The sequence below is a fragment of the Aphelocoma coerulescens genome, chromosome 5, assembly GCF_041296385.1.
Source record: "Aphelocoma coerulescens isolate FSJ_1873_10779 chromosome 5, UR_Acoe_1.0, whole genome shotgun sequence".
Lineage (NCBI taxonomy): Eukaryota > Metazoa > Chordata > Aves > Passeriformes > Corvidae > Aphelocoma > Aphelocoma coerulescens.
The window spans coordinates 27,296,280-27,785,138 of NC_091019.1; the positions used below are offsets into that span (position 1 = coordinate 27,296,280).

The 488,859-nt window shown below is 41.6% G+C and overlaps 17 protein-coding genes and 1 long non-coding RNA gene across 73 annotated transcripts; 9 read left to right on the top strand and 9 right to left on the bottom strand.

Annotated features, from left to right (window-relative positions):
* The first annotated feature begins 25,327 nt into the window (after positions 1–25,327).
* Positions 25,328–45,994, top strand: C1QTNF4 (C1q and TNF related 4). Its single transcript, XM_069015951.1, has 2 exons — positions 25,328–25,402; positions 44,525–45,994. The coding sequence occupies exon 2, from the start codon at positions 44,530–44,532 to the stop codon at positions 45,631–45,633; it is 1,104 nt and encodes a 367-aa protein (XP_068872052.1). The 5' UTR covers positions 25,328–25,402; positions 44,525–44,529; the 3' UTR covers positions 45,634–45,994.
* A 1,426-nt stretch (positions 45,995–47,420) lies between these two features.
* On the bottom strand, positions 47,421–51,913 carry FAM180B (family with sequence similarity 180 member B). Of its 2 annotated transcripts, none has more exons than XM_069017209.1 (3): positions 51,737–51,913; positions 49,810–49,877; positions 47,421–49,234 (listed from the first exon to the last, which is right to left on the bottom strand). In XM_069017209.1, the coding sequence occupies exons 1-3, from the start codon at positions 51,801–51,803 to the stop codon at positions 48,773–48,775; spliced, it is 597 nt and encodes a 198-aa protein (XP_068873310.1). In that variant the 5' UTR covers positions 51,804–51,913; the 3' UTR covers positions 47,421–48,772. The 2 variants fall into 2 exon arrangements, 1 of the variants encoding a protein (XP_068873310.1); XR_011151372.1 differs by having other exon boundaries at positions 49,149–49,234; positions 49,744–49,877; positions 51,737–51,766.
* KBTBD4 (kelch repeat and BTB domain containing 4) lies at positions 49,656–69,577 on the top strand. 3 transcript variants are annotated; one of them, XM_069017206.1, is made up of 4 exons: positions 49,656–49,731; positions 64,120–64,740; positions 67,245–67,351; positions 67,929–69,577. In XM_069017206.1, the coding sequence occupies exons 1-4, from the start codon at positions 49,713–49,715 to the stop codon at positions 68,787–68,789; spliced, it is 1,608 nt and encodes a 535-aa protein (XP_068873307.1). In that variant the 5' UTR covers positions 49,656–49,712; the 3' UTR covers positions 68,790–69,577. The 3 variants fall into 3 exon arrangements, with proteins under 3 accessions (XP_068873307.1, XP_068873306.1, XP_068873308.1); XM_069017205.1 differs by lacking the exon at positions 49,656–49,731 and adding an exon at positions 61,566–61,706; XM_069017207.1 differs by lacking the exon at positions 49,656–49,731 and adding an exon at positions 61,566–61,644.
* On the bottom strand, positions 57,135–61,541 carry NDUFS3 (NADH:ubiquinone oxidoreductase core subunit S3). The gene is made up of 7 exons (XM_069017208.1): positions 61,442–61,541; positions 61,263–61,325; positions 60,391–60,488; positions 59,983–60,132; positions 59,022–59,147; positions 58,613–58,732; positions 57,135–57,382 (listed from the first exon to the last, which is right to left on the bottom strand). Exons 1-7 carry the CDS (start codon positions 61,485–61,487, stop codon positions 57,215–57,217), a joined length of 771 nt encoding a protein of 256 aa, XP_068873309.1. The 5' UTR covers positions 61,488–61,541; the 3' UTR covers positions 57,135–57,214.
* A 162-nt stretch (positions 69,578–69,739) lies between the features above and the next one.
* PTPMT1 (protein tyrosine phosphatase mitochondrial 1) lies at positions 69,740–72,059 on the bottom strand. The gene is made up of 4 exons (XM_069017211.1): positions 71,766–72,059; positions 71,610–71,690; positions 70,885–71,076; positions 69,740–69,996 (listed from the first exon to the last, which is right to left on the bottom strand). Exons 1-4 carry the CDS (start codon positions 71,934–71,936, stop codon positions 69,865–69,867), a joined length of 576 nt encoding a protein of 191 aa, XP_068873312.1. The 5' UTR covers positions 71,937–72,059; the 3' UTR covers positions 69,740–69,864.
* A 114-nt stretch (positions 72,060–72,173) lies between these two features.
* CELF1 (CUGBP Elav-like family member 1) lies at positions 72,174–142,006 on the top strand. Of its 22 annotated transcripts, none has more exons than XM_069017229.1 (16): positions 72,198–72,251; positions 73,078–73,231; positions 89,195–89,235; positions 106,265–106,452; positions 107,227–107,309; positions 107,716–107,764; positions 110,918–111,052; positions 111,248–111,327; positions 111,712–111,873; positions 113,211–113,292; positions 116,188–116,316; positions 122,649–122,762; positions 122,944–123,129; positions 123,990–124,133; positions 125,806–125,973; positions 131,677–134,658. In XM_069017229.1, exons 4-15 carry the CDS (start codon positions 106,275–106,277, stop codon positions 125,931–125,933), a joined length of 1,470 nt encoding a protein of 489 aa, XP_068873330.1. In that variant the 5' UTR covers positions 72,198–72,251; positions 73,078–73,231; positions 89,195–89,235; positions 106,265–106,274; the 3' UTR covers positions 125,934–125,973; positions 131,677–134,658. The 22 variants fall into 22 exon arrangements, 21 of the variants coding, with proteins under 21 accessions (XP_068873334.1, XP_068873336.1, XP_068873330.1 ...); XM_069017228.1 differs by lacking the exon at positions 72,198–72,251 and adding an exon at positions 72,265–72,380; XM_069017222.1 differs by lacking the exon at positions 72,198–72,251 and adding an exon at positions 83,833–83,917 and having other exon boundaries at positions 73,170–73,231.
* RAPSN (receptor associated protein of the synapse) lies at positions 138,990–148,789 on the top strand. The gene is made up of 8 exons (XM_069017238.1): positions 138,990–139,429; positions 141,958–142,296; positions 143,529–143,687; positions 144,029–144,127; positions 144,225–144,347; positions 146,941–146,994; positions 147,572–147,771; positions 148,562–148,789. Exons 1-8 carry the CDS (start codon positions 139,214–139,216, stop codon positions 148,632–148,634), a joined length of 1,263 nt encoding a protein of 420 aa, XP_068873339.1. The 5' UTR covers positions 138,990–139,213; the 3' UTR covers positions 148,635–148,789.
* A 182-nt stretch (positions 148,790–148,971) lies between these two features.
* On the top strand, positions 148,972–155,964 carry PSMC3 (proteasome 26S subunit, ATPase 3). The gene is made up of 12 exons (XM_069017236.1): positions 148,972–149,166; positions 149,280–149,360; positions 152,179–152,304; positions 153,010–153,114; positions 153,209–153,271; positions 153,733–153,870; positions 153,996–154,139; positions 154,357–154,505; positions 155,006–155,102; positions 155,251–155,396; positions 155,563–155,644; positions 155,766–155,964. Exons 1-12 carry the CDS (start codon positions 149,140–149,142, stop codon positions 155,874–155,876), a joined length of 1,269 nt encoding a protein of 422 aa, XP_068873337.1. The 5' UTR covers positions 148,972–149,139; the 3' UTR covers positions 155,877–155,964.
* Positions 155,965–156,399: 435 nt separating this feature from the next.
* LOC138111440 (transmembrane protein 178B-like) lies at positions 156,400–167,462 on the bottom strand. The gene is made up of 4 exons (XM_069017237.1): positions 167,078–167,462; positions 160,198–160,311; positions 159,179–159,316; positions 156,400–158,045 (listed from the first exon to the last, which is right to left on the bottom strand). The coding sequence occupies exons 1-4, from the start codon at positions 167,460–167,462 to the stop codon at positions 157,801–157,803; spliced, it is 882 nt and encodes a 293-aa protein (XP_068873338.1). The 3' UTR covers positions 156,400–157,800.
* Positions 167,463–169,826: 2,364 nt separating this feature from the next.
* On the bottom strand, positions 169,827–191,208 carry SLC39A13 (solute carrier family 39 member 13). Of its 4 annotated transcripts, XM_069017239.1 has the most exons (11): positions 190,254–190,343; positions 185,579–185,677; positions 184,105–184,404; positions 183,541–183,654; positions 181,773–181,891; positions 180,395–180,538; positions 175,144–175,233; positions 174,555–174,605; positions 174,193–174,325; positions 173,960–174,059; positions 169,827–172,489 (listed from the first exon to the last, which is right to left on the bottom strand). In XM_069017239.1, exons 3-11 carry the CDS (start codon positions 184,370–184,372, stop codon positions 172,414–172,416), a joined length of 1,095 nt encoding a protein of 364 aa, XP_068873340.1. In that variant the 5' UTR covers positions 184,373–184,404; positions 185,579–185,677; positions 190,254–190,343; the 3' UTR covers positions 169,827–172,413. The 4 variants fall into 4 exon arrangements, with proteins under 4 accessions (XP_068873340.1, XP_068873344.1, XP_068873343.1 ...); XM_069017243.1 differs by lacking the exons at positions 185,579–185,677; positions 190,254–190,343 and adding an exon at positions 191,088–191,208; XM_069017242.1 differs by lacking the exon at positions 185,579–185,677 and having other exon boundaries at positions 190,254–190,341.
* A 31,178-nt stretch (positions 191,209–222,386) lies between these two features.
* SPI1 (Spi-1 proto-oncogene) lies at positions 222,387–242,229 on the top strand. The gene is made up of 5 exons (XM_069017244.1): positions 222,387–222,705; positions 229,158–229,251; positions 236,574–236,761; positions 240,583–240,739; positions 241,419–242,229. The coding sequence occupies exons 1-5, from the start codon at positions 222,661–222,663 to the stop codon at positions 241,733–241,735; spliced, it is 801 nt and encodes a 266-aa protein (XP_068873345.1). The 5' UTR covers positions 222,387–222,660; the 3' UTR covers positions 241,736–242,229.
* Positions 242,230–242,545: 316 nt separating this feature from the next.
* Positions 242,546–305,294, bottom strand: LOC138111445 (uncharacterized). The gene is made up of 3 exons (XR_011151374.1): positions 304,675–305,294; positions 243,641–243,826; positions 242,546–243,556 (listed from the first exon to the last, which is right to left on the bottom strand). It is a non-coding gene; the product is annotated as an uncharacterized lncRNA (long non-coding RNA).
* Positions 254,991–317,289, top strand: MYBPC3 (myosin binding protein C3). The gene is made up of 34 exons (XM_069017245.1): positions 254,991–255,131; positions 264,027–264,293; positions 266,220–266,315; positions 266,548–266,634; positions 266,782–266,930; positions 267,885–268,002; positions 269,249–269,297; positions 270,511–270,555; positions 272,840–272,896; positions 277,596–277,619; positions 278,354–278,520; positions 279,334–279,466; positions 279,695–279,697; positions 280,115–280,239; positions 280,847–280,952; positions 284,903–285,069; positions 285,451–285,616; positions 286,539–286,645; positions 286,963–286,992; positions 287,156–287,292; positions 288,783–288,860; positions 289,969–290,128; positions 292,168–292,272; positions 295,435–295,623; positions 297,503–297,637; positions 298,842–299,009; positions 300,270–300,358; positions 305,303–305,498; positions 310,011–310,150; positions 310,921–311,080; positions 311,648–311,784; positions 314,276–314,462; positions 315,391–315,433; positions 315,899–317,289. The coding sequence occupies exons 1-33, from the start codon at positions 255,107–255,109 to the stop codon at positions 315,399–315,401; spliced, it is 3,813 nt and encodes a 1,270-aa protein (XP_068873346.1). The 5' UTR covers positions 254,991–255,106; the 3' UTR covers positions 315,402–315,433; positions 315,899–317,289.
* Positions 317,290–325,851: 8,562 nt separating this feature from the next.
* On the bottom strand, positions 325,852–398,139 carry MADD (MAP kinase activating death domain). 20 transcript variants are annotated; one of them, XM_069017247.1, is made up of 38 exons: positions 398,090–398,139; positions 383,969–384,160; positions 380,801–381,415; positions 377,858–378,161; positions 377,369–377,500; positions 376,013–376,126; positions 375,257–375,337; positions 374,031–374,087; positions 373,091–373,269; positions 372,257–372,492; positions 371,734–371,890; positions 371,331–371,402; positions 370,679–370,782; positions 369,650–369,843; positions 368,729–369,009; positions 367,963–368,102; positions 366,633–366,734; positions 364,672–364,731; positions 364,110–364,212; positions 362,895–363,081; positions 362,575–362,725; positions 359,992–360,198; positions 355,351–355,404; positions 352,223–352,320; positions 351,786–351,869; positions 348,689–348,847; positions 347,068–347,176; positions 346,492–346,554; positions 345,989–346,109; positions 344,741–344,846; positions 343,581–343,691; positions 342,582–342,689; positions 342,327–342,491; positions 341,114–341,186; positions 339,101–339,207; positions 333,736–333,805; positions 328,754–328,800; positions 325,852–327,331 (listed from the first exon to the last, which is right to left on the bottom strand). In XM_069017247.1, exons 2-38 carry the CDS (start codon positions 384,028–384,030, stop codon positions 327,224–327,226), a joined length of 5,121 nt encoding a protein of 1,706 aa, XP_068873348.1. In that variant the 5' UTR covers positions 384,031–384,160; positions 398,090–398,139; the 3' UTR covers positions 325,852–327,223. The 20 variants fall into 20 exon arrangements, with proteins under 20 accessions (XP_068873348.1, XP_068873347.1, XP_068873357.1 ...); XM_069017246.1 differs by having other exon boundaries at positions 368,729–369,060; XM_069017256.1 differs by lacking the exon at positions 371,331–371,402.
* Positions 398,140–401,005: 2,866 nt separating this feature from the next.
* On the bottom strand, positions 401,006–433,116 carry NR1H3 (nuclear receptor subfamily 1 group H member 3). 6 transcript variants are annotated; one of them, XM_069017280.1, is made up of 10 exons: positions 423,814–423,953; positions 423,479–423,534; positions 415,139–415,382; positions 411,310–411,576; positions 406,841–407,049; positions 406,420–406,599; positions 405,890–405,989; positions 404,257–404,370; positions 403,355–403,449; positions 401,006–402,958 (listed from the first exon to the last, which is right to left on the bottom strand). In XM_069017280.1, exons 3-10 carry the CDS (start codon positions 415,254–415,256, stop codon positions 402,812–402,814), a joined length of 1,230 nt encoding a protein of 409 aa, XP_068873381.1. In that variant the 5' UTR covers positions 415,257–415,382; positions 423,479–423,534; positions 423,814–423,953; the 3' UTR covers positions 401,006–402,811. The 6 variants fall into 6 exon arrangements, with proteins under 6 accessions (XP_068873381.1, XP_068873380.1, XP_068873382.1 ...); XM_069017279.1 differs by lacking the exons at positions 423,479–423,534; positions 423,814–423,953 and adding an exon at positions 433,031–433,116; XM_069017281.1 differs by lacking the exons at positions 423,479–423,534; positions 423,814–423,953 and adding an exon at positions 432,633–433,010.
* A 67-nt stretch (positions 433,117–433,183) lies between these two features.
* ACP2 (acid phosphatase 2, lysosomal) lies at positions 433,184–442,636 on the top strand. 2 transcript variants are annotated; one of them, XM_069017276.1, is made up of 11 exons: positions 433,184–433,372; positions 433,452–433,547; positions 433,623–433,709; positions 436,163–436,315; positions 436,655–436,753; positions 436,910–436,999; positions 439,233–439,365; positions 439,441–439,529; positions 440,142–440,248; positions 440,465–440,640; positions 440,723–442,636. In XM_069017276.1, the coding sequence occupies exons 1-11, from the start codon at positions 433,277–433,279 to the stop codon at positions 440,857–440,859; spliced, it is 1,263 nt and encodes a 420-aa protein (XP_068873377.1). In that variant the 5' UTR covers positions 433,184–433,276; the 3' UTR covers positions 440,860–442,636. The 2 variants fall into 2 exon arrangements, with proteins under 2 accessions (XP_068873377.1, XP_068873378.1); XM_069017277.1 differs by lacking the exons at positions 433,184–433,372; positions 433,452–433,547 and having other exon boundaries at positions 433,637–433,709; positions 433,875–436,315.
* A 363-nt stretch (positions 442,637–442,999) lies between these two features.
* On the bottom strand, positions 443,000–456,627 carry DDB2 (damage specific DNA binding protein 2). Of its 2 annotated transcripts, none has more exons than XM_069017271.1 (11): positions 456,549–456,627; positions 455,459–455,642; positions 452,713–452,843; positions 451,908–452,099; positions 449,079–449,245; positions 447,935–448,034; positions 446,356–446,533; positions 445,662–445,807; positions 445,256–445,420; positions 444,901–444,946; positions 443,000–444,219 (listed from the first exon to the last, which is right to left on the bottom strand). In XM_069017271.1, exons 2-11 carry the CDS (start codon positions 455,628–455,630, stop codon positions 444,125–444,127), a joined length of 1,392 nt encoding a protein of 463 aa, XP_068873372.1. In that variant the 5' UTR covers positions 455,631–455,642; positions 456,549–456,627; the 3' UTR covers positions 443,000–444,124. The 2 variants fall into 2 exon arrangements, with proteins under 2 accessions (XP_068873372.1, XP_068873371.1); XM_069017270.1 differs by having other exon boundaries at positions 452,713–452,846.
* Positions 456,628–460,848: 4,221 nt separating this feature from the next.
* Positions 460,849–485,501, top strand: PACSIN3 (protein kinase C and casein kinase substrate in neurons 3). 3 transcript variants are annotated; one of them, XM_069017272.1, is made up of 12 exons: positions 460,849–460,951; positions 473,113–473,196; positions 474,643–474,743; positions 475,181–475,337; positions 476,104–476,339; positions 476,766–476,921; positions 477,479–477,654; positions 478,461–478,581; positions 479,047–479,177; positions 479,835–479,900; positions 480,413–480,573; positions 482,171–485,501. In XM_069017272.1, the coding sequence occupies exons 3-12, from the start codon at positions 474,690–474,692 to the stop codon at positions 482,284–482,286; spliced, it is 1,374 nt and encodes a 457-aa protein (XP_068873373.1). In that variant the 5' UTR covers positions 460,849–460,951; positions 473,113–473,196; positions 474,643–474,689; the 3' UTR covers positions 482,287–485,501. The 3 variants fall into 3 exon arrangements, with proteins under 3 accessions (XP_068873373.1, XP_068873376.1, XP_068873374.1); XM_069017273.1 differs by lacking the exon at positions 460,849–460,951 and adding an exon at positions 461,199–461,242; XM_069017275.1 differs by lacking the exon at positions 479,835–479,900.
* The last annotated feature ends 3,358 nt before the right edge of the window (positions 485,502–488,859 follow it).

Consider the following 488,859-nt stretch of genomic DNA (forward strand, 5'->3'; position numbering starts at 1 on the left):
TACACCTGAGAGGTATTTTAGGAAAGACTGTTTGGATTAATCCTACCTCAGGCAAAGGCAAACCCATCCGTGGGATTGTCTTTGCTCAAGGACCTGGTTGCACTTGGTGGGTAATGCAAAAAGATGGGGAAACCCGTTGTGTACCACAGGGAGACCTAATCTTAGGTGAGAACGGTGTGTAGGGTTTCATTGTATATATATATATATGTATGTGTGTTTAGAGTTTAAGAAAGTATTGATTTGGGATGATGTAGATGGTAATAGAATAAGGGGTGGATAATGTCCTGGGTTGAGGGGTATTCTATTACCATCCTCATGAGCTGTTGAAATCAGGTGGGGCAGTGTTTCCTTGCCTCCTCCCCCCAGACTATCTTGCTGTTAATGGCCCATCATTGTCCTGCTGCATGACTCAGAGATAACTCCCTCCAGACTATCTTCTGTTAACGAGCCTAATCAACACTTGGCCTCATGACTCATTACCCCATTGTGAGATGCTCCACCCAGAGGGAGGAACCAAGCATCCCATCCTGGATATAACTGGGACTCTGAGCACCAAAGGGGGGACTCCACTGGATTTCCAGAGGACAGGAGCTACACAGCCACCGCTGGATTTTCTGAGGAAGAGCAGACCCCTTCTACTACAGGATCACCACTTCAGAGGATTGCAGCCACCATTCCACCAGACTGCTACGACTACCCTGCCTAATAGGGACTCAGGTTGTATCTTGACTCTGTCAGTATTTTCTTTTACTTTCTTTTCCTTTTCTTTAATTTCCATTAAATTGTTATTCTGACTTGGTGCCTCTCACTGGTTTGTTTTCAAACTAGCACAACTCCCCAAGAAGCAATCCCTCCCTATCCTTGTAGGCCCGCTTTAGGTACTGGAAGGCTTCTGTATGGCTTTCCTGAAATCTTCTCCAGGATGAACAAACCCAAGTCTCTCAGCTGGTCTTCATAGCAGAGATGCTTCAGCCCTCTGCTCATCTTTGGGACCACCCTTTGGACCCACTCCAACAGGTTCATATCCTTGTTATGCGGGGGACCACAGAGCTGGGCACAGTACTCAGCTGGGGTCTCACGAGAGCAGAGAAGAGGGAGACAATTCCCTCCTTTACCCTGCTGGCCATGCTGCTTTTGGTGCAGCCCAGGACATGGCTGGCTTTCTGGACTGCAAGTGCTCATTTCTGGCTCATTCGGAGCTTCTCATTCACCAACCACCCCCGGTTCTTCTCCTCAGGACTGTTCTCAATCCATTCTTTTCTCTGCGGACAAACCTGTGTTTGTAATTGGGATTGCTGCAGCCCACGTGCAGGACCTTGCACTTTGCCTGTTGAACTTCATGAGTTTCACACAGCCCCACCTCCAAGCCTGCCAAGCTCCCTCTGGATGTTACCCTTTCCCTCCAGAGTATCAATCACAGCACACAGCCTGGTGCTGTCAGCAGCCTTGCTTAGACTGAGCTCAGTCCCACTGTCCATGTCACCAACAAAGGTGTTCAACAGTGCTGCTCCCAGTACCAACCCCTGGGGAACACATCAAACAGCTCTCAATCCAGACTATCATAATCTTGAAAAATAAGAACCAAGGCCATGGCCTCCAAGCCAAAATGGCATCAGATTCACAGTCTGAAGACTTATCTAACAAGTTTGATATGTGCTTGGACTTCAGTTGTCTGCAGATTAACAGCCTAGTTGGAGTTTTGATACTTCATAGTGTCTCAGTTTCACAGGTGCTCCCAGCATAATACCCTCAGTTACGGTTACTGTTGCAGTAAACCCAGTGTGAGCAGTAGTGAGGTTTTTGGGAAGAGGGATCCCATGTTTGAACAGACCACAAGGGAATATGTATATATTTGCTTGACTTTGAGGCATAAGCTCTACTTGAAAATACTACAGCCAGAGACCTGTACAGCTTCATTACATCAGAGGAGCCGAAGAGCGGAGAGAGGTCACTTCTAACCAGTGGCCGCCTGTACGACTCAGTGTACCAGGCAGTGGCCAGTAGCTGCCTGAGCTGACAAGTCATTCAAAAATGAATCAAAGTTTAATAGAACAGTAAACATGACTGTCACTGATTACATGTCCCAGAAGAAATACCATCGCTATGTACCACAGCCTTTTGAGGTCTGCCTTCAGTTCTACTCCACTGTATCATGTTGTCAACTCTTCCTCAAATCATTCTCACCTCTTAAAAATTTGCCTATATTCTCTTGCTAAAGCTAATACTGCAAATAATACATTGAAGAAGTAATAAATTTATTGTAAAGGGATTTAAACAAAATGCCTCTTTCCACACCCAGTAAGGCTAGAAGAAGAGTAATCATGGCTTCAAATATTCATATTTTGTTGCCCTTTGTCTTGATGAAACATATTACTTCTTTATAGCATAGGAATGAGAACAGGTATCTTTGTATGCCAGAGAGAGTGTAAATGAATTATACTTCTGCCTTCAGCAGCTGAAAAACAAAATAACCAAAACAGTACTGGGATTCTGTTTGGAAAACAAGGCAGTCCAGGGTTTTTCAGCTTATCATGGGTATTTAGCAGACTCAGCCCAAGATGAGCACTTCTAGCAGCTTCTCAAGTGTTTTATTAGCACCAGTTTGTACTGGTGCACTGTTGAAAATATGCCAGCTATTAGATATAAGTAAGTACACTTTCTGTAAGGGACTGGGATCATATTTGCATTTCACTGGCTCACTAGAAAAGATCCTGACTTAAGAAGTGGCTCCAGTGACCTGGTGTTAGGGAGAAGAGGAGAGCTGCTCTGCAAGGCAAGGTGAGCTGGGAGTTGAGGGTGACAGCAGGGCAGCAGGGCAATGCCCTCACCAAAAGGGGTGCAGTCCCATCCTACCTGAGCAGGTCTGGTGACACTACACAGGGTCAGAGGACAATCTGGTGCTTGCCAGAGAAGTCTTCAGGGATGTAACAGATCAAAGGCAACCCAGAGATTGAGACCAGGGGATCTGGCTCAGAAAGAACATGGCCAGACTACAAAACAGCAACATAGCTCAGGCAAGGACTAGGGAAGGGCTTGAGCCTAAGAGGATGCCTCCAGGGAGGCTCCCTGTAGCCCAGTCTCACAGAGCTCCTTGCACAGCAGCCTCACTCCTGGTTACAGATGCAGGAATCAGTGCTGACCATGGCACAGGCAGCCAAAGTCCTCACATGAGGGAAAGACTGTGTCCAGGGCTCTGACAACTGAAGCCCAGGAGGGCTGATAGAGAGGGTTTGCTTATCTGAAAGGGTTGTATGTATGTTTAATAGAGATAGAAATTGTTTCGAGTGCCTCATTCACATTAAACCAGATTTATCAGTTAAACTTGCATTGACAAATTTACAGTAAGAGTCTGGCCCCAAGTGATCCACTTGTTGGGAATGTTTTTTTAATCACAGAAAAAAAGTTGTGGTGGTAGCTCTTCCTTTACCCAGATGTTTATGAGTCATACCTGAGATGATTGATAATCCAGACAGTGATAGCTGGAAATAATGGCGTTATGGGACTTCCAGATTCAGTTAAAGTAACAGTTATTTCAGTACTTTCCTGGTTCCACATTTGCACAATTAACTGTCTGTTCCTGATATCTTAAAGCGATATGCTTCAATTCCTCCAGTGACACAGGACAGGCAGCAGTTTCACAGGCCACGCAGGGGCTGTAAGTGCTGAGGCACGCTCCTGTATGAGAGGAGGCATGGCTGAAGCCTGTCTTCTTCTCCCCCCCTGGAAACTCAATCTTAAACCCCCCGACTTCTGCAAGCACAAGCTGAGATGTTCAGCTGGTTGGACAAAGAGCACACACTGTCAAATAGATACTTGTCTCCTCTCTGGAAGCAGAGATGGGCTGGGTGTACCACATACTGCCAGCTGGACCATGCTGAACTCAAAGAAGAAATTCTCAGAATGCTTGCTTATGTTTCTCTGCTAGGTCCCTTTGGATTGCAAGATGTAATGAGCAACTAATTCTGACAATGGAATGTTATATTCCTCGTATTTACAATTTAGCTCATCACTTTAAAAAAAAAGTTATTAAATATTTCATAAGGAATCTTGATTGATGGTCAATGTAAGATATTTTCTTTTTTATTAAACTTGGGGGAGTAATTTAGGGAGGAGGGGTCATGCTTTGCAACTGAATATTTGAACCTCTGCTTTTTTTGATTCGTTCTGATATGGGTTTTATTTCCTTTTTTTTTTTTTTTAATGCATTAAGCATGTTCCTCTTCTATTATTTGTAGTATGACTTATGGATTCGAGTGCTAATAACATGGAAGTAAATATTTCACATGACATAGAAATAGAACTCAAAGTGTAATTTAAATTAAGAAACATATTAAAGTTGTCTAGTAAGTCTCAGAGCTCATCAAAAAAACTGAAATATCAACACAATTTTGAAAGACTAATCTTTTAATAATATAAGTTACATTATAAAGAAATAAGCCTTACAACAGGAGAAATATTATGTGTATTAATAATGTCCATAAAAGTAAAAAGGCTGCTCTAAAATTATTTTAAATTAAACATGAGAATCTAACAAAGATAAGTCTGATCGACTCAGTTACATCTACAAAAACTGCACTGAAATTTTTTTATTGGCTCCTGCCATCTACTGCATGGTGTAGGGAATGCAGCATAGAATTGTGAAAACCTTGCTAAGTGTATTAGCTGACAGCTCCACGTAACAGATATAGTCCCAAATTATTAACACTTTCAAAGCTTAAATATCCTGCATGACATATTTTCCTCACCTCTGTATTCAGAAGATAGTTTTCCAGTGTATCCTCCATTCAGTGCATCAGAGTCACTCTGGTACTGTGATGCGAGGTGCAGCTGAGTGAAACCGTGTAAAGGCTGACGAAAACTGCCCACAGTCTGTAAGGCTGCACAAGTCCTGGGGAGAACAGCAGTCACCTTGGATTATGCTCATGGACCAAAGCTCTGCAGACTGATTGAACCTGATCTGCACCCCACTGTGATTAGTGGTGAAGTCTGGAGAAAGCTGTCCTGAAGGCAGGAAATAGACAGCCTTTGGTGTAGAGAGGCTTCTTACAGCCACGTCTCTTTGGCACTGAAGACAGAGAGCACACAGGTGGAGTCTGCTTCTTTTGTTCAGCAAGCTGATGAAGTTTAATTTTAGAAATATTGCTCTAAGCAAGCTTCATGTTGCATGCTATCAGTCTTAGAACTGCGTCAGCTACTAAGGGAAGCACCGTAAGATCAGTTAGCACTCTTTAGTTCAGAAACCATTGCCCCGGTGAATTTTATTTTTAGTAAAGAAGGCAACATGTGTATACTATTTAGACTCACACTATTTTAAAAAATGGTGTTCACCTTAGGCAACCAGGATTCATTTTAACACCAATTTTGTAATCCAGTTAATAGTGATCCAGCCTAAATACACTACCCCTCAGGAGATTTTCATATCCTTGAGGGGGGCCATTCTATAATAGTCCTTACGTGACCCCTGCCCATTTTCAACCAGCTTTAATTGATGGCCATTGTGAAAGCCAGAGCATGGTTTCCAATGCTGGTAGGCTGATAACCACCCAAACAGGCAGAAAGACACTAGAATTTCTCTTGGCAGTGTGCAAGGTGCAGATGACAGGACACTTGCATCCAGGGAAATACACATATGATCCAGGTGTCTCCTGTGTTGAGGAAGCTCTGTCTGTCAGGGCTGGAGCTCTGTTGGCAGTAGTGCACCAATAGCCCTAATGGCTCTGACCGGCTTCACCTGGGGCCTGCAGCCCTGCCTGGGCCCGGGGTCAGCATTTAAACCCTGCCCTGGCCCAGGCTGTGTCGTGGCTGTGCCTATTCCCAGTTTTGCCACAGCTGTGCCAGCGGGTACTGTGGTTCCAGGCCCAGCTCGGGCGGGTTTCCAGCCCAGCTTTGGGCCTGTCTTGTCACTGAGAGTTCTCCCGGTGCCATGGGCTCCCAGCCGGGCCTGCCCCTGTCCCTGGCTGTTCTGCCTGGCTCTGCCCAGCTGGCTTGGCCCTGGTGGCCTTGGGCTGCCAGAGCCTCTGAGCCTTGTCCCCTGTCCCTTGGGGACCGAGCAGCTCTGGCTGCCCTCTGGGTCAGTCCTCTAACACCGCCGCGCCAAATCCCTGCTGCCCATTCCAGACAGGGAATGAGGGAAATCAGCATCCCCATTTGAAGTTCCAAGAAAGAAATAAAGCTTGAGGTCCTTGCAATCCAAACCATTCTGTGATTCTTCAATTATAGTTTGATTTCTTCAACTCAGAAATTAGAAAATTCTCCCCTAGCCTTTTGTTAAAATAGATTACACTAAATGGGATGGATGCTCAGACATACACACTGTGATATTCAGTGATGCCTATTGGCATCAGTTGTTCTGCAGCAGGTGCCTCCTCTAAAAACTTGCTCTAAGTCTGTGGGTGAAATTTTAATATATTTTGACTGACTACATCCCCTAAAGAACCAATTCAGTGAAAAAGTGGTTACAGGTACACATGTGGTTCTCCCTGGGCTGAGATTACACTCTGTTGAAGGCTCCATTTTTTCCTTGGCTCTGGCAAAATGAGATTCCTATGTGCATAGGACACAAAAGGACTTAAGGTCCATCAAGTCTTGCTATTGCTCATGGCCTTGTCAGGAAATCCTAAGAATAAACTACGGTTCTCTCAAGAGTAAGGAAGAGGAAAAGATTAGAATTTCTTATGTCCCACTTTCCTCTGTATTTTGAATTCTCTTTGCCGTGAAATGGCATTTCAGAATAAATTTTAGATAGTAGGTTAACAGTACACTTTTGCTAATTAAATGAGTTTCTAAGTGAGAAATTAAATTCTGAATAATTTCTAACACCCAAACTTGCAAGACCTTCTCCAGGTTAAAGTTTCACAGATGAAATTCTAGTAATTATAGGCTCCCTTTTCCATACTGTTGTTAAAATGTCAGCATTTCATATATTTAATCAGACTATAAATACTGTAAATTCTGTAACTGCTTAAAAAGAAGCATTGTTGAAACTTGTCTTAAGACTTATTGACTAATTTTATTTAATTGGGAAGTGGTCACTACTAGGAAAATCAATTTAAAACCCACCAGCATGATAAAAATTGTAGTATAATTCAGAAGTTGGCTGCTGCTTTGTTTTGGTGGATGAAATTCAAACAGGAACAATGTTTGTTAATGACTATTAAAACAGTAAATATTTGTTAATGCTGCAATAGAGTGTGTATGCCTGTGCAGATCTGTCTGCATTAAAATAGTGGTGTCCTCTAATGATGGAAGCATTTCAAAACAGGTCAATTCTCATATATTTGCAACCCAAGGAACTGGAGGACTGCAAAGAAAAAAACACAAGTTGCAAGTCAGAGGTAGTTCATGGTAGTTGTCCTGCAGTTCAAGAGGTAATCTGGTTGCTTTGGGATTTCTACATGATTTTGGATGTCAACAAGGGCCATGCATTAAGCACAGAACATGCTTTGCAATTCTACTCTCTCCTCTGCAACAAAGAACTCTAAAATATGAGAGAAGCGCCGAGAAAATCCCTTGGCTTGCTATCTTTTTAGCAAATTGGTTGTTTAAGCAGTAGCAGAAATAATGGGCCCTAGTGACCTACAGAACTGTGTCCCTAGGTTTTCCTCCTTTCTTCCACTGTGTCAGTAGCTCCAGATTGATTGGTCTCCCAGTTTCTACTTGCTTGGCTGAACAAAGGGCAGCATGGTTTTCTGGGTTACTCGTTTCCAATTGCATTTGTGCTGACTTTCTGCTCAAGACCTCCAGACTCTCTCCCTGGCCAGCTAACCCCTCTTAAACGTGTAATAGGATGTCTCTCTCCTCGTGACCACATGATCTTTGTTGCATAAAACAACAAAGAATTAAAAAATTTAAAAACCCAAAGCAGTCACTAAGTTGGAGGCTTCTATTTGAATTATTTCACTTGGAATTTGGCCTTATTGTGTCAAATGGAGAAACATTACTGGTCCTCTGTTTTGTCCCTCTCCAGTTACTTGTTAGGAGTCACCACACTGTTTTAGATTTGGGCTATGTTGGGGATAATTTCAGTGAGGTAAGCCCTAATTTCTGCCCTTCATAACACTCACAATGTGTGATTTGAGAAATGTTATTATGCTATCATTTGCATAAATAGGATCTCAAAAGTCACCACCATTCTAAAAGACAAAGGAGGAGCATCAGTCTATCAGCCTGAATTCACTTGAAAACCTTCCTTTTCATTTACAACAAACTGTGTGCCATCTGGCCACATAGTTTGATGAGAAATATTTATTAATATGTGTGAGGGATTGCAACAATTTTATGTGTCTGCACAGGGAGGAAGAAGGCACAGACTATCAAAGTGTGAGAGAATCTTGGTCTTTCACTTCTAATAGGATTTGAAATACTAGCATCTGACATGTTTCTCCAATTTCCCCATATGAAGTAAAGATGGTTCATTTCAGATTTCTATGTTAAGATGTTTTTTAGGCTTTATTCCTAGGAGAGAACCAGTGTGTAGGCACTGGAACAATAAACCATTATCTATCAGCTGCTTTAGAGTAAGTGAACTTTGAGAAATTTGAGATAGCTTATGCCAAACTGACTTATGTATGTTTAGGGAAAGATTTGTAAAAATAAAAATGTGAAATATTTTTTCCTTACTGTCTTGGGTGACTTTATGATGTGTATCCCCTATCACTGCCCTATGCCCAGAAATTAATTTCGTGCCTTTCTGTGCCTTTAAACTGAGCCTGAGAGGGGGGAGGAAAAAAAACTGAGCAAAACTTTTCAAAGCAGTTTGTTCAAGGACGAAGAGGTACACAGACTCCCCTGTGGGTCCTGGGGCAGCAAGACAGTGGAGAAGTACCCTGCTTGCTTTTTTTTTTTCCAGCCAGTTTTCTCGGATTTCTTTCTCTCCAGAGAGTTGAACTTTGTTTTCCTGGGACTTTGATTTTTCCCTTCTTCTCTGCTGGACTGTTTCAACATCAGAACATATCAGGAGGACTTTTTTTCATCAAAGTCCTGGAGGAGGGCCCATCCTGTCCCAGCTCCGAGGAGGAGGGGAGAGGCTACCTATGGAAGGACTCTGAAATTTTCCCAGGTTTTCTCTCACAGCGAGAGGTTTTATTATTTAGCATTATTATCCTTTTTCTGTGTGTTTGTTAAAAAAATTTTATCTCTTTCATTTTCCTTTGAGGAAAATTTACTTTTTCCCAAACCTGGTGGGGGAGGATGGTTGTAACCTGCCTTCTATCAGAGGATATTTTTTCCTCCAAATTTGTCCAAACCGGCACACTTACCCAATACTGACTGTTAATTCAGTGAATCAGAGCTGACCTATTTGTGTCTGTGTACCATGCTTTCCCTTCAAAAGAGGTCACTTGAATATGCTTTTTGCTTACAACTTTTGACATCTTTCTTTTTTAAAATCTTTTCAGTATTTTATTATTGTAACCATCTCAGAGCTCTGTCAGTCTCCAATCACACTCCTACTCTCTATTGTTTCTCTCAGTCTACAATTGTACACCTGCATAGTGATAACAATTCTCTCACAAAAAGAAGCACTGCATAGAGAATATTTCAAGGGACACTACACATTTATTTTGTACAGCTGCTCTCCCTTCCTGTTTTATTTTACATTCTTTGATTCTGCCAGGTCTTCCCTGATACTCATTTCTGGTACAGGTCTGTGTGTTTTGTTCAAAAGAAAATACATCTCCGTTTTCAGAGAACTTACTAAGTTCCTCTTTACCATCCAGAAGGAAGGAGCAGCAACAAAAGGAAATTACTGACCTGTTTTGTAGATGAAATGCAGTAGTTTAGAATTTAACCACGGGGTCTTCTAAGTTATGATGTAGCGGCAAGAATTAAATTTATATTGCCCAAGATAAGTTTATGAATCATATTTTAAGAGGTTAAGGGCTTTGACTCTAAAAGTTTTTTGTACCAGAAGTATTGCCTTAAGCTTTATTTTTAACTTAGTATTCCTTTTCTCTCAAAGCAAAAGGGGTTGCATATCCCTTGTGCATCCTTCTTACATTTCTGTGTTTGCTGATGGCAAGCATGAAAGTTTCTTTCTGATGACTCATAAAGTTATTTCTTTGACTAGTCAGCCTTTGGCTTGAAATGTTCAAGGATCAAGCCAAACAGGAACTTCCTGTTTACACGCCAAAGGTTTTTTCCACTTGTCTCTAACAAGTTGGCATTTCAGTTGTCACAAGACTCTTCCCCTAACTGGTTTTATTCTTCCAGGAGTACATAATTCGTCCTTCTACATGTCCACAATTATACCAGTTTTCCTCTTAAAAGAAGGAAGCTTTTACATTCTAATGAGCTATATCAGATGGAGAAAGCGATCATCTGTCTGCTTCCAAAACCTAAAATGTGATCTGTTCTGACCATCATGGTTTCATGACTCATTGGCCAAAGAACAGCAATTATAGGACACCATATGCTCATGATCCATTACATCTGCCAGAAGGACACCATTCTTTTGGACATGTTTCCACTTCTGGATGGAAAAGGCCAACAGCATTGCTCTGCAAGAATGACACTGTGTCTGTTTCATTGTGCATTACCAAGCACTCATCAAAAGCAATGATGAACTTAACTCACAGTGTTTCCCTAACAATTTTAGTCAGCTCATCTTCTATTGTGGCATTGTACATTACCTATCCTAGTTTTATGAAATCTACACAAGAGAGAAAAAGGGGACTAGTTATACATACCTGGAGGCAGAATACAAAGCTCTGTTTCTCAAAGCACACATGAAATGCAGCTCTGCAAAATCTGAGAAACTCTCACCAGATAAATCCATTGGTTGAGTTGCCTTCTTTCCTTATAGTTCCTACCCTTCTCTCAGGTTGGGGATTTTTATCACAGCTGGAAGCTGTTAGTTTCAGAAAATAGGACAAAGAGGTAAAGTCCCTTTTCATGTTTTCCCTCTCATGATGTTTTTTACTTTCTTGCTTTGTGACATATGGTGCTGTATCACTGATCAGCTGGACTTTCCTGTTAGATGGAATGAGAAAAACAACCAAAGAAAGCAGCAATAAGTAATACTTCATTTTCCAAAAAAGAATTACATTTCACTGAATTAGAAATCAAGAATCAGAAACATAACATACTGCACAAATCCTACAATAAGTCCATTTACAACTTTGGCAAAAGATGCCTTTGAAAACTCTTCCCTGAAGGACTTGTCTCTTACAAAGAGGAATAAAAGGGGAAGATGGCAAAAGAGAAATAGAAGGAGACAATGCGAGGTCTCAGAGTTACTCTTTATTAAACTTCATGTTGAAACCAAACTGAGAATTGGCAAAGCTTCCATGAAAATTTAGCAAAGAAACAGCTTGCAGTAATCTACCAACCAGGGTTACTATGGCAATAGCAGTACACTGTGAAATTTAGTAGATATAATTTTCCATGATCCACTGTATATTTTTAGCTATTTTTCTTTTTGTTCTCTCAGGCTAATTTCCTTTCTGAAGAAAAGGAAGGACTGAATAGTTAGGTCATGCCCTCAGAAAAGATAGAAGAGTGTCAGTTGATGCTTAAGTGAAGCTCTTGTGCTCTAACATCAAATGATCAACTGTCCTAAGGAAATCTTGGGGTCTCAGCTCCTACCCCATTCATCTTATCTTGAGCCTTTAAGAATACTGTTCCCTACTTCTTGAAATCCTTCCATCCTTTGTTCACCTTAATTTACTTCTCTAATTATTCTTCCTGCTAGTTCACAGTCTGAATCACAGGAATATTTTTTCTCCTTTCCTTCTTTTTCAGCTATTATTCAAAACTATTCTTTTCTAGAATACCACCTCTTTTCTTTGTTGCATGTTTTCATCTCAGGGTCTCAAAAATCTCCCATGTCCTCACAATACAATTGCACATCACCTGCTGACTGATGCCCAGCCCACCCCTGAGCATCAATCTGCAGGACCCCGGACAACTCCCCTCAGTTTATATACTGAGAATGACATTCCATGGTGTGGAATCTTCCTTAGTGCAGGTCAGCTGCTCTCTCCTAGCTTCTTGTGCAGCTCCTTACCGACAGAGCCTGGGAAACTGGAAAGTCCTTGCCTTAGGGTAAGCATTACTCAACAACAACTAAAACATCAGTGCGTTATCAACATTATTCTCATATGAAATCCAAAACATAGCACTGCACCAGCTACCAGGAAGAAAATTATCTCTACCCCAGCTTAGGATCATTGGTAATAACAGACAAGGATTGTTGGCAATAATTAAGGGTTGTTGGTAATAACAGACAAGGACTGTTGGCAATAACCAGGGATTGTTGGTAATAACATGCTGTGGTTGGAGAAGGTGGCCATGCAAAAGTAGGGTAGTAATTTCTGCAACAAAAGTCCTTGTTCTTATTCCTGGAGATAAGCACAGAACAGTACAGCACAAGCACAGGAATGAGGCTGAGAAGTTGGAATGCACTGTAGGAGGGTGTCAAGACCACCAAAGATTTCTGAAGCCCTCTCACCCATTTCCAGAAAGGTCTGAAAGAGTGGACTGTGCATGATAACTAATTCGAAGAGAAAGCAAGAAACCTGTCTTCAGGGTGGGAAAAACCTATCTATAAAATGGTAACCTCACCAAGCCTGGGTGCACACCCCAGGATGCTGGACTTCCCATCATTTGGATTGATACTGGAACCAGGTCTGGTGAACTGATGATCTTTCTTTCTTCCTCTTCTTTTCCTTTCTTTTCTCTTTTCTTTTTTCTCTTTTCTTTTCTTTTCTTTTCTTTTCTTTTCTTTTCTTTTCTTTTCTTTTCTTTTCTTTTCTTTTCTTTTCTTTTCTTTTCTTTTCTTTTCTTTTCTTTTCTTTTCTTTTCTTTTCTTTTCTTTTCTTTTCTTTTCTTTTCTTTTCTTTTCTTTTCTTTTCTTTTCTTTTCTTTTCTTTTCTTCTTTCTTTCTTTCTTTTTCTTTCTTTCTTTCTTTCTTTCCTTCCTTCCTTCCTTCCTTCCTTCCTTCCTTCCTTCCTTCCTTCCTTCCTTCCTTCCTTCCTTCCTTCCTTCCTTCCTTCCTTCCTTCCTTCCTCCTGCTCTTCTTCTTTCCTTCTTTCCTTCTCTCTTCCCTTTCCTCTTACCCCTTTACCCAGAATCCACTGCCATGTGCTTATGTAGGAGGTCAGGGATTAACATTAGGGTTAGGGTTAGGTTAGACCCTCTGACTTTTCTTGTTCCTTTTGACCACGAGCACCTACAAATCTTCGGTGCTCCCTTCTGCTTAAAGGTGGAACATCACAGTCTCTAAGTGTTTCAAGACTGGGACTGTCTGCCTGCTATACTGCTGTATATAAACAGCTTTGTGAAGTTTCTATGAATTTTGCTAGGAAGGCATAAATGGAAGGAGCAGCAAAAGTGCTGAAAAAGAACAATTCTTTAAGCTAGTCAAGGCAGGGGAGGCTTACAAGGATCTGTGTTGTAGTTTAATAAAGGACTAGAACCTGGATACCCACCATCCTCAGCTCCTACATATTATGGTCTTAGCTCCTAAAAACAGCATACATAAATACAAGTAAACACATCAAAGAGAAAACCTTACAAGAAATAAAAGTTAAAACCATACCAAAAATCGTTTGTTATGGCACAGTATATTTGTATATTCAAACTTCCTGCTGCAAGATGCAGAAAAAGGCTGTGCGTTTGTTTATGTATATTCATGAGCATTTAAAAGGACCACGGTGTTTCATCTCAAGACACAGCTGATCTGTAGCTGGGGCTGTGGTGCAGTGTTATATAATGCAACTTTATGACTTTGTAAGACATCATTTTCCTTTCCAGTATTTATGGGTTTCCTCTTTTTCTCTGTTTAGAAAGCAGAGTATTTCAAAGAAATACTTGCTTTGTAGGGGTTTTTTACACCATGTAGGACATACTAGATGCAGTCCCCGTATAAAATATAGCAATTCTGATTGTCTTCTGTCACAGAGGGGAGTAGACTAAAAATATCCTGATCTGTTCTGTAGCAACAACCCTGTGTTCCTGAAATTATATATTTCTTTCTCTGAACATCCATGAACCCTCACAATATGGGCATGCAGAGAAGTCAAAGGAAAAGCTTCTCAGTTCTGAGCAGCTCTCAGAAAATGCTGCATCCCTCAGAATTTCCTGATTTTAGATAGGTGGTTAATGCAAAGTTCAAAGAGTCAGTAGTCCTGGGGCTCCTCTGTCATATCAGAAGACCCTCATGGTTCAGCATGATCAGCTCGTGTGGTGTCTGCTGTGCTCCAGTGGGGCAGGAAGCAGCCAGGGTGGGAGCTCTTGTCCAGCCCCCAGCACAGCTGCCCTGCTGCAGGCACAGGGCCTTGTGCTCAGAGTGCAGCACTGCCCTTGCAAAAAAAAATGGAGCCAGGAGTAAATTAAATAGTAACTCATCTGTGTCATTATAGCTGGTTATGATTCTCAACATCTGATCAGTTTTGGAGAGATTTAGAACAATCACTGTAGAGTACTGCTGATGTAACTTTTGAACAGCCTTTTCCGTGCATATGAGGTGCATCCCATTCTGCCAAATTAATGTCTGGCATCTCTTACAGCCAAGACATTCAAGACTTCTATTTCCCTCCGTGCTTTATGTTTTTCTGGCACAACCCTAATTTCTATTTCCTCTCTAAGGTGACTTGGACTGCTGCCTGTGGACTGCGTAAAATTATTTTTTGGGTTTCATTGTAAAGATGTCCAAATTGTTCTACAGCTAAAATAATTAAGCCCCTTTTAGTAAATATTACATTTGTAATTAAATTAAATGTAATTAAATATTGTAGTTTCTGAATATCTCCTGGTCCTACAGTTACCACGCAGTACTTTCTGCTACATGAAGCTAGGACTTCTTAGGCAGAAATCCCCATGTTTTACCAGTGGAGAATGTTCCAGAAACAAAAGAAAATGTGAAATGTTTTAAAAAAGAAGTCTGAACTGTCCTGCCTATTCCGCATGGCTTGCCAAATACAGTAATGGTATGCATCATGCTTAGTATTGCAGTTTCCAAACTGTATTTCCTGCACTACCCAGCAGATGATGCTAATGTATTACAAAGTGTTCTCTGTTCAATTTTAATCAGAGGAAAGATGTTCAGCTACAAGATGTAGTCCTGTCATATGCCAGGCATTTAAAAAAATTTTCAATTGTCCTCTCTAATTCTTCTCTTTCCTAAAATGTGTGTCTGTGTGTCAGAATGAGCTGGTTTTTTGAAAAATTTTTGTTACTAAAGGTTGACCTTTTCAAGTAGAAACCTACCAATCTTTCATAACCCTCTGACATTCCAGTGTATTTGATATACATTTGACTATTTCAGAAGTCCCTTGGCTATATTTACCATGTCTTTTATTTTGTGACATACAGCATTAGGTTTTCTGCTGTGTTGAGCATTTATTCCTGGTTTCAGACTGCAGTAAATATAAAGAGACAAAAATTAAAAAGGGAAATATACTATTCATGTATATGAATGAGAAAGGCAGAACTGAGTTTCCATGAATCTTCCACAATCCTCAACTTTCTAATCTAAAACCATACTTTAATTACAGACTATGAAAAGAAGCTTTATAATCACTTCTACTTTGTAATGTATTCTGATTTTCGTACTCAGTGAGACTTGCTCCTAATTTCACAAGAAGCCTCCACAGAGGCATTTGGAATTATCTGCTGTGGTGGTTTGACCACACCTGCAGAATAAAAATGCTACTAATCATATATATCAGAGTTCAAGATTTTTCAGAGTGGCAGTGCCTGCATAGCATTTATAAATATTGTTTACATTTTGCTGCTAAAAGGAACATAAGGTATAAAGAACAGGTTTTCCAAGGTCGTTACAGGGAAAAAAATTGAATTTTCTCTGCTTGCTCAGTCTTGACCTCATTCTCTGCAGTGGTGGGATCATGGCCAGCCCTGTCCAGAAGCTAGGCACTAGTGACCAGCAGACCAGCACTTGTGGTCCTTCCAGCCAGTGTATCCTGTTGCAGCTGTTACCTGCCTGCTGAATTGCTGCACCACTAGGAGATGGACCAAGAGGACCACATCTCAGCTTCTGAGGAGAAAATAAAAACTAGAGAAGAGAAAATTGATCTGTCTTTCTTTGTCCTTTATTTCTTTCTCCATCTCTCTTTTTTACTTTCTTTTTTTTTTAAACTCTGCTCCTTTGGGAAAAGTATGGGCCCCTGAGGAGAAGGAAAAAGAACCATCTTGCTTCCTGCAGTGCAGAGGGCTGATGTCTGTCCTTTCCAGACTGTGAGTCTGAGACTAATTAGACCATTTGGCTTTTTTTATACTTTTTTCCCCCCAGGAGGGCTGAGTTATATGAGAAAGTTGAAGCTTCTTGTGTCATTCTGCAGCAGGCTCAAGGACAAGCAAAACCCATTACAGGTAATTGTATTGCAAGAGTTTGGCAGCATAGAGGAGGTCTAAATAGGCTGCCCAACCATCATCCGGGGCATGAAGTAGACAGGACATGCAGGATTCAAGGTGTAGGCCTTAGGGCTTGTGTGTCTTAGGCTAACAACTGGGGGAAAAGTTGTTACAAGTAAATCAGCACAAAACCCTTCATCAGAAGCCTATTTAGTCCTGCAAATCATAGAGGCATAATTGTGTGGTTGGTTGTTGTGTAGTCATTAAAGCAAAGCAAAACATTATATCAGTGGGTGAGCAAATAGAATAAAGACCACATAGGAGTCACACGAGCCTTTTCTGTTTCCCTGGCATCACCAACAAATACACTTTCATTACCATTTGCAAGGAGAAGAGGAGGAAGTGAGAGAGGGAAAGAGAAAGAGCAATGCTTCAGCCAGTAACACGTCCTTTCCCTTGAAGAAGAACCACTTGCTTGGCCAGAAACCTGCCTGAAATCTGATTTTGTGATATGCAAGTCCTGAACTTCATGCAAGTGTAGCAAAGACACTCTATTAAAGCTAGAGGTAAATCACAGAAGTACATAATAACTCATACTGATAAGTGTTGAACACTTATCTCTAACAATCCAAGTAAGGTCCTACCACAGTGTCCTGTTAGGTAGAGACCTGAAGGGCTTAATAGTAGTATTTGGGTTCTGCTGTTCAATGATTGCCTCTGTGAAGCAAGAGACATAAAAAACATTTTATTGAAATCTGAAAGAAAGGGGAATGAGAAAACACAGAGGGAGGTTGCCTTCAGCCGTGGAACTGGGGAGACAAATATTAAAGAACTGGATGTGTTTTCTTTTAATTTGAAATTTGATACACCTACACCCTGGAGAGGGGCAGTCTTTTTTATATAACTGACAGGGATTTTAACATAGAAGTACAGCTGGATGATGAGAAAGAAGCTGCTGGTTGCTGTAGCTTAGCTTGATAGAATTCATCAAGGATGACTTTGTGATGAGTAGGCACAGGAGACATTTGATTGCTCCTGTGGGGTCTTCTTTTTGACTTACTAGATACATTTGGGTTAAGAGGATGAGCTTTATGGGCCATCATATTAAAGTAATTTGGAACAATAATTTGAAGTAGGGGAAGCTAGGTTTAGAGTGTGTTGATAATCAGGAAGAAACGTTGTAGTCAGCCTCTATAAAGTTGTGGTTGGAGTAGTATGCGTAGCTTTGCATGTACACTGCACTGTATGCATTAAGATGGGTATTTTTTAGTTTAGTACAACAATTTTGCCTTATGATAATTTAGCTTTATGGTATACAAACATGAATTTTTGGGCTAAATGCCTGGGTCTGGAGAAACCTTTATATATCATAAAGATGCATCCAAAAAGGGTAGATAGTGGGAAATGAAATTAATTTCCAAACTATTAGCAGGAGTGCAGGTGTCCAAGAGATGTTATCTAGAATGGCCATAATGTGAAAGGATTCTCTTCCAATGTATTAGTTATTTCTTTAGGAGAAAATGAATTTTTACTGAGAAAAAGGTTTAGAAGGCTTACATTCAATATTAAGAACTTAGCATTCTAAAGGAATAGCAGGTTCCTTGTCACTTTGAACAGTGCACAATAAAAGTACAAAAACTTTAACTTCTATCACTTACTTTTGTATGCAGTCTCTGCATGCCTAAATATCTTACCAAATTGTACAGCTAATAACCCAAGACTGCATGATTCATTTGTGAGATTTCAGGGGGATTGGAGCATACTGGGTAAGAAGTTACGCGTTAGAATGGGAAGGTTTGGGATCTTCAGAAGAACTGCAAATTTTCTAAACAGCTTAATGCAAGGAAAGAGTATTTACAGAGTTAGAAACTACCAAATAGTAGAAATCTGATCAAATTTACTTTTCCTATGGAGAAGCAGGGAATGGGGCAGAGCTGCAAAGAAATGGGCATGATGAGGGTTTCTGTCCACTTATGTACAGTATTTAGAAGAAAATGGAATACACTTTGTACTTCAATAGTTCTGCTTCAAGGAGTAACAAGAAAAGGAAACTACTCATAAATTATAATGAATTGAATGTGCATTAGGTTCAAACTATAATTTCAACAAGAGACCTGAATATCAGGAAAATATTTTTATTCAAACAAACAAGTTCGTTGTTTGAAGATAAAGGACCTGGCACAGACAGAAAGACAAAAGTACCTTCCTCTGTCTGTTGACAGACAGACACCTATAACCTAGCACAGATGGCAGTTGAGTAGGAAATTTTTTGAAGGAAAACTACTTTTTGAGTGATAAAACCAACTTGGAGCCATCTTCCATAGAACCTAAGTCTCAAAAGTGACAGAGAAGGTGGTTTCCAAATGTAGAAGATGTCTTCAAAATATACGCTGTTCATTTCTTTTTTTTTAAATGAGTTGAGGATACTGCTGCTCTCTGATCACTGATGCCTTTCAGAAACATACATGTAGTGAATTCCTTGGACTTTGATATGAAGATCTGGGCTTCAATCAAAGTTGGCTTAAACAGGGAATGAAAATAGGAGGCTGCTATTTTCCAGCACTGTTTGAAATAAAAAATGGTGAAGAAATCATCACCCAAGAAATGAGACTTTATAGCTGTGTTCTGTTGAGTGGGCAGGGTAGTGTAGATGGGTGATTTATTGCAGACACTTCTGTTGTGTCATAATTCACTCAAAATAATGTGACTTACCACACATACAGACTGGTAGCTTATTTCAACAGGCGCAGTTAAGTGCTAAATTGAGAACCATGGAAGTGAAAAAGGCTATCTTGAAGAGCTGGGGTGTTTATATATGATTATTGGCCTGTGCTCAGATTTAGAGAAAGGGGGATTTTACAGACATGTAAAGGCAGTTGAAGGAACTACCTAAGCACAGCCAGGTTTACATAAGCTGTGTGAAGAGACCTAACACGGTGTTTGCAGCAGGTTGTGTATGTGCTTGAGGATGCTGGCTGACAAACATTTCCTCTACTGGCAGTTCTGCCTTAGGCTGTCCGTGCCTATGTCCAAATTCTGACAGATGCCAGGGCAATAGTTTGTGGAAATGCACAATGAACAGGACCAGGAACCTCATCCAGGTGATGAATTGTATTCTCATTTTTTTCTTCGACTATTTTTCAGACATATCCATTTCGTAATGTGGATTACCACATGGCAGTCTATGTACTTATTCAGAAACATTTAAGAACACAATTGAAGGCCAAGAAAAAAATGCAGGTTAGAGGTTACTGCTCAGACCGGTGCTGTTTACATTTGTTCAGTTATATTCACAGAGGTTCAGAATTTCCAAGTGTGTTATTATTGGTAAAAATAGCTTGGCAATGTGTTTGTGCTATAATTTCAACTAATAAGGAGGGTTCTTAAATCCCAAGGATACCTAAAGAAGAGCTGATAGGAATAAAAATGTGTCAATTTACAGAATTTTTAAAAGGTGAAATCTCAAATCTTAAACGGACATAGAAATGAGGAATATGTTGGAATTCTGAGAATACGCACATTTTCAAATTGAAGCATTGAAGAACTTAGGGAACAGATTGATCAACCCCGTAAAGATTTTTCTCAGCTTCTTTGACACATGTTCTGATTAGTCTCTTGGAGAGAGGATGAGGGTTTAATATTCAGATTTTTAGGAAAACAGCTCAGAACTGAAAAGTAATTTTAGGCATTGTGGGTAAATGCCCACATAATTCAGAATTAATTCAAGGGACATACAGGAAAACCAGAGATACACAGATATAGGTACACACTGTGGAAAGGAAGATTTCAAAGTGGTTTTATTATGAGCCTAAAATAGAGAATTATACTGTCTTCATTTGAATATGAAAGATAGTTTCGTAAAAAAAACCAGTGAGTTTTAATAGTTAAATTTTATTATCACTAAAAAAATTTGAACTTAGCTGTCAGTGGATACCATTTTAGTTAAAATATTTATGCATTAAGGAAATAATTGCTTCTCTGTTTATGTAGTTGCCATCTACAAATTTGAGGGGTTTATTTGGGATTCTGAATGGATCCAATTACAATGGTATTGTTAAGGTTTCCTGCTTGCATATGCTAACTGATCTTCATCTTTAGAAGCTGACACTGGGTCAGTATTATTGAATATAGACATTGAAGTCTTGGTTATTATATTCAGCTTGTATCCTATTGATATATGCAAGGAATACATTTTCCAGAATATTTGTAAGCAAGAAGGACAAAGACTGCAAAAGAAAGGGGAAAGCCTATGCCTGTAAAGATGGCTTTCTTCTTTGGTAGTTGGATAGGAACTAACTAGTTGTTGGCAAACTGTTTTAAAGAGATTGTTGTTTGGGTATCTTTTTGTTTGTTTGCTTGCTTGCTTGCTTGTTTCTCCTAACTGGGTGAGATAGATTTCATTGTGGTGTCAGGTGATCTCTTCTTGCATTTATACAAGACCCATATGTGTGTCTATAGATGTCCCAGTAGAATCCAGAGTTGTACATCTCTCTGACATATGCCAACTTCTTCAAATATAAGGGAAAATACTTCATTTCTTCCAGGAGAATTTTGACATTCTTTTCATGTTTGGTCATTTTGAAATGCTTGTCAGAACTTTAAGTTTTATAGAATTATACCACAGCTTCCTTCCCACATACGTTATGTGAACCCTCAACATTCTAGTCAGACAATCATTCTGACATTCCTGTATTGTCAGTTATATCAAAATTCTCTTTATCATCAAGAATAGTTTTGGGGTTTTTTAATTTTTTTTCTCAGGTTCTAGCTTTAGGAGACAAACAAGTGAAATATTTCTCTAAATTCTTTGACACCTAATGTGTTCCATACACTGAGTTCAAAAAATATTTTTTCTACGTTCTACTGTTGTCAGTTTTTTGTGTTCCTGGCTGCTTCTCTGGTGGAAAAGATCAGCATTCATGTCTGCCAAGTGCATCAAAATTGGAGCATTCTGCCCTGTTATCACTGTGCTGTTGACTTCATCTGTCCTTTTTTTTCATGGAATCACCAGCAGCAAGGTGCACCTTCTTGCAATGCTCACCTTCTTGCAAGAACTTCCTGAAATTTTCTGTTACATTTTGCCAGACAATTTCCTCAGCAGGTGTCTTGCTGGGAGTCTAACACCTATTTGATAAGTTGAGTGTTTTCCAGATATTTTTTTTGCCAGTCAGTCACAGAGGTTTCAGCTTTTCTACATTTTCCTGATGCTATTTTCTCTGTGACCCCTGCCAGTGATTCCCAACATAGTCTTTCAAGAAATATTAATCTGCTCTCACTATATACAGAATTACACTTCATTCACATGAACATAGCTTAGGCTGCATTTCTTCTGGCATGCACCACATGCACCCAGAATCTATTTCAATTGGCAAAAAAAGGAAAACACAGCACATCCAGCACTGATCACAGCTGTTGTTTCCTCCTCATTCACGCACGTGGCACAGAGCTACTCCTCTAGAGGTAATCATAGCTCCCCTCTGATCTACCTTTCTAGATGGAGCTACTCCAAATTTCAACACAAAATTTCTCTACACTTGGTTTTCTGCCACCACAACACACTCCAGATACCTGATATGATCAATGACCCTCAAGGCTCAAGCTTTAAATTCTTCTAAGGGAAATGGTACACATATCTCTCTTAAGCAGGCTGTTCAGAGTCATAGAAACCCAGACCATGAAAAGAAACAAACCAAAACAAAGCTCACCAAATCCCTTCATTTCCAAGAACACTATTTGCAGATAGGTCTCAAAAAAATCGTTTTAGTTATTCACCCATGATAGTCATTGATTGTCCTCTGCTGTTGAGAAACTTCACTGTAAGTCAAGTGATATCATCTGCTAAGACCTGATCATTCCATTTCCATGCTAGTAATAAATAAGTAAACAGCAGCAGCCTAATGCAGGATTTTTTATACATGGACCACAGAGGTTTATTTCTTTTAGCCTTACACTGTCCCACTATAAGTTGGTTTATCTGCTAGTGAGTCTTTAAGTATTCTTGAGGTATTCTTTTTAAACCTTAGACTTGTTTGAAACACTACTTACTCTGCCATTTTTTATCTTTATAGTGATAAAATAAAGATCAAGGCTTAAAAATACGGTACATATTTTTTAACAAGGGTACAAGCAACAGCAATAAAAGAGATAATAAGGAATATGCATACATCAAGACCAGAAGGTCTGTGCTCCAATAGAGTCACATCAAAGATGGCCCATCCCTTTTCTCTCAACAGGAAAGTAGCAATAAAGATAGCCAGAATGAGAAAACAAAGATGATGGGCAGCAGCCTTGCCTAAGAATAAGGGAGGATGAAAAATGCAAAACTGAGGTCATAGTCATGCCATGATGGCTTGACTCTCAGGGGTCATGAAAGAGCTTGTCAAAATTGTGATTTGTTGTGCCTGATCAAAACAAACCTAAGAGGCATGCCAAGGACTCAGTAGCTACTGTCCCCTGTCCTCTGTGTCACACACACAGTCCTGAGCAGACCAGACACACACATCTTGGTGCTTGTGACCATGAGTGAATGTGTGAAATAGAAGTGAATGAGTGCAAGTGACTGAAATCAGTTTTATTTAAAATAAATAATAAGCATCCACAGAGTCTTGAACTTTGTAACACTGATTCTTACACTTCCAAGGCTGCCATTTATTGATGAGTTATGCCATGAGAATTTTCATAATACTAACACCAAAAAAGCATTCCAACGCACCCATGGGACTTCAAGGGAGATGTCCTTGTGGGGAAGACTTTCATCTGCAGTAAAGGCAATGGTACGAGATGGGACTAGAAGGTCTTTTTCCATTCTCTGGTTTTGGGAAGTGTATTCCTTTCCCCCCACAAAACCTCTAACTTCTGCTTCCTTCCTAGGAGCCCACAGATAAGGCAGCTCTGCTCTGTTTCAGCACCTTTCCAAGGAGATGTAGTAAATCCACTAGCTGCTACTGGGTGGAAACACAGTTCTCTTCTCAGCCCTCTGCCTTTCCTCAGCTGGGGCAGAGGAGGCATGTACTAGCATTGCCCCAGGGAGAAAGAAAAACTGTCTGGCAGAGGCAGAACAGAGCACAGCTCATCTGGACTACACAGGACAACACAAAATATACATCTATTTTATAATACTATGGTAACTTAGTACTAAATCATTTTGACCCCAGTGGCAACATAGGTATTTAGAAGGACAGTTTATCATACTGTTGATAATTACTCATCACTGCTATCATTGCTAGATGATTAAAAGGAATACATTTGTCCAGTTTATGTCCAAGATGAGCTTTCTCATATCCTGGGAGTCAGTGGATCCATTCATTCCTCCAGAAGCAGTAAATTGAGTGTTGAGTAATCTGTCCTTTGAAATGTGTGAAGAAGCTGTTAAGAGAGCACAAAATATGTTTAGCCAGCAGTACCAGCTGGATGTGAGCCCATCCAGGATATACTCTGCTCAGCTGACAGCTGCTACCAGACTCACATGAGGGTTAGTCTCTAACTCTCTCATGTCTTACTCTGCCTGTCATTGACACCTTTGTTTTGCTCTGTAGGAGGGAAGGAAAAAGATATAACATAGGGACAATGCAGCATCGGGTGGTTACAGAGCTAGGAAGGATTTGCAGGGTGGCAGGTATTTAATGTGATGTGCACACCACGTTAGACAAGCTACTGAGCAGTAGGACGTTCTTGTTATGCCATAAATTACATCCTCACACCAAAGAGTAAATTACTTTCTGGTCATTCCATCTGTCAGTCTTCTTCCTCTCAGAAGAAAGCTTTTTGCTTTTTTTTTTTTTCCATTCTCTATCTATTATAAGAATCAGCCTTGTGACTGATACATATCTTATGTGAAAACTGATTCAAATGCAACAGGAGAAAGTCCTGGTGTCTGCCAGAAGCGAGTAAGTGGAGATGGAGATTGGATAGCAGAGTATGCCAACACAGGGCAACAAAGGCTGGACAATCCATTAGGGGAAACATTACTAGGGACCCCATCTGTACTCTGAGTGAGTACACTGGCATTTAAATTCCTTCCAAAGCAAGCGGATGTAGGAGGGTGAAAGACCTTCAGTGTTGGAAAGCCAGAACATTTTTTAAACATTCATGTTTTTAAACCTTCTTTTTGGAAGTCAACATTAGGTTTTACAGGGTTAACAATAAACATGCTTTACAAAACCCCAAATTTGCTCTTCAACTCAGATCAGGAATGTGAAAAGCCTACTATTTTGCTGTCAGGAAAAATCAATGTCAGCCTTCAAAGGAACAACTAGTAGCCCATGTTGTTGATAGGTGATGATCTAAGGCAAGCCAAGCTTTCTAGAGAGCAATACAAGCTTTTGATAAACCAAATAACATGGTTAGTCTATAGACATGCTTTGGGACTCACAAATCTCCAGAGCAGAAGGTCAGACATGAACATGGTCTTGGGTAGACAAAAGCCTGTCGCTTCCCCCAGTCACATCCTTTGGTCTAGCTAAGGCTGTTTCCTCTCCCGCATCGGCCTGACCGAGGACCGCCGGGATGGGAGCCCTGTCCCGGGTGGCTCAGCCCGGGACTGGAGGGCGCTGCGCTGTCACCCCACGGCGGTCCGGCCGATCCCCCACCGCTGCCCTGTGCCCCGGGCGGGGAGCGGCGCCGCTAGCTCGCCCGCCTCGCTCAGCCGCCGCTGTGCTGAATGAAGGGCATAATCCCGCGACGCCCGTTCCCAGCGCCCTCTCCTCCCGGGAAGGCAGCGGGGAGCCCAGCCCGGCTTCCTCACACCGCCGCATCGCTCGGTCACCCACACGCCTCCCCGGCTCGCAGCGCCCGCGGGCGCCGGCGCCTCCCGGAGGCCGCCCGGGCTGCGGCGGTGACAGGGGCTCCGAGCCCCTCGCCCCGCCGCCCCCTCCCCTTCGCCTCTCCCGCCCGCCCCCGGGCCCTCCTCCCGTCACTGATTCGGCGCCGGAGCCCCGGGTGCCCGAGCCCCCCTCCCAGCCCCGGCCCCCGCCGCCGCCGCGGCTCCCGAGCTGTCAGTGCGCAGGCAGCGCCGCGGCCCCGCGCTCCGCACCGCGCTCCGCACCGCGCTCAGACCCCGCCGCCGCGGAGCCGCCGCCGCGGGGCGCAGCAGGTACCGTGCCGGGGGAGCCGCCGCCGGTGGGGCCGGGCTGCACCTGCAGGGCCGGGGATTGAGATGGGATCCCCCGCTCGGACAGGGGCGATGGGAGCGGGGCCGAGGGCGGGCCTGGCCCCGGCGGCTCCTGAGGGGAGGCCGCCGGTGCGGATCGGAGGGACCGTCGGGGCTCTGGCGGCGGCCGCCGTGGTCCTGGAGAAGGCGGGCTGCGCTCGGGGCGCGCTGCGGTGTCCCAGCCCGGGGCCCTCGGGGCGGCGGGCAGGGCGCGGGAGGCCGCCCGGGCGGGCTGCGCTCCTTCCGTTCCCACCGAGCGGCTGGACAATAGGGGAAATGCCCGAGTTACCTTCCCTCACACCTTTCATTTCCAATATTAAATGGCTGTAGAGTTTTTGTGTGAGAAAGGGTGTGCAATTTTGGCCCCACTTGTCGTGGAGCCCAGGTAGGAAAATCTCCCAGGGACTCGCCATGGGGAAGAGCATCCTGGCAAATTCCCACAGGGGCAGTTTCTCAGGTGGGAAATAGCATTAATCTTGCATGAATCTCTAGTTTCTCGGTGGAACTAAGTCCCGAGGGTTTTCCCAAGAGTAGCATATGCAACTGATTCTGTAATGTACAATTTTCTGGTAGATAATATGACTTAATTCTCTGTGTACTTGGCCATCCCACTGTCATCTCCTCAACCCACTCCCTAAAAGCTCTTAGAGAAGTAGGTCAGTATCTCCAGATGATGTTTCTATTAGGCGCTAGTGAGTTTCTGCGCTGCCGGCTGACTAGAAGGCAGCACTGTGACCCTTCCGTTTATGCACATACTGAATGAGCCGAGCTTCAATTATTCATTCTGATGCTATTGCAACCTTCTGCAGTTTCTCTTCTCCAGGGACATGATGTGTAACAAGAGTTTGAAACACTTCGCCAGTGAGGCTGCAATCATATCTAGGCACATGGCAGCTTGTCTAGCCATTTTTAAGGGTTAATTTGTAGCACTAGGAGGTATGCCGAGGAAGAATGAGGATTCCCAATAGAGCAGCATTACCCTGTGCATTCCTTCTGTTTCCCTCTAAAAAGCTATAATTCAAGATACTGAATGGTTCATGGACTAAGCTCTACAGATGAGTTGTCTTTTCCATCTGAAAGAAGCAATGCCTCCAGAGGGCATTTGGTTACCATAATGCAGAACCTATGGCTTCGATATAGAATGGGTTTAAATCTGATAATTTGTTGGTGTTACAGACATTTGCTGTTTTGTAGATGAAGAAGCAGATGCAGAAATAAAATACATTGGAACCAGAGATTTGGCGCCAAATCTCGGAACCCTGTTTGTTGTCATTTATGTTTTTGTTGTGTTGTTATTGTTTATATTTTACTTGTGTAATCATCTATCCACTGTGCTGTGCTCTCCATTCATAAGCTGTGAACCATTCATGTTTTCCAAATACAGAAGACTGGGTGGGCCCACAATGGCAGCGTACTTACGAGAAAATGGGATAACCCTGTGACCTGTAGTCACGGAGTGTATGATAGCTTCTATAGCCTCCATTTTAATAAAAGGTGTCTTTTGGAAGAGCAGAAACATGGCTTGTTCATCACCAGCTCTTGGAACACTTGTGTAAAATAGTAACCTAGATGAACACAGGCATGCAGAGAAAAATGATATGTCAAAGGTGTAAAGAGACAAGATGGTTTGAACCTTCTGTGCAGAGCACCCTATAATATGAAGACCAAAAGAAAAAGAGGCCAGTGCTGGCGGAAAGCAGACGTGCAGTGAGCCTCTGAGTGATCACTGTCATTGTGCCAGAATTTCACCCATTCTTATGCTTAATTACTGGCAGAAAGTGTTGAAATGAACTGATACAATAGTGACAGTAGATTTCCAAGGAGGTGAGTACCTCTGAGAGTATAGTATTTTCAACTGAGAAACATCTCCCTCCAAGAGATACTCATCTCTGCATTGACTCTTAGGCAAAAGAATAGAGAGAAAAAGAGGGTTTAAAATTGCTAGAGTCTTACAGATGCTGAAGTCTAGGACTTTGTTATCAGCATCTGAGGTCAGATGTTAGGATTTGGTGGGTTTTACTCCAGAAATCTTCCATTCAGCCACCTTTTTAAATCACCAAAGTATGAAACTGCATTCTATTCCAAGGTGCACAGTTAAGGAAAATTATGTTTCACTGAATTACAGTTTATTGACTGGTCTGTAGGGGTGAGGTTCTTTATACTGTCTTGGAAGACATTAAGGCTTGGTAATTTGATAGTTCATCTTACAACATTTGAAATACTGGCTCTGATTTTCATCCACTAGAAATTAAAAGCCTCCTACTTCTCGTTTGGCACTCAGAAATATGGTAAAGATCCTGTTGGTCAACCAATCCAAGTGGAAGTAAAGTCAGGACTTTGTTTTTCCTTTCAGCTTTCCTGTACCTTTTGTGTCTCCTAGATAAGGAAATTTGCATGATGTTCAAATGAGATAAGCCAGTACTACACCACTGCTGTGCTGCTGGTGCTCTGTCAATACCAAATCTACCCCTGAGTTCTTTCTTGTCCCTGTAAAGCTTCTCTCTAGTTGCATACTTCCTCCAGACAGGTTAGAGAACAAAGGAGGAATTCCTGCTGCATCTAATCAAAGGTCTGAGGTTTCCAGCAGAGGTAACACTGCCAGCATCAGATGATCACAGAGCAAGTAGTAAGGGATTACTCCCGGGGCTAATAATTGATTGCTAAAAACAGTGCAAACAGTGAAACGGTGAAAATTCATAAAGCCCTATTTCTCCCTCTTTACCCTCCAGCTGGTTAATTCGCACCATGCATGCTTTCTGCTGTGCCAGGGCCTCAGCCACGGTGCCAGGAAAACTATCCAGATTGGGTTAAGGAATCTGGGGACTCTGTGGTAGTGACTACTGGAATAAGAGTCAGGGCTAGAAGAGAGAGTTAAGCCTCTGTTGTCAGGAGGAATACCAGATCATCTTTATTCCAATGTGCACAAAGGCTTACTGTCTGTGATGTGCCTGCTTTTGACCATCATGGCTGGCATTTATGCTCCGAGGAAAAGATCCTGCAGTTATTGGTCAAGAGCAGATGCAAAGGAAATGTTCAATCCACTGAAATCAACCAGCTCCCCTGGTGCTGCCCTCGAAGCATATGCTGCTGTTGTTACTCCAGTGAATGTAATAAATTAGGACATTTATAGTAGATCCTTAAATCTATGAAGAGAAATGGTCACATCTTTCCCATTTGTTTTGTCAGTATTCCAGCAGGTTCTAACAGAATTGGCTTTTGTTCAGTTTACCTATTAAAGGCTATTTGTAGAATAAGAGTGAGAGATTTCATTTGGGTTTTGGATTTTTTTAATGTAAAAGTTGAGATTCTTGACTATGGTTGCACATTAATGCAAATATTTTCTTTGGTGAGGCGTGGGGCATAGCAGGTGAAGGAGGCTATAAACTGGGTAAACAGGCAGATCTTCTTTAAATTATATCAGAAGATTCAGAGCTCATAATCTGTATGCTTTTAGTATGTGCCAGTCCTTCAGAGAGGCCACAAGCTGCTTAACACTGACACAAGTAGCTGCGTTGGGGTGTCCTGGATCTGCTTTTGGTCAGTGTTTTCTTACAGGACCTGGATGGTAATGTAAGGAGTGGGTATATCACATTTTCCAGGGACATAAAACTGTGCAACTCGAAATATGATGGAGGAAAAGATTAGAATTCAAAAATTTTCCAACAAATTGGAAGAACTTCTAGGAAAAGAGTAGAATGAAGTTCAGTAGGGATAAATACAAAGTACTACAATAAGGCAGAAATTACCAACCACATAAGCACAAGACAGAAGTAAATGACTAGGTTGCAACTATGCAGAAAAGAATCTGTTATGATAGATCACAAGCTGAACATGAGTCAGTGTCATGCTGTTGCAAATGAAGGCAAACATCTTGCTAGGATATGTAAAAGACATGGAAGTCTGGAAGACGTGAAGTAATCCTTTTGCTCTGAGGCTAAAGCCTCAGCTTGGAGGCTGGGCAAAGTTTTGATTACTGCACTTTGAGACAGGTGCAATTCAATCAGAGGGAGTCCAGAGGTGGGCAGCAGGACTCATCACAGGTCAGAAAAATGTGACCTGAAAGATGATTTGAAATAACTGTAATTTTTAGACCAGAAATTTGACAGGCGAATATAACAGTCTTCAGATAAAAAAATAGCAGAGGGAATGATCTTTTCTTTGGGCTCATGGTGGATGGAGTAGAAAGCAAGAAGCAGCAGAAAGGATGATTATTTTAAACTAAGAAAATAATCTTCCAGGACCTAGGACAATAAAAACTGTCAAACATTTGATCTAGGGAGGTTCTGAAGACATTTTAAGAACAGGTTAGACTATCATCTGTGAAGAATCCAATAAGGCTAGTGATCCTATCATGGGAAAGAACCCTGGACTGTTTAATGTATAAAGTTCTCCTCTAAACCATTCTTCTATCATTTTATGAAGGCAACGTGATCATTTCGTGTAAATTAAATTAAAGAAGTCTGCTGGCCCTGTTCTGATGTTTGTCTGATATACAGGGGTATATCACAGCAACAAGACCACAAACCAGCTCTTTCTGAAAAAAGCCTGAAAGAAGAGTAAGAGCTTACTAGAAGACAGTTAGAAGAGATCTCTCTTTTTGGAAGAAAGGGAAGGAATGGGACATTCTGATTTCTCTGGAGCAGATGCTTGACTGAGTCTGTGAATGCTGAAAACAGTGCTATGGAAGAAGAAAAATTAATGAAGCTTAGCAGTTAGTAAAATTATCTGAACTGAAAATACAACTCTTCTGGTATTTTATTCCTTGAATGAAAGGCTGTAGTCCAAAAATGGTTTTTAGAGGTAAAATAAAATAAAATAATGGAATTCAGAATAGGAATAAAATAGAACATAGTCCTATGATTTATATTTTTAGGCATTTATCCAGGGAGAGAAAATCTAGGTCCTGTAGTATTCATGGTTTAACATATATTGTTTAATATAAATGAACAGACAGTCCCCTGTGCATGATGAAAAATCCTGGATCTCTCTGAGGAGACAGGTAGAAAGAAGAAAGAGATCAACTCTTTTGGATGCTGCAGTGGTGAGCTGTACATAAGATCCTGAATGGAACACATTCTGAGTCCAACGAAATAATTTTTTAATCCTCTAAAGGGAGAGGGATTTTTCTCTCTCCTCAGGCTTTAGACCTTGTCACTCAGACAAAAAGAAAAGCTCTTAGAGAAGTTAAAGACGTACCGGGAGGAGTGGAAGTGTTTTTATACCAAGCAGGCAATAGGGAATTTTTTCTATGAAAACAGGTACTCCCTAGGACTGAAAGGCTGCAAAGCAACTGCTGGAAAGAATCTGTGTTGAATGAACAAGACAAGGAGAAAATGAAAAGTTAGGCTGCACTTTTTACTAGCCTGTTTTCATGGAGCTGTTGCTCAGTGAACATACTAGCATAATAATGTCTTGTAATTTAAACACTCTTACGCTGGAATTATCCATAAATTGATGGAAAGCCTCATTTTTTATTTACTCCGGGACACATGAGCACAAGCCATGACACTATATAAGCTGTGATGGATTTTCCTCCTCCCCCCATCTTGCATTACTGTGGGAACGCCTTGGGAAAATAATTATATGCTTAGAAAGCCAGTCACTTGATGCCCCAGATATTTCAAAGTGAATTCACATCCCTTCCACTCAAGGACTGAGCAGTGCTTCACATCAGCTTGTACCACTTTGCCTGAGTTTGTTTCCTCATTCCTCTTCCCATCCTTCCCTTTACTGTCTTTACTTCTCATATGAGTGTATGAAACACTCTTTATTTGAGAGACACAAAGGGTATCCAAAAGAAGCCTTACTGGGATCCAATGCTAAGGAATTTAGCTTTAGAACAAGGTGGCTCTGGAAGGTAATAAAGAAAATATAGCTAATGTAAAAAATCCTATTTTTACTCTTAGAAGGAGGCAACAAGGTGAGGGGGTTATTCTCTAGGAAACTTGGGAGGAAATCTGAGACAGGCTGTGCAGAAAAATATTAAACATGCTGGTGGGGATTCTGCAGATGGTAAATGTTTCTCCTAGTGGAAAATGTTGATAATTGTCTTGAAAAGGAGAGGTGTTAGACAGAAGTAGTTACAAGGAAGGTAGGGGACTGAAAGAATTTGAATAGAGGAAGCACTGTCTTGAAATATGAACTGAATATGAACGTTTGGGTTTAGGGTACATGACTGGAATTTCTCAGTGTGGTTGTGAGGAAATTGTGTAGGCTGCTGCAAACGGCCCTACTTTCAGTATGAGCTCTGAACTTAATGCAAAGTAATGATATCCAAGCCTGCTTTAAATGAAGCATCTGCATAACAGGGTTCAGAGCAGCCATATCCTTCATGTTCTTTATGTTATGTTCAGCTAGGGTATAAAAGTCAGGTAAAACCTGCCAAAGCATTGCTTCAGTTGTTATTTCAGTATTTTAACAAAATTCTTTTCCTGTGAGCAAAATCAGAGGCATCAACTTCAAGCTGTCAAAAGCAATTTTGCCTGGGAGAAAACTGGCTGGTCACACACATGAGCCAGGAATCTGTGAGCACTTGACAGGCACTGAGCACTTCCTCACTGTGAATGAGCAGCTGATGAGGGAACAGCAGTGTCCAGCAGCGCTTTTTGGTGGTAACGCCAAAGCCTTTTACCAGTAGCTCCCCAGTGCAGATGGAGTTTTACAGAAATAGTCACACAAGCATTTCTGCTGCCATTATGAGGGGACTGGCATTTTTTATATACTGGAAACAATATAAAGCTAGAAAGCAGATATTGGAAAAACTTTGTAAAGGTATATGTGTATTGAGGGCATTGTTCAGCAAATGCTTCTCTCTGTCCCTCCATCCAGGGCAGTAGATTCTGCCTTGTAGGCGGTGGCACCTCTGTGTCAGACTGTCACAGAAAAATCCAGGTTCAAAAACTTGTGAAGTGAAAACTTGACTTATACAGGGTGTTGGGGAGGAACTTCACAGTTCCCTGTTGAAAAAGATGACAAGCTGATTAAATCAATGGACCAAAATATGCTCAGTGTTTTAAAAGTGGAAGCAGAAACTGTGGTTTTCCTGAAGATATCAAATATCAATTCACAGCCGTGGGTTGTCTCATTTGCAGCAGCTCTAGCCTTCTGAGAAATAATTGCTAGTAAAATGGCTAAAACTTGAAAGAGCTCAGGTTGCAGCTGTCTATAGATTGTCCTGAGAGAGGTCTTGCCACAAGGAATTTGGCAGGTAAGACCACCAAAATGGGGAACTACACATTGCTGGTTGTGAAGTGTCAGTATTAATAAGCATGACAATTACTAATCCTGCTGATTTACTTTGCTACTTTTAATTGTGTATCTGTAGATATAAAAGAAAGAGTGCTACTGGGACAAGTATTGGATAAATCTGCTTCATTAAAAGCAATTAATATTGAAGATCACTATATGTATTGAAGAATTTCATTGTTCATCAAGAACTTCTGTTCCATACTAGGAGAAGTCTCCATCTCAAGACAGTGTCTGGTAACAAAAATGAGAGTAGTCAGTCAGTGATTATTCTTTCAATGATTGTTTCTTGATCTGTCTACCAATTCACTGGGTACAAAAACAACAGGATTGTCATGGATAATAGGAAGAAATTCTTTCCTGTGAGGGTGATGAAGCACTGGAAGAAGTTGCCCAGAGAGGTTGTGAATGTCCATCCTTGGAAGTGCTCAAGGCCAGGTTGGATGGGGCTCTGAGCAACCTGGTCTAGTGGAGTGTGTCCCTGCCCATGACAGAAGGTTGGAACTGAATGATCTTTAAGATGTCTTCCAACCCAAATAATTCTATGATTCTATGATCCTGTTGGACAGTTGGAGAACAGGACCAGAAAAAAGACTCCTTAGCACATGTGGACTTTAACTGACACCCCTTTATCCCCACACAGAATTTTCATTCTGGAATAATACTGGCCTCTGCTGAGTGCATGATGCTTGTTCTCTGGCTCCAGGTCTGTGTCCTGACCCAGCAGGAGGAGGGGCAGAAATGAAAATGCCAGAGCAGAGATGAAAGATACATAGATCTTAATGCCTTTTATCACCTTCTTCACAAAACTAGAGCTCAGTGAATTTTCAAATTGAGATGTTGCAGCATGTTGACAGTGAAGAGCAGCACTGCAGTGCAATTCAGTGTTCTCTGAGTTTCTTTACAGTAATGAAACAGCAGGGCTTGAAAAGAAATGAATGTGGTGTTTTGGCTGAGTGTGATGGCAGATGTTAAAAGACAGCATGTTTTCCTGACTTACCTGTCAAGACAAGCTAAAGAACTCGCAAGGAATGGAGCATTCCTGTAGGAAAATGCCCCAGTACATGAAGAGTTTTTTCAGCTGGATTTGCAAAGCCTACTGTCAGAGAACTCTAGTCAATGGCATGTGACATTTGCTCAGGGTATATTGTAGTGTAGCCTTTGGTGGACAAAATGACCAAAGTAATGTTTCCATTGATAAAACATAGTGTTAGAAGTTGATTTATCAAGCAAAGTAAAACTAATCTCATCCTTTCTGAAGGTTTTCTGTTAACTGCAAGTAATCAGGATGGGGACCAGATTCACCCAACCTGTGAAAATTTTTGGATTGCTAAATCAGCTCATAGCAGACAGTGAGTTCAGACATAATTATAAAACAAAAATGTTTTTTTCTGTCATGGCATGTAATCCCAGCTGGCACTCAGCTATCCATTAGTTCCCGTAGGGGACTACTGCTGGACTCCACAGGTTCATCCTAACTTGAGATTTGATGACCAACCAGCAAGAACCACCATCCCTCTAGCTGTTACTCAGGTGGGTGATGTGGCAGGTCTTAGAGAAATGACTTGAGGGCAGCATTCCAGTGAGTGGAGGAAGGGTTTGAAAGCAACTTCTGCAGGTGCAGAGTTCCATGAAAGAATGATGATTATTTGCCCACTGAAGTGAGAAAGAGAGAGAAGGTGTGGCTATGCAGCTATAAAAGAAAACAGAAAAGAAAAGTCTAAAACTTGTTCTTTGTTTGATTGGGACCTTACATTACAGTTAAATTAAAATCATATATTGGCTGATACAAAGTGCAAGAGCACAGACACACAGAAAGAAAATTGAGGACATAAAACCATTACAGAGAGGACAATGAACAAGCCTCTAGAGCACACCACAGGTTCCAGTATCTCTTGTAATATCGTCACAATTTCAAGTACAACAGTCTTCAACAGGAAGGTGTAACACAAAAGTTTCAATTCCTGTAATGCAGAGACAGTCAAAATTGCTTTCCTATTTGGTACATCTTTGTGGGGCTCAGGTTCCACAGGTTCCTATTAGTTCCTGGACAAATAAACCTACTATCAACAGTTGTTCTCATTCTTTGTGAGGAAATGAGAGAGGAACATGAAAGAATCACTGCAAGATGTTGCCCAGCTGATGGTGCTATACCATACTGCTGGATGACTGGGAATGTGAACAGAAGTGGAAGGCAGCATGGAACAGGAAGGAAAGTCTGTACGGCCTGTGTTTAACTGGAATACTTACTCTCATCTTGATGACCTTTAATGTCTCTAAGTATTTGTTACAACTAAGGATTTAAAGAAAATTGACAAATACAGCATCAACTCTGAGAACAGCCCAGGAGCCTCTTCTTCTGGTGGGTGTGATTGGAGGGTGAAGCAAACTTGCTTAGGTTCATAGAGGAAAGTGTGGTTCAAAAAAAGACAAATATCTATCTATACCATAGGTAAATTTACCTATAGTAAACACCTACTGATGGTCTCTGAACTGTTGCTGGACTTTCATTTGTTAGCAGAGGGAGTGGAAATTTTCCTGAGAGCTAAACTTTACTTCACTGGAAGGGAGTAGTGTAGAAAAACTGCTAGAAAAAGTCATGATGTGTAACAGTAAAACAGAAAGAATAAAGGGGCTAGAAGTCGAATTGATTCCAGAGTACTGATTCCAATGTCATTCTGCCTACCTAGTGTTTCCACTTTGGAACTCACAGCTCAGTTTGCACAACTGAGTTCAAAGCAGAGATTTATTTTTTTTCAAATGTCCCCAAGGATGTGAACTATCCTGCCACTTCAGGAAAGCCCTAATCAGTTTGTGATCAGTGGCGCTTTCTAAACAGTTTTTCTTTCTTTAAAGTCTCCATGCTTCATAAGTTATTGGGAAAAAACATGTATCTTTTTCCTGTACAAACTCTTACTAAAAGAGAAAAATTACGACAGTAGTCTGTGATGCTGAACCCGTCTGCATTTTCCTTAGGTTCCCAGTTTTTGTCTCCAACCCAGAAAAGTCTTCTGTAAACACTTCTAAATTTTCTTCCTCATTGCCTCTTAAGAGTCTCTCATTTGTATAGTCATTGCCTTCCTCTTCACCTTCTCCTTTAGCACTGCTGTGGTACTAACTGGGTCTTGCTTGTTCATTCCAGTTTTGTCTGATGATGAAATAAAACCATTTTATTTCATAGAATCATAGAATCGTGTAATGGTTTGGATTGGAAGGGACCTTAGAGATCATTTAGTTCCAACCCCCCCTGCCATGGGCAGGAACACCTTGCACTAGACCAGGTTGTTCCAAACCCCATCCAACCTGGCCTTGAACACTTCCAGGGGTGAGGCATCCACAACTCTCTGAGCAAATTGTTCCAGTGTTTCACCACCCTTACAATAAAGATTTTTTTATAAATATCTAATTTGAACCTACCCTCTTTTTAGTTTAAAGCCATTCCCCCTCATACTACCTCTACATGACCTTGTGACAAGTCCCTCTTCCGCTTTCTTGTAGCTCTTTAGGTACTGGAAGGCTGCAATAAGGTCACCCTAAAGCCTTCTCTAAGCTGAAAAAATCCAACTTTCTCAGCCAATCTTCAGAGAAGAGGTGCTCCAGCCCTCTGGTTATCTTTGTGGCCCTCCTCTGGACTCACTCAAACATCTTTAATATCCACATCCAGGATATTAAGTTTAAATATCTTAAGCCAGGTGAGAAGCTTAAAACAAAACCCCTGTAAATAAGTCTTGTTCATTTTTAAAGAATCATTCTGCCTTTGGAATAGCCTGAACTGCACTGAACTGCACTCAGCATTCTTTCTCATAAAGTGTGTGTTACGCCAGTAGGGGTACTGGTACAGTCTCTCTGGCAGTATCCTTATGCTTCATATGGTTTTACCTCCACAGGCAAAAAACCCCAGACCTTTTGTGGGAAAGTCCTCCTGCTACGTGGCTTCTAGCCCCGCCACCTGGAACAAGGAAACTGCCCTCTACTCCATCCTCTGACTTCTCTGAGTCCTCTCTCTCTAGAATTTGTTTGCAGTGTGCAGTCTGCCTTTGGGGGCTTCCTCTCTCACTGTCTTAACTGAGATCTTTACGGTATCACTGCCAAAGTGTCAGCTACTTTCTTTTACCTATCAAAATACCTCCTGGTATTCCAGGCCAGACTCTTTGTTAATCCTTTATGCCAGTGTGATCTGCCTTCTGGTGCAGCAATATGGTTCCTGCTTGGAGAGATGGGATACTCCAATAAAGCCTTATTGCACAGTCTCAGCATCTCTTGTGCACACCAGGAAAAAAAAACGCACACATAAACCAGGTTAAAAAAGGAAATTATGTTTGGGAGTGAGAAAAGAGATGGTTTAACTTTGGCATTACTGTAACTGTAATGGGATCCATGTGAAAATTCCCACTGTTGAAATGGTCTCAGTGTTTTATGTCTAAAGGTAGCAGTGGTAAATAAACACTGCACAGCAACAGACTTCTGGTTTTCTCAAGATGTGGTTTCCAGTCTTGTCTGGCCTCTGCTTTCACAGAAGCTGTTTGTCACTGAACTCCTTCCCAGCAATGACTAGTTTTTTCACTATTTATTGCTGGTGTAATTTCAATGATTGCTTATCAACAGTTGATTTAACTGCTTGGGCAAAACAACTTTATAGTATTCAACACATTTTATGAACTACAGTTTAAATTCAAATGTTCTAGCAATGTTTTCTGTTCTTCCACTTCTGACCAGTGTTGGAGTATGTTTCTTTGCTTTGGAAGTTTTAGTCCTGTTTTCTTGAGCAGCGTGTATGTGGTGGATGGTTGGATTTGTGTAATGTGTTCATTTAGAAAAGCATGTGAAAAAATGTTTACATCTTAAAGCATTCGTTTGCTGGGGTAACTCCTTGCTCCCACTTGGGGTTTATTCAGCCATCTTCTCTACTAAAACACCATTTTGTCTGTCTAAATTAATGTATTTTTAAAGACACATAGTAGCCAAAATGGCAGATGCAGTGTGTAATCCTGGCACTTCAAATGTGTATGACAAATTTTCTCGAATGTTGTTAAAGGAGAAAAATCTTAATGCCAGAACTATCATGTTTTCCTTCTGGTCAGTGAATTTACATCATTTTACATAACATCATTTTAGCTTAAACAGAGTTTTTAGGGCTTCAGTTGAAATAGCAGACTTAATTCATATTCTGAAATGCAGGCTAACAGTAGTGGCTCCTGCCAAAAAAGTCTCTCCATTTCCTTTTCCTGAATATGGTTGGAGTTGAGGCACTTGAAAATCATTTTTGCCTCTCCGCAGATCTTTGAGCACACAGAAGCTGGTTTATTATGTTAAAGGACTCTCCCTTGACTCAAGGAAACGTTCAAAATTAAACACTTTCTATATTAATGCCATACATGTCTGTCATTCAAAGCGTGACTTACCATTTCCAAAAGGCATCTTGAATGCTTTGGACAATGTCTTTACCTCCCAGGATTGTGCCAGAGTTAAAAAAAACCACATTCATCAAAAGCAGAGAAAGGCCAGAGCTGTAAGTGAATCACTGATTTTGTTACTCGTGTACTCTTTATACAGATTTTGCTTTTGAGGATGTGCTACAATTAATTTCTCTTTGATGTTGGAAGAACCGCTGCATTTGCATCATTATCTGATGCTCTTAATCTGTACTGGATGAGTGGAACAGACAGTATGTGGTATCTTGGGAAAAAAATCTTACTAACTATAGTTCAAGAAGGATGTTCATTAGCAAGGCTTTCACTGATTCAAATAATTGAAACATTTGCAGCTGTCCTTAAATATTAGGGTGAGAGCTAGGAAGAACAGGGCTTTGCTCCTGCAGCTTACAGGATTTTGAAAACCTTTTAGTAACAGCTGATCCAACCATACTGCTTCAATTTTGTTTCACATCTCATTCTTCAGTGATATTCCTGGCAAAACTCCCACTGAAATTAAAGGACTCTTGCATAAGGTAGGACTAGGGAATCAGGATAATTAATATTTTGGAATGAAAAGAAAACCCTTGTGGATTTCACAAGTAGGTCTGTCCTGCAAGTGTAGAAATGGGGTGACCTTTCTATTGTTGAATGTCCTTTTGTAAATCCATGTGTCTCAATAGAAGAGTAAAACTAATTGTCTTTTCACTGGTGGATTGATTCTGTTCCAGGACAGAAAAATCACCTCCAGCAAACAAAACTATTAAAATTTCCTGGATCATGCAAATGGTGAATTCTGACTTTCTTTTCCAGAAAGTTTTTCAGCTCGTGTTCTACTATCTGAGTCAGTACCACTTTAGCCCCTTCTTTTCAGGTCATTAATTTAATGCCAGTGACTTTGAGAATTGTTTAGCTGCATCATGTGCTTTGTGCCTCCTATTCCAAAATTAGTTTCTTGACTTCTCTGTGGGCTGCTGTCCCTGCTGGTACTGCCTAGAGTAGATGCAGTAAGTAGCATACCTAGTTTATCCCTTGGGTGTGCTTAGCTTCATTGCATGCTTCTGTGGTGTTGGGACAATAAGGAATGGAAGGGTAGGGCACAAAGGGCCCTAATTCATCTGTAAATGTAATGAGAATAACACAGCTGCCACATGCTGAAGTCCCACTTTCCATCTCTAGCCTGGGTCTTTCACCTCACTTCAGTTTTAGAACTTCTGTCATAGCATGAACTTAAGGTGATGCCACAGTGTCCATGGCCAGCTTCACATCCCCGGTGCTATCTCTTCCCTGCCAGAAGAAAACTACACCAGTAAAAGAGACTTGGGCACCAGAAACAATTTTTGGGGGAGCAACAGGGCATTTTGGCAGCTTTGTCTTTCAGAATTACTATGACAGTACTCAAATGCAAAAGTTCTCTTGAGTTGCCTCTGTTTATGGCTAGATGAGTCTTCCTAATGATTGGCAAATTATTCTTAGACTGCTTTAGTGTGAGAGGCAGTTATTAGATACTTTCTAAATTATTTTTAAAAGAACATAAATAGTGCTGAAAGTGGTGAGTGGGAGCTGTCAAGGAAACAACTTGCTAATGGAAACGCAGCATAATTAACTGCCTTATTTAAACGACTTGTTTTTGAAAAGAGCTGATAAGTAAGGGACAGCAGCAGCAGAGGGTCTTTGCAACTGTATTGAGTGATCCAACATTTAATAGTGACCTTATAACAGAGAAATTAGCTTTCAAACAGAAACAAGGATAGTGGTCATTTGAAGAATCATAAGGTCAGATTCACTATGCAGTTTATTAAGCTGTTTTGTCTTTCTGTGCTTTTTGGCCAGCAGTGATGTGCTTGCAGTGTCCTCCCTGACTCCTGGATATACTGAGCAAGGTCTGGAGCACTGGCAGCATTTTAGAGAAGCAGGCTTGTTGGTAAAAATGCAAATGCCAAATCCTTCCCTGTCATTTGTTTTCTCAAGAGCATACAGCCATGTCACAGTCATCCTGGTTCTTCGTGCAGCCACACCATGGTTCTCACTGGAATAACAATGAATGAGTACAAATCAGAAACGTCTAATAGCCCTTATAAAGTTGCCTTTAGGGCTTGGTTTTCTAAGCTGGAAGCTGGAATGAGACTGCCATGTTAGATGTAGCGCTCTGCAAAAATAATACTGCTGAACCAGAGGCTGAGCTTACGAGTGTGACAGTTTGGGATTTTGTTCTTGGTGGGATATTAGGGTCTATTATTATTGTTTAAATGGCAGCAGTAGCCAAATAGTGTACAGACATGGGAAGAGAGAGAGTCATTGCCCTGAGGAACACATAAACTACAAAGTAAGGAAAAATAAAGACAGCATGGAAGCAGATGTGTGACACTTAGCTATGGATTAATAGTTCCATTGAAAATGCTTCAATTTGCTGGATGGAAAATAATGTCTGTTAGACCTGCCATTAGCTGGTTAATTCCATGTAAGTGCCAGGGCTAGGGTTATTAGCGAGTGAATTTTAACTGTGAGAAGGCAGTAGCTGTGGGATTCAGTTACAGAATCAGGAATCATGATTTAGTAGGTCTCTAGTCCAAGTTCCTGCTGAAGGCAGAGCCAACACTGAGTGCAGACCAGGCTGCTTACATCTTAATCCAGTCTTGTTTGTAAACTTCCCAGGACGGAGATATCGCAATCTCTTTGGGCAAACTGTTACATTCTTAGTTGCCTCATCATGGAATTATTTTGCTTATATCTGGTCTGAGTCTTCCCCTTTGGATTTGATGACCATTGTCTCTTATTCTTCCACCATGCTCAGCAGTGCAGTACCTCTCACTGTTGTCTCAGGAAGCACTGAAGGCGCAGGAAGGCTGCTGCTATGTCCCCCCGAAGTTTTCTCTTTTCTGTGCTAAACAAGCCCAGTTCAACCATCCTCTCCTCACAGGGCAGGTGATCCAGACCTTAGCCAACTTGGCTGCCCTCTTCTGGAGTCACTCAAGTGCCAACTAAAGAGGAATAATCACAGCCTGTGGTTCCTGGCTGTGATCTGCTGATGCACTCCAGAGTGCTGTAAGCCTCCAGTGCCTGCAGGGCACAGCACTATCTCAGGTACAAATTACTGTTCTCCTGGACCCCTAGATCCTTTTCAGAGCCTTTTCAGACAGACTCCCAGCCAGTCAGTCACCAGTCTCTACCAAAGCACAGGTTAGTCCGTCCAAGTACAGCATTTTGCATTTATCCTCAGTGAATTTCTTCTCCATCCATTCCACCAGCCTGTCTAGGTCCCTCTGAGCAGCAGCTGTGCCTCCAAGCATATTGGTTAACCTTCTGTTTTGATGTCATCTACAGTCTTGATCAGTGGGCATTCTTTCTCCTTCTCAGGACATTGATAAATGACATTGAAGAGGACACCTGAAATTAAACATTAAATACTAGTTCTCGAGCCTGATAATACAGTCAGTTTTTCACTTTTCTAGTAGTCCACATATCTAATATCACAATTTGGAGAGAGAAATGCTGTGGGAGACTGTAACAAAAGCCTTGCTAAAATGCAGGTGACATCTGCTGCTCTCTTCCCACAAGAAGGCAATCAGTTTGATTAGACACAGTCTATGCTCAATTAAATAACGTGCTAAATTACATGTCCTTTGACTAGAAATATGTTCTAAGAAGAATATTCCATGGTTTTCTCAGGGACCAAAGTGAGGGGCTAACTGGTCAACCACCCTGTAGTTTCACATATAGTTTCACTTGTCCTTTCTGAAGATGGGTGCCACATTGCCTTTCTCCAGTCAGCAGGGACCTGCTTTGATCTCCATCACCTTTCAAAGATGATAGAGAGTGGCCTCAAAATGACATCAGTCAGCTCTCTCAGCAACCATCAGTGCAGGCTGGAAGGAGCAGGCTAGGTCAGGAAAAACATTCTGAATTCAGGGGCATGGAGGAAAATACTGAGGTGTCACAGGCAGAAGGGAAGCTTTGGACAAAGTTTATTAGAGAAGCCCTCCCTTCACAAACAGAAGCCACAAGGTACAGAAAGGACTCCCTTACTTTCGAAATTCTTTCTCAGAGAGGAGCTGAGGTGCACCTGGATACAGTCTTAGCACCAGACTTAGTCAGTTGTTTATATCTAAAGAATTACACAGGTGTAATTGAGCTTTTATACAACTTTGTCCTGCAGAATTAAGGATGGCAAACCAGAAGTATTTATATAAATAAAATCAATTATTTATTTAAACTTATTGCAATAATGATTGGGGGGGAAAGCTTAATCAGAATTATTTACTACACAGTATGGATAGCTATAACAACTAGTTTAGTGCACTGTTTTTGAAGCAATTACGTTAAAGCGATTATACTCAAAGTAGCAGAATAATTGTTAAGCAGAGATTGATGTTACTTATCATCCTCAACAACCAGGAAAATCTCTTTCATTCAACCTCAAGGAATAACCTTGAGGAGTGTCCCCACTGAAGGGAAGGATCTTCACACACCTTAGGGATGTATGCTAGAAATCTTTGCTGTGAGAAAGTGGCATTGGCCTTTTATGGTATAAAGTGATTGACCTTAACATGCATTCAAAATACACATTTTTTAGATTATGTGTTCTAAGGCTTACTCAGCAAAATATTATTTGTGCTGAAAAAATGTGATTGCAGCTTTTTAGTTTCTTCTCTTCGACACTTCTGACCCTCACTTGCATATCAGGACCTGCACATCCTTGCTGCTCCCAGCCTCAGTCAGGAAGCCTCAGTCTTGCATGCCCAGGTGGTGGGGGTGGTAGTTTGGTCAAGCTGGTCTCAGCATTCTTCAGCACTAAGAAAAGCAGTGTTATCCTTGCTCAGTGTTATTGCTGATCAGCAGCCTGTCCTTGCTCCACTGAACAGCAAACTCTCCTTGCTCAGCCCTTCACTGATAAACTTACAAGCCTTTCTAGGCTGAGAGCCCTGCTACAGTTTTCTGTGAGAGAAGTGATCTAAAGTTAAAACTAGGACATGGATGGATATTTCTTTTAGACTTTGCTAGTGTGCCATTTTCATGTAATTAAGTGAGAATCTAATTCATTCTTGGGTTCTTATGTATTAAAGCTGCACCTCAGATTTCAGTTTGGTTCTTAAGTGTAAAAGAGCAAGGACTGGAGTCAAGTTGAATTCCTGCTGGTGAGTGATTCTAGGTATCACATCTTGCCAAAGCAGGATCCCATTGCCACCTCACAGTCTATGTGGATTCTGTCTGCTTCTATTACTAGGCCATCTCAGATGATTCAAATGTTTACCCCTTTATCCTTTTTAATGCAGGATTTGTCTTCATCCCTCCCCCCCAATGAGTTGCATGTTTTGCTTCTGTTCTGCTGGTCTGTGAATTCATTGTTTGCAGGCTGGCAAGGCACCAGTTTTGGGGTGACAGATGGAGCAGACTGCAAACCAGACATTTGCCTCCTAGCCTGAATGATATTTTAATAAGCACAGAGAGGTGACAGAAAGAGAAGCTTCTCACTGGAATGACTGGCAGTTTTGTTTCCAGCCTGAAAGCGCTAATAGATAATTTTTGGCCTCAGTCCAAAAAAAAAAAAAAAATATTCACAGAAAATAGAAGCAGAAAACCCTATTAGCTCCTAACTTAACCCTCTTTTTTAGGGGTCACAGAAGTTTTTATGTCTGGTCTATTATCCATTTAGGGAGTTGTTTCCCCATTTTTGGTATTTCAGTTTTCTCTCAGGAACTGTACACTTTAGGAGACTTTCCTTTAACTTATCATTTTGTTTTCCTTCTTTTTTTTTTTATTATTTCAATAATTTTCTCCATTTCCTTCCTTCCCTAAACATTCCTTCTTCTTCATATTTCTTTATACTCTTCACAGATTCACGTTGGAATAATGGGATCTAACAACTTACTTGGCCTCCAGCTTCCACATCCTGTGAAACAGCTACTGCACTGCAAGGCAATGGCATCTGCATGGGAATCTCTAGAGCATATGTCCTCTTCTCCCTGCCCTTCAGCTGTATCTCAGTGTATAATACAGGGTTTGTGTAGGGCTTTGTTCCATCCTTGGTCTTATGAATAAAAAAAGGCACAACAAAAGGGAGCTCTGGCAAAGCCCCAGCAAGCTCTGAGATCCCTCTGCAGTGTGAGCAACATGGTGTTTTTCAGACAAGCTGTAGGATAGTCAGGCTTTCAAAGGAGAAGATTATTTTTCTTTCCCTGAATACAGGTTAAAAAAGGTCTAGCTCTCAGCAGGAAAATATAAAAGTGGTGCTGGGATCTGAACTCGGGTATGGTCCCACACACTCCTCAGAAAACGCACTGGAAACTTCTCCATATTTGGACATAGATCTTCATGTCTATTTAGCTAGATTCAGGCCTGGATTTCAACTGGTGTGTGAGCTGTAAATTGATGCTATTCCTGCTAAAATATGCTTCTTTTTTTCTTTCAGATACAATGGTGACACTGAATGTTCAGATCATCTTTGGCCTCCTTTGCTGCATGATTTTTCTTCCTACAGATGGCTTCCCAGCAGACACCAGTGCTGAATTTCGCTCTGCTTTCTCTGTGGCCAGAACCAGCAGCATGGAAGGGAGCTCCGAGATGGTTATTACCTTTGACAAAGTGTATGTGAATATTGGCAATGATTTTGACCCCAAGACTGGATTGTTCCGCTGCCGGATACCTGGAGCCTACTACTTCTCCTTCACCGTTGGGAAATACCCAAAGAAGAACTTGTCTGTCATGCTGATGAGAAACAAGAATGAGGTGCAGGTAATTGTGTATGATGAGCATCACCGCAAGGAGCGGAAGGTGGCCAGTCAGAGTGCCATGCTGCAGCTTGACTACGGGGACACAGTTTGGCTGCGCTTACATGGAGATCCCAAGTACGCTCTTTACAGCAACGTGGGCCCCTATACAACTTTCAATGGCTACCTGATCTATCCAGACACTTCTGCCTTCTTCCAGAATGCTCTTAGCTCTCAAGAGCTTGGGCCACACCCTCACACAATTCAGCAACTTCCCAGAGAGCAGAATGAAGCTTCACAGCGACACGTGTTGTCTGATCAACAAAACAGGGTACAAGACCCTCGCTCTGCGTTTTCTGTTGCCCGCTCACAAAGTCTCCTGGGGACAGATGAGAAGCAAACCCAGCACGAGCCAATCACGTTTGATACAGAGTTCGTGAACATTGGAAAAGATTTCAATTCCTCCACTGGCATCTTCACATGCCGTATACCTGGTGCATACTATTTCTCCTTCACCATTGGCAAAATGCCCTTTAAGACTATGTCAGTGAAACTGATGAAGAACCACAATGAGGTGCAGGCCATGATCTATGATGACAACCACTCCAAGAGGCGGGAGATGCAGAGCCAGAGTATCATGCTGCCTCTGCAATACGGGGACACCGTTTGGCTCTACAGCCATCAGCACGATGGCTATGGTGCCTACAGCAACCACGGCAAGTACATCACCTTCACAGGCTTCCTCATCTATTCAGAGGCTCAGCCAAAGTGGCTTCCAGGTGCCAGCTCACCTCAAGGGTCAAATAATTAAATGCAGATGGGAAGGGAGCATAAGAAGAGCCAAGGTGCCATGAACTTGGGTATAGCTCCTCTTTGAATATCATCCTCTACTTTGAGCATGCTGTCATGTGTCCAGTGCTTTCCTTACGCTGCACGGTTGTGCCCTGTCTGCAGGGCCACTGCTGTGTGCGCCATTCATCCATAGAGGGGCCTTTCGGGTTGTGTCTGTGTGTCCTGTGTTGGTGTTTGATTTAACATAAAGCATGAGGTAGTTTTGGGGCAGGGGTGGGCCAGTGTAGTGAGATGCTGAGGATCAGAGAACTGCTGCAGTCGTGTTACTGCAGATCTCCAGCATCCAGAGAGCAAAGGGTCTAGTGACTTTCCTTGTGTATCTGGGGAGGGAATAAATGTAATGAAAATGAATGTAATAAAAATACAAAAAATCTAAGTGTTCTCCGTTTGGAATTTGTTGCTACTTTTTGAGACTTGTGTGCTTGTCACTGGCTGAGGTACGAGCTCAGGTGAGAGAGAAGCATGGTAATTTGTGTGAGCTACAGTATGTGTTACTGAGCCAGTCTGTCTGTGTACACTGTTTTTTATCATTTGTGTGTGTGAAGGGTTGGTACCTCTTATGATTTTATTGCAAGTTTCACAATAGTTGGTGCTTTTCTTTATCTGATGTAGATGGAGTCAAGAAACTGTGGTTGAGAATCTCAGCTTCCATTCAATGGAAAGAATACATTTAGAAACAAACAAAAGAGCAGGCATCTAGCTCTTGTAGTGAAAAATAAGGGCTCAAATCTATGAATGGACCATGCTCTGAAAGCTCAGAAGCAAGGTAAGTAAGAAGAGTAAGAAGTGTATTTTTAAATCTCTAAAGATTTGCATCAGGAGCAGGCTCATAACATTACGTGTGAGGAGTACCACGTGGTGCAGTGGCACTGCTGACCGCAGGGACGTCACCTTCCCCAGAAGTGAGCCCCTTGAACATAAGGGTGCTGCTGACCACAGGGGTGTCACCTTCCCCAGGAATGAGCCCCTTGAACACAAGGGTGCTGCTGACCTGCCATGTGCTGCACCAATAGCCTCGTGCAGGCAGCGTTGAAGGAACCAGAGGTGGGGTTTTCAGCATCCATGTTCCAGTGGTTTTGTACGTGCTGACTTCTGCCAGAGTTTCTCCTGTGGAGAAGCTGCTGCGGTTGTAGAGGACCCTGCTGTGTTCCTACAGTCCGACAGATGGACAGACACCTAGCAGGATCTGCTGAGGACGTAGTGGGAGCACAGGAAGCTTCATCATAGCCCCACTATTGTTGTTTCAGTTGAGCTAAACCCTGGTTTGTATCCCAAAAATACATGAAGTGCAAAAGTACACCATCTTAAGCATGTACAAAGCTTCATGGTGTCACTTCAGTTCAGTTTATAATCCGTTCAACAGGCAGCAGTGCTCTAAAACTGCTCCTAACAAAACTGAGTTCAAAGCAGTGTGTTTGCATCTGAGTCAGAAGCCAACCCACTCAGCCTTTATCCATATATTTGTATGGCTCAGGCTGTACCTTCTCCAGCAAGACAGTATTTTCATGCACTAGTGCCATCTCAGCCCAGCTTTTTGATGATATTCTCTGCTCAAACTGGACTTGCATGCAGCTGCTCACTGCCTCTGTCGCTCCATACATGTCCTGCAAATTAAAGACTGGAGGCATATTTGGCAAAATAATGAAGGGTAGAGATTGGAGGTATGTAAAAATCCACCACAAGAATAATAGAACATTAGTTGAGACAAGAAGTTTTACTTCAAATAAAATTCTAATTTTAATTCCTATGTCCTTTTGGGTGGAAAACAAATAAAGATACAAACAAAAAGAACCCCAAAGCACAAACCAAAATGAAACAAATAAATGCACAAAACAAAAACCCAGCAACAAACCACCTGCTTTAAATCTATCTCCTTCTGTCATAACCCTAACCTGACCTCTAAAACCATTGTCTGTGGCATCTTGCTTTCAGGCTTCTTGTTCCTGCCTTACCATTTCTCCTCACCATCTGTTGGGCTACAGTGGCTTGGAAGAAGATTAACTAGGTCAAAAGCTAACAGTTCCCACTTTGAAGGTCACACATGCCTCTTTTGTTGAGCATGGAAAAATTATATTGATAGAAAGGGAATTATGGATCCCATTGTCTAAGCACATGCAATGAATGTTCAAAATTAATGTATCTGTAGTGGCAGCAGGAAATCTGGTAGAAACAACAAGAACTAAAGTCAAAACCCTCCTGAGCAGATAAATGCATTTATTTAATTCCACACTGCAGTGTTTAAGACAGAGAAATGTTAATGATGTCCTTCTATAAAATAATTATATTTCTGATTTTGAAGATAGAGATTGTGTCTTTATTATGTTTGGCTTGTAAAGTGCCATAGCTGTACAAAAAAAAAAAAAAAACAAACCAGACTGTATAGAAGAAAGGCAAAATCTGCGGAAGAAATAACTAGGTCACGATCCTTCAGAATTTAAATGAGATTTCAGAAAGTATATTCCAAAATGATAACTGAAATAAAGCTGTGTATACGTGTAAATATGATATGCAAATACTAGAAAGCTTCATAGAATACATACATTTTCAGGTTGCTTTTTAAAGAATAATGAATATATGAATGGGAAATTGCTATTGACACATAAAATATGATGCCACATGAGGTGCAAAATGAAATTAAATACGTGACCTATGTCATGAAACATAACAAAACCTGCTTAGCTGCTTACTGGAGAGGAGAAAAGATCTTGTATTTGTCTGAAACCACAGGGAGAATATAAGGAGGGTGAACTGAATTATTTGAAATGAAGTCAGCTATGACACCAGCAAGATATCCTGGAAAAATACTTCCAAGCCATCTCTCCAGTAACGTCAGTGATCAAGACAGATAAGAATTCTAAATAGCACTGCCCCCTTCGGCACAGCCCACTTAGCAAAAAATCAGGAAAGGGAGAAATGCGCTTTACACTTTTGTCCTTTTTTCATTTAAAAATGACAGCCTGTGCATAAATCCTTAGAGGGTTGCCAGCACAGTGCAGAAAGCAGGACAAAAAGGTGTGGCATATTTATACAAAGTCCTGCACGCTATGGAAAGCATTGAAAATAACCAAGTATGCAGCTGAAGCCGGGTGTGTCCCTTCCTATGGTGGGTTCCCTCGTGAGGTGTCTCTCTTGGTCCTGGGCAGGTTAGAGCGATAGAAATGTTTCAGGGACGCTAAATGTGAAGGCTTCTCCTTCCAAGGCCAGGAAGCCTGGAGGAGAGTGGTATTTGCAGGGCAGAGCCCCTTGCACAGGTCACGAAAGATTTCATCCACCAGCTGAGAGAAAAAGCGAATCCAGAGGGTTTTATCCAGACCTTGCACGGAGCGAACCTGGTAGGCACTGTAAACACTGGTGAAAAGGAGGCGGTCAAACTCTGTTGGAGGCAAGGGGGTGTCAGTCAGTGAATAATATGTCAGATGCTGCTCAATCTCTGCCGGTGTTTTGGGAACGTCCTCCTCCAAAACCTGCAGGAACCGCCGTGCTGGGCGTAGGGAGGCCAGCTCTTCATCCCGCAGCCGGATTGTCCCGTTGGCCTGAATATCCAGCCTTCCCCAGAGCACCTGGAAGAGAGGAGCAGCATTCTCACGGAAAGCCCAGCACAGCTCCATCAGTCACAAACGGGCTGCAAACCAAAGCCATCCGCAGTGCTGCCAGATCTCGGGCGGGCCCAGAGGCGGCCGCTCCCTCCCGAGCCGCCTAGTCCTAGGACTCCATGTCCTTCTCCGCCAGCCCCACACCCCGTTTCTGACCGGCTCCACAGCTCGTTTCCCCGTGGGACCTGTGCAGCTCTCGGCTCCCGCCCTCCTGTCCCCCCGCAGTCCCGCCTGCAGCAGCTCCCCGGTGCGGCCGCCTCGGGCCGGGGCTTGGCCGCTTGCGGGGCAGTCACCAAACCCAGCGGGGATGGTCCCGTGTCCCACCGCGGACACGCCGTGAGGTGCCACGGAGTGCGGCAGAGCCCCCTTCGGCTGCACCCCGCAGTGGGAGGGAGCATTAGGCATCGCCGAGGCGTTCTCCAGGGACTCCCAAAATCCGTCAGGGATGAGAACAAACAGAACAGGTGAGTTTTTACGTGCAGGCAGGTGGGAGCATGGGCACTAACAGTGCCTCGGCCCAGGGCCCCCAGTGCTCAGGAGACCTCTAACATGATGCCAGCGTCCTCTGGGCCACGACGGGGTGAGTTGGTGCCGCTGTGATGATGTTCATCTGGAAGACATCAGACAGAACTTGGTAGCACAAGACATTCCTGTTTACTGTTTTTGCCATTTGATTGTCAATAACGTCTTCAACATTCCTGAGCTACCACTCAGCTTGCCAAATATGACAGATGCTGACCACGGGATTTTGATAAGCAAAACAAGCTTTTTAAGAGAAGCAGCAGTGGTTGAGGCGAGGTTTTGGATATCACAGCCCTTAGTCCTGCCAACAGAGCTAAAGCGTACAGCAGTGAAGGCACTGCTTTGACAGGCAGCAAGGAAGCCTCTCACACTGAGAATGGATGGGGTCTGAGCTGATGGGGTTTGCTTGTGTGGCAGTTTTTGCTGGAGAAAGTAATGCTGCCTAATGGAAGGAGGGTGCTGGAAGGCTCCTCAAGCTGCTGGTAGGAACATACACCGATGCTTATCCTGGTTTTATACTTCTTCCCTAACCTTCTGCTGCTGGAGGATTGTGAGGGTGAAAGAAACCTTGCCAGATCCATTATGGCTCATTTGATGTCCATCTAATTACTTGCTGAGACACGTGACATCATGTAATCTGGGAAAAATGGATTTGAGGCCACAGGAATGGCAGGTTTTGAGTATGAAAGTCATGTTAATCCTAAGAATTCTTCAATTTTCATTTCCTAATACTTACAGTGCTGTAACTGTCTGCATTTATTTTATTTATTTGTGTGTGTGTGTGAAAAAGGAGACACAAGCAGTCTTGGTCCAGGACTGTGAGAGAGAGGCTGCATCCCCTCCCTCCTGTGTAATATCAGTGTCGTGAGGTAGTCAAGACCCTCTTCTACTTCTTACAAACTCATCCTTTGGGTTAAGAAACATGAAATGGAAAAAGCTCATATAAAATAGTAAGCTCTCTGACACATTTATGGGGATTTTTTTCACTTTTAAATGGATGAAGGCTTTTTTATATTAAAAAAAATGAGGATTTACATTGAATACTTGAGAGTCAACATCAGCAGGTGCATATAAAAAAGTAGAAAAAATTATTTAGTACTATACATGTATGATGACTGCCACCAAAAGCCATTTCCCAATTTCCATTTTTGATTGGAGCTTTTCAGGGAGATGTAGGAGCTGCTTGGAGAAGTGCACTGCCAGCCTGCAGGATGCAGAGGTTTGTTTCTCTGCACAGCTGCAGGCTCTGTGATCCAAGCCAGCTGTGGCTTTGGAATGTGAGCAGGGATGTAGCTTCTCTTTCCTACTCCTCCATAGATGTACCAGCATTTTAGCTCAGGTGAAAACATATCATCTGAAAATTTCTTTGCTGTTCTTGTCTCTACCAACTGATCCTCCTTTTTTATATAAAAAGGTTCACAGATCCCTCTCCTGAGGGATGCTTGACTGGCTGCAAAGTCAGTGCATTTGTTGAATAGGTGCCAAACTGCTGTTATTAGTAGCTGCCTCATAAATATACACAGCAGTAGATTTTTGAGTAGAGAAAAATTTAGCAAACATAACAAATAATGTATTGAAATAATAACATAAATATCCTCTGGGGAAGGGAAAATCCTTCCTTACTTATTTTATCACTCAACAGGGTTGGGTGGTTTTGGTTTTTTTTTTTTTCCCAAAAAGCATATGGAAAATCCACAAACAGTCTTGCAGGAGTCTTTTTTTCAGTGGAGACCCAAGAAAATCCTCCCCTTGCCGCCGAACACAGCAGCAGGTACCAGTACCCCCACCAGCAAACCGCCCCAGCTGGACTCCAGCTCTCTCCCGTGCCAGTGCAGCTGCCTGAGGCTCCGGGCCACATTTGAAGGAGCGGCAAAGCATCCCACAAATGGCACTGCACAAAGGTGTGCCAAGCCAAGGAGCCGTGTCGCTAGCAGATGTTCTTCCTACCTGTCAGCCTCTGGGATGCAGCAAACACGCACAGGAGCAGCCAGGAGCCGAGCTGTGCCTGGGCCATGGCCGCACAGCCGGAGCAGCTGCCGCCCGCTCCGCCACAGTGCCGCGATGGAGCCACAGCAGCTCGCTGTGGCGTCTTCCCTTGCTGCTCCGGGTCCCAGCAGCCTCTCCTGGAATGGATCCATCTTTCTGTGTTTCTGGTCACAGCCCTGGGAAGGGCTTGCAGTTCAACTTGCTAACCCCGAAGGATATTTTCCATCGTATTTTGGAAACTTGGAACACTTTGTTGTGATGGTTTTGGCAGAATTGTTTAAGCTTTCTTTTCAAAGACTGACTTTCCACTGCAGCGATTATAGGAAACTGTTAGTTGCAAGAAATTTCACTGCATGTGTTTGCCTCTGAAGAAGGGAGGGGCCCTTAGTCCCTTCCATCTCTGCACTGTGCCTCTGCCACATACTATGACCCTTCCACTCGCCTCCTTGGCTTCATTTTCAGTTTTCCTTTTTCCTGGGTTTGAAAATCTGAAAACAATCCTGGAATGTCACAAACAGATAAGACTAGCAGACTGCAGATTCATGGAAGGGCAGTAGCAGCCAAAACATACAAGCAGGCAGAAGAAACGTCGCTGGTTTAGTTCTGTATCAAGCCCCCTGGAGGGGGAACTCAGTACAGTGACCTAACAAACACCGAGTATCAAAGTGGCTCAGGCTTTAGCACCTCATGTCCTCCCCTGTGAGCAAACTTTTAGGTTACAATGAGCACAGTCGGCCTTAGATGTTCTAAATCACATAGACAAAATTTCGTCTGATTCCCTTTGCAGCAGGTATCTGTTCTCTACACATCTTTACATGTGTATTAGTGCCAAATCCCCAGTCAAACTGTTCTGTATTTCTACTCTGTATGGCACAGGATGTGATGCCAGGGTTTTACGAATATGCAATAATATGTGTAAATAAGGACTACTACCATCTCCCTCAGGTTAAAGGAAGAAAGAAATCTACCTAGAAAAGAGAGAAGGTAAAGCTGGAATGCGTCCCTTGCTCAGCAAGTTATGGGACATCAGTCAGGACATACTGTCACCAGATAGTTTACTAAGGGCTGGGATAATGTCCTGGCCAGTAAGTGTGCAAAGGACCAAATCTTCTGAAACTTTCAGGATCTGCAGCTGTACCTGGCAATACCTGGACTCACACCAGCCAAGAGAAGCAGCACATAATGGAAGAGTCACAGAGGGGCCCACAATATGCAGAGCCACTCTTCCCCTCAGTTTGGATTCAGAACAAGACCTGTGTTTGTGTCATAGCCTGAGGTATCAAGTCATGCTGCGCTGCTTTCGTTTTTCATTATTTTCTGCTGCTTACTCTTCAGCTGCATCCCTTTCTTTTATTAAACTGTGAATCACAAGCTACTCAAGAGGCAGACACTGATGGCCCATGTATGCAGTGAGACTGATGTGCTTTCTGCTTTGTGCCAGAGTCCCTTTTAGTCCACAGTGTGCACATGACTTTGTCTAGAAGCCACTACGGAAAAACCCCATGTCTCGTGGGCCATGAAAGAGCGTCCCTCTAGCTTGCAGCACATGACATGAGGAGGATTGCCCAACAGGATTTTGGCCAACATCTGTGAGAGCCGCACATGATTTTGCCAACAGGAGAATTTCCTAGGAACAGCTTGCAGCCGAAGTGCCCAGAGGAGCATAGCCACGTTGGTGGGAGGGGGAAGAGAGGAGGCTCAGGGGCTGTGCTCAGGTGACTGACACAGTGGCAGGTGAAGGACAAGCATCAGTGTGGATGCTGCCTTGAGCTAGGGGAATTTTGTAGAATTACCTCACTATCCCCCACAGAAAGGCAATTTCAGAGTGATAAATGTATTCCTTAGCTGTCTGTACAGCAATACTTGCACAGAAACAAGGCTGAGTTTCTGACAGCTGCACTGAGTCCCTGCATGTACGACTGCAATGTTAGGCAGTGCACCTGCTCCTCCTGAAGGATTTTGTTCTTGCCAGGTATTCACAGCCCTACCACTCTGCACTCCCCTGGCCATACCATCTGTTGTTGGAGCAGTTTCAAAACGTCACAAGACAGGTTTAGACAGGGACACCTTGACTGGTTTCTTCTTTTTCACCATGACCTCCTGAAGCAGGAACATGGGAAATGAGAACAAGATAAGAGGGATCAAAGACTGCAGGAATCGATTGGATGCTGGTTGAGGCACAAGGTGTGGTTAATATAGCACCAGAAGAGACTCTTTAGGAGGGAGGTTTCTTTGAAATAGGACTTCAGTGAGATAACATATTTACAAAAGGGAAATTCTGCTTATAGAATTGAAGAAATCACTTGTTTTGATCATGTTGCCCAGAACTTGGGGAGATTACTCCCCAGCCTGGGGCTGTCTGGCAGATGCTCAGGGAAGGAAGAAAGACATACATAACTCCCAGAAAAGGTGATGTTTGAGTCACTGAAGTGGAAGAAGTAAGAAAACCTTGAGGGAAGCAGGAGTGAAGCGCTGACTATAACCAGACAGGACCTCTCTGATACTGGTATTTTCCAGGTATGGTGCTGCCAGTCCTTATCAGGATGCTTTCCTTGTCTTTTTGTTTCAGTTTGTGAGCAGCCTCAGCTGCTTGAAGGAATAATGAGCTGTGTAAAAGCGACAGGGAGGGCCCCATCCCACTAAACCTACTGCACAAACAGACACCCTCAGGCCTTGCACAACTTGGAGAAAACGTCACAGGATGAAGTGTGATGGGTGATATGTGACATACTGTCATCCAGCCTGTCCCTCAGCAGTGCCATAAGCTCTGTTCTGCAGGAATGCCAGGCTCAGCTGAAATTCCTGTCTGGATTTTGAGTGGAGATCAGTTATAAGGACATATACTGACTGTGTTGCCATGAGGTCGGTGGACATCCTGACACTGTCAATAGCCACATCCTCAGGGAGGACAGACTGCTTGCCTGGCTGTAGGGAGAAATGCCAGAGTTCTGGAAAACACCAGCAAAACCTACTCAGCTCGACATGGTGACTGTGAGTCATTGCCTGAAGTCTATTTGTCCCTTCAGTACTAGAAAATCTCTCTTCTGAATAGTGTGTCTGTAAATCAGCTACATCTGACTTACATCTTATCCCACATCCTCCTGCAGCTGGGGAATCCAACCCAGGCAAACAAGCCTCACGGAAGCTGGCAGTATGCAACAGGCAGGGACAGAGGATTTGGAAGACAGCTTTGTGCTTGGCCAAGCTGACCACAGCCTTGTCCAGCACTAAGCAAGTGTCCACCAGCCACAGGGAACCCAGAGTGAGTAGGCTCCATGAGCAGAACGTCCCCTGGAGCTCAGGAGCAGTGGAGGAGGCAGAGTGCCAACACTGGCAGTACTTTGTGAGGCTGTGAAACTTCTTGTGCCCTGGGATAATGAGCCTAGGTGATTAAATTGCTGATGTAAATGTCTTCTCGATCTCCCAAGCTTCACTAATGAGAAGAGATTCAGGTCCACCAGCAACTATTCCACATATTAAAGATCTGCTGGAGCCAATGCCTGTTCCCACAGGGCTGCCTACTTTTCCAGTACACACATTCTTGAGCAAACCTTGCATATTGTCTAACTCGACAATATGTCATGCCTGACATTTCTTGATGTGGATCAAATTCCCCTTCTGCACAAACATTAATTTTAAAAGGCAGATTTCCTTCTGTTCTTGCTACCATCAGCCCTCTGACTTATCATGCTGGGAAATATATATTTTTCATAACATATAGACCATAAGTCTTGGTGTGGTGTCTCAAGCAACCTGGGATGAAGGAGAACATAGAGAGGAAATGTGATTTATAAAGAATTTGCATGGTGATAGAAGCGGCATCAGGAACTTTTCTGTCTTGTGCAATAGGCATCAACATGTTGTGAGAGCCACTGCAAAGAAAACAGAACCAGCTGTGGAATATCTTGTAAAGAACTAAAAGTTCATTTCCTATTTAATCTGCTCAATTGAAGACAGATCCAAAATGGAAATAAGAATTGTATAAAACCCCAGACTTCTGCCGATCTATGTTCACTTCTCCTTCCCATGTAGAGCTGTGACGTTTAAGGTGAATAGTAAATGCTATGAATTTTAACCAGAGAACACTGTTGAGTCACATCCCAAACACTGCTGGCCACAGCAGCCTGAAACAAAATTTAAAAAAACCTAAAAAAAAGCCAAAACAAAAAAACCCTAAAAATAAAAAACAAACAACCAACCACTAAAAAAATTGAAAAAAATAAAATTAAGCAGCCCATGCTTACATGGCTGGGGTGGAAAAAAATATGAAACCCAATTCTTTGAATACAGTTCAGATCTTTATTTTTTTTTCCTTAATTGAATTTACTATTGTCCGATCCCTTCCTCCATCCCATACTCTAACCTACCCCAAACCTTTATTTTAATTAGTGATGTTACAATTTAAAAGCTTAAGTATTGATTCAGGGAATCCCTAGAAACAGCTTGTGAATTAGTTTATGAAATCTCTTACACAATAGTTTTCAGATCGTAATGAAGTCAGTCAGCTTTCCAACACAGAACAGAATTATGCATTTTCTGGACCAAAGACAAGGGACTTTATTAATTGATGACTGCTGTAACATAATCCCATTCAAACAGGTGGTGGGTGGACTGGAACTTCAGCATTTTTCCAGCTTTTTTGGAAAAAAATGGTATTTTCCACAAGAGCAAAGAAAGTGGTAATGCTATTGTATCATAGAGCTCAAAGTAACTGGAATACTGACAAAAAGACACAGAGTCTTGTTTATGAGACAAGGGAGGGGTATTTTTTGGCTGCAGGAAAAAAACTGCACAGTCTGAAGATGCTGGAGAAAATAAAGACTGCTTGATTGTGAAGAAGCAGCCAGATTGAGGGACTGTCACATCAGAAGTTACCTGCAACTCCTTAAAAGGCACTGACCTAATTCCCATGGAAACAATAGATTTCCATAATTGTTTTGGTCTGGACCCAGGTACATTTGTGTTGTCCTGAGAGGAACTGTATTAGAACCATTTACCCAGGCTTTTCCTGTTTGCCATATTATTACCATCTTCCCAACACCCATCCTAGAGCTAAGAAACTGCTGTGCCATTGCTCAAGTTCCACAGCTGCTTCAGTGCAGTCTCTTATCGAGTGCTCAGGTTCTGAACTTCACCTGCAGGACTGCTGGCAGGAGTAGTGTTCATAAAACACTTAGCCACAGGCAGTGCCTGCACTCCGTTCAATTTGCAAACCAAAAAGACAAATCCCCCATTTTACAACTCAAAGCACCAGATAAACATCTACTAGTTGGATAATAAGGATTGCAAATCAGCATTCCCTGACCTTGTGCTTTTCATCTAGTTTGAAAACATTATTCCTGAGATCACAACAGGCAGGTATCTCATATCAATTTTTATTATTATAAATACTATATTAGAACAGAAAGGATGGTGCCGCACATCCGCTTCCTTCTGCTGCTATTTGGCATCTTCTTTCTTGGCTCCTGCTTCTATTTTCGGGGGTTCTGGAGCTGGACGATAGGCAGGAAATGCCTCCCACGGGCTATTCAGATCGAACTTGCGAAATTCCTGAGCTAGCTCCACAGGCTCTGCCACCACCCGCTTGACTTCATCATCATACCGCACCTGGAACAGCGCAAAGAACACGGCCAGTCACTTTCACCCCACTCCTGGAGCATCTTTATTTGCTGTGCACAGTGACCCAGTAATGACCCAGACCACCCTCTGTGCAGACAACTCCACTTCTTACCCATGGAAAAACCACAGGCCCACAGGCCTCTGCCATGGCTTCACTTCTCAATACTAAATGAGCTCTCCAGATGCTACTGAGATCTCTGGACTGTCCAAGAAAACCCTCCTCTTTGCTTTGCTACCATGGCTCTCAGGCGTCACAACTAAGCACCCAGAATTAGGAGTGCCCAGCCTAACAGTCCATGTGAAGTTCACATGGAATAACACATTTAGTTTGTCATTTGACAAAGGAATTTCTCCTGAGTCACTGAAATAAGGTGGCCCATCCTGGGCCTGCATGGCTGAGGACTATACTCATGAATCTTTATAATATGGCATTTGTTTGGTTTTAGTTGTTCTAATTTTTAGTGTAACACTCAGAACAGGGGGAGAAAAAGAAGACAACCAGGATGGAATGCAGTTGAGTACCAGATACTTCCGACTGGCTTGCTTTATCCTCACTGTGCCAGTCCAGATCTCTGAACCCCAGCTCAGGAGATGTAGCCTTATCCTCACTTGCAGGATTTTGTTATTTCTACATTTCTTAAAACAGCCTGTTTTTTGCAGAACTTCACTGTTTCCTCCTGAAACTCAACTCAGTCTTAACACTGCACCACATATGCCTGCTTCTGCAGGGCAATCAATTGAAACTAGACAGATACCAAACACTCTCATTTCACCTGTGGTTGGCATACCAAGGTAAATGATAAATGGCAAGAGTCAATTTAACCAGAGTTTTATAATCTAGGCCTACAAAAACTCAACAAAGTGAAGTTCCAACTGAATCAAGAATGGTTCAGTCCTTCATGCTTCAGTTTTGCAGTGGAAACTTTAATCTCCCAGAAAATGTGCTGAAAGCAGAAGCCCTTTCTCTCCCTGACAAGTATCTTTGGTATACAGCACATAACATTCTGCTCAATTTCTCTAGCCTTAGGCTGCCTTATTATGGATGATTCTTTGTGTGATACTTCAAATTTCCACAGAATTTTATACAACTCCTCTGGAATACAGACAAGTGAAACATCCTTAAGACAAATGATTGTAAAGCAGCCACATCTTTGTACTGGAACTCAGAAAAGGGCATTGGGGAGACTTAGTAACTTTAGACATGACTGTATCTCCTACCTCCACATAACCAGAGAGTGGGAAGTCCTTCCGGAATGGATGGCCCTCAAACCCATAATCTGTGAGGATTCGCCTTAGATCAGGATGGTTGGCAAAGAAAACACCATACATGTCCCAAACCTAAATGAAAGGGACAGGTTAGTTGAATTCTATTTGAAAAAAACCCTAAAAACCTGCATGTCTTATGTCTATAAAATTTCAGTTACATGCCTGGCTTTGTACAGTGCCAGCAAAACTGATGCAGAAATTCATTCAAAAGCAAATCAAACACCGTTTTATCTCCTACTCTGAAAACGCAGCCAGGAAAACACTTCTCTCTTTCTTCCTGAGGGCCTTGGGGAATCACTTTGACTGGGAAAATACAACCTCTCTGCACCAAGACTCTGCTCCCAAGCACAGCAGCACTCACCTCTCTTTCATACCAGTTTGCTGCCTTGTGCACAGACACTGCTGAGTCAACAGGTGTCAGCTCATCGGTGTACGTCTTCACACGGATGCGGCTGTTGAACCGCAGGGACAGCAGGTTGTACACAATCTGAAGCAGAGGAACAGGCAGCATTTATGGATCTCTTTGCATTACACCACTGGCTAAGCAAAGCCACACAAGGACTATTTCAAATATTCTTTATGAGCAGGATCACATTCAGTACTTCAGAGCTGGCCACTAAAAGACACTCCTACAACTGAGGTTCCAATAGCTTATCACTTTGGTCCTTAGAAGCGTGACAAAAGTTATGAGACTTAGAAAACATGACTGACGTAGAAGAGCAGAAGTAAAGAGAGATACTAAATCTTAAAAGAGAGACTACTGGAGGGATGGAAACCCTTGACAATAGTCTGTCTCGAAGAAAATTACTATCAATCACTCTTGCAATTACTATCAGTGGGAGAAAGCTAAGAAAAAGTACACTTTAATTTTCAGCAAACAAGTTGGATACCAGGGAACATTTCAAACTTTTATGGTGGTGGAGTCCAATACAAAGGCTGCTTATGAGGATTATTATAATCTCGGGGGAAGAAATAAATACTACAATAAGATTGAAAAAAAAAAAATCCCAAAACTGTAAGGAATTTTAAAGCCTGGTTTGATACTGCCTTGGTGACTGGAAAAAATGAATAAATTAGAGTCTATATTTCTATTATTTATATGAATCTACTACCTTGGTTTTTGAAAGAAAAATATTTAATTAAAAAAATATTCCACTTCTTCAGCAGCTGGAGGTCTTAGACTTAAATAAACTCTAGCTACAACTCTTGAAATTTTCTTCTCACTGCCAGAAACCAAAAAAAGTGGTCAGAGCTGCAAGAGCACCTACAGGCAGCAGTACTTGTGAAGCCCTCCAAGTCCTGCACCTCTGAGCAGCTCCTACCTCAAAGCGGTACTGCCGAGATGGGACATCAACAGCAGTCAAGTCAGCCAAGGATTTGAACTGGGCATTGGTGTGATCACGAAGGAAGGTCAGGACAGGAATGATCCCATCCGGATGGATCAGAAGTTCCAGCTCATTGAAACACGTCACCTGATGAAAACAGAACAGCGGGAAGGGCATGAGTACAAACACTCAAACCTTATGCTGATTTCAGCAGAAAACTCAAAGAAAGAGACACAGCAGACATGAAAAGGCATCAGATCAAGGGGCTTAACAACAGCAGTAACTTTTCATGGAATTCTGACCATTTTTATTCCCCAGAACACATTCTCTAAATGGGTAACAAACACGTGGTATGTTCAGTGGATCCTGTCCCATCACAAGAACCATTTCTCAAACAGCACCTACCTGTACTTGCTGGATATACTTGGGCAGAATCTCAGCCACATACTCCCCAAAAGCACATAGCTGCTTCTGTTCTACTTCATTTTTTGGTCTGACAGTAGCTAAGGAGAAACATAAAGTTTCCAAGATTATGACAGGGAATACAGAAAGCTACAGAGAGAAGACTAGTAACTCCCTTTAACCAGTCTGGCTGTCTGTCAGAGACTACACTACAGCAACATACTTGTACTACACAGAACGTGGAACTATACATTTTGATAATGAAGGAAATTTGTGTCAGTGCTAAAATTTTGTTGACTCTAAAGAGCAGCAGGAATTGTCCAACAAGATGATGAAGAAGTAAATAATGAGATGAAAAAGAGGGCAACAAAGACAATAATCTGAACTTAGGCAGTGCTCATGTCATTCAACCTGGGTCTAGAATGGGCCTTGTTTTCTGGTTTTGTTGGATGTGTCAACATCTAAGCAAGCCCCTCATAATCAAAACACTCTAAGAACTCGCGCTGTTGGGGTGGGTTTTTTCACTGTAACGATTAAAAACCTTTAAGAGCCAGGGCGATGAGGGGCTATGAAGCTCTTGTCCAAGCACAGCTTTGCAGAGAAAAAGCAGGCTGGACCTGCATCTGAGAAAGGATGCAGATGGGTACCCAGAGCAAGCACGGGAACCCAGAGCAAGCACGGTTACCAACACAGCCACTTTTCTGCGCTATTGGGGTTTGCGGGTGACCGGACCAACCCCTTCCCGACGCGCTCACTAAAACGGTTCCATCGCCCAGGAACGTCCGTGGGGCGGTTCGGTGCCCTCCCGCCGGCTGGCAGGGGCACAACCGCACGCCTCGGGCCCCCCTCCGCCCCCAAACCGGCCCCGCACTTACGGCGAGTGTCCGCGGCGGAGCTCCCCGCCAGCCGGGCCCGCGCCGCCGCCGGTGCCGCGCCAGCTGCGGAGAGAAACGGACACATCTCACCGACCGCCGCCAACCGCCCGGCCCGCGCCCCGGCACAGCCCCCGGCACAGCCCCCGGCACAGCCCCCGGCACAGCCCCCGCGGCCTCACCTCGCAGCGCGGCCCGCGCCAGGCCCCGAGCCGCCGCCGCCCACATCCCGCCGGGACACGGACGGGCAAGGGCACGGGGCGGAAGCGGAAAGCGCCGCCGCCGCCGCGCTTCCCCCGGGGGCGGAAGCGCGCGAAGAGCTTCCCGGGGACGGCTCCGGGTCGGTGGGCGGAATCGGCGAGTGCCCGGCGGCGCCTGGCGCAGGGTGAGGGCCGGGAGCAGCCGCTGGGGCACCCCGGGGCGGCGGCATGAAGGGAGGCGCCGCAGGTGGGTGCCGCGCGGCGCGGCCGGCGGGGAGCAGCGCGGCCGCCGGCCCGGGGACGGAGCAGCGAGCGCCGCGGAGGTGTGGGCGCGGAGGGCGGGGGACGCCGGCAGCCCCCGGACTGAGCCAGCGCCGAGCCTTGCACAGCGTCAGCGCGGCCCTGGTGGGAATCTGCGTTTCTCCGAGGATCAGCCTCCCTTCCTTCCTTCTCCTCGCCCCGGACCGTAGGGTCGCTGTCAGTTGTGCTTCGGGGTTCCCCGAGCCCGGGCGCCGCCGTAGCGTCCGCGACCCTGTCAGGAGCAACGAAGGAGGGAAGCTGGAGCACAAGTCCTGTGAGGAGCGGCTGAGGGAGCTGGGGTTGTTTAGCCTGGAGAAAAGAAGGCTCAGAGATGACCTTATCACCCTATCCATCTGCCTGAAAGGAGGTTGTAGCCGGGTGGGGGTTGGCCTCTTCTCCCATGCAGCCAGCAACAAGACGAGAGAACACAGGCTTAAGCTGCAGCAGGCGAGATTTAGGCTGGACATTAGGAAGAACTTCACAGGAAGGATGATTAGAGACTGGAATGGACTGCCCAGGGAGGTGGTGGAGTTGTCCCTGAAGGTGTTTCAGGAAAGACTGGAAGTGGCACTCAGTGCCATGGTCTAGTTGATATGGTGGTGTTCGGTCATAGGTTGGCCTCGATGGTCTCAGAGGATTTTTCCAATTTAAGTGAGTCTGTGATTCTGCGAAGGAGGTGTACCAGGTGTTGGTTCAACCACTCTCACTGATAGCCTGGCCTATGGAATGCATGGAGCATAAGATTTGGCTGTTTGGGACAGTTAACTGTCCTTCATGCCTCTTTCTTTATAGCAGAGACACATGGGTGCAAAGGGGAGCTTTGTCTGGGTGTCTGCAAGGAGGATGTGAGGTTTGCGTAGCCTTTAGCTGCTTCTTGGCATTTCTTCTGTGACTTGGCATCAGTCCTCTGGGAGTTGTGCAGGGCAGTGTGGGCAGCTGGTTCTGCCATGCCAAGGGCACAGAGTAGTTCATCTGTCCGTATCTTGGTGCTGTGTGTGGTCTCTTCTGCATTCTGGGCTGAAGCTCCTAAGCACCTTGACTGTAAGGATAAAGAGCTTTAACAGAAGTGGAAGGCAATTTGCAGGATAGGCTCATACTTTGTAAACCTGGAAAAATAGTATTGATGTGTTCTATGCTGACTGCAGTTCCTCAGTCTCTTACAGACTAATGTCTAGGTACTTTTCAGACCGACCAGAACTACTGTAAAATCGAGATAAGAGTGTAATTAAGGCAGGCAATCACCAGAGATGAGATGGACATGTCCAGCCAATTAGGGATGTAGACACTACTTCCCATGAACAGAATTTGAGCAAAGAACTTAGGAGCCCTCCTGATCAAGCAGAGTAATTGTAAGAAAATACATGTTTGACAAGATAAACCATGGAAGAGTAACTGAATCTGTTGGAGAAAAAAAAAATCACATCTTTGTGAAACATTGTACTTGAAATAATGGTCATTATTAGTTGAAGAAATTTGTGATATGAGACATAATGGCTCATAGTTCAGTTGTAAAAATAAGTCTAAAGTAACTGCAGGTAGGCAACTGTTCCTAATGCTGTCAAGAGCCATGGTAAAAAAGAGCTCCTTGCTGTAGTAGTCTTATGTTTCAGAAGCTTTTCTGACCCACAAACTACCTGGAGCTCTGCAAATATCCTTGGTACCGACTAAGAGGTGTTTTCTTTTAAATTTTATTCCCCTTTCTACTTGGGAAGCAGTGACTAACAACATCTAACGTTTTGTTTTGCATGCTGAAATTGACTGGCACATTAACAAACAGCGTAGCCGTCAGTTATCTCATTTGGTTAGCTTGAAGGACTGGTGGTTATGGCTGGCAGACATCTCATGCATCTTTTTGGTAAAAACAAGTTCACCTTGATACAGATTCATCATTGGGTTTGGACAGTAATTAACACCTCCTGATGGTATGAACTGCTGCCTGTGCTCTTTTTTAGTATGATACTGTAATCCTTTTCACATCTAGTCCGGCTATGCTGCTGCCACTTTTTTTGGCTTTGCAAGTTTCCTAGGGCGGTTGCTGGACTTTCCACTTGAATAACTTGCTGCATTTCTTTGTGTCAGTGAAATGAGTGGTGAAAAGATATGCACGTCTCCAAGCCCTGCTGGGATGCAATGTGCACTGTACTGGAAGTTTGGTATATATTATAATTTTAATTATGCCAACTTCTCATTTGTTGTTTGAGATTCTGAAGCTCAAGCACAAGTTTCTGGCTGTGCTATTTATGTTTAGTCTAAAATATGCTGGACTCTTACCAATATATTTGATTTTTCCCTGTACCCTGAAGTACCGCATAATCTTGTTAGTGGTGAGAGAAAGCTGTATAATTATTGTGATTTTACAGATTGCTGGAGGTCTGATTTGTGCAGCACCATGGACTCATCAGAAGAGACTGGAGGCTCCTCTGCAGAAGAAAACTACTTTGTGAACTACACCTTCACCGACCGCTCCCACTCAGGCCGTGTGGCCCAGGGTATTATGAAATTATGCTTGGAGGATGAGCTCTTTGCTGATGTTACAATATCAGTGGAAGGCAAAGAATTCCAGCTGCACCGTTTGGTCCTCTCAGCTCAGAGCTGCTTTTTTCGTTCTATGTTCACTTCCAACCTAAAGGAGGCCCACAACCGGGTGATTGAGCTGCAGGACGTTAGCGAGAGTGTCTTTCAGCTCCTTGTGGACTATATTTACCATGGAACTGTAAAGCTGAGGGCAGAGGAGTTGCAGGAAACCTATGAAGTGGCAGACATGTACCAGCTGACTGCCCTTTTTGAAGAGTGCTCCCGTTTTCTGGCCCGTACAGTGCAGGTTAGAAACTGTCTGCAGGTCATGTGGTTGGCAGATCAACACAGTGACATGGAGCTCTACACAGCTGCCAAACACTGTGCAAAGTCACATTTGTCTCAGCTGCAGGAGACAGAGGAGTTCCTACACCTGCCTCTCCGCCTACTGACTGACATCCTTACAGGTAAGGAGTTCTTCAGGCTGCCTAGGATGTGGACGTAGAAAGAGACTTTCAGAGTCTGGTCAAGTAGTGAACAAAATAGATGGGAAGATCCAACCTTTCATAATCACTGTCTATTCAGAGACTTAGCTAAGCAAAGCAAAGCAAAACATTCTGGATACCTTTATCAGAAAAAGCCCCAAGCCATTAATTGTTACTGGACATGAAACATCTAAGCTGTAGAAAAGGGACATAGAGGATGTCGGAAATTCACAGCAGTTCCTGAGTCAACAGGTTAGAAATGTTACACATTTTTTAAACATAACTTCCAACAATTTGTTGTATTTTTGTTTGCATTAAAAGTAAAACAAAGAAGCCTTACCAGAAATAAACATCTGATGAAAGTCTTTTTTATCCCTTTAGCTCATAATCATTTAACATAGTAATGCAATAATTCAACGTCTGTAAGAAGGCTTGAGCACAATTTTTAGACTATTTTAGTGTCATTTACAACTGTATATAATTGTTAGGATTACTTAGGCACTTGACTGAAATAGAGGGATTGTAACATCTTGAGTAATACAGTAATTACCCTTCTTGTAAAGGTACTAGCCTTCCACAGTAATGGATGCAATGACTCAGTGTTGCGAAGGACGTGTCAACACATGGACAACTTAGTCCAGCTTCCACCAATCCTTAAAGATCTGCTGCCCTAGTAGGTACAGCCAGTATTTGTCACCTCTCCAGGATGCTGCAGTCACAAGTCCATTTTTCTGCAGTTAGGTATCATTGCTAGAGCAAGCAAGAATGTAGAAGCAGCTCATACATTCAGATGTGCCTCTTTCTTGCTTTTAATTACTCTTTGTAACTGAGTAAGTGACTATACTTTGTGTGTCATGTGTTTTATATGCTGTTACAAAAATAAACCTACCATGAGTGGCTTATTTCGAACACTGGCAAATCTATCCATAAGACTTAAACTAGCCTTTAGAGTTGATGCTATGCATATGAGAGTCTTTACAGATACTGCATTAAATTATCTCTATTGCACCTAAAGAAACTTACAGTCAAGAACTTATTGAGTATACATACTGATAGCTCAAAAACTGTGATAAACTTAGAGTAATTTTGATACCTATCTAGCTAAAGTTTTTAAAGTAAGTTGCGAGTTCATTAAAAAACCCCTCTAAAATAATGAAATAAAACGGTAGAGGTCAATCACCTTTAATTTCCTAGGGATTCCACATAAAAACCAGTTATAGGACTATGGACTTTAGCACTTGTGGTCCTAAATTAAAACAATTTCTCAGTATAACTTTTTTCCATGCATCATCTATTTTCATATGTAGAATCACATTACTCGGCATTTATGCCACAACTTAGCTTATTAAATGGATTAAAATCTGAAGTACTTCCCTTCTTAAAAAGGTAGGAAAAATCCTTTTCTTTTGCATTTCCTGCATCTTTGTTTAGTTAATGGAGAATTAAAAAGGGGAAGCTTTTAGTGGCAAGGATTATAATTAATTTCATGAAATAGTAATTCATTAAGTTTACCTTCTGTTGCACTCTAGGACCAATTTCAAAATCAAATTTTTTCCATTTAAGCACTACATGTGATGGTTAGCTTATGGGAATCCTTTTAAACAGAGTTGAAATACCCGCTTTTGTGCCACACTTTTTCCGCTCCTTTCCACTATAGAGAAAAGCACTGGAATTTGTCTGGTGCCTTCAGCATCATTGAATTCAGAGTTTGTCATGAGAACAGACTACAAAATCAGAGAGTGTTCGTAGGGAAGCTTCTCAATGAACACAGGCATAATTGCTGGCTTTCAAACTGGAAGGAAATACCTAAAATCTTTTTGATAATGTACTGATGATGACAATACAAGAGTTTGTGGCTTAACCAAAACTTCCAGTTATGTCTGGAAAGAGATTGAAATTTGATGCAGTCTGTCGAGTGTTTCCTACTGTCATACGGCTAAGAAAAGCTCTAGTAGCTCATTGGGGATTTCCAAATGTTAAGAGGATAGCAGCAACACCAGATGTTCAGTCATGAGGGTCAGCTGCCTGGCAGTGCTCAGACATGTTCTGTAGATGACTTTTGCTAGATAGGTTTCTGGGACCAGCCAGAAAGAAAGGCAGGTGCTGAGATTCTCAATAACAGAATCGTTTTGCATAAATTATTAAATAAGAAAGTATTTGTCGTCATCACACACCATGTAAGTTCTCTTTCCTGTCCTCTTTCTCTTGGACATAGATTCGTGAATAGACTGCTGAAACTCATCCAAAGTGCTTAAGATCTGGCAGCTCTGTCTTCTGATAGTTACTGAAATTAATTTCATGTAGTTGGCTGGCTGGCAGTGCTGATCAGGCCTGACAAAATCCATAAAGACCTGTGTCTGTTTTTCCTCTCTAGAAAGTAGGATTTGTGGTGGGACTGGGGGGAGGCAGCCGCAGGAAAAGGGTGTTCCCGAGTACATACACCTTTGTCTGGATACCGTAAATGCATTTCTGTCCCCAAACCGCAGATGGCGTTCCATGTTCTCAGAATCCAGCAGTTGCCATAGAAACCTGGATCAACTTCAACAAGGAGGAGCGAGCGGGCTTTTCAGAAACTCTGCGATCGAGTCTGAAGGTATAAAAAGACCTTATGTTCTGGGGCTGGTGTAGCACTTGCTGGTTTCACACTTCTCAGGGCAGGGTATTCTGCTCTCAGGTGTGACTTGAAAGCCACAAAATACAAATGTCATTGAAATTCATGGTGCTTGTGAGAGGATACTTTCAGTGTCATAAACAGCAACGCCACTGACAGCTTTTTTTATTTTAACCTGAGGCTGCTTTCACTGGTGATTGGACCAGTGCCACAAATAACTTATTTCACCTCAGTTACCACAGAAACTGTTCAGAAATCTATGTTTGGCATTCCTCTCGTAACAACTGTACTCCATCAGGGATGTAACTGGCCCTTACATAAAACCATGAAGACTTGTGTTCCAGTGACATCTGTGGCTATTTTATTGTGTTGGACATGAATGGTATGTTGAAAAGGCTTTGAGGCTCTGAATCCTGAATGCTGTAGGGTGGCAGGACTTGGGAAGCAGATTATATACTTCAGGCCCACAGGTGGGTCCTAAACTGAAGAATTCAGTCTTGAGCATCGCTGATGTTTGTGTAACATCTGATTCTGCTGACACTCTTGTCCTTTCACCCAGGTGATTGGAGAAAATGTCCACATCTATCTGATTGGAAAGGAGTCATCACGTACACATTCGCTCGCTGTCTCTCTGCACTGTGCTGATGATGACTCCATAAGTGTGAGTGGCCAGAACAGCCTGTGTCACCAGATCACTGCGGCCTGCAAGCATGGTAGTGACCTGTATGTCGTTGGTGGCTCCATTCCACGACGCATGTGGAAATGCAACAATGCGACTATAGACTGGGAATGGTGTGCTCCTCTGCCCCGTGACCGGCTCCAGCACACCCTCGTCTCCGTGCCAAGCAAGGATGCAATATATTCACTGGGGGGGAAAACTCTACAGGACACTCTCTCTAATGCTGTCATATATTACAGAGTACGAGACAACGTGTGGACAGAGACCAGCCAATTGGAAGTGGCAGTCTCTGGAGCTGCAGGGGTAAACCTTAATGGTGTCATTTACCTGCTGGGTGGGGAGGAAAATGACTTGGACTTCTTCACCAAGCCGTCCCGGCTCATTCAGTGCTATGATACCAACACAGAGAAATGCCACGTGAAGCCATACGTACTGCCTTTCGCAGGGCGCATGCACGCTGCTGTGCACAAGGATGTGGTGTTCGTTGTGGCCGAGGGGGATTCACTGCTCTGCTACAATCCCCTGCTGGATAGCTTCACCCGGCTATGCCTCCCGGATGCCTGGAGCTCAGTACCATCGCTCTGGAAAATTGCCAGCTGCAATGGCAGCATCTATGTCTTTCGTGACCGCTATAAAAAGGGTGATGCAAATACTTTTAAACTTAACCCAGCCACTTCTGTTGTAACAGTCACGAGTGGCATCAAAGTGTTGCTCACTAACCTTCAGTTTGTTCTGGCATAAACAGGTGCAGTGACAGAAAGACAGCAACCGTATCTTGCTGTGCAGCTCGAAGACACCTGCAACCCTCAGCACCAGTCCCAATTACTACAAGCTCACAACATCCAGTAAAGACCCCATCCTCTGTACCTGTGCAGAGGAAGTACAGGCTTTCTGACTGTGGGCCTATTCCTTTACATAGCACTATTGAAACTGTATTGAACTGTTGTATTTTAGATTTCAGATGGACTACATGCTATTACTTTGATTCCTTGATGATAAGCTGCCTGCGTTTGAGGCCCAAATGGCAGCAAATGGCTATTTTAGCCTGGAACCAATCCACCACTAAAAAATCCTATGGCATATGGACAACGTCCTCCTTGGCCCAGACTGCTAGTTTTAACTGCCTAGGAGACTGTGTGTTGCTGCTGTGTCAGTCACAGCAGAGTTAGACATGCACTGTGTCCCCCAGGGATACTCCCATTTAAACATTCCTGTGTCCTATTGCAGAAGGAGGGCCTTGCAGACAGATGCCAGAACTGATCCCAGGACCCTTAGGTTACATTCAGCACTTCTCCTAGAGGAGTTGTAACCAACTGAGTACTTGCTTACTGCTCTGTCATCACCTAGTATAAAGAGGGAGATAACTTTTAGAGCATTGGCTTCCTTTACTGTACAGGAAATCCCCACCTGTAATTATAACATAGTGTTGCTGAACAGACAGAAATAAGACCACTTCCTCCTACCCCTCTCTGTTGGCACTGTAACCCTTTGGGTAAGAATCTGAATAAAGTCTCTACTGAGACAAAGTATTTTGTTTTTTTCTCTTTGCTTCAAATACAAATATTTTTGAACTTCCTGTGGATTGCAGTTCCACTCAGCACTGATGTGTGGAAAAGAACTGTGAGGCTCTAAGAGATCTAAGATACTAGCCATAAGGAAAGAAAGCTTTGATGAAACAGCCCTATTTCCCCTTTACTGTAATTTATGTTAACAGTTCTTTATTGATGGTCAAGAAGAAAAACACTTAAGCTTTTGTTAGATCATAAAAAAATTTTTTATAGCAGCTGACATGGGGATTTTGATAGTTCTTACTACATTATGCAGTTCTCCCAGTGATCATGTTCCTGTGAAATTTCTCCAGGACCTGGACTTGCTTGTGTCGAACAAGGATATGGGGACGAATCTTGGCAATGGCCTCTATTGCTTGCCGAGGGCTCCAGTGATGCAGCTGAAAAGGCAGAAACCCAGCAAGTGAAAATCCATTCCATCTTTCCAACAGTTAATGGAACATTCCTGGAGGCTACAGGCAATATTAGAGGTGTTAGAAAGCTTGCTGCTGCTTTGCCCCTTAGGTTTACTCGATGTTTCTCTCAGAGAGGCCTGAAAGTCACACATTCATGAAATGAGTCCCTCAGTTAAAGAGCAATGGTTGCTGCCTGGGCCTTCCACTTTCTGTCTCGCTCACTCTTCCTTCATGTTGTGAATAGTTTCCTGTTTTAGCCCCACTAGACCAGAGCAAAAGTGCAGCTGGCTTTTAAATTTTTTTAAAAAAACTTTACTGGTATTCCCATCACATTTCAGCACTTAGGGAGAAAATTTTCCCTTCAGCATTAATGGAAAATTTTCCAGGGAGAGCTTAATAAAACAAAAGGAAGAATCCACAGGTAGGGTTTTGTTCTTAGTGCTGATTTCCCTAGTTGGGTTGGTAGAGGAATTCAGAAAACTGAAGTGAGTTCTCTTGATCCTGAATTGTATTTATGGAAAAGCGTAGAAAGGCTCACCACTCCAGTGAACCAAGGAGAAAATATGAACAACAAAAATGGATGTTTATCTGCTCACTGAACCTACACTCGTGAGTGACTTGTTATTCCTACCTCAATCTATTCCTCCACAGAAAGAATTAAGAAAAGCAGAATCATTCAAAATTTGCATTTGCATTCAAAACAGCAAGTTTTGGGGCCTCTCTAAAAATGGGTGTCCAAACTCTGTAAAATCGTGGAATATTAACCTGTATGGGCTCAGGCTTCTTAAGTGAGAGTTAACTATAAAGGTTGTCTGCATTTTATTTCCATTTTTTAATGAAAATAAACCCCATTTAGCAGAGGTTCCTTCTGACCTGAATTAAGTATGCTGCCACCATGGTGGCACTGCGGGAGCGCCCTGCCTTGCAGTGCACATAGACGCTGTTACCGCGGGCTCGGTGTCTCAGGATGAACTCCACGCCCTTGTGCAGGTTTTCCAAGGTGGGGACTCCAGTTAGATCCACAGTGCTGAGACGCAGTTGCTCCACTCCCATTGCCTCCCATTCCTGTAACAGACATAGCAGATTTGGTCAGTGAACTTTTGGGTTGGTTTTTTTACTGAAAGAAGCTCAGAACCTGTTGAGACAGTTGAGAAATTCAGAGAGGCTGTAAACAGACTTTGAATGTCAATCCTTTAAATCAGATGTATGAAAACTTAAGTGCTGGTCATCAAAAACTAGTAGTTAAAGGGGACTGAAAAAATGTGGTTCAGCTAAAGGAAAAGAGGGAAGTTGGGATCTCTTCCCAACTCAAAAGCCATTCCTGTATAGTGATGTACGTGGATTCCATGCTCGCTGTCCCTCCCTGCCGCTGCAGCTGCAACAGTTCACTCGCATGCTCACGTTTTACTGGTTTGTCGCATAGTTTTTAAAGTCAGCTTAAGTACGAGTAGTCACGTCTTTGCTGACACAGGACTTGGCGGTCGCTACCGGGATGACGGCAGGAGGCGGCTAAAGCCTCATCTGAGCCGGGACAGAGCGACGAGAGACCCGTCTGGGGGGGAGGGTGGGGATGCGGCACCAGCAATCCCGGGGCTCACCTGCGGGGAGAAACAGAGGAACCGGGTCTCGTAGTCCTCGGTGAGGGTGACCACGCCGCGCACGTTCTCCTCCGCCACCAGCTGCGGGCACAGGCACCGTCAGGGATCTCCGGTCCTCCCGGCCCGGCCCGGCCCGCCCCGCTGCGCCCACCTTACCCTGCGGATGCGGCCCCGCAGCGGCAGCGCCCCGAGCAGCACGACTTCGTCGATGCGGTGGAACCAGGGCCGGCGGAACCCGGGCAGCCGCGCCCGCGCTACCGTGTACAGCAGCGATGGGTAGAAGAGCAGCCGCGCCGCGCCGGCGCCCAGCGCCTCCACCACCCCCATCCGCGCCGGGGCCGCGCTGCGCCGGGCCGGGCCAGGCCGACGGGCGGGGGAGCGCCGCGGACGCGCGCACTGAGCGTCAGCAGAGGGAGCACCCGCGGTGAGGTCCGGCCACGGGCCAGAGGCGCCCGGCGGGGCCGAAGCGGGGCGGGGCCGGGCGGGGCGCGGCGGGGCCGGCGGCGCGGCGGGGGCGGGCTCACCGCCCCGGCCTCTCCACCCCGCGCCCGCCGTGGTCTCTCCCGGAAGCGCCGCCATCTTGCAGAGCCGGCCCGAGGCGGCGCAGGGAGCGGAGCGGGGCGCGGGCGGATCCCGGGGCAGGTGAGGGCGGCGCCGCCGCCGGGAGGAGCTCGGGCCGCGCACGGCACGGCAGGGTCGGCGCGGCAGGAACGGCGCGGCGCGGGGCCGAGCCGGGCCGAGCCGGCGGGAAGCGCGATCCGTCTCGCGCAGGTAACGGCTCCTTGCCCCTTCTCCCCCGTTCCCCGGGGCTCCCGCCGCGAGGCCGCTCGTGCCGGGCCGAGGCGGCCGCCCCGCTCCTGCCGCCCCGCTCCCGCCCGCGAGGGAGCCGCCGCCGCCGCCCCGTGCGCGCCATCCCGGGGCGGTGCCGCCCCGCCGGGAGCCCCTCCGGGGCCCGGAGCCGGAGGCTGCCGGGTGTCGTATCTGATCCGAGCGCTGACAGCGCCGCGGGCGGCGGCGGGGGCGCTGCGGGTGCGAGCTCGGCCCGTGGCGGCGGCGCCATTGGGGGCGGGGGGGCTGCGGCGAGGCCGGGCGGACCCCAGGGCGGGGGAGCGGCTGCCCCGGGCTCGGCCGCCGCCAGCCTGCCGGGCTGGGCGCCCCGGGCGCTTAGAGGAACCTGGGATGCCGTTGCTGTTGTCGTCGGCGCGGTGGGGGTCTGTCCGCTGAAGCAGTGAAATGTGCGCTGGTGCACCAGGGGGTGGAGGCGAGTCAGGCATAGGAGAAGCACGAGCAGGGAAATTGGAGTTCAGCACAGTGTGAGGTTTGTAGTCTCAAGTATGAGAAGGCGTGACAGACACTACTGGAATGAAGTAGGAAGAGCAATATAAAAACCAGGAGAGACGGAGCGTAAAATGGGTGATAAGTATATGAAGAAGCAGTAAAGGTTGATAACAGCACCCTTTTTTTATAGGACTGTTACGAGAAGGAAGTTGAGAGGCAACCTTAGAATACACTCCTTTAAATTCCTGAGGAATTGTGGCCCAGACATTTTCACCTTTAAGGCACAGGCATTCTCTTCTGCCAGAAGTTGTCGGGGAACATTTTTGAAGCATTGCAGCTTTCTTGTATGTACTGCTTGAGTGTGGTCGTTGGGTGCGTTTCACCAGTTTGCTTGATTTAGAAAAGTATTTGGTGGGGATTTGTATCTTGAAGCACGCTTGACTTCTGCCTTACAAGAGCTTGGGGTTTCTGACTATCCTGAATTTGTGGTTTTGGCTTTTGTGTGTGTCTCTCCTTCCAGTCTTACTCTTTGTACCAGTGATCACAAAAATTGCTGAACTCTCTCCTAGTGTCTTTTGCTGTCTCCTCTACTGTTTTTCTGTAGGTTAGTTCATCAGATAGATTTTACTGCACTAACTTGGCATTGCACAGCCATAATAAACCCATCACTTTTTTTTTTTTTTCCTCCATTCCCCTCGGCTATGTTCTTGGGATCTCTGCATAATATGAGATACTGTGTCTTCCTAGAATTGTGTCTGAACCCAAGTCTTGAAGAAGCAGCATTGTTGGAAAGACTCCTGCTGTGGTAGATGCTTAAAATTAATATGTATGTCTTTAGACGGAGCTAGGAAATGTTAGGGTGGATACAGCTTGCATCTAGCAGCTTAATATATTGAGTTGCATTCCTGCTGTTGAAGAGCCCCCGGGACAGGAGCACAATTCTTACATCTGCTCAGAGACATGGGTGCAAATGTATATACTACTAAAATTCCTAAATAGGGGATTTTAAGTACAGTGATATAAAGAATTATTTTTTCTTAAGGTGCTTACCGTTCTCTTTCAGCCTCTGCTCACATTCAAAATTATTGCTGAAATCCAATAATAAATCAAATAATAACATCCAATTATTTTGAGAAAGTGTATGCTGTTCTGAGGAGTGTGTTCACCCTTTCTGAATGATCGTTTCTGCATGTCTGTGTTTTTTCCATTCTTCCCTGTCAAAGTTTCTAATGTTACATTGGGGGAAAATCATTGCTGGATCAGAGCTGCTGGGTTACATGTTTACCTTTTTGTATCTGTTGGTTTATTGTTTTTTTTTTATGGTAACAAAATAATTGATGCAGGCCTAGGACATTCTGTTTACATGCAAAAGAAAGCAGGAACAATTGAAAAGCAATTGAAAAGGGACTGTTCTAAAGTCATGAGCACTAAAACATGAAGGTTTATGTGTAAGGTAGCTTTGTTTTGAAAGTAAATGACCTACAAAGTGAGAAGAACTTAACCTATCTTTCACAATGGGAGATAGGGTAAAGAAATCCATGGTAGTACTGTGTACTTCTTACTATGTCCATGTTTCTGCTAGGCCTCTGAAACTTGATGCACTTGTAAGATAATCTTTGCATGGTAGGGGGAAGGTTCTTTTAGTTCTTCTGCTACAAGTAGGGATTCTGAAAACATGCTCCCTGGCACTACTTCTCTAAAGGGGAAAACAGGAGATGTGGCAGGGTCATAGATATACAATAGTTGTCTGTCTCATTAATAATAAATCCATACCTTGCCAAGTAACCTGTACATCAGTTGAAGAATCATTGGTTGAAACAAAATATGACACTTTGAAATAAGGGAAATATTTATAATATTGTGTAAATTTCCTTCCAAAATCACCAGCAATACCCTGAATTGGTTGAATTTCATAACAGATAGATGTTTATGTGATTCTTCAATATTTAGATTCACACTGATTTAAGTAAGATTCTACCTGTAATCCAGTATCTAATTGAACTTATTGGGAAACTTTGTTGTGAGCAGGTTGCTTCTTAATTATTTCTTGCATATTTTTCTGAAATGTGGTTATTGATTATCAGTTACTGAGTCATCTGCCACAAAGCTCTTCAGAAAGCCCACTCTAATTTTTCCTTTAGTGCCTATTTTAGAGTAGGTGGGAAGTGAGACAAATTCTCATGGTTTTTGAGATTTCCTGGTTATTAGTCTTTAGCACTGAGATCTAAGAACCCACTGTTCTGGCTGTTGAACTGGAGACTGTTCTTAAGTAATATGTTCAGTTTTCCAAGTCATAATGTGAGTTTGGTTACTGAGATAGCAGTGATAGTCAAACAGACTCAGATCTATATTTTTGCTTTCTTATTTTTCAGTCTTGCCATGAATGTCTGAAATGTTTTTCAATCTGGGCATGTTCAGTATCGCTTGTCCTTCAAGACTACGTGCAGAGTTTTTCACTGCCTTGGTAACTGCCTTTGGGCAAGAAGGTATAATTTTTATGCATTGATCAGGAATTTGGAAGGAGAAAAAATAGTATAAATCAAAGAAGACTGAAATATTTCAGGATTTATTAGAATAGGAATTGTAAATTGAGAAAAATTATCTGGTGCCTCCAATGGGTATTTCTCAAAGTATCACAGCACAGGATCTTGAGTGGCAATCCTGTTACAAGTAACCAGTAGTTTTATTGCCCTCTCTCCAGTCATCAGAGATACTTGTGTTATACAAATAAATGCAAGAATGCAAGGTATCACATTTTCTGCTATTGCTGTTTACAACCTATTTTAGAAAGGTGCCAACGTGCTTTGTGTTTGGGACATAACATTGAAAAGAAAGAGCTTTAGTATTCACATTTCAAGAGGAGATTTCCTAAACATCAACTGAACATCATCTTGTTTGCACCTGATGTGAGACTCAAGCAAGTAGACCTAAAATATACCTCAAAGCTGCAGTGCCACTTAGTCTGCAAGTGCTTTGCTGTAGGGAGGAATAGCTCACGAGTCTGAACGGTGATGGACAGAGCAGGCTTATTTGTGTGACAGCAATCTAGTGCAACACAGTCATCATCCCAGGGAAAGGAAGTCATCTTTGACATCTTGAGTAGCTTCAAACTTCCAGCTGTCTTAGCTCTGTGCTAAAGAAAATGCAGCATTGCTAGCTGAATTCAGGATGAACAGTGAGCAGCTAGATGGCTGAACAGAAATCTTCAGTAGTCTCCAGCTTTTGGTGAAGAATTTCAGTTTAGATGATGCAGTTTGTGGCACAGGTATGTGTAAATAAGAGCCTTATGCCAAGAGGAGTGCTTGTCCACAAGCTGTCTTGTCTGTCCCATGTATGCATGTTACCCTTGTATCTTCAGTATATTTAGTATATTGTGGTATTTTTGTTTTGTTTTTAGAAAAGGTGTGCTGGCTTACTAGCTGCTCTGTTAGAGGCAAACTGACAAACTGCAAATTTTGATAATGAGTCTTTACTGATTTAGAGTAGATTTATAACTGATTTAATGGCTTGGCTTGCAGTGATAAAGTCCCAGGTAGATTTAAGATTATGTAAACTGGGTTTAAAACCATATCACTCTGGGATCTTTACATTGGTTTGACTAAACTGCTTGTAATGTAGCATGGAACAACTAGCTTGATTGTTGCTGAAATCCATGCAAACGAGCAGGCAGTTTGGGTTCTTTGTCCTTTTCAGCAGCACACCTCAAGGAGATCTTGAATGAGCATGTGGATAAGAGGATGGGTGTTGGTTGAGTATCTGGTGTCATGTTGGTGTGGTATCTAGCAGGCTTTCCTTTGCAGAACATTTTTTTTAATGCTTGCGTGCTCTGTATGCTCTCAGAACTGAATGCTCTCCCAAATCGTGTAAGAACCCAGGTGACTGTCTTACGTTGTTTTTACTTCAAATTAGTTTGAGTTTTTCAGGACCTTGGCTTCTTTTTTTCATCCATCAAAACTGTTCTTTCTGATAGCTTTTGCTTCTATTTGCAGGCTGCTTTGTACTGCACTTGTCACAAAAATAATGTAGTTGTTATCCACTAGATTTCAGTATTTCACATGTCAAAGTAAAACTGTTGTTCTTCAAACATCTTACCACTTAAAATTCAGGCTTTCACTGAACCCATGCATATTCTCTGCTATTTTTGTCCCAAACTATGCAGTTCAAAAGCTATTCCAACATAGATATGCAATCCACAAATTTTTTAGACTCTGTTGGAAAGGGAATATTCATGTCTACTTTTTCCAAAGCAGAGGAGTTTGTAATTCAAATCAAGCACTTAGCAGACAATGTCCGAGTCTACATACAAAAATGATAGCATCTTCCTTAATATACGTAGAGATTTGCAGGGTGGACACCAGGCATCTTAATGTCTCTGCAAAATCTTACAAGATAGAGTTTTGATAAATGTTTCTTCAAAAGGCAATTAAATATTGATCTTTCTGGAAGAGAGAATGTATTTTGAGCATCACGTCTAGCTTTTGCATTTTGTGTAGGCACAACACAGTGTAAAAGTAATTCTTCTCTAATTTATAATTTTGTATTCCAAAGCAGAACACCATCTGAAAATATTTTTTGCCTACTTACCTGTATTTCCTTGTTATTTGTCTTCAAAAATTTTCTGTTCTCCATTTAGAATTCTGAATTAAAAAATACTTGGATGGCAGGTCAACTTAGTGATGAATTGTATTTCTTCTATGTTTTTTGTTTCTTTTTTCTTGCATGTGATTGTTTGATGGCTGTACAATGTATAGCACAATTGAGCACAATGAGTTGAAATAGTAAAAATTCCTTGCACTGTTCTAAGTGACATTAGAAGTGATACATTTAAAAATACCAATATGCAAAATCTTTTTCGGGGAAAAAAGTGGTTGTATATTTACTTCTCTGAAGCAGTTTTGGCCGCTCAGAAATCCATGATTATATGCACTGGAGACTTAGGAAAAGTTAAGTGAGAATTTTCTGATATTTATGGAGTGAAGCCACCCATGTTACGCTTTGGATTATGCATTCAATGCCAAAATTTGATAACTCTTAGAGACTGGCTGTAGGTGGTACTCTGTGTATTTCAGTGTGGAAGCTGCTATGACACTAATGGTCTGATGCAGAATTTGCTTTGGAATTTCTTTGGGTTTAAAATTATTTTTTTCATTTAATTCAAGACTAAGTTTTAATAGGCATTTCTTGGGGAGCAAGACTAGGACACATATTCTTGATCCTTTTTTGTGAGGAAAACAATTTTGGCTATGCTTAGGTGTAAAACTAATTCTGGGTATACTGGGGTCTTCCTGAATTTGCAGGGAGCCTAAACCATTCTCTCAATAATGAGAAATTTGAAAAAATATCAATGTCATTGGTTTGAATGCCAGCATTTTTGTATCTACGTGCACATGGCATTAACAAAACTACCTGACTAAGTGTACTTTTCTGAGTTCTGAATTGGCTACTACATTCCTGATATAGCTGGAAGGTGCAGCTTCCACTTACTTGTATGAGAGAACTTTTCTGATAATTCCTGTAAGGTAGTTTTGTATCACCACACGAATGTGGGATGCACCAAGTCGAAGGAATAGGCAGCAGCATGTGGTAATAAATCTCTCATGAAAAATGATGCTTTTAAATATAAATGAAACCACTTTTGAGTTTGCAAACTGTCATACTTGTGTACTAAAAAAAAAAAATAGACTGTGCCACTTCTTTAAATTTTTTTTCTGTGAATACCTAGGGATTTGGGTCTTCAGTTACACTTACTCTGCTCTTTCCATGCCAGAATGTGAAAGGGGTGGGGTGGGTGGAGAAAGAAGAGGATGCTGCATAGAAGTGCATTTCTTCTGTTTTTAAGAACAGTGCGTAGAAAAAGGTTTAGTTTGTGTTTAAACACTGGCAAAAAGGGCTACAGGGAAAACAGGCAAGGTATGGCAGGTCACCACAGTAATTATTATCGACCAGTGAGAAAGGTCATGCTTCCTGGTTTAGGACAGTACTTAAAAAGGGAGAAGGGTTTAAAAAGATTTCTGTAATTCAGTTTGGGCTGGAGGGGGGAGAAGGTCAAACCAAGAACTTAATATGTGGATGTGTGTGTCCAAAAGCAATAAGGAAGATGTTACTAGTTCAGTAGTTATTAAAATGCTCGTGGATGTGGGGATTCCCTGGGATTTTTGTCTTGTTTCTGAGTTGCTGCCCAGATTCTATTGGTGAATAGTGTTAGATGTTTGTGCATTATTAAGGTGGGCTCAAGCAAAATGGAGTTGGAACTCATTTCAAAACAGTAACTCCTTTAGATTTGTACACTTTAATTCTTTTCTTTCCTTGCACGGTGTGACAGTGAATGAGGGTGTGCGTGTGTAAAGGAACTTGTCTTAGCAGTGGTGTCTTTCAGAGACCATGTATGGCTAAAGCAGTTCGGCTGGTTCAGCTCCCTGCTCCTCCCTCTCGGGGAGCTGAGCAGAATCTCTTCTGCTGAAAGGGTTGTTCCACTTTCTGCTTTCTATATTTGTCCAGCAGAGCACACTGGCTCCCCAGGCAGTGTGGCTGGCCTGGTGGGCTTTTGCTGAGCAGAGTTGAGAGCCAGGGCTTACAGTCTCTGTTACATCCGTCTGTCTTGTCTGTCTCTGGGAATGACTGGTGTTCCAAGTGAAAGGTGATCTGTTTGTGGATGTTGTCTTTTTTGTAAAATGCAGTTCATCCAAATTTGGGAGTCTAGGGACTGGAAATGGAGGAGGGAAGGCAGTTGTCTTGTAGGGACAGTTTGTAATGAATGGCAGTGGCATCAGAAAGACACAGATTTAACCTCCAAAAGAGCTGCTGTCTTCTGGGATGAGGATTTTAATCTCCCTTCCTGCTTTGGGGAGTGATTAGCCAAGGCCTGTATCCTTCCATAAAAGGTCTGTTGTCACTGTCTGCCTTGAAGATTAATGAAAGCTAGATCCTGTCCTGGAAGATCTGAGTGCTGTCTTTGCTTGTTATGGGCAATGGGGATTAATGAGGAGCTAGACCCTGGCCTGCCTAGTTTGGAATCGGGAGTTGGTGTTGAGGGATGGGGCTTGTAGGAAATACCTTGTTAGGAACGGCTGGAAACTTGTAGCTAAGACTGCCCTGACTGTGTGCTTGCATAAACTTTGTATTAAGGCCCTGCACACATTGGGATGACTATTCACAATTGCTTTTTTAAATAGTAGATCAGATGAGCAAATAGTGCAGAAAGTCTATTAGCTGCTACACTGTAGTAAACTGTTAATACACTCTTCTTTGAGTAGCAGAACGGTGCTCAATGGCAGCAGTCAAATACACCATTAACAGTGCAATAATCTTTTGAGAGGGAAAAAGAGGGCAATTGTTTATAGGGTGCTTTTTCTGAATTTTAGGAAATACTGTCCACTTAACAATTTTTCTGCCTTTTGAGTATCTATGCAAATAGGCATCAGCCTCTTGTTTCTGGAATTTGAGACAGGAAAGCATTGTTTCAGTTGTAAAATTGATTTTAGCAAGATTCTGCCTTTTTTCTTGAGGACCATGTTCCATAAACCCAGTCTGAATTATTTTTCTTTCCTACCACTTCAGTGTCTTCAGTGTGTTTCCTCCTGAGAAAGCTATGTGTCTCTCGAATTTGGAAGAAGGACATTTTGGAGGCAAACTGGTGAATCTCAGCTGCCTGGCAATGTCTGGATTGTACTGATATCTGCAGGCAGGGACCTGTGATTGATGTGTGACAGAGGGTCATCTTCTTGAACCGACTGAACTCAAGCAACTTAGTTGTGTGGCTGTTTTCTGATCCTTCTTTGTTGAGTGGGGACACACTGCGGTAGTTTCTTCCATCTTCATGTGGAAAACCTGTGGAATTTGTAAATATGCAGCCCGTGGGATGTTAAGCTTGTTACCTGAAGTATCTTGGTATTTTGCCTAATTCTGGCATCCTCTGCTAGAATTAGGTCCTCTGCCTGCCTTTCTCCCCACTTTTCCACTTGCTGACTCCCTCACTGACAACCTTTCATTTATATGAGTTACCAGTTAAAAACAATTTGTGGTGCTGTTTGAGGCCAGTGATTGGAGTTTTATGATTCCTTGGCTTTTAAGTGTTTTCTCATAGCATACTTACCTTTCCCTTGCAGTCTTGGAGCAGGAATATGATTGGGCAGTTTCAAAGGCCTCTTGGAAGTTCACTATTGCATGTTTAAAAAATGCTGTGTGTCTATTCTGTGAAAGATGACATTTAAATGGATAGAGCACTGAACAAATATATGTGCACCGAGGGCATTTGGGTAGTGAAAGGTTGTAGAATGGTGCTGGGGAATTTCAGTCATACCATTTTGTTAGAATCTTCCTAAAAGCAATATATAAGAAAGTGACATTGTTCAGAGCTAAGCCAAGCTGTCAAGACAGGAAATCTCATTTGCCTTGTATACTTCTGTGTTTAAGGGAGAATACCCAATAATCAATTCTAGACTGACTGTGTTACCCTGTTTGCAGAAAAGGTTTAATCAGGGTTGGAGACAAATGAAAAATTAACTTCTGTCTGATGTCCTTTCAAGGTACTGAAATTCCACAGGAAGGTGTAATTTTTTATTTTCTTCTTGCCCTACTGCTTTTTTTTTTTTAACAAAAATAATCCTTTTTAAAAAATATCGTAATTATGCAGTAGAATAATAAAGTTAGGTTAAGGGTGGACATATGGGAAGATTACAGGAATTTGGAATTAAGTCCAGTGTGCATTTCAAATTGATGGAACTTATAACTGCTATCATGAAGTAATTGCAGCTATTAAACTCCAGGAAGAAAAAGTGAAAGTTGGAAAATATTTACTTGTGATTTTAAAAAGTTAAGTCATATCATTTAATCAAGAAAATGGCATGACATGTCTCTAATATCTGAGGCAGTCCACTGATGAAGAATTGGGACAACGAAGATGGTTATATGGAAGGACACGTATATGGTTCTTACAAGCGTAGTGTTTTCTTAACAGAACCGATGAAAGCCTTGTTTCTCACTTGAGGCCTTTAAAAAGGATCAATCAGTAGAGATTTAATTGTGTGAAATTCAGCACATAAATCTGATGATCTACTTCCATGAGTAATTTAAATGAGCATCTGCCAGTAGTGCTCTGAACGAGGCTTGTGCCATTTTTCATGCGTTTTTCCTTTCCTCTGTGTTACCAAGAACATATGTGGTTGTGCAGTGAATTGAATCTAGGAGCATGTCTGGGTTAAAACTATTGTTTTCCTGTTGTTGGTAGACAAGATCACACCTTGACTGTTTCCTTTCTCAGGCTTATTATGCAGAGGTGGGGGTGGACAGCTGGTGAGGAAAGAGTTGTGCACCATTCTTTCGGCAAGAGCACCAGCTTAAACTGGGTCTGCAGTAGGAGTATCGTGGTCTATTCCTTTGTATTTCTTCCCCATTTCTCTTGAATGTTTATGGAGAGCTCTTATCCAGTCTTCTCAGTAGTATAACCTGAAAATATTAAGTAAGAATTGTTTGCCTGTGTTGCCTGATGGGGCACATATAATTTGGTTCTAGACAGGGCAGTCCTAAATGTTGTCTCAGCATATTTCTTTATGAATGCAGTATCTGATACGCGCTGTGGTTGGTGCTGCTCTACAGAAAAGCCTGCTGTTCATTTGGGAGGAAATTGGTGAGCTTTTCTGAAATGATGACAGAGAGAAAATAATGTGCCGCATAGACTGTCTCATGTAAGGTGTTGGAAGTAGAAGGTACCTCCAGAATCTAGGCACGAGGTATAGAGAATCCAGAAAGATGATTATTTTATGTCTATTGTGCAAGCTCATGCAGCCAAAGCTGTATTTATAGCACTTGGTTTTGCCATAAAGTTTATGGAGTATCTTTCTGCTAGCACTGGAAACCAGCTGGTGTCATACTGTGCCTTTCAGGAAAAGTGAATGGGAAAGAATTGATGGATAAGTGTGTAAGTGAAGAACATCTGAAAATATCTGTGTAAGACTTCAAGCAAGTACTGACCATCTAGTTCTTGGCAAAGTACACTGACACTCTTGATCCTTCTCCCCCCCATCCAGCGAAGGTCAGGTTGTGGATCCAGCCTTGTACAGCAGGGAGAGTTTCTGAGGCCTTGGGAAGAGAAAGGAGCAAGCAGAGCTGTGCTGGTGCAGGAATCAGTGAGCATCAACCACTGGAGATGAGCAGCCTGGAGAGGCTGTGTCAGGGTCATGAAATGGACTATGAGGGTAGTTTGTGGAGTAAAAGGCTGCTGATACCAGTAGGAAAGGTATTCAGATGTTCATAACTAAGAATGAAAACTTCTTCAGACAGAGGAAAGTTCATCTGAAATGTTGCATTACATTTGTGATTGGTAGTCAGACAAAAATGATGCTTTGTGGTGCTGCATGCATTCATGTATTCATGTGTTTTCAGTAGATTGTAAATGAATGCTGATTTTTTGGTTTGTTTTTCTGTATTATTTACAGTTGTATGTTTCAGATACTATATAAAGGTACTGAAGAGGGGAGTAAATGTTGCAAAAAATAAATCCAAGTATGTACAAATGATGCTGCAAATGATTACAAGTGAGAAACCTTCGGAAAGCTGGACTAGAAGCTTAGTAAGATCTGCTTTGCAGTAAATGGTTAGATTTTATTAAATTTGTGGTTTTGAGCAAAAGTGGAATATTCCTAAGTTGATGTTCCCACAGCAGTGCCAGCATTTGCCTCTGATGGAGAAAAAGAAATAGTATGAAATATTTTTTTAAAGCTTCAGCTCTATACACCCAGTATTAAATCTCTTCAAGTGTTAATGAAAAATATTTGCTGTTCAAAGTGATGTGAATCAGTATTCATTGGTTATAATAGAGCAGTAACTCCAATTCTTTGTAGATGTGAGTGTAATTTGTATCCATTTACTTCTGCAAAGGATTTACCGTGTGCCTATTACAAAATAAAGATTAAAATAATTGAGCATGTTTTTACTCTTTGGTTTGCAGGCGTGGCAATGGCAGATTCTGCACGGTAGAGTTCATGGCAAGTATTTGTCTAATATAAGCCAAGCAAGACACATACAAGCTTAAGGTAAATCAGTCTTTCTTAGTTGTGCTTCTTTGAAATAGAATATAAATGTTTATACTTCAACACTTTGCAAATACAGAATTTCAGACCTACTCAGAATTTTGTATACAGTTCAATTTAGATCTTTCAAAAGTGAGACACCTCAAAATTACTTTCCTCCTGAAGCTGGCAGTAGATGCTGGAAACAGCCATGTACGCTGTGTCCTCCTTTGGCATTTTAGGTGTGGTAATACAGAATAATGATTGCATATGAGGATCTTTGCAGGGAGACCTGCAATACATCTTTATTCTCTGCTTGCTTTTGAATCTATTTCCTTTTGTACAATCAGAAAAAAGGTGTGTAAGTATCTTGAATTTTTAACACAGAGCTATGCAAGTTGTGTCTGTCTAAACATTGCACAGGGATGGTTTCCACACTGAGATTTTTTTATCTTGCCTTTAGTGATAGGTAAGTTGAAAGTGTTAGTATTTGAATCTTGTGGCTGAGATAGATGAGCTTGTTAAAAGTTCAGCTGAAGTTCGGTTCCTTCTAGGAGTAGGCTTAGTGGTTAAACTGTGAATATTGTTTGTGTTCACTAAAACTCAATCTTTTACCCAAAAGAAGGCCAAACTCTGCTGTATATGGTAGGTCTTCCTGTGTCATGTACAGTCTCCATAAAGCAAAACATGAATGCATATTTTCTGAATATTTTGAACCTTCATTCAAAAAGTAGATGAAATGTTGCTTTTGTTTGTACCTTCTCTATTTTCATCTCCTGGTATATTTTGAGAGTCCCTTGATACCATAATCTAGAGAGAGATAGCAAGGTAAAACCTTTTGTTGGTGAGATTCTTTGGGTGTATTAACAGACAGATGTTTTGCAGAAATTTTTTTTTGGTGACATTGTTTACTAAGTTTTCAGCTGAGATGCAACTGTAACAATGTGATGGTAGTCCTGACTCTGAATACATTGTGTCACAAAGTTTTCGAAATACCCTTTTACAAAGAAATAAGATTATTATTTCTTTTTACATATTTGTCCGTATTGCACAAATGGAAACTCTTAGGACCAAAAAGTGACTATTCAGTCCCGTAGCTAATAATAGAAATTATGCCTTCTAAGACCTAATCCCACGTTTTCAATAGTAGATCATAGGATTGGTTTGTATTCTTAGAGTGTATCTTTTGACACTTTTGTTATGGATTGTAAGACTTAATGAGCACTCTTGGAGGTGTTTGGACTGTAATTGCTGACTGGACATGGAACAGACATTGCAAATATGATCAACATCCCAAATTTTAAGTATTTTATGATGTCCTGGTTAGAGTAACTTGAAGTATAGTATTTAAAATGTTTTCCTTTCTTATCATCTTAATCTTTAATGGTCCCAAAATGTGCAATGTGCATCTCTTCTATTCTTTATTCTCTTCTTCGTATTACATCTGAAGCTGAAGAAACATTCTTATAGTAAAACATAGTGTCATGAGTAATTCACCTGGTCTACTTGCTAACTGTACAGCTTGTCTGCTACCCTCTCTACCCTTTAGTATTTGTGCTGGCAGCACTGAGAAAAACAGTATTCATCTACTCTTTCTGCCAAAATAAATTGAGCAGGCTCAGTGACTGAGCTGTGGCCTCGCACTGAACAAGTAGTTTCTGGTGCTGAGAGGTTTGAGTGGAGTAAAGATTGCAGTAGAAGGGCACTTCTCAGATAAGAAAGTATGGCTCCTTCTCTGGTAAGGCTTTTAGACCATAGGAATGTCCCCTTGCTATCTCTGTTGTCTTGTTGCCTCATTAGCATGGGTTGCTACAAAGTGACACTTTCTGTGGGTTGTAGCCTGAGCTGTGTAGAAATTGAAACTTCCTCTGGTTTGTGTAGGACTCTAAGTTCGTAATCTGTGTAGTGCACTTGCTCCGTCACTCTTTGATGTATCATTACCTCCCTCCTGTACTTCTTCCAAATAAATAGTTCTTTCTGTATTTCCAAATTTTTATTATTGGTCGCGTGGGTTCTTAAAAGTATGTTAATCTACAGTGAGGCCAGACTGAATGCTGATTTATGTGAGAGACTGTTGATGCCAGGATGTATCTGAGGTTGAGCTATGTGGTCTGTTTGATCTGTTGGCCTCTTTAATTGCTAATGGTAACGTTGACATCCCATAAACATTAGTTCCTGGAAAGTGTAATGAGAAATCAGAGCTAACTGGTCTAGACAAGTGCTGACTGTGATAGTAATTTCATTGATCAGAATCCATTAAATGATCTGGTATTCTCTTAGATGGTCCCAGGTGCTGGTGAGACTGAAGTTTTGCCACTTAGCATAAAAGCAGTATTACTAGATTTATTGGGCTCGTATCCGTTGTCTACTACTTGGTGGATAGAGCCACTTGTTTTCATTACCAGCTGCAGTTCTATTTACATTATAGTGCATATCAAAAGTTGCAATGAGATTATATTTTGTCACCTTTAGATCTGGCAGTGTTAAACATCTTAAGTGTTAAACTTTCATTCTTCTACATGGAGTACTCGGGTAGTGTCAATACTTCCTCCCAGCTTTGTGCAGTAGTTGAAAGTGACAGCTCTACTCACATGCAGTAGTCAGGGGACAACTTCAGGAAAAATTTTTACAAAAGCTGTGATGAGAGATCCCATTAATTGTTTTGCTGACATCACTAAGAGCATACACTCATGCAGCTATGAAAACAGCTATCACCATCAAATGCTGGACTGGGGAGAACCTACTTTGCACAAGAGCTTACTGCCCCATCAGTTAATTACAGAAGTGACTATGCACACACGGCTAGCAGCATCCAGCTGTATGTGTGCATGTACCTTAGTCTGAGGGATCCAAGACTCAGTTTTTTCTGAGAAGAAACACGGTTGTCAGGTTCTTTGGCCTTTGGGCCAAGTTCGTCTGATGTATTGATGCCTTAGGATTTGGCTTTTGTATTTTCAGACCCTGTACTGGTTTAGTGTGTAACTATAAAACTTCACATAGCTTGTTAGCTACTGTTAGACATAACAAACCCTCTCTGGGCCTGGACCCAAGGACACCTTGTTATCCCAGGCCCCGAAATACGTAAACTAAGCCTCTGGGGAGGGGGAACAAACTTGGGGTAATTACATCATTACCTGAAATTGTAATTGGAGAATTAACCCTGATATGCAAACGGACCAAACTTACAAAAGTGTGAAAAACCTGTGACCCGACGTTCATCTTGGGTGTAGCCCCTCAGAGGCTTTTTGACTCCCAAGGTGTTCCTATTGAAGGCCCTCAATAAATACCTGCTTTTATTCTCTTAATCTTGTCTAGCCTCTGTTTTCAGGTAGCCACTCCTAGGCATCAGTATAAACTTGGATAAATTATTCAGTGTATTTATGTTCTGCATGCAATTAAATAAACCATACTAAACCAATTTATGATTTAAGAGCACTCTCCCAGGCTTTCTACAGGTGGTTGTTAGATTTGCTGCTTGGTTTTTGAAGTTTTTATTGTCTTGGATTTTGCCTTTGATTCAGTGAAGTGTATATTTTTTTTCCCAAAGGTATCCAAGAGTTATGGGTTCCTCTGGCTATGTTAGCTGCACTTTTGGTTTCTTTGAAGCTTTTAAATTAATTCACTAGAGTCTTACAGAGTTACATGTGCGAAGTGAAGATTTTCTTTTTAACATCAAAAAGTTGTTTATATAGATATTCTTAAGTATTCACAGGATCAAGTAGCTGTAATTTTTTTTTTTTTTTTTTTGAAAGCTGATTATCAAAGGAGTCTAACCTAGCATATAAACAAAAAAATTATGTTACATGTTGTTTTGAAGATATTAGAAGTTAGGTATGGAGAAGGTCTGTTAGCAGGAATCTGAGACCGTTTTTTTGGCCATAAAGAAATATTTTGTAATTAAACTTCAAAAAAGCAGAGGAATCTGGGTGAGGTGAAAGGAAGTGTCTTAAGGGAACATATTTGCCTCTATCACTAATTGGAGCTTCATAATCCAGAATGTTGCTGTGAAACAGAAAAAAAAATAAATATGTAAAGTGTTCCCTGAACAATAGTCAGTTTTCAGTAATAGTCTAGGAAAAAAAAATGCATAACTTTGAAAACACACATTTCAGATGACTGAGTTATGTTTTTCTGGATTCATGGATTGGATTTTGTTTTCAACAAATATAATAAGAAAATTAGTATTGTTCTTGCGTTTAGGATTCTTTGTTCCTTTAGAGGCTTTAGTACTTTATTAAATAAATGGAACAAATAGGAAAAATTTAGAAGAATTGAAAATTCTCAAGAGAGCTCTTTATAAAAGAGGGCATGAGTACATGTGATAAATAACCGAGCGTATTACATAGCAAGTTAGAAGAGAATGTGGCTCACTTATTCTCACTTACTAAAAAATATAGAACAAAGGTTAAGTAGGGGCCTGCAAAGCCATCAAAATGTGGGAGCTCAGATAGCCTTGTACAATTCTTCTTGCAGATGGATGCAGTTTTTAGGTTGGTAAGTAAATAGATTTGGATTTTCTGTAAAATACTGCTAGACTGACATGAGTGTAATTCTGCAAAATAACCCAGGAGGAGGCAGAGAAGAAATTTATTGGGGGCAAAAAAAGGTCAAGAAACCTCAGAGATAAAAAATCCAGCTGTTGTATTTAAATTTGTACTAGCTTGTGTTGAGAGTCGGATACTGAGTTTGCAAGAACAGAACTCTGAATCATGAAGTAGCATCCCCTATTTATGAGGTGCTAGTACAGAAAATCTGTATGGTTCCTGATTGATGATTAGCTTAAGATGTAGAAATAACATTTTTTCCTTGCGTTGTTCAATTCTGTGTTCCCTAATTCAGTGCTTTTTCATCCATTTCCATTTATGCAATCATACATTAGAGTTCCCATCTGCAGGTTCATGGTCATCTGTTAGTGCTGCAGCTGTGAAAATAATGTCATATAGGAGTTTAGGATTGTGGGTACTGCTGCTGGTAGCTGCTTCTGTTGTGACAGCCAAAAAGCCAGACAGGTGTTCTAAGTCCACTGAACATTGCTAGGAACCTCTAAGACTTCTGTTTTCAGTTATGTTGGGTTTGCAGTCCATTTTTGTATGCCCTTTCATTTACTCTGTATTTTTGAAATATACAACTTCAGTTTTGAGTCTAATGAGGGTTGTTACCACCTCATGATGACTTCTGTTATTGGAAATATGCTTCACTTTCCCAGTGCTCAGTGCTTTACCAGGTGGAGTTCATGTAATGTTTGTTATTATCTGATGTTAACTCTGGAGTCCTCAATGTCTGTTTTTCCTTATCTTTTAGAGTGAAGACTGGAACAGCTGGAGGGAGGTGCGTAGCTGCAGGTATGAACCAACTGCAGTTTGTATCCCTCAGTTGGGTATTGGAGCTTCCTTTCAAAGGTTCAGAGAGAAGTTGTTTTTACATTCAGTGATGAAAGCAGTCACTTTCCACTGCAGTGAGCAGTGCTCCCTGAACCTTAAACTCTGCAGTTTCCTGCCTTTGTACTGCCAAAGTGGGTTGGGAATGTTAACAGTTCAGGACTGTGAGTACTGAGTCAATAGACGTCTTTAACTCCATCTGTAATAATTTTAGAAACATAACTGCAGAGTAGAAATGCATGTCTTCATAGCAACTTCTTGACCAGAACAAATCTGAAGTGTTCTATAGTACATGAAACCCTAAAGGTGAGTATTAGTGGAACAACTCCTTCTGGGCTGAGACAGATTTGATTATGTGCAGCAGAACTGGAACATAGTCCAGTATGAAAATGCATGGAGTCAAATATGAGGATCTTTTGGTGCAGTTTTCTTAGTGCTAGAAGTCCAGTAAGGGTGTAGTTTCATGTGACAGCTGAGACAATTGCCCCTTCCTTTCTTACACAGTTTCTAGCTGAGAGTTTAGTGCTGTGTCCTTTGATTATGTTTGGTTCTCATGGTAGCTTGCATTATAGGTGGAGTCAGCTTGACAACCCAGTAAAAAGCTCTTCTGTGATATAGTTATTTCTCTGGTTTAGGAAGTTGGAATGATTTACTGTGTGGTCAGAGGAGTACAAAAGAACATATAAGACTGTTCATACTGTGTACCTCAAGAGTTTTGGTTCAATTCTGAGACAATTGACCTGTAACTGCTGTGTTAAGTAACACTATCAGTATCACCACAACCCAAGTTTGGTGATTTTTGCCCTTCCAGTGAATCACCTCTCCTATGGCAGAAATATTTAAGGTGTACTTTGGTCTGTAGCCAACCAGAGAGAGTTAAGTTTTTTTATTGTCTTGAGGAAAGAGTTGTTTTCTGCTATGGACAGACATTTGCTACGGTTTTCATAAATACATTGGGAAGGATTTAGTTATGTCTATATTAGAAAGAAAAACAAATTTGTCTTTAAAGTGCAGGATATCCTGTCTCTCCATATGTTACTCATCAGGGTAGAAAGATCTAAAGTTGGTTTAAGAAATCCAGGAACACCGTCATTTTCAAGTGATTTTTTTAGAGATTTGGTGTTTGACCTCTGTTTGGAAGTACCGGTTTGAGAGCATTTGTCTCCAGGCATTGTGTGGGTTCCAAAACACTCAACTTCTTTTCTAAATGACTGGTACTCTGTACTTTGCTCTTCCTGCTCCTTTGCTGTCCATTAGGACCATACAGAAGAATGGAAAGAGAGAATACTGGTCATTATGTTTGTGGCTTTTCTCTGAAGAATTTGCATCTTTTGAGACAGACTAAACTGATTAGGCCTAGTTTTTTAAACTCATGGGATTCTCCAATTGCAAAACACAGGTCCAGAATCAATATATTTGGATTACTTAGATAACAAAATAATCAGATTATTTAAATAAAATAATCACCAAGTTTCTGGTTGATGAAAATAAGTCACTTTTATTCAGTGCAAGATCTGTGATTTCTCATCTTAAGAGCAAAATGAAGTTGAATTCATCTGCCTAAACGTGAGTAAAAGGGGGGGTGAGGATGGAGTCTTTTCTTGAATATCTAATAATGGTATATAAAATTGTTTGTATACATCCCTGTATGAAATGCTCTTATAATGATTAACTCTACAGAGATACATCAGAATAAAACTGATGGCATTCTGGCTTCTGGTCTGGTACAGAGAATAAAACTGAGGAGGAGTCAGCTTTGCTTTGAGATGAGTCAATCCTACCTCAGTTGACTCTTGTCGTACACACATTTACCATGCTGAAACATGTCTGTGTTCAAATAAAATTTCTGCAGATAGGAGCCCCTTTCAAAATGGAAGTCTTTGGCATGGAGATAAAAATGGGCATTAAAAGATTGTAGATTGTCAAATGATAGTCATGGAATCTTCAAGGTTGGAAAAGACTCTTAAGATCACAGAGTTCAACCACTAACCTAACAGTGCCAATTATGTCACTAAACCTGTCCCTAAGCACATCTACACATTTTTCAAGTACCTTCAGGAATGGTGATTTTAACACTTCTCTGGGCAGTCTGTTCCAATGCTTGACAACCCTTTCAGTGAAGAAATTCTTCCTAATATCCAATCTAAACTTCCTCTGGTGTGACTTGAGGCCATTTTGTCTGGTCTTGTTACTTGGGATGAAAGACTGACCCACACCTCACTACAACCTCCTTTTAGGTAGTTGTAAAGAGAATAAGGTCTCCCTTCGGGCTTCTTTTCTCCAGGCTAAACAACCCCAGCTCATTCAAGTTTTCCCCATAAGACTTGTGCTCCAGAGCCTTCACCAGCTCTGTTACCCTTCTCTGGACAGGCTCCAGCACCTCAGTGTCCTTCTCATAGTAAGGGGCCCAAAACTGGATACAGCACTTGAGGTGTGGCCTCACCAGTGCTGAGTACACACAGTCACTGCCCTGGCCCTGCTGGCCACACTATTTTTGATACAGGCCAGGATGCCATTGGCCTTCTTGGCCACCTGGGCACTGCTGGCTCATGTTCAGCTGCTGTCGACCAACCTTCCTACGTCCTACTCTGCTGCGCAGTTTTCCAGCCCCCTTCCCCCAGCCTGTAGTGCTACATGGGGTTGTTGTGACCCAAGGGCAGGACATGGCACTGGGCCTTGCTGAGGCACACACAATTGGCCTCAGTCCATCGATCCAGCCTGTCCCAATCCCTCTGCAGAGCCTTCCTGCCCTCCTGCAGATTAAAACTCCCAACTAACTTGGTGTTGCCTGCTGCCTTGCTGAGGATGCACTTGATCCCCTCATTCAGATCATTGAGAAAGAGATTAAACAGGACTGGCCCTGATACTGAGCTCTGGGGCTCACCACTGGTGACCAGCCATCAGCTGGATGTAACTCCAGTCCCTACCGCTCTCTGGACCGAGCCATCCAGCCAGATTTTACCCAGCAAAGAATATACCCATTCACATAATGGGAAGTCACTTTGTCCAGGAAGATGCTGTCGGAAACAGTGTCAAAGGCTTTGTTGGAGTTCAGGTAGACAACATCAAAAGCCTTTCCACTGAGTGGGTCACCTGGACATAGGAGATCGGGTTGGTCAAGCAGGACCTGCCTTTCAGAAACCTGTGCTGGCTGGGCCTGGTTGTTCTCTGCGTGTTGTGTGATGGCACTCAGGATCATCTGCTCCATGACCTTCCCCATCCCAGAGGTCAGGCTCAAAAGCCTGTGCTTCCCCAGATCCTCCTTTCAACACTTCATGTAGCCACTGTAACATTTGCTTACTTCCAGTCAACTGGGACCTGCCTGGTTGAGCAGGACTGCTGGTAAATGATGGAAAGTTGTTGTGATAATGAGCAAGGCTGAGTCCCCAGGCAGGTGCAAAGGAGAGCCCTTTATTGGAGAAACCCGGCCTTTTTAAGCAGTTAGCCAGTTATCTGTTTACATAGTTTTAAAGCACAACAAACATAATTCAACCACCCACCATACACCATGATGTGAGCATGCAATGGTCACGCAGCATGTTTTTCTACCCTTAATTCAGCTGTGTCTCTTTCCCACAGTCCTTTTCTACTTAGCTGAAGTAACAGGCCTGAGCCATGATTCTACAAAGGCAACAAGGCCTTCATGCGACAGAAAGTGACTTGGCAGGCTTTTTCATCAGCTCTCTCAGTACCCATGGGTGGTACTTAGACAAGTCTCTAATTCTTTCTTCCTAGATTATAGGGGTTTCATTCTGCTCCCCATCTCTGTCTTTCATCTCAGGGGGCTGGGTACCCTGCAAACACTTGAACTTGTTACAAAGACTAAGGCATAAAAGGCATTAAGTACCTCTGCCTTTTCCTCATCCTTTTTCATTATATTTCCCTCTGCATCCAGTAAAATATGGAGATTTTCCTTAGCCCTCCTTTTGTTTCTAATGCATTTCAAAAAACATTTCTCATTGTCTTTATGGCAGTAGCCATATAAGTCTTAGTTGGGCTTTGGCCCTTCTAATTTTCTACCTGCATAACCTCATGACATCCTTGTAGTCCTTCCAAGTTGCCTGCCCCTCCTTCCAAAGACGATACACTCTTTCCTTCCCCTACTGAGTTCCAACCAAAGCTCTCTGCTCAGCCAGCCTGGTCTTCTTCCTCGCTGGCTCGTCTTTCAGCACATAAGGCCTGACCTGAGCCTTTAGGATTTCCCTCTTAAAGCACGTCCAGCCTTCCTGGACTCCTTTGCCCCTCAGAACTGCTTCCCAAGGGACTCCATCAGCCAGTCTCCGAAACAAGCCAAAGTCTCCCTCCAGAAGTCCAAGGTGGCAGTTCTGCTGGCATTCCCTCTTTACTTCTCCAAGGATCAAAAACTATCATTCTGTGATTGTGATGCCCAAGACAGCTTCCAGCATCACCCACCAATTCTTCCCTGCTTGCAAACAGCAGGTCCAGTGGGATGCCTTCCCTACTGGCTCCCTCACTGTCTGTGTCAGGAAGCTGCCATCCACACACTCTGAGAACTGTTTCCTCTCTGCTGTGTTGTATTTCCAGCAAACATCTGGTAAGCTGAAGTCCTCCACAAGAACAAAGGCTGGTGATAGTGAGACTTCTCCCAGCTGTGTGCATTGGTGTAGATGCACTTCAGTTGGGTTGTCAATCCTGCTGTCTTTTCAGGGACAGCTGTAATTCCTGCATTAAACTTGGAAGGCATTTTGGCTCTTCTGCTGTAAGAAGTTAATTCTTCCTCAATACTTCTAAAACCAGTTATAGTTTAGGAAAGTAGATGTAAAGTTATTTGATGATAGAATTATTTGTTTGTTTGAAGGAACTGGGTCAGAGTAGTATTTGTTCTTTCTGGGCTTTGCTCTTCTTGAAGTTGAAACCTACTACAGTATCTCATGGTTATTTAGACCTTATTAAAGAGTAAATGTTTAAATCAACATGGCTGTATTTTCTTAGTTGAGTAGAAAAACTGAGATACATCTATCATATTGATTCACTTTTGATTCTAGAGGCTTAGAAAGTTTAGGTACTTTTTCAGAATTAAACTCTCTGGCACTTAGATTGTGGTCCTGAGTAGCTTAAAAGCTAGTGAAGTTTTGCAGATGGCTGCTTATCCAAAATAGGCAGCAGGAGTCACAGCTTTGATTAGGAGACAAAATAACAACTTCCTCAATCAATCACATTTCTTCTGTACCAGGAGTGATGCTGGAACGTCCCTTGTTGCTTCTGTTTTTACCTCGCAATGTATGTAGTAGGTTGAATTGTTTGTCTTTTCAGGGATACCACGTCCCATTTCCATCTCCACTCTCCTCATGGACAGTGCTGGAGCTATATCTGTGTATCCTCATGCCAAGGGGAAATGATGCCTTATTGTGCTCTAAGTTGGTGGTCGACATAAAAATTATTATTGCAGTCATTATTGTTTGAACTGCGTAGTGTGCTCTCCTGGAGAGCCCCTGTCTAGGCTACATTTGAACTGTCTTCAGAGGACATGCAACAAAAAGCTTTCCTTTGGATAAAATGAAATGAGAGAGAAATAGTGTATTTTTGTAGTATAGTATTAACTGATTCTTGTTTGTATCTGCTACTATTTGTAGAAACAATTTGAGGTTAAAGGATTCCTCAAAATGGCTTGTGTGGCTATTCTGATAGCTGCAATGAAACTTGAGACTTGTTGCTTTTAGTCCAAAAGGTCTCTTGAAACTTAGAAGAAAAAAAAAAGACTATCAGAAAAAATTTTAAGCAGGTCTAACTGCTATTCTAAGACATTTCATTAAGGAGAGTAATAATTTGTAGTTTGTTCCTTTGAGTTAAGATAACATATTACATATCTTCAGTAAAAAAAGTAACTGGCCAGGTCTTACTTTAAGGTTTTACTTTACCTGTGCACAAGATGTGTTGCTTCCCATAAACTTAGAGGCATTTTTTATTCACTGAGGTTCTCCTCCTGCAGGTTAACATAACAATCTTTGTACATGGTATTGTCCTGGAATTGTACAGGTGGTTCTGTTGTTCCCCCTGGGTCCAATATGCAACCACACAGCATTCTCTGTGCAAATGTACTTGCTTTGCCTGCTGTAATGCTTTATGGCACGTTTGGCTTGAGGACAAGCAGACTGCTGAGAGCTTTCCAAGAACGAGTGGATTTCCAGGTCCTTACTAGAGGAATAACTTCTGGCTCTGTTTCAGTGTCAGAAAACTGTCCTAAAACATGTAGATGAGTCCTTAAAAATCTGGCGAATATTGTAGAGATTGCAAAATGGCTTTTTCTACTGTACCTTTTTGACTAAGTACAGAGCTGCAGATTCAGGTAATACAGGAAAGAACTGGAAAATACAGGGATATCTGAAACGAGATTTATAGGTACTGTGTTTGTACTTACAAACTAAAAAAGTTGAAACATATTTTAAGTTTTCTGTCCCATAGAATTGCTTGCAGCACAAAAAGATGGCCAGAAGTTTACCTTCAGCTATTTCTATATTTTAAAAAAAAAAAAAAAAAAAGGCATTTCTGTAAGCTCAGAGACAACATTTAGGGGAGAAAAAAAGGCCAAAGACACTCTTAAGTGGGATCTGAACCTTGCCTTCAGGGCAAGATTGCTTCCAAGCATTATATTCTTATTCTCCTGTACTAAAGGTTTAAGTGTTGTAGTGCAAGTGTGATTTGTCCTCTGTATTTCTGTGCATCTCAGGGTCTGAATTCAGTCAATCAACAAAAAAAAAGGGTGTGAGGGGAAAACTCAAACCTTGCTGCTGCCTTAAATGTTCCATCCTATCCGCTGTCCTTCCACAGGGTAGAAATGTGTGTCCTCTCTTCTTACACTCATTTCCTGCTTTGTCTCCTGTGTCATACAGCTGCCTTCATTTCCTCTTACTATTGTTGTGACCAAGCCACTTTTCCTACTTTCTCAAGAAGTTTTTTCTGTCTGCAGTGCCAAAGTGTCTACAGGTCTTTCCAACCTCTCTTAGGTACTTAAGGTCTCCATAGATTTTTATCTCTTCAAAAGTGCAAGCACTGTTATGTTCTAGTATTGTGATTATAAAAACTGAAAATGCTTTTCAAAATCGAACTACTGGAATGTTTGCATATGTTAAAAAAAATACAATTTTAAACCAAAATTTTCTTTTACATAATTTCCGGTAGAGTTTAAGCAGTACCTGAAATAGGCATTTCATGTCATTTACAAAAAAAAAACCAAAACAAAACAAACCAGAACCTAGAGGTAAGGATAAAGAGCTTTAATTTTTTTAATTGTTTCTGTTATTGTTGTCTTTAATATACTGGAACGAGGGGAAGAAGCCTGTACATGTCTGCTTTGAAAGCAGTTGCCCTGGGATACAACAATGCTTCTTCCTGGTATCAAATATTAATTGTAAAATGTCTTGCTAAGAGGGTTAAGCATGTGATGTTTACTCCTTGCCTGTGATTTGCCAAAACTAATTTTTCTAGGGAACCTGCATTAAGGCTTGTCTGTTCCACAGGTACAGGGGCTCTAACAGGTTGTCCTGCATTAATTGCTTCAAACTCATCATTTGGTCTTTTAGCAGTTAATTTGCTTTTTTATGCCTCATGTCTGGTATCTTTAATACAGTATCTTCTCAGCCAGACCTTTGTTGTCTTCTTTGCATCACAGTAAGTTTTCCTGTGTCATGTGCTTTAGTTTTAAATTCACAACTACGATTTTTGTCTCCTTCTTCATTCCCATAGTCTGAAAAAGACAGGGAAATCTGCAAAACAAAATTTATCAGGGAAGGACAGAAGTGTAACATAAATTTCAGATCACTGTTCTGAAGGTAACAATTAAGAACTTTAATTACAAAATTAAAGCTAGCAAAAGAAAATATCTTACAATGTAAGAGAAAGAAAACAATCCAGGTACCTCTTCTTACATTTCTATGAAGATTAATGTAAGCATGTAATACATGATTGGGGAACAGGTATAAGAAGGAGACAATTAAACACCAAAGAGAAGATGAGATTTCTAGCTGTCTTAATTTGAAGATTTTACTTACATATAGACGTATTTTTTCCTTATTTCACTGTGCTAATGAAGTAGTCTACTGTCCTAGTGCTGCACAACTACTCTCCTTGAAAACAGAAGTGAGTACATACTGTGTGCCTTTGGAAAAATCCACATAAACTAACTGAATTGTCTGTCACTGTTCATAGCACTATAGCAGACTGAGGTATTTGAAATTCTTTGGAGGTTTTTTGTGTAAAAAAAATAATTAAATAGATACAGGTTCTGGAAAGAATAGTTGTGATATACCTCTAGGTAAAGAATAGTTGTGGTATACCTTGAGGTAGTGCTTTGAAGGCTATCAGCTTGCTAACTCCCCAGTGACAATAGGGTAATGAGAAATTTATGGTCACAGATAGGTGTTTTAGGTCACTGTCAGGAGGTAGTCTGATGGCCAGTCTATTCCATTTTTCTCTCTTTGGTAATGCCTGTGCGAGCCTTTGTAGCATCATCACTGAAGCAGCAGACACAGCTGCAGCGGGTCAAGCACTGAGTTAGCAACCTCATGCTGCTGTGTTAGCTGACAGCTGTGCACTAAGAAAGTAAAACTCAGGGTAGCATCGTGCAGCTGTTCTGCCCTAGAGAAGCAGATCATTGTCTGCAGAGCTGTGGCTTGCTCACATCGCAGAATTCCAATACCCACAGCCTGGTCAGAATATTCACAGGACAGTCCTGAGTCCCCTCTCAAGCAAGCAAATTAAGAGGCAATGTATCAGAAGATGAGAAAAAAATTGAGTTAGTGTGTAGGCCACTGCCTTAAACTTTGTGAACTTCATTCATGTGCTAGAAGAGTGTCTTAAGACTGATAATTTTCTGAGTTCTCATTAGATGTGCTGTCAATAGCAGTTACTGGCAAAGCAGGACCTAGTTTGCCGTTTGGGGTGGGGTTTTTTTGACTTCTTGGATTTGAACAGATGTTGTAACCTGTTTCCTGGTAGATAAGCTCTCATATTGCAGTGCTACTGTCTGCCATTTGGTGTAAGTTATCCTCAGGAGTGAGCCAGATATTGAGCGTATCACAGATTGAATTTGTTCATCAGTTGTGTGGTGGCATATTGAAAGCAATTGCAAGGCATTTTAAAAAGAAGGGAAAGGGTATATAGTGGTTGCTGTCTGTGCATTTAGTGACTGGACAAGCAGGAATGGCTTCAAACTGAGAGTAGGTTTAGATCAGATGTTAGGAAGGAATTCTTTACTATGAGGGTGGTGAGGCACTGGAACAGGTTGCCAGGAGAATTTGTGGATGCCTCACCCCTGGAAGTGTTCAAGGCCAGGTTGGATGAGGCTCTGAGCAACCTGGTCTTGTGGAAGGTGTCCCTGCCCATTGCAGAGGGAGTTGGAACTAAGTGATCATTAACATTCATTCCAACCCATTCTATGATCCTGTAACTCTGTGATTCCTTCTTGAAAACATTTGAATCCACTGTTCATACTCAAATAAATTTGTCAGACCAGTAAATGTATCAAGGCATTAAGTTACTGATAATTTAGCATTAAGTGAAGGGGACGTCAAAATAGAACATTCAACTCTTGCTCTTTTCCATGAGTGAGCAGTAGCTCTGAACCGGTCTGGCTGTTGGCTGTGGTCTACACATAAATAAACAGGGAGAAGTCACTGAAGGATCTTGGGATATACAAGATTTAGTCTAAGAAGGTAAGACATGCCCATAGAAACAGCTTTTTTTTTTTTTTTTTTTTAATTCTGCTTTTGGTATGTATTGGCATATTTTGTTAAAGGTTACCTCTCTAGTGTATGGGTTTATTGTATAGCAAACAGTATTCTCAGTTCTCTGTCCCCAGGAAAGCATCACTGCCCTCTGGTTTGTCTATGTGACGTCTGGAAATTGAAGAGCTAAGGGAAGTTACTTGGGTTTTTGCATTGAGTTGGTACAAAGCTGAGAACAGAGCCTTCTCTTCTACCACAGCTTTCAATCCCTTGATTTCTCTCTGAAACATCATTTTTAAGCAATAGGTCTTTCCTATTATTTTCATTTCCTATTATGACCAGCTTAGTTCAGAACCCTTTTATCCAACAGACTTATATAGGTATAGGACTTTATATACTGCTTTGCCACCTCATAGTTGTGATATCAGTGGCTACAGAGAAGCAGTAACTTTTGTGTGTTTAATTCAAACATTGTCTTCCATATCTATTTTCCCATGAAGATGTTGTGCTGCATGTGTTGATTAAAAAAGGTAAAAAGTTGTGACTAGGGACATTGAGAACTGCCAGACTGGACATATTCTGGTTTTCGATTTCTTTCTGATAATGCCTAGTACTATAGGCATTAGACAAATGGATCTAAAATCTTTATTGATTAGGCTGTGTTTAAAGATGATGTTACTTAGTTGTTCCTTCCTAACGTTAACTAGAAGGTGTAATTCTTATATGCAGTATTTTGAGGCAGATAGCCCATGGGTTATCTGTTTAAAAAAAATAGTTGGGATTTTTATGTATGTGCAGTAAATAAAAGTGGGAAAAAATATCCCTGCATGCGTCCAGTTGTGTTCAAGCCTTGTCAAGCTTTGACAGGATTACAAAAGTCACCACCACTAAATATTTGTGAATTTAGTTAAGAAGTGTTCCCTCTTAACAGTTTCAATTTGCCTTTGCCAGACTCCTGTTTTACTCCTGTGAACATAGGAAACTACAATTGCTTTGTGAATTGCAGGGCAGTAGATTCTGTGGGAAGTGAATGTTGCATAGCAGGAAGAACAGATAAGCATATGTATTTGGGGAGGCCCATAAACAATATGAAAGAAAATGTACCTGTGTGTGTTTCTTGTCTATCTTTTTATTAGCTTCACTGTTTGGAATTAATTAGAATAACAAATTTGTTCACTTCAGTGCCAAGTTTCATCTCCTTTTTCAAGAAAAATAATTCCCTAACTTTTCAAAATAAATTTTATATAATTTACTTCTATCATTTGTCTTTACTATCAAAAAAAAAAGGTGTGTTTAGCTGCTGCTTCATTTTCTCTTTCTAAGAGTACTTAGGCAGAGACAGCCTCATCCTGTAAGCCAGCAGGTTGGGTGCCTTGCTGTTTCATCTGCTGGCAGAGAGCTCAGCGTCCTGGGGATTCTTCAGTCAGACGAAAGTTCATCATTCATTCCTTTTGAGCTTTTAGAGAATTAATTGAAGTAGAAGCTACAGAACTTCCTTCACAAGCCAGAGAAGTAGATCAAGAATGTATTCATGTACCTCAAAAATTTTTCCCCAGAAATATTTTGAGGATAGGGAGAGGGGAAAAAAGCTTTTAGTAGGATCTATTTTTAGAATTAAATTTACTTACCTAATTTTTAAAAATTCATCTGTGTCTAGATCTCGTTTATCTGCTCTCAGATAAATGTGTAAGAGGGAGCACCGCAAAGTTTTTGTGTTTCCAAGATAAAGGCAGTTGTCTTCCCCTCCTATCCCTTTTCTCCACCTGGGAACTTCTACAAAAGTTCATATAAATAAAAATGGTTTTAAGTTAATTTAATCTGAATTGTAGGCAGCCCAAAAACTTCATGTATTTTGATGGTAAATTCAATATTCTGAATGTGTCAGATTTGTGTATCCACAGTGCGTAACAGTCAAAGAGATTGGCAGAGGAAGAAACTGCAGTTTTGGCAAGTAGGTAAGGGGCTTTTTGTACCCAGTGAGGCATGGGGAGACAGTTTGGATTTCAACACAGGCAGAAAACATTCTGACCACATGCTTACACGATCAACAATGAAACAACAAAATATTGACAAGCAGCTACTGTATTTTGATGCATTTAATCTAGGGGTTATCAGTTTAAAAACAAAACTGCAATTCAGCAGCACCGTTAGAATCTGGATATGCACGGATAATACAAGGGGAAGTTTATTCTAGGACCTGTCTCCTTCAGAGCTTCACAGTGTCTGATTTCCCCATAGCCTACATCCTTTCCCATAGCTTGCTCTCATCATGCCAGTAGTCCCCCAGCTTCAGATTTGTGCATGCTGTCTGAGTACAGAATGTATAAAATAAAAGATGGCATTATCTTCAGCTTTCACAGTTACTTGCTCATTAGAACTAGGCTTTCTTAGGAAATAAAATGTGACACAGGATTTTTGGTTTTGTGGTGAATTTGGGTTGGGTTTTTTTTTTTGCCCTAGGATGTGATGTAATTCTGTAATGTTAAAAATAAAAGCAAAAAACTTTCAGCATTTGTACTCTGCAGTCTCTGAGGAGCACATATAATGACACATTATGCAGCATCATCTAGGGCTTCAGAAGTGTAAAAATTGAGATCTAATGTGTAGTATGTAGAAGTTTTTTAATGTTCATATTGTCAGATGAGCACCACATTTTAATGTGTAGCTACAGTCCATAGAGCTTGGAATTTCAGACATTGTTTCTGTTATCCTTTGAATAGAAACAGTCAAAGAATGGATCTGGAAGCCAGCAGGAATTTGACATCTGAGCAAAAAATAAGTGTGTTTAGCTCCCTTATTTTTCTTTGTGAGAAATGGTTAGGATGACTTTTTTTTTCTAATTTTAAAGAAACACTTTTTCCTCATTCTTATTTCTGTGCAGTAGTGAAATACAATCTTTTTCCACTTTTTCTGATATTCTCACAAGTGGAGTCTGTAAGTCTTTTAATGTCACTAGCTTGAAGCCTTCAGCTAAATAACTCCAAGCCAAGCCTGTTTGTACACTAATGTTTTGTCACTGAGGTTGCCATCGTTACTTCAGAAGTATGGCACACAGAGGCACTGAGTCTTGGCTAACTTATCTTCAGACACTTATTCGCCATTCTAGTATTGATTCTTCCTTTCTGACAAATTGTCCCTGTAATGCTGCAGTTTTGTCTTAATGGAACAAGAAGATAGGACTTTGATTTTGAGGAGCAGAGAGATGGGGGAAAAGGGTGGGCATAGGATCAAATCGTAATGGTGTAGTGATTTTCTTCAGTAAACGAATCAATCTCAGCAGCATTTTTAAAACCCGTTTCTAAACTATGCATTGCCAGCATTGTCTGTCATCGAACCTACAGTGAACATGGCAGCTGGGGCATTTTACTGGCTGCTGGAAAAAGCTAATGAATGAAAGACCTGAAGGAATGACTTCTGGTCGTCCTGGATAGGGCCAGAATTTACAGTGTTGGTCTATAGATTTATGTCATCTAGGAATCACAACCTGTAATCTGTTGTTCTAGTCATATAAATCTGAAATGTTTTTCTCTGCAGTCTCATTTTAGACAAATGCATGAAATGGGCTCTAGGCTCAATTTAACATTTGAGTATGATAAATACGATGGATTTTACTCAACTTGGCATTTTTCAAGTGGGAAGCCTGTAATATGTGTCTAAAGGTAGATAGAACAATTTAATTTGCTGAAAGCTGTAAAATAGACCTGTGCTCCCTAATTGCATATTTGCATGTTCTTAACAATGGTGCTTAGCAGATAGGTTACACCTTTTCCTTTAAAGAATAAGGACTCTTGCATTTGTCACATAGTAAGAGCATGCATGAAGTAGTTACTATTGAATATCTGATGCATGAGAAATTCATGTCCTCTCTTACTTTGCAGTGATATGCAGATCTCTTTGTATTACAGGATGTAGCCCCTTTTAATTAACCTCACTGTTGGCAAAAGATAAGAAATGTTCTCTTTTTTTATTTTTTTAGAGGTCAGAAACATTGTTTATGAAAGAACAATTGACATACTGTAAGTGTGCAAGCTTAAATAAAGCTGTATATATTGGCCAGTCAGAATAACTGCAAGTACATATTGCAGTCATTGACAGAGGAGAAAGATGTGAGCATGCAGTCCTTGCTTCTCTGACAGGTTATTTCGTGGTTATATCGACCATATGTAAGGGTTCTGGTCTCAAGTTAGGCTCTAATTAGCAATTCCTCCTGGAATGCTCTGACACACCAGAACCCTGTAGAGTGCCTCTACAGCACTCACTCCCCACAATCAAATATTTCTGCATTTCACAGTGTATCATTTTTATCCATATTATCTCCCCATTAGTTTGGATATTGGAGATTTAACAAGAAGCCTGTATTGCATATATAAATACATCTCACAGTTCCTTGATCAACATACTATGTCCCTTTTAATGATGAAGCAGCTGAGGTGTTCTGATCAGTGTTCTCAAAGATTATAAAACGGTTTTCAATAAATCACTGGGTTTTTTCCCCTTCTTTGTCATTTATAGGCTCTGTATATCTGGATTTATAGATGCATGATAGATGAAGTATTGTTTGCAGAACAATGTAAGTTTTGCTTCTATCAAAGGAATTGGTTTTGATAGTTTTCAAGAAAAGGAATTTTTGAGTAATCAGATCTTCCTAGCTTTGATTTTTTTGGCAGGTTTGGAGAAAAATTGTGGTTGGCTTTTTTTGCCATAGAAGTTGAGAGTGTCAGTAGTAGAGCACAAGGTGAAGAGAGTGAAATCAGCTATTAAAAATGTTTATGGTGAAGGAGCCTCTTGACTTCACACCGGAGTACTGCTGATTTGGAAAGTGCATTTCTGAACCTGAAGGCCTTGGTCTGCCATTTTGGGAGACAAGGAGTTAGTTGGGGATGGAAAGACTGGAGTTTGTATTCTTTCTGCTCTGTTACCCATTGCTATCTTCATGGATCTGACACTCTGTTTATCTGACAGTGCACTCAGTACTGCTTCGCCAGGGAAAATTGCACAAAACAAGCCTAGTGCATCAGCATTTTCATTGTGTATTAAGCTGAGCCTCCCTTCACATGGTCACATCCCCTTTTTAATCTGGGATTCCATGTCCCTTTCCCAGTCCAGCCTGTTTCTGTGGTGTCTATTGCTGGTCTCCCTGAGCTTCTGTTTCTGTGGTTTGAGTGTTTTTTGTGTGGCTGAGTGTTAAGACCTGCAGGACTTTTGGAAGTGGCGTTGTTTGGGGGTTAGGCAATACACTGATTTAGTGTTAGTAGTTTGTCATAGACTGAGGTGATGGCCGCGTTCAAGTTGGATTTCCTCCCAGAGATGATGGTGGACCATTGCTCCTTGAATGCAAGCCCTGTGTAAGTATTTTCCTTTTATGTCAAGCTTCTGCTGTCTGATGGGGCAGAGGGGGACAGGAAGGAGAGATGAGAGAGCTTGCAGTTTGTTTTCTTGAAGAAATCCTAGTGGTCATGGAAAATTGATGTTGATTTCTAGATGGGGGGAAAATGGTCTGATAATTGTGGCGATAAGGACTAAGGAGGAATAAAGCTGTTTGACTATATTGTTTATAGTATGCTACAGGTGCTGATATTATAAAATGGATTATAAATCTGTTGTGGGGAGAACATTTTCTGTTCTTCCCTATTAATGACTCCAGATTAAACCTTTTAATTTGGAGTAAAATATTCCTTGAATACTGTTGAGGTCATGTTAAGAGTTGCCCAATTAACAGGAGCCATGTTGTGCTCTTGAAGCTACCCGTGGAAGGCAGGGCTGAAAATTATTATTGGAGAGGGTAAACAATTTCCAACTGTTCTTAACTGAAATGGAAAGGGGTAGTTTACATCTTTGTAAAAGGTATTGTTTCTCTTGGCTATTTGGAGTGGTGCTGACCCTTTCTGAGCGGAAAGGTGGAGAGGAGTGAAAGGATTTATGATGATTCCCTTCCCTTCTCTTCTAGTAAGAAGCTTTGTTTTGAGGTCTGTTCATACAGCTACAAAATTAGGAGCTTTCCCTAGCATCAGTTTTTCCTTAGGCTCTGAACAGCAATGTATTGATGGGAAAAATTACTAAATGTTACCAGGCTTCAAAATTTCTTTTTTTTATTCTATTTGGGGAAAATATGATTTCAGATGGACAGTGAGAGAAATACTATCGTGCAGTTAGTAAGCCATTCAAACTATCTTCAAAGGAAAAAAAGCAGAGATGAAGAGAGCTGACTACTGGAAGAAGACCACCTGTATTCTTCAACAAAGTGTTTGGGGGTGGGGGGACTCATTGTATAGTTGCTGTTCCACTCCCCATGTCCTTTCTAGATTATGCAGGGATTGGTCAGCAATTTTAACCAACTAATCACTATAGCTACAATAGGATGTCATTACAGGCAGACTTCTGCAGGGATAGGGGCTCTGGTGTACCAGGCTGGGAGTACTGATAACAAGACATCACATTGCACCTAACAAAAAATGAGGGGTCAATACAGAGAGCAGTGTAGGACTCTGAACTGGCTGGGTGGAGCATAACACAACTTTCATTAATAGGGTGTAAACTGTTCACATGGCTAGACAGAATGCCTTGAAACCTGTTGAGGATTCCCTTACTCAAAACTTCTGTGTTGTTGTAGTCTAAGAAGTGACTTCTTTTTCTGTGTTAGAATCTTGACATTATTGAACCTGATTCAGTCTGCGACTAGCTGGATTGTCCAATCCCAGCCTGTTCATGTACAATCTAAGCCTGTTTTTTTGCCAATTACTGTTGAAAGCTCCCTAGTTTCACAAAGAAGTATTGCCCTGTAAACCTTTAAAGAAACTTATCATTGAATCAGTTGATTCTGTTTCTCTTTTTTAAGATGGATCTTCACCTTGGGAAACAGTTACAATTAGTCTCATTTAAAAGCGTTGTAATAACATTCTCTCATTTTCAGTGATTACTGATAACTTTGGTAGTTTGGAGGTAGACTGAGCTTAGGTTCCTTTCGGTTCTGGTTGCTTTTTCCGTAAAATTTTACGTGGTTGAATTAGTGATATTTTTCAGTTATCTCAGCAGATTTATATCCTGAATCCCAGATGTTGACTACACTATGGAAACAGAGTTTTAAACAGCTGTGTTGAGTGTGTTTGGTTTTCAAGTACACAGCTTGCCAGTGAATGTGAATGTACTCTGGTATGCATACTGGGAATGTGCAAGAGTTTCTCTTTATATTTTCATCATCCACATTTATATATGTATAGAAAACTATTTTTTCTTCAATTTTGCTGTAAGCATGCTTTTGTCTAGAAACTGTAGTAAGATGTAAACTAGAAACTCCTTCTTGTTTTTCATAGCTCAAAGAAAATGAATGGCACACTGGATCACCCAGACCAACCTGATCTAGATGCTATCAAAATGTTTGTGGGTCAAGTCCCACGGAGCTGGTGTGAGAAGGATCTAAGAGAACTTTTTGAACAGTATGGTGCTGTCTATGAAATCAATGTCTTGCGGGACAGGAGCCAAAACCCTCCTCAAAGCAAAGGTGAGAACTTCTGCACTTCTCTTGAGAGACTTGGAGTTTCAACCACTTTCTCATAGTTGCAGTCTTAGCTGTGTGCTTATTCAAACAGCCCTGTAGAAGCTCAGTGTGACCAGGTGTGCATGCAAGCCCAAATTTTATAAAGTCTTTCAGTGTATTTGTCTAATTATGCTTGAATTGTGATCCAGTCATTAGCTGAGAAAAATAATTTCTTTTTTTAGAGCTCAGCAGTGATGGAGATGCTTGAGGAGTATGGATTATAATTGCAAAGCAAAACATCCAGTTAATACTGTGTTGCTCCAGAGCATCACTGTGATGATGTGATATGATCAAAATATTGCTGGATGGGACACAGTTTTAGACAAAACATGAAATTGAGGTCTTAGTCGTTCATGTAAATCGAATACTTGTAAACATGTATTACTAAATTTTGTGCCTGGATTTGCAGTTCAGTTATTTCAATATTTCCTGTGAAGCTAGGTAGGGTTTTGGTACTAGGAAATTACTGAGTTTGAAAATGAAGTAGCCAACAGATGTATCTAAGTGTTTGTTTTAATGGTGTAGTAGTGATGTTGGGTCAGTTCTGAACATATTCTATTTTATTACACTTGGAAATCTTTTTTAAACTGTCACAGTCAGTAGCACCTACCTGTTTCAGTGCTAACCTCTTCTACTTATACATTTTGCATTGGAAGGATGGAAGTGGGGCTTGCAATTCCTGTACAGCACTCCAAGATTGAGTGTTCTTTCCTGGCGAGCATTTTGTTTCAATTGCAGGGTGCTGTTTTGTTACATTTTATACCCGTAAAGCTGCACTAGAAGCACAGAATGCTCTTCACAACATGAAGATCCTCCCAGGGGTAAGAGCAGAGCCCTGCTTTCTTCACAACTCTGTCTTGTTTCTCTGAGCTCCAGCGCCACTGAAGTACAAACAAGTTGTGTTGCCTAAAATAATGTTGTAAAAAAGCTATTCAAAAGATCGTTGTTGTGAGATCTATATAATAACAGATCTTATGGGAATTTGGGAGTATTCAACAGAATAATATGGTAGTGAAGTGGGTGGGCATGGCTTTTATAATACTCTGAAGAGGAATGATGGCATATAATTAGGAAGACCTTTCTTCCTGCAGTTTTTGTAGTGTTACATATGCACCTCTCTAGAGGCAATTTGGGCTACAATTTCTTTCTTTCACAATTCTTATGGCATGTATTTCATATAGCACGAAGTGAATGTATCTGGGATTAAATAATCTTCTTGCATTTTAGATGCACCATCCTATCCAGATGAAACCAGCTGACAGCGAAAAGAGTAATGGTAAGCTTTACTAAAGTCCCAGTTTGGTGTCATCATTTGTGCTAGTCAGGAAGTTTGAGGATTTCCCTTTTGCTTAACAGCTTCTGATGAAGTCTTGAATTGCAGGCCTTATTTTTTAAAGAAAAAAGTGAAAAGAGAAAGGTGTGTTTTCAATATAGTAGGTAGTGTGAGTGATGTCTCTAAAATTCCATGACTCAGAGTATCTCCCCCTCTGCTGCTTGTGGTAGAACCACGTTGTCAGTTAGGGAAACATCCAGTGAGTTCTTCTTTGTACTAAGGTGGTTTAAATCTTTGTTGGGGACATGGACAGTGGGATTGAGTGCATTCTCAGCAAGCCTATGGGTGATGTCAAGCTGAGTGCTGTGGTTGATACCCTAGAGGGAAGGGAAGCCATCCAGAAGAGCCTTGACAGGCTGGAGAGGTGGGCCTGTGCTGACCTTATGAAGTTCAACAAGGCCAAGTGCAAGGTCCTGCAAACATGGATACAGGTTTGGTGATGAGCAGATGGAGAGCAGCCCTGAGAAGGACTCGGGGATATTTGTGGCTGAAAAACTGAATATAAACAGACAGTGTGCACTTGCAGCCCAGAAAGCCAGTCATACCCTGGGCTGCATCTAAAGGAGGGGCAACAGGTTGAAGGGGTGATTCTCCCTCTCTGCTGTCATGAGACCCCACCTGTTGTACTGCATCCAGCTCTGGGACCTCCAGCATAAGACATGGACGTGCTCAAGCACCTTCAGGGAAGGGCCATCAAGATAATCAGAGGAATGGAGCAACTTCCCTATGAGAACAGGCTGAGAGAGCTGGGGTTGTTCTGCCTGGAGAAGGGAAGGCTCTAGAGAGACTTTCTAGCAGCCTTCCAGTGTACCTGCAGGGGGCCTAGAAGGAGGATGTGGAGGGATTGTTTATCTAGGAGTCTAATGATAGCACAAGGGATAACAGTATTAAACTGAAAGAGATTTGGATTAGATTTTATGAAGGAATTCTTTACTGTGAGGGTGGTGAGACACTGGAACAGATTACCCAGAGGAACTGTGGATGCCCCATACTTGGAAGTGTTCAAGACCTGTCTGGATGGGGCTTTGAGCAGCCTGGTCTAGTCAAAGGAACTAGGTGATCTTTAAGATCCTTTCCAAACGAAACTATGATTGTATGAAATCTAGAAGCGCCTTTTCAAGTGTTTGTCCAATGTGAAGCAAGGCCTGTTGCAGCTAGGGTGGAAGTCAAAAATACTTCTTGTAGCACACAAGAGAGGTTGAGAATTAACAGCAGTTCAGTAGAGAAGAAAAATGGATTATATCTACACATTGGCCATTTCAGATGGATGAAGAATTTAGCATCTACCACCGGGTAAATGATCATTTATCCATGCATTTCCTTGTGAGTTTATATACATACGTACATGCATGTATCTCTTTTGCCGCAACATAAGCAAAGAAAGCTTTTAGCATCCTGTAGTTTCAGCCTTTCTAGGCTTGGCCAAATTTTATTTTCTTCATTTGCAGTAGTTTGTGTTGCATCATGGAGAAGATAGTCCTGGTTTGAGAAAGCTTACCTCTTAATATAATTGAAAACAGAAGATGGAATAAATGGGTAGCATATAGTAGGAGAAATTCCATCTGCAGATTCCTCCATGGGTATACAGGACATGTTCCTGTGTAAATATATCTAGAAAGGAGAAATTCTTTTGAATTTTGTTGGGAGGAGAACAGAATAAGTTCTCTAAACTAAAACTGATCTTGCATTACATACAAACACACATACAAATATCCTGGGAAAATAATGGAAAGAGAGAAAAGTATTTAATGGAATTTTAGGATGGTAATTCTGAGGCTATTATTTAACTCTTGAGTATAATAACAAGTGAAGGTGACAACAATAAATAAGAAAGCATTAGTTATGAAAGTATTGGAACTTGCCACTTAGAAAAGGGAGTCTGGATCTCTTGAACTAAAATGGACTGCTAAAAGGATTTGAAAGCAGCTTTCTGCTCTAAGACCAGAAAGTGAATTGGGTACAGCATGAAGATTTAATGGCCAGTTAAAGCTGTGTCTGCTGGAATAGTTTGGAGTTTTCCCTTCCAGCACCATAGAAGACTCAACAAATGAGTTGATTTCCCCTCACTATAGCACTGAATAGGAGAAGACTTTATTGAAGCTTCAAAATGTGCTAGAGCCTTCATCATACTATATTTTATATTGTGATGAATGTCATATATCTAAACGGTTTTATATTTTCAAGTGGTATATATAATTTGCTTCATCCTTTAAAATAAAGTGTTTTAGAGGTGATTGGCATCCTTAAATAAGTAAATCAAGAGTATAAAATTCTGCTCTGAATTCAAATTTACCCCGCTCCCACCAGTGACCTTCAGCTGACATTAGTAACAACTAACTGAAAAATTAAGAGAAATGTCTTTCTGACCCATTTATTTTAAAACAGTCTGCACACTGACAAGTATTCTTCAACTCTAATATGTCTAGGAGCATCAGTATGTAGAGCCAAGAAACAGTACCACACAGTCCATGGTTTGATTTGAGGTGTTATTTTTGTGCTTTTGGTGCAGATCAGAATGGGTGTATCACTAACAGAAGTAAAAGTGGTCTGTTTTAGCAACTGCTGTCGTTTCCACTGTTGAGAGAGGAGCATGAGGAAATGGGCATATCTAAATTCAAGTGATTGGTAGGAGGCTAGAAAGAAGCTTTCTGCAGTTCACTTGCTTGTTTATATGCAGTTAGGTATATGTTGGTAGTCTAAAGATAGAATAGGCAGAGGAAGGATGATCAAAGTACTCCAATAAACCACATTCAAGCCTTCTTTCACCTGGAACTGGAGAGATACAGAGAAGTGCTGAATCTGACATATTTTTTTCCTTTTTTTTTTACACTCCTATTGTTCACAGTCTTCACAAGCTAAAAGTAGTCAGCAAGTTAGAAACATCAAATCATAAAATAGGCATCCATGAGGTTCATTAAAGTACCTCATATGCATCCTCTTAAATTGAAGACACAGTCCATTACTGGGAATCTGGTTTTGATAATCCCATATCCTAAATACAAGGGAAATAACTGCAGTTAATGGAGAAGACTTGACAAAATAAGATCTAGTAAGCACATATTTGCTGGTAATACTTTTTATCTTTTGATTCCTTAGCAGTAGAAGATAGGAAGTTGTTTATTGGAATGATATCCAAGAAGTGCAATGAAAATGATATTCGAGTGATGTTCTCCCCCTTTGGGCAGATTGAAGAATGCAGGATATTACGGGGCCCGGATGGCTTGAGCCGAGGTAAGCAAAGCAAGAAGCTTTTTTGGCAGTTTGAGCATGCTAGAGGCTGCCTTTTGCAACTCAACCTGGCATTTGAGCTTTTTCGGTGGTTCCCACCTACACCCCCTCCCTGCCCAGTAAGCATTTTCATTCCTGTATTCACCCCAATAGTTGTGGAGGTAGTGACAACTTGATTCTTTTTTGTTTTTTCCCCAGGTTGTGCATTTGTGACTTTTACAACAAGAGCCATGGCACAAACAGCAATCAAAGCAATGCACCAAGCACAAACCATGGAGGTAAAACAAGTTAGTGGGTGTCAGGAGCAGATGTAATTTGTCAGACAGTCACTATGGAGTTTAAAGGACTAGAGAGCAGAGAGCAGGATGAGTGCAGTTGTGTGTTTCTTCACAAATACTGCTCCTGGACCTTTGTGTTTATTCTGCTCTATTTTTAGTGTTTGAGATAGAAACTTCATCTGCAGAGAAAATACCAAAATACAAAATAGAATTAAAAGCAAACAAGATTTTGAGCCTTTGATAAAATGTGCTATTTGAATATTTGTGTGTCTGCATGTATGCATAGAGGAGGAGGGAAATGCTTCCAATGACTGGGTCTTAATGCAGTATTTTTGTGACTGCTGGGGATAGCAAGTATGTAATTGTTTGAATTGCTGTTTGCAGGGTTGCTCTTCTCCCATTGTTGTAAAATTTGCAGACACGCAGAAGGACAAAGAGCAGAAACGAATTGCTCAGCAACTTCAGCAACAAATGCAACAGATCAGTGCTGCCTCAATATGGGGAAACCTGGCTGGTCTCAACACACTTGGACCCCAGTACTTAGCAGTGAGTTTCTGATTTGATCTGTTTTCATCTCTTCAGGGTTTGCAGTGTCTGACTGTCTTGCAGTGTTTAATATATTCATTTTTAGAAGGCTCCTGGTAGATAGGAGCTGGGTTCTTAATCCCCATTTTGTGGATGAGAAGGCTGAAACTGTGTAATGTGCTCTCATCTAGTTGGGATACATTTAAGGGAGGATTTCAACCCCAGTCACAGTAGCCCTAATTACTGAAACCTTGGGGTTTTCTCCTGCGTTCTGTGGAATGTGCTTTTTCTTTTTTATGCTACTGCCTCAATGTTTACTATATAAATGCCCTTTTCATGTCTATCTGATGGCATAGTTCTTGTATTCCTTTATCATTTTATTTTGTTTCCATCATCCTCTTCCAGTGTAACCTGGAACAGTGCTTGGTACTGTCCAAATAGAAAAGATCAGATTGGAAGCAGAGTAAATAAACCCCAACGACAAAAACCAAACCAAATAAAGACAAACCCTACAGAAAATAGAAACTACTCTCTTTAGCAAAAATGATGTAACAGAAAGTAGACTGCAGTTTCATTTTGGTTGATTTTGCTGGGTCCCTAAAGGATGAACTTTTCAAAAACTGATGTGCTCTGACTTATGTGGGTTGCCAGAGTAGCTCTGAGAACTGTATTCATGCAAACTAAAGTCTGAGGAACAGAAAAGGAAAATTTCATCTCATTCTTGGTATGGTGTATAGTTGAAATGGGGCAATTCTCTTACTACGTTTTTAGTTTGGGTAGATTGGAATTTTTTTATAACACCAACTAGTTAATGGAGAAAGGAACTGGAAATCTCTAAATAGCTTCTGAGCTGAGGCTTGAAATGTCTCTCACATCTACTGTGCATAAGGAAAGTAGAGGAGGTTCCCTCTCATGGTGGCTCTTTGGTTTTGATATGGCATTGCCATTTATCCCATGCTGGCAGTGTCAGCTGTAAAGTCTGTTTTGAGGTAGCATATCTTTAGGGGTGGCAATCCTGCCTTAGGTGCTTTGAATAGAAATTCTCTCTCACTACTTATTCTACTGGTTTTGTCTTGGTGTATTGGCTATAATTTTCCCTCAGCATTGATGCTGTTGAGTGAGGAAAGCATTGTGCTGTTGCTTTGGCTGCAATGTGATGCGTGGGCTACATGGAGCTTCACTGTGGTGGTGCTCTGGCTGTATTGTTCAGAGAATTCTCTTTTTGCTTTGCTATGATGTGCATGGGCTGCAGGAATTCATTTGTGACGGCGCTCTGGCTGTGGTGTGATGCAGTTTCTTCCAGAAGCAGAGCCAGCCCTCACTCTCACTCTTGTTTTGTTTTTTGGTGTAATGTCTAGCTTTATTTGCAGCTCCTTCAGCAGACAGCAGCTGCTTCATCTGGGAACCTGAACACACTGAGCAGCCTCCACCCCATGGGAGGTGAGTTTTTTTCCACCAGAAGACAAATTCAGTGCCAAACAAAAGAGAACAAGGGTAGAGAAAGTAGCCAAAAGGCTGTAGGCATTTTAATCTCATTTGAAAAAAGTAGTCCTGAGTTTACAGACTCCTTTGAAATGACAGGAATTCTCTGCTACAAGTGTGGATGTTCCTTCTTAATCTTAGTTAACTCTTGTCCCCAAGGTAAGTGGTGGTATCTACCCAACCTCTGGCATTTAAAATTATCTTCCCTTATGGATAGCAAAAAGAATGCTGTCTGTATTTGTTTTCATGCAAACAGGTGCATACATGATGAACTGTGTTTTGAAATAGGCACTAATGCACATGTATTCAGTGGTACTAGATTCTTAGTTTTCCCATTTTCAATGTATTTAAGGACAAAGCATGGAAGTTGGAAATACACTAAACGTGAGCTAGTCCTTCATTCAGATTCTTCTATTCATTCATTTGAATTACAGTTAATTATGCCATTGCTATTAGGGAAATATCAGCTTCATAGATCTGAGCCCAATTCCTTGCTGTGGACTGCTAGTCAGAATATTCACTGAGTATAGCAGTCCTGGATTGGTTGTCCCTTTTGTCTTCACACAGTTGGGAATAATAAAACACATGTTAGCAACTCCATTCACCACATTACCTAAACTCTTCTGCTAGCAGAAAAACCTATAGTTTTGATTTTAATACTGAACACTTTTAACTTTTCAAATTGCCTCCTGGAGTTTTATGGTGATTGCCAATATCACATGCCCTGTCTGTGCAGAAGTTCATCCAAAAGTGTCTTTGTAGATTGACTTGTGTTGGCTGGTGCACCCATTAGTAACAATTACAAGCATGCAAAGTGTTATATTTTCCCTTGTAAGAATTTTGATTTATACTGGAAGTTGATTCTAAATTCAGCTTCCTACTTTGACTTCTTTCATGTTATACCTCTTCAGAGCTCTTAGATCTAAGACTCTTGCAAAAAGCAATTTTTTTAAAAGACTGTTTCACTAATATCCTGTGTGGTGGTGATCTGTTTTGTTATGCACATGATGCTGCCTTTTTTCCCCTCCTATGTCTGTTTAAAAACAAGATGTAATAAAGGAGAAAGTACAGCAGTAAGGACTGGAGCAGAGGGAAGGGGGTAACTAGCTGAGATTGAGAAGTTTCCAGGGTAATTCTGTCTTCACTATTAAAAAAAAAAAATTAAAAATTGAGAAACCAGACATATAAATAGCATGTTGCATGGTTTTTCCAAATCTGTGATTCTCTACAAAAAATTTGTAGTTTTAAGGTCTTGATAATATCTCAGCTGATCTCCTTTCTTCAAATTCATAGAAAGAAAAATTAAGTAGGTAATTAGATCCCAAACTATGTCAGACTTTGTAGACAAAATTTAATCTTGAAGCTGTTTGAAAGCAGATGGGAAAACAGTGTGATGACAAGAGGACAGGTGCTGTGTGCACATGACAAACTGCTTCAGTAAAGGAACAAGCTGCTCTGTTCTTCATTAGCTCCAACACTTGCACTTTTAACCCTCTGTAGCACAATAAAAGGAAAATAGAAAACTTTTTGATTTTAACTTCCTGCTTTTATGTTACAATGGAATCTTGTGTATCTAAATAAAGGCAGAATCCACTTGTTTTGGGAACTAAATTTGCCTAGGGAAACAGATCCTGCCACAAAGAGAAAACAATTTAAGAAGTTAAAAAACCCAAACAAACTATCCTAAAGGTATTAGAATTATTTTAGAAAATAATTAATTTATACTGTGTTGTCACATTCTTATGTTGTCTGTTTACATGCTTAAATTACAAAACTGATGTTTTAATTATTTGAGTTGTGTGCTTTGCTCCCAAGGTCTTACCAAGTATCCAAAAGATGAGATACCACCTCTGCTTAGGATGTTCTGATGTTGTTAAATTAAGGGTGATTAATTTAGTTTTGTTTTTAATTATGTTGGGAATAAATATTAGAGGTTGTCTGAAGTCAGATGAAGAGAGGAGGAATTGTTAAAGTAATCAGAGGTAGGGACAAAAAAAATGGAAGGTAAGGGAAGAGTGAAGGGAGGCAGAATTGGAAGAATGGGGCTAGTCTACCCAAGGATGGCTAAAATACAGAATTAAGGAGGAGATCAATTTTAGTGATAATTCTGTGGCAGGAAAAGAGGGCAAAGTACAGTCAGTACTGACCAAACGGTTTCATTCACAAACAATGGTTTAAGATGAAGGTGAATCAGATGAATAAATTGACCTGTAAAATTCATAAACATAGAGGTCCCTTCCTCCCCCTGCAGTATTCCGTGCTCCCTATGCACAGCATGCCTGAGGCTTCCTGTTTTCCTTGCCAGTGTGTTTGACCAGCCTACACATACATTGGCTGATCTGCGGTCAGGACTTGCCACTTAACAATTGTCTCACAATTGACTGCTGCTTCTTGGCTGCCAGGGGGAGCAAACAAAACATGCTGGTGCTCAGCTGATGGTGGGTTAAAACCATTACTTTGTGGCCACTGTGGTGTGAGGCCTTCGTGAAAGAATTTGCAGTTACTGCTGTCCCCATACAAAGAGCGTGGAGGGACATGAGAGTGCATGAGCTCTCAGACCCTGACTTCACTCTTACGCTTTTGTTGACTGGAGAGAACACTGCTTGAAAATTTCTGTACTTTGGCATCTCCATCTGAGGTAATGACTACCTGGCCTCTTCCTGAATCACATCTATCTGGCCAAACAAAACCTTTTTAATTATAGCATGGAATTGCAATGTAGAAAAGAGCAGTAACTAGCATTAAGCCTGTTGCTTTTAAGCTCCTTCCCGTTCCTCCCTTGTGATGAGGTTGCTGGATCTGCGTGATGGTGGCTCTTACAGGAGAAACTCTGCATTCTTCCCTGTGTTGCAGGACTGAATGCGATGCAGTTACAGAACCTGGCTGCGCTGGCAGCTGCGGCCAGTGCAGCTCAGAACACACCGAGTGGCACCGCTGCACTCACCTCCTCCAGCAGCCCCCTGAGTGTGCTCACCAGCTCAGGTAAGAGACTGCCCGTGCTGTAGCCTGACATGCATTGCCTTGGAAGTCCTTTCAGGACAGATGTCACCTGTTTTGTCTATCCCTTTTTGTCACTTTCATGTTGATCTTTAATAGATAAACAGTTTACTAGTAGATTCACTGGCCTCTGTTTCGGGTAGATATCTTTGCCACCAGCAAAGGCTTTTTTACCTGCTGTGTCTCTTCCTCCAAATGGTCAGATTAATTTAGAGTAAAAAGAATTTTTGAGGTCATCATGAAGCAGAAAGGTAGGTGACCTCCTTCCTGTCATGTTATTACAATCCCATCACATATTTGGTTTATCTGTGATTTTAAGCAGGCACTGTGGTAAATACATCCTGTTCCTCTCAATATGGAAAGAGAAAATGCCTTTAGCATGACGTAATGCATTCTATGCACTAGAACACTACAGTTTTTATTCCATTAATGAAGATAAGAATATTATAACTTCCTCATAAAAGTAGTATAAACAGACACCTAGCACTTTTACTAGAAAGTAGTTGTCGAGAACTTAATGTATGAGTTGCACATAAAAATCAGTATCTTCCTTTTGTGTGGCTTTTTTGTGTTTTGTTTGCTTTGAGTTGGGTTTTTTTAACTTTAGGATAACCAGAGATACTAGAATGTCCAAGTAGTGTTTTTTTGCTGCCTTATTGTTAAAAGTGATCATTAAATGCCACAAGCAAAAAACTAAAATAAATTCAATTGTGCTTATGGCAGACATGCTAAGTTTTTGTCACAAACAAGGATCAGTATTCTACTCAGTTATTTCTATCCTATTTTGAGTTTTTACTGAATCCTGGCATGAGAAGGGAGACCCTGTATTTTCAGGGTGTCAGTTTTCCAGCATCTCTGGCTTCTATCCTACAGAGTTGACATCCTCACCTGTGATTGTGAGAGACCAAAGAGGGCTGGAGGAGAGGGGGTTTTAAATTTCCACATGTAGATTTTGAATTGCGTAGGAGGACCAAGGAGCTGGCTAAGAGATTATAAAGAGATTACAAGGAAAAGCTGTTTAGAAAACCTTATGTCACATGATTGGGAATTAAACCATGGGTGCTTTGCACAGTTTTCTACTTAAAGAATTTCCCAAGGAAGCGTTTAGTTCAAAGAGTGTTCCGTTGCTGGACATTATTTACATAAGAACTTTGTGGTCTGCAATCCTTAAAAGACTGAAATTCTAAAATTTATCTTGACCCCCAGCTATGTATCCTATTCTATAATTAAAAAACAAACAAAAACAAAAACAGTGAAAAGTTCAGAGTACAGAAGAGCTGCATTTATAACCCACTAATGCTTCTTCATCATAAAGGAAGCACGAAGGTGAATATATCTGAGAGTTTCTCCTTTATTTCGTCATGCTTTGTCAGGTTACAATTTGCTGTGCTGGCATTTAGAACTAAGATTTCCTTATTGGCTGTCATGTCTAATGACTGCAGCAAGTTTGTTCTCTGTTTTGTTGAGGTGGAGAAAGGGGCTGGCAGGTTGTGAAGTTCAAATGTCAGATGTGCTAGAAAAAGCAGAGACAGTCCCTTATCAGAAGCATGCAGTGAAAGGACAAGGGCAATGGGCACAAGTTGCAGCCGAGAAAATTCTGATTAGATAGAAGAATAAAATTAATGGCAAGAGTGATCAAGCTCAGGAACAAGGTGCCAGAGGGGCTGTGGAATCTCCATCATTTCAGAGACTGAGAATGCAGTCGGAAAGGACCCTTTCAAATTCAGAGGTTAGACCAGCTCTGAGCAGACTGCTAGACAGGGTGATCCACAGATGTCCCTTTCAAATGAAGTTATGCTACTATTGAGCGGTTCTTTGGAATTGTTTTCCCCTCTGTGAATTTTGGCTGTTCCACAGAACTACACAGGTTCCTTTTTCCTTGGTGAGAGACATATTTGAGGAGTCTGTTCCATTTTTTATCATGCTGGTGGAGGGGCTAGGGGGTGGGGAGCAGCCCATTTTCCAGTACTTTCCGTGCTGAATCCAAATAACCTTCTGATGGTCAGTAATATCAATAAATGATTGTATGTTAACAATTCAGTTATCATGAAGGATCATTTGTATTAATATCCTATACAGATGTATCAGTTCACTCTTCACAGGCTTGTAACATGAAGCAGGCACTATTGTATTGCTCTTTAAACCTAATTTCAAGTATAATTTTAAAGAGTAAAGATTAGCTTTGTTCAACAGAAATGAAAAGTTTTAGAGGTCATGTGGTCTATAAGTAGTCACTGACATCAAACTCTGAAATGGTTCTAGTGCTTTTCCTTAGAGATATAAATATGCTTCACCTTTTAAAATTGTACTCAAATTGGGACGAGGGGAAGCCTCAGTGTGTACAGACACATTCAATCCCATGATAATAGCCTGTAATTATACAGCTTTTAAACTCTTTAGTCTTTAAGAAAACTTGAAAATCTATTTGGATTAATATTCATGTGTGCATTCACTCTGTATGTATTCACATAGAAGACTGTAGGACTCCACACAGAAAACATCTATCCCTCCTGAAGCACACCTAGACCTTGAAGAAACTCAGTATATAGCAGTTCAATACCATGTGTTAGTAAGTGCTTGCCTTGTCTGAGGGACATATGGCAACATCTACTGTGATAACCTCTTAAACCTAACTGCAGATGAGATGACTAACTCCTTGACTTCTCTCCATCTGTCATCCAAATGTTCACCTGATGCTTATTTGGACATCTCTCCTCAAACTGCATAATTGGTGGAAAAATCCAGACAGTCCTTTTCCATAGTTGCCTTCTTGATCTTCCTTCATCTGCACTGATATTTGTGTCTGGGGAACTTGGAAGTCTACACAGTGCAGTTCACTATGCATAGGTTACATGTCAAAATGGTTCAACTCAGAGGGGTTACATATTGTGATTGTGCTGTCTTCCTACCCATTTCAGTCAATTTCCTTTAGATAGTTCCAAGCACAACTGTGTATTTTGATGTAGAATGGGTTGAAGTAAAACCTTCAACCTTGCAGAAGATCAGCTGCCCTTGGAACTGAAGAGTCTGCTGCTGTTAGGTAGTTATTGTTGCAGAGACCATGGCCATAGATAAACTCACTTAAACTGCTAGCTCATAAAAGGGATGTTCAAGAAAATATTATAGAAGTATCTCAGGGATAGGAGTGTCTTGTCTGCCATCTTTTTGACTCGAGCACCAATAAGAATTGTCTGCTCCAGAACAGAATAGAATGGTTGCAAACACTGAGATATGTTTCCATTTTCACTCCTTCTAAGGACAACCTCAAAGGTCCAGCAAAGCTTAGATGATTTTCCTGGCCTTGGTGTGTCTCTGACAAAATTGTTTTCAGAGATAGCATAATATTTCTGGTTTTACTGGAACTAATTCCAGCACAGTTCAGTCAGATTCATCTCCTGAATTTAACTTCTCTTCAGGTCATTGCTTGGATGCTACTTGTCTGAATTAGGACAGGCTTACTGTTCCCTCAGTTTGCCTACCTCCACAAGTTGTTACTTGATGTCCTTGTCCAAGTTTAATTATCTTTCTAATCATATATCTTTCTACAGAGCTCTTCTTTATTACATACTCAAATTTTCTGAAAACTTTAAATATTTTCAACTGCTTCTGTTAGAGTTAGCCTTTTTGACTAAATATAACTCAGTAGATAGATCTAAGAAACTTAACCTTAGAAGCAAGAAAAAAAACCCAACAACCCACCAAAGATGCACAGAAACAATGCTAGGAATGGAGTAAAGAACATGTATAAAACAATATTGGTTTTCCATCCCCATTGCTTTGTTCTCTTTTCTGATCTAAAATATAACACAAGAAAAACAGTAGAACAGAAATTATGACTAGAACTGTGGCACTCCTCCCCTGTTAGCAACAGCCTGAAAAATAGAAGACTGACATGGGAGAAGGATATGATTGCAGCCTAGAAATACATTAGTGTTGTGATGAAGATGAATAGGGAAAAACCAGTCATTAGGTATTTCAAGAAAATAATTGCATGATATCCAGTCAAGTTGTCACCTGATAATTTAAAAATAAAAACCAGATTTTTCTTAGCATAGTGCATGATCAAATTGCAGAAGTTGTGCCTTAGAACATAGTAGAGTCCAACAATTCGGTGTTCAAATTACGCTGAAATTAATGAATGAAAATCATAACTTTATTACAAAGACACTGCCTTTGGCTGAAAAAATCCTAGATTCACAGATGGCTGTGTTGGTATACCGGCCATGCAGAGGAAGCAGTCCTTTGTAATTGCCCTGTATTTCTGCTCTACTGTTGCTTAACTGCCTTTTGTCATCATCAGAAATGGGATGCTGTCTTCAATTCCTGCATACATAGGATCAAGAAAATACAGACAAGTCTTCCATTTTCTTGGCATTTTCAGTACTAAAGCATTTCTTGTTTTGCCTAAAGCAATTTCTGATAAAGGCAGCTAAACTAAAATAACTGTGTGGTCAACTTTTTATAGTGGTTTAACTGAATTTATTTAAAATCACAACCTTTTAAAGTAGGGAAGGTATCCATTTTCTCTCTTACTTTGTTCTCTAGTCTTTTTTTCCTTAGCTGCTACTATTTTATGTGGGATAGGTTTGGGAGGGTTTTTAAATGGTGTTCTCATCTGTCAAATATAGTGTCTTTTTGAATTATAAAGATCAGCAATGAAATGTTGCAGAAGCAAGTGATATTTTAAAATTAAGGTAACTCTATGATTTCTGAACTCTGGCTTTATTCAGCCAGCTGTGGTTTTTTTTCTACCAACCTGAGGGTTATACTGTAACTTGTTCTCTGTCTTTTCCCAACATTTAATATGCTACTGATAGTAAGACATGAAGTGTCTCCTTTTCCTCAGAGTAAGTATCTTGAAATATAGTTTGGGACATTGTCTTTCAATTTTTGATTTATTAGGAGAGTTTGTCTAAACATGTACTAGAGGAGGTGTGTCATTTCTTCTGTTAGTACAAAAGGGGGTATGAAGTGCGGCTCTCCGGTTCTCATATTGCTTTTGTTAGGTGCAACTGCTTTTGTTAGGTAGAGCTTTCGCTGGGGCTTGTTAGGCTGTATTCCATTTATATAGTTCCAGTATCCCACCCCAGCTGAGACTTTGTGCCACATATATGAAGTGGTAAATATGTAATGTGTGTGAAACTGGTTGAAAGATGCTAACAATTCCTTTAAAGTTTTAATGGATGTATGCAGCATAATCGCTAATCACAGAAACATGAGGAAAACTAAAAATGCCTCACATTCAGTTCTTCTCTTACCCCCTTGGTCAAACCAATAAATTCCTCTTGAAAGGAGACTACAAGATGCTTCTACAGTATCAGTGTTCAGTATCTTTTAATTTTTAGCAGCCATAAATATTTTCTAGTGCATCTTGTGCAGTAAATTTCAACTTCTTGGTTAATAGCAATACACATAGCTTTTCTCTTTCACTAGTGCACAAACCTGTTAGAAAAACCACTGCTATATAATCATAAAAATACTAAGCATTTCTTATTTTATGATGTCCAGAAATCTTTGCAGATGACCTCAGTTTGAACTTCTGTTTCTTGTGGTATACCAACTTGGAAAACTTTTTTTTCTCATGATTTTGATGTTGTCTTCTGTAGAACTAACTGTAGAAATTGGTAGGCCATGTAAGCTGTTAGTCTGCTAGATACTGTATCTGCAGACTTCTCTTACTGAGTCAGTGTGGTTGAAGACGTTGCTGGAATAGTCAATAGAGGACAGGCTGTGTATTTTTGGATGTACATTTCAAGACTTTTCTCAGTCCTAGCCCCAGCTGCGGCAGTAGGATTTTTAATAGAAAACTATTTAATGTGTCAAAGTAATCTAGGCATGTGGTGTTCCTGTTCTGGCAGTATTGGAAAACCATATGCTTAGTCTTCTTTAGTGTCCCTAGTATCTGTGTTGCAGGTCTTTTTCACCCTGAGTGATGCTTCAAGGATATATGTTAATACATAGCAAGAGACTCTTTCTTTAGGCAGCAGGAAACAGGGCATCACTGCTGGTTACCTTATGTTGAGATACAGAGTTTAGCCAACATTCGTATAATGTCTCAATCTTACATGTCTTACACTTACTGACATTATTATTGCTACAAAAAATAGATGTTATGATGAAGTAGAAACTTTCAAAAAATGTAGGAAGGGCTTAGAACGTATAAGAAGTATGATCAAGTGGGCTTGGGTTTTTTTTTTTACATAAAGTTGCCTGGATCTGTTCCTTAATAGTTTTTTCTACTGGAATAACTTAATGAAGAAGTTGAATTATCAGGACCAAAAAATATTAGTTGAAGTTTAATTATTTTGTTTTAATAGCAGGTTCCTCACCTAGTTCCAGTAGCAGCTCCTCTGTTAATCCAATGGCTTCTCTTGGAGCATTGCAGACGCTGGCAGGTGCTACAGCAGGCCTCAACGTTAGCTCTTTAGCAGGTAAGTGATGTGTAGTGGTGGCTTGGGGGAATCACTGATTACCATTCCTCAGCCTGTGCTAGCTCTCTGAGGTGATTTTTTCTGCTCCCTGCTTTTTGTAACCGTGCAGAGTGTTTGAAAGGTTATTGATCTGGCTCAGTGGAAGCACTCAGTCATCTTTTATTTCCTCTTTCTTATACAGGAATGGCAGCCTTAAATGGAGGACTTGGCAGTGGTGGTCTCTCAAATGGGACAGGTAGCACAATGGAAGCCCTCACACAGGCTTATTCTGGAATCCAGCAATATGCTGCTGCTGCACTGCCCACACTCTATAACCAGAGTCTCTTAACGCAGCAGAGTATTGGTGCAGCAGGAAGTCAAAAAGAAGGTAGGCAGAAAGTTGTAAAACTACTTGAGAGGGGTTTTCAAAAGGGCAAGCTTAGCCCTTGCCCCTACCTTATCTGCAGATTTTTTATTTGGTGGCCTTTTTTAGAATCCAGGAGTTACGGAAGATAAAGAAGGTCTGTGGGATGTTTCTACTAAGGGCTGCTCAAAGTAGTTTTTATACAGAACGTTTCTCATGGGGTTTGTCTAGTCTTAAGTGCTTCCTTAATCATATTCCTCCATGTTCTCAGAGGGAAGGAGAATATGAGTCTACAGCTCACTGTCAGAGAATCAGATGTGGTTTTGTTAATGTAGTTTTCTTGGTCCTTCATATCTTCCAACAGATACTTAATTCCAGTCTTTTCACTCTTCAGATTCAGGTTAAATTTAATAAGTAGTGTAAAGTAATGTAGAATGTAGGACTAAGTTTTCAGGAGAATGTAGCATGTTTAGAAAAGAATCTGTTGGATTACAAGCAATGTGATTATTTGTGTTTTGTATGGAAATTTATTTAGTTGCTTTGGGACCACAGGTTTTGCATAGCCATTTTTTGTTGAGTCAACATCTAGCACTCAGACTTACTGTTCAGCTTTCATCACAGCAAGTATCTGTGAACCAGTTGTGGCACAATGTGTAAAGTACAAACAAAAGTGGTGAGAAAGAGCTAGAATTATTTGAGTGATCAATCCCAGCAAAGGGTCATGCTAATTTATTCTGGAATCAAGTGCTCTGCAGTAGTGTAAATAGCAGTTTCATTGTTTTATCTAGAAAATTTGTCTTGAGTGGTTTTCCACCTTTTTTTGTGCAATGGGTATATGGTATCCATGCTCTTTCTGAATGTATTATCCTACTTGTTGTTTGAAGGTCCAGAGGGAGCCAATCTGTTTATCTACCATCTTCCCCAGGAGTTTGGGGATCAGGATCTGCTGCAGATGTTCATGCCATTTGGAAATGTCGTCTCTGCCAAGGTTTTCATTGACAAGCAGACCAATCTAAGCAAGTGTTTTGGTATGTTGGATCTACAGCTTCCCTATGAGGGGAAGCAAAGGAGTAGACACTGATCTCTTCTCTCTGGTGACCGGTGACAGGACCCAAGATAAAGGCCTGAAGCCTTTAAGGGGGGGTTTAGGTTGGATATTAGGAAAAGGGTTCTTCACCTGCAGGGTGAATGGGCATTGGAACAGGCTCCCCAGGGAAGTGGTCACAGCACCAGCCTGACAGAGTTCAAGAAGTGTTTGGAAACTGCTCTCAGACACACAGTGTGACTCTCAGGATATCTTGTGCAGGGACTTCAGTCATCTTTGTGGATCCATTCCAACTCAGGATATTTTATCATTCTATAAATCATTAGCTGTAAAAAGGTGGCTTTTTTAGTAATCTCTTTTTTGGTATATTGTCTAGTGTAGTTTTTAAGTAAGTAGTGAATCTCTATATATTCCTAAAAAACTAAATAAACCAAACACTTCCAGCAATAAACTGTATTTTCAATGTGACTTTTTGCTTTTCCCAATTTCATACTGTTGTGCCTCATAGCTGTGTTCTGGCCCTAGATAATTCTCCGTGAGATTAGCTCAGTTGGTTAGAGCATGATGCTAATAATGCCAAGGTTGTAGGCTTGATCCCCTTATGGGCCACTCACTTAGGAGCTGTATTCCTTGATCCTTGTGGATTCCTTCTAACTCAGAATGTTCTATTACTACTATTTGTGTTTGCAGACTGTAAACCTGAGATAGTTCCTCCTCTTCCTGTCTTTTCAATAATTGTTTGTGTTGCTCTCTATATTACTTAGTACATTATGATTATGTATTATGAATTATATCTATTAATATCTTCATATATAATTATTGTGGGTACTGTATTGCATTTTTGAGGTGCTGTAAGCTCTCGTGACTGTTTTTATAGATGGAGATTTATTGTGATGGAATAGGAGAGGTGAGCCTTTCTCTATGGTTTTGATAGCTTTGTGTCTACATAATATCCTGAATTTTTTCCTATTTGAGCAAAAAGATGTGGCCAATCTGATGCTTTGTGAGAATACAAAAATATGCTGATCATTCAGCTATGACACCTGCATATTATGAACAGGTAGACATTGACTGGAGTGGGAGTTATTCTCACTCCAGACATTGAGTGGAGTTATTTAAAATAGGTTCCTTCAAAACCCTGGAGAAGTTTGTTTTCAGGATAATCTTTTCCAGGAATGATATGCAACCTCTCATCTGAGAGCGTCCTACACATAGTAGAGGTACCAGTGCTACCCTTCCTTGACAAGCTATTTCACTCCAAACAAATCTGCACCCGTAATGTCATGAGGGTGATTTCAGTCTTGTATCTTTAATGAGCTTTTGGATCTGGATGAACATTTTCCAGGTTTGGTTTTTTCCCAGGTATGAGTTCTTATAAAATAAACAGCAGTACTTATTTTGTTGAAAGACTAGAAAATGTTATTTTAATTTCCTGAGCTGTGTATATCTATCCAAAGTTCCCTATGTCAGAAATCAATGCTTTGTTTGAGAGCCCCTAGAACTTATTGTGAGGAGTCTAAAACAGTTGTGAGCTTCTGAAAATGACACTTCATGCAAGCCTCTCTGACCTTGTGAGTGCTTGCATTTCCACTTGTGAGTAGCTGTTGTGGGCAGCTTTGGCAATTTGGGGTAATTGTGTGTTTTCCTTTCCTCAGGTTTTGTAAGTTACGACAATCCTGTCTCTGCGCAGGCTGCCATTCAGTCAATGAACGGCTTCCAGATCGGCATGAAGCGGCTGAAAGTACAGCTCAAGCGCTCCAAGAATGACAGCAAGCCATACTGAGCACCCTCCCCTCCGGGACTGGAGTGAGAAGGATCTTCTGGTAAGTTGGAGAGGAGCGCACTTAGTGATTCGAAGCCCTAAGGCTGTGTTTTTACAGTCCTGGAAGCTGATCCATGCCTTCTATCTGGCACATCTTCCCTTGAAGACTCTGCTGCAGCCTCTGCTGAGAATCCCGCTTCGGATGGAGGACAAGTTTGTGCTTTTGTTTCCAGTGTTTTACTTTGGAGTTTAGGTGCCATATCGCTGAGGTTTTTTGTTTAGTTTTGTTTTTTTTTTTTTCTCCCTTATTTGAAGTTTGCTGTGTTTGTAACCAGTGTGTGTTGAGAAGGACCAATGCCAGCTCCTTGGGGGTGGGGAGAGAAGGTTAAAGGGAGCAGCAGAAACTGACACCACACTGCTTTGGGGTAGAGAGGAGAAGGGAAAGCAGAAATAACACAGAACAGCTGATGAAAACAAAGATGGGCAAGGAGAACAGAGTCCTGGGTGGGAAAGAACTGGCTCCATGTAGTCTTTGTCATGCCCCATCCACTCTTTGAGATTTCCTTAACTGTATGCCAACAGTGGGGATTTAGTAAATCATCTCTAAAGCCGGGAGATGGGCTAAAAGGGTGAACACACTAACAAGCCAAAGGAAAACTGCAGTGATTTTTTTTCTTTGCTATGTATAAACTAGTGTTTATATAGCACTGTGAATGTACACAGCACTTTATAAAATTATTAGATAATGTCTCTGCCCAGAAAATTTCACACTCTATCTACAGTGGAATATTAATGATGCAGTGAATTTCTCCGTATATAAGAAAACTTAACCTATGTACTTTATCTAGGTTTTGTGGAAGGGTAGAGGCAGCTTAGTCTGGATGAATACATCTGGGTCTGGAAACAAGAAACTTTAGATCCCTGATAACCTGCAGAAATTTTTGATAATTTTTCTTCTTAACAGTTGATACCATTCCCCATTTCTGTGGAATAATGTCCTTTTTTTGCAGAGATTGCTATGAATTCCTTTTCATAAGCATAATGTAAGTGCTGATTGTTTATTGAAATAATAATTTCCTGTTTTGTTGGGGTTTTTTTGTTGAACAAAACTTGTGCAGTGACTTGGTCTAGTAATTAGGTGTATCTTTCTGCTGCAGTTTTCCTTTAAGGTGGTGTGTACCAGTGCAAAACAGGCTAAACCAGGAGCTGCGGAACCAGAGTATTGAGCCATTCAATCTTTTTCTGCCTTTTGGTACAAGCTGTTATCTTTTCTATTGAAGAAAAATTGAACACACCCCCTAAGTGAACACACACTTCTTCTGCACACTAGTGAAATTGCTAGTGCAGTGCTAAGGGCCTTTGATATTCACTGGTTTTAGGGGGCTCAAAGGACTTTTGACACTCTGGCCTGAGCTGTTTCAAGAAATCAATGTAGAGTTCAATTTTATAACCACCAAAATCCACCTCTGTCACAAGAGGAAGTTTACAATTTCTGTGTGTTTAACAGAAGTTCGATTTACCTCATAATATCTCCTTTTCCTTGTTTTCTTTGTATTCCTGGGTTGTAAGGCTGTTTCCCAGGGCACCAGCTAACACTGCAGTCTGGGAGCCAGCTGCTAAATGATGTGTGTGGGTCAGATGTGGGGTCAGGACTTCGTGTTCTACTCCAGCAGGAGGAGCACTAAACCCATCAAACCTGAGATCTCGGGTCAGAATCCCCAATTGTGTGCAGTGATCTGTTGGGAATTTTGGGCATTTCCAGGGACTGGGCCCCCTGGGATCTCAAACCTCAGAATTACAAGGCCTGATAAGTAACATCCAAGGGGAGCCCTTTCCAATTCTTAGATTGAAAATCAAACAGTTGATGTCAGTCTGTCTGTATTGATGGCAGACAGGTAAATCTGTCAGTATTATTTAAATAATTTTGTGGTGGCAAAGTTTCAAAGGCCAGATTGCCAAATTTCCCAGTTATGCTGGCATGTGGTACCCTTCTATGTTAATTATTTGAATCTCTCTAGAAACGTAAACATACACTGAAGTGAACCATGTACACTTGAATTCTGCACCATAGGAAAGATGTGTCCTGGTTTTCTGAGAAAAGAGTGTTGGAGTGTGAAGGCCTCCAGGGTGATAATGGGATTTTTTATATATATATATATAAATTATATACTTTTCAAAAAAAGGAAAAAAAAAAAAACCATAAAAAAACATAGTTGGGAGCAACTGCTCCAAGTGCAACCTGCTGTAACCAAGAATGTTGTTTCTATTTTTATAGAAGTTTTATACCGCTCCAGGGTGGAGAATATTTATTACCTAAATTATTTCACTGGAAAAAAAGGCCAGGGTTTTGTAGAATCCTGAATGTGATTGTTTTACACACATAATGATGTGCATGATTGAAACTACTGATTTTCAGTGGCCTGTTTGCAGCCCAACAACTGCTAAACGAGGAAGATGAATGCTGTGAACCAGTGGAGGAGAGCACTGTGCTCTGGGGTCTCTACAGTCACTCTTACCTTCTTGGCACCCTACCCCACTGTACTATCCAAGACCTTTGTCCTGTTTTTCTTTTAACCTGATGCTCTGGCCTCTTTACTATTCATTGCAGTTGCCCCAAATTAGATATTTTAGCTTCTTCATCCTATAGTGTGTCCTCAGTACTGTAACTTACAGATCAAGCTTGGCATTGTTGCAAATAGGTGCAACTCCTATTAATTTTAGGAGATTCACCAGTTTACACTGTGGCTTAGTTTGATCAGTGACTCCTCCCAGACATAATCACCTTAAGACACCTAACTTGGGCTAGCTCTTGTGCCTTACTGGCATAACTATAAGTATTGCCAAAAAGAAAAAGAAGATTAATCTATGCAGGTTAAATTTTAAAAGATGTGATCCTCAGATGGTTTGAATCAATGCAGTTCAGCTCTCTGAATGCAGTAGAGCTGCATCAGTTTTCACCAGCTGAAGATGTTGCCCTTTTTGTGTATTTGTTTCAGATTTCCCTTTCTCGGTGTATCAATGTGTATGTTGCCAAAGTTAATAAATGTATCAAGTTTGTGACTTGGGCAGATTTTTTTTCTAATAACAAAACTGATCAGATAAAGTCAACATTTCTGTGTCTGTTTGGTGGCTGCCGCTGATTGTGAGGATTGAGGCTGCTCTTGCCTTTCAGTCTTAAGCCAGTTTTCTTCCTCACTTATTGGCAGTAAAGTCTGGGATTTTGGGGACTTGGGGCTTTTAAATTTTATTTTTAGTTCATATCATACTCTCATTCAAGTGCAAATCAAATCAGTGTCAAATGCTTTACTTCCCAGATAGTAAAATAAGAGTTGGGTGAGTTCAAATAAACTGCAGAAGGTTGGCTGAAGTAGCCACATGGACAAAGTATGCTGTATGCTTAAAACCAAAGAACATGATTTTCTACAATAAAAGCTAAAAGGACTTTTGATGAAATAGAATTCCTTATTACGTGTGCCACCAGGAAATACTTAACATATTTTTAGTTTACAAGGTGGAAACAGTCTATTTAATAGATTGATTCTTTTTCTCAGGAGATACTTGATTTTACTGCTGTAATAAGGTGAAAGAATTATGGACTTAGTCTGATACTGCTTAGTGTCAGTACTATAGTAAATGAAATCATCATTTCTTCAGTCCCTAGATAATCAATAGTCCAAAACATGATAGCTCTTTTTAGTTTAGCTTTTTTTTAGTACAAAGCTGGCATTATTAAAAAATTCCAGCTCAGAAAAATCTCACCGGCAAATGTATCTGTCAGGAAAAAGCTTTTCACCTGAATACTGAACGTCACATATTATGATAATTCTATCATGCAAGCTGAATCTAACTGAACTGATAATGGCTATGGATTAGGGAAGAACAACCAAGTAGAATGAAGCTGTTCCTATTTTATTTGGAAATACCTATAACCAACTTGGATAAAGCAAATTGCAAATGAAGGGTGCAACTATGAACAGGTAAAATGCTTTGGAAGCTTCTTGTTGCAGATATTTAAACCTAAAGATGATTGATAGCCCTGAGCTTACCTGCCACAAAATATAAAACACAGAAGGCAGAATTATCACTATTGTGAGAATAAAACGAGGACAAACTGGAATAACTTCCTCCAAGTCATTAAGACCTTGTCCAGCATCTCATGGTTCTGTTCTTATAGGCCAGTCTTTCCATAGGGCTTTGATGTAACTTAGTCTTTGCCCTCAACATAGCTGAGTGAAATATTTGAAAAATCCATATCAAGAAAATCCCCAGACAAATCACACAGAGGATTTCAGTGGTGCATGCTTAGATGTCACTTGATTTCATGCTTCTTGTTGTTTCTCATGCCTCAGTTCATGATATATTTGCCTTTCTGGTTTAGGAGTGAAATCTGTCACCTACCTGCAAATTATCTAGAGTATTTCTTGAAATATAGAAATAACTGCAAGAGTTGCATTGTACTCTGTTTGCTGGAGTTGGTTTAAACTCTGTACTAAAGTCCTTTCCCTTTATTGGAAAGCATGAAAAGCAATTTAATCTCAGCAGTTCTGCTAAGAGGAATGTTGCTGATTTAGTAGACAAAGTGTTTCTTGTTGCTTTGGAACGAGAATGCAACACTTGCTATTCTCAAATTATGTAAGATAATATGCAAATCTCACCTTGTTCTAGTCTGTAACCAGAAGCTTTGAGATGTGCTGAAGATTAAGGCCACAAACAGGAGCTAAAGGGGAGTTGGGGGTGTGGGGAGGTAGAATAAGAAAACAATCTGCTTCCTCTCTCCTCTGCCTCCCACTCTCATCCCAAAATGTTCCTTGTCTCTTGCAGCTCACAAGCTGAGAGGAGGGAACAGAGGTATTTATGTCACTTAATATAAGAATTACTTTTTTTATAAACTCTTTAAGAAGATTTCAGGAAACACATTTTTTCTGCTCATCAAACTGGCAACAGTGACTGTAGAGCTTCTCAGAGCCCAGAATCGCCTCCTCATGAAGCCAGGGAGCTGAGGGCTGTTACATAAAAGGTTGGGAATGGAAAATCCCTGTGCAGGTCTAATGGTATGAAAAGTGCTCAGCTAGGACAAGTCTTAACTTGCAGTCAAGTCTTAAGGAATTCTTCTCTGATGTGTGGGCTTTTTGTCTTGTATAATCTTTTTTTTTTCCCCTTTTCCAAATCACCCATGCCCAGTTACATGGGCTCCTAGGGAATGAGAAGGGACTATAGCTAAAGGAAAGAACGTGGATTTGCTGGGCTACTACTGCCTAAGATCTTCCCATGTTAGAGTGCAAGAAAAGTCTCAACTGTCAAACCACCTGTGAATCCCTTGTGTCCTCTGTCTTGTCTCTCATGGTCTCAGTCTCTGTGGGCAAATGTTTGCCCTAGAGTCATATTTTTTGGAATCGGTCTCCTGGGGAGGGAGCTTACTCTGTTCTAAACAGAGGTAGTGGACACACTGGGCACGGGGCAAGGTGACTGCATGCTAACCAGTGTGTCACTAGGCTGTGGAATGCTCCACACACTGGGTGCTGAGAGGGAAATCCAGGCCTCTGCTTCCATTTGGTTTCTGGCAGTTTGATGTTTACTTGGTGTCCTTCATGTACTTTGACTTTTACTTGTCCATCGTTGGCATGTGCTGCCCTTCCCTGTCAACTCCCTTCCCCAGGAGATCTCATTGTACAGTGCCCATTCTTGTTCTCTCTCTCCGTGTTTGGATGTACTGCTCTGTGTAACTCAGTGGGTCTCCCTCTTTCTGGTTTGTTTTTTTTTCTAGATTCCTGCCGTTTGTTCATCGTTGTGCCTAAAGCATGTCGATGTGGCGTTCAAGTACATCGTCCAAATCCTTGTCTCTTCAGCTTCTCTGATGCTTGAACTCTCACCTTTGACCTTGTGTTGACCTTTGATGCTGATGTGTATTTTTATTATGTTTCTTTTCTTTTTTTTTTCTTTTTTTGTTTTATTTTTTTTTGTGCTGCCAAATTGGTTTTGCTAGAAAGACTGCTGAAGGGGAATATTTAAACTTGCATTTGAATATAAAAGAATTTCTATTTTTCTAGACCTTCATAAGATAACCACTTGATTTTGTGAATCTGATTCTTTGTAATTTGTCTTCAGAGCAGCCTTGCTAGCATACCTTGTGGAGTATTTGTATTTCTGTGAACATACAGCCAATCACTTTCTAGGCTTAGTTTTTTCTGTGTGCTTAGTTTTAAAAACACAGTTTGAAGAAAAAGTCAATTATATGGTGTGACTCAATCTTTCAGGAGACTTCCTAGTCACATTTTGCTGATCTGGTTTCTGTGCTTGAGGAGACAGCATGTGTTTTTATGAGTTCAAACTTGTGACTTGAAGTGGCATCAACAGAAAACACTTGAACTACATTTTCCTCTGATTGTAGCTACATTTTTGCCCTGGCATTTACTGATTTTTTTTTAAAGTATTATTATTTTTATTTTTTCCCCTGCTTCCCTGTGTGATTATCAGTCTGCAGTGAAAATTTGATCAAAGTTGATGTTGTATTTTGTTAAGCTCTGGCATGCTTGGTTTTTTTGTAACTACAATCTCCTCAGCAAAATGTGATGTTTTTGTTTTAATCTTTCAAACTAAGATAGTGCCCAGAAATGTTGTGCATGTTTCCTGCTGTTTTCTTCACACCCTCGTATATATCACCTTCACCTCTCTGTTTTCTATAGTTTGTGCAAAAACTGAGCAATTTAATGGGTTTCAAAGGTATCCTTTAAATTGGTGGTTTTGGTATGACAAATATCTGATCAGAAGCCACCTGAGGGCATCTACCTGTGCACTTAGACTGTCTGCCTGACAGAGCACCTGGACCTTGCTCCATTTCCAGTGCTGTCAGAAGCTCTGAGGGTGCTTGGTTACACTGTTCCCCTACTGGAAGTTTTGGTGGAAGGGGATAGCTTGGAGCAGGAAGGTGGGGGAACTCACAATATTTCTGTTTCCAAAGTTATCCGAAGCTAGGGCTCATTTCAAACACTAAGCATTTTGTACCAGTCAGGGCACGCTTCTGTGAAGTCCAGCTCCAATCTAATACCATCAGTCAGAGCTTGGTGGCAGGATTCTGGAAGGATCTAGGTTAGCTCATGAATTAAAGTGTTTTAAATATCCCAGAGAAAACATTTGTAACACTGGTCCAACAACTGCTGGCTCTTTTCCCAAATGACAAGCACAATACAACAGCCTCTGAAGCTGTTACCTGAACAGGGTACCATCCCCAGCTCTCTTTTCAAGGGCCTTAGCTGGGGAATCTCTGCGGAGATTTTTTAGTTTTTGTTTAGTTTTTAATTGGGTAATGAGCTGAGCAGTTTTTCTGGCTTCAGGATGACCTAGAACAGGTTACTGCTCTCTGGGTAGCAGGCTTCCCCTGCCCTACGTACCATCTGCACAAGTAGAAACTGGGAAGTAGCTTCTAGATGAAGGCACCTGAAGAGTGTGTGCTGTGATGAAGTTGCAGTCAGAAGCAACAGCAAGCTAGTGTAGGTATCTTAACAGTTGAAATAATGTGAAATGGAATTCCAGGAGAAGGGTTTTTGCTGAGAAAACAAGTAGAGTTTGATTGGATAGAAATCCTAATTTTGTCCAATGTTCAGGATAACGTAAAGATGCAAAGATTGTTTTCTATCCTACTCCTGAGTTGGTTGAGGATACTGTATTCTCAATAGGTATTGATCAGACTTGTGTAGACAGTCCTTAATCTGCTTACAAAGCAGAGCAATTTGAATATGGTACATGTACCTGGGAGTGAATCGTGAGGCTGAATGAAAAAGGGTAGAGACTCGTTTATTTGGGAAGTAGGGTTGGGGGCTGGCTGCTGTTGGTCCCACAGTCTGAATGCACAGGGCTGTGCCGGGGGGCACTGATACCCTGCAGTGTATGGAGGAACTGCCAGTACGTTTCTGTACGTGTGCGCTTGGTTCCGTAAGGAACCTTGGGGAAACCTGTGGAAAAATATCTGAAGAAAACCAAAATGCCAAATGTTGGGTGTTTCTTTCCTTTCTTCTTTCCTTTTCTTCCTTTGGTTGTTTTAATTGTTCTGTGGTGGTTTTAATGGATTTGAGACAGTGGAGCAGCAGCTGCCTTTCTGATTTTTGGCTGCTTTTTGTGAATAATTTAAAAAGAAAATTTACATTTTGGAGACAAACCTGTGGGCTTTTTTATTGGTACAAACATTGTATTTAACACTAGGGGTTTTGTACAGTTTTTTGCCTTTTCTACTAGAAAACAATGTAAAGTGATTCACAATGTGACGAGAAAACAAATTGCCACTATGACCAAATGTAGAGTCTGTTCTGCAGTTAACGGGATTTAATCAACTCGAAGTCGTGGTTCAGTCGTAGAAATGCTTTTCTTTATCTTGTTTGAGCTGTTCCTTTTTTTCTTGTTTTGATTTGCAAAACAAAATGTCTCTTTGTGTGAAATTGTGTTGTACTCTGTAGAGAATTACAGATTTTACTTTAATGGTTTAAAAAGCAGAGGAGCGCGTGTTGCTTTTCTGATCTGATCACAGAGTTTGTGTAGTGGATTTAAAAATGAAAAGATTTGTTACAAGTTTGGAACAAGCGAGTATGTGTTAAAGGAATTTTCTTCCTTTTGTGTGTGTGTTTTTTTTTCTTTTTGTCCCAAAGGGCAACTTAAAGCTGTTTTAATTGCACAGACACACCGACAACAAGTCATTTTGTATATGCCAAGTGTGGTACCTTCCTTTGTTTATTTGCTATTAAACTGTTTGAGAAGAGTCCTTGTGTGTTGTATTTGTGTCTTAAACTTGAGGTTCTTTCTGAGTCCAAGTGTGAGAAGATGAAGAGGGAAATGAGAGAACTATTTTCCAGTTTCTTAGCTGTGAGCCACAAAAATTTTCATGGCCCAATACCACTTGCTCTGGATGTACAGTATCACCTTGGATTTTTACTTCTGTGTAGATGAGCTACTTTGAGTAGAAATGGAAAAGGTTTTCTGGTTGATGTACCTTCATTTTGTATCATTTGACAGTCAAGTCCCCTTTAGATACGGAACAGCTGAGGATCTTGGATAATGCAAATACGTGCAACACTTGGGAGTGAGGAGTAGGCATATCCAGCCTCACAGAACTGGTGCCATGTAGCCACTTGGCTGTCCATGCAGTTGTGCTTCATAGTGTTTCAAGGGCTCAATACCTTGGGCATAACAGCAGCTCCTCTGCAGGAACAGCATAAGTGTGTGCTGCTGTGTGGGATTAGAGAGGCACCAGCTGATGCCGCTCTCACGAGCCCCATACTTGCCACTGCCTCCTTCCCCTTCCAGGAACACAGCCAAGCTTGCTGAATCTGTCTGCATCAAGGTATCTGCAGCCCCAGTGCTCCTGGTCCTGGATGTATTACACCGGGAAATCCTGAATGGATCTGGATTACCTACTAGTGATAAGCAAAGGCTACTTGCTTTGGTCTTAGAACTAAGATATCTTTACAACTCATTTCAAATTAATAAAAAGTATTTGGCGTAGGCAAAGCATAATTCATTTAGAAACCTGCCACAAGTTTGACACGAATATTGCCTCTCTCAGAAGGAAAGTACCACAATGGCCATGATTTTGCTGCATTTCTGAAAGCTCCTAAAATTCCATTACATTATTCCTTCCTTCTGCTGTCTTGCATCTTGGAGACTTGCAAGCATTTTTAGGGCAGCTATGTTTCTCCTCCATGTCCTTTTCCTGTGTTATCTGGCATACTGTTTCACCCCATCACTTCCTACATGATTGTAAATCTGAGAGCATTTGCAAGCATCAGGATTCAGTGCTGCATTCCTTGCCCTGAGCGCACCAATTGTGGCACGGGGCACTGAGCCACCTGTTACAGACTGTGCTGGGATCCCTGCAGTTAATTTGCAGCTGTTGAGAAGAGAGGCTGGAGGGATTTCAGTTCAGATACAACTTGAGGCGAAGGATGGAGAGAAACAATTGAATCAGAAATAGGGTTTGTTAAGGCAGAATGGAAGATTCCAGCTTGAGCAGAAAGTTCACTCGCCTTGTCTTACACAATCACAGCTTTGTCAGCTACATCTTACAGAACTGACACTGGATCCCTTTTGGGTCTGTGCTTTTTGGAAGGCATTTCCTTTAATTTAAAAGGTCACCACCAATCAGTACACAATCAAACTACACCTAAGAGCCAGTGTATTAATCTCTGAAAATAATCAGCATTTTCACATGAGTTGTTATATTTTATCAGCATTAGTAGGAAATACACAAAGCTGTAGATGAAATCCTGATGCTGAATGTTTTAGGAGAAACCTTTTTCCTCTTCACATCCACCTCCACCTTTCACTACTTGTTTTGACTCCAGTCTTCCTGACTTTACCAGCCATATTCCACTCTCTTCATACGGCCAGGAGTCACCGAGGGCATTATGAAGAGCAGTGGGGAAGAGGAGAAGCAGGTCAGTGTGGTCACTCTGAAGAAGCGAGTGCATGATGAGCCACACGGCATGTGTAGCTCTGCTGCATGACAGGTAAGATTCCCTTATTTGATGTTGCCCAGCAGCATTCAGGCTCATTTATTTGCAGTTCCTGAGAAGAAACTGTGGATTGTTTACTGTAGAAACTGTACCTGAATCATGTATGAATTAGAGCTGTCTTGAGGCACAGATGGATGCCATTGCTTTTTTTGAAGCAGTACAGGCAGTCAGTGTTGATCTTCTATCCCTCCTTATTTAGGCAGCTGCAACCGGGCTCAGAGTGGTATGTTCCATATCAGAGCACATTCCTGCTTTTTTGAAAATGACTGGTTTGAACTTGATGGATTTAGTCCTTATTTTAATAGGGTGTTTTTATCTCAACAGCTGAGTTGTGAGTTGATTCCTAAGACCCTAAGCACTGTTTCATAGTGCTCAAAAGCAAGGAGGTAAAGTGAGGTTAACAAAATGCAGGGCAGATCATTTCCTGTTAGATGACTTTTGTCAGGCTGCAAGGCACCCTCTTTTCACTTTGGCTATGCTGTGTGGGGAAGGGAGCAGTGCTTTGCTGAAGTGGTCCAAAAGAATCTCAGGATGAGTTTGAGTTACAGGCAGGTCACTTGTGGAAGGTTAATTTTGCAAAGTAGTCTGATCTTCCAAGAATTACACAGTTTTTGTTTTCCCCATTCTTGAATCCTGGCTTGATTCTGCTTTCCTGGCCTCTCAACTTCTTCAAGTCTAGAAATCTGAATGGCCTCACCATTATCAATGGTTTCCATGGGGATTGAAAGGGGATTTCCTTCTGCATCTTGTTTCCATCCCACCACCTATACCCAGAGAGACATACAAGAATTACTGCAAGGAGGAGAGATGCTTTTTAAAGTTCCAAATCAGACTTCTTTGGAATTTCTAAAATCTATAAAGTACCTAGCTAATTATTTTAACAGTGCTGCTGAAGGGATTTTTGCACATCAACCAGCTGTGCCTCACCGTTAGTTTTCTTCAACTTCCGTAGATTTTTCCATAGTTCCTACATCCAGAGTTTGAGAGTACACAGTCTATGCTGAAACATCATCTAGCACATCATCTGTCTTGGAAAAACAAAGCTAAATTAAATAATGTAAATATCATAGTGTCTATGAGCTCCCAAAAGAGAATTGGTCTTATTGTAGCAAAACTCTTCTACAATTTAAAATGCTTTTCTTTTTGAAATATTTTTCTGAGGGAATTTTGGATAAAAGTACAGATGTAATCTCTTAAGATCATGACTGCTGTGATGTAAAGCCTCTGGGTAGACTGTTGTTGCTTATTTTGTGTCCTGCTCTCCTTAAGGATATTTATTACCTCAGGAAGGCTCCCTTGGGTTTTTGTTGATGCAGACCAGGATGGTCTGATTGGTACCCTTTGAGGTGATTCTGTAGGTATTTACCTTTGCTTGGGGAAGAACTGCCACCAAATTCACCTAGAAGCAGGGAGGTAGCTGGAGACATGACTGCTTTTGCAGGCGGGTCTGTTAAAACTTGAAATCGTAATTGCTTCTCTTTGCTCAGGAAAAGGATCACAAAACTGGTTCTTGGAACTTCTGCATCTGCAAAACATTAGATATCCCTGTAGTATTCTCCACCTGCCCCCCTCCCCCCATGTTTGGTGTATCTTCTTAGGAAGGACAGAATAAATCTCTAGACCACTAAGGCTGCACTAAAAACATTAAAAACACAGCACGTTGGTGAGAGTATGAAACAACTCCTAGATGAACCAATCTGATTTTTTCAATGGAGTGTGGGAGAGATAAAGCTATCTTTTAATGGGGCTAACACTTCTCTCCTGCAACCAAAAAGTGCAGATATCTGTTGTTCTGTGTCTTTATTGTTATTCATCATACAAGATCGGCAAGTTCTGGATGCAGAACTTAAGTTGTGCCTTTGACGACTTCTGTTGGAAACTTTTGGAGGACTGCCACAGGCATCTGATGGCAGGGAGCAACATTCAGTCAAGAACCAGGGTTTTCAGGATGATTAACTTCGTGTCCCTAAAATTAGGAAGTCCGTGGTGTATTTGCAGCAAACCTGTGACAGAGCTGACTTATGTCCACAAAAACAGTTCATGATGCCAGCTGAGGTCTCAAAAGGGAGGCTGAATTTTGTGCCTAGCAAAGTATCAAGTACATTGTTGCAAGCGTAACACTGCACATGTGTACACACTGAAGTTGCCTTGTTCACACCTGACTTTTTAAGGCATGTTGTTCCTAAAGCTACGATTCCACCTGAGTCTGCTCCCTCCCAAGCTATCCCCCCCACCAGCAGTGCTTGTCTAAGGGGATGACCAGAGAGAGAGGAAAGAGACAGCCGAGGCATCCCGAGGCTGTGACTGCAACCGATTGTCTCTCCCTGGGGTATTTATAAGCTGCATACTGGCGGGCAGGGGTGGGCAGTTGGCACCGTGACCTTGGGAGCTGGGGAGCCTGACTAAAATTCCTGGGAGCCACGTGAGCTGGACTGGCAGGAGCAGCTGCAGCCAATGGGAAGGAGAGCAGCACTGGCTGTTGAGATTGAGTTTCACTCCTGTGGCTTGAGATTTTTCTCTTTCTCTCCCTGTTGTGCTTTTCCTCTTTGTTTAGGGGATTGGACTGACGAATGCACTGATGGAGCCCTAGCAAGCCAGATGTTTGCCTAGTGGATTTGGGATTCTGCCTTCAGTGCTGAGCACACTTCTTGCCATTGCCTACCACAGCTCCAGCCCCCTGACATGGCTGGGCTTTTACGGCTCCAGGCCTTCTGAGCACACAACCTGCCCTCTTCTAGTGGGGCATTTTACGTTGTGTTCTCTTACAAGCACGTCCTTTTTGCTATCCTTAGAGGTTAGTGTATGAGGCTTTTTCATCCATGGGCGATGGGTCAGGACCAGACAAAGCAACAGATAGAAAAAGGACTCCATCTTTACCAGTCTAATCAGACCGAAAAGGCCCTGCGAGTCTGGATGAGGGTTTTGGAGAAGTCTGCGGATCCTGCTGGCAGGTTTCGGGTTTTGGGTTGCCTCATCACTGCTCATGCAGAGATGGGCAGATACAAAGACATGCTGAAGGTAAGGTGAACTGGAGATGAATGCATGCCATTGTGTCGCACCCACTATGGAACGTGGCTGGAGAACGTGGCTGAAAGGGGGCGGGGGGGGTATTTGTGTATAACAGAAAATACCAACTATTGAGAGCATGTTCTGGGCTGCTGTAACCACTGTGCTCACCAAGAGCTCCAGCCCACAAGATACACAGAATACGATTTTTAACTGGGTCTGGTTCGCCAGGGTTCCTGGGTTATTTAAGTTCTCCAGTTAATCATGGGAACTTTTCTTGATTATTTCCCACATACAGGCACACCATGTTATCAGGCTTCAGGAAAAGGTATGACAACAGGGCCTTTGTCCACTACAAGCTGTTAACAGTGTGAATGTCAGCATAAAAGGAGAACTCCAAGTGAATTCTGTAGAACAAGTACCGATCTTGTGGAGACATGTCTGTTATCTTGTTCAGCTTCTGGCTGATATCTAATACAGATCTTATATTGGGGGTTTTTAATTACAATTATTTGCTTGCAAGGGGGCTGATTAAGAAGGAAAAGAAGATGCTGTTTTGATGAGGTAATTGAGACATACCAGGTGTCTCACAGTTGAGTTCAGAGAGCAGCTCCCAGTTTCAGGACAGCATAGAAGAAAGAAAGAAGGATATGGGGCTTGATGGAAGAGCGGTAAAAAGCAGCTGAAGTTACATTTCAAGTGCATGAGGATAAACACTTTAATTAAATGAGCAAAAAGAAGCTGGTGTGTGGATCTGAGAAGTAACAGGATGTATATAGAGAGCAGCAGGCAGCATTTGGGAGGGCAACTCAAGAATCTGTAAGACAAGGCAAGAGGGTGTTGTAATAGTCTTAAGAAACTATCCCAGCCTGAAATAGGGTCTTACTAAAGGGCTTTAATATTCTTGTCCTGATGTTTTGGGCTGCCTCTAACTAGACTGGTTATCATTCAGCATTTAGAACAAAATGTGAAGGGGGTGTCTACATCTCATTGAAAAGTTTTTGGTAGCTCTGTTTGGAAGTGGAGGGGGGAGAGGGGCACATCTTAGTGGTAAACCCATCCACTTGTCAAAGCCCTATATTGAAACCAAATACTTAGGATGAAGAAGAAAGGAGAGGTATTAATACACTTGGAAAACATTTGAAGACAAACAATTCTGTTAAGGGGTGTGAAATTGTGGCAAAAACAACAAAATGATTGGGGAAGAAAGAAGAAAAAAAGGTAAGATGTAGGTACCTAAAGGAAATATTGAAGACTTCATAGGGAAAAAAAAAGGCAAAGGAGGAGTGAGCTTAGTATACCTGAACATTAATTTATTATCTGAGAAGAGATCAGAAAGTGGGATCAGAGTAGGTGAATTTTAGTTCTTCACAGTATTAGGAAGGAAAAATGGCTTCATTCAAACTAAAGATTTTATACAGCAAGTGATCAAAGATAGAGAAAGGAGAACTTTAGCAATAAGCCACTGAGAGAGGAAATAACAGGAGAAAAGGGGTCAGAAATAAAGGCATGAAATAAAAAGTGATTTAAGAAGGGTTGTGATGCTCAACCTCTTTTGGAGAGGAAAAATTACTTCATACCAAGGAAAGAGGCTGTGGCAACCAGGAAATAATGAAGGACTTGTGCAAAGTTAAGGGAATGTGAGGAAGCATGAGCTAGTGCACATCACTGAGTCCACACAGCACCTTTCCTAAACTGTTAAGGAAGCTGGGAAGATAATACAAACCAAACATCACAATTTATGGTTGGGGAGGTTTGGGGGTTTTGCTTTTTTTTGTTTCCAAAGAATGTAAAATGTTCTAGAAGCTTAAATTATTACATGTAGCCACTATACAAAAAAGGAAGTAATTGATTCCCTTGGAATTTGCTATCCATAATCCTAAGCGATAATGTCTAATGAAAATTGCTAACTATTTACCTTTGCTACTGGTACTAATTCAAGCCAGCAGTGTGCTTGGTTCATCACAAAACATTAGAGTAACTGCTTAGAAGGGTCTGCAGCCTGAAAGAAAGAGACTTCATTTAAGAGAACAGTATGCAACAAATCCTGGAGGTTATAGAACTAGAAGTGTCAAGATCAAGACTGCAATTTATTAGTAAAAAAAATCATTAAAGAAGTAGCTTACTTTCTTCTATTAATAGAGTACTTTAATAGCTTAGAAATTCCAGAAAAAGTGGGATACATTACACGGAGTGAAAGAAAACTGAATTGCATTGTGACAGATGTTTCCTGCTTCACCTGCTTCTCTTTAGGGCCATTTAACAGCTTTTTTTCCCCTAACTGCCAGTCTAGTTCATCTTCCCTGCCCAGAGACTGTGTGGAGAGAGGGAGAGGTTTCTTCAGAGTCTCCATAGGCCTTTTAAACCACCAGATTAACTGCTCAGTGCATATGATGCTTCTCCATGTGCTGATGGCCTTGTCTGCCCTGCTCAGAGATGAGCCTGTTCTCCAGTACAGGAGAAGAGCACTACTCTGTGAGTCTTGAGCTGTATTTAAATAAACTATACACTTTTGTAAACACTGTCTTCTCTACTTAAAGTTTGCAGTGGTGCAGATTGACACAGCACGGGAGCTGGAAGACCCAGACTTCCTTACAGAGAGCTACCTAAACCTGGCTCGCAGTAATGAGAAACTCTGTGAATTCCAGAAAACAATCTCTTACTGTAAGACGTGCCTGAATATGCAGGGTACCACTGTGAGCATGCAGCTGAATGGCCAGGTGAGCCTCAGCATGGGCAATGCCTTCTTGGGCCTCAGCATTTTCCAGAAGGCTTTGGAGTGCTTTGAGAAAGCTTTACGCTACGCACACAACAATGATGACAAGATGCTGGAATGTCGAGTCTGCTGCAGCCTCGGGAACTTCTACACCCAGATAAAGGTACAGTAACCTTAGGGACAGAAGGGATTGTCCCACAGATTCAGGAAAGCGTTGGAAATCATGTGAATTTCAGCCTATGTCTTTCCTATTGGAAGTGAAGGACTGAGAGAGCACTGTAAAAATCCCTTGGTAAAATCCGAATGGAGGACTCTCCTCCACAGTAAGGATGGGAGGATTAGTGTCATGTTTACACAGCACAGCAGAAGCAGCTGTGAATATGTGCGTTGAAAAGATCAAACTTAGCTTCAAAGAAGATCACATCAGAGACACAGGGCTGGCATCCAGAACTCATGGATTCTCTATTTCTACCGCTATTGTAGGCAAATAGCTGCCAGGAAGCAGCTGTAGGTAAAACCAGGGATTGAGCAGGGATTGAGCATAGGGCTGATTTGCCAGTTCTAACTTCTAGTACAAACAGCAACAAATAGGTTTTTCTCACCAGGTCTTGATTTTGTCACTCATAGAAGACTCATCACCTGAAGTGTGGAGACCAAAAATAAAGAAAATAACATTGTGCTGGATACTTTTCAGGTGTGAAATAAGAAGGGAGAAAGGAAATTTGAGGAGTTGGGGTTTCCTTTGTGTGTTGTGGAGAATTTAAAAAATATGAGGACTTTTTCACTTCTGCAGTCTCATATAACTTACAGTTTTAGATATTTAGATAAGTTTTACATAATTATTGTAAAATAAGATTTATTTCTAACATGCTTTTAATGCAAAAGAAAATGCTTAAAAATGAAAATGTATTGCTCTTTTTTTGTGAATTTGATGAAGCCATGATTCTTAGTTCCTATTTCCTGCAATGATGGATAATGAGTTTCTTGGAGAACCCAACTCACCACATGGAGAAAATGAAGGCTCCATGTAGATGTTACAAGCAGAGATGACGTAAGAGCAAAGAAAGTTTTCAGCCTTTGCTTATAGAGGAGGGTAAATGGGTCCTGCAGCATAAAGTTAATGGCATACTACATAAAATTAATTTGCTGGGTCATTGCCCCATTGTCCTGAACCCAGAGAATAATATGAATTCAATATACAGCAATTCCACCTTTCACAGTTTGATATCCACCAAAATACTGCATGTGGAAGAGGAACAGCACGAGTCTAAAGATGTACAGAAATCTGGTAGCTTTTGCGGTGTTAGTAAATCAAAAATAGTTGGACTTTTTTCTTCTTTCCTTTTTGCTTTACTTTTGCTGTGACTGCTGTCTGTGTGCTTGTCTGCCTTACAGGACTACGAGAAAGCCTTGTTCTTCCCATGTAAAGCCGCCGAACTGGTGAATGATTACGGGAAGGGCTGGAGCCTGAAGTACCGTGCCATGAGCCAGTACCACATGGCCGTGGCCTATCGGAAGCTGGGGCGCCTGGCAGACGCCATGGATTGCTGTGAGGTACAGGGTGCGGGCAGCCACAGAGCTGGCGGGGGCTCTGCCAGGGGATCTTGCCACAGGACGGGGAGCAACAGAGATACCATGGCAAGATACATGTGACTGTAGATCCTCCTGCTGCCTTCCAATCTTAGAGCTGTGGTTTCTGTAGCCCAAGGGGCTTCAAAATTTGGGTCTGTGAATGGCCCTTGGTTAGGAACATATGAAAAAGACTTTCCTTGCCTTAAAAGATGGTGCCATTTCTTTGAAGCTGATCTTTTTCAGTGGCAAGAGTGCAGAGTCCCAGCCTTGCTGTTTTGAACCAGGACCAAGCTCTTCTACTGACCAGAGGCAATTTCTTTCAGGAGTCCATGAAAATTGCCCTGCAGCATGGTGACCGGCCGCTGCAAGCACTGTGTCTGCTCTGCTTTGCAGATATCCATCGCAGTCGCAGAGACGTGCAGGTACAGCTCTTTCCTGCCAGGAAGGATAGAGGGAATAGCAAGAGGGCATGAAAAGCAGACCATAGCAAAACATGTGTTTTCCTCCCTGCTTCTGCAGACAGCCTTCCCTCGGTATGATTCTTCCATGAGCATCATGACAGAGATTGGAAACCGCCTGGGCCTGATCCAGGTGCTGCTAGGAGTGACTAAGTGCTGGATGATTCAAAAGGAGCTGGACAAGGTCAGTTACAAACTTGTTTCTACAGAATTTTGTTAGACAAGATTAGAGCAGTCTTGTACTGCACTTTGATGAGGGTGCAGTTCAGAAGAGACCTGTACCCCCACCTTGGTTCTACCAACAGGGTCTGTGCTTGTACAGATATGTTTCTCTGAATGGTCTCTCTCAGACAGGAATTTGTTACTAATGGTAGGAACATCCATTCTGAGTCAGACTGCTAAGTTACAGAATTGCCTCATTAGTCAATCCTGATGACTTTTAAGCTCTACACTGAGAAAGCAGCACTGGAGGAAGGAAGCCTTATGCTCTGAAATAGATTCCCCTGCCTACTTTTTAGTTATATGACTAAGCTCATTGATGTGCTAGTGATGTTTAGACAGCTCTACAGCTCCACCATGTGCTTTGCAGGCAAATGTGGCATAAAATTCCTGGAGAAATATTGAAGGTCTATAAACTCTGATGCGAAACAGAAATGAGAGCAGGAAGTTACTTGGGGATAGACAGCCAGTCAATATAGAACAAGGGGGTGAAGTTACTTATTTTGAAAATGCTTAGGCAGTGTGTATGTGTATTAAAGTCCAGGCTGCACTTAGATGCACACATTGCATGGCAGGAACATTACTTGGCCACAGAATGAAATGCTCAAAGGTTAGCCCTGAACCAGCTCTGAACAACCTGGAGTTCCTGCACAGTGACACATCAAGATGCTGGTTGGGTCTAAACATGATGAAGATTCACTCTTATCACTCATACTGAGACACCAAGAATTTTAGCTTAAATGAAGCATTCCAGATATCAGGATGTCCAGTATATGTCTGTCAGAATAGACAAGTTCAGGGTGCTGTCAGCATCTGAGTGCCTCCATCAGGGAATGAGTTGGGTGAGACACACTGTGCAATCTCAGTAAGTAAACACAATGTTTGTTAGCAATGGAAGAAGAAACTGTGGACTTTTTTGCTTGCTCAGTGTTAAAAGAACAGGACAGGACACAGCAGGTAGGCCTCTGCACGAGAGAATATTCAGAGCACTCATCAAACCCTTACATTCACTGATTCTATCTCCAGCCACTGTCAGCCTCTGATACCAAGCAGCTCTCACTTGTGAGAACACGATGACGGCTTTGCACAGAATTCTAATATCACCAAATCCCACAGAAGAAGAAAGTGGAGGAATCTTGTATTCTGTTCCAGGCACAGAGGGAAGTCTGCCCTGCTGGGTCAGGGACCTTATGTCTGTTGATCAAATGTGACCTCCTTAGATGTCACATCCCTAAATACTCACCCAAGCCTGTTCTTCAACTTGGCAGTCCCAGTTCCCATTTTTCATGCTACTCATCCCTATATCAGTTACTTAATAAAGCAATTTGCTAACTTTCCACTTGCAGATTCCCTGTTTTTGTCCTAGTTTCCTCCATCTTCAGTCTCTTTGGCCAGTTAGTCCGTTTCAGTTGCATGTCATCAGTGTTATTGCAGATCCTTCCGGGCTGCTCACAGCTTGCTTGCCCCCGTTCTTGTGCAGTCTCATATTCCTGTCCAAGACAAACTGTCCCCTGGACTTGTCAACATCTCTTCCCCTACCCACTTTGATGCTTCACTTTGATTCTTCCTGAATCAAATTCAGGAGCTTCCAGTACACACTCAGTCTTCCTAAGCACAGTTCTTAGTTATGTTCTCCCTGCTAGCCTTCAGTTCCTGCTTCCCTCTTCTACCATTTCCTTCTCCTAGGCTGTTGCTGCCACCACAGGTCTAATGCCATCTCCTTCTGCATTCACAGTGCATTTTTGCATCGCATCTGGTCCTCTCCTCCTACAATAGCAGTAATGCCAAATTATAGGGTAGAAATTTTATAATGTTCCTCCTGAAAACTACTGCATCACAAGGGAGACCTCTTCTTCCCCCTGGACAAAAAGGAAGCAGATCTCAATAGTTCTGGAAAAGAGAGACTAATTATCAGAACAGCAAGGAGCACTGTGACATCTAGGGGAAAGTAGGGACTCATTTGGTATGACAGCTGCTATGCTAAGTACTTCCTTCAGATTTAGAAAATGGATAGCAGAACACTCCTACATCACACCCTGTGTAAGTGAGGCAAGGTGGATATATGAACAGCAGGGAAAAAATGGATGAGTGTGGTGTATGGGTGCTGGTAATCCCTTTCCTCACCTCTTGAACAAGTGAAATTGGAGTTGCCCAACAATTACTGAGCCTGCAAGGTAGGATAGGGACAAGGCTTGCTTTGCCTGTGCTCCATCCCAGCCCCAATGAGCGTGTGGGACTGAGTTTAAATAAGTCTGTATTCTCTCTGCTTGGGGACCAGCCTCTGCCAACATTGACACTGTGTGTCTGGAACAGAAATGTAGCTCCTGCATTACTTATGGTCTTTCAGAAACCAACCTTTTCTCATGGATTAACTTTTGTGAGGGAAGGGAAATATGCCAGAAAGCTTTCTTGATTCTCCAGGGTTGCAGTGATGCTTGTTTATGCAAATTTTACTCTGTATGTCTTTAGCTTTTTTTTTAGTAGTTCTCATAGGACATTAATATGAGCCTGTTTTTTATATATTTGACTGAGAACTAACAAGTGCTCTCCATTCACAGGCTCTGGAAAGCATTGAAAAGGCACAGGAGCTGGCAGAGGGACTAGGGAACAAGGTAGGATCCTAGAGCTTCTTTACAGCACTGTTCATAGTCTTGTGTCAGGCAATATAAGTCAAACATTGAAGTATCCAGACTTCTTGTTGCTCATTAGCATTCCTATTAACCAGTGAATGCCTGAGATTTGCTTTGTCATGAAGTGTTTGGTTGTGGGCAGTTGCACAGATTATCATCAGTGTGCAAGTCTGAAAAGTGACTGAGGAGTCACAATGGGATAGAAAAAGAGGAATGGGAAGCAGCGAAAATGGGGTATGAAATACGGAACTAGAGGATTAGAGGTCTCTTCTTAAAAAACATTTTTACCCTGAGCAGCTGCTGAACTGTGGGCTGGCTGGAGGCAAAGGAAAGTGAAATACATTGTATGTCATGGGTGGCTCAGGGAAACTATGAGTGGAAGAGCTGCTGAGTGTCTCAAACCTTGGTGTTACCTTTTGTGACACAAAGAAGAAGGGTTAATGGCAGGAAGTGTTGAGACCTGTTGATGTTTCTCCAGCTAGCTGATGGTCCTGTAACATTCCCACTCCTGTTTCTGGTCATTGTTCACTTTTCTTATGTTTCTGTCCTTCACATGCAGCTTGGCCTGCTGAAGCTCCACTGCCTGTGTGAAAAGATCTATCGCACAAAGGAGCAGCAGAGAGAATTGCGTGACCATGTAGTGAAGTTCCATGAATGTGTGGAGGAGATGGAGCTGTACTGTGGCATGTGTGGAGAGTCCATTGGAGAGAAGAATAACCAGCTCCAGGCACTACCTTGCTCCCACTTCTTCCACTTGAAGTAATTAGCTGGAAGTACTAAATATTATTGTCATGACATTAGTCATAGGAAAGAGCTGCTTATGCCCAGAGTAGTCCTATGCATACTGTTCCCCAGGTCTTTGTCTTGATTACCTGCTTACCTTTGTCTTGATCCTGCCTTGCAGGATCCCATTGCAGTGCTGAGTCTCACGGCCTTGGAGGGTGAGATTCAGCCATCATACCCATCACACTCCCACTTCTGTCCTCTAAATGATTGTTCACTGATGTCCTCACTTTGTACGTGGTCAGCCCAGTTCACAGATTCATATTTGATTCCACCAGGGGAATCAGCAGTTCTTTGCTCCCAGGGACAGTATGGATCTTTCCCAAGTCCCCTCACTTTCTTCCTTGGCTAGTGACACACAGAGGTGAAGAAGCTGTTCAGCCTATTATCATGCTACTGCCATGAAAGAAGTTAGCTGTACCATCATTTTATTGTAGAAGAAACGAGTGTTAAAAACGCATTGATCTGAAAGCCAAGAATTTAAAAACAAAGTCTCACACTGACACCAGAATTAGGATCAAACTACTGGGCAGTGAGACAGGCCCGATGAGGTCTGTGGGCTTGTCTCCAGCAGTACAGGAGCAAACTTTTGTAGAGAAACCTGCGGAAGTGCCTCCGTGGAAGGAATGGGAAAGAGATCCAATCTCTGTCCGTGGCGGGAGGGCCCACGGGGAACAGCTTTGTGGTGTACAACAGCCGCGGAGCGGCCCTAGGGGAGCCTCCGGCCGCGGAGAGCCCCCCCCGACCCGACCTCCTCCCGTTGCAGGTGCCTCCAGACCAACGGGACCCGCGGCTGCCCCAACTGCCGCCGCTTGTCGGTGAAGCCCGGCTACGTCTGACCGCCCGCGGGGCTCGGCCGGGGACTGACGGAGCCGCTCCCGGGCCTCCCCAGGCTGTGCCTGGCGGGGCCTCCTGGGCCTTCTCTGCGCGGGGCCGGCTCAGCTCGGGCCCGCTCCCTTCCCCCTCACTGCTGTGTACGGGCACTGACTGTAATAAAGGGTTTCTGCCAGACACCGCCCCGTCTGCCTCCACCGCCGGGCTCCGGGCACCGCCCCCGCCCCGCCCCGCGATGGCGGCGCCGCCATCACTCAGCAGGTTTGGGGGCAGCACGTGACCCACCGGCCGCTCCCCGCCCCGCCGGCAGATTCGCCACGGCAGCGGGCGGCGGGGCCGCGACTGGGGCGGCGGCGGCAGCGCCGGGCGAGAGGAGGGTGCGCGGCAGCCCCGGGCGGCACGTCCCGCCCGTCCCGCTGCCCCCCGCCCTGCGCCGCCGGGAATCCGCAGTGTGGAATCTGCCGCTCCGAACCCGCCGCGCGGTGCGCGCGCCCGCTGGCCGGCGGAAACATGGCGTCGGTGTGGGATGAGTCTGAGGTGAGGGGCCGGGGCCGGGGCCGAGGCCGGGGCCGAGGCCGGGGCCGAGGGCGGCGGGGCCGGGGCGAGGCGCGGACAGGGCCGAGGGTGACGCTGCCGTTGTGCCCCCGCAGGACGGCGTCGGCGAGGAGGTGCTGAAGATGTCCACGGAGGAGATCGTGCAGCGCACCCGCCTCCTCGACAGCGAGATCAAGGTAGCGGCGGGGGCCGCGCCGGGCCGGGCCGCCCTCCGTTGGGAGCTCTGTGCTGCTGGTGATCGGGGCGGGCGGGTTAGCACAGCCACGGGGACAGCAAAAAATTAAACATGGTTAACTGAATTGAGAACGACAGATTGAGGAATACTGAGCAGTGAAGGTAGGGAAGAAGCACTGGAAGAGCATGGGTCCGAGGAAGCTGAGGGGGCGATTGTTCGATGCAGCCATGGATGCTTTAGCTGAAGTTACACAGGCCCTCCCTGCCTCCTAGGCACAGGGGACGGGGAAGTCTGTTCTGTGGCCTGAGTCAGGTAGGATCATTGGGTAATTCAGGTTGGAAGGGACATGAACAGACCTCCAGGCCAAACTCCTTCTCAAAACAGGGTCAGCCATAACCCAGGCTACTCAGGGCTTTATCCGGTTGGATCTTGAAAGCCTCTAAAGACAGACACTGCACCGCTTCTCAGGGTGTTCGGTGCTACTGCTTGACAGACCTCGTGGGGATAAAGATATGCTTTACATACAGGCTGAGCCTCTCCAGTTTCAGTCTTTGTTATTTCATCTGCCCATTGTGTACTCCTGTGAAGTGTCTGGTTCAGTCTTTTTGACTGAACTTTCTTTTTTCCTTCCCCAGAGGTTCTGTTCTCCACCTGAACAAACCCAGTTCCCTCAGCTGTTTCTCACAGGGCCATTGCTCCATCCCCCAGCCGTCTTGGTGGCCCCCATGCTGAACTCAGTCCAGTTTATCAATGTCTTTGCTGTATGGGGGGGGGGGGGGTCAAAACTGGACCGAGTGCTCAAGTAGGATCTAAAAGTGCTGAATAAAGGGGACTGAACACCTCCCTCCATCTACTGCCTACAGTCCTGCTAGTACAGCGCAGGATGCAGTTTCCCACCCTCGCTGTCAGGGCACATTACTGCCTCCTGTTCAGTTTATTGTCTTATGGAGACCCCAGGGCCATTTCTCAGCCAGACAGTCACCAGCATGTGTCACTGCAAGGTGCACTTCCCTCCCTGGTGTGGGGCTTTGCATGTGTCCCTGTATTTTGTAAGGTTTCTGTGTGGCAGCTCTGCCCTTGAACACAGAGACTGTGCCCCCCAATTTGGTGTCATCTGCAAACATGATGAGAAAACATTCCATCCACTTGCTTGTTCATTCATGAAGATGTTAAGCAGATGGACCTTTCTCAAGATAGACACGTGTTGCATAAAAGAGCACTTACAAATTTAGAATATGTTTGTTGCCCAGTGTTAGCAGTATTGAGATAAAATATTTCATAAATGCTACAGAGTATCTTCACCCTGTACTGCTTCAGGCTCCACAAGTAATTCTGACTCACTTTAAAGTTATTCTTTATTATTCTTTAAAAACAGTTAAGGTAAATATGTGTCTTATTTTTAAACTGCAGAATACAGTAAGGAGTAGAAGTAGCCTTCTTCATTTTATAGTTAGAGCATTATAATGGCAAAATTTTTGTCAGAACCTTCCCTTCAGGCAGTTTTCCTGGAATGTTTTCTAGGCTGTGTTTTATTAAATCAAATTTATTAAGTTTTTTTTTCATTTTTATTTATAGACATATAAATATATATCTATATACATAGGTTCTGAATTGGCTCCTGTAACAGTTGTGTCCTGTGAATTTGTTACAGTAGCACAGTATGATGCTTAGGCATAAAGACTTTTAAAAAGATAGTTTCTTAGTGAAGAGTGGATTTCCCAATTGAACAGGATCACATACACCAATTTAGGTGTGACCAGTTCTCCTGAGAGCTCTTGGTGCTCCAGCCACTTCAGTGGGGATCACAAACTGTGTGTTTGCACACTGTATGACTAACCAGGAAAGGGAGAAGGCCTGTTGGTGTCAGTCAGACAGCACTGCAGACACCTGTGTTGGGTACGTTAGTGTTGGCTGTAAATGTACTCACTGTTGGATGGGGAGTACAGAACTTACTCTCTTAGAGGCTTTTTTCCCTTATAGTTAGTAGGGTCATAGAATCATAGAATAGTTTGGGTTGGAAGGGACCTTTAAAGGCCAACCCCTGCAGCAAGCAGGGATGTCTTTAACTAGAGCAGGTTGCTCAGAGCCCTGTCCAGCCTGGTCTTGAATGTTTCCAGGGATGGGGCATCTACCACTTCCCTGGGCAACCTGTTGCAGTGTTTTACTATCCTTATTGTAAAAAAATTCTTCCGTATATCTAGTGTCAATTTACCCTCTTTAAGTTTAAAACTCTTACCCCTTGTCCTATTGCAACAGGTCTTACTAAAAATTCTGTCCCCAGTTTTCTTACAAGACACCTTTAAAAATACAGAAAGGCCACCATGAGGTCTCCCTGGAGCCCTCTCTTCTCCAGGCTGAATCATAGAATGGTTTGGGTTGCAAGGGACCTTAAAGATCATCTAGTTCCAACCCCCTTGCAAAACATAACTAAAATAGGTGTGTATATGTAGTTACCTGTGTATCTGTATATATTAAAATATCACAACCAAACCACAGTTGCCATATCTGAGCCATATTGCTATATAGGTCACATTGCAGCCCTCTAAGCCATTGCATTGATTAGGCTAAAGCTACCAAGTGACACTGGGAAAAAATTATTTGGGGTTATTGATTAGTAAGAGACAGAACGGACTGTGTAGCCTTGAGTCCTAACAAATCTTGGCTAATTTGCTGGCTTTGGCTTTTTTTGTATTACATTTCCCTTTATTCCTCAGACTTAGATTTCTGCAACAGTTTGCTTTTGGAATAGTGTATTAATTTTATCTTGCCTTAGTCTTCTGATACTATTCCTTTTTCTTTCTTCTGTGTACCAATTGCAGATCATGAAGAGTGAGGTACTGAGAGTGACCCACGAGCTCCAGGCCATGAAAGACAAGATCAAAGAGAACAGTGAGAAGATCAAAGTGAACAAAACCCTGCCATACCTTGTCTCCAATGTTATTGAGGTGAGAGTGGTGGGCTCTTACATAGCAACGTGAGAAGTGCAGTATATAGTGGGAGGGAGAAAGGCAGGGAACTCATCAGGGATTCAAGGCATGGAGTATTGAGCCAGAACTTTCAAGTTTTTCTGTTGGTTTTATTTGTGACCTGGAAGTGCACTTCTCTTGCCCACTTGTTGTCTGGGTCGTTCCTTAGGCTTTGGGTACTGTTCATCTGTACCTAACAACCATCAGATGGTGACACAGCCCTGGAGCATGTGAAATTGGACACATGCTCTCTGAAACTTGCAAAACAGCAAAGGTTGGGGCTCTGGTATTCCATCACATTCTTTTTGTAATTCAGTACTTTGATGATAGGAAAAAGCTGATAGTTTGCTATTTTTAAAAACGGGATTGGTTTGTACTACTGTTTTAAAACTTAATGAGCTTAAGCCTTAATGTGAGCTGCTGTATGGGAGAAGGAATCAATGCCATTAGCTACTACTCTGTTCTGAATTTTGTGATGTCTTTCTATGCACTGTTGTGTGCTGCTTCATGAGGAAAGGAAAAAATCCATTTTTACAGGAGGGCTTTAATGCTTTCAGGATTCTACTGCTGATGGATGGCGGAAAGTTTTAGTTCTTCCAATGCATGTATTTTAGAAGCATTAATCCTGGGGTCATCCAGCTAGCCTGGTTACATTGTCATGAACTCTTTCACCCTCGTTTTCAGCTGCTGGATGTTGACCCAAATGACCAGGAGGAAGATGGAGCAAACATTGACCTGGATTCCCAGAGAAAGGGCAAGTGTGCTGTGATCAAGACCTCTACACGTCAGGTAAGACCCATGTGCCCAGCCAGGAGAGAGGAGTGATGCAAAGGACCTTCTCCTAGTACATGTGGTTTTGCTTATTTTGATTTCTTTTTTACAGACATATTTCCTGCCTGTTATTGGGTTGGTTGATGCTGAGAAGTTGAAGCCTGGAGATCTGGTGGTGAGTGATTCTGTTGTGATAGTTCGATACAATGGTGGCCAGAAAATTGCTTATGTCTTGCTTTTAAGAAAGGAGACAAATCTGTCCAGATTTCCCCAAGACCATTTCTCTCTTAAAATTTTAATAGAAAGGTATTATGGGTTCAGTTAGTTTTGTAGTAAAGAAAAGCAGTTTGGGGTGTGTGTCCTTTATATATACAATTAGGTGCTGAAAGTTTAGAGATCACTTCTTAAGTGTTCTAAACCCTGTCTTTTGTATTGTAAGTAAACTGGACCACTCTTTTAAAATGTGGTAGGTTAACTATGGCATTCTCCACTCTGCCAAGCTGGGGTGATTTGATGAGTGCCAGTGTCAAAGCTGGTTATTCCTGCATCCTTGAAGTCTAGTAAATCAGTTTTGATTGCATGTTTATTAAGTGCTATATGTGGGATTTGTTAAAAGTAAAGGACTTGTGTTTACAGGGGGTGAACAAAGACTCTTACTTGATCCTGGAGACTCTGCCTACTGAATATGATTCACGGGTGAAAGCCATGGAGGTGGATGAGAGGCCCACAGAGCAGTACAGTGACATCGGGGGGCTGGATAAACAAATCCAAGAGGTGATACTTTATGTATAGTTTCTGGTGTGACTGGACAACAGTCTTTCAACCTCAGCTCAAAAACAGACAGCCTGGATCTGTGGAGCAGAATGGGTTTATGTATTAATATTTTTCTTTTGTTGTAGCTTGTGGAGGCCATTGTCCTGCCAATGAATCATAAGGAGAAATTTGAAAATTTGGGTATACAGCCACCCAAAGGCGTCCTTATGTATGGGCCTCCAGGAACAGGGAAGACACTTTTAGCTCGAGCATGTGCTGCCCAGACCAAGGTAAAAGGAACCTCTGGAAGTGTGTGCTGTTGTAGAATAGTACCTGACAAAGAGTAAGAACACCTCCAGGGCAAGAGGCTCATACACACAAACTGGTGTTACAGAGGCTGGGATTTTCCTGTCTATTTGCTTGCTTGCTTGATTTAATTAAGGGCTTATAGTACTCAGAGCTGACCCTATTGAGAAATGAGGCCTAGGATTCTCTTTCACTTCCCAGGCTACGTTCCTGAAGCTGGCAGGTCCACAACTTGTGCAGATGTTCATTGGTGATGGAGCGAAGCTGGTACGTGATGCTTTTGCTCTTGCAAAGGAAAAAGCTCCTTCCATCATCTTTATTGATGAACTGGATGCCATTGGCACTAAAAGGTGAGCTCTAGTCCATGTCGTAAACTTCTTGGGAGCTGCCTAGCAGCCTACTTTGCCTGTGTATGTGAGCAGAGCCTCTTAAAGCATGGCCTACTCAGAAAGAGAGTGTGAATGCTGTCACAGATGGATAGCAGTTGCCACAATCCTTGGGCTCAGGAGCGAAGTCCGTCAGACTTGGGATCTGTCTGAGAGTCTCATGCTGTATAAAACTGTTCTCTGATCACTGCAGCAGGCACCTGGAGATATTCACCCTCATTTACTACTTGGGCCTGGACAACGTAAGCCCCATTCAGCTCTAAGGACTAAGTAAGTCTTAGGTGCTGCTGACAGTTACTCTAGTTGCAGTCCTCATCACAGTAGGACTGTAGTTTGAAGGAAAAATCTGGACCACCTCAGCCAAGGAGCGTGAACTGCAGTCATTCTGTGTTTTGATGTGCTTAAAAACATAGGGACAGGGTGGTCAGGTTCACGCTGATAGTTTTACCCTTGTTTCCCCTCAGGTTTGATAGTGAGAAGGCTGGTGACCGGGAGGTGCAGAGGACCATGCTGGAGCTGCTTAATCAACTTGATGGTTTCCAGCCCAACACACAAGTCAAGGTTGGGAGCTAGGAGGGAAGTGCTGCTGAGGTCCAGGGCCCTCTAGCAGGGGATGGGAAACGATGTCCAGGGAAGAAGCTTGGTGAATCTTTGGGGAGAAGAGGCCTGTCTTCCAGGTGCCTCACACTGATGATCCTACTCTACTTAGGTGATTGCTGCAACCAACCGGGTTGATATCTTGGACCCAGCTTTGCTCCGCTCCGGACGATTAGATCGGAAGATTGAGTTCCCAATGCCTAATGAGGAGGCCAGAGCCAGAATTATGCAGATTCATTCACGCAAAATGAATGTCAGGTATGGCCTTCTGGCGCTATGTTTGTCACTCATGCTGATACCTCAGAGCTGAGAAGTGGTTTGCAGTCACTTGTTGGGAGCTCACTGTGGGATTGAGGAAACTCACTGTGTTGCTTTTTCTATTCAGTACATGCTCTCAGACTTTTTTCCCCTTTGCTCTTATCAGCCCTGATGTGAACTATGAGGAACTGGCTCGCTGCACAGATGATTTCAATGGAGCCCAGTGCAAGGCTGTGTGTGTCGAAGCGGTAAGTACTCCTCTACTGGAATAGCACTGATGGGAGGGAAATGTGAAAGCTAGCATGGAGTAATTACTTAGAACTGGTGTGGTGCTCACATTCCCTCTCTAAATACTGTCTCGTTGGGCAGGGGATGATTGCACTCCGCCGTGGAGCTACAGAGCTCACCCATGAGGACTACATGGAAGGAATCCTGGAGGTTCAAGCAAAGAAAAAAGCCAATCTGCAGTACTATGCCTGATCTCTGCCCAGTCAAGGTTGTGGCCTTGGCAGAGGACAGGAGCAGACTGGACTGTATCACTTGCTTTCTGTCTGGAAAAAATAAAACACTTTTTCCCTTTAAAAACAAATCCGTGATGTGTTGGGGCTGTTGCCCTTGCTTGGTGGTTCTACATCTGTGTGAGGGAGGCTGAAAGCCTCCTGTCCACAGTGCCCATCATGCTGCCTTTGGACCGTCCTCCAGCTACAACTGGATTAAATCCTGCTCTGCTACTCTGCATGAGGACCAAGAGGTTACACTGCAGTAAGTGTACTGTGACATTGATGACCTGCAGCTCAGACAGCATCCCCAGTTCTTGCCTGTGCAGCCAGTGAACAGCCTACAGCCTTGTTAGCCTTGAAACTTTTGAACACTCCTTTTGCAAGGGTGAACACAATTCGCACATGAATGATGTTTTAACTTCGTCAGTTGAACGTAATTCTTGAAGCTTTAACACTGTTGCTGGTATGGATATTAATCATAAAGAATTCGAGGTTTCATCCACTGAGCAAGTCTTTCAGTACTTTTAATGCCAGTTGAGAATTACAACTTCCATTTAAAAATTACACTTTTCATAAATACACTGACTTTAGCATTAAGTATCTTACATGCCACTGTATTGTATTTTAAATACAATGTAAACATCTCCAAATGCTGGCCATCTCATCTTCACCTGTGCAGTTTTTGAACGCTTGGGAGAGGGGCGGGGATGTGAGAGGAAAAAAATAATAGCTCAATGAAAGAAAAATGCACTCCAAAGTATTTTGGCTGATGTTCCTGAGTTAGCCCTAGTACTTGTGCTGGTACCAAGGTCCTTAGTGCTCATTTTGGAGAGGGATCTTGTTCCAGCAGAACATGCTTGTTCTACACACGCTGTGCTCGGGGGCATTTGACACTGGAAGGGGGTGAGTGGAGAACTGAACAGAAGCCACATGTTCCTGAGGAAAATACACTGTGGTTCCTTTGGACACTAATATTAGAGGGGGCTGTACATCTGCTATTTTAGCAGTACTGTTATTTGAGCTCAGGGAGAATTACTCATCTCCTTTCACAGAACAGGAGTTGCACCCACAAGTTAGTTCAGAAGTGAAAGTTGATCCTGGCAGCTCAAACTATGATATATTTTGAGAAATGTACCTCTGGTGGAATAGTTAAAAGCTGCATGTTGCATATATATCTTGGGTATGTTAGCCAAATGAGTAACCTTAACTGTGTAAGAAGCTGAGAAAAACTTTCCTCTGCTTTCCCAAAGTCCATAAGAGTTTTCTTGCAGTCTTGCTGCAAGAAAAGTCAGCTAGCTCCTTTTGGAAACAGTTTGAGTAGTGAGTTAATAGCTGAATCCACAGCATGGAATAGCACAGGTTTCTGATTTAAATAAATACTAAGAATGGGCTAATTCTTTGGCCTAAACCTCAGCTTAGATCAAGGTTCTTTTGGGAAAGGATGGCCTGAGCTAACACTAGACATGCCTGTTGCAAAAGTGTTCAAGCCAACTTCACTTAGCTCCTTGCCCTAAATTGGGTCTGAATTACACAGACCTGCAGCAATAGAGTTGGTGCGTAAACATCCCTTACAACTGGACAATTACAGGACCATGGAGGTACAGTTCAAAAAACAGCACAAAGAAAGACACAACCTTGGACTTAATCCCTTGTAAACAGAAGAAAAACAAATTGAAAGAACTGTCCCCCTTAAACCATCAATGATCAAGTTGCCAATAATTCAAACCTGGAGTTACTTGCAATGTCCGTGTCTGCGACTGGAGGCTGTAGCAGTGTCCCATGGGCTGGCATTTCAACAGCTCTGGCACTGCTCTCCATGCGCTGACATGCCACCTCTTCCTGGTGTTAACCCACAGCTCTGCCCAGGCTGCGCTTTCCAGAGTCTCTTCTCACTCCCTCTGGGGTCACACGGCCCCATTTTCTTGTCTGGGTTTTTGTACAGATGCCCGGGAGGTGTTGAGTGATGGGGCCAATGTGCAGAGGAACCCAGCCAGCAGGGTGAGGCCCAAGCCCCCCCAGGCACAGAACATGGACCAGCCATAGCCATGACTGATGTCCTCTGGCAGCCCATAGACGTAGCGAGGATAGCGGGATAACTCAAAATTGATCCCAGCTACGCATGTGCAGAGTGAGATGATACAGCAAGTACCTGCAGGAGAAAAGCAAGAGGGTTCTACACTGCCCTCAGACAGGTTAATTATGCTCTGTTTTTTTCCCTTGGTATTTTCAAAGTCATGAATTTTCAAAATCAAGAATTACCCTTGGGGTTTTTTCTGCAGTCCTACCAGCCACTCTCCTGATAAGGCAGAGGAAAAAAAAAGGGAAAATATGTAGGACTACGGCATACCTCACTTCACAAATAACCAATATTGCCTTAGCTCCTTTCATTGCAATTTTGAACTCAGTCATAGTTCATCATGCTTTGATTCTCCTGAGACTATTTCCAGTGATTAATGTCATCAGGTTCCAGACAGTACTTGGGCAGTTTCTTCTATGAACGGTAATTAGCTCACTGAATCCCAGGGCTGCAAAGCACAGCACTGCTTGGTTTCCACTAGGAACACCCAGACTTCTGCCAGCTGTACCCTAGACCCATAGAGAGTGCCCAGGTTTTTGTTATCTGCTACAAATTCACTAAACACCTATACAGAGGAGAAAAAAGCCTAAGAAGGCACAAGGCGCTCTAGTATGTTTAATATACACTAGTACACAAGACTCCAGGTCTATACTGCCAATTTTCGAGTTGAAAAATCAACATTCAGAAAAACATTTGGTCATACAGAAAGTCTGCTCCCATCCAGGACAAATAGATGTAACAGCCCTGGCAAGCACTGAGCTCACATTCTTATCACTGGGCCAGTGTTCTCCCAGGCTTGGCTGGGTTTGGACTTCATCACTACACGAAGATCTAAGCATCTTTGAGTACCAGAAAGGTGCTCTACATTAACTTATGTTTGTTTGTTATGATTCCTAGGGAAAACTGAGCTGAGCTGTCTGACAGGAGCCACAGGCTGCACATTTGGAGCAAGCCAGAGGAGTGCTCATTGTGCACATGGTCCCCATGGCTACACACCAGCTCTCTAGAGCAGAAGGCTCATACACATACAGTGGGGTCTACTGAGAAACATGCAAATACCCATGCAAGCACAGGTCCTGCAGTGGTAACTGCACTGTGCTGAGAGTTTGCTGCACTAAGTAACTGCTTTGTGTGGCTGCTGACATTACTTTTACAGGACAGTAATACTGAATGTGGTGACTTGAGCAGAAGTGAAAGGCTCTCACCTCCCATTAGGAAGAGCAGCCCAGCCACGTACTGCATGAGCTCCTGCTGTTTGCAGCAGCCCAGCACACCAATGATCCACCCAAACAGGATGATGGAGACTGCCATGCCAATGAAGCCAGCTGTCATCCTCCGCAGATCTGAAGAAAGAAAAAGGAGAAAAGCAAGACAAAAACATGAAGGTGGCAGCACCTAGGGAGAACAGCCAGGAGAGAGCCCAGACAGATGTGGATTTACTGGTTCTAAAGTTTATACTTCAACCATGGACTTCTCCTCCTGTAGCTTCTTTGAGGTAGGTAGTTTTCCCATTACACTGAAACTAAAGGAATCCATCTAAATTGCCTCCATTGTGCTGGGCACTGTGCAACTGCACAGCCTTTCTGTCCTGATCAAGAGGAGTACCAGCCAAACACTCCCCAGCATGGGAGAGAAGGGGTGTATCATGAACTCATGTTAGTACTGCAAGGGTTTTTTTTTCTTTTATTTGGTGTGGTGTCTTTCTTTGAGATAGAGTTTGTACGGAGAGTGTCTGCTGAAAATAGAAGCAAAAGAAGCAAGAGAGGACACTGAAGAGGACTAAAGGATTAGTGCATGAGAGGCAACAATGTGAAGTGAAAAGAGGAATAGTGAGACAACAGAAGCAGACAGCAGATCAATACAGTATTATGGGAACAACTCCAGTAACAAGCTCTAAAAAAAAAGCTTGGGCTTGGGTACCAGTGACATGAACAGCACTTTGTTATCCCCAGTAAAATTGCTGTTCTTGTCTCCTAGTTCAGTCTCCAGCTGAACTAGGATTTCCTTGGCACTGACTCTCACATGACAGGGGCTATGTTGAATCCAAATCTCATGTCTCCTTCCAATTATACAGTTAGCTGCTTGTATTTCCTCACTAATCAATCTGTATCTATGCTTAGAGCCCAGTGCCATGCTTAGACAAGTGATTCCGAGCCCTCAGCCAGCATTGCATTAAGGCATTAAGTAATCCAAACATCCTTGTGCCCTGCTCTGGGCTACTTACGGAGCGCGTGCCACTCATCCTGCCGGATGGTGTTGGTGATGTTGATGGGTAAGTTGCGAGGCAGAGAGCTGGAGGTGTAGTGGTACTTCACAGCAGTGCAGCGCTGAATAACTCCTGTAAAGAGACATCAGTGTGAAACACCATGAAACCCCCGTGCCTTGCACTTGCTGCTGAGTTGGCTGGCCTGGCAGAGCTCGCATAGGGGAAGCCTCAGTTCAGCAACAGAGCAAATGTAACCAAAAAGGAGCTGTTTACTTCAAAGGATTTGGGATTAGGAGGGGAGAGAACCTACAAAGGAACACTGGCAAAGCAGGAGCCAGGTGCTGACCCTCCAAGAAGCAACAGCTGAAGTTAAACAGTAATGACAGTCACCAAGAACATCTCCAGAAGCTTTCTAGAGGAACTGCTACGATCTCTTTGGGATGTCTAAGGAGACAAGAACATGGCCAAGTACCAACAGGACCACTTCATCTCTGAGAAGACAGAGTTGAAACACTGAAAATTTTGAATGAATGCTGGGAAGTGAACTGCATAGGAGAATATTTTGAATTCACTCCAATAGTCATTGGCTCTTTGCTTTACTTTCAGTGAACAATAGTACCCAGGTAGGCTTGTTTCCATTATAGCTGAAAGAAAAGTGCACCTCAGATGTAAACCTGAACTTACAAACACGCTCTTCTTGAAAGGGATTTTTCATTTAGAAAATGGGGGAGAATAAACATGGATGATGGGGTAGAAGAGAGCAACCAGAAAGGTAAAAGAGCCAAATAGTACAAAAAGTTCCTCTTAAACAATGACTACAGGGTCATTACTGCTATTTGAACACTGGAGCAGAAGAACCATTCAGAAACAATCAACTGGCCAGTGAGCTAATTAAGCTGGTGAACAAACAGACACCAGAAAACCCAGGAGAAGAACTGAGCTTTGTGTGGCTCCCACAGCAATGAGAAGCATGATTTTGTTCTCTAGCAATGTTCACTGGCACTGTACTGACCTGGTTTCTGCAAGGACCTGCAGAGAGGAAGCCCCCATTTCACAAGATTATAAATTGCATACGAGAGGTCCAGGCAATTCCAGCCATCAGGCCAGGGAGGGGAAGGTGATCTGAATTTCCTCACAATTCAAGTGGCTGGCATTCTCAGCTGTGCTTCCCTCCACCCTCTTCCCTTGATGTGGCTCCCTGCTGCTCCCCCAGCACCACAGAGCACTTCCAGGTGTACACCATACACAGAGTTGCTGCCCTTCACCTGCAGCCAGTGGCCCTCTGTGCTGAGCAGTGCTCCCTCCTTGCAGTTACCTCAGGACAAGGCTGTAGAGCCACCTGAGCCAATGATCAGCAAGACAACCCAGTGACAGAGGGTGCCAGTTCATTTGCAAAGGCTGCTGAGTTAAGAGCCATATACAGCACATCACAGTATCTAATCAAATTTCCTGTAACTGCTAACTGAACTCAATTTCAATGTTGAAACGACTTGCATGTGTTGTTCAGAAATATGTATATAGAACAAACTAATGACATCAGATTTCAGATTATAATGCACTGGATTCATTAAAAGTATGATCTATGCCCTTACACTTCCTGATCATAAAAGTAGTACATATGAAGCAGTATTTTAAACAAGAGCAAGGATTACTATTTTTATAGCTCATTAAAGAAAAAGCAAAGACTAGAGACGTATATCCCTTATGATCAAAGCTATGGACTTCTCAGCTGTCACTGAGAAAAATATTTGCTCTTTATTATTCCAAGAGTTTAACATGTAAACTAAAACTAAAACCTCTCCACCTTCTCATACAAATCTGGTTATTTAGAAATTCTTGGATATCAATTCCTTCTGCCTCTGGTTTAAAAACTGTTATCCTAATCCTTTCTTCCCCAGAATTCAAAGTGCTAATTTTATATAGGTAGCACATACTATTACATTAAAACAGCAAGTTTGCAAAAAAAAAAAAACCTCAGGAGTGCACAGATTTCACAGCTTTTGCTCAGTGCTGACCGCTAATCCACAGGCTTGGTGACAGCCTTTGATTACACCAGCACAAGCCATTTTTCCAACAAGATTCCATTTTCCCGAGAGCACAGGCTGGACCCACTCTTGAGTGTGAGCCACTAAAGGCAGAACAAGGGAGGCCTCTCTCTGTAGATGTGCTAGGACAGCTGAAATAGGCAGGCAAGAGAGTAAGGGGATCAGGGAAGCAGTGAGGGTGATCTCTCAGCTGAGTATCTACCCACTTTCACCCAGAAAATTGTAACACGCAGCCAGGCAACCTTCAGTAGCTGGATTTTGCATTTGCCATCACTAGTTCATGTTTCCCATTTTTTGAGTGAATCTCTAGGTCTCACTTGCAGAGATGCCATGCAGATATGATGCGAATATGGCCAGGTACTCCACAGGACTGCGTCTGAAGTCATGTAACACCTTGTTCTCTAAGTACTCAAGAAAAAAAGTAATAATCAAAATCAGGTTTGCAGTCCCAAAGTTATTATGAAGTAAAAAGTATTTCAAAGGTACTCCAGTAAGTCCTTGGACCTGAGCCTTACATACCTGAAATTACAGTCTATAAAATAGGGACAGCATCCTGCCCTCCATTTCAGAAACCTGCTAGCAAAGTGATTTCCCTTTTGTTTACAACACACTCGGACAAGCACCATAAGAAAGCCTGCAAAAATCAAAACCTTTGCCTTCAGACAAGGGCTTGAATAGAACAGTCATGTGGTGAACAACAAGTGAGCATTGTCTGTTTTGGCACATGAGTACATTGGGAATACAGGACAGAAGGAGGCAGGTGCACAGGTCATTAGCTTACCATAAAGCACACATCCAAGAAAAAGGTTAGATGGACAGCCTGATCCCAGCATTTCTAAGGACCTTAAAAGAACACTGTGAGAGTCAAACTGCATGTACAATTTTCTTGATTAAAAATAAACATGAACTGCAGTGAACTGCATCCAGCAGTGTCACACTGACACTTTCATGGCCCAGCTACATGCCTGTGCCTTCTCACAGCCAACATTGTTTCTAACACCTTGTCTTCAATGTGGTTTTTTTTACCCCTCAGGACTGCAACTGCAGACAGGTTCTCCTTGGAACTCACATAACCCTTGGAAGAGTACATGTGAGTGTCTCTGGACGAGTCCTTTCTCCTGACTGAATATGAAGGACATGAAAGGTCAGAGAATTCTTGCTAGAATAGCCAGATAGCCAGGCAGAGCACAGGCCCCTTGTTGCTAAGCTGCTAGAAACATGGAAACACCAACCCTGCTGTGATACATTCAGTTTGTAATCCTGGATTTAGCACACCCTGACTTTCAGATTAGTTTTTGTCTCCAACTTTGAAACATGCAGGTTTTCTCTACACAATGTGCCGGAGGTTTATGAAGAAATGGAGGGGTTCATTTTCAGTTCTGCTCCGTGGCCCAGAATCAGAGCAGTTTGACTCTCACTCAGCTGGGAGACCCACTCCTGCCCATGAACAGCCATGGCCAGTTAACTACCATGTGAGGCCTCGCCCTCCCCTCCCCTCCCTCATGCCCCAGGACCAAGTGGCCATTGAAGCTCCCTGGCATTTTCCTACCATTTCTGCCCAGGACTGTGAGGAGCATCACAGCCATGTGTTCACTCTGTCCACATCGTCACCCAAGGGCCACCAGACCAAATAAATCAACCTTCCTTCAAAATACCACAAGAACTCTTACAGATCACACTGACAGATCATACTTACCAAGGGCCATGACCAAACAGATCAAGTTTATTAAACATGCCACTGTAATAGATCCTCTACAGACCTCACAGTCAATCCTGTAACTCTTCCAATTTATCATCAGTCGGAAAGAATGGGAAGTACAGACACCAGGACTGAGCAGTTTTCTCTCAAGGGCCTCACTACTGCCTCAAACTGTTGTGTTCCTCTGCTTAAGCACCCAGTGGCTCTCCTCACTTTCTCAGCTACATTGTGGTACCAGGGAGCCTTTTCTGCCCAGTATATACGAGATGTACCTGTCCCATCCCAGAGACTTTTCAGAGCAAGCCTAAAAAGCAATAAAATCCCTGGTTTATCAACAGTGAAGAACCTTTTATTTCTTAATTCCTTCCATTTAGGGATGTTAAAGCTCATGTTGTTCAATGAGCCCACCAAGTTATCCAAAGCAGCCTATTAGAATGGGCCTTTCCCAATTAATCATTTTCTACTGTCACCATTTCGCAAGCAACATTTTTTTACTCTCCTAATAGGTAGAGAAGATCCCTAAACAAGATATAATAAATCCCTGCAGGACCTTACTACTTAAGAACACTCCATGCATATGGTTTTTGTTGTAGCATCAGTTATTGAATGTGGAATCCACATAGCACAGGCTCTACAAGACGACATGTAGTGCTCATGTTCTTACACTCAGAGAACCCCTCCTTATACATGCACAGAGATCCTCTCTGTTTCTCCACCAAATGGTTCAGTTCTTTGGCTTCTGTCTCTTACTGATTGCTAATCTCCATTTCCCCCATGTGGTTTTGTACATTATTTTTTCTTTTGCCTTTTAATTGTATTTTTTTAAATGAAACTGTGTATTTTTTCACAGTTCCAAAATAGTGATTTTGCATTTTAAGAAAAATCCCACATATCATTTCCATCTTACATTTAAACATTTCCCACTTCTCAGTTTTGCACTACATTTTCGTTTTTTTCCTTTTAAATATATGACGTGAATATATTTTGCTTTTTTTAATATCCTAGATATAGAAATGGATGTTTCTACATGCATCATTAGCTACAATGCTCAAGTATGAAAGTTTCCATGAAACTGCTTTGTATTAATAGCAGTAGATAAATACAGAACTAGAAATCCATTGAATTATCTAAATGGATAAGCATATTTATGGACTTAAGTAATTTATTCAGAATTCAAGAGAGACACAGAAAGGAAAGAAATCTTATTCCAGAGAGACTAGAAGAAATGGAGACTATAAACCCAAACCAAAATTACCACAGAACTGTGAAAAAAAAAAATTTACTCCTTTTATCACTAAAACCCTATAAAAATATCTAGATTAAGGAATACTAGGAATAAAGAAAGGCCTCATACATCATCAAAGAGATAGCTGAAAACTTAATGCAAATTGAGGAGGAAGCAGGACTTTCAGCAGTGCACAGTAGTGATCTTCAGGTCACACCAGGGAAAAAAAATACCTGCTTTTCCTTTTCAGAAGCCCCAGATCTGGTACCATGCTTGAGAGAACAGCTCAGATGCAGCCACACCTGACCATCAGTCAGAAAAGGCTGCTTAATCACAGTTGTCAGAGAAAAGACAGACACAGTGGGAATGAGGAAAGGCTGCTAGTAAAGCAGGTCAGGAGAAGGGATAAGAGAGTCATATCTATTTAAGGATCTGATTCTACAAGAACTATTATTAATAATTTCCCTCTAAAAGATGACACATAAATCTTTACAGTAGCAACTGCAGACCTAATAGGCAAAGAATATAAGGGGAACAAGGCTTTTTGTAGGGAAAGGCAAGGTCTTTTATTAGAACAGCTGGGGGAAAAAAGGAAATGAAATAGACAAAACATTTTGGATGTAGAGTCCTTCCAGTTTTACACATCAAACACCGAGGAAGACCATTCCCCACCCTCTAATGCCCTCATGCATGCAGAATGCAGACTCTAGCCTCTCTATGTGACTGTTGTAGCGTTGGGAAAATACCTCAGAAAGAGAAGTATTGAGGACCAAACTAGTATTCTTCCCATCCCTTCCTCCCATCTTAGCTAATCTTAATAGGAGCTGAAAGCATTTTACTTGATGTGAAGCAAAAAAATAGATAAGTATTTTACACGAGAGCCACAATTAATAGAAAAAAATTAATGAGTTCCCTTTCAGTGAAAGGAGTTCAGCATTGAAATAAAAATGAAATCGCATAAAATGGATCCTAGGAGAATAAATAGAGAAAGAAGCTAAGCACACAGCACTAGAGTTTCTAGAGGTAAGAGTCACTGCTGTGCACTGGAAAGAAGGGACAAAGACGAGCTGAGATTCACAGTGCCAGTCTATCCAGCCTCTGCTGTGCAGGACTGGCGTCACAGTTGGAAGCCAAGCTGAAGAACTGCGCTTGCTTTCTTAAGATAGCATTTCCATTTTGTGCCTCAATGGAAGCACTTTTCCCAACTCCTACTCTCTCTGTGCTAATATGTACCTGCTGGAACAGTAAGTCCTGTTATTTATCATTAACCATACATAACCCGTTGACTTCATGGGTCAGCCCACTACATTATTTGTACCATCAAATGCAGGACTTTTATTCACACTTCATGGCCTGCTTGGCTTTGTACCATGTGCCACAATAGTAGAAGATCCATAGCTTTCTCTCCCGTCACCCCGAGGGCCCTGAGTGACATCTGCCATCTGAAAGCCTGGCAATCTACTGCAGCAATGAGAACTCCCTCATGCTAGAACGGGAACAACAGGTCCCTTTCACCTTGCTGCAAAAATCACAGCGCTATAAACAACACTGCTCATTTCTCAGCACTCAATTAGAAGAAAGTGCCAGGGTTAGGAGGATGCCCACCGAGAGTCAGGCCCTGCACTGGGCCCGCGAAGGGGCTCTCCGAGGACGTGGTCCCACCCAGCACTGCAGCATTTTTAGTAGAGAGGGAGGAGCACAAGACCCCGGGATGGGGTCAGGGCCGCGCTCGCCCCCTCCCGCACGCCAGGACACCGGGAGCCACGCGTCCGTCGGGGCTCCATCCGCGCCCGCCCGCCCGCCCGGTCTCGCCCCGGCAGCGGCGGCCGCCACCCCGCCCGCAGCCCCGGCACCCCGGCGGGACCGCGCCGACACCGCGCTCAGCACCACGGACAGCGGCGGGGCCGCCACCGCCCCCCGCCCCCGCACCTTTCCGGATGAGCTCCTCGCTGTCCGGCTCGTAGCCCGCACGGTGGCAGCGCCTCCAGAGCCCCGAGACTGTGGAGTTGAAGCGGCGGCCGCAGTGCGAGTCCAGCGCGGCGGAAGCGGCGGCGGCGGCCGGGGCGGGGGCCGGGGGTCGCCCGGGCAGGAGCGCCCGCGGGGGTCGGGCGCGGAGCGGCAGGTGCGAGCTGGGCGCCGACATGGAGCCGGGCGGGTCGCTGCGCTTGTGGCCGAAGCCGCGGCAGCGCTCGCGGTGCCGCCGCGCGTCCGTCTCGTACCAGGAGTCGGTGCCGATGGCCACGGCCAGGAGGGCGAGGGCGGCGGCGGCCAAGAGCAGCCCGGTGCCGCTCAGCGCCTGAGCCGCGGCCGCCATCTTACCGCGCCGGGGGCGGCAGGGGCGGGCGCTTCCCTGCAGCCCGGCTGGGGCCGCCGCCCGCGGCACCGCCCCCGGAAGGGACACGGGGCCCGCGCCCCCCGCGCCGCGGCACCGCGCCGGGCTCCGTCCCGTTCCGCGGCATCCCCCGGGCACGGCCTCACGGGGGTCCCGGAACCCCCGCCGCAGCGCCCGACCCCTGCTCCGGGGACCGAGGCCCACCCCCCCCACCCTTGGCAGAGTCCGTGTCCGAGGCGGTGCGGGGGTGGCCGCGGGCAGCTGCCAGGGCTTGGATGACCGGACCCTCCGAGCCTTTCCGCGGCCTCCTCTGGCATGGCAATCGCCCGTCCCGCTGGTCTGCCCCGGGCAGAAGGGCAGAGACCAGCCCTGCGCAGGCCGCGGGAGCCAGGAGTTTTTCAAATATACACGAAATACAAATACAACCCGCAACCTCAGTTGTTGGCATTTGGATTATAACTTCTCCTCAACCCTTCATTATCAGTTAATGGAAAATAAGGCCTGAAAAAGCTGAAAAATGTCAATCTATTTTATGCAGTAAGAAGCAGATTAAATCCAAGCCATTAATTAAATGCAGCATTTATAGGGGCACAAAATCTGTTCTGATCCCGCTTGTTGTATAGGACTTGTTACTCCAGCTGCAGCACCATCAGTCAGTCCCCAAAGCCAGTTGTTAGGGCATTGTGTCATCAATTCTGGCCTCCAGACAAAATGACCTAGTGCTATGCTATACCTAAACTACTACTTTAATGTCCAGTTTTGAAATCCTTAGGTTTAGGGGGGATTTTTTGTTAAAAGTAGTTTTAATTGTTTCCCATGAGCATTGTTCAACTGTAGGAGATTCCAATCCTTTCACCCCCACCACTACCTCTCCCCTTGTCACTTCTTGATCTCTCAGCCACACTGAGCACAACCTAAACACCCTCCCCAGCACTTCTGCTAGCAACACTGCCCAGAACAGAATACTGCCTATCTCCCCTGAGCCCTCTGCCTGGTGGAAACATGCAGCAGCCACAGCTAAAGCTTGTTTTAACCACATTTCTGCATGATCCTCTTCTGCAGTTTGCACTGGACAGATGGGATTACCATCCATGCAGCTGCACATTAGTGCCTTCAAGGCAGACAAATTGAAAGGGCTGCTGTCAAAAGAATTTTCTTACACAGACCAGCTAAATTAAGTCTTCCACTTATTTTTCATTCCAGCAAGAATGAAAAATAATTTTCAAATACAATTACTGCTCTAGCTAACATGGAAAAACCCTTCAGTTGTAATAGCTCATTCCCAGAAAGATCCAAATAGTCGCATTTCCTAAGTCTGCAATCCTATTATGTCACCCTACTCTCCACATGAGCTCCTCAGGCTATCGTTTCAGAAGACAGGCGCTTCAGCAACACCATCATCTTAGAAAGTTCCCATGTATGAAACTCCTTCTAATTGTTCTCCTTTCTGTGGTACTGCAATTGTGTCAGAGCCATTCTTCATGGAGCCTGTGAAACAGGTAGCTGGTGAATTCAAGTTAATTTTGATTACTTTTGAGAAGGAAAAAACTATGAGGGAGGGAGCTCATAGTACAGCCCAAGAGTGCAGCACGGTAAATCCGGGGACAGATTCCAAAATGCAGATTTCTGGCAAAATCCACAGACTTGCCCTTGATCACCTACCTGCCTTCATCTTCTTCCAGCTCTTGGGTTACCATTTTCCTTCTTTTTACGGAAGATTTTGGGTAAGAGAGAGCCATGCACCATTTATAGCTGAAAATCTTCCAAATGAAGCACCTCCAAAATGCTCTGAACCCATGTTTTTGAAGGCTAGAGAATTTCCTTTTAGTCCTTTCTGGGCAATTGCTGCACACAGCCTTTGATGACTGCACCTTTGTCCTACCTGGCAGGTATCCAGCTTAGTGTTAACTGAAACCAGACAGGCCTTGAGGTTTTTTGATAAAAAAAAATAACCGATTACAGCCAAGAATGGTTGCAGAACCCTCTGAATAGTGAAGTCAGAATGCAAGCTTTCCCCTGAAAGAGGAGAAACTTACTTGGTGATGCTTTTCAGGGAACCCAGAGCAGCAGTCAAGAATTATGATTGTACCACACTGCTCCTGGACAACATTCCATGGCAGCAAAAAGAAGAAACTGGATTAGAACTTTTTCTTTCAATTGTGAAAGGCTGAGGAAAGTCTGGCAGCAGCTCAGATTCCAGACTGCTCTAGACTAACCCAGAGGTATGTCTCTGTAATTCAAATGAAATTTGAATTGAATTTTTAAATCAAAGTAAAGTAGGAACTTCAAAAAAAGCCCAAACCAACCAAAAAAAAAAAAAAAACCAAAAACCCAACAACACAAACCAACATGGAAAACCATTTATTTCATCTCTATTGTCTCCATGCAGAGCAGACCAATACAGATGAAGGGGGAAAATGCATAAGAGCAGCTGAAAAAATAGAGCTAGAAAATACAATTCTCTCTGCATTTCCAAAAGTGACAAATGTGGTGGAGCAATGCTCCATTTCCTCCCAAGGCTCTCAATCCTCAGCCCCAGGGCTGATGCAGTAGAAATCTATCAAACCCCTCCCTCCCACAAGCCCCATGCTACCTCCTACCAGGGTATCTTCCCAAGAACCACAGACTATCCATGCCTGTGATAGCAGCCAAGAAAAACAGCTCAGAAATTCTTTCTTCAGTGTCATCCACTTCACATTCCTGAACGCTGAGTATAAAATCCTGACTGTGGTTTTCAGTCTTGGCAAGGCTCAGTGCTGCTGCAACAACGCCAACTCATGGGCACTCACCTGGCAATGCCTCAACTTAAATGCCAGGCTTATTTTGGGAAACAAATCTGAGAAACAGCAGGCATAGCTTTCCGTGCAAGCCTGCTTCCTCCAGAGCCCTATTACAGGGTCTGCTTAGCTGCAGTCCCTGGGCAGGGGGAACCCCCAAAGCTACAACCAGAGGGTTGGCATACTCCCTCAGTCTCTGCAGGCTAACTGGATTAATCATCCTTCCAGGAAAGCAGGAAGTGGATGCTACCTTCAGACCTCAAGACAATTGAATTATGGAGAGAATAGTTGGCACAGGAAGACAACTTTGTAAAGAGGAATAAAACAATTGCACTAAGCCTCCCTCCTTGTTGCAGTGGAACTAGTTACTAATGTCAGTCCAGGGAAAGGAAAGCTGAAAAAATTTCAGACAGCAGTTCCTGGGCAGACAGAACTGCAAGCATGAGCTCTCCAGCATTCACTGAAAAGCAGGACAGGAGCTGTCATAAAAAAGAACTGTGTCAACAGTTCAGGAATCTCTTAGGGAAGTAATGCCTCTGCTGTGGGCAGCATACCTGCCTTGCTGCTCTGACCCAAATTGCCCTCTCAAGGCACGAGCCCTCGTGGTAAGGCCCTGTGCAGACTGGAGAGCTGTACTGCTTTACGAAAGCTGTTAAAAGACTGAGCTAAGTTGGTGCAAATCACACTGTGGCATCTGTTTTGAGTTCAGTGACTCCGCTAGTTCAATGAGAACTGTTTTTAAACTAATTTAAGCAAAGCAAGGATAAGCTCTAGAGAAGGGATGATCTAGTAATTGTGCACATCTGTGGCAATAAAACATCCCTGTGGAATTATGGCCTGGTCAGCCCTGTGAGCTGGGATGGAGGAAAGCACCAGAATTTTTTTTTATTTGGCTCAAATTGCCAAAAATTTTATCCCAAGCATCACATAACAGAAGACTCCTCTTAGAGCATACTAATTGTCACCTTTCATATCCCTTTCTCACCTTACTTAATATTTTCACCAGCAGTTTCAGCCTTCCCATTTAAGGGCTGTCAGTATTATTTCTTATCCATTCATCCTCAGCAGATGAACTCCATCCACCATGAGGTAAGAACCCCAGAAACAGACTACCATCTACAGCATCAGTTATCAGTTGCTGACCAGGCTGTAGTGTTCAAGCACCTCTGCCGTGACAGTCTAGGGGTGCTGCAGCATGCTGGGCAGGGCTAACATGCTACACCTCAAGAAAGCTCTGAAACATGGTGTGGGACAGATGGTGCCTGAATCAGGTCTCAAGAGCAGGCTCAGAGGCTTGTTCAGCTAATGGTTATGAGGAGAAGGAGCTCAGTCACAACAGCTACATGGCTTTCCCTCCAGATGTGAGCGAGCTGGTAGTATGGCAATTGAAGAAACATTTATTTATCATTTATCAGATAAACAGTTGGGGTGTGCTGGCTACTGGAGTGGTTAGGGCTGAGGCAAGTAATCTCCAAGATGAGTCATTTAATTGTAGTGACTTACCCTAAAGTGCCTCAAGCTTTTGGCTCAATTTCAACGTAAACAAACACAGATCAAAAGAGCTGGACTGCTGAGGCCAGTACTACCTTTAGGAACAAGTGGTGTCAGTGAAACACTGGGGATCAAGTTGGAAACGGTGTCTTCCCCTCTATCTCATAGCACCATCAACTTCTCATGGATAGGGGGTCCTGCCTAAAGCTGTTTATTGTTGCTTTGTCATGCCTGTTCTGCCTCCAGCCCTTAAAGTGGTAGGAAAAATCCTTTCTCTTCATCAGCTTCAGGAATCGCCTCTGTTGTTTTCATGCAAGAGCTTGGGAGGTGCAGTTCCATCGGAATGAACTGAATGAAACATCATTCATCCATAGTGGAGCAGTTGTTCAGTTCATTTCTGCCCAGTGTATCTTTTGCTCCATAAAAAGCAACCAACCAAAAAAAGAACAGAAGCCCTCATGTGTGGATTTTAGCAGAACAGGGATAGGAGAGCCAGGGAATGAAGTCTTGCACAGCCAGACCTCTCTCTCACCGGCTTCTCATTCTAGCAGCCAGATCTGCACACACACACACACGTAGGAAGTAACATTAGTGTTCCTTATTGCTTTGTAAAGCTCAGAGTCACTGTGGTGGCTCTGGGAGACATCATAAGGTCTGCGCAGAGGTCACTCAGTTGTGAGCGCGAGTAGCACCATGACTGTAATGCCTGTACACAGGAGCAGAATTTGCTGCAGGGAATTCCTGGGAAAGAAACAGGAGAATTAGGAGGAGCCATAGACCAATCCCCATAGGCAGCTGTGCAGAGCTCTCCAATGATTTGTTCTTTCCCCTTCTAAATCCACCACATGGAGAACACGACAGCTGTATGAAGTCACTAACACGGATGAGAAGATCTTCCCAGCACTCCAAATAAAGAAGCTAGCTATAAACTGGCATGTACTTGTTCCACTCAGCTGCAAGGCCCAACTCCAGGTTTCAAAATCAATTCAAGCTGATTCAGTCATGCAGCTATTCAGATACATATTCATGTCCTTTCACTCACAAGACCAGCACTTAGGCAGCATGTGCATAGACACTCTAGGGACTTCACCCAGCTAACAACTACAGTAACAGAAAAAAACCCCTAAACAATAAAATCGGCCATTCTTTTAGCAGTGTCTCAGGTTTATGCTGGATTGAAGTGACTGCGTGCCTCCCACCTCTGCATATTCTGCCAAACAACCTCTGCCAGCACAAGAGGTTACCAACCCAAATTAACATTTCTCCACAAAATGTTCCTACCTCCTCAGATAGAACTGTGGAGCTGTTTTTTTGAGCACTGTTTCAGTCAAAATTAACTAGGTGAACCAAGGCATCTTACTTGAAGTACTGAAGTTACTTGTCTTATTACAACTAAAATAGGAGGGAACATTCAGGGGCAGATCTGCCAGCAGATCTGAGAGGGCCTTTACTGTGGAACAGCTGGATTTGCACCTGCTACAGCCTTAATTAGACTGCAAGAAACTAAAATAATACAGGAGGGAAACCCAAATATACTGGAATATATGTACCAGTGCAGAAGAGAGATTTCTGAGGTGGAATACAATGGCAGACCATGAAATGCTGAGTGATAAAGAGAAGAAAACTATTCTTTTTCTACTCACACAGCAACACAGTGATATCTAATAAAAAAATCAATAAGCAAGAGTGTAAAAACCAAATAATAAGAAGCATCACTTAACACAGTACAGTCAAACTCTGCCAACTGCTGTGAAAAGGAGACTGAAGAAGCCCGAACTAATGGATAGGGTCAGAAAGGAATGAGAGAAGCATGGAAGGATAGATTCACATGGGGTTACCAGACACACACACCTCTGTGGGACCCTGGTTCAGACAGTCCCTACACCAGTACGTGCTGGAAGCTGAAAACACAGATTGGGCAGTGGTGTCCTCACTGGACATGTTTCCGAGGAACTTGCTCTATCTGACCCTAATACATACTGTGCCAGCACAATCTCTGGGACTCACCCAGGTGAAGGCTCTCATGTTTCAGAGGGCCTTTGCAGTCCCATAAATGCAATAGATAGCACTGCAGTCTATTTTGATTCCACCTTTGTCCATAGGATTTGGAAAGCTGGCAGTCATGCACTTCCAGAATAGGCACAGGAAAGGGTTATATCCCTGCCCCCTGGCAGCAAGAATTGCTGCAGCAGAACAGGAGGGAGCACTTACCAAGGATTCTTTTCCTCCAGGAGATCAGGCACAACATTTACCAAGGCAATGTACAGGAATCCTCCAGAAGTGAAAGGGAGGATCCAGGCTACTGTTTCTCCTGCACAAACACGGAAAGCTTTGGTTATTACTGAGACAGAGCCATGGGAGACAACACAAAAGGGAAAGAAGATACACAAGGATGACAAGCATTGCCTGCCCCCAATTCCCACAGAGGTCCCAGGGAACCTCACCTGCTCCTTTTGGTGACTGAGCACATATTGCAAAGCAGGCTCCTAGAATTCCCCCCAGAGCTGTGGAAAGCTGCATCTTGGCTGCACTCCAGCGGTCAAAGCCAGCCCGAAGTAGGATTGCAAAGTCTCCAACCTAAGAAAACCAAGAGCTGACAGTAAATAAACATGAATACTAAGTTGTAAGTCACAAAGGCCATTTGAAACAAGGCCAGTGCTTCAAGAGTGTTCTTGGTTTTCTTAGTCTCCCCAGAGGAAGCAGCTTTCAAGAAGACAAGAAAAGGTTAACCAGACCCAGACCTCCTCTTAGTAGACGAAGCACATTGTAATCCCCCTCACAATGGCAGGATACAAAGCCCTCTCACCTCGTGTGGGATTTCATGCAGGAGAATGGCCATTGTGGTTAGGAACCCAACCTGCAGCACAGAGAAAGCGATTAGGAAACAATCCCCGTACTCTTGGATTAGTCCCATCAGGTCCCATCCACTTACAGGGATCCAGCTGGAGCACCAGATCCCACATGACTGCAGGGTTGACTGGGAGTTTATCATTCTCACAGTCATGGTGCTCCAGCTTGGGCAATGAGCCCATAGCCCATCATCAGTGCTGAAGACCAAGGCAAAAATGCGTTAAATGTCTCTGCCTTGTTCACGTCCCTGTTTCTGAGGTGACCACTCTTACCATGTTATTCCTGGACTGCCTTTTGAGTAGATGAGGATAGGTGAACTAATCTATCCCCTAATGCCAGAACAAATGACTAACATGTCCCAAATTTGAAGAAGCTCTGCATCAGAGGATCAGGATAGGGTTGGGTTTTACTGTAGCCTGCATTTTCTTAGACAATTCCAGAAAATAGGAAGGAACTCCTCACATTTTTTGGCTGTTTTGCGTGTTGTCTCACACTTGAGATAAGGCCTCTCCATTTCAGTACACAGCTGGGGACAGAAACCTTACCTTTCTGCTAACCAGGAAGCTGGCTGCTACTGCCAGGCCGTGTGTGAAGTTATCAATGGTGTTGGCCAGCAGATTGAGGTATCCACTAATCTGCAAAGAGAAAGAAGGGCCCCTGATAAAGGAAGACATGTAAGAAGATAAAAGAGAGCACATGGCTTAGACATGGGTTATGCAGTCATGATCAGATGGGAAAGGTCAGACCACGATGCTTCTGTTGAAAATCTTAAACTATGTCAGTGCTTGAGTACACATTAAATGTAATTTTTGGTTTTAGAGTAAAACTAAGTTTTAGGGTAGGCAAGTATTGTCTGAGATTAGAATAATTACCATATGCAAATGATGAAGAGCTTTAGAAACAGAAAAAGAGAAAGGAAAAAGAAGAAAGCCAAAATGCAAGAATATACTTAATTCTAAGTCAAACCAATTTTAGCTAACACTGACTAATTTACACAGGTGACTGGCTTCAAATATGACTTGATCTTGTTTTCAAGTCATGTACTTTAATATCCAACTGTTAAAATATCTCCTCTTCAAAAGCTGGCAAGAACAATGCAACAGAACAAATGCTGATGGAATGGCTTTCTATAACTAAATAAATCTTCAAGCATTGTACCAAAAAAGTTCGTGCTTGTGGGTTTGCTTTCCCTTAACAAAGAATCAAAAGAGAAGATAGTGATGACAGTCACCAAAAAGCCACCTACTACAAGGCTGGATAGCATGTACCAGCATTTGCATATAAACACATTTCTTAAAATTACAAGCATAAAGCAGCTGCCTTCCTCACAAGACCATCTCCATATTAGACTTCCCTATCATTCTAACTAGGGTCACCTCCTGACAAAATCTGTGTATTTGACCTGAAGTGATTTACAAGGCTACCACCCCAGCTCTTTAGCTCATAGGTTTTTGGGGGTTTTCCCATCATATTTAACAAAAACTACTGCATGTGGGTCCTGAGATACTGCAGTTCACTATATGGCACTTCAGTTTAAATTATTATCAAATGGGTGTTAGCCCATATATCAGGCTGTCTCCGGACTGCAAGAACTCCAGATACAGGGCAGTATCCAATGAGTGGAGAGACTGCCTAGAAACTGTGAAGCATTAACCTCTTACTTCACCATAGCATCAGATGCCAGAGTTCTGCTGGACAAACACAAGTGCTGATGGACTTCATTAGCTCTTTTTGGTCTTGTGCTCTTCCCTGTTTCTGTCAACTCTGCTTGGGGCACCTTTCCTGTCTGTCATTTGTATGCCACAGCTCAGGAGCCTTCTGTCAAATCTCTCTATCCAAAGCACCACCATTCTGCAGGGCACTATTACTGCACTATCTTGGAGCACCTTTGTAGCCTCTAAATTTTTTAAAGTGCATTGATGACTAAATATGAAAATTAAGGATTAAGCAAAGCCTAGCCCACTTTTAAGTAATAATCTAAGTAACATCTCTACAATGAATGCAAAAGAAGATCCCTGCATGTTTTTTTAAGACAGGAAACACAAATAGAAGCATGCAGGCAGACCCAAGAATGGAGCAGTTTTACTTCTCATTCTTGATACTCTCATTCCTAGACAGTCAAATATGACTGTCTAAAATTCTCCTTTTCATGTTTTTTTTTACATGATGGCATTTTCCCCACAGGATAATAATAATTATTCACAGAAGTTTTACACAAAAATGCCTTCCCATACCACCGTATAGGGAAAAAATAGACTTCATGATTAAAACATTATGACTTTTTGTTGTCAGTGGCTTGGGCAAAAGCTGTCACTGAGAGAAGCAAAGCTTTGGAGTGCTCAGAAATAAATTGGGTTGATTTGACAGTTATGAGCCTCTGACATTTACATTCTGCAAATCCCTAATAGGATGTTCTCATTGCTCATAAAGAGCACAGCCAGATGAAGTGTTTATGTTCATGATTCAGAATTAATGTCACTGTGTAATAAAACATACTTCCACAAATCAACAAGGACTCCATGTGCCACAGGGAAAAAGAAAGAATAAGCAAGGCAAAAGTACTGTACACAATGTTTTTACTTGAGGGAATAAAGGCTGCAAGGAGGGACAGAATTGATCTATGTTTGCATGCAAAGGAAACCTCCCACCTGCCGTTTTCAAGCTAGGACAAATTCTAGCAGCAGCCAAAAAGCAGAAGTTCTAACATATATGTGGACAATGGTCAACTGATCACAACTTACTAATCATTAAGCCCTGAAGGGTGACTGTGTTCATTTAAATAGTATCTTCCCCTTTTTGTCTGCTGAAAAAATAGGGGTTTCTGAGTGAATAGTAGAACCAAAAAAATCTGTCAGGCTATGGATTTCACTCTTTTCTTCACGAGTACCTACTCTGCTCCCTGCCCAGCAGCGTGGCGTGGCAGCCACGTCCCCAGCCAGGCGGAGCTGCCGGGCAGCACGCAGTGCCCGAGCTCTGACTGCGGCTTTCAACAGGGCATTACTTTGCATTCCTCCTCTACTGTCATGCTGATGTTTATGGAACTTGCAGAAATTTGATCACCCTCAAGACTCCTAACCTCTCTTGAACTCAAGGAAAATTAATTATGGGTTCAAAAGTTATTGAAAATGAAGGGCAGAACAGATGGACAGACAGATGGAATGACTGCTTAAGTTGTTGCCTAAGGAAACAGGCTAACAACGCAGGAGTATCTTGGTAGGTTTGATAATTTCCACCCTACCAGGAAGACTATTAAAATATTCAAATTATATGATCAGAAGGTAGAAAGTTAAAACTACGCCCATTAAGTCTTTGGTTTCTAATTCATGCATATTGACATACATCGTCTGAACAGATGTGTTAGGATTTTAAAGCTAGAAGGGCGCTCCATGGTTGTCTAAACCTTCCACATAACACAACTGAAAGAATTTAATTTAACTTGTGCACAAAGTTCATTGTTTCTTAAGTTACAATGTACTCTGTAGAGAGCAGCTTAAACCACAGCTTAAAGCTGACAAGTGACAAAAAATCTGCTATCTCTAAGGTAAGTTGGTCCATTGGCAAGTTCCCCTCAGAGAGTTGTCTCTAAGTTCTAGTCTGCTACTGTTTGCTGTAGCTGTAACTATTCAAATTTAGTCATTCCTCTTACATGGGTATTTGCATACTCTAAGTCACCCCTGACCTGTCATGACTACAGAGCTAAACTAAAGAAAACCACTTATCATGTTCTGCAAACTTAAAATATTATTTAATCTCTTTCCTGACTCCTTCACAAATTATCAGTAGTATTTTGGATATTTGGAATAGCACTACTGGAAAAAGTCAGATAGCTGTTTCACTACTGCTATACAGAAAGAGGAACTCTCACCTCTCCTCTTACATATTATTTCCTACTCACCCATCCTCTTCTGGCTGTAGCATCATAAGGGAAGAATGTGTTCAGACAATTTCCTACAGTAATCCTCATATGATTTTCCAAGGCATTGACTATCTAGAAACTATCCCTATCTTGTAAATACGATCTGCAGTCCTTCTTAATCTATTCCTTGTAATTGCATGTATCAAAACCTGTTAAAAATTTAGCACTTTTGATGAAGTTACTCAGTTTAGCTGCTATCACTGACTTCATGCAGTCACAATGTGCCATTTATGTAATGCAGTACCTGCAAATGTGAAGATACACTGTTTTTATAAATAATGACTTAGAAAAATCATATCCCACCAGTGAACAGATTTGAGGGGGGCTGCATTAAACCAGTCCCTTCTGATAACATAGAATAACAGATTTTTAATACAGCTAATATTAGCAAAGTTGATTAGAATGAGGGAGAAAGTTATGTTTTATATACATCTGTCATGACCTTTATTAAACAATTTTATGCCTGAATAAAAGGCAGGAAAAATGTCTCATTGGTAAGAATTTATCTTACATAAAATCATATCAATTAGCATTAATTACCTTTTTTTAATATTAGCACTATGCCCTGAGTAATTGTATCCCCTATCAGTGTTTCATTTCTACTTGAAATCAGCAGTCTATAGTTCCTTATATAAACCCTTCCAAAATTAGGGCACAACGTTTCATAACCCAGTAATACTGGTATCTTCACTACTACCACCTCTAGAAACATCCACATGGCACCTTGCAGTTTGTGCAGTGTTATGTACAGATTACATGAATGTGACAGATGTCAAAAATACTCAGTGACCTCAGCATAACGTTGATGTTCTGTAGGAAGAGCTATAAAGTTACAGCAAAACAGATTTAAAATAGAAAGACTGAAGAGCTTCTGCCTGACCACATATCCAGCTTTGGGCTAGTTCATGCAAGCACACTTTCTGTTTATAGCTACTCTCATACAATCTTGCACATTTTTATGGGCTTTCAAACTCAAATTGTAGGTCCTCCTTCACCAAAGCAGTTGTTACTCTCCCACTTGTAATGTTCACTCAGAAAAGGGTTTTTCCACAATACAAAGATAGTAACATTGAACTGAAAGCAAGGCCAGTATAAGGGTTATCCACTTCCCAATGGTACAGGACTCCTCTTCCACCTCCAGTCCTATAAGCTTGCTGATTTCCCTTATCCCAGCACTACAGGCTGCCTGTCTACATGCCAAGCTGATTCAAGAAGTTAAGTTAGGAGAGAAACAGACCGGGGGGTGGGAGGTGGGTGTGTGGGTGTAGACAAGCAAATTCTTTGCCTGTTTAGCTCCCTGAATAGGCTCATTGTGAGGTCAGATGAGATCCAGTGCAAAGGAAGCAATGGGAAATACAGGTTTGGAGACAGAAGTGGACAAGAAGTCCTTTTTGGCAGCAGATAAACTGATAATCTGAGAAACTGAACTTTTAAGTTCTACACCGAGTAGCTTCAACACACTTCCTAAAGGTGTCAAAACACTTCCAAAAGGTGCCTTAAAAGGAAAAGTGCAGCTCACAATCAGTACAATGCAGGCAGTAGGGAACAGAGAAATCATGGTGCAAAAAATTAGGCAAATGAAGACATACTGACTATAAAATACAGAGTAACAAAACATGAAAGTCTGTATTTTTGGTATCAGAATTCAGCCAAAACACACATCATCAGACTTATGCCTTTATAATACTGGCTTTGCCTCTTCTGCATACGCTGCAGTGTAGATTTTCTCCAAGTCTATTTTCTCCCTGCTGTGACCAGGACAGACACTTTGACAGAACAAAATTAAACACCACTTGAACGCTGAGTTCCCCACTCAGGCACAGTTCTTTCCACAGACAATTCCTGACTAAAAAGTGAAGGGGAGTTTGTGCGTGTCTTACCTTGATTCTGTTGGTTTTTGGACCAGACTGGAGAGAGGAGCCATTACAATGAGCTCGTGTTCTTTGGGACTGGCCTGCCACCTTTGGCAGGGGGCACCCACTTCCATTGGGAATCTTTCCAGATGGTGCTTTGGAATCACAGTCCTAAGTCAGGGGAAACAAACTTGTCACTGAATGTTTTTCAGTGATGAATGTGCATGAATCAGGATCAGAAATCCAACCTTCACCCTTAATCCTTTTGTCCTTACAATGTGACTCAGCAGCTTTGACACCCCAGTTTAATAACAACTGCCAGAAATGAGACAGCTTCAGAGAGCATTCTGAGATCTGCCCTGAAAGGCACCAAGAGCTAAGACCTCCCAGTCCTCAAAAGAAACAGAAAGAGGAGGAATTGGAGTCACAGTCCCTTGGCATGGGTCAGGTTTCACTAGAAAGATAAGGAACTGAGCCTGCCCCACCTGTTAGCAGCTGCTGCCCAGAGAAATACAACTCCATCTGGGCAGGAGATGGGAGGGAAAAGTGTCCTGCTCTCCCCAGTGCATCAGAATAACTAAGTCTACAGAATTATTCTACAGCCAGGATCATCATCTTCCAAACAACAAGACATTTATCTAGGATTTCAGCCTCTCTCTAAATGAGATGAAGTTCCCTTCAGGCATTAAAGTCTCACATTGAGTCAAAGTTAACACCTAATTGCTCTTATGTAGCACCTGACCTGCAGTTTCACCTCTCAAAAGTCATGGCACAGCAAGGACTGAACAGTCTAAAGGAGCTGCAACTAGGAGTTGTGCAGATGTCTGAAGACTAGGTGCTCTTCGCTATCTTGGAATTGCCTTCTGGTACCTCATCTACATCTCACCTTTGCAGCTGGGTGACTCCTTTGAACTTAGTATCACCTGGCCAGTCATAAACCCCTTCTACCACACAAAGTTACCCAAACAAACATCTGGTCCATGACATAACCAAGAAGAAACATCTTCAAGAAGGCTGGCCTTTGTCATGACTGAGAACCCAGGAAGAGAATGAGTCATGATGGGTCAGTGGAACATGCATTGGCAAGCTGCCACCCCTCAGAGCTTACTTGAGCAAAAGTCTCATTTGCAGAGTGCTGCAGCTCCCAGTCCCCACAAAAGAGGAGCTCTCTTTTACACTTATGACATAAAGAACAAAACCAAACCAGAAGTGAGAAATCTCAGTCAAAACCACAGAACAAAAGCCTGAAGATGAAATCGACAGACCAGAGGCAAAAAAGTGGCAATGGGCAACGACAAAGTACTCACAGCTACGGATCATTTCCTGATGCTGTCAGGGCAGATGAGGTGTTTAGTACAGAGCTTCAAATGTAAGAGCACTCCCTCCCCTCAGGCTGCTAACTTACCATACCAGGGTACTCCTCCTCTTTCTCTAGGAAGATCTTCTCTAACACCAGGAAGGTCAGGAAACCAATGATCACCCAGAGACCCAAAAGCTTCTGCTGCTGAAAGCTCTGCCCTTCTCCTGAAGAACAAAAGAGAAATCTTCATGCCTCTATGAAGTACATAGTTTTTCATGCATTTCCAAGACAAAAAAATAAATGACAATAGAAAAACTCCATGCGAGGTAAGAGAAGTAAAGACATCTCGAAACAGATTAGTTTAACTCGCTCATTCTTGATCTAACAGATATCATCATCTTAAGATACTCAGAGTGAGAGCTACCATCCCTTTTTCTGCACTACCTCCACCCAGAATATTTCCCGGTGACAACACCGGGAATTTTCCTGAACTCCAGAGGCAAGTGAATATTACATCAACAAAAATACAGCAGGTATACCTACTGAGCAGCAAGCCCTGACATGAAATCCGCCATTAGTGGAGTTACAGACTCACCTTCCCCTTTCTGCCACACCTCAGCAAGTTATTAAGCCCAAAGCTATAAACTTCCTTTTCAATTACAGGCAAGCTTGTGAGATGATAATGATAACCCATTCAGCCTCACTGAAGAAATGGAAATTGCATTGCAATGGAAGAACAGAACGACTCTGTAACAGGACTTAAATGGGTCAAGGAAACCTTTATGCTTCAGGACAGTCTGAGAGAAGCAAACAAGCTTAAGCAGGAAGACAGAGTAATTTGGGAACCACTGTAGAAAGCGGTGAAAAAAAGGACAGCAGGTTCTGCTGACAGTGCTAGAGCTGTGAGGAAGAAGACTAAAGGCCCAGAGATTTGAAACCCCAGGACACAGGTGCAAGAAAGTCTGGGAAACCCAGGGCATCATCTTCCCTCTCTCACATTTTCAGCAGGGAAATGACTTCTTGGTTTCCCAACAGGTGGGATGCAGCAGCACTTGCCTTCTATGACATCAGTTTGCTGAAGCAGAGATACAAACATCACAGGTTTCGGCAAACTTGGCTATCTGAGGGATGAAGGAGCTACACTGATACTACAAAGTCTATACCAGCTCAGGGTTTAGTTTGCTGGCAAACACAAGTTTCTGCCACCTGAATTTCCTTTTTCTTTCTCTGCGCGACCCTCCAATCTTAATTATGGCTCTATAGACAATGTTCCATGATTTCTCATGGAGCAAAGATTACAACACATGAGCTCCCATAGATCAAAGCATCCAACAGACGGGCCCCAGTTAGTACCTAGAAAGAGGCTCTATGAGTAACACCGTTATAGGGACAGATTTGTTAAAAAGGTGCACCTGATTCCCAACTAAAATGGTGAACATGGTCATGTACCAGACCACATACACATTCATAACCTGCCATAAGGTTAAAGAAGCAATCCCTTTCCTTAAAGAAAGCACAAAGGAAAATCAACAGAGATTTACAGGAGTCCAAGGCAAGATAGAAGTCAATAGACAAGAAAACCATTCCAAGTTACTAAACATGAAGAAACCACAGTCAACTGAGGAAGCCTCTAATTTCAAAGTCTTTGGAGGACTGCTGAGTACAAAGATGAAGTATTATGTGTGTTGTATTTTTCCTCACATCCTTCCCTAGGCATTTGCTTTTATATACTGCATGAAAAAGGATACCAGCCTAGACCAGTTTTTGGGCTGACCCAGACTGGCTGGTTTTGGGCCTTCAAGATGGAACAGACTCAAAACATGTAGCAGAAGGCATAGGACAAGCTGCTTCCAGGGACATAAGACTCTCATACCTGTTGTTGCACTGCATGTGTAGGCCCAGGCTTCAGGAAGTAAGTGCAGAAACACATTTCCCAGTAGTCCACCAATTGCAAAACTCAACAACTGCTTCAAACGGTGTGACCCAGCTAAATTTAAAAAAAAAAAAAAAAAAAAAAAAAGGAAGAAAAAAGAAGCAAAAAACCGATCACTACTCAGCCAGGAGCCAAAACAACTCCAGCTGAGATTTTGCACAAAGAAACCCAAATTGGAAGCATCTGCAAAGCAGCTTTCAAAGGAGAGAGCACAGACTAACTGGAGTGCAAGAAAAAGCCCTTGCACCACTTGGCTGGGACAGAAGTGTGTGGGAGGGTCCTCAACCAAGCAGGGTGAAAAACAATTTGTACAAGCTCCATCCAGGGCTTATATTTGTCAAATGACTCCCTTTCAAATTCACAGGTATGGACTAAAGCACCAAAAACAGACTGTCTATTTTAGAGAATAACATTTCTGTGACAAGGTCCTGTTCACCACTGTGCTGCTCTGTCACGTCCCAGGACATGTGGCTTCAGAAAGGCCAATGCAGTTGGCAGGTTTACCTTCTGACCGCAGCTCCGCTCCTGTCTCAAGGGGGATCACCAGCAAGGGGAAGACCCCACTCAGCCCCACCATGAAGGAACCGATGAGGGAACAGATCCAAGCATCCAGCCGCTCGCTGCTGAAAAGGTGTCCCCAGGACTCTGCCTCCTTGTCACACAGAGAGCCAGAACTAGCAGCAACATGACTCCTCGGGAGCTGCTGAGCTTCACAGGCCGCGATCAGAAACAAGGAGAGCGTCCCATCAAGCAGAAGTTTTTGTTTTGTCATTGCTAAGTGGTCTCAGCCAGGCTGGCCAATCTCTGAAAAGGGAAGGGGAAAGCAGTCCTGAAAACATGCTCAACTCTCTGTCCCACCATCCCAGAGAAAAAGCCTTGGCCACACCAACCCCTCCCTTCAGTGTCTTAGCACAGGTATGAATACCCATGTGGAACACCTGAAACTCCTCCTGATTTCAACACAGCAGTAAAGGACAGAGAGGCTGTTTATCAGTGGGTGTATGAAACTGCACAAGACATCTTGGGAAGGCATCCTGCTTTCACTATTTCCCTTCAGATGGGCTGGACAAGGACTCCAGGTACCCTTGTTCTTGCCCTTCAGTGTTCCAAGGCTTCAGAAAAAGGTACTGATCAGAGATGCTACCCAGGTAAGTCTCCTCTTTGTCATGGAACAGCACCCATATAAGAAATAAGGATGCAAGACAGGCAACATAACAGAGGTCTGTAAACTCATGAGTGGTGAAAAGACGGGGAACAGGGTAGATTATTCATCATCTTGTCAGACATAAGTGCTGACACCCATCCACATGGAGCCAGTCAGGGTCAGCTTCAAAACAAACAAATGTGACACTTCATCAGCAAGTAACTTGTGTGGTAGCACTTCTCCAAAAACGATGAAAAATTTTACATCAAAAGTCAGGACAAGTAATAGAAAGACAAATCTATTGATGGTTAATGGTTAAACAGCTCACATTAGGCTCAGGAAATTCCCTGATATGAGAGGAGTTGGAGACTGGAGTGTACTTGAAAAATACCATATCTACTTGTCCTGTTTTTATCCTTTAAGTCTCTTAGTCAAAATCAGCACAGCTGTTAATAAGAGCTCTGCAGTCACAAGAAAACTGGAGAAGAGGGCATGTTAGAAGTGAAAAACAAAGATAATTACACTCATTGACAAATAGGGAAGGAAAGCAAACTATGTAAAGGCTAAAGTACAAATGCTCCTTCAATCTCCAGAAGAAAAAGTGAAACGTGACAAGCAAAATGAATTTGGAAATGGGAGAAAAGGGTGGGTTAGGAAAAGATAGACCTAACAAATGTACACAAAACAGCTCTTCAGTGAGAGGTAATAACAGCATTCACCCGAAAGCATGTAAGAAACCAGTCTAATCTCTGAAGCATTAGTGACCATATTTGAAAATTTACAGGAGTATGGGAAGGCCACAAGAAGGCTGGAGAAGCATCATGCCTCACCTACCTTTATTAAATGAAAAAAAAAGGTGGGAGAAGTTACACACCAGTAACTTCAATCCTCTGAAGGACTCTTGATCAAATTAAATGATCAGTTTGTAGTTACCTATAAGATAAGAAATTGATAAAGATATCAAAGCATTAAGTAACAGCCAGATAGAAAGGGACCTGAAATTCTCAAGACAAAACTCACAGTGTTGGAGCCAATCTAAGGGCCCACTGTGGATGAAAAGGGTGGTGTTACCACCTTGTCCCCCCACCACTTCAGGAAGCATCACCTCTCCATGATCACACCAGACTCCACCAGTGAGCAACATCAGAACAAACAAGCAGGAAAAACGACTTTTTTTAAACTCATGGCCCTTTGCCAGTTTCAGTCCCTGAATAAAAACACTGCAGGAGCAAGGCCAAGCTGCAATCAAAAGCAATCAAAAAGAAATTAAGGGACAGTGTCCCATGACTCCTTCGAAAGAGAACACCAATCTCCAAGCACAGTGACCATGGACATCAGGAGCAGGGAGGCAAGAAGGAATCACTGAAGACACTGGCTTGGCTAGTTGTGCAAGGACCACTAATGCTATCAATTTTTTCTTACAATGGAAAAAAATAAAATCCCTCAACACAGCAAGTTCAAACCAGCTCAGGATTTTCAGGCATCCTATTGTAGTGTTTTGATCTGGCTGCAAGAACCCCACATGTACTTGTAGCCTGCTATCAAACCAATCTCAGTAAAGATCAGTACAAAACAGTACACTAAGGGCAGGGGAGGCAGGTGTGGAACCAAATGGAAATGGCAGAACAGTAATTCCAACATGCCACAAAGAACAAGCATACACTGATTGAGAAATTAGATTCAAGCCAGCAGGCTTATGTTGCTACACAAGGGTAAATGTCATCCTGGGACACAGCAGTAGTGCCATTTTAGGCCTCACACAGGTAAGACTTTAGCCAACAGGCCACATCCAGCCCCACATATTCTTCCTCATAAAACACATGCAGAAATCTGAGAAACTGCAGTGGAAAGAAACAAAAATTAAGAGTGTAGAGAGCATGACCTGGAAAAAAACCAGGGACCTGGGTGCGTTTAGATTTAAAAAGATAACACCAAAGGAACAGAACAGCCTGCATACATTGAAAGTCACAAGAAAGGGGGAAAGTGCTCAACTCTGCCTCCACATCAGTTCCAATGGTAAACAAGATTTAGCCTGAATATGAAGAAACAAATTTACCTACTGCCAAAGTGGTGATACACTAAAAAAGGTTATCTAGGATGCAGAATCTCCAGCACTGTTTTTTGTTGGGGTTTTTTTGGTTTGTTTTGGGGTTTTTTTGAATTTTGAGAAAAAAACAGCCAATGCAGATACCAATTCATTGCAAAGATTAGATCCCTACTTTGAAGTCCTTCAGGCCTACAACCCTTCCAACCCTCAAGTGGGCCTGATGGACATCCTCATCCTTTATGATGGGATTAGACCTATAAAATGGCTGAGAACTTTGTGAGGAACACACCAAAAATAAATCAGAATTATACAACTATACATGCTTATGAAGAAGCAACAAACACACATAGCTCAGCACTGATGGGAAGCAGCACAAATCTCTTCTGCAACATCGTCACAGCTTTTGAGAATCAATCTGGAAAAGTAAATACTGCAATTGATTCAACAGGTCGATTTCATGCATTTCATTCTCCACACTCACAACCCACATAAGCCCCAAAGGACACCTGAAAGGGTCTTTGAGACTGAGAGGCAGTAGCACACAGGACAAAGGGCACATCCAGGACTCTGAAAAAGGTCTGCATACTTGGCTTCATGTCCCTCTTCCAGCTGCAAAAGGCATCAGGTTCCTCCATAAGGGGATGGTGGTGGAAAATAAATGGGTATAAAGGTGTAAAAAACTGATTCCCCTAACTCACATTAATGTCGGTCAATTTTCTGTGGCCCACAGGTTTTTATTCTGCTGTTACTCACATGAGGGAAAAGCAGCACATTTCTTTACTCCTGTGCAGTCACACCATCATTATATCATGCCCCAGGAACAACCTCCTATCTCATGCAATAAATTCCTCATGTTTATAAAATATCTACGAGAAACTCCGTGTATTGTTCAGGACACACCTGAACTGCTCCTTGTGTCCAGCTAATTATTTAGAGCGTATTCCCAGCATTCCATTCCAAACACATCATAACCTCATTCCAAACACATCATAACCACTTGCTCAAAAAAAGAAAAAGCACTTTTTATCTCTACAGCCCCGTTGCTTCTCCATCTCATTAGTACATTAGCAAAGTCTCTAAATTCAAACATTCAAACTGGTTGCTCCTATGACAAATATTTAAGTGGAAGAAAATAAGCAGTGAAGACACAGTCATAGGAAAAAACTGCTCAAGAGGAAAATAATACCCTGTCAAAACAGTTGCAAAGGGTGGAAGAAGTCTCTACCGACCCTTAATTTTAGACAACAGCATCTGTTTTAGGAACCCAGTCAGAGAACGTCTTGGGAAATTTCTAGAGAAAGCACTGCAAGTTCTCAGAGACATCTGTGGCCACAAGGCAGAGGCATAACCGGGTTTAGAGATGTGTTTTCTCAAGAAGGGTTTCTCACATATTTAAGAGCATGCAACTCTCTGGGAGAAAAATAGCCAGCGGGTCACTGACTTAGCAGTTTTGACAATTCTCTGTCTGGGATCACAGTTCCCAGCTGTGCTTGATTCACAGACTAGTGACCATTATCACTGGCAGCACTCTCCAGAGCACCACGTGTCTGAGCATTCAGGAGTCAGCTCTGCTCAGCTCCTGCAACGACCACAGGACTAGAACAACCATTAGGTTTTCCCAGCCCAGAAAGAACAAATAAATGAGAATTTGCCATTTACAAACTCCTGAGCAGGGGCAGAGGAAGCTGCGCATCAAGCCAGGCAACCCATGAGGCTCCTAGGCCCTCCCCTACCTCATAGTGCTCACTGAGCACCTCTGTAGCTGGCAGTGACTGAGAAAATACGGACAAAATTAAAATGCCAAGGCAAAAACCTACTGGAAAGAAAAAATGAAATACTGACATGATGACTATGCTTCTATCTGTTAACTCTTTTCCTAGATACTCTGCCCTCTCAGACCACACTCTCAATGCAATTGCTCATTGCCACATAATAACATTTTAAATGTTGTTGAAGGGAAAAAAATTAAAAGAAAAGGCTTTTTTACAAGTGTTTTGCCTGGAAGCCAGTTGCCTGGTCTTACAGTTGCAGATGAGTACTGCATGGAATGGAAAAAAGTTCTTTTCCAGGGAGGAAGCATAATTTTCAGCCAAAAAATTCTACATGAGCCACCTCCCTCCATTAGCCCCGTGGAGAGTTTTGAATTCCTCCTGGAAACTCTGACCTCGGCAGAGGCACAAAAGGTCTCCAGTACTCCGTGAGCACTCCCTTCTCTCTGAATCACTGCCCATCTCCAGGGAATGGACTGCTCTGGTGGGACCCTTCCCTTTTGCCTCATCCCTCTCATAAAAAACCACTCTGCACAGACTCACATTTCTGCAAATGACAGCGTGCGCAGCTAAAAGCTGGGGACGCACAGGGTTACAAAAAATGGGGTATCGCAGATCAGAACAGATTACAGAGCCGGGACAAACCTACGAATTGGCAAGGAAGGCAACTGAAACCGACTGAACGCTAACGGAGCTTGAGAGACTGCGACTCCTTCCCCATCCTGCATCCTTTCATCCCTAGGATGAAAAAGGGAAGTTTGAGGACCGGGCAATGGCGTTCATTCCCTCTGGGCTAGGTGGGATTTCTCTCCTCCCAGCCTACTCTCCGTGGCAGCCCGAAGCACAGCCCAGGCAGACGGTCCCGCTCCCGCTACCCTCGCCCAGCCCGGGCCGGGCTCCGGCCCCGCTCTCACCGCAGGCGACTGACGCGGCGGGCCCGCTCGTGGCATTGTCTCACATCGCGGCGGATGGGACAGACAGCGAGGGTTTTCCATTAGAGGAACGCTGAGCGATGCAAAGCGAGACATATTCGCCGCGGGGCGAATTAGTAACGAACGCTGCTCACGCACCTCACTGGAGCAGCACATTAGTTGCCGCCCGGGGTCCCTGTGCCACTGTGGCCGCGCAGACCCGGCCCCCCCCGCTCCGCGCGTTCCGCGGGGCAGCCCCTGCGCCGAGACCTTCTCGCGGCATCGTCTGCCGGAGGAGGGACTTCCAAAACTTTCTCAGCTGCGTCCCGCGGGGACTGAGCTCGCAGCCCCGGACACCCCCGCAGCGGCAGCTGCACGGCGCCGCTTCCCCGGCGAGCTGCGGCAAAAGCGGGCTGCAAGGGAGGACGCGGCCCCGGGAGCCCAGGGGCAGCCGGGGCCCCGGAGAGGGCGGCGCGCAGCCCACGGTCCCGCCGGGCCGGGACACGGCTACCGGCAGCAGCGGCCCCGCCAGGCGCTCCCCGCCACGTCTTTCCCAAAGTTGTGGCTCGCTCGGCCGGGCCAGGCCAGGCCCCGCCAGAGCCGGACTCGGCTCCGCTGCGTGCGGCGCTGCCCGCCTCCGCTCACCCCGTCCCACCGCCGCCCGGGGCTGAGCTGAGCAACGCTGCCGCACCCGGCCCCCACCGTCCCCCCTCGCACCGCAGCGGCCGTGACCCGGCGACCTCCGCCCCCGGCTGCGCCCCCGGGCTGCCAGCCGCAGTTACCGTGCGCCGCCGCCGCCGCCGTGCCCCGGGCCGCCGCTGCCATCCAGCCGCGGCTCGGCGCGGGCCTGCCCCGCCCGGCGGCCCCTCGGCTCCGCCTCCCCCGGCCGGCCACGTCGGTCCCGGCCTCCTCGGCTCCCCCGCCGCCGCCCCGCTGGGCACCCGCCGCCGCCCCGCGCTTCCGGCCGCCGGGGCTGTGTCCAGCCGGGCCGGCGGGGCGGGAGCGGGGCTGCCCACGGGCACGTCCGCACGGCGGAACAAAGTGCCGGGAAACAGCCCCTCGCGGCTCGTACGCGGTGCAGTGTCTGTACACATCGCCCCAGAGGGCTGCTGGGACACAAACGCGCGTGCTGTGCGAGACCCGGACTTCTGGAACATGCTTGCTGGAATTTTTTTGCTTTATTTTTTAATCTCCCTAAATGGATTATAAATTCTTTGGGCTACAGATGTGTAGAGACAAGCACAGTGTGAAACCAGTTTTTGAGCAGGATTTCTGGAAGTTGTTAGAGCAGAAGAAAGCGTGGCTGAGGACTAAGCCTTGAAATGCTTTTAGAAGATAAAATGACTTTTAAACAAACTTGCTTCCTCCTCACAGGTTCACTGCAACTTTCATAATAACTTGTGAAACCCCAGAGCTTAAGCACTGGTGTCCTATTAGTGGGGAAGGTTACCCACGGTTCTTGCAGAGATTTGCAGAAACTGCGTGTGCTTAGGAAACTAGGTCAGAAGAGAATAAATATGTACTTTTATAAAAGTCAAGCTGGGTTGGACCTATATTGTTTCCAATACAGGCACTTTGCAAAAGGTACTGATGTACCTTTAAGTTCCATCTCTTACCATTTTCCGTGAGACACAGAACTTGCTTCTCGTTCCAGTTTTCGGAATGAATCCTATTTCCCAAGAAGGCAGTGCTGATGTTGGTGCTTCTTGCTACGGTTTCGCCCGAGCCTCATTACATCATACCAATGTCATGCCCTGGAGCAGGAGTTAGGAATTAAGGCAGCCGCAGTCGCCTGCAATGGTTTAGCTGCTCTTTGTGCATTCATGTAACAGCAGCACAGTCCTACAGGCTACTGCGCTGCAAATGCAGTTAAAGATAAGTTGTATCTTTCTCACTTACAAGCGGAATGTTTATATAGAAGCCGAACTCAGAAAGCAAATTTTTAAGAGAATGTATTTTGCATTTTGTTCCCAAATTGTACGATTTATGGTTTTTGTGTTTCACAGCTGCCTTCCTACTGCTTGAATAACTATCATCAGCTTTCCTGAGCCTTGCTCCAGTGACACAGTTCCCTGTGCCGATGGAGCACAGCTGTGATTATCACAGTTACAACAGGCACCCCCTCAGGTAAACCAAGCGACACCGAGAATTTCAACTATTGCAATCAGTAGTGGTAACCATAGTCTCAGTGAAATGAGTGGGAATTTACTTTTGACTCCAGTGATGCAGAAATTCACTCCAAGGCTCTCAGTTTTTATGACATCCTGCTGTAAGTCAATACAGGAAGAATTCTGCATTAAATGTTCACTCAGTACCTCATGTCATCAGGTGTCAGCTACTGTGCATCAAATAGAGCTTTTACACAGTTGGTTGTTCTGTAATGAATTTTCAGTGATAGTCTAGAGATCCATACCAAAAAATCAGGGATCTGGGACCTTCTCCTGCCTCCCCCAAACCACAGAATCACTTCAACATGATTTATCTGAAAATCACTCTTAGGTTTCTGTATTCTTTACTGAATTATTTCATCAGCTGAGGAAAAAAAAAACAAAACAAAACACTTTTAAAGGTAGACTAGCAAAACCAGTCACTATATATTCAGTTCTCTTTGACTTGTAACTGATGTTCTTGCCTCCCTACTGCCCTCCTTACTTGAGTGTCTCCAATGCTTACCCTTATTTACAACCTTTGTAGTCTCTTGTATCATTCACAGGAGCGGGACAGTGATGGAACTGAGGGAGCTTTCCTGAAGAGAATTAAGAACAAAAAAAGTAAACCCATTATAGTTCAGTGGCACCCATGGAGGCATAGACAAGGGGTACACCTCATGCACAGCCCCCCAAGGCTGATGTGTTGTGCATCCACAAAAGGCAAGAGATAGCAGTGGAGCACAGCACATACCTTGGACAATCGATTTGGTTACTGAAAAATTAAGTCACTTAAAATTATTAGTCAATGAATGACAAATGCAACATACACTGATTTTGTTATTATTATCTTTTAAAGTCCTACTTTAATTGATAAAGGAGTATCTTATTCGCTGGGTCACCCATATGAAAAATCCGTTTGCAGTATTCCGGATGAAAAGGAAAAAAAATAATGAAAGCAAGCCTGGAGAATCAGTTATTCTCAGTGTCCCGGCTGGCTGCTGAGGCGCGCGGGGGTGCAGCCCCCCGGCTCTTGGAGCATCCTGAGCACCGGGGCTGCAGTGGCGCGGGGGCCCCGCGCGGCGGCGCTGCCCGCCCGCCGAACGGCGCCGCCGGGAGCCGCGGACCGGGCCGGAGCGACCTCGGGGGGAAACGGGGAAGCCCGCCCGCAGGGAAGCGGGTGTGGCCTGCGGGGTTAGAGATTGTCTTTCGGGCACGAGCAGCTACACCTGTGTAAGGCACCCGAAGGCCGTGGGGAGCTCGTGGCACCTGCCTGGCGCCGCAGGTGGTAGCCGGGCGCGGGACCGACCCCTGGAGTGCCCAGCCGGGCGTGGGCAATGAGGCCGTGCCGCTGGTGGCCTGTCCCCACGAACGCGACGTGTTGGGCTGGCAGGACACGAGCAGCCCGAGCCCAGGGATGGTGCCACACCTTCCCCCGGTCACTCCGGCGCCATGGGAGGCTTTCCTTTAGGCAGGCACAGCCTCGAGTGTCTCAGAAAGCCTAACAAGCTTCTGCGCTGGCTGAAGGACAGGGGCCCTGCAGAGGAGCCTGGCTCCCTTGCCACCGCAGGGGGGTGGTCTTCACTAGAAAGACGTTTCGACAGCTAAATTTCCACCACAAAACTTGCTAATAAAGGGGCCAGAGCGCCTTAGTTAATTTATGCTTCCTCGCACCTAATAGTGCTCTCTGTACTCTGTCCCCAGGACTGTCTAAAATACACTTTTTCTTGTGGTACAGTGAGAAGCTCACTTTTTTAAGTAAGCTCACCACTCATGAGTGGTGCCCTGAAACTGCAGTTACTGCAGAGAGAAGGTACCAGAGCCCCAGCAAAATCTCTAGAGAGGTCACATCAAAACATCTCTGGAGGGCCCACGTGTGTAAGACTCCATGTAAAGCACTGACAGAGGACACGGGCAAGCTGAGAAACAGGAGCAGACCATGAATGTGGACAGGGCGGAAAGATTTTTAAATTTCCCAATAAAGGTGGTCAGGTACTGGAAGAGATGTCTACAGTTTCTGTGGTATCTCTTGGAGATTTTCAGCAGTTCAGCTGGCCTCGAACTTGAGCAACTTGATCTACTTGTGAAGCTTTGAGCAGGAGACTGGACAAAATGACCTCCCTTATCAACCTAATGTTTTCTATGATCCTCTGATTCAGAAAAAAAACAGTATCAAGGGGTAAGTGAATCTGAGAGAGCCCTCAAAGTGTGTGAAAGGAGCTGTGAGGCCCCCGCAGGGGCATTTTTGCCCACTGTTTGGTGGGGGGCAAATGCAGTTGCCTGGAAGTCCTGTTCTGACTCATCCCAGGAGACATTTCTGCAAGGCACAGTAGAAAAGGGAAGTGACTGCTGAGCCCTGAAGAGGGGGGGGGTGGGGGGAGGAGCTGGCCCCATGGAAGCTCAGAACAGGGAATTTTAGTCTTACTCATCATATTATTTTTGTATTTGGGTTTTCAGATGTAAAGCTCAGTATTTCTGTCAGCATATTAACTCTGTGTGCACCTCAAGTTTGCCCACTAGCCCCAGTGACTCCTTTTATGCCTGACTCCGCACACAGACACACAACTTCCAGCTGGGAGCTCAGTCTGACTAGCACTTTACTAGTGTTTGTAAGGAATCATTGAACTGCCTGGTCAGTGCTATTTACTCTGGGCAGAATTCAGTGTCATTCTGGAGAAAGAAGAAAAAAGATGGGCCTGGTCTGGGAAAGATAAAGACAGAGAGCAGGTTGGGGCAGAGGAGTGAAATGTGGCAGATGAGTAAAATGTGGCAGATGAACAGTAGAGTATTTACAACAGTTAGAATGGAGATTCATGCTGATTTACCTCATCTTAACAAATGTAAGCAAAAAATGGAAGGGAAATCTATGCAATTGTGAAAAACAGTGCTGGAAGATCTAGCAGAATCTAAACCTCTAGCAGAAGACCATCATGTGTTTGTTCTTTACTAGAGTTTCAGACTTTAATAGTGAGGTCGCAATACCACCCCCTACCAAGCTGGGTATGTGTTTTGTGTTTGATACACAATTGTATTTGTCTTAGACCTAAATGTAGTTAATGCGGGGTTCTGACCATGAAAGAAGGTTTCTGTGTGTTTTTCAGTGCTCAGTAATGAAAAACCTGATTTCTATAACCTAGCTTCCTGGCCCCAGGGCAGAGGCCCAGCTCTGGTTCCTGCCCTTCACCTGGCAGAGGACAGGCTGCAGTTCTGTATGCATGTTTCAATATCAGTGCTGCTGGCAAACACATACTTCATAACCAACATTCACACTTCCATTCTCTGCACAGAGTGAGATCTGTATCCCTCCCTAGTGAGGGCCATATTCTGACTGCTGGTGCCAAGATTCACACTCTCAGATACTGCAACTAGTGAGACCTATGCTGTCACTCACCTGGAGTACTGCAGGCTTCACATTGTACAGAGCTACCTACCCTGTAGGTGGAGGAGCCATCTCTTGGCAGAGTTGTAAGGGTAGTAGTTGTAAGGCACGGTGTGAAGAGAAGGTTTAAATATCAGGCCTCTGTAATGAAGGAGTTGATGGAGTGCAAAAGGATCTCCAAAGCTACTACTGTGGTTCAGAACAATGCCTACCTCAAGCCGGGAGAGACAGAATTAAATTTTCCAGCTTCCTAAATTCAGGAGGATCCATTATTAGCATTTACCACTCAAATTTTAAGTGCAGTTATTTCAGCCTAGTCCAGTTTTCTTCTAATGAGGAAGTCACAAGAGTCTAGAGGTCAGTGGTTTACACTCTCCTTCCAGACTTGATGAACCTATGCCATCTCCATTTGGGTAAAACACAGAACTACTCAGTAGGTTGGTATGAATAGCTCTGTAAAAAGACCAAGGAGGACATCTCCTGCTGTGTTTCAGTCTGACATCCTGCATTATGAAATAAGTTCTCAAAGACGGAAGAAAATGATGAGATCAGGGTTTTTCCATTTCTGTTTGTCTAAGGTGACAGAAGCTGTATAAAGCTGGCACTAAAAAAAGTGCAGTTGATAGCTAAGTTCATCCGAGGTACTCAAAGTAGGTGGGGGAAGCCCTTTTTTTTCTTTTCTAGTTGACAAAGAAGCCCAAGACTGGAGCAATAGTGGGAGTGTCACAGGCAAGACTGAAACTTAGTGGCAGACATTATGGAGGAGGATTCAGAAGAAGAGTAGCAAAGGGAATTGTCACTGAATCACAACATTCACAAGAACATGTTACCAGTAATCTGAGGAAACTTGATGTTTTGGTTAAACAGAACAATTCACACGCAACATCAAGATGAGCAATCCAGTCCACAGCAATGGTTTCTTGGTGCTATGATCAAGGACAGAAATGTGCAAGCATAAGTAAATTTAGCAGAGACACCAAGAGGACTAGTAGAAGGAAACAAGCAGCTTGGGGCAAAAAAGAGTAGAGTCCAACTCAAAGTAAGCCTTAGGAGGAGAAAATTGGGATGCAGGCATAGCATCTCGAAGATGAGGTCTGTAAAACGCATCTTAGATGGATATGATGCCTAGGAGTGGCTACCTGAAAACAGAGGCTAGACAAGGTTAAGAGAATAAAAGCAGGTATTTATTGAGGGCCTTCAATAGGAACACCTTGGGAGTCAAAAAGCCTCTGAGGGGCTACACCCAAGATGAACGTCGGGTCACAGGTTTTTCACACTTTTGTAAGTTTGGTCCATTTGCATATCAGGGTTAATTCTCCAATTACAATTTCAGGTAATGATGTAATTACCCCAAGTTTGTTCCCCCTCCCCAGAGGCTTAGTTTACGTATTTCGGGGCCTGGGACAACAAGGTGTCCTTGGGTCCAGGCCCAGAGAGGGTTTGTTATGTCTAACAGTAGCTAACAAGCTATGTGAAGTTTTATAGTTACACACTAAACCAGTACAGGGTCTGAAAATACAAAAGCCAAATCCTAAGGCCTCAGATAGAGGTGGTATCAGATACAACAGTGATAAAGATGCATGAGAAAAGTTGTGAGACACAGTACTGCCAAATCATTTTTCACCCCACAACTTTGTACTAGGTGATTTGTATTTTATCTTTTGGTTTGTGTTCTCAGAAGCCAAACCTCTTGGCATACGGAGAGGTCCCATGGAATCTCAGTCTCTCTTTGTTTCAAAAGTTTTTTATTAGGCAGCTTGAAAAATTTGGAAACATGAAACTGACAAAATTGAAAAAACTGAACACAAAAATAAGAACCCCAAATTAATATTGCAAGGATCGAAAAATGTTTTAACCAGCCATGACATTTTTAGGTTAATCCCATATTTCCAAGCATCACAAATTTTGCACTATCAGAAATTTGCTATGCTCTGAACACAGTGCATTTTTTCCCAGCTCAGGCATTTACTTACACCATGGAAATGCATCTGCTGGTTGGCAGAGCCAGTGGCCCCACAAAGATCCCGAGTTTGAAAGCTTATCTACCACCCTCATTTCTTGCTATTGCCACAGACCTCTTCTCAGCAGTCTGGGGCTTTGCTCCCCTAATACTGGACTTGTCCTACACAGCTGCCCACCCCTGATAACACAGCTGAGGAGCCCAGAGGAAGTTGTACAAGATGCTTTTGTCAAAACTCCTTCCCACATAGACCATCTCCTGTCTCCTTTGTTACTGTAAATTGACATCAGAGCTGCTGAATCATGATAAGGGAGTCACAAAAATGTTATTTATGTTGTAGAAACAAGGCCCCCTCCCTCTCATTTTTTCCTGCCTGTGTCAAAATGGAGTCACTGATTTTTGTCCTAGCTCCTACTGCACTGGCACTTGAAGTGAGGCACTCTGAGTTCTTCTCCTTTGGGCTGAGATAAAATCCGTGTGCAGACACAACCAAGATTTGATTCTGGCCCGTGAAAAGACAGCCTTGCTAAGCAGACACTGTGTGGACAGCTCACCATGAAAAGCCATTTGGAACCAGTTTCTAAGAGATTTGCCTACAAGGTCAGAGCCCCAAGGGAGTTTTTCAAATGAAACACAGCACGTTTGAAAAGCTGACCTGCCGCACAGAGGATTTATTTGTACTACACAAATATTTTGTTAGGGTGCTTAGTTGTGACAGGCTTTATTCACAAGCCTGTAGATGGAGCTGAACTATGGTTTGCCTTTTCAGCACTGTGACGGAGTTCCCAACAAACCCCGATGTTGAGGGAAGAAAACGGTGCTGTGTCTGGAAAGAGGTGCATGGAGCAGGATGACTTGGTAGCATTAGACAACACGGAAAGACACAAGAAGGACATTTTAAAAAGACAAGAAAGAGGCAGGAGGAGACACTGATGACCAGAGACATCAGTGTTACCAAAACATTAAAAATACACAAGGGAACCTGAGTAAGTTATGTCAAAGGGAAAATCTGAGAAGCCTGGCAAAACAAAAAGGAAAGGAAGAGATCATTAGCAAGCTGTCCAAAAACTTCATGATGATCAAAATTTTCTATGTATAAAGTCGTAAGCATTTATAAGTTTTATGTGCAGATAAATACTTTTGAAAGCCATATTTTCATAGCACAGTGAGATTTAACTTTCCTACTACATTAAACTAATACACAGGCTCCACATAGATTTGCCAAGGTATTCAGGGGAAACTTCAGACTTTTACTGTGTAAAAATTTACCAGGATAAAATACCTGTTAATCTCTTGCAGAAATTAAATTTAAAACTACAACATCCATTAGAAAAAGCTGGGAAAATTAACAAATTAACTAATTTAATTCACAAAGGAAAAGAAAGTTGTAATTTCTTTCACCAGAATGCTGTACCTCTGCTGTTCTCTTCCAAATTCTTATTTTCCAACCAAATAAAAAACAGACAAAGTTGTATTCTAAAAGAAAATATGGAAAAGCAATAAAAATTTCAGTTCTTCATTTACTGAGTCTTTCCCACTATGACTCACCCTAAGATTATCAAAATGCATAATGAATTCAAAATAACAAAGTAGTCTGGAATTATGACATAATGTAGCCAACACAAATAATTGACTTTTAAAGCATTACCAAATTGTTATTGTTGCTATTATTATTGTGGCAGTAGGTGAGAACAACGTGTGGCTGAAATTATATCTGTGCAAGAAAAAATCTTGTAACCTAGTTGGAAATCAAATGCAAAAAGCGAATGACAGAACCTATAGAAGAAATTATTGGAGAAAAAAGAAGATAAATTTTAAAAATATGCTAGTGAATTACATTAACTGTGTGGCTTAGGTCATGTGAAAAATTTCTTTTTTAACAACAAATGAAATCATCGCTCTTGCTCAATTCAGCTGCCATTGTTTGGCTCATAACACACTAAAACAGGACAAAATTAAAAATACTTGCATAGTCATTACCAAGTGTCTACTTAAAAACAGACCATAAAACGCTGCATAAACTTCCCCATCATGTGCTTTATGTATTTCATAGTTTCAAACATATCCATCCCAATTCTATTGAGAAAACATCCTGTTGTACCATGGTTATACAAATGTTTATAGAACTGTGCTGAAATGTCACTGGCTGTTGAACTACAATGCCTTTGCAATCGTTAGCCTGTGCTAAGTAAAGTTGACACCACTTTTGCCATTGCATTTCCATTAAATGTAGGGCAGATTCAAGACCAAGTGGGTGATTTATGCTCCATAACTGATAAAGGGTGAGTGACAGCAAGGACAGAGGAAGGAAGTCCTTCATTGGACCTTTCCCCCCCCCCCCCCCCGGAGTTGCATGGATTTTAAGGTCTGTAGCACAGTTTCAGCTGACTTTTCGTTGTGGTAATACCATTTAGTGCTGGTATTGCTGTATTTTTTTTTTAATTAACAGATCTCAAAACACTTTATTCTCCTTTAGACACAGAGCTTTACTTCAAACAAGGCACTAAACATGTGCCTGCCATGACCAAGAGGGAAAACAAAGGCATAGAGGGTGCAAGTGGCCAGCTAATGAGTCAAGGAGTCAGAAAATTAACTCAATATCCTAGATTACAGGCCAGACTGTAAACAGTGGAGCATGCTCTCCTGTGTCAGCATTTGCTATTCCATTTTCTTTCATGAAATCTGCCTTTCCATGAATGTAATTCAGAGGTTACAGTTAGCTAAAGTGACATTTCTGCAAGTATTTGAAGACTGAAAGAGAGCACCAAAAGTCATAGGAGAGGTGGTCAGGGAAAGAGCACAGTGATGGCCACGCTGCCTGGCATTAATACAATGCCAGGTAAAGACAAAGGAAAATTTTAGGGGTTTGACAAGTGATATTATTGGTAGCAGCAGATTAGTTACTTTTCATGTCGGGGAGGAGTTATTTCTAGCTCTTTGTTTTCCACATGGTTTGCTGTGAGACTTTGACAGAAAACACATGGTTCCTATGTCTGGCAATATGGAGAAGATGACAGTCTGGGCTTAAGAGCCACAAGAGTCTTCAGACCTCTGATTTTGCCAGTGCAATTAGTTGTTTTCCAGCTGCAGTTCTTCAAAAAACTTCCACTGTGTATCTTTGGTAGTTTATAATAGGGTAAAAGAAAACGTTTTAAATTTGGATTGAATTTGCTTCCCTTCTGAGTTGCCACGAAATTTATCCAGTTATGCATGCGACATTTACTTTGGAATTTTTCCTCAGAATTAATTTGCAATTGGTCATATTATGAGCAGGAAATCAGGATGGCCCAAGTACAGACTTGTCACAAAGTCTCTAAAATTTGAGCTTGTGTTTATCAACTGTTTAATACTCTCCATTCCTGAGGGACTGAGAGGATAAGCAGATGGTCTGCAAAGCAAAACTGTAGTATTTGAGGCTTGATGGGAGATGTGCCTTTTGGCCAAGACACATGTACAGTATTGCCTGCTATTTATTTTCTTTAACAATTAAGACACACATCCATCACTCAATAAATTGGCGGAAAAACAGCTGTTCTAGACATCGTATGCCTATCCTAGGATGGGTTTTGTCATGCAACTGAAACTGGTGTAGAACAGCATAGGAACGGGCATTACCTGGATAACACTGAGAAAAATGGTAGCTTGACAGGTCATTCAAATACAAGGCATAGGCCTGTTTCTGTTGCAGGATTGGATGCAAGTTCAAATAAGAAAAGGTGAGGCAGAGACTAGTATCTGAAAAGGCCTTTTGCCTGAGAGACTATTTAAGAAGCACAAAATCTTAAAGCCACCCACATCTGTCGTGAAGGAGCTGCTTTTTTAAAGTCTGCTAAAAGGGGGCTGGCCCTGCTAACAGACAAGGAGATGGTCTCAATGCACTAATGGTTCTTTCCATCCAAATTTCCTGTGTGTGTCACAGCTGTTGATCTGTGCAGCTGTCTCTGGTGGTTTGGTTGTTTTTTTTTTTGCCTGCCCCATCTCATGTTTATAGATAATTTATCATTTTATGCTGTATATCAGGGACATGAAGAGTGAGAAATAAGATTCTGATTTTTGAAACATATTGATCGTGAAACCCTCAACTGCCAAGTATCTGTCCTGTTTGTTAGTGATTAAATAGTAAATACCAACACATTCTTACTCTGACAAAACTTTACCCACAGGCTTTAGATTTTCCTTTGTTTTCTTTTTGTTCTCCAGGCTTATACAGTCAGGGATTTATCGCCTGCCAAAGGCTTTAGAAGGTCCCACTCTGGTGAACTCCAATAAGCACCTCTCTTCTCCCTATAGTGATGAGTTACAGAGAATGCATGAAAGAGTAAAATCAGTTTCCCTACTTATTTGTGGGGTTCAACAAATTTCAATTCATTTTTGGGGTGATGTGACTATGTAGTAATGGAACTTTAGGGGGGTTGCTGCCAGCAACACATATATATCCGGGTGCAATACATATAGTCCCCTGGGACAGGGGGGGACACTAGTTTTAGTCATGGGTGCCTTCCGGCAGACTGGAGCAGGTGCTATCACCCTCTCATTCCTTCAGCTTTCTCTCATCTCATTCACCAGTTGTTAGTCAAATTCACCTCTCATCACCCAGAGGTAAAGACAACAGCTTGGGACAAAAAGAAATGGCTGATGAAGAGCCCCTCCTGAGCACTCTAAAGCTCGCACACTGTGGGCAGGAGCAGATTGGCACTGGTTTGTGAGAGTATTGCTCCGTATTTGTTAGTCCTTGTGCTGCCCACCCATCTTGTGTTCATGTCATCCTCCTTTTCCTGTTCCATTCTTTGGGCAGATAGACCCCAGTCGCTGAGTGTTGCCTCCGTGTAAAATAACACGTGGTGCTTGTGGTGTGGGAAGGAAGCTGGCTGTGGGAGATAAAGGTCTGAGGTTAAGAGCAGACCGACTGTTACGTTCCTGGGGCTTTGCTGCTCTTTGTATAACCTTGGTGTGGCTGAGTGATACAAATCAGCACTACCTTTTCTGATAAAATCCGTCTACCAGAGGCAAGCAGCAGCCATACCTCCACATCTTTTTTGTAGTTTATGTCCTGGTGTTCCAAAGGGCCTGGATGGGTCAAAGGTTAGTTTTCCATTATATTACTGGAAGACAGCAACCAAGTTTAGTTGGGGCTCAGAGACTTAGAAAATGAACTGAAGGGAAAAAAAGTATCAGAGAACTTGCAAGAAACAAAAGCCTTCAGGGAAATTCCAAGATTGCCAAAGAAAAGAACAGTCGCTGAGAATGTTTGTGCAAAACCACCATCTTCTTCCTTCCCAGAAGGATTAGTACAACTCACTTTGAAAGAGAAAGAAAGAATCAAGAGAGCAAGAAACATTTCACCCAGCTGTCCCCCTCTGCAAAGCCCCACTGCTCTACTTCACCCAAAGCAGCAGGCAGAAATGCAAAATCATGCCATTTGTGATCTACAGAAACAAAGCTCAGTGTTTGCATGGGTGGGGGAGAGAGACAGTCAAGCTTATCACCAACTGGAAAAAATGTAGAATAGAAATGCTCTGGTTGCTTTTAAAATTTTTTTTTAAATTCTTTTATCTCTTTGTGCAAGCCTTAATTATTTTTCTTCACAGGAAATACAAATCCTAAAGGAAGCTTCATTGCATGTAGCAATAGGGATTGAGCCATAGTTTTGAAGATTAGAGAACAAAAGTAATGGTTCTGGAAGGTGCTGCTCCAAAAATCAACCTTTAACTCTTCAGTGGAAAACAATAATTAAAATTAAGTCAGGAAGCATAGAAAAAACAGAGAAGATCTGAACTGATCTCCTCAAAGTGTTTCTTATCCTGTCTTAAGAAAAATCTTCTACCTGATTTTCTGAAGTTCTATGCAGTAAAGAAAGTTCTTATATTCCTGAGGGCTATAGAATAAGCAAGTGTCGGTTTACCAGGCATGTCTGTGGCAGCTGCAGTCTCTTCATTTGTAATGACCAGAGCAGAACAGACATTGTCCTTAGACAACCCTGTCCAACCATTCTGTCATCTGATTCAGACTCAAGCTGACTGCTCAAAGGGAAAAAGTACTGTGGGCATCTGCATAACTGAAACCTGAGGCAAGCAGAATGTTAAATAAGTCTAGAACTGCTAAAAATTTTCACAACGAAGGGAAACAAAAGTCTGCTTTTTCTCTGAGATCAGCTCTGTCCTGAGCATTGCTCTAGCTCTGTCACATAGTCCTGACATAAGGCAGTTACTCTGTCTAAGAATATTTAGTGGAACCAGAATGGAATTGTCATGTAGAAACCCTGTAATTCAAAACACACCATTTTTAGATACTGATTTTAGTATCTAAAATCAGTATTTTAGATACTGATTCTGTTAAAGCTAATGAAGTACTACTGATGCTATAAAATGCTTTATAGGTCATATTCAGCTCTGAAGATTGTATTATTTATTGGTAAAATATCTAGTAGTCTAAATGTTCCAACAAGTGCAGGTGAAATCAAGAGAGCTCAAGACCTATGAAAATCAAGTCTGAAGTGTGTAAGAGGAGGACAAACTGTGCCTTTCACACTGCAGAAATGGTAAGCAGTGAAATGAAACAAAATTATGCTTCAATTGCTGTAATAAAAATATGCTTTGATCTAAGGTTGAATTGATAAATTGATGGACTAAAATATGTGTTATGCTGAAAGTGATGAAACTGTGTTTTGAGTTTTCAGTCTTCCTTTTGTTTTTCTCCATTGTTCCAATTCTTTTTTGGTCTTTCAGTTTTGTCAATGAATACAAACAAACGAACAATAATAATAACCAAATAAATCTGAAACATATTTCACAAAAGGAGATCTAAAGAGTTATAGCTTAGCAAAATTAGGTTATGAGGGGTTAAAACAAGCTGCTGACTGGTGAAAATACAGTAAAGATACCAAATAAGCAGAGTGAAAACCTTGCCAATTTAAGAGAACAAATGAAGGGACAGGATGAAGTGTGCAGGGTAATTTTTAAATAAAAACACAGGTGGGTTTGAAGTAAGAAATGTGTAGAACAGCTACTGGAGAGAAGGTGCTTCCTCTTCCTCTCAGTGAAGGTCCATAAATCAAAGCATTTATGGGCTTTACTTAAGGCCTCCTATACTCTTGGTAACAACAGCTGAAAGGAAAACCAGAGGAGCCAGCTCAGAGACTGCCCAGGCAGAGCCATAGGCAGGAAGGATAGCAGCAGCTTGCAACTTTGAAAAAGGTCTCTCTGAAAAAACAGTAATAAATAATTGTTTAAATCCAATCAAATGTAACTAATGTAGCCTTGTGTAGGAAAGATTTTGTTCTCCAAATCACTTATCATGTCCAAATTTTAAAGATTGCTTTCCATTTTCCAATCTGCACCCACATAATGCAGTTTAATACAATATCTATAACACATATCTTTGTTCACAGAGGGTGTTTCTTCTAGCTTTAAGGGCGATTTTGACTTGCAAAGGGCTATGTCAAATGCTATCAATCAATACTTTCTCCAAGGAGAGACACGAAGAAAGTCTGACAACAGGAATCTGTCAGTTTCCAAAGCACTTAAAACTCACTAGTCCTGAACACTTTCTGGGTTTATTTGCATAAAACGCACCCCTTTCCTTCTATTTCTTGCCTCACACATTAGATTATTTTCATACTACATATTAGACCACTAATAAGGCACAAATTTCAGAGAGCATGGTCTAGTCTAATAAGTACACAGTTTAGGACTGAAACCCCCTGGTTTCCCACATCATTTTCATTGGCTCTATGATTTAGTGCAATAACTATTAATGTATGATTTTTCCAGACTTAAATTTCTATCTGCAGAAGTTTATAACACTCAGTTTGGACAGGTCATAAGGAAAAAATCAATCTCAATAAATATTAAGCACAAAACAGTTTTAGACAAATCATCAGTACTCTGGAAAGAAGCTGAAAGCCAGTTGTGAGTTGTAATGAAAGTTGAATAAAATAAATGGGGAAGAACTGGTGGAATAGTTTTTTCTAAATGTTTGGTTTCCATATGGAAATCCAGTATGTGTTTTCACAGTAAAAGACACTATAAGAATCTCTTCCTTGCCCAGAATAAGCTAATTTTCTTGTCTATATGGCTAGGAGTTCCAGAAGTCCAACCTTAATGACATGCACAATATTCCCAAAGGGATAGAGTTCAATGTTGACCTCAAAATTAAGTGAGCTAGTGATTTTATTTTCCTTTTCTTTTAGTGTGAATGTGCAGTGGTAAGACATATCTTGAAGTTTATGCTGATTTGTCCCCCCCCAAAAAAATCACTAAGCTCTCCATGCAAAATCCATGACAAGTGTGTGAACCAGGACATTTTACTAGAAATAAACAGGATCAGTCTTATATTTTGCTTAGTCTGATACCAGGAGAAATGGTAACTATCATAGTTTTCAGGAGAAAAGACATGACCAGCATGGCAGCATTCTGTCCAGTAAACTTCAAGATTTTAATAACATTTTTAGGAGTTTGAAAGCAGCCAACAGACGGAATAGATGAGATGTAAGATCAAAATGAGAAGAATATGGATATGCTAATTTTGCAACTAATCATGTTGCTAATCTCTGAGCACATTTGAAAAGAAAGTTTATTTTATGGCAAGAAAAAACCCACAGTTGTGATCTTCAGAAAAATTCCAAAGTGTGTTTTGTTAAGAGAGTTAATGCAATGAGGGGAGTTACAAGACAAACTGATGTTGCCTACTGAATGACTGTGCAAAACAGAAGCAATCTGTATAGAATGAGTTACTTCAGAAGGAAGTATAATGAAGTTTTTGTCTCAAATTAGGTATTTTCAAAATTAACCTCTGCTGCAAGTGTTATAAATTCCATTCCAAAGCAATCTGGAGAACAGAAAAAAAAAAAAAAGAAAAGAAAACAACAACAACAAAACAAACAAAAAAACCCCCCCACACACACAACAACAAAAAACAAAAACAAAAAACTGTAAAGAAAAGCTAGGAAATTAATTTTCACTCTAAATATTGACAAAACCATTCAGAGAATTTAACAAGAATTTAGAAATAGTTTGGTTTCCGTGACCAGATTCTCAAATTTGCATTTATTGGACAACTGAAACATCTAACAGAAATATAATGCCTGGATCTAGTCTCAATAGGTGACATCAACTTCCACTCCTGATCCTCTCCTGCCTTCCTATTATTGGACTTCTTTTGTAGCAACTTCTCTGATTAAGAAATTGTGCTTTTTTAATGTCTACTCCTGTACTAAAATTTTACTCGCCCATCATGCAGCATATAAACTTGCATTTTCCCCCTTTGGCTTTGCAGAATAAATTTTCAAGATTATTGTAGTACTCAAAAATAACAAAAAACCTTCTCAAATTTAAAACATTTCTGCATATTTTATCTTTTGTCTCTTTTGTTTGTTGTGGAATATCCTGCTCTTCTCTTTCAGCCTTTCCGAGTTCTATTCCATGCCCCACAGCACCTCCAAGGAATGGTTTCCTACTTGAGAGCAGTCTGTCATGCACCACCTTTTATAAGCAGAAAGCACCTCTACTCTCTGAAAACTTATGGTACACTCTGTTCTCTGCAACCATGAGTGTGAGAAATAAATTTTTCTTTTTTAGTATCCAAATCACAAGATATACAGATAAATCTCTCCTCTAAAAACACCCATTTCTTCCATGTTGCCAAGGAAATGAGTACATAGTTAATCACAATCAACAAAACACAGTCCTCTCCACCTTCTCTATTTCTATCTTTCAGCCTGTAAGCTCTCCAGACAAGAAGCTTCTTGCTGCAGTTTTGTACAAATTTTGGGGGTGAAACAAAATAATTAAGAAAAAGCCTTTGCATTCTGTGTAAGAGCATCCTGCTAAAGGGGATCGAAACAGAGACACAGGACATGTTGGTGACTGAGTTAGGCTGTGGGCCTGAGAAAATGAAGCCAGGAGTTGCACAGGCACTCGAAGGTCAGCAGATTTCTCGTCTTTGTCAGTGTACCCTGCAGTGTTCTGTTAACATTTTGCAATAGGTTCGGCAGCTAAGCTTTTGGGGTGGGTGTAAGAGTGCACCGCTTCCTGTGGTGACCGTTCTTCCTGTTTTCTCAAGGCCGATGGAGACGAGCTGGCGGGGCTGCTGATTTTGAAACAGGGGCAGATGCATGATTGTCTTGTGAGAGCACAGAATGAATCATCATCCCATTCTTATAGAAAAATCCCGAATCTTTCCAGAGTTGGAACTCTAACTGTGTGACTTTGGGCTACCTGCTCTTTCATTGAGAAGAGGGTGGGAAATGCCCAAAGAGTCAAAAATCAAGAGCCAAACCACAATAGATCATGAGATTCGTTTAAAAATCATATAACTTTTGGAATATATTTTCTCTGTTCACTGAATTTCTGTATCTTAACCTACATACTATTCTCTGCAATAAAAGCAAGAAATATTTTCTTTTTTAATATGAAAAACATGAAGTATCATGAGACTTTTAATAAAACCACAAATCAGTAGCCATAGATGGACAGAAAGATTACTGAAACACAGAACTACTTTTACACAGGTTTTGATAAACGTTCAAACAAAATAAATATTCAAACTATTGAAGGGTTCAAGGGTACAGTAATTCACTTTATTAGTAAAAGAAGAGAAATCTTTGGTAAAAGACAGGAAAGGAAGAGAAAATAAACTGACAAAAGAAAAATCTTCTGTTGTAAGATAAAAGATGCAGAATAAATCTATCCTGGTGCAACTATACCTGGTTTTTATTATCAAAACCTTAGTATTAACATGAGAGATTCCCCAAAACTGTTTGCAAATAACTATAATATAACCAGGATTACAGAAGATGCTTCCCTGAGTAGTACATTCTCAAAATTGAAATGAATATTTGGAACCTGCTTGCAAGAGCAAACACTGCCCCCCCAAAAAACAAAAGGCAGTCAAATTAATACTGTACTTAGAGCTTCAGACTCATACCAGCCCCTAGATTGTCTAGAAATTTTGAGGCTAACACCTGTTAGCTAATATATGCTAATAAATACGCTTGAGAAATCTCGTACAGATGAGGCAGTGTGCATTTTACCGTGCACTAAGCTCACATATTTAAATATTAGGCGTTCCTCTATGCTTTGTTATCCATCATAGCACTAGATGTTTTGGGCAAACTGTTTTTTTCTTAATCTGTTTCAGTTCATATCCAAGCTCCTCAGCATTCTCCAGAGCGTTTCATGATTAAAGGCTTAATACATTCCTCTTGTCATCAGTTCCATGCCCAAAAGCAGCCTGGGTCTACATTTTGGAAACAAGACCTACGCAAAATGGAAAGGAGACAGTGAGAAAATAAGAGCATAAAAGATCTCTCTTAAGGCTGAAGGGAGCGATGGTAAAAGGAAGGACTGGGGGGGACCCTCCTGGGGAGATACATGTGGTCACTCTGACATTTGGAGCCAGCCCAGAAAGGAACAGAGACTACTATTTTGACCAAATGGCTCTGTTTCTCTTTGATCTCATTATAAGGCTCATGCCTCAAAGTATGTTCAACCCAACTGACTGTCAAATGTTTGCTTTGGGCTGGATGCATTTAACATCCCCAAGAATATTTTTATATTCCATTACCTGTGTGCTAACACCTCTGCTTTTGACCATCTATTTGAACCTCATGTTACCATGTCTAAAGTCCTTGGAAATATTTGCATATCATTTGCCACTTTCTGGACCCTCATATTCTCCTATTCTTGCCTGGTCCCCTGTAATCTTGGACTGTGCTTTACATAAATATTTTTTATGGGTGAATATCCCTTTGCTTTCTGAATTCTTGACATGGGCCTGCCCTGAGTTTTCACGGAGAAGTGAATATGAAAGAGCTTGAGTTCCTCTCCTCATACTGCATTTGTTTCACTTTCTCCTCTTTTCACTCACGGATTTAACCTGAATCTCTCTTGAGCTCAAGCGTAGGGTATCTGAGTTGCCAGTTCATAGGATGAAAACCTTGGTGCTGCTGGAGTATGCAAGCAATGAGGACACCCCATTAGATATCTTCCTGATCTGTGTCAGTGGCTCTACTTTCAAGCATCCCTTCCTTTAATTACATTTTTTTTGCTGAAAATCTCATCAAGACTGCTTACTGGTATCTACACAGGGTTTTGCATATAAAACTCTAGAATAAGAAAGAGCACTTCCCAGTTTCCTTACCATACGACTGAGCAAAATATTTCTGAGAATCAGTTCATGGTGCATTACAAGATTATTTATTTATTTATTTTTCCTTCCTGGCTCTAAAAGCAGAATGACTGCAGTCATCAATCGCACAGAGCTTTGACAGTCTGGTAGCTCAGTCTGCAGCAATATGGGGCTAGCATGGTTATTGTGGGGCAATTACTTATAACCTCAACTGGGGGGTTCACAAACTGGAGAAGCAGTGTAGAGAGGTGCAGACAGGTCTTGGAACTTGAGAGAAAATGTAATGCTAAAGGACATGGATGGTGGAAAAAACCCGAATGTGGATGGTGGTAAAAAGAAAAGAAACTGTGGAGTTACGTCATCTGTGGACTTATCAGCATCCATCACCTGGGATGACACGATGAGTGACACTAACTTTCCAAAAATGTCCAACACAGTTTTCGGGAACTGCTCTAACACAGAGGTTCAAATCCCATCACTTTGCAATTACTGATGTACCACAGTAGCTCCAAAACCTCTGCGTGAGGAAGCAGACCTTTACAGACCTGTGTGCTAAACCTGCCCAGCCCTTTGAAAGCACATGCTGTGAGTGAGAGAGCCCATGCTGACCAGAGAGGCAGGATGCAGGCTGCAAATTGGCTCCCCAGGGCTGCTACGAGTCCGTGGCTAACCATCAAGTCAACTGTCAGGCTGCTGGGTGGGGGTGGGGGCATTGCAGTGATATTATGAAAGTTGTTTATCCACTGATTATCAGCAGCAAGAACATACACGAAATAACAGCAGGCTTTTACAGAAAGAGCCTCTAAATTGCATTATGGTAACAGACGGTGCACTTGTCCATGGTTTGTGCTCCAGCAGAAACCCCTGAACAGGTTAACTAAAAACAATCCTACTCTTCTCTTCTTTCAAAGCTTCATAAACATAGACTGATCAACACCAATTGAAACAGTAGTAGCAAAGTTTGGAGTATGGGAGTTCTAGGGAAATAATGCATATGCAATACTGGACAATCCAGAATCTAACTCTTTCCCATACAGGTGATCATCAGCAGAGCCCAGGCACTGCTACTTTGCAGCCCTGTCCTTTCACAGAATGCTGGTGTTTTCACGTCAGGTGGTCAGCGGACACAAGCACAAATGCAAGCTTCAACTTACAGCTATCAGTTAGATAAGCCTTAAGTCTGTTAAAGAGGAAAAAATTGTGGTTACAGAATTTCCCAGAATTTAAAAAATTCATATCACTGCATAAAAGAACACATTTGTGAGAAGTTTTAGGGCTGGGCTGGATGACAATTCAAAAAGAAGTAGTTAGAATGCAGGGCCCAATACTCATTTTCCAAGTAACCTCTCTTGTCTGTTCAGGACCAAGACCATGTGTGTATATCAAATCTACAAGTCTTTTAATTTGGATAAAATGATATGGAATATGGAAGAGCAAGAGCTGCTGTTCTTATGTAAGAGGCCAGTAAAAAGATACTACTACTTCAAGAAGAAAAGTTCTTCATCTTGTTTTCACTCCTGCTTTTTGGGTTCCTTTCCTCATCAAACTGGAAAAGCAAGTAATATTCTCTCATCACTGTAATAAGAAACTTTTATTTTTTAAAAAATAAAAACCTTCTTACCCTGGGTGAAACTTCTTTGACTCCGTTCTGTATATGAACCTAAGCAAATGTTGGAGACAGATACAAACAAAGCCACTTCAAAATATGAAAGGAGTAGCAAAGCTTAGCAAAAAATTGTTACAATGTATGTTTTCTGATTGTTTTCTGAATGTTTTTTAATGTAATTTGAAGAAACTGGACCTATGGGAAAAATGACTAAAGAAATAATTTATGGAAATTCTTTGTATTTCCAGTCCAGTCAAATAAAATAAACGTGGTCCCCTGAAACATATACACAAAATCTAGAGATAATTAATCCAGTGATTTGTCACTATCCAGAGAAGTTCTGTTGTAAGAAACAATATTCCTCACCTGTGCAAGGCTGGTGAGCATTGACTACACTTGTAGGAAACTTGCATGCGTGAAAGGCCTTAATTTTTTTTGTCCAATAACTGATACTGAACAAGATGTGTGCCCTTTATCCTTTTACAGATGGAAGAAAAACAAAGAAAATTTGTGCCTTGTCTTTATAGCCATGTATTCCAACATCTCATTAGTAAAAGGCACATAACAAATGTGAAAGAAGAAAGAGGCTTGGGAGCCATGCACACAAAACCAGAAACCGCAGGAGTACATAATCACTTTAAAACAATTTCAGATGTTTTTTTGATATTGTTGCCAAGCAGATCCCCTAATGACAAATTAGCAATGTCTGACTGCTAGGATGTGCTAGGATGATGAGCACCGCACTACAGATTCTAGAAGAGGTCTCCTGCAAAATCTAGCATTTAATCTGTCAGTCAGAACTCAAAGTAATGTGATGTAAGCACAATGCATCTGAGACAGGCTGAGAAAACAGTTTTAGCCTCAGTGGAGTGTGCTAAAATGCTAAAAGAAGAGGAAGGTCCTGCTGGCTGACAGAATTCGTGAGAAAATATTCAAGGGTTGAGACAATTCTCTGGGGGTGTTTTCTTTTCTGGTGTGTTACAAACTGTCACAAAGCATGTCTTTCCTGAATAACATATTACTGTGCAGAAATCTTTGAACTGATGCCTGGGGAGGTGTGTGACATACAGTGGCACAGTCAGGCCTGTGGCTGAGCTGAAGTTTCTTCTCAGTGCCTTAGTGCCCAGGTGTACCAGTTTCTCTGGAAGATCTTGAAGGTGCTGCTGCACTCTGGGGTTGGACTGTGCCCCTCTAAACTATTTGGTCTTATTCTGAGAATAGAAGGCCCTTATTGTCTAAGATGTGTGTTTAGTATCATAACACATAGGAATTAGGTTTAGGGAATAATCCCTGAGAGACCTTAAACTCCCTGACATTTAAATTATCAGTTATTTTAGTTATGCTTTTATGAGGCCTTGTTGTCACAAGGTGACCCTGTAAGGAGGATCTGCCAAGAGAGATTATGTTTGGACAACTTGCCTTTTCTGAAGTGATAGCAACAATAAACAATTTCTGATTAAAAAGTGGTAAATAGACTGTCACAGATTTGACAAATTCAACTCATCAGATTGTCAAATTAGAGGTGGTTCTCTATAGGAAAATAAACACAAATCAGATTTAAGAAGAATGTAATGCCTTTTAAATTTAGGACTATAGGCTAACGTATCTAGTTTCCAAAGTTAAGTCTTGATTATTTAAAGACTGTAAAGAGTAAAGATTTTGAAAATTAATTTGTGATGGATTCAGACTTTACTTAAAAAAAAACCTGAAAAATGTTTTACGTTTAATTTTGTTGAAACAGCATAATAATGACTTCCTGATTTGGGTTATTTTACATATTTCAGTCAAGCACCTTTCATCAGTGAGGTTCCCAACACATAGCCAGATATACTCCTTTGTTGTCAAGGTGAAAAATTTACCCTTACTTCTTTGAAAGCGTATCTGGGATATTGATGATGATTGACCTTGAAGGTGTTGAAGATCTGTAAAATATCCTTGTCTCAGGAATCATGGTTTTATGAGCAAGTACAATAACTACATTCAGTTTTGATCTTTCTAAGAACAGATTTGATCAGGAGAATAAACAGAAAAAGATTTAAGAAACTTTCTTTCCATGATAGGAGAAAGGCAGCTGGGAGTGATCCCAGGCCTGAGTGCATTGTAGAAGAATGAAGTGTATTTGTTGGATGGAAGGGGAGCTACACAGTGTCTCTCTCCAAGCCTACATGAACTGGCCATAAAGAAAAGCCTGGTCTCTTCTGGCCGCCTACAAAACAGGCATGGAAAAAATGGAGAATGTTCTCTGAAGGAGATTCTTGAGGAAGATAATCATATTTACTAGGCCATTCTTACATCATCAAGAGGCAGCTTGTGAAAAGAAGTAATTTTAGTGTTGACTCTCTTGAAGGTTTGATGTTAATGTTTGAGCAAGAATTTGAAAAAGAGCACTGCAGATCCCGGTACCAGCTCATAGCTGTTTGTTAAATACAAAGGGCTCTGGCACCAGAGCTAAAAACACCTTGGTATATACTGATACCTAAGGCACTACAAGAAAATGTACTCATCCATTTGGAGCCAAAAAAACAGTGATGAAGGAAAAGAAATCATTATTATAAATTTTGTGCACTTAACCCTTTGCAACTACGCTCAGCATTTTAGCTGCTGGGAAATCATGGGAGTCATGTTCTGTTGCTGCCTTTTGCCTCCCAATGACAGACTGACTGCAGATTGATTGTCCTCAGTTTATCCTCATGGATCATGCTCAGTTCTTCCAGGGTATGCCAATGGCAGCCCTCTCCCTAGGACTAACACAGCCACTAAAATGGATTCTGACACCTTTGGATGGCTTTCATTTTGATTCTTTGTGTTCAGATGCAGAGCAAGTGAATCTTGCAGAGCAAGTGAACTTGCAGAGAGACCCTGCCAGGCCCTTCTTTCAGGAACTGTACATTGTAACACAAAATGCAGTTCACCTGCAAAGCCCCTAAGGTCTTTCCCTCTGCAATGTTTTCTGTGATTAGCTCTGTAAAAAGTCAATCCCATCTCAGCTAAAATACACAGAATCAAAGATATGAACCCAGAATGACACAAAATAAAAAATCTCTAATGCAACTAATTTTCATCATCAGCCTTTCTCACATTATTTCTCATCTTTCTGAGTTTACCTTTTACTCTCCCACTTCTATGCAGCATATCTTCCATCACCTATCTTAGCACTAGTAGTAACCAAAGTGGAAGTAGTCAGCCTGTGACCCACTCCCCAGCTGAGCTCTTCAAGACCACCTTCCCATAGTCTTCACACCCAGTGCAAGACAATGCAGTGCCTTAGATGATTTTCTGATACTGGTCGTTTGAGGATGAGAAGCAGTTTTCCACTTTTCACAGGACAAGAAGAATAATCAAGTTAACCCACAAAATGAAGTGGATGTAAACATCAGGAAACAATCTCAGGAGAACAGCTCAGCATATCGTGCCAAAGGGGAGTAAAATGGCAAAAGCTGTTCTAGTAAACTTCTATTTACTGGCATGCTGTTGAGCAATAGCTTCAGTAACATGGTGTGTATTCCTACTTACACAGATTTTTCTCACACGTATGCACAATAACACAGAGGAGTCCCCCAGAATTTGGGTGTGATTTGCAGGTGGTATTCAGAAAGGGATAAATATTGTGAGGATCAGTTTGTAAGATTTCACAGCACCCTCAACAGCAACTTAGAGCCAAATCTATTTAAAAACAGTAAAGGCAGAGAAGTGAAGTTGCCTTTGGTTGTGCTGTTTTTCTCTTTCCCGTTGTAGCTTCCTCTTTCTCTTCACCAGCTCAGCACTGCTGGCAGCTTTTTATAAACCACGATTCCTACTGCTGTCAGCTTATTTGGAAACTACATGGTGAGCTCAGTCCCACAGCTACTGCTGTGGGTTTGTGTTTCACTGCAGGCCGGGTTTGCTCTGTGCCCACCACCATAATTTTGATTCCAAAACACTCAAAATGCTCTGTATATTGAAAAAAACTTCTGCTCAAAGCAGAATTTTCCACTAAATGTACACAGTTATGTAGCATAAGCTAAAAGTGGAAATGCAATCTCCTAAATACATAGTAAAAAACTTCTGCACAGAGTGACAGCCTCTGGAAGGTTAAACTGTGGCAGGGTGGGCAGTAGTGCTGGGTCATTCTAGGTTGACAGGAATCTGCACTGAGCATGCAAAGTGATGCATGACCAGAATAATAGCTTTGGAACAAAAAGCAATATTAAGATTTCCTTTTTTGAGAAATCTTCTGAAATTCCTCAGACACCAGACACCTCAGTCCCCACCAGAGACAGGGTGAATAGGTGACTAGAGTGCTGTTCAGAAAGATTATGATTACAGGAATGATTAGGAATGAAACAGTGAAAAACTTTATTTAGTCATGGCATCAAGGAGAGATTGCTAGGAAAGCAGGCAGAAGCAAGGGGAAGGAGCAGGAGCAGGACTGAGGAAACACCGTGAGTTGGGGTAGTGAGATAAACAGCACCAGCACTCCTGAAGTCTTTGTATTCTGCCTGCTACTCCAGTGGCAAACTTTGCCATTGGTTTAGTGGAGAAGCTGTTGGGACAGACATGTTGTAGTTTTTCTCACCACAGTAGAAATCCTACAGCCCATTAGGGACTGGGGGATGATGGCAAGATCTTGGCTGGAGACAAATGGTACTCAGAAGAATAGGTATACAAAGAAAATAAAATAAAGAGGTACCTCTAGGTCTCAGAGTTAAAAAATACTTTTACTTGTAGATCTCTAAAATTCATCTATGTAGGTGCAAACATGCATGCATTTTACATGGTCAACCTAAGCCCACTGATGAGGATTATTTTTAAAATTTTTCACAGATCCCTTAGAAATGCTTCACTGACTTGCAGAGGCCTACAGACCACAAGTTGAAAAATCACTAAATACTGACTGGAAAATACCAGTCTAAACACAATACTTCTACTGGTTAAACTAAGTTTATTCTGTATTACTGAATTAAAGAAAAACAGCATCAGTAACAGCATGCTGCAACTGTACACTATGTTAAATTTCATCGCTGTTTAAAATACACAATTCAGTACTTAAATTTTAAAGGCTCTGTGTATAGGTGAGGCCTGTGACTGAAGAGACAAGAAACTTGAGTAAGCCCAGGGGCATGGGAGTGGGAATAAGGTGACTGCAGAAGAGTTGAAGCTCCATTCATCAGCAGAGCATATTTTATCAGCAGCTTTACCTGTGTTTGCCCATGCTGTACATAACTGCACATAGTATTTCTAGTAGAACTGTAAGTATCTCAGCCTCTTGTGTTATAAGTCACAGAGGTTACCAGCAGGACCCCCACTCAACAGAAAAAGCCATTGGGAAAGTCTGTCCCCTTCTCAGCTGGCAGGAATCCTGCAATATGGGGACAGTCAGCTGAGTTATAAATACTCAGCCATGGCTCTGTTTTGGTGTCTACTCCTCTGTCTCTTATAATCTCCTACTCAGAAAAGAACCATTTCCCTTTTCTTAATGACCACTGAAATCATTTAGGGAATTTCCAGCACATGGTGTGCAGATTCTGATTCACTTACCCCAGAAAATGTTTAACTCCTTCTGGTAATTATTGTGAATTGATCCAGTGCTACAAATGAAGATACCCCAAGTTCCTCTTTCCCTTTTTCCCTCTCAGCCATATAAAAGCACTTGGCATTGAAAGCATTCTGCTCCTCTGCACCCCACAGTCACTGCACTGAAATCCTTGTATAAAATCTTAGGCTCTCCACATGGTTAATTTGTTCAGATTTGTGACTGTCTCTTCTCCTAAAACAGAAAGATAATTTCATTTTTCTCATTTTCCAAGATATTTACCTCTTAGCTTATTCGTCTGTAACATTCTTTAAAATGCTACCGCTAATACAATACAATCAAAACAAAACCTCTCCGTTTTCCTTCTAACTCCTTCTACTAGCAAAGCTACTGCTAGGCTTTCTGTCCTTGAGGGTTGTCTCTGACATTATGCCAATCTACACAAGCAGGCTTTATCAAAGATGTGCAGCTTCCTCTTGCAGAACACCTGTAAGAGCAAAATTTTTCACTTTACTTTCATTGCTTGAACTCTTGCCCACCAATGACCTGAACAACAACAATCTCCTTCTCTCTGGTGTTCCTGGCTTCAGACTCTCTTTTCCCTTTCTCTCCTTTCTCCATTGTAAGGGGGATATCAAACTACTGTTCAAATACTTTCTGTTGTATTTTTCCACTATTTTCCTTTAAATTATCACATCAAAACCAAATTTTGATGTCCTTTTAAGACTACTCACACAACTATTCCCCCCTAGTATTTGTTTCTTTAATGTGTCACATGTCATGTAATTGTTTAATGTTTGATGTAATACTGTACTGTAGGTACAGAAAATTGCTTGCATTAAATGAAAAGATTGCAACATTAGAGGCCCAATAGCTACAGTCATGAGAACAACAGGAGGGAGGAAATAAAGTATCAACCCATATATTGTTAGCAGAACAACTTTGCAAAAAACACAGTACTGAAAAAATAGAACAAAACAACTGCAACCAAACAAAAATTTACCAACACCTTCAATGGGCCTGTAGTCTTTACCTGGCTAATGTAGCATTTGTCAAAGCAGTGAGCAAACTTTGCTGCTAAAGAAAGGTACAGCTTAAAATGGAGCTGCTTAACTCTAGGCTGTTAATTTTTTCTACCAGATTAAGCAGAGATTTCAGCTTTTTACTAAACCCTGCAGATTTCAAGACACCTGAAAAAAACCACAGGCAAGAAAGTAAAAATGAAGACTAATAATCTAACTGCATGTGACTTACTTAGTAGAGATGGGCCAATGTTACAAAAGAATGAATTGTAACTAATTCAAACACAATTTTTCTAATTAGTAATTACTTCTGTAGGGAAAAAGATTCTACAGATAATATCCTCCTGAGTGTGTCATACACACCTGTCTAGTCACACAAAAAGCTGTGACCTAGGGCTTGCATACATGCTTCAGCCCTTATGCAGCCAAATGTCTGTGGTGAGGATGCATGAAGAGCACTGGCTCCTAGTACTTTAGTTCCTCTGTCTGTGCAACATTCCAGGCATGAAGTCCTTGTCAAAGTGATGGCAGAGAGCAAGAAGCACAGCTGCAAACCCACGATTACTTAAGCACGTTTATTTGTGAATAATGTTGTTCTCTTTAGAATTCTGAGAGATTGCTAAGAGGTGTAATCCTAATAAGATGCAAGTCTGGAAAGTATCATTTACATTAGGACAGCAAGACTAGATACAGCTAGATACAGCTGAGCTCTCAGGAAAGAACTGCTGCCTAAATATCCAAATCAAGCTCCACACAGCAAAGATCATCTCTGACACAGCTTGGCCGAGGTCACTACAGACTCACAGTAAGAATCCTCTCCAACGGTGAATGTAGATCAACAATTTAGTTCAGATCCTAAGACCACTACTAAAACCAATATCCTGATCCTTCCCACTTACTACACTTTGCACCACAAAGCACTATTAGGATGCATAAACTGGATTATTTTCAGATTAAACTGAAGATATAGCTGAGGTCTGCAGCTGCAAATGGGAATTCAGTCCATGGCATCAGACTAGAATCAGTCTGAAGCAACACCCTGTCAAAAGAAATACAGGGTGTATTGAGCCTCCATCAGCAGCAAGTATTTTTCTCTACAGATATGCTCTTCTTGAGCTGTATTACAGATTCACCTTAACCTGATAGCTTAATTTTTACCATTAGAGTATCTGATTTTTTGGGGGGTGGGGGAGGGCGGTGTGGAGGTGAGAGGGAAGGTAACCTCTGTTGGACTGTAGGTTCTTTATGAAGGGATGTTAGACAATACTACCTTCATCTTACTGGTGCTGCTGACTGTAGGCAGGATGTACACTGGATGTAGACTTCAAAAGTATTAAAGCACTCTTCCATATTAATTGCTTGAAATTATAAAAAAGGGTTTGAGAAATTGGATGAAAATAAGAGAGCAGAAATCTGTAAATTGAAAATCTGTTGCCCACAGAATGCAAAAGATCATTGAAAACTGACATAAAACCTTATAGTTATTTGAAAATGCCTTAAAACCCACACAAGTTTTCCCAAATACAGTAAATAATAAAATGCAGCTGAGATGTAAACAGATCTTAAAGCCATATAAATTGCCAAAGAGAGATTTTCTTCTTTGCTGACTTCTGTTCTATGGAGAGTTTAAAAGTTACTAATCAAATGAAAAATTAAGTACTTTTCATTTCTGTAAGTGATTGCATATCATAATTGTTCTTAAAATATCCATGAAGTTTTCTCTTCCTCCAAATGAAAGTGGTTATCTTCATTCTGATATGGATGTCTAGTCTATGTTTGAAAATCTTTGCCAATATATTGAAGTTAATTAAAACTGATGTTTTAATTACATTTTTATAACATTACCCACTAGCAAAAGTCCTTGTACAGATGCTGTTACATAAAACTCAGGAACTCATGAAAGCTGAACGGTCAAAAGCACTTTTTTTGCAAGTAGGACATGCATTAACTCTGGGAAGGGATAACCACATGGTGAGGAAAAGTCTTTATTCAAGTATAGCCATGGCAATAAACCTGTGGGTATCACAAGGGAACACCAGTGAATGATAACCTGTCACAGTGGAAATGGGAGCACATATTTCAGGGGAGTATAGTCAGATTGTTGAAGTTCCTAAGGTGCAGGTCCACATGAGAAAAAGTGGTAACAAGTTCTTTTTGGCCAGAATTTGCAGCAGCTATTTTCCTACTCTCTCATATTATATATGACAGTATATTTTCCCTACTCTCTCATATCAACGTATGCAACAAAGACATTTCAACTGGTATCTTCACCTCAGTAGCAGTCATGCAACAAGCAAAAGGACTGTCCTCCAGACCCCACAGGTTCCACAGTCAGAGACCCATGTCATCTCAATAGATAGTCAATGTTACTGGATGGTATACAAGACCTACAAGCCATATTAGGTCTAGATAAAAACAAGTTCCATTAGTACTGTGAAGATTATGGAACACATGAGGGAATCCCTTGCTGCTTAGAAGTATTCTCTTTCTGTTACAAGAAAACTCAGTGGCAGAATCTGTGTAAATACCTGTTTCTGATTAAAGGATTCACTTCAGAATGAGTGATGTTGTCTCAGTTGATGTGGTTTTAGTAGGGGGGAACATTACCTTCCAAGCACCAAACAAGGTTTGAGGTGACGAGACCTCTCTGTGATGTGGCTGCTAGATGAAACCCTTTTGCTTTGGTAGTTTGTGGTTAGAAATAGCTTAAAGAATAAATGGCTACAGCTAGGGGAAGAAATGTTTCAAAAAACTGCACATGGTGAGGTGATGCTTAGAGGGAAAAAATTAATATGAATATTAAATGTTACCAGAAATAATCTTTCAAAAACTTAATCTTTCAATGCAGCAGTTTTTTATCTAGTTCTCAAAATTTCCGTCATGGGGAAGGATCCCTACCCTACTTCAAAAGTCTTTTTGGAGGTCAGAATACATTCTGTGAGTATATCCTCTGGAAATCAGTTTGCTACTACACAACTGTTTTCTAACTTCATCTATTCTCTGCATGTAAGTCATCTAAAAGGGCAACTGCAAGGATCTGGGGCAAAAGTATCATCTCTAGTAGGCCTTGCTTTAGGGGTGAGAAGATTCTGTGTTTACAAACATAGGATAAAGTACCAGTTATATGCAATTGTGAGATCTGTGTTGAACTTCAGCAAAGTTATTACTAGTGATGTTCCTATATAAATATGATAGAGTAAACAAGTGTTTTATTTCACTTTTAGCATTTCCATTTATGGAGATACCCTCCTTCCTAGGAAGCTTTTTCAGTTGCTGGTCTGCTGGTCCTGAAACCTTATGGCATATTATTTAGTTTTAATTCAGCATACAGAGAATCAATTTAATTCTTTATATTGATTACCTTGGTGCACTTACAATTACTGTGTGTTTGGACCTGGCTGATAATGCTGACAATCTAGCATTCCCCGACTGCAGTAAGGCTGGTGCAAAATATCTGTCCTTATTAGGTAATTTCCTGTGCTAAAAGACAGTACAGAAATATCCTCCAGCCTATGGAATATCGTTTCATTCCACTTTCATAGAAGCCTCTCTGTGTAAAACACATTTTTAAATCTTGCAAAAGCTGTGTAAGCTATCTTTCAGTGTGCAGTGTATCAGATAGCATATCTTCTTTGTTCTGAATAGCCTTGTTAATAGACACACAATTTCCACAATTGCTTTTATCGCTTATTATTCAATTACCCACTGTAAGATTTTGTGTTCACTCCCTTCTCCTCTGTTTGCACTGAATTTTATCATCAGGGCAGTACTTTGCTTCCCTCCTTTTCCCCCAGGTGGTTTGATCACTTCCAGGCTGCTATTCAGGGAGAGACTTGAGAACCATCTCAGAAACAGAAGTGGACTGTTAAGCAGCTTGCTTACTCCTAGGCTGAAGTCAAGAGTTCATGGTACGAATTAAGAATGAAATGCTTATGTATCAACAAATGCTGATGAAATTCTGTTTGAGGCTTTAAGAGTTAATCTCCCATCATATTCTTGATGTTATCCCATTGCTAATACGGTTTGCTTGTTGAGTTCCTGAGGGTGGGGAATGAGAGGAACTTGTGAGTGGCCTCTGGTTTTACCAGTGTACAAGGGAGGAAGTCTGGAGTGGCTGAAATTCCCCCTTGCACACAGATCCAGGTGAGTGGTGAACAGGCTGCCTTCAAAAGCAGAACCTGTGGCACATGGGCATAGACTGAAGGGGAACAAACCAGACAAAGAAACTTCACTTTTCCAAGACATTAGTAACTAACTGCAAAGCAAAGAAGGCATTTTGCAGAATGAGAGCATTCTCCCCTTGTAGCCAGGCCCCATCCCCTACATCCTGCCCCGTGCCCCACTCGCTTCTGCCACTGCCAGAACCTCCATATGACAGGCATTGTTCAGCACAGCCAAATGGAAGTAGAACAGTGGCATAAAGAGAGAGGAGGACATCAAGTGAGCAGAGCTACCACAAAATCTCTACAAGGTATTTCTGCACCTGACTCTTCAGATAGGAGTTTATAAATCTTGTTTTCTATGCACGGCTAAAGGCACTCAGGACTTGAAGGAAGTCATCATGAGGGACATATAATACTTTCTCCTTTCCCCCACACACTTTCTCCTTGCAGGAATTATAAAAGAAAAGAGTTCACAAGAAACAAGTAAGAGGACAAAGCATCTTTCACTGAATCATCTACTCTCGTGCAAAGCTGATGACGAAAGTCTCATGGGCATAACTTTTGTATAAACCTAGGGCTGTGTATTTGAAACTGCATACTCTTTTTTTTTCCTACCTGCTAGGTACTGCCACGTAATTTCAACACAAGATTATTATTAACGCAGGTCTATGCCACTGCTCTGGCCTCACAGAAGTTGTCAGGACTGTGTCTTTATGATCTATCATTAAACCTGAGAGCAGCACCATCGTTATGGTTCATGTACAGTGGGAAGCACACAGCCCTCCCCGTAGTGCTGCACCCACATGCTTGTTTGCTGGTAGCAGGCCCAGGCTCTGGGCTGCTGATTATACAGCAAAGCACCTGTCCATGACTGGGGCAGACTTCCTGCTACAGCGCCACAGCTCCCTGAAATGAGATTTATGCAAACTGGCTAAAGTGTGATGTCAGCGCGCTGATAGACCCAAGGGCTATCTGCCTTCTACAGACATTTGATAAAATCAGGAACTTCGCATACAACTCGGGAAGAAGTTCACCTCAGAACCTATAAGGGCAAACTATGAAAACTTGTTAGGGTCCTCCTATCCGGAGATCCACCACTGCCAAGGGACTTTACGGAGTCCGAGGATCTCTTCTTTTTTCTTTTTTTTTTTTTTTTCTTTTCTTTTTTCTTTATTTTTCCTTTTTCCCCCTTTTTTTAATATGATTTTTTGCAAGTCTGTTATTCTGGATGTTTGAAAACTGAATTAAGAAAAATTCACTCAGAAGTTGGCTGAATGTTGCAAGCTTGCAAAATGGAAGGATTTCCCCTTATTCCCCCTGTGAGTATATGGATTTATTTCTAATATGGATCATTGGGCTCAGTAGCAAAAGGCAAACTAAACCAGGTTTTATTATTTGAGAATACCTCTGTTTTCGTCTGTAATGCCAGGAAGTTTGGCTTAGGTCAATATATAAAACTAGTGACAACACTGCAATGAAAGGGAAATTAACATTTCCTCCCCAAACTTGTATCTGATTTTGATCTCCATTTGTTTTCACAGATTAAATGTACGGTATTTTTGTACAGTACATTTATAGCAAGTCAGTAAATCTCTTTTCTTCAGTGCTGCCTACGTGATATAAAAGCCGTCTTTCTTCAGATTGTAATTCTTAATCATCTGAAGTCTCTGACATAGTTTATGTATTTAACTGTCTACCAGTCTGTGACAGAAGAGTTGTTGAATGCTGATTTTATATATTGCAGATTTTAGGACTCTGTGTGTTCTTTGCAATGATGGCATTTTAGTTTTTAACTTAATCTTTTCTTGAACTGAGTTCTCTTGAATTCATTTACTATGAAAAAGCAATTGGCAAATGAGGAAAAAAACCTACAGCCCTTATTTGGGTCTTTCAATGTTTCCCTAAGATATAAATTTTTCTGTGTGCTTATGGGACAGGTCTATCCTTTCCTTAACTCTGAAGCATTGTTGCACTGCTGTAATTTATCGCATGGCGAGTTCAAAAATTATTATTTGTGAAGAAAATAATGTCACTAACCTGTTGTTCAGAAACCAACCTTAATCTCTAAGCAGGATGGGTACAAGGGGCCTTAACTAGATTTCATTAAGTTTGTAGAAGCTGAAGAGGTGTCAGATAAGGTGGTTTGCTTGGCTTTTTATGTGGTAGATGGCTTACAGTAATTGCTATATATGTGTCAGAGAATAGAGGGAGACAATGCAGGCCCAAGAGTTCTTTAACAAAAACTTGTATCAAATTTTGGGTTCGTCTTGTCCCATTTGATAAAGACTAAAGACATTTCTTATCTTCCATCCAGAGTGATGGCCCTTTGAATTCCTGTCATGTTCAGAATTCATGATGACTGAAAGTATTTGTCTTCTTTTTGAGGGAGACCCTTTATTATCTCAGTTTATCATCAGTGTCCCTGAAATCACCTATCTACCCAAAGGGTGAGAAGACCCTAAAAATCATTTTTCTTTTTCTTAAACACACGGAGTTGCCCAATGGGTCTACTGTAAGTGCAACAGAATAGAAATCTGAATAGAAACCAAGACAATAAAAACGTATATAGAGATTTCTCCACATGTTACTTGTTGGGCTTAAAAAAAAATAAAAAGAAACACAAACTTAGCTACCCCAGGAAACAGCCTCTCTATTCAAAAAAAAACAATTGTTAATCTTCTGTCCATTCATTAACTCATAGCCATGTTTTCTGGACTTTTTTCTTTTTTCAGTATTGACTTCCAGGACATGTGTTGAATAAATGGACTGAAAATATAATATAGTTCGGCCTATATTCTAATTTTGTGTTGCAGTTGATATTCTGTCTGAACTCTGTTCAGATGAGAGATACAACTGGTCGTGAAAATGCAATTATATCTTACTGGAGCACTTGACGTGGCAATTCGTTTTTTATTTTTGTGATTAAACTGTCAAAAAATTAGTAATTTTGTGGTTTGTACTTTCAAAATTGCTTTAAGTGCACTTTGAGCACTGCCAGATAGAGCCCTGCATGTCTGTGTCTCCTGGGACTTTTTCAGTGGGGACACATGAGCCTGTTTCTAGGCAGGAGTTGCAGCAACACTTCCCTCCTCCACCCCTCCCCGTTCAGTTGAGGGTGGGTCAGCAACTGCCTTCCTCTTGCCTCTGCTAGGAAACTCTTATCCTTCACTTGGAAAACACTGTTTAAATGGTTTGGGAGTACGGCATCTTCCTCTGAAGATTAGGAGTTTTGTGGGGAAAAGTTCTGCAGACTGGGTCTGCATCTTCCAATGCATGATAGAATTTAGTCGTTTTAAGGGTCAAAAAATTAACTCAAATGCCTTTCCCTAAAGAGGGTTCCAGTAATATATGAATCCCTAAGTAGCCACCTGTAGAAATCACAGCTTTGAATCAAGTACTTTTGCATGAGAGAAAAAATGCCCCACAGAAGTACTCTGTTCCACGTAACTGCATTGTCAACACGGTCCAGTGAGGCTAGCCCAATGAGTAATCATGCTAGTATTTTTACTCATCTTTTCTAAAATAGTTATACTGTAATTTTTTTCCAAGGAAATATAGTTAATCTTGGCTTTAAAGCTTGTCTCAGCAGCACATCACTGGAAATTGTCTGAAGTATTTTTTGAATCACATGCCAGTGAATAGTTATATCAAGATAACAAAAAGATCAGCATTTAGTGAATTTACCATTTCCTGGAATCATCTGACAAAGTCTTGGGGAGTAACAAGATTTTCAGACTGCTATTCTGTTGTGTTCAATGTATCTCTCTGAACCAATGCCAACTGAGCTTTCTCTGAGTGGTTTTGTGGCTTTTCCCTTGAGTTTCAGGGCAAAGATGGAAGACAGAGGCTACTCTTAATTTATCAAAGTCTGTGACAGAAAGTACTGTTTGTTGACCTCTTCCTTGAGGGTAGAATATGGTTTTAGATAGTTTGCTGCACCTCATGGCGTGCATGAAAGCAGATACCACAACTATGGTTCCTAACAAAGCTTTCAGTCACTCTTTTACATGGAAACAACCGATTGAACAAATGGCTATTGACATCAGTTAAATATTAAACATAAGCTCTTCTTTGCTTTTTGTCAGGAGTTAAGAAAACTGTTCAGTGTCATGGAAGTGCTGTCAGTGAGATGATGAAATGAGTGTGGGTGGGGACATTCCAGAGAAGGACAGGGCAAGTGGGTAAAGATTGGCACAACAGGCAACAGAAGTACATGGTGAAACCTCTTTTCTCTAATTAGTAAAAAAGTTTCTAAAGAAACTTTTCTTAAAAAAAAACCAAAACAACAAACTGCCCCCCCAAAAAAGCAATTAAAAACAGATTCTTGAAAATAGCCTCCATAATAAATAGAGGGAAATATCCCACCTTCCCATAGGATAATCAGAGAGAATACATGCTGTACTATCTCCTTTAAACACCATCTGATTAAGTTTATGATAAATAGACTTTAAAATATTTAATATGCATCTTGCCATGTTAGTTACTATACCCTTGAAGATCAGACACCAAGATAGAAAGCACTGGCATTACAAGTCATTTGTGGGAACAGATTGGCATGAGTTAACAAGGATATACACACACATATTTTATCAAAAGGATTACTGCACAGGAAGCAAATTCAAGGACAAAAATTCCAAGAATCCATAATAAGAGATTTTAAGCCCCAGAATTTCAAAACAGGGTTTATAGTACCCCAATGCCCTATGTAAAAGCAGATGTTTTTAGACGTTCAGTATCTGCAACTCTCTCTGCAGTCAGTCAGACCTGTAAATATTAAGGGAATCATCGTTTAAAGAGTCTATTTAACACACCTTCCTTTAGCTCTGGTCATTCAATATGCATCTGAACTTGTGAAAGTAGCTTTTGAATGGTAAAATACTTCATTCTCAGCTCTCAGACTGTGAGACACAATTGTCTGAAAATGTGTATTGGTCTGAAGTGGGGGAGTTTGGAAATTGGGAAGAGACAACAAAGGAAAAGCACAATTAGGAAAAGTCAAGTGTTCTTTTCCATGCCTAAAATACATATTGTTTATCTACTTTTGGACTGATGCTTGGCCTTCCTGCCAAGCTATACTTCTGTAAAGATATGAGTGATAGATGCTTTGTTGTAGCAGTGGAAATTTTAGAAAATTAAGCCTACATTGACAGGACACTGATTTCTTTCAAAACTTGTTTACTTTTGGCTAAATAGCTACCAGTTAAAAACTTCAATGCATTTAGGTATTGATTTTTTAATAATGTCTATCAGTTTCTAGTATTTTAGTAAAAAGAAACAGAGATTCTTCTTTCAAACAATATAAGTTTATATGACTTTTTAACCTCTGTTTTTCCCAACTAGTATGATATGCCTTTTCCATTTAGATGTTGATGTTTCCCCTTTCACAGCACATGAATGCTTTCCTTTGAATTATGGTAATTTATAATATAAATTATAAATCTAGTTTTTAGTTTATAATATATACAATTCTGAATATGAAGGCATAAGTTTATATGTTTAATAGGAAGCATATATTTAGGGAAAGGAAATGAGGGAGTGGGATGCACTAATTTGCAAAGATAATGAAAAGTAGACATTCCATTCAGAACTTTATACTGAAGAAAGCAAAATACAGTCTCGTTACTTTTTCTTGTCAGAGATCAGAGTACAATAAAAGTCGAAGGAATGAAGATGAATAAATACACATAACCACAGAGAGAACACCAAGAAAATACATAGCAAAAAAGCAGAAACATCAGAGACAATGCATGCTGTACTGTCTTCTTTGACCACCCCCCTGAAATCTGGGAAATAGATTATATTTCCCATTATATCTCTGTGTGGATAAAGGGCAATTCTATTGGAATCACATAGATTTGGAAAGGGAGACTGTACCTACAGTACAGCTCTGGAGACCAGAGAAAAGAAAACTCCCTTCACTGGTATTCCTGCTACACATGCAATTAAATGATGATTTGTCCCTTTTCCTTAGTCTTTCCCTTAGATAGCCTTTATTCTGTGTTATCATCTTCTCAAGATTTCCCCAAAGCAATTATCCACCACCACTGATTGTATTTGGAGCTTGTAGTCATGTGATGGATTTTCTCCTGAGGCTTTGAATATTCCATGGATCTGATTCCCAGATTGTGTGTGTGCTGAAAGTCACAAAATTTTAGACAATCTTCCCAGTGCAATTTAATGATACAGTAATACAGCACGTGGCTGCTGCTAAGGATTTACCAAGGTACAAAGTAATTTCTGAAAGTGTTTTGTTGGGGGTTTTTTTGTATGTGTTCTAACATCTTAATCCTCAGAAAGGGACAATCTTTAAATCCTCAAATTCCAACAGAATGAGCCGAAGGAGTTAACCAGAAGAATTAAAGAAACCAGGAAAAAAAAGTCCTTTCCTTTTGCTAGCTGCTTATCTACCACCTCCATCTGGTTTTTAGTGGCAGCTGCTACCTTAGGTTTCATGTTCTCAAGCAGTCTAGAGGAGTAAGAAAAAAAAGAAGCTCTTCTGTATTTCTGTCATGCTGTCACCACAGCATAAACTTACAAAATGTAGATATTCCAAAAATGTGACAGGTTCATGGAAGGAGAGAAAGGATTTGTGACATAGAAATAGGCATATGATATATATGAATGCAAAAAATATGCCCATCATGTAAGTTATCGTGTTGTTTTAAATATTTGTCCTTCAAAGTTTGTTATGATGGAGTCATTAATAGAATTAAAATGTTTCTGTTAATACCTAGAAATACTAGAAATAATTTCCTTTCCAAAAAAAGCCAAGAAAGGTGGTTGAGTTCTCCTTTGCTGTTGACAATGCAAGAATTTGTTCACATTGGAAGGAAATACTGTAAAAACTTAACTGGACTAAAGTTTAAGAAAACCCCATGAGAAACACCATCTTTCTCTAACTCTTCATTCTGGAAATGAAGAAGAAGGAACATTAAATGAAGCAACAAAATTGTGCACAACTAATAATAAACAACCTTTATTGTAACCACGTAAGATCTTAATCAGTATTTGCATGGAATACTAGGCCTGAGGAGGAAGAGAAGTAGGCAAGTTACCCTATGTCACCTGTTTTCAGAAGATAGATAGAGAAGACTTAAATTCTAAAGCTAAGCATCCAACAGGTCACAACTCACTATTTGTCCCACATTTGGACTTTTTAAGTCTTCACTGTGTATATCTAAAAGCCCTGTGTAGTTGATTTGAAGCAGCAAACGTTCAGAGTTCATCTTGGACAGAAACTGAGAAAGAAAATGTTTTTATGCCCTCTGTCAATGTCACTACCCTCACACAGACTGCCACCATTTAGTCAGACCTTGTAGAAACAATCAGAATAATATGTTTAGGCAAGACAAGTTTCTGCTTTCTCTTTTGCGTGTGAGAATCATCATCATCATTGTCAGTAAAAGAAAATGTCTGTTATTACCAAAGAAAATATTTCACCTTTACTTGTGCCTGATATCCACAACAGCTCTAAAGCAGTATCCTCAGAAGGCTGGAGTGTGAGATACAAGGGATTTTTGTATTACAACAGGACAAGTTCTGCTACACAGGCTGGGTCTCTTTTCCACTGGGATTACTCTTTTTTTTCTTCCAAATCAGTGTCTGGTGTCACACAATTTATTTCTGCTTATTCAATAATAACTTGAAGTCTCCCCTTTCTTTCCCTAGGCAATATAAAATGGTTTGGCATCAGCCCTTCACTAACTATATGAATAATTCGGAAAGGATTTGTGTAAACTTACAGTTCTAAAAATTCCTCTTCTTTGTACAGCCCTCTGAAGATATGGTACCCTATGAGTCAGACCTCTACCGACAGCCCCATGACTATTACCAGTATCTCAACAGTGACGGAGAGAGTCATGGTGGTAAGTCAAAAAATATCTCCTTGGAGCATAAAGTCTCATGGAATACCACAGGAAATAGATTTAAGACATACAAGAAAACAACAAATCTGCTGCTGTGATCTATAATGTATAGGCACATATTTTCAAATCAGAAATGAACATTATTTTATTCTGCTTAATGGCACTGTTCCAACCCAGCAACTGCAACATGGTTTCCCTGAAAGAGCATTTTAAAAAGCACTGTATGATGCAAGGAGCTTCCAGAAAAGTGTATATCATTATCTTTATCCTTCATTATCTTTACTGTGTTTTTATTTTCCTCTGCAGATCAAAAGCATTCAGCTTGCTTCTCAACTTTTTGAGAACCTGGATTTGCAAATTACTCCTCCTCTTACGTTCCCATGTTCAATTCCTATTTGACTTAGGTCCTAGATAATCTATTTGTGCTTTTATTTCAATTAGGTTTATTTGGTATTTAGCTTTTTTTGAACTCCACATATTTTTCTCTTTCTTTTGCTCTCTATTGCATGCTGCCACACCTAACAACTTTCACTCTTCCTCCAGTACACCCAAGTACTTCCTCTCTCTAAATCTATGTAAAACTTCCTTGTAGCTGTTTGTATGTAAACATAACTCAATGTAAAAATGCTATATGATTATTTAGTACTTCAATTTATGTATGTGATTTCAAAGCTTTGGTGTCTATATTTTAATGTTGTCTGGGCACTGGACTCTAAATCAACGCAGAGGCGAGAGTCTTGCTTTGTGAATTGCTTTGTGAATTTCATCTCCTGTGCAATACAATGATCCAGCAACACCACCCTGGAAATACCAGAGTCAATATTGACTCAGGAAGGAAAAGCACCGTTCTGCTGTGTTACTGGTGGCAGTCCCTGCAGATCCTGGAGTTTCCCTGAAAGACTCCCACTGATACAGCAACTAGATCCATTGCTGTTATAATTTAAGACATGAACTGTTCATAGCACAGACCTGTTTTGTCTGTGGCAACAGAAGCTATCTTAAAGAGCAGTGAGTTACAGAGTAAGATCGCTCTGAGCATTTAGCCGAAAGAGATTCCTACCTAAATTTGTTCTCTACATTGCATTCAGGAAACACCTATGATATTCTTAACACCTGGAGACAAAGAATTAATTCAGTTTTTATAAGTTATCTCATGGCATCTGTCAAGTGTCATTAATCATACCCAGCAAATTCCACATGGAAATTCGGGGTTTTTACATTATATCCCATACCTGTTTGCACACTCATAAAACAGGATAACGCTGATTATCTCAAAAGGCAATGGTGACAATTAAACAATAAATATAAAAGATATCATGTAGGGAAAAGCACTTGGAAATATCTTTTCTGTCATTAAGCCCAGGCTACCTCACACAAAAACATCCCTTTATCTTTCATAATTTTATCACCCCATCTGGTTTACTGCCCATTTTTCTGTTGAAAGGCTGCTCCTAAGCTACATTTCTCAAATCAATAACATGATTTTACTCATCAAAATGAACACAACAAAAACTGGATAGTCACCTATATGGGTTATAGCCTAAGCAGTACCTAAACACACACTTTAAACAGAAATTTGTCTGTTCCTAAAGTTGTGCTACACTTGTCCTAAAGAGCTTAAAACCATATTTTTAATTCCTAACATAAGTGTTCATGGAAGACACAACTTAAACCCAACCTGCACATTTCAGTCAGATTTTTATTTAGGAAAGCACCTGTAATGTAATTGGTTGTGTATAAATATCAAATGTGCCCTGTGCTATCCTGAATTGCTCACAGTCCAAAAGAGCAGTGAACAACCAAAGAATACAGATGGAGAGTGAAAACCACAAATTATTGCAGTTTCCTTCTTTCCTATAAATATTGAAAAAACCAACTTTGGCTTTCATTTTGTTTACATGACAGAAGTATAGGGTCTTTAGAAGAGCCATGCAGAAGAGCAGGAAAAGGATGCCACAAACTACGTTTAGAACGTACAATGTAATATGTACTAAGTGTTCAGAACAAATTGGATAAAAGCACAATGATTGAAAAATGGAGGGGGAAAGGAATAAAAAAGGTACTGTAGTGACAGCAGTGAAAGAGACAAGAACCTGATTGGCTAGGGGGAAAAAAAAAGAAGAAGTAAGAACAGAACTGTGAGAGAGAAGTTCAGCTTGGGGTACAGGGAGATCCCTCGCAATACATAAAAATAATTTTTCAGGTCTACTCAGTACCACTATGCACCTCAAAACTGCCAGTTAATGCAAATAGATGCCACTAGACAGAATAATACTTCTGATTTTGCTGACAAGGGACTGCTAAAGAAATAGGAAATTTTCCTCAAGTGTCAGACTACCTCTCTCTCACTGCTAGCAAATTAATTTTGTGAAAGGGAGATGGCAATGTCTTAATCTGTAGATCTGTGCTACATGCATTACTGTCACTTTTCCTCAAATATAATGCTGAAGGAAACCCTTACTCCATATTTACACAAATAGGCAGTAAAGTCCACATCAAAAGCTGTAGATCTGTGCCACTAGTGAGTAATATGTAGGAAATAATTTCCAACAAGTGAACACTGATTTTAACAAGCAAAACCAACATGTGATGCATTGTGTGATTATTTTCTGTACTGCAGTGTATCTATGTTTTAAAAACTGTAATAAACACAGAGACACAGTCATGCAGGACAGAAGCTGCTTCAAGTGATCATGTATTAGTCCATCAACCTACCCAGAGCCTGTAAGTCTGTAAGTGTAACACAGCATATTTTGTAACACTAATGCAATCTTAGTAATTACAAAATTCCACTGCAGCTTTGTCTCTATGTTATTACCAAACATTATAGGTTTAGTAAAAATCACTTTCTGTATGAAGCTGAGTGCTGACCCTTGTTTGCTTCATTCCTAGCCTTATAGAACTTACTAGATTTCATGATCTGGGATTTTATTTTTGTCCTACATCCTGGAGTAACATGATCATTTAAGAATCTCGCCTTTGATTTTATTAGCCCACATAGAAGTGGAAGAAAGTCCAAACATGTGAATCTTCATCTTAAATCCTATATGAAAAAAAGAAAGAATTCCAAGCTTCATTAAAAAATCCCTTCCCTTCAAAGTCATTCTCATGAATTGGTGGGGCCTGACTCACAGGTTTTTGAATATTTGGCATTATTAAAGTCATGAAGTTTGTAAAGTGAGAGCTAATGGGATTCTAATATTGTTTTAGATAAGACTGACACTCTGCCCAGGACTACAGTACTCTTCTCAAGTGTTTCTGCAGTGTCTGATCAAGACATTGAGTTTCCAGCGTCCCTCAATATTTTTCTCATTTTCCCTATGGGTTTTTTCCTTGACTTGTTTTTTCAGATATGCAAAACACAGTGTGACTTGTAAGCTATGCAGTGTGGAGCTGTGAAAGAAACCCTCTCCTAGTTCAACATGCATTGGAAAATCTGCCCAGCCCAGAGCAGAACTAGCCAGAGCCATTAGGCCAGACCTCCCAAGTGTATCCATGCCAGCAGCTGTCTCCTCAGCCAGGGTAGAGCGCTGTGCTGACAGAGCTGTCACATTTCCAGATCAATAGCTGGCTCATGAATTTCTGCACGGTTTTGCACTGCATACATAATGCAGATTTAGCCTGTTGCTCCACTTTTATTATAAATACCTTCTTTGAGCCTATTTCATATTCCGACTGCTGGTTCTACCATTTTTCACCTATTAAAACAGGAGCAAAGCAATTTACAGTGGTGAGAAGGTGTATGAAAAACTTTGGTCATGTTTTCTCACTTGTGGAGTGAGAATCTAGCTCCATGGTGAATATTAACACAATGGCTTTAGGTCAGCTATGGCTTCCCAACAGGTTAACATCCTCTCGTTCATGGGAGGGAGTTCAGAGTTCATGATTGTCCTTCCCCTAACCTTTCACTACATACAAGACCAAAACAAACATGATCTCCATGTCTCTGTAAGAGAGAATTTTTTTCACATCCTCTTTCACTTCACATGAAATTTCTCATAATGACTCCATTGTGTAGCTATAGCTTGGCTTTTAATGACATTTTCCTTTACTCAAAGAACAGGCACTTTCCATTTCTAGAATTTTTCTCTCTCCTGTCTTTTTTCTTCCTTCCACCTTCATGTTTTAGAGAAAAGAACATAATTGCTATGTGTTACTGACATAACACTAGCAAAGAGCACAGAAGTAAATTTTCTGGTAACTCTAATATCTGCAGACACAGATATTTAGATATTTCTCTTTTAATTTTAATTTAACTTAGCCAGGATGGTTAACTGCAGAAGGGCTTGTGGAGACAGATTTGTAATTTCTCTTCTAATGTTACTAAACCAATTTGTTTTTCCTAAGCATCACTGGGAAATTATAGACAATTTAGAAAGAATAAGGACTTTTGTCCCTATAACAACTTGAATATTTGGACATAAGTGTGTGTTGAAGTAATTTCTGACATAGATTTTTTTGTAGTGTAATACCATTATGTCATTACTTTAAATCCTATATGCAGTGCTAATAGTATTATTTTATTACTGTCTTTTTACAGCAGCATCTAATTCCATCAAAAAGGACTTTAGTAATTAATATGATAATTAATAATTAGTTATTAGCATTAATATGCATAAATAGTGTTCCATAGGTTAATTAATCTGCCAAGGGAAAAGTTAAAACAGTTCTGGAACAACAGTAACCTTGTCATAGGCTCCAAAAAACGAAGAGGTATCTTGAAGTATAAAAATATGACTGCTGATTAAAAAGTATTTTAAAAGAATCAAAAGTAGACCACCTAGAAGGTGCACAGATACTCATGGCTATGCATGTTGGAAAGGTTCTTTGTTCTCTCTTGGCCACCATATTTTCTACTAGTAAGACATTCCACAGCTGAAGACCTGCCATTGACACCTCAGAGACTTTTTCCTGGGCTTTGTCATCCTCCTAATTATGCATTGATCTCATTTGCTGTTGTAGATTATCAATGACAAGGGCTCTTTGGGAATACACATTGCCCTCCGAGAGCACCTTCCACACAGCAAGCAGAGCCAGATTGTTCTAAGGAACAAGAGTTTAGATTACTCTTGCAATGTATTCTCAACAATTTAATATGCAGGGCTGCCCATGGTACATGGGACCTCAGTGGTTAGCTCTACTTAAAGAAATCTGCAGTAATTTAACCCAGAGGAAACATGAGTTAGTGTGGCTCAGTCTTCCAGCTAAATGGAAAGGTTTCACACTGAAAGTGCTCAAAGCTTCCTACCACGACACAGCCTTAGATAACCTTTGGATTTCAACTCACACACTCTGCTGTTTCCTGGGTTGAAGTAGATGTGGATGTAAAAACACCTGGGTACTTTGCACCCACTAACCCCACTTTTTTACCCTAGAAACTGAAATCTTTGTCTTGAACTGCAACATGAAGAAGCGCTACTGTGCATTGTAATTGTCTTAGGGCTATAAAATCCATACATAGCCCACAGAAAGTGCCATACAACAAAGCAAATAAGTGACAAAGTAATGCAGCAGGTCCCTGGATGCTTTTATAAGCACATTTCAATGTGCTTCCCTTCCACAGGCAGTGATGAGGTTTATTCATGAATCAGAAAAGCAGAAAGGACAAAAAAGTAGGTGCTGGTGTCACAAGTGGTCTGATAGAGCCTCCAAATAAATTTCTACAGGCCTGAGAACAAAGGCAGCTAAAGGACTTTACAGTTTCTCAAGTACAACTATGTTTGGTATTACATTCACTGAGTTAACTCTAAAGGAAGCCACATTCAAAGTCACTCTTCTGGATTTCAAATCCTCAATGTTATTACACTTAACTGTTTGAAACATAAATGGGGAAGGATGAGGAGATAGAAGATGAGAAAAAGAACAAACTTGATATTTAAGAAAAATATTCATAGCACATTAGTATCCTGATAATGTCACGCACAATAACATTATATTGCAGAATAAGACAATTGTTCCTCTATAAATTTAACTACATTTAGAGGAACATGTTCAATTCTGTTATTGAATGGATGTCAACAGTTGGGAGGGAACTTGGAGAAGTGTACAAGTGTGAATAGGGGGTGATTATACTGATTTACACTGTAAGACTGAGAGCTGAAGCTGGGTTAAGTGATAATTAGAAGTAGATTGTAAAAGTACATGACAGCAAAACGTGAAAAAGATGTGAAGGGCAGGACAGAAATGATTTATAATAATACAAGGGAAGAAGACTTGGAATTGTAATATATAAATTCGAACTGGTACACAGAATATCATAAAGAAATTTTGGCCATGCATAAAATGATGCACGAAAACGTAAAATCTGGAAGATTAGTTCTGAGTTCAGTCAGAGCAGAGGACATAGTGTTGACACTGACTTTAAAAACAGGCTGCACATAAATATGTGCAAAATTATGTATGCAGCTATTGTATAAGAGAAATAGAATTAGCAATACTTCACACTTTGTGTAGAAAATTTTCAATTTTGAGCAGCAAATATGACATTCTAAAAACTTGAAGGCTTATGTGGAACTAAAAAAGCCAGAAATCTAAAACTGAAAATGAGATAGAATTTAATTTCAAGGATAAATGAATCAGGAAACAGAATAGTGGTTATTTAAGTACTTCTTTATGTTTTTGAAAAAAATCCAAATTATCACAGAAATTTCAAATGCACTAAAGAGATAAAAAAGGTGGAGAAGGAGTCTGCATTAGAATTTAGCCTTCCTGTAAACAGTGTACACTAGATTTCCACATGTTTATCCTTTTATTCTCTAGTATTGGTACTTCAAAATGTGTGATACAGCAACACAGGACTACAGGAAATATCTAGAAAAGTGCCTTTCCTGCAGCATTCCTGAGATTTTGCTAGCAGAGTAAAATAAAGACTAAAGATAGCTGCCAAATAATCTTAACGTTTTTTCCACCTCCTCATTTCCATAAGGAGTGTAATAAGAATATGACAGTATGTAGATCAGGAGAATTTGTTGTCTCAAGAACAACGTTTTGAAACGTGTCGTGGTCTCTTCTTGAGAAAGGTGTCAGCATTAACATCTTTTGCATCTTGTGTTAAATTATCATGGAAATCCATCTCACTATCTGAGAGTATTGTCCTACTTAAAGTGGCCTAAGTATTACTTCCCAGCCACTGGAATTTATGAGATCAGGAAAAGAAACTTTACAGGGATCTATACAGATTGTCAGCAGAGACAGACAGGTCAACAGGAGTGGTTTGGAGAGGGCAGAAAGGGCAGTGACAGGGGTAAGAACCAAAGAAAGCCAGGTAAATGCCATGGTTTTTAATCTTGCAATGACAGACAATTTTTTTTAACTTTCTTTAGATCATTATTGGGAATATCATCCACATCACATGCACAGTGAGTTTGAGACCTTTGGAGACAACCATTTCACAGAACTGCAGAGTGTGCAGCCTCCCCAGCTGCAGCAGCTCTACAGGCACATGGAGATTGAGCAAATGCATGTCTTGGATTCTGCAATGCCAACCACACACATCGGACTCAACCATCAGGTGCGGTTACCAACCCCTGCTCAGAATTTCAGATGATAATTAATGGTAAAGAAAATAGTGCATTAGGGAATGCAAACTGTTAAGTGAAAGAGATTGCTGAAAAGAATTACTCAGGTTCTTAGGGCATGTAAAGCTCTTCATTCTCAGGACAAATGTATTTTAAACATTCTTTTTACCTGGATAATGAGAAGTCATGCTCCTCATACTGTCTAAAAAGAGAACTGCATTTTGTGGAGGTGTTTGGAGTTTCTAATTTTTGTTTCATTTGGAATGAAAATCAACTGGTTTGCAATCCTGCAGATGAACTGGACCTGAGAAGCTTTGTATCATCATAGCGAGGGTACCCATGACTCTTAAGAAGTAATTCTGAGCTTTGAAGTAGTAGTAAGGTTTTAAATATTTCCAAGGAACCCTGACATTTTTACAGGACTTGTATGAGAAATGCTAACAAAGACAAGTCACTGGCAATTTCTACCACAGACTGAGGAAAACGTACTTGTGCTTCTCTCTGGGAGTAAACAAGTCACAAGCCAAAGCACACTGTCTTGTCTTTGCTCAGATTTTACATGAAGCCAGGCATCCCTGTAAAAAAAAGATACTCCACTATGCAGTAAAGATAGTCACCAAAACACCAGTGAATTCTCACTGAAGCTGAAATTATAAGGTGTTCCATCATACTGCAAAGATACTAAGCACAGTAGGTGTGGAAATCGCTCTTGATCCTACAAGACTATGCCCTAAGTCATTACTGAGAGCAGTAAGAAACCTGGGAGCTCTTGTGCTAAAGAGTTTCCCAATATACATAAAATGTCCTAAATAAAATGACAGAGTAGAATTGAAGTCAGAGAAAACAGCATTTGCTGATTACAGTGCTGCATGTAACAGTACCCTTGCTGAAACTTGGTGAAAAAAAACCACATGCATGGGGTTATCATGTAGGGTTGCTCTGTTCAAAGCAAACTGAAATTGTATGTTAATACTGTGTTAATCAAAAAGAAAGAAGAGAAAAAATAGAATGAGTAAGTTAACACTGAAAACAGGAAACTGCAAGCCATCAAAAAATCAGGAATAGAATATAAGATGTCGATACAAACAAAGAATTAGGAACAGAAAGTTACAAATATAAAAAATGCTTCATGGAACAGCAGTCTGTGGGAAGCTTCAAGCTGTTTCAGTTGCTCATTGCAACTGCTAATACCTAATGACCAACCATTACCTCTGGCCAAAGGCAAAGGATGAAAATGAGCCCCTTTAGGAATGCCTTCGGAAGAACAACTGAAAAACAAGAGAGGGCACTTCTGCTTATCCCCCTTCATTCTACTCAGCTATGGCCTTTCATTTCAGGATGAAAGGCAGGGAACTAATTTTGTTACAACTTCTGATAAAGAGCATTGTTCTCTCTCTGCCCCTCCCCATACCAAGCTGCAGAAGATGTTAGTATGCAGAATTCACCACTACCCTCCTTTTCCTTACCAGCAGGGGATCTTTGGCTTTTTACTTTACTTTTATTCCTAGAATAGCTCATGCAAATAGTACTTGGCATGCTCTGAAGTTCAGCTTCTGGTGCGTCTCAGTCACAGTCCCAGGCAAAGAAACAGAAGCAGGAAGTTTTAATCCTCCTCTGAATTTGCTAGTTTCTAACTAGTGTGCCTGTCCTGCAATATCAGAGTTACTGTTTGCAATAAAGGAAGAACATGCAAAGATATTTCTTTAATTGTCTGTTAATATCACATTACTTTGTGAAATCAAATTTGAAGTTTAACCTGTTCATGAACAAGATTTGTTTAAAAGTTTTGTTAGCCTGCCAACAGGGGCCTCACAAATAATAAAATAAGAAAAAAATATTCATTCGGAAGGGAGGATGAAATAAAAGGTTGGAAAACTGTGAGAAGAACTTTAGAAAGAGGAAAATCACTCATGGGTGCCACAGACCTTGAGAAAACATCAGAAAATGGAAAGTAGCTAGTAGTTCCTTAAGTTTTCTCTCTCCAGAACTGCGTTAGTAACCTGGCTCTTTATGGCACACTGGCTGGTCCTCTGTGACTCTGTAACTCTGTCCCAAAACTGCGTGACACTGTATTGGCCTTGCTGAGTTTCAGGTGCAAAGGAAGTGTAAGCAAAGACAGAACAGTCAGGGAAGGTGGGGACAGCATGGGGAAAGCTCACTCAACTGCCCAGGCTGGCCTCTGCAACCACCTCTGCTTCAAAGACACCATGTCCCCTCCCACTCTCCCACTGTCCCACTCTAGCCCCAGAGAAGAGGTTCCTTACTCCCACACCTCCCAAAACACTCCGTTTTCACAGCCTCTTTCTCTGCAGGGGCACCATTCTCTGTTCCCTCCCCTGTAAGACCCTGTCCCACCTTCTCATTCCCCTTCCCCCATGGCACAGTTTCTCCCTTCCTTCCTACCCCGGAGGCTGCAGCTTTCTTAACTGTAAAAAGCTAAAGGTGACTGTGGTGAGGGCTGAAGTTTCGCTCTTGGGGATCTGGCAGGAAGCTTACAGGCACTTGCCCAATCCTGCCCTTCCTGCTAGATCGGCTCCAGCCAATCTGCCAACTCATTAACTGCCGGCTGCTGTGCCCCAAACCAGCCCTCTGCACACGCCTTATTGGGACATTTTAAGGTGGTGCAAAACTCCTCCGAAAAGCACCACTCGGCAAAGCCCAGCACGCGGTGGGTGGTGTGACTCATGAACACCCACTGCCCGCTTCAGTGTCTGAGTTGTCCCAGGAAGAGCATCAGGCTCAAAACATCCTTTCCTGGGGAAGGAGAAGAGCAGTTCAAAAGGAGCTCACTTTCAAGGACCTTCATCTGTCCCATTTCATGAAAGCTACATAAGATATGCTGCTGGGTTTGGGGGATGTTGGTTGGATTCTTTTAAAGTAGGAATTGGGTTCTTACTGCCGCTCAGACTGATATGTTTCTCATTATTAAATAAGAAGATGTAATAATTTGTGGCAACTGGTCATGTTTCCTAGCAAACCAGACCACAACTGAGAATTTACAGAGCTGAGGTATATTCCACACTGCTTCTGACAACATCTCTATATAAGGGCAAGAGAATTTAACACAAAAACTAGCTTGCTAGCTTTGCAGATGAGAAATCCCCCTTAATGGGGAATTTTCAGATAGCCATTTGGGAAAAGAGAATATGGGCTGACATGATGTATCCCTTATCTTAGTGTTAAGGCTATTCCCCTCCTCATGGGGGAAATTTAAGACAGAAAGCCGATGAACCAATATAATCCCATCTCTAAATTTGGATGCAGTCCCATAGGATTTCGCTGATGTCAGAAGGTACTGTGCCTGAAAAAGGAAGAGGACAACAGAGCCAAAGCCAGCCATGATAGGGCAGTATTGTTCATCTCTTTCAAATTTAGCTCCAGATGGTCTGTGTTAGAAAAAAAGTTGTTCTGAAAAGCAGTTTCACTCTGGGGATAGACAGCCGGGATCAGAAACTCATTAGGAAGAAAGCAAGCTTTGGGGAGATGTGGGGGAAGAGGGGCAGTGTTACTTGCACAGGATATAAGGTATGGGAAAGTTCTGACATTCACAAGGTTAGTCATCCTTCCCTCTTGTAAAGGTGCATTGTTGTACATGTGTTAGTGGTGACTGTTATCTGAAAGTGCTTCTTAATAGGATGGCATCTACTATAAATGTCAACAACTAAGTCACTCAGTATTACAGTAAACATTTTCCCATACCTCTTACTTTCTCCTGCCTTTTCTCTGTGACTCTTTTCATTACATTTCCTTTTTTAATTTTGATGCCCTACTCTCTATCACTGCCTTCTCCCTCTACTACTCCGTTCTCCAAAAGGTGTCCTATTTGCCCCGGATGTGCCTACAGTACTCCTCTCCACCTCAGCCCAGTTCTGACGAGGAGGACATAGAGAGGCAGAGCCCCCCCTTGGAGGTATCAGATGGGGAGAATGATGGTGTGGACCCTGGGCCTGGAATTATGCATGGAGAAACAGGTCAGTGAAAACAGAAGGATTTTGTCAAGCTATGAACTGAGCACCTGTTACATTACCATGATGATAATGAATAAAACTGTAGAACTGCTGTGCTAGTATTTTATGCCACTGCCAAAGCTTTTCTTTCCCTGACTCCTTGCACTCTCCTGTCCTCTGAAACTTTCACAACCATAACTATCTCAAACCTCATTTCTTCAGGTACTCACATCCCTCTTTCAGCTTTGTCTGTTGGGGCTTCCCGAATGGAAATGGCTTTTGCCATTTCTACTCCAATTTATATTAACAGCTGGGAAAACCAAGACAAGAAGGTCAAGGAAGAACCAATTTTAAAAAAAATATTTTTCTCTCTTTGCTCAGTACCTGAGAGTCACATTCTATATAACCTGCCAAAATTAGGTTTAGATTAGTTTTGAATTAGCAATGTTTTTCCATTAGCTTCAAATTAGCAAATTAATTTTGGAAGCTTAGCCTTTGGAATTACTCTTGTTTTTTCTTCTTGGTACATCAACCCACAATATGTCCTCGCAGTGTTACATTGTCTACTGTTACAAATGCTGCAAACTGAAGAAGTTAGTCTCTCCCAAGCTAGCTGGAGCCCTTAGATGCATTCTGCTGTTTCACCAGGAACTACACACAAATACTAATGATCCACTGGCTTTCTTCTTTGACTTTCACACAGGCAGCAAGAAAAAAATACGTCTGTATCAGTTCCTTCTGGACCTTCTTCGCAGTGGGGACATGAAGGACAGCATTTGGTGGGTGGACAAGGAAAAAGGTACTTTCCAGTTCTCCTCCAAACACAAAGAAGCATTGGCGCATCGCTGGGGCATCCAGAAAGGCAATCGCAAGAAAATGACCTACCAGAAGATGGCACGGGCTTTGAGAAACTATGGCAAGACAGGGGAAGTCAAGAAAGTTAAGAAGAAGCTGACCTACCAGTTTAGTGGAGAGGTGATGGGAAGGGGGGCCACTGATAGGAAGCATTATCCTCACTGAGGCCATGGGACCCTAAGCAAGAAAAATATTAAGAGCTCCTGGCTGGACACCAGCAGAGGAGATGGACGCATCTTTCTCTTTGCTTCCTGTGCCCCATTCTCTGCCTTTAAACAGCCTCTATCATCAGATGTTTCTGGTACGAATTCCCTTCTTCAGCATCTGAGAATCCTAATCATGACAGAATTCTTTGCTTCCATCCTCCAAGTTGGACAGAGTTGGGAAATTTAAACAATGTACAAATATATGGTTGTCAGGAAAGATCTTTTTTTTGATTGTGTTGCAACTAAAGAATACAGCCGATGAAGTTTTGCCTCCAGAGGTGGTGCTGTGTCACTCACAGTGACACCGCGTTAGCTTCCAGCTTTTAAACTAGCATTAATACAGGCTCTGCCGCAGCTCTCAGAGCTAGAGAGAAGTTTGCAGATCTTGGAATGATACTCGTTCTTTTAAATAGTAATAACATGTACATATTTAATAAAATTAGATATAATGAAGTTTTGATGTTTGCATAATAAATGACTACTTCACAAACAAGCGTCACACATTCAGTTACGCAGACACAGCTCCTGTGTGGTGTCTGAACAAAAGGTGCACTGGGTTATAGGGCCTTACCCATCTGTAGCTACTTCTTAATTTATCTGGAATCATCATCAGTGGTGTCAAACTCAGTAACAAATATAACGGGTGAAATGCATTACTGTGAAAGGGACTACAGTACTGAAGGAAACTGAAAAATACATATATATATATATACACACACATATATATATATATACATATATATATTTCTCACTATTTTTTCCTGTGCAAACGAAACACTGCCAGTTGAACATTTTCTGGTCATATATACCAAGAATTGCATTTATACTTCCATCCTGTTTAGGATATAATAATTAACCATGTTCTTCTGTGGTTTCACTTATTTTCCTGCTCATGTTCTTTCTTCTTGCTTTCCCCCACAGTGATACCTTGATTCTAGCTTATGAATCTTTATTGGAAGTAAGTTGTATTTAATCCTATCTTTGCAGAATTCAAGTACAAGAATTCAAGTTTCAAGATTTTAACTGTGGATTTTAATCCCTACTGTAAAACAATTAATAGTAACTAATAACAACTGCAATGTATAGATAACACTCAAAATGCAAAATAAAAAACAATTCAATACCTGAGACACCATGGTAAATTTACCCAGTACATCTAAACACAGAAATTAAATCCAAATTCAACCAACAGTAAAAAATTAGAATTTTAAGTTTTAGCATTATTTAACATATCTCAACTGTTTCAATCACTCAAAAATCAGGAAATATCATCATGACTTTCCCACGATTGATACTGTGAAATGAGGCAGATTGAGAATGAAGAGAAGGAGTTTTTTAACAATATTGAAATGCAGTACAACATGCCAAATATCACTAAATAACTTGAAATTTTTCAGAGCTTGCTCCTCACTGAAACCAGAAATAGTTGAAAGTGATGAGCTTCTTACAGACCTGAATTCTCAAAATTAAATCTAAACATAATCAGTGTTATCTACACTAACAATCTCACTGTGGAAGTGAAAAGTCTGGTGACATCACGGCCTACAGTGTCTCTTTGGAGCCAAACAGAAAGAGCTCCTGCTTAAAACACATCACAAAGTACTACTTCCCAATTCTTCTTCCCAGTTCATGAACACGATAAATACATCAGTCAGTGCCAAAAATTAGCAGAGGGTTACCTTTCATACTTTTAAAAATCTTGTAATCGTATTTTTAGTCACTGTTCTTTGAAGATCATGTCAAATGTTTTTCATCCACTTAGGGTTAGGGTAAGTCAAAGCTATAAAACAAATTAAGAAGACATTTTGTTTCTAAAATTGTGCTGGAAGGATTTACTTTCTGTAGGACATAACATAATACTCACTAAATTAGATTCATATAACTCCATCTGCATCCATATTGAAATTTTAGGATGGAAGCTGAAGACATTGAAGGCAGCTCTCAGAAGACTAGAACAACACCCAACACTGACACAATTAAGGTTCCTTCTTGCTCAGCTAGAAACTCAAGACTTCTCTGCTTGGTACTGGTGATGACTCTCCACCACTGGCTTGGAATTAAAAAGAGATTAAAGACATTTGCACTCATCAGACTTGCAGACTTGATAGTCAAGAAAAATAGAGTAATAATTCTTCTCTTCATAAAAATATCTTTATCACAAACACAGCTTCCAAAGCAGAACTGATCCTTCTCTGACACTGTAAGTTGGAGGAGAAGGATCATTTCCTCTTGGAGGAAAACTGTGATAACTGAAAAGAGCCAACTGGTGAGTTAATTGTGGAGATGATTATGATATCGGAAAAGCCATTTCAAGCTTACCAAAAAGCTTTCTAAGATCTATGAGATCTATTTTTCCATTTCCCTAGCAAGTCTTGCATAAAATCCAATTAGATGCTGGGGAAATAATATAAAATTAAAATAAGCATTCAAACAGAAACAACAAGAATCTTTAAACTAGCTATTTGAGCACTGTGCATTACTAGAAAATGTTAATTTAGAGCAACTACTTGTACTTGAGTTAAAGAATTTGCATTTTACACTGGTTTTGACCACAAGAAACATGGAAATAGAAGAATATGAGAAAAATATTTGGGGGAACAGTATTATTCGTAATTAAAACATTTTTTGAAGTAATATTGAATATACTATAAGAAGAAATTTTTAAAAAATTTAAAATTTTATCTCCAAAGCTGAAAACTTTTTCTCTTCCTCTTGTTAATGTTTTGAAATACTGTTTCTAAAAATATTCGCTCCCCATCTGTTTCTGGTTAGGTTTTTCATCTGTGGCATAAAGAGTGAATAATCATGTGTTGCAGCTGTGAAGGAGGCCAAATGATGATGCTTCTCTGCCAGAGTACTGTTTGTCTGCCATACAATCCAGCTGCTTGGGATACTGGGCTGTCTAATCAAGCTGAATTATCGCCATTCAGTTGCACATGCAAGCAGAAGCTCTTCAGCTGTTTTAGACAAAAATACCAAAATGAATGTGACAAAATCACAGGTTCTGCAAAATTACAGAGGAGCAAGCATTCCATTTTCTCTGAAGATAGCCAAGTACTAGACAGGCAGACGTGCTCAGAAAAGGCCAGTGGGGTCATTATTAGGAGAGGTGACCCATGATTAGCACAAGTTCATTGGAACATATTGCAGCCTGCTGCTGTTAGAGATCATCAATCCTCTTTCAAGGCAAGTATTCATACTACAGCCAGATATTCAACTTTTATTTGGCCCTTTGCAGCCTGCTTTAAAAACCAGCTTTATTAGCTGCTGAGTGGTTCCTAATCAATTCTCGTGGAAAGACTATTCAGGAAACTATCAGTGAGCTCAATTCAAAATACTGAACTGCTCCTACAATATTTTAGATTCCCTCTAGCTGTACATCAGAGGCATCAAAGGTAGAAAAATTGCACTGACTATACTGATAATCTGCTTATAATAATTTACAGTGGTGGCATGTATTTTTAAATTCTACTCTGTCAAAGAGAGTTTTAGACATTTCTAGATGTAAGCTACTACTCACCTACATCAGACAGAACTGCCAGTAAAGGTGCTATTATTTATTTTTACCTGAAAGCCCACATTTATCGAATCCTCCAAACTTCCTGAAAAATGCATTACACACATCCTAATATATCTGCTGGAGGTTTTTTGTCTCCTCCTTCATGAAATGTTTTCTCTATACCCTCATTTCAAGGTTCATACGCTGACAGAGTCTTACAATCGGCGTTTGTCTTCACCTGTGATTACAACAGACGGGCTCTATACATTGCCAAGTTTCTTTTCCTCAGTAAGCCTTTTGCCTTAGTTTACTTTTTCTATTTGTATCAATCTCTTTGCCCTTCTTCCACTTCTATTTTTTTCCTCCCTCATTCGAATCTCCACACAACAAAATTCCCTTCATAATCATCGAGCTTAATTCAAACCATAGTGCCAGCTTCATAACTACTACATATAACACATGACAGTTCAATTCAGTCTATTTATATTGTTGCTCGAAATTTTCCTTGTACTCTAGCTGCACATTGTAAATTTGTAGCAAAGACTTTATTACTGATGACAACACAATACTCATTTTTCCTTTGAGAATGTCCAGAACAGTATGTTCTCAATGGAAATCCCACACTTGTGTATTCAAAATTCATGGATTAAGGATAGACAAGACACTGATATGACACTCACTGTGGTACCAACTCCAAGAATTTGCATTTATTTCTAATTTATTTTGTGTGTTAACTTGCTGTCTCGCCACCTTTCCTTGTTCTAAGAAATAGTCAAATCAGATTTACATGGTTTTGCATACCCATATACCTAAAACACAAAAAATGTAGTGCTTTTAATAAAAATGCTACTGTAATGAACATCATAAAACCAAGTCAAGTAGACAAAGAGTTTGCTCTTTAAAGCAGCTATAACAATAGCTAAAACTTCACCAAGTTTCACCTTTCTTCTCTGATAAATGTGCATGTTGCAATTCAGTTGGCTCAGCTGAGCCTGTGCTATTAGAGAGGTCTGTATATAAATCAAATAATTAGAGTCCTATTCCAAGAGCTGGGGAATGTGAACTTCTTGCAAAGAACACAAACAGCAGTAGGCTGAGATACTCTTTCTTATTTCCTCACTCATAACTCATCCGTGGCTGCCTTAGCCCAACACCTCACACCAGCCCACAGGATCACAGAGCAACCTGGGTTGGAAGGGATGTTCAGAGGTCACCCCATCCAACCCCCTACTTGAAACAGGCCTATTAGATCAGATTTTTCAGGGCAACTTTCTTTCCATTCTGTGTTTCTTTCCATTCTCTCCACTTATCCAGCCACATCCTCCTCCTTCATGCCTTTAGCTCCCCACAGTGTTACTTTTTGCTTTTGGGGAGCCAAAGCAGTACGTGAGAATGAGCAGAGCAGTCTATGGACAGGAGGGGAATGAGGATGTGGTAGAGCAGATAAGGGTTAGCAGGAGGTGGAGGAGGAGAAAGAAGGGTGGGAGGAGGTATTGGGGAGACCAGGGTTATGCAAAGGATTGGGGAAGCGGCTTTGTGGTAGGAAGGAATGCAGTTTCTGTGCTTTAAGGCCTCCCTCTGAGCTTCTGTTCTAACTCCCCAGCAGTAGAGCAGCAGTGCTCAAGGTATGAGAAGCCCTTTGACCACTGGTGTTTATGTGCAGAATGCTTCAATTCCTCTGCCTTATGCAAAGTGAAGAATGTTTGGGTGCTGAGGAGGGCATTTGCGTATACAAATCAGTTTGGGTTCTGTTAGATTTACCTAACTTTCTGAGTTTTGGGTGTCTGCTTTCAGAAACATTATTTTAGATTTCTTCTTTAGACATTCCCTCTTCCATTTTTTCCCACTCACTCACACTGCACTTTCCTTTCTCTGCCAGCCTGAGCTATCAATTCCAAGTTCTTTGTTCAGCTTTTATCCATGTCTAGACTCAGCCACCAGATGCCTCCATACTTAGTAGATTCCAACTGCTTTATTCTCAATTTCCATTTTCAACTTTTGCCCAGCTAGTTTCTTGCTTCCTCTCAGGCCAACTTTTCTCACATGCGCCTCCAGTCAGCTTCTCTTTATGTGAATGGTTCTCAGTTCCAATGTATTTGTTCAGCCATTTATAGTTTTCCCATCCCACATCCTATTACAGTTTCAGTCTTATCACCAGTTCTCTTCCCTCTGCCCTATTTCTATCCCAGCTCCCTATCTAATATTCTTGTCCTTTGAGGATCTATTTCAAATCCACCCCACAATACCTAGAAAAATCAATTTTTACTCCCCCATCCACACCCTTCAATTACATATTTTCATTTCCTTCTCCCACTCAACTTGGTGTGATCCATTCCCTCTCTGAAGTTCCAGTTATTTGCCCCCCAACCCTGTCAGTTCTCCCCTTTATTTTGATGTGCCTGAGGGAGATACTGTTTGCAGCACAGGACACAAAGGCTGTTTGCTTTTAGTTCAAGTGTGTGAAGTCCAAGACATTAGCCCAGAGATAAATGCATAGAAAACTGCTGATCCCTGCACTGGACCTCATTGGCACAAATAAAACTTCTTCAGAGGATAAAATTTAGAAAGTTCTCACTGAACACATGCAGACTGCATTTTTTCCTGTAGCCTAGAATATGCAGCAACTCAGGTTGTTTATCATGAAGCCAGTTAAAAGAACATCGCTGAAATGAAAGCAAGGTGCTGTCAAATATACAGAAAGAACTGAAATATGGAGTGCAAAGGGTAGGGATACAAAATGGTTGTACAGAGGAAAGCTCGAATAAGCAGGACCAGCATGACCCAAATCTCCTAAATCCTTGTAAACTTGAGTTCAGTCAGTAAGGCCGAGTGGCTTTGCACTGTACACACCAGCACTCTGTGTTTCAAAAACTCAAAGGAAACACTGGTTTTAGGTTGGATATTAGGAACAGATTCTTCACCCAGAGGGTGGATGGGCACAGAATCCCCATGGAAGCAGTCATAGCATTAACCTGACAGAGTTCAAGAAGCGTTTGGATAACGCTCTCAGGCACATGTTGTGAGTCTTGGGGCTGTCCTGCAAAGTCAGAAGCTGGACTTGATGATCTTTGTGGATATTCTGTGTCTGTATATCTTCAGGATATTCTATGATTCAATGAGCACTTCAGTGAACGAGTCCTGCTGGGCCTGTGCTCTGCACTGAGCCACCTCAGCTATCCCACCATTCACACCAGTAAATCTGTGGCCACTGAGAGGCAATTTTACTGCCTTGTGCTCAGAAACTGCCCAACCACCAAGGAGGTGCTATTTTCATGAAACAAAACAAAGAGGCAGAGAGGTGAATAAATAGAGATCGAGACAAGAAATTCAATGGCATGACAGAAACTACCAGGAAAAGAAGCCCAAAATAAAAAAGTAACGTATAGACTTTCTGCCTGGATAGCTACATTTGGGCAGAATCACAACCACCTAAATACACAGCCTTTTAATAAGAAGTTGGACAGTCTTTTTAGAAGGAGGCGCTGTTAACTTTGGCTATAAATAATAAATCCTTGGGTTTCTCATCATAAGCCATTGTGCAACTACCCAAAATCCCATGGCCTATCACTGCAAGCCACCAATTTCTGTCATTTTTGAACTTGATTTTGAATTACGTGGTGAAAGCCACTGTCTGAAGCACAGAGCAGTAATTTCAGGTAATTCTTCTGACAAGCAAGAATTTTCCCTCTCACTCACTTTTTAAGCACAGGCCCTGAGACACTTATTACATGTTGCTTCACTGTTCTTGTACATCAGTTTCATTTGAATACAGGATGAAACTTCACACACTTGCTAAACAGTTACCTAGTGTTGCAGTGCACTAGAAAGTATTTATCACAATCCACTACACATCTATTTTGGGTTAGTGTAGCCATTGAAATTATATATTTCATTTACATATCAGTTTTGTTATTAAAATACTCAAATAAATGGATATGATGTGATGTGATGTGATGTGATGTAGAAAATGCTAGAAAAAACTTTACTATTACAACAATGCTGCCACCTGGTAACCTAAGGTGTAACAGCAGACAAAACATTAATTTTGCCCAGTCTTGAACATGGCAATGTATTTTAAATGTTACTTTAAATAACATTAAAACTCACAAAATCTGCAAAGGTATTATTGGATTAGGGTCATTTTCCTGCGTCAGATTAAGTCCTCATAGCTCTGTTTCATTGTGGGGAAGAAGTAACTCCTACCTTACCCAGACTGAGCTTCATTCTGAATCTTGGAAAATATATATGAAGAAGAATCAGCTAAGTACTCACCACAGTACTTGAATTAAATGTGCCTGATTTTGAGCACACAAATAGTGAGAATTAAGTCCACTTTAAAAGTTATACATGTACTCCAGTTGCTCGGTGAATGAAAACTATACCACTAAATATTTACAGAAAGAATCAAATCTACAGTGAGAAAGATATGAACTATGTAAAATGAAATCCTGAAAAAAGAGACTTAAAGAAAATGTCAGGTGTTGTCATAGGTGGAAAATCCATTAATTAAAAGGGAAATCTACAGTCTCACTAGGAATATTTATCTAAACATAGAAAAAAAACCATATATAAAGTATGGGAAATATTAAATGCATTGGGAAGAGGTTCCCAAGCACTTATGAGACTTTTCAAGTCTAAAAGAGTTTCTAAGTATCTGTGATAAATAAGCACAAGAGATTGCAAAACAGAATAAACTTATTTACGTGATCCCAGCAAGCTTTGTTGGGATGGACTCCTGCCCAGCATACTCCTTATGCTAATAAAGAAATGCAGAGTGTATTGCCTAGCTTTCCTTTCTAGTACACAGTGCAAATGCTTCATCATCTTATATATATTTAGCAGTCTAATCTCCTAGCATATTAGATCTTTTGATTAGGATAAACTTCTTCCAAGTTCCCCAGGAAATAATGGCTCACAGACAGTTATTGTAATACTGTCCTTAAACAACACACTCTTAAAATTCAATTTAATGACTGACTGTATCTCCTTTGAATGGCAACATAACTTAGATTATCCCACAGACTTCCAGAGAAACATAAAACCACAATTATTCTGCAAGCCATGTGATGGCAGGATGAACTCCCCATTTGCCCTGGAGGAAGCAGGACCTTTCCATTGCTGTCAAAGTGATGGTAGTGAGGTCCTCCAGACATGTCATTATCAAGCACATTCCTGACAATTTTAAAGACAAAAACCTGACAATAAGAAAATGACAAATAAACAAAAAAGCTTCAGTATGTAATGTCAGGGTTAAAAGTGTTTCATTGTACAACTGAAAAATACACAACTATATTTTTTGTTCTAAAACATTGGAGATCCTGAGACAAACACATAGAAAACAACCAACATTCAGGCACTGAATGGCAATTTCTGTTCTCCCAGAACAAGAGGACATTAAAGTAAAAGCTGAAAAATTCAGAATCAATAACAGAATTCCTATTTTCAATATGTGCATTTTGACAGTGGAATCACCATTACTGGAATTATTGCTATTGATTCCAAGGAGTTAATGTCATTTGAGAGAGAAATTAGTATTTAGGTGAATTAATAATACTGAGCATTCCAAGAAATTTGGAAAAATATCTAAGATGTACTTAATATCTATTGGCATTCAGAATGAATTCTGTGTTAGGCATGCATTAGCCTATGTTTAATTATTCCAAGGCTCCCAGTTCCTTCTTTGAAGCACCTCCTGCTGTTCACTCTCAGTGAACAAATACAGACTTGGTGTGTATGATAAATACTACAAGTCTGCATTTTAAAGAGTTTGTATATAAATACGCATTTCCTTTAAATCCATACAAATGCGTTTATTTCCACTTACACCATTTTAGTTAACAGATAAAGGCCCGTGGTTCTAACTGTAAAAAAAATTCAGAACATTGGAGAAATGGCCTAGAGGCAAAAGAAGGCTTGAGAGGGAATACTTTGATCAAGAACAAGCAATCAAAACACAACCACTCAACAGGACTATGGGTATCCCTGTGCACCCCCTCTGGGATATTGTCGCCATTAAATACTTCTAATAAATGCCTGTACACGAATGCATGCAATTTGGGGAACAAACAGGAGGAACTAGAAATCTGCATGCAGCCACAAGGCATGGATCCCATTGCAATTATGGACACAGAGTGGGATAGCTCACATGACTGGAATGTTGTCGTGAAGGGCTACACACTGCCTAGGAAAGATAGACTGGGAAAGTGCAGTGCTGGAGTTGCCCTCTATGTGAGGCAGCACTTGGAATGTGTCTTGGAGCTGTGTCTTGGTGAGGATGATGAGCAAGTTGAGAGCTTGAGGGCCAGGATAAAAGGGCAGACCAGTAAGGGTGACAGGGTTGTGGGTGTTTGCTACAGGCCACCTGATCAAGAGGAGGAAGTGGATGAAGTTTTACAAGCAGCTAGAATCAACTTCATGGTCACAGGCCCTGGTTCTTGGGGGAGATCTTAACTACTCTGACATCTGCTGGAGAAGCAAGACAGCAAAGCACAACAGTCCAGGAGGCATCCACTAGTACTGAGCGAGCTGGCAGATATCCCAGCCTCTCACAATTGTCTTGGAGAGGTCATGAAGTTCAGGAGAGGTGTCTGAGGACAGGAAGAAAGCAAACATCACTTCAGTCTTCAAAAACAGAAAAAAAGAGGAACTACCAGCAAATCAGCCTCACCTCAATCCCTGGAAAGGTGATGGAGCACCTCATTCAGGAGGCCATCTTTACCCACATGGAAAAAAAGAATGTGATCCAGAGTAGTCAGCACTGGTTCTGTAGAGGTACATCTTGTTTGACCAATCCAAGTGCCTTCTATGATAAAACAACTACCTGGATGGATGAAGGGAAAGCACTGGATACCTCAACTTCAGCAAGACTTTTGACACTGTCCCTCATGAAATCCTCATAGGCAAACTCAAGTGTGGGCTGGATGAGTGGACAGTGGGATGGACTGAGAACTGGCTGAGTGCCAGACCCCAGAGAATAATGGTCAGTGGTACAGTCTAGTTGGAGGCCTGTAACTAGTGGTGTCCCCCCGGGTTCTATACTGGCCCAGTGTTGTTTAACTTGTTCATCAATGAACAGATGCCTCCTCAGCAAGCTCACTGATGACTCAAAGCTGGGACAGCTGATATTCCTGAGTGCTGGGCTGCCCGTCAGGAGGACCTTGACAGGAACAAGAGATGGGCAGAGAAGAACTGACTGAAACTCAACAAAGGCATGTGAAGGTCCTGAACATGGGAAAGAAAAACCCCATGCACCAGCACATGCCTGGGGGCTGATCTGCTGGAAAGCAGCTCTGTGGAGAAGCACATGGGGGTCCTGGTGGACAGCAAGCTGTCCCTGAGCCAGCAATGCCCTTGTGGTCAAGAAGGCCAATGGTATCCTCGGGTGCACTAGGAAGAGCATTGCCAGCAGCTGAAGGAGGTGACTCTGTCCATCTGCTAAGCCCTGGCGAGGTCATATCAGGAGCACTGTGTCCAGTTTTGGGATCATCAGGACAAGAGAGGCATGGAACTCCTGGAGCAGGTCCAGCAGAGAGCTACTAAGCTAGTCAAAGGTCTGGATAATCTCTTTTATGAGGAAAGGCTGTGGGAGCTGGGCCCTTTCAGCCTTGAGAGGAGGTGACTGAGAGGGGACCTCATTAATGTGTATAAATATCTGAAGGGAGGATGTGAAGAGGATGGACCCTGGCTCTTCCTAGAACAAGAGGCAACGGGCAGAAACTGGTGCACAGGATGTTCCACCTGAACATAAGGAAGAAGTTCTTTACTTGTGTGCAACCATGCACCAGAACAGGTTGCCCAGAGAGGTTATGGAGTCTCCCTCATGGGAGATATTCAAGAACTATCTGGATGCAATCCTGTGCCATGTGCTTGAGCAAGAGGGTTGGACTAGACGACCTGCTGTGGTCCCTTCCAACCTGACCCATTCTGTGATTCTGTAATAGATTTTAAATACTGCACAAGTGACTTTTAATCACTAATTATCTTTGCAAACATTATTTCTTTGTAAATATTATTTCAAGGAGACATACTAGAGAGACAACTAAGTTGAGAAGAAGCATGGTCCTGATCACACTTTGCTTTTGGATAGTCTGAACAGATATCTATTTCTTATGGCAGCTCTGTCTCCTCTGGCCTTTATTTTCTAAGGCTGCATGGAGACAACTCTCCCCACAGAACACATCTGGGTGCAGTTCCAATGCTGTTTTGGGGATCAGGTCAGAAGACAAGAGGGAGTTAATGGCATTTCTCTAATATGGAGAAGTATTTTAAAAAGCAGTAATGATCCTCACCATTCAAATGACAAACTTTTTCATACTATGAGACCCAAGCCCTTTGAGAGATTTCAAGTCAAAGCAAATAGCCAAGATTTCCTGACTCCCAGGGAAATACCTCAGGCACAAGATCACAGTCAAATGCATATCATGGTAACTTGTGCTCCACTAGAAACAGAGGCCATGGAAAATAATCACAGGTGACAGCCTGCCCATCTTCCTTACTCATCCATTAAAAATTGCTTCAAGGGACAGGGAGGAACTATTTGGCCCAAAATCAGGAGAGGTATCAGCAGTGGTTCTTACACGCTCACATTTGTCCTATCAGCCTACCAAGAGAGTCAGATGTGAAAGACAGACCCCAAGTACAGTGACTGATGAGCTGCATGCACACTGATCTATTCTGAGCTCTGTGCCAAAAGATGAAATCCTTTAAAATGAGTTTTTTATAGGGTAGTAAAGCTGGGGAAAAAATTTAAACCACGCCTTTTTTTAAAAAATTATTTTGTCAATACAAGTAGTGGCTAAAATATGCTAAATGTTTGGCCTCGAGAGTTTTTATGGTAAAGCTTAAAACTCAAAATTGATAAACCATCAAGTTAACAAAAGTCCACAGTTACTATTTTGGCATATGCTAAATATATGAATAAATAAGAAGCAATGATTGAAGCATGAAATGGCCATACAAGAATAATTTTCTAGTGAGATTTTCCCCCAGATCTTTTCTATATGATTAAGCAAAATTGAAACTTCTAGAGGTATAAAACAGAACCTTGGAACTATTTTTAAAATTGTATTTAACAGAAGAAGGAAAAAAAACCTTGCTTGTTACCAAGAAATGTATGCTGTGGATCAAGTGGGTGGATGGGGAGGGAGGACTAAAACTATTTAAGTAGTGCCGTGCTTTCTACTTGTGACTGCAAATGTCAGTAATGTGTAAGTTTCTCTGCAAAAGGAAGTTCTTTCCTTAAGGTTCACAGTTAGTTCTACAAATACAGTCTTTGGTAGAAGAGCTAAAAAAAGAAACAAGAAAAACAGTTTCTAAGGGGCTGTTCAGCTCTGACCCAATTATGACAATAACAAAAACTGAAATAAGCAGTAAGAATGTAAGCAAATACACACTTAGAAAAAGTAGGAACCAGAATACAGGAAATGTAACTATCAGATCTAGTTTGCTGAACGTGCTGTAAACATGGCAGTGTTGGAATTCTTAGCGCTATACATGCCTGAAGCTGGAAAATGCACTGTACGCATGTGCCACATCATATTGTGCTCTGGTTTATACCAACAGATCAGTGGTAGCCAGTCTTGGGTGGCTTGAGCTCTCTGGCTCCTGGAACTTGGCTATATTTATCCCAGCTGATGTAGCCTGTCAAGTGTGTCCTGCTGTTGATAAGGTGCCGTAGTTGACAACAGTGGGGGATCAAGGGGGAGGAGCAGGATGGGGGCTTCCATCGAGTCGTTCTTTAGGGGGTCTCAAAAGCCCTGCAGTCACATTTCTGTTTAACTCATACCCTGCTTTCTAGATACAACTGGGAGCTTCACCAGAAACAAAGTGAAGATGCCAGAGCCAGTAAAGAAAACAGGTAAGGATCATAACTGACAGACAAAACTAAGAACAGCTTGGCAGGAAAAATGTAAGTAGATTATGTATTCTAGAGAAATGAGGTGCCTCAAAGGAAAAAATAAATAGACAGGAAAAAGAAATCTTATTTTATTAAGTTGTAAATGTAAGAGATATTGAGTGACCTTGCAGAGAAATCACTAACTGGTTTGATAAACCTCAGCCACAGCATTTTCTCAAGAGACTTTGAATGAGGAAAAAGTAGAGGTGAGACATTTAATTCTCAAATTCTTTTAATTTCTCATTTCCTTTCCTAGTCACATTCAGGACTCTGGGGAAAAAAAAAAAAAAGGCTTGTAGTCTCTCTCTCAGACAGTTAAATAGTATAAACCTCTCCTGCCTTTATTTTGGGTTTGGGTTTGTTTTTTTTTTTCCCCTGACAATTTGTATTATTGGCAAAATTTGATGATATTTATTGTTAATGAAATCTCTGTGAAAATGAAAGCAAACAGTACCTGGTTTGGAGTTTATTCTTTCTAGTTCTTTCAATCACTGTCAATAGAACTCTAGGAAAAAAAGACAACATTGGACTGTGAAGAATATATGCAGTTTCTTTTCCCTCACCCTCCTTCATCCTTTCCCTTTGAACCAGAAGATAACTAGCCCTTTCCAGAAAGCCAAGGTCACAGAGGCACAGAGAAAAATGCCAGGAAAGTATTTCAGATTTATGAATGTTTTCATTTAAAATCTTCAAATAAGGAATCACTCAGAGGCTGCCCACATAGAGGAGGCCTAGGATGGGGTTCAAGGTGTGATGGATCTGGTGTTTTGAGGAGGAAGAGAGACTGGCAAGAAAAGGTAGAGACAATTTAGCTTCAGGACACCTGCAGAGGAAGATGACTTAGGAGCACTTTGTGTCCACAAGTAAGTTTCGGGAAAAAAATTGACAAAAGCTGAACTTGTGATTATTTGTCAAGTGTGAACATATTCAATACTCAGGCCTGGAGAAACTTGTACTAAATCTGGGATTGTTCCCTTTAGAACTCTTACTTCAGTGATACCAATGCATACCCAGAATCACCACTACCTGAATGTACAGTACAAGGTGCACATGTTTTTAATAATGTGTCATTTCCAGAGTTAGCCAGTAACAGCTGTGGACTTAATAATGGCCTTTGTGCTTTGCAAAGGCCTGAGCAGGCATCAGTCTCCTCTTAGTTTGGCCAAAGAGACAATCTCCTTTGGTCACCATAACAAAAGATGAACTTGTTAAGAAGAACCTTCATTTTACCAAAATATTTGCAATCAGCCACTGCCAGAGGCAGACCCATTACACACCCAGAGGCTCTCCCATTAAAAACTGCAAAGCACTAAAGCATGGTTAACTCCAACAATATTCTTTATGTTCCCTCTATATGATAACCCCAAAGCAACAGTGGTGTCACCAATCCTTCCATTTTATTACAAATATAACATCATTTCATCTTCATAAGGCTGCAATTTCTGCTGAAAGTAGATTTGTATATAAAAAAAAAATTAGATCTTGTACTTGTAGACAAAACCTTGAAAATATAAGCTGCAAAGGTTCAGTAATCAACCCAAAAATAAATTCATACTCATAATCTGTTTTTAAAGTCACATGATTTTTAAGTTGTATTGAAATGTCTAGTGGTTGTGAATGCAGACAAAAAGAAACACAACAGAGTAGGCAAAATTTTACAGTGTGATCCCCTCGGCATTGTGACTTCTGATTTCTAATTGTTTAACTGCCTTTAAATTAATGTTTTCATTCTCCATGGATGAGAGGTAATGTCTCTGTTTGTGAAGATGCCCACTTTTGCTGGCTAATGGTGAAGAGAAATTCTATTCCAATTTATTTCTCCAGAGAAATCTAACAGGTGTCTAACATCACTAGTCCTACACAGTTCTTATGAACAAACCAGACCAAACACTGGGATTATCACAGCAGGGGGAGGAAAAGCTCTTGTTACCCATTCTGACAGAGACAGAACCAGTCACATGCCCCATAACTTTTAGAGAAGATCTTCTCAGTCTCTCAGGACACACTAATCCCTTTGGTTTTCCATTTCATGTTGTTTATATAGTTCAAGTCATTTCAAGATGGGATAATGTTGAGCACTATCTCAGGAGGGCCGAATAACCATTGGGCAGTTCATACTTGGATGAATCACAATTCCTGCCTGTCCCATACCATATAGTTAGAGTACTGAAGAGCCCAAAGAAGTCCCTAGTCTGTATTGCTGAAATTTGTGCACCTGGCATATAGGGAAAAGAAAATTCTTAATGTCAGAGAGTGATCAGAGATATTCTGCCTTTATCTGCTGTTTTAACAGGCCTTCTAACATGTTAAAACAAACAAAAAACCCCACCCAAAAAAACAACCAATCAAAAAAATACCCACCCAAAAAACCCCAACAAAAATCCCACAAAAACCCACAAAAACCAAAAAAACACTGAATAAACCATTAAACTTAAAATGATATGGTGAAGTAGATTTTCCTTTTACTTTAAACTGCCCAACTAAAATACTTCAGGATAAGGCACTCCCCCTACCTATTTCAAGAATGTCAAAAGAACTGTCCTAGCATTCCAGAAAATCTATACCATCCACAAGAGCAACATAATTTATAAGACCTGTAAGAGTTTGAAAAGCATCACTTTTTGCAGGATTCTGTTGCAGAAACTTCTTCTCCCTTTGATTTAAACATTTCATAGTTAATCTTCATACAACAGCTCACTGTTTGGAAAATTTTGATCATTTTTTAATGTTCTGAAAATTCAGAAACATTAAAAAAAACCCAACCATTTCCCTAACAGTATTTTATGACATTGAGAGGAAATAATTGACTTTTTAAACACCAAATTTAGTAGATAAATGGGACTTAATGGGAAATGTGTGCATTATTATAGCTGGAAAAGGAGAAGTCTATATTACCTTCTCTGAAAATCAGTCAACTTTTACTCGCATATTTTATAGATAAAGGAGTTTAGATTTTTGCAGTCCAGATTAGGAAATTTCATCAAGAATTTACAAATAACTTGTAAGTACACAGAGGCTTCCATAATAATAATAATAATAATAATAATAATAATAACAATAGTAATAATAATAAATGTTGCATAATGAAGAGTAAACTGCAGAATTTTAGTTCAACTATGAGATCATTCTTTCACATTTGCAAGCACCTAGCACAACAAACTACTGCAACAAACTTGTATGCCCCACAGGAATGCAGAAAACACCCTAAATTCATATAGGTGTAGTTTCCTCTTTTATAAGTTAAGATTCAAACCAAGCTGAACATTACTATGCCCATTTTACAGAAAGCATGATGGATGCATAGAGAGGTGACTGATTAGTGAAACTATTCCTCGCCTGTTGCTCATGTTGCAGGAATTTGCGATCTCAGCTGCTGAAGTAGGCAAGGAATGATAAGATTGAGTCGTTCAATAGCTTTTGGATCATGGAGTGATTAAGCTTGTAATTGCAAGAAGCCACTTAGGTCCTGACCAGGGAATGTGCAGCATCTTTATATAGTTCCTCAGAAAGGAATTTACAAGCTCCATTACTGAAGCCTGCTTATCCTCAGTTTCGCTTTTAACTCAATGGAAGAGCAAATGGTATAGAAGCAAAACTAGATGCCAAGTGTAAGCAAAGATCAATTTTCAACATTAAGTCTTAACAAATCAAAGAATTCCAAAAGCTAATACTACTTTTGTAATATTAATTAAATATATATTGACCAATACATATTTTAACACCAAATACACAGAATGTGCAGTAAGATAACTCAGCTTTGTGGGAGAAACCTACAACTATTTTGTGTAATTTCACTCATTACAAATTTCTGCTGTAGTTTCTAGCATCTGCATTCAAACAGATACATTAGATTCTCCTCAAGAATCTACACCTTTAACAGATTTTATTTCAGAAAGGCAGAAATATCATTTGAAAACGTCATCTAACACATTCTCTACCACCCTATCTAGCTAAAATCACTCTTGTAGAATCCACATTTCTTCCTTACTTTCATTTCACACACTTCACACGTACTTTGAAATTCCAGTATTTTAGGAATAGGTTTTCAGCCAGCGCTTGTGATTCTTAACAAGACAGATTATTTAGGGAGTGTAGCCAGCAAATGAAATTATTTTGGTAATTTGAACATTATTTTAACATACATCTTACCTCCACTTTTTCTGACAATAATGAAATAAGAATTGCTCTTCTAGCTTCTAATACTAATTTTTATTCTTATTAGATACAACAGTACTTAGTAGTTACCTACTAAAAATTTAATGCTGTACAAAGACAACAGAAAAACAGTCTCTGCCTCAAAACAACCACAAAATAAAAGCCCAGTAAATAGATAGATAGTTCAACAAGAGCTTATTATTATAATTATTAGTACAATAAACAGCAACCCTGGTTGCTTACCCATTTCTTTGGGTTTTGCATAGGAGAGTATAAAAAATATTTGAAGTATAATAGTAAACTTGTTTGATGATGGTTGTTAAAAGGACATTGCCTCAAATCAGGTCAGACAGTAAAGGAGAAAGCATGAAGGTGCTGGTATGAAGATTTAATAAATGGCAGCAGAATGAAGGCAGAATACTAGTTTTTTTTATTTTATTTAGGTGACTGGTATAGAAAATTTGTTTTGGAACGGAACTTATTTCATTCTAGTTTAATTTGGCCCAAAGCAAGTGTATCTTATTTTTCTTAATCCTCCTGAATGAAAGATTGTCAAAATGCAATCTCATCACAGACTTCCCAATAGAAGTTTTTATTACTGACCATTTAAGCTGTAACTCATGTAACATACATAGTGTTATGGCTGATGTGTACATCTTCAGGTGTTCCAAGAGTTTTAGAGGATGCAAGTTCTGGTAGCTGCAGCATTAACCACCAAAAAGTTTCTGCAAGATAACTGCAGACCACATACATCTGTTTCCTCTTCTGCCTGGGGTAAAATTTGCTGGTTTACGTTACTCAGAAATTATGTGAGTGTGTTTGCATCGTGGAAGTTAGAAGTGATTAGAAAGGCCTGGGATATGAGAAGTGAAGTGTTGAAAAATGGGTTAGTACAAAGTGGCCCTAGGCTCATTTTCTTTTATTAGCATCATGTCCCTCTTCTCTCCCTCCGTTAAATCCCCACACCAACACCAATTCCATCCCCACAAAACAAACACACAGAGCACCTTCAACACTTTTTCTCTTCATTAGCACTGGCAACTCATGTGGGTCTCTGCTCTCCCTCCAGAATTGCCATAGTATGCTAGTACTAATGTCATTTCTCTCTCCCCTTGTGCAGGCTGGGTTAGAATGCATCAGGAATCAGAGAGTTAACATGGTGGGTGGGAGAGGACACGGGCTACTTGGTCATCAGGTGCCCCAGCCGTAGGGCTCCTAACTGAATGGTCACCTGGAGTCTGGATAAACACAGGACAGTGTCTGAGATCTGTCAGTGCCTGACAGGCACGAGAGCTGTGAGACATTCCACAACATCACACAAGAGGTGTCACAGCCATTGGATTTTCCACAGCCTCATGGTGACAGTCATATTCAAGAGTGTTTAGAGTATGGGATGGATATATAGAACTCAGAGAGGTATATCTGGGTAGAAGCCAAACGTTGAAGTGAGAGAGATTGCCACATGGGAATGTGTTTCTGATAAAAGCAGGCAAAAATGTGGTTCTCAGGAAAAACCAGAAGTTTTGAATGGTGGTGTTTAGGAGTATTCCTAATGAGGAAAAAGGTGAATTAGGTTGGTATAACTGAAAAAAAAAAAAAAAACAACAACAAACAAAAAACAACTTCTGATTAACTTGGATTTACACGTTACTTAAAGTAGCGCCGGCCACAATGAAGGGGTGGGGAATAACTGAACTCTTTATTCTGTTAAGCAGCCCATTTTTCCCCCAAAAGGAAAAATTATGGTATTCTCTTTACATGCTTATTCAGCAATCTCTCTTCTGCAGCAAAGTAATTTCCTGTAAAATCTCCAGCCCTGCATCTTTAGTTTTCCTTTGCAAATAGAGCAGTGAGAGGTGATAGGGAATACAGCTGGATAGAGAGAAGCCACTTTGGACACTGCCCCCCACTGACTGAATCTCAAGTACAGGAAAAAGACTCAATTAAAACCCAAGTCTCCTTTACCTGTGAAAAAGTGGATACACAACAACTGTTCTTGCAGACCTTTGTTCTCATGGGAGATTTTGGGCTTTTCCAGTTTTGTACTTAACCAGAAATATTCACAATCATTTTAAATTGGAACTAAAGTGAGTCTTTTGGCAGGAAAGGGGGAGAGGAGGAAATACAAGGAGTCTTACTTATTAACTTCTACATATGTGTTTAGATTTCCTAAAGCTAGGAATGTTATGTAGTGGTGGAGATTTCTCACTGTGTTCTCGCCAACAATTTTGTTCTTGTTGAGTCATCTACAAAGCAAATGTAAGAAACCTAATCACTTTACAGGGTGTGCAGCAGATCACAGTGTTACTTCCAAGTATGCATGTCATGAAACCCTGCCACTGTAGGCTGGAACCTTTACAAATCACTTTGCTGTTAAGTAATTAATATATTTATAGATTCTTTTGTGCTTAAATGGAAGAGTGACGATAATAGCACTCAGAGACTAAAAACATGCCTCTTTACTGCTTTGTCTGTAGAATCGTAGGGGAAGGAGCCAGCTAGTCAGTAGTGGAGTGGGTCCCAGAACTCACCTGTCTGCCCACTGTGCAGTAGCCTGGCCACCTTTACATGTCTCTTGAATCCTTCATGTCCAACCTGCTGTGCACAGTAACTCTCCTGCAATTATTCATGATACACTGCATCAATGTATACCCTGCTGTGTTATTTACTGAAGGGCAATACAGTATCAAAAGGTGTGCAACTGATAACAGGCAGCATGCTGTGGAACACTATGGTATATAGTTCTATATTCTACAAAGCACTACACTGTTAAAGAACTATTGCACTAGATTAGAAAAAAAACTCCATTATAAGCATGCAGGAACATTCCACTCCCAGAGGAAATTTCCCACACTTTAAACAGGGAAGGGAAGCATGCAGAAGAATAAAACAGGACATCAGTCAAGACTTTTGTAGGCTCACTGAAAACTAAGATTGTGTTTTCATCAGAAATATAAAATGTGGGGAGGAAAAAAAGAAACTGAAAAAATGTAATTTAGGTTTTTATATAATGAAGAAAAGCAAAATTCAATATTTAGTAAATTCTAAAAGTATTTGCAGTTCGTATTTTAACTGATGCTTAAGAAATTTTGAATCCTTTGCAAAAAAATGCAAGAAGCATGAATTGTATTATGACTAAAGACCAAAGGCCATCGGATGAAATCTTTGCAGATCTAACTCCACTAAGGTCAACTAATTTATGCAGTCTGAAGACATGCTACAGGATTAGAGATTTTGTAAAATGAATAGATGGTATTAATAATAATATACCACTTATATTAACTAAAGCACCTGTTAGAACATGAATATAACCTTTTTCTTTTAAAGCATTTTCATGCCATGTTCCCTTCATTTTTATAAAGCAGAATTAAAAGTTCAAAGCTAATTATAACCATTGTCGTGTTGTTTGGAAGAGTTCTTGTGGCTGCCAGAGTAGGAGAGCCATAGACAATTTGCCACAGAGGTGACAGATAAAATTAGATGTGATGAAATTACTAGTATTTTATAAAAATGTAGTTATAAAGGGGTGAGTCAATAGAAAGATGGCAGAATGATGCACAAAACCCCATGCAGTGTATGAATCAGAATGTTAATTGCTGGTATTTTTACACATGAACATAGCTCATGGCAATAAGCAAACGATAACAGGTTTTATTAAGACAAAAACATGAGCATGAAATGAAAAACTGGATTCAAAATAAAGATGAAGAAATATAAATAAATAAATAAGGTTAAAGAAATTAGTAAAATAAGTTACTTTACTAAAATCTAATCTTGAGAGAGATTAGGATACTCATGGATCAAAATCATGATATAGTGCTTGTTTACCATTTCCTATCTGCTGTGCTGCTTTGATTATGTACGAACTAAAACATCATCTGGTTTATGCTTGTTCAGTCTATATGTTAATATTTTCATCAATTCTCATTATAAACTTCCTAAGTGTTTCTTGACACATTGAGGAAATGTTTTAATCCACCTTGTAAGCAATTAGAAAACTAATTGTTGTAGAGTGTCATGTAGGCAAGTTCTTCAACTTCTAATGCTGAAGTGAATTTCTGAACACAAGCAACAATTGATACCATTTTAGCTGGAATGAAATTACAAGGGTCATCATAGGAATGTGAATCCCTTTCCACTAAAGCCTTGATCTGTCAAAACAGAAGGACTAAAGATGAACTATTAATTCATTGGGATGTATTAGGGCACAGGTTACTGCACAAACAAAATACTGTAGTATTGTTGAGGAACAGATCCTAATCCTCTGTAACAATCATATTAAGCAGCTGTTAGGACAAAATTATTAATTCTAAATAAAAGCGCATGGCAAATTAATGTAGACAACTAGATATGTAAGAATATATATCATGCCATCTTTTCATAGACTAAAACATTCACTTCTAAAAAATCAGAGCTCAATATGGGGGAAAAAGAAAGAGGAAGACAGAAAGTGGGGTGATTTTGCTATCCATTCCATTTTATTTCATGGCAATGTGGAGGAGATATGACATCTCGATGAGACACAGAACTCGATAAACTCAAAGACAGTTCCACAACTTCTCTGTGGAAAGTGTTGTAATTTATATCTTGCATGGGCAGATGGGAGAGAAAGGAGACAGCTGCTGCAGCCACAACAGCTGACTACACCAGATATTCCACAATTGCAAAACAGATTTTAGTGAGCCCTCTCTCTTTTTTTAGTTTCTGCATTTACCAAGAAGCCGAAGACAACAGAGGTGACAGCTGGAAACACAGCTGTGTTTGAAGCAGAGACAGAAAAATCTGGCATCAAGGTGAAATGGCAGCGAGCTGGCACAGAAATTACTGAAAGTGAAAAATATGTCATCAAGACAGAAGGAAACAAGCATTCACTGACAATCAATAATGTAGGAAAAGAAGATGATGTGACATATGCTGTAATAGCTGGAAGTTCCAAGGTCAAATTTGAACTCAAGGTCAAGGAACCAGGTACAGCATTTTCTAAGCAATTCTGATTTCATCAGTAGTTCCAGTCCCACATGCAACCTTCATGAATAAGGCCTATGGAAATTAACCTATTTTAACGAAGTAAAATTTCTCTACTAGCAATTCATCTGTTTTACCCAATTATTTGAAGCTACTAATTCATATTAAGCTGAGGAACACATTTTCTGTGGCTAAGACACCCCTTTCCAGGTGTCAGAAGTCCACAGAGAGAAGATCATATGGGAAATGTCAATGTACATCATTGGAATTCTGTCAAGCTTTGACACTTAACTACTGAAAAGCAAAGCAAATCTAATCTAACCCTCACCCTGACCTAAACTAAGAAGCCTGATCTTAGGACTGGTATTTTCTTATAATTATTTCATTAAAATACAAAATTGTAACAATTGACAAAGTATTTACAAGTTAATGTTTCTAGAAGCTTATACATTCCCCAAAATTGTCTCAAAATCTCCTGCTACCAAAAATGCATATTTCAAAAGGGGCTTGAATATGAAGAGTAACCTTTGTATTATTTGCGTGTCACCCATTATTACTACCTTTGTATGCATTAAAAGATCAGTTACATGGGAAGTTCAAAAACTTTCCCAGGCATTTCCTGGGAATAAATATAAAGAGTCACATTCCCTGGAATTTTCTCATGAACAAATATCTGAAGATGCTTAGGGTAGATGAAACCACTCATTTTTTGAAACATTCTGACCTTTCAGATCCTTTCTTCTCCTCCAAAATTGTATCAATTTACCACTTCTGGTATTTTACTTTTTGCTTTTTAATTTGGTGACAAGCCTCAAACTCAGGTTGTTTATATCACTTCCTTTTCTGTGCTATCACTGTTTGTTCTAGCAAAATGATGAGACCTTGTGAGACCTTCTTGTCAGCTGAAAAGATACTGGTGAATGTTTAACAGGATTTAAGATGGCCTGTTCCATATGCAAAGACAGAGCATGACAGGTTATGAGTAAGGGGAAATCCTAGTATGGATTAGGAAAATTTGACAGCTGTCAGAGCATATAGGAATATGGTCCTCCTGACTATCTCATCCTGAAAGCAAACTGGTCCCTATTGTACTCGTTATATCTTCCTCATTGTCTTTCAGGTTAGCTCCATGTAGAGCCTGCTACAGGCAGATAACTTGCAAATAAAGCTATGGAGCATAGTGGAGTAGAGTATGTAATGCTATAGAGTAACTGGTTTGCCCATTATTATTTGGAAGTGGCTCCACTATCTATGGGGGAAAAAACATCTTGTTGCAACTGATCTATTTCAAGAAATTCTACCTCCCTCCATCTGCTCCAGTTGCTCACTCCTACTCCATTTTCAGACAACTCTGTCTTCTCCATTGTGCCAAATGCATTTGCCTGAATTTGTCTCTGAGGTTATGGTTTAATTGAGAGGATACAAACTTTCATAAGCCAGGGGAAGAAATTACAGATGGATTTTTAAAATACTTTATCCATATTGTTTACTAGCAGTGTCTAGAGCTTTTTCTAAGCTGCACACAGCAATAGCCATTGTAACATTACATTCCAACAAAACAAAATCTCATGAATAAGCAAACTGTTTACAAAGATAAAAATTACATCATTCTTCATTACCTTTTCCATTTAGACCACTGATGTTTGCAACAAATAATAGCATTATTTGTCAGCTGACAAGTTTCTACACATCAACTGTAGAATTTAAAAATCAGGCATCAGTTCTTTCTGAGCTCAGCAAAAGAGAAAGCCTCATCATCCAACTTCAGTAGGCCCCTTCTGCTTCCAGATCATCCTCTAAGCTCTAAGAAACAACAGCTTTTTTATCTGCTTTTCCTGACGTATATTAAAGGCTGTTCTTTTGCAAAATTTCTTCAGAAAGACAGAGGAAATATGACTTTCTCTAATCTTGGCTTACTTTCCTTTCCAGAAAAGAGTGAGACAGTCACTCCTGCAGGAGCTGTTCCAGCCCCAGCTGCCTCAGAGTCACCTGCACCAGCAGCAGAAAACAGCCAAAACAGAGAAGGTAATAGAAAATTAACATTGTCATCAAATCTGGTTTATTACCAGAAGGGAAGAACAAACACAGGGGCTCCTTAGAGTCAGTGAGATAGAGACAGTAGATGAAAGCAGACCATAAAGAATAAGGAATCTCAGAAGCAGAAGAAATCTATTGAGATCTTTTTTAATTAATTAACTAATTCACTATATAGTTTGTTGCAAAAGGTTCTAAATAGTAATTATGATGTTTATTTCAGCTTCATCTGCTGAGACACAACCAGAAGAACATCAGGACCCCATTGGGCTCTTTGTGGCACGACCCCAGGATGGAGAAGTTACTGTTGGTGAGTGCAAAACATCAGCCAGGTGAAGTCTGTAAACTGTACCTGTTGCTTGGCTATTAAGCTCTCCAAGCACAGGGTGACACCAGTGATATAACAGACAACTTACACATTCTTCATAATCTTATTTTAACTTACTTCTTTTACAAGGTGGAAACATCACATTCACTGCCAAAGTGGCAGGTGAGAGCCTGCTGAAGAAGCCATCAGTGAAATGGTTCAAAGGAAAGTGGATGGACCTGGGAAGCAAAGTGGGGAAACATCTCCAACTACATGAGAATTATGATCGAAATACCAAGGTAGAATTGGCAGAATAGGGTTCTCAGTCTTCTAGGTACTAATCTTTAATCTGGGGGAAATATAAACTAAAATAAGAATGTTTTGATGTTAAGGTACCCAAAGCAACACACAAGGCTACACTTATGCATAGAAGTCTGTATTTCGACCACATGGACAAGAGACAGCTCTGCATATAGACTCTTGCATACTTTATCTATGGTGAAATGAGAAAACATCTGGAGGACTGGGGGAGTAGTTTTGCACTGTCTACTGCAGGATTCCCTTCATCTTCCTCTCAAGAAACAGATACTTGGTATATTTAAGAGAAAACAATAAATCAGACAGCTGTTTAAGCATGGTCTATCTTGCTCTTAATAGGCCAATCATTCTGCTATTAGTGTTGGAATTTATTGCTCTCTTGGGTTGTCTAGACTGCTTTAAGTAGCTGAGCAAGACCCACTTTTTACCACAAATTTGTCCAAAGATACACAAGCAGGAATGCAAGAGTCTGTACCACGACTTTGCATCCTCTGTGGTATATGAAGCACTACTACCCTCTCCTGGATGGAACTGGACAGACTTGCTCACATCAGCCACTCCTTTTGCTGAATTTTGGCATGTATTGCATACGTTCTGGGGAGAGGCTAAAACTGCTTAATGAAAGCTTTATTCCTGATTCCAATGCACATGCAATTAGTGTATGTATATTAGTATATGTACCAGCATAGTTAGCTAATATAACACTGTATTCTCAGGAATACCTGTACTGACAGATCTCTTCAGCTGTTGCTACTGAATTGGGGATTATAGGTAAATTTTTGTTACACTAGTGAGTTGGACACTCAGGAGGTTCTTAGTTCTAAAAGGACACAAAGACATAGTTCATACCCTATTTCTCTCCATGTATTCCCTCTCTCTGTATTTCACCATTTCATTTTCTAACTTAATTATTGTATCATTCCTGTCTGTTCTAGGTGTACACCTTTGAAATGGAAATCATAGAAGCAAACATGACTTTTGCAGGAGGGTACAGATGTGAGGTGTCTACCAAGGACAAATTCGATAGCTCTAATTTCAACCTGACAGTCAATGGTAAGATGAATTCCTGACATGTATTTTTTTTATCTTCCAGCCCCCTATATTTTCTTTCCTGCCTACCAACAATTCTTTCTGGTACATAATGGTTACTAGACAAACACAGACCTGAAGTATAGACCTAAAGATCTAAATGTACACCTAGAGAGGCCCACAGAGAATGGGATACAGATCATCAGAGGTACCACTTGGTTGTTACTCCAGTCAGAACTGCGATGCTCTTAAAGAAAGCACACAGAAAGATGCAAAACTGCCCACCTTTTCTCTGGCTTTATTCTGGTTTCAGATTCATTATTTCATGATGTTTAATTCCACTAGAATAGAAGATAAGTTCATTCTTATTTTGGTGAAAGTTTAGGACTAAAAATTGATGTTTTAAAAGAAAGACAGAAGAATTGCCAATTCCTTTTCCTTCCTTCCCAATAAATTCAAGTCATACAGAAGCACCTTGTCAGATCAGATGACTCATTTTACCTAATGCATGGTGCCACCCTCACAAGTGCAATACTGAAAAGTTTATAAAAATTGAAAAGGAGGTACATTTTAACATCAATTTGCCCAGAGTGTGGAAGAGGACCATTGCCTGTTTCAGCAATTCTGTAGAAGGGGCTGCAACATTAACTTGTGTCTAGCTACCTGTGAACCTAATGTAAAGACAAAAGCTCATTAAGTTACTTGATCAGCAGTGTTAATTTTTGAAGTTTCACTAGCTAGGACTCATAAGAGTTAGGAGCAGCAACTGAGAACAGTTTTTCTCCCCGAAGCAGCAGCACACCAATTTATACCAATAGTATAACAAAATTCTCTCTATACAATCCTTGATTAAGCTTCTGTACCTCTCTACATAGTTCCAGGAATTTACCTTTGCTTTCAGAGGACAGACTATAATTTATTTTTAATAACAGTATTGAGTTGATGTCCAATCGTATACTCATTAGGTTTAAATACTCTGTGAAGACACTATTGAAATTAAAATTTTGCAGCAGGAGAATTGACAAGCAAGTGTAAGATCAGGCTTCGGGTTATTATGAAATATGAGACAGAAATAAGTTATACAGAAAACACTGGATGTTGAAAGCTAATTAGTGAAGCTTTAATCTTTCAATATGCAATTAATCACAATCTACAATATAAGAATTTATTTTTAAAAATGCCTGCAAAGAAAACTTTACAAATAGCACTGCATTTTTTCATCATGTTGACTTGTTCTGCCATTTTTCTTCATTACTTTTTGTCACATCAGAAGCACCTGTAAGTGGAGACATGGATATTCGAGCTGCCTTCCGCCGCACGTGAGTATGCACAGCTTAAACCTATCAGGTTATACATCCATGTGGAATTCATTACTTTCCCAGATAAAACGAGCTAAAAGCAAAGCTGTTGTACAAACACGAAGATACAGATTTCTACTAAGAAAATATTTCTACTATTAAAATTCTCTACAACTCCCAGAAATCACCTAAGAGAGTTTAGACTTTATACTAGCATAATAATCATGCTAGGAAATTAGGAAATCAGTAATGTGTATAATTGTAACAAGAACTTCAGCACCTTTTTCCCAGACCTGTAAAGAGCGCTTCTAAAGAGATATAGACCAGTAGAGATTGAAAAGATACCGTGTGATGTTGGTCTGGATTTTATCTAGCTTGAGGAACTACATGTACCTCAGTACAAACATTTGCTGAACAAGGGGAGTGGAGTTTGGCGTGAGCCCTATAAACAGCATATCACTGATAACGTTGCTGCAAGCATTTTGGTTGTATCTGTTCTCATGTTCTATACCTATATTAACTGAATGAAGACAATGACATTGTGAGTGTCCGTGTGAAAACTCAGGTATACATAGTCTTAGATATTAAAGACTGCTGCTGAAAAGGCCATCCTGCCCCCATCTTTAATATTTGCTGAACTGATGTATCTCTTCATGGAATAATGTTCCCTTCTATTAGTAAGATTCACAAAACTAGTTGGTGGTTTTTTTTAATTTTAATTAGACAATATTAATATGTGCTTTCTTTTTCCTTTATGTAATAGTAAATAAGTTTCTATTTTAGTTTTTATGTATTTTTGCAAAGTTACTAGACTAAGACTATTTGGACACCTATTTCTCCATAGGGAACAAATCATCTGTGGCAACTCTTTGAGTATTTCTCTATAAGTCCTATTTTTATAAGAGAATATTTTTAACATTTATCACAAAGAATTAAATAAGGCTTGCAGAATTTGTCTACAGTTAAGTCCATCTGTAGGTAGCTGACCAGCCTCACTGTGATGCCTGTAAAATAGTGGACACTCAGTGCATAACTGCATTGGGTTAACTGCAGTGAAAGGAGGCTTCAAGAGCTTCTTGTGAAGACAATTTTAAAAATTTAGAATCAGTTCAAACGGAGTGCAGTGTGAGCAGCTTCAGGCTGTTCAGATTGTCACTTTCTCCTGCAAGAATGAAGCCAGATTTTGAACTGAATTGTTTAAATCTGAAGCTTTGTCTTTGATACCCTCACTCAGGAGCCTAGCAGGAGGGGGGAGACGGATGACTTCAGCCTTTCTCAGGTAGTCACTGCCTGTGCCAGCAGACAAATTTAAGTCTTACAATGAACTGTCTCTCTCTGCTCAGGAAAAGAAAAAAACAACCCACAGAATTAAGCTGCATCTTAAATTCCAAATAAATCACTGTTTATAACGTGTAGTATTTATATGAGATTATTACATACGAATAAGAAGTTATGTAAGACAAATAAAGATAAATAAAAAATATAAAACATAAGAATATAAAAGGGTAGATAAAAAAAAGATAAAGAAAAGAGTAGTTTTGTAGTTCAGTGAGAGGCAGATTCATGTACAGAAAATGCATGTGTTTGGCAAGTGACATCTTCTCACCATTGTTAGAAGAAAAAAAGTAGCTTTAAATCATGTGCATGTCTGCCCTTTCTGTTTTACATGTTTTCCTCTCTACTGAGCACATTCTGACTAAAATTGCTGCTACTCACAGAAATGTACCAACACAAATGAAAATTTGTTGTTTCCTGGCACGCTCCCTATCATATTATCATTAAATTTTTTCCCTCTATGCCTTTTGGTCCTAATGTTTGCTACTATAGTAAAAACAGGAGTTCTGAGATTAGACTTAACTATATGCATGTTAAAGCAATTATTAGGGTCTTATTCTTCAAAAAAGCTAAACCTTGATTGCTGGTCTTTCCTGAAAATTTGGTTTAACTACCACTTCTGAAGCAATAAGGTGAATAGTTGTTCTCCCAGATGTAGACCTGATTTACTGAATATTTGATCACAGGAAATCCTTTCCAAATTTGGGACTATACAAGTTATTTTTATGTACATTTTATGCCTGAAAACATGTAAAATCTTGTGAAAGTAGGGCCAAAACCACACTTCTCTGTTTGAGCTTTCTACCCAGGAAATTATCCTTTCCAGTATTGTACTATTCTGAAAGTAATCAAAGAAGTAAAAACAGTATTTTCTTAAAGAAAATACCTCTTCTCACAACATATTTCAAATTACACAGACTCTAAAATGTTATTTAACCTTATATTGACAAGCAGCACAAGAGGCTTGGCACTTGTTTCTGTTTCATTTTTGTTTAACAGTACTGTTAAAATGCCCATGATTTATCTGTTCAGGCCGTTTTCTTACTTCTAAAAATATTTGTTCCTGCCATATTGATTTTTCCTGACACTCTGATTTACATTCTGTAGACAGACTTATTTTTTCTGAATCAACTGGCACTGTGCATTGATGGAGGCAGCATTATGGTCTACAAGTACCACCAGTAACACTGAAAAGAAAAAGTTCTGCTTACGAAGCAATAATTAAATGTAAGCTGCTGCTTCTGGAAGAATACGAATGCTCTGAGGTGGAATCACCAAATTCTTATACTTAAAACAAGGATGTTAAGGAGCAGCTGACCATTGATGATGATAGACTGGCTGAGATGAAGAAAATATATTTGGGCTTTTAAAACCCTGTCTGAATGCAAAGAAGACCGTTTTTAGGAATTAAATCTAAAGAAGTTATTGTAGTGACTTTATGCTGTTTTCAGAGTAGGTCAGTACTTCAAATGTTCAGAAGCACAGCTAAAACACATTGGATTCAGAACACCAAAAATAACTTTGTGCATTCCATCTGAGTTCACCATATGTAACAGTTAGAACTACACATCAAAAAACTCCTGCCTGATGCTTCTTGTTCTCACAGACCAACTCATCACAACACTGCTTGTGGTGATTCTTGTTGAACAAGTGCATATTGAACCTCATCTCAGGCTGAAAGCCACATCACAGAATTCCTCCTTCAACTCTCCCAAGCACCAATGATGTGACACTTTTTTTTCAGTATACTGAATTTTGGTGTCACAAAGAGCCTTAAGAAGCAATTACAGCTGGGACAATACTAAGGGTAAAAAAAGTAATTTTAGATTGTAAGGCATTCCACAAAAGTCTTGGTTAAATACTGTCCCAACTGTAAACAATATCCACATTTCCAAAAAATAGAGGAAAGAAGGAAGCTTCTGCAACACCTTTATGATAATGAATACATTCCATATAAATATGATGACCAAATTAATACCCTGTACAACTTCATGCACAAGCAGTACAGAAAAAGTACAAGTTCATTACATATATTTTTTAAACCTATATGCAAATTAATATGAACACAGAGCCTACTTAAGTCACCTTCCACATCAATGCACATTTTAATTCATTATAAACCCATCTACTACTCCCCTACAAAAATATGTCATCTATATAATGTTATAGTCTCACAAGCTATTCCCATTTCCTTCTGAAACTAATTATGGCTTTCTGTTACTATACAGTACCGAGGGACATGATGATGGGGCAGAGTTTAATTTTACCTCCCTACTGAAAAAAAGGTGAGTAAAAATCCACAGACTTGGAGAAATGAGGCTTCTGTTGAACAACTGTGAAACACTGCAACTGGAATATGTGAAAGTTTCATAAATTCAGAATCCTTGTTGTTTTCCTAAAGCAGCTCTAAATGGAAAAAGGATGACAGGTAATTATGGTTACTTCCTGAAATACACAGCATTTGCTGCACTTCTGCTAGGTTTATACAGGAGGAAAAAAAATGAAAAAAAATTATTTCCCACAATAGAAAAGGCCTGAAGTCAGGTAATCACATGTTTCCAGCAGTCCTTTGCATAGGGGGAAAAAACAGAAATTACAATACCTATTTATAATGCTGCCTTATTAAGAACCAGAGAGCTGGGAGAACAAGCTTTTTTATTAGATACCTAAATGTTACTATTACACTGTTCAACTATATATTATCTATTATATAAATATTCTGTGTTGCATAAATATGACATAAATATTTTTTTACTCTTCCAATTGTAATTCCAATATCTTTCTTTTACTTTCAGTTTTTTTGCTGGAATTTCTTCTCTAATTCTCATCTTTCCTTGATGTATCTGTTTTCATAACCTGTTTACTTATGCTTTTCTCTTTTTACCAAACTCTTAATCTGAATGTTTTGGATTCCACTGCTGCCAACAGAGAGTAAGCTTTCTATTTAATTTTATTATAAATGCATGGATCAGACAATATAAGAGCCATTTGGATTGAAATAATGCATGCCTCTTTGTCTTCTTTACATGTAGAACATGACAAAAATTGCATAGTGTGAGAGAAAATCATTGACTGCTAATTTCTGACACAGAAATTCTTTTAAACAGCTTGAAGGTTAAAGTTAAGACAATTCGATACAATTGATGTATTTCTCTGAATGTCCTTTGTTTTTTACCATCACTTTCTTTCATATAACCAGTTCTAAGATTTCCTTGAATTCCCAGATTTTCTCAATAACCTGCTGCTTTATATTCCTGTTGTCATAGTCTTTAGAATCAGAAAAATCATTTGTAAAATATTGTTTCTGGTGCCTATCAAATAGGTGATGAAGACTTATTTCTTTCTGTTCACTTTCCTTGGCCACTCACTCTGTCTTTCCAGCACCTGAAGTTACTATAAAAACTTGTAACTAACATTCATGTTTTGCAAATCTAAACTTACTTAGTTTAAGTGTTCACAACTACTTGGATGAGTGTTGTTGTGAATCTGTGTCCAGTCTCTGCCCAGGTATTGGTATCACTATTTATAAAAAGTGTTTTATCCTCACAAAGAGTACAGGATCATGTAGATATATGAAGTAACTTTGTTACAGAATGCAATAAAGCCACAATAGCCTCAGGTTAATTCACCCAAATTTCAGTGGGGCAAACAAGGTCACATAGTGTACAAACCCCTGTGTTACACTCTGTGCAGGGCATCTGTCTATAGGTGAATCCTGGCTTTGCAGTAACACCACCAGCAGAACACTTAAGGGGGACAGACAGATGAGACAGAAAAGACACCTATCAAACTTTCTATAGCTGACATTGATATCTAAGTTTCTTGTTTCAGCACAAACCCAGATTGTTGTAAACTTACTCTAGTTTCCATAGAAGATGTAAGGCATAAAGGAATTGCTTATCTTTTTTATAAAATTTTAAATAAATTAAAACCCACATGAAAATATTTGCATAATTTCATACAGAGTCTCCAGCTGGAATGAGGTGCTGTGTACTATGAGCCCCTCTCCTTGTGCCTTCCCCTTTTGCTCTCATAATTAGTTCTGAGCAATGGTCAAACTCCTAAAAATAGTAAAAATCTCCAGTATTTACAGAAATGTTAAATTTATTGATTTAACTATTCATTATTTGCTAGGCTAGAAATATAATTCACTAAAAGAAGCTTATAAATTTCACTGCATTTTAACAGTGTTTCTGCCATTTCTCAACTTACAAATCTCTGTCTAGTGAATTTAAGAATACAAATTCACTGCTCCTAGTTGTTTTTCACAGCCACTTCAGAAGTAATTTGTGGATTCTTCAGGCTTTGCAAAACACAGGTTGAAGACCATTCTTACATTAATGAGAACAGATAGGCATAAAATATCATAATGGAATGAAAGATTTTTTCATTAAAATAGAACAGGAAAAGGGATCTCATGCTGGGGGACTCTCAAGAGCTATGCAGAGTCAAACAGAATCGAGGATTATTCTTTTACCATTTCTGCTTTATTACACCATTTTACAAGTGTCCCTCAATCCACAGGTAATGGTCATTCCCACTAGAATAAAGAGCTTCATTTAACACTGTATCTCCTATCACTGTAATTTAATTAACTGGTGTTGACATACAGATGTCAAGGGCCAAGGAGAGGTCATTGGGAAGAGGAAGGGAACAGCTGTCACAGAACTATTAAATGGGATAGTGAGCAGAGACCTTGAAGGAGGTGACAGCTGACAGGGTCCAATCAGTTGACAGTAACTGGATAGGAAGGAACCATTTCTGGGATGTACAAAACTATTTTTAACCCCTCCACATATGTTTAAAACATATCAGCTGCATATTCCATTTACAGCAGGTTCATTAAGCTTCATCTTGATGCCCCCAAGTGCATAGCTAACCTATGAGGTGATCTCTGTGAATAAGATCCCCAACATCAGGGAGAATAACATAAGAGTGGGAGAAACCTCACGAGTCCAAGTGCTCTATTACTTTCCATACACTGCTTAGTCCCTGTGGGTAGTGGAGGAGTACAGCCTCTCTGTGCAAACTCTGTGTCTTTCCGGGATCAAAGAGAATGTTTTAGCAAATGCAAAATAGTGAAAAGGAGTACTGGGATGAGGAAAACTTTGCTCAAAGGCAAACACTTTTTTTTTTCATTTTGAGAACTCAGTTAAACAGAAATTACAACCTCTAGCTTTTAGTCCCATTTTGCATGAAACTCACAAGCCTTTTCTTTTAACTAAAAAATATTAATATTTCCAAGGAAGAGACTATATTCTTTCTTATGTTCAAATTTCTTATATTGCATACAGCAGAACAGGATTGTCAGATAAGACAATGGGATGACACTGAGTAATGGAAAAGCTAAAGCAAAAACCAGAGAAGTCTTCTCAGTAGTGAGAGATATTAGACTGTGGACTTCCTTTGAAATTGGAAGATTTTTCTCTTTATGTACTTAAAAATAACTCACACTAAACAATTTTGAAATCTCCATGAAATAGTCCTACCTGTAAATGTTCAGATATAAAGTGTGTCTATGCAGACAAGCCTGTGAGTAGGCAGATAGACAGAAAATCTACCAATATTTATATAATGTCTTAAGGAAGATGTTAATATTTGAATTTCTTAAGTCTTTCTTATTTCCTATGTTTTTATATTTTTTTAAGATACTGTTTCTCCACAGAAGTTTAACTGTACTAGTACAAAGAATTAAACATATATTAGAAATATTATATGCCCTTGGTTTTATATAGCACTTAGTATTTAGTACTTAAAGATCTATTTTAATTTACATGTATTTAGAAATATTTGAAGGTCACTTCCTGGTATGATCAAGGCAACAAGCCCAAGAGCTGCTTACGTTAAAAAAACCCTTGATCTATGTGGCAAATCAGTTCAGTTTTCCTGTCTCCTGCTAACCAAAACAAAAAACTATTTGTAACAGCCTCAAACTAAATGATAGGTATATAGAAGAGGAATCCTGGTAAAATTTGTGGATGATGTTGATGCACTGTTATGGCAAAGCAAATAGCCAGTATGCTGCACTTATCATAGGCACTCCAAACTTCAGCTACTGCTATCAGTTCAGTGAGTGCTAGTGAGGGCTTAGGGAGTGCTAAACCACTGTGAAGAGATGAGATACTGCATACCATATTTCAGCTCAATCTCACTGAGCTGAAATCCTCTTCTCTTGCTTCTTTTCTGTTCAAGAGCTACAAGGGTGCTGGAAATTCCAGCCTTTTCCGATTGCAGAACTTTAATAAACATAGTGCTCCATTACAAGGGATAATAAAAGGAGTACCAAAAATGTTCGGTTATATCTGCTGTGTGGACTGACTACAGTAGTACAGTTAAGTAGTAATATTTCCCATAGCCTAATTGGACTGTTATTTTCCTGCAAAAAATAGAAATACACCAAATAACATTCCACCTTTCTCTGCATCACCTGTTGCATAACTTGTCTTCTTGTTGGGGTTTACCACTGAACATGACTTCATTATAAGGGTGTGTTCTGCTGCACTGGAATCTGCTTGGTCGTGGTGATAATCAGAAACAACAGCCACAGGAAGTTACTTCTACTGAGAACTTTTTAGTAAAATGTTACTTCTTCCATCATTTCTCTATTTACCAAAATGCAAACTATTACAGGCAAAAACGCCACGATGACAAGGCAAAGCAGAGTTATTTGTTTCCCTGGAAGGTGATCAGCCATAACTAGGAATAAACAGAAGTGCTTGCACTTATAATATAAATCCCACAGTGGAAGTGCACAAATTGTGGGAATGAGTTTGATTTCAATATGGATCAGCATTTCCCTTAAGCCTATTTCAGAGCATTTGCATGAGTTCCTTCATCTCCCTGCTGCTGAAGCACAGGCACGTTCTGCTAGGGGGGAAGATGACATTCATGGCTCTTTTGTACTAACCCATGATGCCCTTTTTCTTGCCCATTGGGATGCTGCTCGTTTTTCCAAACGGTTTTCTGCGTTGTTCTGGAGTACAGCAGCTTCCTGCGCTCTGCAAATCGGTAAGGTCATGGCAATTTCTTTTTCTATTTATGATCTTTCAAATAAAAAATATGATGGCAGATAAAGAACGCCTCGCCCAAGGCCAGACAGCCAAATTTTCCTGTAGTTTTACTAAACCAAACATTAATTCTTCCATAATCACTAGTTCTTTGGTTAAAATATAAAACAAGTAGGTCATTGTAAATATTGTCTCGTTTGCCAACACTCACCAGTCTCCTTATGTTTTATAGATTACTACAGACAACAATTTTCTTTGTAATAGATGATAAAAGTCTTAATAATCTGTGGTTCTTTTTAGTGAAGATAAAAAATGTCCTGAGTGGAAAAGGTTATGTCTCTTATTTACATAAACCAAGTACCCTTTTTCTAAGGTGTTGCCAGCATATCAATTCAGTTCCTTGCTTTGCCATGTTCCATGTTTTGTGTGTGGACCACAACAAGAAAATAAGTCTCCTTACGCTTCCATTACCCATCATTAAAGGAAGCTAAATTTTATTAATTTTGTTAGAAATAAACCCTTCAGGACCAAATTCAGTTTTAATCACCATATATATATAAATAAAGTTAGAACTAGTCACCAGTTTTATTTCATTATTTTATGTAATAATAAAAAATTAGTGTTAATTTTTTTTTTTAATGGCTTCATCAAGGCATACTATGTAGCTGCCAACCCTATAGCTTTCTTTAAATACTCTTAATATAAGCACTCAGAGACTCTAATCCCTTTCTGCAGAGGTGAAGGAAAATCTGAATCACAATCTGATGTTGATGTCTGGGATATCCTGAGGAAAGCTCCTCCTACGGAATACGAGAAAATTGCTTTTCAGTATGGTATCACAGATTTGCGTGGGATGCTGAAACGCCTCAAACGCATAAAGAAGGAAGAGAAAAAAAGCACAGGTTGGGGAGATACGTTTCTTCCAAATATAGTGTTCATATCTTCTTTTTTGGGAGTTTTTCAAATATTAGCATCAGCTGAACAGCAGCAGACACAAGACCATGAGAAAGAGTAATTTCCTGTTCCAGTTATTACCCAATCTTTACATATGGAATGCTGATTACCAGAGATTTCAGCTATGCCAATACTCTGAGACACCTTGCTCTGAAACTCTGGATGTACTAAACACGCTCACTTCACCAGTTTTACAAGCTTGGCCCCTTATATTTCCCTGAACACAAAACACCATCCTCTACGTGCCCTCCACCCCAACTAGTCAGTATGTCAGGCAACAGTGATATATTTAAAGAATTTAATTTTCATTGGTATGATACATTTGGAATTCTTGAGCCTTTTCTAGTCCTGTGAAGTATTAATTGCCTAATCGTAACTTTTTTTTTTTTAAACTCTAAAACAGAGAAGGCAAACTGCTATTCATCAGTACTGAGAAGACCAAGTATAATTTTCCTACATGGGCAGATGTAATTCTATTTAGGATGTGTTGATGTACCTATTCACATCTTATTTAGAATATTCTACTTTGCTTATTTTGGTTTGTAACACATGCTTGTCATCCTGTGTTAAGGAAAAATAGAAAATGGCACAGGATGAAGAACAGACAGAAATAGTAAAAATTCAAATAGGGATGCAGAATGTGGGGAAGGTTTAAGATGATGGTAAACAACATGAAAGGGAATAAAGATTTGTTGCATGACCCAGAATGAAAAAAACAAGTATAAAAATTATAATTTTTTTTTAATCCTTCTTCATCATAGCATTCCTCAAGAAACTGGATCCAGCTTACCAAGTAGACAAAGGGCAAAAGATTAAATTAATGGTTGAAGTTGCCAATCCAGATGCTGATGTGAAATGGCTGAAGAATGGACAGGAGATCCAAGTGAGCGGCAGGTAAACTAGAAATATGAGAAATCTGAAAAGGAATGAGTTACAGCTTGGACAAAGCAAAAAACCTAGCTTTTCTTAGAAGGAAAAGCATAAACAGAGAAATAGGAGCTGAGAAAGAATCTATGTAGTACTATGGCTCAGGGTCAGTTTGCTGTTGTAACTTCTTCTTTTCTCTTCCCTCTGCTCTACATATCTACATGTGGAACTGGATGCTTCCATCTACCTACTTAGCAAGTAAGTCCTGAGATTCTGTTCTGCTCTTTATGTGTATATCCAGGGTTCAAATGTACTTTGTGCTGATCTGGGATATACTTCAGTGCAACTTGTTTGTAAAACCAATTTCCAGTGATTTTGTGCTGAAGCCATTTTTAATGGTAGTCATGCTAGATGTTAGAACACATCCAACACCGTTCACAGGAGTTTGTAGATCTCACACTTGGAGGAAGATCCCCCATAATTTCCTATGCTAGTTTTTCAAACACTGCTGCTGTTCCCCACACCAGGACAGGGCTATTGGGCTTGAGTCCTTACAAATCTTGCCATTGATGTCAGAAAAAGAGTAGGAATCTTTTTCTCTTCCAGGCAGGAGAAGACAGTGGCTGGGTCCAAAAGGGTTTTTCCCTGATAATTACATTTAGATTGTCTTTTCAGATATATTTTTGAGGCTGTTGGGAATAAGAGAATACTGACCATAAACCACTGCTCCCTGGCCGACGATGCAGCATATGAATGTGTGGTAGGGGATGAGAAGAGCTTCACAGAATTATTTGTAAAAGGTGAGCAATGGTAGCAAAAGGAAAGATATCTCCCCTAATATTTAGCATTGAACTACTGTCATCTCCTCTACTCTCAGATTGATCTTGCAGGAAAGGAAATTCTCAAACATATTAACAAATTCTGAGATCCATTGAAGTAGATAGTTTTCTTACAGTTAAATGGAGGACAATTTTGCCTGTAACAGCAACCAGGAAAGCACAGGAAAGCAGCACAGTGATAGTTACCATTAATTCTCATTTGGAAACTTATTTACATCTCAACAATAGGGCTAGAGACTTACTTTAAAAATTTGATTCCACTGAAGATAAACGTGTGTCCCAGGCTCTACAAGCAGATCAAATAGTACAGAAAAGTAATGCCTCCTGTTTAGAATTTCAGAATATATATGAAAACTGTTTAATCCTATATTTTTATTCCAACTCATGAAAAACGTCATTTGAAAATTCTGATAAGGTGATCTGGCACAGTAAATTTTAATTTCAAACACAGAGAGCATCACCATTTATTTGTCCAGGGACTCTTCCTGTGGAGTAGAGAGTGGTGAAATCTACCTCTGGTCTCCAGCCTTTCAGAATACTGTTTTAATAAAATTCTCTCTATTTCTAGAACCTCCAATCCTTATCACTCACCCGCTGGAGGACCAGATGGTGATGGTTGGAGAGAGAGTGGAGTTTGAGTGTGAAGTGTCTGAGGAAGGAGCTACTGTGAAATGGTAAGGGAATAAAAGAAAAAACCAAACCAACATGAATCCATCTTCCTCCATGGAATATAGCAGAGGGGTGGGCAAAAAAAGGGAGAAGGCATCCTATATAATTGTTTTCAGGAAAAGATTGTTCCTCCTCCTATATGTCAAACATTGAGGAGGAACTGAGAGACAAAAATATGACACAAAAATCCAGATTAAATATAGATATTTTATAGTGTCTCTAGAGTTTCTTGCTTAGTGTTTACAAGGAATGTTTAACTACTGCCCAGACTAATGAGATCTGTACTGTGACGAGTTTGCTGTACTTTTTGAAATCTTCTGGTCTTCTCAACTGCAGCGAGTTGTTTGGGTTTCTAAAGCATTTTTTCTTAGGTAAAATGTTAATTGTCTCTTGAGACACAGAGGGAACACATCTGCTGTGGTGATCCTGCAAAGCTGGTCATTATGCAGCGAGACAGATTAAGGTGACAAACATTTAGACCATAGAGCCTGTTTTCTTGGGCATTCCAGCTCAGCAGAAGCTGGAAGGTTCATGCTGCTTGGGCAGACATGACAAGCAGGGCTTATATACCATGTCTCATGCACCCTATTCTCACTTCATTCCTCTACCAGATGAAATTCCCTTGTGCTTGTTAACAGCTTCAGGCACATGGTTATCAAGCATTCCCACAATGCCCATGACATTCCTGGAAAGTGCCAACTAATGATCTGCAATCCCAAAGGAAGGAACTGGGAATTTAAATGGGGTCCAAGAGCTAGTACAGCATGTGCGCTACACTATTAAAGCCGCAAGCACAGTTACACACATTCTCTCGTTCAGGAGCTGCTTGCAGATGCCTGGTCACAAGAGATGGGGACAACCAGATCTGTCCCTCAGAACACAGTGCAGCTGCCACACTTTGATCCTGTGCCTTTGAACAACTCCCATACATCTTGCAGAGCTGTTATCTGTGGGATGGGCATTTGATGTGACAAGGGCAAACCCAGCAGCTGTCTCAGTCTGAAATGCAGCAAGTGGTCAGAGAAACTCATCAAATCATTGTGATGGAAAACTGAGCAGTTAGACATTCACACTGTATTTTACTGGGTTTGTTATGTGAGATTCTGTCAATGCTCTTTGGCAACAGAAGGGAACATTTTGGACAGCGGAGAGAAGTGTCCAGGGAAAACTTGAAACACAGTGTGGAGAAAGAGTTCCAGTTTTATGGCTCATTAGGGAAATGCTCATCAGTTTAAGCCAAGTAACAGGCACTAACTCAGAGCACCTGTTATAGCCCTTACACTCTTTAAACCCAGGATGTAAAACCACAAGCACATGAACAAAGACAATTGTGTGACTTGCACAAGACAGAAATAAGGGTGAGGCATGGCCATCAGACTAGGGCTTGGAGAATTCATTATGTGGGTCTCGTCAGAGAAATCAGAAAATAATGATCACCCAGAAAGGTTTCACATTATTACAACTCTTGCAGTACTATGGAACAGGTTTTTTCTAAATTTCAGATGGTCTTGGAAATAAGATAATTCTTGAAGAAAAAAATGTAATAAAATACATAGTTTCATCTAATTTTTCCATCTCTGAATGCTAGATGTACCATCTGATCATCTCCAAATCAAAACAAACCATAGTAATGTATATTTATAACAATAAATCTGTGTGTCCAAATTATCACATAGTACCTACATCAGTGATATCTCAGAAGACATTAACCAATTAATCCTTAGAATCCAAACAGGAAATAGGAAAGCATTTCCAGACAAAGAGGCACTAAGTGGTAAACTTGAGAACAGATATTTGATCTTGCAGATGTTCAGGACTTGGAAAGACTAAACCACAGCTGACCTACCTATTACTGCACTAGTTCTGCTTCACATGTGAGGCTGGACCAATGATCCATGGTGTTCTTTAAGCCAACACTTCTATGATTCTATATAATGCTTCACTTGCACTTTAATATCAACAGATTCTTCTACTTTATAGTTCCAATTGCCAAAGAAAAGGCCTGTAATATTACCTTAGAGAGGTTTTCTGCTTTTCACAGCAGCAGTGTATTATTTCAAGCCAAATGATATCTGGGAGTCCTTTTTGAGGTTTACAGTCTCTATTTGTCACTACATCCCTCTGCAAACACTCTACTCATACACAGGATCAGCAATGTGCTTGTCAGTAAAACAAACACAAGTTAAAGATACTATTCCCGTCCCAGAGATTTAAGACATGAGTCATTACAAATAGCCTATTTTCATTACTTAGACAAGATTTCAAGAGAAGTCTTTCTTACCAATGTGTGAATAGAACATTCAGATATTTTTCATGAGTCATGTATCAAAATAGATCACAAAAAAATAAATTTAAAAGTTCAGCTCCAGAACTTTAGCCACAGTACATGTGCTTGGCTTTGCATTTAGTAACAGCAGCATGCTGAACTTTGGGATTACAGTCCATTCTCAGCAATTCAGCAAAGGTTTATGTATTGCATTGTAGCACTTGTTCCAGAAATAATTTGCATGAATCAGAACACCAGCCTTAGGAGATCATCTTACATGTTGCCTCAGACTCTTGTCTGAAGAGGGATGAAGAGGAAACAAAAGGAAACCTTACCCTGACAAAAATAGTAAGCATTGTGTTTCAAGTGGTTGTTAAAGGCATCCTCTGTTTCCTCCCTTACCAGCGCTGTTCTGGAGGCCAGTCCTTCACTAAACCAGCCATAAGTTCCAGTGAGCTGCACAGTAACAAACAGTTATGAGGCAGTAACCTGTAGGTGTTCTGAAATGAGGTTGCATCAGGTACATCTAAGTCACAAGCTCTAGGATTCTTGTCTCTGCGTAAAGTTTTGATCTTGTGATTTACTTTAGCAGGCTCTAACAGAGGTAAAAGGTTTTCTTGCATACATCTACTTAGAAATTAGAGCTATAGTATTTTAATGAGTCCCAAGTAGCATTTCAATTTGCTATTTTGTGAGCTCAATTGTTAAGCTGAATAGTCACTGAGTCACTGGTCACAAATAAATCACAAATAAGGGAAATGACAAAAAAGTAGAAAGAATATTTTTACTCTATTAGAATCATACATATTTTCTATTTGTTTTTCCATGTGACTATCAAAGAGAAAACCTTTTTCATTTACAAACTGCAGCAGTATTCAAGTAACATAATAGAAATATATTCAAGTAATGATAAAAAATGTAACTACAAAATTAGTAAATTGAAGAAATTACAAGTTATTTTCTTGTAGCCTGTTTATGTTATTTAGGATTAGGAACAGGAAACCCTTAAAACATCTTATGTATTTTTGTATGACCTTGATTAAACAGCGTGAATCCTCCCTGCACATTTCCCTTCATGATGATTGGAAATTACAATAATTAAATTTCCTCCTGGGCTGGATGGTGAAGCTTAATTTAGTAAAGTCTTAAATATACTGTGGCATCCTTGAATGGAAAGAGCTACCAAATTCAAATTACACATTCATTTGAATACATTCTAAAATTTTCTTCTTTTACTGATGGCCACAAATCATGGATTTATTCCAATTGTATTTCACATCAGGAAAATTAAGACTTGTAAGTAATATCCCATCAAGTCTCATTTACTTTATGGCAGTTTTTAAGACAGTAAATTCCCTGCCGGTGAAGTGTGTTTTCATCCCTAGATCTTCTACAGCATTTAACACACTTTCATGTTTAAGTATAGCATATAAATAGAAAAAAAAAAATCAAGTAATATTTTGTGGTGAATTCTCTTGAACCAGAAGTCAAATACCTAGGGAAAATTAATGGTCAAGATAGAGGTATTCTGGTTCCACTTACGCTTGTGCAACAATCTCTTTTTTGCTAACTTGAAATGCTACAAAGATTGGATTCAGCTTACCTTCCAATCTCTAGTGACATTGAGCTGACTCTTACTCTCCTCTTTCAACCATACCAAAAATGACTCAACACTATTTGGTATTTCAGGGAAAAGGATGGAATTGAACTGACACGAGAAGAAACTTTTAAATACCGATTCAAGAAAGATGGAAAAAAACAGTATCTAATTATCAATGAGTCAACCAAGGAGGACAGTGGGCACTACACCGTGAAGACCAATGGTGGGGTATCAGTCGCTGAACTGATTGTGCAAGGTAGGCACAGGGAATGTCACAGAACCAGAGAAGCTGAAAAATGAGAAGAGGCTGAAGGTAACCTTCTCCAGATAGTGCACAGTGGTAGCATAATCCTCCTGACAGGGAAAAAGAAGATGCAATAAGGGGCATAGGGGTTGATAATCGGTCTTGAGGAGAACTCAGACCTGTGTGCCGGATATAACAGATACCCTGATAACAACAGGTGCTTAGTTATCAGTCCTGTTAAAGCCTTGCATGCCATATATTTCCCTTCATATTTCCTCCTTCCATAAACAGCTTGCTCAGCCCTTGCCTCTTCTACTCAGTAAATCCACACCATCTACTTAACAGAGCTGCTCTGATTTTTTATGTGTGTATCGATTATTCTCACGATATCAGAGAAAAAGCTGGAAGTTTATCAGAGCATTGCGGACCTGACAGTGAAGGCACGTGACCAGGCAGTCTTCAAGTGTGAAGTTTCTGATGAAAACGTGAAAGGAATCTGGTTGAAAAACGGAAAGGAGGTGATCCCAGACGAGAGGATAAAGATCTCCCACATCGGCAGGTTAGTCTTGTTTCAGAAAGCAGATACAGGCTTGGGTATTGCATTGTAGTCCACAAGAATTGTTATCTCAGGGGACAGCAGTATAAAGTAAGACTTTGTCCTGGCTCCAGCTCAAAGGTAAAAAGTTTAAAAGCTTTTCATCTGCAACCAACGTTTGGTGACAGACTTGGTTTAGTATGTGTGCAATCTTTCCAAGTTGGTGAATTTTACAGGTATGGTTTCAGTGATACATCAGCAAAAGTACACCTTAGTTTTCATTAGGATTGCATGATGTTTTGGTATTCAAGCAATGTAGAAAACATATTGTTGATAACTTTAAAATTAACAGTAGTGTTTAGATAAGACGTGAGTAAACCCTAGAGAAAACTTAGTGTTTATATTAACATATACTGTTGCGGAATTCTGTGCTCAAGTTTCCTAGAAGTCCAGCTACTACTGGAAACGAAGGCCAAGAAGATTCAGCATTAAGTGCTAGGTGAAGTTTTTCTTGGTACTCTTTTCTGTATTCTGTTTTGAATTTAAAATAATACAGGGATGGAGCATCACTTTTAAGTTTGTTCAGTCAGAGTTTACTGCTGTCACAATCTGATCAAATGAAACCAGTCAGCAGTGTTACAACTGCCCTTATAACAGTAAAGGACTGGACTAGAGCAAGGAAACTGCTTCCTCTCTTCAAACTAGTCTTTGCACCTACCTTGACAAAAAAAATCCATTCATTGAGAATGTGCTGAGATGGATTGGCTTTAATACTGAAAGCAGAGCAGTCTACAGCCCTGGTGGTTGTTCACTTGTGTCATGGCAAGGGAAGAAGAAATAATAATTTCTGTCAATGTCCTATAGCCTGCACCTTGTCTCTTGAGATAGCCCTGTTTCTCCTGGAGATGTAAGGAAGGGAGTGGAATATATTTGTTCATGTTTCCAGAATCCATAAACTAACTATTGAGGATGTAACACCAGAGGACGAGGCTGATTATTCCTTCATTCCCCAAGGATTTGCTTACAACCTTTCTGCCAAGCTTCAGTTTTTGGGTAAGCTATCTTAGAATGTGTAATGGGAATTCCAGAGGGATAAAATGGTGATATTAATCATGGTTATACCAGGAAAGAGAAAGATCTCTTTTCTGATACCTCAATATAGGCACATTGCTTTTCCCTGTTATTTTGCATTACCATTATCACATTGTTTTACAGAGCCTGTTTTTTAATTTATTGTATAAATATGCTGATTAATATGCCTTATCAAGTTTCAATCAGTTTTTAAATTACTTTGTGGGTGCAGATGCTATGTAAATTCTGTTTTCTGATCTATTTCTCCTTCCCTGTCTCCTCTATTTTTTCCCCTCCAGAGGTCAAGATAGATTTTGTACCAAGAGAAGGTAAGAACAGCAGTCATCATTTATATGCAAGTAAGAATGTTTTCAATAGCAAAGTAAGCAGTATAATTTTTCATTTTTAATTTAATGCATGGATATTCTTTTCTTTTTCCATTCAGATTACTCAAACTATATTTAAAACTTATTTTCTCTACCTTTACTATAGAACCCCCTAAAATACACCTTGACTGCCTGGGCCAATCCCCTGACACTATTGTCGTGGTGGCTGGGAACAAACTGAGATTGGATGTTCCTGTGTCAGGAGATCCAACACCCACTGTCATCTGGCAAAAAGTAAACAAGGTAATGTGCAACCTGACACAGTGTCTGAGGCAAGTCACAACAGCAAATTTATTTTTCCTTCTCAAATTTTGCTTTGGTTTATAGTTATATGCAAGTATTTTCATCTTCCTTTCAATTTTATGTTTTTAAACCTCAGGAACAAAAATTAAATACCTGCACTGCAGCTGCTTGGGACTTACCTGGTTTTGTGATTCATCCTGAACTGTTCCTTTTTTTGAACTGTTCCCTGTTTTTTTAGTCCAAAAGAAGGGGCTGAGTATATATGAGTAAATATATGTACATGCAGATAGAAGGATACCATACACATTTATTCTCTTCCTACCTCAGGGAAAAATAAATAAATTATGAGTCATCCCCACCACCTTCACCTGATAGAAGGAACATGTTCTGGGGGTGGCAGCTTCTTTTTTTTAATCTTTATCAAGGATTCTACAATCTGTGAGGAAAACGTCATCCTAGCAGACTAGTGGCATAAAACTGAATTTGGTATAATAAAAACAGAGGACACTTGCTATTTACCTTACCAAAGCAATTACAAAACATCAGAGAAAGAATTTAGAAGTTAGACTTAAAATGTTAAGTGAGCTTCCTTTCTGGATATCTCAAAATATCCCCACCCCTCACCATCTGTGGGCTCTTGAGCTATAACTAGCACAAAACAGAAATATTTTGCATAACATTCTACAGCATCATTACATTTCCATATGTATAGATATAGAAAAAATGATATTGCCAATTATGCTAATTCCCCCAATCTCCTATTCTTCATGATTATGCCTCATTCTTGTTCAGGTTAGCATATTTAATAGCCCTCAGGACATTTTATCTACAATGTGGAATTAGTATGGAAACAAATAAGAAAAAAACAAGAAACTGATTCTTCTATAGAGAAGTTTCTCTGATAAAATGACCCTAGAGTCCTCTATACAGTGTTACTTCTGAGGTGTGAGGTCTCAACATATGAGGAAAAGCAGCCAGTCTTGATTGAAGGATGTGTAATACATACTTACTAATGAAATTCTAAAAAAAGAGTAGCACAGCCTCAAAAGGTGCAGTTCAATGAGTGTTACAGACCTGACTGTATTTCTGAGTGTTAAAATATTCACATCAATTTACTTTCCCATTGTTACAGAGAGAAGTAATCCTTATTTTTGTACTTAGGCATACTGAGTAACTAGTACCAGAGGACACAGACAGGTTCACAACCAGTTACAACAATACTGCAGGAATGTTGTGTTTCTTCCTTTGTTAAGCTGCAAGTTTGCTTTTGCTGACTTATCCTTGATTCACTGCATTCTGATACATCTTTTTCATTTTCTGCGTTTTACTTTGGTTTTGGTAGATTTCCTTCCCAGGCCTTGCTGCCTCACTTCACTTTTCTCACACCTCCATATTCAATCCCCCTAAAAAACTCCTCTCTATCTTGCAGAAACAGCCTTACTGCTCTGCTCAGCCTTAGCTGACTTTCTGTGGTTTCTTTGCTTATCTAGAGAAACGACCTACTTCGAAACAACGATGATTCCATGACTCCCTCAGAAAACAGCAGTGATTTAAATACTGATAATAAGGTATGTTCCTTATTATTTATGCAATCACACAAAAGTGCTTAGCGTTTTCCAGATAAAAGGTCATATTCAAAAGAAATAAAATTTAAGTCAGTAGATATTAAAAATGGTGACTCAAATAGCACATCAGGCCCACTCTCCTGCCTCACAGCAGTAATTACCAGACACCTGCTGGGCACAAGAGACTTGGTGAGCAATTTTAGAGTAAGAAGCTGATTGAGAAAAATCTTTCTAATCACCATCACATGGTGGCTGGGTTACAAGGAATCAAAGCAGTTATTTGAAAACTCTTTTAAATTTACTTCCAATTTTTTTCCCTCAGTAACCTGTAAGCTTCAATAATAACTAGGACAAAGTCTTACAGGACACATGGAAAGATGACAATGGGTCAAGAGAGTAGATGGACTATAAAGCAGTGAAATAGGACTCACTTTGCAGCAACTTCCATTTTTCCCATAAATAACTTTTCTCTTGATAAAGAATATTTTACTTATACAGCAATAAACCATTCTCAGGATTAGGATTGTGCTGTACTAGTCACTGTTTGGATATGTATTCTTTCTAATGGTTTCTGTTCTAAATCTAAAGATATGTAAGGAAGAAAGGAGTGTATTACATATGTACAACTAAATTGTGGACATTTTGTTTATATTTTAGCAAAAAGTGGAAAGTTTCCCCTTATGACATTATTGAGTGGCAGAAATCACACTGATGCCATTAACATTGACAAGACACTTACTTTAATTTATACAATAACCAACTGTTATCCATGAAACTCTCTACAGTGATATGCTAGCAGCTATCCCAAAGAGGAATTTCTGGAGGTACTTAGTAACTTCTTTGAAACATAACTGGGTTTGTGTAACTAGTGGTGAATCTCAACAACCTGCAGACTTTCAGAACCAGTTTTCCCAAGTGCTATTTTTGTGAGCCAGCCAGTCTGTGTTGTCTCTCTTCTACATACAAATAGAATTTGAAAAATGTTATAGCTTTTCAAGAATTATTATAATATTTAATGATTTCTAGTTTTTCACCAGCTTACACACAGACTCATCAGGCTGTCTCTGGCACAACTTGCAATGATTTTATCTGTCACTTTCACTGCCCACAGCTCCTGTTTGAATCTGAAGGCAGAGTCCGTGTGGAGATGCATGAGGACCATTGTGTCTTCATCATTGAAGGGGCAGAAAAGGAGGATGAGGGAGTGTACAGAGTTATACTTAAGAATCCAGTTGGAGAAGATAAGGCTGATATCACAGTCAAAGTTATTGGTAAGTGAAGGAAAGAAACAACCAAAGCATGAAAGAATCTTGAGTTTGCAGAAACTCACCCTTCTCTAAAACTGATTCAAGTTCTGACTTTAGGTTTAGAAAAATGGGAAAGGATCCTAAAGAGAGGAACATTATCAATCATAAATCTGGCAGGAGTGTTTTTTCAGAGGTAGTTGCCTTCTATGTGAAAAGTTAAGGGAACAACTGCCAGCAGTAATCCATGTATTTCCTGTTTCAGGTGATCCTATCATTTTATGGATGACATTCCATTCTGAAGTATATGCTTCATGCTTGTCTGAGATCAGAAAAGTTTCTATTCATTTTGTTGTGGGTTATGTTTTTAAGCAGAGATTACTTCATTCTATAAGCAGTAAACGGTTAATGGAATAAAGAAACATAATGTATCTGACCAAAGATAAACAGATTGACAGACTCTTCAATGAGTCACAAAAGACCTGGGAGGAATATGATTCTGAGGCAGTAAATTTGATAAATTTTTCATAATATTTAATTTCCTGGCACACATAACAAAAGGACAAGTTATAAGCAAATTAGAAATGATAAAAGAAAATTACTTTTACCTACAATATTAAAATTTAGAATTGCTTGGTAAACACAAAGTTTCCTTCCATCTTTTATAAGCACTAAATTGGGATATTTACTATGAATATCTCCAACGTGACATAATATGTGAGACATGCAGTCATTGTATTTTATAAAGTTTATTCCAGAGAAAATAGGAAACCCTGGAGCAAGCCTCATCTTACAGAATAGAATTACCTCATTACCTTACATTTCTGCAAAAATTGTATTATGTCTGGGAAGAAACAGGGAGCTGAATACTCAATGGTATTTAAAGGAAACGAACCTAACAAAGAAGCATCAAAGAGCAGGCTTCCCTTTAGATTAAGTTAATGCATTCTGGTTGTACCTATTGTTGCTGTCTGACAAAGCTGTATCCCAGAATCACAGAATAAATTTGTTTAGAAAATATTTCTGCTATCATCAAGTCCGACCTATGGCCAAACACCACCATGTCAGCTAGACCAGGCACTGACTGCCACATCAGTCTTGACATAAACACCTCCAGGGATGGTGACTCCCTGGGTGGCCCATTCCAAAATCTAATCACCCTTTCTGTGAAGAGTTTCTTCCTAATGTCTAACCTAAACCTCCCCTGGCGCAGCTTAAGCCTGTGTCCTCTCGTCCTGTTGCTGCCTGCCTGGGAGAAGATGCCAAAACCCACCTGGCTATACCCTCAGGTAGTTGTAGAGTTTCAGGGAGTTGTAGAGAGCAATAAGGTCAACCCGGAGCCTCTTTTTCTCCAGGCTAAACACCCCCAGCTCCCTCAGCTGCTCCTCCTGAGACTTGTGCTCCAGACCCTTCACCAGCCTCCATGCCCTTCTCTGGATGTGCTCCAGCACCTCGGTGTCCTCCCTGTCGTGAAGGGCCCAAAACCGGGCACAGGGTTCGAGGTTTGGCCTCACAGTGCCGAGTACAGGGGGGCAATCACTGCCCTGGTCCTGCTGGCCACACTAGTGCTGATACAGGCCAGGATGCCATTGGCCTCCTTGGCCACCTGGACACACATACTGGATCATGGTCAGATGCTGTTTACCAGCACCCCCAGGTCCTTTTCCACTGAACCATTTTCCAGCCACTCTTCCCGCAGCCTGTATTGCTGTAGGGGCTTATTGTGGCCGAAATGCAGCACCCAGCACTTGATCTTGTTGAACCTTATGCCATGGGCCTTGGCCCATGATCCAGCCTGTCCTGGTCCCTCTGCAGAACCCTCCTGCCCTCCAGCAAATCGACACTCTGACTCAACTTGGTGTCATCCATGAATTTGCTAATGATAGACTCAATACCCTCATCCAGATCATCAATAAAGATATTAAACAGGACTGGGCCCAACACTGATCCTGGGGGACACCACTAGATCAATACCATAGAGAAAAAAAGCGTTAAAAATATTTAATTTACTTGCATAAAGAAATTGAAACCGTAACAACTCTCTTTCATTCTCTCACTTTCTTCAGATGTTCCTGACCCTCCAGAAGCTCCCACAATCAGCAACATTGGAGAAGATTACTGTACTGTGCAGTGGCAACCCCCTAAATATGACGGTGGGCAACCAGTACTTGGTAAGGAGTTCTAAAACATGAAGTCCCCTGCAGCTTTGCATATATTTTTTGCTGCTCCTTTGAAATGGCACAGAAGTGTTCTCTTTATTTAGACATAAGGAAGGCTGACCCTCAGATAGGAGCTGTTCTGATGCGTCGAACCTTCAAACTGGTGTAGGTTCTGTCTCTCCAATTTTGAGGAGAGAGTGCCCCCTGCCTGTGCGATTTGAGTCAGAGAAGTATTTCAGCAAACAAGTTACCGAAGCACGAAAAGGTGATATGAAAAATAGCTAAAGCTAAGTATTCTCATTCAAGACTGAAACTTTAGGTCAGTAAACAGGACTATGTACTTACCTAGGAATATCAAAACAGATCTGTGGCCACCTCAGTCATCAACTCCAGACATCTGCAATCTCAGGCACTCATGTAATACAAGTTTTATAGAGGAAAATTTTCATAATACTACTTCATATAAACAGTTTCAATCATTGTAGCGACCTTAAAATCTGTACTAAAAATTAGAGTGCAGTTACCACGTGATGCAGGAAATGAGCCAGCACAATCAAGATTATCACTGACACCATTTTAAGTTCTGCACAGTGCATGGTGAGTTTTAGATAGAACTCTCTTTGATCCTCAGAAGAAAAAGAAAATAATGCAGGGTCTTGACTAATTTTAGGGGGGAAAAATCCTCTGGAGTCCATATCTAGCAATTTGTTTAACAAAGATCTCTGGAGCTTGAGTTTCTTTGGAAAAAAAAATACATTGTAAGCTATATGGACTCCCATGGGGATGCCAGGGCTAGAAATGTCTAAAATTCTTTTAATCCCCTGAATAGCATCTGGAAGAAAGAGTTTGTATTTGCTTTTGGATGTTTGGACTTCATTAATTTCCACAAGATCTATCTCATTTAAGTCAAAGAATTCACCTGTGCAGGAATAAATAAGGTACTGCTGGGCCAGTGCTTTGTGGTTTCATCTATTCTGACAGGAAGCAAGCAAGAAGTCAGCAGTTTAAAATACTTACTATGTGCAAAGATATTTACCAGTAGCTGTGTCATTAGCACAGGCAACCCCCACCTCATTGACTATACAAAGCCCATGATTTTGTTTTGTAGAGATTTTAGGGCACATATTTTGAAAAGTTCTTTGCTTGGCTTCCACTGTCAAAAAAAGGATTTTTTAATGTCCCACTAAAATCCCTTTTCACCACCTGAGGAGGTTCCTCAGCACATGGCTGCACTACTGGTAGAGCTCCAATAAAACACCTGCAGCAGGGGGAGAGGAAAAACCGAGATGCAGCACTACCCATTCAAACAGAGCTTTAAAAGCAAGTTAAAAAGGCAGGGGGAAAAAGGCATATGCATTCTTATCTGTCTTCATATTGTTACAGATGGCATTGTAGGCAGTCAGATACACTCTTTATTAGTTATATCCAACAGATATAAAAAAAGAAATTCACACCCCATCTTCCCTTCACCTTTCCTGGGGTTTTGTGTACTTTTTATATTACTAAAACAGTATCTTTAACTCTCACACATTCAGTGCATTTGGGGAAATAATCTGCTTTACCAAATGTCACCAGTACGATCAGTATTGTCATTTTACCTCCTTTTTGCCTGTTTTTTTAAATTGCAAATATCTTTATTTCGACACTTATGTGCTTAACACTGCTGATCTATAATGGCAAAAAAAACCCCAGAAACTGAGTTGATGAAACTTCTCTCAGCCTCATAGACCCTGCTGAAGAGAGGAAAAAACAGGAACAGACCAAAGGAACCATAGGTTTTTTGCTTACAGCATTTAACTCTGAAAGCTACTGAAAACAAACATGCTGGGATTACATCTCTATGCATTTAAAGTGATGTTACAACCTTACTTACAGCTTAAAGACACTTTCACTACTCTTTTCCCAGAACATTCTGTAGACTCCCATGCTCTTCTTGCATTTTGGCATTGACAGGAAAGGCTGCTGATGCATGGTGTCTGTGCCTACATGGTGTTTGCATGCCAGCAAATCAAATGTGCCTGTCATACTCTTCATCCCTTGACACACCTTAAGTGTGAATCATAGTTCCCAGGTGTACCAAAGGGACTTCTGCAAGTTTGATAGCCACGACCTTGGTGAGCAGCAGGGACTGAATCACTCCCCTGCATGGTCCTTGCTATGGACTTTACACTATTGTAGCTGACCACTGCTACAGACATCTGTACAGACCTTTGTAGTCACTGGGTAGAAACACACCTATACAATACACTCAAATACATGGCACGTGTACATGACTATTCAGTGCATTTTCTGATTATTCATGCTGTGGTTAAAAGATGAGTAGCTTTCATAGCAAAGTTTGTTCAAAAGAAGCCTACGTGGATCGCACCCAGTCACGCTATCTGCAACACAGAGAAGTGGCAGAAATTTAATATAGCTAAATGGAAAGGAACAGTTCAGTAGCCCCTTGTAGCAGGTCAGCTGGAAAATATCGGTCATGTACATTTCCAATGTGATATACAACCATCCTCCATATTAAGCATGAGGAATCACAGATTCCATTCCCAGTTTTGGGAAATGAGAAGTTTATCCTTTATACTGATAATCCAGCCTCACTTAGTCACTCTGGAAAACAGCATGGTAGCGTTGGAAAGGCTATGGATGTTGAGGGTGCGACGGAGAAGTGCTAAGACATGGATTGCAGGCATACAGGTGACACCTTAAGCTGTACTAGAGATTCGCTCTGCAGTGCACCCGGCTCTCTTTGTTCTCTGTTACCATGCAGGCTGGCTTTCCTTCCCAAGGAAATCAGAGCAGGAAAAATGGTGAGTGGCCATATCTCACTCACTGTGGGGATGAAGCAAGCTGAGATCTGCATTGTCTGGGAAGCATTCTGCATTTCCACTACTTTGCAAAGAACACAGAGATCTAGCATCAGTTATTTGATAAAACATTAATTTTTTAAAAAAGGAATTGTCAAACTGTTCTTCCAATTAATTTTTTGTGGGGATTGATGTTGTTAGTCAAGGTTAGTGAATTACAGGAGAACAGAAGAAAGAAATTAATTTTTTAACTCTGTACCTCATCTCATACATTTCAAGGAAACTTCTCTTTCACTTAAAAAGATTTTCTTTTTTCCTGCATGTGAGAGAACAATTTCCAGTTCTTTTACATCATAACAGCTGTTCTTTCCAGGCTATATTTTAGAGAGAAAGAAGAAGAAGAGCTATCGATGGATGAGACTGAACTTTGACCTTTTAAAAGAGCTAACCTATGAAGCCAAGCGAATGATTGAAGGAGTAGTTTATGAGATGCGGATTTATGCTGTGAATTCTATTGGCATGTCCCGACCAAGCCCTGCCTCACAACCCTTCATGCCAATTGGTGAGTTTTGAGACTCCATGGTATTTCTAGGATAAAACCAAGACAAAATAATTTTGACCCCTTCTCTGCAACCTCTCTTACAGCTAAAAAGGCCGTGCTAGGAAAGAGGCTGTCAACCATCTCTATATTCTATATTTAATCAACCTTTTCCTTTGTAATGCTCCACTTCTCTATCTCTCATTCCTCTTCCTGAAGAGCACAGAGGTTTCAGTTTCACAAAATTGCTGATGAATTTTTAGTTATAATTAGAAGTGTGAGAGTCAAGTTGGATCTGGAAAGGAGAACTAATTGACAGAGATTTCCCTGTCCCTCTCAGCTTCTCCCATTCCCTTATGGGTGCAAATATCACAGTATCCCGTCCAGTACTCCCTTAATCCCGGCCCTCTCCACAGCTAAAAGGATAGATGATTAAGAAAATATTTGAGGAATGATTTTCTATAAATAATCCTTCCCAGCACAGCAGTGCAGTGTCTCCTGTAGTCCCTGAGCAAGGAGCAAACTAAAGGAGTCCTCAGGAAGCCTGTCTGCTAAGATTTTTAGGGAGAAGACCCACAAAAATACAAATAGCTGGAGATTAAAATGACTAGAGTTTCTAACTCTACAAATAACAGCGAAGGGGGACAGCTTGCTGAAGGAGATAATGTAAAAGCAGATGATGCTGTGAAGGAGTCAGAAGGAAAGGCTGAACTGCAAGAAGGGTCTCTTAATTCTGGATTTCATACACACAACGGTTGGTCTGCAACAAAAGAGATCAAACAAGAGCCATCAAGTGGAGCTACTGAAACAAAAGGTCCAAAGTTTTCATGGGATAGGCAGAGTTTTACTTGATTACTGATAAAGTTCACACTTACTTCTTCAGAGAAGAGGTTTGGGGTTTTGATCGTGTACTGTGTGGTTGTGTATGCTCCCAATTGCATTTGCCTCCTGTGTGCTGTCCTTGCTAACATGAGAATACAAAAATTTTTGGCAGTTACAGAAATGAAATTAGGTGATATTTTTGTGTTTGTTTTTTTAAATAACTTTGGGAACTAAGATTGACTTTAATCAGTTCCACAATTTGTGAACCTGTATTTAACTAACTTTGTAAAATCTGTTATTTTGAAAAAGTTGTTTTCTGTTTGCTTTTTGGTATCGATTATTTCACAGTAACAATTACTTGTATTTTGGATCCTCTAGTAAGGGCTTTTCTTGATTATTTTTTGATTAGTAGATAATAGTCATGCTGCAGAAGACTGACTTTAGCTAGTGGTCTTCCTGAACTCTGGGCTTATAAAGAGCCTTGACACACCTGTTCTGAAGAAATATGAAAAAGCTGTATCTACATCAAATTAAAAATTTTCAGTCCAAAATGTTTTTCTCAAGTATGTCTCTGTTACAAATGCACAAATCAGAAGCAGTGTTTCTGTAAACAGGTAGTCATAACTTTTGGTCATTTTCTCCACTGTGTGAGTGAAGTGAAATTTAGCCACTGTGAATTTGGTCCTCTGACCATGTGAATTTTGTCCAGTTACAATGAGGGTGTAAGTACAGAATACAAAAGGTATGTATTTTCATTTCTAAAATTTTCTGCAGACTTATGATGACAATTTGACTCCCTTCTGCAAGTCTTCTCTTTTCAGTGGCTTCTCTTATATGGGAACATCTGTGAATAGAAACTACTGTCTTAACCACTTGTTCCCCTTCCTACTATAGGAGTCTTAGGCTGTGCTTTTATTAAATGTAAAGGTGTTACACTTTACAACTGAGCTTCAGGTAGATTTATTTCATTAAAATAGACAGTGGTACACAAATCACCTGTTAATCACTCCTTGTATAGCCTTTGAATTCTCATAGTTGTATTGCTCTTTCTCAGAATCTACTTCTCCATATTTCCTTACAGCTCCTCCAAGTGAACCAACCCACTTTACAGTGGAAGATGTTTCTGACAGCACTGTTTCCTTGAAGTGGAGGCCCCCTGAGCGGATTGGAGCCGGGGGATTAGATGGTTACATTTTGGAATACTGCAAAGATGGATGTAAGTAAGCATGAGTACTAGGCAGCAGCAACCCAATATTTTAAAAATGCTACAATTGCAATAACTTCACCTCTATACACCACCAATAACATAACCATATCCAGCATGATCAAATTTTAACTCTAATCTGTGTCTAACATCCTGGCCAACCATCACCATACTCACTACAATGTGAGTGTAAACCATGGAAGTCACATCCATAATATCGTCTTCACAATCATCATAAACTTTAATACACGTAAGTAACACAAAAATATCATTGCCGTGCTATAGTCACTACTATACTTCTGTATCATTCATGAATTGCACATCCCTTGAAACAGATATAATAACATGATTGTGACAACATCAGTCATACTTTAAAGTAACCATTACCTTACCTTGTTTAATACTTGTGCTGGTAATAAAGAGTGTAACAGCACCATATCTACAAAATTCAATGTTCTGTGATGCTACAACATAATACTCATGTCATAAAAGTCAAACAAATTTATAGTCACTTTAATATTGACATTTTCCCTAACATTAGGCTCAATTGCCAGATAATCTAAACTAGGGGGTTTCCAGGGCATAATTTAGCCAGAAATAACTTATAGTCTTTAATGAGACATCACTGTAGCATTACCAGATTCTCTATGTCATTGCAGAATGATTTTATCAGTCATATTTGGGTGCCTAAGAATAAGGAAGCACTAAGAATTCTGTTCTACTGTGTCAATTGAGAAGTAAATAATAAATTTCAACAGTTATGTGCTCTATTACTGTTTTCAGCATATGTGGCTCTCACCAATCTGTTTGGACAGCCACAGAAGGTATATGTACTCCAAGAAAAAAAATTAAATTAAGGCTTCCCTTTCCTGTTAAAGTTACTTCCAAAAATTCTCCCCTCTCCCATGTACCAAAAATAAATGTCAAGAAGTCCCTCAACTCTAAGCTCTATTAAAAAAAATGCCAAAGGAACTGCCCAAAGATTATTCCCTTATCCTTAGCTATCTTGAATAACAAAGTGTAGAGATTCCTTAACTCCATGTGTACACATCTCCTCCATCCAGAGTTCTTCTTCCAACTTGTTTTATTCCCTTGTAAGCAGGACATTGTAACTTGAGTTCATTTTACCCTAACACAAATTTTCTTTCAACTGCAAACAAGGCATCGCTTTGGAAAAATAATGTATCATTGCAATATGCAAATACTGTACTTGCAGCTACAGAATGGATTCCTGCTCTTCCTGGCCTAACTGAGCGCACATCTGCACTGATTAAAGATCTGGTCACGGGGGACAAACTTTATTTCCGTATCAAGGCTGTAAACTTGGCTGGAGAGAGTGGAGCAGCAACAATAAAAGAGCCTGTTACTGTCCAAGAGATCCTGCGTGAGTATCTCTACTGACCAAACCTTACTCATTTATGTCCTCTCACCAAAATTCTGCCTTTATCTGAGAATAACACCCAAACAGCTCTTCCACTTTGATTAAGTGCCCAGTATCTTCTGACTCTGAGGACATCTCTACAACATCCAGGTCTTATATTTGTAAAGCAAAGATCTTAAAATAAAATTCTATTTCTTACTTCCAAAAACATGGACATTTCACCTCTTGCAATGACACTGTCAGCATCTGAGAAACATTTTTTTTATATTTACCTCTCTGCTTGAAAAGCTGCTACATTTTTGCAAAATGACTGTGTTGGCTACAGCAAGAGATCTACTTACTTAATTGTTGTAGATTATTAGTTACCACCCTGTGTATCACCCAACAGCAGTAGATTAAAATTCATTTGACTGGAGTCCAAAAGACTCCAAGAGCTGCTAATAGTGGATTCCTCAACCTTGGCTCACATGAAGTGTCTTCCAGAGTGTCACTGAGCCAATGTAAATAAAACAAAGTTTTAATGCATCTCAATACCAAATGGTCATGAAGACAGATACTGTAATTGTATGTTAAGAAATTCCTTATTTAAATGACAGGGAAAAGAATAAGGATCAAAAGGAGAATGTAGAAAGCTTTTCAGTGTAGATGAAAAAAACATGCAGTAAGGTCTCTTTTTTGTTAGTGAAAAGTTAAGGTGCTACAATGAGATTCCACTACATCCACCTCAAAGAAAGGGCTGTAACTGAATGACTGTGGAAAGATAAAGGAATCCATCAGTTGCTCTGCTTTATGAGTATGTCCATAAATATCTCCAATTTACAAGGTGCTGCAGTATCAATATAGCAATAGATAATCATAATCTATAACCACTCTTTTAATCCAATACACCCTTTGTCCCATCCTTTCTACTGAAATAAACCATTTCTCCAAAGAAACAAAGTCCACATAGAAGATTCACATCCAACAGAAGTTAGCCAAATTTGGCATTTCAGATGTGACACATTTTCACAAATCCAGCTGTCATTGAAACATGCTCAGCTGTAAATATATAACTGAGACTTGATACTAAATTTATAGACAAATACATTTGAAATTACTTAGACACCGAGATATTCCCTAAAAACATGAACAGCGTTCGCACAATTTTCTTGTGCTTACAATTATCCAAGTCTCTTCTCTCTGGTCTTTTGCATTATTTGTGCTATATGAAATGTTGCATATTGTCAAAAGCTTTGTATTTATTGTACTAATGCTTAACTGCAGAGCGTCCCAAATTCTGGCTGCCACGCCACCTCAGACAGACTTTGGTGAAGAAAGTGGGTGAGACAATCAATATTGTGATTCCTTTTCAGGTATGTATAAGCTTCAATTTTGTCATGGTTATTTACCATCACTTACCTAAATTAGTTTCCCTAATGCAAGTTCTCATTGCTTCACTGCTGCAGCAGAATTACAGAAGTATGGCTGATGATTTTTTAAACCCTCTCAAACATTCGAGGAGGGGGAGGGAATCACTCTTTTTTCAGTCACAATTTTTTTACAGTCAGAATTTCTTCCTTAATCCCACCTTTTGGGGAAGAGGAAAAAGTGGGGTAAGTAAATCAAGCCCATTCTTCCTTACTGAACACAGGATGCACCTTAGAGAGAATTAGACAAAAGCATAAGAATCCAACTAACTACTCTTCTGGAACTCAGGTATATGATGTCACCGGGCAACTTCTTTGGCAAAAAAATGTGTGTGTGTTAATTTCTGAAAGGCTGACTGCAAAAACTAGAGTTTGCACATAAACAGAAGATCCCAGTTGGCTCTATGCAGAATCTGAGTATGTGTACAAAGAGCTTGGGCATTACTTTGCATGAGCTGAAGGTATAAAAAACAGAGCATGATGAGGATTATCGAGGGTGCCTCACTAAGGCACGCACAAAGCTGCTAAAATATATGCAAAGACTGACCTAACCAGTTACCTCCTCTTGGCATTTTCTAGAGCTGTACAGGCAAATATCTGGCCATTTGTAAAACACCACATGCCTTTTTTCAGATGCAAGACTACAATATCAGTACTGCACAAATTAGTGTGTGTAAGGAAATGGTTTTCTGAGAGACATAGCAAAAGAAATTGTAAATTACAGACTCTGGCTCTGAGAAACATATCCTCAGTAGTAACAGATATATCACTTAATCAAGTCCTCAGTTAAAATTTCAAGACATTGAAATTTCTCTACTGTCCAGGATTGAAATTTATGGAAATGTAATCCTGTTATTAGTGAAGAGCTTTGGAATTCTCATATAAAAGATGCTGGAGATATGCAAAACATTTTTTCCACAAGGGAGACATACACGCACACATCACTTATATTCTTTTGTTTGAGCAGTACCAGCAGGGGAGAAAAAATTATTAGAGCAAAATCTATGTAAGCTTAAAGGTACATGTCTTTTTGCCCTGTGGTTACTGGGTTACATGAAAAGTTGCTTTTTTCACAAAGATATATCTGATTAGTACACAATTGCAAGCCCATGCCTGGAGTAACTTTCTTGAATTGCATACTTTAATTATTTCAGCATAATCACAAGACTATTTTTTGCTTTCACATTTCTTATCTCCAAAATTGCTAGGAAGACTTTTTCACTGATGTCTAGCCACACACAAAATTCAAGATTTGTACATCTGCTATTTCTGAGTTATGCAGTTATTAAAAAAAAAACAACTAAAAACCAGATATTTTTCCTTCTTTGATGCCCAAGTTGAAGAAAAATTGCACAAATTTGACAAGCTGTCCCATAAGCAGGGGAATAAAGTTTAGCATTTTAGAGATTTGTGTCTTATGTCCCCTTGTGCTGGTTGTCACTGGGCAGAGTTCATTTCCTCCATGGAAGCCACTATGGGGTGATGTTTCGAATTGGTGCCGGAAAGAGTATCAATAATTTAGGGGTATTTTAGTTGTTGCTGAGAGCAGTGCACACACAGAGCAAAGGCCTTTTCTGCTCCCCACAAGCCTCTGCCAGGAAGGGAGGTGCAAAACCACGACACCCCCATATCACCCCCTTCCCAGCGTATCCAGCTGCCTCCTCTGCTGAGAGCAGCCTCACTGCAATATTCCCAGAGATTTCCCAGTTCCTTTCCCTACTCCCCTGGGGAGTCCTAACTGACGTGTCCTCAGGTCCCTGGCCAGGGTAAGTACATTTAGCAGCTAATCCAGAGCTTCACTTAATCCTGCCTCATCATTCAGCTGTTGCCAAACAAAATAGATAAAGAAGGAGCTTTCCCTGACTTTTCCTCAGTGGGGACACTAACTGAGGTTTTGGCATTTCGCTCTGTCATCAATTCTTACAGAACTGGACTAAACTAATCTTAGAGATTTCTAGTGCTCCGTCAAATTTGGCCAAATTGAACCAACTGATTGACAAGTTATTTGAGTAGCTGACTGACAAATCATGTGCTGGCATAAACTCTTGTCTCTTAAAGGGTAAGGCTAAAATCTATCCATCAACACCAGATTTTACTCTGAGAACAAAGCCAGAGGACTTTAATTTAATAAGTACTTTTTGAGTGAATTAAATCTGTCATAGTTTGAATTGCAGCTTTCACAGTACTAAGAATTGTGGCTATAGCTATTTAGAATATGTAAAAGTGATGAGCTTTCAAAAAAAGCAAGTCAAAAAGAACTTTTCCTTTACATTTTGAAAAATTTTAAGTCCCTGACCATTAATATTGCAGAATACTCTAAGTAGAAACAATATCTATGATCTAATGAAAGTGGAAGTCAGTGTCTTCTACTATTTGCAGTCTCAGTGCAACCTTTCCAGTGACCTCTATGGTCACTACAGTGAAATTCTATGAAATACATCGTCAAGGTATTCTGGGCTTAATGCTACTGGCAAATCTATTTAAATCTTTAGATCAAAATGTTCAGAAAAGAAAGTAAAACACTGTTACTAACCCTTTTTCTGTCGAGTACATTAAGCAGGTGGAACATTCTGGTGAAAGGAAGAGAATCAACACATTCTTGCTCCAAAATTAACTACGTGGCATACGAGGAGGGATATTATGTGCTATTAGTGGATAAAATTCACAATAGTACTGAGCAGTCTTTTTGTCCATCATCTATGTGAATATAAATATCTAAGAGCATTTAAATTCATTCTTCCCTGGCTGTGAACTCCCTGAAGTTTCTCTGGGGTGCTATTTAGCCACTCTGTCACTCACTGTTCTGTCTCAGATTATCTATTACAGATTGCAGAAATCCAATCCTCTGACAAATGTATTAGGAACATGCTTTCTATCTGTTTGTGCTTTTCACAATCTATAAATATAAGAGTATATGAAAACCAACACTTTGAACACTTGCAATCTTTCACTGGCACTCACAGCACCTCAAAAAAGGAGGTGCTGTGAGTGAACCTATCTGATCAGCCATGGTACAACACCAGCAGCAACAATATTCTAATCAGTCTGAAAACCTGACAAGTATTTGTCTTGACAAAGTAAAAATTTAAACAAAGGCCCACCAAACTATACTATTTAAGCAGATTATTTTTATTTTTAAAGCATTCCCTAGCCAAATTTTTCAAGGAAGATCTTCATATCACTTTAAAATGCACACATATGTGGGAAGTAAAATAGAGTCAGTTCTTGTCATGTTCACCAATAGGAACACATAGATACGGAAAATAAAACACAAAACAACTCAAATCCTTTTATTTGTTCCAGAATTTCTACTATACATTCCAGCTGAAGAGACGCCATCTCTTTCTCTAATCGGTTTTTGTGAGAGTTCTATGAAATGAGACCAGGGTAAAGGTACACTAGAACAGGACAAAACTTGTCTTGTATCTGTTATTTCCAAGCTACAGGCCTGAGGTGCTCTTAACTATGCTCCTTGGCAGAAAGCTGTAAGAAAATATTTTACCAGATAGAGAAAATGGAAGATCCAAAAGCATTGCTCATTCAAGGAGTATATCAGCCCTGATGTAAAATAAATTACATCTGATGAGTTTGAGAAGAGAGTATCTATGAAGGAATAGCAATTTCTAGGTGGTTTAGACATCCTTTAAGTATAATTTTGGACAGATCGTGGCCTGAATCTTATAAAAGGTGGAGTTTTTTTTTCCCAGTACCTCTGAAAAAAAAATGATGCTACACAGGCTTTCTGAGCAAATACCAGACAAACCTGAAATAAAGGTGTAGCAGTGCACAAAGATTCATTATTATTCTGGCTACCTTTAGGCACCAAAACCAAGTCTGAGTATCCTAATCTCCCCCTGTAGGCTAAGGGAAGAGATACCGTCTTTCAGAGTATGTTCCAGACATCCAGTGGATTGAGGAGCCTTTCAGAGCTGCTTTCTCTGCTGTTTACTGGAGGCAGTGTCCCGATTTCAGTGCCTTAGAGTTCCGTTCCAGGGCAGCCTAAGCAGAACTGACTGCTGGCTTGCAAGGTCCTGCTTTCCCCCACCACCCATCTGAACTATTCCAGGCCTGTGCTGCACTGTTTCACCTTGGTAATCTGGCAGAAACTTTAAAACCCCCACTGAGTTGTTTTCTGTTGGATTAACTATTAATACACTTAATAAATACATCATAGCAATTTTCTGTTTTCTTGGATTCCTTGTTTGGAGTTGTACTGTGGCAGTAGCACTCCAACAACTTTTGAAGAATTAAGTAGTACTTACCATCTTTCCTGGAAATGGCTGGATGAGGGTGATGCAAACCACTGATATCTCTCTGATTCCATAATGCCACCTTCCACACGTGTAGCAACGCTGACTGCTTAAGCTGACAGTCACCAAAACTATTTTGCAGTGCAGAAAGAATTATACAGTAAACTTCACACCCCAAGACTGCAAGATGACAATAACTTTTCAAGAGATCTTAAAAATGCCTAGGGACAGAGCATCAAATGTTTTAAGAAAGGGAGAAGAAGGGGAACAGAGCTAATAAAGTCCTCAGGTGTGTAAGGGTTCTGCTAATAACGATCAGAACAAGTCAGATCACCTGTTGGCTTCACTGATGCCCGGGAAAGAGTACCAGACCAGCACAAGAATAGTATTTCTGGATTTGTTCTCAATATCTTTTCAGTCTCTAACTAAATGGCATCCTCAGAGCATGGTGCCACTAAACCAGACAGATGGGAGCAAATATTTGTCTGGAGAAAAACAGGAATTGTAAAGTATTTAGAGAGTTTACTATCTCAACTTTGTGTATTATATTAGGCTTTCTAGATTTATAGATCACTAAGAGAAAAATAGAAATCCACTAAGGCCTAAAAAAATAAAAATTCCTTTTTTTCTCTCTCTTTAGGGTAAACCAAGACCCAAAATCACTTGGCTGAAAAATGGTCAAACTCTAGACTCCAAAGATGTGGGAATTCGGAACAGCAACACGGACACAATCCTTTTCATCAGAAAGGCAGAGCTTCATCACTCAGGAACATATGAAGTCACTCTTCAGATAGAAAACATGTCTGATAAAGTTGCAATAATAATACAAATCATAGGTAAGACTCTGACAACATCAGAATTAAGCAGAACATACAAAACAAAATAGTGGCCAGACTGAGGCAACCCAAAGATCCAACTAACTACCTCAGAATCCCTTCTCTTTTCAATGGTTGCAGATGAGCAGGACAAGCTCAGAGCAGGGCTAGCATGTGACCTTATTTTCCTACTACATTTTCCCACCTTGAAATTATGTGTCCTGGAGACCTTCAGAGGATGGGGGATATTCTGTGTGTTCCATAGCTCTTCAATGATTTTTTTCTTGCCTAATTTTATCCAGTCTGTATTTTCATTCAGGTCTAGTTTGAGAATCCAAACATCCTTTTATAAGGAATTTCAGTTTAAGTACATGTATCTATTTGTTTTGATTTGAGTCTGCCTCCTGACAATCTCTTTTAATATCCATACAGTTCTCTATCAGAAAAAAACATGAATAATCATTCACCTTTTCCATGTTACTCATGATTTTATAGCCTTCAGTCACGCTCACCTCAGTTAACTTTCTCAAGTTTTAGACTCTTCATTTTGATTATTTTCAAACAGATGCCATTCCATATCTTTGATCATCCTTATCAATCTTCTTTCTACAACTCTGAGAGAGATAGAAAGAACTTGAGAGTTCTGGTGTTCTTAGGAAGAGCCATATTGCACTCAAGGAAGGAAATAGGAATCTTAGAATAGATGTACTCCTACAGGGGTTTTTTTTTCATTAGATAAGGATAGTGAAGATAAAATCATTGCCATAATATACCTCTACTGTTCCAAAAATTAGAAGGCACAGTCCTGTGAATTTGGAAAATTCACATGTAATGCCTTACTCTGTTAAGAGTGTCTAGTTAGTCTGAGGCTTATTCTCTCTTCTGCAATTTCCAGTCGCTTTTCTAATGTCATTTCAAAGAAATGCATTGCCAAAGTTTCCATAACTTCTGTTGGGATTATGTGAGAGATATTCTGAGACCTTGCCTACTCAGATTTCATTAATGTTCAGCCAGAGCTCTTCTATTTCTCCTCATTACCACTCTTTTAAACATTCTTTATAACTGTGTTTATTTCTCTTTCCCCACACTTTCACACTATTGTCCCAAATTTCTTCCAATGTATCAGTACATTTTTAGAATACGTGTTTTGGCTCAGCTCCTAATGTTTTGGAATTAAAAATTCTGGCTTTACTCTGCTTAAAGTTTTATAAATTATGTTGGCAGAACAGGTATGTAATGGTGCCAACAGCAAAAAAGAAAGGCATAAAAAATTGAAGCAAATAGGTCTTAATACCAGCAGCTGCTTCTGCTCAAGAGGATGGCTGCAGTTCTGCAAGAGCAAAATAAGTAAATGGCAGCTAAAACAAAATAATCCCAAGAGTGCCCAGAGAAGCTGTGGCCACCCCACTCCTGGAGGTGTTCAAGGCCAGGCTGGATGGGGCTCTGAGCAGTCTGGTCTACTGGAAGGTGTCCCTTCCCATGGCAGGGGGTTGGAACTGAATGATCTTTGAGTTCCCTTCCAACCCAAGCCATTCTGTGACTCTATGACTCAGGTAAGGGGAGTACTGCACCCTACACACTAAAATACCTTTCTAAAATTGGTTAGTGACTCTTGATTCTGGCCATTGCTCTTAGACCATGGCACCAAGTGTCATCCACCTATTGTTTGATACTGTAGAAAGTCAGAAAACCACACCCATCTACCATTGTCAAAGAGTTATTTCATATAGAAAATGAATGATTGAAGAAAAGCAGCTAATCTTATCACACAGATAAGAGTTGGAGGACAGGCATTAACTTTGTACTTTCTGGGCAGTTTGTTCAAATGAATGGGAATATGTATATTTCATTTAATTCATGACCAAGAAGAGAAAGGGCTTGTAACATATGCAGATACTTCTCCAATCAGGGCATCTACTCTGAATCTTGATTCTGTTATTCTGTCATCAGAACTACCTCTTTTCAATTCTGTCAACTGCACTTTTTGTTCCCCAGATTTTATATTCTCTTGGCAAGACAGAAATATGGGTGATTCAGGCAGTCTTTCTGTACTCCTAGTGGTGCTTTAGGTGCTGTAGAACAGCAGGCTGAAAAGCCAGCCAGGCTTTCAGAGACACAAGAAATTAATCAGTGATTTTTTGAGGTGTCTTTTCACCAGCTAACTTCCCTTGGCAAAATCTACTTGATGAAGAAGTAATGCACGTGGCTTCAGACCCTATCTTTTTTTGGAGTAAGGCAAGAATGCGGGTAGCCAAAAGCTCTGCTGCTGTGATGAGTCACCTGTGAGCTCCAAACAAGAGGAAACAACTCTGTTACTGCCATCACCTTCCCTTGCTGCCAAAACTGCTGCTGCCATTTACTCGGTAGACCAAAAAAATATTCACTTTTACTATAGGAATACAGTATTTATTAAATACATTTAGAAAGCTTTTAGATAATGAAATTATCTCCAATATCTGGAGAATACAGCTCCCTAAATTTCTTTCCCCCTCTACATGAATCAATAAATTATGTCTCCCATCATGCCTTCTATTGACTGAAGCAAACCTCAGTTCTATACTTAACTTTTTAAACTGGAATTAATTATTTTTCTCATGATGTATTATTTGAAAATATGAATTATAATTTATTTTTGAAAGATAATTCACACTTTATGTCTTCTTCCCATCTTATAAATTTCATTCGTTTGCAAAAATCCTCAGCTGAGCTTGTGCTGAGGGTAACACAGAATCCTTCCTCAGGATATGAATACCCACTCTAACACAGTGTCTGACAGAGGAAAGTAATTTGGTACAGAAGCATCACTAAGTTTAACTTTTCCCATCCTCTATTCACAAGCTAGAGATGTACTGGTTAGTACTGAGAAAGAAATATTCTACCATTCTACAAAGAAATTTTGAATGGATATTCTTGCAGCTTGCATTGTCTCGTTGAACCAAAGATCAAGAATATAAAAACCCATGTAGCAAATTTATCCATCTCCACATGTTTTTAAAGTTGTTCTTCACACATATGCAGACAGGTACGTAGTATGAAAAATTCTTCTCTGAAATCAGAACAGAGTAATTAGTTGCTGTGTAATGAAGATACATATCTAACAACACAAATAGGTTTTTTTCTTTTAAGTTGTGATTCAAGTTAACAGCAAACGCATTTCCACATCTCCATAAGCAATGTTGTTCATTTGACAACACACTGCCATTCCCTGCTTCAGAAACAGAGAATAAAATGAAGGAAGGCTTTACCTGGTTGGTGGCTGTTGAGAAACACAAAAGACAGCAGATTTTTCTCTGAAATGTTAGTGTAAGATAGGAACAAAGAGGATGATAGATGGAATGAGAGCCATGCATTCCATATCCCTTATCAGACATCATGTGGTGTTCTAGTTGGCACCACTTTGAAGGAGGACAGTAGGGGTCAAACCTAATTATAAAGCAGTTTTCAATTCCAAAGTTTGTCAGTGAGAAGAGAATTAGCACATTATGCTTTGATGTAGAAAGTCACAGTTCCCCTAATAACAAAGGCTGGTTTATTACTGCTTTGCATATCCTTCTTTAAGGAATTAAATTACAAGCCACCTATAATTACATTCCTCTGTGCTTTGCTCATCTCAAAACTACATCCATCAGATTCTTACCATTTTCTTAATTTTTCCAGCTTAGCTGCAAAATGGGGAGACAGTTTCCCTTCAGCTGTCTGGAATGATCTTGAACTATTTTTCACTCAATAACAAGATCAATTACCCAGCTCTCCCCAACAGGCCTCATAACTGTGTGCAACAACCTAACATCAAAAAGGCGAACCGGTGTCCTCAAATTAAAACAGACAGAATTATTATTTAATAAATCTAATTTAAATCTTAGAGCATTTGACTAAATAACATGGTATAAATATGAATGATAGTCAAAAAAGAAAAAAAGAAAATTAAAATCATTTCATTCTATATTGTTTTTCTCTATATTTCCACGTATCTTAAAAAGGACACAGACTTCTGTATCTCTTTGAGAGTTTGTTCTTCTTCTAGTTGTTACAGAGAAATATCACCTAGTGGGCAAGCTAATAAGCACTGAGCCAAGAGGGAAAAGGTGTATTCCCAAATGGCTGGCCTTTCTCAGGGGGAAGGCACATAGCCCATTGCCCTGGTTGTTATAGCAATGTAGATGAATGGCTAAGAAATTGCATTGAGGCAACAAAGTAATAAAATTGCAGTTGAAGTGTTAATCACATCCATCCAAACAACACAAACTTCCTACTACACTTTAAAGAAGAGTTTGTCTGGTTCCCATGTTACTAATTCTAGTGTGTTGTCCATTTCTCAGTAGGATTCAGGCCTCTTGGTAGAGTATTAAAAGGATTTTTGAAAATTCCCCAAATTTCTTGTTTACAGTTTTAACTTCATATAAATGAAGTGTCTTGCTATGGAATGTTATAGATTGCTCTCAGGTTCTGTTTTCTCTCCCTGCATGGGGAAATGACAAAGCTCTTTGGATCTTGAACTAAAAGCTAAGGTGTTTTTTTATGCCTCCTCTGCAGACAAGCCTGGTCCTCCTCAGAATATAAAGCTTGTAGATGTTTGGGGATTTAATGCAGCCCTGGAGTGGACACCTCCCCAAGATGATGGCAATGCTCAGATCTTGGGCTACACAGTTCAGAAAGCTGACAAAAAAACAATGGTAAGAACTTGCACTGGGTCCATGGCTTTGTATGGAATTAAACCAGCACCTGCTCTGGGAACACAGAGACTTGAGGGAAATGACTGAATTCATGACTCTCAGCTGTGTGTTCAAGGTGTCCTATGGCATCTCAGAGGCAATTAAACATTAAAAAAGAGAATCTAAAAAAAGCCCAAAAGGTGAAGGATAGAACTGCATTAAATGCTCAGTAGAAAATGGAAGAGAGATCAAGCATGTGCAGTCTCTGGTGGTGACTGCATAGACAGCTCTACTTAGAAGGTAGAATTATACTTTTTATTTGGAATTATATTTTTTCATAAATGCGGCAAAAAATTGAAGGGGAGGGAGGAAGAGCTAGACTTGAAGTGAGATTCTGGGCATACCAGGGTATATACTGGGAGAGGTACATATGCCAGTCAAGCCAAAAAATGTCTTTCTCATGGAAGACCCCAGTAAGTGGTCATGTTCTGAGTATATAACTCATACCAGATTCCCCAGATATGGGTATGGCTAAAATATGGTAGAGATTTGGGGGACATTTTTCCTCAAAATGCAAGTATTCATACATCTGTCACACCGCCAGAATATAAAAGTAAGAAAATAGATCAGCTGATCTTCACAGGAAGCACCATAATACTCATTTCACAGGTTAGTGTTAAATACCTGTCTGCCTGTCTTTTCCTTGTCGCAAAAAGAATCTCTCCATACCAAAACTAGCACCATGTCTGACCTCTCATAACATCTCTCTAAACAGTATAGTCTTGTTACAGGAATGGTATACTGTTTTTGATCACTATCGTCGCACAAACTGTATAGTGTCAGACCTGATTATGGGAAATGAGTATTTTTTTCGAATCTTCAGTGAAAATTTGTGTGGATTGAGTGAAACTGCTGCAGCCACCAAAAATCCTGCCCATATCCAAAAAACAGGTAACATATTCTTCAAAACAAAGATCACAAAAGCCACTAAGTACCAGAAGTAATACACTGGCAAATGGAAAATACAGTCTTACCAGCTGCACCACTAAAGATATTTTCATTATTTAGTAACTAGCACTTATAAAGACTTTGAGCATCAAGAGCCCTTATCTAGGCAGATCTCCTGTACTAATACAAATATCAGTTAAAAATATTTAATCACACAGTCTTCCTAAACTATATTATCTTAAGAAAATAATACAACTGGGGGATTATATTTATATTTTGGGGTTAAAAGTTGAAGATGTCTGTGGTGAAGACTTTCCCTGCACATGTATGGTATCATATTTTTAACAGAAGCTGAAATCCCGTGATTGCCAGGACCTTTTACCTTAACTAACACATTAAACGTGAGACGTGGTTTAGAATGAAATGTATTTAAAGACTTGTTATATCACACATGCCAAAAGCTTTGAAGCTTCTTTAAATCATACAGGCAAAATAAATGACAAATAGATTGTACACAAGTCAGCAGAACTGACAACACAGTTCTTACTATTTTGTTTCTTTGAATTGCAGGCACCATTTACAAACCCCCCAGTTACAAGGAACATGACTTCTCCGAAGCTCCTAAATTCACGCACCCTTTGGTGAACCGCTCTGTGATTGCAGGATACAACACCACACTCAGCTGTGCTGTCAGAGGAATCCCCAAGGTACCCATCACAACTGTCACTGAGATTGCTGCAACAAGCCACGGGCTGCCCTAGAATTCCTGTCAGTTCCGTGTGGCTGAGCGTGGCATGGCTGTACAAAGGAGGAGCACAGGGCTCCCAGCCATGTCCCACCTCACTCACACCTGAGGCTGTGGCAGAGAGGGGGGCGAGTGTTCGGGAGGGTCTGTGCAGAACCGGGGGGGCAACACGGTGAAGGAGACAGAGGCAAGGGCAGTCACTGCTTGTGGTGACAGCACACCACTGGAAATGTACCACATCTGCATAAAAACTACTCACTGGAGAAGGTAAACAACAACGAAATGATCTCACAATCTATACTTTGCTCTCTTCAGACTTTGAAGAAAACAGCAGCTAAATGTCGTATACTGTTCCATTAACCAAACGATAGAGGAACAGCGGGTTTTCTGTTACACCAATGCATCCACTTAAGTTTTGGAGAGTCTGAGCTATTTTGCAAAACTAACTAGAATAAGGTCTGGTCTCATGTGAAGTTTTTTTGTGGGGTGTTGTTGGTTTGTTTTTTTAATCTTGCAGGAATATTTTCTCATTCTAAATATATTTATTAAAGTCCCATCAAAGACTACATAAAGATGTACTATTTTGTTAATCCGGAACAAGCTGTTAAAATTATATCAGCTAGGAGCTAAATTTAGACTTCTCAGAAAAGGGAAATAAGATTTTTGCCTGCAGTGAAGGAATTTACCATATTATGACATAACTTGTTATAAATTTAAATCAGTACAATCCCTTCACCTCTGGTTGCTTATTTTCAGCATCTTTCACTACCTCATATCTGTGCAAGGATCTGATTGCTACAGAGCAAAACATGTTACAATCACTCAGAGTCCAAATTAAAAAACAAAAATCATTTGCTGAAGTTCATTGGATGAAGAAGGAGCTCCAGACAAAACTCAAAAATAAAAAGGAAGCATATCTGTGTAAACAGCTTCAAAAGAACAAGAACATTACAGAAGAAACACCAGCAACTGTAGGCAAAATCCTCCAGTAGCTGCCTCAGCTTAGAAATGATAGCATTAGTGACAATATTCCCTCTTGGTTAACTGACATTTTTGTGCATCTGCATCCACTTCATTCGGTTTCCATGTTTTATGAAGATTCTTAAAAAACCTTCTCAATTTTACAGCTATTACTGTACAGTAGTGGCAGGCTTTGGAATGCAGGTGTGCTAGCTTGTCCTTCCACGTTAGCCTGAAGGATACAAGCAGTCCTCAGCCTTCAGGACACCTAATACTCTTAAAGCAGCTTTTCCAGATACCTTTTTGTACCAAATTGCCCAAATTAACCTTGATAAAATGTTTCCATACCTACTGCAGTACTCTTCCAAAGGTCTCATTCATAGAGAGTAGCTTATGTGAATGGAGGTTTTCAATTCTGAATAACTGTAGATTCTCAAGCACACCTCAGGATGATCTGTATGGCATGGTAAAGTTATCACTTCAGGCAGAGACAGTACTCATGTCCTGCCAGTAATGAAGTATAATAAGAGACATATACCCAAATAGATAAAGAGGCTATAGAGAGACAAGGAAAAATGTTAAGGCAGGAAAAATTCCAGCTGAGGTCTGCCAAGAAAATTAAGCATGGCAAGTGGGATGCACTGGATTGATATACCACAGGTCAAAGTGATTCAGTAGGTTTGAATGCACTCTATAAAACCAGCGCAGTAGTTTTGAGGTTTATGGATGAAGAAACAGAAGACATTAATTCTGAAAGAAAAACAGATAAATGCAAAGCTTGGTCTTCTATTCTTTAAAGACGGTTTCTTCACTGTATGTACTAATGAGCTTGAAATAAACAAAAGCAGTTTGTTTTATATCAGAGTTTTCATTTTCAAAATTTCATTTATAAAAATTAAAGGCACATTTTCAGGTACTGGAAACAAAACATAAAAGCTTGAACTGGTATAGAAGCAACAACTTCATTCCACAGCAGAAGCCAACAGGAATTTCATTTTTAAATTCCTTAAGTTTCTAAAGATACACTAGAGGGTTTGGAAAATCCTTTCCTGGATCAAACTTTGGCATCCCAATTTGGCCACCCAGCATCTGGAAACTTTTATGACACTTCTGTTCTAATGAGCTGTGAAGCTTAATTCTCCTTCTCTAAGATACTTGTAGCATTCAAATACATTTTAATAAACACAACTAAATAACTCCTAAATGAATGAATTTGTAGACAGTTAACAGGGTTGGGTTTTAAAATTGCAGTAAAACGGGACACAAACCTACATTTTCTATACGCTATTTGTGAGTTAACGGAAATATTGAACTTTTGAATTATTGGTCTCATGAATTTGTACTGAATGTTATTGAAAAACTATTAACCCTGCTTTGTAAATAGCCCTCATAATACTATTTAGCCTTTAGTGGCTACATTAAAGCTGCAAGATCAAGTGTAAATCTTCCATTCTCTACCTTCTATTTAAAAAATCTTCTTTTTTCTTCTTCAGCCAAAGATATTCTGGTTCAAAAACAAAATGGATCTCTCTGGGGATGCCAAATACCGCATGTTCAGTAAGCAGGGGGTGTTGACCCTGGAGATCCGGAAACCCACTCCCTTTGATGGTGGCATTTACACCTGTAAAGCTGTGAATGAGTGTGGTGAAGCTGAAATAGAGTGCAGACTGGATGTCAGAGGTAATCAGATTAATCCTATGGATAACTCTAACACTGCAATGAAGAGAGAGTAACGGGTAGTTAAAAGAAAATAAAATCATTGTTCCCCTTTACCTAACCCTGACGTTTTGGGTGGTATATAAAAAGTTTGTTACTTACGTGCACCAGCAAGATTTTTTTTTCATTCTGAAGTGTTATGATAGAATTAGGTTACTTGCTAGGTAATACAGGTCTGGTGGTGTACAATTATTGCACTTCTGACTTTATATTCCTAGAGCAGATACTCAGCAGTGGAAGGGCAAGGTCTATCTACAAACACTGCATTGAGGATGACTTTATTAGACTTTGTGCTTATTCCATAACTGAAAGTTTTAAATCAAGTCATTGGCTATTAGATATATGTAAAAGGTAGTGCACCACAAACATTTTTGGAACACTGACAAATTATTTCGTTAGTCAAAAGGACCAGGAACAAAAGTCACATGTTTATTACTCAATAAAAAAATATCGAATATTAAATATTTTTGGTAAAGCTGCCAATAAAGTATCTATTTCTCAATAAAAATGTATGTAGCACTACTTTTAAGTGCTCAAACCCAGAAAAAGCTGCAAAAGTGACCTACATAGCAGTAATTGATGGAAATCCATTTTCAGCACAGCAAGCCTGAAGGTATTTCTACACAGTACTGAGCTGAATGTTTGACTCAGTGCTAAATCAGGAGTGTGCATCCAGTGCACCTTGCAGTGCTGGGTGCCAATATCTTCAGGGCTCAAAGATTAATTTTATCATCATCTGAAGCTTGCTTTAGGAACATTAAATCTTCTTAGAATCATCAGATAAAAGCAACTACTAGAGAGCATCCATATTTCACCTTCAGTACCAAGTCTCAATTTAAAATTAGCATTCTTTAATGTCTGATAATATCTTCAATTTTTTTTCATTCTCCAGCACCTCAGTAAAACTCTGAATCACAGTTTATCTGCAAGTCAAGGTAAGAATCAAAATAATTCAGCTGGACAAAGGAGCAATGGCTTCTTTGAGTAGATATATGAATAAACAATCATTAGATATTCATGGTAGAGGCTTTTTAGAATGTTTATACAGTTGGTGGGGGTATGTGTATTTGTTTTGATTTCTGTTTGTTTTTTCAGTAGTCAGTATTTCATGGGTCTCCCCCTCTAATACACTGTGCCAGTGTAAAAATCTGTAAGAATAACAGAAGACTTTGTTATCATTTTTTCTTAACTTGCTACAAGCACTCCCTCTAAGAGACTGTTATTTATTAAAGTAGGCCTAACTAATATCAATAATCTTGCTTCAACAAAGAAAGCATAGTTAAAATTGAAATGCATCTAGAAGTGTAATATTCATTTTAGACTTTAAAAGAATCAAGTAGTATAATAGCAATCAGGTGATGTATTTGACAATAAATCCTTCTCCCTATTCTCTGTCTCAGCATTAGAATGGAACTGGAAATGAAGAAAAGTGAAGAAATGAATGAAACATAATTTCTGCTCATTTAGGAGTCCTGCTCATCTTAGAAGTCACTTAATACATATGTACAAGGAGGCAGCAGTGTCTTGTAATGTCCTGCTAACTAGGTGTGTTTTCAGACAATATTTCCTCTTTTCATATATCTGTTGTAGCTATATTGCCCTTGTTTCCACATGAAGAAATTGAAAGAAATAATATACAACTTTTCCTCCATTACATATATAAAATATGTATTAAAAAAATAGTAAAATTATGTAAAAATGGAAAAACCCTAGTCCTTTCCTAATGTCTGAAACAAGCATAAATTCTCCAACTCTATTGTTCACTCCATTTTCTCTTTGCAGAACTCTGACATTCTTCATAAGAAACAAGTAGCTCAGAATAATGAAGCAGTAAGATATTATTTACAGTGTTTAATCATTATACTCATCTCTGTACAACAGAATGTAACTTTCATTCCTACTGTTTTTACTGTCAGTGAGTGCTTGAAGTATCTACTGCTTGATATTTCTGGTTGAAATATCCGAGCAGAACTGTGTCCAAAACACACCATTTGGGAACCACTGGCTACAGCTACTGCTCTGCTTTTTATAGAAAATAATTTCCTTGATAATCACTCACTACTTGTTGTTTAGCTTTTAAAAAGACACCAGCATAGAATTCCAGTTATTAGATGGTTTTTGCTACCAATCAGAGACATCACACAAATCCGCAAGGATAATTTTGCACGTCAGATGAAACAGTGAAAATTCTAGCAAGGAAGATTATTTGCATGTAAATAAAACATTTTAAAGCAAATGCTTGGAATGAATGTAATAAACTTACTGTCATAACTCTCACTGAAGGTTTGTGAAAGGCTATGAGTGATACGTAAGCATTTTTGCAGAAGATTTTGTCTAAGCAAATGCCACAATAGCATTTCTAGCTCCTCACTTACAAGTCTGAAGAGTATTTGGAGTAGTTTTTTTCCCAGACCCGTGGTAGTTGATAGTTTCTGGCTGGAAAGTACTTTTTAATGATCACAGTACAAGAGACAGTGGGAAGATGATATTAATCCAGGCAGCATTGGCTTTTGGAAGAATCTACACAAAGGAACTGAAGTAATACTCCTCCCCTGACCCCAACATGCCACTTGGGATGGCAAAGCGTGTTAGTTGTACTAAACTAGCAAAGACATCTTCATAATAAAAGCACTGATGGGCATGAAATGTTTATTTTGATTATTTCATTATGATATCAGAACAAAAAAGGATACCCTCTAAAACCAAAGCCAACTTATTCCAGGTTAACACTTGTCTGTTGCACATTATTATTACTCAACAAATAAATAAAATTTAAAAAGGAAAATATGCAGCCAGGTTTACATTGTTTTGTGCTTTCATTTTTTGAGCAACGCTATTATTTTAAAAATAAGGCACATACCACAAATAAAAGACAGAGATGACCCCTATTCTAAAGAACCTATGACCAGAATGCAGTGGACCAAGAGGACCATCCCAGCATCTGTGGGACAATGTGTATTGCAAAGCAGTGACTGAATTGCAATAGTTGGAGTCTCATTCCATTGGGCCTTCTAAGAATGCTGCACTAGAAAAACACAAACTAGTTTTAACTTTCAAAATTTCCAATGACAATGAGCCAAATGCAAATCCAAAGCATTACAAAAAAGAAGCACTAACTCTACTTAGGTTTCTAAAAAGTCCCCATAAAAATGTGAATTCTGAATTCCAAATGCTAACCACTCCTCACACTGAAAAGATCAAAAGGGGGAAGGTGCACCTGCAAAGTCTCAATTTCCTGTAATTATTTCTAGAAAGGTCTTTATAAAATGGTAGGTGTTTACTGATGTTTTGCCAGCATGTAATATTGTCATTTATCTGTTCCATGGCTGACACAGATCCTAAAAGTAGAGTCACTAATCACATTAATTCCCTGCTGGTAACAAATAAATGATTAAGTGAATAACCTTCATCCCAATCTGATTAAAACCACATACACTGAGTAGCTTCTCCCAAACCTAACTGCTTAAGAACAACAAAGTATCTCCCAATTTTTCCCCATCACGTCTGAAAAGACTACCTGATGAAAGTTTATGCTATCATTTCCTGGGTGAGATCTCCTCTGATGTAAAATCAGATGGCCTTACCTCTAAATGTCATGGCAAATATTCTTACCTTGCAGTCATTTAATCATGTTAGAAGTGTGCAAGGTAAATTCAATAGTAAACGAAAAAGTTAACGTAGGTCATAAAGTTTAAAAATTCCTACATAGCAGCATTCTCTTTCAGCACATTAAGTGCCTTTCACAGCTGACAGCAATTCCTTTCAAAAACAGCAGTCTGACTGAAGTCCTGCCAGTAGTTTTCCCCACCAAGAGAAGAAAAATCTGTTAGTGTTCAAGTAAAAGGACCCTTCCATGTGAAAAGTATATGTAACTTAGACAAACATAACCTCTTCAGGCTGGTTATTTCTATCCAGTTGGATGTGGAACTGACTGTAACTTTTGATGCTTCCACAATTTCCATTTAAATCCTATCAATTCAGGCTGCTGGCTGCCTGTTCAGTGTACATGCCTTTCCTTCAGACTGTGAACTGTATACCAGATGGAAATACTTGGATGATTTGAATTAACATGCATAAGACTCATCTGAAGAACCAGGGTGTTGCAGAGCATTTCTAAAGCCCAGTGCTTCACTTGAGCTAAGAAATATCAACTCTAAAATATTATGACAAGAAAAAGCACTTCCAGTACTCCCACTAGACCAGTTCTCTCAGGGTGGCATTACCTGCCAAACCAACCCTCTGCTGACACTTCAGCCTAGGACAGCACACATTTCACACCACAGCATCAATTCTTTTGTTTCATTCAGGTTTTCAGCACTGTCGTGTAAATACTCTAAGTAAACACTATTTACTTGCTCCTGGCAGTGGGAAGCTTCATGTAATACTCTTCATAAAAGCCACCAGCTGGAATTAAACTGTCAAATGCAAACAAACCTTATCTGAGCACCTTGTTTCCATGAGATTGCCTTAGTCCTCAAATGCTGACCATTATTCTGTGGGCAAATAACGATAGCAAAATGAGTTAATGGTTGACCATTACTTCTTAAAATAAAAATGAAAAGAGCCAAAGAGCTGCATCCTGCTGCAGCACCAGCTCCCCCTTCAGCTTCCCCATCCACTCATCAGCTCTTGGTTTGAGAGATTATTGCTCAGGCCTGCAAGGCCCGAAGAAAATCTCTCCAAATTGTGGTGTGAGCATAGCGGATTAAGGTAATGCTGCTGGGTTTCCTCCTTTTCCTCTTCAGCAAGCTTATACAGAAGCTGTCAAAGGCTGTGTGGGAGTTAAATGATGGTCCCCCATGGAGATGATTATTTTTTCCTATTAACAAATAAGAAGTGGATCAGTTGAACCTAAAGAAGGAAATTACAGTTATGTCCACACAGAAGTCATGACAGTGACTGCTTGGCAGAGCTTCTCAGGTTGCAGCCTATTCTGTATTCTGCTATCATAGATCCGTGACTATTACTTTAAAATTACCAGGCATATCTGTGGTAACAGCTGCAGAATAAAAATGACTGTTGTTTCTTTCCTGAGCCTTAGTTTTCTGACTGGTTAATAAAAATGTCAGGAGTATTTCATTCCCAAGTCACTGTAAATCCAAGTATATGCTCTAGTACTAAAGCTACTCTTGCAGAAAGGCTGCCAACTCCTAATAAATTTTTATACCATCCACAATGCAGGTGAATATTTGTGTGTCCAAGGAAGGGTAACCTGTGTAATCTGTGTAATAAGAAGCTATGTTTCCATTAATGTATGTTGTCACCAATTAGGTACTAAAGCATTTTATTTAGCTATCCCAGTTATGGTTAATTTCACCACTCAATGCTTGTAACTGACAGTGTGCTAGCAGTTATGCAGATAAAAACATTCTAAAATGAAAGAGTCCTAAATTTTCACACATTCACATATTTGCTAATAAACCATTGCTTGGAAGATCATTCTACTGTTAGGCAGAAACGAGTGTAAAACAGAGAAAACTACTTGCATTCAGTAGGAGCATGTTTGGAAAAATCTTGCCTCCCTTTAGTAGCTTCTGAATTCTGAGCCTTTTGTTTTGGTTTAGATGATCATGTCAGTCAATGCATGACCTGATTTTAGCACAAGCTGATGATACAGATGATGACCTAGGTGAACTAGATGACCTTCAAAGATCCTTTCCAACCCAAACGGTTCTATGATTCTATTATTCTTAAGCAGCTTTGCTGCCTAAGTTACAATACTTACATGATATAGTGGGGTGAAATGCAAATTAAAGTGATTGAGTTCAAATTGTCCCAATAGAATGTTTATGAAAAGTGCCTCACCTGCCTTGAGATTATCTTCCTCTTTCTCTCTATAACAGTGAACACTTATCTTTACCAACCTTTTCAGATTTTCCTAGGCTTATTATATCAAATTATATATAAAAATTCAGTTCTACTCATTGAAAATTACAGTGAGAGGTCAAGAGGTTCCTATATATTATTTTAAAAAATTTTTCAATGCAGGTCATGCCAGACAGACATTTAAAGATAGCCTCAGTACATCTCACCTGTAGGTTTCATTCCTTATAAGCAAGGATTATTGTTTTAGCTATTTCAAGAGAGATCTACAATTGAGTAGAATGAATTAAAACACAAGAAAATATTAGTTGGAAGAACTTTTTCCTTCATTTAATCATACAATGGCCATTCAAATGAGAGCAGCAAGAGAAAATACTTTTCTGGAAGTCAGAAAAGTCATTTATGTTTCTTTGAGCACAGAATTACTTTGAAACAAAATCTTTGTATGTCTTTAGGAGAGAAGTTTGTCACTAACATGTCGTCTCAGAGCAGGTTTATAACTACAAGCTGTTCCTGTCTCCTTACAAACAAATTTTATAGGAACAGTCTGCTGAGATCAAAAATAGCCCCACTGATACTTTTCAAGTGCTTCCCAAGAAGAGAACTCTATTTTAGGGAAACAAAAGCTGTCACAGAGATATCCTTTACTTGTCATTGGGCAGGGTCCCCACAGCAGTCTGCATAAGCAACACATCTTAAACAGCTTGAACTGGTGAGAGTTTAAAAGAAACAGATAACAACAACCTCACTTATTAGGTCCAGATATGGAAAAAATAGTCAAGCATCTGCTTTCTGTGCCAGACAGAAATGTTTGCAATAAGTAGCCCTGAAAGCACAGATAACTGTCATAGTTATGAACACATTTCAGGTATAATTGTGTATTAGGACAGCTGTACCAAAGACAAATAATCTAAAAAAGTGACTAATCTAAAATATATACAATATCAGTGGATACGCCAATGTGAAATAAAAAGAAGTGGTAAGTGTGCTCCCTTTTTCCTCTTAACACTGGATAATAGTCTGAACATGATTTTGTGCTCTTTATAATTTACTTAGCAAACATAAACAATATCATACATAGTTTCCACTGTTTTGCATGGAAGTATAAATTGTGGGAACCAAATACATGAACCCAGATTGTGGATGAATACAATTTAACCTTCAGTAAGGCTGCATTTCCTTGGTATCTGTTGTAATGCTTATAATTACCCCAGCAATCCAGATCTGTTCCAGGAAATTATGATCACAAAAAGACTAAGTATCAATATAACTCTCAAATATGCTTTTGTTGTTATTTACTTACAGTTTTCATATACCAGGAAAAAAATGGCCAAAAAATCCAAGCTTCTCTTCTGCTTTGTAGGTTAGTTCATTGTATATGCTGCCTGAAAAGAAAACCCCAAGTACAGTAGATTTTGATCATAGGAAAGTCCTCAAAAATTTCTGCCTGAAAATGGGACTTGTTCTTCCTCACTGGTGTAAAGGAGATAACAGGATTGTGTATTTACAAAGTATGGTATTTGCTTTTATGATTTCTGTTTCCTACAGTACTGAAAAGCTTTAAACAGTTATGAAATTTGTTAGGTTAAAAATCTGGTTTAGACTAATTTATTTCTTTTTAATATCAGATTAAATAGTTGAGCCATTTCTAACAAGGAGTGTAGGGAAGAGCTGCTGCTGTGAGCTATCACAGAACAGCAGCACTAAGACTGGAAACCTTTTCCCTTCCCTCTGTAGCACTCTTCAGCACTCTACCAAAAATAACTTGATTTAAATGCAAGAGGAGGAAACACGGAGTAAGGTTGAGAATGAAAGAAGATGACAGAGCACTTGGTAAGAACAGGAGAGAGGAATGAGAGACTATGACAGAAAGCTGGAAAGGAGAAGAGACTGGTTGAGCAGGTGCAGGGAAGAGCCTAAGTCTGAGCTGCTTGGGCAAAGAGGCTGGGAGATGATGATGGTCATGGAGGCAAGAAGAATGTATGAAAAAACCTACAAAGGGAAACAGATGGAGATGATCTGATGGGAAATTGAGGTGCAGAGCTGAGCCTGGCTGGCTAAAGAGAGGATAGGCCAAGGATGTGTGAAGAAAGGGCGAGGAATCCAAGCAGGGCAACTTGTAAAAGAGGAAAGTGCTTTGAGAGCCAGGGGACTATGCATAGACTGGTACTCACTGGAGTTAATATGAGAAACTGAAAAGACAAAAACGAGTGGAAAGAATGAAAATACAGAACCAGAGTTTTCATATACTTGAAGGAAGAAACTATTTAGAGTTTTACTGGTGTTTTTCCTGCCACCGTTTGTTCCTTTTTATATAGAGCTACTTTGGGAGATGGGGATTTCTATTTCTATGTAGGTTCCTAAACCACGTTTATCACTATAGTAACTGTTGCAAATAGAAGCAGGACTGCTTGCCCTTGGCTGACAGATTATATGTTTCTTTGTTGGACTGATGCTTTAAAACAAAATCAATCAATGCTAGGACAACTATGGTGCAGAAGTTTCAAAACACTGCACACCTGTAAACAGAAAGTTAACTTAGGATTTTACTAACCTTGGTGTAAACATTGAGCTCATTTTTTCATATCTGAGTACAGTACCTGCCTGAAAGAGGACCTCTCTAAACCTGGCATGTACTCAACTGCACTCAAACCTCTCTTGTCACCAACATCAATTTAAACCTTCAGACACAGTGCTGGAAAGAGGGGTCCCATACCCACTATTACTTCAAGCTTCATCACATTTCTACTATTTTAGTGAAACAGCCACACTGGGAATGGCTGTGGAATCTCAAAGCTGTTGCTCACACTGAACATCTCCCAAGGGCATCACAGGTTAGGGCTCTGTGCAAAGCCTTAACCACCAGCACTGGCAAAATCACCACTCAGCTGCCTGGGAATGGCCTGCCCTTGTGACAAGCAGATGCCTCTGGCTGAATTGTGACTTCTGGAACAGCAAGCAGCTTTTTGGCACTGCCTGTTGTATGGCAAGGTGCTTTACACAAAGCTGCTGCTTCTCGGTCCCAATTCCCACTTCTTCTGGAGCTCCGAGATGTTCCGTTTCATCAACACATGCCTTGTCTAAGAGCAATGACTTGGAGTTTGTGAATACCACTGGAGACAGAGTCAGGCAGAAACCATTTCTCTCCCAGAAGGAAGATCTTGCCTCAGAGGCAACATCATCTGACTTTCATCCCTTTGGCAATCCAGGGGAACCGGGATGTAAATACTGCTATTTGTGAGAAGCTTAGCTTCTATTTTCTGCCTAATTCTGAATTCAGTGGTAACAGGAGCCTATGCCTGATACTGGGGCAAGCAGCTGATTTCTTCCCATTGCAGACAACTGCATCCTTATTAGAAACACACTCTGTGAGCCAAAAGCCCTCTTCTGGCATAAGCAGCATCATTCTAGAAATACCTTCAATATTTTTGCAACATAAAGATTCCTAAGGCTTATAATCACAGCCAATTTTCCCACCCACTTTGATTATTAAGCTAGAACTTTAGTTGGAATTACAGTTCTTAATGACTTATCTTTACTAGCAATTTAGCTTTTAAATACCCAGATGAATATGTCATCTTACTCTGCTATCCTGAAAGTGTTAAAATAGGAGGGTAGGGGTTATCTGAAGTTAGGAATCAGGGTGTAGGAAATTTTTACAACAATTTTCTTAAAGTAATGAACTCTTTCCTTCAACAGACCTTCAAAAAGCTTTTTTCAGATGTATCTTTAACAAATATCACTTAGTAAGTACCAGTGTTGTGACAGTCACTGATGCTTAAACTTACAACCTTTAAAATGTGGACATACTCATATTAGAAGTGGACACTGCATACACAAATAAAACAAGGGCATTTTTGGAACATCACAATGAAGATATGATAACCAAAATAGAGATAAATTAGTAACTTAGGTTCCACTTTGAAAACTGCCAGGAAGACTACTCACGAATTCCAGTATTTGCAGAGAACACTTAAAGTCATCATTTTGAAAATCAACTTCCACAAACAAGCAGATAAAGAAACCTGTTCAGCCATAAGGAAGTTTTAAGGCAAGTTTATGTTCTTGGTCACATTTGTGTAAGTTTTTTGGAAATAACACAAGCGTTAAAATAAAAAGGTTGCAATTTTGCAATCTTAAAAACTAAGACACAGGCTCCTCCTAGTGGTAAAAATGCAGGAATTATTCTTTCTCTGTTAAAAAACTTCTAGCACTACTTATAGTTACCAATTAGTCTCAGTTAGCCTTCCATTTGGTTCTGGAAGGTTTAGAGGCCTCTAAGTTCTTAACTGTTGCCAAGGAACTGTTACCTAAATATCAAAATGAGTGGGACATAACTAAAAACATTTGGAAAACACTGTAACTATTTTTTTCCTCCAGAATAAAGTTTATCTACCTCTTAGTGCTTTGGAATGATGGAGTGGAAAGGATGGAAGACTGTATTCCAAAAGACTTATGCTTTTGTACCAATTTGAAATCCAACTTGCATTTGCATTTGTTATCCAGAGAGCAGCACTCAGCATTTAGTGGTGGAAACCCTGCACAGCATACCTTGGGCTCAGATGAATATGCTACACCCCCAATATCAAGTATGAGAAAGATTTTATATACTTTAAAAATGTCTTCAATTTTGAAGCCAAGTCAGTTGCTCTCACCTAAAGAGTAGAAGCCCAGTGTCAGTGCAGTTGCTGAGCTTGTCACTAATGCATCCCAGCCATGGAACAGCAAGCACTATATTTAGCCACACTTGTTCTTCAAAACAAATTCCATCAAAAGGGACAGAGGGCCATTTTTATTATCAGGTCCTTTAAAAGTCTTATTCTGCAATGAAGTTTCTCATCAGCCTAAAGCAGATAGCAGCTTATGTAACTTAAAAAGGAGCTGTACATAGTAAATGATGTTGTGTATTTAAGAATCTTCCCCCTATAATTTTAAGTTGTTTGATTATGTTAATAGGCCTGCTAACATAATTACACTTCAAATTGTCTATCTGAGTGGGACACAGCACTGCATAAATGGAACCTGTATTGTAGACCAAAGTCCTTTCAGTCTTAACTGTACTTGAAATACAGTAGTATGCAGAAAACTGCAACTGCTAAAAATTCAGATATTGCTATAAGAAAATTTATGGTCTCAGAAGACTAAAGAAATAAAAATAATTCAAACCAGGCTAATTTCATTATTTGCCAATTTCAGTTTTGCTTTTATGCCACAAAAAGATGAAAAATCCTTTACATACCACTTCTACTTGCAAGCATGCAAAAAAATTTTCCATATTTCAGATGTGTCTGTTCTCCCTTATTCATGCTTTTTGAACCCTTTTGTTTTAAAGACAAATGATACAGATGTTGTGTTAGAAGGAAAAAAAAAACAAATTATTTAAAACTGCTTATGTCGAAAGAAATTTAGATTGTGGATTTAGAGTCTTCTCTTTTCCCCTATTTCATGTACGTGCATGATGTATTCTGTATGTAATTACATTTGGTTTAGAATAACAAATAATAGAAAAGCACAGGAGGATGAAAACTAGTTGCTGGTTGAATGACATTTTATTTTCACTTTCAGAGAGCTGTACAGTTTCTATAAATAGATGTGATACTGTAATATTTACATCATCCTCACCCATACTAGTATATTCCATTTAAAATGGTAAATACCCTGACCAAGCCAAAACAGGGTTACTCCTGGGTGCATTTAGTCAGAATTACTATGTCAAAACATACAATACATCAGTTTGTATCAGAGCAATTTCTCCTGGTATTTTACATGTAACATTATTTTCTCTAGACAGTCTCACCTTCCAGCATCCTAAGAGCTTTCCAGACAAGTGCACTACAGTTCAAGAATGAAAATAGGATGCAAAAAAACCCATTCATATCCAGCCTATTTAAAATAAGGAATGTGATGGATAGTTTTAACTATGTGAGTTTCATTATACATGAACACAATATTTTCAGGATCCCTTCATATACAGGTACAAATTGAAAAAAAAATAAAAAGCAATAGCTTAAAAAATTTGGAGACGGCAAAATCCTCTGGGCTTCTGAACATGTTCTGCAGATTTCTGTACTGTGCTTCTGCCAATAATGTTTCCAAGTTTTACACTGCCTTATTCATTTTCTAATCCCTGTGATTCACTGCTGTAGGGAGTGCTTATTTGCATCTGTTAACTACTGCTGGGGTAGCTACAAACACTACCTAAACTCCCATTTGAAAATCCACACAACCCATGAAGTGTTGAGGTTTTTCACACTATACTACCTTCAAAGTTTCTCTCTCCACTTCTTTTCCCACTTGGGAAGCAGTCATCTCCACAGAAGGACCAATTAAATAACAAAACTTCAACTGTCACATGATACTTTTAGACTATGACAGGTAAATTGTTCATCTCTACCAAAAGAGACTGTAGAACTATGTGACAAGAACTCCGTGTTGGTAATTAAAAATAAACAACACAGAAGGAAAACAACAAAAACACAACATTGAAACAACATACAGGACCAGACTGCTTCCACTGTGCACATACCAGAGAATCTGAAAGCAGAAGCCTGCAGTTGTAAAGTGATTAAATTGTAACAAGTATCACTAGAACAGAAAACAACCGAACTCAAGCTGGAAGTCAACAAAAAGGAATTCCAAAGAAATGTCCAGAATAAGTCACAACTGGATGCAGATGCTCAAAACCGTCTGATTAAAAGCTCATATTAAAACTCCATTAAGGATGAATTCAGAAGGAGACTGAACAGGGAAAGCTTAGGTTTTTCTATGGGGAAAGACTTGCAGGGTCATACATAAATAGTCAAGTTCTCATAAAAGACAGAAAGTGAGCTCCAGTAACTGCAGTAAAACTGGGAGTACTGCAAATCAGTGTGCCAAAGGGTAGATATCTCCAAATATCATGATCAACTGGAAACTGGTCGAGGTGGTTTGCTTTTGTTTTCTGCCTCTTTTCCACGAACTGCAGCCACATAAGAGAAGAGACACAGCACGGAGTAGCAGATCTCATGAGCCTACAAGAATTTAGAAAAAGAGATACTGAAATTCAGATTAAGTGTTTTACAAAATCCACTGTACATTTTATTTTCCTGCATGTCTTCCTTCATGGGACAACTACTCTGGCTACAGACGAAATCAGGAAAATGTGTCCCCTACCACCTTCTGAGATGGATAGAGAAGAAGAGCCATATGACAAACTAAAAAATTCCTTTGGGATAAAAGCATTAGTTGCTTAACAGTATGATTTAATAATTTTTAAGAATAGAATTTTTCTATGCTAAGCTAGGAAGTCGGCCAGCTGGCTTTAGAAGAACCATTCTGCATATGTGCTTTTGGTCTGTCATATGAAATTACAAGACATTTTCTGGTAGGGGTTGAATGAGCTAACTAAAGAGAGGGTTTCACATAGCACTACCAAGTTTTACAATTATTTAACTGATTACTGTGCTATTATTTAACCAAAAATCCTCTTTTACCATGTGACTGGCAGCACAATTCAGTGAAGGTAAGACTTAGACTTAATATAATCATTCTACTACCAGCTATTCTGATGATGTTAAAAATTCTTGTCCTGTAAACTAACATTTAAAATTTTTGTAAAACATGTTTTGCTGTATTATAGTACAAGCTAAAACACTTCCATAAAATACTTTTTTTTCCATTAAACTGGCTTTTCTTACTAACAGATACAGCTATTTGCTTCTTAAACTACATATATTCTAAAGCATTTAGTTCTAAAACATTTCCAGCTTCTTCAAATAATTCTGCTCTCTCTTCTCTTGAAGGACTGAGTTTCCATGAAATCACCAAGTGTGCACACTGCGCTTCAGACATAAACTGAAGAAATTTCAGTTCTGATGATAATCATTGGTTTCTATTTCTTCCTCGTAAATGCACATGAGCTTGATCATGTATGAAAGTGCTAAGTATCATTATCAGCTGCTGCTGTTCACAAAAATGTTATAAAAACAGAACATTAAACCACAGCAAGAACCCATCTATACAGCAAGAATCAGTTCTCTCACAGCTCATTGCTCATGAGGGAATGGGAATTTTTCGTAAACCGTTAACGATCATTCCTAGGAAGTAGTCTCCCTTTCCATCGGTTCTATGGATTAAGGATTGTGTTCCACACTGTCTTCAAATTAACAGTTTCACCAGTTCTTACTGTGTTCAAGTTCAATGCCAAACTGGCTACCTTGCATCTTTATCTGTCTTAAAAAAGGAGACAGTGCTTTCTGCACTACAGGGGAGTTCCTCTAATTTCATAGCTACAACAATCACTGAGTTTTGTTGTCTCCCCCTAATGAAAACATCATGAAGAGCAGCTGGTGTTTCACTGCAAATCCTGCAGTGTCAATGTAATTCTTTTCTCCACATGAAATTTTAAAGATACATCCTCTAGAGAACCACCAGAAGCATCACAGTTGACTCACCATTGGCGTCTTGTACTTGTGGCTCACCACTTCTTTAGTTTCAGGAACTAAAACCGGACGGGCAAGAGACAAAACAAAAAGTTCAAAAAACGAGAGGCAAATGGGAAAGAAATAGCACAACGTTCCCATGGGAAAGGGAAGGGATGCAGACAGACAGCAGGTGCAGGTACAGGGCACCTCACTATCCCTCACTTCTACATACTTTTACTTCTTTTCATTTACATTATATATATCCTTGGAAGATACTGGTAATGTCATAATAAATTACTGAAGCTGGCAAAAATTTTCACTGCCTCTGTTTGGCACAGCAGATATTTGATGTTTCTTAGAGACTCTGGCTTTTCTCATATTCCTGCTAGACAGTAAAAATAATGAAAAAATACGCCTAATGACAAAATATGCCTAATGTCTACTACAATAAAACATAACCCAAAAATTCCAGAGGAATTTGTCACTATATGAGTCCCAAAGATTTTACCCTTGAGATGTTTGAATCCTTCTCTGCTGAATAACAGATCTCAAAAGAACTGTTGGACACTGTATAGTAAGCTAGTGAAATCCAGGGGGGAAAAAAAAAGGAGCTGAGGGAGAAAATTTTCTTAATTGGAAGACTGTTTTCCAGCTCTATTTTAAGTTTCTCAAGATATTCTTTCTCCTGTATAGGATGTGTGTAATGGTATTTACTTGACATACTCACTGAAAACATTAATAGTTTTTGAATGAGTTGCCTTAAAATAAAATGCTGAGTTCAGTGACACATATTCCTAAAATATCAGGCTGACTGGTTTATGAAAATCTTTATATAAAAAGAGGATTAGGGCACTGATGAAAAAAATCTCTTATCCAGAAAATCTGACCTTGTTCCCTTGCACTGCCTCAAACTGATAGAAAGAAAACTGGCATATAGCTAAAGGAAATTTGTCTTTTGTTCTCATTGTGGAATGCATAAAAAAGCAAACTGTAACCATCCCATTTGTGTGCAGTGCATCTGAGCTGTGCCGTTGGCCCGTACTTGGTCTGCAAATGTTGTGAACAGATACCATGGGAAATCACCAGAAGAAAACAAAGACCACACTAGAACATACAACTGGCAAATTTAAAATGTTAAGATCAGGGGAATACCATGACCAGCTCTGAATACTTCCATTCTGGAAGAGCTGGAATTTGCCATGAAATTTCTGTGTCACAACAAAAGAATTTAGAAGAAGCAGTACAGAAATTATGCAAAACCAAATCATTCCAAGTTCATAGAGGTAGGATAAATGTTTTATTACACATAGTACTAGTGACAAGAAAAGAAACAGAGGCAGATGAGTTCAGTATGAAGAACCAGGAAAAGTCCACAACAAAACCTATCCATGCAGATGTCATCTTTTCAACTATGATATGACACAGCTAAACGCTGGAGAGGGAGACGGATCACACTCTTAAGGGGCCAAGAGTAGGCAGTGCAGACTGGGTTTGAGAAAGTTCTCAAAATGTAAACCAGTACCTACTAATTCTTGTATGTCATGGTATTGTCATTCTTGAAAAAAATTACTGAGAAGTACAGAATCTGATGGTAAAAAGTAATGTAATATTTTTGTTTTATTTTTCAACTCTCACTGTCCTTGCAGCTGGCAGTTGCATTAAGGGCGGAGAAACAAGGGAAGTGCACACCCAGGCTGCACTGCCCCAGTGATACCAGAGACTAAAGCTGGGGAGATAAGGAGGTGCACATCCAAGCTACCTTACCCGTTGGCACCAGATGTTCCAAATTAACTCCATGTCACCAGGGGATAAAGGTGGGGGAGTGAGGCTGGTGCACAGCCAAATAGGGTAGGACTTTTACAGCTGTGTAAGTCTCACTGCCCACTGGATAACATACAACTGTTCATATACTCTTCAAAAAGCAGGAAGGGAAAGCTGTAAGGACCTTGTGCCATGAGGGAAGGAGAGAAGGGAAGCTGTAAAGTCCTGTATCATAACTGAGAATAGGAAGAGAGGGAACAGGAGAGCAGCTAGGCAAGAAGGTACTGTCTCTCCACTTCACAGTAAGTTGCCTCGTCTTTACTTAAAGTACTCCTTCACAGTCCTTCAAATGCAGAAAATTCTCCTGAGAGGACTGAGTTAGGAAGATTAAGAAGAGTGGGTTTGCATTTACACACACAGAAGTCAAAGCACTACCACTGCAGAATACAAAGAAAAAAGAAGAAAGGAAGAAAGAAATTGCCCTCCCACCAAAAAAAAAAAAAAAAAAGAAAAAGAAAAAAAAGCCAAAAAAACTCCACCCCCCACCACAACAAGAAAAAAAACCCAAAGAAAAGACCCAAGCCTTCAAAGATTCAAGCCTCAAACTGAGATATTAGCACTTTTCTTCTAACATTAAAAGTTACTCCTGATGCTCTTGAACTGAGTGGACAAAGGGAGTAAATTATCAAGCACCATCCTGCAGCTTTTGAACCTGTAAATGAAAATATGGTGCTACCACAAAACGAGTTTAGGGGACATCACTTTACCTGCTGGAGAATGAAGGTTTTCATAGCAGCGGTGGTGAAGGGGCCACAAGAAAGTAAAGCACATGTACACAGCAGTAACTCAAATTCCAGAGGGAAGAACCTTACATTTCCTCATTTACTTAAATTTATACTTTCATTCGTGGGACACAATTCCTGAACTTCTGCTAGCATCCTGCTCTGAAACCACAACTCCGACTGTGATGCTGCCATCTAAACCCAGCATTAACACAAACAAGCATTTTCCTGCTGTGCTATTATTAATTTGGAGCACTCATGCTTGGTAAAAGCAAAACCTTGCATTGAAGTATTTTCCATCAGACTGGAGGATGCACACTTACCAGACACTACCTTTCTAAGAGCATCTACAACTTCAATATGCTCCTACTATAATAAATCTGATGGCAAGGTTCACAACGTTTAACATGGCTAAATAACTTAATTCTTAAGAAGTCCAAGCAAGTTTTTGCTGAATGCCTTTAGTCTACTACTACCAAACATGTTAATTTATCTTGAACAGGACAGATTGGCAGATCTTCTCACCTTTACAATTCAAAAAAACAGCTCTGAGCTAGACTCTAATCTCTGCATAAAAAGAAAAGTTAGCTCATCCTCCTGCAACATCCTCCTTTCTTTTTTCTTTCTCTGTATTAGCTGGATGGGCAAATTGTCAATCTCATTTGGTACGTCTAAACTGGTTCTTGTCTGTGACCTCTATTTTATGAGAGAGGATATTTTTAACTCAAGTGGTTTAATTTCTCAGTTTTTGCTTATAGATTTCAACTCCCAGTTTATTTTTAATTACTTCTTAAAATTACCCTTTTATAAGTTCCATATGACAATTCTAGCTTTTGTAATAGGCCCTTGATTACAAAGTATTTTGTAAAAAAAAAAGAAGTACTTTTTCTTACATTTATTACAGACATCACTTAGGGGCTAAATGCTGTGTTACAGAGTGACCAATACAACTTAACTAGAAATAACCAAATCAAACACTGTCTTTCTTCTTATGCAATATAAACAAACTATTAAAAGAAGTACTTTGCATGAAAACTTAAAAAAATGATCCAAAATTAATTTCTGATCCAAGTAATTTCTTCTCAGTTAAAGATTTCAGAAGCTGAAGCCATTCTTTAAGCTGATTTTATGACTTCTGAATTCTCATCTTTGTAAACCCATCAATAATCTTTTACTGACTTAAGAAATTTCTGTAAGTAGTAAAATAAATCACGCCCATCAGCGTGAAAACATGGTATCAAAGGAACATAAATTGAACAGAACTTACGAACACCTAAACTATTAGAAAATTTTCATGGTTTAAATATACATATCTGATCATTTGAACCACAAACAACATTTTCAAAAAATTGGGAAAAAATTGCTCACACATTCAAATCTGAAACACCTGTGAGATTTATGGTAGACAACAAGAAAACTGCAACAGTCAGAAGGGTTTTATCACTTAGAACTTTGTGTCACCCAAAGGAGACAATACATTGTCATGGACAAAGACATTAATTTCAGAAATCTCATATTAATAGTCTTCTATAATTTACAGAAGAATCCCTCAGCCAGAACATTCTATTCACAGTACCAAAGAACAATGACAGTCTTGGTAATGGGAGCTGCTGAATCAGATTTTGCTTAATGGCCAAAGTATGGATGCTGATGATATACTATGGCATGTTGTCAATTTTAGCTTCCTTTTATATGTTTCATATAAACACTCCTAAGATCTAAACAAATATCTCAAAGATGGCTGGAAGAATAACTCTGGGTTTCAAGAGAAGTTATGTGGATCACCCTTGCAGAGAGCTGCATCTGAAGTCACTCATTTTTTTCAGACCCTAGTTAAGAATATTGTGACTGACATTAACACTGAAGAGGAACCTGAATTTTGCCCAGACTCCGGTGTAGGCAGATATGCAACAGCAGTAACTGACCAAAATAGCATAAACTCTCTGTTCTCCTTAACCTTTACTTTTCCACTCATGCTCTTAAACAAAAATCACAGGATAAATAAAGTACAACCTGACAAAACAGCCTCTGCTCCATTCAACAAAATTTAAAATACACCTAGAGCAAAAAGAAAGTTTTGCAATTAACAGTAATTCTTTGTAATGAAAGCATGGTGTGTTGATAAAGATCAACTTTAAAACCAACCTAAAAAAATGTGGTTTCTCAGATGAAAAAGGAACATACCAAAGAAAATTTATACACACATCCATGTCTGGTTTTTGTTTGTTTCAGAAGACTCGGGAAATTTTCTCTGTCTGATAACAAAAAGCACCTAGGTAACAAATCTTAACATGATAAAAATTAATGTGCAAATTTTTATGTAAAGTCACCCATCTCTCAGGCAACTTCTTATATGCAATCTACATTCTCTCCCATCTTCGAAATTGCAGTGCAACTCTGAATCTGAAGACTGGAAATTTGAGTTACTGCCATGTGAGTACAGACCTAATATCAAAATAATGTAATTACCAAATTCCTCCAGGACAAAGACTCCTCGCACAGTATTGCACTTTTTAATGTGATTCAGCTCTATGAAAACCTACAAAAACAGGAGGAAAAGTAACAAAAAATTAGTTTGGGGTTTTTTTTTTAAACCAAAAATCAAAATTAAACAAAAACATCATCACAACAGATACAACCTGAAGTTTTATAGCATACACTACCAGTTCATTTACAGTTTAATATATAAATAAAGGGTGAAATAAATATTCAGAAGACAAACTTGCCACAATGCTAGAAATCAACAAAAAACTTAAAAGTGCTAAGAAGCGAAGACAGCAGAAGATGAAGTACCTTCCGCTCCTTGCAGGAGGAGAAAGCATGGAAGAGAAACGAAGGAGTTAGTAACTCTGACATATCCAACATTGCTACCCCTTCAGGCACTCAAATGAGTTATTGCAAAAAGAATACCAACACACCTGAAATACAGCAAAAGAGGGGGACGAGAATAAAGCTGGCTCCCAAATTTGGCACTGTTTGTAGCCTCTGATCCATCCCAGGTAGTTTCTGCCCCTCCATGCATCCTCCTCCAGCACAGAGGGCAGGTAAGGGGCACTATACTTCCCACCCTGATACTGATCCTCCTAACCTATCCAGTAGTCAAACTGAATCCAATGAGGAACCACTAACCTTTCTTCTCCCTGACAGTTCTGCCATGTAAGACTTTACTAGAGTTTATCACATACAATCTTCAGAGTTACTCTTGGAACCATCTCCTTTTAACAGCCAGTACCAGTTTTCTGCTTTAAGCAGGATAGGAGAGTTTGAACTCTTCTCTATGGTTTGCTCACTTCACATATGGCTCTGCCAGTTGAGCAAGTCATTTAGAAAACAAACCTGCCTTAAACTCATGTTTTACATACGTGAACCCCAAAAGACAAAAAGCAGTTGAACTACATGATGAGGTTTTTCAGTCCAGAATGTAGATGCCAAGATTTCATGAATGAATAAGTTCTCTTTGCATAACGAGTTTGTTTAATATCCAATCTGTATGAAGATACAAAACAGCTCCTTCTTATGTGCACATCTCCAGAAGGGTCAAAGTCAGTACACAGACATAAGAAGCTGTAGCAAGTGCTATAAGGAATCTAATCCATATTCCAGTTTCTAGTAGACTTGCTTTTCAAGGCAAGAGAAATACAAAGAGTAACATTGCCCTACTATTCAGAGAGTCTATGTCAAACACCTTAGAGAGGTCCTCCTTGTAAAACTGTTACAAAAATTACAATAGTGTGGTTTGATACTTTGAGTGCCTACACATTTATGACACCATGATCTCAGGACCTTTTTTTAAAATGGTACTGGAGAAATTTCACTGTCTCAGAAAGAAGGGAAAGGAAAACTCTGCAACTCCTCTCGAATGCCATGTTAGCAACAACAACGTAGTCATGCATTATATGCTACGCATGAAAGACAAAGGATGTCAACATTAGAAATTGTTGTGGGGTTTTTTTTAAGAGACTTATCTGTATCAAGAGAGATCAGTAAACACACCATACATCTGAGGTAAGACGTTGATTTTCAAGTCAAAGGAATTTTATTATTTTTACTGGCAGAGAACTAACCAACAGACCTGAGATATCTTTGTTCAACATAAAAAAACAAAACTTCCACTTACTTAACCAAAGATCTTGCTTTCTGCTTATATTCAAGCACTCAAGGGAAAAGAGACTTAATTCCATCTTTTTTTTTGTTTGCCTGTTCTCATTCATGTTCTATATCAGTTTACTTGGTCAAAAACCTTTTATTTTTTGAGGTATACTTGCAGAATAAACAAGTCAATAACAGAATACTTTCTGTACTGCACTTGGTTCTGTTTTTCTGCAATCTTTTCTGTGAAAAGTTTTTGCTAGTAGTCTGAAGTACAAAAATTTAGAAACTCAGCAGAAAGGCTCACTAGCCGTTTTATTTGGGAAGAGTCAAACTGCCTAAGAGAACTGACTGCCCCAGGTACTCAAGATCTGAGTTAATGTTATGGAGTGCTGCATTTCCACAAGAGCTATGAGCAAGATGAGAATTTATCAAGTTTGTCACAATTACAATCCATTTTCAGAAGATACGAGTTAAAGGGCAACTTCTTGCTCTATTGTTTAAGGGACAGAGATGCTCTCCTCTCACTCCATCAGAAAACACGCATAAAGGAAACAGCAGTTACTTACCCTAGGGAAACTGTAGTTCCTCAAGACAGAGCATTCAGTGTGGATCCTACTGTAGATGGGCATGTGCCTTATGCATCTTATTAAGCTTCCATCTATTTTTGACACAGATGAATTCATAACAGGCACAGGCTACTGAGTCCCAATATTACAACAGAGTTTGTAGATGTGAACTCAGAATTATCTGCCAATACCACAGGTACACTTGATTCCTCCCTATCCTAAAGAACATCCTCTGACCTGCTAGGCACAGACAGACTTCAACAATTTTTATTCTTCAACTTATATTTGCTGCAGCGTGGTGAGACAATTTGTGAATACTAAAGACAACTCTTGCACGTCAGTAAAAGGTTGTCCCACCATCCGAGACACTTCCTAAGGAATTCACAAGATGGTAAGAAAGTACACACACTGCAAATCAAGAGCCTTCAAAAACAGTTTCCTAACAGCAAGCTTCACGCTGAAGCAGTATGTCCAGTCTTCTCAGGTAGGTGCCATTTATACTTTTCTTTTAAAAAGTGGAAACCCCTCTTCCTATGTTCTATATGAATTCTGTGATGTCCAATCAAGCAGAGCAACAGCAATCCCTTATACTAGTAAGCCACAATACTGAAAAGAATACTTGAAAAGATAGCCAAGAACAGGGCCTTTACGTTAAGTAAGGAGAGGAAGACAAAGCCTGTGCCTGATGAGATCCTGTAGGTTTTTGTTGGTCAGTACCCCCACCCAAACTCAACAGAAAGAGAAAATGCCATTTTCAACATGGAAAAATAGCTGCAGGATCCTGGTTTTAATGATGCTTATATACATATTCTGAAATCAGCTGCCTTAGGGAGCAATTCACACAACGTATATGAGAATTGGAAAGAAAAAACCATCCAGAATAGCAGATCTTTTATTAAGAAAACAGACTGGTTGATGAGTGTCAGAACAAGAATGCCAACATCCTTAGCTCCAAAGATTATGAAACTGGAGGGGATTTTTTTTTTTTGCATGGTGCAACTAGTAGGAGTCCTTTATGTAACTGCTTCTTGTCCATTCTACAGAAACCCTCAAATGACACACTTTTGGAATCTGTCTAGACACTGCTTTGAGAAGGAAAACATGGATATATATCTTAGATCCCCTAAATGGTACTGAATGTCCCAGTCAGCTGGCAACATAATCTAGCAGACCAAGAATTAAATATATTGAATAAATGCAGTGTATTTTCCAGAACTGTACTTGTTTCAATATCCATCTTAAGTAATGGCAACTCATCTGACTACAGCTTAATTGGAAAGGTGATGAAGAGAAGGAATAATCCTTCAGGTATACATCCTGGCAAACGTCCTGGGTCTGACCTGCACAGACTCTTTTCCAGAAAAAAGATAGGAATCTTCATGACAGACAACAAATTAGAACACCTTTCTCTCTAAGGAAGGATATGACAAAGCTGGTATTCTGTGAGTGCTGGTAGTAGCTCAGTATCCGCTGTACACCAGACAGTCCCATAGTAACAATCTATACAAGGTTTCCCTAAAGTTTCTTTCTGAATGTCATTCCAGTCTTTCAGGAAAAAAACCAAAAAAGGCTTGAATCTGGGGGTTTTTTTTGGACAGATACATGTGTGCTCACTGTGCTTAACACTGAGTGTCTCTGTCTTGTGAAGATGCCTGCTGCACTTCAGAGACCATGCTGCTGATGATGTGGCTATCTTTTTATACATCTATTCTCACTGCAAATGTGAATGTGTTTGCCTTTTCATTTATGAAATGGAGTCATCTCCATAGAGACGAGCAGTTTGAGCAGAACTTTTTCAACTTCTGGGAGAAGTAGCAAACAGAACATTCCTATTGTGTGTCCTTACCTTAGGACAAAGTAATTTCTATTATATCCATCTATAAGGATATCAAACAGTTGCTTTGAGATCAGGGTTTAATTTTCAAAGGCTTTAGACCTGCCATTTTCAGGAACTATGAAAACTCATTCTGTACAACCAGTAACTTCCTCTTACAGATCTTTGTATTTCAGCACACCCAATGAAAAGATAAAATCTGTAACTGAGTCAAGTAGAGTGTTCCATCACAGAGTAGGTCTGAAATTCTACAGCAGGACAGACATAGCCCAGGTTCTGCCCTGGTAATAGACAGCAAGAAAACTGAGGGAGGTTCACAACTCTCCACTCCTTACACTGGCACATATGAACTCAAAGTGGCACATGGTGCTGCTGTGACCTTGGGAGAAGCATTAAAGATTCTGAGCATGTGTGTTTGAGATGCACGTGCACTTCCAGTGGGATCTACACTGATGTATCCTCAAAGAAAAACAAAGCTTGTGTGGGGAGAAAAGTCTAGTCAGGAGGAAAGGAAAAAACACTCCACAGAGAACTGACAGAAGCTTTTCTTTCTTTCTCTCTCTCTCACACACACACACAGACACACTCTCCCTTCTCCCCTAAAAATTGATTCTACTGTCTAGCATAGCATGCATTTAATATATGCAAAACAAAAAAACATAAAGCAAAATAAAAAACAAGGATCAAAGGAAGCAACAGAAACAACATCCAGAGAAAGGAAGAAATGACAATTCTACTTGTGTTTCCTCTATGCCCACAATATCTGCTATTTGGAAGGAAAAAGGAATCGGTATTTTTTTCTTATTTTTGTGAAATACATCAAGAGCCAGTTTCCTATTCTATTTTCATGCAAATTTCTACCGATAATTTCTAAAATTTTAAAATAATATAGATTCAATATAATGCAGAAGGTTGCCTTCAGTACCTGCAATATTCAAACACTGTATCTTTAAGGCTGACCACTTATGCAATGAGGATTTCCTCACGGTGTGATGCATTATAGCAGCTTAGATTATTATTGATCACTTTTTCTGTCCCTTAATACAGGCTAACATTCCTTTTGTACTTAGACAATTCAGACCACAAGAAACAAGAAGCTGAAAGATGTATCAACATCTTTCTTTAAAAGATTATAGTTTTCTTGAGGATATTTAATTTCAATGTGTTTTTACATATACATATATTGATACATGCTTGTGTACTTGAGTGTAAATATATGTAAGTTTTATTACCCACATCAAGCTATCCCTTGTCCTTACTGATACTCTGGGAAGAGGAAACACCTACACAGGCGTGCTGCAAAAAGCTTCATGCTCAGTCTTCTCATAGATTTCCCTCATACCTGACTGTGCATAAATTTCAGGTTAATTCCTTCCAGTGTGACCTGAAGAAGACCTCCTTCACCAGTTTTCATATCCTGCACAGGAAACTCACCACCCAACTCAGGGCCTGTGATGTTAATAAAGAAAAACAAAAACAAAACAAAAACAACAAACCAAAATAAAAATCCAGAGAGAGAGAGAGAGTGCAGAAAGCAGTCAGCCAAGTCATGGTATGTGGAAGGGAAATATAAAATAGTAAAAACTTAATTCCTATTGATGTGCATATCAAAAGGACACTACTAGGAACAGTAGTGAGCATTTCAGTGAGTTCACTCACTAATGACAGCTTTCTGAGTACCACTAGAATTTTAAGTAGTGCAATAAATTTCATTCTGGTAACATGAAGGAACATCAATGTCAGTTCATCCTGTATTGACTATACTTCATACTGGGGTATTGTTTGCTTTAAATGCCACATTTCATTTCTGCATAGTAAGATGCTGCAATCACATAATACCATAGAGAGCATAGTCTTAAGTACAGATACATAAGCAGCACAAAGGAGGCTTGTATCATGCAATGTAGCTCACAAATACAAGCCTCCTTTGTGCTGCTTATGTATCTGTACTTAAGACTAAAAAAAAAGTCACCATGATTAAAATAATAATTTAACAGAGGATATTAATAGGTGAACAATCAAGGCATTTTCATCTAGTTTCTTTTGCATTATCCAGTTCAGCTGAAAACTGCTTACTTAAAATGATTTTTGAAAAATCATCATTTTTTGCAGAACCACTGAGTTCTGGGGAATGGCTTTTAACAAAATTCAAACACTTTTCAAACACATTTTTAATACTACATTGTTGCCCAATTCTTAAAATACCTTCCAAATATACTCTTCCCTTCTCTTCCCTCAGTGAAAGTTCAGTATTTCCTCCCCATTCTCAAATTAAACTGGACTAAACCAGTAGGAGGAATTAAACTGGTAGGAGGGAGAAAATTGTAGCTCTTCTAAAACACCAACAGCTAACATTAACTGATGCCAGTTATATGTATAAAATGTAGATCACTCAGATACAGTATTAAGACACACCTAAAACAGGCCTGTACCTCAAAACATAGTCCCCAGATTCCTACCACCCCCTTGAAAAAAAAAGAAATAGTTGCAACAAAAATCAAACTTGAAAACACAAAACCACAGTGATGTTACCCTGAACCTGCAAACAAGACTCCAGCAAAGGAGAAAAAAACACCTTATGAAGATATAAAATAAGCCGCCTTCATGTTTGTTACTCAAGTACATAGAGCCCCTGCTCCTCTCTGGGGAGTAAGAAAAATGGAAAATTGCCTTCCCAAGAACTCAGTCTTCCAAATTTGCAAATCCACTTTTCTGGGGCTTTTTGACTCAACAGAGAAAAGAAAGAAAAAATTGCCAAGAAAAAATTTACCAGTGTAATCATACTATCCTGTCCCACATGATGATGCAAAACTAATGTATGTCCACACTAGAGAAGTAATACTGATATAAAGACATTCCTTTAGCTGCAGCTTTTGACCTGCACCAGTATGAGGCACTTCAATATTCAAGTTTCTGCAAAAAAATCTGCAGAAGGCTGCAGATTCATCATTGCAGATTCAGTAACACAAACCAATCATATTTATTAACCTCCATTCTCAACACAAAGTGGACAACATAGTTCTGTGTCTCAATCAGGAATATTAGCCATGGTTAGCCAACCATAAAGAGAAAGTGAAGCTGATGTTTCAAAATCTTTTTTAGTTATCGTTTCACTGGCAGCTAATCCTCCTTAAATGTAACTCTTCTTTATACAGGGTGTGTTGGTTGTATCTGTATTGACAGTGAGGTAAAGAGGACCAGCTAAAGACAACAGCCTGCTGCTTGCACATGGATACACAAAGTTACCCCAAGATTTCCAAGTAAAAGGAGATTATGTTCAAAGGACTTATTAATAAAAAAAATTTGCTGATTGCAGATTAAACAACAAATGTTCCCAACATGCAAAATCTTGTACCTGGTTTAATGCTTTGCTGCCTTGCTGCTGCTCGCTCCATACTGTCTTTTACACAGTAGTACAGTTCCCGACACTAACAGATATAAGAAGAGTAATACAATGTTATTTCTCCAAATTACTAAGGGAGGGAAAAGAACAGCAAGATTCTAAGATTCTACAAAAAGGACAAGCCCCATGTGGTGCACAATGACCAAAAGCCTATTCAAGTTCAAGCACACCCAATTACTAGTTGGTACTTGTATTTGTTTTACAAGTTGATAGAGAAACTATCTAATAGCATTTCACCACACAAGCTAGTGAAGAGTTCATGCCTTGGCACATTCTAACCAAGCCTATGCAGTTTCTTACTGTAGAAAAGGCACCAAAACAATCCCTCCCTTTTTTTCAACTCCCAGCAATCAATATTGCTAGTCATGCACATAATACCTATCTTTTCATTATTCATATCAATTTCCTTATGGCATATTCTTCTCTTCATCTTCCTTCAACTCTGAGATTAAGCCATAATCTTAGAGCTACATTTAAGAAAATTTTCTATCCATAGCCCAAGATACAGACACAAAGAAGGCCGAGCTACTCTATACTAGAAAGGAACAAATCTGATGAATGGACTGACTCAAAAGAGTTGAGATCAATGGCTCAACATCCAAGTGGAAACCAGTGACAAGTGGCATTCCTTGGGTGTCAGTACTGGGTCTCATGCTGTTTAACACCTTTGTCGGTGACATGGACAGCAGGACTAATGGAAGGTGTCCCTGCCTATGGCAGTGGGAGTTTGAAAGTAGGTGATCTTAAAGGTCCCTTCCAACCCAAGCCATTCTGTGATTCTAAGATCAAAAATTATACAATAAACTCCTAGGGCATAATTTTATTTAGGTTTTCCCCACTAATCTACTGTAATATTTTTAGTATCTTCACAAGCCTGCAACCTCGCACAATATTTAGTAATACTGATGCTTTCCTCCTTCTAACAAAAAAGCTACATGTAATTTCTTAAATTACTTTCTGGTGTATGGCTGTGTTCAAGTTAAATGACACGGCACAATGCCAGCTTCAGATGTCAGTGCTGCTAAACAGCCATTGCAGTTCAGTAACCAGAGCTGGAAAGAGAGTGCTATTTTTTGATTAAACATGGACTATGACACACAAAGGATTTGTTTTTTTTCTGTGCAGTTATCCCTGCAGTATTATGTGTATTAAACAAGATACATACCTTCTTTGTGTAGAACTTGTTCAATTGTGTCTCCTGACCATTCCTGCGCCAGAGGCACAGCACTTTTGTTTTGGGACAGTAAGTCATGTTGATGAGTTTCTCATACCACCAACGTTCATACACAGTTCCAATGTTGCTTCTCAGCACAATACAATCATCACATACCTGGGAGCACAAAATATTACATAAGATTTGTAATGTTATTCCTCTTATTTCTTCTGCTGCTAGTTGCATTAGTATTACACTTGTCCCTACCTCCATGAAAAAGATGTCTCCTGTTGTGTCTGTCCCAGCATGTACTACAAAAGTCTGCTTCTTTATGTGGCGGCTGCCACTGGGTCTCACAGGGAGTTCCCGTCCGTTCTAGAAAAATCCCACATGCAGTCATTAATGAACTTTGAAAAAAAAATCCATTCAGTGACACTAGAAGCATTCTCAACAAATGAAAGAAAGAAGAATTTTTAACAGTATTTAATGAGCTGACTGGAAAGAATTTTGGACAAAGCCTTAAGCAAGATACTCTAATATTAAAGTTTAGTTTTCACAAGTGTGACTATGAAAGTTACCACAGCATACAACAACATTCACATGGTACCATATTCAGTATGGGATAGTGAGGTGTCGGAATTCTGGTATCATTGCAGTAAACTGGTCTGATTTTTCCCAATTAATGATAATTTTGTGTCTTTTCTGTGCAGAAAAGTAAGCTCCAAATGTAGAAATGCTTGGAAAAATTCCTTTAAAAGAGCCTAACTTATGTCCACCCTGGTGATGGTTGTGTTAAAAGCTAGCTAGATTTATTAACTGAAGCTTTAGCCTACATTCTTATTGATCATTACAGGACATCAGGTTTATTCTGTATGAACACTGGAAACAGTTTTGTACAGAAACTGATTGCTGCAGGTCTTATAGTGGCCTGGAAACTAAAAGAAAATTAAACACTTCTTGCAGTCATAGTAATCATAAAGGTTCCTGCCAACAAGTTATTAAGAAAACATTAGGGTTGCACAGAACTGTGGTACCTAAATGTACTGCAGCTCTGACTGACAACTGTGTAACATTACAATATTATAAACAGGTCATACAATCACAGTCTTTATTCTATACTTGTGGAGAGTAGCATTTAATAATTCAATTAATTATTTTTAATATTTTTAAATTAGTGTTGCAGAGAATATACGTAAGATTTTTCAGGCAATTTATTTCCTCCATTGTAGACCCCACAGGTATACCACTCATCACTCTTTTACTTACCAGATTGGAAAGTTTGTCTAGAATATCATTTATTTGCTGGCTGTGCACCAATCCAATATGTGATTTTCCCATTAGACGACGCACCTTTTTCCTAATATCATTCTTGTTCACCTAGAAAGCAGATAAACAGACAGTTACATACCCTTCTCTATTCACAGGAGGCAACTCCAATCTCCCAAACATATCTTGGTTTCCATTGCTAAGAAGCAAACCAACTTATCTCCAGTTCAGTCATGCTAGGGCCTCTTTAACTCAGCAGTACAGGAACAAGTTGCACATATCCCACTTTTTCCAGCTACTGTGCAAGTGATGCTGTGCACAACAGATTTCCTGCCTACCCATGGCCACAAGCTGCAGTTCCATTACCCACCACTTCCAACTACTGACATGAAAAGCCTCAGTTCTCCATGTTGCCACTTCTGCGTCTCATTGGCCAGACCAGCTTCTCCACCTTTTCTTCTGCAAAGACTTAATTAACACAACTGTGGAGCCCTCATCATAACATGGTATCTTTCAGAATTCTCATTCTTTCCCCATGTGTTTCCTGGTCACTATGCTGTGGGTCTAAAAAACGCTCCCACACAGTCTCCAAACAGCAAAAGGTTCCCCCTGAAGATGAGCTGCAGGGAAGCTCAGAAACAAAATATTTCTGCCTCAGTTGTCATCTCAAAAGGCTACTATGAATGCCAGCCATTGTTACTAAAGGCTTCAAGACAGTACACTCATGTTTGAGTGCTGATTTCAAGCTGGATCAGACACTGTTTTTTAACACATTGGCATTATGACCTTAATGTTGTGGAGTACACAAAACAAACTCAACCTGCTTTCTTCCTTCAGCAACAGTTCTTTCTGCTTGAAAAAAAGCTTTTTTTTTTTCAATATATTTTAAAATTAAAACCTACTAGGCTCTGCTATCCAAAACAGAAAAATACATTAAAATACCAAGGTATTGGGTTTGAAGGATTATGCTTCCCTTGATAGCTTAAATAAATTCATCTCTCTAGTAATAGAAAGGCTTCCAACTTTGCAGTTTCTACTAGAAACTGTCATTATCCACTGTTCTGAGTTCCATAAACTGAGATGCATGGTTTCAAGACAACACCAACAAAATAAACTGCTTAAATCTGAGCAGGAATCTATTAAAAAGAATGAGAAGTCACCTTTATCATAAGCATAAAAGCAATCATATTATGCAGCAGTGTAGCCAACAAGCGATCTTCATCATCCTCCAAACGCTTTCGATCATGTTCTCCCAGGGAAAGATACCTGTAAGAAGAGCTGTATCTGAAGCAGACTCACAGGCATTCTTCATCCACTTCACTAAAGCACTGGCAGAGGACACAGCACTGTTTGTAAAGTGTACGGCAAATAAAACCTCTAAAAACACTAAGTCAAATGGGCATTTTCCAGTAAAACACTGTGATCAGTAATTAAACATTTCCCTTAATTATTAACTAGTTGAAGCAAATAACATCTGCTCAGTGGGAAATTTGTTAGTGGTCTTCTGGGCTTATCCATCTCCTGTTCTCTGCAGTCGCAGCTCCGTGACAATTACAACTGTCAGGAGAGGAACACATAACTCAGCACAAGAACTATCCAGAATTAGAGCTTAAACACAGCTGCAAGGCAGGAGAAAGCTGATGAAGGAAGTGCAGCAGGCACTCTCTTTTTCCAGTTAAGTAGGCATTTTGTGGAAAAACAGCTTTGAAAACAGGCACCCCCAAACTAGTTCTTATTTTGGCTACCAGATCTCATGTTCCATGATAGCATGGATGGAGGCAGTACAGCTGCAGGTGGTAGACAAGAGCACAGAATGATCAGCTATTAACAGAGCTGGGGAGAGGAAGAGGAAGTCAGTCAAGATTGACATCTTAGATGCAGTTGAGCCTTAGACAACCATGCAGATATTTCTAGAGAGTGGTTTCCTCCTGGGTTTTTTGTTTGTTTTAACTACAAGCTCTGAAAACACCTTAAAGATACTCTGCATTTTGAGAAGGCTCAAAATGCCATTTCTGGAAACATTTAATTCTTTCACTTTATGTCAACAAAATATTATTCCAGAATACAGTCATCTTGCCACAAAAATCTCTTGCTTTACTACTGATCTAGTCTATTCCATCTGTTCATACTGTGATTATGCTTTAATTACCCATTTCTCTGGAAATATCTCACCACAAGAGTTAAAAAATATATATGTTGTAACTAAAGATAAGTATTTCAGTATCAGGAACTACTGGCCAGCAGGGAGAGAAGAGGGTCACTTTGGAATAGTCAGGTATAGTAACAAAGTTTACAAAGTGACAATAGCACGTTAAGCAGAATTAAAATAACTAATTTTTTCTAGTATTTTTACTATTTCAGCCCCAGGTGAAACAATGAAGAGGAAAAAGGTCTACTCAAGAATTTACCTGTCAATCATCTCCTGAGGTCCTTGGTCCATCCCCATTCCTTCTCTCTCTAACATCACAGCATCCAAAAAAGCATCTTCCCAGAACTGCATCTGGTCCCACAAAGTTGAACGCTCTTTGCCTATGCAATTTATACAAAATTTGAGCATTTATTCTATTTACTCCAGTCAGATAATACTTTACAATTAATTCCTCTTCATTCCCACTCCTTGAAAACACCATAAGCCAACACACAATCTAACTGTATTAAAAAATAAAAAAAAAGGTTACTTGTAAACCACAAGCAAGATCACAACTGAAGAAAAGTGTAAAAGAAAAATCTCTCATTCTAACTAATGGCATAATATTTTTAAACCCTTACAGCAAAGTACCTCTCATCTCTATTCTTTAAGGAGTGTATCTGCTTCCATAAACTGTTAACACTGCCTGAAAGAGACAGGAACATCTCACACAGACACAGATCACAGCAAACACACAGAGAAGTGGAAAAATAAGATTATTACTCAGAGAGAAGGTTTCCATTGCAGCATCCTCTAACTGGTCCCAGACAGATCCTTTATCCCTACCTGCACCATCCCAAGCAGGTAGGAACGATAAATGGGAAGGATGAAAAACACAGGAAGAGAGAGCTTTCGATTAACAGCAAGTCCAGACAAAATACAAAAAAGTCAATGTACTCCTAATTCTGAGTTCAGCCCTCTGTTCAGTGACTTAAGCTGAATGATCTTTTTTTCAAGATCAATGATGTATTTTAGATTTCCATACATAGCTAATTTCCTTCTCCCATTCTTCGCACTGTTTAAAGTATTCATACTCAAGAAGAGCAGGAGACTTGGACAGACCTCATTTTATGCAAACTACACCACTCACACCAATCTCCTCTTACTCTTATTCAAACTCCCCAGCAAAACCCTGGCTTTACTCTGAATGGTCTGATGTGCCTTCCAATTCTACCAGCATGGACAACAGTTAGAGGTTAAAAACAGTGTCAGGTAAAGTGAAAATTCCAGTCTGTCCCAGACATGATTTCATCTGAACGTTAGCCTAAAAGATTTCTTCACAAAAAGAAAGTAGCTTACCCAAAAGTCCTTCATATAGATAGACACGTTGGTTCCCATCCTCTGGACCTCTCCCTGGAGTACTCCCTTTGCTATCCTTCACACTCTGCTTCAGGTTGTGAGACTTGGCCTGAAAATAATACAAGAAGTATTGACAATTTAACTCTGCACCCTGCAGGGTTCTCTCTCACACTGTTGGGTTTAACAGACGCAGTTTGCAAGCTGTACTTCAAAAAAGCTTCTCCCACAAATGTTCACAAACGATTGTTTTGTTCAAAGAGCTGGGTAATACACTTAAATGTCCAGAGTCAGACAAAGAAAAATCAAAGAGAGACAAATAGAGAAATCAAAACACAGAGGAGGCGCAGTGCTTCCCTGAAGGAAAACTGAGGCAAAACAAAAAATGCAAGCCCCAGACGAAAGGAAAGAACTGTTAAACCTTTTCTGTCCTCCCGTATAATTCATGCTCATGTATTCAAAAAGGTATGACACTAAGCAAAAGATTACATATCATCTTGCCTGAAGAGACAGAGTTGGGATTACCAGCCAGCAGGAACTGTGACAACAAAGCTGGCCAATTTATTTCTCTACCCCCAGGTAAACTATGGTGAGATGCTTGAATTCATTGCACATCATATACACCCATCATCTTTGCTCTAAATCTCTTGCAAGGGTTCTTAGAATTCTATTTTGTTTCTGTTTAGTTCTATTCTATCTAGTTTAGTAGAAAAATGCAGAAAAGTAAAAGTTAAAAAAAAAGTCTGACTCTTCAGTAACTGAGAGGACATCCTCTTGCAACCAAGTAAGCAGACATGGTTAAATCGCTTTCACACTTTTTGTAGAAATCTGCCACGAAACACAATGGTTTTGTTTGTTTCTTAACATTAGAAGTAGAAGCCCTGTAAAGGCTTTTACAATCTTATCAGGATTATAAAATAATGAACACAGTGAGACCAATCTCAAGGCACTGCAAGTTGTTTTCTTATTCCGCTGAGAGTGTGATTTAGCCAAATCAAGTGTATCATTATTTTCTTGGTGAGATGTATGTTAGAGGTTACTCACAATAATCAAGGACTTTACAAAATGAAGTGTTCACAAATCATTTGGATTTTACTACATACAGATCTTCCAACTAGGCAAATATATTTACAAGTTATGATTACACTTCAAATAGGACTATATTCTAAAAAAATAATAATAGTAATATTCTAAAGAAACAGAACAGCTGCTAAAACTAAAATGGATCACTCCTTTCCTCTATGAAACAACTGCTCCTAAGAAACAGGGAATTTTCCTTTTAGTTAAGGATGAACAATGCCCATCAATGTTGTGTTGCCTCTGGAAGGTAATTAAATGTCCATCCGGTTGAGAGAAATAACTGAAATAATATCAAATATTACTAGAGTCTCTAAGGTGGTGCAAGACGTGAATCTACTACTTTCGAAAAACCATTTATTGCACAGGAAATGAAGAAAGGTTTGTGGATCCAGACAAAATTACATCATTGACATTTTAATATATAAGTCATTGCTGATTAACCCTTAGAACTGAATCAGAGATCCTCTTCCATACATGCACACACATTGAAATATTACTGCACAAGATTTATTAAAAAATAAAGGGAAGTCTGCAATGCTCTTACAAAGATAGAGCTAGTAGCAGAGTTTGTCTCAATTTCACTGTCTGACACAGTGCCTCTGGATCCTGCTAAATTGCCACCATTTTCCACACTTGGGCCATCCCCAGCATTGCTACTCAAGTCACTGTCTGCTCCCAACGTCTCTCCAGAACTGTTACTAACCTGTGGAGAAAAATAAAGCAATTACCTTCAACAGACAAAGACACTGGGTAGAAAAGTTGTAAAATGTTTCTTAAGGCACAAAACAAGCAGTACAACTGAAGGCCACATTTGCCTTTTCTTCGTCATTATCTTTTCATGAAATCCTACTCTGCAGTAAGACATTAAGAGACACTCAAAAAGCCCTTCAGAAAACTCACAGAACTGCTTCAGCTGAAATGTATCTGCTAAGATCATCTATAGGCAGGCCCCCTGCTCAAGCAGGGCCAGCTAGAGTATGCTCCTGAAGACCATGTCTTGTTAGGTTCTTTTAATTTCCACAAATGGAGAACTCAACCTCTCTGAGCACACTGCTCCAGTGTTCGACCACTCTCAATATAAGAAAGTGTTTTCTTGTGTTCTTGTGTTCTGATGGAATTTCCTGTGCTTTAATTTTTGTGTTGACTGCCTCGTGTCTGCCAATGGGTACTACTGAGAAGAGCCTGGCTCCCTTGCCTCCATTCACTCCCATCAGACGTTTACACTCATTGATTAGATGCCCCCTGAGTCTTCTCCAGATTGAAGAGTCACAGCTCTCTCAGCCTCTCTTCTTATGAAAGTTGCTCCCTTTAATCATCTTTGTGTCCCTGAGCTGGACTCACTCCAGGAAGTCCTTATCCTCCTTGTACTAGGGGATCCAGAACTAGACCTAATACTCTATTGCAGCCTCACCAGTAAAGCAGAAGGATCACCCCCGTTGACCTGCAGACAAGGCTCTTCCTAATATAGCCCAGAATACCACTGGCCTTTTCTGCCATGAGGGTGCACTATTGGCTCACAGTCAGGTTCTTGTCCACCAGGATCACAGAGTCCTTCCCAACATAGTTGTATTCCAGCCACTGGCCCCCAGTATGTACTGGTGCTTGGAGTTATTCCCCCTCATAAGTAGCACTTGGTATTTTCCCCTGGCTGAACTACACAGATTCCTCTCTGCCCAGTTCTCCAGCCTGTTGAGGCCCTCTGAACGGGGGCACAACCATCTGGTGTGCCAGTCATTCCTCCCAGTTTTGTGTCATTTGCAAACTTGCCATCATCCAGATCATGAGTGAAGATGCTGAACAGTATTGACCCCAATACTGACCCCAAGGGTACACCACTGGCAACGTGTCTCTAGCCAGACTCAGTGCCACCTCTCACAATCCTCTGGGCCCTGTCGTTCAGCCAGCTTTCAGTCCACCCACTGTCTATCTAACCCTCACTTTGTCAGTTCATCTATGATAGAGGAGACAATGTCAAAAGCTTTATCAAAGCTGAGATACACAACATGTGCTGTTCTCCCCTCATCCACCAAGCCAGTCATCTCATTGTGCAAGGCTATCAGGTTGGTTAAGCATGCCTGCTCCTTTATAAATCCATTATGACTAGTCCCAGCCAACTTCTTGTCCTTCATGTGTTTGGAAATGTTTCCAGGAAGGCTTTCTCCATCACCTTTCCCAAGGACGGAGGTGAGTTTGGCCAGCCTGTAGTTCTCTAGACCTTTATTCTTGAAGGTAAGAGTAGTATTTCCTGTCTTCCAGTCTTGAGGACATTCAACATGACTGTTCAGAGACAGCCAAGAGTGGCATTGCAGTGGCATCAGCCAGTTGTCTCAGCACTTGTAGCTGCAACACCTCAGAAACCACAATTACTTTGTTGAAGTGCTCCCTGATCTGGTCATCCTCCACCAAGGGCAAATCTTTCTCATTCCACTCTTCCTCTGCTCTCAGAGGCCTGGGCTTCCTGAAGGCCTGTTTTAATGGTAAAAACCTGAGGCACAGAATGCCCCAAGTGCCTCAGTCTTTTCCATCCATCACCAGTACCCCTGCCCAGTTCAGCAGCAGGCCTACATTTTCCCTAGTCCTTCCTCTTGTTGCTTACGTACTTTTTCTTGTTTCCATTCACATTCTTTGCTAGATTCAACTCCAGGTTCCTATTGGCTTTCCTAATCCTGTCCCTGCAAGGGGAGGCAAAAAATGCATACTCCTCCTGTGTCACCTGTCCCTGCTTCAACCTCTTGTATACTTCTTTTTTATGTCAGAGTTCAGTAGAAGTTCTTTGCTCATCCATGCAGGCCTCCTGCTGCCTTTGCTTGATTTCTTACTTGTTGGGATAGACCTTTTTTGAGCTTGGAAGAGGACATATTTGAATATCAACCAGCTCTTCTATACCCCTCTTCTATCTGTGGCAGTGTCTCAGAGAACATAATTTTTTATTCTTTAGAGAAAGACAATCATAGTATTACTCTTGTTAAAGGCTGATAAAAGATCATGGAAAGCCAGATATTCACAGGCATGCAGCAGTATAGAGAGAAGAAAAACAAACAACAACAACAAAAGAAAAGTTCCTTAGGTTTTTATCCCTGGAATATGCAATATCATATAATCTGGTAGGGAAAGGTTCATTCTTTTTTGTTAAATGCATTCCTGCTACATTTTCCCTCTAGGCCGTACAGTTGATCGAAAGAAAGCAAGCAGATATATTTTGATATAATTCAAGTGTTTTAAGGTAATACATCAGAGAATTTATTCTTATTTTTAATGCCGCAAACAATCTGCCTTTTTTGCTCTCAGGTTACCTTTTTAAACTCCTATTTTTTACAGATGGTTTATACACAACTAAGACACATTTATAGAATTGTTGCAATCCACCAGTTCCATAAATACACCAATATGTAGGAATAGGTAATAGCAACCAGCACCATGTATGAAGGCTGCAATCTGCTAATAAAGAAAGCACTATATATGTTCTGTCAGACACACATGCTTGCTATCCACTCAGAGGCTCTGGAGAGAGAACTCACAGACACACATTATGCATGCGTGACACTGTGCTGCCACACCACACAAAATGTAGGCACGAAATGCCCTTCCCCACTTTAACAAGCAGTCAGTCACATCCAGATTTCACTCTGGGCATATCCTACCACAGTGCTGACTTCAGAGTCCTGGCTTGTACTTCGGACCATAACTGTTGGCCCTCCGCTGGGAATAGAGTCAAAATCACTCTTCTGCAATCAAAACGTATCAAGGACAAGAAGAGTCGCATTAGTTTTTACCATAAGGAGAGAACATGACTTCCCATTCTTCTGGGCTCTTGAATCACATGCCTTATGCTTCCTTAGTTTATTTAGCCAATCAAATAGAAACTACAAATAGAAACTACTGTCTGAGTGTCAAAAAGACCATGGTGTCCTGTAACTAAGTTAACAAAGATCAATCTCCTAGAGAAAAGGGCAAAGAAATTTTAGCAAATGAGCCTCTCAAGAATACTCAAACCCTAGAAGTCTTCCCATAATTAAGTAGTGAATAGAAGAATCTTGTGTCTTACGGCATAAATAAAGCAAGGATACAAGCCACTGACCTGAGAACCTGAGGCCAAACTGAGGCCGCTGTCTGCACTGATTTGGGATTTCTTCTCATCTGTTTCTCCCAAATCAAATTGTTTCACATTTTCGGGTCCTGAACAAAGGAAAAAGTAAGTAATTACTGTGCCAAGAAAAAACAGCATAGCAGAAAGCAGATGACAGACTGGAAGCAGAAACAGTACCAACAAAACAGATTTGCCTTCTCATTTCTTTGATTTTTAATGTGCTTTTTATTATTCCTTGGTACTGAAAACAACAAGACCAGCAGAACACATCTGCTAGTCTTCAAACATTAGTTTGAATTTCAAATACTCCGATGACATCTGAGAGTGACTCTAATTAAACAGTACCTTTCTTAGCCATTTAAGAGAGATAAGAGGACAGACAACAGTCAAGTAGCTTCCAGTTACAATAACACATGCAGAGCAGTTGCCATTCAACTCTAGGAAGCCACTTCCTTTAATTCTTGGTAAAAAAAAAGGATACCTATTTACTTAAAAGTCAGAATATTTTTTTTGAACAGCTAAATTGCTCAAAGTCCTGGACTGAGTTTTTTGGTTGCCCACGGCAACTATCTAGGCAAAAATCAGGCAACACATGACAAGAAAATAACAGTGGCAACCGGTGTTAACCAGTAAGATTTTCAAGGACTAAGCTTGTATGATACTGTGCTTCACAACACTCCTCAATTACACTAACAAATGGCTCTCCAGAGTTGGCAATCACATAGGTCAGGAGAGAGAGAGGGAATCAGCAAGCTTTTAAGTCATGCATTCATTAACCCAACGATCCAGAAAACAAAAAAAGGAAAGAACGTTATGTTCAATTTCCCATGCACTTCTAGAATCCTATCATCTATTGTCCTCAGATGGGATGGCAGAAGGAAAGGGAATGATGGAGAGATAGAGCCTGAAAAGAAATCTGGATAAGCACTGAATGAAGTAAATAACAATGCAAGAAAAGAATGTGTTATAGGCTGTACACAGAATGTTAATACTCTCAGAAAGGGGAAGAGACTGAATGCAACACTTCTGCCATATCCATATCTGCCAACTATTCAGTAACAGGAAGACATGATCAGCTGCTGGAATATTTGTATTATATACCCATGACTATATCCAGTATCTCTAAGCAAACAATGCCACTATCTCTATAACCACTGATCGCAACAACCTGGGAATTATGAACATGTTTGTATTATATGTAATATTAGAGAGGATAAGACAGTGAAAAGGAAAGAAAAAGGGAAGGGAGGAGAGAGAGAAGGATAATATACAAAGATTTGTGGGAGTGAGTTTGAGATGATATGTAAACTCATGAATAGCAAAGCCATAAGGGGGCTGTGCAGACCATACTAGCTTACTACTCAACCACCAATTCTTCCTGTGAAGTCTTTACAGAAAGTATTCTTCATTTGTTATAGTATTGTGTCTCTAGATCCAAATGCCTTAGTTACTGTAAATCAAATCCTCAAAGACTCTAAGAAAGAGAAAGCATAAACAAAATTTATGAAGAAAAATAACTAAAAATATCTTTTCTAAGAATTTGGAATATTGTTTTCCACTGAAATACACATTGCTCACTTCTAGAAGTCTATTTCCATTCATCCAAGTGGTCATCATTTCTAGTTCTGATACAGCAAAAAGTTTAATATCTCATTACTACAGCAATAACACTAAATTTCAGCTGGGTGTTTTAAGCAATTTAGGAGTTTCCTGTCACAACACATAATTCAGGTATATTTCTGACAGTTTGACTTTTAAAGGGATTGGAATTGAAATTGACTGAAGCAGTTCAGATATTTGAGGGCTGTAACAGAGTTTAAGGAGCACAACAGCCACAATTACATTGTTGTCACTGTCAATTTACAGGCACTTACAAACCTCCCTTTCCCTTCTTTATGGAGTCATATGTCTAATACACATGGAACACTAAAACCTCAAATCAACCCTCTCAATGTAGGCACCTACTTGAAAGGCTCAGCTGGGGAGAGCAGGTGTGTGCATGTGCTATGTGTCTGTCTTGCACACTCCTACCTCAGCAGATAGCAATTCACAACTTAAATACAGTAAGCTGTACTGCAGAGGTGCCCCGTTCGCCCCATTCTCTCTGAACTAACTCCAGATGCTAACACAAGTACTTAACAGAAGTATTTAACTGAGGTGCCTAAAACTAGTGTATGCAAATCCAGGCCTAGTCAGAATGTCAGGATTTTTCACTCATTCATCTCAGCTATTAATCCTTCCCGAACTCCAGTCTGTAAAATAGCATCAGCTCTGCAAAGTACAAACTACGCTTATGGTTAAGAAACACCTACCACAACACGGTTGTTATAAACTGGCTGTTGTCCTTATGTCATATGTCCCTATTTACAACAGTGACAACCAAAAGAGCAAAGCCTGGTACTGCACCTGCAGATTATCTATATTCAGTATTTTGTTCATTATTATATTTCAATAGATGTTCAGATTCGTGTAGATTTAGACTATTATTTAGACTCTGCAACAGCCTCAAACTATTTCACTCCTTCTTTACCAAGGGGTATAAAAAACAAAATCAGGTTGATTCCTTATTATGAGCCTATTTTCTAGCAGCCATCACTAAATACAATTCTTCACATACACCTTCTCTCTCCCCCTCAGAAGTATTCTTGTTGCAGATTGACTGCTCATGGTTGATGCCAGGTAACAAAACTCGCCATCCCACGGCTTGAAGAAATAGGAATTCTTCATTCCGGTAACATTTAATCAATCAGTATATCCATGTCAACAAGTTGTTAAACAAGTTTTAACTTTTAAGGAAGGAGATGGAGTATCTTAAAAGTCTTACATATTTATCTGATTGGTGAGGATGCAGAACACCTGCTTCCCCTTCTTTGAAGGCAACATTCAGGGAAGAAAAAAAAGAAAGGGGGGGAAAAAAAAAAAAAGAAGAGACATTTGAACACAATTTCCTCAGGGCAAACATCTGTTTGGTCTCTTTAATGGAGACTTTCTTGATAGATTTTTTTCTTGTGAGTATAAAATCTGTGTGCCATAGATGCAAGCTCACCCTGCACCTGGGGAGTTGGCAGTTATGGGGAGGCTGGAGGAATCAGTTTCTACATTCTTTTTAATTTCCTTACTCGTTTTTTCCAAAGATTTTTGCTTTTTCACTTCCTGGTGCTTGTTCCACAATTCTACCCAAGATGCATTGAAAGCAGGAGAGAAAGAGAAAGAGTCAGCAGCTGGTCAGACAGGTGAAAATGGGGAAAAAATTTCAAACAAAAACCCCACCCCTTCACCTCAAAAAAAAAAAAAAAAAGAAAAAAAGAAAAAAAAGCAGAATTTTATGACAACTACTGAGTGAAGGGTTAATTAACACCATTTTAAAAGAAACCAGTGTTAGGTATTGAGCACTGCATCATCTCTTAGTAACAGAATTCAAACATTAGAGATGACTTCGTGCAGCTGTGGTGGTGCATCCCCCCTCCCTTCCTCGGGCCACACTTTGACAGCAGTGAATCAACTAAGGAAAAACAGCTCTTAAGAACAAATAATTGATTGCCTTTTCTAAGAAAGGATTTAAGACTGTCAGTTATTAATTCCTCTAAAATGTAGGCATCACAGAAGCTCTAATTAATAGAAACATTTTAATGTCTCTAGCTTATATCACTGAAAGGAGAAAGACACAAAAACAGCAGCAGCAATTCCAAAAATATTAAAGTGTAGGTTAACACAACATTTAACCAATATCATATCTTACAGATTTTCACAAAGTTTACAAGTTATTTTTGACCTGACAACATTGCCAGTAAATGCTTGGCTCTGCCTATGAACCTGTCCTTTATGCAAAGAGCTGAACTCCTCTGCATCCACTTGCTCCTATCAGGGTATAAAGAATGGAAAATGGCAAAGAACTAAAATGAACAAGATATCAGACATGCTTAACCCCAACTTCCAAAACTCAAAGTCACAGCACTCTAATCAAGTCGAAGAATTCCATAGGAGGACATACAATGCACAGAACAGCAAAACGGTCAGAAGTTTTCTTAAAACTGTATTTGAAACTTAGCTCTGGGACAAACAGTGATGAAGCCCATGCACTTTTCTATTACTCACATTGCTCAACCCTCTGAAATGCAGCCACCTATTCTGCTCAGAAACATCAGCTCATTCCAGGTGCTGGCCTGTTGGCCAAAGGAAACATTACAAGCTGCCACACTGAGCGGACTCTAAATGTTAGGCACTGTCCTCTCTCACTAGCACCATCAAAGCTGGGGACACTACAGAGGAAGATCCTCTTAGAAAAGTGGCAAAGGGAAGGAAAAAGAAGTAAAATGTTCTTTTACTGCTCTTCAAGAAAACTTCCTGAGCACCTAAAAGGTCACTTAAGTGTGTCAGAAACCCATTCCACCCTGCAAATAGCAGAAATAAGGGCAAGACAGGCTCTAAAAAAGTTCTATTGAGCAAAATGTCCACTGAAAAAAAAACCAATTAAAAGGATAGTGTTACAACTGTGGAGGAAGGCTCCCAAGTATTATCAAAAAAGACATCAGGAGTGAGACAAATGCAACAAGGTAGAAAAAGCTAGAAAGATGGCTTCTAGCCTACCAATTTCTACATCTGCTTCATGATTGATGGATGTTCCTTCAACTTTCAAAAACAGACAGATGGATAGGATAAAATTGCTTAGGGATCCAAACAGCATCCTACAGGCTTATCAAGCTGAGCACACACTGACACAGATAACAATCTCTAAGATGGACTGAATTTGTTTGTTAAAGGGCTTTGAAAACATCTGGCCTCTTCCGTGCCCAGTCTATATGGGTTTACTTTAAAAATCACCAGTCTGAAAGCTGCAACACCTGCCATTAAATTACTTTTAGCTGACTTGTCTGTGAATTTAGTGTAGAGTATATCCTAGCACATTAAAAACAGACTAGATTTTACTCTCACCTACTTAGTCAAAGAAGAAAAATAAAACTTCAATAAACTCACTTATCACTAACATAAAGGGGGAAACTATTAACTATCAACTTAAAAGCCACCAGTGTCCTTTCAAAAAGACCAATACTACAGGTGATGACCATGAACCCCGGAAGACAAGATCCCCAGAAGTAAGCAGATGGTGAGTATGAGAAGCATCATCTTCACAATTTTAATTTTCTAGCTAGGAATTAGGTATCAAACCACAGTTAAGATCAAAGCTCAGTTGGTAAAAATCCATTCCACTTCACCTCAGAAAGAGGAAACCCTGTGAACCTCATGGCCATTGTTCCTACAGTACAAAAAAACTGCACAGATTCAGCTACCACAGCTCTAGATCTGAGATGCAGTTTAACCACCACACTAACATACACTTTACATATGACTACTGCAAACAGAGCTGTACATTATTTTACTCCATCCTTCTGAAGATTTCTCATACTAGTATTTCCTCCTGTATCTAGGTCAAAAGGTTAGCAGTCCAATTTGTATTCCATCTATACAATACCAAGAGATTAATTCAAAGTTTTATTTACATATCTGCAACCTGAGGCTATAAGTACCTTCCAAACTTCACAGAATCAAGGAACTGCTGAAGTTCAAAGGGACCTGTGGACATCATCTAGTCCAGCCTCCCTGCTCAAAGCAGGGTTGACTAAAGCTGCCTGCCACAGGACCATGTCCAGTCAGGTATTCTCTATCTCCACATATGGAGAATCCACTACCTTTCCAGGTAAACTGTTCCAGTGTTGGATCATCTTCACACAAAAACATTTTTTTCTCATGTTTAAATGGAACTACTTACAAATACTTTGTTATTTCAGCAACATGTAGATGTTTACCAAATGCTCTTCCCTAAATAAATTAGTTTGAATGAGAATATCTGCATTTCACTACAGCAGGAATTTCAGCTAAGACATGACTAACTCCAGTCCTGTATATTCAAAGTTGTCTTATTTTGAATTTTCCATGACAGAACATAAAGGAAGTATAATAACCAAGGAGCTTTAAATTATCTTCCTGCAACACAAGAGAAACACCCTTTACTTCAAAATCACGAGTCAGATAAACATGGAGACTACAACGTTTTTACAGCAATTTCCTGAAGAGTGACTTGCATACCATTTCATGGTTTGTGGTGAAAGACAAAAGCAGTTAGAAAAAAAGGCTTCAGGAAAACATTCAAGTCTTTTGAACTTCAGTCAGCTTTGGTAAGACTATATCCTTCTTGTAATTTAGCTCCATAAAAGACAAGTGGAAACCATCACAGCCTCAGAATCACCAATAAGAATGTACCTTTGCCTGTCCTTGAAGAATGTGAATTGTTTAAGGCTAATATTCTGGCAACAGTAGTTAACACGGCATATTACATAGCATTTCTTTTGAAAAGCACTTCTTATGATGCCTCACAAACAGGAACTGTCTGATCTCTATGATTTTTCTATGAGGCTTTACTCTCATCTAAGGGAAAGAAGCAGTCTTATCAATCTCATCAAAAGATCTCTCTTCATTCTTTAAAAGAACACTGTCCTAGAGCCTGGTTTATTCTTAGTTGTGCCAGAAGTATGCTTTCCTTTTTCTCCTCTAGAGAAAAGTAATGAAGTAGCCAGAGCAAACCAAACAACTAACTGAAATGCTGGAAATCTGAAACTGCAACTCTTTCAGCTTCCCGACAGCTTTTCAAATAGAGTGCAAGACTAGTTTCTGAGCACCTGCCTCCATAGATCACCTCTTTAAACAAGAAAGCAAATCAAGTCAGAGGGGTTCAGTATCAGTTCAGGACTGGACAGCACCCAGCCTGCAGTTATTATGTGCGTATAGGAATGAATGTCTGCAGTCCTGCCACTTAACTGTTCAACACACACATTCCCGTGTCGTATGCCACAAACTACACATATATCCTCACAGCACCACACTTCCAGAAGATTAATCTTTCATACAGCAATTCTAGTAAAATGGTATTTTACATAGGCTGTAAGAAGCAATGTCTATAATTTAACATGACATATTTTTGCAGTTGACAAAAAATTTCTCGTATGCTGATGGTACATGTTTACATGTTCTCGTGTTTACAACCCACAGCCCACTGGATTCAACCAAAACAATTGTTTTTCTTTCTCCTCCACTAAAAAAATCTGTAAAGCCATTTTTAAATAAAACAGTTCTGAAAACCCTACCTCAAACTTTTTCCCAAGACATAGGGAAAAGCTAAGAGTAAGACAGAAAAATCTCCAGTGACCAGCCTAGCAGATGCTGTTTAGAAGAACACACATTCTATTTGCTATTGCATAGAAGGAAAATCCATCAGTCCTGCTCACTGAAATTGTAACACTGTAACTAAAATCTTTTTGTAAATTTTGTTGTTAACAAACAGCAGATTTTGGATCCCACTTATATCAGGATATGATCTACATAATTCACAGGTAGCCAGCAATGACACAAAACCTTCACTTCATGTTTCCCTTCCACAGCTGCCCTTTCTGAAGTCCTGCTGTCCCTGTTTCTCTTTTGCCATTTCCTGTTGCTTGAAAACAGCAATCACAGAGCAAAAAATCAGGCTGTTTAAGGTGTAATGAAATATAGAAACAATTAAGATTAGACAGCTTCTGGGAGAAAATTGCGGTGGATAGTTTATCCGAGAGTAGAGTGAAAACACACATGATTGTTCCTTGTGATCCAAGGTGTAAATGAAGCATGTTACAGTAGCAATGTAGTGTGTTAAAATGGAGAGAATGCAAATAGAACCTAACACCAAAACAGAAGTCTCCCCTGCACTTCACATGCACCTCAATACACACCAATGGAAGCAATAAAGTTTTCTTCCTTTAGACTTCTTGTGTCAAACTCCCTTGGCCCTCTGCCCGCAGGGCTTGGTGGCTTTGGCATTAGCTGAGGTACCGGCAGCTGCATTGCAGGTTTTGGCTCCACTCTTGGGGATGATGCAGGATCTTTGCCAACTGGAGTGACAGATCCATCTGTTGGACTTCGTTTTCTCTTTTCCGGTTCTTTAAATAAAAAGAACATTGTTGAGAAAAAATAAATAAATAAATAAATAAATAGAAAGAAACATAAAGAAAAAGGAAATGAAAGCAGGAGAAGAAAGATGAGACAGATGGTCTCACCTAAATCATTAAGCCTGGCACTGAAACAGCTCAGCGCCACATTTGTTCCCATAGGTCAACGTGGCTTGCTGATAGTCTGGTACACTGGTGGAAACCAATAGAGGAGAAAGCCAGAGTGCTATTTTAGGGATACTCAAGTATCTCATTCCTGTATATTTGAAACCTAGGAATGTTCTCTGACACAGGAACTGTAGAATCTCCTCTGCCGAATTGTGAAGAATTAAACAACTCTGCCTAAACTACCAAGAATATAATTTATAGAGGATAATTAAGTTCTTCTCACACTGCAAAGATGACAAATACAATCATTTTCATGGGTAACACCACTAAATGAAACTTCAGTTAGGGAAAAAAAAACCAAAAATACCAATCGGCTATACCTCTTCCATCAATCTTTGAGACTTCCTATAACCATATGTCTCTAAAGGCAGTTTGGATTATTTCTCTGTATCAAACCCCACAGTTTGAATTACAGCAAAACCTTCAGAACAGAATAATTAAAACCAGCTTTTCCATAAAGAGCCTCCTGCACAAACTATTCCAATACCTGATGAATCTAATAGTCAAAACTTTATATCCTATTATCTAAATCTGTCATACCACTAGATCTTGTGATACCTTTGTTCAGTGGATTTAAGATTCTGCTATCAGTAACACCTTTCTATTTAGATAATAATTGAAAAGAATCAACACCTAACACTCAACAGACTGAACACTTCCATCCTTCAGAGGAAAAGTGTTTTCCCAATACCTTGTAGATCTTTTCAGAAAATTCAATTTTGCAAGATGTGATGATCAGAACTGGGAGCACTACCTCAGCTGTGGGTCTTGTTACTGATATATCAAAACACTATAGAGTAGCTGCATTCCAAATGTATATTCACAGATTTACACATTCCCCCCCTTCCTAGTTTTTACAGATGCAGTAAACAGTGGGAAGTTCACATACAGCTGCCATTTTCAGAGAGACTGCTTCCTAGGATATATTTCCCAATCCTACTATTATTGCCAACTATCCTTGTTCCTAAACACAAGTTCTTAGTTTGAATATATTATAATAAATTAATCACAACCATGCTTTATTAAATTAAGCTTACTCTAGACAAATAAGCTATATCCATCGTGTCCTGCAGGATTACTAGTTTATTACTATATGTTAAATAACATCAAGAAAAGCACTAATCTCTATGAAACATTTCTAGAAATAACTCTTAATTTCAACCAATTGAAAAAAAGTAAAACATACTGAACTGCTAAAATTTGACTACAAATTAAGATGTTGTGCAATAATGAGAAGAGTCTTTAAAAGTTTGCACCAAATTTTGTCTGTCATGACCACAGTTAGTTTACTGGGTAAACTCTACTGACCATCAAATTATGCCATTTGATCTTCACTCTAAAACCACTGAGTTTTACATCAGCCACTCCAATTTTCCTTAGAATCAGTGTCAGACTAAAATGCTTGTAATTACCAAGATCAGCCTATCCCCCACATTCAGGACTGTTCCACTAGCACAGCCTTCCTTACCTTCCTCAGCATTCTAACAATGACTGGAAATGAACATGGGGCATATCTAAACCAACTAACAAAAAAATTCCTGATGCAAGACCCAGAACACCAATTATAAAGAGTTTAGCAGATGCTACACTGCTGCTACAATGAAATAAGTAACTTTTCATCATTTGAGATTACAGCAAAGTCAGATACTAAGCAGAGATTTAGCTTTTTGCCACCTTTTGCTTTTTTCCTTAGAATGCATTTTCTTATTTTGCATTCAGAATCAGATTCTTAATAAACAGCTGAAAAACAGAGAGGTATTTTCAAACTTTCTTCCCGAGGAATATTTAGTTGTATGAGAATAACTATGTAGTGCAACATGGCTGGTGAGATGTAAGTCTCGTATGGTTCCACATTACAAATATCTCCCTCCCTATTGAGGTTGCCTGCAACAACTTTCCAAGACTGTGGTTGGGGCAGTTTAGCTGAAGGTTCCCACTCCGAGAACTTCCACTTCAGCTGTAAAAGTGACAGGTTTTGTATCTCACTCCACAATTTCCATTTTCAATTAAATATTAGTATGGCCATTATTTTGCTTTAAAGCTTTAAGCTTCAAGCTTTATAAGGCTTCAGTAACAATGGTACAATTCTCACCATTTTGAAAGTGTTGGAAAACCCCCAAAATAGAAGGCACAAAAACAGCTACCTCCCCAGTCTTACTTGGTTCATAAACACAGTATTCTCATGAACACTTTCCTTACCTTTATTGTAGTAGTGAGTATGTGCTATCTCTAGCAGGCCAAAAACACTGGCCATGCCTCCCAGGCCAGCATTTGCATATGACTGCTCCAGGCTTAACACAGTGCACTTCAGCAGGTCCAGCATGCCTTTATAAACCTTGCGGCTGATCTCCTACAATGAAATCTCCATTAGTGCTGCTATTTCAGAAGTGAGAAAGTAATTCAAGAACATAAATTCCAAAACTGCTGTAACATCAGCTTCTCACAATTGACAAAAACTTCTCATGAACCGAGCCTCAGCAGACACTCAGTGTGAGGACCCTGCTGAGTTCAGCACTGACCACGTCCTGTATGACATCCTGTCGAGCATCCTCCTCTGACTGGATCGTGCGATTCAGCTTGCTCAGTACAAAGACACGGAGCTGCTCACTCTCCAGCAGACGTCGGACTCTCTTCATGTTCAGCCAGCCAACACCTTGCCCATCAAGAACATTGTGTACCACCTCCTTCAGGAACTGCTGGTTCTCACTGATACATTTAAGAGAAAGCAAGCAAAAGTTAGTCACCCTCTGCTTACTTTGGCGTGCATGGGAAGAGAGCTGTGGCCAGGGCACACACAGAAGTACCTTTCCTATCAACAGTAGCTGACATCTAGCTCTGCCTGCTGCTAATGTAACTGCACACAGCTCAAGCTCTGTTCCATAGGTGTAGTATCAAATATTTTATTTGGTCCTTTATTTCCTATAATAAGCCACAATCAGACTTTCCTCTAGCTACCACTCTATCCTTCACTCTCACAGCACTCCTCAGAATCCACAGGAATCCTTCTTCCACAGCCCCCACGTCTGAGCTGTAGGCTTTCTTTGAAAGAGGAAGGGCAGCACTACTGAAGCATTACTGCAGCAGCCTTGGCACATGTTTTGTGTGGCACATGTTTGCTCAGCTTCTTTTCCCATAGTGGGAAAGGTAAAAAGAAGGAAACTCCTGTGCAAACTGCTGCATTCCCCAGTCTAAACTGCAGTTATTTTTCTTACTTGTCTCCCAAACCCAGCAGATCAAAGTAAATTCACTCTACCCATGACTGCTCCGTAAGAAAGGGAGAAGAAAGCACAGGCACAGGTCAGATGGTGTTTACTTGCACTATTCTGAGTCCTTCTCAAGCTTGAGCAAAGCATTTCACATGAACTTATGGAATCAAACTGCTTCACTGTGCTCAGCTGATCCCCCTGCGTGGTGCACTAAAACTCCGCTGGGCTAGATCACCTTGTCTAGAACACTCAATTATGAAGAATAACTGCTGAGTTTAAGTAGAAACCTAGAACATTTTGGATCTCAGACAGAAGGAGGATACATTTTGGAGCACAGAAAAATAAGCATGTGCACTATTAACTGTAAGACCACTATACCAAATCTTCTCAGAAATAATATGTCCAGGTCTAGGGCAACAGAAAAGTACTATTTGGTTTTCAACAGCTAGACTTCTGAGAAATCATTGGCCAAGTATGAGGCCACTCTAACTACACTGTACACTTGAAAAGCAGGAAAAAAAATATTACCTGGAATTGCTAGTTCGTCCCTGAGGTGATGGAGATTCTCTTTTCACTGTTGGGCTGTGCTTTATGACTGAAGACTTCTGATCAACAAGGGCCCGTCTGTTTCCTGAAGAGGAAAGGAAACAGAATGAGAAGAAAGGGTGGGAGGAAAACAATCTGATCCCAGGACAGTAACAAGCACCGCTAAAGTGGGCTAACACACCTATTCAAATTACAGGTAACAGACTTCAAACAAAATGGAAACTCCAAAAAAGCAGCAGCATATATCATATTCTAGCATCACACATCGGCAGAAAACAGTAATGGGAGTAATGCAGAGAGAAAAAGAGAAGATGGTAATGGGAGCAGGAGGTGAGAGACAGGAAAAGTTTGGCTGCTCTGCATGCAGTTCCACAACAAGAACCATCTTCAAATTAGTCACTATATGTAAAAGCATAATGCATTGAGGGTGACTAGTATAGATCATGTGGTACTGGTTACCCAGCGAGAAAGGTAGCCCAAAGTCAGGCATAGGGAATGCTGGAAATTGTTACATCATGCACAGCTCATGCTGTAGGGAACCCACCTTCATTGCTTACTGGGCCAGCTTCAGTAATAATCTCCATTATAGTATTTAACCCAAATACTGGGACACAAAATATACAATTAGTAGTGTACTGAAATATCTACACTCCCCACTGCCAGCATCAAAAGAATCCAATTACCAGTTTCTTCCCAGCCCTCCCTCAAAATAAAACCCAAATGACACTAGAGCAGGAAGGATGTTTGAAAGCCCAAGACCACAAGGGCCAGAATAACTTAAGAGATAGTGCTTGACTTGAAATTTGGCATTGTGGAACCAGCGTACTGAATCTTCAAGGACATTATTGCATATATTGTATTTGAATGGCACTACAAAAACCATCTGCATCACCAAGGAAAAAATATCAATGGATGTGCATGAAATAAAAATTAAAAAGGAAGATGGCAAGTGGTTAAACAGCAGCAATGAAATGGAGTCCCGGCATCATTTCCCATTACAGTTAGAAACACACACTCAACAAGAACAAGTTAATGTAGCAACTTTGTATCTCTACAACAGAAACAAAAACATCTAAAAACTACTGAAGTGCCCAGTGGGAATCCCAGTGAGCCAGCATGCACATCTAAAAATGAACACACACACACACACACACACACACTTGCACATGCATAAAACAGACTGAGCTACTCCATGGAAATCCCATCCTCATATCTGCATAGTAACATTAAAGGCCCTACAGGACTAAAATAGTCAAGAAAAGAACACCCAAGTGCAGAAGATGAGGCACAAAGCATGAATGTGGAATGGCAAACCCCATCACTGTTTTCTTCCAATGCATGGAATCAGTCATTAAGTTTACCCATGGAAACAACCCTGACATGAAGCATGTTTCTTATCCAGCACAGCTGGACATGAAAACATAACCAACTGGTAAAAGGTTGTCAAAAACAGCTGTGCAGAGTCTCTGCTAGTGTTTTCACTCTACCAGTCCTGTTACTCCTCATTTCACACACAGGGAATGATTACTTGTTTCAAAAACAAAGTCCAAAGCAGAAACACAAAATCAAGCTTTTGGTCTTTGTTTCTACAAGGTCAAAGGTCAGCAAAACATCATACCAACCTTCATCCACATCCCTTCCCAATTCCAGATTAAAGTAATCTTTACCGATAAAAGTGATGAGGAGGAAAAAATAAATGAAAAAAAAATCAACACATTAAAACAAAAGCAGTAAGTTCTAATCAGATAGAGTAACTCAAAAGGCAAAATAAAACCTCTCCTCAGTACAGCATCTGAAGAGGTCTCCACACTAAGACACCAGCACAAGCTCAGTCACCCCTCCAATACTACATTCAGTACAAGGATGACCAGGCTGTCTAATAGCCCATGGTGTGAGGGCCATTCCTCTAGTGCCCATTCAGACATGTTATCTAATGATACTGCAGACAAACAGGAGATGTTCTAACGAAAAGACTGTGCACATATGCTAGGGATTGATCTTCACTCTCAAGAGAACTGAGGCATGGTTGTAATTTGATTTTCTATTTAGCAGCCTGAAAAGACAATAAACACTTTTGAAACTCACGTAATCTGCAGTCTCCATGGGAGGTTGGTATTATCCCCATTTAATGTGCAGCATCATCACTAATAAATTAGCTAAGGCTAAGCATGAAGATAGTGGCAGTACAACAGTAGGACCTACTTCTTGGTTCCCATTCTTTATACTAAGTACTTAAAAATAGAACAAAATACACTATGAATGTTGCTTTTGTTTTGTTATCTGTTAACTCAGCCTAGACCGGACACTCTCCCATCCCAACATAGTCCAGTTGTTGGGAAGAAGACTGAGAAATATCATAACAATTTACTGTCTTGCTCCCTAACACAGGTACTACCCAAACGACCAAAAGGCATCACTCCCAGGATTCCTGTTAGGGGTAGGACCTCAGACTGCCAAGTCACAAGAACTGAAAAGGCAGTAGAAGACAAAGGGAAAAATGGTTACCTTTCAGGCTGGGAAAGGGAGTATTCTTGTCTCTCCCAACTTTGGTTGGTAGGGCTAAGTTGGACAGACTGAAACTTGTGCTGTGGTTTCTGTACAGGCTGCCTATGACAGAAGACAAAAACAACTAAATGCCTACTGCTCACTGCACACACCAAAATCCTGTAATTCACCATCTTATTTCAGATCCTTAATGATTAAGTTCTTCTTTACTACCCAAAAGTCTCACAATCATAACATGACCTCGTATACATTGCAACCACATCTGTAATGAGATTATTCTAAACAGTACAAAAACATAAGTCTTAGCATTCATGTCACAATAATTGATGTTGGATCTTCAAGTGTGAAATATAATGGCAAAATCCAACCGTCTTCCTGCACTTAAGCAGACCACATCACCTTAGCTCTACCTTCTAGTTTGATCCTCTTTTTGGGAGCAAATGAATGGCTGGGCCACATTAGAAAACAGGATGACAGAGGATCTCCAAAACATGCAGGACTGAGACCTGCGTCTTGTGAAACACTGTAAATCTGCCATGGAACCATGATTTGAAATTTATTAGCAAAAAAAAAATTAGCTTTTCATTTATTAGCAAAAAACATACATTCTTCCTGGTACAGACAGATTTCAAGGATACAATAATGCATCATCATCTGCTTAAGACAGCAGACAGCCTGAAAGCACCACATTTAGATAAAGGAGATGATTAACACTTCAAGTTATTAATTTAAAGTGTCAGCATATTATTTCAATTTGCTTTGGTTCTTTGTAGCCTTATTTTAATAACAGTCATTTTACCAGAAATATTTCATATATTTTCCACAGTGCTACAAACTTCTTTCACTTTTTTTCACTGTAGTGCAAGACTCAACTGGCCACGTCTTCTGTCACTCATTAAGAAATTCTAGATTAGTGTTCCACACGTGGGATTTTTTTTATTAAAATATAATTGAAAGTAGGCAGTCAAGGAATTGAATTTGACACTAAACACACAACATGGCAGCAGAGAAGGCATACTACTGTAAGATTTTTTTATCAATTTCATAAAATTGCACAATGCTTTGTTTAAATGAAACTGAAGGAATTTCTAATCCATGCCCTAAAGTGCCACACAACTCAAGGAGCTAACCACAAAACCAAAGTCCTTCTTAGAGAAGAATATATAAAGCAGTAATTGTCAGCAGTTGTCAGTAAGCCAACATGACTACTGGAGATCTGGTAACAACTTGATGACCAGCTCATTCTCTTGATTAGCCATCCCTCTATTCCATCTCTCTGTGAACTCTGATATAATAAATAAAACTAGCTTAATGAATGCATTGTACATACTTGCAAAAGACATGATGCCCCCAAAACCTTCACTGCTGTTGTTGGAGACAGTAGAGTTTGGGGAGCTGGCCCTGGAATCTGAATCTGCATCAGAATCACTGGCCAGTTTTAAACTGTTTGGCCGGAGTAACTTCTGAGACCTTCAAAGAAATTAAGTACAACTGTTATTAGCAATCCCCCTTCCCATCCCAAATCAACACATTTTATGGTTGTGGGAGACTGATGTTGGTTTCATTCCCATCAGTTTTCACCACACTACCTGCATCTTTTGGGAAAGAAAAAAACCAAAACAAACAAACAAGGAAAAGAAAAAAAAGAGAGAACTGAAACATCTTTACATTCAGGCTTTTATAGCCTTTCAGTGCATGCTGAAAACCTGTCTGCAAAAGGGCATTGGTGGACTTGTGGGTGAAAGGGTTCTGGTTTGAAAGGAGTAACAAGAAAACCATGCCACCAATCACTACAGTATCTTTCTCCAAAAAGACAAATGTTTACCACAACTGTTTCCAGAAATCAGTAGGTGATATACTAGAATGTTCTAGCAAGAATTGATAATTCTCATAGGTTCTACTGCTTACATGAGAGTAAGGAACTGAGGGACTAAGCAAGTGTTTTTATTCAAATCAGAAGGGCTGGCAGCATTTCAATATTAAATGAAAGTGATCAACAATACATCTCAGGTGCCAAAGACATTTGAGTGCATGCATGAAGCAGACAGAAACCCGAGAAGTGCTGTACAGAAGGGCAGAATACAAGGAGGACTCACCTGCTTCCATTGAGATTCTGGTTAAATCTTGGGGTGTAGCTCTCCTCCTGCTCATCATCTTCATCCTCTGTAGGAAAACCATACTGTGGTTCAAAGTATGGATTGTCATACTCTCGCTTCCTCACCACCCCTTCTGAGGAGCTCATGCTGCCAGCTGTGATGTCACTCTCACGACGATCCAAGCTTATCTTGGGAAAGTTTGGTTGCAATGGCAACGAAGAGAGATGGTTTGAAAATCCAGCAGCCAACTTCTCCTCTATTTCTGCTGAGTCTGCTGCCTCCTGTGGACCAGTCAAATCATTGATCTGTTCGCTAGTTTGCGTGACATACAACTGAAGAGCAGGACAAGAACAATTATTTCAAATTGGGAAGTCTGCAGAGTCCTTGCTGCTTGCTACAGGGCCCCCACTACATCCCCACTATCTGTGTCTCTGAACTAGGATTTTATATACACTGCAGTATTTGTGCATTTTTCTAGGGACTTACTCCTTATTAAAACAGCTCTGACTAGTAGGTGTTAGCCCAAGATAATGGCTTTCCATTACCATGTTCCCATTTTATCTTAAAAGACCACAAATTAATGAGTTTCCCCGCCCCACTCCCTGTTCCTCTGAAGACATCAGCTCTTTCCAGACTCTGTAAAAGCAATTCCTGCAATCCCAACCTGGACCATTTCTCTCTCCTAATGCTGCATTTTTCAATGCACTGGAAGTTTTTGTACAGGAATGGTCTATCCCAGCATAAGAGGGTACCAGCAAACTCCACCTTGCTCAGAAAGTCCAGGGTGAGCATGCAATTTAATCTGTGCATGGTGCCACAGTCCTATTAGTTTTTGCCCTTCTCAGAAAGAACCACGTGCATTCTCCCATTCTTTATATCCTAATACGCTGATCTTGAGGCTGAACTCATCTCAGTACACACATGATTCACTCCATGGATGACAGTGCTGGGGCTGCTACTGGCTGTAGTACTGGAACTTGAACGAGGCTGGTTATTCTCTTGGGAGTTCTCACTGTCCATGGTCTGTTCATCGGGATCCCCTGAATATTCTTGAAAATCATCAAATTCCACTTCACTAGCATCACCAAGGGCTGCATGAGTCAGGGGGTCAACACCTGCAAACACATCATTTTTCATTAAACAACAGTGCCTTCCTCAGTCTTTTGCCCACCTAACTAAACATCCCAAGAGGATGAGGACTGCTCAACAAAATGAACTTGCATAAAATATTAGGCTGTAAAGGGCTTTTGGAAGTCATCTATTCCAATTCCCTCCTCAAAGCAGGAGTACCTTCAAAATTAAAGCAGGTTGCTCAGGGCTTTGTGCCAGAGTTCTGAAAGTTTTCAAGTTTTCACATTCTACAGTGATCCTGGGAACCTGTTTAACTATAATAACCATGAAGTTCTTTTCCTTATGTCCAAGCAGAGTTTCTTTTGTTACCGCTCACGATTACCTCTTGTCCTTGGGACATGGGAAATGTTTTGGAACTTCTGGATTTATTTTACTGAACAAAGTGAGTATTTATGCAGCTTCCATATAAGCCACAGAGAATGCATTTTCTGTCTCCAGTAGGACAGAGTGATACTTTAAGGCTAGCAGTGAGAACCAATATGTGGGGGCAGGAGAAAGCTCACACTCTGCTGTCCATATTGCACAGTATTTACTGGCAGCAGCAGGTTGTTTCCAGATCCAGTGAACCAGTTTTGCTCAGCAGCACTTATTTCTGTTCTTCCTCTTCACAGTGTCCTTTGGAGGAAGTTGTTTACAAACAGGAGAAATGCCCTTTTTTGGTCTACCCACACACTTTTACCTTAGAGCAAGACCACAATGAAACAATATTTTGTTCTGATTCAGGGACTTAAGGGAGGCTTTTTTCCCAAAGTGCTTCAGATGAATTGGGAAAGGGAACATATGTGGACCTCGTGAAAATAAAAGGCAAAAGTTACTCACTTGGGGTATCACCATTAATGTCACATTTCATCATCTCACTGACAAAGTCACCAAGGGAGGAGTAGGAGGAACTTGAATCGTCATAGTCGACACTGTCACTGCCACTGCCACAACGGGTGAGAGAGAGAGATGAGTGGCAGCATCAAAGCAATAGCAGGCTCTGACACTAAAGATGTGAATCAGCACTGTTTTCATGGACCTCCTAAAAATCTCTTATTATAGTATCTATAAACAAATTTCACAAGCCAGCTTCATGAAAGGTCAGAGCAAAAAATATAACTTTCAGGTACATAAGGAGTCATGGGAAGACATTTAAAGTCTCTTAGCAAAGTTAATGAGGCCAAACATAAGTAAGTAGAGAATAGTGTATTAATTCACAAAACGTGTGTGTTTATGTAGGACAACTTCAAGGGAACCAGGAATCACAAGTCAAAGCATTTCCTTTTTACACTAGTGATTAATCCCATTCTGTTAGGACCACTGGTGCTGTGTAGAATGTAAAATATGTGCAAGTCCAAGTCTGAAAGATCTCACAAACCCACAAGGAATGAAAGGGAATAAAACTAGACACAAAACTCCAAGAAATATGGCCAAAAACTACTTTCATTTTACTGAACACACAAGGCGGTCACAGGCAGTGGGCAGTACTCACAAGCTTTGCATAACTATGGATAGGGAACAGAGATTTGAAAGAGTGATAGGATGGGTGGGAGTATTTGTAGTACTGCAACAGAAATAACCAGAGAAAGAACAGCATGGAAGAAAAGAGAATTAGGGTGTGAGGAAATGACAAATGCTAAGTGGCATACAGGTAGCAAAAGAAAACAGGAAAATACGTATGGAGAATCACATTAAATGAATACACTAGCAAAGGGTTAAGAGGTTTGTTGTGGTAACAGAGCAGTGAGAAAATTTGCTTCAGTGACAGTATTCTGCCCAGACAAGAAATGAAACAGCAACCTGGCAGGCTAAAGGAAAAGGCTACAAACAAGAGTAGGAGAGGTCCAGCAATCTGAAATAACACTCATGTGACTATAGCCATGTTCCCCACTAACCTGTCATCAGTGGGATCAGAATCTGTTTCTTTCTCTGCTGGGACATTCAGGGCTTCAGCCAGCTGGGAATTGCTGTCATAGACTCGATAGTGGATAGGCTGCAGCTGGTGAGCATACCACTTAGGTTTGTCACCAATTAGGGCTGGGTCAAACATGTCTGCACAAAAAACCAAGGAGAGCATTAGTCAAACTCATTTACTGGTGTCAAAGGCTTCATTGACAGTGACCCTACCCTCTACCCAGTCTTGTACAAAGGGACAGTCTTTAAGAAGCCTACACGACTTCTCCATAATCAAACAAGGTAAGAGGCAAAATTAACTGGAGGAGTAACTGGCCAATAGCAGGCCTAACTTGGGAGAAACACATGAGGCTGTACATAAAAAGAGAAAAATGTGCCTTGAACTGGAATACTTTCCTCTCCAGCAGGAATAATATGGTATAAGATTAAATCCTTCTCTAGAATGTCTGGCTTTTAAGTACCTGCATTACATCCAAGTGCAGGAAAGGCAAGACCAACACTTACTGTTATGAATTCTTTGGAAAGCATAGTTAGTAGGGTTGAGTGACCATTCTCCAAAGTATTCTACTGCTTGTGTTCTGGAAAGCTTATCTGCAAAAGGTGTTTGTTTCGGCCTAGAGGCAAGAAAAGAATTTGCCTGGAAGGCCACCACGGGTCGTGGGAAGAGACGAAGAGTTCGAGTATGCATTTGAAAACCTTGCAAAACATTTGGTGAGTTGAAGAATCTCACCATAGCAACCCTAAAAAGAAACAAGAGAACAATATATTAGATAAAAACACAGAGCAATAACAAAAAAGAAGAAAGCCTGTAAAAGGTATGCCATAGACAATATTTTAAACCTTTGAAGAATGGTAACCTAACTCTTCTTAGAAAACACCTGTCTTGAAAAAAATTAAAAAAAAAAAATCCAAACAAACCAAGACCTGAGAAAGCACTTTGTTCTAATTCACCATCTTAACACCAACACCCACTCAGTGAAGGATATCACTCTTGTATCTACCAGCTGAGGAAACAACTATGTCCTCAGCTTTTTTCTCTGTAGTTCAAGGCTTGTGATTTAAGCTGAGGATACAGTATCAGACTGACAAATCCAGGTAAAGTGGATGATCTACAGGGAAATGCAAGAAGAAAAACACCCCCTCAAGATACACAGTCACATTCATGGAGGTAATAGATATGAGATAAACACTGTAATTACTGCTCTTTTTCCCCACATGATGTCAAGTAGAATCTACAGTAGTACCTGAAAGATGCTGTTTCACCCACAGAAGTGTTTGTGCTGCCCTCAAGTGCGAACTTTTATGAAGACTCAATGCTACCTTCCTGTTAAGCCTCACCTGGTAGCCACATCAACAGAGTCCACATCATTTCCATAGATCAAAGGGTTGAATTCTGTGGAGGGAGTAGACTGCAAATCATTCTGTGGTCTTCCCAGCAGCAGAGGCACCTCCTGCCCCTCATGAAACTTCTCTAGATTAAGAATGGGCTGAGTATTGAGGCTCATGCTGGCCAGGGCCTATTGAAGGACATTATGCACACATTCAGCAAGAACAGTTATTTAAGGAACAGAAGATCAGAGCTACCCTGCCCTCTAGGCAATTGCAACCATTATGCATGCTCCATTAATTGATCTTAAACCACCTCCACACTGAGTCAACAAATATCTCCAGGCCCTCCTTTATGTTGATTGTCAAAAATCATCTCCTCAATGCGGAAACAGTCCTGGAGCCAGTCAAGGAGTAGCACAGGACTCCACTTTGCTAGATCATTCATGACATGAAAACAGAAAATCGGAACTGGACCACTAGTAGGGTGGCACTGCGTAACTCTACTTGTTGCAGAGTTATTTCCATATGGAATTTGAATACATCTTGGGAACAGCGGCCTGAAACTTGCCTTTAAAGGTGGCTATTCAACCAGTAATTTGATATCCCAGGACAATGTGGAGACACCTTTTCACAAACATCCGCTTGTATCCCTGAAAAACCTCCACTTTCCATCTGAATGAAGTCTTCATCTGTCCATAAAGATACCTCTTCAACCCTCATAAAGTCTTCAAGGATATGTACTGGAGCAGCACAAGTGGTAAATTAGTCCTGGACAGCCAGACCTATCCTAAATCTTCCTTATTTTTCCCATTTACCCACTGAGGCTTCATCTTTTCACTTACAAAATAAAAAAATATATAAAACCAAAACAAAGAAACAAACAAAAAAAAAAGCTCCAAAGGAAAAGGGTAAAATGGAAAATTGAGGGAAAAAGAATAAAATAAAGAACCTTGTTGTCAGGAGTGAGCAGCTGTTTCTGAGTGATTGCAGTCATGCTAACCAGACACTGGAGGCAAGATGGAAGATCATATGATAACACCACAGCAGCCCATCAGAGCCAAGACGAACACATGACCACAGAGAAACAGATGGAAGGAAAAAAAAATCTATTACTACCAAATATCACAAATGAGAGGAAAACAAAAGGGACCACAAAATAGACACATCTTAGGAAAGAGGTGTAACTGCCCCACCCCCAAACATTCATATCTGGCCATCTTGGAAACAGGCAAGCCTGTTGTCCTTAATGATGCAGCTAAGAACTTTCTACTACAGTTTAAAAGCAGATATCCTGAAATTCATTTATTGACTCTAAGACACAAAGGCACACGAAAGTGTTAACCTTAGTAATGTTGGCCACAATTTAGTCTTGCCTACTTTGTACCAGCAGCACTCCTTCTTTGCTCATGGCAAACCCTTAATGATAATAGGAATACACAGGGGATGTAACCTGAATTTGGGTGAACGTTCTGAGAATTTTAAACATGTCTTCCAAAAAATTGCAATTTGTTCTTCTGAAGTTGAGTTTGCCTTTGCACTAGTGAGAAAGTTTTGCTAAATAATGCCTGAAATTGCAAGGGGGTGAGGCAGCACTGGGGGGGAAGTTGATCTAACAAAACTCCAGGCAACACATCACTTCCATCTGTGCTGACAGCAAGTACTGGGGTATCACAGAGGTTACACACTTTGCTCTCCTGGTCTATGAGGAAAGAGAAAGACCAAACCTCATCACATTAGTAACACACTTTACCTTTAGATACTGCATGCAGCGTGCATAAGGAAAACAGAAATAAAGAGATAAAACCTGCTTGACACGATCAGCCAGGGTGACCCAAGCTGATTAATGGCTTAGCAGGACCTGACAGGAGAGACTGACACCTCACACACAGATCTGTGAATGGAGGGGAAACAAAGATGATCATAGCTTGATGGATCAAGTTAGAGTTTAAAGCCCACATGGCAAACATAAAGGAGGAATCTGGAACTTTCTGCATCAGCTGGAAACAAGTTAGCCCCAAACAACAGTAAAAATCAGAAACCATCTGTTGTGTACAGGGGGATTTCAGCTTTACATTCACTGACTTGCATTCTTACCCACTATAGCAGAAGAGTTGGGCAACACTGCATGTGTTAAGTTCTACTGAATCTGAGTCCTTTCCTCAAAGTGCATATTACCTGTTTCAGATGCTTTTTCAGCTCTGAAGCCTCTGGTTCTGGCAGTGCTGGCAAAGATTCTGCATTTGTAGGAACAATCACCTGGAATTAAGCACAGCAAAAGACAAAAAATTCTCCAGCTGTAGTCATTTCCAAAACAGAATCCCCTGAATCTCCAGCACTCCAGACACCAAGGAATAAAATACACAAAGTAAAATAAGAATAAAAAAACCCCACACAACCTCAGACACAGACACCCACTTTTCACTTCTTTATGGTTGTTATTGTCTACAATATAATAAGCAGTGGAGTTACTTTATCATTTACCACAAAAACAAGAAGTTTGAATCAACCCACACTTTCCATCAAGTAGATGATGTTATCCACATTTCCTTGAATTAGCCTTGCTCATACCCCTCTAGAAAGTGAGATACATAGCCCCATTTGAATCATGACAACCAAGGCTGCAGGAAGGCTCTCAACAGATTGGGTTTCTTAGGTAGGGCTATAAGACACAGTCTGACAATTAGTCAAGAAGAAAGTTCTATCATTTGCTTGAGGTTTTACCTTCTAATGATATAGCCAGATCATCTAACTGAAAACGGATCCCTAATGCTAAAGACATGGGAACCTTGAAACACATAGGATTCTGAAGTTTAATATGGGAGGGGTAAAGGCAGACTGAAGCCAGGCATTACAAAATTCTCAGTGGGTACACTGACAACAGTACACAGTTCCCTGGGAACAAAGCCACAAGTTCTTATGGGTGCCACTTACCCTATTGGTATCCAGGTCAATAAGCCATACATCATCAGGCATTTTAAAATCCAATTTGTAAAGGAAAAAACTTGCTGGAACACCAATGATATAAGGTGTAGGGGCTAGAAGCAACTGAGAGAAAGACAGACTTTACTAAGGACAAGATCTACATTTTATATCACCGTGTTCTTCCCAAATATTTATTTATTGACTACAGTATGTTTGTAGCAGAGCAGACAACACAAAAGGCATTGATAAGTAAGTAATTAATATCATAAAATGAAAGCATAAAAAAAAGAAAAAAAGGGGAAAAAAAAAGAATAATAAAAGCTCCTGCTCAAAAAGCATCAGTTTTCATCTAGGAGAAAATACATTTCCACTCCCATGTTCCATGTCCCACTTCCACCCAGGACATAATTTATATGGCTACACGGCTCTTTGGAAACAGCTTCCCATGTCTATCATGGTCCAAAAACAAATGTTCAGTATAAGAGCCTAAGCTGAAAAGCAGAAGTCATGGATGAATACATCCTCAGCTCAACCTGAGTCTGTGCCATTGTAAATAGGCACATACAAGGACTTTTACCCTTATACTTGTAAATGGTAATTTGGTTTCAAAAGAGTAACATCTCTAAGAAGTAGAAGACAGACACGCTTTTTGAAATGATTGTGGAAAACCTATGGGGAAATTCAGGTTGCTTCTAACAAGGGAATCAGCAGAGGAAAAAAGTTTAAATCAACTAGGCATGTAGCAGCTTGAGACCAGCAGCTTGGGAGGCTAATTTATTCTTTAAATCTAGAACTGTTGGTCACCTCCAAGTGGTGGTACAAGACCAAACCTGCAGTATCAGTTGCAGGATAGCACTGAAGTAGTAAGACAGCCTGAATTCTGTCTTTCCAGGCAAAATAATGAGCTCCTGCAAAGAGCTGACCATTGGCAAAACCCAGCTCCCAGTTGAGGTAACACAACACTTCATATTTCTGAGGAGAAGAAATTGCAAGCAATGGTTTCTGAACTCTGAATCAAAGAGCCCTCAAGCGTCCTTAAATCTTGCTCTAGACCCTCCTCAACAAACTTTAATACTCAGTTTAGAGGAGAGTTGGGGGGGTAAATATCATCACAATACTGTAGATCTATGGTAGTTCAGTCCATTACTTGTGAAATACTGCTTTGAATTATTCTATTCACTGAGCATGCTCTGAAGATATCCTAAATAAGTGGTGTTACCTATGATTTAAATAGTCACACTCAAGCAATGCTCTTTGCAAGGCAGACTTTGACAAAATCTCTGAGAAGACGGTGAATGAAATAAGGACTACAACTATATGAGTTTAAGATCTTTTGTGAAAGACCAATAAAGGAAAAATGTATACCTGTTCTGCAGAGGCCATGCAGGTGGGAAGCAGAGGGATCACTGGGAACATGTACTCTAATGGGTAGATCATGGCCACAAAGGCCATTACAGACATTGAAAGTGCATTATAATCTCGGGACTGCAATACAACCTGCAACCAAAGAAACTCCCATTAGCACTACAGCAACCATTCACTTCCAATACTCGCCTCAGGTGTATACAAAGATGACAGCTTTTGTGATCTCTGCAGACTCAAATGCGGTGGCTGTGAACTGGGTAACCCTCCATTAATTCGTCTGAAAACAGCTTCAGTTGTTTTTTTGAGTGAGAACAGAACTTTTCAAAACAGGAACCTCAGAAGGAACTATTTATTCCCCTCATCCTCTGCAGACAAAATTCATTCCAGGCAGTGCAGGGAGACAGCTGTTCTACACATCCAGCCTACTCTACTTTTGAAGAGGGCAGAACTTCCTACATACTTATAAAAGACCAACTCTTCCCTCCTTACCTTGTGCTCCAGAAGGATGCAGGTCAGCACCTGCAGGCAGGCATCCACTCCCAGTAACTCTAAAGGCAGATGTAATGGAAAATCCACCAAAGTGAAGCGGGATGGATCAGGAAGAGCAAAGGTCAAAGCTGGCTGCAACTCATGTGGCAAGACTTCCACATCCACCCGCTTCTGCCCAGCAACAGGCATGGGTGAGCGGAGCAGCCGGTATATCCAAGCCTCGATCTCCCGCAAGTCGTGAAGCAACGCACTGGACTTTTCTTCCACCAGGAGGGAGCCTGTGAAAATCCGCCACATCGTATCCCTGGACAGGGAGAACGCCAAGGTTAACACTCCGAGAACTTCAACCGACCACCATTCCTCAAGGCTCTTCCAGAGAAAGGGTAGATCCACCAAGGGTTAAAAGAGCCAACTAGCAAACATTTGATCACACAAAGGAATGGAAAACAGGCATTTAAGCTTACTGACACAACCCACAATGTGAGGAAGAATAAATCTTTCTGTGGTAGGAATTAACACAAGTATGTCACTTGTGACTTCATTCACACATTTAAAGGATTCAGTCAGGTCCAGGTCTCAGAAGAATTCTCATCGCCTTCATGCTTGAAATTCAGCAGGCACATAGGATACTCTCCTGTCTCATCCTGAATTGTAGCAAATTGACTGTAGGACTCTGCTTCTACCAGCCTACAAACTTTTGCAGGAATAGAAATTAAACCTGAGATAATAAAAGTATGCCACATCCAAGATCTCCCAGATCTTTTGGCATGATAAAACACCCTTCATCGTTCTGTCCTAAATTGCACTGTATCATTCATATGAGCTGAATAACCCATGGGAAAAATGGATCTATTTCAGCTAAATCTCTGAAAGCTGTGTAGAAAACATTTAGGTACCTTAGCAACATAAGGAGCAAGTTTTCCACACCCTAAGTAAGCAATTTGCAAACCTGTAGCTCACAGACAGGATGGCCAAAAAAGCATGTACAGCATTGCTCAGGCCTTCAGAGCTTCAAAACTCAAAACTGGGTCTGACAAGGGTAGCACAGATTCTTGTCCACTTCAGCCCTTCATCCTGTATCACAGTGAAGGCTGCAAACCTTCTGTATTCATTCTCCAAACAATTTCAGCCTGATAAGTATCTTGAGTTACTGTAATAGATCCCTTAGAAAGCTGCGGGTTCAAATTAGAGGTTCCATCTTACAGTTCACAACTTTTAAAAAAAATAACAAAACGGAAAAAAGATTATGACACTGGAGGCTTCACAAAGACAGAAAAATTAGAGAAATTTGGATGGCTCAAAATAAGGGCAGTTTGAGATTACACTGAGTACATGATACAGCTCTCAGGAACTGTGATGCCTCTCATCCTCCACTCTTCCTTCAGCTACTTGTCATGCACAAGACATTAGGCTGTTAAGAGGTGTGTTCCACCTTTTGCCAGCTGTAAGGATTCGGTTTCACCTTTATTCTGCCACCACTTCAAAACTATTCTACTTTTCCAGGTCACCACTAGAAAACCACATTGGTAATTCAAACCTGCTGCTTTACTTTTCCCAGAGACGTATGCTCAGAATTTCTTCTCTTGCCATCCTCATCCATCATTCAATTACTCTCTTTAAGAATTATGTCCAATAAGAGCAAATTTTTCAAATACCACATGTCATTCAAACACTGGAATACTCTACCACCCCTTTCAAAAAATCTTATCAGCTCACCAAACTGAGGAAAATCTTGAAATTCAGTGGGGTGTTTTTTCCTCAGTAATTATCAGACTAAATCAAGCAACAAAATAAGCTTCTTTAATACATACTTCCATTGGGGGCAAAAGTTTTGCTCTGACAAAATAATTTATTCTCCATCAGTGGATTCAAGTGATAAATCTGCTAATGCAGGATCAGTCATACTAGCCCAGAACACTCTCCTAGAACTATTCCAGGGCAGTAACCCAAGAAGTAGGCCACTGTTCTATGAATAGGACACATTTCCCATTTCATGCAAAATATAAGGAGCTTATAAAGATAAAAATTATAATAATCCTGTCATTTTTTCCTTTTGACAAGTTTCATTTGGAGTGTACCAAGCTACTTAACTCACATTATGTACCATCTCACAGTCCTGTCCCTCAAACCGTTGAGAAAATCCCCTGCTTCTCCAGAAGCTCATTTCAGACTACTTCTAATCACTTAGCATATTGGAAAGGAAAATACCATCCTGGAATGTAGGTGTAAGGCACAGTAGCACAGATACACATCCTTGCCTGAGATACATAAAAACATTGCTCCTTCCATACCCTACAGCGCAACTTCTTTTAACAGCAGATGCGTTAAGATTACTACATTACCTTAAATATACACCAAGTTCCTGTAAATTCTTCTGTTACAAACAACCATTCCCATATGTTTCCTAGACAACTACTTTGTTTTCTACCTCTCCTCCCTCTCTCCTTCAAATATTGTACTTTGACCTATTTCAGCTGATCCTGCTTCTCTAGTCTTTTCTCTCCCACGCTGAAGTTCAGATTGTTTCATAAGCTTGTTAAGCACATTTTCATTATTTCCCTCCTGCCCCAAGTGGAAATTCTCTCTGTTATTTCTTGGCTGCTTCTAGTTTCTCAGAGAATCAGTCCTGACATACACTTCCACAGAGCTTAAATGCCACAGTAACAGCATCAACACTCAGCCTCAGTTGTCAAAAGGGTAGAGCCTCTTTAGGTGCATCAAAAATGAAAACCATACCAGATTACAGAATCAGAGAAACTTTTAAAGAAATTGTTATAAAAATTTCCTTTTCCTACTGTGAACCTGGATTGAAAAAGTGCAAAGGACAACCCTTGGTGTTTGGCTGCTTCTGCAAGCACATCTGTAGCCACAATTTGCCATGCAGATAAACTGCAGCACTGAACACGAATAGTAGGAGGAAAAAGTTCTTCCCTCTCAACGTACCTCTGCACCCCACGAGGAATCCCCAACTTCTTGCCCAACAGTCTCTCACTACAGCAGTCCACAAGTCTCTTGAGGGTGTACAGACACTCACGGAAGGTGGAAAAGAAAGGATAATGACTAAGGATGCACAGCGAAGTCAGAGTGCTGTTGCGAGAGCGATGGCTGCCTTTGGCCAGGCGCTTACTGCGCGGGGATCGATTCACGTCAGGGGTAGACTCTGCACTGGGAGCCTGCAGTGAAGAGCCACTCTCCGAACTCTCAGTGCCCACTTCCTCTTGGGGTGCTGATGCATCCCCAGATTTAGGGACCTTCTGTCCCTCCCGAGCTCGATGTCCCCCTGTGCCTTCTCCTTTCTCCTTGGGCACTCGCTTCTGGAAGGAGCGGTAGAAGTTGACACAGATTCCATAGCGAGTGACCCCGGTATCCTTGTCTGTGAGGGTGAAGACAAAGGAAGTGTCATCACGGAAGCTCATGCGCTTTTGCCGCACGCTCAGGCATCCTTCTGGCTGGCAGAAGAACACAACGTCGGGCGGGAGAGGAAAGTCTGCATGGTCTTCCAGAGGGTAACGTCGCAGCAGTTCAGGAGTCTGAGCAACACTATCGCTGCTTGGGTGCCTACAAAAGAAGCAAACAAAAAACCCATACATAGTTGACTACTACCAATAAAAATTTTTGCAAACTTCCTACTAATGTGTCAGGAGCCTGTGGACTCAGCTTCGTCTTTGTTTTCTCTCTTCCCTACTACCCAGGGAAAGTGCAGCTTCTCAGTCACTAGCCACAAAGTTCACTCACTAGCACAAGGCAGAAAGGTTAAATAAAGAAGTCTAAGTTATACCATCATTAGCAAGGAGCCTGTTCAAATCTGATCAAGAAAAGGACTTGGAGGAGTATGTTGTTCCCAGGAGAACACTGTACTGCCATGTTGCTCTGGCTTTGACTTTCAAAATTAATTTAACTGCACAGGTCTCTGGGCAACACTTTGGGAGGAAATACATTGCCCCTCTCCAAATAAACAGTCAGAGGAAAAGCTTCTGTATTTCAACTATTTATGAACAAGATGAAAAATTAAATGACAAAATCAAGTATCAATTTGTAACTGGGAAAGCAAGAATTTTCAAGGAAGAACTCAGATGAATAGTGGAGTGATATGGACCTCATCCTAAAAACATTTTCATTAATAAGTTCTAGCAACCACAGCTTTATATGTGTTTGAGATTTAAAGTGTAATTTATATAAAAACTGTGTGGTAACATGCAGAACTATTTACCACTGTGACTCATTAATCTTTGTACCACAAATCACTACTGAAACATGAAGACAGAAAGGCAATACTGTTGTTTCCTAATTTTCCACTAGAAGAACAGATTCTTTCAAGATACTTACCTTTTGCCTACTTCAAAATACAAATGACACTTGCTTTTCTCATATAAGAGATGTGAAAAAACCTGAACAAGTAGTAATAGAATGTTCATAATTTACAAAAGAAAATCACTGGTGTAAATAGCTCTGCTGACTAATTCTTCCAAACTAATATTTTATTTAAAACAAGTAAAAATGCTTTCATAATGAAACTGATAACAAGATTTATACTGCCTGTACAGTTAGATACTAAAATACTGTATGACAAAAAAAAGAAAACACTAAAATGCTTTTATATGTTAATGGACACAACTAATGCATCATCTGCTGAAAAAGAAAGGTCAAATAATGCTGGTACTATTTAGACAGTCTATTTGGCAGCAAATGGTCAAAAAAATGACATCAACAAAGTTACAGTGCATATATCACCACTTCATGCCTTTAGTAATATTAGCTACAAGGACAGAGATTTCTCAGACATTGAGAAAATTTGAACCTAATGAAGGGGAATAGTTCCAAACAGCATCGCTGTTTGTGCACAGTGGATAACAAGATGTAACAGTAAAGGCCACATGGAGCTCATAAGGACTTTGTAGTAGAAGCTACTTCAGCCAGCTCCATCTCTCATCGTAGGCATTTGCTGAAGTGCCAAATGAGACAGCACACCTCTGAGCAGTAGCAGTCTAACCAGCACTGGCAAAAAAGCAAGAGAACTGTAGGAGTCCAGAAGTGATAGTAGCAAATTTCTAAGTGAGAACATCAGACATTATAAGCTTCACTGGAGGAGGCAGTTAACATTTCTCCCTCCTCTTCCTAGTCGGTGACACACATATAGAAAATTTGGGTTGTTTTTCTACAGACAATAAGAAGTATTAAACTATTACAGTACTCCATCCATAAAATGCAATAATAAAATAACTATTAGGCAGAATTATGCAATTTCCTCCCCTCAGCCTATTTAAATATTGCATTCAAAGTATTCTGAAAAGAAAGCGAGAGGTACAGCAACAGGCTGATGCACATGAACCACTGATATTTAGAAATGAAAGCAAAATAGATTTGGGGATACACCCATTACACAGATTTGCAGAAAACTGCTGCATAAACTTTGAATAAGGAAAAACTAACATTTACTGAGCCAGTAATATATTTACTGAGCCAGCCTATATATTTGACAAACAGAACACACATCAACCCCACACTTCATATGTGCTTTAAGTAAACATGCATAACATTTTATCTATTAATAAGACTTTAAAACCAGAAAGCATTCATGTCATTCCTATGAGGATAAATAAGTATTAGAGGGAGAAACAGGCAAGTAAAACAAGTTACAGATTTTTTTTTTTTAAACTGATTTTACAGACCACATTTCAAAAGCTAGAAAAGTAGTATTCTTTTACTACTAGTGTATTACTAGTAATAAAAGTAGTGGAAAACTAGTATTTTACTTGCATTTAGCTTTCAGTGTTTTCAATTTGTGAATCCCTCTGTCCTGATGCCAGTAGAAGCAAAGAAGTTCAGACACACAGACTAACAGAGTGTGATAAAACAGATGAGCTTTACTCAGTCGCCCTTTGCAGACCCTTGAAAAGAAGTCTAAAGACCACAAGTTAAAAAACTTTTGCTGCACTAGTGTCTTTCAAGAAGTGTCCTGGCTCAAGCAGGTGCTCCCCTTAGGGTAGCATTCTGCACACATTTCAGACAGCACTTCCTGAGCATCAGGCAAAGCTTCATCAATGGATCCAAGGCTATTTATTCCCACTCTATTGCCCAAGCAAAAGCTCTGCTGAGACTGGTTCATATTACCTGGCTCCAATGATCACAAGATAGTCAAGTAGCCGAGAGCAGATTTTCTTTTTCTGCACCATTGTCCTTGATGCCCCTCCCTATGTCATCTCACAGAATTTCTGTTCATTGATCCAGTGGTCAGTTATCCCGTCGGCTGTGATCGATGCCTTGGGGAACAGAATCTGCTTGGAACTGTCTAGCAAGTCCAATCTATAATTAAGAAAAGCAAGAGTGTCAAAAGCACAACCAGGAATATCAAATACATACAAGCAACTTAACAACCTTAATTATATTCCCCAAAAGCCTCAGTGTTCTGTGCAGTCATGGCCATCCACAGATCTCTATCTTTAGGAGTATAAAAACATAGTCATATGCCCATAAAAGCAGAGAGATGAAAAATACACAAAAAAGAACAAGAGTATCTCAAGAATGAATGGCTGGAGTCAACAATCTTGGAGGTCTTTTCCAACCTAAACAATTCTACGATTCTATTCTAAGGGAGAACACAGACAAACAAAGCAGCATATCACTGGCAAAGAGCTACTCATTAAATGGTTTCTGTGTTGCTTAGGCATAAGATCCCGACAGTGCTTGGGAAAGGAGCTTCAACTGGCAAGACTGAAGAAAAAAAACCCACAACCTGAACTTTAGCTGTGGGATAAACAGAGTAACTAAAGAAGGGGTAACACAAGAAGTCAAATTTGGTAAGATGCATCCCACCATCCCAAACCTGCAAATGGCTGTCAGCAGGACTGATCTCACAATCCCCAAAGACTGCGATCTCTCACACTTTTTCTGTGAAGATACAGAACTGCAGTTCTACAGAACTGCAATTTGCAATAGCAAAAGTGCATCTTGTAAATCATACTGGTTTTTCCACTTACTTCATTCAGTTCCATTTATCTTGTTTAACTTCACCCCTTACTCTTGATACCCATGCCTCCTACAGCTAATTTCTCTGAATATTTTATGACAGAAAGACCCTCTTGGTAAAACTGAGATTTTACTGCAGCATTACTACTTGCAAATAATTATGCTTAATAGATATCCAGAATTCAGTAAGCACTATAAAAAAATTCTTTCCAATCCCACCATTCATACTTTATAGAATTCATGAACAACAGGGAGAAAAATAAAGTTTTAAAACGTAATACAGTTCCACATTACAGTGTTCCCTACGTACATTTGAAACCAACCTGAAAACAGAAACTTCCTGAAATGGAAAGGTCTCAGAAACTCTAAAAATCAGAGATGCTCAGAGTATTCTAGAAGTTTACTGAGCATTCCAATGAAAGTTTTAATAGAGGTATTTTATATTTAAAAATTTGAATTGATTGCTTTTTGGAGCATATTCAGAATAAGGTTTCCATTTCAGCTCATGTTTACAACCTAAGGCCATCACAGAATCATTATTACTGTAAAATCTTTCTGCAGCATAAATGTTTAGATTTGATTTGTATAAAAGTATAACATCTTTACTAACAACCAAAAAATCTCAGCAAAATCAGGTAGTTTTCTTGATGTTTCTCTCATTACTTCACAAGCATTGTAATTGTCAGCATCTCAGAGTCACATTCAAAGTCCAGCAATATATCTGGTTTTTGCCCAGTCCTTCACATTGCAAGAATAGAGCAGGGAAATTTTATTCATTAGCCCTTCAAACAGCAGCAAGAACACAAACACACAAAAAAGCATGTATGCAATTTATAAAAAAGGAAATTCATACTAGTCAGTAAGTATTAATTAAGGAATAATAAACTGAAAGAAACATTAACCCTCACACATAAAAAATCCCACATTTTGTGAGACTTTGTGGCATGTTTTTAGTAGATCCTCAACTACAGTTGCTGTAGATTCCTAAGTGACAGCACTATGAATTATCTTCTCTGAGCAGTAATACTATTGTAAATTATCTTCTCTGAACAACAGAGAAAATACAGACACAGGAAGAGAAGTTTCTGTTTCTTCATTTTAACGACATTACTGAAAACATTGTAGAATCTATCCTGGAAAAGCTCTTGATCCTTGATACTCTGCAAATATCTTGGCACAGAAAAACTCAAGAGGAACAAGACGAAGTTGGGATATCAAGTGGTCCTTTTTGTCTCCAGTTTGAAGAACTACGTTATCTGTTTTCTTTCCAAATAGCTTTACATAGAACTCTTTAAGGAACAAACTGTTCAGTCACAGACACGGGCACAGTAATAAGTTATCACAATGTAACCTAGAATTATGACTTCAAGGAAATTCTGCTATTGAGTGGTAACCAAACATATTCTTCCTCAAAAACAAAGGCTACCCTACCCCTCAGTGAAGGTGGAGAAAGCACACTGTGTTTGTCTTATGATTGCAAATCCTTACACATATTTCCCACAGCTCTGCAAAGGAGCTAGCAAGGTATGCATTATGAAGATCCCAGAAACCATGAAATTTCAAGAACATCTGAGCAGACAAGTACAAGGAACATATGCAGGGCTTACAATGTCGCTGGAATGGCTGAAGCTACATCCCAGTGACACCACAAATTGAAGTTTCTGTCAGTTTTGTTTTTTTTTTAAATCTGAGCACTTTCTGTGATTTCTGCTTTCTACTGCAACACAAGTACAAGGGAGACCAGACTGATGCAGATGTTGTGTCAGGGCTTCCAGAGCCACCTTTACTGATTCACTATACTTAATAACACAACAGTTACAGTGAGACATAAGAGGACAAAGGCATTTTTGGGGAATATGAATTTTGTTGGATTGGAGAAAGAGGTAGAAGAACTAGAATCAAGTGTAGGTTTTTGCCTTCCCCTATTCAATCTTTTGCCTCTTCAGAGATCTAGTAATGGCTGATCACAGCACTTTAAAGAGTATTACATCAGTATTTGTTGGAACTCATCTTCCTACTCCTGCTTGGAATCAGACACCACAGTTGATGATCTGTATAAAGCAACACAAACAGGCATCACAGTCCTGCCTCCCACTCCCTATCTGCCAGAGGTTTGCTTTCAGGCCAGTGTCATTCCCTCCTCTGTGCTGGCAAGAAGTGTTTGTGCAGCTACAGGGGAAAACAGACTGTGGAATTGATATGGACTAAACCTAACACCCTTCCTTCTCCTCCCTTGTAGCTTTTGGTTTTACTAGGTTGTTTTTTTTTGTTGTTGTTGGTTCACCAAGTGGCCCCACAAATGCTTGTGCAGGTACAAAGAAAAGGTAGCAGCAAGCAGTTAAGGGAATCTGGAAGACTTGACTGAACATAATATGATCACAGAACTACAGACAGCACCTTTACAGGCAATACAGAGGTAAAGTAGTTTCCTTCTGAGAGATTTGCTATCATCCTTCCAATACCTCCTAGATTCTAGACACTAAGTACATTAGGACAGAAATAGATCAAACAATCAACAGATGCTTCAATTTTTCCTCCTTCATGCTGGAGTTTGGACCTGAACCAAGAGATTATCTTGACTCTGAGATGGTACAGGTTTTGACATATCAATGTCAAAATTTCTTCTCTCTTTCAAACTGCTTTAACTTCAGATTGCTTTCTCTCAAATAGTCTTCTGCAGTGTCTTTTCTCTCTGCAAACATATTAGAATCAGCCCTTTGAAGGCTGAATCTTCAAGCAGCAATTGAGAAGAGACTCTCTGTAACTTCAGCTCCAGAAAAGGAGAAAAATAGAGAAGTGAAGGCCCACCACAGAAACATACTGTACCAAGAGATCACATCTCAGACAACACCAAAATTGAAATATGCACTTATATGGATGGTGAATGGGTTGGTGAGAACACTACCCACACACTGCAGCAGCTGTCAGCAATATTCACTAGCAGAAGTTGGCACCATAGCCTAGACACAAAGACAAAAGGCCAGAGCCAGCACAAAACCACGGCTTACCAGTAACTCAAGACATGAAAAAAGTGTTCAAAACAACAAACACTTCTATTATTGGCATTACTCTTCATTTCAGAATTCCCCAAACACCCACATTTTAGGTTGTAGCACAAACTTAGAGGACAATCTGCATGGTATTCTGCAATTTAAAGTCCTCCTAGAAATAAAAAGTCTATATAAACACACACACTTCCATGAAAAGCACCACACCACATGACGGATATGGCAGCATGAAAGAACCACAGCAGACTTTTTATCAGTTTAGAGTCATCCGTGTCAGACCCATGCCCTGCATTAGTCCCAAGAGACACGAGTTGCGCAGTAACCCTATTTCATCTATCCCTTGGAGTCCTCAATCTTCGTTAAGCACCTTCTCATTCAAGACACAAATCTAGATGAAAAAAGCAATTTAGTCAAAGAATAACTTGACTACAACAAACTGTTAATACCACTTGTGTCACTGTATGGAGTCTGGCTGAGGAGGAGGTCATTTTCCCCACAGCAGCTCTCCCAGCGATGTGCTGTGCACTGGTAACTGGAAAGATGTTGATAACACACCAGTGTTTTAGCTACTGCTGAGCAGTGCTGCCACAGCATCAAGGCTGCATCTCCAACATCCTCCCCCCAGCAGCGGCTGGGGAGCATGCAAAGTCTTGGGAGGGGACATAGGCAGGACAGCTGACCCAAACTGACCAGAAGGATATGACATCTGCTCAGGATAAAAGAGAGAGGAGGAGAAAGGCAGAGAATCCATTATTTAAAACATTTATATTCTGGAGCAACCACTAAGCCTGATGAAGCTCTTCTTCCCAGGAAATGGCTGGACAGCACTCACTTCTGGGAAGTAGATAATAAAATTTCTAGGGCTTGTTTGCTTCCATGGATGCAATCTTTGCTTTATTAAACTGCTTTTACCTTGACCCACAAGGTTTTTTCCATCTCATTTTCTTCCCCCTGTCCTGCTGAGGAGGGGTGTGATAGAGTGGCTTAGTGGACAACTGGCATCCAGCCAAGGTCAACCCACCACACTCACCTGCCATTGTTTTCCTCACACAGAGGCTTCCAGCTTTGATAGGCCAGGCTTACACCGAACAGCATGATGCTCAGCAGGTATTTACACCACTGCTTGCAAAAATGATGTGAAGACAACAGATTAATTTCCAACAGGAGTGTGCTAAGCCCTGCTTTCCTTGCAACTCTTCCATACTTTAAGATGGTTTCAGAAAGGATTCTTCTTCCATTATCTCCAGCTTTTATCTAGTAAAAGGATCATACTGCATACTTCACCAGTGCATGGATACCTTTAGAATATAAATCAGCATCATACAATTCAATTTGCACATTGACTGAATAAAGAGCATACATGAGACATTAATATGCAAGAGAAAAAAGAGGAAATTGTGAAGGAGACAGAACAAATTACAGGACAGAAGCCACATGAATTATGGTTCACCAAAATTTCACCTTGTGAAAGACCAAATTTTCAGCCATGACAGAAAGGAACTAAATTTTTCGTTTCCTTGGAACATCTTGAATTTCTATTTACTCTCAGCCAAGACAGTCTGTACTGAGTTGAGAACTAATAGCCACTATGCCTGACCTTAGTGCATTGTTTTCTGTGAACTCAAGACTCACCAATCGAACTAAACTGAAAGCTGAAACAAACACAAATAGGGTCAGGAATTTCAATGCCCACTTTTGGGTTGATTTTTGTTTCTTTTTCTCACATCACACACCTTGATCTATCTGCTAAGCTATGAGAATTAGGTGTGAGTATCTCAGGACCAGCCAACCTCACCTGTGTGGGCAGGAACTCCACTTAACTCACTGTTGAACTGAAAACAACATGGTTTGAAGCACAATATGAACTGTTCATGGTAGATCTGACCTATCTTTAGACATTTTAATAATCTTTATGGAATCTTTACGACTGAATTTTTGGTTACTTCTTCTTCCCAGTGTGTTTCAAATGATCCCAGACATTATCTCTGGTATAGCACACACTATTTTTGCTTGTACTAAGCTTTTAAAGAAGCAGACAAGCAGTCCTCTTTTCACATGAGCCATTTTTCATTTCTTCTGCTTAACAACCATATAAAATACTGCTAATAGTTTTATACTTTAAAATATGTAACATTCTAGGAAGCTCATTATTGCTATTATCCAGATACTACAGTGTTTCTTCTAACACAAGAAACACAGACAACAGCAGAGATGAAACACCTCCCTTTCTCCAGAACTTGACAGAACATGGAACAATTTCTAAAATCTGACCTGGATGGACTTGCTATACTGGTGCAGCTGCTTTGTGTGTTACCATGCACCTTGGCAAGGCAGCACTGCATGCCAACACTGTGACTCCTAAGAAGATACAAGCACTTTGAAGAAAAAAAAAAGGCATTTTTTGCAAGCATGCATGCCTAAACAGACAATGGCATATTTATCTAGTATGGCTAGTCTATAATACAGGTGAGGTTCTGCAAAATGCCTAGGGATAGTTCCAAGCATAAGAAATCACCTGGTAGAGAACAGGTCTGCAGGCAAATTCTAAAAGCATCAGCCCTGGAGCATATGCATCTCTTCCATCAGTAAGAGTTGCTTACAGGTAAAACAGCAGATGCACCCCAACTACTTCCACTTTCCATTTATTGATAAATCTTGAAGGAAAGGACAGAACAAGCCAGATTAAAGAAAATTAAAGAATGAACGGTGAAAACAGGTTTTGGCAATACAAGAAGACTTCTTTTGAAGCCCTTCTCAATAATTACAATAATTTAAAGATTTCTTCCTTTCCTACTATATAATATCATCTCTTTGCCTTCTGAAAACAGTACTGACACAGCCAAGATATTTAGCCTCTACATTATTTTTCCAGAGCAAAATGGAAGTAGCATGGGCAGGGGTGCTGACAAATGGACTGAAGGTGACCAGAATTAGTCCACAAACAGGAGTATCATGCCACACAGATGGGAACCTTTTTGCAGCATCATGGATTCAGGTTCCCGGTTGCTATAGTGACAGATTTTCCCCTCCTTGCCATATGTCAGCCCTTCAGTGTTGCTTCCTCTCTCCTCCCTGCTTCAGCCAAATGCTTGGCTAAAGCAGTCTGCTGTACATGCAAGATCACGCAGTCACCACACATGCACATGCTGTGAAAACAGACCCACAGGTAATCTGATTCAGATCAATCACCATAGCAACCCAATCTTTTAGTACCTAGATTTTAGCCTGTTGGGTATATTTATAGAGCAGCTGCAGCGCTCCACCCCCTCTGCTCCACCACCAAAGCTCCCAGCACTGCCCACACTACAAACAAGCCTCAGCCAGACACAAGGACTGCCTGGAGTCAGCGCTGAAACAGAGCCCTCCTGGCACCTGCAGGCCCCAGGCCAGATGACAGCACAGTATCTGCAACATGCTAAACGCCTTCTAGTCCGTGAGGTTTCCCATATCCATGAGTACTACGAATTTCAGAAGCCATTCTTGCCCATGGGAAACCGAGTACCAACCACAGCTGACAAAATCCGCCTATCCAGGTACCCACAGGATGCTTCCACAGACACACAGTGCATGCACAAAAAGAACGTGCAGAGTGTGCTAATGCAAATTCGCAATCCTAGCAGGAACTTGCAGGCAGCAGCAAAGGCAAAGGAGTGGTTCCAGCAGCACCTGCCCCACAGAGGCAGAGCTGCACCCACCAGGAGGTACCTGAAAGCCATGCAGAAAAATAAAGACCAGGGCTTGAATGAGCAACAAGAGATAAGCATGTGAGGAAGAACAGTATGCAAATACTGTAATCCATTTTATTCCATTACACTCTTGGGGAAAACCATCAACAACAAACTAATGCAGGAAAAGCACACATTTTTATAGTACTCCACTTCCTAATAGGAAGGAGATGACAGATTTTAGTCTAAGCCACAGGACATTTCACATACTTCAATTAAGGTTAAAGACCTTATTCTCCTCCCCTCCTTTACTGTGTGGAATAGCTCTCGTGATCCTCCTGGGGCAGGATCCTTGTGCAGGGCGCACAGAGCACTGCTCACTATAGAATCACAGAACAAATTCTGGCATAAAAACCCTCTGCCAATCTGGCCAGTTCTCCTGCTCTACACTGTTTGAATTTAAATTCATCTCTTATTCAAAAATAATCTCCAGAGATTTGCATGAGAGAACAGTAACACAGGGCCAAGTCTTTTCAAGTATGTCCTTTTTTGCCCCTCCTTGTGAAACATCATCATCACAAAATACGAGAGCCTTCTCATTCTCTCTGCCTCATCAGCTTTTCCCTGATCCTCAAATCTGCAGTCATACACTGTGCAAGGAAGTGCAAGGGGGAAGGAAGGACAAACCAAAACCCACACAATGCCCCCAAACCGAACTAGCCTCACACCTCCTGCAACCACTACAGCATTACATTCTTCTCCAAACCAGAACTGCTTTAGGCTTGAGCTTTGAGCTGAGAAACATTGGTGCTGCTTCTGAGTGCAGTCTAGACCCCAGCACCCACAAGATGCTTCCATTCCCAGCCCTTTGCCCAGTTCCCATTTGAGCAGTAGGCCACAGTTCCCACAATGCAGGCATCGAAAAGGTTTTCTTCAAAAAACCAAATAGTGCAAATGTACAGCCATAAAAAAATAACAAGAAAACAACAAAGCACGTGACATTTGAGAGAACTGCTGGATGCAGCTTCAACTGCTAAATTATTCAGTGCTCTGCCTTGCCACGGCGCCTCCCCCAGCCACAGTAAGCAGCTCTGGGCCAGGAGACATCACTCATGGCACCACCACCACCAGATGCAGGCACATTTGACTCTTTCCTGGAAATGGGTCACACAGACAAATGGGATCCCAACAACAAATTACATCCATTTGTAAGACAGAAGAGGGGGAATGCTCACAACCAATGTGGAAACACTAAAACATCGTTCAGGATAATGCGAACCAGAAATTAAAGTACTTGAAATAATCCGGTCATTTGGCTGTTGTTAGCACCTCAGAACTCAGAGCCTCACATCTGTTTTGCCGTGTATTAGAAACACTCAGCCTGTCTCCCCATGTGTCCCACCTGCTTGTTATTCCTGCCCTCTACACACCTTCTCTTTGTCAACACTGTGGGAGATCAGGAATTCCTACTCTCAAACCGATCCTACAATTAATTTTGGTGATAAATCATAGTACCAGCTGGTCAAAACGGAAAGGAAATAAAGGAGACAAGCCCATTTTCTCGCTCTCTGGGGTGTGAGAAGCGTGAGTTTGGCAGACTCACCCACATGTAAACATCGGGGGGAAGCAAGCTCAGAGTGAAGAAGGGACAGCAACCGCCTCGAGCAACTGTTGTAGCCAGCAAATGACAGAGCAGGGGCTCCCGAGAGGACCTCCTAGACACAGGCAGTCACCAGGGCAAAGGAAGGAGGGAAAACACCACCCTGCTGGGTATGTCTTAAGACTACTAACAAGACAGAAGGGAGAAACCAGGCGGCCTGGAGGACAGAAGCGTGCCCAGCTCATGGCTCCAGCAGAGCAGTTTGACTGCTTATCAAGAGGAAATAGACACGGCAGCAGAGTGGCTCAGTGCTTGTGGGTGCAACAAATTTTGGTGGATACTGCTTTTGATTCTTAATTATCTGTATCACAAAAAGCACTCCTCTCCTCCCACTAGCTGATGACATGGAAATGGACAGAGGTGCAACTCCTCATCTCCTGTCACAAGGCCTTTCCAGAGCAAGTACAAGATACCCAGGCAAGCAGAGATCCAGGGAAGCTGGTGTCAAAGTTACAGGCAAGAAGGCAATCAAAAAAGTTTTACACTGACATTGGGAAATTCAGTTAGAATATAATGGGAAGCAAGATACAACCCAGGCACTGATCTTGCAGATGTGACAAAGTAACAGGATATGAAAAAAAAAGGCTGCTCTGCTCAAAAGATAACACACAGTTCCTGGATGTCATCAGATAACAAATTTGACAGTAACATTATCTTTGTCCCCTGTATAAAAAAACTAATGTTAACTCCCTGATTCTCACAACTGTTTAGAGATTAGTTACAAACAAAACAAAAAGGAGATATCTGACACACATTACTAGATACATCAAAGGCAACAGGATGACCAGCTCTGTTTCGAGGGATGCTGCTGCTTTGAAAGAGTGAAGGCTGTGTAAGAAACAGAAAACCATAAAACCTTGTTCCTTGCTGCTACACTGATGCATTATTTCTCACAGCAACGCAGAAACACAAGAGTCTCTCATTTAACTGCAGTGTCTGGGATCACAGCCATGACAACTGCCTCAGCTTAGGTAATTTAGGCATATGCAAGCAGCACTTCTTACTTTTAAATCCCTGCAAGGGTCCTGCTAGTAGCAGTGATCTAAAGTGAACACAACCTCTCACGATTCAGTGGTTTCTGGGCACCAACAGGCACAGCCTCCCCATCTGGGAGTTGCCCAGTGTAAAGATATTTCAGAGCTCCTGGCAGCACATGGGTCACTTCATCAGTTGGCTTGGCTTGGGTTTTCAGCTGATTATTCTAGTTCCAAGACAAAAATCAGGAGCATGTTTGTCAATAATCAACAGTAATTTCCATGGGGTTCTGACAGGTTTAAGGAGATCCAGTGACAGAGAACCTAATTGCCCTAAAATTGTTTTTTGGCTCAAACAACAGAGCAAAGACCAGCTGAATTATACACGTTCAGTTACAGAGAATGAACAGTAGGTCGATGGAAGTTTTTCATAGCCCTCAAGGTAGAGAAGGAAAAGCAGCAAAGCATTCTGTCTTCAAAAGAAATATCACAATTTTTCCACAGATTAACAGATTATCCCACTAAAATACATTCCTTTCTAATTGATGCCTCATGATGCTCATTTTTATTTCACTTTGTGTCTTATTAGGTCACTGAAAATGCTTTTACTTCATCAAAATTTATATCTTGAGATAGATGAAAGCTGTTTAAACTGGGGACATGATATTAATCTTGCATATAAAGCTCTTTCATTCTTTTTTTCTAAATCCTTTCCTCATTGCTGCAAATCCCTAATCAGAAGCTGTATCTGTATTTTCTACTAGTGCACTGAACAACTACATCAACTGCCTGGAAATTTAATGCAGTATAGCTTAAATGCAGGTACAAGAGGGCCAAGGGACATTTCAGGAATTCATCTGGGTTGTAACATATGCATTGCCTATCTCCAATTCCTTCCTAATGGAAAGTAAGCGAATCATTCACCTCTGTACTAAGTTTTAACATAAAAGTATCAATTACCATCTTGTGACTATGGTGGCAAATCCAGTTAAAAAATGACAGTGTGAAATGACAGGGAAGATACCATACTTTACACCATTTGTTATCCCCTCTCACATACTAAATCTCCACCAATTTTTTCCCCCTCACAAAAAAAGAAAGCCATTCCTCTAACAAATGTATCTGGAAAGGAGTATCAGAGAAAACCTATTAGCTGGAATGCTGTAAATTAAAAACTTTGAAGAAATTTGTTCTCTTAGAATTTAGCAGTACTTGTGACTTTCTAATTTAACACTCACAATCTTCATAAATATTTGGTTTTTCAACTGGCTCATCACAGAATATATTAAATAGACCAGACTGAACATCTTGATAAGAGTCATGCCTAGTGTATCCTGTCTATACAGAACCTGAGTATTCTATATGGCTTGAGGTGAGAGGGGAAAAGCTATAAATTACAAGCCTCTATGCCCCTGATCCCAAGGCAGATAAAATCAAAGTCAACACTAATTTAATTCAGTAAGATGATATGAACAAGTGTTTTAGTAAGGCCTGAAATGCACTGATGCTTCTACCATTTCTACTGAACCATCAGTCCTGATGCTCTAAAACCTAAAAAGCTACTTTGGCTTGGTGGGCAAGGATTAGTGTTAAAAATCCTTGAAACTTTTACTCCTCTGACCCCCAAATCCTTCTGAAACAGACAGAAGCTGGACTCAATACTCTCAGGCACACAGTGTGGCTCTTGGGGATGGTCTTGTGAAGGGCCAGGAGTTGGACTCAGTGATCCTTCTGGGTCCCTTCCAACTCAGCACATTCTGTGATTCATTACATGCATACCCTGTCTGCTTTCAAAAGAGCTGCAGAATGGTATCATGGTTGAAGAAGAGGTTTGCCCTCTAGTATATTTATGCTTTTCCATGAAAACCTTAAACTCAAAGACTTTTTTTTTTTTTTGGTCAGTTTCTACACAGCCTTTGGTTCACCACCATTCACAGCTCTGGCACGTAACACACATCCTAGAACTGTGTCTTGGCCATGTTATGCATTTTCTGTGGACAACATTCTTTCAAGTGAGGATACTGTTTTCCTTTTCTGCCCATCCAGTAAAATAGAATTGCTTTAAAAGCAGTAATGCTGCAGAAAACAATGCAGTAGGACTCTGAAGCTTACAGCTTGAAACCTGTTAATTTGATAAGAACACAAGAGTCCAGACTTGTGATACAACTGCAGCACCACTGGACAAGCACGTACAAGGTCTTTTAGTGAGCACAAGGCTGTATTACTCTCCAAACAAAAGCATTCTTGAGACTTGCTGATGATTTTGCATTTTATTAAACACACAGTAAGATACTTAAGTGCATTTAATTCCAGTGTCTATTAAATTGTGTTCAAACTCTATGCATTTTCTAGCTATACAACAATAAGACAAAAATAGTGTTTTATAGCTGGAATGATCTATCAGTTCAGTGTTACATAACATGCTATGAGGGGATGACCAGATTAGATCCTGTAAAAACTGCATTTTAGCTATGTTGGATGTGAAGTGCTCTCTCGGATGTGTCAGGACTGCAGCTCTTCATTAGTGCTGAAAACAGCAAGTACTTCTTGTGCCCAATCCAAAACAGTTCCCTAGGTTCAAGCAGTATGAAGTCCAAAAATAGAGACACTTCCCAGATAACCTATATTTGGATGACTTTGGTTTGATTATGTGACCCTCAGAACACCACAATACATCTTCCCTCCCGTTGCTTGTGTCTACAAGTAGCATCCTTTTTGCAGATAAGCGATGGTGTAAGGAGCACAGCAAGGACACTTGAGAGAACACCAACAGAAATGCTGACCCAGAGTCACACTGGATGTAGAGAAAATGGCTGGTTTGTCTAGGGAGAGCACAACATATTGCCAAATCACAGTTCTACCTCATCTCCATGGGGCTTCAAATTTATAATGTATGTTATTTTGCATATGACTGAAAACAGTGTGGTATATGGGAGAGTTCAGGAGAAAAACAGAGAGAAGACGGGAAACAAATCAGTTTCCTTCCAAGCTCATCATTTCTCGAAACACTTCTTTATCGTGACTCCACACGAACAGTGACACAGACCAAGCTTTCTTCCCCTCCTCCGCCTGACAATTAAAGTGAGCAACACAACAAGGTGGTGACACCCATTTCTGAGGGGAAAATGCTCTTGATTTATAGCCGACTTCATAAGAAATTGCCCAGTATAAGGTGGATTTCCTATTCTATTGTCTTGGGGAGTAACAGGATCTGCTGCTTACAAACCAAGGAGTAAAAGCACCTTTCCAGTCACATTACCGCTGCAAGCTCTTCACAAGGCTGCACACCTCACCCTTTCCAAGGGGATCTGGCCGCCCTGCGCCGCCCTTCTCCGTTCCTTCACTATCCTGTCTGCTTCCTCCCGGTAAGGAGCGAGGAAAAGCCGCCGGGAGGCCCGGGACCGACGGCGCCGGCCCCGCGCTCACACCTCCGCCGCCGGCCGAGCCCCCTCCCCGGCCGGCCACGCCGCCATTCCCGAAGCCGGTCAGTCCCGGCTGGAAACCCGCAAGCGACCCCGCAGGGGCTGCTGCCGCTCCCTCGCGGGGACGGCTCCGACAGCGGCCGGCTGAGCCCCGCTGCCACAGCGGGACATCGCGGCCCCGCCCGCCACCGGAGCCCCGGGACGATGGAGCCGAGCCCGGCCGGCGCCGCTCCGCGCAACGGCGAGCCACGATCTCTGCCCGCCGCCGGCCGTGACCTTGCGGAAGGGCTCGCCGCTCCCGAGCATCACCACCGCGCCCGGCCGGGCGGCTGCGGCAGCGCTCAGGGCGGGCGAGGGGGGCCCCGCCGCCAGCTGTCCGGGTGCGCGTCACCGCAGGCAGCGCCGCCGGCCGCGCTCCGCGCTCCCCAGCCCGACCCACACGTAGGGTCGGTGGGGCAGGGTCCGCTTTTGACGTGTGCACGCACCCGGCCGCCTGCGGCACCGGGCAGCGAGCCCCGGCCGGCCCGCCCCGCTCACCTGCGCCGCCGCCGCCGCCGCCGCCGCTCTGCGCCGCCCGCCCAGTTCCGCATCGAGCGCCAGCGGCGGCGCGCGCCACCGCCGCCCGCAGGGGGGCAGCGAGGGCGGGCGGAGCGAACCACTCGCAGCCGGGGCGGGGGGAGCCGCCTCCCCAGCCGCCCGCAGGGGGCGCTGCAGCCGGGGAGGGGCCGGCGGCGGGCGCGGAGGCGGGGCGTGAGGGGGAGAGGAGGCAGGCGGGGCGTGAGGGGAAAAGGAGGCAGGCGGGGCGTGAGGGGGAGAGGAGGCAGGCGGGACGTGAGGGGGAGAGGAGGCAGGCGGGGCGTGAGGGGGAGAGGAGGCAGGCGGGACGTGAGGGGGAGAGGAGGCAGGCGGGGCGTCATGGGGGGAAGAGGCAGGCGGGGCGTCGGGGAGGGAAGAAGCCCTCCGGAGCGGGCTGCGGCGAGAGAACCGGGAACGCTTCGGCCACTTGAAGCGCCGAATTGGTGCTTTCAGACCTCATCCTGGCGGGCAGCAGCTTAAGCAAAGCCTCGCAGCAAAGCGCGGCTCCACACGGACGAGGACGCGCCGCCTTGCAGCGAGGAGAGAGTGTGCTGTGTACTTTCACCCTCTGTATTGAGCTACATACTTGCTGATTTGCTACTAGCTTCGTAAGATTACAAGAGAATTTGGTTATTAAAAGCTTGAGATACAGCTTTTTTAAATTCCTTCCAAGCTCCTAAAAACCCATACACTGCACAAACAAATCCATTTATTAATAAAACCCAAACTACCAAAATAAACCCAAAACACAACCAAAAGCACCACAAGTAATGCCCAATTTTGATACATATGGGGTGCAAAATGGAGAAGCACTATTTGATATTCCCCATCTATACTTTGCCCACTCTAGAGGAATTGGGTTTTCAGAAATACACCCACCTTTTCTCCCTCCCCGTTGATCTGAATGGATCATGAGCAAATACAGCTGTTGAGTAAGGGTACAGCCAACCAGGAACACCTCCCAAGATTGTAACTCAAGCACCCCAAGATTTCTCCAGTGGCCAAATCAGCAAAATTAATTTGAAATAGGTCAGGTAGAGAGACTTAGAGCAGCAGGACTGTCTCAGGCCTAGATAGCATTTTGTAAACATAAAAGTACAAAGGGTCACCAATCTCAAGGAAGGTTCTTCCCACACACCTGCTTACTTGAGCTCCATGGGCTAACCTGGGAAGCTTCTAAAAGACAAAAAATAATTCTGTACTGATTTGCACTTCCAATAAAAGTGAGAACCTGAAGATGTAAACAAGGAGATTGCATTTGACTACATGATAATGAAAAGGGATGCACAAGTCAGAGTGTGCTGGTTTAGGGTGGTAGAGTTAATTTCCTTCACAGTGGCTGGCACAGGGCTGTGTTTAGGATCTGTGCTGAACGCAGGGTTGATAACAAAGGTGTTTTTGTTACTGCTGAGCAGGGCTTACACAGAGCAAAGGCCTTTTCTGCTTTTCATGCTGTCTCAGTGGTGAAAAAGTTGGGGGTGCATGGGAGGTTGGGAGGAGACACAGCCAGGACAGGTGACCCCAACTGACCAAAGGGATATTCCAGACCGTGTGGCTTCATGCTCAGTATGTAAAGGGGGGGGAAGAAGGAGGAAGAGGGGGATGTTGAGAGCAATGGTGTTTGTCTTCCCACGTAACAACTACTTGTGGTAAGGCCCCGCTCTCCTGGTGATGGCTGAACACCTGCTTTTCCATGGGAAACAGTGAACTAAGTCCTTGTTTTACTTTGCTTCTGTGCACAGCTTTTGCTTTCTCTATTAAACTGTCTTCATCTCAACCCATGAGTTTTCTGGCTTTTACCCTTCTGATTCTCTCCCCAGTCCTGCTGATGGGGAGTGAGCAAGGGATTGTGTGGGGCTTGGTAGCTGTCTGGGTTTAAACCACAGAGGCAAGGAAAATCACTGTTTTCACCACTGCCATCCACAGCAATGTTATAGGTTGTACCTTGAGAATCCCTCAAATTTACATGCAGTTTTTCTGTTCAAATTAAGGAGATGCAGCTCAAAATAAAGATGTAAAACTAGAAGTTAAACAGCAGCTCTTCTGTTGACAACCTCATTGTTTAGCAAATCCCTCAAAAGCAGGGCCCAGCCCATCCTCTAATCCACACAGCACTGATGAGCTCTTGAGCTCTGCTCATTAGTCCCCATCTCATACCTCACTGCAGCCTCCTAGAAGCCTATTCCTATTCCTTCTTCCTCTGGTTTAGTAGATTCCAATTTAAATTTTGTACTCCAGAGTAACACAAAGGCTCCAGCAGAAGAGCCTGTGGTGTGGAGCCTTGCTAAATTGACCATCACTTTCCCATTGAGGCAGGAGATCATCAAGCACTTAAGCAGCAGCTAATGCTGGACAGCTCTCTGCTTTCCACTAGCCTGCTGCTCCCTTTGAGGTAATGCACACGTTCAACTGTTCCTGGTGTTTCTCCTAGGAATACATCAGAAATGAGCAGCATTTGGACCTCAGTGGAGGTCCTACTGAAATCTACTTGACAGCCAGGGGCACACTGGACTCCTCTTTCAATTCTGGTGAGGCACAGAATGCAGAAAATGGAGTAGAGCACATACAATAAAAGGGTTACATTCTGAATGCAGCTGTACAAATGGAGGTGAGGTGTATATGCATAATGCATGGTCTTCCTGATGCACACTTAATCCACTTCACCTATATGCCAGCTCTGGCACACAGCAAGGTGCATACTGAGCTATAAATCTCATACTGAAGACCAAAAGAAACTGCCTGCGGTTGCACTGCTATTTCTTTCTCACCAATTCTTGCTTCTCCCCAACACATACACTCATCATTTCTTATCAGCTTTGAGTTTGTTACAGCAAGAACTTATTCCACCCTCCTCCAGTCTCATGACAGCACATCAGAGAATGTCAAAATCCTGTATTAGGCTTTATTCTTTTATATAAACATTAACATTTCTCAAACAGATTAGTTAAAAATACAGATTTAAACAAGAATTTTTGCAATTGCAATGAGTTATAAAAAACAACAGATTATTTTACAGATTGTTACAAGTGCTTTACAAAGGTGCAGAGTGAAGGCCAGTGGCAGGGGACCAACCTCAAGTGCAAAATGGACACAATACCCTCACCACGGGCATAGCGCTCAGATACACAGCCAAAAAAAACAACAAACAAACCAAAAAACAGACAAACAAAAAAACCCGAGCCATGTGAACCTATGCTCTTGGGATGCTCACTGGGCAAGCAAACATAGACCCCTATGACAGAGAAGACTCATGAGACCAAGCTACCAGGATACTTAAGGTTACATCTCTGAGATCAGCCATAAGATGTTCTTTCTTGGAAAATAAGGAACATGTTCTATAACAGTATATTTCTCTTCCGTCAGACAAAATATTGCTGTAAATCCTAGAATACTCATGGATGTGGATACTTAAAACTTGGGCCATAAATCCAGTGTGGATCTCACAATGCCCAAAGAGAAGAAAGGATACAAGACCCAAGTGTCCTTCTGAAGCAGTTGGCACTCCTCATACAGGAGGGACCTCCATATCCCGTGATCATCACTGAAACCTTGAGCAAGTACCTTGGAAAGACTTTGGCAAAAGGAAGACGATGCAAGTAGATCTGATTACATCCAATATTCCTGCAGCCCGTGATCTGAGAGTTGTACAGCCCACAGCTTGTGCAATGCCCACATATTTCACTAAATGCAGTGTGTCCTCTCTCCTTGGTTGATACATCTTCACACCCACCTTGGAACACATACCACATGCTCCAGATTCTTGGAAGTGTTTGAGATCCTTCCACCACACCTACCTTACCTAGGTACCAGTCCTCCCCACCTATCTTTCTTCTATTCCACCCCTAAAGATAAAATCTATGTCCTGATTTGTTTTGAACTAAAGTTGTCCAGCTGTTAGCAAATCAAAGGTAAATTGAGCTGAGAACCACCATGAGATAAACCATGATGCATTACATTAAAAAAATCCACTACTTTATGCCTGACATCTTTTTGATATACAATGTTCCCTACCCAGAGGACCTCCTTGTTAGACAAAGGGCACTACACATTACAGGAATCCTTTTTCCAAAGGAGGGCCAGAATAAAGGGCAGCTCTAGAGATGAAGTCTCATAATAAAGAAATAAAAGCTACTTCTCTTGGAATCATTTTAAAGGGCAGCACATTCAAGAGATTTTATTTATAGGAAACCCAGTGAAACCCCTAGAACATCCACACTGACTTCCCTGAGCTCCTCAGATCCAGGTACACTGGGGACCCTGCAGAAGCCTTTTGAGCTGGGTGACTCTCAACAGAGAGCTTTTGGCAAGTTCCTGCAAATTCATTTTCATAATCAGCGAGAAGAGGATCAATGGGCAAACCCTCTGCATATGCTTAGAGAAGAGAAAGACTCTGAAGAAAAAGGATTTGGGGGGCAGGGGGAAAGGTCTTCATTTCTACCGTTTTTGAATGTTTCACGTTATTCCTTTGGGGTACGGGCACTACACCGAAACCAACCCCTCCATCAGCTGATCTACCCCAGCTGCCTCCTGCAGAGTCTCATGACAACACTGAAACCCCAGGCTCATCACTCCCTGCATGCCCAGCCCAGGGTTCAGTGCTTTGGAGAGGGGAGGCTGGCTTCTCGTTAGCGAAGGCTGGGAGATGGCATTATGTCAGCATGTCAGCGCCCTGGGAGCATGCAGTCACTCATGCACATCCCAGATTTCTGAGAGCAGGGGCGGGAGCTTCTTGTCCTGCAGCCGAAGGGCAAACACCTGTTCAGAGTGGACACTGCTCAGTGTCCGAAGACTGACCAGCTTCATTAACATCCGTGGAAACATCAAGCGGTCCTGCAGGGGCAAACAGACAACTGTTAGTAAATTCACCTAAAACTTCGTTTAAAAAAAAAATTACTACAACTGATGATGTACTGTAACCACAAGCCTTACTTCCTCTAAACCCAGCATCCTCCAGGAGGACGCAGTCTGAAAGAACACAAGTAATACATCATGTCCCAAAACTCCAGACTTTCCATGCTGGCTAAACTATGGAACATGATACAGGAGAGCAGATTGTGACAGCTCACAAATCCTGCATTTACAGCTGCTATCAAAGAGCCCAGAAGGGACAAGCGTGACAGTACAAGCAGCAAGAGACCAGTTACAGACAGTACTGCAGGAACTCTGCCTGCATAAACACAAAATCCGCTGGCATCGTCACCGGCGATGTTCTGGTCAGGCACTCACATTTGGTCTGTTGATGCAAATGTAAGAATGAAGTGCTTCCACATAGGTGTGCTGCAGCCTCTCCACCAGGGACTGGTCCTGCACGTTCGGTCGGTCTGCCACAAAGCAGGTTAGAAGTAAGCAGATTAGACATAAGCAGATTGCCACGGGCAGCTTCACTGGATTTAACATCTCTGTCTAACCCTACTTCCTCCTGTGGTCTCTTCCAAAAACTTCATTTCAGATTTACCCAGCTGGGAGATATAGCCATGACACTGTGGCAGCTACGTCAGTTGCCTGCAACTGTTCTTTCTCAGTGAGGCCCTACTGCACATGGGGAGCCTGACCTGACTCCTATAGAGGTGGCAGGTTAGAGAGACCAAACACACTTACGTAGTGCTGTTTGGGCTCATCTTCCTGTCCCAGAAAAAATGAGAAGCTGCCTATTCGAGAGCAAATGGGAAAGTCTCTCTCGTAGCTGCGCCAGTTAGAAAACAGGAACAAAGAAAAACAGTCATTAATCAGGTCACAAGACAGAAGATTAGAGGTGGCTTCTTGGCAAAGCCCTGTCCTGGTCTGGAGCGATACTGCCTCTTGTCCAGAGGCCCACTAGATGTCGCTCATGCTGTGGGACCTGCATTACACCAGAGAGGTGCCAAGGACATTAAGGGGGCAATAAAATAGCAATTTCCAAATGAGGAAGATAAACACGGGCTGATTTTTCTACACACTTCTCCAACAGTGAGGAATTCGATTTCCTCCAGAAGTTGCACTAGAAAATTCAGAATTAATAATATGCTCCCTTTATCACTAGACTCTACACATGCTCTATTACTCATTTTCTGCTTGTAACATTCCTTCCCTCTAGTTTCTTTGCCCTCTGACTCACTGCTGCAGCTCTTCAGATCTTCCTGGCTTTTTACCTGCAGAGAAAATGTTGATGGCAATTAAAAGTGCGTATTCAGCATCATTAAGCTGTAGCTCATTCATTCCCTTTGAGAACTCAAAGATGGGGTTAATGAACTCAAACTGCAGACCTGCAACAGAAGAGAACAAGGTGAGGCAGTAACAATTGTCTCCCCTCTCTCCCCCTTCCTTTCACGGAAAAGGCCGCCAGAAATCCACTGCAATACACCAGGGAGTTGGGAGGACAGACAGGCAGGGACAAACCCTTACATTATGCTCCAATGAATCTTCCCTTTACATCCACTACTGGTGAGCACCAATAATAGTGGCTGAACTGTTATAACATTCTAACTGTAAAATCACACTATTTCTGGGTTTTCCTAAAGCCTTGAATGCCCCACAGCCCGTTACTGGGCAACACCTAAAGGAACAAAACACCAGCTATCAGGTAAGTCCATCAAAATGTCAGAAAGTCACAAGCACAACATCTGTCCTGTCCACTCTCATAGCATCACCTCCTTCACACCCAGTAGCCTTCACACTTTCAAAGTCCCATGCTTAAGGTTCATATGAAGTATGTATGAGCTGAAAATATCCGGTTCCAAGAACTCTGAACGATGCCATTTCCTTCAGCTCAAAGAACTGGGAGACCTGAGGCAGAGCCTGACCTAGGCTTCCAATCACCTCATTTGATGAATGCAGTTAGACAGAAATGCACTGATACTTATTGCCATTAACAGAGACCACTGTCAAACCAGGTCTCTTTGTGCTATGTAATCATGCTGAAAACTTCAGGCCTTTCGTCCAAAATAGCATCCAAGTTTCTAATTTCCTGCATTACAACTGCATCAGAGAAGGAGGAACAAAATGGAGGGAATCTTTCTGGCTCCCTGCTTTTTGCCTTTCTAACAACCTGAAGAAAAGGCTACCAGGAAAAGTGTCAAAAAGAAAAGTTGTATATAAAAGCCATCTCAAGCATAAATGGTTAAATAGCTACTCAAGGAATAAAATAAAATCAGCTGAAGCACAGCTTGTCTTGTTTTTAGAAATGCTAAAGATACACACTTCTTGTTACTTCATCTGAAATTACAGACACTCATAGGCCCTGGAAAAATAAAAGACTTCAGAGATCACAACACCACAGGCTACCATATATTAGAATGATAAAATATCTAAAGCAGTCTGTGGGGATCCTCAGTGCACAGTACAGACTTCGTATCAACTGAAATGTAATCACAGTAATGTCATCACTCCAAGTGATCCGGATTAGCAAGTGATGCACTTGCAAAGGAGAGAAGACTGTGGTTTGAATTGGTATGATCTGACACAACTCTACCACCACATCACATCTCTACAAGCAAGGAAGTTCACACCAACTGCTAGTCCTAGGTGGACACCTGCAGCAATATTTTCATGTTTTAAGAGTCCAGATTTTCCCAAGCAAATTGACACCTAGAAAAAGACATGAACTCAGCTAGTATCATATGTTAAAAGCAAAAAAAAAAAAATTGTTTGTGGGGCTATGGGTTTGGTCCTGTTCTAAACCTCTTACCTGACCACCCAAACTATTTCCAGCTGCCCACATTAAAAAGGAAAATATGTAAGAACACAAGACACTGGAGAGGAAGAAACACCTGTCTAATGCACCACCTGCTTTGGCGAAGTCATCCCGATTATAGCTCAGGTCCTTGAGAAAGGTGATGCTCTCAATCTCTGGATTGTAGCGCCGAGATGTCTCCAACAACATCACCTGAAGACAGAAATAGATACACTTGATTTGAAACCAGCAAGAAATGTTACAACATCAATAATTTGCTGACTGTTGAAACATCTTTGACAAAAAAAAAAAAAAACACAAAACCACGCCAGTTTCTCTCAGAGTGCTTAAAAATTCCAGGGTAAAGTATGCTGCCATCCTTTGTGTTGTCTGCTTCTGGGAAATGGGAAACTCCTGCTTACCACTACCAAGGCACTTACCTCATTCTCTTCCTCTATAACCAGACACTGCAGCATATAACCAGGCATCTTGCCAATATAACCTCAGACTGCAGTAACGGTCCCATAGCTGAGGTCCTTCAGTCTGCCATCCTCAAAAAAGGGATGGAACTAGTTCTCTAGGTGGCTAATGCCAAATTCTTTCATCTCTGCTATTATGTACTGTAGTAGAGTCAAATCCTCACCTCTATGGTAGATGTCTTCAGTAAAGCAATCTGATCTTCCCTGGTGAGCTCCAGGAAGCCAGGTAATTGCTTGGCAAAGTCCACGATCTCTTGCACAGAGATAATTGCAAGTTCTGTAAAGTGAGCAAAACGCTGCTGCCTTGCTTCACGGTTATTTGGATCAGGAATCTGGGGCCATGGCTGTGGGAATGGGAAGAGACAGCATTTATTTGTGAAAGATGGAGCCAAAGATGAAAGATAAGATGAAGAGAACAAGGAAAGAAAATGACAACTTCAAACATGATCCTTTGCTATTATTTTCAGAGCTTTAGCCCACAAATGCAATGCCTAAAGTAACTCTGTTCTCCCAGATGTTCTACCTAAAACAAGACTCCCCAAACTTCACTTTTTCTTATTTTGGATACACTGGTAGAGTTTTTACCGTCACTTTGAGCCTGTCTGTGAAGGAGCGCTGGTTGCACTGCTGCTGAGCAGCCACAAGCTTTTTTATCATGCTCAGCTGTTCCGGCGTCAATTTGTGGGAAGGGCTTGGCGGATTTGGAGGGTTTGGACGCACCACAACTGTCCGAGCCTGATCGTCTTCCTGCTTCTTCAGTTTCTTCAGTCGGATCTGTTCTTCAGACAGAACATCTAAAGCAGGAATAGCCCATGATCAATCATAGGAAGACAATGGAAACCACACTGAACACAGGATAACGTGCTGTGGATGGAGAGGCAGAGATCACAGCTGCCTGTACCAGGCATAGCAGAGTGTACACAACACAGCCAACAGTGATACTTGTTTCTCCCTCTATGTCCTACTTCAAGTTGTTCCATTGCCTTTCGTCAAATCATACTGTCATGTAAAGTGTTCACAGAAGGCAGAAACTCCCCTCATGATGCCCTGCAGATCTCAGAAAAACAGTGACTTTCACCAAAAAGCAATTCCCTAAAATGTCAGGTGCTCCCTTCACATGCCACGGTGTGTCCACTGTATTTTATATTATCCTACTGTTATGTCTTTTCTCAGTATTTTTAATTTAACAGTTTGTGTAATTTCACCCTCTTCAAAAGTCAGACTCCGTCCTAGGTGGAGTTCGAGAGTGAAAGGATAATTTGCTATACAGGCCATCTGCAGCAAACTCTAGAGCAATAACATACCTCAAGATGAATAGTGGAAGAATAGCTTTGCACAAAATGTACTGAGGTCCAACCACAGGAATAGGATTAAAAGTGTCTCCATCAGTTGTTAAGTCAAAGGGGAGATGTTACTTGGATGTAACATTGTAAGGAACAGAACAACTCAAAGACATCTGCTCTACTGAGGGCCGATGGGGTCCCTCTGTCAGAGAAAGGGAAGTGCATCTTTTCTTGTAGGCTTGCCAAGCTGTGAAGAGGAATTTAAACTAAAGCTGCCTAGGGACAGGAACCTCAATCCATCCCTCTCCTACCAGTTTGATGCCAGGGCCAGCAAGAGATGCCCAGAGCCTGGAGAGGGTATGCAGGTCAGCAGGAGAGCACCTGAAGAGCAGCACAATGGAATTCCTGCCACTCCATCCAGTAATTCAGGTTCATCAGGAGCCCAACTTAAATTCCTTTATGGAAATGCATGTAGCATAGGGAGTAAACATGAGGAGTTAGAGACATGCACACACCTGCAGGGCTGTGATCATATCGGCACCACAGAGACATGGTGAAATGAATCCTATAAGCGGGGTGTTGGAATGGTAGGATACAGGCTCTTCAGGAAGGACAGGCAGGGGAGACAAGGAGAGGGTGTCACTCTTTATGCCGATGACCAGCTGGAGCGCATGGAGCTCTGCCCAGGATGGATGAGGAGCTGACCAAGAGCTTATGAGCCAGGATTAAAGGGAGGACAAGGACAGGTGACATTACAGAGGGGGGTCTAATGTTACAAGCCACTCAACCAAGAAGACCAAGCAGAGGAGCCCCTCTATCAACAGAAAAGAGCAGCCTCACATTCACAAGCCCCGATCCTTATGAGAGACTTCAACCATTCCAATATCTGTAGGAGGGACAACACAGCAGGGAATAAGCAGTCCAGGAGGCTCCTGGAATGTGTTGATGGTAACTGTCTTCTGCAAGTGACAGAGGAGCCAACAAGGAGAGATGCTATGCCAGACCTTATTATCACCAACGGGGGAGGACCTGTGGGGAAGGTTAAGCTCAAGGGCAGCCTGGGCTGCAGTGATCGTGAAATGGTGAATTTCAAGATCCTTGGAGCAGCAGGGAGGGTGCACAGCAAGTTCACTGGCCTGGACTTCAGGAGAGCAGACTTTGGCCTCTTCAGGGATCTGCTTGGTAGAGTACGATCAGATAAAGTGCTGGAGGGAAGAGGGGCCCAAGAAATCTGGTTAACATTCAAGGATCACCTCCTCCAAGCTCAGGAGCGATGTATCCTTGTCTCTAAATTAGAATAGCATGGATTTGACAGAAGGATCACTTGGAGGATAGAAGATTGGTTGGATGGTCACACTCAAAGAGTTGTGGTCCATTGCTCAATGTCCAGGAGGAGAGCAGTGACGAGTGGTGTTCCCCAGGGGCTGATATTGGGACCAGCACTGTTTAACACCTTTGTTAAGGTGCACAGTGGGACTGAGCGCAACCTCAGCAAGGCTGCTGATGGCACCAGGCTCTGTGCTGTGACTGACACGCTGGAGGGACGGGAAGCAGAAAAGGAACTGATTGGAAAAAAAAAACCCTCTGTATCTTCAAGAACAAAGATAAATAAAGCTGGACTTTACAAACAAGACTTTAAAAGTGCTGAAAGGTTCTTTGGCCATTTTTTTAATGCACAGATAACACAGAAAACAGAGGAGGTTGGAATGAGGTGGGGGTTAGCCTCTTCTGCCATGCCCACAGTGAGAGAACATGAAGAAAAGGCCTTAAACTGAGACAGGGAAGATTCAAATTAGGTATTAAAAAAGAATTTTCCTTGTTAGGACATGCATTGAAACAAGTTGCCCATGAAGGTGATGGAGTCACCATCCCTGCAGGTGTTCAAGAGACATCTGGATCTATGCTGGGTGATACAGTTTAGTGGTTTAAGGGTTACAGTAGTACTGCTGGGTAGACATTTGGACTTGATAATCTTGAAAGATCTCTTCAAACCTTGATGATTCTATGATTCTATAGCTGCTACACAGAAAAGCAGGCCCTAAAATTGAACAACTATATAACTGCACTTCTTAAAAGAATCATGTTAAACAAAGACAAGAACTGAAGAGCTACTGTAAGACAGCATTCTTGGGATTGGAAGGATAGACAAAGAACATAACACAGTCAAGCTGAGAGTAATCTTTATTCCTGACTTCCAACAGGGAGGATGTGTGCACAGGTACATGTACCATGCACAAAATTTACAATTCTAACAGCAAAGGCATTCAATACAATTACCAAAATAAGGGGGGGGGGTCTGTAAGATTAGAGAATGCTACTTACGGTGTCAGTTTAAGGAGGGAAGTAATTGATCCAAGTGATTACAGTCCCTCCGCTTGGGATTCAGATGCAAGAAAAAAAATTTATCTGGTAACATGTTACTTGGCTATTAATGAATCTTGAAAACTGCCCAAGTGCAAGCTCCTACACCATGCTAAATTCAAAGCAATCTAACTTACTTGGTTTGCCAGGAAGGAATTATTTAACCTCGTGGTTCACACTGGCTTAAGAACAATAAACTGGCCATGAATAACTTCAGTCTGGGAATTAGAAGAATGCTTCCAGCAATTACTAGGGGAAGTTCTGGAATGACCTTCCAAGTGAAACAGCTGGAGGAAAAAGCCCTCAGTTTCTGTCAAAACTAACAAGGCAAATTTGCAGTGGGGATTACAGCGTCGACAAGAATTGCCAAATTCTTGATAATAACACCAAGATTCCTTTTGACCTAATTTTCCTGAGCTCTCTTGAACACAACACAATGACTAAATGGGGAAACATACTGAGGCTCTGTATCTACCTGCAACAAAAGAGAAGCAAAGTGAACAAGTGGTCTTACTGCATTGCTTTTCAAATATATCTCTTTCATTGCTCTTGGGAACAGGGCAATGGGGTAAAGACAACACACATAATGCTGACACAAACCAGTGAGATACCGATGTGCTGTGTTTCATGCTGAAAAACTGAACAGCATGTCTCCTAGCTCATTGGGACTTAATTTTTGGAGAATTATAAGATGTTTTTCAGAATTATAAGATGTTTCTGAAATATCCGCTGTTTCTAGCTGTGCTGGGTGTCAGAAAAGAAGACCTCACACAGACCTAACATTAACTGAGCATTCATTCAGCCAGTCTTGAGGAGCAAAGGGATGAAACCTGGATGCCTTGGCCGAGGAGGGCTGTTCCTGATATGCGAGCAGAAATACTGGTGAATATTCAGAAACAGCAGCCTTATGGCTTGTGTGAGAAAAATAGCAGAGTTCACTAAAAGGAGCAATGAGATCAGCTCATGCACAAACACAGCTGCAGTACTGTGGTGCTGCCCTTGACCTCTTTTGCAAGCTCATAGTAGGAAGCAAAGAAAAGTGCCTGTTGTTCAGGGAGCACGGTGACCAATCTTAGAGTCCTGATCACAAGCCTGACTTTACTGACACACTTTACAGCATCCCGAAGAACATGTGAGTCTTTCCTCTACTGGCATATTCCACAAGTTCTTACAAGGAATAAAGCAGGGCTGGGGCTCTCAGCACACCAGTGGTGTTCCACTAATAGCCTCACCTCCCCACGTGATCCCTGTTGAGCTCTCAGTGACGTCCCACGCACATTCCAGCATATGGCCTGCGTGGCTTCCACGTCCCCCCCTCCCCAAGCACTCGCACTGCTCCCTGCCTCACAGCCACGGGCCCCACAGCCCTCCTGTCCCATCCCAACCCCAGCGGCCCGTGCCTGCACTCACACTGCTCCCGCATGCCGGCCTCCTGGCACTTGCGCAGCCGGCACTCCTGGCACTTGCGGCGCATGTACATGTCCATCTCGCACTTGCCGCCGTTCTTGCAGACGTACTGCGCGCCCTTGATGACGCTGCGGCGGAAGAAGCCCTTGCAGCCCTCGCAGCTCAGCACGTTGTAGTGGAAGCCGGAGGCCTTGTCCCCGCACACACTGCACACTTCGTTTCCCAGCATCTTAGGGGCTGGGCCCTTCTTCCGCTTCAAGGGGGGATTTTCTATCGAAACGAACGGTAGCGAGGAAAAAAACAAAAGAAAAGAAAACCCACAGACATTAAGGAAGGGTGGTGCTGGCAGCTGACTGTCCCATTCCTGACAATAACCAACATTCCCACTCAAACCCACTATCTCCCAAGCACATGGATGGAAATATCAAGTCTCCCTTTTCACACACACCCCTTCTGGGCAAGCAAGTCTTCTGCAACAAACCTACTGACATAATCCACAAGGTTTCACCTCAACTATATAAACAAATATAGCTTCACACTTGTTCTCAGTTGCAGTGGGGATACTGCAACACCTATATCCAACCAGGAGTCCCGTGGAAAAGAAACAAGTATATACAGACAGATTCTTGCTAGATGTTTCAGAGATGTTTATTTCCCCAGCCGCATGGCCGGGCTCTGCTGAGGGACTCTTACAGTCGGGGCCCGAGCTGCTTTGCCCGCGCAGGGGAACACAAACCAACCCATGGGGAACAAGGCTGAGCAGGGGCAGGGAAACCCCGTGCCTCCCTCAGGGCTACATGGCAGGGGAGGGACCCCAACAGTTCTCCTCCAAAACAGTGAAAGAGCCAAAACATGCTCAGGTCAATGGGTTCTTCTGCACTTGCCAATTACAGTTAAGTTACCAATATGAGAAAAACCTACAAAAAAGTTGAGCTGAAATCCAAGATTGTGCAGGGAGTAAATTTCTTCAGAACTTACCTCCAGTTCTCTTACTTTTATTCTCTGCCATACTCATGCACAAGAATAAGGAAAAATGTTTCCTCAATTCAATAGTGACAGAAAGCCAGTGCTGAAACTGTGACCCTACAATAACCAGACTGAGCAGACAATCCCTGTTACTGGAACATTTGGGGAAGCTGTCAAGACAGAAGACAGCAGTTTGTGAAGTTAGGGGTAATAAGCAGACAAGCAATACACTTCATAAGCTCTGAGCCTTTGGAACCCTGAAGCCATCATTTCCTCTTCAAGAAGAGCGCTCCCCACCCCTAAAACCGAAACACTCTCATAGTGACAGTTCATTTACTAAAGCTTGTTGTATCTCAAACATGGAGCCTTCACTACTGCTTCACATTTCAGATGGTCTCTCATGCAACAGGATCCTAATTCTTCCTACATCATTCTGACAGATCTTAATCTTATCAGTGGCTCTGCATTCTGAAAACATCTTTGGTCTGCTCAAACACATCTCACCTTAAGCATTCCAGCCAAATGCTTGCTGATATTACATGTGTATTCCCTCCCTATTAGCCCTCTCTCTTTTCCCTCCATTTAATTCTAGCTGTGTTGACATATGATATTCTACACAGCTCATAGTGCAGGTATTTTTCTGTATGTCAGATATATAGATTCTTCTATGGCAGCTGTTACAAAGATTACAACCAGCATGTTTTGGTAAGTCTCCAAATTATATTTAGATATGCCCGGAAAGCCTTTACACTGGAGTTAATGCTTTAGCTTGAAGGACAAGGCTACTGCATTTCTTGACCAGCATCAGGGTTACAGTTGCATTGATGCCTTATCCAACTACCTAAAAACAGAGGCCAGCCGAAATTAAGAGAATAAAAAGCAGTTATATTTATTGAAGGGCCTTCAGGTACATTTAGGGCAGACAAAGGCCCCCCAGGGGCTACACTCAAAAATGGACGACAGGTCACAGGCTTTCATACTTTTGTAAGTTTGGTCCATTTGCATATCAGGGATTAATCTTCCACTTACAGCTTCAGGTAATGAAGTAATTTACCCCAAGTTTGCTCTCCCCCCCCTCACTTTTGTTTACATTTCTTGGGGCCTGAGACAGTAAGGTGTCCTTGATTCCCAGACCTAGAGAGGAACTGTTCCGTCTGACCAAGATGGGAGAACAGTAGCTAACACTCTATATGGAGTTTAGAGTTATACACTAAAGAATTGCAGGATCACAAATACATGAAAAATATAAAAGCTAAAATCCTAAGGCATCAGCATGTCTCATTTTTGTACTTACTGTTCTAGTACTTCTATCCTTACTCATGTTTACATTCCCTATTCTGCTCAACTTCCTGAAATGGTAACCAGTTTTAGGTCAGTCGCAGAAATTATTACTGGTGTTCCTCACTACAAGTTTTCAGCCATAAGTATCTTGGCGTTGATTTTCAATCCCACTGACTTCACAGAGGCCTGGAGGTCACTCATTTTGGCCTGCACTTCTCATTGCAGATTGGACAGCACGAAAATGTCATCAGAAAGGTTAAATTTCTGATATTCCCTCTTGTTCAACTCTCTTGTTCAACCTTCTCTTCACACAATAAATTACCAAGTAATGATTATGCAATGCCTACAGTTATTTCTACAGTTACTTCAGATTACTCTGTATAAACACATGTAATGGCAGACTAACTGGTATGACAACTTTGCTGAAGCCTCAAGGGATGTTCATATGCTTCTGAGAAATAGCAGAGTAATCCAACAACTTCCACAGATAAATCTGTCCCATCTTTTGTATTTCTTAGCTGTCTTTAAGACATTACATAAACATCTTACTACCTTTTCTATGACTGCTTTATTGAGACAGATAGGCTTATTCTTTGATCTATGCAAATTATTTTCCATCTCTGAGCATGAAGCATTTTAGTAATAGAGATGATTATTTTTATTTTCTGTAGTCAAAGATAACAAAGAAATAACGTAAGATGTATAAACTATGAATGCCACTTCTGAACCTTTAGCTCCCATTAGGGTCTTCCTTCCTTGGTAGATACTTTATTTAATAAATATGTTCCACATTTTGTGGCTTTTTTCCTTACATTTTCATGAGGAAACAATCAATTTATTTCTTTTCAGGTCCTCAAATCCATTTAAAGTACTTTTATTGGGTAACCTCATATCACCTTTTAACTACTCTCTTTGTTTCTACTCCACTGATGAGTCCTCATTCGATGTTCAGATTATCTCTTTGTTTTAGATCAAGACTGCTCATTGCCCCACTGCTGAGCAAATACATTAATTTGCCATATTTTCATTAAGATGATGACCCTATGCACTTGCGCTTTCCTTTTTTTCCTGTTACCTGTCCAGAGATGTTATACTGTCTTCTTACAGTTTGAAAGTGTAGGATTGTGGCCATAAGCAGCAGCTTTAACTACAAAATCTCATCTCTATATTTGATACTCTTAATCCTCAGTTAACATAAGAAATACACAGAGAAACTCCTACTGCCTTCCTATTACATGAATCTGCAAAACCCTACCATTTCTTTGTACCACCTACCCCTGTTGGATTGTCACCTGTAGTAAAGATTTATTGTTCAGCAGCTTTTGATAAGGCTAAAAAAAAAAAAAATTTTACTGCCACAGACCTATCCTCTAGAAGGTCAAATAAGCAAAATATTCACCACATTTATCAGTTAGATAAGCCCAGTCTTCAGCTATCAATAACTGACTCTATTCTTAGACATCATACCTGAGTGCTTCAAGCACAGTAGGACTTGTCCTAAATTTTGCCAAGTATCAATTCTGCTTGCAGCTGAAAGAATGGATAGCCTTAATCTTGCATGGATTTAGTAAGAATTTTTGCATACCTGCATGCTCAGGGGGGTTCTCTGAGCCAGGGAAGAGCGGAAGCCCTTCCTCCTCCATCTCAAATACACTTGCCACCCTCTTCCCATGATCCTGTGTGCTGAGTTGAGTGGGACCCATGGAGGCCACACAGGAAGGGCTCGCTATAATCTCATCGCTGCAGCATTGTTTCTGCCAAGCAAGGGGCCACAGGCATCTATCTTCAAAGGCCTTAGTTTCTCTCTTCTACTGAAAGTCAGGAAGTACCTGTGGAAAAAACAAACAGATGCAAAAGAGGCAAGAGTTCAGCTACTGAAACTATTAACTTCCAAAATCTGTTACAAGCTGTATCACAACCAAGCTTCAAGATTTTGTTTCCGTAATTAGCTTTGTTTTATCAATGTTTATACTCTTGAAACACAGTATTTTAGCAAACTGTGGTAAAAGGTACAAGACAAGCATATCCAGGTGCAAAACTATTCTTTCATTGCCAACAGATTTATCAAAGCAGGACAAGTCTTCATTACTGCTAACACTAAAAATGCATTTCATCCCTGATCTGTCCAAGTGTGTAAGAGGGAAATTCCTGGCATTATAACCAGTGGCCTTTGTTAAAGCTCCCAGTAACAAATAGCTCAGTGCTGCCAGCTGCCCTGAATTTTGGTGCAAGTATTGCAGAGCATATAAACAATTGGAAAAGAGATTTTTTCATACAATTATTTAGTAGACTACAAAACATCAGATTTCCCTCTTACTATCAGTAGCCAAAGACTGTGACAAAGGTTGATGATGCATCAAAAATAAGGATGACATATCCTCCCCTCACTTACAGTTAGAAATTGAAAGCCAACTTCCTATCTATGGGAAATGGCAATGATACCACTCTCAGGAAATGGATTTGCCAGCCTTCTGAGGACACCCTTTTTTGGAATGTAGAAACCATACAGAAAAGCGTCTTCATTATACAGTCCTGACTCCACTACAGAGCCTGAAACTGGAAAGCAAATCCAACCACTTTTTTCCAAAAAGCCCCACCTGCACAGAGAAAGACCCAACTTGATCACACAGATTCAGTGAAACTGATGCAAATTGTTCATGTAAACACTTCCTAATCTGATTGAACATCAGTTGATCTTAATTCAGTGATTTACCAATGCAAGCTAAAGAGATTAACTGATTTAAAAAGCAGCTACGTGAAAGGCCTGTACCAGTCTGAGTGACTGAGTTCAGGACTGGAAGCCTATCAGTCCCTGAAAGACAGGAGGTGACAGAAAGCTCTGAAGCAGCCCAGATACAAGAGCATCAGGCAAGCAGGGGCATGCCTCACACACTGTAGTGCTGACCATGAAGAGGCAGAGAACCACTGTCCCAGGTCCCTTCTTTCCTCCTGGATATTTGGACCAGATCACACAACTTTTCTTAAGATGTCAGAAACAAAGATGAAAGCAATGCTTCCACACACTAATCCCCTCCCAGTACTCTGAAACAGGCATCAAGTATAAAAACAAGTCACACTGTCAGGCCTGCTGAGCTCCTGTCATCTCCAATTACACTGTGGATACAGGTGTTAAAACCCACAGGGCACATTAATTCACGTGACCATTGTAAACACAGCCTCAGACTCCATCAGGAATTCAGAGCTCCCTTCCTTGAGGGAGCTGGAGAAACAGACTATCTAGGATAAAAGGAGGGACAAGCAAATATGAAACTTAAAGCTACAGACAGAAAGAAGTCCTACTATGGGGGACTACAACCTAACCAATGTGATTCGCAACCAATTCAAAGAAACTCGTGCTCCTCAAAGGAACAATGTGCCTACCACAACCAACTTTTTTTTAAAATAGTCTCCCCAGGAAATCTTGCAGAATCTGAAAACCTTGTGGAAGCAGCATAGAGCATCATCAGATGGAGATGAGAACTTTAGCGTAACAAATCCAAACCCAACTTCTGTTCCTAGCCCTATGTAAGCTCCTCACCGATGCTGATACAGGTTTCTCTGGACATGTTTGGGCATGAAACAAGAAAGCTAAGCGTAAGCCTCTGCATCTCCACATTCCTTCAAACCACGCAAAAGACTCACTCAAAGATTAATTATTGTGCAGAATGAATCACCAGCAGCACTACCGCAGCAATTTTTCAAAGAGTTTGATCCCCCAGCTGAGGGATTGAGTGATAGTGCTCAGGCCCAGGCCCTCAGTTCAGTGACCCATTCTTAGTGCATCCCAGCCACAACTGGAACTTATTCCAGAAAACGAAAGAGGAGGGTACAGTCTGATGGGATTTCAAAACTGTGTGATCTGCACAACAATGACTGACATTGCAAGAGTGAAACCTGCTTTCAGCAAGACATCTGGAGCCCAAAGGGGAGTGTTTGAGAGACTGTAAGCTACCAAGAGGGAGGGGAATATAAATCCACGTTGCACATCCAGGACATGGCAACAGATAAGCCGCTATCTGTGCTGTAGAATTACCCAATGTGTTCCTGCTTCTTGCACCAGCCTCCAACCTTCCCAAACAGAATGAGCCAGATAGAAAAGATTACTTGTCTTCTCTACTGGTAAGACAGAGCGCTTTTCGGTTTTTTTGCAGGCTGTGGAAAACTGACATGAACAGCAGCACTCTGGTGCTAGTTAAAGAAGCCTAACAAGCATTTTCCTCACATGCACACAAGTGAGAGGCTGTACAACTAGGCCTGAGACTCAGTTTTCACAGAAATGCATGGGGATTGTTTTTACATGACTAAAAATCTTGTCTACTTTTGTACTAATAATCACATTATTAGAGATTCACACCTTCCAATTTGCACCACCACTTCAACCAAAAATGCAGAAAGGTGATGCAAGCCATAACTGCAAGAGGGAACACTGTCTTCTTGACACAGTCTGCTGTGCTGCCTCCCACTGTCTGTTTCAGCTTCTTCAGTTTTAGAAACCAGGACTGGCCATTTGACAAAAGATGAAGCAATCACTTCTCTCTAATGCAGCATCTTGAACAGAGTAACTTGGTGAGCAGACTTACATGAGGAAACATGTAGAGACAAAAGGCTGATGGAAACAAATTTCTGCCAGCCCTTGCCACCCATGTCTCAAATACGACGCTGAACACTTCTGAAATGTGTTGCCATCAGCTTCACCCTACTCCATTTCTTCCATCTCCCCTTCTTTCCTGAGGCAACAGAACAACTCAGATGGTCTCCACGTCAGCACTCTTACAACAAGGCACTGATTTTTTCGGAGACTAAAGGCTCTTGCACCTCATGTTAAATGCCAGAAACATTCATCTCTTCCTCCAGCAACAGTCTCATCCCACTCCCTCAGTTGAGTCCTCTTCTAAGTCAGCTGAAGCACCTACACATTCTTCTGGAAGACTTTGATCTGACCTGTCATCAACAGACTAAACTACAGAATATACCAAACTATTGTGCCACATTCACTGAGGACAAGTAAAGGAGATACCATTGGGCAGCACAGCTCATAAAGAAACCAAATGAGCCAGATGCAGTTACTGTGACACTTCTGCTAGACAGTTCTCTCTTCTCCCTTGTATTCCTACTTTGGCGCTTTCTGTGAGGAGTTTAAGGATCAGGCACCAGATCAGATGCAAGCACATCTCCGAAGAAACTGTACTGTGTAACACATGAACAATCAGAGGAATAGTAAAACAAGCCCTTTACCTCCAAATAATGGATGCTCAGAGGAAAGAGTAGCTTTTTAGGAAGTTTGTTTAAGTCTCTGTGATCCTTCAAAACAGGATTTATTCATCACAGCCCTGGCCCTGTAAATTACAGTATCCTACAGTTTCCGCCAAGGCAAAAATATGTTTCAGTTCTCTAATGAATCACAAGCATGCACTCTGCAGCGTGTCAGCACCAGCAGAAGAGACCTCACATTTGTGTACATATGCTAACATGACTGTGCTCACTGTGTGTCAACAGGACTGCACCTCTGTGCATGGGCCTTAATAGGCTGTTAATGAACAAATGCATCTGACAGGAAGGGCTATCTTTCAGAGGTAACTAAAGCAGGGATATAATTTGGCATTTTGGCTTCTAATGTGTTCCGACACGCAATACAGATTCACATTGGGTGCTAGCATATATCTCTGAAAGCTGAGCCCAGGGTAGTGCTTAATGACCTCTGCTGAAACCTAAATGCACAACTTACACAGTGATGACGCTACCTTGGGTATCAAATGCTGGCTGCAGATCTAAATTGCCAAGAAAAAAACCCTATCTGTTAGACTGAGATTTCACGTGACTCTACAGCACCAGCAGAGAACTAAGCCCCTTGAGAGGCACCACTGTTCCAATCCTTTCATAGAGAATAACCATATTTTGTGACCTAATGTTCTTGCTATACTGTGTCTGGTGCAGCAGCCAGTGTGTTTTCACAACTCTTCCCTAGGAACTTGGTACTACCCTGTAGCTGACTCAAAGAAACAAAGATTATTCCCAGCTCATGTTGGCTCATTCTTCTTCCTTCCCTCTACATCATCATATTTCTCAAGAAATGCTGAAACAGATAGCAGGTCTATGAGTGAGGCAGAAGTACACATATAACAGGTTTCAATTAGGAAAAGGTTGAAAAAGATACCCTGTACCTTCCAAGACAGAAAATGAATCTGTCGCTTTGAAAATGAAGTAATATTACATGTGAAAACTGTCAAAACTCATGTGGAAGAATAATAACCTTGACAATGGGAGGGACAAACCATGAAAATGCAAAATGTGAAAAGCAGTGCAACAGGATAGTGTAAAGAATGATTTTGAACAGTATGTTTACAAAGAATGGAAAAAAACAGATCTGCAACTCTCAGGGAACAGACTAGCTCAGTGTCCCTGCTGTAAAGCCCTCTCTCAGAGAACTGCAGGGACACTGAAATCGCATTATCCATTTTAATCTCCCAGAAGCATAAAGGTAACCACAAACTGGAAGCAGTTTGCGATCCACCGTCAGTGCCAAGCTGATAAAGAAAAGCTCCTGATCGCTTTCATTTGCTGTCCAGCTAAACTTCATCTGACCATGAGCAGCTGAAGACTGAGCACTGCTCTGTGAGCCTTTTAAGTTGTTGCCACCACTGACAATTATGCAGAAGAGTCCTACAGGTCACTCCCAGCTGCATAGCTGCATTCTGGTCTCTTGCCCTCAAGTTAAGGGTCTTAATTGCCACCTCTCCCTCCCTAGCTCTGAGTTTCAGATCCTGCCTCCCCCTGTCCCCCGCCTTACTCTGGGTTTTACTCCTGCTGCTGACCAACTCCTTTATTATCCATAACTTTGCTGACTGCTGGCATGGCCTTTGCCCAGGCATTTGTCTCTCCCTTTGAAGTGGGCTCACTGCAGCATCCAGCTCTCACTGGGTTTAGTTTGGTCTCAACACAAGGCATGCTGTCTCCTACCCAGGTCAGGTATGGAAACCACAGCAAAGTTCAGAGAACAGCAGAAGTGACTAACAACTGAAAGATTAAAATAAACAAATGTATGTCACTTGGTTGAAAGAGTACTGGGAAGAGAAGAAAGGTGTAACTCTGAAAGACACTATGCCTAAAAGAACACTGAGACAGGTAAAGTCTGGCTGTTACAGAAAAACACCCTAAAGCTGAGTGCTGGGAGACTGGAAGTCTCCATAACTTTCCTTCCAGAACTAGACCTTATAATTACAACCAAAATGCAAAGAGTTCTATAGACATTTCTGAATCTGAACTCAATACGACTTAGCTATTCCATGGGTGGAGAGTATCTATTATAAACAATGGAAGCAACAGAAGTTCCCAGCTAGTTTCACCCCACATCAGGCAAGAAGGAATACAGGACTGAAACAAGTGAACAAATGGGTTAGCAAAGTGAATTAGAATCTTAAGGGACAACTGTATGACCAAATATAATGCAATAAATCAGGGCAAATAAGCCCAAAGTACTTCTGCTTGCTAAAAAGGCCAAACAACCAAACTTGTTTCTTGTCCACCATCTGCAGAGTATAAGATTTGTTTCTTTCCTGCAGAACCTTGCAGACTCCCTCATTTTGGAAATATGGCTTCCCAAATTTTAAATCAGATGATGACAGAACGTGCTGACTGCAGTCCCACCCAGGAAACTACAGGCTCTGCAGAGCTCACCCCTAACAGCAACTGTTTTGCAAGTCAGCTCTCCTGCTCACATGCCTCATCCAGCAGCAGAGGCTCCCTGCTCTCTCACCTGCCTCTCATTATACCTTGCCTGGCAAAGGCTGAGGTTTTGGCTTTGCCCTTCCCTTCAACTCTTGGTTTCTGCCTGATCAAAGAGAGCCATGTCAACACAAGGAGCAAGAAGAAAAGAGAGCATACGTGTGACTACTTTCAGGGTGGGTAATATCCTGAAATGGGCTGTGCCTTTATTTTTCCTCTCTCCCTCTCTCCCAACTGCCAGATGTCCTTGGTTCTGCAACTGATTGGAGGAGAAAGGAGATGGGGTTACTGGAGTTCATTCACACTGCACACAGGGCTGCTCTCGCCTCTCTTCCTGTTTGCAAGGAAGTATTAGTCCCTCTGACAAAGGGAGACAGAAAGAGGCAGACAAGAGGATAGGGGAAGAGGGAGAAGAAGAGAGAAGCAAAGAGAGAGAGGGGAGGGAAACAGGGAGAGGGAGGGAGGGATTATGGTAAGAAGATAAGAATTTTGCCTGGTTAATGAACTGGAAATGAGTAACAAGTGATATCAGGAGTGATATCACCTTGCTGCCAAAAAAGTCCTTTAAAAGGCCATTGACACAAGTTCCTTTGAACTCTGGAAAACAACACAGTCCTGATCTGGGCAAAAAAAATCTCTAGCCTCGCTCAGCTTTCTACCGTCACCTCAGCTTTCAAGCTTCTGGCTAACCTAGAGTACAGCCACCTCAGGAATGGCCAAAACCAGGGCATGCACAGGCTTACAGAAAGGAAGATGTGAAAGTAGCAGCATCCGTCCATCTTACCCTCCCCTCCAAGCCATCCTGTAAAATGACAAGTCATCCCTTCTCAGTTCTGTCTGGCCAGGTGAGCTGAGAAGCCAGTGTCCCAACATGGGGAGGAGACAGAGCACAGCCCCTTTAGAGGGACACCAACTTCTGCAGCACCCACAGGGATGAACATGAGCAGAACTTGATGTTTGTAGCTGAACTGCAGTAATCCCCCGTGTCTGGCTAGGACTGACAGCTCAACACCATTATCAGCACCGACCTTCAGATGGCAGGAAGCACGACTGAATCTCTGACAGGGATTTTTCCTGTATTCTCCTCCCAGGAGGATGAAACACTCAAAGCAGAGCAGCTGCCCCCTCCTGCTAGCAGAAAAGCAAAGGGCAGCTTTGTGCCACTTCTTGGGAAGGGGAAGGGAGGGAATCCAGCCTGGGGCCTTGTCCACAGAATATGTCAGCATCAACTACAATAGCAATTTTTCCCTGAGGAAATTCACTTTAAGTAGGGAACAACATTCTTTTGCCAGTAGCACTCAATTTCTCCAAGCAAATTTAGCTATCCTAGCAGTAAGTCTTTTCCTCTTGCACATCTAAATGTATCCATGCAAAGGTGGCTTTGGTTTGCATGTCTGCTATTCTTTCTAGGGCCCCTGTAATGGCTAACAGTGTCATTCCTTCACATTTCTAGCTACAGCACCTGATACACACATGACCAACCAAAAAAAAAAAAAAAAGAATAAAATGAAATGTGAAAAGTTTTCAAGCAACCAACAAAACTTCCTACTATAAAAGAATCTGCTTACTAATAAAATTCCCCTTCAGTTTGGAAAACTAAAGTTGAGATGTTTGCAGCTCATTATTCCTGCTGCTGACCAGCTCTTACACACCCTTCATGCACCGACAGCTCATCATATCCTACTTGTAGGCCAAAAATGCAATCTGACCCCACCACCTCAGTTTCTTTATAAATGCCACTGCATGACATCATGGAAATCAAGACCACAGACTCAGTGTCTTTCTGGGTGCCTTCTCTATATTTACTCAGCCATCAATATCTTGTTCTGCACAATTATACATAGCAAAACATAACAGTCAGGCATTCTTTGAAGCCACAGTTTTACAACCCAGAGTTTCCTTTGTCTTCCCAGAGAACAGAGTTTAAAAGAGACAAGAAATAATACTCAGTATCACTGAGATCAGAAGCTATGACAATAACCAACTAGGTCCAAAAAGCTGGGTTTTTTTAAATGGGGCTTGCATGGAAGTTGGAAGGGAGTGGGGAGAATTACAGAAGCCTCTCTCTTCAATAATTGTGGACCTTCTTTGGAGCACCACATTACAGCCAAAAACTTCATCATGGATCATACATTCCTCCTTTATGACCCTTAGTCCCACAGATGTTATAGCCCTGCTTCAGGGAAACATGAGTCTGACTCACAGCAGATCTGAGAAGTCATCCCAATGCTACTTCCAACCTGAAGCAAGAGATCAGAACTAAAAAAAAAAAAAAAAAAAAAAAAAAAAAAGAAAAAAAATTAAAATGAGAGAAGCAAGAATCAATACCCAAAATAACATACTGGTAGTGGAGATGCAACTAGATTATGTCTAGAAAAGAACACTGCAGACCTTTTTTCTGCAGGTAGAAAATGATAATGATAAATAATCCCACATACTGATTTTTTTTTTTTACCTGTTATCTTAAAAAATTATTTCATCTCAACTATGCAGTAAGGGAAGAATATTTCATGATCCATGCCTATTCTAGCCAAGCACCTTTATCAGCTGGCATCATGAAAGGGAAATCTCTTCAGCTCCCCAGGCTGTCTCAGAGCATCTCTTCAACACAGAACTTCAAACTGCTGTTGACTCCTCTGAGCAGGAACACAGCACAGTCCATTCACAGCAATGAGCTACTAAAACAGATGAAGGCAAAAAAGAAGCAGCTATACCATTTTACCAGGAAGACAAGATGACAAAAGACACATAAAGCCATAGGATACATCACGGCAAAGCCAAAAAGAGAAACAAAAAGAGAACTTAGAAGCCCTCAACTCCTATGCCTTGTCCAGACCTTCTCTTTCAAACTGGTCTTCTCCATCCTCTACCAGCTATGACACTAGAGAACATGAAGAATAGAGGCAAAAGAGGAAAGAACAGAAGGGAAGAGCTGCTTACAATAAAATTGTTTGTTCATTTTTCTGACTTCTTCCTTTCCTCCCACCCCAGGAGTACTTCCATCAGCATGCTGCATATCACCATAACTGATACAAGATTGTTTCTAGAAAACAGCCTCTTAATAATGTCGCTATATAACACTTCGTATCCAAGCTCCATTCCACCCAAAAGCATCAATCAAAACAAATACTACCGTTCACAGGCAAACCAGAAATACAGTACTGGATTGCAAAACAAGCAGGAAACTCATTAAGATTCCCTTCAGGGCAGTAGGGGAAAAGCACCAATTCCCATTCATAGAAGTATCATCCCTAGATGTAGCACAGAGGTCAGGAAGAAACTGCAGTACTACAGAAATATCCATAATAAAGAACACATCAGAGGAATACTGGAACAGAGTTTTAAACTGCTTCAGAGTAAGCCTGACTATTAGTCTATTCCCCACTCAACCAGCATCAGGGATCTATTTTGACAGGTTTTGCTAATACTGCTCTTAGAAGTGCAGGACAAGAGAGGCAGGGTTGCAGATGTACATATCCAGACCTAGATCAGCCAGAAGACTGCAGTAGAGCAATAAAGGAGATCAGAAGAGCTGCCAAGACACACAGTGAAGACTGGCAGAGGGGTGCAGGTCAGAATAAAGGACTATTAAGAGCTTTGTTGCAAAGTAAACTTGCCCTGCTTTTGACTACTCTTCTGGATTCTGGCCTCTATGGGCTGTTTCTGCTTTGGGGTCATTGGAACTGAAGCCTCACAGGGTACAGTATCAACAAAATAAGGAGGACTTTTCTGAATTTTATAAACCCACCAGGCAGAAGCTAGGAGGGAAGGGTTAAAGGTCTGAAAGTGAGAGAAAGATGTGTGTGACAGGAAGGGAGCATGTGAGGGGGCGTGTGACAGGCTGTATAGCAGAATGTGTGTGTAGATCTCATTCCCTTCGAGGCTCTTGGCCAAATGTGGAGCTGAACTTTCTGCAGACTTTGTCCTGCCAAGTCATGTTCCCTTCTCACACTGCCTGACATCACCACAAATACTCAGCTGGAAAATAGTCCAGAGCCGGACAGAGTCCACCGCTCAAACACCAGCCAGTGAAATGGCTGCACTCACGGCACACCCACCAGATGGGAAAACAGAGCCACTGACTCTCCTCGCAGGTTGTCTCCAAGCACCCAGGCCTCACCCTCATCCATGCAGAAAGAGCCCTATGAAGGCACAAAAAGACCAGAGGTGCTAACAGACCAACGTTTTCCTATTGCCCCAATAACACAGCACAGAACAGACTGATAGTCTGCACAAAGGCTCTAACAGAAAAATGCAAAAGAACATAACCATCAGACCATCTCAGTTTGTCACAAGTATCCTGCTGCAAGGAGTACAGTCTATTATCCCCAACTCTGGTACAACCCTGCCACAAGAAGGAAGCCATCACCCACGGACAAATGAGAAGCCCGTGATCCTGCAAAGACTGATGATCCAGCAGGGTCTGCACAAAGACAGCAAGCAAACATTATCCTCTCAGAGTGCTCCTATCACCTTGACTTCTCAGAAATAAATGCAAATCCAAGATCAGGGCTGCAAAATACAGCACATGTATGAGCGTGTGGGAGTAGGCAATGGGACTAAGCCAAAAAATGGCTCCATTTCTTATTTTGATCCTTGTGTCAAGTAAGAAGGGTGTGGATGGCCCACTGATTCTGGGACACTGCTAAAGGCACCACCCAGAGCAAGTATGAGGGAGTAGCAGCAGGAGATGATACTGAAACAAGGGAGAACAAAGTCTGCAGTCTCTTCTTGTTTTTTTCTTCAGCCTTCACCCCAAGTTCTGCTGCTTAAAAGCAGCACTTTAAAAAATGCTCTCAAAGCACAGTTGATAGGGAGAAAATTCATACTTTCTTCAGGCAAAGTTTTCTCCTTTCTCCACTCCTGTTCCATTTCTAGAAGAACAAACAGCAGCTTGGGAGCTTTCTGCAGACCAAGGAAAAATTTTTCTTCAGTCCCATGCAGGACAGAAAGCTATGCCCCTGCTTTTCAGATACACACAGATAACAGAGACTACATTGTATGATCCATAGTTATTTTATATCTTACATTCTAAATTTTTATTTTTCATTTTAAAATGCTCCTCACAACCGAAGTTCCCTCTTCCTTTGTTAAGGAAGGAGTTCTGACACCTTCCTTAAAGATGCATTAGTGCAACCTTGCCTGTCCACATGCTATAGGGGCCTTAAATTATATCCTTACCTGGGGCTTCCTGTCCAGACATGCAGGTGTCTGAGAATGTCCACCTCACCAGCTGTAAACACAAAAGCCATCTTTTGAATTGCTTCCTGGCCCTTTCACAGAAATCAGCATATTATTCCTTTCCTGCACCCAATGGCCAAAGGTGGGAAGCATTCAATCAGAAGAGTGGAACCACAAAGTTGTTTGAGGGCCAGGTGACAGCTTCTCCTCCTACTCTTGGAGCTTGCAGCTGGCTGAGCTGCCCTGCCTCGGTGGCACTTCTCATGCAAGCCAATGCACGCTGCTGAGGGCTGCCCACAGGACTGAGTGTACATGTGTGCCTGCATGTCAAGGCATGCACCACCACAGCAAGTCTCAAAGGCTGCTCCAGTGCAAGTTCATGTGCCCACACAAAGCTGCATGCGAGTTTCTGCCGGTAGGCGTGCAAAAAGCCACTGCGTGTGCCTACCTGACAGCCTGACTGTGAAATCCTCCAGCAAAAATCCCTGGCAAGGCATGTGGAGTCCTTTGGGGGCTGGCACATTTCTGCATGTATGTCCCTGGCAACCAAGATACGCTACAGAGCTGTTACAGAAGCCTACCTGTTTGCCCTCATTTCATAAGACCTCTAGATGAGACTACTTAAATTCCAAACATGATCCTTTAAATGGGTTTTACACACAGTTTTTAAGATTACATTTGTGCAATTTACTTTCTAAGTTAATGGTAATCTGTGACGGAGTCTAAAACAACCATTTAAACAGACACATGCACGCCTATTCAAGCAGGACATGACTACTGGAAAATGTCTAAAAAGTCTATTTCCTAAACTCAAGAAAGTCACTAAGTCCACAGAAGCCACTGAAGTACAAAACAAATCTTTCTTAAAAAAGCGGGGCAGAAAGATTAGTTTCTCCAATTCACTTATTAAATTAGTTCAGTTCACTCAAAGCTGGTGGAGGCAGCATAAAACAGGTGGGAGATATCTCTCTCTTACAATCTCCAGGATGATGAGTTATGCTCATTCTAAGATCTGGAAAGAGACAATTACCAAAACCAACCAGTTCATTCTGCTAAGTACAGATAACACTACCCTGATAGAATCAATCATTTAATAGCACACTACAACAAGCATATTTTCTCTTATGTATCCAGTGCATGATCTGTCTGATTATAGTAGAATTATAAGAAAGTGCATATTTGATTTGACCTTCTTACTCAAACGCAGTTTTGTACAAGTCATGAGGAAAGAAATTCACCCAGTAAATAGAGCTGACCGTTTTGTAATGTAAACATTTACTGTGATATAATAACATAATTGGATACACTGTATGGTCCTGCTTGGCAAGAAGCAGTAATAGATGAGCCTAACTCATTAGACTAAAGCTGCCTTTTAAGAAATTATCAAATGCAACACAAAGTTTAAATGAATTATTTAAATCACTAACTTTAATCATGATTTCTATCAGCAAGTGAGAAGTCTTGATTTAAACCAATAGACCTTGTTTGCCTCATAGTGGGACCAATGGGCCAACACTGCCCTGCTCCTGGGAGGGAGAGGGGATACAACTTCCAACCCCTGCTTATTTCAAGAAATTTTATGAGCATATTTGCCAATATTTTTTTAAACCTTTAAACAAACTAGAAAGCCTTACATGCCAGGAGACACCTACTCTCCTGTCAGTCATGTGCTTTAGCAATCAGTCTGATACTCAACTAACATCTTATTTACATCTCGGAGAGGTTTCTATGAGTACACAATACAACCAGACTCTGCAGCCCAGCTTTTAAATTGCTTCAATTCTCACATCCCACGAGATAGTTCTCCTACTTAATCCTCATAGGCACTAGTTCGGGTCTGCTCAAAACAAGAACTAGATTTCTCATTCTTTAACATTTTCTCTTCATTTCTTCACCAACTTCTTACTAAATAAACATTTATCTTTTCCCCTCCTTAAACCTACTGGGAAGGTCTGCAATGCTCTGCTCTCCTCTGTGCACTACCTTAGTTAACCTTTGTCCTCCCCAAATAAGATTGTTAAGAGCTTGACAGGGCATACTTCAAAGTGATTTATAATATTACACCAAAATTATGTAAATCACATTAACATTTTCTTTTTGCCACTCCATAAACCAAGTAATTTTGCTTTACAGGAAATCTGGTTTTGAGATCTCCAGATATAAAAGTACAAGTTACACTACCTTGAGAGGTGTCTCCCTTTTAGTGGGAACACAAGAAAGGAATCTATGTTCCAAATATGGGAAAAAAAAGTATTTGGTCCCGAGCAGAAAGTCACACAACAAAACTGACACAGGAGTGCTAAAGGAAGACATCGTACCATTTGTAACTGATAAATTTTTAAGGTCTGACTGAACATGGACAGCCTCTTTTAATTGAACAATATTATAAACATCTCTCAAATCTAAAGTAACTACAATGAAAATGCTAAGTCAAACATTATAGTTGTGTACTAGCAGAAGTATGATCTAACAACCAAGTTCAACCTACAGCCTTAATGTAGACCTGTACCTATCAGAAAGAAGCACTCCCCTGAATTCCCTCCCAGGATGAAGTTCCTTCCCACCAAGAGAATTTCCACAGCAAGAGAATGTGGCTCTGCCTTCCTAAGTTATTATGCTGTAAGGAAAACAAGTTAATACATCCTACAGCAGATAAGCAGAACATTCTCCCCCAATTAAACACGGTATTTTCATACAGAATCATAAAATGGTTTGGATTGGAACAGGCCTAAAAAATCATGTAGGTTCCACCCCCACCACCATGGACAGGATCACCTCTGGCAGTTCTGGAAGACTAATTTTTCTCTAAGACTGTCAGGTGTGTGAATCTCATTACTTTGTGGGGGAGGGAAAAGAGGGAGAGTGACAATCTGATAAGCTTTCCTATTCAACATGCAAAGACCCACACATCTGCAACAATGAGACTTTCACAGCAGCTGCTTCCAGAGCAGAAAGCAAGATCATCCTTCAATGCACCCAAGACAAAGCACATTATATTCTATACGCTTCCTTAGGCAGATGGGATCACTTCTGAAAAACAGCAATAATTGAAGATTTTAAAATCAAAACTTGAAATTTTGAAAACTGTCCATTCTGACAGCCATACAATCACAGACCAGATCTAATTACAAGAGAGATACTTCTGAGATCTGAGACCATCACCAACTGATCAAACATTTAACAACAGCAAAATATTAATCCTTCTGTTTACCTCAGAACAAGCATGCAGAGTTGCAAGGATTAATCCAAGAGAAAGGAAAAGAAAGTCATAGCAATCAAATGCACTTTAACACACTGGAAAGACGACTCTTCCTGCAGGTGTAAGACAGGGCTAAGGCAGCAAACTCCTGCTCTGTATTTGTACGGCTGCATGCCCGTCCTGCACAGCCTCCGCCTGCCTTCCTGCACAGCCAGCTGGTGAGGGAAACATGCTGACAAGGCACAGGGAGCTGCAGCAGCAGTAACTGGAAACAGCAAGCGACGGCAACCCCAGGCACACTGCCAGGACACACTAATTCTGTGATAAAGTTTCCTGTCTCTATTTTTTTTAGATTAGGCAATTTATATATATATATATATAGTCCCTGCTGTGGTACTTCTCCCTGCATCCCTTCATAGCACGAGTGTTGTGCAACACGAGTGCAAGTTTCCTTCAGCAGCTACAGAACTCCCATGCAGCTCCACAATGACCCATTTTCTGTCCCCGCTCAGGCTGGTTTAGGTTTTTTTCCCCCACCTTTTATTTTGGGGGTCTGGGAGAAAGTTGTTAAATATTTTCACTCTGGTTTTTCTCCTGCAAAAGCTGGCCTTCCTGCATGAAAAAGGATGTATGAGTATATGCCTGTGTGAGAAAGAATCACTGCAAGTGCTAGATTTCAAAAAGGGGTCACACCAGGAAGCCACACAGTCAGTCTGCCCTTACAAGCCTTGCAACAGAGGTATCTTCTGGTGAATATGCCACAGGTATGATGGCAAAGAAGTCTAGCAAGACAAACCTCCACCTGGTCCTGGCACAATGGGTACCATGTCCAATGCCCTCTTTCCACAGCCCAAATAACAGAAGGGTTGAGGTCAGCAACAACTGGCTGAAGTTTCCAAACAGTTTTTGATTCCATAATTAAAATGTAAGGATATCCTCAGGTATAGCCTTCTCTCTGACACCCAGGAACAGCAGATCAACTCCATGAACCTTGGAACAAGAAGCAGATCTGAGAGGACTCTTCCCTACAGACAAACATAACCTGCAGTCATAGGCATAAACTGTCTGACACACAGAGATCCAAACTGTTAGTCAGAAACATGACTCAGTGTTGGAGACTCCCTCAAAAAAGCCTTGCAGGGAAGGGCCCAGCTATCCCTTTAGGAAAAAGAAAAGAATGGAAGCAAGTCTGAGGAGACAAGGCATTTCTCTTTCACCGATGATCCAAGGTTTGCTTCTGGCCCATAACGAAATCCTGTCTTAACAGATCTGTGGACCTTAGCACCATAAGCGTCGGTGAAATGGCACAAAGAGGAGTAACCACCAACGTAAGCAAAGTTACCTTTTAACAGCACCATGCAAACTGACAGACAAGTTTCTGTCCTGGAAAACTCTCGACCTGGGTTGACAGGATGCAACAGGTGAATGACATAGAGAACTGCAAGTTGAGCGGAGAGGAAAGCTAACAAGCTACCACAAAGCAAGTAAACATCTCCTGACAGCACCTCCGGAGAAAGCAGACAGAAACCCGGGCTCTTCAGATGCTCGACAACAGCAACGAGAAACTGACACCGCTTCCCAGACGCCTCCGATCCCCTTAGCAGAGGGACTCTCTCCGACGGCGCGACCGCGCAGTCCCCGCCAGCACACACCGCGCATCACTGCCGGCGCTAGGCTCCGGACCCAGGCCGAGAGAGTGACGCCTTCCCTCCCATCCGCCGGGCCCCACTCGGGGGACGCCGCCGGCCCGGCCCGGCCCGCACCCCGCCATGCACCGGGCGCCTCAGCGGGACGGGCCGCCGCCGTCCCTCTTCCTTCCAGCACCTTCCAGCGCCACCCGGCCCGGCCGGCAGCACGACGCGGGCGGGCGGCGCTGCGCCGCCGGCTCCGGGTTCCAGGGAACGCTGCGGCGCTCGGGCCGCCGCAGGCCGCGGGGCGGGACAGCGCGTCCCTGTCCCCCGCCGTGAGTCACGGCCCCGCGGGCGGCGAGAAGGAGGCACCGCCGCCTCCACAGCCAGAGCCAGCGCGAAAAGTTACCGGCTCGGGCCGCGGCTCCCGGCGATGCGCAGCCGCCGCCCCCCGTGGCGCAGGTGCCCGAGCCGCGGGCGGGAGGGGCGGCCCGGCCCGGCCCGGCCCGGCGCTGTTCCCAGCGTTGTTCCCGGCGCTCTTCCCGGCGCCGCGGCGGAGCTGCCGTGATGTCACGCGGGCCCGGGTCACGTGCAGGCGCCGCCCGCCCCGCTCCGCCCCCGCGGGTCCTGCGGGATGCGAACGCTCCGGGCCCCCGCGCGGTCCCACCGCCCGGGAGTGACCTGCGCCTGGAGCCCCGTCCCGCGCCGCGCCCGCCGGCCTTACCGAGCCTCCGCCGCCTGGCCGCCCTCGGCTCAGCCCGCAGGAGCGAGCGAAACCAGCAGGAACAACAGAACAGTCCCAAAGCAGGTGCCGCAGGAACAGCGCGCACTCCCCCTCCGCAGAGAGCCTTTTCCTTCCAGCACCCCCCAACAACCTCCTCGGTGGTGCGGTATCGGCAAACAAAGAAAAAATACTACGCGGCTTCGTGCTCTCCTAGAGATAGGAAAGAGAATTTAGTTTAAATTCACTAAGTATTCTAGCATGATTAAACTTTAAACAGTTATTCAGGTTAAACAGTTGAACCTCGTGTATTGCACCAACCCTGCCCTCTGCTTCACAATTTGGCCCTCTTACTAAGACCCGACACACAACTTCCTAACGCAGCAAACTACGGAAAGTTTTAAGCAAATAAACAGGTACAAAAGAGCTGGGTTATGAGCCGCTGTGCGTCATGACTCCAAGATTTCTTTGCAAACGCGAGAGCCACGTTTCCTTCTTTTCTTAAAAAAGAAAAAGCTGAGAACCTCATACACTCACCTCCCTCTATGCACTTTTGGGTGGAGCTAAACACTAAATATCATTAGATCCGTTTTACTGCCTATGATTTTTCCCTCTACACGGCACCTACGAGATCCGAGGCCAACGATCCAGCGGATGCACAGCCAGCAGCAGAAGCTGGGTTTCTTCTCACACTCGTCTAATTCGACCAAGTTTCGTAAGGAACTACCAAAACTGGACAAAACCCGCCAACGCTGGGCAGCCTCTTTGCCAAGAGCCAGGAGCAGCAGCAGCTTTCCACTTCCACACAGACAGGCATCCTCAGGCTGATCCAAGGGATGCGACGATTAGCGACCCACGGCGCCGCGGCTGCCGGGCTATGCGTGCCAGGGCGCCTCCCCTACTCCTGTCCACGAGTTTACGGAGGAGCACACGGACAACGTCAGAACACTGAAACCTCGTGTCCTACAGCGAAGCCGCGGCGGGGGTGGGTGACACCGCTGCGCCTTCACTCCCCCCCACTCCTACCGAGCGCCTCCGCGGCTGCAGCCCGGGACGAAGCCTCCGCAGGGCTGACAGCGGAGATCAGCGCCGCCACCCCGGCGGGCCCGACGCGGCCGCTCAGGGGGCTGAGCGGGGCCGTCCCGCCGCCGGGATCCTCCTCCTCGGGGGCGGGCACAGCGCCGGGAGCGCGGCCGGGACTGTGCGCTGCGAAACCGCGTCCGCGCGGGCCCGTGGCCGGCGGCGTTCGGTTCCGGGCGGTGTGCGAGCGCCATGGCGGGCGGGCGGGACGGTGCTGTCCTGTTGCTCCTGGCGCTGTGCCTGCAGCCGCCGCCCGCCCGGGCCCGCAGCCTCCGCTTCGTGACGCTGGTGAGGGGGACGGGGGAACGCGGGGGGAGCCGGGCCGGGCCGGAATGGCCGGGCTGGAGTAACGCGGTGCCGCCCGCAGGTGTACCGGCACGGAGACCGCTCGCCCATCAAGGCCTTCCCGCGGGACCCGTACCAGGAGAGCGCCTGGCCCCAGGGATTCGGGCAGCTCACGCAGGTGCGAGCGGGGCGGGGCGGGCGGCGGGGGCCGGGCCGGGGTTCGGACCGCCGGTGACGCCCGGTGCCGTTGCAGGTGGGGATGCGGCAGCAGTGGGAGCTGGGCCAGGCCCTGCGGCGGCGCTACCGCGACTTCCTCAGCGACACGTACCGGCGGCAGGAGGTCAGTGCCAGCCCCGCGGCTCGGGGAGCGGCGCTCTCGGCCGCCCCACGGAGGGCCCGGGCCGCCGCGCGGGCCAGGGCTGCGGGTGGCTCCTTTGAGAAGGGAAACGCCGGCGCTTGGCGTCCTCTCCAAATATTCTCGTTCCTTAGCCCGTTCCCACCGCAGGAAGAAGAAGAAGGGCCCAAGCGCAGGCTCTGTGCTGAGCCTGGCCGCGGGGCACGGATCGGCCGCGTCTCGGCGCTGCCCTCGCAGCGGGTGCGAAGGCAAATCCAAGCAGAGTTGTGAGACTGTTCGAGCCGCCCCCTCTGAAGTCCAGGGAACTAAACAGTAATGTGTGTTGTAGCTGGTATTTGTTTCTTACTCGAGCTCGTAAGATTTTTTTTTTCTGCTACAATAGCTCACAAGAATGCAGCCCGTGTTGGCCCTGCCCTCCCCAGTGCATTCGAGGTACGATCTCACCAGAGCCTGGAGATACAAGTAGTAGTTACAGGCCAGCAATGACCCTCTCATTTCCTTTCACCTGTAAAATACTGACAGCTTCAGTCCCCCAAAGCCATTCATTCCCCTCTCTCTCATTAGGATGTTCTCACACTTTATAATAGTTATTGAGAAACTGGTAGGTTCTTTTGAAAGAAGTCACAGAGCCCTTGTGGAACTATGTATTAAGCACAGGGGAAATTATAAAACATTTTTAAAAGTCAGGAAATCGAAAATTCTCCCAAGTACCCCTGCTAGTTAATCAAACAGGTATTGAGTCAATTGAAACATGAACAGGTGTCCAGACGAGAGGCTGGTTCAGATGGACAACAGGCAGCCAAGACCCCTTGTCCCACTACAGACTCTGCACCACCTCAGTTATTTTATCTGACCTCAATTAAGCTGATTGAACAGATGGGGCAAACTAAGAATTCCCATATGCTTTTCCTTGTTTCTCCCCTTCTAGGGCTTCCCAGTAAGAACCCAGCTTATCACAGTTCAGATTACATCCCTTTGACATTTGCTTCATCAACAAAACTTCCAGCATAGGCTGAAGCATAGATCCTTTAACTATCTTCAGTAGTTCCTTTCCAAACATACTTCACTCTGATACAGCTTTTGAGTTGAAACTGTTTTCCTCCTCTTGCTTGAGAAAGAAAAACAAACCAAGGCATGTGCAAACAAAAGCTGTTCTGCTAACCAAGCCTGAACCCTTGCTCAAGTTGAGCAACCTCCCTTGTAAGAAGTATTGCCTCTGGGTGACACCATATGACCATCTGTCACCTGACTCAGCGACAAGCTGGAGCCTGGCAAAAGGTGCTGAAGAAAGCATGTACACTGAGAGCTTAATTGTTTGGGGGTTTTATGACACTTCAAGAATTAGATCCTTATCTTTTAAAATATTTCCTTTTTATTTCTTCAGAGCTCACCAAGGATAAAAGCAAACCTGTCTAATGAGTAGAGGGTCAGTTTTTTCAAGCCACACTTAAAAGTGCAGGCCCATGCAGGTAAAAGTGAGCAGACACTGATGTCAGATAAAAGACAAGCTGGGGTTTTTTTTGGTGACTGTAAAGTTTCTGAGGTACACTTCACATGAGAGAGATTATACAGAGTATAAATACTTTATGTTTCTCTCCTAACATTTAAAAAAAAAATCCCTATCTTTACATTACATTTCATTCTTCAGGCTTTTTATTCTTGTTTGAGATCGAACATGCTGTTTTCTGGAACATTCCTTTTATGATTTCCTGTTGTTCCTCTTGTTTATCACTGGTTTCTCTCCAGTTTCCCCTTAATTGTTTTCAGTACACAGATACCAGAATACTAAAGTTTTGCCATTTTGACCTTCTGAACATTGCTGTATTTTTCTCATTTCTCCTTTTTTCTGGCTCAGATCTCTCTCTTCTGAGCTCTAGAAAGTCTTGGTAAAGTCTTGGCCCATTAATCCCAAGAACCCACTGATCAGATAAAATCCCAGCCCTCCCTGTTTTTGTTTTCTTTCCTGTTAGTCAGATCACTCTTGTCTTCGTTTCTCAGATGGAAAAACTGAGGATTGAAGAAGTAATTTCTTTTCCTGAGCACAGCTAGTCATTTCTAGAACTGAGATCAGAATGCAGGACTTTGCCCCAGTCCTGCTCTGCAAATACAGTGCATTTTCTGTCTGTGCCCATAGTTTTCTGCATCTTTGTCTTCCTCTTCTCTGACTCTTCCTCAGACTCTTTTCTGTCTCTAACCTCTGCTCAGGGCACCTGGGTATCCCACTGATCCAGACCAGACAGCTCCAGCATTCGACAGCAGAGCGTGTGTGTCCTACAGCTTTGTCCAGGCCAATATCAGCAGGCTTGGTCCTGTTCCCCCGCTGTCTGTGAGCAGCTGCAGGGCACTTGGCAGCGTTCCTGGGCGAGTGCATCGTCCTGTGCCTGAGCATCACCACTTGCAGGAGCGTTACTAATGGTGCACTGTCCCTGTCCTGGCAGATCTTCATCCGCAGCACGGACTGTGATCGGACACTGATGAGTGCAGAGGCCAATCTGGCAGGCCTCTATCCCCCAGGAGGACAACAGATGTTCAACCCTAACATCTCCTGGCAGCCTATCCCTGTGCACACAGTGCCCGAGTCTGATGAAAGAGTAAGTTAATCTCAAGGACATGTATTGACTACTCAAGTAGTATAGTGTCCAAAAAATATTTACTAGAGTTTTGATTCAGATTGTCTTGAATGTTTCCTGGGACCTACCTTGCACAGGTTTTCCTATTTTCAGAAAAAGATGAGAGAATTCAGGGGCTGTGTTCACTTACCACGTCAGGTGCAACACCACAGCAGACCACACATGGTCTGGAGTATGTCAGCAGGCAGTACTCGAGGCTGTTTATAGATGCAGTCAGGGTTTCATTACAGTTGTGTGTGTTTACTGCGAATTCTGTACTCCAGCATTCTTGGTGACCTGGCTGCTCTTGTCTCTGCCCAGCTACTGAAGTTCCCTTTGACCCCTTGTCCACGGTATGAACAGCTACAGACTGAAACACGGCACTCAGCAGAATACATAAATAAGACCAAAGAGAATTGGGTAAGTAATGATGTTCGCATGAGATAAGGTGGTTCTAGGCTTGTAGTTATCACCTCTGTATAATCAGAGCTCTGAGAAAAGGGAAGGGATACCAGTGCATATAACACAGTATGAGATTAGACAATTTAAGGCCTTTCTCTTTTCTCAAACCTACAGCAATTCCTGCAGATGGTGGCAAAGGAGACTGGGATCCGGGATATCTCTCTCGAGAGTATATGGAGTGTGTATGACACCCTGTTCTGTGAAGTAAGTCTGGCCATCATCTTACACCCACTGGAATCTGGTCTTTAGGATTCACTGGATTTGGTGGAAATTAGTTTACAAAATCCCATGAAACAACTTTTCACCCTACAATTAGAAGTAATATTCTAATTTCAGAATAATAACAGTTCCTACTCACTAGAGGCATGTACCAAGAATTACCTGGTTTTGCACCCTACAACCTCCCACTCTGTAGCTCAGATACATATCATGTCAGTCAGAAAAAGTCCCACCTGCATAAGAAATATCTCTTAAAAGTCACTAGAAAATGATTGCAATCTGAAATCTTTAGATCTCTGCGGACAAGCCTAAGTCCAATAATGGAGAAATGAGATCTCTACAAACTGAAGAAGCATTAACTTTATGATTTAAGTTGGGACCTTAATTAGGACTATTCCTGGTGCTACCTCTACCTCTCTGTTTAAATCAATCACTTTTCTTTCTGTGCTTCTGTTAATGCCATATCTAAAAGAAAATAATGCTATCCTAAGTTAAGTGGGATTCACTCACATCTGTTTTTTGACCTATTTTAAGGTCCTTTGGCAGAGAAAGACTCTAGAGACAGATGTTACCCTTTTACCATCTCAAGTTGGTTTCTGTTGAAAGCACATCTCATGGAGACTTAAACACAATCAAAAATTGGATTAGCTGTGCTGTGATAATGCTAAACTAAAAGTCACATATCCAGGAGACTTAAAGTTGTTACATACAAGTTCCTCTGTGTATAACTGTACAGCATGATGACGTAAATTAAGGACATCTTTCATGTCAAACCAGTGAATTGTGGACACAGTAAACCCAAGCATTTTGATCCTGTGTCACCCTAATTGTATGGATGTGCAAGACTGCTCTGCTCGCTGGCAGGGTTATACAGTGGTGTGCACTATTTTGGGGGTGTAAAAGATAAATTAGCATGGAATTGCACTTTGCTGTGTAAAGTAGCGGCTTGGGTTGCTGCAAGCTGAGAATGTTCCAGTCCAGAGCTGCATTGTACTACGTGAATTTGCCCTTTGTATCACAAACCCAATTTCCTGTCTTGTAACAATCACAGTGAATCAACTTCTACTGATAAAAAATATCCTTTGGTCAGAGAGAGCAAGAATTTCAAATCTTTATTTTCAGGCGGCACTTGATGAGCTTATAGATTGGGCCTGGAAGGCCAGCTGACAACTACTCTAATCCCCAAGAACTTGGAGAACAGCCCACTGTCCCAAAGCAAAACCAGAATGTTGTTAAGGAAAGAGTATTTCTCACTCAGAACTATACTCTCAGGCTAATTGGTCTCTTCAGCTCCTTTGGTCTTCCTCCTTTTTCTAAGTCATGCAAACAATGCCCTGAAGAGGACTGTTTTTCTCACCTGAGCCAGTAGAGTCATTCTGGCTCTCTGGATGGAGACAATAAGAAAGTCCAAGAAATAGGCTGAACTTACCTGCTGTTCTCTTTGTAAATTAATGAAGAACTAACTAACTATGTAATCTGCTGATGGAATTTCTCTGAACCGCTCAGACAGAATGGGCCCTTAAGGATATTCAGCCTCAAATTCTGGAAGTCTAATGGGATGTGGCATAGAAAATTGTGCTCAGCAATGCTGGGAAACCACAAGTGCTGTTTGTCTGCCATTATAACCAATCCTTTCATGTAAAGGGTTGGCTGCAAAGCAGGTTCTTCTCTTGGTTCCCAGTTCTTGGGCTCCTGGGTTTGAGTACAGGGCTTTGTCAGTGGTGCATCCCACTGTTATGTCCATAGAGCACCTGCTAACTTTCTCCAGTGTCTTTCAGTGGCCCTCACACCCTCCAGGGAAACAGGTGCAGGTACATCAGAAACCCTGAGTTTGTGTTCACTCACTTGTCTGGTTTGGTTTTTTTTCCCCTCTTTGACTGCATGCCATCTGCAGGGCAGAATCAGCCACATGTAAAGTTAATGCCCTAAGATTATTGTATCAATTACAACATAACCTTGCATTCCAGCTGTGCTTTCACAGAAATGTAGCTCCTAGGTTGTAATCTTTATTCTTCTCATTATTTTCTGAAACAACATCAAAACCCACATCTATTATTTGTATGCAGCATAGCAGTGTGAGTTCAGAAGCATATATATTGCTTATTTAGAATAGTGTAGGAAAGCAGCAGCAGTATGGGCAGGTCTCCAGACACCCTCCCCTTCTGTTTAATCTGTGACCTGTGCTACCTGCACATGAATATTCTGTTTCTCTTTCTAGCAAACACACAAAATGGATTTGCCTGCATGGGTGACACCAGATGTCATGACTCGGTTGAAGCAACTAAAAGACTTTGGTTTTGAATTTCTGTTTGGGATCCACAATCGGGTAGAAAAAGCTCGTCTGCAAGGCGGTGAGTGCACCAGAGAGGGAGCCTCGTGCTGCTCTGCCTGGCTTTTGCCTCTTACCAGCTGTTCTCTTTCCTCAGGGGTCCTGCTGGATCACATAAGGAAAAATCTAACCAAAGCAGCAAATGTTTCTGCCCATCAGAACCTAAAACTACTTGCCTATTCAGCAGTAAGTCAGAGCTGGGGCTACCTTTTAGCCATCTCCTCCTGCTTACAGGGGATTGGGGCGTGGTGATGTTTTAACCCTTTCTAGCTTCCCTACAGCTCATACAGTGATCAGGACATGCATCTTTGCCTCTGACTGGGTGGGAGATGCAGTATCTGGCATCATTCTTCTGGGATCCCTGAGGAAAATTCCCAGTGTGTCCTTGTTGCTGTTAGCTCAGGCTCACGAACAAGACTGGCAGACTTTGGGGAGCCACTGCTCTATTTATTTGGTAGATGGGTTTATGCTACTCAAATGTGACGTTTCAGAAGTGTGGATACAGTTATCCCCTTTCCAGTAGCCTGCTGCCTGGGAAGTCACGCATCTCTTCCAAATTGCTCTCTAGAAATTAATTCTCAAAAAACAGTGCAGGATATACATGGCTGTTTCACTTCCCCCCCTTCTCTGGCACCAGCACAGATCACTGTTCTAGCAGTACAGTTCCTCTCCCATTTTCCAGATGAAGTTAGGAAGGTGATGTCCCCTCAGCACTGCCTTGTCCCTTACTGGTACAGTCTGAGCTGCCCTGCCACATCCCTAAGGGTGACTGATTTGGTTTTTTTCCCTCTTTCTCAGCATGACACCACACTTGTGGCACTGCAGATGGCTCTAGATGTCTACAACAAGATCCAAGCACCATACGCCTCATGTCATTTATTTGAACTGTACCAAGAGGATGATGGGTGAGGGCTGCAGTAAAGATGTCTGCTGTGATTTCACCTTGAGGGTTAGATACCTAGGCTAGGCTCCACTCTTGGGACATGCAATCTTGCTCCTTGGGCAGACTCTCATGAGGAAAACTTACCACCAGAATAAAGGAAAGGGTGTGGACACTTGAGTTTTTGGGAAGGGATGACTTCAACTAGAGAAAAAAAAATCTTGCTGTGTTTCGTTTTCAGTAACTTCTCTGTGGAAATGTTTTACCGGAATGAGAGTGGGAAGGAACCTTTCCCACTGACAATCCCTGGCTGTCAGCATAAATGTCCACTGCAAAGGTTCTTGGAACTCACAGATCCTGTTGTTCCCCAAGACTGGGAGCAAGAATGCCAGGTATCAAGCAGCATGCACGACACAGGTGAGCCCAGGCTTGACCAGAGTGTGGCAGAAGGGGAAAGTCTGGATGATACCATGCTGACCACTTATTTTCTCCCTTACAGAACTCTTTGTGGGTTTGGCTGTGTGTGGATCCATTCTCCTTCTCCTTATTATCCTCCTCTTGACTGTACTCTTTCGCATACAGTCTCAGCCCCCTGGCTACCGGCACGTTTCCAATGAAGGTGAAGAGCAGGCCTGACAGTTGCTTCAACTCCTTCCCAGGCAGTAGGAGGGAGCTGTGTTGCCCCTACGGATGATTCGGCACCTTCAGTTATTCAGCATTCTTCTATTTTGGCCTTTGCTTCCCAGAACAAAACTGGACTTGATTGCTGAATGCTTTCTAAAGGTGACATCCTTTAGAAAGAACTGAGAAAAAGAACTGAACTACTCTAAGGAAATGACACCTTAACTTTGAAGCCAATATACTGTGTGGTGCCCCTGGTCTTCATATAGCTTACCCAGTCTGGGATTCCCAGCATGGCCAGTTTCACGTTTTCCTCCTTTCAAGTGACTGTAAATGTTACCACTCACCATGACTGTAAATGTTACCACTCACCATGACTGTGGCAGAGAAGCTTGGGCCTCCAGCAGCTGCCACATCCAGATGCATTTCTCTTCAGGGTCAACCTACTTTGAGTGCTTTGCCCTCACCATAGTGCTGCTGATGGTAGGAAGGCTGGGCTTCAGCTGAGAGTGCAGCTCACCAACAAGCACCAAGACTCATCTACTGTCCATGCAGTGGGAACTGCTGCGGATGATGGGAGACAAAGTGCTTCCTGAGGTTGCTCTCAAGTAGTTGCTGCTGGGAACTGGGTTTTTTTCCCTCTTCACATTGTGGCTCAAGAGAGGACTGGATTGAAATCAGGACAAGACTGAAAACCTAGCAGTTTTCAATCGATTCTAGCATTTGGCTCAGAACAGAATCAGGAGTAGAACCCAAAGAAGCTCTAAGAGCTTCATGAGAGAGAGAGCAATTCCTGTGACCATAGCAAACCCACACTCAATTTCTTGTGCAATGTTGGCTCTAGAAAGGAAAGTCCCCCTAGATAAGAAACTTGGTTTCTGTCTAAAGATCTCAAATTTGAATTTTACTTCCCCCATCTGAACTTCAAGGACCTACTAAAGGGAGTATGCAGTACTCCAGGCAGTCCAGATTTCAGCCCAAGGAATATGCTTTACTTAGCAGAATGTTTTTATGCTGTAATTAAGAGATGTAGCAGAGCTGTTTACCTAGGACTAGATAAAATACCAAGTTCTATAGTTTTTCTTCCTATCTTCCCTACTGGATGGACAACAAACAAACATTAAGAATCAGAGTTGGCAGGTGACTGTGGATTCCCTTATTTGTCACACTTGGGCATTTTTTCTGAAGTGTGTTTCTTTCTCCAGCTCACTGCAGCTGCTGCAGAGACCTTCACACCAAGTGCTCACCACCTGCTTTGTAGTTTCTGGCAGAAAACGAGACTGCAGCAGGCACCAGAAGCACAGGCTCTTCACATGGTGATACTGCACATTCACTTCCTACTTTTACTTCTCTTTCTGGTGCAGTTCCCTTCCCCTCTTGGATGCAGAAGCCAGTTCTTAGGTTATGAACATTTCCTTTTGTTCCCCTTAAGGAGTACTCTGGGGACTTTTCTCCACACCGTAATTGGCATTTGCCAGCACGGGAACCCTAAATCAGCAGAAGCAGCTTGCTGTTCTCAGCATCTTCCTCACCTTTTTGTCCTCTCAAGATACAAACTAGGTCTCCTGCACAGCAAGACAGTCATAAAGAAGAAGCTACTGCCTGTGAGAACAGGCACAAGAAAGAGGTAATAGAAAGTGCATTTAAGAGGACCAGACCTGTAATTTTTAAAGGCACCAAATTTTGCACACACAGAGAAAAGGTTTCTATAATGATTTGGACATTTTGACTGTGAATTACTTTCTGTACTTGTTCCAATACATTTCATTATTAAAATCAATTTAGCACTGAACTCTTCTCCTCTTCTTCTCTAAGAGTTCACAGGGCTACTAGCACTGGTGTGCTCAGTGTTGGAAAGCAGGCAGAATTTACTGCAGCATACCCCCTCCTAAAGGAATTCCCTGTTTCACAATTCCACATGTAGCACAGGGAGATTTGACATCAACTGGTTTTGACTGCAGCAGCTGTGCATAGATACAGCTGATGATGCATCCTGTCCAACTTGGAGGGGTCTGCATCACACCCAGTACTATGACTGCTACTTCTACCACAGTTGTAGGTCTCATAGCCCTCCTATTGAAAGGTCTCAAACTTCTCCCCTACAAAAGTAGTTCAGCAGTGTCCTCAAAGCAGCCACTCTCTCTAGCAAAGAATGTTAGTTTAGTACAAAATTTTATTGATATTAATACTGCAAAACTATAAAAGTGAATATGGAGGATCTGCACAGGCCTGGAGCCCATCCCATCCATCAACCTCTGGGACAGCAGCAAGGCCCCAGGCAGCCTTGTAAACAAACTAGAAAAAGCAAAACGTAACTGTTTAACAATAGTCTTGAGATTTGACTCTGAGCAGGGATATTTGGAAGAAATCCCTCATTTCTGCTTTATAACACTCTTACCCAACATTCTGAAGCACATAGGCATGGGTGAAAAAAATTACCTAATCATTGGCAAGGAACAGCCTAGAACTCTGAAAATAGAAACTACAGAATCAGTAGGTGCCCAGCTCCATAATGTCCTTGCAATCCATGATACAGACTTCTGTCATCATGTTCTTTGTGGTCCAGTTAAATAGCTACAAGCAGAGAACAGGCTAAGCCTGATGTCTTGACAAACACACATTTTCCAAGCTTGCATATGGGAGAGATTGGTGTTTCCTAGGTCACCCAAGCTATCCATCACTTCACCCCTGTGAACATTCTATCTTTTCAGGATGTCAATCCTGTTAGCAAATGGTTTCTCAACTTGGTTGGGGCTAGAACAGGCTGGGGACCCTGTCATGAGCTGCTCCAGTACAGTCTACAGGAAACAGTAACTTCTGAAAAGTGATGACAATCAGATATGGTAAGCTGAAAGCAGTAACTTCAGCAAGATCTGGGAGCATCTTTGAAGTTTTCCTAGTGCCTCAGAAAATGAGTAGTAACTCCACTTGGAGGAATGCAGTACTGACACAACTTTCTAAAAGGGGAGGCCAAGAGGATCAGGGAAGCAAGATCAGATCCAGGGAGGAAGGACAAAGTCTAATTCCCTGCATGGCTTATACTGCCCATTGCCAACAACTAAGTTTGGACCCTGGGATTCAGAAAGGATCAAAATACTAAATCAGTTCTCTAGATCCCTCTCTTTTCACTTCCTTCCCTGGGGTTTAAATCACTGCTTTTTGTTCTCACCTCCTCCAGCTCCCCAGACATTAACTTAGCTTTTGAGTTTGCTTGTGCCAGGGTTTGCCTGCCTCTGCCTTCCACGTCTGGATGAACTCCAGCTTCCAATCCCCTGTTCTCTCATGGTTCAATCTCCTTGTCTGTCATGGCTTTCAAGAGATGTTCGTGCTTCTTGGCCGCCATCTCCTCTTGGTTCCAGATCAGAATATTAAAGCCTGAGAAGAAAAACGCTGTGTATCAGAAACTCAACATCATGTCTATGGTTAGGCTATGTCACTTAAATGCCAGAAGTTCAAAAGACTTTTTCTGTTCTACGGTATTTCCAAAGTATAAAGGATGCAAAAATAGTTATTGCAGATGCTATCTCCACATAGCCATGGAAATCTGATCTAACTAAGAAATATAAGTAATTCCTAATCTCATCTGTCACAGGTCTAAGACCTAAATCTACAGCTAACTTAATCCCACACAGCCTGCGAAAAACTGACTAATCTTGGCTCTGCAGTCTAGGAAATGAGAGAAATTAAACAAAGGGAAACGGTACAGTCTAGCAGGAAAAGGCTTTCTCCCCTCCGTTGTTTTCTTCTACTGTTTCAGGGCCGGCAGGTGGCAGCAGCTCCCGGCTGCGGGGAGGCTTCCCACTCCAGACTTGATATTCTCAGGAATGTTTCACAGGAGGTGACTACCAACCTGCTTCCCAAGTGCAAAGGTGTTAAGACTGAAAGGAAGGTCTTGATCTCTTTCACCAATATAGAAAGTCATAAAGGGCTACTAGCGAGTGGGATTTGGGAAAACCTCTCTCACAACTTTCTTTAAAAGAATCTGGAGTAACAAGCCAGCCCTTTTCTGGGGCTAGAACCCACACATGTTTAGTGCCCCAGGTTCTCTTTACTTACCCATGCCAGAAGCCAGTGTGTCTCCCATAGGGTTAAATTTATTGAGCTGAAAATGAAAACATAGAGTCTGTAAGAGCATCACTGTTTATGTAATAGTCATAAGAGCACCACAGCTTATATAACAGCAACAAACCATCTGGAAAAAACAGTGTTTCCTAAGAGTATCACAAAAACCCCACAAAGGACCATGGACTAGCCCTGCTTGAGTCAGCAGTTTTAGCTGGCACCCGCAACTCATGACAGCATGAGTCTGTCACAAGTAAACTGGATATGGTTCTAGTCCCTAACCCACGCCTCTTTCACAGACAGAGAGCAGTGTTACTGACAGGCCTTTCGGCTGCAGCGCTCAGCTCACCGAGATGATGCCAGAAGCATTTGGATCGTAGAGCTGACAAACCATCTCGCCCGTGTTTCCATCAAACACGTCCACAGTCCGCAGCTCGCTCGGCGTGTACCCGGGGAACTTGGGGTCTGGGTAGCGACCTACCACAATGAGGTCATAGCGAGGATGCCACGTTGCCTGATCAGAAAACAGAGTCATGGAAGATTAGAGAAAGGGACAGAGCTCAGCACTGACACAATCCAGACAACTGACACTGGGAGCAACTCTTACTGTATCCCACCCACAGCTTGAGGAACAGTGCTTGCAGCAGTGTACATATCCACCCACCAGTGTAGTATCTTGACCAGAAATCAGACCATTTCTGATTTGCAGAGGGCTGCTACCACCAAGCATGATGATGATCTTAGATTTAACTCACCTTAATAGGTGTGAGGTGCTGAAACTGCCTATGTGGATGTGGAATCAGATGCAGTGGCTTGGTCCAGTCTGAAGATGAGTAAACCCTGATTTCATTGTGCTGGTCTGTGGTCAAAAGCTTGGCACCATGTGTTGGGCTGAAGTAAGCTAGGAAAGTGGAACAATAAGGCAAACTAAAGATCACAGTGCTGTGACTGACAAGAAACATTAGTGTCACATTTTGCTGATTGAAAATCCATTACTGTTTCTTTAATTAAAGAATAAATTCTTTAATTGGGATGTGAATATGGCTGTGTCCCCCAACAGACAAGACTTTGACAAGACAGACTACTTGTCTCAAACAAACCCAAAACTCTTACAAAAAGTAAGATGAAACCTACTGTGCTGGATTATCTAAGAATAATATTTTTTCTCACTTCAGAATCACAGGAGGAAACACTGCAAAGAAAGGAACTTGCTCACTGCTTCCAAATTCACTTCTAAGGTACAGTGTCACAGTTTGTACCGCAAGTCTTAAGAAGGTGCTGCAGCTGCCCTAGCCACCTCCCTGCCTCTGGCCACACATTCCCAACAGCTTCCTTGCTTTAGTTACCATGCAACTTGGAATCTGAGCAAAACCTACCACTGCCACCACAATAAAAGCTGAGCTGAGTGGACTCTCTACAAATATCTATGCAATGAAATCCTTAACTCACCTGCATTGACAGGTTTCTCATGTGGAAGCAGATGAAGAAAGTTTGTTTTGTTTTTGATGTTTCTGAGGTCCCAGATTTTGACTGTCTGATCCACAGATGCTGTGGCAAACATCCACTCACATCGGGAGTTAAACTCTACATGAGTCACTTTCTTCCTGTGCAATTTCAGCTTCCAGATCTGCAGCAAACAGAAAATCGTGCCCAAAAAAAACCCAAAAATCAAGATCTGGAGTAAAGAAATTGAATGATAATCTACTAGTGCAGGTAAAGAGGTCTTCCATTTATAGAGTAACAAAACTTCTAAAATACACCAAGAGTGTATTGACTGGAAACAAGAAAGAAAAAGAATGACCTTGGGAAATAACTATTTAATTCTAGAAGAACCCGGATCCATCAATTTATTACAGCTATGAGAAAAGAAAACACAACCCCGGACTTTCATGGAGGGACGTATTAGTGTCACCATACAAAGCAAGATCACATCTGGAAGACTTTAAGCAGTGCCAGCCTTCCACGTGCAGAAAGATTTAAACAAACTGGAACACGTAGAGAAAACGTGCTGCCAAGATAATGAGAAGGAAGGAACTGCTTTGTGTGGAAAACCAAAAAACCTTGCTTTGTTTATCTAAGTAAAAAAAGTGAGAGGAGATATAACTGGCTTCTAGAAACATGTCACCAAAGAAACATGAGGGTAGGACATATATATTTCAATTAACAACAACAACAACCACAAAGTGGCCATGAATAAATTTCTATACAAAGCCAGAAGATTATTTCTAATCTAAAGGCTGAAGCAGGCCCATCCTCCCTGGAATAATGGATATCTCCCAACTGCAGAAAAGACTGTCACATTCTTTCAGGGGGAAAAAAAAAAAGTGAGTCAGCAACTAACCCTGAATAAGGACAAGTCACTTGGAGCCCTCCTGACTCTGCCCACTACTTTACACAGCTGCCTCTGGGCACAGCTCATTGGGTGGCAAACTTTTACAATGTTACCCTTACATGCAGGAGAGATGGCAGTGACAGTGTGACAGCACAGCAGGCTCTTGAAGCAGGGCCAACTCCAGCCAGCTATTCTCTCCTCTTTACTACTACTCCAGACTCACAGTCTGCCTCTGCCTGCCCTCTAGTGTCCAAAGGCAGGAGTGCAATTTCCATCCCAATATTCGCGGCATTACTGCTCTGTGCCTACCCCCAGGTCATGGAAGGGTGTACAGCAAAGCAGTACCTCCTAAATGATTCCCATCAGTGCACTAAGTTTCTGGACGTGTGAAGGTTCTTAGCAGAGGGTGCTCACATCTTCAGGTTACCCTATAATTACTCTGGCTAGTAGCAAATACTCTTAAGGAAAGGGTAGCACACGAATAATTCATTGTTTAGGAATTATTATAACACTCAACAATGTAAAAATGTCTGCTGGGTGGCAGAAGTGGAGGACTTCTCACCACACAGACATGAGTGGACTCATCTCCTGAGCTGCAAGTCACTTGGCTCCTTTTTGCAGGGTCCTTGTAGAGTAGGAAAGCACATGAGCCATGAAGATTCTTGTAGAGGAGATGCTGCATGGAGCCATACAAACCTCTTCACCGGAAGTGCTGAGCAGGACCACGTTGCCCACATTATCACCTGTCACCACTGCATGGCAGCTTGCAGAAACATCCACACTGCAGTACCAGCAACTAGAGAGAAAGACACAAATGAGTGCTCTTCCCACAGAACAGTGGAGGCAGTGGAGTTCTGGTTCATATCTCATCCCTGATAAGGGATACTGCAACAGACTGTAACTGCAATCTCTTGCCTGGTACTGTGGGCCTGAGTATCAGGAAGAAGGATGGCTTATCAACAATGCTTTCTGTTGGTGACTGAATGTGAAATAACTTCAAAGTAATTTCAAAGTGCTTATTAGGTGGAGTGTAACACATTGCAACAGTGGAACATAATAAGAGGCTGAAGAACCACTTGGTACCTGCACATGAATATACCTTGGGAAAGATCAGAACATCCTTGGGACTTCAACAAATGTGGAGAAACAGCTTTAAAATTACATTTTCCACAGAACACTGAAGCAGCAGTAAAGACAGAAGCTTTGGACTGAAAAGCTACACACCAAGCTGTCTCAACTTCATGCTCCAGGAAACAAAACTGAATAGAAACTTATCTGACAAAGACATACATCTTAATGCCAGTTCTCCTGGAGGAGAAGGGCAGTGAGAATAAAGTTGGGGTCCTTTGGGAACTTGTTGCAAAAGCTTCACTTGCAAGATAAATTATTCTAAGAATTCAAGGCCATGGAAATGAACATGGTGAGCCTGAAGCCTGCAAAAGGGCCACAGGGTAAACTCAATAACCTGAAACTCAGATTGTGCAGGAATGTTGTGTGGCTTTCCTTATGCTACCTGAGCTGCCACTGACAAAACAGACTACTGACAACAATGAAGAGGACTTTTCATAAAGTGAAAAGCTGTCAGTATCTGCAAGATAGGAGATGGCATCACCAGAAAGCAACACAGGAAGATGCAGGCAGCATGCTCAGCTAATGTAAAAGCCTAAGTGCCCTGTGGCTGCCTAGCAACCAGGACGCTGTCTCCAAGCTCCCCCACGGGACCAATTCATACCAAGAGTCTCCTAACACTGGCAAAGATGATGATGTTGGAGATCTAAAGAAGCAATGCAGCATTAACCCCAAGGAACAGAGAATTAACCTTGCAGTGCCCTCTTCTCACCAAACATTATGATGCTCATGGCCACAGTCCAGGGCACGAGAGATCACCTGCACCGCTCTGCCCTCAAGATCCTGCAGACTTAAGGTGCCATCACCTGATGCCACATAAAGCTTCTCTGCCTCATAAGGACTGAACTTGATGTCTCCGAGAGAATCTCCTGGCCCTTTCTGAAATACACACAAAGCCAAGAGACATCAAGGTTAGAGTGGAAGTCAAAATCTTAATTCAACAGTCACCTCCTGGAATACACTGCCAGTTTCTCTAGGTACAAGCACTGCTTTCTGGCAGAGCACGTACACAAGAACTCTTTTTTTCTAACCTGTTTCAAATCTGAGCACATACATTCTGAGCCTTCAAGTTCACCCTCACCACTTTGGGCTGCAAACCTCATTAAGGGGTAAGACTAATCTGCAATGAACCACCTGGCTCAGACCATGCTTAGGAGATCACAGCAAAACCAGCACCATTCCATGCATAAACCACATAAAATCTCTTGATAGCCCAGTACCAAGCTTTTCTCACAGAGACTACATTCTCTAGCTCCCTACAGGCTGCTTCCAGTGCTGTATCTGGTCTTTCTCAAGGTACCAACACGCAGGAGAAACCAAGTGCAAATCATACTGCTAACCCCATGGCACAGGAATCTTAGGTTCTATGTTATGTTGTACTGTTACTATTGCTATGTTGTTTTCCCCCAGCCTGTGTACTGAGGAAAAGTGGAAACCCTACACAAAGACAGAAGAAAAGAGAGCAAGCTGGGTGTCCCCAAACTCTTTGGTAATCAAGTGCAGTCCATTTGCTGCCCACAGAACAACTACTTAGTAAAGTCTCACTGTAAATACTAGGTTTCAAGAGGCCAATGAAGATAAAAAAAGGCCTGCCCATAGAGCCTGCCAGTCCTCACAGCAGTAGGAGGATGGTATGCCCTATCAAATCCAGGCACCACTGTTGTGACAGGCATCCCACTGGGACACAAGATCCTCATGTCTCAGGACCCCGTTTATCTCTCCTTGCTCACCTGACCAGTCATCCCAGCACGACTTGGGTTGACCTTCTGCCCTATTACAAGTTTGCAGCTGAACAGCCAAATTAAAAAGCAAGCATGAAAGCTGCCACTCAGAAGGAATTAGGTGGAGGAAAGTAAAGTGGAAGCTAATTCAAATTCTCTCACTTACCTTCAAGCACAGAACTCAAGTAACTAATTGAAGAGCTCAGGCTTCCTCATGAGTCCACAGAAAAAACAAGTCTTAAGAGGATAATTCTGAGAGCATCTTCTACAACTCATCTCCTCTTTTCACTCGCTACTGAATGAACCCAGACTCTAAATTTTGATATTTTAGATAAGCACCAGAAGCTTGGTGGGATGAATTGGTGTGACCCTAATGGCAGGCACTGCTTGAAGTCAGTGGCATTTGTGGAGAAGCATGGAGGGAACTATGAATTGTCCTGTAAAAGCCTCTGACAAGAAGCAGCACTGCTAGCAGGTGAAGAGGTTAGGTCTCCAGGGCAGAGAGCTTTGTGATGTGTTAAGAACAGACAACCAAGGAAATCCACTGGACCCCCACTCTCTCACATACAACAGGAAGTAAGCATCATCAAAGAGTCCCTCCCCAGTAGTGTAAAGCTCTTTCCTACCCACTACCCCATTTCAAGGAAAAATAAAAAGAATGAGCCTCTGAAATTCAGAGGAAAAAGGACATGTATACAGGGAAGCAGAAGCCCAGCTCTCACATATTAGAGACAAATATCTCTCTCTCTCTCTTTCTCTTGCTCTCTGTAGTGCTTCTGCCAGCAGGACACAGAGGCCCAAAGCATTACTGTATTCTTACTCCCAGTCCTCGGTGCTGGTGAAGACCCGGACAGTATGGCCATTAAAATCCTGCAGGGTGGTAGTGCCGGCAACTGACGCAGTGTACAGCTGACTAGGGTTAAAAGGGTTAAACTTCATTGCTGTGATGGCCCCTCCAGCTCCCATCTACAAGGAAGGGGATGAACAAAAGAAAAATCCACTGAGTGATGGGGAAGGAGAAAAGTGTGTTCTGTAAGTCTGCAGTCACTGCTATGTCTTTAATAGTAACAGTGAAACACACCACAGTCCTCTAAGAAGGAAAGAAGATAACCATGTCTCCCATATGATGGTTGTCTAAACCAGGAGCAGCCCTCCTGGAGGACTAATCTGCAATTCCTCCAGTCCCCGGGCAAGGTATTCCCTTGCTGTCTGGCACCACGCTATTTACAAAAAGAGAAAGGTGACTCTGGAATTTCTGGAGGATAAACCTCTCAATGTGTATCTGTCTTAATTTAGAAAGGTGATAAAAGTTACAAAGTCTTTGAGCCCCTTTTGGAATGGAAATGGCTGAATACAACAATGAGGGGGTATGCCAGCTGTACAAACCGTTCATTCTACCTTCGTTTCTCACTTGAGATAAAGGCCCCTTGTTTATCCCCAAAGATGTTTCTTCATCTGGCACAATAAAAGGTGAGCAGAGAAAGATCGAGACCTAAACCAGACATACCCTCTCTGCCTACTTGTTTCTGGCATCCCTTTAAGGTAACTATTTGACCAGTTGCTGCATTATTTTTCCACTGAGCACACACCAAGTGCTGCTTCATTATGAACTTAATCACCATGCCTCAGGTTTCTCCAGTGCTCGAACAGTCTGGGACTTGGGAATAGACATGCTGTTGCATCTCAGTCCTACCCATAACTGGCTACTCTGAAACCCAAGACCCTTATGTGCGTCTCACAACAGACCTCAGTTTTTATCTGCAGTATTTCGTAGTACTCCAGTTTTCCCTCCCACCCCTTCCTCACATACAGAGGCTTACCCCCTTTATGAAGCAGGTTTTAGCAAGGACTTCACAGTCCCAAAGGATGATGTCTCCACCTTTGGAACCGACAGCTAGTGTACTGGGGTGTGTTGGGTGCCATTCCAGGCATGTCACTCTCCTGTCAAAGGGACTTGCTCTTCGAAAGAGGCAGTATGAGGAAAGATAACGTAGAAAAGCCAGTTCCAGTCTCTGTTAAAAAGGTAAAGAGAATTATGACTTTTGCAAGCATCCCTGAGATTCTCTGAATGAGGAATGCTAACAATTTTCAACTGTCATTAGTATGTTCACACAAAATTCTTAACAACAAAGCTCTCTCAGGTGCTTCCCACCTATATATGTTACAGAAAGAATTAATTTTCAAATTAAAGGCGTACGGCTCTGTGAAACAGTAAAACATTATGGACTGGATGGCTATGTCTGTGAAGGGGAAAAAAATCAACACTTAAGATGAGCAAAGTAGAGTGGATACAAGAACAGTATCACAAAACAGTCAGATCAGCATGCAAAAGTATCACTGGGCAACAACTCAACTGGTAGAGCGGGCAAGTTTAAATATGATTCAAGGAAGTACAGAATTAACAGAAGATAAAAATTGACAGGGCTGGGTCAACCAAAAGGGAAAGCCATCTCAGCTCTTGCATTTTACAGGATTAAGAAACATGAGGGTGCACCAGGCTTTTAGCCACAAACTGTAGATGTGAGGAACTTTTTAGGCCACTTTAAAGTTCTTCTGCTTGTGTTGAAGATCTTTTTATGCAGGGAGCTGAGATGTCCAACAGGTCTGGAAGGGGACACTCCTCACCTGCCTGAGCTGTGCCTGAATGGAGCCTCCCAGCATTTTCTGGTAGACATAATGAACAATGCTGCACCGCCGCTCCAGCTGAGAGGAAAGGACTCTCTTGTTTCTCATCACAAACCCACCTCCACTGCAACCTGCTAGTGAGGAAAAGAGTAAAACTTACTGATCAGCAACACCTGTCATGCTCATTCACTAAACAGTATAGGAAGACATCTGCATTTGCTGCTACATCCATGAAAAGCTTCAGCCACAAGACAAAAGCCTCTAAATAATTCTTACACATCTGTGGTGCAGCAGCTTCTGCACTTAGGAGTCCAGTGCATCCCATAGCCCACCAGAGCTTTGTGTATGCTTCCTCTTGTTAAAGCTTTCTTCTCTTTGCCAAAGATTTATCAAAGACAACAGGAAAGGACTAAAGCAATGCCACAGGTGGGTGGTGCAGCTCTTGGACAGCGTACAATTTGAATGTTTCATACCCAAAACACAATGCTGCTATCCAAAGCCCCAGCAACTTGGAAATATGCCATGAGAGGTGGTAAGCCCCTGCATACAGCAAAAGAAAGGTCATACGTGTGATCAGCAGGAACACCTGAACATTTCCCAAGTATGGCAAGATGAGCTCCCGCACAGTTCCTGAAATGCCTGCCTGTGAATCAGAATTTTCTGTCTGCTCATGCTGTAGCCCATACAGTCTGCCTACAGTGCTGTGAGTTTTGTTTTTAATAAAAGACTTGCTGACACCTCACCGCCTGAAAACCTTTCTGTTTGGAGTGATTTTTGCTGAGAGCACAGCTTGTTTCTACATTTTGTTCATGTTCCAAGTTTTTATCTTCAGGGACCTTTATGTTAAAACTAGATCTGTTCAGTCCCATGTCTGTGATCTAATCATCCCCACACCAATGGTCTGTAACACCCCAGGGGATATAAATGTCAAATGCATTTCTTAAGAAACATAAATGCTATACTCATTTAAGGACATCTATTTAAAAAAAAACCCACAAACTGAAGACTGAAACACATGGATCATTCTATTGGATTAGAACCTAAATTAAATCTTTCTTTAATGCAATGCTGGAGAAATGCACACTTCTTTGTTCACATGCCAACATAGTGCAAATACTTGTCACACCTGTTGAAACAGGTACAAAAGTATTTCTAATTCCTTTTTTTCACTGAAGAATTAGTATCCACAGTTCATTCTTCAGAGGAAACAGAAATTGAGGGGTTTTTTCAGATTCCATTTTACAATGAAGGACAATCTGTTAGAAACAAAGCTTCTGGCCTTTTTGGAATCAGCTGAAATAAACCTTTTAAAAAGGTGGTTTAATTGTAAGAAATGGAAACTGTTCTGTCTGGATCAGGAGAAAAAAAAAATTTTCCAAACACATACAAACTGGAACACCGAGTGGAAAAGCTCAAATACAAAGGTCTTCACCTTTTTAAGAAATGATTAAGGGAAAAATATGATAAGCCTCATTTTTCTGAGGTATCTTACAGAACTGGCAAATGCTTACCAAATATGAAAAAGAGGCCCTGAAGTTACAATAAAATAATGTAGCTAAGTTAACTACAGAAGGTGTTTTAACTATCTACAGTTATACACAGAACTCCTTTCAAACAGAACTTTTTGCCTCCACAGTCCCTGTTCACCCTGCTAACTCCTCCAAGTTTGGACTTACAGACCACACAACAGAAATGTGCAAATCATAGAACTCCTGTATCTTTTGCTGTTGAAAAACACTTCAGTAATTTCTGGATACTTAAGCCAGAACTGTACAGAAAACTCATAGTATCTCCACATAAGGCAATAACCCTAGTGATCTCCTAAACCACTGATAGAATTTAAGGTTTTATCTGAGAAAAGGAGGCTGAGGAGAGACCATATTGCTCTCTACAACTACCAGAAAGGAGGCTGTAGGGAGAGGGGGGTTGGTCTCTTCTCCCAAGTAACAAATGATAGGAAGGAGGAAAGGGTCTCTACTTGCACCAGGAGAGCTTTAGATTGGCTATTATAAAAAATTTCTTCACTGAAAGAGTTGTCAAGCATTGGAACAGGCTGCCCAGGGAAGTGGATGAGTCCCCATCCCTAAAGATATTTAAAAGACATGTAGATGGGGCAGTTAGGGACGTGGTTTAGCAGTGGACTTCGCAGTGCTGGGTTAACACTTGAACTCTACAGTCTTAAAGGTCTTTTCAAACCTAAATTATTCTATGAAGTTGCTGTAGGTAATGTCTAGACAACTTCCTTGATAATGCAAAGCATTAAACGTTCCAGTATATTAGAAATTAATGACAAGTCCACATTACATCAAAAATCTTCTGAGATTTTCTTTTTACCTAAGTTAGACACTAAGGGACTACTAACTGCATTCTGAATTGCATGAGAGAAACAATGTATTACAAGATTGGTCTGTCCTACACTAAAGCAGAGATCTGGTATTACAGGAATTCCACAAAACTTAACCACCCTCAAATGAGCTGTAACAGCATCTTCAGTGCTTCAGGCTTTTACCAAGGGCTATGGAGTCTCAAAACTTAAAACATTCATGCACACACACACACTCACTAGACAGAAACTTGGAGAATGTACTACCCCAATACAAGTCTGCCTATTAGTTCAACATCTAACCCCATCTGAACACTCAAGTCTGAACATGCTTCTTGGCATTCTCCCTCCTCAACTAGTCAATGCCTGTCATTTGCAGTAAATCTGGTAGGGAGAAAGAGTAAGGATCTGAGGAAATGTTACCGATTTTCCCTGATGGTTTAGATGTTTTTCTCACAAACAACCTCTTTTCTTGTTTATCATTCCCTCGTTCCCCATAGTCCCGCTTCCTCTTCCCAGCTGATTTTGCCTCTTCTGGCCAATGCTGACATGCCCTCTCACGCTTCTTGTCCTTTGGCTGGTTCACTGGAGCCATTCTGTCTGACCCCTGAAAGCAAACAAAGCATGGAAGGTAAGACTGTCATTCTTTTAACCAGAGAACAGAGAGGAAAACTGGAATGAAACACATCCCAGTAGTCTGAAGGTAGCGATTAGACCTGTATCCTCTCTCATTGGCACGACTCTAGCTTTTTGTTGTTCTCTACAGAAGAGAGGAACAGGTTCAAAAATATCTTCTTTGTTCACATATGAAAATTAACGTATCCTAAAGCACTAGAGTATGTTTTGACAGATGTGCCTCTACCAGACTTGTAAGCCTGAAACCCACAGATTTGCACAAAGTACATCTGTGAAACCACATAATACCCTAACTGTTTCTCTAGTAGCTCACACTGAGCTCTTTAGATTCAGCTAAGTGAAAGGTCAGAGTTTTTATGACGATGGCCAGGGCTGACTGGCCTTGCAACAAATGGGCTCAGAAGGTACTTCCTGCATAACAGCCACTTTTCCTCACAACTACCACCTGGCATGTGGATTGGGCTCCTGCACCGCCTGGCAACCACACCTGAACTGCTCCTCTGACCGGTGGAATTCAGCCACTCGTGTCCCACGTTATGACGGCCATGACGCCACCAGGCCCCTGAGGAAAAGCATGGGCCTCCCACGGCCTTCTCTGCAGCCGGCGGGCTGTGCGCCAAACGCCGTCCGCAGCTGCAGTTCCTTCCCGCAGAGCATCCCTAGGCTGAGCCTGTGCTCGCGTTGAGCTTATTTAGAACTCCTGAATGGCCGGCACGGCTATCTGCCCGTGTTAGATATAGCTCGGCGGGCACCGCGCAGGCTCTCCCCCAGGCGGGCCCCCCACCCGGCGCCACGGGGCTCGCGCGGGGCCGTCCCGCAGCACCCGGCCCGGCCCGGCGCCCCCGCGGCCTGGGCGGAAGGGCCACCCCGCTCTCACCTGCGCTCTGGCGGCCTCGGCTCCCCCGCCGCCGCCGCGACCGGCGGGCGCACTGGCCCCTCCCCCGCGGTTTCATAACCGGGGCGGGAACGGGGGGCAGCGGCTTCAGCCCGGCCCTACGGAGCGGCACCGAGTTCGCCGGCCATGGTGGCCGCCGCCGCCCTTGGCCGGGGAGGGGCAGCGGCATCGGCAGGGGAAGGCCGAGGAGGGCTTGGGGTATTTGCCCAGCCGCTGCCGGCCTCCCCGGCCATCTGCATGAGCAGCGTCTCCGGCTGCCCTGGAGCGAGAGGCGGCTGCGAGGGTCACGCTCGCCTGAAACGCGTGATCCGTCTTTGTCTGCCTCTTGTTTATTTCGGGCAGCACGTAAAATCATACGCCCCTCAATAGTTTCTAGAGCACCAAACTGGCCTATTAAAGCTGTTTGGTAAGGGCCCAAACACGGCAATAAAAAAAAAAAATTCAAAACTCATTTCCATAAGAAAATGTACCTGGTGTTGGAACTTAACAACAAAAGGCGCTTCAAAAGCTGGTAGGTAACAAAGTCTCGAGAGCAGCTCAGAGAGTACCAGATCCTACACGACGAAGCTGACAAGAATGGGGAAGGAAGAGCTCTACCAACACAGAGGGAGGTACCAGCACTTCCCCCCGCACCTGCAAAGGAGGCTGCTGTCTGCCGGCCATGTTGCGTGGGGAGCCTTATCCCTTATCTCTGCAGCAGTAGGGTCCCCTGCTTCAGGCCTACCAGTAACTATGCTGGCTATGAACACAGGTCCTACAATAGCTGTACGTAGCCATGCCTTCTGTAGGGTTTGGTTTCGGGTGCTACTATTTTTTGCGTTACAACTATAGTTTTGGATTTTCTCACATACTAGAAAATGCACAGAAAAACTACCCAGTAAAACAACAAACACTCAGTCTCTGTTTTTTTTCTGAACAGTAACAAAATTGTTTTAGTTACTGCCACCCTGTATCAGAATGCCATACACAAAAATTATAATCACTAACACAATCTGGTTTTGGACATGTACATCAACCCAATTAGCAAGTCTTAAAGTCTCATCAGGTACTTTTGTAATACACAGCATTTGTCTTCAAACTGTACCCATTAGCAAAAAACAGCAAGAGGAATAACTGATCATAGCACTTCCCTCCTTGCCTCTGAAGCCTCAAAAGCTTGATTTCTGTGAAGAAAATCTACTATCGAAAAACATCCTTCATATCTTGACAGTGATCAACAGTTTTCTTCTACAGGCCTGCAGAAGTCTTCGTAATAGGATCCCAAAGAAAATTTTGATGCTGTTATCCAAGTTATCTCCAGCAAAGATGAGCGCTTCCTGTCCCCACCCCTTTTGTTTCCCAGCAGTATTGTCCCCCATGCAGAGAACACACAGCGTAACCTACACAGTTCCCTCTTGGAGCTAACCCAGTTAGCATTTTTTAGAAATGGAATTGAATAGAAAAGAGTAGAAAAGACTATTTTGTACGGAACAGACCTACATCGAGCACCTAGTCCAACTGCCTGACCAGTTCAGGGCTGACCTAGTTAAAGCCTGGTATTAAAGGCACTGTCCAAATGCCTCTTAAAAACTGACAGCTTGGGGCATTGGCCACCTCTCTAGAAAGCTTGTTCTGGTGTTTGACCACTCTCTCTGCAAAGAAATGCTTTGAAATGTCCAGTCTAAGCCTCCCCTCATGCAGCTTCAAACCACTCCCACGCATCCTATCCCTGGATCCCAGGGAGAAGAGATCAGCACCTCTCGTCTCCACTTCCCATTCTCAGGAAGCTGTAGGGAGCCATGAGGTCATGCCTCAGCCTGCTTTTCTCCAGCCTAGACAAGCCAAACTCTGGACACAGTCGAGAACTTCAACATTGTTCTTAAATTGTGAGTCCCAGAACTGCACACAGTACTCAAGATGAGGCCACATGCTAAATACATTGTTTGTGTCAATGACTAACACCAAGTTTGCTTTCCCTCTGGAAAATCACCAGATATTTTTGTAATTATTATCCACTAAGGGCAAGAACAGCAGATAGTACACAATTCATGCACAGAAAAAATGCCACTGGCCTGACATCCCACAGCTCAGTGTCCGGATGGTACACTGAGCAAGCCAGAGAAACACTAATTTGAGAAAATATTCTTTAATGTATTTACTGTCTCACACTCTTCAAACTACAGTATGCAACAAAGTCAGAGGAGTATAATTCTGCATGGGCAGGATATTACGCTTATTTTTATTATGCCTTTTGTCTGATGTACAATTATGTTGAGGCTCTGCCTCAAGTTATGGGACATGGTTCTCTCCCACAGAATAAAGCAGTCTTGTCACTGGGTCTGGTAAAGCTATATTGTAACTAAGATCAGCTTCATGGTATTGGCAATATCATTAGGTGTTCTGCCTCCTTGTTGCCAGAATCTTTGTCCAAAGCATGAATATTTTGGGCTACTTTAGTCTCACTACTGATGTACATACTGTTAGAGCAACTAGTTTGCCATGCACATGAAAACAAGCCTGTATTCCATGAAAAAGTAAGACAAAATATAAAACCCTAGTGATGAAAGAGTAAATATCTATGCTATCTGACCTCCTGCTGTCCCATGACCATTGCTAAGCTGCCCGTACTAGGAAAATGAACAAAAAGATCACTATCATTACGACCTCGTTTACCCGAGCATCCCATCTTCCCCAAGCCATTCCAGCCTTCCAGGAAAGGATTCCAACAGCCATGGTATTTAGTACTCTCGCTTTGCAATCAGTATTGGTGGTGGCCAGGTCCCACATGGACAGCATCTATCTTAGATACTCTATCTTAAATGCACATGGGATATCAATACAGTAATCAGCATGAAAATATAGGGCAAACACTGGATATAGGCTATTAATGGATGACAGGTGTTTGCTTTTTCTCCCCTTCATTAATGTACATTAATTTGATAATGGAATTAAAAACTCAGAACTTAATTGAATTAGGGAGTATCTATGCCAAAGAGTTGGGTTCAGTTTTGTTTTGGAAAAGACAAAGTTGTCGCTTATACTCTCAATTGTGATTAACTCTGAGGATAAGATAAGCATCTTTCGTCACTTTTTTAAAGGATGCTCATGGTGACACCATAGCCAATGACCTGTCATGGGTGTCCACCTTCCAGGGACCCCATGCTGGTAAAAGCAAAGGATTGGTCTCAAATGAAATTAGGTGGAATGGTTTCTCATGTCCACTTTCTAACACAGCATTTCACTGTATGCGAAGAGCATCAGCACAGTTACTTTTCTGGCTCTTATGAAATCTAGGGCACTTGTAAAGAAAGGCAAAACACCCAAGTACTACTCCAGAGAAGTGGAAAATTTATGGCATGCTCTTTTCTCTCTTCCTTCTGCAAGGCCCTCAGTCTTTCCTTTTTCCACCAATTGAATAAACATCACTGCAAACCCACAGCTGGTCCTTGGAATTGTGTCCCAAGTCACTTGGAAGCAGTCAATAGGAGGCGGGCCAGCAAGGTCTCCTAGTGCTCCAAGTACAAGCCCTGCCCCAGGGGAAATTGCACTCGGGGCCTGGCGTTGCAAAAGGAAACGCTGGCAGGCAAACTCCCTGGCATTTAGAAAACAGCTGGTGTCATCCGAAACGCTCCGAGGACTTAAAAGATGAGGTCCGGATTATTCAGATAGAGGTTTTCAGAGGAATGGTGACTGAAAACAGTTAGGTGGATCGGTCTGAAAAAGAAAGACGGATGCCAAGGCGAACTGAGGTGATGCCACCCTCTAGCCCAGGGAGAGTTACCCACGCCACGCTCACAAGCGAGACCACAGCACTCCACTTGGGTGGGAGCCGGCCTTGGGGAACCTCCTGCTCCAACACACCAGGGCGGCTCCTGCAGGTCAGCTGGCCGGCACAGCACACAGATGAACGAACTCACGGACAGGAGCCGAACTCATGGCTGGGCCGAGCAGGCAGCTCCTCAAAGGGCTGCCTCCCTCCCGCCCCCGGTGCCCGCCACGAGGGGGATCCCGGCCAGGCAGGCTTCCCTCAGACCCCTCCTCACCCCACGGCCGACCCCCGGCCCACCCCAATGTGGAGGTGAGGGGAAACGACGACAGGAGCCGGCGCTGCAGTGCCGGCGCTGCAGTCCCGGCACCCTCTCCCGGCCCCACCTGCCTGGGCAGAGCCCGCTCCCGTTAATTGGATCAAGGGCCGGGCGGCGGGGGCGGGGAGGCGGGAGTTACGCCGAAGCTGCCCCGCCGCTGCCGTCGGAGCACCCCGAGCCCGGGCCCGCCCCGCGGGACCTGCTGGAGGCGGGGCGGGACCCCCCGTGTCCCGCGGCTGAAATAGGGGGAGGGCTTAGCCCGCGCCTCGCCTAGGTGGCCGCTGCCCGCCAAGCGTCCCGCCGAGCCGCGCCGCCTGCGAGGTAAGCGGCGGGCTCGCCGCTGCGGGCTCCGCTCACCCGGGCCTGGCGCCTTTCGGACCTGTGCCCCGTGGGGTGCCGGGGGTCTTGGCGGCAGAGCCCGCCCTGGTCCCGGCGCCGCCTTCCCGCGGCGGGCAGCGTGTCTCGGGACGCGCTGGCAGCTGTGAGGGAAAAGTTTCCTCATGGAAGGTGGGCGGGGGGGGGAGGCGGTGCCCGGCTGGGCGCTGGCTGTGGGCAGGAGGGGACCGGGAGGCAGCTCGGCGCGGTTCGTCTGGAGGCGTAGCGGAGACCCCGGTAGGTGCGGGAGTGGCGGCGCCCGGGGCTGGGAAGGGCGGCGAGACTGCGGTCCCCGGCGGGTTGTTCACGAGGGGCTGGGGAAGCTCTTGCCAGAACTTCGCACCCTTTGCGTCCCTAAGCTTCGCCGGGTGCCCCGCCGCTAGCCTCCCGGGGCCGGCCCGCTGCTGCCGCCCCGTCACTGGGGGCTGCCGAGGCTCCCCCTCCCTCCGGAGCCCGCGCCTCCGCTCCGCCGCAGGGACAGGGGCCTCTTTGTGCCGCATACACGCAGAGCCGCTTCCCACTCTGAAACCGGAGCCGCGGGCGCTGGCAGCGCTGTGGAGAGTGGGGATAAAGCGGCTTCCCAGGACCCCCTGGGGAAAGGGGCCGCGCCGGGGCCCAGGCTCGCGGGGCTGTAGTCCCTTGTCTCGGGGGTCCGTGTTGCCGATCTGTGAGCCGGACTCCTGGCAGCTGGATGGAGAAGTTCGGCAGACGGGACAGTTCTGTCCTTGTTCGTCCTCCTCCTCTCTTCTGGCTGCCGACAGCAGGGAGGGGAGAGGAGGGCGGGGGGCAGGCGCTGGCTGCGGCCGTGTCACCGGGCCCCTGGCAGGCTGCTGGGGTTACCGTGTCCTCTCCAGCCTAGGGCAAGAGAAAGCTGATAAACAGGGAGGGTATTAGTGGGCCTGAATATCCAGTGCTTGAGAAGACAGTCTGATTTGTCACTGGGCACGGGAGGAGGATTCCATGATCTCTGCGAAGTTATTGATAAGTGACGCTAGCGTGGCCCAAACACATTAACCTGTTCCACCACTTTCTGTGCCAATTATGCGTTCTTTGCTTGCTTCAGTTCTTCAGGCATGCAGAAGGCTCAGGGCTTGGTAGTGAGGGTAAGGTTAGCTGACCACTGCCAGACACTTGTTCCTGGCCCGAGGAAGTAGTCTGGTCTTTTTTGTTCACTCTTTGACCCTCCTTATAGAACTGGTGCTCCCTACTTCCTGAAACTGGAAATGAACTTCTCTCCCCTTCAAATGAACCCCCGGTCTAGTTTGACAAAGGAATTTCTGATATGATGGTAATTGATTGCAGTATAGAACCCAAGCAGAGCCTCCCACTCCACCCTGGAATTGAAGTGTCACTAAGAAGTCACTGAGTCTTAGAGTGGGTGACTCAAGTCATTCTCGGGGCGGAATGAGAGCAGAATGCACAACTGCAGTGTGTGGGCTAAAATGACAAGGTCCAGATACTCCTTGCTCCAGGTGTGAGCTGGTCTCTGGGTGGAGTCAAAGTGGAGCTTCTCCCCATGGGTTGCATAATTGGGCACATTCTTTCATGCAAGGATTCATGTTTCCCTGAAGTCCACAATGTGCTTTGTGTGAGATGGAGTCTGCCTTGATAGTGTTTTGTGTAATTGTATTTCTCTAGAAGTTCCCTAAAATATTTACTAGATTGTCCTTTGAGTTACAGCTTGGAACAGAATGAATGTGTGAGCTTGATCAGCTGCCTGCTGCCTTCCCTATTCTGTGCCAGGTCTATTGTATTGCTTTATTGGCTTTTTTTATTTTTTTCTTCTGACCTGTGTGTTTGAGCTTCTCTGGCTTGCCTGCACTTGTTCAAGTGAAGACTGTCTTCTTCTCAGGCTGTAAAAAGAGGTAACTTTAGCGTGTCAGCGATGTATAGGGCTGAGAACAACTGCCCCCCTGGAACTCTATTATCAAATGCCAACAGGTAAATAGGATTGTGTGTGACTGGACTATGCCAAAATGCTGCAGGTCACTGGAAGACAGTGTGTGTAACCAAGTCATAAAAGCCTGAAAATTTTATGGACCCAAATTAATTTCACAAGATAACGACTGGTGCTTTTAGTCATTCTAGGTTTTTGTGGATTATACAAGATCTAGCTTGAATCTTTTTGGCTTTCCCCAGATGATCATGAGTTTCCAACAAAAAGAGAATAAAAATATCAGAGAATTAATATATATTTACACATGCACACATATGTATGTGTGTGTGTATATATGTATAAGATCAGTAATACAATAATGTGACTTCTTAGGAGATACAAAGCTGTAAGAATGCCTTAGTCACCACAAAGGGGTGATGTGAGCTTTTGTCAGAACTCATGATATCAGCAAGCATGGCAAATACTGTATATTCTTTACTCTGGTCATCTTGAGGGCTGGAGATTATTCAGTTGTTGTTTGAACCATATAGTCTGTGTCATGGCTGACATCCAGAGATTGAGCTGGGGACCTCAAAAGCTAAAAGTATCTGCTTGTAGCCTGAGTGGAAAAAGCTATACTCTTGATCAGAGAGCATTAATAAACTGCCTCTATTTTTGCCATCAGCTGATCAGTGATCTGTGAATTTGGGCTGCTCTTGAGAGTTCATGGGGAAATGCCTGAACAATAGGAGAGCTGTTTAAGCCCTTTAAGGAGCTCTTATCTTTTTAAAACAGACTTTGTGATCAGGCAAGCTGTTTTATCACTAGTTACTCGGTGCAATGGGTGTAGAGGGTACTCTGAGAGGCAACTGTGTCAGATAGATTAAAAAAAAAGCCTTAATAGTTCAGTCTAAGACTTTAGTGGATGGGTCAGAAAACAGTGACTGCTGTATCTGGAAGTTTTCCTGAAGAATTTAGGATTTTGCTCTTTGAGGAATTACAAAAGAACTTTGCATCCTTGGAGCAGTTAAGAAGCTGTCCAAGTGGTAGCTTTTTGCCACTACCTTGCAGCATGGTGACCCCTGTAATTTAACATCAAAATGTACTCTGACTGTTTGGGCACAAGTTTTTCCAGCAGCACAAAGGAAAATGTCGGTGCAAAGAACCTGGTGCATCCTCTGCTGTAATCATCCAGCTTTATTTCAGTGAGTGCTACATTAGTTTCAAGTTCCTTCAAGCTGAAATGTGGGCTGAAGCTGGGCACTGCTATAAGGCAGTAAATGTGACTGGCATCCTAATCACATTTGAGCCTTCACTGGTTTCTCCTTGCCGTGAATGGGATGATGGGAATGAGCCTTTCAGACTTGCCATAGTTGGAATTTGTGTGTTAAATCTAGTGATTGTCACTGGGCACCGGAGTTTGTTGAAAAGACATGTGAGAGATCTCCATGGTACCGGGGGCCTGGATCCAGAGGCATTAGGTTTGTGGGGGATTTTATGCTCTCTTAATAGGGGACTGTGGTAGGACTCTGTTTATTGCAACTAAGTTTTTCCAAGCTAGAGGAGTTAGAATTACTGCATACAGCCCATAAGTAACAGTGCTAGCAAGTCTTCAGCCTTCTCAGTCCTGTCCCTGCTGTGGGCTTGCCCAAGCTGGGTCTCTTCTGTTTGCCAGAAGATGCAGTACTTGCCTCCTGGGATCTCAGGAACATAGTCAGTTCTTTCAGTCCCCTACAGGTGATTTTCTGGTGGTAGTAACTTCCTGCCATCCCTCAGTACAGTACCCCTGTTGCTGAGCCGAACCTCTCCCACTCCTGAGGGTGCTGAGCTGCACCAGTTGCAGTACTGCTGTGCAGAGCTCTGAAGTAGCCTTGATGTTTTTTCTGACAAGGGCAAGAAGCTTTCCTGAAGGATTGGGAGAAGATGTAGCATATTTCACTTCTTGAATGATTGCGGGTATTCACTTTTGCTTCTTGATGTTTTCAGTTAGCTCTTCCTTAGGACTGGTGAGCTGTGGAAGCACATGTGAAAGCCTACTGTTGACTCCAGCAGGCTTCTACTCCAATGCAAGCAAACAACTAGGGCTTTGAACTGCTTCAGGAAGCATTGCAGGGAAATAAAGCCCACTGGGCTGCTCTGTTGTGCTTGTGGCTTTTTAAAAAGCCTTCCAGTGTTCTTTCCCCACATGTCAGGTTGAATCCTGAGGACCAGAAACTGAGATCATTCCTTTGGGCAGTGGACTGAGAAAGCAAATGACATTCCAGTGATGCTGAACAGTTAAAATCTGTCACGTGTACACTTTGGGCTGACTGCCCCACTTGCCTGTGTTCTCCTAAAGTATTTTGAATAACATTTGGGATATGAAGTGTTAACAGTCCTGTTTTTCAGCCTGAGATCCAAAAATTTATTTTATGAGGCACTACTGATACCAAGGAGCAGATTCCATGTGGATACTATGAAAGCAGATAAAAGTTGCTCCATGACATGCCGGGCAATGAACTTCAAGAAGAATGTGTGAAGTATTCATGGCCTTTCAGTAGAAGAATTTCAGCCTTTCAGTACTTAAAAGGAGCTTATAAAAAAGAGGGAGAGCAACTTTTTCATGGGCAGATGGTGATTGGACAAGGGGGAATGGTTTTAAACTAGAGGAGAGATTTAGATTAGATGTTACAAAGAAATTCTTTACTCAGAGGATTTCTAGAACAGGTTGCCCAGAGAAGTTGTGGATGCCCCCATCCCTGGCAGTGTTCAAAGACAGGTTGGATGGGGCTTTGAGCAACTGGTCTAGTGGGTGGCATCCAAGCCCATGGAGATGGGCTTGGAACTAGATGATCTTCGTGGTCCCTTCCAAACCAAACCATTCTATGATTCAATGAAGTATGAATCTCCACAGTGTAGGCCAGTTCCTAATGGCTTTCCTACTTCAACCTTGTTACCTGCGTGTATTTCTGGGAAATCTGTCAGAAAGATGTATGAATACTTTTAGGAGTGGAGTATTTACAAAGTGGCTGATCTGCCAAACTCTTCTTGAACTGGGAGATGCTATAAAGGGAATATAAGTCCTCTCCAGTCCACAGAGCAAATGATGCTTTCTTTTCACATGTCTGGTCCCACAAAAGACTATGTAAAAGCTACTCTATGTAAAACCTACTGTACAGTTCCTTCCAGTTCATATAGTATTGAAATCTGCTTAGAGTTGCAGTTGTTTTTATGCTGTTTAGATTTTCCTGCAGAGTAAACCTAGCTCTGGTAACAAAAGGTGAAAAAAGAGCCTTGCTGTCAAAGTGGAGGAACTGGTCACACCTGGAACAGAAGTAATGGGTGTGATGCTTTAACCTCATTCTTCTTTACCATAAGAGATGCCCTAGCAGTCAGTCTTATCTTACTCAGCTCTCAACTCAAGGAGTTGGTTGTACTCCCTCCTACAGACTGTTTGGGACTTGAAACTCTGCAGGGAACTGGATGAACTTCAGAAATGCCTCGAGGATGATCTTTCATGGTTTTTTTTCTACATTATATGAATATTTGGAAGGAAAGTATTCACATAATAAGCAGTTTTAGTAAATCAGCTTTTACCAAGTAAAACCAGAAATCTATTTGATGCAACCATAGATAAAGAAATGCAGTACTTTGAATTAATTTACCATATGATTGTCACACACTTGGTCTGAAGGACAAATTTCTTGCCAGCTCTTATCTCCCATTCCCCTTCCTCAAAAAGCAGCTAGTGGAAAAGACAACTATTGGTAAAGGAAACCCAGAAGTTGCAGAACTGTAGAAGGGTTCCAAGTGGGATATGCTTCCAAGTGGGAGAAGGGAGCAGAGAAGGCTGGAGACTCCTGACTGCTGTGCAGTCTAGTGAAGCAAGAAACCACCAGAAGCTCAGTGTCAGAATGGAGCTAACTGGCTTGTGGCTCCCACAAAAGGTTGTTTGATTGCATTGATTGCAGTTGGCTTCCTTAAGACTTCCTAATGCATTAATGTAAACTTGATCCCTGCTTTGGATGTTGCAAGGTGATTCAATCACAGGAGAATATTCCAAGGGCAGGAACTTACTGGAGTTTGCTCCCCTACCTGCTCCCCATCCGCAACCACAGGAAACACCCCTGATCACCACTTCCCATTATTTCTGCCTTCTTTACTCAGGGTTAGATGAGTCCAGGGTGTTTTATTCTGTCCAACCAAACTTCTTACTCCAAGCCTAGTTGGAGAGGGTAAACTGGCCCAGCCTGCTACTACAATGAGTTACCTTTACTAAGTTCCAGGCAACTGTGTCACAGGATGGACTATTGATCTTACCAGTCAATAAGTGCACAAAAAAAACATTACCAGATAAGATGTAGATTAAATCCTGGAAAATGTTTACATTCAGTGTGGATTGAGACTGCTGAGGAGGGATATACTAGCTTTGACTAGAGCTTTAAACACCTGCTTATCAGTGATTTAGGAAGAAAGAACTTCCAGTTGTTTGGGGTTCCTTCTGATGAGAAGGGAAGTGCATGTGTTTGCTGCCAAGCTTGGTGTTCGCTTGCAGAGACTGATGAAGCAGGGTGGGAAGTAGCCTGGGAAATACCTAGCATAGAAGCAAACAAGTGAAGAGGCCAGGGAGTGGGACAGCAGAGATTACAGGTTCTCAATATCTGCCTGGGTTAAAACCTTGCCCTGAGAGCATGGTAAGACAGGGAGTGTGAGAGCTGGAAAGTGGGCATGCTGTGACTAATGAGTGGAACAGGAGTGATGCTGTTCACAGGGCTAAGAAAGCAGGCTAGGGTAGTGCTGTTCCTGGTAGCTTGTATGTGTGGCTTCTTACTAAGCTGTCAGCTGCAGCTGCTAAACACATAGACATAACATACGTGTTTAAATTATTCTAGCAACCATTTTGAATAAAAATGAACATAGCCTATTGCCCTGTTTGAGAATGGTACCCAGTGGTTCAGCTCTGGCTTCTTCCCTCCTTCAGCTCTGTATTTGAGATGATAATAATTTTTTTTAATACAAAGAACATCTGGGAAAAAAACACATACCTTGATAGCCCACTACATTCCTTCATTAACACTGTCTCATAGTGTCACATTAACCAGAATAGATCTGTGTTCCTGTAATATTAAAGATCCTCTACATAATTTTGGAAAAGAGAGCAGATTTTTTTCCTTCTCTTGGTAAAATAATTTCTGCCTGGTAAAGCTATGTCAGCCAGGAATCTTAACCCCTAGATCAGCAGCAGTGTATTCATATTACTAGAAGCCTGTCCTGTAGCCTTGGCTGCTGACAGGGAATAGCTAATAAATGTAGAAAGGATTGAGTTCTGTATGAACACTTTGAAAACAGCTTGGGGTGGCACATGGGGAATGTCTGTCATCGGTACATTACCTTGGTCTGAATGTGAAGACTAAGCTGAAGAAGCTGTGGTCTGAAATAAGAGGGTATAATGAAGCAGCACATAAGCTCAGGGGGTCAGCCCTTCAAGTGGAACAGGATTTTTTCTGTGTTTTATACTTTGGTATAATCATAGAGAATTTTGCTAGTGGACAGCCACATGTTCTCTAGAGAATTATGGGCTGGGAGATGGGCTTCTGTTACAGGCTTGCACGTAGCTGAAGTGACCTCTGTGTGTAGTTACTGTTCTGCCTGATGTCTCTCTGACCTTTCCCTGGCTGGAGAAATGAGCTGAAATCTTGCTTGAAACTGTATTAGACAGCCCTGGCAGGCTTCAGTCCTTAGGGAGAGCCTGAGAAACACTGGCTTAGTCCCTTTCCCAGTCAGGTGACTGCTGAGGGTGTGACACTGCGGTAAGATAAATACCTCTAAGGGAAGTTTTGGAGGATCTTTGTGTTACATTGCATCCTTTCTAGCAGTAGATAAGATCTGTCCCCTCTTCAGAAAGGTGAGTACATCTGTAAATACCAGACCTCCTATATAATGGCAGTGGAGAGCACATTACTGGGCATCATCCCAGTTGCTGGTTCAGAGCTACTGGATGTGTAGTTCCAGAGATGGTGAGTCTGGAAAGCACACCCTGTCCCATGCCCCATTTCGTTCTCTCTGTTGGGGACCTTCCTAGCTCTTCTGTACCAACAGCAGTCCAGTTTGTTATACTGCTGGAGTCATGTGGAATCTCCTGGCTTCAGCTCTAGTTTTGTTCTGACAAGTTAAAAGGGGAAAAAAAAAAAAAAGGGATTTCATGCTTGTCATTCTGTAAGGGAAGGGGGGCTGCCATCTTTTTTGGATTGTTCAGATTGAAATGTTTATCTGCAACCTATACCAGAGTGCCAGTGTTTTTGGAGAGAAAATAATACCTTGACCACTGTGTACAGAAAAATGACCTGGGAATCAAACAAATTGGCTGCAGAAAGTATCAAATTCCTGCTTTGTGGTGGTAGTTGTCTTGAGGTGGAAATTAGTAGCAACCTGTTATTGATTAAAACTTTTGCTTTAGCACCTATATAGAAATTGATCCACAATAAAAATGTGTCTCCACCAAAGCCTCAGTTCCTAGATAAATGTAACTCAAGTTTGTTCCTACATGTGTCTGCATCCAGCATTTGCTGTTGCACTTGGGAAAGGGGAGTTGGGCAGAAGGCCTTGTCTGGTGGGATATACAAGCTTTGTTTCTGTGGATGAATTCCTGCAAGGCTGCATACACCAGCCCTTTGAGCATTTGTAGAGTTCAGAGGCTTGATCTTGGTGAACTTTGGAAAACAGTTGCTCACAGGGAGTCTCGGGAGGCAGTCAAGCAATGCATAGAAGTGGTGCCTCGGGCATTTGGAGGCTGGAAGTATTGGAATGTAATGTAGATGGAAGAGGATTTCTGTGGTTTACCTGCCTGAGGGAAAGCTTTCAGTGGAGAAGAGCTATTATTACTTTTGGGTCTAGAAGTTTTCCTTGTGGATTGGGACCCTGTTGCACAGATGCTGTGAAAGCATGAAACAAGGCACACCCTATAAGGCATAATGGTTTTCACATGTTTTTGAAAGGGAAGGTTTTAGCCTGACACCTTGGTCTGAGAGCAGGGATCTGTGGTCTGAGATGCATCCCTGACTGCATCATGTGTGAGAATAACAACATGGCTTAAAGGTAAAAACAGCTCTATCGCAATGAACCCTCCGGCATTTTCCTGAGTGCAGCTCGGTACCAGTGAGACAGTCACGAGCCATTCCACCTTTCTGCAGCGAAAGAGCAAGAGCCATTTTTTCATAACTTAATATGGAGTTGATAGTAGGTGTGGCCCAATAATTATGTTGGCTCCTATGTGAGAGCAGGTATGTCGGGGAAGAAGGGAGGTATCTTTTCTAACACTGGAAGCAGAAATAGTTGTAGCTGTCATTTGCATGGTTCAGTTTTCCTGATGTTGCTGGTTGTAGTGGTGTCTGTGATCCATTTATCCGTAATCCTCTGGAGGTGTGAAATGAATAGTAATGTAGTCACTCCTTTCCTCTTCTTCGGAGACCTTGTTTTGCAAGAGCTGCAGTGAGGTATTAAGTAGCTCTTAAATGTGAGAGCTGATAAAGGTGGGAAGGTAGGAATAAACATTCCTTTGCCCTGCAAATATGATTTGCTAGATAGCCTCTTAGCAGAGGTGGCAGTGGCATCAGGAGGACTCTTGTATGTAATACTAGCCCACATAAAACTCCAGTCAACCCAGTATAACTCCAGCTATATTGCTCGTACTATACAGGCTCTGCCAGGCCTCCTGAATCATTTGGTGGCTCTTGCTAAATCAGGCTGTCCACAAGGTATCCCTGTCATCTTTACTTTGCTGTAAAACAACTTCCAGGCTTTAGCACATATATTTACTTTTCCCGTCAAACTCGGGTTTTCCCTGGTCTCAAACCCTTAGTGGCTTACAACATGTGGTATTTCAGGAATAGATAGGCATGAAGGGGTGGACTGGCAATCTACTTGCTCTTCCAGGGCTCACTCAGGGTGACAGCAGCAGCTGTTCTTTCCAGCCCCTCTGTGCAGTACTAAGTACCTTCCCTATGTCTGCATGCAGATCCAATTTGATCTGCTGACTGACATGGGCTCATGAAGTATGTAAAGTCTAGAAAAAGCCCAGCAGAAAAGGGCTTTCTTGTTCTTTGACCCTTTTGCTTCTACCGAGCTGGATTTTTCTGGATGTCTATAAAGTCCATACAACTGCTATGGAAATATGTACTCAATGGACTGCTACTCGGGTCATGGAGATTAGCCTGTAGAAATATTATACCACTTCATTGTATTTTCCCACCTAGCTATGGTGCTGATGACTACAGTAAAGCCTTAAGTTGTGGGATACTTTGCCACATGATGTTATGGATGCTGAAAACTCATATATGAGTTCAAAAGCAGGTTGAAGAAATTAATGGAAGAGAAATCTGTTGAGTGCTCATTCATAGGTGCCACATCCATCTCAGGGAAGTTCCTGTCAGCAAGTGGTTAGAGGCTTGGAGAGCATGCAGGGAGGCATCATGTATGCTTGCTCTGTTGTGAAAGTGAGGGAAAGTGCTTTTGGCTGCTGTCTAGAAAGGCTATGAGGCCATGATAAACCTTATTTTGATCCAGCACAGCTACTATTGTATTTCAGAGCCTGTTAGTGACAGTAAATCTGGTTGAGTTGGTAACTCCTGAGAAGGCAAGCATATGTGACTCAAATTCTAACATGGAAACTGCAGAAATAATAGATTGAGGTTTTGGGACATTTGTTTTTCCTGACTCTCCCTTGAATGAACAAGTGTATACTGCCACACAACAGCTTTCCACATTTACCCCCCAAATTCTAGTACCATGTAGTCAGCCCGAACTGGAAACCAGAGATGGAAGGCATGTTTGTGATTCATTGCTTCCTGATAAAGTGGGGATGGGGGAGTGGTGCGGAAAAAGTGATACAGCGTTCATGTGTCATGTATAATTGATCTATGTCTTCATCAGGAGAAAAAAAGAAAGAATGGGTTTTAAATATACTTTTACATAACTTCATGAAGTTTTTTTAAATCGTAGCAATTTCAGGAATGTGTAGTCTGGTTTTATTGGGGACTACTGGGAAGCCTTATAAGGTTTTTGATGAGCTTTAACCTTTTATCCAGTGACCTGGACCACTCATAGTCACAACTCTTCCCCCTCAACCTCCTGGCCTCCCCTTCCTCACGAAAAGTCACTAGCTTGCAATAATCCAGTCTGCTTTTCTTTCCTTCCTTCCTTCTCTTTGCCTACCTTCTTTCATCTTAAAAATGGTCTTGTTGTCTGGCTAAAAATCCCACTTCCAGGTTTTGCAGGTTCTATTATCAGCTGCCCTAACCTTCCAGCTGCAGCTGAGTGCTGGTGACTGAGAAGAAGGGATTTTTTGCTTGTCTGTTGTTGAGGTTTTTGTTGTTGTTGTTGTTTTTGATAGACTTTTTACATTGAGGTAAGTCCCCAGGGATGTAAGTGTGAGATAAGCAAAAATGCCTTATTCTGCCCTTGCTTCTAATATCCTCTGCAGACCTTTTACTTCTCTTTGCTCTGTGGAAAGCTGATGACAGTTCCCTGCACCATATGGCAAAATAAAGTATTTCTGAGACTATGATAGGAACAGCTTACAGAAGCAAGGGACAAAAAAGCTCTCCTGCTAGAGAGCCACGTCCTACCAGTGCAGTGCTAGGTGCTTGACTACTACAGGGACTGTAGACCAGAATATGCTTTCTGGTGAGTTTTGGTGGCTTTTTTTTTTTTTTTTATAATGTGGAGTTATCAAGTTCTTTGACTTGCGTATAAATCTTCTTCATCTTTAGTTAAAAGGGATTGGAGAAAGGGGGAAGGATACACATACACTTTCTCCCAAAGGCACCTATGTGCAAAAGTATATGCAGCAGTGCATGGAGGCTGTGGGGTTTGCTAAACTGGACACTGTCCAGTGAGGGGAGACCAGGCCCCACATGGGGTGCCTGGGGTCTGTGCTTATTTTAGGCCTTTCTGGCCCAAGCTGTTCCCTGTGCTCAGCTGTTGTGATGCTACCTTTCCTGTACAGTGCTGTCAGCCACCCCAGTGTTTCTATTTTAACTCTCTGGGGCTTGATCTTGTGACACAAGGATTTGGCATCTCTCCTACGTGCTGGAACATGGCATCTCGGGAGGCACGGTGGCTGCAGCTGCTATATCAGAGGGTGCCCCTCCTAAGTAGCTGGTAGAAAAGGGACACCCCTAGGATTGCAGTGCATCAGAACAGGCATCATCCCTTCAAAGGAGTGTCTGACCGTGCCCATCTCTGTCTCCTCCAGTCTTTTTTCAGAGTCTGAAGAGCTTGAGACACACTTGCCGGCTTCCCACTGCTCCCCCTTCGGCATCTCACTTTCAGCATTCAGGTATGTAGTTGCTGGGGCCAGGAGTAGAGTTGCATGCCCTGGAGGCTGTAAGATGGCTTTGCAGTCAGATGACAAACGGTGGGGAGGGAGGACAGGGACAGCTGGTGGCATGGTGGAGGAATTAGTTTTTCAAGGTTCATGCACCTGTATGTCATATCCCATTTAACAACTTGCTTCAGTGACTGGAATTCAGTACTTCCAGCCTTCTGAAGAAGGCCAGAGAAACAGCATTAATATACTTCTGACACAGTCCATGAGATGACACTGGGCAAACATAGCCAAATGTCAAAAATTCCTGCAGTCTGGGTTGGGGCGCTTCACTGTGAGGCTCCTGCCACCAAGAAGGATTTGCATGAGGTGGGAGATGTGTACTCTTGACCTGATCTTCATCTCTGCTGTGTGCTCTGTGGGCTGGCAAAATGAGCAGATACCTCTCTGGGGTGTGAGGGAAGCTTTTTATAACCAGGAATGTGCAAGGGGAGAAGTGGCAGCAAGGGCCGTGCATGCTGCATTAACCTGGGCTTGTCTGGAATGGACTGGGTTTGTCAGCAAGTGACTGGGCTTGGGTCCTGTTACTCCTTCTCTCATTCTTGCACAAGAACAACCCTGAATCTCTCTGCAAGGAATTCAGTGTTGTACCACATCAGGAACAAACTAGCAGTGCAAGCCAGCACAGGGGAATGGGCAAAAGTTTGGAGGCAGCAGAGAATGAGATGAACCTTTTACCTTTCAGCTTAGATTTTGAGCCTAATGCAGTGAGTGTAGTGAAACCAGCAGCTGTGCAAGGATGTTTCTAGGGAAGCAGTGTGCTGTGCTGCTGTTTGGCTAGGTATGCCCCAGCATGTTTCTGTACTCCTGCTCAAGCCCAGCTCAGCTGGTGGGCAGCTTATAGGGCTCCTCCCCATTCAAGACATGCCTGCCTGCTGACTGCTCAGCCTTGTTTTCCCCAGTCAGTTGTTGTAATCCCGTAATCCTGAGTCATACTGGGAAACTGGAGTCATCTTCGTTGACAGAAGATTTATTTAAAATCTTTCAAGGCAGATTTCAAATAGCTTTAGCTACCTCAGTTTCTATTACCCTCTTGAGGGCCTTTGTTAAGAAAGGGATCTCTGCAGAAGTATTTGGTGCTGCTGAAGAGTGTTGGATTCACGAGCATCTCTGATATCTGTACAGCCAAGGTTTGGCAACATTGTCTTCTATGACATCCTTTCCCAATGTGTTACAGGCCTGCCAAGGAGGCCTCCTGTCTGCAGGGAGGGAGGACGCCAGTTCAGTCCTGGGCATCTCTGCTGAACCTTGCCATTTGCAGCTGGAGGGGCACTGATGCCAGTACTTTACTGCAGGGCAGCAAGTTGGGCTCCTCCAGCTCCAAGAGTCATGGGGAACCATGCTGTCTGCAAAGGCTCAGCCACTGCTGTGTTTGAAGTCACTTTTCTCTATTCTCAGGTTAACTGAAATCTGCAAACATTCCTTGCTGCAAGAAAAAGAGGGTGATGTCATCAGAAGATGATGCTGGCGGGGAGGCTCCTGGGGGCAGTTTCTGGGAGGTAAGGAAGGATAATTGGAGTGTGAGGGAGGTAGGAGTGTCATCTTACCACCCACTGGTGGAATTACCAGTGGGTTGAGTTCCAGGTCTGTGGGTGACATGTTGCCCTTGAGGAGTGGAAGGGAGGAACTGTGGGAAGGTTCAGTACCATGCTGTGTGTTACTGCAGGGAGTAGGTGACTTCCACAGATGCTGTGGAATGAGAGTTCCTTGTTCAGCTGACATAGCTCTGAGCTGTGAGAGAAACAAGCAAAGCATCTCAGCTTCTTCTCTCCAGTGCTGTGTTTGCCTGAGAGTGCCAAAGGCGGGTCTGAGCATCTGTTCTGGCTTCAGAAGGGCCCATGTTCCCTCCCCATGCAATGATGGGCCTGCTGTTGTCTGTACTGAAGGAACATGAAAGTCAGTACAGTATAAACAATAATGTTGTGTGACGTTTCAGGCTGGAAACTACAAGCGGACAGTGAAACGCGTGGATGATGGGTACCGGCTCTGCAATGACTTAATCTCCTGCTTCCAGGAGCGAGCCAAGATAGAGAAGAACTATGCCCAGCAGCTAACAGAGTGGTCCCGTAAGTGGAGGACCAATGTGGAGAGAGGTAAAGTTGGCATATTAGACTGGGAACAGGAGGCAATCATTGCACTCTGCTCTGAGTGCTATCTCTTACTGAGGTGACATTGTTTCTTTCAGGGACAGGCTTCCCTTCCCCAGTAAGGGGGTGACTTTCTTGGGTGTCTTTTTTGTGTGTTTGCCTGTTTTTGTTGTCAGTCCTCTGATTCACTTAGAGAGGGGTTCTCTTGTCTTGTCCTTGGTTATTAAAAAAAATAAATCTGTGTGCTTAGTTTGGCAAGTCCTTGGGCAGTCCATGTCTTAAATCAAGCTGGAGATACCCCCCTTTTAAGGATGGCTTAGCTGTCTTCTCCTCCAGTCTGAGAATAACAATGAATGCTGTGATTTAGTGGCAGTGTGGTCAAACTCACAAAGTAACAGGAAACAATGGGACAGATGTTCCAAAGGACCTACTGGTCTGTGGAGCAGAAGCCTAGCCTCAGTCATGAACTAATGCTGCTGTCTGTCCTGAAGCTCAGGGCAGATTTGGGAAGAGAATTTTCTACAGAAACCTTCTAGCAGGCACCATCTGGGACAGTTGAGGCTGCCCAAAGAAATGCCCATCTCATCCAGCTCTAACAGCCAGTCAGGATGCTGCCTGGTGGGACTGTGGAGACCAGTCAGTGCTGACTTGTTTGATTGGGCAGAGTTAGGGAAGTGACTCCATACTGGTAGATGTATGCAGGAGAAAAAGAATCTGCAATCCCTTCTGTGGGCAGTAGGTATAAGAGCCCCTGTGGTGCTTGTTCCTGCAGGTCCGCAGTATGGTACTCTGGAAAAGGCCTGGCATGCCTTCCTGACGGCTGCAGACAAACTGAGTGAAATTCACTTGGCTGTCCGGAACCACCTGGCTGGTGAAGACTCGGATAAGATCAAGGCCTGGCAGAAGGAGGCTTACCACAAGCAGATGATTGGAGGCTTCAAGGAAACAAAGGATGCAGAGGATGGGTTCCGCAAGGCCCAGAAACCCTGGGTGAAGAAGATGAAAGATGTAAGCAAAGTGTGAATGGGAAAAGAGATAAGGGCAGTAGAGCTGGCTGCCGGACTTCAAGAGCCACTGGGCAAACAAATGAGGTTAGCCAGAGTAGCAGAGAATCCCAGAGAGGGAGGGATGTCTCAAGGGTCTCTTGTTCTTATGGTTTTATAACTCCTGCCCATATGGGAAGACTTTGGTAACAGGTTCTGTATTCCTGCACAGATGACATGTTAGCTGAGCAGGTTTTTTCAGAGCAGGTGAGCTCTGAAAAAGAGATCATTTGAAGGTACCTCTTCCCACTGGAGCATTGTTTACTAAATGCTGAATTGGCATTCCTGTTAGGTTGCTGCAGAATTTAACAAATGTTAACATGCCTCCTCTGAGTATTGGAGAATCAGTGTTAGCAAGATCATGGCTTTTTCTGCATCCCTTCTCCTACAGGTGGAGACTTCTAAGAAAAACTATCATGCAGCCCGGAAGGAGGAGAAAACGGCCCATACAAGGGAGAACCATGCCAAGGCAGACTCATCTGTCTCACAGGAGCAGATGCGCAAGTTGCAGGAGCGTGTAGAGAAGTGCACTCAAGAGGCTGAGAAGGTGCGTGTGTGTTGTATGGATGGGCGCCACAAGGCTACTCCTTTGAAGGAAAAAGCATTGGTGGTACTGTCCCTCAGTGAAATGACTCCTGCTGAAGCCTGATGTGAGATGTGAGATCCCATCGTCTGAAGTTTTAGTGAGCTAGACAGAGACTTCAGTAACCAAGGTCTCTGTCTTTGGAGTTGGGCAAGATCCTAATTTATAAACAAATGTAAAATAAAAAAGGAAAAAAGTGTAGGGGATTTGGTGCAGGGGGTGGAACCTCTGGAGCTGAAGGCTTGGCTACCAAAAATAGAAGATTTGTCTGTCCAGAAGAGGGAAAGCATGGAAGGTCCTGTACAGAAGAGAGTAGCAAGAAAGAACAGGAAATTTGCAAGAATATTAGGAGAGCAATGGACTGGGACACTAGCTATAGGGTGTCGTCTTATTTCTTTGGTGTGTTTGCTCAACAGTGCAGGGTGGAAAAGAACTTGTCAGTCCCAAGCCAGAGGAGGGAGGGTTGTTACTTGTTTGCCATCAGGGCAATGCATCTCACCATTGCTGTGCTCCTGCTACAGTGCAAGGATCAATATGAGAAGATGCTAGAAGAGTTGAACCGCTACAATCCCCGCTACATGGAGGACATGGAGCAAGTGTTTGAGGGCTGTCAGGAGGCAGAGCGCAAGCGATTGTGCTTCTTTAAGGAGATGCTTCTGAACCTGCACCAGCATCTCAACCTCTCCACTAGTGAAAGGTACTGGCCCTGATACAGGGGGAATTGTGCCAGCCTGGAGTGCTTAGGCTCTGGTGAGGGGTGCCAGTTCTGGCATCTCTGGAAGCTGCTTGCTTGCATCAGCCAGATCTTGTTCCTTCCCCTTTCAGGTGTATCTTAGAACTGGCATTTGGTCTCTTTAGAGGGACCAGTGCTGGGGTCTGGGATTGTGGGCAGTGCCAGGCTCCCCAGAGAGGATTTTCTGCCTTTGAACCCTTCCTCTTTCACTACTGTCCAGTACTGTCCTGTGTGTGTACTTCTATCCTATGAAATGCCTCCATGTTGCTATATATAATCCCAGGCTAAGGAATGTAGCTCTGTTGCCTTCTAGTACTGATGGTTATTCCACCCATTTTGCCCTTAGTAGGGAGGCCTTTTGTGAAGTAGTGCCTGTAAGCCCTAAGAGGGGTTACACAAGGGGTAATAGGTGTAGCCAAAAATCTTCTGTGCCCCTTTTACGGTAGAGGCAACAAATCTGAGCCACCTCCGTGTCTGTGTGCAAGAAAGTGCCAAGTTCTTTCAGTGCTCATTTAATAAGCTGTGCTGAGAGCTGGCACTTGTTAGGCACTGCCACACCAAACAAGCCTGTCCCGTTTGCCAAGCTGACTCTCCTGTAAGAGTGGCTGTGTTTTCCTAGGGCTGAATAGGTGCTGCTCTAACATCCTTAATCTTGTGTGATTGAGGATGCTATGTAATTGTGCATGAGGGTAATCTCTTCCTTCCTACTTGGCTTTTGGGAAACTGCTGAAGGACTTGATTGCTGGTGGTTCTGTTTGTTCTGGTCATAGCTTTCATGCGTTGTATCGGGATCTCCACCAAGTCATCATGGCTGCAGACAACCAGGAGGACCTGAAGTGGTGGCGCAACACTCACGGACCGGGCATGGCGATGAATTGGCCTCAGTTTGAGGTGGGGTAGCATTCTAGACTGTGTTAATGCTATTTCCAAACAATTAGCTGCTTTTCTGAAATTGGCAGATTACTAGTCTTGTGTTGGAAGGATCATGTCTTTGCTCAGCAAGCTCGGCACGTTAGGCTCTTCTGAAATTGTTATGTTGCAAGCTGTCTGGTGCCCAAATGGGCATACAGAGGCTGCCAAGCTATACTCCAGCCATCCAGCTGCAAGGTGAAAGAACAGGAGGTGGTGCTCAGGGCCATGGGACAGCTTTCTGTGATGATTTCCTCACAGCCTCTCTTGTTGCACCTTGGGATTCAACAGAAGTGAGCCTCCTATGCCAGCAAGGCTCTTGAGCTGACCGGTGCAGCTGCTACTGAAGTACAACCTTGTCTTCTGTCCTTCTATATTGGGCAGAAAAGATGTACACAGCTTTTCCATCTGAGTGGCTTGATAGTATTACTGGTTTTCCCTGGACAGGAATGGTCCCTCGAAACACAGCGGCAAATCACCAAGAAGGAGAAGAGTGGCAAGATGGGTGATGATGTCACACTGACCAGCATTTTGCCTGCACGAGATGGTGTTGTCTCACAGACCCCTCTGCAGACAAGGTAAAGGCTGAATTCTGGGATACATCAGGTTAGGAAAAGTACAGTCCTGCCTAGGGCCGTGAATGAGTTGTATTGATAGGAGTATCTCTTCCTTAACTTCCTGTCTCTTGCCCATGGCCTTGCCTGTGGCACTCTGGAAAAGGCCATGTAGAAAATGCAGTTTAAGGTAGCTGTTTGGGTTTGTTTTGTTGGGTTTTTAGGGTTTTTTTTTGTTTTTTTTTTGTCTAGCACATTCTGCCTCACAAAGTGCCTTCCTTGTAAAGATCCTTCTAGTGACGAGATTTAGCCCAGTCCGACTAGTGCTGTCTGATTCTGGCATGCATTTACCCAGTTCTTCCTCCCGGAGAGGGTGAGAAGAGTTGGGAGTTGTGTGGTTTCCTAAATGAAGGCAACAAATTTTTGTTTTTCCCTGGTATGGTTCTGAGTAGTACCTGACAAGTTTGGGTATAGCTGCTTCCCTTGCCAGGAGGCAAGCCTGGAGAATAGGGAGAGGCAGAACAGACTCATCCTACTGTTCCAATAGCTGTCCTGCTTTAAAAGGTAGACTCTGGCCAAAGTGAACTGAGCAGAGAAGAATGGGGATATAGAAATTTCTCAAGGCCAGTACTGTATTTCACAGTCAGTTGGATTCAGGGGGCCCTATTTGCCAATCTACAGGTTTTCCTATCAAGAGGAGCAGAACAGCCTCTTCTATGACACCCTGAAGGCACCAACCCATGTGAAGTTAGTATGGAACATAGCCTCTGCAGGGTTTTTTTGGGTTTCAGGTGTCTGTCCTCTGCTGCTCTTCCCCTCTGCTCTTGTCCCTGACCTGGAAAACATAATTCCAGACATCTCTTCAAGATGCACAACATGGCTTTTCCTCTCTGTTTTATTCTTGGCTGGAATAACTCTGAATGCAGCTGGGCTCTCCAGTTAGGACTGGCCTTCCTTGTGTGAGAGGGTCTGCTAGAGTAGGATGAGGTCATGAAGAGTGTGCATGTGTGAAAATACTTTGAGAGCAAGTTACCCTCTTGGCCCTCAGGGCTCTAATGTGGGGTGCTTTCAACAAAATGTACTATCTCCTGAGATATCTCTTTCCTGTTCACCCTCGCTTGGCTGTTGGGCCTCTTGCACCCTGTCCTATAGCAGAGCAGTCTCAGGGGGGTCAGGGTGGTGCATGATTGAGGAGGAGGTGGGTGAAAGATCAATCTACTAACAACCATCTTGTCCTCTCTCACCTTCCACACACAAAGCGGAGGGAAGGAAGACATTTCGGAGTGGTCAGATGAGGACACTCCCAAGAAGTGCCTGGATGCCAACGGGCATGAGGATGACCTAAAGGTACCAGGTGTACGGGTACGAGCACTCTATGATTACACAGGACAGGAGGCTGATGAGCTGAGCTTTAAAGCAGGTACACAAGCACTAATCTCTTACTAACCTTTTGCTGTCCTCACTCAGGCTGACTGAATGACTGAAACACTCTGTAAGAATTGGATGTCTACTTGAAAACTGACACTTACTCTTCCCTTGGTCTGACCCACTACCAGCCCCTTCAAAGTGGATGATACAGTGGGAAATCTAATTTTTTCTAGACTAAAAGGTAGTGAGACCACATGGAAAGACACTGTCTAGGCCTTGGTCAGAATGCAGGGAGAGCATACCCCAAGTGATAAAACAGATCCTTCCTGCCTTCTCTTAGGGCATTTATTTTGAATTGTGTCTTGAAACTTTATTAAATGCTTCTCCTTGCACCATTGATATAAAAATTACATGGGTGTTCTGGATCATCTTTTCAAGTAATGTGAAGATAGATATTTTGGGAGAAAGCTCACCTGACTTTCATGTACTACTGAAGGCAGAGGTCAGCTGGCAAAAACACCTATGCAAACTGTTGCTCAAAATGGCTATCTTGACAATGGAGATCCTGGCTTGCAGCAGAGGATTGAATGCTGGAGCAAACAGACCTGTCCCCTTTTCTTCCTTTAGTTAAATTTAGTTTGCATGTGCCCTCCTCTCAACTTCAAGAGGACATCTGGATCTTGGGAGTGTTTCTGATCTTGCTTGTTTTGAGTTTTACATGGTATCTCTGTGCTATACCTCTCCAAAATACACCCATTGAAAGTCACTGAAGCTGTTGTGTAGCAGGGCCTTTGTGCCTGAGGCCAATATCTGTGCTGCAGTGTTACCATACTGGTAAACTTCCTAACACTAACTTGTTGCTTTAAGATATCTTGCAGTGTGGGTGCTCTAGAACTTGACTTTGTTCTTTCTTTCCACTCAGCAGATGAAAGGGGTATGACTTGTTAGTTGTAGTCATCTTCTTTTTGAATCTCCTCTGAGCTACACATACCAGTAAGGCTTCAGCTTAACAGCAGTGACTTTCTGAGACTCTGACAGTGTGGGATGTGCCTATTGATGCAGTCAGACTCCCTCTCTGGCAGAAGTATGACCTTGTGGTGGAGGAGAGGCTCTTTCTGCCCCTTCCCAAAGTAGATGTGAGGCTGTTAAGTCTTTCCTGGTCATAGTCTGAGAAATCAGTTGATTTCATGCCTTACTGGCCAAACCAGACACTCCATCATGGAATAGGCATTTTGGGTCCTAACAGCCGGAGCTTAGCAGCTTCTTGTATTTCCTTCCCACTTGCCTATCAGAGGAGCCACTAAGAAAAAACTGTCTCAGATCCATCTGATCACGCTGGCTTGTAAGCATGTTCCTTAGGGAGAGAAAAGCAGGCAGAATTATAGGGCACAAAAGATTTCTGATGCTGAATAGAAGTGAAAGTCTGTTTAAGTTCCTTGGCCAAGGTGATGGTACTGAGTGTAAATACTGAAGAGGTCAGTAATTCTGTCTTTGATTAAACTGTGCATTATGATATGGGTATTGATAAGGGGAGAAAAGTGTGGTGATTCAGACCAATAGTCTTGCTTTTTATCAAGTCCCCTTAGATGGGTAAAAATGCCATGCTACCTTTCTCAAGGCTGCCTCCTAATGACTGTTCTTACTTTTAGGTGAAGAACTAATGAAGATTAGTGAGGAAGATGAGCAGGGCTGGTGCAAGGGCCGACTTCTCACTGGTCAAGTTGGACTCTATCCTGCTAATTATGTTGAAAAGGTTGGATCATGATTACTGCTGCCTTGCCAGTGCCTCACAGCCATACCAGCGTCTCCTGCAGAGGTCCTGGGTCATTCCTGGCCCAACCCACCTTTGCAGTATATCCAGCAGCTTCTGGACTTTAAAGACACATATTCCATGTAATTAATGCTTCATTTTAAACATCTAGAGCCATAGGGATTTTCTAAAAAATAAAGAAGGATGAATAAAGACTTTTCTGAGCACTACAGCAGTGTAGGAGTGCAGAAAGAAACAGATCCTTTTGACTTGCACTCAGTAAAAGGAGATAAGTTTTTTCATGGAGCTCTATAAAAGAGAAAGCACGCTTCCTTGCCTTCAATGCATATGCCATCCATAGGGTGTTGAGGTCTGCCCTGCCTCCAGGCTTTCTGTTCAAGGAATTTTGGATGTGCAGGGTAATAGGGAACTTCTACTATTGTTTCCCCTTTTTAGCTCCATCAAGCTGACCAGCAGAAAGCTCTTTATTCTCCCACATCTTTTATAAGGTTTTGGTATCCCTCACCTGCAAGCTTCTTGGCTTCCCTGGTAAGGCAGCTGGTATAAGTGATACAGCTTCAACCTGAACATCCCTCTCCACTGCCCTCATATTTATTGGGTTAACCCCAGGAATGAATGATAGTATAGCTGAGGCACAGGAGAAAAAAGCTGCTGTCTTGCATGGTGTGGCTGTTAAGGCTGATGAGTTGTGAACAGACCTGTTGTGCAGCAAGTTGGAGTTGACTGAATGCTCCCTGAGCTAAAATGGACTTTGACACATGCTGAAGGCTGGTTTTAACAAAATGACAGCCACAATCCAGTGCTGTTCTGGTTAGGATCCCTAAATTCACTTGTATATGTTGGGGTTTCTAATGAATCTAGATTATTTTGGCTACATGTCTCTTCAAGAGCACTTAGTGCACAGCAGACACCCTCTTTTTTTCCTCTCCTACATCTTGACTTACACAGGGCTAGAAGTGCACTCCCTGCTTTGCCAAAGACCCCTGCACTGTGATGAGGGTTGCACTGTGGAAGCTGCCTGCTGGCTGGCACAAATTAGCCATAGAGGGGCAACTCCCCTTCTTGTCCTGAATTGCTGCAAGTGCACTTACGACCATGTGTTAAGTGCCATTCAGCAGGGAGGATGTATCAAACATCTTTGTCTCACCTGTCCTTCTGCTTTTGAAAGCCTGTGAGGCTGCTGGGAAGACCTGGCATCCTGATAAGTATGCATCTGCATATTCCAACATAGGGACTGACAAGCCCAAGAGCTTGAGGGAACAAAAAACTGGAAAAGCTCCCACTGTTGGAGAAACAAAGGCAAAAAAGCAGTTGCTTAAAAATGGCTTACTTAGTACATCTGCTTGAAACTGCTGCTGAAATGCATTTTGAGTTTGTAGTAACCTTCTGTAGTGACATTCTTATTCTGGCCTAGCAAGTGTACGTGACCTGGCTAAGTCAGACTCACAAAACTCAGTTGAGCCTCCACCAACTGCATGGGGTGAACTGCTTCAGAGCTATTTGGAAAAAGGCTGCTACACATAAGAAAGTCTGAAGTCATGGGTATAACTAGGATTAAATGGCCAGTAGGGTGTTAACAGCAGCTAGTAAGCCAAAATGTAGACTGAAACAGAGGAGGGGATGGACGAATTCAAACACTGTTAATTTATGAGGAGTAAAGTATCACAAACATCTCATTGCCTGGCTGACAGCAGAAATTAACCTTTTACAGCATACTGGATGCCTTGAAATGTAGTCTGCCATGGACAAAGAGATGGGGGACTAAGGTTGTTTAGTGCTTATGTGAGACCACAGAAACTTAAGAGTTGAACAGTTTTGCTCAAAATATCCCTAGCACTGCATTTCATGAATGGGGAGGAGGGGTGAAAACTAAAAGAACAGGCTGAAGCATTTTGCTCAGAGTCTATTATGTAATTTCTCAAGAAAAGAGAAAGTATTTCTGAAAGGCAATTAAATATCTAAGCAACAGACATTAAAAATGCCTGATTTTAGCTATGAATTTACTTAGTATTCTAGGTTCAATATCTGAAGATGCCTCTAGGCTTATGCCATGTAATTAGAGGTGTTGGTGTATAAACACTGGGATTTATTTAAAGATCTAGTCTCTGCTTTCAGTTCTGTGTCCCAGGTAAAAGTATCATTACTGTTGTGCAGTAATTATAAGTGTTCCACTCGCTGACCCACACTGAAATGATTTGTTGCTCCTTTGTCCCAGCACATGTGAATGTGAAGAGAGCCATGCCTGCCAGGCTTCTGAGAGAACTGAGGCTAAAACAGTGCTAAAATGACCTGAGCTGTCCTATAAACAATACTGAAGTGTCCCTGATTAGCCTGCGTATTTCAAGTGCTAATGCTAGGATTTCATGTAAGGTCAAAAAATGGTAGAAGGGAGCTACAGAGGATAGCATGGAAAATTGATTTCAACTCCTCTTCTGAGTTTTAGTCAGGCTGTAATTAGGGATGGAGCTTGGTGTGGCCAGAATGTGCTAAATGACAGAAACATCCAGCAGATGGGACCTCTGATTACAGTACAAACAACTTGAAATTCCACAGGACAAAGTCTGAACAGACTTGTTTGTCCTAGGAAAACATGACCACCTGATTATAATGGACTGCTTGAAGGTTTCCAGAAATAGTGACATATTGCAGCTTATGTGAACAAGTCCCCTAAGGAATGGTTGCACATCAGAAATTCCTGCCAAGACCTGAAGTAATGGACAGCAGACAACACATAGAGAATGAAGAATTGCTTGGCTGGACTATACCTCATAAACTGGCATGGCACTTAGTTCTGGCTACCCAAAACCATCTGGATTAATAGAAGAGAGCCTGTGTAGTAAAAATCCAGCTAGAGGGAAGGAAAAAAAAAAAACCCAAACCAACCCACATCTAATGATCTTATAATAAAGTAATAGCTCTGCCTAGATACTTGGTTTTCCACAGAAGCAAATGAGGTTTTGTTAACCACAACGATTCTAGTTGAAACTTGCCATCCATGCCATGCCAAAAGTTTTGTGTGTGAACAGAGACATGTACCCATGAACTAATTGCTGTGCCTGAATTCCAGAAGGCCAGTGAAGCCTGTTCTTCCCCCATGGTTTTTGTAAAAAAAACACAAATGCATCTCTGTGCCTGATGGGCAACACAGTGAAAACTGATCTAGTCATATTTCATTTTTTAATAAAGCCATTCCTTGTGGAAAGCTCATATATCTGTGGTTAGCAGATAATTAATTTGGTTCTGGCATCTTCCTGGAAAAGAATTTTGGGAGTATCATGCAAAGCTTGGATTTCCTGTTGATGATGAATTTTCTAGGAAGAGGAAGTTAAAGATTCTCTATGATGGGTCACACCCATTTCCCCAAAGTAGCAGCTGAGCTTGTCTAACCCAGTAATGTTTTTGCCCTGTAGGCAAAATCTGGGTCACAGAGCCCACAGGCCAGCTGTGCTCTGGGATGGCAGCTGAGTTGTGGTTAGCCTCCAGCTCTGGGTGGCACTCCCACAGCCCTGCCTGGAGCTTGGGGCCATTGCTGCTTCAGTTTACTTTCCTTCCCACTTCCCATCCCCTGTGTCCTTGTGGCTGTTTTGCTTGGCACTAAGCATGGAGGCAGGTGCAAGTATGTGGCAATCCTGCACAGAGACCAGTCAGTGCTGTTACAAACTGTCCTGCACTGCCTCTGCTCCTGCCCTGTTTGCAGGTCCAGCCCAAGGCCACAGCTGTGGAGCTCAGCTCTGCTGTCTCCTGCAGGCTCCCCCACCTGCAGAGCAGGCTCTGCATGAACTGGAGCTGCCTTGGTTCATTTCTGGAGCTGCTGGCATTATGCTTATGGACAGCAGGCTGCAAAAATCCCTTCTGCTTGTGAAGAAAGCTGGTGCTGCAGTGAAAATAGGCTTGAACACTCCACTTAGAGCTGTAGGTGATCATTTCTAGAGTAACTGCACTGAGGCCAGCTGCTGACAGATCGTGGGGCTGAATGTGGGACAAAGCCAGTGCAACAAACTCCATCTTGACCCATGGAAATGTGGTTGGAAAATACCCACTGCAGGCTGGCAGCAAAGGCTCTGCAAAACAAGCAAGAATAGTAAGGCTGCATGGTACAAGGCAAAGTGTCTTCAGAGGGACTTTGCACCAAACCAGCCCAAAACAAAAAAGGAGAAACAAAAATCTTGCAACCATGTGTTGAAGCACTGCCCAGGTCCAGGCTACAAGGGGCTGAAAAACTCTGGGCTGCAAGGGAGGGAGACTTTGCCAAGCTACCTAGGTTCTTAGCAGATCAAAGAGGATTAATATGAGAAGATGAACAAATCCTTGCTGAAAGGGAGGGGAAGGGGGCAATGGAGTAGGTTCTGTAACTGGGTAGTTATCTTTAGGACATCTTGACTAAGCAACATGGCTCCAGTGAACTTCTCCAAACTAAATTTCAGGCCAAGTCACCTCAGCTGCTTTCAGCACACCATTTTCTGGCCATGTCCTCCTGATTTTCATCATTCAGTAACCCTGCTTGCAGAGGTTTCTGGTTTGTCAGTCTCTCAGCTTAAGGCAATTACAGCTGCTGAGACACCTCAACAGGCAGTGTAGTGGTGCTCAGCACTTCTTCCCCCTTAGGGTGAGGGTCCATAAGCTCTCCTCTTCAGTTTCAGCACTTTCACTGGGTCCTTCCAGTTACATGTCCCGTGGTCCCTTCCTCCCTGCATTTCCTTTCTCTCCAAGCAGCTAGAAGTCTTCTTCTAGGTCCTGCACTCTCCCCCTTTGACTTCACTACCTCTTTCCTTCCTGAGTCTATTGTTCTTGCTTCCAGCAGGAGGCTGACACTAAAACAGTCACTGCCCCCAGCTGTGACCACAGTAGCCCTTTCTCTCAAATTCTCTTCAGGGCTTGCCCACAGGTGCCACACAGTTCCTAAGGAATGCTGTATCCATAATTCTATGGATGTTTATTTCACCAGTGGCTCTGCATCCCCTCTACACGTTGCAGCCATCTCTGGAGCTGAAGCACTGCTATGTACTCCCTCTGCACCCAAATCCTTCATAGTGACCTGTTTGACAGTGGTGATTCCACTCTGAAAATCCTTTGTTTTCAACACAGCTTTCTCATCTTGCCTTGCTTACCTTGCCTTTTGGTCAGCTCTGCCTGCCTTACTTTCATGGGTCACTGTCTTCTGCTTAAGGCATGCTCCCTATGCTTGTAGGGGCTGCAGGCAACTAGTCCCTGTACTAGAGGGATTCAGTTTAGAAAACCTGTGAGTGGGGTGACCTGCAGGGAAGAGAGATTACACATCTGCTGGAAAATTTGGAAGAGTCATGTCTGATGGGTGGACAGCCCTACTGGTTCTGACCTCAGGCAAGTTAGTGCCTGTGCTGTCAACTGCCCTTGAAAGAATGTAGCTCAGGGTCTGCTTATTTCCCAGTTTTTCACCTTGCTTCCATGTGGTGTGATGTGCATATCTTCCATCACCTGAGTGATTGTCCTCTGCCAAACAGCCTGCTTCCAGCAGGGACATCTGTAACATCTCCAAACAGACCATCACAGCAAGATCTAAAACTAAGCCTCAGATCCAGGAAACCCCAGGGCACATCAGCCAGCATACCTCCACTTTGGGGTATCTCTAAAGCTTCCCAAGTCCAAAGCACCTGCCAGGCCAGAGGTGATACTACCAGACATTTGCAAATCAACATTTGATTATAATATTGGAAATGGAGTTACAAAAGAAAAAGCCTGAAGACATACATGTATATACACACAGACACTCACTTAACAACTACTCAGAAGCAGCATGCTCCTGCCCTGGCCCTGCTCTCCTGTCACCCTTTCCATCAAACCGCAGCAGTTTTGTCTGGCAGCCCAGCAACATCGTCTGGCGCAGTTGAAAGGGACAGTCCTCTCTTCTCCCTTTCAAAACTTCCTAGCCCTTGCCTTACTTACTCAGCAATCACACAAGCAGGAGCAGATCAGTTCAGCAATGCAATGACAATCACTGTTTGAGCAGGGCTAGGGACACAACTCAGCCCACGGCTGCCACTTCCTAGAGTGGGTGCAAGGGACAGCACGTGCAGCAGGACCAGCCTTTTGGCTGCAACACAACCCCAAATCAGAGCAAGCCATCCATGACTACACTCCTCAATATCTCTCAAGTGACCCATCTGTTGTGTTCCTTAATTTATGTGTTCCTTCAACCTTTGCTGGCTTTTCTTCAAACACATTTGCAAGACTGCAGCAAAATTGTGTAAGTTGTAAACCTGAACAAAATATTCACTCTACACATAGTGTATTAGCTCCTTATCTTGGATCTTGCTGGAAGCATTGCATGGAGCCAGTGAGTGACATGACTGCCTGCCTTGCTGCTATACTTTTTCCTAGAGAGGCAGCTACTAATTACACTCAGTACAGCACACTGGCAGCCTGGTCAGCCACAACCCTCAGCCAGCTGCTTCCCTTGCATCAATCCAAGTGAATACATGGCAGGGCAGTTTGCTGACTTGACAGAAACCTAACCCAACCCAAGAAAAAGTTTTCCATATGATCCCTGAGACCACAGAAAATTGGGAGCATCTTCTTACACACTCTGGG

Coding starts and splice junctions, on each gene's coding strand:
- MYBPC3 (XM_069017245.1), top strand. CDS start 255,107: ATGCCAGAGCCAGTAAAGAAAACAG. Junction 269,298..270,510: donor CGAGCTGCCTTCCGCCGCAC/GTGAGTATGCAC, acceptor ACCCTCACTCAG/GAGCCTAGCAGGAGGGGGGA. Junction 286,993..287,155: donor AGATTTTGTACCAAGAGAAG/GTAAGAACAGCA, acceptor CCTTTACTATAG/AACCCCCTAAAATACACCTT.
- PSMC3 (XM_069017236.1), top strand. CDS start 149,140: ATGGCGTCGGTGTGGGATGAGTCTGAG. Junction 152,305..153,009: donor TTGTCTCCAATGTTATTGAG/GTGAGAGTGGTG, acceptor CCTCGTTTTCAG/CTGCTGGATGTTGACCCAAA. Junction 155,103..155,250: donor AGCCCAACACACAAGTCAAG/GTTGGGAGCTAG, acceptor TACTCTACTTAG/GTGATTGCTGCAACCAACCG.
- PACSIN3 (XM_069017272.1), top strand. CDS start 474,690: ATGTCATCAGAAGATGATGCTGGCGGGGAGGCTCCTGGGGGCAGTTTC. Junction 479,901..480,412: donor AAGGCACCAACCCATGTGAA/GTTAGTATGGAA, acceptor CCACACACAAAG/CGGAGGGAAGGAAGACATTT. Junction 480,574..482,170: donor TGAGCTGAGCTTTAAAGCAG/GTACACAAGCAC, acceptor TCTTACTTTTAG/GTGAAGAACTAATGAAGATT.
- SPI1 (XM_069017244.1), top strand. CDS start 222,661: ATGTTGCAAGCTTGCAAAATGGAAGGATTTCCCCTTATTCCCCCT. Junction 229,252..236,573: donor TGACGGAGAGAGTCATGGTG/GTAAGTCAAAAA, acceptor AACTTTCTTTAG/ATCATTATTGGGAATATCAT. Junction 236,762..240,582: donor ACATCGGACTCAACCATCAG/GTGCGGTTACCA, acceptor GTTCTCCAAAAG/GTGTCCTATTTGCCCCGGAT.
- PTPMT1 (XM_069017211.1), bottom strand. CDS start 71,936: ATGGGGGTGGTGGAGGCGCTGGGCGCCGGCGCGGCGCGGCTGCTCTTC. Junction 71,691..71,765: donor TGCGGGGCCGCATCCGCAGG/GTAAGGTGGGCG, acceptor CTGTGCCCGCAG/CTGGTGGCGGAGGAGAACGT. Junction 71,077..71,609: donor TCCTCTGTTTCTCCCCGCAG/GTGAGCCCCGGG, acceptor TGTCTGTTACAG/GAATGGGAGGCAATGGGAGT.
- NDUFS3 (XM_069017208.1), bottom strand. CDS start 61,487: ATGTGGGCGGCGGCGGCTCGGGGCCTGGCGCGGGCCGCGCTGCGAG. Junction 61,326..61,441: donor GGCGCGGGCCGCGCTGCGAG/GTGAGGCCGCGG, acceptor TTCTCTCCGCAG/CTGGCGCGGCACCGGCGGCG. Junction 60,133..60,390: donor AGTATATCCAGCAAGTACAG/GTAGGTGCTGTT, acceptor TGTTTTCATCAG/GTGACGTGTTTCAATGAGCT.
- C1QTNF4 (XM_069015951.1), top strand. CDS start 44,530: ATGGTGACACTGAATGTTCAGATCATCTTTGGCCTCCTTTGCTGCATG.
- ACP2 (XM_069017276.1), top strand. CDS start 433,277: ATGGCGGGCGGGCGGGACGGTGCTGTCCTGTTGCTCCTGGCGCTGTGC. Junction 433,373..433,451: donor GCCTCCGCTTCGTGACGCTG/GTGAGGGGGACG, acceptor TGCCGCCCGCAG/GTGTACCGGCACGGAGACCG. Junction 440,249..440,464: donor CTGTACCAAGAGGATGATGG/GTGAGGGCTGCA, acceptor TTTCGTTTTCAG/TAACTTCTCTGTGGAAATGT.
- LOC138111440 (XM_069017237.1), bottom strand. CDS start 167,462: ATGGCGGCCGCGGCTCAGGCGCTGAGCGGCACCGGGCTGCTCTTGGCC. Junction 160,312..167,077: donor CGAGGAGCTCATCCGGAAAG/GTGCGGGGGCGG, acceptor GTCTCTTTACAG/GAGTTATTCAGCGCTGCACT. Junction 159,317..160,197: donor GGATGAGTGGCACGCGCTCC/GTAAGTAGCCCA, acceptor TTCTTTCTTCAG/ATCTGCGGAGGATGACAGCT.
- CELF1 (XM_069017214.1), top strand. CDS start 104,229: ATGGCCGCGTTCAAGTTGGATTTCCTCCCAGAGATGATGGTGGACCAT. Junction 122,763..122,943: donor CAACGTTAGCTCTTTAGCAG/GTAAGTGATGTG, acceptor TTTCTTATACAG/GAATGGCAGCCTTAAATGGA. Junction 123,130..123,989: donor AGCAGGAAGTCAAAAAGAAG/GTAGGCAGAAAG, acceptor TGTTGTTTGAAG/GTCCAGAGGGAGCCAATCTG.
- RAPSN (XM_069017238.1), top strand. CDS start 139,214: ATGAGGCTTTTTCATCCATGGGCGATGGGTCAGGACCAGACAAAGCAA. Junction 144,128..144,224: donor GCAGTCGCAGAGACGTGCAG/GTACAGCTCTTT, acceptor CTGCTTCTGCAG/ACAGCCTTCCCTCGGTATGA. Junction 144,348..146,940: donor TTCAAAAGGAGCTGGACAAG/GTCAGTTACAAA, acceptor CTCCATTCACAG/GCTCTGGAAAGCATTGAAAA.
- SLC39A13 (XM_069017243.1), bottom strand. CDS start 184,372: ATGACAAAACAAAAACTTCTGCTTGATGGGACGCTCTCCTTGTTTCTG. Junction 174,326..174,554: donor TGCATGAAATCCCACACGAG/GTGAGAGGGCTT, acceptor TGGTTTTCTTAG/GTTGGAGACTTTGCAATCCT. Junction 174,060..174,192: donor TCAGTCACCAAAAGGAGCAG/GTGAGGTTCCCT, acceptor GTGTTTGTGCAG/GAGAAACAGTAGCCTGGATC.
- NR1H3 (XM_069017279.1), bottom strand. CDS start 415,256: ATGGGTCCCACTCAACTCAGCACACAGGATCATGGGAAGAGGGTGGCA. Junction 403,450..404,256: donor CATCAACATTTTCTCTGCAG/GTAAAAAGCCAG, acceptor GCTTTGTGGCAG/ACCGACCGAACGTGCAGGAC. Junction 402,959..403,354: donor TTTGCATCAACAGACCAAAT/GTGAGTGCCTGA, acceptor TTGCCCCTGCAG/GACCGCTTGATGTTTCCACG.
- FAM180B (XM_069017209.1), bottom strand. CDS start 51,803: ATGGCCCAGGCACAGCTCGGCTCCTGGCTGCTCCTGTGCGTGTTTGCT. Junction 49,878..51,736: donor TGCATCCCAGAGGCTGACAG/GTAGGAAGAACA, acceptor GATGTCTTCCAG/ATGAACATCATCACAGCGGC. Junction 49,235..49,809: donor ACGCTGGCATCATGTTAGAG/GTCTCCTGAGCA, acceptor CCTCTCTTCCAG/GTGCTCTGGGGAAGGCTGGA.
- KBTBD4 (XM_069017206.1), top strand. Junction 64,741..67,244: donor ACTGACTGACATCCTTACAG/GTAAGGAGTTCT, acceptor CCCAAACCGCAG/ATGGCGTTCCATGTTCTCAG. Junction 67,352..67,928: donor CTCTGCGATCGAGTCTGAAG/GTATAAAAAGAC, acceptor CCTTTCACCCAG/GTGATTGGAGAAAATGTCCA.
- DDB2 (XM_069017270.1), bottom strand. CDS start 455,630: ATGGCTCCAGTGAACCAGCCAAAGGACAAGAAGCGTGAGAGGGCATGT. Junction 446,534..447,934: donor TCAGCACTTCCGGTGAAGAG/GTTTGTATGGCT, acceptor TGTTTGCTGCAG/ATCTGGAAGCTGAAATTGCA. Junction 444,947..445,255: donor ATGCTTCTGGCATCATCTCG/GTGAGCTGAGCG, acceptor TTTCATTTTCAG/CTCAATAAATTTAACCCTAT.
- MADD (XM_069017246.1), bottom strand. CDS start 384,030: ATGGTGCAGAAAAAGAAAATCTGCTCTCGGCTACTTGACTATCTTGTG. Junction 364,732..366,632: donor TCCCTTTCCCAGCCTGAAAG/GTAACCATTTTT, acceptor TTTGTGTCCCAG/TATTTGGGTTAAATACTATA. Junction 327,332..328,753: donor ACAAGTACAAGACGCCAATG/GTGAGTCAACTG, acceptor AAATTCTTGTAG/GCTCATGAGATCTGCTACTC.